The sequence below is a fragment of the Mobula birostris genome, chromosome 22 (genome assembly GCF_030028105.1).
Source record: "Mobula birostris isolate sMobBir1 chromosome 22, sMobBir1.hap1, whole genome shotgun sequence".
NCBI lineage: Eukaryota > Metazoa > Chordata > Chondrichthyes > Myliobatiformes > Myliobatidae > Mobula > Mobula birostris.
The window spans coordinates 35,508,200-36,084,915 of record NC_092391.1 but is presented as its reverse complement, the minus strand read 5'-3'; the positions used below and the strand labels follow the sequence as shown (position 1 = coordinate 36,084,915).

Below are 576,716 nucleotides of genomic sequence, written 5' to 3'. Positions count from 1 at the left end.
TCCTCAGCCACACAGTCATAAGTGTAAATTGAGTTGGGCAAAGGGCTAAGCACGTAGCTCTATGCTGATGGAGATCATGGAGGAGATGCTGTTGCCAATCTGAACTGATTAGAATCTGCCAGTGAGGAAATTGAGGATTCATTTGCACAAAGAGCTACTAGGCCAAGGTCTTGAAGCTTATTGATTAGTTTTGAAGTGATGATAGAATTGAATGCCAAGCTGCAGTCGATAAAAAACATCCTGATAGTATGGATCTTTGCTATCTAGCTGCTCCAAAGTTGAGTGAAGAGCCAATGAAATGGCATCTGCTGTGGTCCTCAAAACACTTTATCACTGTGGAGTTAAGTGCTACTGGATGACAGTCATTGAGGCAATTTACCACATTCTTTGTAGGTACTGATAAAATTAAAGTCCGCTTGAAGCAGGTGGGTACCTCATACTAAAGAAGCGAATGGCTAAAGGTGTTGCTGAACACTCCAGACGTTTGATCAGCACATGTCTCTTGTACTCAGTTACAAATTCCAGTTCTTACTTAGAGTGAGACATTGGTCTTTGTTAAAATACTTTTCCTCTAGTTTTATTTCAATGACCTTTCACCAGAAGGGTAGATTCACCCTCTTGAAGGATGCTGTCACCTGGTCTTCAGAGACTGAAACCATAGGGTCATCGGGGGGCTATGGGAGTTTGTGAAGGTTCCTCATGTTTTCCTCATGTATTGCTTGATTTCATTCTGTAAGAAGTATGTAATAGCATTCAAACCCTGCCACAGCTATCAAGCATCCTTCAACGATTCAGGTATAGTCTGCAATTGTTGCTTTGCCCTGGAGATTACCTACCAAAGATTGTACTTGGGCTTCTAGTATCTTACTTGGCTGCCAGATCTGAATGCCTCTGGCCTGGTCGTCAGCATATTGCAGATCTTATGGTTCATCCAGAGCTTCTGGTTGGCAAAGACTCTGAATGATATTGTTGGGACACTCTCATCTATGACTAATTTTATTAGGTCTACAACAACTGTGGTGCATTCAGTCAGATCCACTGATGAGTCCTTCAAAATGGCCCAGTTCACTAACTTGAGCAATCCTGTAGCCTCTCCACTGTCTCCTGCGATCCATCACTTTGTTGTCCTTATCTCTGGACCCTTGCTCTTTAGCTTCTACCTGTATGCAGGTAGGAGACCAGCCAGGTGATCAGATTTCACAAAATGTGGTCTGAGCATGGAACTAGTTGTCTAATTGTGCGAACTCCACACAGCCAGTCAGGATTATAGTTGTACTGTTGTAACAGTGAGGTAACAGTTCTGCTAGAAGTGTCACTGAGTCTCCCACTTACAGTAAAACACTGATATTCTGGCATCCATTGCTTGGAAATCTTGTTGCTTTGACATCTAGCCCACTCATTGGTAAGAATGCAGAGTTCCAGAGTGCAGTGGAGTTGGTGTCTGGATAGTGGGACAGGTATGGAGCCAGAGCCAGAGCCAGTGCCGGAGTTGGGCTCTGGAACACCGGGGGTCAGGAATATGACTGGTGGCTGGTTTGTGACTGGTACAAGCTTCCAGAATGCTTGTGTATTTCCTGTTCCCTTGACATTCACTGGAAAATTTATTGTACCACTATCCAAAATAAAAACATGCTCACGTATTAAAAGAAGTAACTCCAATAGTTCAGAAAATTTGTTGGCCCATCAAGTTACAAGGGTGCCAGGTTATTGGAGGTTACTGTATTGGGATAGTGGCTAATCTACATTCAAGCCCCCTCCCTCCATCCACAACAACCTTACTTATTAGATATCTATTTACTAGTGTCTTAAAAATGTTCAGACTCTGCTTTCATTGCCCTTTGAGGAAGACAGTTTTAAAAACTTGCAATACACTAAGAATTTTTTTGCCTCATCTTCAGTTTGTAACCCCTTAGTTAAAATGACTATAAGCTCTCGGTTCTAAAGATTTTGCATCAACAGTACAAACAATTTAGCTGAGAAGTTCCTACTGGATTCCGATGTTTTTTTGCTTAGTATTGAAGTAACCATTGGAAAAGATTGCAGGCATTTAAATGCCATTTCCATTCAATGCCAAATGAGTTTATAGCTACAGCAGTTGAACGTCCTTAGGGCTGGTTGTTGAAGGAACCTACAAGATTCAACTCTTCCTGAGAGTGAACCAATCCCCACAGGTTTCTGCAAATTGCATTCTAAATCCTGCAACTTTTTAACAACAAGCTGACATGCTAATTACCATTTTGATGGAAATTTTTGTTGAAGTTTGCTAATATAAATCCTCACTGTTGTACCCCTCCAGGCATTAGAAAGTTGTTCCATTTTAAACGATAGTTATTAATTTGAAAATAGAATTGGTGGATTAAAATACTCTGTTTACCGGATCTTTGCCAACTCACTTAAACTATCTACTGTACATCCCTTTGTAAGCATCCTTTGTTTTCTTCGCAACTTACTTTGTCATTTGCTTCATGCAGAGATCACAAATACAGTTGCAATTCATTCTATCTATATCCTTACTTCAGGCTTCCAGCTTCTACAGTATTTTTTTTTATCTTTATCCCTCATTCCCGGACAGTTGTCAGATTCTATTTTCATGACCAGAGTTTCACTTTTATTTTTTTTTGCAACCCTTTGCATTATCATGATATTGTTTTCAATTATTGTGTGCCTACTGTGTGCCATTCCAAGTTGTCTTCCGCCTGCACTTACAGATTGTTATCCATTTTCCATCCTCTTCATTTTCTCTCCTGGTTTGTGGGTATCCCATGTTATGAATAGGGGCAGATTCTCCTATTTAAAGCAGTGAATGCAACTTGCAAAGTAATACTTATTCTCCAAATCCTCCACAATGATTTACTTTGTATGTTATGAAGGAATTTTATTAAATTTCATTGAGAAAAGGAATTTGACAGAGAATCTGTTGCTGGTGTGGGAATATTAGCTATCAGGTACATTTACAAGTTATCCAAAATTAGTGAACATATGAAATACATTTGAGTGTAAATGTGCATTAGCATACTGAGAACCGAAATATATCAAGATAATTTCACAATTTGGATCTCCTACAAATTTAATCCAATTCAAATGTTGATATCATGGCCAAGAAATTTGACCAACACCTCTACGTCTTCAGGACGTAAAGAAATTTGGTTTACCCCGGTCAACTCTTACCAATTTTTATCAATGCATTATAGAAACTGTCTGGATGCATAACGGCTTGGTTTGGTAACTGCTCTACATGTGACCTCAAAAAACTGCAGTGAATTCAGGACACAGGAATCAGCCTCCCCTCTATGCACTCTGTCTAGCTTACTAAACCACCCAGTATAAACAAATACCCCAACCATCCATGTCAGATATTCTTTCTTCTCCCCTCTCCTACTGGGAAGAAGATACAAAAGCACATACCACCAGGCTGAAGGACAGCTTCTATCGTACTGTTATCGGAGTATTGAACGGACCTATTGGACAATAAAATGTACTCTTAACCTCGTAATCTACTTTGTTATAATCTTGCACTTTATTATATACCTCCACCTCACTTTTTTGGTAGTTTTTACACTTTATTCTGCATTGATATTGTTCTACTTTATTCTAGCTCATTGCACTTTGTATAAACAATATGAAAGACAAACATTTCACTGTATCTTGGCACAACAAACCAATACCAATACCAATAGTGTGGAAAATGGAATACTCAGCAGTTAAGGAAGTATCTGAGGAGAGGGGAGAAAAGTGAATAAAACTTTATATAATTGGAAAAGATTCAGTTAACTTTTTAAAGATAAAATAAAAGGCCAATGGAACAAAAAATATAAAGGTGAATGCTTGAGGAAGAAGGCAAGTGAAATAATATGATAGGGACTATCATCTGCAAAAGGCAGCCGTAATGCATCTTGTAAATTGTAGTGCTTACTTGAAAACAAACCAAAACTACTGAAGGACTAAGCTAAAGTACTCAACACTGTATGATGCACTTCCAAATAACAAATTTCCAAATCAAAAAATGTGTGTTCGATCCTTTATTATAAAACCAGCAAAGACAAATGGCCTTGTAGCGATGAAAAACTAACAGAATTAAATTAGCAATATAATGGTCCATTATCAGTGTAATTGTGATATTGGTGATAATGTTATTAGCATAATAAACATTTCATTTAGCGTGACTAAGCAAAGTTAGTGGTCAACAAAAAATATCATTCCCATCTCCACTAGACTAAAATGAGGAACTAACTAAAACAATTAGTGAACACATAACAATACTCATTTGCTTCTATCACAGTCCCAACCCACGTGACAGATTACCACACTAAACACACCACAAAATACAATACAGACAGAAAACAGATACACAAATTATGGGGAGGTCTAAATAGTAGTTTAATTTCTTGAAATTGTTTCATAGGATTAAAAACATGATTGTTAGGATTTCAGCTGGAATCCACATTTTTTCAGACTGTAAGTTATTTACATATTTTTTGTTGAATTTTAGAGTATTTTTGGAAGCTGTTGTTACTTAAGTAATGTGAAAAGGATTATTTAATAATAACAAAAATAACTGACTGATCAGGTTTGCTTTATCCAATTGGATTCTGTCTGTTATTTTGGCTCTTTATTACCCTGCAGCAGGCAATTCTCCCTAAATAGTTGCCATCAACAACTTGAGTCCCTCCAATGAATATTTTTAAACAGAGTCTCTTTGAAGCTCATATAAAATCACTGAAGCTATTTTTTTCTTTCCAATGACTTCCTTCCTCTTTGTAATTTTTGATATGAATTCTACAGTTTCTTGGACTATGCAGTATGTTTATTGCAACTGCCAAATCACATCATTATCAACATCTGAAAAAAATATATACTCAGAAAGTGTCTCATTGTATCAGCTCATACATGGAATTTTTCCAGAAAAAAAAATTAAAATTGCTCTGCAATAAAGATAAGCACTGAAGCAAAACAGAAAGAAAATATCATCTGATCAGTTTAAAAATAAATGCATTGAACAAAATCTGATGAAACATTTCAAGAAATACTGCCCAATTTTGATGGGATGGAATCGCTTAAAGATGCAAAAGAATGCTCAGTATTATGGACCATTTTGATAGAGTAACCAAGAAAAAAGACTGTTGTTGTTAGCAGAAGGGTCAGTAACCAAAGATCAGATTAAAAGCAATTGGCTGGAAGACAGCAGAAAGGAGATAAGAAGATTTTTTTAAGTGCAGTGATTTATTATGAAATAGAAAGGATTGTCTGAAAGGATGATGCGAAGAGATCTGAGAATATATTTTGAAAGAGAACTGGGTGCATGAGTAAGAGGTGAAACATTTGGCAGGTTTATGCGTAAAGTGTAAGAAAGTGGAACTCTTTCAAAGATGTAACTTGGACAAAGTGGATTAAATAACTGTGTAAAGTCAAAGTTTATAGTCATGTGCGGAAGTACCTATGTGGATGGGTGCCGTGACAAACTTGTTTTCACAATTAACATAATATTCCATTTTAACCACTCAACCACTCAGGATATCTTTAAGGAGTAGTGCCTCAAAAAGGTGGCATCCATCACTAAAGACCCTCAACACCCAGGTTAGGCCTTGTTCTGATTGGTACCATCTAGAAGAAGGCCCCAAAACCTAAAGTCACACATTCAACAATTCAGGAACAGTTTCTTCCCCTCTGCCATCAGATTTCTGAATGGACATTGAACCCATGAACACTACCTCACTACTTTTTTATTTCTTTATATTTAAATATATATTATAATACATATATATTTAATATAATTCACATGTTTTCCATTATTATGTATTGCATTGTACTGCTCCCACAAAGACAACAACTTCCACAACATGGTGATATTAAACCTGATTCTGATTCAGTGAGGGCTAGCCTACCCCAGAGGTTACTTAATTAGGTACACATGTACACCCCCTCATTAATGCAAATATCTAATCAGCCAATCAATGCAGCAACTCAATGCATAAAAACATACAGTTAAAAGGTTCAGTTGTTATTTAGGCTAAATATCAGAATGGGGGAAAATGTGATATAAGTGACTCAGACCATGGAATGATTGTTGGTGCCAGAAAACGTTATTTGGGTATCTCAGAAACTGCTGATTTTTTGGAATTTTCATGCATAACAGTCTCTAGAGTTTACAGAGAATAGTACACAAAGCAAAAAAAAAAACTTCTAGTGAGCTGCACTTCTGTGGGCAAAAATGTCTTGTTAATAAGAGTAGTCAGTGGTGAATGACCAGACTGTTTCAAGCTGACAGGAAAGCGACAGAAACTCAAATAACTAAGCATTACAACAGTGATGTGCAGAAAAGCATCTCCGAATGCACAACACATTAAAGTTGATGGGGAAGTGGATGAGCCACAGCAGCAGAAGGTACCTAATAAAGTGGCCACTGAGTATACAGTAATCTTGTAAACTTAGCCTCATGGTTCGAGGACTGTCATTTACAAGTTTTCCATGAAAAGCCGTGAGCTGCCACCAAAGACTACATTCTCCAAGCTGAGTGGAGGCAGAGTGTGCTTCTTCTTAATAAAGCTTTGTTCTCCCTCCAAACATTTGCAATTGGATAATCAAAGAGGATTCACAGTTTGCTGAGTTTGTCTGTGCTTCTAACAGTACTAGACTATGAAACACCCATTTCTAAATCTGTGTGAGGAACTAAGAATCACCTTGAGTAACTTCATATTTTACCTAATTTATAAGACACCTATTCATTTGAAATTGCTTTCTTCTAACATAAAGCAGAAAATGGTGGAAGCACAGCAGATCTGGCAGAGCAAGAAAAAAAAATTTCAGCTTCAGTACCCTTTCATCTGTGAAAACCGTCAAGATAAGCAAGTTTTAAGATGGAATGAAGAGAAACGTGGAAAGGGAAGGCAGAGATATAAAATGGAGAGAAGAAAATGTATCAAATTAGTATTTAAAAAAGAACATGGAACATACAACAGTACAACACGGTAAGGGCCATTCAGCCCACAATATTGTGCTGATTTATATAAACCTCCCACATAATATAAACCTTCCTTCCTATAACCCTCTATTTTCCTTACAATCATGTGCCTATCAAACAGTCTCTTCAATCTCCTATTGTGTCAATCTCCATCACCACCCCAGGAGTGCATTCCAGGCACTTCCCACTCTGGATAAAATATAACAACATCTCCCCTAAACTTAAACACAAGAGATTCTGCGGATGCTGGAAATCCAGAGTAACACACAAAAAATGATGGAGGAACTCAGCAGGTCAGACAGCATCTATAGAGATGAGAAAAGAGTTGGTGTTTCACTCCTGTTGAAGGGTCTCAGCCCAAAACATCGAATCTTTATTCTTCTCCATAGATGCGGTCTCCTCTAAACATTCTTCCAATCACCTTAACCATATGTCCTTTGGTATTGGCCATTTCTAACCCGGGACAACAGCCCTAGCTGTCTATTCTGTCTATTCCTCTCATAACCTTATACACCTCCATCAAATAGCCTCTTAACCTCCTTCGCTCCAAACAGAAACGCCCTAGCTGATTCAACCTTTCCTCATGAGACATATACTCTAATCTAGGCAGCATGCTGGTAATGGGTGGCTTAGTACACATGGCCTATCCGGCTGCAATGGGCAAGGTTAGCTCCAGTGGTCTCACTTGACTACAATTGCCCCATGCTTTATCTTGCCTGGATGTTGTCTTCAACCCTTGCCTTACTTTCCACACATGCATTCTCAGTCATACCACTTCTGGTAACCAGCTGCACCTTACTATTGTATTTGGAGCACTCATTCATTTTGTGTGCCGTGCTTTGGTCTACACCACAGCTGCAACCTAAAGGCAGTACTGGTTGATTGCTTGGCACCTTTCCAGTGCAGTGAAATTTGAGAGGAGCACATTGTCAAAGAGCAAGGTGAATCCAGTCCACAAATACCCTTGACAATAACATGTTGATGTCAATGCCATGACTCCAGACTAGCTGCTGCACATCCTCTGGTACGTCTTGGTATGACAGCCTCAACTCCATAAAGGGTCCCGATGGCAAGACATGAGGCACTGTTGAAATGAAAGATCCAAACTCGAAATGTTGAATATCCATTTTCCTCCACAGACGATGGCTGAGCCGCTGAGTAACTCCAGTATCTATTGTGTTGTTCTGATGCAAGACTAATCTGAAGGAGAGAAATGTTGTTCACATTCAATGGCCAGAAAGCTCCTGTGATAATGTGTATTGATGGTTAAGCTATACAACTAAAAATTGTTGTGTGCTGAACAGGCGCACAATCCACAGCTGCTCAGTTACGAAGGCAAAGATTGTCTTCTTAAGAGCAGCAACATCTATTCCCCATAAGGAGCCTACCAGCTTGTTAATAATGATGTAATGGTAATTGATCTTCACTGCTATTTTGCTCAGGTGTCTTTAATATGTTAGTATTCATTTAAGGTAAACTTTGCATGCAAAAACTCTTATCTATTTCATTTTAATTTGCTGCAGGATTGCTGACAGGTTGAACTAAAAAAGAGGTTTACGAAACAAAAGACCTTCAGGAGAAGGAAAGAGCATTTACTTTTTTCAGTTTGCCCTCAGCCAGATAAGGAACTGGATCTAGTCAGTCCGATACTCAAATTCGTGCCAGATGCACCTAGATATGGAACTAGGTTCTCAAAGTTCAAAGTACATTTATTGTCAAAGCATGCATACTTTATACAACCTTGAGATTCATCTCCTTGCAGGCAGCCATGAAACAAGGAACCCCAATAGAACCCATTAAAAACGAAAGAAGACCGTCAAACACCCATTGTGCAGAGAGAAAAAAAATCAAATCATGCAAGCAATAAAGCAAGCAAACAGCTTTCAAAACTGAAGTTCACAAGACCAGGATTCAAATCGCAATACTCAAGTCACAATTATATATGCATAGAGAACTGATAGTCGAAGATCTTAAAGAGGCACGTATGCACTTTTGCATAAGCCACATCTATTACAAAATGTTTCAATAACTCATTATGGTGTTTAGCTTGTTCCAAGCACAAACATGATGGAGATGAACTTGCTGATTCTGGATTGCAAACACTCTGCTTTGATACTGTTGCTCACTTTTGCATTTCCATCACTTGTGCTGAGAAAAAAAGTAGGAGCATTTAGGGCAAAATTTAATTAAAGGATAAAAAAAGAATACGAGAGCAAGTTGAAAGAACCCGACAAAGGGACAGAAAGAAGATCACATTGTGAAGATAACTGAAAAGGAGGAATCAGAATCAGAGTCTGCAATTACTTCAGGGAACTACTGTGCAAAATTTTGAAACTGGAAATTAAAAAAAACACTCATTTTGTTATTGTGCTTCATCCAAAATTTTCAACTGTTCTCAAACATATACCTCACAATTGTCATTGTTCTTTAAGATGAAGACGTTGTTTAATTCACAATTTGTACAGTATGGATTTCCAGAAACTATAGTACTTGCACATAAGATATAGTTTCATGTTTGCCATTAACAAATATCTTTATTTTTCTTCTTTCTCAACCTCATACCCTCAGCACTTTCTCAAGCTGACGCCCACCAAGGATTAGGGGAGGGGAGAGAGAAAGATTTTTACCCTGTGCTGACTTTTACTAGAAAATACACATAGATTGTTGCCAGCTAAATCAAAGCTCGAGGTCAAACTACCTGCTATTGAACAGCCTGCTAATATTTCAATAGTTCTATTTAAAATCAGAGAATGTATACACTATACACCTAAAATTCCTGTTCTTCGCAGAAATGCGTCAAAGCAGAAGGGTTCCCCAAAGTATGAGTGACAGTAAAATCATTAGAACCCCAAATGCTCACTTACTCCCACCTCCCATGCACAAGCAGCACCAAAGCATCAACCCCCTCATTTACTTCAGCAAAAACTATCAGAACTCTCCACCCAACATGCAAGCAATGGCAAAGCCTCCAAGAAAGACCATGATCTACAGTACAACAAAACCTATTTCTTCACCCGACAATTTGACAAGCCACAGGCTCTCTCTCTCTCTAATAATGTGGCAGAGAGGTGCCACACAGTGAGAAGGGAGACTAACAAGACAAAAAGAGCACTCACTGATTACAAAGTTAAAGTCTGCCAACATGCTATCAACATGCAAAATGGACATGTGGTATCAGGAATCAGAGGCTGTAATGTCCATTGAGTGATGCATAGGAGAAGGAAAGTAACCCTGCCGCTGTGTTTGCACAGACAGTGAGGTCACCACGCCTGAATTTGTGAAGTTGTCCAGCCAATGGTATTTCTGTGCTGTCAATTCTTGATAAGCACATTAGTATTTTGTGGGCAAATGTGCTTGAGTCAGGATTATGTTTGGATAAGGATTTCTATAAACTGCAGATAAAAAAGCCAATTTGCAGCCCCTTGTACCACAGCCATTTGTTCATTTGTTCAGCAATTCAATTGACAGAAAAGCAGATAACAAGTAACAAAACATACATTTAATACAGGAGTGATTAAGATTTCTAGGAGCATCCTGCTATTTCAATCCAGATTTCGAATGATCAAGACTAAAGTTTCAAAAACTATACTATTTGTAACACCAAAAAATCTGCAGATGCTGGAAAGTGAAAGCAATTACACACAAAAATCTAGAGGAATCCAGCTGGTCAGGCAGCATCTATGGAAAAGAATAAACAGTTGATGTCATGGGCCGAGACCCTTCTTCAGTGCTGAGGAGGAAGGGGACAGATGCCAGAAGAAAAAGTTGGGGGGTTGGAAAGGAAGCTAGCTGGAAGGTGACAGGTTAAGCCAGGTGGGTGAGAAAGGTCAAGGGCTGGGGAAGAAAGAATCTGATAAGTGAGGGGAGTGGACCATAGGAGAAAGGGAAGGAGGAGGGGACCCAAGGGGAAGTAATAAGTAAAAGGTCAGAGTAAGAAATAGAGGAAGAAGGGAGGAGGAAATTTGTTCAATGAAGGAGAAATTGATATTAATGCTATCAGGTTGAAGGGTATCCAGACAGAATATAGGTGTTGTCAGTCCACCCTGAGGGTAGCCTCATCTTGGCACAAGAGGAAGCCATGAATTGACTCATTGGAATGGAAATGGAAATCAGAATTAAAATGTTTGGCCACCGGAAAGTCCCACTGTGGTGAATGGTGCAGAGGCGCTCGATGAAATGGTCTCCCAATTTACAATGGGTAAATATATAATTTCTGTTTGGAAAGCACATCGGGGATGACATTCCCCCTCTCCTTTTTGAAACATGAGATTGCTGGTTTTGTTGTTTACAAAATTAACCACCTATAAATGAAAGTCAGACTGCAGTTCTAAAACTATACCTCTTTGAGGATGAGAAGCAAAGACTACCTGGGGAAAAAATATATAAACTTTCGTCAGAAGAGTGTGAAGGCCATTTATCAGACTGGTCCAGCATTAGTATCTTTGACTGAGATGGTTGACAGCTGGTGCCAGATGCTTGTTGGAGTCTGGATAGATGCAAGGTGGAGTTGCACATTTATGTTAAACAATTGTATTTGGAGTCTGCAGCTTTGATATACAGGACTGCTACTTTGGTGCTTGGCATACTGCAATGGCATTGAAGGGAAAGTTATTTCGCAAATTGGGAGCATTTCAAATTGAAATAGATGAGAAATAGTTTATTGCATTTAAAATGACTGGAATAAATCAGATGCAGTTGTATTTGCATTTGAAATGAATGGAAGGCAATAGTTATTTGGAGCCATCTGCACTAAAATATTGCTCATGTAATTCTCCTTATTGAAATGTATGTAGTTTTCAATATGTATAAAAAGAGATTACACAATCAAAATTGATATCAATACATCTATTATTAAAGAACCAAAAAATACTATAATTTACTAATTTAATGCATTATGTTGAGTACATTTGAGTTTCTCAAGTGTTTCATCTCCCCTAATAATTTTTATAGTGTACAATATAATTTTGATTATAAATATAATATGTTGTTACTCTTTTATTATATGTAAGTACAATATATATAAATATAACACATCATGTATTATGATGGGCTGAAGGGCCTACTTCTAAGTGGTATGACTCTATGAATCCACAGCCCCTTCTTAATATTCCACAACTTTGAAATGCCCATCTTGAAAGGTTTCAACAAGTCTCCATTTTTCCATTACCTTTGCTATTACATTTCTACTCCTTCACGTATCCTTCACCTACCCCGCAACGCCACATACCATGAGTGATTAAACATCCTCCTACAACAGCATATCATCATTCTCCCATACAGAATTTGGTTCTGTTCCTTCCCAATCTCTGGTGTTGGCCTTATTTCCTGCCGTACCTACCACTGAGGAGAACTTAAAACATTTATTAAACCCTGGCAACAAACAATCTGCTGGAACAACTGAGGTGGACAAAGAAGATCTGTGTGGGGGAGAGGAACTGCTGACTTTTCAGGTCGAAGCCTTGCATCTACCAAAGAATGGAAGAGGAAGATGGCCAGTATGCAAAGGGGAAGTGGTGAGAAAAGGAACCAAGGAGATTGGTGGATTGGGGATGGTTAAATGATGTTGGCAAGGCAAGCCAGGTGGGCGAGTGTAGGGGTGGAGTAGGGGGGCAGAAGTAGGTGGATGATAGAAGGAGGCAGTGAGAGAACAAAACAAAAGGTAGATGGATTGCAGAGGGAACTGGAGGGCAGAGATGGGGATAGACGCTGGATGGAGCCAAGCAAGATAGAAACCACAGATCCCTGTCGCACTACTCCCCTTCGCTCTTTTTACTGGCTCTCTCCCTTCTCCACTCTCAGTCCCAATGCAAGATTTCAACCAGAAACATCAGTAATTCCTCCCCTGCCCTACAGATGCTGCTTGACCCACTGAGTTCTTCCAGCAGATTATTTCTTGCCCCAGATTCCAGCAGCTGCAGTTTCTTGTGCTGCCATTTATTAAGCCTCATCTTTACTTATTAATAGCTTTGACCTCAACTCCTGCTTTTATTGAGCAGAGAATATTGAACCAATTTTGATAGTGGATGATCATATAAAATAAACAATATCAAAGTAGCTATCCATTATGGTCTCCAATTCAATCTTCCCTTTGATTTATTTCAATGTGAAGAATATAGACGATGATGATGTATAATGGGCAGCCAATTTAATACAACCTTCTGTGCTATATTATCCAAGTTAAAATTATCTCAGTGTATTTCCATTAGAATTTAAGGTGATAACAATTGCATGTTGTCAGTCGTTCAATAAATTATTGAGATGGGGTCTCCCAGTGGCCAGCCATTTTATTCCACATCTCATTCCCACACCAAAATGTCTTCATTGGCCTCATTTATGGCCAACTCAAAGCTAAATGCACATTAGAGAACCAACAACTTATATTCTTTTTTTTTTGCAATTTATTTTTTATTGAATTTCTTTATCAAACAAACATTTCCATAAGATGTATCTCAGATACTGTACATATATATCATACCTACCTGGACAATCTCCAACCTGGCAGCATAAATATTGAATTCTCAAACTTCTGGTAATAGACAATAGACATAGGTGCAGGAGTAGGCCATTCAGCCCTTCCAGCCAGCTCCGCCATTCACTGTGATCATCGCTGATCATCCACAATCAGTACCCTGTTCCTGCCTTCTCCCCATATCCCTTGACTCCTCTATCATTAAGAGCTCTATTTAACTCTTTCTTGAAAGCATCCAGAGAATTGGCCTCCACTACCTTCTGAGATCCACAGCTCTCTGGGTGAAAAAATTTTTCCTCAACTCCGTTCTAAATGGCCTACCCCTTATTCCCAAATTGTGGCCTCTGGTTCTGGACTCCCCCAGCATCGGACATGTTTCCTGCCTCTAGCGTGTCCAATCCCTCAATAATCTTAAATGTTTCAATCAGATCCCCTCTCATTCTTCTAAATTCCAGCATATACAAGCCCAGTCACCCCAATTTTTCAACATATGACAGTCCCGCCATTCTAGGAATTAACCTCGTGAACCTCTGCTGCACTCCCTCAATAGCAAGAATGTCCTTCCTCAAATTTGGAGGCCAAAACTGTGCAAAATACTCCAAGTGTGGTCTCACCAGGGCCCTGTACAACTGCAGAAGGACCTCTTTGCTCCTATACTCAACTCCCCTTGTTATGAAGGTCAACATGCCATTAGCTTTCTTCTCCCCCCTGTCTCTTTTCCTCTTTTTTCCTCTCTCCTCATGCTCCAACTGGCCCCCAGCCCCCCTCACTCTCATCCTCTCCATCTGGCCATCAATCATACAATCCCCCTGCTTCTTCATCTCTCCACCTCTCTCCCTTTATTCCATGCTTCAACATATTCTCCCATCAGATTCCATCATCTTTAACCCTTTTTCACACATCATTTCCCAGCTCCTGACATTATTCCCACTCTCTCCGTCCTCATCTGTTTATCACCCCACCACCTGGATCAACCTATCACCTGCCAGCTCTTGCTCCATCCTTTCCCTTCACCGTTTCCTATTGGCTATCTCCCCTACGTCTGCCAGTTCAAATGAAGAGTCTTCACTCAAATCATTGACTTTTCATTTCCCTCCGTAAATGCTGCCTGACCCATTGAGTTCCTGCAGTGTTTCTGTTTATTGCATTTAATAATTAACCATGTGCATTCTGATATACGTGAATACATGTCCTTCCAGAGCATAGAAATTCAAATCACTGTGCACACCTGATAAAATTAGCATCATGTTTCAAATAGTGACAAACAGAAGGATGTTTACATACAGTATGATTTGTTCCAATGCTGTTGGCCACTTTCATTTTGTATGTTTGTTTCTTTAGCAACAAAGGCTGTTGGTTACCTTGATCAGTCATGATTTCTGATGCACTGGGCAAGGACAGTTGCATTTTTTTCCCACCAAATTCACAGCAGGTGCATTTATCTGTAATAATAGCTGGCCTGCAAGCAAGAGTGGAAGACTTGGCTGAATTTCTACTTTTTATGTTTTCTTTCTTCTGAAAGAGCAAAGTTTGTGAGATCTGGACACTGATTGTCTACAATTATTAAAGTTGTTATTCAGTATTTAGATGAATATCATGGTTTCATTTCTTATGTTACATTTCTCATAATTTCGTATTATATTGTTGCCAATTAAGGTAAATGCTGCAGACAACAAAATTTCACCAGACAACTTTTCCTGTTAATTGCATTTCTTTAATAATTGAGATTAGTTGAAACAACATGAAGATTCTCCATGTAGTGCCAAAAAAAACTCAATGAACCCTTTAAATAGTTTCCCAACTGTTTCGTTTTGTAACTCCAAACATAAAAAAACTAATTGCAATAGAAAGATGTGAGCACAGGAGAACATCTATTAGTTTTATTTTTACTTTAAGCAAGGCGCACACATATGACGTGTTACCATGATAATGTATGTCATTCATGTACTTTGTACATATAACAATAATAAGGGGTGTCATCCTGCTTGGTTGTTGAGATTTAGACCCTGACTATCCAGATAATTATAAATACCATCTCTAAGAATACTTTCCATCAATTTACCCACCACTGGCGTCACTCATAGGTCGATAATCACTAGGTTTACTCTTAGAACCCTTTTAAAACAATGGAATAACATGAGCAATTTGCCAATCCTCCGGCACCATCCCCGTTTCTAATGACATTTGAAATATTTCTGTCAGAGCCCCTGCTATTTCCACACTAACTTCCCTCAAGGTCCTAGGGAATATCCTGTCAGGACCCGGAGACATATCCACTTTTATATTCCTTAAAAGCGCTAGTACTTCCTCTCCTTTAATCATCATACTTTCCATAACTACCCTTCTTGTTTCCCTTACCTTACACAATTCAATATACTTCTCCTTAGTGAATATCGAAGAAAAGAAATTGTTCAAAATCTCCCCCATCTCTTCTGGCTCCGCACATAGTTATCCACTCTGATTCTCTAAGGGACCAATTTTATCCCTCACTATCCTTTTGCTATTAATGTAACTGTAGAAACTCTTTGGATCTATTTTCACCTTACTTGCCAAAACAGCCTCATATCTTCTTTCAACTTTTCTAATTTCTTTCTTAAGATTCTTTTTACATTCTTTATATTCCTCGAGCACCTCATTTACTCCAAGCTGCCTATATTTATTGTAGATTCCTCTGTTTTTCCAAACCAAGTTTCCAATATCCCTTGAAAACCATGGCTCTCTCAATCTTTTAACCTTTCCTTTCAACCTAACAGGAACTTAAAGATCCTGTACCCTCAAAATTTCACCTTTAAATGACCTTCATTTCTCTATTACATCCTTCCCATAATCAAATTGTCCCAATCCACTCCTTCTAAATCCTTTCGCATCTCCTCAAAGTTAGCCTTTCTCCAATCAAAAATCTCAACCCTGGTCACCGAATTATAGGAAAGATATCAATTAAATTGAGAGAGTACAGAGGAGATTTACTAGAATGTTGTCTGGGTTTCATCTCCTAAGTTACAGAGAAAGGTTGAACAAGTTGGGTCTTTATTCTTTGGAGCATAGGACGTTGAGGGGGTTCTTGATAGAGGTATTTAAAATTATGAGGGGAATAGATAGAGTTGATGTGGTTAGGGTTTTTTCCATTGAGAGTGGGGGAGATTTGAACAAGAGGACATGAGTTGAGAGTTAAAGGGCAAAAGTTTAGGGGTAAAATGAGGGTGAAGTTCTCTACTCGGAGAATGATAGCTGTGTGGAACGAGCTTCCAGTAGAAGTGTTTGAGGCAGGTTCGATGTTGTCATTTAAAGTTAAATTGGATAGCTATATGGACAAGAAAGGAATGGAGGGTTATGGGCTGAGTGCAGATTGGTGGGACTAGGTGAGAGTAAGAGTTCGGCATGGACTAGAAGGGCCGAGATGGCCTGTTTTCATGCTGTAATTGTTATATGGTTATATTTGTGGCTGTGAAACAATCTAGAGTTCTGGGGCCTCCTCTGTGGTGGCTGTAGGCGTTGACTCTGGGACTGCAGGAAGTGGATCTGACAGCTCTGGACACCTTTCTTCTGGACATGTTGGCATGGCAAACTTTATTGAACAATGTGGATCATGATGTCTGAGCAGAGTGTCTGATGTGACCATTTCTTTTACCTTTCAGGAGGCCACCTCACACAGCTTTGTCCATTGCCATTTCATTCTGATCTGCAGTAATGAGCTCAAGGGGTGGAGCACACTAGCCAGGTTTGCTAGTAATCTGCTATAGTAATTGATAAATCCTGGAAAGGATCACAATGGTGGCACATCCTTTGGCGTTGGGGAAACCACCACTTGAAATTTCTCAGCACACCTGTGCAAATTTTATGGTTCTATGCATGAGATACGTGAATGGCATACATTATTATGTCAGCACATCACATGCACGTGCCTCGCTTAAAGTAAAAAGAAAACTAAGATACGTTCTCCTGGGCTTCTGTTTTTTTTTCTTGCAATTAGTTTTTATGTTTGGACATAACAGTGGTGACGAGGAAGTTTTAAAACAACCACAAGATGACTACCTAACTGGTGAAGCACAACGAGATGCTCAAGTTAAAAAAAAAGTAGTGCAGCATATGTCTCTTTGGAAGGGAAAAAGGGAAAAATGGCTGAGATTGTAAAACTGACAAATCTTCTCCTCAGCCGTCTACATACAGACAGAAACCATTCAGTTCATTGAGGCCATGCCATCTTTGAGGACAATCACATCAATTCCTTTCCCCCATTTACTTATAATCCATTCTCTCTTTTAATACTCCCATCGGCCACCTACATCAGGAGTGACTTACAGCTGTCAATCAACCCAACAACCAGCAACTCTTAGGTGTGTGGGAGGAAACTAGAGCATCTGGAGGAAATCCGTGCAGTCAAAAAGAGAGTATGGAAACTCTGTGCAGACAGCACCCAAGTCATGATTGAAGCCGGCTCACCAAAGCTGTGAGACAACAGCACTACCTGTTGCACCGCTGTGCTGTCATTGATGCAAAAATCAATCTTGTTTCTATTTACAAATGCTCCACCTTTAAAGAAAAACATAATTAAGCAGGATGTACCGATTAGAATAAAGGTATAAAGATGCTTCTTGTAAGCTTATTTTAAGTAACTTGACAAATGCAGTTATTTATATCAGAGATTATTGGGGTTAATTTTTTCTATTAACTCTGAACCAAGCTGCAGTGAAATGCAACAGTCATACACATAAACTGAAAAGTAGTGGACTGACGTTACCCACAAGAATGTCAGCCAAGGAATGGAAGGAACTATAGTCTTGTATCAGGTGAATTTGCACTGCACATTTAGAAGCTGCTGCAAGTGCAGGAAGACAGCAGTAATATAGACTGCTGTCAGCAGTTATGAACAGCACATTCTCCATCTTCCCCTCTGGTGGGCTGTTTACACTTTTCTTCCCTATTAACCTCCTTATATGATTTACTGACATGTTTAACAGTTCTATGAGCTGCCTTGATCTCTTTCATTTAACTGAAAGCCCTTTATAAATGCAAATTGCTCTTGTTCTAGGAGACAACAGTGCACTGGCACACATTTCACAATGCTATGCTTCCTTTTTGTTTCAATAGGTACACTTAATGTCCTGATATTTTTTCTTTGCAAACATCCACGAAAACAGACGAGTGCCCTAAAGAATGAATGACAGTCAAAATATTAGAACCACAAAGCCCCCCCAGCTCCCCCTCCCACGCACAAGCAGCAGCAAGGCAATGACCTCCCCCCATGCTCACCAGCAAAAAAGCATCAGCAGCCTCCACCAAGCACTCAAGCATGCAGCAAAGCATCAATAAAGATACAGACTTGCAGTACCCCAAAAATCACTTGTTCACCTGGTAATTCGACATACCACAGGCTCTGTCTAATAAGGGAAAAAGAGATGTCCCCATTTCACAGCGAGATGGGAGATATAGCAAACACCTTTCTGATTTACGATGTTAGAAATCTTTTGTATTGCTTTTTTCCGAGCTCTGTGCCCAGCGAGTCGGCACCAAAAAGGCACAGCTCTCCGGACTCACAATGCCCAGCAGCTAACCCGCTGCTCCCGATGTTCTGTGTTCACCCGCGACACTTCAGTCAGAAGCACCACCTAGAATCAGCATGTCCCCAGAGCCATGGAATCCCAGAACCCTGAAGGTACACTTGTCTTCCAGGCTGCGTCCTTGGGATATCAAAAAATGGCCAGTCATGAGGCCCTGAGAGCAGATCCCATTCCCACAAAGAACTGAAGTCAGAGTCTAACTCCAGGTCAGGGTCTTCAAACGAAACTTGAAAAGGAAAAAAAAAGATATCAAAGCTGGAAATAGAGCTGTTTCCGAAGAAGCAAGCAAAGGATTTGCTGTTTAGCACCGTCTTGACTTCGCTCCACCTCCAGATGTCCACAAGAATGTTTTCTTATCTCTACCTTAGCATCATCCACCAAGTAAATTGGCTTTCAACACCTTAACTTCGCAAAAGTAAGTCTGCTCTACATTGAGTTTCACATCTGATGCAGTAATTGACTTCACCTTATCCTATTTCTTCATTTCAAAGAAAAGCATCTATTTACTACGTGCTCTTTTCTCGCTGCTGCCATCAGGTATAAGGTACAACAGCCTCAGGACTCACACCACCAGGTTCAAGAACAGTTGCTACCCCTTAACTATCAAGTTCTGGAACAGAGGGGTTAACTACAATCAGTTACTCATTGAGATGTTCCCACAGCCAATGATCTCACTTTAAGGACTTATTTTTATTTATTTCTATTTATTTATATTTGCATTTGCACAGCTTCTGCACTCTGGCTGATCTTTCATTGATCCTGTTAGTTACTATTCTATAGAGAATACCCACAGGAAAATTAATCTCACGGAGTATATGCATCAAATATGTACCTTGATAATAAAATTTACATTGAACTTTGAACTTCACATTTAAGCTGGTGAGGTAATTCAACAGAAGTTTATAAATGGTTATTGTCACCTTCAACTTTGTTTTTCATTATTTTCAATGAGATTAGTGGTTCCCAATTTAGATGTGGGATTGAAGGGTAAAGAGAATTACCAAAGATTGTAAAGGTCCATGAAATGTTAACGATTGAGGTAATTTAGTAAGAATGTTCATAAGTGCTATTTCCAAACTTACTATGGGCAGCTGAATCCACAGGATAATCCCAGCTCTTTAAAAAGACAGATTTATGATGTCACCAGATATTGAAAGGGGGCATGCATTCCACCACGAGGGATTTTCATTCAAAAAGGTTGTGAACCATTAACTTGGGCAATAGTTACCATGGCATGTAAGACAATGATTTTCGTTGCACGTTTCTCATATCATAACCAAAAGAAAATCCTTTTGAAGTATAAATAAATCCCTGATTTAAGCAAGTAACCAATCACACTTAAGGGTTGCCTCTTTTTCCAATTTTTCCCAGCTGGATGGATTTAGCTAGATGAGGTAACCACGGCAGGGCATCCCCCACTGTATGTTCTTAACGCAGCAAAGAACGTTGTTAATCTCCTTTTAATCCCTGTGATATAATGACTGAGTCACAGTGCAGCCAATACGTAAAGACTTATTTTATCCTTTTAGTCTTCTTAATAAAGGCTGCTTTTCCCAGGTGTCTCATACAACATGCTTAATTTTCCCCGATTCTGCCCTCCGAATTTCAGTCTTCATGATTTGGCAGGAAGTGACAAATGGAGTAAGCCTTTTGACTTTTTATTTATCCAGTCAGATTAGTTTTATAATTCTGTACCTCCTATTAAGTTCTTTAATTTTTCCAAGTATGCCAGCTATTCTGTCCAGGAACTTGTTCAATGGAAATTGATTTGAGCACCAATTCACATTGGCCATTCTTTTTCTGATTAGATTTACAGAAAATAAGACTTATTTTCCCTGTGTAGATTTTTGTCAATTATTGATCACAGAAAAGAATTCTAAAATACCCTCTCTCCCAAAATTCCACTCTGTTATGGATTCTTTATTTCAGACTTCCCCCAATCATTTTTGACTCAAGGTTAGTCCTAGCTTCTCCATTCTCCCACAGTACCACAAGCTCACTTTCATCTTCATTGGCTTCCTCTGCTTCCTTCTCACTTTTTGTTGATCCAGTTATTGTGGAGAATCAATACCAGATATTACTGGGCGTATAAGTCCTAAATGGGTGGAGTGGTGGAGAAAGCATCACTACCAAAATAGGTGTAAAGCGCTCCTTCCCTCCATTAGCCTGCAAATTACCCTTGGGCAAGGCATAATACCTGGATTAACCCTCCCCCCCACGCCCCCAGATCAGGGTCACGCAAAGCCATGGGAGTGGGTGATGGATGATTGTATGGAGAGCTGGTGCATATCACAAGTCCTGGTTGTGTGACCTCTAACGCCAGGCAGACAATCTCTGAAAAATATTGATAATGGTTGGAGTCACCCATCTTGTAAAGATACTGCCCAGATGAAGGCAATGGCAAGGTACTTCTGTAGAAAAATTTGCCAAGAACGATTCTGGTAATCGATAAGATCATGATCGCCCATGTCATATGACACAGCACATAATGACAACGAAAGGCCTAAAACTTTGTCTATATTGCTTTCCACCAAAACTGTTGAACCTGCAGAGTGGTTCTGGCATTTACTGTTTTTAATATCTGTGGCTTCATATAACTGGATTTGATTCCTTCAATGCAATAATATAGCCCAAGATTTCTGTTTATGTATATCCATAAATCAAACTGAAGCAATGCATTTTGGAGCTCGAATAAGGATTGCCTAGAAATGGTAGGACCTGAGGAAATATTGAGGAAATGGAAGACCTTGGTGTTAAAATATATCAATTCCTAAAGGTAGCAGCATTAGTATATTAGATGGCAAAAAAGGCATAAGAGTTTTTGGCTTCATTAGTCAAAGCACAGAACATGAAGTTCATATTATAATTTTTGAATTGTTGGTTAGGCCATAGCTGGAATACTGTAGACACCTCTGTCACCACTTATTTTGTTACTTTGCTGTGGAGTCATAGATTCATGGAGTCATATATTACTGATAAAGGCCCGTCTCACAATAACTAAAGTTGCCGGTTAAAAGTTGTGAGAGTTTATCAGTTACTGCTTTAAAGGTGGTTTTGGACTTTCTGGTAAATGAGAATAGTATAAATATGTACTTGATGCTTAGCAGAGCATGGGCGAGCTGAAGAGTTATATCAGTATTATAGAACTCTATGAATCTATGACTCTACAACAAAGAATTGATGGATTTTAACACCAAGGTCTCCTATTTCCTCAATACTTCCTCAGATCCTACCATTTCTAGGCAATCCTTGCTAGAGCTCCAAAATGCATCACTTCAATTTGATTTATAGATATAAATAAACAGAAACTTTGGGCTAGATTATTGCACTGAAGGATTCAAATCCAGTTATATAAAGCAACAGATATTAAAAACAGTAAATGCCAGGGTCACACTGTGGAGGGTGCCAAGGAGATTTATCAGAATGTTACCTGTGGCAGAATTTTTTACAACAAGGGGAGATTAGATAGTCTGGGTTTGTTTTCCTTGAAGCAGAAGAGACTGAGAGGAGGCCTGATTGTGCAGAACAAAATTATGAGGAGCTTATACAGGGTGAATAATGATAAACTTTTCCCACTTAATGGAAACATCAAACACCTAAGGGCTCATGTTTACGGCAAGAATGAAGAGGGCTAGAAGAAATCTGAAGAAATATTTTTTTCACGCAGATGGTAGTTGGAATCAGCCTGAGAAGATGGAGGAAAGGGAACTCTCACGACTTTTAACCAGTATCTGGATGAGCATTTCAGTTTCTGACTTAAAGAAGGTTTTGGACTTTCTGGTAAATGAGAATAGTATGAATATGTATTTGATGCTTGGCAGGACTAGGGTGAGCTGAAGGGTCTTTATCGGTATTATATGACTTCATGAATCTATGACTCTACAGCAGAGTAATAAAATGATCAGATGCTTTAAGATGGAGTAGTAAAGAACTCCTGCATTTTGCAGGCGTCATTCTTTATATAAGAAGCAGAATCCTTGGCTGTGAAACTGGGCTCACCTTTCCATTTCCTTTGCTACTAAGAATGTTTTGAACTTACAGGTTATCATGAGTGAATTATTTACTGCTACAGCATTTAGCAAATTGGACAGTATCTCAGCACATGTGGATAATGGTGTCATATAAAGTTGCCAGCAACGTTAGTTCTTACATAATGTTGGCTTTATGCCAGCCTAGACAAACAGAACAGGAGCCTTAGGTCCCACAGCACCAGGTCAGGAAAAGTTATTACCCTCCAAACTTCAAGCTCCTGAACCGGTGTGGATAACTTCATTTACCTCAACGCTAAAATGATTCCACAAATTATGAACTCACATTCCAGGATTCTACAACTCATGATCTCAATTTTTTTTTTGTATTTGCATAGATTGTCTTCTTTTGCACATTTGTTGTCCCCCTTGTTGGTATGGTCTTTCATTGATTCTACTGTATTATGGTTATTGGATTTATTGAGTTGCCCATAAGAAAATGAATCTCAGGCTCGTATATGGTGACATATATATACGTTGATGTTAAATTTACTTCAAACTTTGATTCTTTGTCCATCTTTGTGTGTAGCTTTTCATCAGTTTGATTGTAATTCTTTGTTCTACTGTCACTGCCTGCAAGAAAAATGAATATCATGATGATATATGGAGACATATACATACTATGATAATAAATTTATTTTGAACTTTGAAATTGGGCACCGGTGCAAGTCAATGGTCATCTCCAAGAATGGAGAATCTTACCCTTTTTTGGGATCTTCAACAGAACCACTGACAAATCTCCCATCATCCACAAATTGTGGGCTAATATTGACCAAACACCCAACAACAGATGTTACTGGAGTATATTAGAGATGAATATTTAGTGCAGAGAGGAAAAACACCTGAAATAGTAAAGTTTTTTTCCACATTATCCACAAGGCATATAAGGAGTGTGACACCTTGTGAAAGGCTGGAGTTGGACTCTATGAGATACCCTTTTTGGTATTTCATGTAACTATTTAGACATGCTCATAGTCTTGCTATGCAACCTCCTTAGCCTTCAACTATGGTCCTAACCTGAATTTGCCAGATCTAAGCCAATAGGTGACTTTGGCCTTGAGATGACAGGCACCTGAAGCACCCTTAACCCATATCTTGTTTCAGTCTAGATGTGCCAAACCTCCACACAAAACATCCATTCCTGTGCCAGTTGCTCCAAGGATCAGGTTCAATGAAATAATGACATCAATATGCATCTGGGCTTCACTTGACTGTCAGGGTGGTCATCCCTGACAGCCTTCCTCCAAGCTGGAGTCTCACTCCCAACACATATTGCCCTTGAAGAGATTGCATTACAGACAAGATGATCACTTCCCTCTTGAGGACTGTGCGTTTGTCAAGAAGTTCTGGAAAAGGGATGTGGTTGTCTTGTTGAGGTTCACAGTGAGCAGCTGTGTGACAGAGCACTCTGTGATCTATGGGCTGCTCCCAAGATGCATAATAATGCATATAAATGTACTCCGGAGTGTGTGAAACTTGTCAGTCTTCCTGTGTAGGATGTCCACAAATTAATGCTGCTAACTAGGACACTCCAGGGTGTAGAAGTGTATGCTGAAGGACACACTGGAGATCAGTGCAGACAGCATCAAGGCTTTGTGGAGATGGATAACAGTCTACTCTCTACCACCACTGGGCAAAGAGTGGATGTGACCGGTGCAAGCACCTCTCAATGCTTCAACAGAGCACTGCTAAAGGAAGAAACATAAGTGATGGTTGACACATTTTCCAACTATTAAATTGATGATTCCATGATTATAGAGAAAGCTGGGAACTAATTGTATCTACTGTGTACATTATAAGGCATAGTTCTGAAATAATTAAAAAAAAAACGGAATCCCTGTTGATGCTTTTCACAACCTTCCCAAACCCATGGGTTAGCAATACCACTGGTTCCACGCCATGACTGATGATTCCCCTCTACTACCCCTGCCCATCCCTTAGGATTCAGGTTAGCTGCAGGTTTCAATGACAATTGTGCCCTGACGGCGCTGGCCTCTCCGTATCAGTAAAGTGTACGAGAAACACTTTGGCTCAAGATACTGAGCCCAAATTTCGCGTCCCGTTTGAACGAACTGGAGCCCAGTCACGCAAACGCCGTGCACGTTTAGCAACGCTTCCCCAGCCAGCCCTTGTCTGCCGGGATAATGGACATTCCTGGAATAGATCCAAGACCCGCTCACTCAACCAGTGACCTGGCCAACATCCAGCGCTCGATGTGCAGCGCTGGGGTTAACCATTTTGCTAAATCATCGTCGTGTGCGAGATTTTACTCCCTCCTGGCCCTAAAGTCGCTGGTTTTGAAAAAGACTCTTTGCAAGTTACTTGAGAGGGCAGGTGCGTTGTTGCGTGAATTGAAGTCTTTTTTTATTCCAAATCTGTTCAATGCCTTGAAAAGCAGAAGGCAACAAAATGAGGATTGTTTTCGCTTGCAATCTCGGACAGACTAGTCAGCACCTCCGGGTTTCAATTGTGCTTTATATTATATTACATCTCTTTTAATATCGTTAGCAACTAATTTAGGCTTGTGGTTAATTTCAGTTAAAACGACGTAATTTACACCGGTGCAGCAGGCATTCCTGTGTCAAGGAGGACGTGGGCCAGTTGGTATCGTACAGGCTCAGTGCAATCAAATATTACCTGAAAGAGCAGAATAAAATATAAGCAGTGTGAAATGTTTCCTAACACCGCTGAATAAGCAGTTGAGGACAGGATGTGTGTCCGCAGAAATTTATAGGTAACAGCACCCAGTGTTGACGGTGCTGTGACTGGAATGCTGAAGGAATCAGTCGGGTAAAAATCAAGACGTGCGTTGAGAGAGGCCGGTTTTATAACCAATGCATGTCAATGTGCCCGGCTCCGTTCAAACAGGGTGTTACAGAATTGATACATGGGGGGAAATGTGTTTTTTTTATACATAAAGCGTGTCGTAAATAGAGGTATCGATCACGCTTATGAAATGTAAATGCATGCTCTCCGCGCAGTCCTCGAATGCTTGAAAAAAAAAGGGGGAAGATACGCTTTCAGTCTGTCGATACAGGCGTTCAAAAGTCGAGGTCGTCACCAGGTAGTGATGGAAGTGTGTGCATCACAGCCTGCCCCAGCTAGTAGCTCGGGAAGGGCGATCTATAATTGATGTCAGCCCGACCCTGTACACTCTTTCAGCGGGAGTAGCGTCTGCCGGGGCTCAGTATGCATTTTGGCCTGGCTGGGGGCTGCTCCGTGTAACTAACACACACACACACACACACATATATATTACACGGAGTGTGATATAACATAACATACAGTGTACGTGTAACTTGAGTGAAAAGAGCGCCACTTAACGTATTTACATATGGGAACGAAAACATTAGCTAAGAGTACGAACTCTCTCTCTCTCACACACACACACACACCCCTGACCGGTCCCCCGCCACCTCTGCTCTGCCTCCACCGGCAGGTTGTCCCTGGTCGCTCTCTCCACATCGGACTCATCGCTCTCCTGTTGCTGTTTCGGCCCCTGCGTTTCCCGATACCGTTCCGCTCACTTGCAGGTGGTGGGACGCTGCACTGTGGGAAATTCAGGGGCTGCATCTGTGTTTATTTACACAGAGCGTGGCGCCCAGCAGTTCCTATATCCCGCGCATCAATCTAACTTCCCCGTGAGGGGAACACCCCAGCCCCCGGTTTTCAATCTTCACCTTCGCAGCATCGCGTCTTCTGTCGGCTTCACAAAACTCCCCAGGTCCTGATCTATTACCACCTTGTCGCGTCTCCACTCACTCTAATTGTCTTTCTGATCTGACCCCCTTCCACATCCTCTCACCACTGTTTATCCACTTCACTATCGAAACCGCTTCCTGAATTTAAATCCCTTTCGCCGAAACTTGGACTCCTTTTAAAGGCTCCATATCCGCACCATGCTTAGAAAAATCTTGTATAGCACAGTATTCCCGCACCCCTACGAATCAGTCCCAATGCCAGAGTCGGTCTCATTCATTGCATCAATTTAACCAACGCACCTTCCTTCCCTCCCCGCCCCTTCTCCCAGTACGAAGTCTCTCTCCACCTCTTTTTTTTATTTCTGGCCATCCACTCCCTAAGCTTTGAGCTGATCCCTCCTTGTTCCAGCAGTCCATCAATTGCTCTCTCTCTCTCTCCTTCCTCATTCAGCCCATCTTGAGCACTAAGTCGGTCCCTCCTCTCTTTCCCACTAACAGGAGCGCCGGCTACATTCTCATTCAGTATAGATCTCCTTACAGGATCAGACCTTCAAACCAATAGCCTCTACCATTCATCCACCCCTGGAGTATGTTGTTGCTGCAGCCGCCGCTGGTTCTGCTGATCTTGGTCGCTCAGGTCTCCGCAGCCGGTCGGTAACGAGGAATACATACGTACAGTATATTTATATATATATATTATATATATATATATCTCTAAATATAAAACATCTATCCAAAGTCTTGTCACACCGGCATGAAAAGAAGGGATCAGTCTCTCTCCTCAGCAACCGCGCACAGACTGCAAGGTCGCTCGAACCGCCGGAGCTGGTACTACAGGGTCCTCGGCAACTTTATGCCGAAAAACCTTCAGCCCAGAACTCGCTGCACACCAGCTACGGAGAAGGACCGTCACTAGGTGAGCGAGCGGCGCCGGGGGGTTGGTGAAGGAGGCCACACATTTAACTGGATACCGTGTGCACATTTTGGTGGGGGAGGGTGTATGAAGAGAGGGGGAGAGGGGGAGAGGGAGGGAGGGAGGGAGGGAGAGAGAGAGAGAGAGAGAGAGAGAGAGAGAGAGAGAGAGAGAGAGAGAGAGAGAGAGAGAGAGAGAGAGAGAGAGAGAGAGAGAGAGAGTGTGTGTGTGTGTGTGTGTGTGTGTGTGTGTGTGTGTGTGTGTGTGTGTGTGTGTGTGTGTGTGTGTGGCGGGTGTGGGGGCGGGGGTAAAATGATCACTCCCAGATATCAAGAACTGCAATCTCTTTCAAAGATTATATTAATTACAAGTTGTGTTCTGATGGGTCAATTCGTTAATGGATATTGGAAATCTTCCTCCGATCCGCGGGAATAGAACCAAAGCAGAGGGATGTGCAAGTGTTAAATCTTGCCCTGATCATCCAATATTTATTCTCTGGAAACCCTTCCCTGCGGTGCGTGTGTGTGTGTTGCAGACTGAACGCAGACCTAGTACATGTCGATTTTGCAGAGTTCTCTGCCAAGGTGTGGGCTGACGGGGGGCTGTTTTGAGCAGTGGCGGAATGTGACGGGGCCGCTCCAAGATGACAAGAGACTGGGGGTAACGGTTCGAACTGCTTTGATGTACACGCAAGCACGGTGGGCATATTTCATAGAAGTATTGAGGGAATGTAGATATTTTAATCACAAGCGCTCTTGGCCTTTATTTACGTTATCTGTTAACTACACGATCAATTAAGCACATCATTGTGAATTGAAGAACCTTTGGCTTTTTATATTCATTTTCTGTTACTTTTAGACTCCTGCGTGATTCTCCTTTTTCTATCTCAGATATTTTGCAGCTATACTTTTGATCAGAAAACGAACCTCACATTCAAAGTTTTCTTTAAAGGATTACACTCTGTTGGAAGGTGTTGCCGGAGTAACCTCTTCCACTAGGGGGAGCCCTTACTCTATTTAATCCAAAGTTTGAGCACATTGAGGTTTGCTGCGGTTCACTCGTCATTGTCTCTTTAAATGGGAACTATTAAAAATGCACTTATCGTTTACTCTGTTGGGCACATTTGACGAAAGCGCCAATTTGTCCCTGCAACGGTTATGTAATATGCATTTTCTCAAATCGCACCGATTATGTCAACGAGGCCCTTGTATTTCAGGTTTAAAAGTTATTAATTAATTGAAAGTCCTACTTCCCCCTTCTACCTGCGCCAGTGCAAAAGTGCATCGGTGCAGCGGCACGGACGTGATCGAAAACACCGATCGCAGAGTGTTTTTGTTATTAAGGCGTCCTTTCCTGTTTAATGTGTGGTTCGTTACACCATCTGGTTTACTGGCGAGATATCCAGCGGCCCTATCCGGCGAGGGGACACGCTTCCCTTGCATTTTGCTGGCTTCCAGTTTATAGACTCATAATCCACACCTGCTCTCTTCTTCTGCTTTAAAAACGAAAATGCCATTGATTGACACAAACAGAGAGAAAGTAAGCGTGGGCACCTGATGCAATGCTACTGATAAGATCAAATCAAACACTGCGTCCAGCTTCACCTCCGGTCAGGTTTTGCAAACCTTTCAAGAGTTTGGCTGAAAAAGGTTTACACCGGTCTGTACCTCCTCCCTGAAATGACATGCTATTTTCTGAATGTTACCCTTTCTAGCGTACACTTAAATTCTTGATAATAGTGGAGGAAGCTTTGAGGGGCCGGTATGTGTTTTAGATTTACTGCTCTTCAGAAGGGAGTCCGGTGCTTGAAGCAGTAAAATAAATATTGTTGCACCCTCCCACTGTGTAGCTCTGGCATTCACTTGCCCTATTAATCAATTTGAGTAGTTTAAGGATGCATTAGCCACGTTGGGCAATAAAACTAATATATTGAAGGTGGATTTCCTAATCATTTCTCCATTGACGTGGACAGCATTCTTGATGAGGATTCACCCTTGCTGTCGTACATACTAAACTACTCTGAAGGCCTTGCTGAAGCTCTTGCTGGTTCGCATGGACCGAGCCTTGCAGAAGAGCCATGGAATCAAACACTGCTTCCCGTTTACCAGGTGTACACAGGTGTTGTGAGTAACGTGGCTGCAAGCACCGTGCAGGCTAAGGGTGCACAGAAGCAGACAGCCGTTGAAAATGTATTCGGGGAACAATGATTAATGTGGCAGTTAAGCTTGGAAAGGAGATTTTTCTCTTAGTATTTTCCAATTTAATCTGAACAGACATGCTTAAAGTTTGCAGCAAAGTCTTGTATAATTAAATAGGTGAGTTTCCAATTTATTGTACTTTAAAGAAACTTAATGGTCAGCATGCTCGCAGATTTTATCTTGTAGAAATATCTCTCTGATGTCAATCTCCATTCTGGCATCAAATCTACATGCCTACCTCACACTTATTTGTCATTTCATCACTAGCCTGATAGAAATTCATGGTGACCTTTATCTCCTTTCCGGTTTATTTGAATCCATATTCTTAGACTGGCAATTAGAAGTTTTTTGTTTGGTTCTGATGGCACTTGATGCCCAGGCAATCGAGTGTGGGGATCATTCCTGAGTTCTGACTAGTGTGAATCTGGACATTGTGGAAATTTAAGACATTATTTAAACTGTCTAGTTGAATGCCAGCAGTCACAAGGATACAAGTCGCTCTGAAATTTAAAGCCTGTTTGGAAAAGTATTTCTTTATTTGGTTTTGGAACAGAGAATGATTACGCATTGGTTTATTTTAAATGAAGTTAAGTAATAGGAGTGGGATCTTCTCACAGAGAGTAATGTGAAGAGTTGTGTAATTAGTTGACTGGGAAAAGCTGTTGATGGTCAACTGTCTTCAAGAGTGCATTGGAAATGTGGAGTTAAACATCAGAATTAAACCACTGGAAAGTCTACAGATCCTGTGCCATTCTTTATAAAATTAAACTTTTTTCTGTGGAATTGGGTTAAGGTTTCTCATGTAAGAAATAACATCTTGTATGAATGCATGAAGATGCATTTTGCTGCTGCTAATGCAAGGTATGGTCTAGGTTATGGTGATATGAAATAATAAGGTAATCACTGAGAAAGGCTGTATTAGCAAAATAACCTGAACTGGCCTGGTCGATTATGGGAACAAAAAGCAAGCACTGAAGGCTTCATCATTGCTGTTGAGCGGGTAACATATTGGCAGGACCTTTTACTCCACAAGAGGTGGCTAAAATTTCTTGATTTTTCTGCTTGTTTTCTAAGCACTGCTGATAAAATATTCTTCTGTATTTCCTGAAGGCCACTGACTTAAAATGGCGGAAGCCTTGAATCTCTTGACAAAGTTTCCACCTTTAGTTAGATCATGGCTGGTTCATACTTCAGCTCAACACTGGTTTGGTTTTCAATCCAAAATATCCTTGCTGAACAGGAATGCAAGGGGGGAGAGAGAGAGAGAGAGTTTCAGAGATCTATCATCTTTATGTGAAGAATTCAACCCTGAGCAGCTTAGCTTACATTCTGTTACATTGCCTATCCGATCAAATCCCCAAGACTTTATTGACACCTTAAATATGTCAGCCACTTATCTTGTATTCTTAAAGGAAAATCAACCAAGTGTATATAACCCTGACTAATCATTTAACCCTCCTAATCTCTGTACTATTCTGTAAAGATATGCTATCAAATACATTGGCAAATATAATTCCGTCTGAAATGCAGTCAGTAAAATTGATCGTAGTACTCTGGAACTTAATATAATTTTACTTTTTGTTCATTTTTTAACATGTCATTGGCACAGTCAATATTTATTCCCATCTTTCAATGTCTTTCAAAGGGGGGCAATGACCCAATTTCCTGAACTGCTGCAGTGCTCTTGGTGAAAAGCCACCCATGGCACTGATAGGATGGAGCTCTCGCAATGATGGAAGGGAATAGTGATATATTTCCAGGTCAGGATGGTGTGTGACATGAAGAGGAACCTGTAGGATAAAGCATTCTTTTGCATCTGCCAACTTTATCTTTCTGGTGGAAACAACGTATTTGGGAAGCATTGTTGGAATAGCCTAGATGAAGTGCCTTCTGCTGATAGTATGCATTGTAGCTTTGGTGCTGTGGTGGTTTAAGTGAATGAATGTTTAAAATGGTGAATAGGGTGCCAATAAAGCAGACTTTTTGCTGTCTTAACACTGACAGTAGGAAATAGCTGATTAGATATTAGCACCGGATGGAATAACTACATTTCAATTCATTCCGATTCTTGACTATCTCTTTCATTAGAGCTGGTGGTTAAAGACACATTTAGAGCAGGTATCGGTTGTCAGTAAATTTCTGCCATCTATAATTGACCCAGAAATCATGATGCCTATTCAAGCTGCCACAGAAGGAAGTTTGGTGTAGAATGTCCGCAAACACCTACCTCCAAGCAGTAGCTTTATGATGCTACCAGGGTTTGGTTATTACAGTCTCTATGGCATCTGCCAGCCCTAAAAATCGCCAGGCTCCTTTGACTCTGTCATGTTGAGCATTCCCAGTTTTCATTGTTCAAATATTGATGGCCAAATCATCAAAGGTTGGAAACTCTATAGCTCCCTCTCTAAATGTTACTACATTCTTAACTCCGTTCCTTCTAGATATTAATTAATGCCAAATTCTCTAAACAAAGCTTTTGTTTAGTATCCTCTTAGGTCCTTTTGTGGCTCTCTATCACATTCTTGGTAATTCCTTGGACTTTTTTGCTATAATAAATGTGCCTTATAAATGCAAGTTGTCAGGTCTGTGAAAGTTTGACATTGGAAGTGCCTGGCAGCAGAACAGTGAGTCAGGAAATAAGGTCAGAAATGAACTTGAGACCCAAGAAATTTTCCTTCTGTCATATTAAAATAAATGGATATCTTTTTGCATAAATGCCATGGAGTTGTGCATTATGGAGCCAGGCCCTTCAGCCATGCAGTTCATGTTGCTAACTGAGCTAGTCCCATTTAGCTGTACATGGCCCTCTTAGATTTTCCTTATCTGTTAAATTATCTGAATTTTTTATTAGATATTTTAATTGAACATCAGGCAGCTGATTCCATATCCCACCATCCTCTTTTTAAAAAGTTGTCCCACAGGTCAAAAGTTCAAGGTTCAAAGTTCAAAGTAAATTTATTATCAAAATTCATGTACTATACATCACTATATACTACCCTGAGATTTGTTTTCTTGCAGGTATTCTCAGTAAATCCAAAAACCATGATAGAATCAAAGAAGGACTGCACCCTACAGGGCAGACAAACAACCAATGGGCAAATAACAACAAACTACGCAAATACAAAAGAGAAAATAAATAAGCTACAAATATCAATAAAATGAGATGGTGCCCTTGAATGCGATTCCATAGGTTTTGTGAACAGTTCAATGATGGGGCAAGTGAAGTAGAATGAAGTTATCCCCACTGGTTCAAGAACCTGGTGGTTGAGGGGTAATAACTTCCTGAACCTAGTAGTGTGAGTCCTGAGGCTCCTATGAGAAGAGAGCCTGTCCTGGGTGATGGGGGTTCCTGATGATGGTGTAGATGTACTGAATGGTGGGGAGGGCTTTTCCCGTGGTGAACTGGGCCAGATCCACTACTTTTTGTCAGATTTTCTGTTCAAGAGAATTGGTGTTTCCATACCTGGCTGTGATGCAGCCAGTCGATATGCTTTCCACCACACATCTAAAGAAATTGGTCAAATTATTAGGTGTCATGTCAAATCTTCACAAACCTCTCAGGAAGTAAAGCCACTGCTGTGCTTTCTTTGTAATTGCACTTACGCCTGTATGCTGCTGTCGTTACTGTGTGGTCGGGAATCTTTCGGAGGGTAGGCCTCAAAATCCCCAGCCTTGCCTGCTTTTGGCGACCGAGAAGGAGATTGAATCGTTCGGACAGAGATGGCGCTCGGTACTCTGTGTCGGGAGAGCTGATCAGAGCTCGAAGTTTTCGGATGACTCAGAGTCGGATTGTGGTCAGCATAGCAGGGAGAGTTTTACTTCCTTCTCCCGTCTGCATGAGATGTGGGACATTTGAGAAACTTTGAACTTTATTGGGCTCATGGACTTCTTTATCAAGTTATGGTATTGTTGCACTGTTGTAACTATAGATTATAATTATGTGGTTTTGTCAGTTTTTTCAGTCTTGGTCTGTCCTGTGTTTTGTGATATCACACCAGAGGAAATATTGTATCATTTCTTAATGCATGCATTACTAAATGACAATAAAAGAGGACTACGTGTCTTCATAATCATTCTGGACCCAGGACAGTTCATTTGAAATAATAACATTGAAGAATTTAAAGTTGCTGACTGTAAAGGACTGACTCAAAGACCTCCAATTTCACAAGATCACAAGAAAAAGGAGCAGAAGTAGGCCATTCAACCCATCGAATCTGCTCTGCGGCTCCCGCATGAGCTAAACTATTCACCCATCTAGTTCCAATTTCCGGCTTTTTCCCCATATCGCTTGATACCCTGACTAATTCAGTACCTGTCAATCTCCTCCTTAAACACCCTCAATGATCGGGCCTCCACAGCTGTATGTGGCAACGATTTCCACAAATCCACGACCCTCTGGCTAAAAAAATTTCTCCTCATCTCTGTTTTAACTGGGTACCCTCTAACTCTAAGACTATGGCCTCTTGTCCTGGACTCACTCACCAAAGGAAACAACCTTTCCACATCTACTCTGTCCAACCCTTTCAACATTCGAAACGTTTCTATGAGATCCCCTCTCATTCTTCTATGCTCTAATGAATACAATCCAAGAGCCGACAAATGTTCCTCATATGTTAGCCCCTGCATTCCAGGAATCATCCTCGTAAGTCTTCTCTGAACTCTCTCCAACATCAGTACATCCTTTCTAAGATAGGGGGCCCAAAACTGCACACAGTATTCCAAATGAGGTCTCACTAATGCCCCATAGAGCCTCATTAACACCTCCTTACTCTTATACACTATTCCTCATGAAATGAATACCAACATAGCATTTACTTTTCTTACCGCCGATCCAACTTGGTGGTTAACCTTTAGGGTATCCTGCACAAGGACCCCCAAGTCCCTTTGCACTTCTGATTTTTGAATTTTCTCCCCATCTAAATAATAATCTGTCCAATTATTTCTTCTTCCAAAATGTACAACCGTACATTTGTCAACGTTGTATCTCATCTGCCATTTCTTTGCCCACTCTCCTAAACTAACTAAGTCTCTCTGCAACCTTTCCGTTTCTTCAACATTTCCTGCTCCTCCACCTATCTTGGTGCCATCCGCAAATTTAGCCACAAAACCATTTAATCCATAATCCAAATCATCGATATACATCGTAAAAAGAAGCGGCCCCAACACCGACCCCTGCGGAACACCACTAGTAACCGGCAACCAATCAGAATAGGATCCCTTTATTCCCACCCTTTGCTTTCTGCCTATCAGCCAATGCTCCACCCATTTCAATATCTTTCCTATAATTCCATGGGCTGTCCTGAAGTCAATGGTCAGTTCCTTTGGTCCTGTTGATATTGAGAGATTGTTGTGGCACCTTTCAGCCTGATTTTAAATCACCCTCCTATATACTGACTGATTTTTTTGCCAGCTTTGATTTGGCCTATGACAATGGTGTCATCAGCAAGCTTAAATGTGGCATTGGAAGCTGTGCTTAGCCACACAGTCATAAGTGTAAAGTGAGTGGAGCAAGGGGCTAAGCACCCAGCTACGTGGGGCACCTGGGCTGATGGAGATTGTGGAGGAGATGTTGTTGCCAATCTGAGCTGACTGGGGTTTGCAAGGGAGGAAACTGAGGAATCAATTACACAAGCAGGTATTGAGGCCAAAGTATTGAAGCCTATTAATTAGTATTGAGGAAATGATAATATTGAATGCTAAGCTGTAGTTGATAAAATGCATCCCGATGTAGGCATCTTTGCTGTCCACATGTTTCAGAGTTGAGTGACAAAACAATGAAATTGTACTTGCTGTGGACCTGTTGTGCCAATAAGCAAAGTAGAGTGGATCAAAGTCACTTCTCCGGCAGGAGTTATTATGTTTCATCATCAGCCTCTCAAAACTCTTCATCACAGTGGATGTGTAGTCATTGACGCAGGTACCATGTTGGTCTTAGGCAGGGGTATGATTAAGGCCTGCTTGAAGCAGATGGAATCCTGAGACTTGCCGAAGTGAGAGGTTAAAGATATCGGTGAACACTGCAGCCAGTTCATCAGTCTTCAGTGCTCAGCCAGGCATCTCATTTGGGGTGGATGCTTTCCGCCAGTTCACCCTCCTGAAGGATACTCTCGTACCGCCCTCAGAGACAGAACTCACAGGGTTATCAAGGGCTGTGGTAATTTTGTGAAGTTTCCTCCATGTTTTGACGGTCAAAGTGAGCATAGAAGGCATTGAGTTCATCTGGAGGTGAAGCCTTGTTGTTGCATGTGTTGCTTGATTTCACTTTTTAACAGGTGATAGCACTCAAGCCCTGCTACAGTTGTTGAGAATCCTTCATTGATTTAAGTTTAGTCTAGAATTGCCATTTTACCCGTGAGATGGTTTTCCAGATATCGTGTCTGAACTCCTGTATTTCACTTGGTCGCCAGACCCAAATGCCTCTGATCTGGCCCTTAGTTGACTGAGGATCTCCTGGTTCATCTAGGACTTCTGGCTGGAGAAGACTCTGAATGATTTTGAGAGAACACACTCATCTATGACTGATTTTATAAAGTCCGTGACAACCATAGCGTATTCATTCAGGTCCACTGATGAATCCTTGAACATGACTCAAGGAAGTCACGAATCCCCTCCTCTGCCTCCTGCAACCACCTCTTCATTGTCCATATCTCTGGAGCCCTGCTCTTTAGCCTCTGCCTGTAAGCAGATAGGAGGACAGCCAAATGATCAGATTTCTTGAAATGTAGTCATGGAATGGTAGGTATTCATATAGCAGTGGCCTAGCGTGTTGGGACCTCTGGTTTTGCGGGTTGTATGCTGATGGTATTTGGGTAGCGATTTCTTCAAACTTGCCTTGTTGAAGTCCTCGACCATGACTTGGAACTGCGCTGGGGTGGACTGTTTCTTGTTTAGTGCCTGATTATAGTTGGCCGATGGCGAACTGCGGCCATGATCACAGTGAGTACTCTCTTATCACTTGATTGTTAGGTGTTCAAGGTTGTTGGAAGACGAGTTTCACAAAACTGCCACATTGGAACACCACAGAGAGTTTATCATGAAACACATAACCCAACCTTTTGCCTTTTCCCATTCAGTAGTTGGATCCATCCTGTGTATCAAGAGGCTTTTGGGTCATCTCACCGAATCTGGTGTGCTAGGAGGAAGCCATGTATCAGTGAAACACAGAACACAACGAAGTCTCACTTCCTTTTGATACAGCAATCTTGCCCTCAGGTCCTCATTTTTGTTCTCCTGTGATGGCACTTTTGCTAACAAGCTGCTGGGCAGAGGGTGTCTCATTCCTCTGTGTTTTAGTCTAGCTTGGAGTTCATGCCTTCTCCCTCTCTTCTGGTCATGCTGGCATACATTTGCTTGCCTAAGTGTTCCGTCCCTGCTTGCTTGAGAGTTAAGTCCACTGAGTCCTTCAGAAGATCGTGAAATCTGTAGTTCATTAAGTTGGTTCAAAAGTGTGTTGCGTGAAGGGAAATTACATGCTGCAGATTGCAGTGAGAGTAATTCAAGAGGTACACTTAGAAGTTTTGTAAGCAGCCTGGAGAACATTGCTGTGGTTCATCTCCGCCATCTTGATTTTTAAAAATGCCCCTTAAATTTTACCTTACCAACTTAAATATAACCGTTCTAGTTTTAGACTCTTATGTGTTGTTAAAAAGAATGTGATCATCCACTTTATCTGTGTCACTCATGATTCTATGTACTCTGAAAGATCATTCCTCAGCCAATGCAGTTTCATTTTTATAATTCAAGCCCTTAAGTCTTGGTAAAATCCTTGTGAATCTCTTCTGCTTAATAACATCCTTTCTGTAGACAGGTGACCAGAACTAGACGTAATACTCCCAACTGTTAACTCACCAATACCTTGTGTAGTTGTAACAACACAGCTCCCAACTCCTGTACGTAATGTGTTGATTGAAGAAAAGCATGCTAAATGCCTCCTTCAGCAGTCTGACTTCCTGTGTTGTCACTCTCAGGGAACTATGTACTGGTACTGAAAGGTCTTTTCTGTTCTCCAGCACTCCCAAGGGTCCTGTCATTCACTGTACAGTTCCTGCCCTGCTTCAAAAGCCCAAAACGCAACATTTAGCACATGTTTGAGTTAAGTTCATCTGTCATTCCTTGTCCACGTTTCCATTTGTTATTGATGCTGTTGCAATCATGGATAACCTATTTTGCTGTCCAGTCTACCACCAATATTATTGTAAAAGAACTTTATTGTAAATGTACTTACCATGCCAGCTGTTCTGTGCATTGGTGGCTCATACTAGGCTGTGATGTAGCTGGTCAGAAGAGATTATATGCAAGCAGGCAATGAAGAGTCTGTTCAGCAGGTAGATAGTTTATATGGGATGCCATTGAAACTAGAAACAGGGAAACATGTAAGAAATGGCCATCAGCAGTAATTGGAAGGTGTTAGACGTGATAGCTTGAAGGGAAAAATAAAGCCTTACCGTGCTTTATTTTGATTGCAGTGTTTTCGTGTTTTATTATCCAAACCAGCCTTTCTCAACCTTTTTGCCCTGGAGGAACCCTTGCTGCGTAAAAATTATTATATCTACAGCTCACAGTGCATTAGTGTGATCAGTAAGTTGTAGATAAATAATCCCAAAATAATTTTCATAGCTCTTTTGAGTAAAGAATGAATTTTTAGCCAACCTTTCTCAGAAAAAAAAGGTAGTTAAGCTTAGCTTACCTTTCGTGAATTTAATCTCTTTCTTTCCCTTTCATAATTTTTGTTCAGTATTACAGAATTCTCCCTTCTTCTGCAGTGGACCCAGAGGGGCTGCTTCATTCAATAGTTCCATTTAGTATCAGAGCAATGTATGCAGTATACATCCTGAAATTCTTGTTCTTCCCTCTCCCAAGCAGAAGCAGCAGCAAGGCAATGACGTACCCCACCTCTACCCACTTCTGCAAAAAGCATCAGCACTCTCCTCCCACCAAGAATGCAATAGCAAAGCCCCCTCCATCTATTGCTGCTCAGTTTAGTAATCTGCAGGTGCCTAACCTCCATTCTCTGGGAAGACTTGTTTATTATATTGCCTATTGGCTTCTTCTCATGCTTGGGAAAATTATATACGCTGTCATCTGGATGTTTGGAGAATTCTTTGCAGGAATGATTACAATTCAAAAAGAATGGTTAACATTTCAGATAGAGACTGTGCATCAGTCTGAGAATGTGGAAGGACTCCTCCCCCGACATCTTCCTAGCTGACTGTTAACCCCTTCCTGACACCCAAATTCTACCAAATCAGGCCCAAGGCTCTCTGGATCCAAAGGACCTCTTGTGGTCATCCCATCCTCTTTCATTTCATCTTCTGCTTCCCTGATAACTACAACGCCTTCAGAGCAACCCATCAGCAGCTCTGTTCCCCTATTCGAGACACTGATGACCCAACACCCTACCCCCCTCACCAAGCCCTACTCTCAAAACATACCACTTACCCAAGGGTTTGCCCTCTAACTTGTCACAACTCATCCATTTTTCTCACTTGCATGGGGTAATGAAGATGATACTGACTGCCGTGAGCACCTCCTGTTACTGTTGTTCCACTTTCTTACTGGTATCTCACCAGTGTGAAGTAACAACCCCGAGCTCTAACTCTTTCTCCAGTGCATACCAACAATTTATGATTAGCTTTGTAGATTTTGACTCCCTTCATTCCTTCAGCTTTTTTTTTTGCTCTCAAGCCCACAACAAGATAATCTTGCAGCTCGCTAACCTCTTCGCATCATGAAATATATCACGTTACTGGACAATATTGTGCTAATGAGAACATATTCTACATTTTTTCTCATGATGTTGATTGAAGGTTGAGTTTTGACTACAATCTCCCTCATCCTTCTTCAAAATAATGCAATAGTGTGGGAAACAGTCAGGGCCTTCATTTAATGTCTCATCAGAAAGATAGCACTGGACGGTGTAACACTTCCTTGGTACAATGCTGTAAATTCATCCTGGATTTTGTTCTTAGTTTTTCGGTTCAGGAATTTGACTCCTCAGCCTTCTCAGGTACAAGTAGAAAAGAAGGATGAGGGCTAACACACTCGTACACACACACACACACACACACCCCTGTGTACTTTAGCAAAAGTATGTTGTAAGAAACCGAATCTTGTTATAAAGATGTCTTTCTAGTATCAGAAAAAATGAGACAATGAAACAAAGGAAGTCAAATTGCACTACCTACCAAAACATTGATATACAGTATAAAATCTGTCTTCCATCATCTTGCAAAGAATGTTGTATTTCTAGTTTTTCTATTTCATTCATTATAATTTTTATGCACTCCTGTCAGTTAGGCTGAGTTATTTGAAACATTTCTTCCCAAATTAAAAAAAATCCTAGCAATCATTAGAGAAACTGGTTTATTGCATGTTACTGAGATGTTTTAAACAAGCAAAGTGCTTGAATGCTAGATTCCGTTGTTTTGTTGTAAAATAATTTCTTGCATCAGCGGTTGCTCCTCTGGATGTGAAATGACAAGCCACTTTGATGGGCAGTGCCATCGGAACCAGGCTGTTACGATGGAACACTGCCAGGCTTAAAAATAGCCCTGGGTTCAATGGGCCTGCGGTCACTGCATTGACATAATGAAGTGGTTTAAACTCACAGGGCCAGCAGCTATCTCATGATTTAAGTAAGACAGAGGTTTCCAGCTTATATAGTCTGAGTGCTGTGTCCTTGAACGTATTTTACTTAGCTGATAAGAACGTACAGACCCTTTGTCCTTCTAAAAAGTCATGTGAATTTGGGTCTTTATGTCCAAACTTAAAAAGACCCTTCTTCTCCAAGTTTTACTGCACTGAATTAGAGAATTGGCGATGGCTGCATTGGATGTGAGGGACATGACTAATGGAGTCATAAATTTACAGTCATTCAATGTGAAAACTGGCCCTACAACTCACTAAGTGTGCGCCAACCATTAGTTGTATGTTCTCCCCGTGACCGCTTGGGTTTCCTCCCACAGTCCAAAGACTGGTTGGTAGGTTAATTGGTCATTGTAAATTGTCCTGTGATTAGGCCAGGATTAAATCAGGAGGTTGATGAGCAGTGCGGCTCAAAGGGATGGAAGGGCCTATTCTGCACTCTATCTCAATAAAAAATTAAGCACCAATTTTATTTTAATCTCATTTCTTTCTCCTCTCCACATTCCGATCAACTCTACCTCTGATTCTACCGTTCACCTAGGGCACAGGGGACAATATACTGTGGGCATTTAAGCTATCAAAATGCCCGTCTGGGATCTGTGAGGCAATGTGACCACCTGGAAAGAGTACACAGGCTCACGGTGAAAATGTACAAACTTCGTACAGGCAACATCGGAGGTCAGGATTAAAATCCAGACCGCTGGAGCCGTGAGGCAGCAGCTCTACTCACTGCACCACGATGTCATCTTCATGGTGATCGTCAGCTTTCAATCATCAGGCCAAAGTTAAACTGAACAGCATGCAAGCTGTGATTGTGACTGAGGTGTACCTTTCATCCTCTTATCCACAACTGCCTTTTACGTCATTCACCTAGTTAGCCAATCCTTCCACTTAAAGTAATAGAGCCACGTAGCATAGCAAATGGCACTTTGGCCCTTCTCATCCATTGTGACCAAGGTGCTTATTTAAGCTAGGCCCATTTGTCATATCCCGTTAAATCTTCTCTCTCTATGTACTTGTCCAAATGTCTTTTAAATGTGCATCAGCCACTTCCCCTGACAGTTTGTTCCGTATATGCATCACCCTCTGGATGAAAAGTTTCCCAACAGGTCTCTATTAAATCTTTTCTCCTCTTGCCTTAAGTCTGTGCCCTCTGGTTCTTGTTTCTGCAGCCCTGGGAAAAAAGACTGTGTGCATTCACCTTATCTATCTATGCCTGTCATGATCTTGTATACCTCCTGAGGTACTTCTTACTACCTCATCAGTTCAGGGGGCTTTAGGAATGCAAATACATTCTGAATTTTCCAATGGAACCCAAAGCCAGCAAACAAATCAGTTAAAAATAATCCCTCTGGAAGGCAGTGGCGATTGAGGTGGGTTGTGTTGTTTAGATTATCAATAGTTAGTACAGTTACGGCACTGAATGACAATGAAAGGATTTGATTGACAGAAACTATTTCCAGAACTGAGTTATCCGGACAAGGGAGCATTAACCTCAACCTAAAACAGCTGTTCAGGGAGTATGTCAAAAGTACTGTTAACACAATCAGTGTAATATTCAGAACCTGCTTACGCAAAGTGGTTAAGGCCAAAGTCAAATATGAGTTGCAGAGCTGTGGTTGATAGAATATTGTTAGGCAAATCAATTGAGAGTTCTTGAACTGAAGCAGAAAGAAGGAATTGTGTTGGTTTCGAGTGGGATAACAGAATGGTAGGATGGGCCCAGTGCTTCCCATAATCCATTTGTCCGAAGCTGTGGTCCAACATTTACTTGTTTGTGTGTGACATACACCCTCAAACTCTCAGAATCGGAATCAGAATCAGGTTTAATATCACCGGCATGTGTCATGAAATTTGTTAACTTTACAGCAGCAGTACAATGCAATACATGATAATAGAGAGAAAGAGAAAAATGTGAATTAAATATATACGTCTGTATAATAGTTAACCGTCCTGGGTATGACTCTAAACTGCAACCGGTGATGAGGCTCTGATTGAGAACTTTCAGAGCTTTGGGAAAAGTGGAGTTAATCCTTAGTCATTCATTGCTCCCAGGGCCGCTTTGACCCTGAACGGTAGCACCTGCAAGGGTTCCTGCTCAGGATACGAGCGGAGGCCAATGGCAGATTCGGCAGTTTCAGTAACTGAACTTATGACGGAGAAGGCGGATGAATATTTGGGAAGAGAAATGGCGATTTCTTTAGTTCCCCCAACCGTAGGCAATAGCAAACCACCGTTGCAATTTGCTAAGAAAACCATGGTCAAACTCACAAAATGTATCACACAACAACAGCGTCAAGACTAAAGATTAACATTATGGGAATTAGCGAAGTTCTTTGGATAGGTGCTGGAACATGTCAGTTTAGAAATAGAACACTAGTTTATTCTCGTGGAACATCCCATACTAATAGAGTAGGAACTCTTATGAATGAAAACATGGCAAAAAGTGTTTTAGGACATTGGGCAATATCAGAAAGAATGCTCCTTGTTGGATTCAGAGGACAACCATTTGATTTAGCAATTATACAGGTATATGCACCAACAACAGATGGAACAAATGAAGATATAGATAAATTCTATGAAGAACTTGAACAAGCAAAGAATGGATACAAATCTCAAGATATTGTTATTGTCATGGGAGATCTAAATGCTAAAGTAGGACAAGGTGCTGATGGAAAGACCATAGGGAAAATTTGGACTAGGGGAAAGAAGTGAAAGAGGTGAGAAATGGGTAGAATGGTGCAAGATGAATAATCAGGTCATTATGAATACCTACTTTAAAAACCATCCAAGATGCTTGTGGACCTGGAAAAGTCCAGGTGCTAACACTAGAAATCAAATTGACTTTATTACTATAAACCAAAGATTTAGAAAATCAGTGACTCAATGCAAAACATATCCAGGTGCAGACTGTAATAGTGACCATAACTCAGTAGTATGTCATGTAAAAGTAAAACTTAAAAAACTGAAGCAGCAAAAACCTGAACAATCCCTTGACTACTTGCAATTAATTAAAGAGGAAAACTTAAGACAAAAATTTACAATTGAACTAAGAAATAGATTTCAAAGTTTAGAAATAGAATCTGTTGAAGATGATAGCAATCATGTAGGAATGAAATTTAACTCTTTAAAGGATGCCTTGGTAGAATCAGCAAAGTCAGTGATTCCTAAAAAAGAAAACAGCACAAAGGATAGATGGATGACAGATGAAATTAAAAATCTAATGGAAGAAAGCAAATCCAATGGAATATAAGTCCTTAGATAAAAAAGTTAAAAGCTTATGTCGAAAAGCCAAAGAAGTATGGTTAAACCAGGAATGTGAGCAAATAGAAAGAGCCCTATTACTGATCCAAAAAGGTTACATCAACAAATCAAGAATATCACTGGTAAAAAGCTCCTCTGTTCTTCAGGTGGATGTTTGAAAGCAAAGGACGGTATCATTATCATGAAAAAAGATGAGATTATGAACAGATGGACTGAATATATTCAGAAATTGTTTGAAGATGATAGAGGGGAAAAACCAGAAATTAAGAAAAACATTGAAGGTCCAAGTATTTTAAAATCTGAAGTTCATAATGCAATAAATAAGATGAAGAAAGGAAAGGCAGCAGGTCCTGATGAATTAGTAATAGAACAAATAATTGCCCTTGAAGATTATGGAATTGAAAAACTTACTGATTTAATCAATGACATTTATGAGACTGGAATAATACCAGAAGAGATGAAAAAAATCAGTATTTATCACTCTTCCTAAGTAAGCTGGAGCAATAGAATGTGAATTACATTGGAGCATAAGTTTAATGAGTCATATCACCAAGATACTTCTAAGAATTTTGATGACAAGAGCTAAAGGTAAGATACAAGCCGAAAGAGGCAAAGAACAATGTGGTTTTGTGAAAGACAAAGGTACAAGAAACGTAATATTGATGTTAAGGATACTATCAGAACGAGCTATTCAAGTGCCAAAAGATTTGTTTGTTTTATCGGCTACACAAAAGCATTTGATAAAGTGAAGTGCAATAAGTTATTTGAAATATTACAGAAAACTCTAGATCTAGATTCGGAAGACATCACCTAATCAGAAATCTGTACTGGGAACAAACTGCCGCTGTAAGAATAGATGGAGAAGTGAGTCCGTTTACAAAAATCAAGAGAGGCGTTAGACAAGGGTATGCTTTCTCCCCTGATTTATTTAATGTATACAGTGAAACAATATTACAAAAAATCAGAGACATTTGGGGAATCAAAGTTGGTGAAAACATCAATAATTTCAGATATGCAAATGACACTGTGTTAATTGCAAGTACGGAGGAAGAACTACAAAACTTAATTGATATAATTGTTGAAGAAAGTACAAAAATGTGTCTATCTATCAATTGCAAAAAGACAATGTATGGTGATATACAAAAAGAAGGAGAATCCTGTCTGCAGGCTGAGAATAAATGGGGAAGACATAAAACAAGTAAAGAACTTTTGCTACTTAGGAAGCTGGGTGACATCAGATGGCAGGTGCGACTTGGACATCAAAAGAAGAATAGGGATGGCAAAAGACACCTTTACGAGAATGAAGAGTGTACTGAACAATACCAAACTAGGCATGACAGCCCACCTCAGAGTACTGAAATGTTGCGTTTATCCAGTTATGTTATATGGCTCAGAATGTTGGACAATATCTAGTAACATGAAGAAACGAATTGTAGCAGCAGAGATGCGGTTTTTGAGGAGGATGCAAAGAATATCATGGACGAAACGAATATCTAACGAGGATATCACGAACAGAACAAACACAAAAAGAGAAATAATGTATGAGATCATGAAAAGGCAATGTAACTTCATTGGACATGTGATTAGGAAAGAGGAGTTAGAATGCACGGTAATTATGGGAAAGATTGAAGGGATGAAAGCAAGAGGAAGACAAAGACAAATGATGATGGAGACAGCAGCCAGAGAACTGGAAATGAGTACCAATGAATTGATCCACTTGACCCAAAACGGGAGTGTATGGGCTATGGCAGTCAAAGCTCAAACTGGGCATGGCACCTGATGATGATAATAGTCAATTAAATAATTTGGCAAAAAAAGGAAATATAAAATAGTAATGAAGTAGTATTCACGGGCTCAATGACCATTCAGAAATCAGATGGCAGAGGGGAAGAAGCCGTTCCTGAATCTTTGAACATGTGCCTTCAGGCTTTTGTACCTCCTTCTTGATAGTAGCAATGAGAAGAGGGCAATTGAGCTGACATGCAGAATATTGGTGTATGATGGCATGTCACCGTGAAAGTGACAGCAATTTCTGAAGTCTCAGAGCTCTCTGGGTTACAAAATGACCTAACATTGCACAAATTCTCCATAAACTTTTAAAGCATTTTCAAGCCTGTAATAATAATATTAATAAAACATTCCATGTTATTCATTGATGACTGCATACAGTGTGACTCATCACTGAGAGTGAGGAAAACCCAAAGTTCAATTGATTTAAGCATCGTGCTGAATTGGAAAGTTTGGGTCCAGGCCGAATCATGGTGGCAGGGTCTAGGTCCCAGAGCCATATAGAAGTGACAGAACCCTAGGTTTAGATTATGAGGACACTCAGTCCTCGTTTGTTGTCATTTAGAAATGCATGCATTAAGAAATGATACAATGTTCCTCCAGTATGATATCACAGAAACACAGGACAGACCAAGACTAAAACTGACAAAAACCACATAATTATAACATATAGTTACAGCGTGCAAAGCAATACCGTAATTTGATAAAGAGCAGACCATGGGCACGGTAAAAAAAAATCTCAAAGTCCCGATAGCCCCAACATCTCACGCAGATGGTAGAAGGGAGTAACTCTCCCTGCCGTGAGCCTCCAGCACCGCAAACTTGCTGATGCAGCATCCCGGAAGCACCCGACCACAGCCAACTCTGAGTCCGTCTGAAAACTTCAAGCCTCCAACCAGCCCTCCATCAACGAGCACCGAGTACCATCTCTGCCGAGCGCTTCGACCCCACCCCGGCCGCCGAGCAACAAGCAAAGCCGAGGACTCGGGGCCTGCCCCTTCGGAGATTTCGGATCACACAGTAGCAGCGGCAGCGAAACAGGCATTTCAGAAGTTTCGCCAGGTGTTCGTCCGTGCTCTTACATCTGCCTCCATCAAATCAGAATTGTGCACGGCACCCTACTTGACAGATAACAGATATTCATCACCGGAGTGGCTGCGCGTGCTGCGTCGCGCCACCATCTTCTGCTTCTCCTGTCTGGACGACACTTTAAGCGCCGGGCTGAATTGGAAAGGTTGGGTACAGCCCACAGGCCGAATAGAGGTGGTTTGATCCAGGCACCAAAGTGTATTGAAGTGACAGAGCCCATTGTTTAGATGATTAACAGGCCAGTGTGTCAGGGCTGAAGGCAAGGGACGGGCTAATTCAGCTCGCTGCTGTGCAGTATTTACTTGGCTCTGTGATGAACTGAGGCTATGACCGTGTCTGTGGACGGACTCTCTTTGATGGATTTCAGTTCTGAACGCTCTTTTCTTGCTTTTATTGTTTGCACAATTTGTTTTTTTTCTGCTCATTGTTTGTTTGATGGTCTTTCTTTAATGGGTTCTTTTGGGTTTCTTTGTTTTGTGGCTGCCGGTAAGGAAATGAATCTCAAGGTCGTATAATGTATATGTACCTGGATAATAAATGCACTATAGACTTCTATAGAGATTGCATGTGATTGTTAAGTCGTGTTTACAAAAATGTGCACAGTTGCAGTGAGATACAAGTATAATGAAAAGCTTGCTCGCTGGCATGTAGGTTCTGACAATGCAAATTATACAAGACGATAAGAAGAAAAAACACTGTACAAAGCAAGATAGTAGAGGGTAGGAAAAACAGAATCAGAGACAAGTTCATAGTGATGCAGTAGATGGTCGTAGTGTTCCAATGCTTAGGTATGATCAGTGAAATAAGTTTACAGATCTTTTCCAGGAATGGAACCTTTCATAAGCAGGGATCTGCCAGTGCACATGTGCACAGGTAATCTCGAATATATTTTTTAAATTTATTTGAAGATTGAGACAGCAATGTAAAGCCAGAATTTATTATCCATCTATAATTATCCTCCATAAGCCAAATTCCTAAACCACTGCAGTCCTTCTGGCGAAAGTAGTTCCTTGGAATTGTTGGGGAGGGAGTTCCAGACTCTAGATCCAGCAATGATGTCTTGATGATGTGCACTTGGAAGGGGATCTGCATGTGGTGGTCTTCCCTTGTCTTTCTTGGTGGTAGAGGTCATTGGTTTGGAAGACAGTGGTTAATGCACACAGTAGCTGCAGTGTATTTTGTAGATGTATGCTCTGCAGCCACTTTGGATCAGCGATGGTTAGGGAGAGAGAGAGAGAGACTATTTTGGATAGCTGACTGCTTTGTCCTCAAGCAACTGCCACCAGCATCTCTGACACACTATAGGACGTGATACTTTGCAGCCTTCTCCAGCTTAGTATTCAGAAATCAGTAAACTGGCAGCATTTTTCATTAGAGTGAGGAGAAATTTGTCCCTGGTTGAAATGTTAAATGTGTCACGATTGCTCATTGGCTCCTTTCTGCAAAAACAGAAAAATTTGGCTCTGTTAATGAGAATGTGATTGGGATATTTTTGTGTATTTTTGTGGCCACGCTTACTCTGCAGGTTTCCATTGATTAGTTCAGCGCGACCTTTTCCTGTGAAATGTGATTGGGATGTTTCTGTGTATTTTTGTGACCATGCTTACTGTGCAGGTTTCTTCCTGCCAGCATGTGTTCTTCCCTCCCCTGTTACTCACCAACTGATCTCTCTCACTTGTGAAGCTGGCAGACTCAGGGGAAATAACTCGTACAATCTTGGGAAGAATGTACAAATTTCATACAGTCAGCACCCTGCATCGGAATTGGACCTGGATTCCAGAGCTGTGAAGCAGTAGCACTAACTCGTGCATTACTGTTTCCAGTTGCAGGGAGGAGACCTCAATTGTAATAAGTGAAAATAAAATCAAAATTCCCTCAACTTAATTTGTGATTAACCGTTATATTTTGTAGCTTAAAAACCTTAAACGATTTCAAAGGAAGACACAGTTCTAATTTCAAGTTTACTTTAAACAAGGTGTGCACATATCACATGGTAGTGTGATGATATATATGTGCTTAACAACACACACAAAATGGTGGAAGAACTCAGCAGGCCAGGCACCATCTATAAAAGGAGTACAGTCGATGTTTCGGGCCTAGACCCTTCCTCAGAACTGGAGGAAAAAAAGATGAGTTAGAAGCGGGTTGGTTTGATGATCTTTTTGTTATCAAAATTAAATACGGTAAAAAAAAACTGGAAATATCCAAGTATCAAGAATTCTTAATCAACTAATATACGTTTAAGATTACTCAAATATTATTGGAATATAAAATACACAACAGTAACATTTAAAATTATTCAACTTGGGATTGGATCTAATATTATTTAGCACTCCTGAGAGGAATCTAACTCTGAGAGAAGTTCTGTCAGACCAAAATTCAAACAGTTTTGTGGTTAATTAAAAGGAGCACTGTTTGATCGTGCTGACAATGATATTTTGTTTTTCACTCAAATTCCACTAGTTGGAGCAGAGGAGAGGTTGCAAATGAGTTAAGTTTGCAGAGGAATAAAAAAAAGACTACTGAAATTTGCCCTTGATATAATTGGGTTGCATTTGAATCATGTCCATGTGACTATTGTTTTTGGTGACAGGAAACAACACCATTCTCCAATGGAGATGGTCGGATCTAGAGAATTAAGCTGCTTTGACACATATTCTTAGTGGCATTATGGAGAGGTGGGTTTGATGTTCTTTTTGTTATGGAAATTAAACATACAGAGAAAAAAAAACTGGAAATATCCAAGTAGCAAATCTAAATTTCAGTGTGTGGAGAGGGAAGGAGGTTAACATTTCAGGTCAGTTAATGTTCCATCAATTCCATGAGGGTGGCATTGTTGCATAAGTGGTTAGCACAATGCTATACGGTACGGGTTGACCCCGGTTCAATTCCCACTGCTGTCTGTAAGGAGTTTGTACACTTTCCCCGTGACCGCGTGAGTTTCCTTCCTCAATCCAAAGATGAACTAGTTGGTTGCTTAATTGTTCATTGTAACGTGCTCCGTGATTAGGCTAGGATTAGATCGGAGTGATTGCTAGGCGGCACAGCTTGACGGCCTATTCAGCACTGTATCTCAATAAATAAATTGTATAAGGTTAGAGATAAATATTTTAATAGCAGAGAAGCAGGGAAAAGGAGGAAAGAACTAATAAGAAGGCATGTGATCAGGAAGGGATGTGAGATTAACCCCACAAAGGAGCTGATTGTATCTACTAAAAGGCCTTCTTGGATGTTAGTAATGGAAGAGGAGTGTGTGGTATAACGTCACTGCTAAGCCTCAGAAGCAAGAAGAGGATGTTCAAAAGAGCTCTTGTGTTGCAGGAGGGCTAAAAAAGGAAGGTGGAAAATGGATTAATTAAGGACAAGGGAAGACAGGGGATCCAGTGGCAAAATTGCAGTGAATAACACTGGATCTCTGACGAATTGCCCCTTGCTCTACTTGCTTTACACTTCGACTGTGTGGAGGAGTACAACTCCAATATCATATGCGAGTTTGATGACACCACTGTTGTGGAGTGTATCAAAGGTGGTGTTGAATCAGCATAGAAGAGGGAGATTGAAAATCTGGCTGAGTGGTTTAACAACAGCAATCTCTCACTCAACGTCAAATCAACTTAAGGAAAGAGAAACCAGAGGCTCATGAGCCGGTACTTGTCAGAGAACCAGAGGTGGAGAGGGTCAATAACTTTAAATTCGTGGGTATCACTATCTCAGAGGACCTGTCCTGGGCCTGTCATATAAATATAGAAAGCTTGACTTCACCTTTACTTTCTCAGGAGACTGCGGAGATTTGGCAAGACATCAAGAACCCTTGGCAAACTTCCATGGATGTGTGGTGGAAAGTGTGCTGACTGGCTACATTATGGCCTGGTGTGGGAACACCAACGCCTTTGAGTTGAAAGTCTTAGAAAAGGTAGTGGATTTGGCCAGGTACATCAAGGGTAAAAACCCTCCCAACCACCGAGCACATCTACATGAACTGTTGCCATCGAAAAGCAGCATCCATCATCAAAGATCCTCACCACCCAAGCCATGCTGTTTTCTCGCTGCTGCCATCAAGTAGAAGGTACAAGTGCCTCAGGACTTGCAGCACCAGGTTCAAGAACAGTTATTACCCCTCAACCATCAGTCTCTTGAACAAAAGGTGGACAAATATACTCATTCTACTTTTGGTGTTCCCACAACCAATAATCTTACTTCAAGATAGATAGATAGATAGATATACTTTATTGATCCCGAGGGAAACTGGGTTTCGTTACAGCCGCACCAACCAAGAATAGAGCATAAATATAGCAATACAAAAAAACCCAGCAATCAAACAACAAAATGCAAATTTTGCCAGATAGGAAATAAATCCAGGACCAGTCTATTGGCTCAGGGTGTCTGACCCTCCACTGGAGGAGCTGCAAGTTCGATGGCCACAGCAGGAACGACCTCCTGTGCCGCCCAGTGTTGTATCTCGGTGGAATATGGCCGAAGTCCAACAGTAAAAAGTTCAATATCCGGTCTACAAACACGTTCCTTGATCGTAATATGACCCGGATTGCACCATCTGTTGTTAACCAGAACAGTAAACACCCAACTCCTTTACGCTTATTGCTCTCCGTGCACTTCCGGTCAGCCGGAACGCTCTGGAAGCCGTCCATGGAGAAGTTTTGATCGGGTATGTCCTCTTGCAGCCCCGTTCCAGTGAAACGCGTAACACTGCACTCCCGAAATGTTCTCTGACGCCTGGCTAGCACCGTGAACTCATCCATTTTATTACCCACCGAACTCCTCTTCTCCATAAGTCTCTGTTGTCTCGACCCAGTCCTCTTTCCTCAACTTTGTGATTCCCCCTCTGCGTCCGCTGTGTGTTTTCCTCCAGATTTCAGCAGGGGTGTCCGCTGCTCTGCTCGCTAAACTGGCCGGTATTAGCGCAAGCAGCTGGTCCCTGGAACGAACAATGCGACCATGCTTCTGTCCCACGTGTCGAGATGTAACTATTTCCAGTGCTAAAAACCCAAATAAACCCATACCAGCATGTTAGAGAGGGTGCAGCTTTGACGTTTTACCGTGAAAAAAAAACAAAAAATTACGTAAGTTAAAACGTAATAGGAAAAAAAGTAAGAATACTGATCGAGAACGGCTGTAACAGGCTGCATGCACGACCGGCGCATGCGCAGTAAGACTCCTTGTCTTGTTATTTCCTGCTCTCGTTATTTATTGCTTTGATTGCCTTGGCACAGTTTGTTGTCTTCTGCACGCTGGTTGATCTTAATTGATTCTGTTATGGTCACTATTCTATAGATTTGCTGTGCTCACAAGAAAATGGATCTCAGGGTTTTATATGGTGACATATATGTACTTCAATAATAAAATTTACTGAATTTTGAGAGGCAAAATCTTCACACGGAGTTTGGTGTGTGCATGGAATGAGCTGCCAGAGAAAGTAGTTGGAGCAAGTCTAAGTATATTCAAGAGAGATCTGGATAAGTACATGGATAGGCGGGATATGGGTCATCCACGGATAAGTGGGACGAGCTTGGAGGGCACCATAGTTGGCATGGACAAATTGTGCAGAATGTGGCTTGTTTCCATGTTATTATTTCACTGTCCCTATGGATAAATCTTGTCCCACAGCTCCAGTGAGCAGGGTTCCATTGTGACCTTGCTGCTTTCAATGTGGAGTTTGCCTGTTCTCCCTGGGACTTTGGGTTTCCATCAAATGCTCTGGTTCCATCCAAGATCCCAAAATGGTGCAGATTGTTAAATTAATTAACCACTCTACATTGTCTCTACTGTCTTGAATTTGTATTTAATTTATTTAAGTCTTACTTCCGTCCCACAACGAGAGGGAATAAGAATCTTAGCGTATAACTCTGTCGCAGTGTACAGACGTGAATTTAAAAGTCTAATGGCTTGTAGAAAGAAACTGTCCCGCAGCCTGTTGTCCTGCTTTAATGCTGTGGTACCATTTGCCAGACGGAAGCAGCTGAAATAGTTTATGGTTGGGGTGACCAGTGTCCCTGATGATCTTCCAGGCCGCCTTTATGCATGTGTTGCTGTAAATGTCCTCAGTGGAGGGAAGTTCACATCTACGGATGCGCTGGGCTGTCCATACCACTCACTGCAGTACCCAGCGATCAAGGTCGGTGCAGTTCCTTTATCAGGTGATAAGTCAGTCAGGATGCTCTCAGTAGTGCCCATGTAGAAGATTTTGAGGATTTGGGGTTTCGTGCCAAACTTCTTCAATTGTCTGAGGTAGAAGAAACACTGTTGTGTTTTTTTTGCTACACAGTGTTGAGGAGTGTTAGAATCTACGGACAGAATTGACGGGGAGAAATGGTTTGGGGTAGCAATGGTGCAACGCTGGGCAGTTGATGCTCAGCATGGACTCAGTCTGCTGAAGAACCTGTTTCTGTGCTGTTTCAACTAACCAGGCATCCAACACTTTGCTATTTTCAAATGGCAAAATAATGATCAACCTTTCACAGATCACAACTTAATTGTGTTGCTCGCAAAGTGATGCTGATTTGTCATGTAGGTAAACGCATGCAAATTCTGACACGTGAAGAACTTCAGTTGATGGCCAGATGTTCTGAGGAGTGATAATTAAGGCAAGGGATTTGTAATTGTAATTATTCAGTCGAGAAAATGCTGTGTTCACTGCCTCTCAGCCACGTAATGCAAAGGTGTACAATTCCAACTTGGAGCCACAATTCACTGCAGAGAACTTTGCAAGTCTTGTCAGGGGCACGCGAAGCCACATACCGCTTTGCTGTTTCATTTTTGATAGGTGCAGACGTTTGATTTTCTCCTGATGGTTACTGTTCCGTGGTAGAGGGATGCCATGTTGCAAGTTTGCCCTTAAGCTGGTTGTCTCCCGGCACAAATTCAAATGCATGATTAAGACTGATTATCACCACATTAGTGAAATAGCTGGGTTGCTTAGCAACAGCATGATACGAATTAAAGGTTTCAGAGAGCAGCCTAATTTAGTAATATGTTGGGGTGGCAAGAATGACACGTACCTTGTGATCAACACTGTGATGCAATATTCATGTGGGACAAAATGCATGATTTCTTCATCATCAAGTAACTTTAATTCGCTCAGTACTCTGCAGTGAAGGCTGATAATGGCATTCCAGGAAGGTTGGGGCATCGTGTCGTGAACCATTGTGACTGAAAGGCATTGGTTGTCAGCAACGAGTCAGAGGTTTATGGATTAAAATGTATCACATCTTCAGGGTTTTTGGTAGGATGGCGGCACGTTCGATCACAGTGGCTTCTACGGGATCAACCAGAAGTGCTAGTTGTTTTTTATAAACTTTTTTGTATGGTTGCAAGACCCTGCTGGACATTGACAACTTAAAGTAGTGCAGGCCCACCCCATCTGTGAGCTGTTTGTAGGTAGAGAAAGTAGACAAGTGGACGGTGCGGATCGTGATGCTGCCGACATCAGAGAGGCGCTGGAGAAGGCGGCGCGTGAGGGCGGTGCACAGCGAGTGATCATCTTAGTCACTTGCGATCACAAGACACTGTTGGACTTTGGTAATTAGAATGCTGCAAGTCCGATTCACTGATTTATTGGCGGACGGCAGAGGACCTGCATGGCCTCAGTTGTAGCGAGTGCTAGGCCTCAAGCTGCGATGCCAACTGTTTACAGTTGCCCAGGAGAGAGGCGATGTGCTCCACCAGAGGTGGTGTGGCATGGCGTCCAAGCTGGAGTCGGTGCTGCCCCCTCCCACCACCACCCCCAGAGTTTGCTCAGCAGAAGGCGAGCTGTATTGTGTTCAACTGCAGACTGCTGCAACGCTCATGGACTCAGAGTCGTGGACTATTTTTTTTTGTGTGACTGTATTTTACTGATATGTTCTTGCTATCTTCTATGTGCTGTATGTGTCTTGTGCTGTGTGTGACTGTTGCTACTGTGTTTTGCACCTTGGCCCTGGAGTGACACTTGTTTCATTTGGCTATATTAATGGGATTTCATGTATGGTTGAATGACAATTAAACTTGAATTTGAACTTGTGACAAGGGCTTGATCATGACCTCCAGCACCATCTGTTTGGAGCTGTAGCCATGTGCTGGTTTCTCCCAGTGGTCGCAGTGTTCTAAAGAGAAACCTGTTGGTAGGGCATTAGGCTGCCATAAGTTACCCCTGATGTAGGCGGGAGACTGAGAAATAAGTAGGGAGTAGATCTCTCTAATTTACAAGGTTAGAAGTGGGAGAATGGGTCTGATGGGGGTGCTTTGAAAGTCAGCAAAGGTTCATTGGCCCAGTGATCTCCTTCCATGTTATTGGAAATTCCCCTAGAACTGAAGCTGATTTTTCTTTGCAGTACTGCTTTTATGAAGGTAACATCTTTGAAAGTTTTACCTTAGGTGGACCTGCAGTGCAATTCAGAGAAAATACAGTTTCTTGGCCCACAACTTAAATTCATCTACTGATGTATTTCATTGCTGTTTACTGTGTGTCAATTGACTTCGGAGATTTTTGTTTATGCTGAAGACCCCCATTCAATGGAAAGCAGTTTGATACCTGACGTCATTAAAGGCGCTGTATACGTTCACTTCAACACAGACAAGATGGTGAAGGAACTCAGCAGGTCAAGCAGCATCCAGGGAAATGTTTAAACAATCGATGTTTTGGGCTGAGACCCTTTATCAGAACTGGAAAGAAAGAGGGCAGATGCCAGAATAGCAGCAGAGATCACAGAGGGGAGGCAGTGAGAGAGGGTCTCACCGAAGTTCCATTGAAGAGAATCTCTCTGCTGATATTCTGGCTTTCTCTCCCTTCCTTTCCAGTCCAGAAGAAGGAACCCAGTGCAAAACTACGACAGTTTATTCATTTCTATAGATGCTGCTCGACCTGCTGTTCCTCCAGCATTTTGTGGGTGTTGCTCTGGATTCTGAGAATCTGCTGAATCGCTTGTGTTTTATGATGTACGTTCATTTTCAGCTTTTCTCTTTTGTTATAGATTTCTGCTACTTTTTCCCCCTTCTCCCTCTCATATGGCCATTTGTTGTAACTGGAGAATTATAGCTGTAATTTTGTCCTCACTTGTTAAAGCTAGAACACTGCACCTAACATTTCAGAGGAATAACTCAATTATGTACATGGATGGTATATTGGTTTCTAATGTTTTCCACAGTTTGTTCCTGATTGTAGTATTGATGTCTTGCACAAGGTCATAAGTTTCACTTGTATATCCATTGTCTGTGCCTGTGGCGACAATTTGGAGCTAACTCAGAACACTTCAAGGTTCACACCTGACTATTTCTTCATTTTGTTGGGAGTTTAAATCCTAGAACACCCCACACTGTGGTACTGTGAGAGTAACTTTATCACAATGACTATAACAACTCAAGAAGGCAGCCTTCTCAAGAGCATTTAAGGATGGGAAATTTATGAGACATTTAAAATTTAAGAGAAATTTGGATAGCTGCATAGATAGGAGGGTTATGGAAGGCTATGATCTGGGTACACGTCGATGGGACTAGGAGATTCGTAGTTTGACATGGATTAGTTGGGCTGAAGGGCCTGTTTCTGCTCTGTAGAGTTCTATAATTCTAAGTACATGCTGGTGTTACCAGCAAAGCCTAGGTCTTCAAAATAAATTTAAACTTGGGCTGAAACCCTGTGTTCTCCACCCAGAGTTTATATAAAGAGTATTCTCAAATAGTCACATGGCACAAAAATAGTGCCTTTGGCTTATCGTTTTCATGCTGACCACCAAGTGTGGCCATGCTGACATCTTGTTGTAATCCATCCGTGTGGATGTTTTGGGCAAATAAGTACATCAATACCTCTACTTCCTCAGAAGGTAAGCAAATTAGGCAAGTCCCAGTTTTCATAGATGCACCAAAGAAAGCATCCAATCTAGATTCCTCACAGTTAGTTATGCATTTCCTTCTGGTGCTCTGGTTTCCTCCTCCAGTCTAAAAACGTACCAGTTAGTAGATTAATTGATCATTGTAAGTTATCCTGTGATTAAGATAAATATACTGTGGTACCTTAGCAATTGGTGGGTTGCTGGGCAGCGCGGCTCAGTAGGCCAGAAGGGACTGTTCTATGCTGTATCTGTAAAGTATATTAAAAAGTATAAAAACTGGTCACCCAAACATGCAAGAAATTTCAAAGGGCTGTGGATACGGCTCAGTCTATCACAAAAGCTAGCCTCCCCTTTATGGACTCGGCCTCAGAAAAGCAACCAGTATAGTCAAAGATCCAACCTATCCCCGACATTCTCTCTTCTCCTCCCTTCCATCAGGCAGAAGATACCTACATCCAGGGTCCAGAAAGGCACAGATTCCGTACCACTGCAATGAACCTCCTGAACAGAAATCTTGCTTGTTAAAGATGAACTCTCGATATTATAATCTACTTTATCATTACGCTTGTGGGTTATTTTCTTCCTGCACTGCACTTTCTCTGAAACCGTAACTGTAAAATTTTATTTTGCATTCTCTTATTGCTTTTCTCTTGTACTGCCTGAAAATCTTCTGGTTTGAAATGGCCCGTATGGATGGCATGCAAAACTAAGTGTATCACTGTATCTTGGGACATGTGACAATGATAAACCATTTTCAATTTCATTCCCATCTGCACTTACCCATTTACCAGTACTTGGTCTGCAACCAAAAACTGGTAAATGGAATAAGTACAGATGGGAATGAAGCTGGAAATGGTTTATTATTGCCTTGGCATTGCAAATACTAATCTAGATGTTATGCTCTTAAATGTTGTTCAAAGACTTGCTTTCACTCTACCCCTGCAAGTAATTGTTCGAGATTTCAACACCCTCTGGCTGAAAAAATAACTCCTCCTAGACCTCTGATCCTTCATTTTAAACGAATACCTCTAGTTTTAGACAGCTCCTGTAAACCAAATCGTTTTGGAGCGCCCCCCCCCCCCCACCCCAAGTCTTGTTCATGTAATGGAAAATGGCTTTATTCTACTTAGGCAACACACACAAAATGCTGGAGGCACCCAGCAGGTCAGGCAGCATCTATGGAAATGAATAAACAGTCAACGTTTCAGGCCAAGACCCTCCTTCAGGACTGAAAAGGAAGTGGGAAGATGCCAGAATAAAAAGGTGGGGGGAGGGCAAGGAGGATAGGTGAGTGCAGGTGGGGCGGAAAGATAAAGGGTTGAAGCAGCTGGTTCCTACCTAGTCTCTCCTCTTAACTGAATTATCCTATCGCAGAACCTGTGTGCATGTCCTCTGCACCTGTTCATGTCCATTTGCCCCTTTGTAAAGTGTGGTAGCCAGAGCCGCATGTACCTGTAGTACTCCTGCCTATTCAGTGTTTTATAAAGTTATACTTGTACCATCCTTCTCCTTTTACTCTAAATTCTACCTAACAAAGGGTTGCATTCCTTCCTTCAGAATTTGTCTGTTTTTTACGAGGCCGAGTTGCTAGCTCAACACTCAACCCAGTATGAATGGAAAGCATGCAAAGAGCTGGCTGGATCCAAACCTGGGACCACTTGCCTCAGAGTCTGGTGCGGATGTCACTGCTCCACCAGCACTGGGATCTTTAGGAGTATTCCAAAGTTTCTCTGCTCCTCAATCCAAACACATCTGATTTAGGTGGAGTCTGGTTGGAAAAGCAAGAATAAAACATACTAATTCTCCTTTCAGGGTTTCCAATTCTCCTCTGAAGTTACTTCATGTAGTGAGATAATTCTTGTTGCACATCTGTTCCTTTTAGGTACTGAATTAAAGTCTACAGAATTTGGCTCCATCTGCTTAAATGATTCAGAAGAAATCACATCTCCCTGTAACTTAGCCAAGATTTATTCTTCAACCTGCACATTAAAGATCTGATTCGGTCAATTATTTCACTGTAGTTTGTAATAACTTGCCATTTCCTGCATTAAGCTTCAAAAAACGTAATTAACTTTAAATCGATTTAGGGCATCCAATGGGCATGAGTGGAATTCCAAATGGAATTACACAAAGACTTTTTTTTGACTGCTGAAATAATATTATAAATATGTGGGTGGACATAGAGTCCCTTTGCAGAATCCATATAGGTGCCTTCACAGTTGGTACTTTCACAGAATGCATGCCACCCCTATTCAAATGTAAGGTCACGTGTTTCAGAGCTGTCATTCAGTCAGTGTGAGACATTTCACTAACCCAAAACTGCTCCTCTAGGTAAGACAAATCTCCTTAGGTGATGTATCCTAGGGACAAGAAGAACAGGGGTATCTAGTAATACATAAAATTGGAACCGTTGTATATCTTCACCAGTGTTTTTCAATCAAGGCACATACCTTCAGAAATGGATGGGGGGAAAAAGGATACAAAAAGAATAAAAATGGAAGTCACCATGAAAATTCCCAAAGTAGCTCTCCTGGATTGGACAAATTGAAGATAATTTTTCTACAAAGACAAAACCTTACTAAGAAATCTAAATAGTGACAAGGACTTTTATAGGAATTTCCCTATAATGGGGTATGCACTTCAAAACAAATGAGTCTCCTGAGGATTTCTTTGCAATGGCTCCTACATTTTGTGTGCAAAGTTTTAAGGTCAGGTTTGCCTACTTGTCATTGATGGGTACAGTTGCCAACTTCTGAAGGATTCTTACGCAAGAGCTTCATGGCAGTGTGGGCAGTAAATGCGCTGCTATTACTGTTCAGGGAGTCGATTCCAGTGCCTGCTGCAAGAGGTTTGTATGTTCTCCTTGTGAGCCGTGTGGGTTTTCACCAAGTGCTCCAGTTTCCTCTCTCAGTCCAACAACGTACCGGGTAATAGATTAATTAGTCATTGTAAATGGTCCTGTGATTATGCTAGGGTTAAGTAGGTGGGTTGCTGGTAGCATGGCTCATTGGGCCAGAAGGCCTTTTCCATGCCCTATCTCTGAATGAATGAATGAATAAATAAATAAAGACAGACATACAGATACTGGAGCAACTCAGTGGATCAAGCAGCATCAGTGCAGGGAAATGGGCAGTCAAAGTTTTGGGTCAAGACCTTTCATCAGTCCAGCAGAAGGATCCTGATCCAAACCATTGATTGTCTATTTCCCTCTGTAATTGCTCTCTGATCCACTGAGATCCTCCAGCATCTTGTGTGTTACTCATGTAGAATTCAGATGGCAGTAGGGTAGAAGCTGTTTGTGAATTGCCGAGTGTGTACCTTCAGGCTTCTGTACCTCCTTCCCAATGGTAGCATTGAGAAGAGGGCATGATCTGGGTGGTGGCGATGTTTAATGATGGGCGCTGCCTTCCTAAGGCATCTCTCCTTGAAGATGTCTTAGATACGGCGGAAGCTGACTAACTTTACAAGTTTCTGGTTTTCAGTTTTTTACTTCAACTGGAACATTTAGTTACAAGGCTGACTGGAATGGTATTTGATGCTTCAGCCATATTATCTATTTGCTGCCTGGCCAGACAGAGATTGCAGTTGGAAAATATTTGGTTCGGTGCAAGCTGCTCATTGTAGGGATAAAGCAACAAATTGCTGCTGCTGCTGCTCAGAGTTTTACATTCTAGCCTCAATTGTCATCTGTTTTGGAAAAGCCTGAGGATCTAGTAATTCTTGTGAACTCTGCAATGAGGGATGTACTGCTAAAATACAATCAATCAACCCATGTAAAATAGCCCAGAAGGCTGTAGCCCATTGGTTAGAATGCAGTTTTACAAATGTAACCCGAAAATTAGTTTTGTGGGAGGAGGAAGAGGGTGATAATTGATATTTTTATTGGTGGAACCCCATAGTGTACTACAGGCATTGTTGCTGTGATGCTTGCTATTTGTTATGCACATTAATTTGGATATGAATGCAATAAGGAGGTATGACTAGTTTGCTGATTATGTTTGAAGATAAAGTGGTTGAGAAGCCACATGGGTTAGTTGCCTTTATCACCTGACGCGTAATGTATAAACTCGGGGAGGTTATGGTACAAGTAACTATACTCTCGCACCACCAGATTTAAGAACAGTTACTACCCCTCAGCTGTCAGGCTTTTGAATAAAAAGGGATAACTATACTCATTGCCACATCATTGAAATGTTCCTACAACCAATGATCTCACTTTAAGAACTCTTTATCTGATTCTCTCATATCCTCACTATTTATTGCTATTTATTTGTTTTTGCATTTGTACAGTTTGCTGTCTTCTGCACTCTGGTTGATCTTTCATTGATCCTGTTATGGTTACAATTTTATAGATTTGCTGAGTATGCCCGCAGGAAAATGAATCTCAGGGTTGTATATGGAGACACATATGTACTTTGGTAATAAAATTTGCTTTGAATTTTGAACTTTGAAGTAAATAAAACATTGGTTAAGACATAAATGGAATATTGTGTGCAGTTATAGTTACTACATGTAGGAAATATGTGATTGCACTGAAGAGGGTGCAGAGGAGATCCTCCGGGGTGCTGCCTAGGATGGTATGTTTCAGATGCGAGGAGAAACTGGATCGGCTGGGTTGTTTTTGTGCAAGCATTGGAAGCTGAGGGGGCCTGAGTGGGCATGCGACATTAAGAAGGGCTTAGAGAAGTTGGATAGTGAATAACTTTTCCCTATACCGGAGGTATCTATGTTTGCACTTGAGAAAAGGCATGGAGATACAGGGCTGAAGGTCCAATTTCCCTACGGTATGACTCTATTTTTGACCGTAAAGTGGTCACGAAGAGAAAATCTATAGCCTATCATTGATTGAAGTATTATGTGGATATTCATATATGATCACCTAAGCATGCTTGGTGTAAGAAGAGATATAATTATTCCTTTCAGTGTTACTTTGTGTCCTGTTTACAGATAGACTCATATAAAATTCGTTGCCCTTTGCTTTGATTGAAACAATATCCATTTATAATATCTCTACATTCCAAACTTCACCATTGATTGGGAATATTAAAGAAGGAGCCAGCTAACCAGTTCCCTTAAACAGCTTGGAAAATCTCGACTCATGAATAGTCTAACTCCTTCAAGAAGCATGCAATTGACTATCTCCCATGCTGAAGGCGGACAAGTAACTATCCAAGATGCAGAACAAAGATGCATTCTCATGTCTTCATGTTTTCTCTGTTGCTCCCTGAAAACCGAGAATGGATGGTACAAATTCCCCAACAATGACGGTTCGATAGCCAGGATACCCAAAGACATGACTACAGTTTGATGGACAGTGTTGTTCTTAATTTGTTGGCAGGTCAAATGGCCAGAAATTATGGTCACAGTCTTTGACTTTCCCATTAATATTGCCTAGCTGAATAGCATATGCAGCAGACATTGCAGATAATTAGTCTTAATATACAAAAGGCTGAGCTGAGCAAAATCTCCCATGCTAGATAAAATCTGGTGCACTCACAGTTACCACAAGTGACATTGCCCTGTAAACGGGAGTCCTTTTATTGAAATCGAAAAGAGGAGATAGAACTCAGAGTAAGAGACGTCAGCAAACAGAGCAGTGGCTTTACTAGAGGAAGCATTTAACAAAGTAAAAATTCCAAACTGATAATGAATTGGCTTGTTTCCAGATGGACAGAACAGGGTGGCATGGTGATATAGAGCTGTTTCCCCAGTCCTCCAGTGGTGCAGGTTCAAATGTTCATCAGTTCCATTTAATATCAGTATACAGCCTGAAATTCTTACTCTTCGCAGACATCGACAGTACAGAAGAAAAACATCAGAACCCCAAAGCCCCCTCCCGCACACAAGCAGCAACAAAGCATCAACCCTCCCCACCCCCCACCCACCCCAACAGTTTATTCCCTCCCCCTCCCCCTCTCCCCCCTCTCCCCCCTCCCCGTATCACGCCTGCCACAGTGCGAAGTTAGACCAGCAGCTCGCTGTTTCGATGCCACAATCTGCAGCATCGCTTTGTTTTGACTTTCTCCAACTCGAGAATCGGCTGAAGTCTCTCCCTCACCATCGAGAGAGAGAGAGAGAGAGAACAATCGCTCAAGTGCAAAGGCTTCTAACTGCCACGATACCCCAAAGGCGTATATCCTCCAGGCCACTTCCAGAGATTAAATCTTTTCGTCTGGTATAATCTGTGTGGAATTTGCACATCCTCCTTGTAGATGTGTGAGCTTTTCTGGGTCTGTGGTTTCCTCCTATCTTCTTTACGACATGTGTGTTGGTGAGTTAACTGACTTCAGTAAATTGCTTTCAGTATGTAGGTGAGTAGTAGTATCTGGGGATTCTAATGGGGACGTAGGGAGATTAGGAAATGATGGATGCATGATGGTTAGTGCGAAGTTGGTGGGCCAACTGACCTGTTTTTCTGCTATATTTCTCAATGACTAACAAGTATACTAAATGCCTTAAAGAAAGAGAAATAGGAATATAGTTCAATGAACCTTTGATCAGAAATGTGTTTCTTTTAAAGGTTTGGATAGATGCTGACATGTGTACTTAGAGCATTACCTCACTGCAAATTATTAACCAGAATCTAATGGAAGAAGATGATTTTAAAAGTTTGTCAGTTTTCTGCTGATGCTTTGATCACCTGCCAGGGAGGAAGATCAAAGGATTAGTTTACGATGTGCGAGAGCACAATTGTGTTTAACGTTTTGTTTGTCCATAATTACCTCAAACGCCTGTTGAGATGAATTGGTTCCATTTAGCACAGCTATACAAGGTCAGCTGAGCTGCAGGTTAAACCTTGCTTTGCTGATAATGGTCTGTTTACAGCAGCTCCAGCAGCCCAGAGACCCAGAACAATCCAGTCCCCTTTGGGAGAAGTATAACATATGCTGGGACTGATTTGTACTGACTCTCGAAGCAGGGGGGTTGCACCACCTAATGGCCTTCTTGCAAGCCTCATCAACCATAGCTCAGTTGGAGCATCTCTTGCCTCTGAGATTTGTGTCAAAGTCCCACGTCAGGTACTTTGAGATCAAAAACTAGGCTGCAGTGCTTTACTAGTGAGCTCAAGCCCCTTCCTGAATATAGAGCAACGCATGTTTTTTTTTGAGGAAAATCCAGGGAATTATCACCCAAGTGTCAAGGATGATATTTATCATTCAAACCTTAACACTATCGAGATTATTGGTCATTATCACAGTACTCATAAATTAGCTCTTGAATTGCAACAGCAAATTCACTTTAAAGTCTGGAGATTGCAATTGGACAATATTTAAGTCCTTTCTGTATGAGATCCTAGTTATTGAGAGTGGGAATATTACAACTTTTCCTAATTATTAGCTCAGGATCTGACTCTAATCTTACTAATTGCCCAAGCATTTTTTCTGCAGGACCACGCATCTCAACTATTTTTCTCTGGAAGTGTAAAGATTCAGCAGATGGTCTGGTTTCAAGTGTAGTGTGTTAACAATTACATAAAATAATGAAATAATACAATATAGGAAAAGGCCCTTTAGCCTGCCATGTCTATGCTGACCACTTATCATGCCAATCCCATTTACTCATAGTATGTCTGTAGCTTGCTATGCCTTGGTGATTCAAATGAGTGTCTAGATGTCTTTTAATGTTGTGAGAGGATCTTTCTCCAATCTCCTCCAAATTTCCTACCTATCAGCTTATACAAACGCCTTCATGTCAAAGTCGGCCTTATGAATGGGGAAAAAAGTGTTCTTAGTATTGATCCTTGCTATTCCCCTCAAATTTAAATATGCAAATGTAGATTCTACTCAGTGTTACATTATAACAATAATTTTTCTCTAAACACTCCTAAATTCTCTGTAAGTATGGTACTTGAGGGTATGTCAGTGCAGTAATTCTAAGCTGGAGGGGGAGATCCCTATGCAGTAACTGTAGATGTATGGATTGTACATGTATGTGTGTGGACGAATTTCACACTGGTCTCATCAGTCACCACGGAATTTGTAAGACACTTTCAGCTTTCTACAGATGTACTGTGGAGAGTGTTCTAACTGGCTGCATGACCATCTGGAGTGAGGTAGGGGGCCATGCACAGGATCGTGTTAAGCTGCAGAAAGTTGTAAGCTCAGTCAGCTCCATCATGGGCACTAGCCTCCCCAGTATCCAGGAGATCTTCAAGGAACAATGCCTCAAAAAGGCAGCATCCATTATCAGGGACCCATTCACCCAGGACATGCCCTCTTCTCAGTGCTTTTATCAGGGAGGAGGAAGAAGTGCCTGAAGGCACACACTCAACAATTCAGGAACAGCTTCTTTCCCTCTGCTATTAGATTTCTAATGGACATTGAACCCAAGACCTCACTACTTTTTTTTCTCATTTTGTCCTACTTATTTAATTTAACTTTTTTTTTTGCAGCCTTATGGTGATATGCTGGCAGCCAGTTTGCACTCTTTGTAAAGTCCTTCTCCAAAGACAGAATAACACCAACTTCCATTTCTATAGCACATTCAACCCAGTCAAGCCACCCAAGCTATAAGAGCCCATCTGATTCGGATCTTATCAGATCATAAATGACACCAAGACAAAGGTAATTACCTTATAGTTCAAGTAACCAGTACATTGTAAGGAGCATATTGGAGAACAGGCAAATACAGAGATTTAGGGAAAGAATTTATAAAGTTGGACAACACGCACAAAATGCTGGAGGAACTCAGCAGGCCAGGTAGCATCTATGGAAAAGAGTAAACAGTCGACGTTTCAGGTTGAGACCCTTCATCAAGATTGAATAGTTTCAGGAAAATCTGGACATTATTCCACAGGGAAACTTTGGCATAAAACTTTCACCTGCTGCTGAAATACCTCTGCATATGAAGACATTTGGGATGGGGAGAGAAGAAAATGGTGGTGGGAGATCGGCCATGATACCACTGAAGTATTGGGGTCTGGAGACAACAGAAATGAGGATAAGGAATCTCAGGCAGTTATAGAAATATCCTGGAAGCTAAAAGTAGATTTTCATGGTGATGTAAAGGATATAGAATCAAAATGACAGAAGGAAAAGAAATGAGAGGAAAAAAGGAACAAAGAACTTGCATTTACTTACACATCCACAGGACATTTCAAAGTGCTTGACATCCTATGATTTACTACTTGAAGTACAGTCACTGTCATGTAGACAGGACAGCAAATCCAAAATAAATGTACAAGCTGATAATTTGTTTTCAGTTGCGCTGGTTAGGGATGAACACTCACAGAGGTAAAGGAGAATTCTCAGCAACATTTCCAGTTGATGAATGGGATCCGATAATTCCACCAAAGCAGGAAGACAGGAACTCTATCATCAAATTTAATCGGAACATCAATGTTTCCGGAAAAAAAAACAATTACCCTGTTATTATTCTATCTCAGTGGGAGCTTGCTGTGCATAGACTGACTGCTGCATTTCCTACATTGTGGCAGAGGCTACCTTTCACAATTCTTTCAGTGGTTGCAAACTGCTCTGGGGCATTGTTAAATGCAGTAGATAAATGCAAATATTTCAGTTTGAAAAATGAGACTATAGCAATGCCTTCCACAACATCTACATGTCAACTGAGATTGGCCTTTCAGGATGTAACAAGAATGGAAAGGATTCATGCTGCTAACTTGGTTGAAAAGTGGCTGCATACCATCTACTCTGATTTTTACCAAGCCTTGCAAAATTTTGAAAGGACTGATACCGATTGTGCATTTGTTACCCAGTGATGTTAAATCTTCTTGGAGCAGATACATAAATCATTAGAATTCTTAACTACAGAAAACTGCAGTTGAAAGTGCGACTTAACAAATTTTCAAGAATTCCAAAACTAGATCTATTCCTGATGAAGGATTTAGTGTCAGGTGTTTTAGCAGTAGCACTAGGTTTTAAGTAAAACATAGTACCTGGGGTTTAAACAATGTCAATGTGCTTGAAACTGATCTGGTGTGAATAATGAGCTGTGAAGGGCAAATGAATCAGCATACCATCGTATGCTTGAACCTGTGTGTCAAGTAGGTTAATTTAATTTAACACCATCTGGCTCTTGTATGGGATCAATGCACAGGTGAGTACAAATAGAAAAGTTACAAGCCACCATCTCAGGAGCATAAAAGAAAGATGGCTAATACAGGGCTTTGCTGAAGGTTATAAAATATTAAATAACATAGATGAAGCAACTTCTGAATGTTATTTTAAAGGGAAGATTTGAGAGGGCCTTTGAGGCCAATGCCAAGTTTAAAACTTTGAAAGCTGTAAAATGTTATGCAGCAACTTGGGATTGCCTCTCAAGAGGGAGGATTTCAGGTTTAACATTGCAAGGAAATTTTTTAGATAACATCAGATAGATTCTTCTGCAGTTGCAGAAATCCATGATCAAGGTTCAGGGATAGAAAAAGGTTATTGACAAAGAGGAAATACTAATATCTGCACTGGAATGAGAATTATTACATGAAAAAGGATCTAGTTCTTTCCCGACATATATGATGAATAAACTAATCAGGCTTCCAGCTGGGTACAGATATCAATTATAACTGAAGTTTCGATGACAAACTCTGCCATCTTCAGGGATGATGCTTCATCGAAACATCGGTTAAAATCGATACCTGTACCTGGCTGGAAGCCCAAGAAGAGCTTATTCATAGCATTGTTACATGCTCCAAAAATAGGTTCATTGCATCATCTATAACAATTTAAGACTGTTAACGGTTCTAAATAAGGCAGATGATAATTGGATGTATAGACTAGACGGGGAAATTGTTTCCTTCCATCTGAAATTTCTTGAAATCTACTCGTTAATATGTAGTTGCAAAATTGTGATTGTGGGTTGGGACTTTGGGCAGGAGAAAGAGAGCAAATAGTCGACTGCAATGCGCAAGTAATATTTTGGGCTGGCATTGGCCAAAATAACTTCCAGTGCTCCTACCGGAAGTAACTCACCACCATCTCACAAGGACAATTGGAGATCGCAACATAAAAATATCAGAAATTAACTACTTTAGAGCTCTGTTTGCCTGTTTTGATGGGTTGACGGAAAGCTAAACATCCAATGACATTATTTCGAGGGTGGGGTAGGAAATTCTTTGGTTGCTAGCTGTGATTATGTGCAGCAGTACCACATCAGTCAATGAATACATATAACAAATTGAGTATCGAACTAAAGCCAAATGATTGGTGTTGTCTGCTGCCAGCTGGACAGGGGTGAAACCAGTACACAGTTATAACCATACAACTAACAAATGCATGAGTGTTTTATATGCAATACTGTGTAAATATCTTAGGCACATATGTATTGCTTGGGTGTCTAAGACTTTTGCGCAGTACTGTATTTGTCTACATGGACCAGAGAGCGAGTTTCTAAACCTGGTGTGAGCAGAGCATTTTGGGAATGGCAAGAGTGGAGCACCGCTGGAGGGGTGTAGGACAGCTGGCAGAGAAGGTGTGCCGGGATGGGTGGTTGTGCGGGTGCAAGCCACCCAGTCCTGAATCACCCAACAAGGTAATTGGATTCTAAACAATTAGTTGATTGATCATTACGGAATGTCTCTGGTGTGTCCTGCTCATTTTCCTCTTTCTTACCCTTTTCCCAACCATGATTCCCCTCTTCCTACTCCTTTTCCACTCTCAGTGCACAATAGAGACCCATATCAGAATCAGGTTTATCATCACTCACATATATCATAAAATTATTTTTTTCTTGTGGCAGCAGTACAGTGCAACACATAAAATTACTACAGTACTGTGCAAATATATGTGCCTAAGATTTTTTTGTCCAATACTATTATATATCTATACACATACACACAAATGTATAAACATATATATTTGAAGGAAAAGGAAATGATCAACTAGGAGCTTTTACTAATCTTTCTTTGCATTGTATGTGTACAGGTTTACCTGGCATGAGTTCAGAGGGTGGATTTCTTGTTTTGAGAGCTGGGAAATCTGCTGAAGTGGCACAGATTCCTTGAGGAATTCACTGGGACAATCCCAATTTTCTGTGTTTTTTATCTGGTCAACTGGATTTCTATCTGCTCTGATATAATTTCTGACACTGCAGTAAAGGGATTATCTGCAAATTTTTGTGCATAATGACACTGACTGTAGGATCTACCTACCCCATAACTAGGTGGGAGAGTGTCTCTCTGCATGGGGCACCAGCCAGAAGAATGATGGTCTGACCAGGCAGGAGACTTTGTGTTTTTTCTTTCCTAATGTGTCAACTGGGTACAAGCTTTCCTCGATTTACAAACATTCAGATGACATACTCTTGCAAAATTGCCAGTTTGGTTTACAAAATCTCACTAAATAAAATCTTTTCCAGGAATTGAGAAATGGCTGAAGGTGAAAAGTCATTTGCAAGTACAGAAATTAACAACTTCACATCTAAAAAACTGAAACAGATCTACCATCCTCTAAAGATCATTTGTCTCCTTCATCTGCCTGTTTCTTCCAACGTGGACATGGGGACCTGCCTTTCTTTGGGAGTCCAGACCAGTACAAACTTTCCCACACTATGCAGTGGCTAACTGCACTGACAGCATGATTTTGTCAGCTAATGAGGACTTTGCTGCAGACCAACGTGCCAGTTATCCAATCAAATGTTTGTTAATGTCATTGACTTTAGCCAGGGGAGGGATATCTTTGGAGGCCATTGCTATCCCAGCATGAGACCCAATGCAATTCAAGAGTCCCAGAATGAGCTGTCACTCTTCCCATTGGAATCCTAAGGGAAAAAGTGACCTCTCAGATGGTGTCCCAAGGTCACCAAGTGGAATCAGGGATGGACTACTTGAGTGGGTGGTGGAGGCACTCTCACAACACTTAAGAAATACCTACGTATATAAGCATTAAGTTGTCCATGCATGTGCTGGTAAACAGGATAGCGTAGATGAGTAACCGCTGTTTGACATGGACATGGTGGGCTTAAGGACCTATTTCTGTGCTGTATAACTCTCTAAAATGATTAGTTAAACACTTAGTCTCCAATAAAAGTCTCACAGAAGCAGCAAGTCAGAGGTTTTGAGATGGAATTTCAGAGTTTAAGGATTTTGTAGGCACGGGCACTAGTGATAAAAATCAAAGATGCACAAAATGACGCCATTAGAAATAGCTTGAAAAATTACAGAGATGATGGAGGAGAATTTAAACAAAGAATTGGAATGCTGTGACAAAGAGAAATCAAGATAAAAGACATTGCTATAAGGTAACCTCCCTTTGTTCTTACATCAGTACAAGTTATTATCAGACTGAGGAAGAGAATTAATATCTCATAGTGGACTGGAGCAGATGGATACCAGTCGTCTTGAATCACCAGTTGGATAGTTTGCAAAAGGAGCATTTAACTGGCAATTGCATGTCAAGATCTATGAAGCACAGCACTTACTGGGAGCTTTGCTGTACAACATTCTGATAACCCGGATCCTGTCAGAAGCTTTAGGGATTGACACTAATGGAGTTAGGATGAATTTAGTTGCAGTAAATGAAGGAGACTGTCAGCCTGACTTTTTTGTTTAAATAATTCCAGTTTCAGTTTTTCTGCAATTCCATTTCATTCGCAGCCCAGCTCAGAAAGCACAACCAGAAATAGATTAACCAGTGATGGGCACTGATTTGTACAGATTCAGTTTTTGCAAAAAAACAATTTCTGCTACCTGAAAGCATGTATGTAACACATCATTTACCCACTTTGAACATCTCAGCTGCCATACATTTTGAAGTCTTCATATATGAATTAACATACTCACTGAGTTCCATAGAGCCCTGATGCTTGGGAAGGGGGAAGAGTTGTGGAGTCTAGGTCAGAGTAATTGGTTGATCAGCATTATTTGGTTCTGCAGAAATAGGATTTCTATCCATTCAAAAATTGTGAATTCTGGTTCACAGTTCTTTGGTTTCTGCCTCAAGTTTTTTATTTCCTCACCATTTTTGTTACTTAATCCCCCTACCATAGTCTGAGGTTGAAATATTCGTCATTGGGAGAAACTAGGCTAGTCAGACTACTGAAGCCATGCTGACCATCAACTACTCATTTGTACTTTTCCTTTTTCATAAATTTCTCCCACATTCCCATCAACACTTCTCCAGACTCTACCACTCATTTACACAATAGAGGCAATGTCCAGTAACCAATTAACTCACACACTTTGGATGTGGGCGAGAAACGCTGTACTCAGAAGAAACCTATCCAGGATATGAAAGATCACATTTAATTATGTGCTCCTGAAGACCATTTGAACTTCAGTGCAAAGTCTCTTTGGTAGATGACTCAAGATCAGAATCAGGTTTATTGTCACTGACATAAATTGTGATTTTTTTTTTGGTTTTTTTTTGGCAGCTGTACAGTGCAATACAATCCATTCCTGGGCACTGGTGGTGGAGAACAATGTGGGTGAAATTGGCCAGATGGCAGACATTGAAGAAATATTCCACACACCAGTCATTGTTAACCATGGCAGTGAGCTCAACCCAAATGACACTATAGTAAGTCACTATAATGGTCGGATGAAATGGTGGTACAGATAGTGCCATGGCTTTACCATTTCACTGTCCAGGTTTCTTCTTGACGTCATACACTGCGTAGTTTACACCTACTCCATAAGGTAATGTGTGTCCCTTCCACATCTGTATGACATGAATTAGCCACTGTAGATGCAGGTAAATGGCAAGAAATATTCCAAGGAGAAATGATGGGCAGATAGAGTGAGGATAAGATGCAGGTATGTTCGGGGGAAAAAGAGGGACCTGGCTTTTGGTTTAAGATGTTGCTGAAGTTCAGTGACTACTCTCCTCTAACCAATGAAACAAAGAAAGCAACCAAATACTTCGTTATTCACGCTTCGTCTGGTAAACAATTCCTGCAAACAGCGGCCATTGGCTTCCTTGTCGAAGTTGAGTTGAATCGTCTGTGCGACCTGGCATTTTCACAGGTCTCGGACAGGACGGTTGCAGCATGTCCAGGCCAGAATCGCTAGAGTGGACCTAGAGGCAGTTTGATTCGGTGGAGCCCAGGCAAGGCAAAGTTGAGGAAAGATCTAAGGATTGATTTATTTAAGAGCCGAGCCGAATTGGAGAGGTTGGGTATTGGCCCATTTGAGGCGGAGGAGCCTGAGCCCGAGGGTGTATTGAAGTGGCAGAGCCGGAGTCTGAAAGCGGGCAACAACCCAAGGTTTAGATGATTTAAGCGCTGGCCAGATTGAAATTGTCAGGGTGTCAGGGTCGGAGGTGAGGGACGCTCCGCTGAGGGAACAATCCCTACGAAAAGCACAGGTGGGGGGAGGTAAGTATATGTTTCCTCCACCTAGCTTAAATGGATGTCATTTAGAATTGGTCATTTCTGCCCTGAGATAAAAGTCACTGGCTGTCCACTCTTATGTCTCTCAGAACCTTATACACCTCTATCCATTCACCTCTCATCCTGCGTCACTCCAAAGAGAAAAGCCCTAGCTCACTCAAGCTTTTCCTCTTAAGATATTTTCTCTAATCCAGACACTGTCCCAGTAAATCTCTTCTACACCATCTCTCATGCTTCCACATCCTTCCTATAATGAGGCAACCAGAAAGGACACGATGCTCTAAAGTTTACCAGCATGCTACCTGAATGTGAAGGTATGAGATTTAAGGAGAGAATGGACAAATTTGGTTGTTTTCTTTAGAGCATTAGAGGCTTCATAGAAGTTCATGAAATTGTTAAAGACTTAGACAGTAAAAAGCTTTATTCCAGAGCAGAAATGCCAAGTACTAAAGGATGTACATTTAAGGAGAGAAGGTAATGTTTAAAAGAGGTGTGCAGGACAACCTTTTACGCAGAGTTGTGGGTGCTGAGGGAATAATAGAAAGAGATATGATAGTTATGTTTGGCAGGATGTTAGATAGGCACATGACTGGGGAATAGGCAGATGTCGATCAAATACAAGCAGAAGAGAATTAGTTTAATTCTGCATTGTGTTAGGCACAGCCATTGTGTCCCATACAGTACAGTTCTATGCACTAATTCATTGAAGGAAAATGAAGAATAAGTATTAGAGACTACTTGGACCATTGTCTGATTTTTACAGAATGGGTAGACGAGGAAAGTATACAGACTTGTTCACTTAAGAGTCGAGAGTCATAGAACACTACAGTGCAGAAACAGACCTTTCAGCCCATCTAGTCCATGATAATCTATTAATCTCCTTAATCCCATCAGTCTTTACTCAGACCATACCCCTCTATATGCTACCCATTAATGTATCTATGCAAATTTCTCTTAAATATTGAAATCAAAGCCTCATCCGCTACTCCGGCTGGCAGCTTGCTCCACATTCCACATTCTCAGCACCCTCAGAGTGAAGACCTTTCCCCTCATGTTCTCCTTGAATATTTTGCATTTCACCCTTAACCCATTACATCTAGTTGCAGTCTCACCCAACCTCAATGGAAAAAGCCTGTTCGCGTTGACCCTATCTATATCCCTCATAGTTTTGTATAACTCTATCAAAACTCCCCTCATGCTCCTGCACTCCGGGGAAAAGCAGAGAACTAAGAAATCTGAGGTTAACACTTCCTTAAGCAGTGAGAGGCGTCCGATTAGTGCCCAACCTGATGGGAGTTCTGCAATCTACAACCAGAGAACTCAAAGAACAGAAATTGGCTATGGGTTAAATATGGTGCATCATCTTATCTGTTGTTAAAATTATTTGCAGATGTGCTTTTGAAGTTTTGTTGTGTTGGGTGATGTAAAAATATGTAGCAATTGTTTCAATATGTAGCAACACCTCCACAATGCCTTGTCACAGTTACGTGGATTTCAATTTAAAAATGTTAATTGTCAGTGCTATTTTGATCACAGTTTACTGATAGAAGGTGGGCATTGGGAGTGTTCTAATGGGAAATACAGAATTAACTTGTGCAAAATGGCTTTAGTTAGAAAACAGGAATAGCAAAAGCCTCAACACATAATTGTTCAGTAGAATTTCTCAACTGACTAATTTGTTCTTTGGTATTAAGTGTCATTTCAGTGTTTGATCAAGAATAACCATTCATGTTGTGGGACCTGAAAGGAGATGGTATGTGTGTGCATGTCTGTACCCATGTGTGTATGCAGCTGTCTGTCTTCCTGCATCTATAAGTGTCCACGTGTCTGTGTTCATAGGCATTGGTGGTTAGATAAAGTGATCCAAATTCAATCAAACCACTTCCTCACATTCATCAGCTCTCAGGTAAATAAAGAAAAGCTCATGGATCTAAATAGTTTGGTTCATAACCTTTGCTAGCTCCAAAGTATTTGAAAGTTATTGAAGATCACAATCATATGATCTGTTTTAGTAGCTAAGGGAACAATAATAATTGTCTGGCATGCCTGGGAGAGTCTCTGGCTCTTTAGGAAACTAATGATGAGGTTTCTTTTCTATTGGACTGGAAGTACAAAAGGGATTTTGTTTAATGGTTAATCCATCGAAAGCACTTTCAATAGCAGAGAATTCCCCTAGCATTGCTTTTGGTCCAAATCCTGACTTTAGGCTCACCTTCATTCCTATTACATCAATTAGGTGTTGCATGGCTGCAGGTGTTGTTCCTCAGCTGTTCCATTCATGGTGAAAGTGATTGCAATCTTTGACTTCAACTCGTAACCCCAACGTAATCTCCCAAAATACTCTAGCCAGTGAAATCATTTTGAAGTATAGCTAACATTATGTACTTCACAAGGTCAGTGGAACTATGTGCATCTAGAGCAATAGTGAAGCTGGCTTGAGGATACTTTAAAATAAATTCTGATGAAATGTCATCAAACTGAATCATTAATTCTATTTCCTCATTATGGATGCTGACTGACTTACTGAGATTTTTCAGCATGATCTGTTTTGAAGTTACTAAATGTCATTGGCATCAGATCCTAAATGAGCAGTAGGAATGCCTTGCAAATGGAATCAGAGCACATCAAACATCGGCATCAAGCAAACCACTTGGTCTATATTGGCAGCTGTCAAATCAATCTTATCCTTGCTTTCAAATCTATCCAACACTATAAACTTCCCTATCTCTATACCATCTGGCCCCCAAACTCTCAGAGATATCTGCACACTCTGTTGGTTCAGACTCCTTGAGCATGTTGATTTAACTCTAACACCCTTGAGGACCACATTTTAAGATGTAAAGGATCTACACTCTAACATATGCTGCAATCATCTCTAACTCCCTTCCTCATCTACGTTAGTACAATCTTTTTATATGGAGCTTTGCATCATATTTTGTTTGATAGCCATCTTTCAAGATGCCTTGGGATATTTCACTAGGAGATGCCATGTAATAAATATTCTTGTTTATTGATTAATTAAACCCCTCACCTCCTGTAGAATGCAATGGAATTCAATCAGTTATAACATAAATTGCCTGCCAGGGAATCAACAAATCTAAATTGGAACCAATTTGTGTTTCTAATGGAGGTCCATCCATAGTTCTCCATCATTCCTGTCAGTAGATGCATGATAATTGATTCACCCTCCCTCAACTTCTGACAAATGCATCATTGAATCCCTGCCTTTGGGGTCTGTAGAAGTATTTTTATTCAAGTCGTACATTCTATCCTGTTTAAAGCCAAATTTAGGCAGTTACAATTTGCATTCTTATTCAGATGGTTAAGTCAAGTTATTTGACCTATTGGTTTGATGCAGATGGATAATTCCTGCGTAAGAGGCTGTATTCTGCCTTTTGTGGACAGTTTGCTCTTGTAATTGAATCATATTTGAGAGGAGTTCTTTTTGGGTTCACTGGATTTTGCAGGGAGAAATATATCCTGGATATATTTAGAGCTAGAGCAACAGATGGCAGGCAGGGGATATAATCTGTAATTGAAAGGGTCAGATAGCTTTTTGAATGCTGCTTCCAATATCCTCAGACTTCTGTGATTTATTCTGCGTTTGTCAGCCTCTCCTTGTTATATAATTTTCAGACTATTTACTAGTCTGAAATTATAATTATACTTTACAATAAATCTCATTTTCAAATTCTGGAATCCTTACAAAGAATTTATGACAGCTGCAATAATTTTGTTTTGATGGTGATAGACAAAGGAAACAGAAATGTGGTTTAGTTTTGTCTAAAAGGCATATATTTTGATTTAAACATTACTCTGTGCATTTATGTTGATGGTTTAAGGTGTAATCTGAGACTAAGGCAGCCTAAAGGAAGATGGGTAGCACAAAGTAAAAAATTACTTTGTTGGAACTGCATAGGCTACACATCGGAGACTAACAATATATTGTAAGAGGAAGAAGCTCAGGTTTGCTTGGCAGGCAGTTATATATTATCTGTTGACATTCCATTTAATTATATAGTAAGAAAAGAGCTTTAGTATTCAATAAACAGTAGAATGGAAGGAACAATAATCTTTGAAATATGTGTAGAAAAATCAGTCTCCCCAAATCTTTACTGTAGCAGAAAGGAATTGTACAACTGTGGTAACCAGAGACATGGATCGTATTTGCAGATCTGGAAATGAGAGTTGGGATATTTAACTTTAGGTCATTCATCAATTAGGAATAATAAGATTGAATCAGTAATGTGCATCACACCATTAACATATTTTCAAAAATAAAAATCAATTGGTTTCTTCATGTCTTGGAGAGCCAGAAATCTATCATTCTTAACTGGTGTCGACTGCGTGTGTGATTCTGGGTCCAGCAAACGTGTTAACTTAGCTATGCAATGGAATCCTGGGCCACTCCATGGAGGAGAAAATTAGGAATGGACAATAAATGCCAACATTTTTCAGCAACCTTTGCATTTTTGGATATATTGAAATTAGTGAAATCAAAACTGACAAATGTTTGCAATGAAATAAATAGCAAAGAAACCTTCAAAGTAACTTTCTCAGCATGGGATATGTTAGTATTTTCTTTATATACATTGTATTTAATTTTGATATACTTTTCTTGTGTCCAATTTTGACATTTTCCTGTGAATTAGTGAATATTTCTGTAGTAGTATAAGTGTTATGAGGGAATCACTGGATGAATAAAGTGGTAAGAAATACTTTCTTGAACAAACAAGTCAAGGGCAATGTTGAACATTCAGCAAGGTTTAACATAGCTCAGTTGATATTACCGAATTGTGGAGTTAAGGTGAAGTCACTGGCACCCATTTTTCAGATGTGAGAAGTACTCTTCCTAAAGCAAGTGGTTCAATACCCAATGCAAGTATCTATTGATTTTTCACTGAAGCAGCCAAACTCTAAAAGAAAAGTAATTCGAAAATGTCCATCAATGGGATTTTGAGGTATTACTCCCTACTCCCAATATACTTCTCCTCCTTCCTCTTGTGTGTGCTCAGTATAATGGATGCTCGTTAATTCATTCCTCAAAACATGTCTCAACTCGAAGTCCCCTTTAATAATTTGATGGGAACTTGCCTTTCGTGCCTCATTTTTGCAAATAATCTGGTTGTTTAGGGAGCCTTTTAACAAAACATTTGCTTTCCTTCTACTTGGACTCTCTTCACTTGCATAAACTGTGGTAAAATGTTGACTTGAGCCATTTATTAGTCCATCAGGGAAATGGATCAGCCATGATGAAATGGTGCAGCAGACTCAATGGGCCAAATGGCCTGATTCTGCTCTTGTATTTTATGATCTTGTAACTTAGCCAGTTTGCACTGGATAGGTGGCCATGAGTTGTTCCAGTTTTCCTCCCTGTTCCCATATGGAAATCTTAGAGTTGCTTTAAATTACCACCAGTAAAATGGGGATTTCAAAGGTGTGGTAGGAATTAAAAACAAAACTATAATTTATGCATTGATGTTACACAATAGAATGCAAAATATCACACTGTTACCTCACAGCTCTGTACTTTTGGCTTTCTCTCAATTTATACACTTAGTTTTAAACACTCTATTTTGGGAATAGATCCTGGGAATGAACCTCTGAAACCATCAAAATTAATGAATACTTGCAGTCACTATTTAAACACTATTAGATCTTCAACTTTAACATTTTGTTGCAAATCTTTGGATATGCTGCTGAAAACTGGGGAAGAAAAGCTGTAATTTTTGGTACCTTGGTTTATGATTTGAAATGATTTTCATCACATTATTGTTGGCTTTTCTATTATACTTGTAACAAAAGGCATGATATTAAACAGCATTGGATTTGATTTCATTAAAATAATAGGCAAACATCAGCTGGAAATTGTCAACTCAACAATTGCAATGATCCTAAATGAATTCCTGACCTGGTCTGTTTTTCACTGCCTTGGGTCAGAGTCCTGCCACAACCACAGTGATTGCTTGAGTCACTGTCTGGTATGTTAGGATTTCCATCCCACCCTCTGCTTTTTAAATGGAGTTTCTTGGGCAATCAGCTCACTATATCTAGCGGCTTGCAAATCTTAGGCAGCAGTTTAGAATCACTTGCATGTTTACTGAATACTTGCATACTTTCTGAACTTCTTCGGACTTAATTAAATGGGCTTCCAATCATTGATAGGCCTTTTTAAGATGGGTTATTTATCTTCACACTCTTTATTCATCCTTTTCTAAAATATTCCATTTGCTCTGATGCACTGAGCTCTGAAGTACCAAACTATTTGTGTCCATCAAGGCTGTTTGAGAGCAGTAGGTACAGTGTGTAGATTGTATTGCAATCCTTCTTCTTCAGCACAGTTGTGGTGTTGTGATATATTACTTATGGGAAACTGTCCAAAACATCACTGCAGGAGAGATGGTGAATGAACCATTTACTGCTGCATCTTTCTCTCGTATTCTACCACCTTTTGATTTTGTGTTAATCAAAAATCAGCTCAGTTTACACACAGATTAGCTAATTTATGCTTCTTTCTCTGAGATGTTATCACAGACTTGAAAAGTGTTTCTTACATAAAGAGAATCAGACATATTTGGCAATTACTGCTGAGCCTGAATTGGTTAGAACTTGCATTTGGCTACAGGTGAAGCAGATTTGCCCCTGGGCACCCAACATAATAGCTCCACTTATTGGGCTGAAGGTTGCCACTAGGCTGAATTTGATCAGATTTATCTTCTCTGCAACAATTTGTGGCAATGTCCTCTCATTGTGTTGCTCTTTGATCAAGAAAAACAAGAAGAAATTCTATTAGCAACTTCAGCAATGGGATTTTATCAGTTTAAAGATGTTAAGTTAGTGAAAGATGTTCTCTAAGAACATTTAACTTCAGGAATACCTAGAGTATTTCCACTCTGCTATCAGATTTCTGAACAGTGAACACTGTACTGCTGCCACAAAACAATAAATTTCATGACATAATGTTAGTGATGATAAACCTGATTCTGAAATGACCCAACCATTATAATATCTTCCAATGATTTTACAACTCAAGTATATTTTCAACACCTTGAGCAACCTCATTTGACATCTGTATCTTCTCCCTTCTCACAAAGTGGAAGCAAGTTTGAAGCATTTGTATTCCCCACCTCCTCCACCCTCCCCATTTGTTCTACCTTCAGTGACATTGGACAGCCAGATTTGATAGTTAAGGCCATAGGATATAGGAGCAGAATTGGCCATTTGGCTCATAAATCTGCTCTGCCATTTCAACATAACTGATCCAATTGTCCTATCAGCCCCAATCTCCTGCTTTCTCCCCATATCCTTTCATGCCATGACCAACCAAGAATCTATCAACCTCAGCCTTAAATACACCCACAGAATTGACCTCCACAGCTGCTTGTGGCAATGAATTCCATAGATTCATCACAGTTTGGCTAAACAAATTCCTCCTCATCTCCATTCTAAAAGGACACCCTCCATTCTGGGGCTGTCTCCTCTGGTCTTAGACGCTTTCACCATAGGAAACATCCTCTCAGCATCCACTCTGTCAAGGCCTTTCACTATTTGATAGGTTTCAATAAGGTCACCCCTCATTCTTCTGAATTCCAATGAATATAGGTCTAGAGCAGTCAAACTCTCTTCATATGACAAGCTGCTCAAAGCTGGAATAATTTTTATGAACCTCCTTTGAACCCTCTCCAGTGTCAGCTCATCCTTTCTAAGATAAGGGACACAAAAGTGCTCACAATACTTCAAATGAGGCCTCACCAGTGCTTTCTAAAGTTTGAACATTACATTAAATAGCTGGTGGGTGAAGTGTTATTTCAAAGTACAAGGTGCAAAATAAATTTTATCATCAAAGTACTTAAATGTCACTGTACACAACCCTGAGATTCATTTTCCCGTGGGCACACTTAGCAAAACTATAGAACAGTAATTTTAACAGGATTAATGAAAGATCAACCAGAGCGCAGAAGATAATGAACTGTGTCAATGCAAATACAAATAAATAGCAATAATTAACGAGAATATGAGATGATGGGATAAAGAGTCCTTAAAGTGAGATCATTGGATGTAGGAACATTTCAATCATGGGGCAAGTGAGTGTAGTTATCCCCTTCTGTTCAAGAGTCTGATGGTTGACAAGTAGTAATTGTTCTTGAACTTGGTGGTGCAAGTCCTGAGGCTCTTTTACCTTCTACCTGATGGCAGCAGCAAGAAGAGTGCATGGCATGGAAAGTGGGATCTCCAATGAGGGGCGCTTCTTTCCTACAACAGCAGTGTTTCTTGTGTCTCCATTTATTTTATACAAACCAAGTTAATTAATGAAAACATTGGGTTAGAATTACACCCTCTATTGCCAAATTTGTAATCTATCCAGTTATTCAATTTTATCTCAGAACTAAAACAATTTTCAAAGGCTTCTCAAAAATCATCAAAGCTTCAGGATGATCCTGGAGGAGCCACCCTTTGGAATGCTGGAATTAGAGCAAAGTACCTTCTTGACAAGGACATTGATTCAGAGACAAGGCACAGCCACACAAAGGTGAATTAAAACAGTAATAGGCTATAATCCAATAGTGTGGAAAATCTACAGATTTTGCACCACCAAATTCCTCCCATGCCGGATTATTGGAATTTTATGTTTATCTACTCTCAATGTGGAGTAATCAACGTATCATCTATTCCCTGATTTTTCATTCCTTTTAGTAAGGGTAGGTATTTCATTAGCCTTCATGATATCCTGTTCACAGGGTGTAAGAAGCTGGTTATCCTTTTCTCCTGAAGAAGCTGATATTTCCCAACCTACTCTCATACCGTTTTCTCATTATTCCTGTCTTAATTAGTCTGTATACACATCTATGACATGGAGACCATCACAACCATTTACTTCCCAATTTTTTTAACAGCTGACAACTGTTTTCACAGTTCTGTATCTCTCTGCTTCTGCAACAATGGAAACCCCCCAATTCTGATACTAAGTGCATAGAGTTTACGTACACTGCATGGTGATCTGTGTGTGATGTTGATTGTGGAAGTATCTTCTCTTTCAGCATAGTTCAAGTTGACCATTCACCAGTTCAAAGCAAAATAATCCATCCAAATCAGGTACAAACAGGGCTGCTTAATGTGCCAAGCACCCATTGCTACTTGCTTTTTTTTACCAAGCTAATGTTCTCATTAGACAGGCACATAATATTCAAATCTCAATATTCAATATGCTCAATATTGAATGTGCAATGTTCAATATTCAAATCCTCAATCATGCACTGAAGTCCTGATTCAAGGTTTTGATCTTAAACAATCACAACTCCTTCCCCCACCCACCCGCACTGCCTCTCAGTTGCTAAGTTTTTCCATCAGATTCGTTGTGCTCCACAATTGTATCTTGTCTTCATGCCCTTCGTGAAGTATTCTTCCAAAGCAATCAAAGGTTTGAGCCTTGGCCAATTTTTGCCTCTTATTTTGAAAGTGATTGTTGGCTTTGTATCAAGGTCACCTGAGACTCTTGAAATTATATCAGAGAAGAAATTAAGTTGTACTCAGTAAGGCAGCAGGTAAAGTAGTTTACTCCCGAATTCATTGACATGGTGCTAATTAAAATTTTAAAAAGCCGATATTTCCTTGACCTTCATAGAGTTATTGTCTAATGCAGTTCAGGCATTCCATTCAGTGGTGTTTTTAGCACTGCCTAGTATCTTTATGAAGCCATTCTACAGAAAAATACAGCTACCTGAAGTAACAATAGCCTTTAATCAAATCATTAATTGGGTTATTCCTGCTTCAATTTTAATGTATGTTATTTTCTAATAATATCTCTAAATTATCTATACTGAGTTAAACAGCAAAAGCAGACATAATGAATTCACCTTCCATTGTCTGGTGCTCCATGGCATAGTCTTCTTTGTGGAGGTCTACAGAAAGAGCTTCCAAACTTCAAAGTAAATTTATGATCAAAGTTAAAGTACTGCTGACAGCATGAGCTGTAGAAATCTTGAAAGTGAATCTATAGGTCGTAAAATCAGTTCACATAAGTGGTGAATGAAGTTATCCGCAGCAGTTCAGGAACCTGTTGGTTGTAGGCTAATAACTTCCTGAACTTGGTGGTGTGGGACCTGAAGCTCTCTTCTCTGAAAGTAGTAGCAAGAAGAGGGCATAGCCTGGATTGTGAGGGTCTTTGATAATGGAATTTGCTTTGCTGTGGCAGTGCTCTATGTAAACACTCATTGTTGGGGATGTGCTTTGCCTATGATAGACTGTGCTGTATCCACCACTTTCTACGGTCTTTTCTGTTCTTGAGTATTGGCATTTTCATACATGGTCAAGATGAATCCTGAAGGAAATTCATGTCAATGTTTTTGTGGCATGCTGAATCAGTGCAAATTTCTAAGAAAGTAGAGGCATTGAGGTGCCTTGTTTGTGAAGGCACTTATGAACTGGTCCCAGGACAGATCCTCTGACATGATAATTTAAAGATACTGACTGTCCATTTCCATTCCCCTAATGAGGACTGGATCATGGACCTTTGACTTCTTCCTCCTCCTGTAGTCAATAGCCAGCTCTTTGGTTTTGATGAATTGATTGAGAGGTGGTTGTTGTGGGAACCACTCAACCAGACTTTCAATCTTGCTGCTAAACGCTGATTTTGTCGCCGCCTTTGATGTGGCAATAGTGTTGTCAGCAAGCTTAAATACAGTGTTAGAGCTGTAGTTAGCTACGCAATCATAAGTATAAATGAGAAGAGCTTGGGGCTAATTACACAGCCCTGTGGTGCACCTGTACTGATGGAGCTGTGGAGGAGCTATTTTTACCAATTTGTTCATGTACCCCCTGTGTAAGTTTGGTCATTTATTTACATATTTGCCTTAAATTCAGAAGTTCAGGGATTCAGATCTATTAGGCAAAGCAACATGCAGTCCATGTTGGCATTAAAAGGCACATGGAAAAGGGTAGGTTTTTGTCAGGGTGGCATGAAATGCTTTTAAAATTTGAGTGCAACCATGTTAGCAGGGAAGAGGTTGGAAAAATGGGGAACCAACCAATTTATAGGAAGACCCCCCCCCCCCCAAAATATGTTACAATCTCTCTATGAGGATGCAGCAAGTGTCTACTCTAATAACGATAAAGGTTTTAAGGATTTTGAGGCAAGATGGATATTTTCTTGCTAACACACACAAAATGCTGGAGGAATTCAGCAGGGCAGGTGGCACCTGTGGAATTCTGTATTTCCAGCTTATGCGGAATCTCTTGTGTTTAATATTTACTGCTAATTTAGACAGAAGTACTCGCCCCTAAACTAAATGTTTTATGTTGAATTATTTGTATATCACTACAGTCCAAGTATGAACATCGCTGTCTTTTCCTGTGGAATTGCATTTGTGTGGGAATCACAAAGGAAAGCTGTGAGTTGCTCAATGGATTAGTTATCAATTTGTTCTTATATTTTAATAATGATCTAATTGAAATATGGAAGATTTTTAAATGAGTTAAAAGGATTGCAGTCTGAAAGGAGGAGGCCTTTCAGGACAGTGGGAGCAAATGGATGGTGAATCTTTGACGTTCTCTACCTTTGAGGTCGGGGAGGCTCATTCACAGAGCGTATGCAAAACTGAGATTTTTTGATGTTGATGGGATCAAAGAAAAGTTGGTTTGTACAGCAATGTGGTGCTGAGGTAACAGATCAGTCACGATCTTATTGAATAATTGAGAAGTCAGAAGGGATGTATACTACCAATGCTACTGATAAAAAAAAATTCCTCCTGCTTCTATTTCTTACATCCTTATTTACTCTAGCCGTTTATAAATTCTCCAGTGCATCAGATAGCATATTGCAATTGTAGATATGATTATTCAAGATTTTACCATGTAGCATTCTGTGGCATTCTTTCCTATGGCCTAGTATTATATTAACATTGACTACAGAAAGTGTTTTCATGTACCTCCCATATCTGATTGGTTCAGTGGGTTATAAATTTATTTGACTCAGGGGTTCGGGTATGTTCGACAAAGCACCATGCAGTCTGGATGGGCCTACCTAGAGCTGAGGATGTTCTCTGTGAAAGATGCCATCATAGGGATGCTGACTGAATTTGGTTAGTAGCTTAACAGTTCTTCTAATGGTAATCAGCATGCATTGAAGTGAAGTACAGGAACAGAGTAAATGAGGACATTAGGTGAGAGCAGTCACCTCACAATTGATGGGGATAGAATCAGAGGAAGAGACAGGCAAGAGAATATCTCCAGCTGAAGATTGTGATGGAACTATCCTTCTAATGAGCTACCAAGTTGCACGTGGCTGATTCTTCAGAAACACTTTTTTTTGGGGGGGAGGAAGAATGGAAACCTCATAAAGGCCAATTTCATATCAGTTAACATTTCAAACCATGCTTATGGGTGTCTTATGATTATTTACCCGGAGCAATGTATATTCAAGATCACAGAGCATAATTTGAAAAGATGACAACGTGTTCTCATGGTGTCAAGACTAACAATTGTTCCTTGACCTGAAATCTTACCTTGGTTGCTGATTAAAGAGAATATATGTGACTATTTTAAGCATTACTGATATATGAATCATATTTTGCAGTGCTTCCACAGATTTCCTGGCACTAAGCCTAGGAAAATCAGACCAGGCACTTTCTGGCGTAGACCTTCATGCTGCTGTCAATTCCCTGTGGTGATTTGTGCACAGAAGGGGCACCTTATGTTTTATTTACTTATCAGTTGCAATTTGATCAAAGGCTTCTATTATTTTGTACTGTTTAAGAAGGAATACATGCTGAAGACAGTGAAACCTATGCAGTGTAGTATGAGTTTGATGGGATACATTTTTGTAAAAAATTGTTAATAAGTCAGATGCTTCCACCAAATTTCATTACAATAAAAACATTTATGTCTTGAGGCTGGATTTCAGTTCACATTCATCCCTCTCCTCATCTGCCCGCAATGCTTCTCTGAGCCAATGTTTGTCTGCTCCCTCCTTCTTCCACCTCAAATCCTTCTGCTAACTTGCCTCCCAAATCTCCACCTCAGGCAAGATCTGTCAGCTTTTCTATTCTTTATTCTATCAGCCTGTTGCAACTTTTAGAGAAGATTGTTCTCCCCTTCAATCCACTAGTCCAAGCAGTCCTCAGCAAAGCTCACCAACTTCCCCATCCCATTCCCACTCCCACAATTTCCTCTTCCCCTTCTGAGAAATACCCCTGATCTATTTCACACATTCCCATTCGGTGTACTGCTCCTTCCTCCATTTTCCTCATCTCTATGTGGCAACATTGGGTAAGGGGAAATCTCTTTCAGATTGCTGGCTGCTTTCTCAAGGGACAGTGTGTAAACACCTTGACTGCTAACGGTGGCAGTGTGCATAAAACATGTAGGCTGGATTTTTGTTTTTCTTAAAAGATACAGGCCATAATATTTTGTTAAAGTAATGATATTTTGATATTACAATTTGCTTTTGGTGGACTTGGATTTCAAAGCACAAAGTTCAATATAAATTTATTATCAAAATACATATATGTCAATATATACTACCCTGAGATTAATCTTTTGTGGGCATTCATAGTAGTACAAAGAAGCAATAGAATCAATGAAAAACTACATACAAGTAAATACTGACAAACAACAATTGTGCCAAACTATGCAAATACACCCACCCCCACCACCCAAATAATCAATAAATAAATAATACCAAGTTTGTGAGTTGTAGAATCCTTGAAAGTAAGTCCATAGGTTGTGGAATCAGTTCAATGTTGAGGTATGAATTGATCCACGATGGTTCTGAAGCCTGATGGTCGAAGGATAAAAGGGTAGATCTGTCATTAGTGCCAACTCTAGTGCACATTTTACACAGCAAATTCTATGCACTCCAATTTTAGAGATGTTCCCCTCACCACTCATGTTGTCTGACTAAGCTCTGCTGAGTACTGACAACATTTTCTGTTTCCATTCCAGCCTTCCGGCATCTGCACAATTTTGCATTTACATCACCCAAAATAATGTGTCATTATTCATTATATACTGTTCATGAGATCTTGCTGAGGACAAACTGCTTTCTATATTTGGTCACATTTGTACAGAGAACAGTGATGGGACATTGAAAATAATGTATGTGTTGAAAAGATTTGAGAGAAAATAAATATAGAGTTGTTAAGCTTATGAAAAGTGTTGATCCGGTCATTCGTACATTAAAGTGAAAATCTAGCAAAATTTGCAAATGTGGGAAATCTGAAGTAAAAGCAGGAATGGCTGGAAACACTCAGCAGGTCAGGCAGTGTCAGTGGAAAAAGAAATAGTTCACTTGTCAGTTCTGCATCCCTTTGCCAGAACTAGGAAAGAGAGATAATCAAGTCTGTTCTTTATTAGGAAAGATGGTGGGGACAGGGATGGGCAGAATAAAAAGGGAATGGTAAACAATCTGCTGGAGGAAATCAATAGGTCAAGCAGCATCTGCGGGAGTAAAGGGATTGTCAATATTTCAGATCGAAACCCTGAACCAGGACAAAGGAAGTAACTTTGAGAAGAGTGAGTCCAAATGGGACAGTTACAAGCATAACCTTCTTTGTGTAATGAGTGGTGAATAGCAAGACTACAGGACATTCACAGCAGACCAAACCAAGTGAACAGCATCTCACATACTGAGCTGAGGTGATGACAGGCGTTAATGGCCAGATCTGATACAGGTAAAATAAAGAGTGAATTATCTAATATTGGAGAATTTGGATGAAGTAACACATATAAAATGCTGAAGGAACTTAGCAGGTCAGGCAGTATCTATGGAAATTAATAGATAGTCAATGTTTCGGGCCGAGACCCTTCTTCAGGACCGAGAAGGAAGGGAAACATGCTAGAAAGAAAAGGTGGGGGGGAGGGGAAGGGGGCCAGCTGGAAGGTGATACGTGAAACCAGGTGGGTGGGAAAGGTCATTGGCAGGAGAAGAAGGAATCTGATAGGAGAGGAGAGTAAATCATAGGAGAAAGGAAAAGGCAGGTGAGAAAATGTAAAGGGTGAGACAGGGGAATAGATGAAGGGGGAGGGAGAATTTGTACCGGAAGGAGAAATCGATATTCAGGTTGGAAGCTACCTAGCTGGAATACAAGGTGTTGCTCCTCCACCCTGAGGGTGGCCTCATCTTGGCACAAGAGAAGTCCATGGACCGCAGATGAAGAGTTGTTCCTCAAGCTTATACTGGACTGAGCCCAACAAAAGAATGGTCAGCATGGGAGTGGGATGGTGAATGAACTGAGCAGGCAAACAGAAGCTCAGGGCTATTCCTACAGACAGTGTGACTACCACTATCTGTGCCCTTGTTTCCTGTCAATGAAGTCTGAGCTGTCAGCTTCAGTGACTAGGTCAGGCAACCGAATAATTAGCCCGGGTTCTTGTCCATTTACTTCCCAATGGCCCTACTTCTGCGTTCTATTTACAGGAAGAAGAATAAGAGGACAGTTCTCCAGTAACAACACATATCACAGTGCAATTCTGTTGCCACCATCTCATCTGCTTTACTACTTTGTTCCCAATTATATCACCAATTTTTGGTAGAATATATGGGTGAACATGGATAAGAAAGAAAACAAGGTCAGACAACAATAATGCCATAATACAATTTGATGGCAATATGTAGGCAGCCCTGAAACAAGTCTTTCTGCAGCAGTGGAATATATTTCAAGAAAGAAGGTGCAAGTGACCAGGTGTATTTGTATATCACTGTATTATCGTGGCAACTTGGATGATTTGGATTGAATAATTAATTGCAACGAGGCAGCTCATCAGTCTTAAACCTTGGCTGTGTTGGGAGTAATTATGCATCACCTGCAACCAATTACTTTGCCATTGGAGAGTATGGGATATTTGTCAATGATGAGTTCAATAGAACATTGGGACTTGCTCCATCATCTGAGCTGAGAGGCAAGAGGGCAGCAATTGGTCAGTAGCCTGCCGTCAGGATGTTCTAAATCCTGTGGCACTTCTCATTTATAATGGTGCTAATTTGGTTGAATGCTGACAGAATTTGGGTTGTAGCTTAACAGTACATCCATGGGTGATGAGCATGTGTTTAAACGGAAGCACAGGTACAGAGTAAATGAGGGCATCAATGAGCGCAGTCACTACACAATTGATGGCCCTGGGTATGGGGACAAAATCAGAGGAAGAGACAGGAAGGGAACCCCATGGAATATCTCCAGCTGAAGATTGTCACAACACTATCCTTCTAATGAGCCACCAAGCTGTAAATGGCCACTACTTCATAAGCTTTTGGTGGGGGAGGGGGATGGAAGCCTCATAAAGGGCAATTTGATTTCTGCTAACATTTCAAACCATGCCTAACTTCTCATCTAGGGGAAATATCTGGGGTGTAAGAATCAGCTGCTAGATTGTGATTTGTACTGTATCTCTTACAGAGAACACTGAAGCTGCTGAGTTGTTATTCCTTCAGGCACTTATTTGAACCACAAAGCTTAAGGATTAGCTGCATTAGGTTTTATAGCACTGGAGCTTGGTGGTTTAATGTTGTTTTTATTAAAACAAAAGAACTCCCCACAAAGACCAAGGGCATAAAATATGCCAGTCAAGGGTTAATTTCTCCCAGAAGTCTCAATTTGCCCATCGCAACACACGTTTGCAATTAGAAGACTTAATGACTGCAACAAATGCTTGCCTGCTAAATGCACCATTATTGCAACACTTGGACATAATGCTCAGGGGATGTTTCAACATCCAACGGGGCTGAGTGAGCAACTATTTCCAAGTGGGTATTAGATGGCATGATTTACAAATTGTCAAATGGATGCATTGAACTGTGCCCTAATTTCAAGGAATACATCTTTGAACTACACTTATCAACCCTTTCTGAGATTTCAAATCCTTAAGAAATCTTCTGAACCTTCAAGAAACTTGGCTGTAATTCAAAAAGTACATTTCAAAATAGAACAATAATGCAAAACCATGGTGTAAACAAGATTATGTGGAATCCATCATTTCTATCAGCTTTTTATCTGAAATCTGCAAAATATAGCTATTATTTGGAACATTCACTCATAATGGAATCGTAGAGCACAAAAGCAGACAATTTAGTTCATCCTAACACAAGAGATTATGTAGATGCTGGAAATCCTGAGCAATGCACACACACACAATGCTTGAAGAACTCAGCAGGTCAGGCATCATCTATGGAAATGAATAAACAGTTGACATTTTGGGCCAAGACCCTTAATCAGGACTGGAACTGAAGGGGGAAGATGCCAGAATGAGAAGGTTGGCTGGCGGGTGGGGGGGAGGGGTGCAGGTGGAGATGAAAGAGAATAACCTGGAAGGTGATGGGTGAAGCCAGATGGGTTGGGGAGAGGTGTGAAGCAAGAAGCTGGGAGGTTTTAGGTGGAAAAGGTAAAAAGGCTGGAGAAGAAGGAACCTGATTTGAGAGGAGAGTGGACAATGGGAGAAAGAGTAGGAGGAGTGGCACCATGGGGAGGTGATAGGCAGGCGAGGAAAAGAGGTAAGAGGCCAAAGTATGGAATTTAAGAGGGAAGGGGGAGGGGAAACAATTACCTGATGTTGGAGAAATCATTGTTCATGCCATCAGGTTGGAGACCACCTAGATGGAATATGAGGTGTTGCTCCTCCAGCCTGACTGTGGTCTCATTGTGGCAAAAGAGTGGGTCATGGACTATCAAGTCAGAATGGGAATGGGGTAGGAATTTAAAATGTTGACCACCGGGAAATGCTGTTTGATTTTTTTTGCAGATGGAGCAGAGGTGCTCGACAAAGCAGTCCCCCAGTTTGTACATTGAGTCTCACTAATGTAGAGGAGGTTGCATTGGGAGCAAGATACATAATTTCCAATCTGATATGTCAGTCCGTGACATCTTCTTCCACCACGATGAGGCCACTCTCAGGCTGGAGGAGCTACAGCTCGTATTCTGTTCTAGTAGCCTCCAACCTCATGTGATGAACATCAATTTCTCCAACTTCCAGTAATTTTTCCTCCTCCCCCCTTCCCTGTTAAATTCCCCAATCTAGCCTCTTACCTATTCTCCACACCTGCCGATCACTTCCCTCTGGTGATTCTCGCCCTTCCCTTTCTCCCATGGTCAACTCTACTCTCCTATTGGATTCCTTCCACTCCAGCCCTTTATCTTCTCAAACACCTGGCTTCACCTATCACCTTTTAGCTTGTCCTCATTCCTTTCTCCCTCACCTTCTTACTCTGGCATCTTCTCCCTTCCTTTCCAGTCCTGATGAAAAATCTTGGCCCAAATCATTGACTGTTTATTAATTTCCATGGATACTACATGAACTGCTGAGTTCCCTGGGCATTTTGTTTGTGTTACTTGAGTTCATCCTGTCTATGTTGACCATGAAGTACTCATTTACATTGATCTCATCTATCAGTACTTGGTTTGCTGTTTTGGCGATCCAAATGTTTGTCTAGGTACTAGTTATATGCTTTGAGAGTCTCTGCCTCCATCTCTCTCTGATATTGCATTATATATTCCAGTCCTCTGGTGAGAAATATTCCTCCTTGTATCCTTATAAATATCATACTCCTTTAACTAAAACTTATTTCTTTAATATTGCAGCATAATGTACCAAATTGCTACCAATATCTTTTCATTATAATATAGTCTGGGCTATCAGGTAATTAAAACAAAACTTTGTTCTGATTACTTGTGATAAAAATGATGAGTTAATTACAGTTCTAAGGATTGTAAAATAATAATTTGATAGCAATATTCTTTGAATACTGTAAAAGAAATGTGTGTGTGGGAGGATAATCTGAGGCTCGGGAGGGGAGTTTCTGGCAGGCAGAGAGAAAGGTAGAGCAGGACAGTGAGTGTAGTTCAATGAAAAGTGTGAAGAAATAGGGACTGGGAGAATGAAGGCGAATTGGAATACAGAAGGGATTGACGGATATAAGAGGAGGCAGTATGGAAAGAAATGATAGAATGTAGATGGTCTCTGTGCCATTTGCCTCATCTCTCCTCACTATCATAGAAACATAGAAAACCTACAGCACAATACAGGCCCTTCGGCCCACAATGCTGTGCCGATCATGGACTTACTTTAGAAATTACCTGGGATTTCCCATAGCCCTCTATTTTTCTAAGCTCCATGTACCTATCCAGGAGTCTCTTAAAAGACCCTATCATATTCACCTCCACCACAGTCACCGGCAGCCAATTCTATGCACTCACCACTCTCTGCTTAAAAACACTTATCCCTGACATCCCCTCTGTACCTACTTCCAAAGCACCTTAAAACTATGCCCTCTCATGTTAGCCATTTCAGCCCTGGGAAAAAACCTCTGACTATTCACATATGCCTCTCATTATCTTATACACCTCTACCAGGTTACCTCTCATCCTCTGTCACTACGAGGAGAAAAGGCTAATTTCACTCAACCTATTCTCGTAAGGCATGCTCCCCAATCCGGGCAACATCCTTGTAAATCTCCTCTGCACCCCTTTATAGATCCCACATCTTTCCTGTAGTGAGGCGACCAGAACTGAACACAGAACTCCAAGTGGGGTCTGACCAGGGTCCTATATAGCTGTAACATTACCTCTCGGCTCTTCAACTCAATTCCACAGTTGATGAAGGCCAATACACTGTATGCCTTCTTAACCACAGAGTCAACTTGTGCAGCAGATATTAGTGTCCTATGGACACGGACCCCAAGATCCCTCTGATTCACCACAATGCCAAGAGACTTGTCATTAATACTGTAGTCTGTCCTCTGCCCTCATATTTGACCTACCAGAATGAACCACCTCACTCTTATCTGGGTTGAACTCCATCTGCCACTTCTCAGCCCAGTTTTGCATCCTATCGCTGTCCCGCTATAACCTGTGACAACCCTCTACACTATCCATAACACCCCCAACCTTTATGTCATCTGCAAATTTACTAACCCATCCCTCCACTTCCTCATCCAGGTCATTTATAAAAATCACAAAGAGAAGGGGTCCCAGAACAGATCCCTAAGGCACGCTGGTCACTGACATCCATGCAGAATATGACCTGTCTACAACCACTCTTTGTCTTCTGTGGTCTAGCCAATTCTGGATCCACAAAGCAAAGTCCCCTTGGATCCCATGCCTCCTTACTTTCTCAATAAGCCTTGCATGGGCTACCTTGTCAAATGCCTTGCTGAAATCCATATACACTACATCTACTGACCTGCCTTTGAAAAGCCATGCTGACTATTCCTAATCATAATTATGTCTCTCCAAATGTTCATAAATCCTGCCTCTCAGGATCTTCTCCTTACCAACCATTGAAGTAAGATGTCCTCCCTCTCTTTTCTTTTCTCCCCCTATCTTAGACTCTCAACCTCTCTCTGTTCCCCTTTCTGTCCTCTTTGTCACCTCTCTTTCTTTTTCACATGGTCTTTTTCTCCCTCAAACAACCTTGTGTATTTTTCTTCATGTTTTCACACTTTCCAAATGATGACTATAAGGAAAATGAAAATGTTTCCTTGATTCTAAGACCACAAAACATAAAAGCAGGAGTAATTCATCAGGCATTTCAAACCTGTCCTGCCATTCAATATGATTTGTCCCAGGCCTCAATTCCTCCCGTTTGCCAGTTCCCTGCAACTTTTAGTTCCGTGATTTTCCAAATATCCATCTCTCTCCACCATTTGTGTATCTAATGATTTGGTCTCAACCATCCTCTCAAGGGTCACCACCCACTAACAGAAGAAATCTCCATGACCCTCAGTTAGAGGTAGCTGGCCCATTATTTTGCTGTTATGTCCCCTTATTCATGACCCTCCCACTTGTTGGAAACTCTCAACATCCTCGCTGTGAAGCTCCCTTAGAATCCTACATGTTTGAATAAAGTCATAATCATTCTTCTAAATTTAAAGGAATATCCTTTTGTTAAAATAAATCTCTCAACCCTAGAATTAGTATTTTGTATTTACTTTCTCAAAGTCATTATCCACCTGTACCTACAACCAAGCTTCAAACCCTGGTCTTCTGTACCTCCCACTGCAACTATCTCCTTGACTTCCTTATTGGGAGATAGAGTCACTATGGGTCTGTAATAACTTCTTCTCCTCACTAACTGTCAATACAGGCACACCTTAAGGATGTGTGCTTAATTTACTGCTCTAATCTCTCTAAAATCATAACTGTGTGGCTAAACACAGCTCATGCACCATCTATATAAATTAGCTAATGACACCACTCTTGTTGTAGAATCACAAATGGTGATGAGGAGGTGTTTGGAAGTGAGATAGAGTTGCTGGTTGAGTAGTGTTGCAACAACATCCTCAGACTTAACATCAGGAAGACAATGGAAAAGATGAGGTATGAAGGTAAGCTAGCCAAGAATATAAAGGAGTATAATAAAAGCTTTTTTAGGTATGTGAAGAGATAAAAAATAGTTGGGCCCTTGAAGACAGAAATGGGTGAAATTATTATGGGGAACAAGGAAATGGCAGACGAGCTGAACAGGTACTTTGGATTTGTCTTCACTAGGAAAGTCACAAACAATCTCCCAGATGTAATAGTGGCCAGAGGACCTAGGGTAATGGAGGAACTGAAGGAAATTCGCATTAGGCAGAAAATGGTGTTGGGTAAACTGATGGGACTGAAGGCTGATAAATCCCCAGGGCCTGATGGTCTGCATCCCAGGGTACTTAAGGAGGTGGCTCTAGAAATCGTGGATGCATTTGTAATCATTTTCCAATGTTCTGTAGATTCAGGATCAGTTCCTGTGGATTGGAGGGTAGCTAATGTTATCCCACTTTTTAAGAAAGAAGGGAGAGAGAAAACAGACAATTATAGACCAGTTAGTCTGACATCAGTGATGGGGACGATGCTGGAGTGAATTATAAAAGATGAAATAGCAGCATATTTGGATAGCAGTAGCAGGATAGGTCCAGGTCAGCATGGATTTACGAAAGGGAAATCATGCTTGACTAATCTTCTGGAATTTTTTGAGGATGTAACTATGAAAATGGAGATGGGAAAGCCAGTGGATGTAGTGTACCTGGACTTTCAGAAACCCTTTGATAAGGTCTCACATGGGAAGTTAGTGGGCAAAATTAGAGCACATGGTATTGGGGGTAGGCTACTGACATGGACAGAAAATTGTTTGGCAGACAGGAAACAAAGAGTAGGGATTAACGGATCCTTTTCAGAATGGCAGGCAGTGACTAGTGGGGTACCGCAAGGCTCGGTGCTGGGACCGCAGCTATTTGCATATACATTAATGATTTAGATGAAGGGAGTAAAAGTAACATTAGCACATTTGCAAATGACACAAAGCTGGGTGACAGTGTGAAATGTGAGGAGGATGTTATGAGAATGCAGGGTGACTTAGACAGGTTGGGTGAGTGGACAGATGCATGGCAGATGCAGTTTAATGTAGGTAAATGTGAGGTTATCCACTTCGGTGGCAAGAACAGGAAAGCAGATAACTATTTGAATGGTGTCAAGTTAGGAAAAGGGGAAGTACAACGAGATCTGGGTGTCCCTGTTCATCAGTCACTGAAAGCAAGCATACAGGTACAACATGCAGTGAAGAAAGCTAATGGCATGTTGGCCTTCATAACAAGGGGATTTGAGTATAGGAGCAAAGAGGTCCTTCTGCAGTTGCACAAGGCCCTGGTGAGACCCCACCTGGAGTATTGTGTGCAGTTTTGGTCTCCAAATTTGAGGAAGGACACTCTAGCTGTTGAGGGAGTGCAGCGTAGGTTCACTGGGTTAATTCCAGGGATGGCGGGAATGTCATATGTTGAAAGATTGGAGCGACTGGGCTTGTATACACTGGAATTTAGAAAGATGAGAGGGGATCTGATTGAATCATATAAGATTATTGAGGGATTGGACACGCTAGAGGCAGGAAAAACGTTCCCGATGTTGGAGGAGTCCAGAACCAGAGGCCACAGTTTAAGAATAAGGGGTAGACCATTTAGAACGGAGTTGAGGAAAAACTTTTTCACACAGAGGGTTGTGGATCTGTGGAAAGCTCTGCCTCAGAAGGCAGTGGAGGCTAATTCTCTAGATTGTTTCAAGAAAGAGTTAGGTAGGGCTCTTAAAGATAGCAGAGTCAAGGGATATGGGGAGAAGGCAGGAACAGGGTACTGATTGTGGATGATCAGCCGCGCTGACAAGAGAAATTAGGGATAGTATCAATTCCAAAGTTATCCACTTTGGTGGCAAAAATAGGAAAACAGATTATTATCTGAATGGTGGCCGATTAGGAAAAGGGGAGGTGCAACGAGACCTGGGTGTCATTATACACCAGTCATTGAAAGTGGGCATGCAGGTACAGCAGGTGGTGAAAAAGGCGAATGGTATGCTGGCATTTATAGCAAGAGGATTCGAGTACAGGAGCAGGGAGGTACTACTGCAGTTGTACAAGGCCTTGGTGAGACCACACCTGGAGTATTGTGTACAGTTTTGGTCCCCTAATCTGAGGAAAGACATCCTTGCCATAGAGGGAGTACAAAGAAGGTTCACCAGATTGATTCCTGGGATGGCAGGACTTTCATATGAAGAAAGACTGGATGAACTGGGCTTGTACTCATTGGAATTTAGAAGATTGAGGGGGGATCTGATTGAAACATATAAAATCCTAAAGGGATTGGACAGGCTAGATGCAGGAAGATTGTTCCCGATGTTGGGGAAGTCCAGAACGAAGGGTCACAGGTCGAGGATAAAGGGGAAGCCTTTTAGGACCGAGATTAGGAAAAACTTCTTCACACAGAGAGTGGTGAATCTGTGGAATTCTCTGCCACAGGAAACAGTTGAGGCCAGTTCATTGGCTATATTTAAGAGGGAGTTAGATATGGCCCTTGTAGCTACGGGGATCAAGGGGTATGGAGGGAAGGCTGGTGCAGGGTTCTGAGTTGGATGATCAGCCATGATCATAATAAATGGTGGTGCAGGCTTGAAGGGCCGAATGGCCTACTCCTGCACCTATTTTCTATGTTTCTATCACAGTGAATGGCGGTGCTGGCTCGACGGGCCGAATGGCCTACTCTTACACCTATTGTCTATTGTCTATTGACTGTCGACTTCAGGAAAGGAAAGTTGGGAGAAAACACACCAATCCTTCAGCAGCTTCAGGTTCCTGAGCATCAACATGTTAGAGGATCTATCTGCTCAAACACATCAATGCAATGACGAAGAAGGCACACCCCCAGCTACATTTCATTTAGGAGTTTGAGGAGATTTGGTATGTAAACAAGACTCCAGCAAATTTCTACAGATGGATGGTGGAGAAAATTCTGACTGGTTGCATCACCAACTAGTATGAACTCCCCAATGTACAGGATTGAAAGGGGCTTCAGAGGTCTCTAGATTCAGCCAGCTCCATCCACAGGTGCAGCCATAAGAGACAGGAGCAGAATTACACTATTTGGCCCATTGAGGACATACCATCAAGGACATCTTCAAAAGGTGGTTCCTTAAAAAAGCAGCATCTGCAATAAGGACCTGCACTATCCAGGACATGTCTTTTTCTTATTACTACCATTGGGGAAGAGGTACAGGAGCCTAAATAGCTACACTCAATGAAGACTCAGAAATTCCCCTCCACCAGTCGATTTCTGAATAGTTCATGAATCTTGTTATTCCTCCATTTCACATTATTTATATTTTTATTTTTAAGTCTTTTCATGGCACTGCTACCACAGAACAAATCTCATGTTATATGTCTGTAATAATCAATCTGATTTGGCTGCTTCCAGTGCAGCAACATTCTTCAAACCATGCAGTTTTCCAGTTGTAGTCCTGTACAACTGTAACAAAATCTTATTATATTTCAGCTTGTATCCATCTGCAGAAATAGGTTTACTTAGCCTTCCTAATTATGCGTTGGACGTGTCAGTTAACCTTTTGCGATTCATGCATGAGACCTCTTAAGATCCCTCCTATCTTATCTCACTTGCATTCTCCATTTAGATAATGATCTGCCTATCCACAACCACCCTTTGCTTCATTTTCCTTATCTGCCATGACCTTCCATTTAATTCTCTCCTCCATGTCATGAATGTAAATGGCAAAAATTATTCTAATTTATTTATTGAGATACAGTGCAGAACAGGCTCTTCTGGCCTTTGAGCCATGCCGCCAGCAACCCCAGATTTAACTCTAGCCTAATCATGGGACAATTAACAATTACCAGTTAATCTACCAACTGATACATCTTTGGACTATGGGAGAAAACCAGAGCAACTGGGGGAAACCCATGCAGAAACTGGGAGAATGTACAAACTCCTTACAGGCAGCGGCGAGAATTGAACCCGGGTCACTAATGTACTATCACTGTTACCATGCCGCCTACTGGAAGGCCAAGAACTAACCATTGGGGTACTAGTTACATCCCTATAGCTTTGAAAGGATCCCTCCTTACAACTCTTTGTCTTCTTTGCACAGTTAGTTTTCAGTTCATGCTAATACATTCCCCCCCTCCATACCTGGGGTCTTTATTTATACATCAGCTTTTTATACGTACAACACATTGGCGGGGCCATTTCCAGAAGACTGTGTACAGTTATGGTTGCCACATTTTAAGAAGGATGTGGTTAAGTTAGAGAGTGTGTAGAAAAGATTCACAGGAATACTGCATGGAGAAGAGAGCTTGAGTTAAAGGAAGTGATTGGATAGCCTGTTTACTTTTGAGCAAAGAAGGCTGAAAGTGACTTGACAAAGGTTTTTTAAATTATGAGGGCTATTATTAGGGTAGATGATGACAGTTTTCAGAGGAGTATAAAATTAAAGACCATAGGTTTATGGTGAGAGTGGAAAGATTTAAACAAGATCTGAGCAAGCTGCCAGAGGTAGTGTAGAAGCTGATACAATAACAATGTTTAAAGGGCATTTGGGTGGTATCATGGTTAGAATGTATCTGGAGAGATACTGGCCAAATGCAGGCAAACGGGATTAGCTTGGCTAGTCATGTATCAGCATGAATGAGCTAAGACTAAAGGCTTGTTTCAGTGCGACATAACTTTATGATGGTTGAATATTTAGTTCAGTGAATAAGTTATTTTCCTTCTTCTGAAGCACTTGATGAGTTGCTTCCACTCTCCTTTTTGTGTCTTAGTTGGCTAACGAGACTAATATGGGAACTATAGACGTTTCCACAGATGGGGCAGGAGGAGGCAGATGAAGTAGGTGTCACTGTTTTGGGTGATGCACTTTTGGGTGCTTCTGTGCACTCCTGCTGTTCGTGATGTGTATAAGTGACGTGGATGAAAAAGCAGATGGGTGGGTTAGTAAGTTTGCAGATTATATGGAGTTTGGTGGTGTTGTGGATAGCGTAGAAGACTGGCAAAAAAATACAGTGGGATACAGGTCAGTTCTAGATATGCATACAGAAATGGCAGATGGAGTTTAAGCCAGTCAAACATGAAACGTTGCACCTTGGTAGGTCAAATGTAAAGAGATAGTATGCTGTTAAGGGTAAGACCCTTAACATGCTGATAAGCAGTGGGATCTCGGGATCCATTTCATAGCTCCATGAAAGTGATTGCACAGGTTGCTAGGATGGTAGTGAAGGTATTTGGCATGCTTGCCTTTATTAGTTGAGGCATTGTGTTCAACTGTCCGGACGTTATGTTACAGCTTTTAAAAAAACTCTAGATATCTGAACGATTGCTTACAGTTCTGGTTGCCCCATTATAGGAAGTATGTCAAGGCTTTGGAGAGGGTGCAGAAGAGGTTTATCAGGAGCATGTGCTATAATGAGAGTTTGGACAAACTTGGGTTGTTTCCTCAGGAGCGGCAGAGACTGAGGAGGGATATGATAGATGCCTATATGTCTATGGGAGGCAGAAATAGAGTAGACCTGCCTTTCTCAACCTTTTTGCCCTGGGAGACCTTTGAAATAATGTTCAAATCGCAGGGAACTCCTGCATAAAAGTTATTATATCTACAGCTCACGGTACATTAGTGTGATCAGTAAATTGTAGATATATTAATCCAAAAATAATTGTCAAAGCTCTTTTCAATAGAGAATGAATTTTTAGTTTACCTTTCCTGAAATTAATGTCTTTCTTCTCCTTTCATAAATTTTAAAAACTCATAAGGCAAGCATAATAAGTTTCTCAGTTCTGGGTCGAACTTGAGATAAGCACACACGGATTTCACCTTCAACTGAAATGAGACTATTTCTATCCTTGCTCTTCATGCTTGTTAAACAAGAGAAAGCTTGCTCACACTTGTAAGAAGTTGAAAACTGCAGCAAAATGTTCATTGCTTTCCTATGAATGGCAGGAAACTGTTCTTTCACAGAAATCCAGAACTTGTCCAAGGGCAGGTCAGTGTATCTCATCTTGAGTGCATGATCAGATTGCAGCTCACAAAGTGCTTCCTCTTCTCTTAAAATCAAGTTCTCAGGCTGGCAGAAGGTTCAGAGAAAGGGTCCCTCACCCAGTCATGATTCTCAAAAGACTAGAATGCAGGTAGTACAAATAATTAGGAAAGCTAACCAAACATTAGTTGTTGATAGAGGAATTGGACACACAAGTTGGAGGTTTTGCTTCAATTGCATATGACATCATGAGGACATATTTGGAATTCTGTGTCTGTGGAAGAACAAATATAAATACTTTGACCACGGTTCAGAAATGATTTTCTAAACTGAATGAGCTAGTCTTATGGGGGAAGATTATACAGGCTAGCTTTGGATCAGCTGGAGGTCACAAGAGTGAAAGGTGACCTGACTAATGTATTCCTGATGAATTTTGATTGGCTGGATGCAGAAATTTTTTTTGGAAGGATAATCTAATCTATCCAATTACTTTTAAAGTGTGGAGATGTTCAATAAAGTTACAAGTTCAGTCTCTGAAGGTGTTGACTCTGAAATTCTCAACTTTATAGTGCTGTGTAAGCAGATTCTTTGAATATTTTTCAGGCTCTGGTCAACAGAGGTTAAAAGGTTACCAAGTCATACAGGGATGTAGAATGAAGGTTACAATCATACCAGTCATGATATTATTGAACAGCAGACCGAAAGAAGCTGCAGAAGGTTGTAAATCTAGTCAGTTCCATCTTGGGCACTAGCCTACAAGGTACCCAGGACATCTTAGAGAGCGGTATCTCTGAACGGCAGCGTCCATTATTAAGGACCTCCAGCTCCCAGGGCATGCTTTTTTTCTCACTGTTACCATCAGGTAGGAGGTACAGAAGCCTGAATGCACACACTCAGTGATTCAGGAACAGCTTCCTCCCCTCTGCCATCCGATTCCTAAATGGACATTGAATCTTTGGACACTACCTCACTTTTTTTTAATATACAGTATTTCTGTTTTTGCATGTTTTTAATCTATTCAATATACTTAATTGATTTACTTGTTTATTTTTTATTATTTTTAAAGTTTTATTTATTATTATTATTTTTGATTATGTATTGCATTGAACTGCTGCTGCTGAGTTAACAAATTTCATGTCACATGCCAGTGATAATAAACCTGATTCTGATTCTGACTTGAGAGACCAATGGCCTACATGTCATTCTAATTTTTATGTTTGTGTGTTATTTCTATTTAGTGGAAATAAACCTACTGTTTGTTATTCTTGTGGTTCGGCCTCATTATCCTGCAGCACAAGTTTTACTGATTTATGGTTTTGTTCTCTCAAGTCCCTGCGGTTCTCCAATCCATGCAGATTATCTTTCAAGTAATATGCAATCACTTTATTTAGAGTAGGAGACTGAAGTAGGCAATTAGATTGTACATTGGATGTTCTCCATGGTTATAACTGTTATAGAGGCTAATATGGTGTTAAGGTGACACATTTTTGATGTCAGTGAATTGAGCTCTTTATGTTTAAGGCTGCTGCTTTTAAAAATATTCTTAGAATCATAGGATCTGTGCTTTTTTGTTTGCTTACCTGCCAAAATTCTAATTCTCCAAAAAATTGCTAAATTTAGAATGGATTCCATCAATCCAATGTCCATCTTTGCATTTTGTGAAAATAAAGCATGCAAGTAGCAAAAATGTGAATGTTCCAATTAATCACTGGAAGTGTTCTCTTCCCTGAATTATAAGAATATCAGATGTAATTTCTCCCACACCTCTTAACAAAATAATGAGTTTTACAACATTTTGATTATTCTGTTAAAAGTTCATGGAAATATATTGAGGAAAATTTATTTTGATTTCCACTGACTGCTGTTATATTGATTAACTTGGTCCACTGCATCTTTGCAATTTAGGTTTTTATTTAATTTCATATAATATGCATCTTTACTCTTCGTTGCTTTGAAATTATCATCGTCATGTTTAGGAACTGATTCAGTGAGGTCACTACAATTGTAAAAACTTTGAATATTTGATATCTCTCTGCAAATTACTACCAGGCAACTTATTTTAGGAATGATTTTTTTTCCATTAATTTCGTCTGTGGTGTTCTTCTATAGAGTCTGTGATCTTCCAATAACTATCAGAAAATAGATTGAGGTTGTTAACTCCAGAATGCCTTGATCAGCAGTTCAACTAGTTCCACTTGTATATTGGTGAGACTAGATGTACAAACAGTAGATTGGGAGACCTCTTAACCAAGCGCCTAATCTCCGTCTACCAAAAAAGTAGGATCTCCCAGTGGCCACCTACTTTAATTCCACTTCCCATTCCCATTCTGATATGTCAGTCCATGGCCTCCTCAACTGTTACAATGTGGCTACATTAAGCTTGGAAGAACAACACCTTATATTCTGTCTGGGTAGCCTCCAACCTGATGGTATGAACATCAATTACTCAAACGTCCAGTAATGCCCAACCCCTCTCTCTTTCACCATTCCCCAACACCATTTCCTTCACTCACCTTATCTCCTTGCCTCATAGCCTCCCTCTGGTGCTCCAGCCTGCTTTGCTTTCTTCCATGGCCTTCTGTCCTTCTCTATCAGACTCCCACTTCTCCAGTCCTGTATCTCTTTCACCAATCAACTTCCCAGCTCTTTACTTCATCCCTCCCCCTTCATGTTTTGCCTATCACCTTGTGTTTTTCTGTTCCCTCCCCCACCTTTTAAATCTATTCCTCAGCTTTTTTTCTCCAGTCCTGCTGAAGACTCTCAGCCCGAAACGTCGACTGTACTCTTTTCCATATACAGTATGCTGCCTTGTCTGCTGAGTTCCTCCAACATTTTGTGTATGTTAACAGCAGGAATTCTGCAGATGCTGGAAATTCAAGCAACACACATAAAAGTTGCTGGTGAATGCAGCAGGCCAGGCAGCATCTCTAGGAAGAGCTGCAGTCGACGTTTCAGGCCGAGACTCTTCTTCAGGACTAACTGAAGGAAGAGTGAGTAAGGGATTTGAAAGTTGGAGGGGGAGATCCAAAATGATAGGAGAAGACAGGAGGGGGAGGAATGGAGCCAAGAGCCGGACAGGTGATAGGCAAAAGGGATACGAGAGGATCATGGGACAGGAGGTCCGGGAAGAAAGACGGGGGGGTGGGGGTGGGGAGAGGACAACACCTTATATTCCGTCTGGGTAGCCTCCAACCTGATGGCATGAACATCGACTTCTCTAACTTCCGCTAATGCCCCACCTCCCCCTCGTACCCCATCTGTTACTTATTTTTATACACACATTCTTTCTCTCACTCTCCTTTTTCTCCCTCTGTCCCTCTGAATATACCCCTTGCACATCCTCTGGGTCCCCCCCCCACTTGTCTTTCTTCCCGGACCTCCTGTCCCATGATCCTCTCGTATCCCTTTTGCCAATCACCTGTCCAGCTCTTGGCTCCATCCCTCCCCCTCCTGTCTTCTCCTATCATTTTGGATCTCCCCCTCCCCCTCCAACTTTCAAATCCCTTACTCACTCTTCCTTCAGTTAGTCCTGACGAAGGGTCTCGGCCTGAAACGTCGACTGTACCTCTTCCTAGAGATGCTGCCTGGCCTGCTGCGTTCACCAGCAACTTTGATGTGTGCTGCTTGAATTTCCAGCATCTGCAGATTTTCTCTTCTTTGCGATTGAGTTCCACTTCCCTTCTGTTTCTCAATAGTCCTACATATTTTTCCTTTCAATGTTATGAAATGCACTTTGAAGTTACTATTAAATCTTCTTGCAGTCAGTGGAGTAATAGATCAAATGTGACACTTGACACTAATTCCCCTTGGAGGGCAACTACTCTGCATTTGTGACAACTGATTACTTGAGCCAGCTGAAAGTGAATTGAATTGAATTTCCTAGTCTAAGTCCTTGCCAGTGGTCCAGGAAAGGTATAGTCAGACCATCTGGGCTTAAATCTACCTCTGAATTGAATTTTTCTTTGGTCATGGAGCACATGTCTTATAAGTACAAGAGCTGCTTCATAAACTTTATTTTATCAAGATCATCTCCAAAATTTTTTCTATGTCTTTGTGAAAAAAATAGTTCTCCAAGGTAACATTGAAATGGTGACTGTTTATTTTAGGAATGGAAATTCATGAAATAGCCTTCCTCTAACTCTGACAATAAAACTTAGGATGAAGGATAAGTTGCTACCACTTAAGTTTTCCGAGTTCTTAGTTGATTAGTGAGTCTATGTGGAAACTGCAGACTCCTCCACACATGAGCAAAGTAGTCACTGACAGGCTGGGTTAACGGGTAGTCTATATGATGATATGACAATCTTGACAGTTTAGCAACACTATATGCACAAATTTATTTAGTGCAAACACCCCTTTACACTAAATGAACTTCATTTTGTTTGTCTTGATTATGTTTGTAAAAATGCATATAATTTTTGAATAATTGAATCCCATTTTTGTGAATGCTGCTTATGTGATGCCATGTGCCTGTAATGCTGTTGCAAGTAAGTTTCTTCATTGAAGTTCCTGCAGCCATCTGTACTTGCCTAGCTCTGCTGCTGTGGCCTGCAGCCATTGGGCTGCTGGACTAGCTGCAGTACTGAACTTGCAGTGAGGTTGGGAATTTACTTTCAGAGATTTTGCAGTGCATGTTCTGTAGATTGTTTGCTTTTATGTTTTGTTTGCAGAAATCGTTCTTTCTTTTTCGCATATGGGATGTATTACTATTTTTGTGGTGCGGGTTTTGGTGTGAATTCTATTATGTTTCTTTGTTTTGTGGTTGCCTGCGAGAAGATGAAATTCAAGATTTTATATGGTATACATGTACTTTGAACTTTGGCAAAAGTTCAAAGGAGGCATATCACTGTAAGCTCAACTTTGGCTTTGACGTTACATTATCTACTTCAGAAGTCTTTTGGGTGTCTCTGATAGCTTTGAAGTTCTCAGAATTATTATGAATGTTCCTTCTCCTCTTGCATGAGAGGGTCCTGGGAATTAACAAGGATGTTGGATTTCATTAAGAAGGTTTTAATCATATCATTGAATCATTCTCTTTCTCATGATGGAACTTAAAGAGTACAGAACATATTTCATTAATTTGGTATTGGGTGTGCCACTTTAATGCTAATCAGATTAATCAGTTCAGACAATAAAGGGTATAATCATGGTAGACATTACTTCACACTTGGTGAATTTCAGGTTGTGCATTAGATTCAAGGTTGAAATGCCTTAAGTTCTTGACAACAATTGGGCAGTGTCAAAGGAAGCCATTTGTTTCAACAAGTCATCCAGTGTTTCACTTGTCTCTTGTGATCTATCCAACAAGACTAGAGCTATTAACTTAACTGTTATTAAGACTTTTAAATATATTGTACAATACCACATTTAATGTAAAAATCTATTAGTTAGAATGGTCTTTCTCATGGTATGAATCATTGAATTTCATTTCTTGGGATCAGAAATTTGCTTGAGAAATGGAATGTATTAAATCAGCACGTTATTAATAATTTGCGGTATAGGCTGACTTCATTGTTGGAAGCTCATCCCTTGTATACCGCACAGCGTTTCTCTGCTTATAATAACATGAGATTTCAAGGGCACAGCTTGCAGTAAAGCAGTCATAATGTAGTGACTAGTTTGCAAACCTGGCTTAAACATGTGCAGAATTTAAGATTTAATATTGCTGGATGTGATGTTCTTAGGAGAAGTAGTGGAACTAAAGCTATGAAGCATTGAGCGTAGTTTTATTGAGGGTTAATTATAATGGAGGAATGACAACACTATTTCATTGGAATCAAAGGGCAAGAAATGTTACTTGTGTATAAAATATTCATCCCAACAGAAAGGACATTCTGTGTGCAAACTAAAGATGATTGTAAAAATTGGATTTTTGTATACTGGGATTGAACAGTGTAAAGACTGGGGGGTGGGGGTGGAATCTGAATAAAATAAAATCTGAATAAAATAGGTATATTTTTATCAAACAGAAAGAGATACAGTGTTGGATCAAATTCAAAGGAATGAACAAAACCAGGCAGAGATTGTTGCAGTACTTAGGGACCATGATATACTTTGGTTTTAAATAGCTGAGCATTTGGAAAATCAAAAATCACAATTGGAAGCATTCAAGTAAACATTTCTTGAAACTAAATGAAAATAAAACTGAAATACTTCAGGTTGTTCCCAAAAATTAAGAGATAAACTTCTTGATAAACTTGGGAATTTATCTCCCCTTATAAAACCAGAAGTAACTAGATTCAGGTTTGAATTTTACATCCCACAGAAAGAAATTGACCAGAGCATTTCTAAATTTAAAGAATATTGCAAAAGAATGTCCATTCCTGTCATGTAATCTTGCTGGAAAACTAATTAAACCTTTATATCAAATAGACTAGATTACTGCAATGCACTTTTTACTGGCCTTTCAAAACAATCTATTGACAAACTTCAACTCATTCAGAATGCCACTGCTAGACTTCTAATTAAAACCAGGATGAGGAAGCATATTACTCCCTTCCTAGCTACTCTACATTGACTTCCTGTATCTTTTATAATTGATTTTAAAGTTCTATTGCTTCTTTTTAAAGCTCTCAGTGGTCTGGCAATGGAGTACATCACAGAATCGCTTTGATTTTATAGACCTCTTCAAGCCATCAGGCCTTTCTCTGTCGATCTCTTAAATTCAGTACCAAAAAACTATAAGGGGTGCAGACTCAGTTGACACTTTTAAATGCCAGCTCAAAATCTATTTATTTAATCTGTCTTTTAATTAACATCTTTTTTGTCTTTTACTTTCATGTTTATACCTTAACCCATTGTAAAGCACTTTGAAATACATCATCTCTATGAAAAGAACCCTATAAATAAGTTATTATTATATTTTTAAGTAAAAAGTATATCATTTGAGCAGTGAGGTAGCACATGTAGCAGAAAACAGTGTGTGGTCCTTTCAAGCAAAGACGATTCAGAGACAAGTCTGTTCCTATTTGGAGGAATGATGAGGGATCAAAAATTCAAGTTCTCTGTATGACAGAAGCAGCGATGAAAATGAAACAGTATCTAATAAATATTAAGTACAAAACAATGAGAAAATTAGAGTAAAGAAGGCATTTGGAAAAGAGTATAAGAAAGTTTGAGGATTTGCTCATGTTTGGTCAAAACTTCTTAAGTGCTGTATGAGGTCCTGTCTCTGCTACCTTCTCAGGCAGTGCCTTCCAGATTTCAAGTAGCTGATGGGCAAAATAATTTTCGTTAACATTCACTCTAAATGTCCCTTAATGTGTCTAGTTTTAGATACCTCTTCTATGGAGAGAAGTTCTTTTCACAGTCTGATCTATGCCCTTCCATAGCAACCTCTCATAATTTTGTTAACACTTGGAAAAACATGGGCCAATGAAGGGCAGCCAACACGCCGGTTATTAAAATCAAGTTGTTTTTGACTCACCTAAGTTTCTCTGAGGAAATAATAATGTAATACAGTAAAGAAATTTATTTGGATTTTAAAGAGGCTTTTTATAAAGCTTCCGGCAGCAATCATTCATTAAACAACAATGCAATCACAAAGATATTAAGTAATTTGAATACATAATTGGATGAAGTATTAGAGGAAGAGATTAATGTTGAATGGATGTTTCTGGATAGACGGTTGTATGCAGCTCGATAGCCAGCTCCTCAGAATAAGAATCAGAATCAGGTTTAATATCACAGATATATGTCATGAAGTTTGTTGTTTTGCACCAGCAGTACAGTGCAATACATAAAAAAAACTTTAAAGTTCAAAGTGCATTTATTATCAACCCTGAGATTTATCTTCTTCACAGAGAGCCATTAAACAAATAAAATCATGAAATCCATTCAAAGACAAACATCAAACCACCCCCATGTGCAAAAAACAAACCACCCAAATGGCACCAGGAAAGAATGAGTGAAAATACAGAATACAAAATCAAAAGACTCCGATCGAAGTACAGTCTAATCCACAAAACATAAACCCAGAACTTCGGCACCATTCTCCGACAGGGAGGGGAAGCACATTCAAACATAAGGGCCTCCCCTAGGAGCAGTGAGGAAGAAGCTGGTAGATGGCACCGCACAATCGCTCGCCTTCCACACTTGCCTTGTTGCCATCTTCCTCGCTGCATTAATTGGCAAGATCGGTGAGAAATAGTCGACCATGGGCTTGTCTCTAAACTTCTTGGCCTCAAGGCCGTTACGCCTCATGGACGTCCCTTTGCAGACAGCAAAACGCAAGATCACTCAATTAGCCCGCCAGCACATTATTAAACTGTAGAGCACAGGCACCAACAGTACCATATTTAAAACAAAAAGGAGATGTAAAAGAATTGAAGGAAATATGTATAAAGAAATATAAAGAAATAGGAAATATATAAAAAAATTAAATAGTGTAAAATGAAAGCAAAAGTAGTGAGGCAGTGTTGATGGATTGGTTCATTGTCAGTTCAGAAATCTGGTGGAGGAGGAGGAGAAGCTGTTCCTAAAGCATTGAGTGTGTGTCTTCAGGCTTGTTATATTTTGTGTATTACAGTTAGAAGCAATGCTTTCATTATATAGGTGACCTGATTGGTATATAGTGAATACAGTTGTTAAGGCTGCAGATGACCTTAATTCTGACAATGTGCCGAAAAGTAAAAGCAAACTTTTACACAGATCATAGACATTGACACCACACGCTGCATCTGCAAAGCAAACAGCATTATGAAGGACCCCATATACCCCTCATACAAACGCTTCTCCCTCCTGCCATCTGGAAAAAGGCACCGAAGCATTTGCGCTGTCATGACCAGACTATGTAACAGTTTCTTCCCCCAAGCCATCAGACTCCTCAATACCCAGAGCCTGGCTTGACACCAGCCTACTGCCCTCTACTGTGCCTACTGTCTTGTTTATTATTTATTATTATTTATAGTAGTGCCTGCACTGTTTTGTGCACTTTATGCTGTCCTCAATAGTTTTGTAGTCTAGTGTAGTTTTTGTGTTTTTTCTTACGTAATTCAGTGTAGTGTTTGTATTGTTTCATGTAGCACTATGGTCCTGGAAAATGTTTTTTTTAATATAATTTTTTATTGAGTTTTCAAAGTAAATACATGGGAAAATAATATCTACCCTCCCCCTCCCCTTAACCCTCCCCCTGATATATAATCCTACCTAAAAAGAAAGGAACAAAAAGGGAAAAAAAGGGAACCGCCTGAATATTGGAAGGTTTGCACATGCTCCATGGGATTAAAAATAAATTTAATATATATTTGTTACTTTCCCCAAGGAACCAAGATCTTTATCATCGGAGTTATAGATAAGGGCTCCAAATATTCAAAAATGTCTCATATTTATCTCATAAAGTCTAAAACATTACTTAGCTTCTCAACTCTCATAGTTCCCTGGGGAATCTCTTTGAACTTCACCATGTTGCTACGTGTTTCCCTCCCAATCATCCAGGCAAAAAGATAAAAAAAGAAAGATAAGATACAAAAAAAGAAAAAAAAACAAAATACCCCCCCACTAATGTTGTGAATGAAAGGTACACAACACTACCCCCCTCCATTGTGCAGGTCATGGCTATTGCCACATTGCACACATGAATAACGTAGCGATTGGTCAGTGTTTCTTCCAGCTCCCCCGTAACAAAAAAATTGTATATATATATATATATATAAGAAAAATTAATATCATTATTCCCAACTAATATTCCACAAATTTTAACCTTTCTTCCCCTCCCTCATATAATTAATAATATAGTTATATATTCATCCGCCTAAAAATCCAACTGGCCTAATCCTTGATCCAGTCTTCATCTTCAATCCATCTCGCTCCCCTAAGTTTGTTCTTGTATCTGGTGAATCTTCAAAGAATCTCACACAAACTCCTCTGCTTTCCGGTAATCGTCAAAAAATCTTTTTTCTCCACCAGCCAAAAAAAATCTTCAAGGTTGCAGGATAATGCAATATAAATTGATAATCATGATCCCATAGGGCTTTTTTCACTGGATTAAATTTCTTCCTTCTCTTCAAAAGTTCATAACTTATATCAGGGTAGAAAAAAATTTTCTTCCCTTCTATCATTAGTGGCCCTTTTATCTTCTTGGCAGCTTGGGCAGCCGCCTGTAGAATCCTTTCTTTGTCTTGGAATCTTAAGAATTTTATTAAAATTGATCGTGGATATCGGTCATCTTGTGGTTTTGGTCTTAGAGCTCTATGTACCTGCTCAATTTCAATTGATCGGTCTTCCTCTTTCATTTGCAAGTTTTTCGGGATCCATTTTTGAAAAAAATTCTATTGGATTATCCCCCTCTATACCTTCTTTAAGACCAACAATTTTAATGTTATTACGTCTACTAAAATTTTCCAACACATCCACTTTCTCCAAGAGTCGATTTCTTTCCGTGTTCCAGACAATCGCATCATTTTCTGTTTTTTCCACTCTATCGTTAATATGCTCCATTGTTCTTTCCATCTTCTGAAGTTTCTTATCCATTTTATCCTGTCTTTTCATAGCTTTATCATAGCACATCTTCACGTCTCTAAGCTCTGTTGTTAATTTCTTAGTTCAGCCGTTAATTGCAATAAAGCCTCTCTTATGTCTCCATCGTCTCCTTTACTTCCAGTCTCTTCCAGATCTTCCTCCTCTTCTTCATCTGTATTCTCTGCGGAATCCAATTCTGACTCCGAGTCACTTTCAGTTGCAGTGGCCGTCGGTTCTTGTAGTTTAAGTTGTGTCGATTTGCGCATGCGTACTTCTTTGTGCAAGCGCATTTCCGGCATCTTCATCCGAGCGACCGCTACCGCCGCCATTGCTGCCTGTTCTTTTACGCCAGAGATAAAATGCGTCTCCTCCGAAGGAGATCCAACCTGAATCCAAGGCTCCATCGCTGCAGTAGGCCCGTTTTTGTTCCCATCTCGCGGCGACTTCGCAACAACAGACTAATTCTGTTGCGGTTTACGAGGCATATCGTAGAGTAGTCTTAGGAAGTTTATAAGTAGTTTTCCGAAAGTATTTATTAACTTTACGTTGTTTAGATGGTACTTTGCTGATCTTTTACGGGAGAGCGGGAATTACACATCTCAATCCCACGTCATCACGTGACGCCCCCGGTCCTGGAAAATGTTGTCTCATTTTTACTATGTTCTGTACCAGCACTTATGGTTAAAATGACAAAAAAAATTGACTTGACTTGACTTGACTTGACTTGACTTGAGAAGCACATTGACATAAGCAGACCCATGCCTGTTGCAGGTTGTGAGTCTGCACGTATGAAATGTTATCCTTTTGAAAAATATTAGAGAGAGGCAGTAGAATATGAGTGTAGGATATAAGAGGAGGAGTTGGCCACACAATGTATCAAGTCTGTTTTGCTTTACCATGACTGCTCTGACCATGGCCTCAAACTCTCTTTTGTATTGGTTTTCCATAACTCTCAACTTTCTGTAGTGCAAAGAGTTATATTGGCTTTGAATGTTCTTAATGGCCATCCCCACAGCTTTCTCGGGTGGAAAATTCTAGAAGATTCAGTTCACCCTGATGGAAAGGGTTTTTCTCTATCTCTTACTTCAATGGGACATCCTTAAGTTGAAACTGTTAACTTCTAGTTCCTGCACAAGATGAAGTATTCTCTTAATAAGAGCCCCACAATAATATTTAATGTTTTCATAAAATTACACTTCATTCTCCTGAGCTCCATTCAGACACAATATAGCCTTGTGTGCTGAATATTACTCATCAAAGCAGTGTTCATCCCTGCAATTAATGTAATAGTTCATTCTTCTGCCTTTGACTGGGACATTCCTTTAAATAAGGAAATCCTCAGTCTAACCAATGTTATCCCAAAACTTCACAAAATTTACAGTGTCTATAAAAACTGTTCATCCCCCTGAAAGTTTTCATATTTTATTGTTTTACAACATTGAATCACAGTGGATTTAATTTGGCTTTTTTTGACATTGATCAACCAAAAAAAAAAAAGAGCCTTTTGTGTCAAAGAGAAAACAGATCTCTACAATATGATCTGAATTAATTACAAAATAATTGATTGCTTAAGTATTCAACCCCTTCAAGTCATTATTTAGCAGAAGCACCTTCGGCAGTAATTACCCGTCCGTACCATGATCTTTTCATATCCCTTTTTGCCAATCAACTTTCCAGCTCTTGGCTCCAACCCTTCCCCTTCCTGTCTTCTCCTATCATTTCAGATCTCCCCCTCCCCCTCCCACTTTCAAATCTCTTACTATCTCTTCTTTCAGTTAGTCCTGACGAAGAGTCTCGGCCCAAAACGTCGAATGTACCTCTTCCTATAGATGCTGCCTGGCCTGCTGCGTTCACCAGCAATTTTTATGTGTGTTGCTTGAATTTCCAGCATCTGCAGATTTCCTTGTGTTTGAGTCTGTGTGGATAGGTCTCTATCAGCTTTGCACATCTGGATACTGCAATTTTCCCCCATACTTCTTTACAAAATTGCTCAAGCTCTGTTAGATTGCCTGGGGATCATGAGGGAACAGCCCTTTTCAAGTCCAGCCACAAATTCTCAGCTGGATTGAGGTCTGGACTCTGACTTGGGTACTTCAGGCATTGACTTTGTTGTTTTTAAGGCATTCCTGTGTAGCTTTGGCATTATGTTTCTCCCAGAGTCCAAAGATGTACTGGTTGGTAGGGTAATTGGTCATTCCAAATTGTCTCAGGGTTAGGCTAGGATTATATCAGGGGATTGCTGGGTGGTGTGTCTCAAAGGGCCAGAAGGGCCTATTCTGTGCTTTATCTCAATAAATAAATAAAAAGACCAAATAAAGGTCTTTAAGATTATGAACAGATTTGATAGATCATAAAATGTTACTTTCTTCAGCAAGTATATAGACTACAAGCCATCATTAATATAAAATAATTGCAAAGAAAAATGAGGAATTAGTTCCTACCTCTCTGTTATCTGTACATAAAATATTGAAGCCAGGTTGGTCTAGCTATTCATCACCAGACACCATATACTAGATGTCATGGTCTGAATAAAGAATGAGTGATGAATACAAGCAGTCATAGGTATGAAATAAACACAAGGGAAAATGAGAAATGATTTCTTGATCTGATTATTATAATACAGAGTGCACCCAGTGACAGGATGGAAATTGTATTCCAGAGAAAGTTTCTAAAGCCAGTTGGAAATGCTTTCCAAGAGAATGGATTTGCCACTTTACAGGGAAGAAGCTGGATTGGGAACTAACTTTGACAGTCGTTTCCAAGTGCTGGCACAGCCATGAAAGACCAAACAACTCCCCTTTGTGCTATAAGCTTCTACAATTCATTGTAGCAGAATGTAAAATTACAGATTTGCATTCATGTGGTGCTTCTCCCATTCCTTTCAGTACATGCCAAAAGCTTGACAGCCCACAAAATTTTGCTGAAGTGTAGACACTGTTGTAATGGAGGGAATGTGGCCATCACTTTAAATTATCTAAATCGAAAATGAAAGTAAAATCTATTATCAGTAATTGTAAGGATGAATGTATTGGACTGAAAAGCCCATCAGGCAAGGCTGAGTAAAATATAAGTCTTACTTAAGTTCGTGGCTTTGTTTAGACTAACACCAACTCTGACAGCATCTCAGTGCTGCAAGAGAGGGTCATTTAGACAGTCTTTATGCTGAAGTTCATGGGGAGTGATTCGAATCTGCCTCAAGGCATAGTTGCAACCATATTTGCACATTAGTTCTTTGTTAGTCTTTGTGTGTAGTTTTTCATTGATTCTATTGTATTTCTCTGTTCTTCTGTGAATGCCTTTAAGGAAATGAATCTCAAGCTAGTACATGGTGACATATATGTATTTTGATTACAAAGTTACTTTGAACCTTGACCTTCTGAGCCACAACTAGCAGACGTTAGTCTGTGTGGTATCCAAATTCCCCCATATATAAATAACATGTCTGCTACGTGTCCATGATCGGATGCATATGAAAGGACATGCAAGTGTTGGAATATTGATGTAATTTAAAAGTAGGATGTTTTTCTGTATGAATATTATTGGAATGGCATCAACATGCAGCAGTACATCTGTTAGGGCTGTGTATGCTTGTGCAAGCATTATAGAGCTGTTGCGCAGATCTACTGAGCTGTGGAAGTTTCATGTCAACAAAAGCAGCAGTACTGAGAGATTGCAACTTTTGTTTCTTACCTCTGTAGTGAATTCATTGACCCTATTGTTCCAACATTTGGCATTCTCTGAAGGATTTTTTTTACCCCAGGCATAATTAACAAACTAGTACCGAAGGGTAATTTGTAGAAAATTACAGGGAAATTACATCAAATGAGAAGTGTTAATTCAGTTGTGCTTCTGACAAATGCCAGAATGGGTCAATTGCTGTTACCATGGCAATTTAATAAATAGATGCAAGAAATTAACCTTTGGAACTTTGTTCATTTTTCTCCTTTTGGAAGATCTCTCACATTTCTGATTTAGGATCAAAATAAATTCCTTCATTAAGTCTTTAGTGTTTGAAAAGAAAAATAAACTGAAGAAGCAGACAAAATACAAAACAGTTACAAAGACAATCACCAAAATTCTATTGATTGATTATATAATGATAGATTAATTAACAGTTTTGAAAAAGGGAAAAACCCTGCGGAAATTTCCCCATGATCATCCTGATGTATGCAATGCAGCTGTGGATGGAAGTTGCTGGCACACAGCTGTAGTCATATGTGTCATAATGTCACAATTTAATGGCGTATGTGAGTGATGATGAACCTGATTCTGTTATGGGTCTCTTTTGTGGACGGAGAATGGGAAGGGGTCGGGGAGAGGGGAATCATGATTGGGAAAAGAGGCTGGGAGATGGAAGCGAGTGGGAGAAACATTAGATTAGATTATTAGGTTATGAGGACACGCAGTCCTCTTTTATTGTCATTTAGTAATGCATGCATTAAGAAATGATACAATATTCCTCCGGTGTGATATCACAGAAACATAGGACAGACCAAGACTGGAAAAGCTAACAAAAACCACATAATTATAACATATAGTTACAACAGTGCAACAATACCATAACTTGATGAAGAACAGGCCATGGTCACAGTAAAAATTTCAAAGTCTTTTGAAAGTCCCACATCTCACACAGATGGGAGAAGGAAGAAAACTCTCCCTGCCATGCCCGACCACAGTCCGACTCTGAGTCGTCCGAAAACTTCGAGCCTCCGATCAGCCTTCCGACACCGAGTACCGAGCACCATCTCTGCTGAACGTTTTGACCCCATCCTCAGTCGCCAGCAGTAGGCAAAGCTGGGGATTTTGGGGCCTTCCCTCCAGAGATTCTCGATCGCACAGTCGCAGCGGCAGCGAACCAGGCATTTCAGAAGTTTTCTCTAGATGTTCCTCTGCTTCTCACATCTGTCTCCATCAAATCAGAATTGTGCACGGCATCCTACTTACAAATACGATATCATTTCACCGGAGATCTGCGTGCGCTGCGTCACACCGCCATCTTCTCTTCCCCCCCAGGATTCTCCAATGATCAATAACAAAAACATTCTCCAATGATCAATAAACCAATTGTTCGGAATCAAATTACCCTGCCTGGTGTTTCAGGGCTGGGTGTCTGCACCTGCGCCATCCCTCCACCCTTGGCACACTTCTCTGTCACCTGTCGCACAAGCCTCCTGCAGTGCTGCACCTTTGCTATTCCCAACATCCTTTGCTCCCGACAGATTTGCAAACTCGCTCTGCACTCCATGTTGACAAATACAGTACTGTGCAAAAGCCTTAGGCTCCCTAGCTATATATGTGTTTGTGTTTGTTTGCACAATACTGTGTGTATAAAAGTAGATTTAGTGTGATAGAGAAAGTGCCATTTTTGGAGAGGAATTGTGAGTGTTGTTAAGAGCTGTAAGTCAAGTAAATATTCTTGTATTTACTATTGTCAGGGATCCAGTGCAGCATAAGGCAAGTGAAAACATTGTTCTCCAGAGCTTTGTTTGCTTTTTGGATCAATTGACCGGACTTCTCTTTTGAACTGTGGTGACTTGTTATTACAGACTCTTGATTTGTTTTTGCAGAGGTTTTCTACTAACGGTTGAGGTGTGTTTACATCAATAGAAAAAAGCTTTTTTCCTTGTTAATATTTAATAAAATGTCCTTAGACACATTAAATGGATCAGCATGATGGTGTAATAAACTAATTTTTGCAATATTGTCAGTATTGAGGGCTGCAATTTATTTATATATACAGCATATTCTGTAAAGGGACAGCTATTGTTGTGGTCCATTTTGGACCAATAACATGGGTAATAAAATGAATGACCTCCCTGCAGGACCTGATTGTCTTATACATGAGACTTAAACAACAGGATCTCAAAACTGTTTTCTCTAGACCATTCCTTGCATTACACTAATGATTATTAAGAAAGCAGCATAACAAAGTATAAATTTGTGACTGGATTGCTGGTGCAGGCGAATGGACTTTGGATCTTTGTAATATTGGGAACAGTTCTGGTGAAGGTGGCACCTGTACAAGCTTTCCCTCCCCTCTCTGCTTTCCGCAGGGATCGCTCCCTATGCAACTCCCTTGTCCATTCGTCCCCCCCATCCCTCCCCACTGATCTCCCTCCTGGCACTTATCCGTGTAAGCGGAACAAGTGCTACACATGCCCTTACACTTCCTCCCTTACCACCATTCAGGGCCCCAAACGGTCCTTCCAGGTGAGGCAACACTTCACCTGTGAGTCGGCTGGGGTGATATACTGCGTCTGGTGCTCCCGATGTGGCCTTTTATATATTGGCGAGACCCGACGCAGACTGGGAGACCGCCTTGCTGAACATCTATGCTCTGTCCGCCAGAGAAAGCAGGATCTCCCAGTGGCCACACATTTTAATTCCACAGCCCATTCCCATTCTGACATGTCTATCCACGGCCTCCTCTACTGTAAAGATGATGCCACACTCAGGTTGGAGGAACAACACCTTATATTCCATCTGGGTAGCCTCCAACCTGATGGCATGAACATCGACTTCTCTAACTTCCGCTAATGCCCCACCTCCCCCTCATACCCCATCTGTTACTTATTTTTATACACACATTCTTTCTCTCACTCTCCTTTTTCTCCCTCTGTCCCTCTGAATATACCTCTTGCCCATCCTCTGGGTCCCCCCCCCCCCGTCTTTCTTCCCGGACCTCCTGTCCCATGATCCTCTCTTATCCCTTTTGCCTATCACCGTCCGGCTCTTGGCTCCATCCCTCCCCCTCCTGTCTTCTCCTATCATTTTGGATCTCCCCCTCCCCTTTCAACTTTCAAATCCCTTACTCACTCTTCCTGCAGTTAGTCCTGACGAAGGGTCTCGGCCTGAAACGTCGACTGCACCTCTTCCTAGAGCTGCTGCCTGGCCTGCTGCGTTCACCAGCAACTTTTATGTGTGTTGCTTGAAATCCAGCATCTGCAGAATTTCTGTTGTTTGCCTGTACAAGCTGGATGGATTTTACTTCAACAGAGCTGGTTCATTTCTTTACTGGTAGGGTCATAAGTGCTATTGGGATGTGGTTTAAGCTAATTTAGTATGGAGGGTGAAATGCATTAAGATGGACTAACAATGAAGTTTCAGCAAAGTAACGGTGCAATAGGATGTTTTTTGACAGAATTGGACAAAGAATGCAAGAAGGTCAAGGAAAGATTTCTATAAATGCAATGAGAATTTTAGCTAAATTTGATGAGCTGCAGGTTTAATTAACCATATGGGAATATAATATGGCAATAACAGAAATCTGTAAAAAGAATGGGCAGAAATAGTTGAGGGAATAAATGAAAATATTTTTTTCAAACAGAGAAATTGGAAAACGTTTGGAAGAAAAAGAGGGTGAGTAATCTTGTTGATTAAGAAGCATATTGGAGTGCTGAAGAGAACTTTCCAGAACAATCAAGGATAGATTCTATTTGTAACAATAAACAAAATAGAGGATCCATTAGACTTTTGGGACTATTCTGAAGATTGACAATTAATAGAAAATATATTGCAGAGGAAGTTTGCAGGGGTGTTTGAAAAGACAATTACACGCTGATAATGGGCTAGTTCAACATTCCAAGTATGGGTGAGATTGACCATCGTGTAGGATGTAAAGAAAGGAAGTTGGTTTTGGAGCCTACACTGGAGAGACACATACAATAGTCACAGTCAGAAGGGTGCTGGATATTTTGTGAAAGGATAGAATCTGTAGGATGCTATGAAGATCGAGAAGGAATGAGACTGTTTAGACCTCTCTGCACAAAGTCGTATGAACGTGATGGGATGAATGTTTTTAATACACGAATAGTTCTATGACTTTTGTGCTTCTGCACACATGACCTCAGAGTGCAGGAGTCGAGCAGTTTCTGATGGATACCCTTTCCTATAACAGGATGACTGAGGACAGGAGAGCATTTCACCTATTGTGCCAGTTGAACTTTCCTCCTGAGTTGGTGATCAGTGAGACACTTCCATTTTAGAGGCTTAGAGACATATGAATGTGATAGGAATAGAGAGATGTGGATCACATGCAGGCAAAAACCATCAGCTAAATGTGGCACAGTGCTCAGCTCAGAAACCATTCTGTGGATATATACAGCTCTGTGTTAGCCCTGGACAGAGTTTCATCAGCTAATATATTTATCAGAATTGTGAATAATCAATTGTCTGTGCTCAAGAATTGTTGTGGTTTTAGTTCCCTGTGGAAGAGCGGATTTTAAGTTTTGAGTTTTATAATTCTCATCCTCCTATTTGAAAATGTTATTATTTATTCCTCTCTGGTTTGGTTCTGTCCCTATATGTTTAATATTTCAGCAGTATTCGATTAATATTGTAAATTTATTGTTTAATTAAACATTCTTCATTAAAATAATTCATTATGGGTTATGTAAAAAAAAATACATGAATTGTATTTGTCATGACACTACATGTGCTCCTCACTTAAAGTAAAAACTAAGTTAGACTTGCATTCCAGCTCTGACATTTTCTTGTAAATAGATTTAGGTTCTGAAGTTATGAAAGATAACAGTGGCAATGAGAAAGTTTCAAATGAACCTGAGACAGCTACCTACCTTTGAAGTGCATCAAGATGTTTGAGTAAAAAAAAGTACAGCATGCTTCTTTAGAGCAGCACACTTTGTTCACAAAAGGGAAGACATTGGAATTTTAAAAAGGCAGGAAAATAGAAGAATTCATGCCTTCATAAACAATGAGTACTGAGTGGTAATAATCATAAAGAAAGAGTAGAAATGGCTGGCTACATTGAAAAGATTGATGCGATTGATTCCACAATAGATAAATAGATTTTGTATACTAAGCAAATTGAGTAGTATTTTGAAGCAAGTGCTTCAAAGTTTAACTGTTCCAAGCAAACCAGCTGAAATGAACTTTGCTGAAAGTAATGCAGGAAGACTTCGAACTGAAACCATTGTTGATTGCAGAACACCTTAGGGTTCATAAGCAAAATCAAAATGAAGGGGAGTCCATTTCAGTGTATGTGGGTGAATATAGACATAATAATGCACTGAGAGATTGTTTAGTTTGTTGAATTTTACAAGAAATCATTCAAAAACCCGCACCCAACTGAAGTACAACTTACATTTAAAAGAGCACTTGAAATAGCTGTATCAACGGAAACAGCAGACAGAAGATGCCAAGAACAGCACCTCTCTATTCATGGGAATGATCTGCATTGCTCTGGCAGAGGATTCGTGTAGATTTTAGCAGACCATTCTTTGGTACAAATTTATCAGTAGTATTGGATGCAGCTACAAAGTGGCTGGAAATGTTCCCAATAACGTCCATTACATCCTCACACATTGTTGATGTGTTAAGAAGCCGCTTCTCAGGGACTAGCATTCCAGAACACTTAGTCAGTGACAGTGGACCATAGTTTGTTGTGGAATAGTTTCAGTCATTCCTAAAAATGGAATAAGACATATCTGCACCATATTACCCTACTACAATTGGCTTGGCGGAAAGATTTGTTCAATCTACAGAATGCACTGTGAGAAAGGTCAGAAGAACGCACTACACTGATACTGAATCAGAAACTCAGAGATTTCTTCCTTGCATATTGCAATGCAGGACACACCACTGCCAGCAGCTCACCAGCTGTGCAATTCCTAGGGTTCACGTTTAGATCTCCTCAAACCCAATCTTAGAAGGATATGCAGGACAAAAAGCTGAGACAAATTTGAAGGCTCTTCAAACAAAGAGTTTCAATGTTTCACTCCTGGCCAAGCAGTCCTGGTGAGGTCTACCAAGATAATCAAAAATAGGTACTCGTAAAGATTAAGTACAGAATTGGACTACTCTCCTATACAGTAGAGATTGAGTCTGATATCGTCCGGGGATGTCACCGATCAGTGGAGGGGAACTGAATCAATTGTTGAGGAGAAGGGTGGCCACAGCTATAGGAACCACTTTCTGCAGTTCCGGAGTCAACTCCTTCAGCCAGCATGAAGGAGGTCTCAGAACCTGAGATTGTTTCAAAGCCACAAGTCTCCGACCAATTAGAGTGATCCCTCTTGTCTGGAAAGATGTAATCCCACAAGAGTAAGAAATTTGGACCTGAATAGGGCAATTTTAAAATTTACTATGCTGTGGATGTCTGTGTATGGTAATTGTATTATATATTATACTGTGTATATAGTTGAGATGCATTCTCTATGGAGTTAGAGTTTATAGCTAAGCAGGGAGGAGTATTGTGTGTTTAATTTTTAAGTAATATTTGAGTAATATTGTAAATATATAGTTTGATTAAGCATTCTTGTCCATTTGAATAATTCATTTCAGGTTATATGTACAAATATGTGAATAGACAATAGGTGCAGGAGTAGACCATTCGGCCTTCGAGCCAGCACCACCATTCACTGTGATCGTGGCTGATCATCCACAATCAGTACCCAGTTCCTGCCTTATCCCCATAACCTTTGATTCCGCTATCTTTAAGAGCTCTATCCATCTCTTTCTTGAAAGCATCCAGAGACTTGGCCTCCACAGCCTTCTGGGGCAGAGCATTCCATATATCCACCACTCTCTGGGTGAAAAAGTTTTTCTTCAACTCCATTCTAAATGGCCTACCCCTTATTCTTAAACTGTGGCCTCTGGTTCTGGACTCACCCATCAGCGGGAACATGTTTCCTGCCTCCAGCGTGTCCAATCCCTTAATAAGCATATATGTTTCAATAAGATCCCCTCTCAGCCTTCTAAGTTCCAGAGTATACAAGCCCAGTCGCTCCAATCTTTCGACATATGACAGTCCCGCCACCTGGGGAATTAACCTTGTGAACCTACGCTGCACTCCCTCAATAGCAAGAATATCCTTCCTCAAATTTGGAGACCAAAACTGCACACAGTACTCCAGGTGTCGTCTCACCAGGGCCCTGTACAGCTGCAGAAGGACCTCTTTTGCTCTTATACTCAATTCCCCTTGTTATGAAGGCCAGCATGCCATTAGCTTTCTTCACTGCCTGCTGTACTTGCATGCTTGCTTTCAGTGACTGATGTACAAGAACACCTAGATCTCGTTGTACTTCCCCTTTTCCGAACTTGACTCCATTTAGATAATAATCTGCCTTCCTGTTCTTACTACCAAAGTGGATAACCTCACATTTATCCACATTATACTGCATCTGCCATGCATCTGCCCACTCACCCAGCCTGTCCAAGTCACCCTGCATTCTCATAACATCCTCCTCACATTTCGCACTGCCACCCAGCTTTGTGTCATTGGCAAATTTGCTAATGTTACTTGTACTTCCCTCATCTAAATCATTAATATATATTGTAAACAGCTGCGGTCCCAGCACTGAACCCTGCGGTACCCCACTGGTCACCGCCTGCCATTCCAAAAGAGACCTGTTAATCGCTACTCTTTGTTTTCTGTCAGCCAGCCAGTTTTCAATCCATGTCAGTACCTTGCCCCCATACCATGTGCCCTAATTTTGCCCACTAATCTCCTATGTGGGACTTTATCAAAGGCTTTCTGGAAGTCCAGGTACACTACATCCACTGGCTCTCCCTTGTCCATTTTCATAGTTACTTCCTCAAAAAATTCCAGAAGATTAGTCAAGCATGATTTCCGCTTCGTAAATTCATGCTGACTTGGACCGATCCTGTTACTGCTATCCAGATGTGTCGTAATTTCATCTTTTATAATTGACTCCAGCATCTTTCCCACCACCGACGTCAGGCTAACCGGTCTATAATTCCCTGTTTTCTCTCTTCATCCCTTCTTGAAGAGAGGGACAACATTAGCCGCCATCCAATCCACAGGAACTGATCCTGAATCTATAGAACATTGGAAAATGATTACCAATGCATCTATGATTTCTAAAACCACCTCCTTAAGTACCCTGCGATGCAGACCATCAGGTCCCAGGGACATCAGCCTTCAGACCCAACAGCCTATCCAACACCATTTCCTGCCTAATATAAGTTTCCTTCAATTTATCCAATACCCTAGGTCCTTTGGCCACCATTACATCTGGGAGATTGTTTGTGTCTTCCTTAGTGAAGACAGATCCAAAGTATCTGTTCAACTCGTCTTCCATTTCCTTGTTCCCCATAATAAATTTACCCGCTTCTGTCTTTAAGGGCCCAATTTTGGTCTTGCATATGTCATTTTGCTACCACGTGATACGTGAGCACCTTGCTTAAAGTAAAAGCTGAGATAGACTTGTAACTCCCAGCTTCATTTTTTTTTCTTGCAATTAGAAATACATTTCTGGAGTTACAAAGCATAACACTCTGCATTTCTCCAACTCTAACCTCTATTTCATCTCTCACTGTTTTCACCTTACCATGAGCTTTCTAGAAGCTCAGCAATTTCAGTACTGGAATTCCATCCCAAACCCTTCCTCCTTTCAAGTTAAGTTACAAAATGGTTGGTTGTAAATGATACCAATAGCCAATAACATAGTAGAGGAATTTAGGCTATTTAGGCAGAGGTACAGGAACATGTAAATGCACACTCGACATGTTAGGAACAGTTTCTTCCTCTCCACCTTCAGAATTTTGAACGGTTCATGTACCCATGAACACTACCTTGTATTTTGCTCTCTTTTTGCATTATTTGTTTACTATTTGTATAATAATTTTTTATGCATTACTTTTCTGCTGCTGCAAAGCAACAAATTTCATGACATTTGTCAGGAATAGTAAACCCCATTCTGATTTTGGGTTAATCACTTCTGGGACAACTGGATCTTCCTAATTCTACACTGGATTCTAGCTCTAATTTCAATTGCACCGGTTGCTTCCCCTCCTTATCTCATCTCTGATCCCTAGTGCCTAATGTTGTTTTTGAAATGATCCAAATGGGGAATGCGGAGCAGTTAATATTATCTTTTTGTTTTTTCTCAAGGAGGGTTTTCCCATATTGCCTAATCCACCAAGTGTTTCTAGTATTTTCTTTATATCTTTAAGATGGGTTATCAAATCATTTATATTGGCTTTCTTTGTCTCTTTGTTCATGCACATGTATAATATACTTTGTATCTTTAGAAGAGCATCTAAACTAATGTAATGCATTAGTGTAAATTGAGAAGGAACATATATCAACACAAATCATTTTAAGTGTAGGGCAAGGATGTAAGTATTTATAAGAAAGAATCTAAAGATAATTTTAAGGTACAGTAGTGATTTAATAATTAGAATTTTATGACCTTTTTTGTGAAAGCATTGATTTTTCCACATGATCTCACTGTGCTTGGGATAACTTGCTGCATACTATTGTGTTGAGATCAGCCTGAAGATTGCTTAGTTTTGTGCTACATCAGGATATGGAGAGTCTCCAGCCACTGCAGTGGTCTAGCAGACGGACACGCTGATGGATGATAAAAAAACATGTCTGAACGTATAAAATTTAACTGATGTTGTCCTCATAAATTTATCCTTGTTCCTCCATTATTTGCATTTCTTTCAAATACAGATTCAGAATTTGGTCAACAAAGCTGAACACATTTCCTGATGCTCCAAACAAATCTGGGCTTTTGATCACTGCAAAATCTACTGTACAACTCGGAAAGCAACTGCATTGACACCAAATTAAAATAGATTGTGATAAGTGTCAGGGTTGCCTTCACACAATTCCCACCCACAGCTGGAAGCTTGCACATAGGAAGCATTTCAATTTAGTTTAAGAGCTCTGTCATTCTACAACGAATGGTTTATGACCTCCCAAGGTAGTTTCTGTTTGGAGCTGTGATGCAGTTTACTAATAGGCTAGGCTCTCAAAATAAATTTGGCCTGGTAACTGTTTAGTTCCCTCTGTATGGTTCCTTTGGAAATGAAGATTGAAGATCATGTTTATTTTCCACTTGAAGACGTGGCCAAATGTGTATAGTTGTTTCTTGGTTAAACTGACCAGAAGATTTTAATACTGCTGCAGTCTTTCTCTGTACTTTGCTATTTTTCCTATCTCTGACATTCCTCAGTTCTGATGAGTTATAATCTATAACATTGACAATGGTCCTTTCGTCACCTATGCAGACCAACTTGATGCATCATTCCAGCATTCTTATTTCCCTTAAACAGCCAGCGCGAGAAATGACAATTTGTGGTGTTCATTGAAGGATATTCCTGACAAACGGCTGTATAAACTTTGTTTAGGATACTCCTCCTCCAAGAGGACCACGACTGGTCATTGGGTTTGGAGGCTTGCGTGCCTCAATGACCAGGAGAGCTATGTTGGCTCGAGTCAGGGTTTTATGCTTTGGTTCTTAGTAGGGTCACCTGTGCCAAACAGGTCCAAAGTTAGCTGCCAGACTAAGAGTGGTCCAGGCACAGTGGTGTAAGCAAATGCAACAGAGGTTTTTAGATAGATGCAGGAGAGACGGATATGGATCACGTACAAGAGATTTAGTTTGACAGCATCTTTGTTCAGCACAGAATCTGTGGGCTGAAGGGCCTGTTCTGTGTTCTAACTGTTCTTCAAATAGAGCAATGCTTTCCTTCGTCTGGTGGATAATTCATCCACTTAGCAGCACTGATGATAAACCATCACAAGTAAAAGCAAAATGTATTGCTGATGAGAGTTGATCAATTCAACAGGAAGGGGACGTTAGGCCTTACAAATGAGGACTGGTACTCCAACAGAAAAACAGAACTAGAAAAATATAATGACCCATGGGACATGGTTTTACATGCCATTAGTAACCTGACCTTGTGTGTCATTACAAGGAGTGGGTTATAAATTGCCTCCCTTGCGACCTCTCATAAACTGTGTAGACTGCATAGCATTGCTAATGAAAATTCGGTAGAGTCTTTCTTTCCCTAGATATAAAATTATTTTCTTGTCGACCCTCAACAATACAATAACCGGAGCATTTAAGCTATCATCAAGTCAACTGCCAGTGCTTCTTTAAAGGAGCCACTGGGAAGTGATCCAGAATCCCAGAGATAATCCATCTCTTAGGCTTGCAGTGCTGGAGAATTAAAGATGAAACCGAAGAGTCTTAACAGCACACTGTCAGTGTTTCAAAGAGCTTCACTGATAGGAGGCTCAACAGAATTGTTTGTTTTTGGTACAAATAATTGTGAGAATTAAGGGTTTTCTCCCAACCGCTATCGCAATCTTTTCTTCTCTCGTTTGTTACCTGTCATGCAATCTATTATAAACCTGTAAAAGTATGGATAAGATTTTATAATAGGTGGCGCTCGTGGATCTCAGGACTTGCCAAAATTCTATCTAGTAAAACAGGAGCAGGAAGTAAAGTACCAATTAGCATTTTCTTCCTGTTTACTCTGAATTTTGCACTTGGTCTACTCTGGATAGATGGACATTTTGGCCATATTTGACATACTTCACCCACAATCATCATCCTTGTTCTGAACCTGATGTTCTCGTACTGCCTTCTCAAAGCTCTTTGTGTCTTCAGAATCAGAATCAGATTGAATATCACTGGCAAATGTTATGAAATTTGTTGACTTTGTGGCAGCAGTTAAATGTAATTGAGAAAAAAACTGATTTATAGTAAATATATCTACTGTATGCTAAATAGTTCAATTATATAAGTAGTGCAAAAATAAAAAAAAAATAAAATCAAGTATCGAGGTTATGTTCATGGGTTCAATGTCCATTCAGAAATTGGATGGCAGAGGTGGAGGAGAAAAAGCTGTTCCTAGATCATTGAGTGAGTGCCTGAAGGTGATCCTGTACCTCCTTTCTGATGGTAGCAATGAGAACAGGACATGTCCATTAAGGATCCCCAGCACCCAGGACATGCCCTGTTTTCTGATTCCAGTAACACCATGATTTTGGTCAGCTCTCCTGATTGCGGCTTCATTGGGTGGGTGTTTAAGTTTTGTGTGGTTATAGTGTAATGACATAACATTGAATGATATTACTTTGTGAAGAAGCTATATCTCTGTGACATGTTGCTGAGTACAAAGATAGGCTATCTCCAATTACTGATTTCACTTCTAAAAGTTAATCTTTTTGCTGGACTCAAAAAGCTTAAAACTTCCATTAGAATCAACCTTATCCTAATAGTGCTAAGTAGACCTGGTAGTTATATTGAATTGTTAAGGACTTTTGTAGATGAGTTGGGGATTTAGGACTCGATGGGCAGCAGTCATTCATAGTTTACCTCATTACTCTTTTTAGTAGCTGACTCAGTGCAGATCTTGTTGAACCATAAGTGAACAGTAAATGAGAACACTCCTTTCGATTGGAGCTCGACCATCTCCAAAATTTATAAGGCATTGGTTGTATTTCACTTGGAGTATTGTGAGCTGTTTTTGGGCCCCTAATCTTAGAAAGGATATGCTGGCATTGGTGAGGGTCCAGAGGGGGTTCACATGAATGATTCTATGAATGAAAGGGGTAATAAATGAGGAGCGTTTGATGGCTCTGGGGCTGTACTCGCTATAATTTAGAAGAATGAAAGGGATCTTATTGAAACCTCTGCAGTGTTATTATTTCAGAGAACCTGTTCTGTACCCAGCATGCAAGCTCAATTATGATAAAAGCACAGCAGCGCCTCTATTTCCTTAGGAGATTGCAGAGGTTCGGCATGGCATCTAAAACTTGGACAAACTTTGTGTAGTGGAGAGTACATTGACTGGCTGCATTGCAACCTGGTATGGAAGCACCAATGACCTTGAACAGTAAAAAGTAGTGAATACGGCCCAGTCCATCATATGTAAAGCCCTCCCCACCATTGAGCACATTACATAAAACATTGTTGCAAGAAAGCAGCATTCATTATTATGGACCCCCACCACCCAGGTCATGCCCTTCTCTCTCGGCTGCCATCAAGAAGGTACAAGAGCCTCAGGTCTCACACCATCAGGTTCTGGTACAGTTAATACCCCTCAACCATCAGGCTCTTGAACCTAAAGGAATAACTCCCCTCAACTTCACTTGCCCCATAATTATACTGTTCCCACAACCCATGGACTCTTCACCTCAAGTTCTCGATACTTATTGCTTATTTATTTATTATGATTATTTCTTTCTTTTTGTATTTGGATAGTTTGTTGTCTTTTGCACACTGGTTGAATGCCCAAGCTGGTGCAGTCTTTCCTTGATTCTATTATGGAATTATTGTGTATGCCTTCATGAAAATGAATATCAGGTTTGTATATAGTGACAGATATACTGTATACTTTGAAAATAAATTTACTTTGAACTCTTGAACTTTAAACTTTGAAACCTATCACATACTATAGACCGAGTGTGGAGAGGATGTTTCTGATAAGTTGAGAGTGTAGTACTAGAGGGAACAGCCTCAGAATAGAAGGAAAACGCTTTAGAACAGAGATGAGGAGTAATTTTTAGCCAGAGTTGGTGAGTCTATGGAATTCATTGCCATAGATGGCTGTGGAGGCCAAGTGATTGGGTATATTTAAAGTGGAGTTTGATAGGTTCTTGATTAGTAATGGCATCAAAGGTTGAGGGGAGAAGGCAGGAGAATAGGGATGAGAGGGAAATTAAGTCAGCCATAATGGAATGGTGGAGCAGACTCCATGGGTTGACTGGCCTAAATCTGCTCTTATGTCTTATGGCCTTATTTTTCTTGAATATATTGTCTGTGCAGCCACCCAGAATTAACAGTAAGAAACACTGTGTTCTGGACACATGAACAATTGCAGATGCTGAAATCTGGAGGAAAAATACAAGAAGCTTCTGCAGGAATTCACAGAAGAGGTATTATGAGCATTTCGAGTTGAAGCCCTGCATTAGAAAGGAGAGGAGCTATTTTAATTCCTGGAATTTGAAGGAATAAATGAATCATACATCAGAACACCTAACGGTTATGAGCAGGAATATGCTAGGGTGGATTTGCTTTGTCAGTCCTATTGCTGGAGAAGGAAAGGCCTGACGTGAGTGACAGAATTTTCTTTTAGCTCTGCTTCTTCTAATAACCATTAAGGACAAACAAAACAGCAGATGCTGGAATCTGAAGCAAATACAGATATTCTGGAAGAACTCTAGCCATTCATGGAGGATTTGTGGAAGGAGACGATTCTGTACTTTTGAATGATAGCTAAAGGGTTATTGGGTCTGAAACTTAGGTAAGTGGCATTTATTATTTGACAATAGAATAACCATCTTCCTCTTATCTATCATCATCCCTGAGCTCTGACATGGTTATTCTGTCAGAAATCTTGAAGCAGGTGGTCATGGTAGAACTGCCAGTTCCTTGGGAGACCGGAAAGGAACACTAGCAGGAGAGACAGCAGAGCAACAATGGCTGGAGTTTCTGCAAAAAATGAGGGAAGTGCGAGACAGATACACTCAAAATAAGAAGACATTTTTGAATGGAAGGAGGACACTACCGTGGCTGACAAGTGAAGTCAGAGCCAAAGTAAAAGCAAAAGAGAGGGCATACAAGGAAGCCAGAGCTTGTGAGAATATAGAGGATTGGGAAGCTTTTAGAAACTTGCAGAAGGAAACTAAAAAGGTCATTAGGAAGGAAAAGATGAATTATGAAAGGAAGCTGGTGACTAATATTAAAGAAGATTCTAAGAGCTTTTTTAAGTATATAAAGGGTTAAAGAGAGCCAAGGGTAGACATAGGACCAATAGAAAATGACGCTGGAGATATTGTAATGAGAGACTTAGAGGTGGCAGAGGAACTGAATGCATATTTTGCATCAGTCTTCACAGTGGAAGACATCTGCAGTATACTGGGCATTCAAAAGCATCAGGGATGTGAAGTATGTGCAATGAAAATTACGACTGAGAAGGTGCTCAGGAAGCTTAATAGTTTGAGGGTGGATAAATCTCCTGGACCTGATGGAATGCACCCTCAGTTTCTGAAGGAAGCAGCTGGAGAGATTGTGGAAGCATTAACAATGATCTTTCAAGAATCAATAGATTCTGGCATTGTACCAGATGACTGGAAAATTGCAAATGTTACTCTGCTATTTAAGAAGGGTGGGAGGCAGCAGAAAGGAAACTATAGGCCTGCTAGCCTGACATCAGTGGTTGGGAAGTTGTTGGAATCGATTGTTAGGGATGAGATTACGGGGTACTTGGAGGCACATGACAAGATAGGCCAAAGCCGGCATGGTTTCCTGAAAAGAAAATCCTGCCTGACTAACCTACTGCAATTTTTTGAGGAAATTACAAGCAGGGTAGACAAACGAGAGGCAGTAGACATGGTGTACTTGGATTTTCAGAAGGCCTTTGTCAAGGTGCCGCACATGAGGGCACTTCGCAAGATAAGAGCCCATGGAATCACAGGGGAGTTACTAGCATGGGTGGAGCATTGGCTGATTGGCTGAAAACAGAGAGTGGGGATAAAGGGATCCTATTCTGGCTGGCTGCTGGTTACCAGTGGAGTTCCACAGTGGTCGGTGTTGGGACCATTGCTTTTTATGATGCATGTCAATGATTTGGACTATGGGATTAATGGATTTGTGGCTCAATTTTCCAATGATACAAAGACAGATGGAGGAGCGGATAGTGTTGAGGAAACAGAGAGCCTTCAGAGAGACTTAGATAGCTTAGGGGAATAGGCAAAGAAATGGCAAATGAAATACAATGTTGGAAAGTGTATGGTCATGCATCTTGATGGAAGAAATAAATGGACAGATTATTATTTAGATGGGGAGAGAATTCAAAATACAGAGATACAAAGGGACCTGGGAGTCCTTGTACAGGATAGCCTAAAGGTTAACCTCCAGGTTGAGTCGGTTGTGAAAAAGGTGAATGCAATGTTGGCATTCATTTCTAGAGGTATACAATATAAGAGCAGGGATGTGATGTTGAGGCTCTATAAAGCACTTGTGAGACCACACTTGGAGTATTGTGTGCAGTTTTGGGCTCCTTATTTTAGAAAGGATATACTGACTTTGGAGAAGGTTCAGAGAAGATTCACGAAAATGATTCCAGGAATGAAAGGGTTACCATATGAGGAATGTCTGCAGCTCTTGGGCTGTATTGCCTGGAGTTCAGGAGAATAAGGGAGGATCTCAAAGAAACATTCTGAATGTTAAAAGGCCTGAACAGATTAGATATGGCAAAGTTATTTCCCATGGTAGGGAAGTCTAGGACAAAAAGGCACGACTTCAGGATTGAAGGACGTCCATTTAAAACAGAGATGCTGAAAAATTACTTTAGTCGGCGGATGGTATTTAAGGCAGAGATAGATAGGTTCTTGATTAGCTAGGGCATCAAAGGGTATGGGGAGAAGAGATGACTGAGTGAATTGGATTAGCCCATGATTGAATGGCAGAGCAGACTCAATGGGCCGCATGGCCTACTCTGCCCCTGTATCTTATGGTCTTATTTGAGTGTATGAAAGCCAAACAGCAGGAGCTGGTAAATCAGTGTCAGAGACACTGGAGAAGGGCATGATGTGAGCCTATAGAGGTGGGGTGTAGTGGATTTACTGGCTGCTTGCTCTGCAGAATCTACCCTTGGCATTACGGTTGCTGCAAAGAGACAAGCCATCAGGACTTTCACAGAGGCTACTGAGTAGGCCTCCATATGGCTATAGATCAAGAGGTGTGACCCTTGGGCTAGTGCTGCTGGGACACAAGCCAGGGCCTGATCAATCCTGGCTGGGTTGCCTGGATGAGAGTGGCTGATTTTAAAGACCCAAATCTTCCCGATGACCCCGGCTTACAGCACTTGTGCTGTGTTCCAGCACATCCTTGGATATATGTCAGCATCATTCAATGACTATGTGCAGACAAAACACAGGAATGAAGACTGGCATTTGGGTGTAGCAACATCTTTCACTCTCTGGTTATTTGAAATGACTTGCTGAACCACAGATCAGTAAGGGTTAAAAGTAGAATTTTGTACTGTATTTCTGGATAACTGCACACTGAGTATTGCTGTGAAAATGACCCATTGGAAAAGCTTTACTGAACATCAGTGCCATTGCAGTGATTTACTTAAGCATGAAGCCAAATGAATGTGCTGATCCAAACATAAAATTTTGATTTCACTACATTAAAAAGGTTTAAGCAGGTGCACAAGAAATTTCTTGATGCAATCCTTTAAAATGTAACTTAATTTAAATTAATTTGTGAAACTAAATTGTAAACCCTCCACGAAAGCCTATTATTGTTTTGCAACTGATCTGTTCTGCTTTTTATGTCCTGCTGGAGATGTCTTGAACCATCTTAATCTGAGGGCATTGTTCAGTTCTACTCTCCCTTATGTATTTAGCAGGTAAATCTATCTGTGCTGGATACCAGCAGCCTCTGCTGGTTTTATGCAGTTCTAAGGACAGGGTTAGATATTTAGCTTCAGTGGCGCTTTCAGGTGATTTATTCAAATTTGGGTCAATTGTAGCTGAGTTTATCAATGCAAAACTGACAATATGAGGCATAATGCTGCCCAGTTTATTGCTGACATTGAAGAGAAACACATAAAACTAGCTTACCACCCAGACCAATGGATATCTGATCCCTAAACAACAGGAATTCTGCAGATGCTGGAAATTCAAGCAACACACATCAAAGTTGCTGGTGAACGCAGCAGGCCAGGCAGCATCTGTAGGAAGAGGTGCAGTCGACGTTTCAGGCCGAGACCCTTCGTCAGGACTAACTGAAGGAAGAGTGAGTAAGGGATTTGAAAGTTGGAGGGGGAGGGGGAGATCCAAAATGATAGGAGAAGACAGGAGGGGGAGGGATAGAGCCAAGAGCTGGACAGGTGATAGGCAAAAGGGGATACGAGAGGATCATGGGACAGATCGTCCCCCCCATCCCTCCCCACTGATCTCCCTCCTGGCACTTATCCGTGTAAGCGGAACATGTGCTACACATGCCCTTACACTTCCTCCCTTACCACCATTCAGGGCCCCAAACAGTCCTTCCAGGTGAGGCAACACTTCACCTGTGAGTCGACTGGGGTGATATACTGCGTCCGGTGCTTCCGATGTGGCCTTTTATATATTGGCGAGACCCGACGCAGACTGGGAGACCGCTTTGCTGAACATCTACGCTCTGTCTGCCAGAGAAAGCAGGATCTCCCAGTGGCCACACATTTTAATTCCACATCCCATTCCCATTCTGACATGTCTATCTACGGCCTCCTCTACTGTAAAGATGAAGCCACACTCAGGTTGGAGGAACAACACCTTATATTCTGTCTGGGTAGCCTCCAACCTGATGGCATGAACATCGACTTCTCTAACTTCCGCTAAGGCCCCACCTCCCCCTCGTACCCCATCTGTTACTTATTTTTATGCACACATTCTTTCTCTCACTCTCCTTTTTCTCCCTCTGTCCCTCTGAATATACCTCTTGCCCATCCTCTGGGTCCCCCTCCCCCTTGTCTTTCTTCCCGGACCTCCTGTCCCATGATCCTCTCGTATCCCCTTTTGCCTATCACCTGTCCAGCTCTTGGCTCTATCCCTCCCCCTCCTGTTTTCTCCTATCATTTTGGATCTCCCCCTCCCCCTCCAACTTTCAAATCCCTTACTCACTCTTCCTTCAGTTAGTCCTGACGAAGGGTCTCGGCCTGAAACGTCGACTGCACCTCTTCCTACAGATGCTGCCTGGCCTGCTGCGTTCACCAGCAACTTTGATGTGTGTTGCTTGGATATCTGATCCCTAGTGGGTTTAGTCTGAATGGAGCTCGGAGGCAGAAAGGAACTGGACCACCATGCATCTGTATCCTAAAAAGGGATGAATAAATGGAAGAAAGAAGTTAATGCAAAAAGTTATCTAATGTGTGCTTAAACACACAAAGGGAAACAGCTGTCTGTCAATGCTTGAGCTACCTTGTGTGATATCAGTGATTCACAAGTGTCTTAGAACAAATTGCGAGCTGTTGAGAAGTTTGCAGTTTTCTAGTTAGCTAGCAGAGTGCATGGAAATCTAACAATATCAGGCAATTCTGATGGACCAGAAGACCTTAATAAATAGGAGCAGAATTAGGCTATTAGGCCCATTGAGTCTCCTCTGCTATTCTATTATGTCTGATTTATTATCCCACTTAAGCCCCTTCTCCTGCCTTCTTGATGCCCTGACTAATCCATCAACCTCCGCTTAGATATACCCAATGACTTGGCCCCCATGGTCATCTGTGGTAACGAAGTCCACAGATTCACCACCCTCTGGCTAAAGTTCTTCCTAATCTCTGTTCTATATGGACATCCCTCCATTCTGAGGCTATGTCTTCTGGTCATAGACTCACCTGACATAGGCAACATTCTTTCCACATCCACTCTATCTAGACTTTCCAATATTCAATAGGTTTCAATGAGATCCCTCATTATTCCTCAAAACCAGTGAGTACAGGCCCAGAGTCATCAAATGTCCTCATATGTTAATCTTTTCTTCTTGGATTCATTCTTATGAATCTCCTCTGATCCTTCTCCAATGCCAGCACATCTGCTCATAGTTAAGGGGCCCAAAGCTGTTCACAACACTTCCAAGTTCAGTCTGACCAATGCCTTATAAAGCGTCATCATTACATTCTCGGTCTTATGCTCTAGTCTTCTAGAAATTAATGAAAACATTTCATTAGCCTTCTTTACCATTGGCTCAACCTGCAAATTAATCTTAAAGGAATCCTGCATGAGAACTCCCAAATCCCTTTGCACCTCTGATTTTTGAATTTTCACCCCATTTAAAAAATAGTCTACACCTTTATTCCTCCATCATTGTGCATGAACCACAATTCCCTAAACTATATTCCATCTTTCACTTTGCCTAATTTGCTTTATCTCTGTAAGTTCCCCTACAGTCTCCCTGCTTCCTCAATACTACCTGCCCCTCCATCTATCTTTGTATTGTCTACAAACTTGTCCACAAAGCAGTCACTTCAGTCATCCAAATCACTGACAATGTGAAAAGAGGGAGTCCGAATACCAACCCCTGCAAAACGCCACTAGTCACCGGCAGTCAACCAGAAAAGGTCACCTTTGTTCCTGCTCTTTGCCTCCTGCCAGTCAGCCCATCTTCTATCCATGTTAGTATCTTTCCTGCAATACCATAGGCTTTTACCTTGTTGAGCAGCCTCATGTGTGACATCTTGCCAAAGGCCTTCTGAAAATTCAGGTAAACACCATTCACTGACTTTCCTTTGTCTATTCTGCCTGTTATTTCCTTGATGAATTCCAACAGATTTTTCAGAAAAGATTTTGCTTTAGGAAACTGACTTTGGTCTGTTGTATCATGTGCGTACAAGTACTCTGAAATGTCATACTTAATAATGGACTCCAACGTCTTCCCAACCATTGAAGTCAGTCTAACTGGTCTAAAATTTCCTTTCTTTTGCTTCCCTCCCTTCCTAAAGAATAGAGTGACATATGCAGTTTTCCAGCCCACCAGGACATTCCAGAATTTACTGATTTTTGAAAGATCGTTGCTAATGTCTCCACAATCTCTTCAGCTACCTCTTTCCGAATGCTGGGTTGTAGTCAATCTGGTCCCTGGTAACTTATTTACCTTTGGACCTTTCAGCTTCCCAAGCTCCTTCTCCTTAGTAATAATTGCACTCACTTTTGCCCCCTGACACTCTCAAATTTACATATACTTTCCACCGTGAAGACTGATGCAAAACAGTTGTTAAGTTCTTCCACCATTTCTTTGTCCCCCATTACTACCTCTTTATATTATCGGCTAGCTTACCTTCATATTTCATCTTTTCTCTCCTTATGGCTTTTTAATTGCCTTCTGTTGGTTCTTAAAAGCTTCCCAACCCTCTAACTTACCACTAATTTATGCTGTTGTACAGTAGATGCCCACTCTTGATTTCCTGTTGTCTTTGACAGCCACGGGGGGCATCGTTCTCCATTCTTTAGGATGTATCTGTCCAAATTGCTTGCAGAAACTACAGCCATTGCTGACCTGTCATCATCCTTACTGGTGTCCGCTTCCAATCAACTTTTTCCAGCTCTTCTCTCATGCCTCTGTACTTCCCTTTACTCCATTGTAATACGGATATCTGACTTTAGCTCCTCCTTCTCAAACAGCAGAGTGAATACTATCATATAATGATCACTGCCTCCTAAGGGTTTCATTACCTTAAGCTCCTTAATCAAATCTGGTTTATTACACAGCACCCAATCCAGAAATGCCTTTTCTCAAGTGGGCTCAACCACAATCTGCTCTAAAGAGCCATTTCATGGATATTCTACAAATTCTGTCTCCTGGGATAGATGGATGGTCAGATACTTTATTGATCCCAGAGGAAATTACAGTGTCACAGTAGCATTACAGGTTCACAGATATACAAATACACAAATATTAGAAGAGAGGTAAGAAAGAATAAGAAGTACGTTACCTCAAACAGTCTAACAGGAAGGAGTCATCACTTCCCTGGTTATAGTTTGACTCATTATAGAACCTAATGACAGAGGGTAAGAATGACCTCATATAGCACTTCTTGGAGCAGCGCTATTGTCTTAGTCTATTACTAGAAGTGCTCCTCTGTTCAGCTAAGGTGGTATGCAGAGTATGAGAAACATTGTCCAGAATTGACAGGGTTTTCCGTAGGGTCCTTTGTTCTAGCACAGCCTCCAGTGTGTCCAGTTTGACTCCTATAACAGGGCCAGCATTTCTAATCAGTTTATTGAGCCTGTTGGCATCACTGGTGTTGATGCGATTGCCCCAGCACACCACTGGATAGAAGATGGTACTGGCGACAACAGACTGGTAGAACATGTGAGGGAGAGGCCTGCATACTCCAAAGGACCTTCGTCTCCTCAGGAAGAAGAGGTGCCTCTGGCCCTTCTTGTACACAGCCTCTGTGTTGGTGCTCCACTCAAGTCTGTCATCCAGGTGCACCCCCAGGTACTTGTAGGTCCTCAACACGTCTACATCCTCACCATCAATAGTAACAGGGAGCAATGTAGGTTTAGTCCTCCTAAAGTTCATCACCATCTCCTTTGTCTTACTGATGTTGAGCTGCAGATGATTCAGCTTGCACCTTTTGACATTTGGATCCAGCACCAACTTAATTTTCCCAGTCTACCTGACCATCATAACATTGCTCTTTTTACACTGTGTGTGATTCCAACCACTTTGGGTAAAATAATTCCTCCTCTGAGCCTCACTTAACATCTTATCTCTTTCTGTAAGCTTTTGCTCTAGGCATCATAGATATGGAGAAAAGTTGCCGTTCATGACATTGTATACCACAGTTAGGATCCCCTAGGTATCCTTCCCACCTCCTCATAAAATAAATGGTCCATCCCTGATAAAATCCTGGTGAATCTCCTCTCCCTCACAATGTTACAATTTTGGCAATTCTTCCAATTTTGGTTGGTCTGAGTTCAAAGTTGGGTTATTTCAACTTGTCATGCTCTTTAATTCCCAATGAACCATCCCAGTTTTGTATCGCTTTTGCTTTTTTTGTTTATCTCTTCCCAATTTCTAGTTTTCTGAAGTCTGACTATACATTGTTCAGGCAGCAATTGTTCTAATTCCAAGACAAGCCAAACATCCTTTTGTATCAACACCATATAAGGTAAATTGTGTCCCATTAGGCTCCAAAATCAATTAAAGAGACAGGTTATTCAGGGAGTATGAAAAGATGGCATGAGCTTTGTTGCTGAGTGTTTTTATTGATTGAGAATTGTTGACTCTCTAAGAAAAGTGCATCTGTAAAGTTAGTGTGTAGCTATTTGGTTTCTCATGCATTATCCGTGTTTAATAATTGCAGCTAATGGGGAAGATAGATTACCAAATTAATTCTAAAATAACAACAATCAATTATTTTATTCTGTTTTATGGTTGCAGTTTTTTTTAACTAGAACATTTGGTGGCAAAAATGCAGTTTAGGGCAGTGTTGAAGGGCTGAGGTGTGAGATCAGGGACTTAAAGGCTAATGCTGGTTTTGTACTGGGGAAGAGATGAGGCACAATCATTATGAAAGGTGGGACACGATTGAAGGGTCAGACAGTTTCCAACTACTCTTATTTTCTTGTTGAAGAAGAAGGCAAGAATGAGATCATAAACTCCAGAAAGTCTATAGATGCTAGAAATCCAAAGCAACACACACAAAATGCTGGAGGTACTCAGAAGGTCAGGCAACGTGTTTGGGCCATGACACTTCTTCAGGACTGGAAAGGAAAGGGGAAGACTTCAGGATAAAAAGGTGCAGGAGGGGTAGGAGGCTAGCTTGAAGGTGATAGGTAAAGCCAACTGGGTGGGAAAATCAAGTGCTGGAGAAGAAGGAATCTGATAGGAGAGGAGAGTGCAACATTGGAGAAAAGGAAGGAGGATAGGACCCAGTGGGAAGTGATAGACAGATGAGAAGAGGTAAGAGGCCAGAGTGGGGAACAGAAGAAAGGGGAGGTGGGAGGGAAATTTGTTTTACCGTAAAGAGAAATCAATATTCACACCATCAGCTTGGAGGCTACCCGATTGGAATATAAGGTGTTGCTCCTCCACCCTGAGGTCATTGTAGCCGGGTGAAAATTTGAAAGTGCTTCTCTTCCTCTTTAAAGAATTCTTTGTCCTGTCTGCTAAATGTGCGATCTCTTAATTGCAACTTTACATGGCTGCACTTTCACGTTCCCTGCTCAGAGCATGAACAGACACATGTCATTGATCATCTGAAACCATGAATTATAGTAAATTTGTTCAATTGCCTCTGCTGTTATTATCAAAAATATCCATTTGAATGTCTACTTCAATGCAAGTTAGACAAATCTCTTTATTTCCTTCTTGAGAATTTATGTTCAAATGATAATGTATTATCTCTGGTTATTTTGCAGTGACTAACAGTCACCCTGAAGCTATCAACAGCAACAAAACAACGAGTATTTAAATAATGTCATTAACATTACCAGTACTTCAATACAGTCTTGGAAGTGTTGGGAAAAATAAATGGTGATGCTAACACACAAGAGACACTATGTAAAATAGATATGATGTTATGGCCATTACATAGACTGGAATGGCTCAGGGCAGGAATGGTTACTTCGAGTGCCAGGCTTCAAATGTTTCAGAAAGGGTAGGGAGGGAGGCAAAAGATGTGGGGGCATGGCACTGCTGATCAGAGATAGTGTCACGGCTGCAGAACAGGGGGAAGTCATAGAGAGATTGTCTACTGAGTCTCCGTGGGTGGAAGTTAGAAACAGGAAGGGGGTCAATAACTCCGGGGTGTGTTTTATAGACCACCCAATAGTAACAGGGACATCGAGGAGCAGAGAGGGAGACAGATTCTGGCAACGTGTAATAATAACAGGGTTGCCATGGTGGGAAATTTCAATTTCCCAAATATTGATTGGCATCTCCCTAGAGCAAGGGGTTTAGATGGGGTGGAGTTTGTTAAGTGTGTTTGGGAAGGTATCCTGACACAATATGTAGATAAGCCGACAAGAGGAGAGGCTGTTCTTGATCTGGTTTTGAGAAATCAACCTGGTCAGGTGTCAGGTCTGTCAGTGGGAGAGCATTTTGGAGATAGTGATCATAATTCTCTCTCCTTTACCATAGCATTGAAGAGGTATAGGAACAGACAAGTTAGGAAAGCGGTTAGTTGGATTAAGGGGAGATATGAAGCTATCAGGCAGGAAGTTGGAAGCATAAATTGGGAACAGATGTTCTCAGGGAAATGTACAGCAGAAATGTGGCAAATGTTCAGGGGATATTTGCATGGCGTTCTGCATAGGTACGTTCCAATGAGACAATTAAAGGATGGTAGGGTAGAGGAACCATGGTGTACAAAGGCTGTTGAAAGTCTACTCAAGAAGTAAAGAAAAGCTTACAAAAGGTTCAAAAAACTAGTTAGTAATAGAGATCTAGAAGATATTAAGGCTAGCAGGAAGGAGCTTAAGAATGAAAGTAGGAGAGCCAGAAGGGGCCATGAGAAAGCCTTGGCCAGCAGGATTAAAGAAAACCCCAAGGCATTCTACAAGTATGTGAAGAGCAGGAGGATAAGAGCTGAGAGAATAGGGCCAATCAAATGTGACAGTGGAAAAGTATGTGGGGAACCGGAGGAGATAGCTAAGGTACTTCATCAATACTTTGCTTCAGTATTCACTATGGAAACGGATCTTGGCGATTGTAGGGATGACTTACAGCGTACTGAAAAGCTTAAGCATATAGATATTAAGGAAGAGGATGTGCTTGAACTTTTGGAAAGCATGAAGTTGGATAAGTCTCCGGGACTGGAGGCGATGTAGTCCAGTCTACTGTGGGAGGCGAGAGAGGAGATTGCTGAGTCACTGGCAATGATCTTTGCATCATCAATGAGGATGGGGCAGGTTCCAGAGGATTGGAGGGTTGCAGATGTTGTTCCCTTATTCAAGAAAGGGAGTAGAGATAGCCCAGAAAATTATAGTCCAGTGAATATTACTTCAGTGGTTGGTTAGTTGATGGAGAAGATCCTGAGAGGCAGGATTTATGAACATTTGGAGAGGCATAATATGATTAGGAATAGTCAGCATGGCTTTGTCAAAGGCCTGATTGAATTTTTTGAGGATGTGACTAAACACGTTGATGAAGGTAGAGCAGTAGATATAGTGTATATGGATTTCAGCAAGGTATTTGACAAGGTACCCCATGCAAGGATTATTGAGAAAGTAAGGAGGCATGGGATCCAAGGGCACATTGCTTTGTGGATCCAGAACTGGCTTGCCCACAGAAGGCAAAGAGCGGTTATAGGCAGGTCATATTCTGCATGGAGGTTGGTGACCAGTGGTGTACCTCATGGATCTGTTCTGGGACCTCTTCTCTTTGTGATTTTTATAAATGATCTTGATGAGGAAGTGGAGGGATGTGTTAGTAAATTTGCTGGTGACACAAAGGTTGGGGGTGTTGTGGATAGTGTGGAGGGCTGTCAAAGATTACAACGGGACATCGATAGGATATAAAACTGGGCTGAGAAGTGGCAGATGGAGTTCAACTCAGATAAGTGTGAAGTGGTTCATTTTGGGAGGTCAAATATGATGGCAGAATATAGTGTTAATGGTAAGACTCTTGGCAGTGTGGAGGATCAGAGGGATCTTGGGGTCCGAGTCCATAGGACACTCAAAGCTGCTGCGCAGGTTGACTCTGTGCTTAAGAAGGCATACAGTTCATCAACGTAGAAGATTGAGGGGGGATCTTATTGAAATGTATAAAATCCTAAAGGGATTGGACAGGCTAGATGCAGGAAGATTGTTCCCGATGTTGGGGAAGTCCAGAACGAGGGGTCACAGTTTGAGGATAAAGGGGAAGCCTTTTAGGACCAAGATGAGGAGAAACTTCTTCACACAGAGAGTGGTGAATCTGTGGAACTCTCTGCTACAGGAAACAGTAGAGGCCAGTTCATTGGCTATATTTAAGAGGGAGTTAGATATGGCCCTTGTGACTAAATGGATCAGGGGGTATGGAGAGAAGGCAGGTACAGAGTTCTGAGTTGGATGATCAGCCATGATCGTACTGAATGGCGATGCAGGCTGGATGGGCCGAATGGCCTACTCCTGCATCTATTTTCTATGTTTCTATGTTTCTAACCGTGGGATTGAGAGGTAACGTTACAGCTATGTAGAACCCTGGTCAGACCTCACTTGGGGTACTGTTTCCAGTCTGGGCACCTCACTACAGGAAGGATGTGGAAACTATAGAAAGTGTGCAGAGGAGATTTACAAGGATGTTGCCTGGATTGGGGATCATGACTTACGAGAATAGGTGAGTTAACTTGGCCTTTTCTCCTTGGAGTGATGGAGGATGAGAGGTGACCTGATAGAGGTGTATAAGATAATGAGAGGTATTGATCATATGGATAGTCAGAGGATTTTTCCAGGGCTGAAGTGGCAATCATGAGAGGGCACAGTTTTAAGGTGCTTGTAAGCAGGTACAGAGGAGATGTCAAGGGTAAGATTTTTACGCAGAGAGTAGTGAGTGTGTGGAATGGGCTGCTGGTGTTGGTGGTGGAGGCGGATATGATAGGGTCTTTTAAGAGACCCTTGGATAGGTACAAACGTACATGGAGCTTAGAAGAATAGAGGGCTATGGGTAACTCTAAGTAATTTCTAAAGGAAGTACATGTTCGGCACAGCATTGTGCGGTAGCTTTTCTTTGTTTCTATGTTTTTTCCATGATTCTATAAAGAGTGAATGTTTGGCCATTGAGATGGGTTTAAATGAGTTTGTCAAGAGTATAAATCTATAAGCTTGAAGAGTGAATTTTAGTGGATGAGCTTTTGATAGTCAAGACATAATCAGCAATGCTTGAAGAGTTCCTCCAAGATGACCACAACCCTGTTGTTGGTTTTGGAGGCTTGAGTGCCTCACAGACCCAGAGTGTTATGTTGGTTGGAGTCAGGGCCTTGTGCTTTGACACTTGGCAGGGTCACCTGTGCCAAATGGGTCAAAGGGTAGAGGCCAGGCTAAGAGTGGTTCACCGGTCCTGCAGGTTTGGGGGTTCAGCTCAGGGTGAACTACCCTGACTGGATTAAAAAAAATTGTTATAGAAACAGCAGTAAGGAATCCTTCTATATCTATGTATGATGGTTTCCCTGAGGTTCCCTCCAGGATTTGCATGACTTATAGTAGAGAAAACCAAGAGGAAGCTACTGACACAATGAAGAAAGCTCTGATAAGAAGAGAGGCCAACTCCATCATCAAGAAAGCACTTCTTGGACCCCCGAAAGGCAGAGGAAATGCGGGAGTCCAAAGACTACTTGCCACCATTGCATAGAAGCAGAAATGAGGACCCTGAATCACACCTAGGACACAATGGAGAAGAGGGTTGAGGACAGCCAGAGATGGAGGACCTTCATTGCTGCCCTAAATACCATAGGCGTAATGGGCATATACTAGGAACATTACATCTGAGGATATAAGGAATATGTCTTGGAGGAATGGATAAGACATGAAGGGACTAGAAAAGAGAGACGCTATGGAAGGATTAGAAAACAACAGTGAGCATTTTAAGCAACTAACAATCTGCTGGAGGAACTCAGTGGATTGAGCATGTCTGTGCTGTGGGAGGTAGGGTTGGGGCTTGTAGAAAATGACAGTTCCTTTTCTTCTACAAAAACTGTTGGACTTCCTGAGTTCCTCAAGCAGATTGTTTCTCATTCCAGATTCCAGCATCTGCAGTCTCTTTCGTCTCCAGTGGAATATGATTTGGAGATACTGATTTATGAGGAGCCAACATTGCTCGGCAGGCATATGGTTGAAATGGGTATTGATGCTGGGGAGTTAGAAGATGGGCATGTGAGATTGGAATAATGCCAGTTTCATGGAGGGGAGAACTAGTTTTGCCAGGAGAACATTGTATATTCAAGACTAAAGTTAAAAAAGGCATAGATGAGATTATAGTAGCAAATGAGCAGTTTACTTAATATGCTAAAACTGGTAATGTTTACAGTGGTAGTGATTTTTGACTCATTTGTGGAGATCGATTTGTGACACCTAAGTTGAAAACTGTTTCAAATGCTAGGAAGATCATGAGTGAACTTAGGTTGTAGTCAACATCTTAATCCCTGGTTTTGGTGTTACTAATACTAGGTTAAAACACAATTTAGCTGTCTTTACATATCTTGTTGATGGTGAAGAACATTAAAAAGGGAGAGATGCTTGTTGGCAAGGATAGAAATTTGGGAGTGCTCAAGTGATAACAATGAAGCAGTGGGAGAGAAACCATTGCTGGTAAATCTGTGTCTATGATTGGATAAAAATGGAACTAGAGAGCAGCTATCATCTTCACATTCTGGGAACGTTCAGGGATAATGAGCAATCTTACCAGGTGGCAGCAATGGCCATTATTGTTTCATATATCCAAGACATACTTGACGATGCTGAACCATTTGTTCACAAGATCTTTCCAAACTTGCATCCTCTGCACTTTAGCTGTGGAGGTCAGAAATGGACTGGATGAAATGCCCACCGTGAAAGGCAGTGGATCTAAGGAGGTGAAAAAGATCCTATAATTGACGGTAGCTTAGAGATGAGGGAGACCAGTATCTGTATTGAATTTATTACATGGAAACATAGAAATCTACAGCATATTACAGGCTCTTTGGCCCACAATGTTGTACCAACCATGTAACCTACTCTAGAAACTGCCTGGAATTGCCCTACTGCATAGCCCTCTATTTTTCTAATCTCCATGTACTTATCTAATAGTCTCTTAAAAGACCCTATTGTATCCACCTCTACCACCTTTGTTGACAGTGCATTACATGCACCCACCACTCTCTGTACCTCTGACATTCCCCTTGTACCTACTTACAAGCACCTTAAAACTATGCCCCCTTGTGTCAGCTATTTCATCCCTGGGAAAAAGCCTCCGGCTATCCACACAATCAATACCTCTCATCATCTTATACACCTTAATCAGGTCATCTCTCATTCTCTGTCACTCTAAGGAGAAAATGTCAGGTTCACTCCACCCATTCTCATAAAGCATGCTCTCCAATCCAGGCAACGTACTTGTAAATCTCTTCTGCACTCTCTCTATAGTAACCACATTCTTCTTGTAGTGAGGTTACCCAATGTCTATTGGAATTGAACTTTACTGTCAGTATTGTCCAAAAATGTTATTTTCTATAACTAATATGCAGGTAAGTTTATTTTTATCATCTTGATGTTGTCGATTTCTCTGTTTTATTAATACATTGCTCTAGTAGTTATAAGTCATGTTGTGATGGCATTTGTCTCCCAACTTCTCAAGCCAAGATACAATAAAAAAGAAACTTTTCAACTCTGGAGATGCAATTACTGACTTGGTAGCATGCTGCTGGGGACCACTCAGAGAAAGCTATGCTTGGCCAGACAGTAGCTGAGCAGAAAATATCATACAAAAAAACTCATGTGTTATCTTGGAGACTGGTTTGCATTTCAAGCCTCAAATCTAAGATCCTTTACCTTCCCTAGATTTAAGAAAGAAAAATAAGATTCCATTTTTATTTCTGGTGCTGTTTTTCATGTGTATCATACATTAATCCATAATGTAAAACCGTGGAGGTCAGAATTCTGTGCGTGATAGATGAAAATTTGACTTCCTAAGATTATTGTATGGTTGGCAGTATGCATAAAGGAACTTCATCCAGTACTTTAATTGATGGAACAGCAGATGGTGCACGTTTGGAACATGCTACAAGAGGAGACAGTGGAGGCAGGTGCTATTCCAAAGTTTAAGTATCATTTGGGCTAATATTTGGTTAGAAGGCCAAATGTGGGCAAATGGGATTAGCATGGATAGATAATCACAGTTGGCATAGAGTTGATGGGCTGTAAGGCCTGTTTCTATGTTTCTGTTACACACTTCTTTGATACTAAGATGATAGCATTGAAACTGCAAACAAGTTAACTTGATCCCAAATGTGTCAGCTTAATGCACCTTTAGGTCAGAATGCTTTTCAGTGAGTGCATAATATTGCAGCCCCTCTGGTATAATCAGCAAAGTCAATGAATTGATAAGAATCTCAAATAATAAGGAATTATTTGGATGGTTAAATACAGAAAAATCACACCATTTTGGGTATAATGTAACTATACTTTGAAAATCTTAATCAAAAATCTTAATCACCCATTAAAAGCAGACAATGCTAGAGGCACTTTGCAGGTCAAGCAGCATCAATGATTCGGGCCATGAGGAGCTGACAAAGTCATTGACATGAGATGTTGCTTCGGTTTCTTTCCCCAGGGATGCTGCTTGATCTGCTGGGTGCTTCTGGCATTTTTTTGTTTTGCATCTGCATTTTATTTTTGTGTTTCAGTTAATAATCAATAACCCTTGGGAACTGATTCTAAATATGCACCCAGGTAATGATTAAGCATTTCATAAGTTTTGTATCATAAAATAAGTTTTTCTTTATCCTAACCTAATTTCATGTTTACAACACAATGTTCACTTTACTTGCTGCTAAACTGGACATTAGAATCTTTGATTTGATGTTATGAGAATTTATGTAGTTTACACTACTGCAGCTCACTTACTGGCTTGCTTATTAATGGAATGGAGGGCGCTTGTTCTCACTAGTGTCTGCCTTTGGCAAAGTGGAGGGCCAAGCTTTATAGAAATTGCTACTTCTATCTGGGCTGTTTACTGTTGGGTTGTAATCAAGATTCACAGTTGAATGCAGAACTGAGGCAGTCATACTTAATGGAGGTGACAACACTAAAGCTGACATTGAACTGTGGTCCTCCCCCTGTTTGAGTGAACATAAAAATCCTTCGTCATTATAGAAAGTGAAGGAAAGTCATTCCAACAACATGAAATGTTAGGCTACTGAGAAGTTTTTAATATGGTATCAATGTAATTCTTTTCCTCATTTTCAAAGGCCTTTATAAAATGCAATAAAACAAGTAATATGCACTGACCCTTTGGGGGAGGGTCAGAGTATGTTCAGGATTGGGAGGTTTATTTTTTATTAAAGTGTGTCGTGTGAATATGTGGCTTTAATCCAGTGAACCATGTACTCAAGGATAAGTTCTTCCCATGTATAGATGTAATCTGCTGTTTGTGTTTGCCAGTTTGAAATTTTTTAACAAGGAAAAGGTGTTTTATTATTTGTCAGTGTGTTCAGATAACCCTAAAGTGTGGTAAAGCCATTTGCAGGGTGTAGCAGCACTGCAGGTGCAGTAAATCTGAGCAAATCTCTGGTGTTTGTTCTGGTGAAATTGTAAGAGACTTCCAGTGGAACAAATATTGGCTGATTAATTTCAGTCCTTGAAGTGTTAGTATTTCAAGCAATCCATTTAAAAGAGCAGGTTTTAAGGGTCAAATTTAACTGACCAGGCTTAAAAGGGCAAAGGCCTCACATTTTCAAGGTTAACAAATATTACCTTTAATCTATGAGTAGTTGTACTTAAAGAGTATGACCTGGAGTATAATGACTTGAAGTGAACTTCGCTTTGGAAAATCGACCGGGGAGAGTTTAGAAAAATATACTAACATGAATTCCTCAAATCCCATCCATTTCTCTTTCCCCCCCCCCCCCCCCCTTAACAAGTTCAAAGTCATTTTATTTTGCAGAAAATTAATGTATAAATGGAAGATGTGTTGATGTTTTAATTGAGGAAATGATTCCCCTAAACAAGAGCAAAACATGCAACAGGCTGCTCTTTATTGATTATTAGGTGTTCAATACCATCATCCCCTTTGTGTTAATCTCTGAGCTTCCAAATTTGGGCCTCTGTAACCTCCCTCTGCAACTGGATCCTTGACTCATTCAGTATTGATCACTGATAATTTCTCCTTACTGACATTTAACACAGATATACCTCAAGGATGCATGGCTCTGCTTACTACAACTAAACTTGAACTGCAGAAGGATGCCTAACACCTGTGAGAGGAGTTAAGTGCCATCATCTCCTGCAAAGCAAAACCAAGCAAAATAAATCACAAGGTATCAGTCCAGATGAGATTAATGTCTTCCTTGACTACAACTCAGCATTCAATAATATCTTCCCAGCAAAACTCCTCACTAAGCTCCAAGACCTGGGTTTTAATAACTCCCTGTGCAACTGGATCATCAATTTCTTCACTTGTAGACCGCAGTTGGTATGGTTTGGCACCAACAACACCACCACAAGGCTGTGTACCTCACCTCTTGCTCTACTTGCTTTATACCTATGTGTGTATGAGTCCAATGCCATATTGAAGTTTGCTGTTGACTTCAGTGTTTCAAAAGATTCCTCGATTTCCTCCCTTGCAGCCCCCAATCGGTTCAAATTGGCAATATCTTCTCCACAATCTCCATCAGCACAGATGTACCACAAGACTGTGTGATTACTCACTTTATACTTATGACTGTGAGGATAAGCACAGATCCAATACCATATTTAAGTTTGTTGACCACGCCACTGCTGTTGGCCAAATAAAAAGTGGTAACAAGTCAAGATATAGGAGGGAGGTGGAAAATCTGGCTGAGTGGTGCCACAACAACCTCTCTCTTAATGTCAGCAAGACCAAGGAGCTGATTATTGATTTCAGGAGGAGGAAACTGGAGGTCCATGGGCCAGTCATCATCAGGGGATCAGATGTGGAGAGGGTCAGCAACTTCAGTTTCCTTGGTTATCATTTCAGAGGACCTGTCCTCGGTCCAGCACGTAAATGTCATTAGGAAGAAAGCATGGCAGCGCCTCCATTTCCTTAGGAGTTGGCGAAAATTTGGAGAGTCATCTAAAACTTTGACAAACTTATATAGATGTGTGGTGGAGAGTATATTGACTGGTTGCATCATAGGTTTGTATGGAATGAACAATTCCCGTGTACAGAAAATCCTAAAAGAGTAGTGAAAACGGCTCAGTCCATCACAGATAAAGCCCTCCCAACCATTGAACACATCTACATAAAGCATTGCAAAAAAAACAGCATCTACCATTCATGCCATACTCTCTTCTTGCTGCTGCCATTAGGAAGAAGGTACAGGAGCCTCAGGACCTGCACCACCAGGTTCAGGAGCAGTTATTACCCCTCAGCCATCAGGCTCTTGAACCAGAAGGGATAACTTCAATCAACTTCACTCGCCCCATCACTGAACTATTCCCACAACATAAGGACTTGCTTTCAAGGATTCTTCATCGTCTGTCCTCGGATATTTATGGCCTCTATTATTATTATTTCTGTTTTTCTCTTTCTTTTTGTATTTGCACAATTTCTTCTTTTTTTTGAACATTGGCTGTTTGTCCATTCTGTTGTATGCTGTTTTTCATTGATTCTGTTATGTTTCATGTCATTACTGTGATTGCCCACAAGAAAATGAATTTCAGGTTTGTATATGGTGAGATATAGTCACCTTGATAATAAATTTACTTTTGAATTTTGAACCTTGTTGGTCAAATCAAAGAAGGTGAGAATTGGCATATAGGGAAGAGAGTGAAACATTGGTGCCACAACAACCACCTCTCACTCAGCATCCAGTAAACCAAAGATTATCAACTACAGGAGGAAGAAGTGAGAGGTCCATGAGCCAGTCCTCATCAGGGGATCACAGGTGGAGAGGAATAGTAATTCTAAATTCCCCAGTGTTATCATTTCTGAGGATTTGTCCTAGGTCCAGCAAGTAAGTGCCATTACAATGATGGCACGACAGCATAGATTTGGCATGTCATCTAGAACTTTGACAAACTTCTATAGGTGCACAGTGTTGAGTATACTGACTGGTTGCATCACAGCCTAGCATGGAAACCCCAATGCCCTGGAATGGATAAGTCTACAAAAAGTGTGGAGTGTAGCCCATTCCTGCACTGACAAAGCCCTCCCCATCATTGAGCACATCTACAAGGAGCTCTCCACGGGATAGCAGCATACATCATTAAGGAGCCCTGCTGTCCAGGACATGTTCTCTTCTCATTGCCCTGCTGCCATCAGGAAGGAGGTACAGGAGCCTCGGGTGCCAAACCACCAAATTTTTACCTTTCAACCATCAGGCTCCCGAACCGGCATGGAGGGATAGCTTACTCACCACAACACTGAACTGATTCCACAAACTATGACTCACTTTCAAATGCTTTGCAACTCATGTTCTCAGTATTATGTATTTTTATTTTTTACATAATTTGGTTTTTTTGTACTTTGGTTGTTTGTAAGTCTTTATTGGTGCATAGCTTTCATAAATTCTATTGTATTTTTTTATTTGCCTATGAATGACTGCAAGAAAATAAATCTCAAAAGTAGTATGTGGTGACATAAATACTTTGATAATAAATTTTCTTTTATGGTATTTCTGCCCAATTTGGACAGTGGTTATGTTTAATTCTGATGTGTATCCATTCTAAATATCCTTTAATAATGTTGCCTTCTTGAATGTGAAATGTTCTGCTGAAGTGTCTCTGACCTAAAACATTAAATCTATTTTTTTTTCACAGATGCATCTTAACCGACTGAGTGTTCTCAGCACTTTCTGTTTATTAAATCTGCTGCTTAGGGACCTGTTTCTAATGTTATCTTCTGCTATCCAGTCACTATAGAATTTTCACTTTGTCAGCACAGATCTGTTTGCTTATGGCATCTTGAAACCAAACTAGTCTTTTGAATTGCTCATCACCTAATGGAATGTGACATTTTTGGCCAGAATAAATAATTACTTTATCGTATGAGTTCTAGATACTCTAATGCCAGGATACTTGGGATTTGTTTTCGACAATTGATATCAATAAGCGTGATGAATTTTACATTTAACCTAAGAGTGCTTGTTTCGGCTTATTAAAGTGATATTGTCAGCCTACAAAAAATTTAGTCCAATGCCTTACTTGTCTTTAGTTCTGGATGTTATTTGCTTACTTTTATTGTTTATATGATTTGTTTTTTTTTCAACAGATTGTTTGACAATCTTTTTTTAATGGATGCTATTGGGTTTCTTTGTTTAGTGGCTGCCTGTAAGGATACGAATCTCAACGTTATATATACCATACATACTTGATAATAAATGTACTTTGAACAATTTTTTTAACTTTGAGATGCTGGAAATTTAAAACAAAAGTCAGAAAACTGCTGGAAATATTTGGGCTGTACCTACGAAAATTTACTGCGGCAAATCTTTCCCTTTATCAGAGGTGAATAAAACCTGAGGATACAGGTTTAGAATAAGAGCTTTAGAGGTGGTCTGAGGGGACACCTTTCGTACCCAGAGAGTGGTGCGAAACAGAATGTACTGCTGGAAACAGTGTTGGAAACAGTCACTGTCAGTATTTAAGAAGTGATGAGCCAAACATTTGAATTTCTTTGGCATAAAAGGCTACCAGCCAAGTGATGGAAGATGGGATTAATATGGGTGTCCACTGGTCAGCATGGAAATGATGAGTTGACTGACTTGGTTCCATGCTCTTTGAAAAAAGTATGTTGGTAAATTAAAATCTTCATGTGCCTTAGGACTGTGTCTCCTGGCATTGGCCTGAAGATACCTGTATCCCACTTGATCCTGGCAGTTTCTACTGAAGTACAACATGGCCTCAGTGGCTTGTAGAACTTGAGTGGGCTACAGCAGGACACCATCTCCTGATAGGAAAACAATCTGAATTGCAAAGATTAATCTCCTGTCAAAAATTCAACAGGGCACTGTGACAGAGCTAGGAGAGCTGCTGACTTGTAGCTTCATTATCCTGGGTTCGTTTGTGACTTCCAGTGCAGTCTTTGTGTGGAGACTGCATGTTTTACCTGTGATCACGTGGATTCCCCTGAATGCTCTGCTTTCCTCCTGTATCCCGAAAGATATGCAGTTTGGAAGATTAATTGGACACTGTAAATTGTTTGAAATGTATAGATAAGTGGAATCTAGGAAAATTGCATGGGAATGTGACGAGAATTAAGTTAGGAAGGGACCAGTCTAAAATTGAGTCCTTGATGGTATAGTCCTGTATGGGCTTGTTTTGGTGCTGTATCATTTAGGGTTCTATGACTAAGCATTTAAATGTTTTTAATTTGAGCTGTTTATCTGATCTGTTGGGTAGTTTCACATCTCCCATTGAAGATTTGCAGAAACTTTTTATTTGTTTTTCCACTTTTCAAATCCTATTGTGAAATCTGTCTGCTCCTTGCGCATTGAAACCCACATCTTTAACCAAGTTTTTGTGCATTTTCGTTAATATCTCCTTACTGAAGCTGGTATCACCCTCGATAACTCTCCTTTGCAGTATTTTATTACTTTAGAGAGGAGCTATTTTATGAGGGAACATTGGACCGGGACTGTATTCTACAGAATTTAGAAGGTTGAGAGATCTCATCAAAACTTACTGCTTTAATGCATGATGCACAGATATTTCCCCCGGTTGATGAGGACATGCTTTGAGATTGAGGTACTGGCTGTCTATGATTGGGATGAGGAGAAACTTCTAGACTCACCTGCAGTGTTGAATTTCTGGAATTCTTTACACAAAGGTCTGTGGAACCCCAATTGTTGTGTTCATACAAATCCCAGATGGATAAGTGCCTGGAAAATAGAAGGATAGCCCTGAAAAATAGTATTGAGGCAAAGTAAATTGACCATGATCGTGATGACTGGCAAAGTGGTCTGCTCCTATTATGTTCTTAGTTGTTGTTGGATATTAATAAAAGGGCATTAGCAAGTAATAAGCTGGAAGAGTGGAGATAAACTCAATCTGATCTTTCTCATCTTTGCATTTCTGTTATAAACTGGGAGTTGTATTAAAAATAATTTCTGTTATTTCCCCTCTAGGACCCCACAGAATGGAGCAAGAATGAACAGAAAGTGGCTGAAAGAAAAGCATGAACTGGAGGTTTATTGAATTCATCTACTTACTGTTTATATGGGACCATATAACAGTAAAACCTTCCCACCAGGATCCTACAGCCACCCAGAACCATGTCACCAAGCAGTTTGATTGGCTTATATCGGACAGGGGCCCTTTCCACAATTCGAGGGGTTATTTATCCTTTGTGGAAAGATATCGTCAAGGATATACAACAAGATATAAAATATATAGGTAATGCTTTCTATTATATCAGTTGTTTTACTTGTGCATTTTTAAAATCTTACTTGATGAGTAAAGTTGACATTAAGATCAGTTTTAACAAATATTTGGCAAATGTAGAATCTGGAAAATGGTTCCAATTAAATACTCTGAAAAAGAATGAACATGATGTCTAATAGCTGTTGCTTGTTGACCGCAAAAGGCGACAGTGCATTATTATTTCAAAGAGGATTTATGCCATGATGCAGATCGTGTATTACTTCTGTTAAGATGGTGAGGAGAGCCTGACCAAACAATCTCTAGCTATTTTTATCATAGCAAGCAGCCACCATTTTGATTCCATATATTTCCCTCATGCTCTTGGTTCAGTGGCAAGGTTGCCTCTTGTTTATATTGATATTTTCACCAAAGCTCTTGTCCCAAGTCAGACTAAGCATTTCATTGTTCCTTTCAGTTAGGTAGGACTTCCTCAAAATCAGTATTTCAAATATCAGACAATAGATTCCCAAACCGACCTTTCATCTGACATGAGTGTGTCTAGTGTTGATTACTTGCTGCTGAATTGAACATTGATGCTTTAAGTAGCTAACAATATATGGTTTTTAAGGGAAATACTTGGTAATGTTTGAGGCAGTAGGAAAGCGGGAAAATAGGATGAGAAGAAAACACTGTGCCAGATTTCAGATAGTGCTGCAGCCAACTGTATTACAGTGGTCAGATTTTAATATTTCATACATTTAATCCACAAAGCTGTGTACAACTGATGTTTGACCTTGCCCATTGTCTGTTAAAATTTGTTCTTTTTCTTCCCTGTTGGATTTCATATGCAATGATGGAACTAGATAAGGTATAAATAAGATTGGAATTGCAACTAATTTTTCTATTCATGTTGTAAGAAACTGCAATGCCAGTTTGACCATTAGGTGGAGTGGGAGCCAGGATTGTCTGAATATTGAGTCAGTCGTGTGTTCCATGTGGAAAGTTAGCGTTGACTGTATTTTTTGCTGGCTAAACATAATGTGTCTTGATTTGCTTTACTTTGATAAACAGATGTAGAGTGCATATGCATTAAAGCCAGTCTGGTTTTTCATCACTGAAGATTATTCCCAAAAATATAAAACTGCTAAAAATATTTGGTAATTTCATTCTCTTCCAACAAAATAATTAATAGAAATAAAAATTGCAGGCAATTCAGTTTGATTTTAGCGGTGGGCAAATGTTTCAAATAAGTTCAGCGGGATGGTACAAATCATCATTTAAAAAGATGTAGAGCAATCAAGGGCAGTCAGACTCGGGATGGTTTTTGAGGGGAAGGTTTGGTCTAAGGACTGTATTTCTGAGGGGGGAAAGTGAGGCAGTGCCTTTAGCATGGTTGTCTGAGATGTTAACAAGTTCTTGATAAGGTCACTTATGACAAGTTGGTCAAAGAAATAGAAATAGCTGAGATCCATGGGAGAGTGGAAAATTGAAATAAAAGAGTTGGAGACAGTCAGCAGGTCAGGCAGCATTGTGGAAAGAGAAACAATTAACATTTCAGGTTCAAACACGAGGAATTCTGCAGATGCTGGAAATTCAAGCAACACACATCAAAGTTGCTGGTGAACGCAGCAGGCCAGGCAGCATCTATAGGAAGAGGTACAGTCGACATAGCGCTTCCTATAGATGCTGCCTGGCCTGCTGTGTTCACCAGCAACTTTGATGTGTGTTGCTAACAGTTCAGGTTCATGATTTTTCAACAGAAGCATGTGTATTCTAAACTGTTCTGGCAAATGGCCTTCAACTTGAAATGTGAATTCTGCTTTTTTTTTCTACAGATGCTGCTTGACCTGCTGAGTATTTCTGGCATTTACTTTAATTTTAGATTTCTCGCATCTGTAGCATTTTAATTTCTGAAACCTACCTTGTCTCAGTAAGTAGAAAGCAACGGGAAATAATTAATGGGTGTTTTTTTAAAAGGCGATTACCAACAGGCTCCTGTAAAGTTCTATTTTCTTGCACTGGACTGTGTTAAATGTGTTCCACCGTTGCCAATACCAGCCATTGTTTTTGGTTGAAATGATCAGACTACTCCTGGGTGATCGCTGATCTTGCCACTTCGACCTCTCCCTGGCTGCTGAATTAGGTCCCCACCATGCCACTGGGAAGTTAAACTGTGTAAAACTGGTCAGCTTTCTCATGATCATTCTGGGATTTACATGGATTTTTTTTTGAGCTTGGATTGCTGAGTGGTGGGTGACCAGTAACTGAGTGAGACCACAAGATGGGACTGGGTCTTCAGCCCATCATCATGAAGCATGAAACATGTCCTTTGACACACTTCGGGTCAAAAGACATGCATAGCAATTCACCTTTTGATTCATTTTGCCACTTACACTGATTAACTGACCATCTACATAACTTTGGGATATGAAATAAAACCAGGTTACCCGGAGGAAGCACACTCAGTCAAGGTGAGAACATGCAAATCCACACAGACAGAATCAGAATTAGGTTTAATATCACTGTCATGAAATTTGATGTTTTGTGGCAAGAGTACAATGCAATACATAAAATACTATATACTATAAGTTACAATAAACAATGAATTTAAAAATAAATTAAATAAGTAGTGCAAAAGAAGAACAAAATAGTGAGGTAGTTTTCATCGGATGGTTCATTGTTGGTTCAAAAATCTGATGGCATATGGAAAGAAACTGTTCCTAAAATATTGAATGTGTGTCTTCAGGCTCGTGTACCTCTTCTCTGATGATAGTAATAAGAACAGAGCATGGAAATCAGTATTGCACGTAAGCTGCTCAAACAAGGAGGCAGCATCTTCACCACTATTAGATCGAGCTGTGACAGGTAGTAGAGTGATGGGGCTGTGGATAGGAGGCTAATGCCGGGGTATGTCGGTGGGAGCACGCCGGATTGCAGTTTTAGCCTATTTGAGAAAAATAATTTTGGTAAATTATTTATATCATGTTTTATAGTTTTAATGTTGATTTCACATCATAGACATTTTGAAGGTCCAATTAAAGTAAAATGTGCACCATACTAAGTCCTAAAGGAGGACTGAGGATCAGAGGGTCTGTCCTTGCTGTTCTTTGATCCCTTAAGGTAGCAGTAAGGGGAGATGAGTGAAGAAGGCATACAGAATGCTGGTTTTTCTTGGCTGGGGTATAGAATACACAAATATGGTACAAATTTATGTCTTTACCTACATCACAACTGGAGCATTGTGCACAGTTCCGGTACAGTTCCAGTTGCCACATTATAGGAAGGATGTGATTATGCTGGAAAAGGTGCAGAGGAGATTCACTAGAGTGTTGCTCGGACATTTAAGGGAAAAGACATGATAGGCCGGGTAAGCTTCCCTCAGAGCGGAGGAGGCTGATAGGTCCTGAGAGATGTAAAAAAATTGAGAGGCACAGATTGAGAAAATAGTGAGGAAACTTTTCCCCAGTAGGGAGACAGCACAGGTGTCAGGTGAAGATTAAGAGGTTTGGAGGAGATCTGAGATGGAAAGCTCTGCATGAGAAAATGGTGGAGACAAGGACACTCGTGACATTCAAAAATAATCCAGTTGAGTAAATGAATCTTCAAGACAAAAAAGGCTTTAGACTAAGCTGGTAACATATTTATGATGATTAATGTGGATGGGCGTCTGATGCTCAGTATGATTACGATGGGATGAAAGAGCTGTTTATGTGCTGTGTTATTCTATGATATAAATGTTTACCACAGCTCCATCTGGAATGTTTTGCCACCTTTAGATTTTGAGTAAAATAGTCTGTAAAATGATTTCATCCTTTGAAGGGAAATCAGTACAAAAATATGAGTCAAGTAATGCACCTGATTCAGGCTGCGTCACTCTCTGGTATTGGAGGGTGGTGGCTCTTGCACAGGAGTGAAAGAAGCTATAGAAAGTTGTAAAATTAGCCAGCTCCATCATGGGTACTAACCTCCATAGTTCCCAAGACATCTTCAAGGTGCATTGGCTCAGAAAGGCGACATCCATCATTAAAGACCTCCATCACCCAGGGCATGCCTTCTTCTCTTTGTTACTGTCAGGAAGGAGGTACAGAAGCCTGAAGGCACACACTCAGAGAATTAGGGACAGGTTCTTCCTAATCTGTCATACAATTCCTAAATGGACAATGAACCCTTGAACAGTAGCTCACTTTGTTTTAATATATATTATTTGTTTTGCACTATTTTTGATCTATTCAATATATATAATATATACTTAATGTAATTGATTTGCATTTACTTTTTTCTTTCTATATTATCATGTTATGCATTGTACTGCTGCTGCTAAGTTAACAAATTTCACCATACATGCCTATTATAATAAACCTAATCAGATTCCAAATCTGATTCTGAAATGTTCACATTTTCCTGATAGATTCCATTTCCTATGCAAGACACTCCTGTATGTCTGAGTGAATTTGTCCATTATTGAAATGAAGGCTTAAACAAATGATAAAACAAGTAGGCAGGTATTATTTAATATCTTACTCAGGTGTAATCATTATGTGCATATAGTCATTCTGCATGGAGCAAGTTCTTTGACCCAAATCAAATCAAGTTTAATTATCATTCAACCAGACATGGATACAGCATTCCTCTGGGGCCGAGGTGCAAACGATACACAGCACATTCAAAATAGTGAGCAAAAAGCCCATCACACAAAAAAAAAAACTCATATATAGTCCAAGACCTGAGTGACATGTCCCGCAAATTGATGGTACAGTTCCTGGCAATTCATTCTGTCATTTCACTGATCGAATACTGAAGTGTAGTACCGACTAGAGCGACCAGCCCCCAGCTGAGCACGGACACTACGCTACGCTGCCTTCAGCGTCTCCTCACCTGGACTGCGGAGGCAGGGAAGCCCCCGACTTGAGACCTAATCCCCAATACAACCAAGGCTACGCAGCTCCCCCACTGCCTGTCTATCCACAAAACAGGAGAAACAGGCCTGCAGTAACTTACATTATCAATGTCCAATAGGATCTTGCGACTGCAAGAGAAATGTCCTAAGACATTTACCCATGATTATATTGCACGCTGCCCCTCTGATCCACTGGCTGGCTCCTTCTTCGACACACCGACTCCAACTTGATCAAGACTTTTTCAGACAGCCGATTTCCTTGTTTTTGCCCCATATCCCTCTTAAACTTTTCTGTCCAAAGTTCACCTAAAAACCTAATTTTTATCTTATTATGAAAGTAAAATCCATATACAAGCAACTGTTTCATGATAACAACAGGTATAACTTCTTCCCAGCTTTTCTGTAGTAACTGAAGGGCAAACTTAAATTCTTAGAGTTTCCAGGCCAATCCTAAAGAAGGAAGTCAAAACAATTGGGTCAAATTTACAGTGCAGCAAGAAATTGAAATGTAACCTCATTTAAATCTGTTATGGGAGATGCTATTAGGAAGTTCAGGATGAATGAGTATGATATCTTACTCTTTACTCTCTCTTCTTGTACCTCCTTTTTTTTGTTATCAACCCCACTAGAGATTGTATGTATTTATCCTTATAAAAACACAGGAGTATATTCTGCCTACAGGGTAGATACTGGCTCCTAGGAAAGCAACCTCAGTCCCAGCTCCTCATTTCTCTCTACCCCATTAAAGTGTTAGCAATTTCATGTTCCTGGATGTCAAGATCTCTGAGGATCTATCCTGGGCCCAACATATTGATACAATTACAAAGAAGACATGACAGGGGCTATATTTTATTTGGAGCTTGAGGAGAATTGGTATGTCATCAAAGACCCCTGCAAATTTCTACAGATGCACCAGGGAGAGAGTGCTAACTGGTTGCATCATTGTCTAGTACAGAAGGGCCACTGCACAGGATTGGAAAAATCTGCAAAGTGTTTTAAACTCAGCCACCTTCATCATGGGCACTAGCCTCCCCAGCATTGAGGACACCTTCAAAAGTCGATGCCTCAAAAAGCTAGCATCCATCATTAAGGACCTCCATCACCTGGGACATATCCACTTCTCATTGCTAACATACAGGAGGTAGTACCGGAGCCTGAACCACTCAATACTTCAGGAGCAGCTTCTTCCCCTCTGCTATCAGATTTTTGAATGGACAATGAACCCATGAACGCTACCTCAGTATTTTCTCCCTTCCTCTTTGCACTACTCATTCAATTTTCTTTTTTCATATATACTTATTGAAATTCATAGTTTTCATTATTCTGTATCACAATGTACTGCCACCTTAAAACAGCAAATTTGACGACATATGCCAGTGATGTTCAAACTGATTTTGATTTATTCTTGCATACTTCCTGACTTGATACTTATTGCTATTAATCTCCGCTAAGGGATAATTTTCTGTATCTAATTAATGTGCAGTCATATCTTTAGGATATCGGGAGGAAACCAGGGCATAAAAAGGAAACATAGGCAGTTTTAGAAAAGTGAAATCACAATGCCAGCTTTACAAAAGTTGCTTGAAAGTATAATGCAATTCTATTATTTTGCCAAATTACTCACAAAGACAAAACTTTGTACTCCTTAATTGGTGTGACCTATGAGCAATAAATTAATGAAGTGATAATTACACCCCTGACATTTGTAGTTATAAATTCATACCTGCTCAACAATCATTAGAGTTACTCCATTACATGGTTTAATTTTACTTTTGAAATCAATGTTAAATACACAGACAATGTATAGTCATTATTTATAAGTCCATGATGACCAGACTTTTTTGTGATTAATACATATCTAAATTGTTTTTCGATACAGCATATTCTGAGTGCTCACTGCAGAGTGTAATTGTTTGGTGTTTTCTTGCATACTGATTTAGAAAATCACATTCCACCAATAGCTACAAATGAACTGACTTTGCTTTTGGGACTGCCTGGTGAAGGAAGCCATTGAAATAAGATCAGAGAATAAGAATTTCAACAAAGGTGAAGGCCTTGCTCTAAGTAAGAACTGCAGTATGATTTTAAACAAATGTGGGACAGCGGAAACCTGATTGTTGAGGACTAACCAATCAAGAGGAACGGATGACGGCAGTTGAGTATACAGTATATACCTAGGCATCATCCCTGATGAAGATGGCAGAGTTCTTCCATCAAAATGGTGGTTAAAATCAACACTTGGACCCGCTGGAAGCCTGAGAAGAGTTTATACGTCATATACACTGGGAAAGCACCAGATCCTTTTTGACTTTCTTAGTGTATCTGCATGCTGACCTTCTGAGTTTATAGTTGATCATCCGTATCTCTATGAACGCTTGTGCTGAATAATCTCACACCTTTTAAATTAATATCCTCCTCTTCTGGTCTTAAAGCCAAAGTAAATAACGTGCATTACCCTTATTTTTCTCCATCCACTGGACTATTGTCTACTCACTGAACCCATATGTATCCTTTTGTGTTCTCACAATTTATTTTTACTGTCTGTGTATTTGCAAAATTAGATATGTTGGAGTTTGTCTCATTATATAAATAATTAACTTTAAATGTAAATAGCTGAGAACCCACTGCTGTTCACTGTGGCATCCCACTAGTAACATGCTTGAAAAATTGTAAATGACTAATTCATCTCAACTCTTTTTTTCCGCATCTCTGGTTCTTATTAATAGTCATAGAACTAGACAGCACAGAAAGACACAAACACGAGGAAATCTGCAGATGCTGGAAATTCAAGCAACACACACAAAAAATGCTGGTGAACGCAGCAGGCCAGGCAGCACCTATAGGAAGAGGTACAGTTGACGTTATGGGCCGAGACCTGATGAATGGTCTCGGCCTGTGACATCGACTGTGCCTCTTCCTATAGATGCTGCTTGGCTTGCTGCGTTCACCAGCATTTATTGTGTGTGGAGCACAGAAAGAGGCACCTTGGCCCACTGAGTCTACACCAACCATCAGTCAGCCATTCACATTAATCCTAGTTTATATTAAAATATAGAACTGTACACCACAGTTTATGCCCTTCGGACACCAACGTTGTGCCAACCATTTAACTTATTCCAAAATGGAATGAATCCTTCCCTCCCTAATATATCAGTCTCCATCACCATCATGGGCAGAATGTGTTCCATGCACCCACTACACTTCTGTGTAAAAAAAAAACACACACACAACTATCTCTGACATCCTCCCTAATATGCCCCTTTTATATTAACCATTTTCACCCTGGGAGAAAGTGTCTGGCAATCCACTAGACATGTGCCTCTTATCATCTTGTAACCCTATCAAGTCACCTCTCATCGTTACAGCTCACCCAACTCCTTCACGTAAGACATGCTCTCTAATCCAGGAAACAGCCTGGTAAATCTCCTTTGCACTGTCTCTACAGCTTCCACATTCTTCCAGGCGACCAGAACTGAACACTATACTCAAAGAGTGGTCTAACCAGAGTTTTATAGAGCCGCAACATTACCATAGAAACCATAGAAACACTACAGCACAGAAACAGGCCTTTCCCCTTCTTGGCTATGCCGAACCATTTTTCTGCCTAGTCCCACTGACCTGCACTTAGACTATATCCCTCCATGCACCTCTCATCCATGTACCTGTCCAAGTTTTTCTTAAGTGTTAAAAGTGAGCCCACATTTACCACTTCATCTGGCAGCTCATTCCACACTCCCACCACTCTCTGTGTGAAGAAGCCCCACCAATGTCCCCTTTAAACTTTTCCTCCTTCACCCTTAACCCATGTCCTCTGGTTTTTTCTCCCCTAGCCTCAGTGGAAAAAGCCTGCTTGCATTCACTCTATCTATATCCATCATAATTTTATATACTTCTATCAAATCTCCCCTCATTCTTCTATGTTCCAGGGATTAAAGTCCTAACCTATTCAACCTTTCTCTGTAACTCAGTTTCTCAAGTCCCGGCAACATCCTTGTAAACCTTCTCTGCACTCATTCAACCTTATTAATATCCTTCCTGTAATTAGGTGACCAAAACTGCACACAATACTCCAAATTCGGCCTCACCAATGTCTTGTACAACCTCACCATAACATTCCAACTCCTATACTCAATACTTTAATTTATAAAGGCCAATGTACCAAAAGCTCTCTTTATGGTCCTATTTACCTGTGACACCACTTTTTGGGAATTTTGTACCTGTATTCCCAGATCCCTCTGTTCTACTGCACTCCTCAGTGCCTTACCATTAACCCTGTATGTTCTACCTTGTTTTGTCCTTCCAAAGTGCAATACCTCACACTTGTCTGTATTAAACTCCATCTGCCATTTTTCAGACCATTTTTCCAGCTGGTTCAAATCCCTCTGCAAACTTTGAAAACCTTCCTCACTGTCCACTACTCCTCCAATCTTTGTATCATCAGCAAATTTGCTGATCCAATTTACCACATTATCATCCAGATCATTGATATCGATGACAAATAACAATGGACCCAGCACTGATCCCTGTGGCACACCACTAGTCACAGGCCTCCACTCAGAGAAGCAATCCTCCACTACCACTCTCCAGCTTCTTACCTCACGGCTCTTGAGATCAGTCCCCTCACTAATGAAGGTCACCACACCATATGCCTTCTTAATTACCCTTTCAAATTGCTTGGCAACTTTGAGGGAGCTACGAACCTGGTCTCGAGTCCCAATGTTCCTTCATATTGATAAGAGTCCTGCCATTATTCAAGTTTGCCTTCAAGTTTGACCTTCCAAGGTATTATTTCACACTTTTTTTGAATTGAACTCCATTTACCAATTCTCAGCTGAGCTCTGTATCCTATTCATGAAACACTGTAATCAATAACCACCTTCTGCACTATCCACAACACCACGTACCTTCGTGTCACCTACCCTCGTTCCATTTCCTCATCAGTCATTTATAAAAACCACGAAGAACAGGGGTCCTAGAACATATCCTTGTTGAGCACCAGGATAGTGAGCACCTTGTTGATACCCACGTGGATCTTTAGGTAGAATATACTCCATGTACCATGCCTGATGTGGGCAAGCCAATTTTGAATCCAAGCAACCAAGTTTCCCTGGATCCCATACCTTCTGACTTTCTGAATGAGACCACCATGAGGAATTTTGTTGAATGCATAATTTTTTGTCACTTCCTTAAATGGCATGCACACCTGATGCATGACCTCCCTTCACAGAGCAACACTGACTAACCCTACTCAGGCAATACTTCTCCAAATGCTTGTGAATCCTGTCTCCATGACACCTCTGCAATAGTTTGCCCACCACTGATGTAAGACTAACTGGTCTATAATTCCCAGGATTATCCTTGTTATCTTTCCTGAACAAAGGAACAAAATTTTCCACCCACCAATCATCTAGTACTACTTCTGTGGCCAGTGAGGATGCAAAGATCGTTGCCAAAGGCACAGAATTCTCTTCTCTTGCTTGCCATAGTAACCTGGATATAGGCGTCAAGGGTTTATCTATCATAATGCATTTTTAAATGTTCCACCACCTGCTCTTTGTTAACATTTACATGTTCTTGCATATTAGCCTGCTCTATGCTGTCCTCACCAGATCCCTCCCAATGGTGAATACCAAAGCAAGATATTCACTAAGGACCTCCCCTGTGTCCTGTGATTGCAGGCACTTGTTTCCTCTTCCATCCGTGATGGGTTTACCATCACTCTGGTCATCTTCCTGTTCTTCACATATGTGTAGAATGCCTTGGAGTTATCCTTAATTGTACTCGCCAGTGCCTTCTCATGTCCTTCTCTTTCTCTCCTAAGTCCTTACTTAAGCTCCTTCTTGATTACCTTATAACTTTCAATACCTCTGCCTGATCCTTGCTTCCTAGACCTTAAGTATAATTCTTTCTTCTTCTTGACCAGATTCCACTTTTTTTGTCAACCTACTATTTCACTGCCTCAAACTTATCCAGAACTCTATGTAAGTGCTCCCTAAACAACTATCATATTTCCATTGTACATTTTCCTAAGTGCATCTGTTCCCAATGTATACTCCCAAGTTCCTGCCTAATAGCGTCATAGTTTGCCTCTGACCAATTAATTACTTTTTTTCATACCATGTTCTCTTATTCTTGTCCAGAGCTATGCTGAAGTTCAAGAAATTATGGTCTTTCCACTGAGAGATCTGCCATCTGACCCCATTCCTTTCCTAGCTTTATGTCTAATATGGTTTTCTCTGGTTGGCCTGTCACATATTGTGTCAGCAATAATTTCCGGACATACCTAACATTCTGCCCCATCTAAAACCTTTGCACTAGAGGTGCCAATCATTATTTGGGAAATTGAAGTCACTAATAACATCAATGCCATTACTTTTACACCTGATAGGCAGTCATTTGAGATACTTACACTTTCTGGATGAAGAAGATCCTATTAATAGCCTATCTAAATATCCTTTCCCTCACCCTGAATTAATATCTCCAGTTTTATCTATCTCTGATGTGGGAAAAAGTTTCCTGCAGTCCACCGTCCCTGTACCCCTTCATGTCACTTAATCATGTCCCTTCCTAACCTTCTCCATTCCTGGGAGAATAGACACATCTCAGCAAATCTCTCCTCATAACTGAACTACTGCATCCCAGGCAATGTGAAACTCTGCACTCTTTCTTCTTGTATTATCTTATTGTTCCTATACCTTGGTGACCAGAACTGGACGTAGTGCTCCAGCTGAGATTGACCCAAACTTTAATCAATTTGGAGCACTTTGGTAATCAAAGCAATTTATGAAGGCCAGTATTCTATGTACCTTAACGGCATTATCTGCCTGGTTGTCACTTTTAGGGATCAATGAACTTATGCACCAATGTGCTTCTGCACTTTAATACTCTCTACCCTCCAATGGAAGATGTATACTAGCCTCACTGGTACTCACATGTGCTTCTGAATGGTCTGATGTATTGTGTATTCAGAGATGCTCTGCTGCACACCACTGTTGTAACACGTGCGTTATTTGAGTTACTGTCACCTTCCTATCAGCTTAATGCAGTCTGGCTAGTGTCCTCTGAGCTCTTATTAGCAAGGTATTTTCACCCACAGGCTGCTTGCTCATCAGATGATTTGTTTTTCACATCATTATCTAAAGACAAGTTATATGTGAAAATCCTTGGAGATCAGCAGTTTCTAAGATACTCAAACCATCCTCTCTGGCACCAACAGTCAAAGTCACTTGAATCACATTCCTTCTCCATTCTGATGTTTGGTCTGAACAATAACTGTATCTCTTGACCATGCCTGCATACTTTAATGCATTGAGTTGCTGCCACATATTGGCTGATTAGATATTTGCATTAACGAGCAGGTGTACAGATGGCCACTAAGTGTATATGTTAGACACAATTTCCCTGCACTCATATTTCAGATGTTATTTCCCATGCAAAACTCAATTTAGAGCATTACCTGGAAAATTAGATCATGTTCGTCATCCCCTTAAGTCCAGAAATCTACAGATTCTGAATATCTGAAACCAAAATGGTCATTGTTCAGAAACATTAAATGGGTCTGGACCTTCAACTGTAGAGAAAGAAACAGTTGTTTTCTGTCAAAGAGGCTTTGGCCTGAAACATTAACTCTGCTTCTCCCTCCACAGATGGTGCTTCATCCACTGAGTGTTTCAAGTGTGCTTCTATTTCTGATTTACAATTTTTATAATCACCCACCCACCCCTGGTAATCTTCTTACCTCTTCACTCCCACCAACCATATTCACTCCAAATCTTGTTAAACATGCACAGCCCACCCAAGATCTCTGACTACTGCAGTCGCAAAACTTATCAAAATTATGCAGTCTTTTCAGTCTTTGATACACTTGACAAAAAATGTGGATTTACTTTTCGTGATTCTGTTGAGTAACCATGGCAGATTTCTTCTGTGAAGAACAATCTTGAAATAGATTTTTTTCTCCAGGATCCAATAATGTCATCGTTATCACTCGAATCTAGTTGTCCTTTTGCTTGAGATCATTTCAATGAATTTAAGTAATACAGGAGGCATTCGATAATATTTCAACTCTCATCTTCAACATTTTTGCCCCAGTGCCTGGATGACTGGTCAGACTCCGTGACATATTGTGGATAGGTTATGACCTACTATGGAGCATTATCAGCTTTTAAGGATTGAGAATCCTTCAGCCTTAAAGATCTAAAATGATGTTTAAAATGATTTTCAAAGTAGGAGCTTGCAGCACATAGCATCATTGAATAACAATGATTCATTACCCATATTAAGAATTTTCTAATCAGCAGTTAGATTTTCTGATCCAGCAATAACATTGAAATCATCTGTTTCAATCTGTTCTGCTGTCTGATATGAACTGAATGTTTGTGTTCTCATTATGAGGCCTTTTATTTTTAGCTTGGCTTGGAGTGGGTGAGGAAGGGAAGCTGATCAGGCTCGTCGTGGGCTGACAGCAGCTGTGGTTTCAAAAGACAATCCTGCATTTAGCAGTTCCTCCTCCTGCTCAGAACAAAACCCTTCCATTTTGTGATTAAAAATAGGCTTGAGTCATGCAGTCAGTTTGGTGTGCAGCCAAGGTGTACAACAAAATCTTCAGTCTGATATAAAGTATAGACTGGAAAGTGATTGGAGCTGTTGAAATTGTCCTTGGATTCAGCTTCCATGGTCATGCCTTTGAGCTAGCCTTTTATATTCCAATTCCCAGTCCTGTTCCGACATGTTGGGTCATGGCCTCCTCTTGTGCCAAATGAGGCCACCCTCAGGGTGGAGGGGCAACAATCATATTCCATCTGGCTAGCCTTCAACCTGATAGCATGAATATCAAATACTCCTTCTGGTTTAAAAAAAAACCCTCCTCTTCCTCTATTCCCCACTCAGACCTTTTACCTCTTTTCACCTGTTCTCACTTCCCTCCTGCTTCGTTCTTCCATAGTCCACTGTGCTCTCCTATCAGACTCCTTCCTCTCTAGCCTTTAACCATTCCCAGCCAGTGGCTTCACCTATCACATTCCAGCTAGCCTTCATTCCCCAACTCCCCACCTCACACCTTTTTAGTCCAGCATCCTCCCCCTTACTTTTCAGTACTGAAGAAAGGACTCAGCCCGAAACATTGTTTATTCGTTGCCATGGGTGATGCCTGACCTACTGATATCCCCCAACATGCGTGTGTTGCTTTTGACTAGTGGTCATTTCTGAAAGTTATGCATGTACTGGATGGGAGAAGAGAGCTGGGCTTGTTAGCCATGTTTTCTGCCATCAGCTAGCTTGCCAGTATTCACTAGCTAACTCCCGACAACAGGAATGCTCCACAAAGCATTTTACATGCATACAAGTCACTGCCATCATAAAGGGTATATAAATGCAAATATGAGGAATAAGCAAATGGGCAAGAGGTACAGGAGCTAGAAGATCGACAGTCAATGTTATGGAAACAGCTTCTTCCCCTCCATCATCAGATTTCTGAATGGTACATGAACCCATGTACACCATCTCATTATTCCTCTTTTGCACTATTTATTTATGTGTCACTTTTCTGTCTTGTACTGTACCTGCCGCACAAAATCACAACATATATCAGTAATAATAAACCTGATTCAGATTTTGAAATGTGATTAAAATTGTGAGAAATCAGACCATGGGTTTGTATTTTGCCTCTGACTGCTTAAAAGTATCCCAAAGTATATCCACGAGAGCATAAAACTCTGGAATTTAGGGAAACCCAGATATTTGGGATACAAAATAAAATTCACTCTCAGAGAACTGGTGTGGGTGAGATATTTTCCGTCGCAAGTTCCATGAGAGGGAATATTATTCTGTATTTCAAATTTTTGGGTTTCCCTGAGTTTTCAAATTTCCCTGAGCCAGATTACTGTAATACAGAGGTTTCCTGCATTCTAAAACAGAAACCAGTTTTCTTTTGGACATCTTTATTGTGTGCAATGCAGGTGAAATTATGCACAGGTTGTTGTGCAGAATAATTGTACTAGGCAACTGATTCTTAGACCAGGAGTTATTTTTATTTCTGAACTAAATGTAATGCTTACAGGCACTCAAGTATAGATAGCTGCTGCAGTGATGTCAGTTCCTTTTCAGACATAATCTCAACAAGCACTTACATTCATGTAAATCACCGCCCATAAACACCGAACAGACTAATAATAGCAGAAGGTGGTGAGATCTGTTTGGTGACCCTGCACTTCCGATAGTTGGCAGCTACTGTGTTGCTTGAATCCATACTTGGAAATTATTAAAGCAAAAGAAGTGACACCAGCCTGTGAACTTGGATTGGTTGCTTGCTTGGCATAGGCCTAATTTGAATAAAATGCTTTGCTTCATGTGAATTGAAGATATTGCAACTGAAAGTGCACAATAAATTATGGATTTCTGTATTTGTATTGAATATACTGAGGCATATTCTCAGTGAGATGCATATGAAGAAGTACAAAATCTATTTCCTGACAATGTACACACATATAAAATATACTTCCTGATTTTAAATACAAGAGATTCTGCAGATGCTGAGATCTTGAGCACACACAGAAGATACCGGAGGAACTCAGCAAGTCAGTTAACATCAATGGAGGGATAAAAAAGTCGACCTTTTGAGTCGAATCCCTTCATTAGAACTGGAAAGGGTGGGGCAAAAGTTGAGGGAGATGGAAGAGTACAAGCTGGCGGGTGATAGGTGAGACCAGGTGAAGGGGAAGGTGGGTGAGTGGGGAAGGGTGATGAAATAAGCTGAGAGGGGATTGGTGGAAGACGAGATAAAGGGCTGAAGAAGATGGTGAGGAATCTGAGAGGACAGTGAATCATGGAAGAAAGGGAAAAAGCAGGGGAACCAGAAGGACGTGATGTGCAAGTGAGGAGAAGAGAAGGGGGTGAAAGGGTAATCAGAATTGAGAATGGAAAAAGGGGGAAGGGAGAAGTAATTACCAGAAGTTAGAGTGATTGACATTTATCCCATCAATTTGAAGGCTATCCAGATGGAATATGAGGTGCTGCCACTTCCTGATCAACTATGTTAATTGCGTTTTTCTTATGTAACCTGTTCCGGTAAAAGTATATCCATAAGATCAATTCCATCATTGAAGTAACCAAGATTAGACTGTACAGCCCTTTATGCAATGAATGTAGATTGGCAAACCAGGCTTCATTATGCTTGATGCTTTGGTGAGTGAATGAATGAGTCTACTTGGTGCTTGGTGCTCCCAACGCTATTTGGTTCAACCCAGGTGCATTTGGGGAGGTGGGGGGTGGGGAGGAGGGGTGGAGAAAAGGCATTTGCAAACACCACATTCCCACAAGGTAAGAGATTCCATCCCCATCCATCCCATTGGTCTCAAATATTTGTTCATATCCACATCCATAAGTACAGGCTTTGCCCATCTATTTGTAACCTGGAGAAGACCTGTACTTTTGTACTGATGCAGTGTACATTCATTAATTTATCCCTGGGATATGAGGCTGTTTTTAGGAACCATTAGCTGGGATAGGCCGGCATTCATCAGATATTTTGAAGTATTGGCAGCTGGTCAAGCACTCAAGCTTCGAGAGGAAATGTCATGCTCAATGCTGAAAGGCTGGTTGAAGAGAATTCAATAAAGGAAATAGAATCTGATCAAGAAGAAACTATGTAGGGCCATGAAAAATCAAAATAAAATCTCATTACTTGGAGAATTAAGAATCCAGAACTATTTATCACTTGCAGGCCTCTACCCTAGTACTTGTTCATCCTCACATGTCCATCAAGAGCACTTTGATTCCTTTTGCCAAAAATCTACACTTGGGGTAATTTGTGAACCAATTAGCCAAACTGCATGACTTATAAATGTGAGAAGATAATTGGAGCACCCAGAAGGACCCACACCTCTCAAAGACAGCAGAGACAGCATCCAAAGTCATGAGATAACATGGATCCCTGGAGCACCGCTCTTGGCAATGTAACTCCAGGTGACAGGAGGTACAGGCATGTAAGTATCCCTGGTGATTCTTCATTCCTGCATTTCCCCTTGAGCCCCCCCGCGTCATTCTTCACAGCTCGAATCTCAGCTGTTTCCTCTCAGCATACTGTTGTTCAGATGTAATATTCTCCCTCTCACTGAGCCTTCCTTGGTCACCTGATATTTTCCTCCTATTTCTTTGTCAGTGCCTGTTTACCATCAAAGTGGGGTTCTGATAGCATACCCCAGTATTCTCAGTACACAGGGCAACGTCCTGCTCCAAATAAATAGCCGCCAGTATTCTCTCCACTTACCCACATTATCTGTTTTTTTTTGCAGGAGTTATAGTTGATGAGAATTGAAAGAAAAATGAAATATTTCATGAGACAGGCATCATGGAGATGTCAGATGTTAGGAAGTAAACATGATGTGAGGAAATAAAAGTACTTGTTACTTAAGGAGGTTATTCTTCTGTGTTAACAGCTACTGAGTGAAAGCAATCATGATGTGGGTTTTAGTTGTTCTCGAGACGCTTGCATTCCTCAATTATGCATGAATAATTATATTGTAATAGTGTGATTTTTCATTGTGGATGCCTTCTTGCATCTACTGAAGTGAGCTCTCTGGTAGTTGGTACCTTTCCTAATGCAAGCTGTTGGCAATGGCAAACTCCAGTGTGGAACAAAACCAGCTCATAATCCTAACAGAACTGATCGTAAACCAATGCAAAAATAAAAATGATTTCAATGTTGTAGCTCATTTTAGGCTATGCTTAATATACCTAATTCATGTTCATGAATTAACTGCTGAAGTGGTTGGCAAGTTATTGGGTCAAGGTATTGACATAAGGAATGATGAATTCCTGATGAAATCATTAAGAATTGGAATACCAATTCTGATTGCACATTTCACATGACCTTCTATTCAAGAAGGACAAACAAGATGCTAGAAGAACTCAGCAGGTCAGGCAGCATCTGTGGGAGGAAATGGAATGTTCACATTTTGGGCTGAGGTACAAGGTCTCGCCCTGAAATTTGGACTGCCATTTCCTTCCATCGATGCTGCTTGACATAATGAGTACATCCAGCGTCTTGTTTGTTTCTTCAGATTCTAGCATTGTGTCTCTGCCAACTCAAGCAGCCATTGTTTCTCCATTCCTCATTACTTTATGGTACCATTATCCTTACTGATAATTGAATGTACTCAGAAGGAAGTGCATTCATTTTGTATATACTGTCCTGGTTTTCTGTGGCCTGCTATTGTATGGTGCAACTAGTTTGCGAGATCTTTGCTGATTTTGTTAGGTCTATGCCATGTACTATTTAAACAAATCTTGGAAGTGTGTCATACCATGCTGGGAGCCCTAATAACAAATGCTTCATTGGTGAAAAGGACATTGAATTATGGTCCATCAGCAATGAGTCAGGCTGCAATAAAGACAGGAAATATTGTTGTCTGTCACCTGACTCAGTAGCTTAGCCAGCACCTGTGGAAGGAGCAGCAGAATTAATAATTCAAATCAAAGACCTTCCATCAAAACTGGGAAAGAAAAACAACAAATTAGTTTTAAATTGCAGAGAAGATGGGGAAAAGAATGGATAGGACAAATTACACACATCAAAGTTGCTGGTGAACGCAGCAGGCCAGGCAGCATCTCTAGGAAGAGGTACAGTCGATGTTTCAGGCCGCGACCCTTCGTCAGGACCAACTGAAGGAAGAGTTAGTAAGAGATTTGAAAGGACAAACTAAATCAGGTAAAGGCAGGGTTGGTGTGTGGATAACTTACACAGTTCCTCTGTCAGATATTATTCCTGCACCAACCTTGGCCTCAGACAATCACAGATAGTCCCTTTGGCTTAAGTATCCCTCACCCCATCTTCTCTGCACTTGAAAAGAAAAATTTCTTACTTTCTATGTTCTGACAAAGAAGCTTCATCCTTTACCTTACTTGTTTACCTTTCTTGCCTGCAGTTTTTTTGATTTTTACCACCATGTACAGAACATTTTTACATCCTGTTCAAAGCCTACGAGCTTGGAGTATTGTGAGCAGTTTTGGGATGTGTTGACAATGGACAGCCTCCGAAGGAGGTTCACAAGGTTGATCCTGGGAATAAAAGGGTTAATATATGAGGTGTATTTGATGGCTCTGTGTCTGTACTCACTTGAGCTGAGAAGAATGAGAGGGGAATCTCACTGAAACCTATTGAAGATTAAAAGACCTAGATAACGTGAATGTGGAGAGGATGTTACTTATAGTGGGGGAGTCTAGGACCAGAGGGCACAGTGTCAGAATAAAAGAACATCTATATAGAACAATGATGAGAGTGAATTTCTTTAGCCAGAAGATGATGAATCTATGGAAGTCATTGCTATAGGCGGCTGTGGAGGCCAGGGCTTTGGGCGTATATTTAAAGCAGAGATTAATCGGTTTTTGATTAGTAAGGTCATTAAAGGTTACAGAGAGAAGGCACTGAAATGGGGTGGGGGAGTTAATAAATCAGCCATCACGGGATGGCAGAGTAGACTCGATGGCCCGAATAGCCTAATTCTGCTCCTATGTCTTGTGGCCCAAGCTGGATTGTCCAGACAAACCCAATCTTTCAGCATGCTCCTGACACACTGAATTTCTTCCAACAGCAGGCTTAACAGCATTCATGGAAAGAGAAACCTTTAACATGTCCGGTCTGAGAACCTTCATCAGAACTTTCTGACAAAGGGTCTCCCAACTGAAATGCTAAATCTTTTTCTCTTTCAAAAGATACTGCCTGATGGTTGCCTGTTTCTACTGTCTTCATTTGGGCTGCTTAAACCTGCTGTGTATTTAACAGGAACCCCTCACAACAAAGCAATAGAACATGGGTGATCATCTGGACAATGTTTTTGTCCCTATAAGGTCATGCATCTCAACGCTCACTGAAAATCCTTACTTGCCACTTGCTTCCTTCCTCTTCACTGTTACAAAATATTTATGCACTTCCAGTTAAAGATTCTGAAAACAAGAAAAGTATTATCTACTGAGAGCTTCAATCATGGCATGACAACTTAGTGTTGTATTCAAGAGTAGATTTTGTATAAAATATTTTTAGCATCTGTGGAGGAAGTGATGTGACCAAGTGGAATAACATACGGCAGGCTTGCAATTTTCTTTGTCAATTGAAACAGGATTAGGTATCCACTTGGAAAACTCCCAAGATACTGAATTCATTATAATCCATTTTGGTGAGAATGCATATGACCCTTCAGATATTTTTAAGCCTATTTCACAGCTGAATAAGTGGAGTTTGACTGCTGTCGGGGTGTATAGAAGATAATAAAATTAGTGTTATTACCTGCTGAACCTCTTTTTATTGATGCCATATGTTGATAAGAATGTTGATAAGTGACAGATAGTGATTATACATGGACAAGAGGAAGGATTAGAAGTCTTGTGCAAAATTTAATGTTTAAAACATCAGAATGCATGCTTGGAGTGATTAAAACTCGAACAGCCCTACCTCAACCTTCATTTTAACAAAATCATACCTCTCAGTGAGAGGAAATTGTGGATAGTTTGTGTTTAAGTGGTAATTTTATATTTATCAGATCTGAACTCATCAGCATTTCATTGAATCATTTTGGGAAAATTAGCATGTTTGTAGTTCACTTGTAGTTGTGATCCATGATCTCTTTCCCTTCTTCCATTCCAGAATTGTCCTTTTTTTCTGAATTCTGGCTGGAGCTGTACAGATATTTTGCTTTTACTAAATTGGCTTTGTACTGACATCCTGCTAAATATTCTCTCTATCCGCAAGTTCACCTCCTTCCCAGTAGTCTAATTTAAAGTTCAAAATAAGTTTATTATTAAAGTCCTTATGTCACCAAATACAACCCTGAGTGTTATGTTTGTTCTTTAAAAAAGACAAACTTTGCATGGATTTAAACACTAACACATTTATCAACAATTATGACTTCTAGCTCCACACTTTGGCGCGTTCCTAGTTCACCAACGTCACCTCCTGTTCTGGAATGAGTAGTGACATTGGCGAACTGGATTCCAGGTTTTGTTTAAATAATACATGGCATAGACCTAACAAAATCAGCAAAATAAAAAAATGAATAATAATGATAATAAATAAACAATAATAGCCAGAACATGAGATTAAGAGTCCTTGAAGGTAAATCCTTAAGTTGTGGGAACAGTTCACTGAGGGGACGAGTGAAGTTGAGTGAAGTTATTCCCTCTGGTTTACGAGCCTGATGGTGTGGTTTCGTCTGCTGTGAAAACCCGATGCATACCCATGGTTACATATTAACCATTCCAATGGTCTCCAGGTTATCAAAACATTATTAGTATTAGATAGCGGAATCAAAGGTTATGAGGATAAGGCAGGAACTGGATACTGATTGTGGATGATCAGCCATGATCACAGTGAGTGGCGGTGCTGGCTCGAAGGACCGAATGGCCTACTCCTGCACCTATTATCTATTATCTATTGTCTATTGTCAAACCACCCTTTATTAACACAAGCACATGCAATTCTCTTTTGCCTGGCTGTGCTGCTTGCTTCTTCTCCAGTTCTTGAAACCTATATGGTATCTGCTGTTCCAATCTCTTTTACTTTTTATGAACCCTCAAATTTGTTGCCCCTCCACCGAACTTTTGATTCTGTTTCCTCAACCCTTTGCCACTCACTCACTACCTCTTCTCCATATAACCTCTGTTTAAAGCTAACTACCTTGGTTAGATTGCTGGTGGTCTGTTGAAACATCCCCTTACCTAGTTCACTGTTAAATTTTGTTCAAGCACATTTGAAGCACTGGGCTTTTGCATTAAAGGTGATATGGAAGGCAGATAGTTACTACAATTTATGTCCAATATTTTGAATTAGGGTAGCGGCTGTAATGTTACAGACTAACAAGAAGTTTCAGAAGACTGATGTTGCTCAGCTGACTTCTAACCTGCAGCAAATCAATTTGTATTTTTGAATACCTTGCAAAATAAAAGATTTATTTCCCAAAAGCACAGTTCTGACATCTAAATGGTGTCTAATATGAGGAGTGAAGTGCAAATGTTAGTTGTATTGCAGAGACATTTCTTGCCAGTTTCAATAATCATTAGTCTTCATTAGTTCAGTGTCTTTTATTTGCTCCAGTGCCTTCAAATGCAAAAATTGTGGTTTCTGGTTCCTGTCAAAAGAAGGTAGAGATTTTATAAAGCATTGTGTTGTATCACACTTGTCATACTCTAAAGGGCCTTAGGAAGACCCAGGTTTGCATGCATGGGGTCCCAGATATGAATTCCTTCAAAGGTGAGGTACGCCTGACCACTTGGTGGCTGCACTTACCATTGAGGCTAGTCTCAGGCCAATGATTTGTTGAGGATAGAGTCCAGGTATACTTCACTTTATGTCCACAGTCATCAGAATCAGGTTTATTATCACTGGCCTGTGTTGTGAAATTTTCTATCACAGCAGCAGCAGTTCAATGCAATGCAGACATCCCACCTCTCCCGGAAGTTCCGGGAGTCTCCCACATATTAATACTGGCTCTCTGATGCCTGCAAATTATATACAATATCAGGGAAATAAATTTTTTTGAGAACGAGTGAGACAGTGTGTGACAGAGAAAGCAAGTGAGAGCGCGAGAGAGCAAGAGCAAGCGAGAGAGAAAACAAGCGAGAGTGAGCGACCACGAGAGAAAGCGAGTGAGAGAGAGAGAGAGAGACCACAAGAGAGAGAGAGAAAGAGCGAGCAAGAGCGCGCCATGGGAGAGTGTTCCAAAAAAAAGAAAATATAGATCGTACATCACCCCAGACTACCCTGAAGTGTACCCCTGCCTAATAGGGATAACAAATAATGACAATGTTGCTCGCTGCACTGTTTGCAACAGTGACTTTTCTATTGCCTATGGTGGGTTAAAATCTAAAAGACATGTTGAGGTGAGTTTAACAGGTGTCATTCGTTCATTAGCATAGCTAACGTTATTTAAACTAGCTGGCTGGCTCCTAAGGAGCAGACATCCCACCTCTCCCGGAAGTCTTCCGCAAATTGATGGTGCTACCTCCCTGAAATGAGTTTTTGCAGGGTGGGATGTCTGGTAATGCATAATATCGAAGAAGAAGAAAATGATAAATAAATACATTACAGTATATGTGTATTGAATAGATTAAAAATTGTGCAAAAACAGATAGTATATATTAAAAACTAAGATAGATTTCACAGGTTCAATGTCCATTTAGGAATCTGATGGCAGAGAGGAAGAAGCTGTTCCTGAATTGCTGAGTGTGTATCTTCAGTCCTCTGTACTTCCTATCTGATGGTAACAGTGAGAAAAGTGCATGCCCTTGGTGCTGGAGGCCCTGAATAATGGATGCTGCCTTTCTGAGACACTGCTCCTTGAAGATGTCCTGGGTACTTTGTAGGCTAGTACCCAAGATGGAGCCGACTAAATTTATGACCCTCTGCAGCTAATATGCCTTGGATTGCTAGTCATCATCATTAAAATGTGTGATGTCGTATGATGTAACTGATCATGGGGACCATGATTGTTCTTGGCAATTTTTTCTACAGAAGTTATTTGCCATTGCCTTCTTTTCAGGACTGTTTCTACAAGAAGGGTGATCCCAGCTGTTGTGTTCTTATATTTATACGTACTGTGGGTTAACAATAAAGAATCATATTCCAGAAGAATAGAACATCTTTATTTACAGCAGCAACAAAACCACGTTTCTTACAGCCATGTTCCAGATCAAAACATTTCTCCGCATGCTCAGAACTCTCTCCAATCACGTTCTGACACATCATTACACATGATATCACCACATCTTCCTTTCCTTAAAAAGAAAAATAATTAGCAACATTAATCAGAACAAATGCATAATTTAACATGTCTCTATCAGTCTCTCTGGGGGTTTATGAACACGAGTAGACCTTCTAAGTGGTTCACACAGTTCTTGTGTTTCATTGTTATTTTTATGTTTTGTTTGGTCTGCATCAGTTAACTGAAACTCTGTAGTTGGCTCTTTCTTGAGGTCTTTACGATTTCTTCTTAACACTGCTCCTTCTTCTGTTTGGACAATGTATGATCTGGGTTGTACTTCTTCAAGTGCTGTAGCTTTCTGTGTCCATGTGTTCATTTTGTCTTGTATCCTTACTTCATCTCCTTGTCCTTCAGATGAATGTCTCCTTAGATCAGTCAATTCACGTTCCTCTGCTTCCTTATACTGTGCCCACTGGGAGCGTTCTTGCTGTAGACGGTGATGAAACTGAATCTCAGATTCTCTCATACTCTTCCGTCAAGTCACTGTATTCTGACTCTGTGTCACTATCCAAGACTAAGACTCTTTTCACCAAATTCAGTCTCTCACAGGCAGGTAGACCCAGTATTGACTGTACATTCTTTGGCATTACCACAAATGAAAGCATGTGTACAATATTTTTCTGTGATACTTTTGCCACACACGTTCCTTTAACTGGAATATCTGCAACTGAATACCCAGTCACTTTTATATTTGCCTTATGTAACTTTGGTCTTGGCTTTAATGCATTAAACTCAGATTCTGCAAGAACATTTATTTGTGCTCCAGTATCAAGCTTAAACAGAATATTGTTTTGGTTTACTTGCAATGGAATAGTCCAGTCATTTGTACTTTGTTTGTTTTCACAAAACACATCTATTTAAAATCCTCAAGTTCATTTTCAAGCACTGCATTTACTTGTTTTGTTTTCCTTCTACTTCTGCCACAGTGTGAAAAATGATTACTCTTACCACAGTCATTGCACATTTTTCCATAAGCTGGACACTGTTTTCGCTGATGATGACATCCACAGTGATCACATGACTTTTTTAGCGCAGATAACGTCTTCCTCTCTGTTGGTTTTGGTGTCGTATTATTATTTCTAATATGGTCGCACTTTTCTACAGCATGTACGTTGCAGATTTCAATGAAAAGTTCTTTAGCCTGTGATGTCACTGTTTCTGAAGCTTTGCAAAGCATCAAAGCTTTTCCCAAATCTAAGTCTTGTTCTCTTAACAGCCTTTCTCTCAGACCACTATCCTGAATGCCACAAACAATTCTCTCTTTACTGAGAGAGTCTGTCAGTTCTGCAGACTCGCATGTTTTACTCCGGTGTCTCAACATGGTAACATTTTGATCAATTGTTTCATCAGCTTTCTGCTTACATGTGAAAAATTTATGCCTTTCATACATCAAATTACTCTTCAGTATACAAAATGCTTCAAATTTGTCCATTATCGATTCCAATTTTAAATTATCTCCATCTTCAAAAATAAAGTGATTATATCCCTCAATTACGTCGTCATCTATTACATGGAGTATTTTTCCCATTTTTCTGTCAGCTCCGATCGCCGATAGATATATTTCAAAATGTTGCTTGAATTTCCTCCAGTTTTCAGCTATGTTCGCAGTCAGCTGATGTGTCGGTGGGGGTTGCAGACTTTCCATTTTTAAAATGTTAGCGAACACCGAAACAGTTCGAAATTTTTTTCTTCAATTATTTTCGCATCTCCCGTATTATTCTTCCAGACCGACTTCGGACACGATGTTGTGTTCTTATATTTATACATACCGTGGATTAACAATAAAGAACCATATTCCGGAAGAATTAGAACTTTTATTTACAGCAACAACAAAACCGCGTTTCTTACAGCCATGCTCCAGATCAGTCTAACATTTCTGCGCATGCTCGGAACTCTCTCCAATCACATTCTGACACGTCATTACACATGATATCACCACACCAGCCATTATCAATATATCAGTACTCTTCAGAGATTGTCTACCAGGACTTGTGATATGCTCATATGACCATCCACCATCCACTCCAATGGTTCACGTGACCCTGCTCGGTGCTGGGGGGAAGGAGAGGAAGTGCTTGTGGTGGAATGATAACTCCACAGATTTGAATGATCCGACCCTGTGGAGAAAGCTAGATTGGTTATTAACTTTATTTCTGCCTGTGAGTTAATACCTTCCCAAATCAACTTTATTTTATTTTAGCTTTATTCTGTAATTCTTAAAAATTCCTTAAGTTTTAAAATTTCTCCAACATCATCTGAGGCCTACTCACTGCTCGGAGCACTGTCGCACAGAATGTAGAGGTGATGTTTAGATTGGCTGGGAGATCCATAGTCAGAGGTCACAGTCTTAACTGGAATTAACCATTCAGGATAGAACTGCAAACTACTTCACTGCATGAATACTAATTCCCTTGGAGGCTTGGTCACTGAGTATATTCCAGAGAGTAACAGGTTTCTGTACATCAAGTAATATAGGGTTACTTTAGAAAAATGGCACTGAGGTAAGAGATTAGTCATAGCTCATTGAATGAAGGAATGGCCTACCCATGCTTCTATTTCCTATTTTCTTTTATAAATTTTATATAGCACAAAAGCAAGTTCTTCAATAATTCTGGAGAGGCATTTTAAGACCTTAAGACATGGGAGAAGAATTAAGCCACTTGGCCCACTGAATCTGCTCTGCCATTCGATTGTCTCATTTATTATCCCTCAACCCCATTCTTCTGCCTTCTCCCTGTGACCTTTGACATCCTTACCAATCAAGAACCTATCAGCCTCCACGTTAAATATACCCAATGACTTGCCTCCATTGCAGTCTGTGGCAATGAATTCCACAGATTCACCATCCTCTGGCTAAAGAAATTCCTCCTCATCTCTGTTCTGAAGCTAACTATTGGAAACATCTCTACAGCCAGTCTATCTAGGCCTTTCAATATTCAATATGTTTCAATAAGATTATCCCTCTCATTCATCTAAACTCCAACAAGTACAGACCCAGAATCATCAAATGATCCTCATATGTTAACCCTTTCACCAGCAATAGAAACCGTTTTTTTAAGATATACCCTTCCAATTATTTCACATTACTAAAGCTGCTGGAAGTTACTTAATTTTGTGAAGTTGTTGACTGTTATTTTGCTGATACTTGTTTGCACCCCCGCTGGTGAATACTTGACTGCTGGTGAGCGACTCTCTGAGAGATCACGCATGATGCATGGTGTCTGCTTGGGATCATGATGCTGCAGTATGAATGTAGGCTGTGCAAAGCTGAAAGGGAGATGATGGATAAACATGGCAGAATAATCAAGCACAGGCAACCGTGAAATGTGCCTTCAGTAACATACAGGATCCTTCTGTTAGCAACATTTGTTACTTTTCGGTACATTGAGTACTTGGCCATTTTGTGCTTTTCCCAGTTGGTTTGAGCTCTGTGAGCGGAGGCCAGGATGAAGAAAATTATCATACGAAGGCAAAGGATCAAAGCCTGATCTCGAAGTACAGATCGATTGCCAAAAAGAAAGGACGAATTTCAGTACTGTTTGCAATCTTTGGTACAGTGGAGAAAATAGGTGGAAAAGTTGGACACTGATGCCTCACCTACTGTAAAGGTGATATTCATTTAATTTTAACATCAGTTAATGGAAGATTGCTCGATCAGTATGGATCACTGGCAGCAATGGTTGTGGGTTTTTTTGGTTTCCAGTTGGTTAACTTACAGGTTTTGGCACAGTATTGAATGTGTGCTTCATGTCATAACTTTTCTCATTCAAACTGAATGAGCTGAAACTCAGTCCAATGGTGCACGTTATTGAAGCAGAACGGGGAGCTTCCCAGACCAATGACCATCCGGAAACCATGAAATCGAATGAACTCAAGATGATTACTCCATGGTATTGTGTTGGATTGTGCTGCAGCCAAACCCCATTGCTATTGGCTGCCGGCCAGATGCAGGTAACTGGGCTTTAAGCTAAAACACTGGGTGTGCTGAGTTTCGAATATTTTAAAGACAAGGAGGGTGCACTATCAATATATTTCTTGGTTTCACTCAGTCTCAAAAATGTATGGAACTAGATGTCTTGAAAGGGAAGTAAAATGCTCAGCAGGTCAGGCAATTGCTGTGAGGAGAGAGAAATAGTTAACTTCAATTCAATGGGCCTTCATATGAACTGGATAAAAAGTAATTGACCTTAGAATTAACAATAAAACAAGAAATGAAATAGAACTATATAATTTAAAACTATTAAGTACAACGTTTATTAAAAAACATAAATAATTTAGAGAAAAGGCTGAGATTAATTCTTTTTGAATTTTCCCTCCCAGTTAAGGCTGACAATCCTTACTGAAGTCAGGTAGTTGTGCCTGATGATGACATAAAGAACCAAGAATAAGACTAGGCTGCTTGGCCCCTCAAGCCTGCCCTGACATTTAATATAATAATGTTTGATCTGCCCTACATCTTAACTCCTCTTCTCTACTACTTCCTGATAGATTTCAACTCCTTGTCCTTTCATAAAATGATGCACTTCCTTTAAGAGAAGTTTGGACAAGTACATGGTTGGGAGGGGTACGGAGGGCTATGGTTTTGGGACTTTTTCTGTGCTGTAGTACTCTATGACTCTCTTCCATTTTAATAACCCCAATGATCCAGTCAGCACAACTCTCTAGGGCAGCAAATACAGAGATTTGCTCCCCTCGGTGAGTTCCTGAACACTGAAATCATCTCCTTCAGGCTGTCATGTAGAATTGCGACAGATTTCTGCTGTGAATTTCAAAATGTTGGATTTCAGAACTTTGCTGTGGAAGGGTTAGCATTCTGCCACTGAACTCCATAAGGAGTTCAAGGACATTCCCAGTACTATATAGGGATACAACTTCATTCACTCTACATCAGATCTAATCTGGTAATTTACCTATTCAGGATTCTTAGTGAGACTGTGCCATGCTGTTGGATAGTGCAATAGCTGTGGTAAACCATGTATATATGTTGTAACTCGGTTACCTGTCTGGACACACCCCTCTGCTGACTGCCCCTGTGGCTTCTCCCACAGAGTCCTGTATAAAGGTGTTCGCCTTGCCCCTCCCCCTCAGTCCGGGGGCAGACACTCACTGTAGAGGTCGTATCGTACAGGGAATAAAAGCCTTTCAGTATTTTACCAAACCTCAGTCTTTTGGAGTAATTGAAGGTGCTTCAATAGCAAAGCAGACCTACAGTGAGCCCTGGAACACATACATTTGACTGATGGTACAGCTAACAAAGTCTGGGACTTACCATCCTTTTAAAGCCTTTGCTGATGGTCGACATGATCAGGTCTAATGGCATAAGCGTGATGACTGAAATGTGACCAAAAATCAGCAATTACTTCAAGTTCATGGAACCATCAAGGGTAGTAACAAATACAGCAATAAAGAGGTTACGGCATGAACCGCAGTTGAAATGATAGCACTGGAACACAAGTGTCCTATTTGTGATCTTTATCGCGTTGAGATATTCAGTCGAAATCATTGCATTCTCTCAAAGACCAGAATAAATCTTGTTAACCCTGCATGCTAGGGACTCTAGTTCCAAACTGGCTTATTTTTCTGGATATTGGATACTATTCCAATTAACATACAGTACTACATAGATTTAATTCACTTTTCTGTAGATATTGCTTTCTTTATAAATTTCCCAGGGTTGTTGGAAACCAAATCAGCTGAGTTTCAAGGGAACATATGAATTAGGGCCCCCTGTGCTTAGAAGGAGCAAAGCTCCTAATACCTTGTTGAGTTCGGCGAGAGCACAGGTCATGGATTATTGGAATGGTAAAGGGAATGCAGGAAGAGGCCTTCTGTGTTTTGATAGGTGGCAGGAATCAGCACCTGCTGGCCAGATACCAAACCATTAGGATTTCCTTATAAATGGAGAGAAAATTATTGGAGTTTTACAACGTTTAAAACTGCAATTGCTAGGCAAATGAGCTGCATCTAACAACGAAGTATGAAAGTCCAAAAAGAGATTGGTGGAGGTGTGATGCACTATCAATTACTCCAAAAGAATGGAAGTAGAGTAAATACTGAAAGGTTTTTATTAACAGTAAAATGGGTCCTGGTCCATGCTGTGTCTGTCCTGGACTGAGGGAGGAGCAGTGGCACAATCGCCTTTATTCAGGGGTCTGTGGGAGGAGTCACAGGAGCAGTCAGCAGAGGGGCGTGTCCAGACAGGTAACCCAGTTACAACCTATATACATGGTTTACCACAAGGTGAAATCCAGGGGAGATTTTAGCTGTGTGTTTGGTGCTGTTCTGGCAGGCTAACAGCTACTCTTAACAATCTGAAACAAAACAGATTTGCTTGGTTCTTGCTAGAACTGTGGAGAAACAACATCTCTAAATTAGGAGAATATTTAGCTATGGAATAGTTCAGCTCACGAAAAGGATAAAATTTTGTAAAAAAAAAATGTGCAAATGTTGTAAAGCGGTACAGTGAGACAGATTAGCTTGCTTACATTTGATGGAAGAACAAACTGGGGAAAAGAAAACTAGGTAGCTTACAGTCAAAAACAAGACTACCTGAACTGCAGATTAACCTTCTGCTGAGCACCAACTGCATGGAAGTACAGTACAGTAGATATTAAAAGAATTGGTCATGGATTGGTTTTTGGATTGTATCAAAGCAATCAAAGTGTAATCTGCTCTGTAGCTATAAATTGGAATGAGCTACATACCTTGCATTTGTTTTAATGTATTCAAAGGAGCACCACTTCTTTGCAACAGAACAAGTTTATATTGTAATACATCATAGAAATTATGGCACAGGAGCTCATATTGCTTGTCATGGTTCTTGATTGTCAGAAAGAATTGTTTAATCTAATTTTATTTCTTTTCACCATTTCCATTTTGTACAATTTTGTTTTCAATTTTAAATTTCTTTTCAAATCCATTTAAAAAAAAATCTTTGTCTTGGTCTTATGTGATGCTTCGTTCCATGTCTGGTAACTACAGTACTGATCAAAGCCATTCTGTTGTTTGTTAGCGCTCGGGGTATGAATTATGAATACCTGGGACTGCTGCTAGCTGTTCCATCTCCCAAAAATGCCTTCATTGCAGAGTGATCAGGTGTTAGCCTGAGAGCTCAAAAAACTATGACAGTCTGTTCTAGGTACACAGAATCAACTGCTAGTACTGACTAGCTTTGCACTTAATCATTTGGATGAATTGCTTTTGACTAACTGATGTGCTGATGCAGCAAACAATGTGAATCATCTAAACCGCAGGATTCAACTTAAATCATGAATCCTGCTAGTTACTTATTAGTATGTGAGCAGCACATAAATCCACATCCTTCATCTCTTTGGCCACCAGGGTTGGAGAATTATGTTTTTAGTTGATTTTTGGTGTACAAACAGAATGTAATGTATCATTTTCTTGGCATTAAAATCATTTTGATTCCTAAAAGGTTCAACTTGATTTGTGAACCTGAGTGTTCCAAATACTTAGATTAAAGAAATAGCATCTTTGCCTGAATCTTCGTCTTTACATGACCTTAAGTAATTGATGTTAATTTCTTTGTTATAGCTGCTTTCATTTTATTTATCTGTGATGCAAAAAAAGGAGGTAATGCTACAAGAAAGATGTTCAGACTGTAGTCTTTGTTGTCAATGGCTGTCAACCATCATCATAACGGCTTCAGTGTTCAGATTGGTATACCTGTTAGTGTAAGCAAGGCAATGACAAAAGATAGTTTTTAACTTGTTTTAAATCGTCTTTTACTTGTTTCAAATCTGATTGGTGAATCTGTTCCCCTTTCGTGATAGAGACAGGTTCTTCCAAACGAAGCATCAATTTGGTCAAAAATTTATATCCCTAAATCTGCTTGACTTTTTTTCAACATTTTAGATTCTGTGAAAATTTTAGAATTGAAACTAAACTGGAATCAAATCATTAGATCCACCTACTGAATTCTCTGCAGAATAATATCGTTTGTTAAAAGTTGAGATAACTCAATTTTACCTGAGTAATGATTTTTTTGAAGTAAATTAAGACTTACATGTTGGATTAGTGCTGATTTTCCATATCATGTGGATCTCTGATGATGATCATATTCAATAGAAAACTCTGAAGTTTTTATTTTGCAGCTGTAATGGTACTTGGTTCTGATTAGAGGTCCAGACCTTTGGATGCTGGCTCTGTCTATCAGTTTTCAGTTCTTGACAGTTTAGGAGCTAATTTAGTTCAACAGTCTTTGATCACTGCAGATATTATTTCAAAATTGATTAAAATTTAAGTCTGTGAGATGATCCCTGTTATGATGTGTAAATTGATTAGATGACTAATGATAGCTTCTTAAGGTCTAAGCCATAAGGTCTAAGCCATGAGATCTCAGCCATCATGAAACTCAAGCAACAGTTCTATGTGAATATACTGTATATTCCAGTGGTATGGGAGCCTTGTGGTTGTGATAATTAACCAGTATCCAAAGGTCTGGACAACTAATCCCAAGACATGAGTTCAAACCCCAGCATGACAGCTGAGGAATCTGAATTATTAAATACTTCTGGAATTAAAAATCATGGTATTGCTGCCAGATCATCAAGCAAAACAATTTAGTTTTTTCCGAAGTTCTTTAGGGAAATAAGACTGGCATTCTTTTTCAGCCTGGCTATTATGTGACTCCTGGTATATGCCTGGAAAGAGCTGCCAGGGGTGGTGGTGCGAGCAGATAGGTAATAGTGTTTAAAAGGCTGTTAGATAAATACACAAATATGCAGGCAATGGAGGGATATGGATCTGTGCAGGCAGAAGAGATTTAGTTTAACTTATATCATGTTCAGCATTGGCTTCAAGGACCACAGGGCTGTTCCTGTGCCCTACTGTTCTCTCAAAAAACGTTAACTATTAACTTCCTCAATTTAAGAGCACTTAGGGGCAGATAATAATAAATACCAGGATATTGCCACAAATAATTGAAGTAAAATTCAAGCATCAGTTTACTCTAAGTCTTGCACTCTGTCCCTTGGCAGATGAATGGCTGGAAATAAATGCGAACAACCCGTAACATATAGCATTGTGAAAGTGCTATCAGGGCAGGATTTTCCTCACTGGAGGAAACCTCTCCACTGTGAAACTACTGTCAAGACGAGGTTCTCCTCACTGAAAGAGGAAACCTCTCCATTATGAAAGTGCTATCAGGACAAGATTTTTCTCTCTGAAGGAGGAAACCACACCATTGGGAAAGACAGGGTTCTCCTCACGAAAGGAGGAAACCTTCGACTGTGAAAGTGCTTTCAAGACAGGGTTCTCCTCATAAAAGGAGGAAACTATCCACTGAGAAAGTGCTGTCATGACAGGGTTCTTCACAGTTTTTATTATTATGTATTGCAATGTGCACAACAAATTTCGCGACACATGTGGTGATATTAAACCTGATTCTGTTTCTGATCTGAAAAATATACAGATCAAATTATATCTTTGTCTTTGCATAACCTCAGGTATCAGGTACAACTTTCTGTATTATGGCACAGGAAGAATGTGCAAGCTCTGCACAGGTAGCACTGGTGGTCACAGTCAAACCTGGGTTGCTGGAGCTCCAAGTAGCTGTTGGAAATTACAGTCCAGTTTACTCTTAACTTAGATTGAACACTGTGTTAATAGTTTATTTTTCGCCCTGCTTTGAAATAGTACTATAATTTGATTAGAGGTACATTCCTTTCATATAAAAAGCCATCAGATCTTCCAGCTGGCTCCAACATCCTTACGCACTGTTAGGTTTTCAGCCATTTTGAATTTTCTTGTGACAACTTGATCATGCTAATACCTAATTTCTCCTTAAATCTTACACAGAGATGATGATTGTTGGATGTGGTAGCGCTGGCTTTTCACTGTCTCTTGATCTCTTCTTTGAATACATGTTAGTTTGTAATCTTGTCCTCTATTTTCCTTTCACAACAATTAGCTCTTACTGCAAAATAATCATCAGTGTCCTTTCTACTGCTCTGTCTGTGTTTTATGCCCATTTTTTAAAATGCTTGTTTTTTTTTTGTTGTGCTTGGATTTCAATTGTTCAGCTTTTCTGTAGAGCTGACAAAACAAAATCTTCTTGTCCTTCACAAGCGTTTGTAAGTACAATGTCAGCAAATGATTAAAATAACATAGGTAATTGCCACATCCCCCCCAAAATAAGCCCTACTTCAGCAATCCCTACCTAACTGCAAACTTGCATTTATTGGAGATTGCAGATGGCTTGGATTGTTCCAATACCTTCACGTCAAACAAACCACAGAGATTTGTGAGGAACTGTGGATGAAAGTAATTTGGTATCATTGAACCAAAGTGACCAGAAGGCAGAGGTCTACTATCAGGATGTTACTAAGTCAGCTTATAGGTAGAAATGACAAGTGGGTTACAATTAGGGTTGCCAACTGTCCCGTATTAACCGGGACATCCCGTATATAGGGCTAAATTGGTTTGTCCCATACAGGTCCGCCCTTGTCCCGTATTTCCGCCGCTAAGGTAGAGCATTCCTATGAAACCGTTTGTAAGCAGAAATGGCGTAAAGCGAAGAAGCAATTACCATTAATTTATATGGGAAAAATTTTTGAGTGTTCCCAGACCAAAAAAATAACCTAGCAAATCATACCAAATAGCACATAAAACCTAAAATAACACTAACATATAGTAAAAGCAGGAATGATATGATAAATACACAGCCTATATAAAGTAGAAATAATGTATGTACAGTGTAGTTTCACTTAATGGAATCGGGAACATTAATTTGTAGGAAAAAAATCGGCACGTACACGCATGTGCATACAGGTGCCCGCGCAAGGCTTCATGGTCATGGTAGTCTTTCTGGGGTAAACACAAGTGTCCCGTATTTGACTGCTCCTTTTGTCCCTTATTTGGGAATGAGAAAGTTGGCAACCCTAGTTACAATATTTTCAGTGTGTTTGTTGCCGCATGAACAAAGTCACCAGAGAGTAGTAGTTGGTAGTTATGAAGTAGTTTCTTTGTTCAACAAAATGAGATACAGCAGGCATCATATTGAGACCCTTTTGGAGGAAGCGGCCTGCTTGACCGAACACTACATTTAATTTTATGTTAAAGGTCAACGGACAAGCTATATTCACAAGTATCTACAATGCTTTCCTTTGAATTACGTATAACATTTACGCCTCTTTCTTTGCATCCACACTACAGACACACAAGTGAATTTTAAATGAGCATTGTCTGGTCTTCCCATCAACTGCAGTTCACAACTTCTAGGAACCCATTGTCCAGAGCTGCATTTTAAATTTAATCTGCAGTCCATATTCAGATCTGAATATATTCAGATTGCTGGTTGAAGTTAGTTGCTGAAATTATCTGCTAAATGGCCTATACCCCAAAACACCCTAACAGTGTTAGAAGACAGGCAATAATTTCTATTGAGTGGTGCTTATGAGCTTCTGCTGAGAAGTCTGAATGAATCTTATACAATTTGCCATTTTTCTAAAAATATTACAAAATATGAGAAATGTGATATCTGTAGCGACATTAATATTCTGCTTATACAACTTTAAAAATTGTACCGGATAACCAATTGCTTCTTTTGTACAACCGGACAATTGTTGGTGTAGAACTGGTTAGGGCCAATTGTCTGAGAAAGGCATGCAGAAAAGAATTGCGCTGTTTTTACTGCTTCTGTTTAATAAAGCACTGTAATTTACTGGCTATCATCCAGCATTGTAAAGAGAGATATTGAAACATGATGCCAGAAATGCTGGTTGAGAAAATGTGAAATTTGGATGCTGGACATGAATCCGACTTCCCTTCCAATTAAGATAACACGCTGATGTCTGCTGAGGCATTAAGCAGTTTGATCTAATGAAATACGACAGCATGGAACAAATAAAGAAGCCCAAGTCAATGGATTTCCAGGCAAGTTACTGTGTAATGTAAGGAGACAGTGGAGAAAAAACTTTACTGTCTTGACTGAGCTAGATGTGTAAGAATGAACTAAAATAAGTGAAAGTAAAGGAAATTTTTTCACCACAGTCTCTCAAATGAAACCCTGGAGAAAGCATTCGATTGTTTACGAGTAAAATCAACCAGCCTAGAAATGCAATAGTTGACCATTACTGATTCTCAATCTAAACAGAGAAGATCTTCTGCTTTCTTAATGATGCAGGGATAGTTGATAAGCACAACTTTGCAGGTTCGAGGGGCTTGCTCATTGGTTGTTGATTGTCCGTCAGACCGAGAAAATAGCTGCTGACAATTGGATCACATAAAATGTTCGTCAGTAATCATCTTTAAAAACCTTGATTCTGATCCATGAATTAAGCTGATTACATTTCTCTACTTTGGAATTTCCAAAACAATAATTTTTGAAGTTGTGAGGTTTATCCTTTAACTGAAGATGTATGGTAACTTGTGCGTGGCTAAATTTTGCCGAACTAGATTCCCAAATAAACATACATTCATTAGGCTGTGCCCCTTCTATGTCCCCTTTCTGACTAATTAGAGGCAAAATTTCTGCTAATTAACATTTTTCTCTGATTCACCATACCGTTATAATTGCTACAAAACTGAATAAATATTTTCATAACTGTGTTGCCTAGCCAAGAAACAGATTTGGAGTTAGCCAGATTTCTTACCTAATAGAAATGTTTTCGATTCATCATAATCCAAGAATGTATCTAGTGCAATAATTTCAGTGAGGTTTAAAATTTGTGATTATTTACCACACTGACAAAACTGCAGTCTGGATTGTGCTCATTGCTTACACTATGACAGAGCAGGCACTCAGTACTGAGGGTCATTGCAACATTTTACAGTTGAACAAATAACAAATCAAATTGAGAGAAAATTATACTGAGTAAGTCACTTAGTGAGAAACTAACCCCACCTAATCAATTTGCCTCCCCCAATCATATCCTAAGCAAAGCAACGTTGATCAGTTTCTAACATTCCTTCATCCCATCATCCTTTAAATATCTTTTGAAATGTTTCCTGGTTTATTTGTGGCCTTCTCACAGGATCTTCATATATGATATGGATGTGTAGGATATTTCAGGTCCCCAGTGTGAATCCATGGCAAAGGACTGAAGGTTCCTGATCACAATGTTATCCTTGTAACACTCTTTCTTTTTGAAGAAAGTTCAAGGCATCCAAAATTTAGCTGCAGATTTGTGTTCATTTCTTAGGCAGGTGCTTGATTATAAACGCCTTTTCTTCCCGCATTGAAATCTAATATTAGATAGTCACTTATTTACTTACTGCCCATTATGCCTTACTGATGTTTAGGGCAGCAATGAGGGTCCTCCATCTCTGACAGCATTCAGGGCTCCTTCAATATGTCAGTAGCTTCCTCTCTTTTTATAAATTGACATAGGGGACAGAGTCGGCCCTTCTGGCACGTCAAGCCACACTACAAAACAACCACCCAGCTTATTCCTAGCCTAATCATGGGACAATTTACAGTGACTAATTGACCTATCAACCGCTACGTCTTTGGAATGTGGGAGGAAACTGGAGCATCTGGATTGACAATTGATGGAGATTGTTGTATCCTCTAGCCGCAGGTGAGGACCCAGAGGAATGGAGAATAGCTAGTATTGTATCTTTGTTTAAGATAGGGACAACCTGGAAACTATTTTTGTTTATTTTCAAGATACAGCGCGGTAACAGCCCTTCCAGCCCAACAAGCCAGCGTCACCCAATCACACCCATGTGACCAAATAACCAATTAACTCATGCGTTTTTGAAATCTGGGAGGGAACTCGAGCACCTGGAAGAAACTCACACAGTCGCGGGGACAATTTCCAAACTCCTTACAGACAGTAGCAGGATTGAATCCGGGTCACCGGCAGTGTAATAGCATTATGCTGACTGCTGTGCTACCATAGCAACCCACTAACCAGTGAGCTTTGGACCAGCAGGTGGAAATCATTGGAGAAGATTCTTATGGATAGGATCTACTCGCATCTAGGAAAGTAGAGACTTTTGTTTATTGAGATACAGTGGGGAATAGGCCCTTCTGGCCCTTCGAGCCACACCGCCCTGCAATCCCCCTATTTTAACCCTAGCCTAATCATGAGACAACTTTACAATGACAAATTAACTGACCAACTAGTATGTCTTTGGACTGTGGGAGGAAATCAGAGTATCCGAAGGATACCCATGTGGTCATGGGGAGAATGTACAAACTCCTTACTGTACTGTACTGTAGAGAGTTGTGCTAATTACTATGTGACCACACTGCCCGTGTTAGGGATAGTCAGCAAGGGTTTTTGTGGGTGAAGTCATACCTTACAAAATTGATTAGTTTGAGTAACTAACAAAAGTGACTGATGAATTTAGGGCCACACTTGTATACTTTTGACAAGATCCATCAAAGTACACTGACCTAAAATAAAACTAAGACTCATGGTGTCCAAGGAGACCAAGTAGATTGCATTCAAAATTGGCTTGACTATAGTAAATTGAGTGTAATGGCCAAGGGGTATTACTGTTACTGAAGGGTCTCTGACCATTTGTGTTCTTCCAAAGGGATCAGTTCTAGGGCCTCTGTAGGTGGGCTGATTGATAAGTTTGCAGGTAGCACAAAAAATGGTGGAGTTGTGCAGTATGAAAAGCATAAAGCATATTTGAAATATCGGCAGAGAAATGGCAGATGGAGTTTAATCCCAGCAACTGTAAGATGCTGCACATTGGGAGGTCAACCATAACAAGAAATTGTACATTAAACAGCGAGACCCATTGGCGCATTGATGTACAGAGGGGTCTTGGGATATAAATCAATAGCTCCCTGAGAGTGGTAGATAGGATAGTAAAGAAGGTACATAGCATATTTGCTTTTATTAGCTGAGGCACTGAGTGTAGCAGTCAGGAAGTCATGTTGCAGGAGTTTCAAACTTTGGTTAGACCATATTTGGTACACTGTGTGCAATTCTGATCAATGTGTGGAACGTTTTCTCTGCCATTTTAGAAGTTGAGGGAAGATCTGATAGATGGAAATAAAATTATGAGAAGCAGAGCTTAAATAGTCTTTTACCAAGCATGGAAATGCCATATGTTGGAGGACATTGCTTGAAGACAAGAAAGGCAAATTTAAGGAATGCTTGCGAGACAAGTTCTTAACGCAGGTGATGCTAGGTGCCTGGAATGTGCTGCCAGGGGAAGTGATGGAAGCAGAGACAATAGCAAATTTTGAACAGGTGCATAAAGAGTCAGGGAATTTGAGGGAGAGTCACCACATGCAGGTGTTGACATCGTGATTGGTTTGGACCTTCTGTCCCGAAGGACATAGAGTACATATTTTTCTAATGTTCTATATTTTTTCTCAAATAATTATATTTTGATACATTGGTTTAGGATGGAGCTGTTCCATACAGTCTTTTCCTGCCTGTGGCTTAATTTTTAACTCATTAATATTACAGGATTGCAATAGAAGATATACGAAAAGCTTTGGATGCACTGCCTCACTAAGGGATACAGAAAGCTGACACCAATGCACAAGATTGTGGCTGAGAAATAATCTTGTACCACATGAGTCATATTATACCCTGAAGGTACATAGAAATAGGTTGGGAAGATGGAGTCGTGCATTGTTTGTATGCAAAAATATTTTAATATGCGTGAATTTCATCAAAGTGGAAGAGTTGGATGGCGTTGGCAGTAGGTGGGGTGAGTAAACAGGTAAAGATGAATGGACAAGAGTGGAGAATCATAACTTAAAGGATAGAGGTATGACCTGATCCTAAATGTCTGGGGCTATGGTCAAGGAAGCAGTCAGGCCAGGGATCTGTAGAAAGGCCTGAAGGGTTACCACAGAAGTGTGAAGAAATAAATGTGGAACGGAGGGGTAAGTAAGTAACTGGGGACCATGCTGTGGACTGATTAAAGCAAGATTCCTTTGAGTAGTATTAAAATAAGCTCTAGTGAATCTAGATGATAGGTTCATGCCGTAAATTTATGTAAGAGGTGTCAAAATGTCATTGCATATGTCTGGCAGACTTCAGGCTAAGTACCTCAATGCGTGGAATGTCGGGTGCAGGTTTTGCATGCAGTGTAAATCACGTATTAAATATGACCCAAGATTTTATGACTTGTATTCTTGTAACCTGATCTTAGGTGAAAGTTAATTCATGCCATCAATCCAAAATACAACTTTAGTATCCTATGGAGCAAGTTAAGGTTATAGTTTGAGCATTATTTTGCATTTGTGTAAGACGTTGGTAAGGCTGCACTTGTGTGTATTATGTTCAGTTTTTGGTTGCTCTGCTACTCGGGTGGAAAGGGTGCAGATAAAATATATGAGAAACTTGCCAGGACACAAGGGACTAGGTTATAAGGTGAGGTTGGGCAGGGTAGGACTTCATTCCTTCAAACTTATGTGACTGAGGGGTGATATTAGCAGTGTATAAAATCCTGAGTGGTATAGGGATGGAGATTCAGGAATTAGAGGGCATAAGTTTAAGATTTAAACTTAAGCGGGGACAGATTTAATAGGAACTTGAGGGAAAACTTTATCACACAGCGTGGTGTATACTGTATATGAAATAAGCTGTCAGAAGAAGCAGTTGAGACAGATTTAATAACAACATTCAAAAGAGATTTGGACAAGGATATGGCTGGGAAAGATTTAGAGGATATGCATTAATACAGGAACATTGTGACAAGCTTACATACACATCTTGGATGACATGGGCAAACTGAGCTGTAAAACTCTACACAGAGACCAGCACCCCATCCCCAGTGGTGCCTATTTATGTTTACTGTTGGCAGGTTGTCTCCATCAGAGGCCTCTGGAGGACTCAGCTGTTATTTATAACCACACAATATTAACTAAGCATCATTTAGCTTGAATTGAAAACCTTGCTCTGATACCACGAGAGAAAATGTAAGGAGTCTAAGATTTTGAAGCATTGTTAAGTCATTGCAAGCAAATATATTAAACAGCACACACAACATGCTGAGGAACTCAGTAAGTCAGGTAGCATCTATGGAGGGGAATAAACAGTTGATGTTTCCAGTGAAGACCCTTCATTAAGATTGGATAGGATGGGAGCAGAAGCCAGAATAAGAAGGTCACAGGGTGGGCACAGGGGAAGTTGGCAGGTGATAGGTAAGACCAGCTGAGGGGGAAGGTGGGTGGGCGGAGGAGCGAGGATGAAGCATGAAGCTGCAAGGGAATAGGTGGAAGAGTTAAGGAGCTGAAGAAAATGAATCTAATAGGAGGACAGTAGACCATGGAAGAATAAGGAGAGGAACCAGAGAGAGGTGATGTCTAGGTGTGGATAAGAGAAGGGTGATAGGGTATCCAGAATGGGCAATGGAAAAAGAGAAAAGAGGCGAATGGGGAGAAGCTACCTGAAGTTCGAGAAACGAATGTTTATGCCATCAGGTCGGAGGCTACCCGAACAGAATCTGAGAGGTTGCTCCTCCAAGTTGAGTTTTTCCTCATCATGGCAGTAGAGAGGGGCATGGACAGACATGTCAGAGTGGGAATGGGAAGCTGAAATGAAATGGGTAGCCACCAGGGTATCCTGCCTTTTGTGGTGGACAGAGTTAATATATTAACTATTCTCTCATTCTGCTTTTATTGATGTGATGCAGTAAATAATGTTTGCTTTGGGTAGATTAGACATTTTTCTGCTCTGCCTCCATAGTGTAGCACTCATTCATCCATTGCAGTGCTTTTCATCCTGCAGGTCATTATCAGACATCCAGCTATTAATTAAAATGAAGCTGAGTGACAAGGTCACAAGTAATGAGAAATGCTCTTGGTAGGGTCCCCTCACACTATGTGTCACTGCTACTTATGTGATACACAAGCCTAGCATATTCTGTTATATTCTCAGCACAAATGCTGTACTTCTTAAAAGGAAAATGGGAGGACAGTGCAAAAAACATGGTACTCCGTAGTTGTCGAGTCCTATAAATAAGATGCCTCCTGGGGACACTAATGCTGTGCGGCTCTCTTGTTATCAATCTTATTGCAGGAGTCCAACATGATCAAGGGTGTTGATAGATGCAGATTTTGAAATATTCCCTGATTTCCGTTGCTTGAATGTTTCAACCGAATATGCTTTGGAGCATCTGAGAATGGTGTCATTGACTAACTGGTTAGATCCAGTGTGCGTAAGTCAAGAGTCTGAAGAGTATAAGCAGTGGCCTCCAGAATTAGTTCAAGATCAATTCAAATTTAATTGTCATTCAACTTTACATGAATACCCATGACTGTAGCCAAACAAAACAGCGTTACTCCGGGGCCAAAGTGCAAAACATAGCACCAACAGTCACACGCAGCACAAAGCACACATAACACATGGAAGGTAGCAAGCACATGTAAGACATTGGTAAAATACAGCCACACATAAAAAAATAGTCCAGATCCTGAGTCCATGAGTGCCGCAGAAATCTGCAGTCGACCACAGTATAGCTTGTCCTCTGTTGAGTGGATACTGGAGAGCAGCACGAACTCCAGCCGGGATACCTCGTCACCCTACCCCCGGTGGAGCACGCTGGCTCTGACACTTCTCCCGAGTTTGGCTGCAAACAGACGACACCGCGGCTGTTAATTCAAGCATGCAACAACAAAAGGGCGTTGAATCCAAGGCTAGTACGGAGAAGCGTGGATGAAACTCTGATAGATGGTTTGAGTGTGGTGAATGGGATTGCTGGAGTGGATGTGGAGAAACATGAAGGGATGATCAAAAGAAGAGAGCAGAAGAATAAGATAACTATGAGGGGATGATCAAAAGAAGGGAGCATAAGAATAAGATAACTATTAACAGACCAAGTGAATAATTTTAGGGAAATTCTTCCATGCAGAGAATGCTGGGGATGCAGGAACACAAGAAATTCGCCAGAGGCTGTAAATCCAGAGTAAAACATATGAAATGCCGGAGGAATCCAGCAGATCGGGCAGCATCTATGGAGAGGAATAAACAGTCACTGCCTGGGCCCGAAACATTGCCAGTTTGTTCCTTTCCATTGATGCTGCCTGGCCAGTTGAGCACTTCCAGCATTTTGGCTGCAGAACTGCTTGCCAGAAAGAATAATTGAAGCAGATAGTAATCATGCATGCATACACGGCTTATTGGTGGAAGCACTGTATCTATCTGATCTTGGGGGTTAAGCAGGCTCAGAGCCAAGTTAATGCTTGGATGAGATTCTGCCTTTGAGTACTAGTTCAGTAGATGTTGCCTGGAGATCAGATGATTGCCTCCACATTATTCTGCCCAACAACCATTTATGATAGAAAACATGCTGCACTATCTAAGATATCGTTTTGATCGGTAACAACTTTTGGACTGACCTTGTCAAGAAAGCAGAAAATATATCAACAAGAGAGAACAATAAGTAGAGTTCTAGGCAAATTTGAACATTGAGCTTAAACTAAGTGGGTTGTTCCTGTAGATCCAATTTCATGGATTTTCTTTCTGAATAATGTTGGAAGTTTCACTGTGCTGTTTCCTTCGGTATTCATGCCCTGACCAGAGTTCAGTTGTGAACTCTGGTTTCTTTTGTGATGTTGGCATTTTCTTCCTGTGATTGCTGCTCTGATCTCTTATGTTCCAAAGGCATGTTGTAAGATTAATTAGAAACTGTAAGTTCCACCTAGTGTGGGTGGATAGTGGGAGTGCAAATGAGTGGGGGAATGCATTACTGAGGAATAAGCGGGCAAATGTGATTGATACAATCCTTCCCAGAACTAGCAGAGAGTTGATGGGGCTTTCTTCGTCTTGGGAAAATATGAAAATAAATGAAATAGTAAGTTCCTGTATCAGGTGTGACAACTTCCCTCCTGTCATTTCCCCCTGTCGTTTTTTAATAGGTTCTACGCCTGAAATACAATCATGACTGGCAGAGCGTTTGCCAATGTTTGGAGGATGTTATTTTGTTAATGTCTATGAAAATATCAGAAGCAAATATATAATATTTAGTAGATGGTTGGGGTGGAAGAGGAGTAGGATTTGCATCAAAGTGCAAGATAAAATAAGCCACAAAGAATACCGAAGTTCTTTGAAACACACAATTACATTTAGCTATTCTAAGTTCTCTATTTTGTGAGTGATGTGGGTCTGGGCTTGCCACGGATCACACAAGAATGAGATGGCACTTGAGCGATTGGTAGTAATAATAAAATAATAATTCAGTGACATGCATCTTTCAAACCCTCCATGGATCTGGCAACTTCTATCATTGCAATCTCTGGCTCTTAAGCAAACTGATCCATGTTCCTGACTCCTGATGTGTCTGAGCCCAATGCTGCCTCCACCTGCACACTTACTATTTGTACTTCACTACCTGCCAACACGAGGCATCTTCTGGGAAACCAGATTCACTGAACGCCACAGAAGAGGGCTCTGGAGGAGGGCAGGATATGTAATAGTGATCCCTCTTGTCCATTGCTAACTTTGGGTGTATGTGGATCTGTGGATAAGTTAGAGAGTAGACAGCATGGACTTTTTGTACTGTCACCACTCGAAGATATTGTGATATTGCTTAAGGCTAGAAAGTTAGCATTGACATCTCTCAATCAGAATGCATTGGCTCTATCTTCTCCCTTAAGCTGAAGTCATGAAAGTTATCTTTCAATCATTATTGCAAAGAAAAGACTATCATGTTATTGCAACTTGTGTGATTTTGCTGTGAGAATATTGGGCGCTGTTTCTCATCATGAAACAGCTTAGGAGCAGGCCCTACAGCCCACCAAGTCTGCACAGAAGACAATTTACCCATTTATACTTAACCTACACTAATTCTATTCTTTTATTCTCCTCAAATTTCCCATCAGCTCCCTCCAGATTCTACCTCTCACCTACACCCTGGGGCCATTTATAATGAACCACAATGCACATTTTTGAACATGGGAGGAAACCGGAAGACCCAGAATAATCCCAGAGAGAACAGGCAGATTCCATGTGGATAGGTCATGACTGAACCTGGTGTTTTGGCATTGGTAGGCAGTGCCTCTACTTAAAGTTCCACTGTGCCCAGTAAATTGCATTACATTACATAACATCATAGGCTATAAAATGTTCTGAGGGCAAGATAGAATTATACAAATCATTTACACAAGGAAACACATAGTAATTATTGGCACAAATTAGGTAGCCAACATATCCAGAATATGTCAGTGTTTAATCATTTCTGCAACTTTAATCTGGGAAGGTATGAAAAATAATTTAATCAGCAGCCATCCTTTTTTACAGAGACAGGGATAGATCTGATTTGATAGCAGTGTTTGTAAACTTATGTAAGTTCAAGGTTTACTGCATCTTCATTGGCAAAGCTGATTACTGCAGGCCATAGAAATGGTAACTTGCTCTTTGACAGTTCATTGCTACCATTAATCAGGTTTGTGCTTCATAACTTAGCACTGCTAATGGGAAGGTACGATTGGGGAGATGAGGTGGAGAGGGTGAGCAAGTGAGTCAGCTCTGCAGTGCAGGGCACAGCTTGAGAAACCTTTAGATACAGCTGATCCTCTGTCTGAATACGACTGTTCCTCAACAACTCCTTTCCACACGTTACCCTCTTTACCTGCCATAACACTTTTAGTCTCTTTTTAATTCTGCCACTTCATTTACTGAAACCAGTTCTTAATAAAGTATCTGGGCAGGACTAGCTGGACAGATCTCTAAAAGTAATCCACAGTGCACTGGATCAGAGATACCTGTTAGAGATCATTCCTGGTTTTCATTTCTCTCTATTCTCATCGCTGAATATTGCAGCAATATCATATAATTTCCTGAAAGCTTGTTCAATATTATTTATATTGCACCACGTTCTGTCAAGTTACCTGTTTTTTTTCTAGATTCTATCCTAATGTTTCTAGTGTACTTACCTGGTTTAATTGAACAAACCTAATTTAATGCAACAGACACTAAATGCTGGAGGAACTCAGCAGGTCAGGCAGCATCTACAGAAATTAATAGATAGCAGAAGTTTTGGGCCGAGACCCTTCTTCAGGACTGAGAAGAAAGGGGAACGATACCAGAATAAAAAGGTGGGGAGAGGAGGAGAAGGAAGCTAGCTGGAAGGTGATAGGTGAAGCTAGGTGAGTGGGAAAGGTCAAGGGTTGGAGAAGAAAGAATCTGATATGAGAGTGGACTCATAGGAGAAAGCAAGGGAGGAGGGGACTTGGGGGAAGTATTAGGCAGGTGAGAAGAGGTAAAAGGTCAGAGTGGAGAACGGAGGAGTGGGGGGTGGTGGGAATTTGTTTATCAGAAGGAGAAATTGATATTCATGCCATTAGCTTGGAGGCTGCCCAGAAGGAGTACAAAGTGTTGCTTCTTCACTCTGAGCATGGCACAGAGAGGCCATGGATCTAGTTTAATGACCTCCAGAACTGTAGACAAAGCATGTTGGATATAAATCGAACTTCTTTGATGGAAACCATTGGACATAAAGCCAGCAAACAAAACTGTCATAACCTAATTGTCATGATATATGCTGTCAGTTGTACCTCTTTCAGCCTGATCATGGAATCTCTTCCAAGTGTGACGAATATTTTAGGTTGGCTAGAATATTTTCAGTTATTAAGATACCATTCTGGCGTCTGATTGTACTGGTTAGTGTAAGATTCTATATTTGTGAATAGTTAGGTTCGGTGAAAAATTGAACTGTCTACATTTTGTTAAACCACATATTTTTAGCCGTTATTTGTATTCAAATTTGAAACTCTGCCATAATTTGTAAAAGGGGTGATCAAGTGAAATTTAATTTTTATATACAAAATTTCTGCTTCCCATCAGTCTGAAAAGCAACTGTTCTTCAGTTCCCTTGCTTGCTATTCCGTAGCTAACTTTGCATACATCAAGCCACAGCCTACTTAAGGGATTGTCTTCAGCTGACGTGATGCCTGTTACCTGCTCCCTTAAGTTCCATTTGAATGTGCAGACACACATTAATTACACTACTTTCATCAAATAGCTCAACTAAGTTAGTTAAATATTAACCCTCCCATAGATAACCTTGCCATTTAGAAATCAGTGGTTATTCAACATTATTATAGGTATTCAGGAAGCTGAGTAAATAATTCTAGACTTTCATTGCTACCTCTTACCACTTTAGTGATGAACCCCGCAGGTCCATATAATTGGTCCATTAATTTTATATAGACACAGGACAGGGACAGGTCCTTAGGTCCATAACGTCTACACCAAACACAAAACTAGCCACGCACACAGTACATATAGCACATATAATTATGATAGCAGAAAAATATAAAGTTACAAAACATAATATAAAAATAATCATAATAATATAGCCCAAATCACTGAGAGTCATAGACCATAGATTGATGTTGTTCAGGAGCCACGTTTGGGCAAGAACAGCCCGTGGCAGTTTCTCATATCACACAGTGCAGCTGCAGTCAAATGCAATCCAACATGTCTCCCACCGAGCAAACACTGAAGAGCAGCACCAATAGGAGGGGGCCATAATCCAACCCAGCGTGGAATCCAGCATCAGACAGCCATCTCCAGTGTCTCCTTCCACCGCGGACGCAACGCGCAATCCCAAGGCATGAACGAGGCCAAGCAGCACCCCACCCCCGCTGTCAGTTTTGCCAGTGAATTGTTCTCGCAGTATTCTACATTAACCATGTCCAACAGGGTCTTGCAATCACAACAAAAACATCCGAGACAATCAACCCCTGTCCAGTGGATCGTATTCTGCGCACTGTCTCTGACAGCTTCTTCCCTGGGTGGCTGAAGCAGGCTGCAACACAGTACACAACAAGTTCAGCTCCATTGTTGGTGGGTTAGAGCTGCAGTACCTGATGTCTTTGACAAACAGCAGTGTCTTGCGATTGTGAAAAAAGCCAGAAAGGATGAACAATTTCATGTTTGGTTGGATCAGGAGTGGCCACTGTGTCCGAGTGTGCTGCCATCTTACCAGAACAGAAGTCAACTCCCCTGCGAGTCTGTTCCACTCTCAATGTTTAAGTACAAACTTGCTGTAGCGGCCACTTGAACAAATCAATGATGCTGCTAGAGACCAGACAAGGAGAGTTATCTTGCATAATAGATAGATAGTTTATAGATCCCAAAGGAAATTACAGTGTCACAGTAATATATAAGCGCACAGATACACAATTATACAAATATTGGAAGAGAAGTAAGAAAGGATAAAAAATAAGTTACCACAAAGAGTCTAACAAGAGGGGGGTCATCACTTCCCCCACTATAGGTTGACTCATTATAGAGCTTAATGGCCGAGGGTAAGAACAGCCTTATATAGTGTTCTTTGGAAAAGTCTTCGTCTGTTACTAAGTCTATTATGCCCTCTGATTCAATCCAATAATAATGTTCGAAAAGTTGAAGAAATTTATTCGGCCTTCTTTTAGCAACTAGCAAAACATACAATCTCGAAGCGATGAAACTTCTGAAACTAAAACTAGTGATATTAAACAAACTCAAGTAACGTTAAGTAATTAAGTGATTTAAAATGTGATTAAGTGAAGTTAAGTGGTCAGCAAAAAATATTGCACCCGGTGATCCTCAGTTCTAACACTAGCCAGATTAAAGTTTGAATACGTAACTTATTCCCTTTGTTTTTAACCACACTCCCACCCACGTGACTAACCACCAAAATAGACATAATAAACACTCAATACACAATAAAATGTGGACAGAAAACAGATGCATGGCTCCTACACTTGCCCCATGCAGCTCCTTTAAACATTCCCCTTCTTCCTTTAAATGCATGTCCTTTAGTACTTGATATTCTATCCTGGGGAAGAAAGATTCTGAGTGTCTACTCTATCTGTGTCCTGATCAGCCATCTAATGGCAGATGCAGTTACTTATTTCACTCCATTTAATGTTTTCATGAGTTGAAATGCTCAGCAGAGCCTGTGGAAAGAGAGAGTTAAGGTTGCAGTTTCAAGACTACTTTATGCTGCGGTCTGTTGAACTCTTAAGTTATTTCTTCTCCCCTCAGGCACCGTGTTCAAACGCGCTCTAAACACGAAAGGTAAAACAACCTTTCATGCTTGTTACTGGCTTGGCCAGTGCTCTGTCTAATTTTACAGTTCTGCCAAATCACAGTAGCAAATGCTCCTCCACTCAGTCTCTTTGTAATAATGGCTGCAACTTGTTACATTTTCAACTTAAATTGATGGTTGCATCCAAGAATGTGTCACTCTTTGGTCTATAATAAGAACTGTGCAGTATGATGTAGTTCCTGAGAAGTCAGTACGAATAACTTCAGGGGAGATGACTTTTTTTTTGAGGGTCTGGGCCGATGGTTATTTGTCATCTTTCTGGTTTTATTGTAAAAGTGTTCTGTATTTGTTGGATGTATCAAATTTCAGAATCAGAATATTAAATATTTAAGTCGTGCAAAACTAGAAATAAAAAAAGTAGTGAGTTAGTGTTCATGAGTTTACTATCCATTCAGAAATCGCTGGCAGAAGGGAAGAAGCTGTTCATGATTCATTCTGTGTGTGCCTTTACACTTCTGTACCTCCTTCCCAATGGTAGCAATGAGAACAAAACATGACCTGGGTGATGGGGGTCCTTAACGATGTATTCCACCTTTTTGAGGCATCGCTCCTTCAAGATGTCTTGGATACTATGGAAGCTAGTGCTCATGATGGAGAAGACTAAGTTAACTCTCTTTGCAGGTTACTTTGATCCAATGCAGTTGCCCCACTCCCCATCAGATGGTAACACAGCCAGCTAGAATGCAGCTCACAGTATATCTGTGGAAATTTTCATGTGTTTTTGGAAACATACCAAATCTTCTCAAACTCCTAATGAAATATAGCTGCTGACACGCCTTCTTTGTAGCTGCATCGATACATTGGGTATATTGGGTCCAGTTTAGATCCTCAGAGATATTGACACCCAGAAATTTGATATTGCCCCCTCTTTCCACTTCTGATTCCTCTATGAGCACTAGTTTGTGTTACCTGGTCATACCCTTTCTGAAATCCACAATTAGTTCTTTGGTCTTATTAACTTTGAGTGCAAGGTTGTTGCTACAACACCATTTAACTAGCTGATATATTTCACTCCTGTACACCCTCTCATTACTGTCCAAAATTCTGCCAACAATGGTTGTATCATCAGCAAATTTATAGATGGCATTTGAGCTGTGCCTCGTCACACGGTCATGGATGTAGAGTGGAACTGTGGGCAGAGCACACATTCCTGAGGTGCACCGGTGTTGACTGTCAGTAAGTTGGAGATGTTGTTTCCGATCTGTATAGATTGTGGTCTATCGGTTAGGAAGTGGAGGGTCCAGGTGTAGAGGGAAGTAACAGGGGCCTAGATTTTGGAGTTTTTCGCTGAGTACTGTTGGAATGATTATGTTAAATGCTGAGATGTGGTCAAGAACAGCATCCTGACAGAGGTATTTGTATTGTCCAGATGATTCAAGGCCACGTGAAGAGCCAATGAGATCACATCTGCTGTAGACCTATTGAGACAATAGACAGATTGCAGTGGGTCCAAGTCCTTGCTGAGACGGGAGTTATTACTAGCCATAACAACCTCTCAAAGCACTTCATCATATAGATGTAAGTGTATCTGGATGATAGTCATTAAGGTAGCTTGCCCTTCTCTTCTTGGGTACTGGTATAATTGTTGCAATCTTTTGAAGCAGACTTTGAATCACTGGATGTCATCTTAGGTCACCGTCAATTGCTGTCATCTTAGCAGCAAAATTTTAGCTTTAAACTTCACTGATTCTTAAAGCATTTTTCTCCAAGCAAATGCCCAAGCATGAATTCCTGCTTCCTGCTCAGGACATCATTGAATTTGTGTTGCACTTTGTCAGTAAGCGCAGAATATTCTGGAATGAAGTGCATTCTCACCTTGAACAATGAGTCATACAATTCAGAAATAGTCCCTCTGAGTCATTAAGTCCATGCTGAGCATCTATTGATGCAGTTTGTGGACAGAACTCCTTAGTTCATGTTGTGATGTGTTTCGGGTTTCTGATTGCATCTTTTTTTTGTTGCTATTTTGTGTAATTTTGTTCAGGGCAGGCTGGCACTGTGGCCTTGCAGTCAATGAACAACAGCACGAGGTTGAACTGAACTGAGCTGACCTGAATATTCCTGGACTGTTTCGTTGACTTTGTGGTTTCTTTGACCTATGTTTTTTGCTCTCTTTTTTGGCCATTTGCATGATTTTTTTTTTGAGCATTAGAGATTGTTGTCTTTCTTTGAATGGGCTCCATGATTTTCTTTCTTTCGTGGCTCTCTGTGGGAAGATGAATTTCAGAGTTGTATACTGCATACATGCTTTAATAATAAATGTACTTTGAACCTTGGAATCTTTGAATCACCACCTGGTATGTGCCCTCTTCTCATTTCTATCATTGGGGAGTGGTATAGGAGCTTGAAGACCCAAACTCAACATTTTAGGAACAGCTTGTTACCCCTCTTCTTAATGGTCCATGAACCCATGAACACTAGCTCATTATTCCTCTTAAGCAGTACTTTTGTTTAAGTTGTAACTTATTATAAGTCTTTATGTTTTGCACTATATCTTTGCCACAAAGAAACAAATTTCATGACATATATTGGCGGCAATAAACTGGATTCTGATTCTGGAGCAAGAAGTAGGATGTTGGAGAAACTCAGCAAGTCAGGCGGCATCTATGGAGGGAAATAGACAGTCAAAGCTTCAGGTCGAGACTGTTCATCTGACCTAGTCGATAAGAAAAGTGAACCATCCATTTCCAGTTACAAATGCTGCCTGACCTGCTGATCCTCCTGCACTTCGCTCCAAATTCCAGCATCTGCAGTCTCTTGTGACTGATTTTATACTATCTGGTAATTAATTAAATGAAAGGTCTATTTACAAATATTGTAGTTATTAATAATAGGAGTTTATGATATTTTATATAGACAATCTAATGATTTCTAGGATAATTGAAAATGAAGAAGGAACATTGAGAATGGTATTGAAAACCTTGAGCCCATGTAGCAAGAGTCCACAGATACCCTGCATAAATAGGGGAAGGAAGACTACAGCTCACAGAACTGCTGTTTGCCTACCCAAAGAGACATCTCCTGCCCATCACTGAAAGAGTCTACATCTCCCATGTTGATTTCATCAGCCACTTCAGAACAGCCAAAACCATAGTGAAAGCAAGTCATCCTCGATTCCTGGTGACTGCCTACGAGTTGTAAACAGGCAACACCAAGGGCAGTGATATAGAATATGATTTGCAATGTGATCAAAGTTACAGAAACAACTATACTATGCAGACAGTAATGAAAGAAGATGAGATGTCTGAGGCCAAGGAGAGTTACTGGTACCTGGAGTGTCTATTTCAGAGTCAGTAAATGCAACTTAACAATTTCAGTTAATAAAAATATCAAAAAAAAGTGAGCTTGAAATTACAATTATTTGTTGATTATTTATTTCACTAATTGTATCTTTTTTGTGTGTAAATCAGTTGATTAATTAGACGCATTTATTTCCTATTTATAGAGGGAGAAATGTCTTATTCCCCCTCGGCTTCTGGGACATGCCCTGTTCTCATTATTAGGGAGGAGGTGCAGGAGCCTGAGTATGCACACTCAACTTTTTTCTCATCGTTTTCCAATCTGCCATCAGCTATCTGAACGGCCCATGAACTCATGAACACTATCTCATTATTTATTTATTTCATTTTTATGCTGTAATTCCTTTGGTGTCACCCAACTCTTTGAGTAACCAGGTTCTCTAACCTGCTAAGTTTCATAGTTCATAGTTCATAGCTCAAGTCTAATCGTCTATCAACCATACACATGAATATAGCCAAACCAAACAGCGTTCCTCTGGGGCCAAGGTGAAAAACACAGTACTGACCATCATACACGGCACACAGCTCACAGCGTATATAATTACGATAGCAGAAGAACATGCAGTTACAAAAAATATAAAAATAATGATAAAATAAAAAAATAATAGTAATATAACCCTATTCCCTGAGTGTCATGGCCTGTCAATTGATGGTGCATGGGATGTTGTCCTGGAGCCACAGTTCTGCAAGAACAAGCTCACAGTAGTTCCTCATATTTTGCAGTGCAGCCGCAGAGGAACATAAGACAGCATGTCTCCCAGCAAGTGAGCACTGGAATGCAGTACCGAAAGGAGGGGCCAGCCCCCAAGCCAGTACAGAATCCAGCAGTACACAGCCAGCTCCGGCGTCTACTTCCCTGGCAGCTGCAACAGGCAATCCTGAGATATGGTGTATGCCACAACTGATGTCACATAGCCCCCCTGCCATCAGTCTCGTCAATGAATTGGTGAATGGGACTCGCAGTACTCTACATCAGTGGTCCTCAACCTCCGGGCCACAAAGCATGCAGGGATGCAGCGGTAGCCAGAGTGCACTCAGCACATCTTTAAGGAAAAAGCGGAAATAAACAAGCTAATTAATTAGGTGCCGCCCGGCACGTAAATGTCAGCCCAGATCGGAGGCGATTGCCGATTTCACTTGCTCTTTGTGATGTTCACTCCTCTTTCCAGGGCGCTGGAGCCTTTAGCTGTTCCTTTGTTTGGTCAATTTAAACACCAGCCCAGACAGGCTGAAAAGACAGGGCTGTCAGGATTGAGGTGACACGTTGAGTCTATACAAACTTCTAATAAAGTATAGGTGCTGCCGTGCTTTCTTTGTAATGACAGTTACATGCTGGTCCCGGGACAGATGCTCTTACACTTTTCAGAGACAGAAACATCGATCCTTAATGCAGAAGAATTTAAAGTTATTGACCCTCTCCACCTCAGTTCCTCTAATGAAGGCTGGCTTCTGGGCAGCACCTAATTAATTAGCTTGTTTATTTTGTTTTTTTTCTTAAAGATATGCTGGGTGTGCTCCGGCTACCATGTCCGGTATCGGTCTGCAGCCCGGAGGTTGGGGACCACTGCTCTGCATTACTATTGTCTCATTAGGTCTTGCGATTACAACAAACACTTCTGCCATTTGTTGGATTATGCACCATCTCCATGCACTGCCTTCTTCCCTGGGTGACTGAAGCAGGCTGCAACACTGTGCAACAAATCCAGGTCGGATGCTACTGAGTCATTCACTCATGGGGAAGACATGCAGTACTTGTTGTTCTTTTAATAATCAGCAGTGTCTTGCGATCATGAAAAAGACATAAAGGGTGAACAATAGCACATTTGGTTGGACTCAGAGAGACTGCTGCATCTGAGCACGCTGCCATTTTATGAGTTAGGTGAAGAATTCATGCTTGTTTGGATTATGTGGTCCTAATTCCCTTCACCAATATTTCTATGGGGTTAAATGTCTGAGAATGCTTTAATGCTGAATTGGGAAGATTAGAATAGTGGTTTCATTTTGCAGTTTCCCAGTGCTTGCGCTTCGTACAAGAATTGAATAATTTATTTTCCCATCATGTAATTTGTATCTAAATAGAGACTATTACATTTCCCCACATTAGTAAAAAGATGCACTATAGCTTAATCAAATAGGAATTAAAAACAGAGGAAGAAGAAGTAAACCAGAAACTCTTGCTTAGGTACGGATACAGCTGAAATAGGAAGCAGTTTCTGAGACAATAATCTGAGGCAATATTCATTAGCATGTGAAAAAAAATGAGTTAATTATTAAAAGGCACTGATTTTTGAAAGGTAGGTCATGTCTGACTAATTTTGTTGAGGTATTTGATGAAGTTTTGATGAAGGTAGTGTAGTTGATGTGTGTATGCACTTACAAAGGGAGATTAATAAAATACCATATAATGAACATTCTCTAAAGTGGAACCAAGATTATTATTGAGCCAGTTACTCTATGCATACAAAGTCAGATAAGGAACAAAGTAGATGGCATCAGTGAATGGTTGCCTTTTAGACAGAAGGGAATAGTTGTTAGGAACACTGCTCTTTCTGTTATAAATTTATGTACCTAACTTGAATACAAGAGATGCAATTTCAGAGATTGCCAAGATTACAGAAAATTTGGCAATGGAGTAAGTGGTGAGAAGACAATAACGCACATCAGTTAATGTTTATAAAACTTCAGCAGGGCCAGATATATGACACATGAAATGCAACATAAAGAGTGATTACACATTTTAGTTGGAAGAAAATTGAAAGGCAATATGAATTGAATGGTGTAATTTATGTGGGAGCAGAGAGGTGTGTATATACAAACATTTAAAGGTGATTGGTTAAGCTGAGCTATTTGTTTGAAAAGTTACTGAGATCTTTTGCGTCATTATAGAATTAAAGAGTGCAAAGTCAAGAAGGCAATTCTGAAGATTTATATACCATGCTTAAGGTCCACTTTACACATTGGTGCAGATTTAATGGGAAAAGTTTGCATTTATAGCATGTTTGGAAACAATAGAATTGTTGGAACTTGGCTGGCACACAATTTCAGAAAGTTTCATAATCTCACACAGCAACAGGAACGTTACTTGGGAACTTTAAGGAATTGAATGTGTGTTTAGAAACCCGAGTGGTGGTGTCAAATTTGTTTAATGGGATATGCGCTTACTGTAGTTCATTAAGGGCCTTGAGGGATAGATGACATTCATCTTGATGTGGTCTCACCTGATGCACACAGATGATGCCCAGGAAACTGGAAATGCAGCTCTTATGGGATTACTGATTACAGGGAAAAATGAAGTGTGTCAAAGAAAGAAATTTAGAACATGACTTAAAACAACTAGATCCCAAGACTCCGAAGAGTTAATAAAGCAAAAGTGGATGTTTAGCAATATTTCCACAAGAAAAAAGTGGGACATCCTTAAAAAGATGTTGAACATGCAGAATCATTGCATACTTGTGTTAGATTTGCAGAGTGGGGAAAAAGTCTAAAGTTGATTAATATGCAATTAAAAATGAAATATCAAAATGTACAGTTTCTTGTGTAAGAAAACTGAATAATGCAAGACTGAGGAAGCTATTTCTTCCATTGTATCTGTGTTGTATCTTTGAACAGATTATTCAATTAGTCCCAGTTCATTATTCTTTCCCCAGCCCCCTTCATTTGTAATTTGCCCTTCAAGAATCATTTATCCGACTCTCTTTAACAAATTATTACTGAATTTGCTTCTAGCATCTTTTTCAGGCAGCACATGAATTTCAGGCCCCACCTTCTTGTGTAAGGCAGTTTTTCAGTATGTCCCTTTGGTTCTCATGCAGATTATACTGCCTGCGTTTTCTGCTTTATTAATCTCTCTTCTTCACTCTATCAAAACACATTGACATTTCAAACATTAACAAAGCTCCCATTTAAATGTCCTTTTTGTGTGATTGCAACATAATGGTACTGCTGCCTCATAGCTGCAGTGACCCCATTTCAATCCTGACCTCTGCTGTCTGTGTGGAGTTTGCATGTTCTCTCTTTGATGTCGGCAAGATGAGCTGGTTACTATGTTAATTTACCACTGGAATTTGCCTCTGTTTTATGAATGGGTGATAGAATACATGGTGAAGTGATAGGAATATGAGGAAAATAAAATGGGTTAGGATAGGATTAATAATGGGTCTTTGATGGCTTGCAGAGACAAGCCAAAAGGCCTGTTTCTATGTTGTATTTATGTCTTTAACGACACTGGGAATTTAGTGCCACTTGACATCATTGGAATATTCTTAACAGAGCAGCCTTTGCAGCCTCAATCATGCTCTCATACAAATTGTACATCAACCAAGCAGGGTGATGGTCTTACAGCACAGGAACAGGCCCTTCATCCCACCACGTCTCCCTACTACAGCACTGTCTTTATATCAAAAGATATTTGGATAAGTACATGGATTGGAGAGGTTTAGAGAGGCATGGGCCAAATGCAGACAAACAGGACTAGCGTGGTGGGTGTCATGGTTTGCGTGGACGATTTGGCCCAAAGGGCCCGATCCCATGATTTAATATACATGACACTACCTACCTATACTAGTGCCTTTTACCTGAACTTGGTCCATGCCTATACTTTCAAGTGCTCATGCAGATAGTTCTTAGAGTCAACATACTTGCCCTAATTACCTTCTCTATTCTCTAAATTGCAACCAATAAGTGGAAAAATGTTGTCCCTCAGATTTTCTTCTAGATTTCTTCATGCTCAGCTTTAGACTCAATGAGAAATTCTGTTACCTATCACATCTTTTTTTATGCACTTGTGATAGATATATTTTTAATCCATAAATGGCTGATAACCTTGCATGTGGATCATGCTGTTTGGTAAATTGCAGTCTCTGCGCTTTCTAATGCTCTTGTGTTGAGTCCAGTCAGCACATTGCTGCAACATGCTGACACAAATGCCCTGAGGCATTGTGGCACTGACTGGGGGAAAATGGGCTGAAACATGTTGATCAGATAAACGAGCCTTCCCTACTTGAGCCAGTTTTTGAGAAATGAAGTGAAGCTTGAGATCCTGATATCCCAAATCATAAATCAAGTTTTTCATTATCTGCATTGCTCTGAATTCTTCCCTCATACAATGCCCCTGCAGCTGTCTGAGACATATGGTGACTATTCCTATCACCTACCTGCCATTCAAAAGCAGATTTGCCCCAGTGGGACCCTAGTGCTTGAAGTGGTGGCTTCCAACTACATCTGGTGCTTCATGAGCTCCTACCATGGTCGGCAATTGTTCTGCGCAGTTCATGCTTCTTATGTGGTTTTGTACTGAGGCATGCAACATTATACAAAGCCCAGGATGTGATTATTACATAAGTACCCAGTGCAATGCTGATTCTGCCCACAGAACAACGGTTTTCCAAGATCTTGCATAAAATGTACACTAAATCTAATCACTATATTGAAAAGGCCTTTTGCCACTTTTCAAACCTTTTCCGATTGTGGCCGTGAAATCCAATATTAGGTCATCTAAAGTTTTTAATTTCTGTAAGAGAAAAAAAATCGGGTTATTAAAGTGCCTCTTCATAACCAAATATTCTAATTCCAGAGAGCTTTCTAGTCTAAGTGCACTGCAACTTTTTAATACTTTTACACCTCTCCTTTAGTTGGCTGTCTGACACTGTGGTTAGTACTCTAACTGAGGTCTAGCAAAGGCACCAAAGTAGTTGAATGGTAATCTCTCTCTTGTGTGTACTCAAGGCACAGAAAAGGACCCCATATTTAGTTGTCAACATGTGTCCCCTGATATATTTAATATTTTATATAAAATTTGTTTTCTTTCCCGAATCCTATTTTTAGCAGCTCACAATAAGTATTATTACAGGGAAAATTTTCCATGGTGTTCCTGAATCTGCAGTTAAACATTCACAGTTTTATACTTTGCTCCTGACATAGCATGAAAGTAGAACATTGTGATCTACTCAAAAATTTAATGTGAAATACATAGTTACCAACAGTTACCCAAACACAGAACCCTGTGGAATACAACTTACTAACCAAATCCAATTCATCAGACCTTCCTATAGCTGTACTTGCTGCTTTGAGATTTAAGCCAAATTTCTGTCTGTGCAATCTTCTTCCTAATATAATATGCCATTCTTCTTGCCGCATGTACTATATTTGATTATTGTTCAGCACATCAGTAAATTTCTTTTAAATTGAAAATCAATGGTAGCCTTGAAATTCATGTTTCTAGATTAATAGGGAAAATCCTTTTACGAGGCCAATGCAGTTATCTATCACTCTCCATTCTTTAAACACAGAGGTTCTGTGGAAGCTGAAAATCCAGAGTAACACACACAAAATGCTGAGGGATCTCAGCAGGTCAGGCTGCATCCATGAAGAGCAATTGTCACGGACCCCGTGATGGGGATAAAGAACCAGCAGAAATGGAAAACACTTTGGAGTCTCGTATTGCTATAAATTAATAATATTTATTAGTAACTATGCAATACAGTAATATAAATGTAGAGAAATCAAACAGGTTAGCAATGATTATATATAAAAGTAAGTGTGGAATATATATGTATGAAAAAACCAAGCTTCTTTAAGTCTAGGGGTAAAAAGATACAGTCTTACGATGTTGAGTAAAGTTCAGTTCAGTTCAATTCATGGTATTTAGTTGAATAGTGATGGGGGGAGAGAGAGAGAGAGAGAATGAGTTGAGTCTTCAGGTGAGCTGATGCCGTCGATCTTCTCGTCGTCCTCCGAAATCCTTTAAAAGTCACCGACTGTGACTTTAACCGGGGGGACCGGTCTTCTGTGGCAAGGGTGGACACATAGACAACTCCCCACCAGTCAACTCCCTTCTTCACCGATGGAATAGCAATTTGGATCAATCCACCTGATCGATCCTCCAAAACCCACTTTCTCTGCAGGCACAACAATGCTCCTTCAGTGTCCAGATCATGTGTCCTGAGGTCTGTATCATCTGACCTCCCATTTATTTCACCAGGCTGAGCATCACCTGTCATTCAAAGAGTCCCTCCTTCCTTTGTCTGCAAAGGAGTGCACAAGCAGGCAGCAAGTCCTTGAAGAAATATCAACAATCTGCCTTTGGTCACCAGATCAACTTTCGAGCTGCTCGGTGCTGTCTCCAACTCCAAACTCAGTAAAAATCCAAAGTTACTTCCAATGCCTTAAAGTGACAGTCCAACCGTTGATCTTCGTCTCTCTCTCTCTCTATCTTTTCAAAAGCAACATATTGGTGGTAAATAACTCTGTCTCCCTCCCCTTTCCAAACAAACCATCAATGATAAATGTCTCTCTCCAAACAGTTAACAGGGGCACTCCTGGATCCCCTCACACAATAAAAAGTAGTTCTGATGAAACATTGGCTCGTTGTCAGCCCGAAGCATTGGCTCGTTATTTCCCTCCGTAGTTGCTGCCTGACCTGCTGAGTTCCTCTGGCATTTTGTATGTGTCACCTTCCATTCTATTTTTTCTACTGTGAATTCTGCTTGTCATCTTCCAGGGATTAAGCAGACATGCCTTTGTTACTCTGGAGCTAACTGTATTTTTCGTGCTTCTCGTGTGTTAGGTATTTAATTTGGATCTAGAGGTTATTAGAGTGCCAGTGGTGTATGATTTCAAGATTCTACTCGATTAGCTATTTCACAGGTCTGATTAAGATGACAAGAAAATAAAATAATTATATTTTAAGACACTTCACCACTAAGTAAGTATTGTTAAGGTGAAGTATTTATTGTAATAGATAAAATAAGAGCATGTATTTACAAAACACCTTTCAGAACATTGCAATAGGCTCCAGAGTGAATAGTTTCAAAGCACAGGCAAGGCATCAACTGTAGCCACTTCATGTAAGTTCCCATTCCATAAGACCATAAGATATAGGAGTAGAATTAGGTCATTTGGCCCATCGAGTCCACTCCGCTATTTCATCATGGCTGATCCATTCCCTTCTCAACCCCAGTCTCCTGCCTTCTCCCTATATCCCTTCATGCCTTGACTAATCAAGAATCTATCAACCTTTGCCTTAAATATACCCAAAGACTTGGCTTCCACAGCCACCTATGGTAACGAATTCCACAGATTCACCACTCTCTGGCTAAAGAAAACTCCTCCTCACCTCCATTCTAAATGAATGTGCCTCTATTCTGAGGCATGTCTTTTGGCCTTATACTTCCCTGCCATAGCAAACATCCTCTCCACCTCCATTCTATAAAGGCCTTTCAACATTTGATAGGTTTCAGTGAAATTCCACCTCAACCACCCCGCCCCCCCCCCCCACTGGTTCTTCTGAATTCCTGTGAGTGCAGGCGCAGAGCCATCAAATGTTCGTCATATGATAACCCTTCAATCCCCAAATCATTTTCAGACATCCCACCCTGCAAAAACTCATTTCAGGGAGGTAACATCATCAATTTGCGGGAGACTTCCGGGAGAGGTGGGATGCCTGCAATAGAGTAGCTCCTTAGCAGCCAGCCAGCTAGTTTAAATAACGTTAGCTATGCTAATGAATGAATGACCCCTGTTAAATTCACCTCAACATGCCTTTTACATTTTAACCCACCATGGGCAATATAAAAGTCACTGTTGCAAACAGTGCAGCGAGCAACACTGTCATTATTTTTTACCCCTATTAGGCAGGGGTACACTTCAGGATAGTCTGGGGTGACATACGTTTTATATTTTCTTTTTTTGGAACATTCTCCCATGGCACACTCTCTCTCTCTCTCTCTCTCTCTCTCTCACATGCTTTCTCTCTGGCTCTCGCTTGCTTGCGCTCTCTCTCTCGCTCTCTCTTGCGCGCTCTCGCTTGCTTTCTCTCTTGCTCGCACGTTCTTGCTCTCGCTCTCTCTCGTGGTTGCTCTCGCGCTTTCTCTTTTGCTTTCTCTCTCGCTTGCTTGCTCTCACTCTCTCTCTCTCTCTCTCACACACTCGCTCTCAAAAAAATTGATTTCCATGATATTGTATATAATTTGCGGGCATCAGGGAGCCACTATTCATATGCGGGAGACTCCCGGAAGTTCCGGGAGAGGTGGGATGTCTGCATTTTTGTGAACCTCCTTTCAACTCGCTCCAATATTAGCACATCCATTCTTAGACAAGAGGCCCAAAGCTGCTCACAGTACTCCAGGTGAGGCCTCATCAGTGCCTTATAAAGCTGTAACATTACATTCTTGCTTTTATATTCTAGTCCTCTCAAAATAAGGCCAGGGTATCAAAAGGTATGGGGAGAAAGCAGGGGAGTGGATCAGCCCATGATTGAATGGCGGAGCAAACTTGATGGGCGGAATGGCCTATTTCTGCTCCTGTATCTTATGGTTTAATGGTCTAGTATTGCATTTCCTTCCGCAGCAGTGGATATGCTTATGTTTGCTTTAGCAGCAAATACAGCTATCAATATGTGTGAAGCAGGGGTTCTCAGACAAAGACCTTAAGTTCATAACCACTCAGTGTTGTCGTATTTCCCGTAGTTCCTGCTGGTAGTGAAGTCGACTACTGCTAGTCTGCCACTCTAGTAATGGGGTCTTCCTAGGAAGTTGAAAATTGGTAAGGTACCTCCATGAGTTCTAATCAGATCAGTTGTTTGGCTAAAAAGTACATGAGAAATTATTGAAATTTTAATTATATAACTCACCAAAGTCCCCCCAAAATGGCTGTGGAAGTGGTAGTAGTGATGCAAGGAATTTAAAAAAAAGTAATTAATTCAGCGGTTCAATGGATAATTTGCCCTTGACAGAAGTATGAGCTGTGCATGTCTATAACACACTCAGCCATGAGTTTAATCTTATTTCCCCTATTATATATCCATGCCAACTGGGTGCAAAACAGGATGTTTATTTTACAAAATGTCCCCACAAGTTGATAGTTGTTGTCTGTGTTTCTCATGGATAAAGGATAAAGCTGTAAAAAGGATACCCTTTACTGAAAGCAACAGACTTCAACTTAAACTGCAGTGATTGGACATTGCCATGCATCAAGAGTGGCCTTCAGTAAAACTAAAAGCAGCCTGCATATCAGAGGTCAGCTGTATTTTCACTGACATGTATTGTGAAATTTGTAGTTTTGTGGTGGAAATACAGTGCAAGATTTTAAAAAAATTGTTTTCATACAGTCATAGAGCACTACAGCTCAAAAACATGTCCATGCTGGCCTGTTTTTCTGCCTAGTTCATCCACCTGAACCTGGACCATAGTCCTCCACACCCCTCTCATTCGTGTATCTATCCAAGTTTCTCCTTAACATTGCAATTGAACTTACATCTACCACTCCACTGGCAGCTTGGTCTACACGCTAACCACCCTCTTAGTCCCTCAGCATCCCCTTAAATATTTCACCTTGCACTCTATTAAACCTGTGACCTCACCCAACCTCAGGGGAAAATGCCTGCATGTATTTACCCTATCTCTACCGCTCATAATTTTGTATACCACTATAAAAAGTTAAAAGTAAATTTCTTATGAAAGTACATATATGTCACCATATGCAAGGCTGAGGTTCATTTAGTTTTGGACAATCACAGTAAATACAAGAAACACAATAGAATCAGTGAAAGACCTTACCCAACAGGATGGACAACAACCAATAAGCACAAAAAACAACAAACTGTGCCTTTACATCTCCCCTCAGTCTCCTATGCTCCTGGGAATAAAGACTATAATCTATTCAACCTTCCCCTTAACTGAGGCCCTCAAGCCCCAGCGATGTCCTTGTAAATTTGCTCTGCACTCTTTCAAGCTCATTGATATCTTAATCTGCAAAACTATGCAGTCAAGTGTAACTCCCTATTCGGAAATGAAATGGAGCAGCAAGTGAAAGAGGAAGACAATGTGGTGGTACAGGAAAAGGGGAAGGAGGTGAGTAGAGACTCACACTTTCCCATCCCCAGGGATCAGCATGATGGTCCTGACATAGACATTGTGAAAGAGTTAATCCTCCTCCTTCACCTCAGTGGCTATGGGCCAAGACCCAGCAACAATAGCTTCCCACTGCTGATATAAACTCAGTAGCTATTGAAACTTCTGGTAAGATGGCAGCACATTTAGTCAGAGTGGCTTCTGCGGGGTAAACCGCAAGTGTTATTGTCTTTTCTAAACATATTTATTATGATCGCAAGACTCTGCTGGACATTAACAACTTAAAGTACTTCAGGTCTATTCCATCAACGAGTTGCTCGTTGGAAGAGAATCTGAAGGAGATGGAGTTGTTATGGATCATCCTGCTGACTGTGAAGAATTCGGTGCGCGAAGGCAATGTTTAGTCTGCCACTGAGTGGTCGTCTTAGTCACTTGTGATCTAGTAATCATAAGACCCTGTATGACATTGTTAAGGTGGAATGCTGCAAGTCCGATTCAGTGATTTATTGCCGGATAGCGGGGGTAGCTTTGTGATCCTGGTTGTCGTGAGGACTAGCCCTCAAATTGTGGTGTTGCCTGTTTGCAATCACTCAGGAGAGAGGCGTTGGAGCAGGTGCACTCCACTGAGAGCCGAAGGTGGTGTGGTGCTGTAATCTATCTGGAGTTGGTGCTGTTCTCAAGTGTTCATTTGGCAGAAGACAAGCCGTATTGTGTTCAACTGCAGACAACTGCAACATTCCTGGACTCAGGGTCTTGGACTACCTATTTTTGTGTGTGACTCTATTTTACTGATATTTTATATGTGCTATATGTGCCATGTGTTGTGTATGACTGTTGGTACTGCGTTTTGCACCTTGGCCTCTGAGTAACGGTGTTTTGTTTGGCTGTATTCATGTATAGCTGAATGACAATTAAACTTGAACTATGAAACTTAGCACCAGCCATCAAAATGAACTCAGTTTAGTGAACCTGATAACTCAGAGAACTGGATGACACCAAAGGAAGTACAAGAAAAAATGAAATAAATAAATAGTGAGGTAGTGTTCATGAATTCATGGACCATTCGGAAAGTTGATGGCAGAAGGGAAAAAGCTGTAAACAAACTGAGTGTGCATCTTGAGGCTCCAGCACCTTTTTCCTGATGAGTCTACAATCCTTGGAAGCATCTTTTGAAAAAATGTATTGGAGTCTCTCTACCAGGCAGTGATGCAACCAATCAGAATGCTCTTCACTGTACACCTGTGGAAATTTGCTGGACTCTTTGGTGACGTACCAAGTCTCCACAAACTCTAAATGAAGAAAAGCCATGGGGGGGGGGGTGCATTAAAATGTTGGGCCTAAGACAACATTGACATGAGACATAAGATGTTGACACTCTAGAACTTGAAGCTGCTCACCTTTGCCACTACTGACCTCTCAACTGTGTGTGTTCTCCACACCCTCCCTTCCCGAAGTTCACAATCAGTTCCTTGGTTGCCACTGTTGAATGCAAGATTGTTGTTGCAGCACTACTCAACTAGACGATCTACCTTGCTCCTGTCTGTATTCTCATCACCATCTGAGATAGACAACAGCCTTTCCTCTTTCCAGCTTTCACCTTTGAAGTCACAAAAGCATCTATTCTGAATCAAAATCTCAAAATCTGCTTGAAGAAAATGCAACATCCCCACTGAATCCTGGGAACCGTTAATGCATCACCACTTAAAATGGGAGAGAAGCACCCAGAATTAATAACTTCAGATCATGTGTCAGGAGCACGTGGAAGCTTGATGGAAATTAGAGGTGAAGCGGACTATTTTGCAAATTGCTCACTCATCTGTTCCATCAGGGTCTTCCTTCCCCAACTACAATCAGTCCGCAGTTGCACATTGGTCTAATCAGTCAATTCCGAACCCATAGAACTTGACTGGAAGGAAATTATCCTAGATCTCAAGGGATTGCCTGAGAGATTTACCCATAATATAATGTGCAGGCACCCATAAGAATGATGAAAAATTTTTTGGATGATTGAACTTGGTCCTGGGGCAGATCAGATGATGACAGGCAGTCTTGAGGGTCCAAATTGCTTACTCTAGGTCCTGTTTTCTTATAAAGTGGAATGATGCCAAGCTCAAATGCAGTGCATTAAAGTATTGTACTCTGTGACCTAATAACACTAATTGATCTAATGATCACTAGCAAGTTTGAAGCTAGTGTGCAAATGTCTTTGTGTGGAACGTATGCTCTCTGATTACCTCTTTGATGTCAAGATACATTTTAAAGCAATGTACACATTTAATAATAAAATTTGATTGAAAGATTAGAAGGGAAGTGGGTGGCGGGGGTGGTTAAGTGAAGGCACTCGGGAATATACCATTCCCACATGGCAGAACATGCCTGCAGCTCTGCAATAGCCAGCAAATCCATATCACTGGTCCGTAAAAATGCTCATTCTTAAGAAACCTGGAGAGGACTATACAAGGCCCAGACTAAAATACACATGGTAATGTGCCTGAAACATAGTTTTGCTGCACCATTATGGCCAGAGAGAACACAAGACTCAGGTCAGTGAAGACTTGCTATTTGCTAACTGCAATATTTAAAGCCACACGTCTAAGCAATTACTCTAAGTCTACAAAAATCTGCATTATTGAGGTTCCTTATTTACAAATCCCTTATATTTGACTGTGTAAGAAGGCTTGAGATTTTGAATTTTTACAGGGAGTAGTCCTCAGGGAGTTTACAAATATTAACATTAATTTGATCTTCTTTACATCTGGGTAGCTTTATCCAGTAATGGCTCAACAAAATGGACTGCAATAAAATCTATCTTAGTCCAAAGATTTGCAGAGATCATTTATACAGAGCTGAAATTCAAAATGTTAAAAATAACAAGATTTTTTTTATTAACAGGGGCTGCCATGTTATGTTGTGAACATTTACATGATATAATGTACTGAATATTGCCAGGTCAGGTTAAGCAAATAATTTAATTACAAAGGTTTTTGACCCTTGATTGGACTTGCCTGGCAAGTCACAAGATTTGAATCTCTTATTCCCTTCGCTCACTGTCACTTTTGAATGATGTGACATAAATAACCCACAGACCCTGTAAGGTAGGACATGTTTTGTAACAAGGGGAAAACAGACAGGGTAAGGAATTACAAAAACACATGGACTCTCTCTTACTCCTCCAGACTTCCTTTCGATTTCTCACTGTCTCTTCAATGTCTTGTGTTTCTCTCACGGGCTCTCAGGCACATATGCTCTCCCTGGCTCTCTCACATGCCCATTTTCACTATCACCTCTCATCACTCTCTGGCACAAATGTTCATTCTCCCCTCTCTCCTCCTTTCTCTCACTCTTTCCTACGTATTCTCACTTCACTCTCCCTCTATCACTCCCTGTCTCCCTCTCTCTTCTTCCCCTCCTTTACATTGTAGCCCCTCAGGGTTGAGGATAACTTGCTTCCACTTTAGTACAATGGATTCTGCACTCTACTCTATGTCTTTTCCCCTCCCACCATTTTGGTAATCACTGAGGCCAAGGATAACTTACTTGCATACAGCCCACTGGGATCTGAGATGGCATAGATGGAATCTGCCAGAAATGGATGGTTGGGCCAGATTGTCTGCAAATGCTGTGTACCTCTGCGGTTTACACTTGGCCTCTGCTTGCTCACATCCAGCTGCCAAGAGCCAGTGCCTTCCTGAATGTTTCTGCACCTACTTAAGGTGCCTTGGGCCAGCTTTTCCCAGGAGCTATAGAGCACAATACTATTTTGAAAGAGTCTTTGAGAACTAACGGAAGCCATTTCCATGTCCCCTCGCCATGTGGTTTCTTTGGTAATCCTCAACTATCCATTGAAGTGAACTGTGATTAATCAGAATCTGAATGCGGGAGCTATTGGACCACAAAAAGAAATTGATTTGCTTATTCATTCAACCCAACCATTTGGAGTATATTTAGGAGGGAACATTGGTGGTACTCATACAGTGTTTTAATGTTCCTGGTCTATATCATAATTGGATTACAGAGTGATACAGAAATAAAGCAAGAAAATAGGCACTTGGGCCAACCTTGTCCATGGTGGCCTTCCAGTGCCCATTTAGATGAATCCCATTTACCAATATTTAGTCTGTCGGTTTCTACATCTCCAAAGCAGATTGGAGTGCAAGCATCTGCTCCTGCCGGATAAAAGCTGAGCGTGTGGTCTTCAAACAATCACAGGCAGCCAAAAGCCTTGTTTTTTGCACTGAAGCTGTTGATGAAATCTGGGCACACAAACATGATGCTAAGTTGATTGGATTTGCCATTCACATCACAAATAACCTCAGTTCTACCTTGCCACTGATGGCTGTCAATAAGATGTAAAGAAAAGAGGCCTTCTGGTGAAAGTTTCAGACTAAAGGAATAGAAGTACTGAGAGCTTGGCTGGATGAGACCAATAGATAGTATTAAGCAGAGATCACCTGAGATGCCCTAAGGTTGCCTCCAGGCTTTTCCAGCGAATGGAGATTACAAAATTGTCAATACTGCAATAATTCTCAAAGCTTAATTTGCTAAGATGCCCAGAGGGTTTGTGATGGACAAGGAAATCAATGGATGCCCCTCGAGCATTCTCTCAGGATAAACAAAACAGCACTTTCATTAGCCTGGTCAGAGAAGGACTCAGGAAATAATTTAGTGATCCATGATACACTTTTTGCATTATTTTTAACACAAGGCTGTAAAAATTGAATGCACAAAACTGTTGCCGCTGGGCAATAGGCAATTTTGGGGCTCTGTTTGATAGATTTTTGTTAAGTGAGATTTTCAAGTGAAATGGAAAGAAGAAGAGGAAGAAGAAGAAGAGGAAGCAGAATACCCTTAACTCCTGGTGGAGTCGTCGGGGTGCTGACATGACAAGCTTTTTGCACCGATCATTTTGGTGATTGCTCATCATGTGGCGTTTCCGTAGCATCCTGCAGTTTGTTTTTTTTAACAAGGTCGAGTTGCTAGCTCAGCACAGATGGAGCCGGCTGGATTCGAACTCAAGACCATTCGCTCCGGAGTCCAATGCTGATGCCGCTATGCCACCAGGCGGCCATGGAAACATGGTAACTAAATCTGAGGATACAAAGACTGCAGATGCTGGAATCTGGAGAAATAAGTCATTTTCTGGAGGTACTCGAGGGTCGAGGAGCATCCATGGAAAGGGAAAGGAATTCTCAATATTTGGGATCAAAACCCTGCATCAAGACATAAAAACATCAACAATTGCTTTGCCCGCGCCTCCCCTCACACACACACACAGCTACTGCTCAACCCACCGAGTTCTTCCAGCAGATTGTTTGTATGTATATTTGAGAAACAGATTAGCTGTGATCTCACGGATTGGCAGTATTCCTTCTGCTTTTCCTGTCCTTTTAGTTGTAAATCCAAGCCAGCGTGAATATCGAAATTTCCCTTCCCCAGAAGTCAAGTTTACCCAGAAATTGGCACCTTAAACATTCAATATACACCAAGCCAGTGGCAGCCATTTTGCACGGCCACTTTGTGATTATTTGTTTTAATAATGGGTTATTGGCAATCTGTATGTACAGTCTCGCACAGAGGGTGATGAGTATAGGGAGCGAACTGCCAGAGGAGGTGGAAGAGGCGGGGAGAATTATGACATTTAAAAGCCACTTGGACAGTTGCAGGGATAGAAAAGGTTTGGAGGAATATGGGCCAAAAGCAGGGAAGTGGGGCTGTTAGGTAACCTGGTTGGCATGGTTGAGTTGTGCAGAAGGGCCTGCTTCTGTAGCTGTGATTCTGTCTCATCGGCAACATACTATTTGTGATTGCACCTCCCTCAATACTGTACTCGATTCTCAAATAAATTTAGTGTACTTATATCAGAAGTAGGAATCAAGCAAATGTACACTTTACAGATTCAGCTGGCAAGCGTCCTGCCTCATGGTTGTAGTGTGTAGGTGATTTATTTTTTTTTATTCTTGAGAGGTCTGAGTTTCACTTGAGAATACTGATACTGTTGTAGACCACATTAGTCTCTGTTAGCAAGAGCAACCTGAAACAGGCGATTCTGTAGCAACGGACAAAGAGAGTAGGTTATTGCATCGTCCTAGGGTTGCTTTACGCTAGCACTGCTGCAGAAATGCTACTTTTGAATCCTCTATTTTGTGCCATTTCAACTGTCTTTAATGTGAGTTATGTGGTCCTGGGGGACTTGCACATAAATGAACCCTGGACTGTAATTGCAGATGAACAGCTGTCAGGCTGCAGATCATCCAGCTCGCCACACTGAAAATTCTTCCTAAAAATTAAGTAAATCTTATTTAGAGTCATGCTGATAAAATCAGCAAATTTGGCTTGGATCATTTTTTTTTTGTTTTCTCTTTCAAGGTTTGCCATTTTGACACATCATCCAGGGCCCTCTTTCAGCTTTTCTATGTTGTGTTGAATGTCATGGAAAAATCAAAAGAATTACGAAGAAAGATCGTCATATACAAACCAAGTAGCTGAATCCTGGAGGATTAGAGTGTGTGTGTAGCCTCAGCTGTCTCTTAGCTGATGAGATTCTATCCCAGTGGAGAGTGCCACTTGGGCTTGGAAAAACTGCTGAGGACTGATAGGCCATAATAAAATAGATTTGGAAAAGATTATTTTAAAAGGTGAAGTCTATTGCAGCTTTATAAAACTCTATAGACCATAGCAGCTTTTAATTCTGGTCACTCCATTAGATGAAGGATGTGCAAGCTTTGGCAAAGGTGCACATGAGGTTTACCAGGATGTTGGCTGGATTAGAGAATATGTGCTATTAGGAGAGCTTGGGCAAGCTTTAAATACATGATTCTACAGATGCTGGAAATCCAAGCAACACACACAGAATGCTGGAGGAACTCAACAGGTCAGGCAGATTCTATGAAAATGAACAAATCAATTAAAAAAATCAACATTTTAGACCAAGACTCTTCAAAATGATTGGAAAGGAAGAGGGGAAGAAGCCAGAAGGACCAACTTGGCCAAGTTCGGATTGCTTTCAGTGGAGAAGCTGAGGGGAGACTTGATAGAAGTTTATAGAATTATAAGAGGCATAGATTCAGTAGACAGCCAGTATCTTTACCCCAGAGTCAAAGTCTTTAATATCAGGAGGCATGCTGTTAGAGTGAGGGGAAAATCCAAGGAATTTTGTTTTATAATCAGTGATGGGTGGTGGTGGAGGAGGCAGACAGGAAGAGAGGCATTTAAGATGCAGTTAGGTAGTCATACGAACATGCAGAGAATGGTGGGATATAGACCATGTGTGAGCAGCAGAGATTAATTAGGCCTTGTTAGCTTGATTAATTTGGCACCTTGTGGGCCAAAGAGCCTTTGTATTTATGTTGTATTTATTTGAAATTTAGTGCACTTCTAATTAGCTTAATGGAAATGATTCAGGAATTTTCACAATGTGGTGTAACTGTTGACATCTTCCTAAGTGAAGCACCATTTAGGTAGGTTTGGGGAGAGGAAACATGCTAAAGTTATGTTTCAATTGTATTTTGAAGTTAAAGTGTTCTGTCCAGTGATCCAGAGTCATTATGCTGTCACCATATCCAAAACAAAGGTACAGAGATGGGTCGACGAGGGCAGTGTACTGGTCTTCATGTTGTCACTGTGGGCTGCTCTATTGATTCCTGTTCTCCATGAGGTAACATTTCTGAGCTCAGCTGTTCATGCTGTTGTAGATGCTGAGCAGAACTGACACCTCCTCCGGGAGAGGGAGAAGGATGAATCATTTCAAACATCTCTACTACTTCCTCAGAGTAATTGCTACAGATTTAATTTTCTGCTGTGCACTTCTCTCATGCAACTATTGGCTCCTTCAGATATAGTGAGACCTCCATGGAAACAGGCCCATTCAGTCCACACTAACAAGCAACCACCCAGTTACACTGAACCTATATCTTTTTTTAAATCTCTCCACATTCTCTTCAACTCCTCTCAATTTTTCCCGCTCACATGACATCTAAAACTTAGGCCAGCTTCCACAGATGCATAGTAGAAACGTATTGACAGGCTGAATCACAGCCTGGTATGGAAAAGGAAAATGCTGTATAATGTAGTGGATTCAGCCCGGTACATCATGGGTAAAGCCATCTTAACCATTGAACACATCTACATGAAATCCTGTCGTTAGAAAGCAGCGTCCATCATCAGAGAATCCCACCACCCAGGCCATGCTCTGTTCTCACTGCTGCCATTAGGTAGAAGGTACAAGAGCCTCAGGTCTCACACCACAGGTTCAAGAACAGTTTTACTCCTTAACCATCAGGTTCTTGAACAAAGGAGATAACCGCACTAACTTGCCCATCCATTAAGATGCTTCCACACCCAGTGATCTCACTTTAAGCACACCTTATCTCATTATCTCATGTTCTCATTATTTATTGCTATTTATATATATTTGCATTTGCACAGTTCGTTGTCTTCTGCACTCTGGTTGATCTTTCATTGATCCTGGTATAGTTACTACTCTACGGATTTGCTGAGTATGCCCACAGGAAAATTAATCTCAGGGATGCATATGGTGACATATATGTAGTTTGATATTAAAATTTACTTTGAACTTTGAACAGTCAATTTTGAACTTGTCCATGAGGAAAATTTTACAGCATCCAATTAACCTGTATGATCTTGAGATATGGGAGGAAACTAGAGCATCAGGAGGAAACAGGAAGGAGTTGTGAACTCCATTTAGACAGCACTTGAGGATAGGATTGAACAAGGGTCTCTGGTGCTGTGCTTCAGTGAGTCGAATAGATGTGCCACTTAATATGATTAAATAGTTATAATGTGTCCTTCAGTATGTCACTATCATGGCCGTTTTTTAAGGATACAAATTATGCAATATTAAACTATGAAAGAGTACCTTTGATTCCTAATCCTCCTTTCTGCCTGTGGCAATCGATGTAATTGAAGAACTAGGTCTTAAATGACTTGCTGTTCAAAAACACAAGATACTCTGTGGTCCTGATGAAGGGCCTTGGTCCAAAATGTCAACTGTTTATTTCTCCTTCATATATGCTGCATACTATTTTAAATTATTTTTTTTAATATTGAGATACAGTGCAGAATAGCTCTTCTGTCCCTTTGAGCCATCTACCCAGCAATCCCACAATCTAATCCAAGCCTAATTTACAATGACCAATTAACCTACCAAGTGACACACATAAAAGTTGCTGGTGAACGCAGCAGGCCAAGCAGCATCTATTGGAAGAGGTACAGTCGACGTTTCAGGCCGGGACCCTTCGTCAGGACTAACTACCACCTGGAGGAAACCCATGTGGTCATAGGGAGTATGTACATACTCCTTACAGGCAGCAGCAGGAATTGAACCTGGCTCACCTGTATTGTAGAGCGTTGTGCTAACCACTACTTGCAGAGTTCCTCCAGCATTTATTGAATGCGCTCCTGTTGCCCTGACTAAGGTTTACTACTTTTGCTCTCCCAAGGACTTTTCCTCATGTGGGTAGTTCCGCAACTCACTCAACAATTTGTCTGAATCATAAAAAGGTTCTCTGTCAGTGTTAAAAGCACTGATTTATGTTTGGAATCTGATCTATTTGCTTCCCCAGTATATTGAGGTGGAGCGAATCCCATGGTTACCAAAAGATGAACAATAATTTTGAAGGTTTCCCTGCTAAGATTTTATCCAATTAATTTGGTAAGCAAAGGACAGAAATTTGCATTCAGTGGCTTTGTATTTCAAGTCAACTTTGAAAATATAACTTTTTGTGTTTATTGGTGCAAAGCAGTTTGCAAAAGAAGCTATGCCGTTGACGCAGATGGCAGATCTTCAGGTATGGAATATGTCCCAATTTCTTTTCATCTTAATCTCTTGTAAATGAATTGAACCCAGGTTTTCTCTGATGAATGTTATTTTACAACACAAGGGTTGAAGCTGTCATTTAAGTTTCTTAAAATTACGATGGTCTAGTTAGAATTTCTTGATAATGTTTTGCTTGGCATATAACCTCAGATAACATTATAGTGATTCTCGCTTAATCATACTTGCACAACACTCCATGGCCAGCAGCTAACAGAAAATGGAATTATAATCCTTACATTATTGTTTATGCATGTAATTATCAAAGTGATAATGATAGCTAATTGGATAACTTGCTCTTCTAATTAGGAGAGTTAGGATAATTCATTGTATTTGTTTTTAATGCATTTCAGAATTCACTTTTGTAAAATAATTAGCATAACATGAAGCTTGAATTAAATATCACTGGTGACCCTTGGGTTAAAATATCTCAAAATATGAATGGCTCAAGAGGATGAATACAAGTTTTCACCATTACTTGGCATCTGCTTCAGTGAAATATATTTTTCTGTCAGAGATGCGGTAGGCAATAACTCAAAGGCTGTAGCTGTTTGACACCTCAGGTTGATGTCGCACAGTGGAAACTATTTGGAGTTTTGAAGGCTGCTGAAAATAATTGAAAGCCATAATCCAATTTTGTTGAGTTTATCCTGAGGGTCTCATAACTGTTGACAGAACTTCTCTGGCTTTAAGCAGTGTAATATTGGTCTTTAGGTCAAAGAAGTGATTCTGAGCATGTGATAACACATATGGAGACATACAGCAACTCTCAGGGATTTAATTTACTGCAATGGGCTCCAATTGCTGACACTAAGCTTATAAATAAGGCAAAGTTAACTAGTGTAAGATTAATTTTAAATGAGATCTCATTAGGAGGGCGCTCTCTACATAAAACTAATGGTTTGCAAATGGTTGCGGTGTTAGCACAGTACTGCAGCATAGTGCTTGATATGTTTAAAAGGCTTCACTTTTATTCTTCAAAATATGGAATCGTATTGCACCAAAGAATTCATTTGGCCTTATAAACTCATGCCAAAACCAAATCTTTAATTGAACTCACCCCGTCCCTTGTTCTTACCCCAAAGCCTTGTTTGTTTTATGGTATTCCGATATGTAAGATTGGGGAAAGAAATGTTTAACCAACAAAAATTTTCACGGGGTTCTTTGCCTATGAATCCTGGCTTGCATTCCCTAGTACATTGTAATCAGTGAGCAGAATTCTTTTTAAAGGTGTAATTAAAAATTGAGGTAGCTAAACAGGTGATTAGTTGCCAGTCCAGTCTGAATTTGGAGTTAGAAATTAGGGGTGTCTTTCTCTTTGAGGCTTTTCTGTGCCACAAGGAAAATGCTGCAGAAAGATTAAAAAGATTAGAAAGAATTGGAAACTCATTCCACTGACTGAGAAACTGATATTTCAGCAGTTGTTCCAGGTCTGTTGCCTCTCATTTGCTTTGTAACTGTGCATTTTCTTCAGATCTCTGTGTCATTCACATTTGGTGCATTGACAGATAACTTGCCCTCTGGCATCCCCCATACTGGAAACTAGACACCACATTCCTGCAATTATTATGTCCTCTGTAAGACACCAATCCCGACATTGCATTTGACATGAGAGAGCTTGCTATATACCAAGCAGTTGCGAATGGTGTACTAACCTAGTTCTGAAGCCCCTCCAGTTTATGGACGTCAGGCGTTCATACAGCCCCTACATACAAGCGAGAGTCATAGTGGTCTATAGCACTGAAGCAGGCCTTTGACTCGACTTTTCTGCACCTAATCAAACGTCAGTCCAAGTTAGTTCCATTTGCCTGCATTTGCCCCATATCCCTTTAACTGATGAGATCGCTTTGCTGACTTCTGCAGAGGTAGAGGCATCTTCTGCCTTGTGGGAAGTCAGTTCATGGCCTCAGTTCTGACTTGAGAACTGTTAGGGTTTTAAGCAGTTTACGGGAACAGAACTTCGGTATTTTCCAAAGGCTTAATCTTTATTCTTCGAAGTGTACAATCACGTTACTGATCCAACGAGCTCATGCCTGACCCAAATCTTAGATTAAATTCGTTCTATTCCTTTGTATTCAGCCCAAAACCCTGTTTTTTAAAAAAAAATTCTATCCTGGGGAGGACCCCTTCCATTCTTAGTGTAATTCAGATCCTTCAAGAGTTTTTATAAGCAATTGTGTGTGATTTAGCCAGTCATAGATTCATAATCAGAGAGATACAGCATGAAAATGGTTTTTCTGGTCTATGAAGTCTGCACCAACCATAAAGGCCTCACTAATCCTACCATAATCAATTTTAATCTCCCCGTTTTCCAATCAATTTCATCTACCTTCATCCCTCCAACTGATCCTACCAGTAACCTGCACACCAGGGCCAATTTACAGTGGCCAATTAATCTTTGGGATACAGAGCAGCCGAAGAAATCCATTTGGTCGCCAGACGTATGTGCATATTTCACACAGGCAGTGTTAGTGTCAAGGATTGAACACAGGGCACTGTGCTGTGAAGTGTAAGCTCTCCTTGCTGTGTTACTGCACCAAGGTCCTGGTAATGCGAGGAGGATAAAAAGGGTTAGGGTTCGGTCAGTATGTGGGTACTTGACGGTCAGCATGGACGTATTTCTGTCCTGTTTCTTTCCCTGACTAACTATAACAAATGAGACATGAGATAGAATATCATTTTTAGTTGCTTGAACTAAATTCACAATGTAACAGACCTTGTGCATTGTAATCTATTTCTGGTATACTGGTCTATTGATCTTCGTGAATGTTAACGCAATATGTATTGCCCTAGCAACAGTGTGAGTTCCGAATTTCTAAATACTATAGAATAACTAATTAAAGTTTTTATAGGCAGAGCACCGGGCTAATGGTAGGCTTCTTAGCAGCATGGAGGAATAGAGAGATCTTGGAGTCCATATCCATAGATCACTCAAAGTCGCCACGCAAGTGGTTAAATAGGTGTATGGTGTGTTGACCTTCATTGGTCAGGGGATTGAGTTAAAGAGTCCCAAGGTAATGTTGCAGCCTTGTAAAACTCTGGTTAGACCACAATAGTGTATTGTGTTAGGTTACGGTATCCTCATTGTAGGAAGGATATTGAAGCTCCAGAGAGGCTGCAGAGGAAGCTTACCAAGATGATGCCTGATTAGAGAACATGACTTAATAGGATAGGTAGAGGAAGCTAGGCATTTTCTCCTTGGAGTGAAGGAGGATGAGAACTGACGTAAAAGAGCCACAGATAAGAGTGAACATAGAAACATAGAAAACCTACAAAACCTACAGCACAATACAGGCCCTCCGGCCTACAATGCTGTGCCGAACTTGAACTTACTTCAGAAATGACCTAGGTTTACCCATAGCCCTCTATTTTTCTAAGCTCCGTGTACCTATCCAGAAGTCTCTTATAAGACCCTATCGTATCCCCCTCCACCACAGTCGTTGGCAGCCCATTCCACGCACTCACCACGTTCTGCGTGAAAAAACTTACCCCTGACATTCCCTGTACCTACTTCCCAGCACCTTAAAACTATGCCCTCTTGTGTTAGCCATTTCAGCCCTGGGAAAATGCCTCTGACTATCCACACGACCAATGCCTCTCAATATCTTATACACTTCTATCAGGTCACCTCTCATCCTCCGTCGCTCCAAGGAGAAAAGGCTAAGTTCACTCAACCTATTCTCATAAGGCATGCTCCCCAATCCAGGCAACATCCTTGTAAATCTTCTCTGTACCCTTTCTATGGTTTCCACATCTTTCTTGTAGTGAGGTGACCAGAACTGAGCACTGTTCTCCAAGTGGGGACTGACCAGGATACTATACAGCTGTAACATTACCTCTCGGCTCTTGAACTCAATTCCACGGTTGATGAAGGCCAATACATCATATGCCTTCTTAACCACACAGTCAATCTGCGCAGCAGCTTTGGGTGTCCTATGGACTCGGACCCCAAGATCCCTCTGATCCACCACACTGCCAAGAGTCTTACTATTAATACTATATTCTGCCATCGTATTTGACCTACCAAAATGAACCACTTCACACTTATCTGGGTTGAACTCCGTCTGCCACTTCTCAGCCCAGTTTTGCATCCTATCAATATCCAGCTGTAACCTCTGACAGCCCTCCACACTATCCACAACACCTCCAACCTTTGTGTCATCAGCAAATTTACTAACCCATCCCTCCACTTCCTCATCCAGGTCATTTATAAAAATCACAAAGAGGAGGGATCCCAGAACAAATCCCTGAGGCACACCACTGGTCACCAACCTCCATGCTAAATATAACCCATCTACAACCACTCTTTGCCTTCTGTGAGCAAGCCCATTCTGGATCCACAAAGCAAGGTCCCCTTGGATCCCATGCCTCCTTACTTTCTCAATAAGCCTTGCATGGGGTACCTTATCAACTGCTTTGCTGAAATACATATACACTACATTCTACTGCTCTACCTTCATCAATGTGTTAAGTCACATGCTCAAAAAATTCAATCAAGCTCGTAAGGCACGTCCTGCCTTTGACAAAGCCATGCTGACTATTCGTAATCATATTATGCCTCTCCAAATGGTCATAAATCCTGCCTCTCAGGATCTCTCCATCAACTTTCCAACCACTGAAGTAAGACTCACTAGTCTCTAATTTCCTGGGCTCTCTCTACTCCCTTTCTTGAATAAAGGAACAACATTGGCAACGCTTCAATTCTCCGGAACCTCTCCTGTCTCCATTGATGATGCAAAGATCATTGCCAGAGGCTCAGCAATCTCCTCCCTCGCCTCCCACAATAGCCTGGGGTATATCTCGTCTGGTCCTGGTGACTTATCCAACTTGATGCTTTCCAAAAGTTCCAGCACATTCTCTTTCTTAATGTCTATATGCTCTAATTTTTCAGTCCGTTGTTAGTCATCCCTACAATGGCCAAGCTCCTTTTCCGTAGTGGATACTGAAGCAAAGTATACATTAAGTACCTCCTCTACATCCTCCGGTTCCATACACATTTTTCCACTGTCACACTTGATTGGTCCTATTCTCTCACGTCCTGTTGTTCACATCGTATCCTCTTGTCTTTCACATACTTGTAGAATGCTTTGGGGTTTTCCTTAATCCTGCTCACCAAGGCCTTCTCATGTCCCCTTCTGGCTCTCCTAATTTCATTCTTAGGCTCCTTCCTGCAAGCCTTATAATTTTCTAGATCTCTATCATTACCTAGTTTCTTGTACCTTTCGTAAGCTTTTCTTTTCTTCTTGAGTAGATTTTCAAAAGCCTTTGTCCACCATGGTTCCTGTACCCTACTATCCTTTCCCTGTCTCATTGGGACATACCTATATGCAGAATACCACACAATTATCCCCTGAACATCTGCCACATTTCTGACGTATGTTTCCCTGAGAACATCTGTTCCCAATTTATGCTTCCAGGTTCCTGCCTGATAGCTTCATATTTCCCCTTACTCCAATTAAACACTTTTCTAACTTGTCTGTTCCTATTCCTCTCCAACTCCTATGGTAAAGGAGAGAGAATTGTGATCACTATCTCCAAAATGCTCTCCCACTGACAGACCTAACACTTGACCAGGTTCATTTCCCAATACCAGATCAAGTATAGCCTCTCCTCTTGTAGGCTTATCTACATACTGTGTCAGGAAACCTTCCTGAATGCACCCAACAAACCCCACCCCATCTAAACCCCTCGCTCTAGGGAGATGCCAATCAATATTGAGGAAATTAAAATCTCCCACCACAATAACCCTGTTATTATTGCACCTTTCCAGAATCTGTCTCCTGATCTGCTCCTTGATGTCCCTGTTACTATTGAGTGGTCTGTAAAACACACCCAGTAGAGTTATTGATCCACAGAGACTCAGTAGACAGTCCCTCCATGACTTAATCCTTTTCTGCAGCCATGACACTATCTCTGATCAACGGTGCCACGCCCCCACCTCTTTTTCCTCCCTCCCTGTCCTTTCTGAAGCATCTAAAGCCTGGCATTCTAAGTAGCCATTCCTGCCCCTGAGCCGTCCAAGTCTCTGTAATGGCCATAACATCATAGCTCCAAGTACCGATCCACACTCTTGTTCATCCGCTTTGTTCGTGATACACCTTGCATTAAAATAGACACATCTCAAACTATCAGTCTGAGCGTATCCATTCTCTATCACATGCCTATCTTTCCTCTGACACTGTCTACAAGCTTTCTCGATTTGTGAGTCAACTGCTCCTTCCTCCGTCTCTTCAGTTTGGTTCCTAACCCCCAACGATTCTAGTTTAAATCCTCCCCACTAACTTTTGCAAACCTCCCTGCCAGGATATTGGTCCCCCTCGGATTCAAGTGCAATCTGTCTTTTTTGTACAGGTCACTCCTGCCCCAAAAGAGGCCCTAGTGATCCAGAAATCTGAATCCCTGCCCCCTGCTCCAATCCTTCAGCCACGCATTTATCCTCCACCTCACTCTATTCCTAAACTCACTGTCGCATGGCACAGGCAGTAATCCCGAGGTTACTACCTTTGAGGTCCTGCTTCTCAATTTCCTGCCTAACTGCCTGTCATCTGTTTTCAGGTCCTCCTCCCTTTTCCTACCCATGTCACTGGTACCAATGGCCAGAGACTTTTTACCCAGGGTGGAAGTGACTAACCTGTGGAAGCATATTGAAGGAAAAGTCTTCTGGTTGAAGGTGGCGCTGGTGATACCCAATGAGTACTTATTGGCCGCAAAAAGCAAAACAAAGAAAACTGCTAAATACCTTATAAATAACACTTTTTAAAATAAAGAGCAACGTTAACAATGAAGAGGCGAGCTGTGGCTGTGGCGCAGGTGAGAAATAGTGGAGGAAAGCAGTGGTGAGTGGTGACGGAGGTACAGAGAGGGCATGGTCGAGGCATGCAAAGGCAGAGGTGGGGTTGAAAGAAGTCAAGGCAGAGTCGCCGAATCCCTGAGACCAAGCAAATTCCAAAGTCTGATTGATTTAAGAGCTAGGTCAAATTGGAAAGGTTGGTTATGGGCCGAATCGTGGTGGGGGTGAGGGTTCATGCTTCAGAGCAGTCCGAGAGTGAGTAACGACCCAGTGTTTGGATGATTCAAGTGCCTGGCCGGATTGAAAAGGTCAGAGTTTCAGGACCAAAGGTGAGGTGAGGGCCTGTTCTGCCCAGTTCTGGTCGCTGCTTTGCGACATTTACTCAGCTTTGTGCTGAAGTGAGGCTGTAGCCTGCTCCAGTTGCTGTATGCCTGGCTTTGTGTCCTTCACAAAACTTCAGTTCTCAGACTTAAACACGAGGAATTCTGCAGATGCTGGAAATTCAAGCAACACAGATCAAAGTTGCTGGTGAACGCAGCAGGCCAGGCAGCATCTCTAGGAAGAGATACAGTTGACGTTTCAGGCCGAGACCCTTCGTCAGGACTAACTGAAGGAAGAGTTAGTAAGAGATTTAAAAGTGGGAGGGGAAGGGGGAGATCCAAAATGATAGGAGAAGACAGGAGGGGGAGGGATGGAGCCAAGAGCTGGACAGGTGATTGGCAAAAGGAATATAAGAGAATCATGGGACAGGAGGCCCAGGGAGAAGGAAAAGGGGAAGGGGGGGAAACCCAGAGGATGGGCAAGCGGTATAGTCAGAGGGACAGAGGGAGGAAAAGGAGAGAGAGAGAAAGAATGTGTGTATATAAATAAACAACGGATAGGGTCCGAGGGGGAGGTGGGGCATTAGTGGAAGTTAGAGAAGTCAATGTTCATGCTATCAGGTTGGAGGCTACCCAGACGGAATATAAGGTGTTGTTCCTCCAACCTGAGTGTGGCTTCATCTTTACAGTAGAGGAGGTCTCAGTTCTCAGACTATTTGCTTACTTTCATTGTTTGCACAATTTTTTTTCTCTCTCTGTGCATTTGGTGTTTGACAGTCTTTTTTTAATGGGTTCTTTTGGGGTTTCTTCGTTTTATGGCAGCCTTTAAGGAGACAAATCTCAAGGTTGTATAATATATATGTATTTCGAACTTTGGAAGTACGGGAGATGTCAGAACTAAGATTTTTTTTACACAGTGAATAGTGGGTGCGTGAAATGTGTTACCGGGCTGATGGCAGAAGCAGATACACCAGGGACATTTGAGAGAATACCATGTAATACAACTACTATATAGACATCCACAGCATAGTAAATTTTAAGTTGTTCCATTCAGGCCTAAAAATTTAATCACTGTGGTGGACTCCTGTGGGATAATGTCTTTGCTGACCGGGGCAAGAGTCCCTCTACTTGGCAGGAGAGACTCGTTGCTGTGAAACAATCTTAGATTCTTGGGCCACCTCCTTCCATGGTGGTTGTGGAGTTGACTGGGACTGCAGGAAATAGTTCTGTCAGCCCTGCACACCTTTGTTCTCTAACAATTGACTCTGCTATCCTCAGTGTCATCTCCAGATGTGTGGGAGAGTGATCGAGTTCTGTCCTCAATTCTTCCACGTATCTGGAACAGAAATGATCCAGAATTGCTGTGCCAGATATTTGGTGTTTTGAAATATCTCTCTTAATTGACTCACCATTTACTGTGTTTCCTATTTCTTCAGTTAGAGGCTGGACAAACTTGCGTTGATTTCTCAGGAGCAGTGGAGACTGAGGGGAGACCAAACAGAAGTCTATAAATTTTTTTGAGGCCAAGATAAGGTAGACAGTTGTAAATTTATCCGCAGGGCAGAAATACCAAGTACAGGAGGATATATATTTAACATGAGAGTGGGAAATTTTAAAGATGATGTAGAGGTTTATTTTTACACAGAGACACTGGTGCATGGAGTGTGGCGAAGCAGAAACAATAGTGGCATTTAAGAGGTTTATTAAATAAACACATAAATATGCAGGGAATGGAGGGATATGGATCCTGTGCAGCCAGAAGTAATTCAGTTTAATTCTGCATCTTATTTGTTACAGATATCTTGGGCCAAGTGGTCTGTTCCTGTACTGTTCTGTTCCGAATAAATGCCTTGGATTGCTTATACCGTTAAAAAAACCCATGTAAATGAAAATTGTCAATATACACTTAGGATTTGTAGTTTAGAAGAGCAATAGCTTTGATATTGTACAACTTTGCTTTGCTGTTGTGTACATTATTTACTTACTACCAATTACACCGCTGGCATTTAGGACAGCAATGAAGGTCTCCATCGCTAGCAGTATTCCTTCATCATGTCAGTAGCTTCTTCTTGGTTTTCACTACTGCCAGTCATGCATGGAGAAGATTACCATTGTAGTCAGATGTAGAAGGATTCTGTTGTACCAGTTAGCGTTGTTAGCCGTGAGCTGAACCCCTGAACCTGGAGGACCAGTGGTGATTTTTCACATGACTACTCAAATCCAGCCCTCATGTTTTTCTATTATTCTGTTAAAACTCCATTTATTATGAAGCCCTGCACTTGGACACATAGCAGATATCAGTGTAGTGCTGTCAGCTTGCAGCCTGACAAATGGGCATTTTGCCCATTACATATGTTTGTATAATTTGATGGAACTGTAATTAAACTCAGCTTTATTCTCACTCTGCTGATAAGCACAAAAGTAAATAAAACTGCACATTCAGGAAATCTGAAATAAAACAGAGGATGCTGCAACACTCAGCGGACCAGGCAGCATTTGTGGAACAAGAAACGGTTATCATTGCAAACTTGGGACTCCCCACTGTCTCCAGTATTTTCTGTGTTGTTGATAAGTGTCAGGGTTATGTTTAAAATCCCACAGAATTCATATGGAAGTCCTCCAGATTTCAGTCTCTTTGAAAGATTCCATTTGGTAAAGTTGATTCCATCAGATTTCAGGCAAGTAGTCTGTGATTATTGCTCTCTTGCTTTCCAGTGAGACAAACAATGTGACAGCTGTAATCCCCTATGGCATTCCCTTTGGTAGGGTCAGTTAAAACCATTAACTGGGAATTCAGTTGTCAGGCTATGAGTGCTTTGCATACTTTTCATGGTTGGGGTTACAGTTCAACCTGAAAGTCAATTCTGTAGCCGTATTCAATTTGACTGGTCAATTAAACTGGAAAGCTGTATGGGCCGACATATTCAGGGAAGGGCATGTGATGAAACAGGTTTTATTTGCAAATGTTTTGTCTCTAAAAATGAGAGCAGAGAAGGGGGGACAGATACCATAAATTATCTTAAGTCTAAGGTTTGTTTGAAAAGTTATGTTACAACATAAAGCAGTTCACTTAATTTTATTTTCCAATTAATTGCAACAGTCATATGTGCTCAATACTGTATGAACACAGTGCAAGTCTCCAGTCCAGCACTCTTGAGGCAGCCTATGGCAAATGTTTAAAACAGAAATTATCCTTTGACCATATTCTCCTGAGCAAGAGAACTATTCATTTTTTAATTACGTGACATCCCATAGGTTTGTGAGGATTCAGTTCCTGAGGACCTTCAGTAACCCAAAGTTTCTGTTAGTCAGAAATTCTGTCAACTGAGATCACTGTCGGCTAAGATGACAAAAGTTGCAGTTGTACAGGTACAGATTAGCACTGATCTCTGCTAATTGTAATTAGAATTTAGGATAAGTTAATTGCAAATCCAAAATATGTTGGACCGTGGGAGTTAATGGATAAGAAAGTTCCAACTTGCAGTTAACTTTCCCTAAATGTTATGCATGTGCACATTGCAACATACAGAGAAATGTACCAATACCGTCCGAGGATTGTCCTGTGGGCGCAGCCAGCAAGTGTCACCATGCTTCCAGCGTCAACATAGCATGCCCACAACTCACTGTATGTCTTTGGAATGTGGGAAGAAACCAGAGCACTTGGAGGAAACCCCCTGGTGAGGTTAAGTCACAGTTTAACCCCAACCCCTCTCCCCCCAATTGCACTGGTCAAGCCATTTTGAAACTTGACTGTGACTTTTTCCTCAGTTGATTTTGAAAGAAATTTGATGAAATTCTTCAGGAGAGTTTTGTCTAATACTCTATGCAATTGAAAGGTAATCTCCCCAGTCAGTTCTCAGAACTTGTGGTGCACTTTAATTCAAAGTACATTGAAAATAAATGTTTTCCTTAATAATATTCATAGCTCTTTAATTTTAGTTGTCACTGAGGTATGAATTGAGTACCTTTTCGTGGATCACTGCTTAACTTATGATAGGGCAGGACTGTCATTTCAATAAGTGGAAATATCAAGGTGATGCTGTCAGACAAAGCTAAAAGGATTTTTCATCATGCTGAGGGAGTCCTCTTAGTGAATATCTGGTATTAACTGAGGATTATTGCAAGGATAGTGTGTCATCTTGTGCAGATGTGATGCTTACCTCAAAGAAAGTCAAAACAAAACTGTTTCTCATGTCTTGGTGGCTATCCAACATTGATACTAGCAAATCTCTGACAAGCTTCTGCTTGTCCTTCTATTTACTGCATACTAGAAGGTTGACAAAGTTTTTCAAAAATAAATAGAGGAGGATTTAATAGCACATCAAAGATCCAAACAAGACAGAAGATGAGCTGCTTTATTTCTAATCTGGGCTGAATGAACATCATTAGAACACCAATAGTCAAAGTTGAAAATACTAAAAAATAAAAATTATGTAAATCTGAGATAAAATCAGATGATTGTAACATTCAACAGGTGATAGCATCACACACAAAATGCTGGAGGAGCTCAGCAGGCCAGGCAACATCTTTGGAGAAAAAGTACAGTTGACGTTCTGGGCCAAGGCCCTTGGGCAGGATACTTGAGGTCTTTGACTGGTGGGAAGAGATGAGGTAAAAGTGTAGGTAGGTCCTACAGTTGCATGGAAAAGTGCTGTGGGATGGAAGAACAAATCAGGAAGTCATGAAAATATCTTTGGAATGCTGGCATAGCTGGGTAAGAGGAGAGTGAAGAGTCCAGTGATGGAATCCTAATGAAAATGTCAGACATCGAAATCAAAGTTAAAGTAAATTTATTATCGAAGTACCTATGTATATGTTGCCATATGCTACCTTAAGGTTAATTTTCTTGCAGACGTTTACAGGAAAATAAAGAAATATAGCAGAACTTATAAAAAAATACCAAAGACTGACAAACAACCAATGTGGAACAAGATTATCAAGGAAAATCCATTTAATATGGAGGCTGTCAAGCATGGAGGCAGAGGACATTGGGAAGTCTTTCCGTGTTCCAGTTGGGAGAAGGAGGGATGAGACTAGGTGTAAAAACATGGGAAGGAACAAAGGAAATGTTGTTCAGATCCCAGTCAACTTTATTAGAAATGAAGCCATGGTTAAAGAGAAAGACACCCAAAGATGCTGGTACAAAAAATCTCATCGTCACACTGCGGCAGAGAAGCAGAAGTGGATGGAATCATTGCAGAGCGCTGGTCGAGAGCAGGTGTGCGATATGCAGCTTGGAATTTGTTTTAATTGGTATCCTATCTCTGGAGATAGAGGAAATAAGAAATCGATAGGAAGAGAATACTAAAATTGATCTACCCTGCTGTTGAGTTTTATGGAGGACAGAATTAGTCAAGGGTTTACATCCTGAATAGTTTAACTTTGTTCCTGAATGGAAAATGTGTGAAAATGGAAATCAAGAACAGATGGCATCTTGTTCAGCCATGATGGCATCTGAACCAAAATGTCTTATGGTCTAGGTTAATGAGACCACAACTACTTGAGTGAGTTACTGATGTCCAGTGGAGCATGTGAATCACTGGCAACTATGCTTTGAATATGTACCTATTAATTTCTAGAATTTCCTGCCTAAAGCTTGCTATCCTTCAACCTGCCCCCTTAAAACTTTACATTTTCTTCAATATTTTGCATATCTGTTCTATATAAGAAATAGGAGCAGGAGTAGGCCATCTGGCCTGTCGAGCCTGCTCCGACAATCATTAAAATCATAGCTGATCTGGCCATGGACATCTCCACCTACCTGCCTTCTCCCCTATGTGCCTCATCTTGTGATGTTGCCCTAAGTTTACGTATGGGATCTTTCGGAGTTTTCCTTTGTTAAAGGCTTAACATAAACGCGGTCAAGTTGACTTTATTTTGATATGCACATGTACAGGTTGTAAGAGTGGGCTCCCTCACCTCCTGCCCTCTGACTCTCAAATACAGGAGCCCCTCAGGGCTGCGTACTGAGTCCCCTCCTTTACTTCCTGTATACCCATGACCGTCTTGCCACCCACAGCTCCAATCTGCTAATTAAATTCGCCAACAACACTACATTGATTGGCCTTATCTTAAACAATAACGAGGTGGCCTACAGGGAAAAATTCATCTCTCTGACACAGTGGTGTCAAGAAAACAACCTCTCCTTCAATGTCGCAAAAACAAAGGAGCTGGTTGTGGATTTTAGGAGCTGGAGATGGACTAACCCATCAATGGATCTGGGGTTGAGAGGGTAAATGGCTTCAAGTTCCTCGGCATCCACATCACCAGGGACCTCACGTGGGTCTGTACACACCAGCTGTGTGGTGAAAAAGGCACAACAGTGCCTCTTTCACTGCAGACGGTTGAGCAAGTTTTGCATGGGCCCCCAAATCCTAAGAACTTTCTACAAGGGCACAATTGAGAGCATCCTGACTGGCTGCATCACTGCCTAGTGTGGGAACTGTACCTGCCTTCTTCACAGGACTCTGCAGAGAGTGGTGCAGATAGCCCAGTGCATCTGTAGTTGTGAACTTCCCATGATTCAGGACATTTGCAAGGACAGGTGTGTAAAAAGGGCCTGTAGAATCATTGGGGACCCAAGCCATCCCAACCACTATCTACTCCAGCTGCTACCATCCAGGAAACAGTACCACAGCATTAAAGCCAAGATCATCAGGCTCCGGGACAGCTTCTTCCACCAGGCCATCAGACTGATGAACTCACGCTGACCCGAGTGTTCTCTGTATTACATTGACTGTTCTATTTATTATAAATTACTATGATTGCACTTTGAACATAACATAAAGATTTTTATTCCTCAGCTATGTGAAGGACGTAAGAAATAAAGTTAATTCAAATTCAAATATATGCACAGATGTAATAAAAAACTTACTTTCAACAGCATCACAGGCAGATGGCTTCACATAAGCAATATTCACAAGAAAAACATGAATTAAACAATTTTTACAAGAAAGAATACAATCAGAACTAAGGAAGAAAACAAAGCAAATTTTGGTAGAGTGACTAAAGTGGCTACAGTGTTGCTAAACTGCAGCACTTACGGTTGTAGTTGTTGTTTGAAGAATGAAACGGTTGAGGTAACAGTTCTTGAACTTGGTGGTGTGGGACTTAAGGTTTCTGTACCTCCTGCCGAGTTGTAGTTGCAAGAAGCTGGTGTTGCCTGAATGGTTGGAATCAATGGTGATGGATATTACCTTCTTGAGGTAAATTACCTACACAAAAATTTACCAGTATTTCTATGTAGGTAAATGAAAATGTAGATGAATAAGAACTTAAAAATCAACTGCAGATGCTGGAGATCCAAAATAAATGCAGTAGACATTTGATAGATCAGGTGACATCTGTGGAAAGAGCTAACACTTAGTGTCAGGTATTCAACCTGAAATGTTAACTCTATTTCTTTTTTCCATAGACACTGCCAATAATTTATAGAATTTTCTATCTTTGTATAAGTATAACAGGTTTCTGTAGCAGAAGGGAGAGAAAATGAAGAAAATTGTAGTTGAAAAGGAATGGAAATAATTTGTCATAAAAATAACGACTGAAGCTATTTCAGATATTGACCTTGTGTTCTTCCACCAAGACATTCAGTGAATTTCAATCAGTTCTAATAAGTTTATGTATTCATTAAACAATTAATTTTCAGTTGCCGCTGAACCCAATTTAATAATCCAAAGTACTGCTGACCAGAACAGATGTTGCAAACAGCTGCAATAGAATATTTTCCACAGACAATATTGTACGACTGTGTAATATGACCACAGCACTTAATGCTTTGGCAAGAGTTGCTCTGCTTAGTGTTTCCTCCGGATAGATTTTTCTTTGAAAGACTGCTACATAGAAACATCAGTCATGCTGCTTTTAAAAAATGCTGTAGTTGTTACTTTTTAATAGAGCTTTTACTTTATCAGTTGTCTTCAGTGTCCCCTTTCTACAGGTGTGAGCTGATTCCTTTGGTGGCAAGCAGCCATTGTTTGTTGTGTCGTGTTAAAGACATTTTGTAAAGACACGTTATTCATCCATGAGATTCAACAGTCTGTGAGGTGGGACAGCATCAGATCCTTATTTGACATCTACCGGATTTACTGGCGAGCACTCGTCATGTTGGGGGGCGAGGGGGTGCACATGGACTGATCGCTTCTCAGACCACCGGATTCTCTAAAGGCAGCTTGTTTCTGTCACTGCCTCAGACAAATAGTACTAACCAAGTGTAAGACCTACTACAGACAATCCCAAAAGGCGGAACCAAATGCATGGACCGCACTGACCCATTGGCACTTATGTGAACGCACCTGTCATAACATGTAAATAAAGCGCGCGCTGCTCTAATTTATTTTAACCTCATCCCACACCGTACACTTGACCTACGTCCCCGTAGAGCGCGCGACCTACTGCGCGCTCTCTACGGTCCTCGACTAGACAGCGGCATGCACCAGCTACCTGCCTGTCATCTAAGAAGTGAATCTGTCATCTAAAAGCGAATCGTCATCTAAGCGAATTGTTACCAGCAGTAAGTCACGGACCCTAAACCAAGAACATCATGGCCTGGGCGAAAAAGCACAAATTCGACCAGGAAAGTCGTCAGTTCAAATCTGACTGGACTGATCAGTTTTATTTTATTTTACCAGACCATGCCAATGCTAAACCGACATGCTTAATATGCATGCAGTCCGTAGCTGTCTGCAAATCAGAAAATCTAAAGCGGCACTTCAACAGTATGCATGCTGCCAGTTTTAATGCCAGCTACCCTGCAAAATCAGATCAATGCAAACAAAAATTGCAAATATGATAACATCATGCAAGCACTCCATTTCTACTATCTGTAAGTCAACATCTGCACAAGAGAGCACAACAGCTGAATCATTGCACGTGTCATGGAATCTTGCCAAAGCTAAGAAGCCATTCACTGATGCTGAGTTGATTAAAATGTATGCAATTGATATGGTTGGCGAAGTTTTAAGTCATGATGAGAAAACCAAGAAAACTGTTGTGGAGCTATTAAAGATGGTGCCATTGTCGGCTAACACGGCAACAAGAAGTGTAGAAGTTTTAGTGGAGGTGTGTTTTTCCAATCTACTCACCAATTTGGAGAAAGCAGAAGCCATATCACTAGCTATAGACTCGTCCTGTGAGCGAACCGATATGGAAGAGCTATCTGTGTTCGCAAGATTTTTTGATGGGAAGACCTTTCGGGAAGAGCTACTTTGTTTGCTTCCTCTGCCTGGGCGCACAACTGGGGAAATAATTTTTAACGAATTGACGCAGTTCTTTGAAAAGGATGGCTTGGATGCGAGCAAAATTGTGTCGGTTGTCACCGATGGAGCTCCGTCGACGGTGGGACAACACAAGGGCTTGCTAAGCAGGTTTGCTGCTGTTAACCCAGCACTCTTGGTATTTCATTGCATTATTCACAAATTAGTGTGGTGTACTAAACTGTGTGGGGAAATGAAAGAGGCGATGGATACTGTGACGAGACTGGTAAAGTTTGTTCGCGAGAGTTCTAGTCTGCCACATCGCCTTTTCAGAACATTGCTGGAGGAAATATCAGTGGAACATAAAGATCTTTTGCTGCATAATGATGTTCGCTGGCTGAGCAAAGGCTGTGTGTTGGAGAGGGTGTGCGACCTGCACGATGAGCTTGTGTCATTTTTATCTAGCCTGCAGAGCCAAAAAGCCCAGGGACTTAAGAGGTTTTTAAGTGACAACAAGGTGATGGCACATGTTCTTTTTTTGTGCGACATCATGTCTCATCTAAATCAGCTTAATCTGCAATTACAAGACAACAACCACACTGTTGTGGACAGGTATGAGGCGACTGAAGCTTTCTGGTCAAAGCTGAACCTTTTGGAGAGAGACATTCATGGGAGAAAGTTGCACTTTCCATGTCTGCGGGAGCATTGCGAGAAGAACGAAATGCAGGAGGATCCAGTGATGAAGGATTTCGTGACGAGCCTGGCAGAAAACTTCCGGGAACGATTTGAAAGCTCCCCTAAATTCTCAGGTGGCATCCTCCTTTTCCTGAGACAGCCGTTCTCCATTTCGGCTGATGGCCAGTGGACTGCAGAGGCCAAAAGGCTGGTGGGCTGGTGCCTTCCATAGATGAGGCAGCTCTTCAGATGGAGGTCTTGGAAATAGGAACATCTGATTTGCTCAAAGCACAACACAAGGACGTTGGGGTGAGTGACTTTTGGATTAACATGGTTCCCCAAGCTCAATTCAAAAACACGAGAGCTATCGCAATGCTCCTACTCACACTGTTCCTCTCCACATACATATGTGAGTCATCGTTTTCTTCAATGAGCTCTATCAAGAACCAGGACAAAAACAGACTCTCCAGTGCACATCTTGGCCAGTGCCTCAGGATTGCCACGACAGAATACAGGCCCGACATCGGAAGGATTGCCTCATCCCATCGCTGTCACTGATTCGTGAGCGAATCAATTTATTTTTCTCCAATTGTAAATCTTAATGTGGTATAATAATATTATAACAACAATAATACTGATAATTTCCGTTATAGCTACATTTCATACTTCAAATGCTACATAGCTTAATTAAAAAGAACAAATTGATTAAATGAGAGGACAGAAACAGTGGAAAAGGCAGTACTACTAAAACTCTTTGTGTGGAAGAGAAGTGGTGAAGACTACCATATTTACAGTGTGTGTGTGTGTGTGTGTGTGTGTGTGTGTATTTTAAGTCTCAGATGAGTTGTCAATGTGACAATCTGCCCATAAAACAACTTACTGGCACAATGAAAACAAGACCCTGGACGTTTTGGCCCTTGGCTTGGCATGCTTGACATAATTTGGCCCTTGTGAAAAACTAATTGGGGAACCCTGACCTACTATTTGCCACTTCCGATAGGAACAATCAAGGGAGTGCTCTTACTCTGACATTGTATTTACGTAAACTGTAAATAGGTCAAATAATTGTTCAACCACCCTCTTCAAACTGAAACTTTGCAGCACAATATTAGAAAAACGACTTGTTTCATTTGTTATGTCATGACAACCTGCTGAATTCCACAGTTTCCGTGACTGATCCAGCTTATACTGCAAAAAGGCTGGAATCAAATTAAAGCTATCTGCAAAACACAGAGTGCCCTGTCAATAAAGCATTGGTGGAACATCAATCAAGGACTTTGTTCTCACTTTATATCTTCTACCACTCCCTGATGTAAATGCTTCATGTTTTGTTTGTGATTGTTTTACCTCAGCCCTACCACAGCCAATTGATTTTTTGGGGGACTTCGACAAAGCACCATAACAGTGATTAACTTCATTGTCAGTCAAATCGCATATGCCAGCCCTGTAATTCTCCTGACTATATTTCAACTACAGCATCTCTCATGGTAAAAGGAACTTTATCTGTAAAGGATCAAACAGAACAAAATACTGTGAGGCAACATTTAAATATAATATTTGTTGTATGTCTTGTCCAAGAATTTGCATTGGTTGAAGCTTATCAGAGTGTTACAGGAGCTCCCTCAGGGAATTACAGATCATTTTTCATGGGAGAGAACTGGACAAGACAGCTGCTAGTGATTATTATTTTCAGGAGCGTAACTTAACTAGAGTTCATTTTCTAGTCTGGACTATTTAGCTGAACAGAACCAAGTCAGCAGTTTGAAGCATGGCTATGACAGGCTTATGCTGAGGGATTGTAAGATATCCATCACTGTCCTAAGGAAGAAGAGTAGGGGAGGGGTGGGTGGATGTCACCTGTGGATAGGATCAGGCTGGGTTCCTGACACTTCCTTCAACGTGAACAGGCTGCCAGCACTTGCCTTCCGTACTCGCACATTACAAAGGGGCATTTGGTCAGCATCCAGATAGTTGCTGGAATTAGAATGGAAAAGGGAGTTTGTGGAGATGAGACTCATTTCAGCTCCAGAACTCACAAGTCCCAGCACACGCTTTTCCCTTACTGCTCACTTTCCCCAGCTGGACAAGAATCAAAACAAGCACCACCTGGCACCTCTTACAGGAGTGTGGCTGACAGCCAGAAGTCAGTGGAGAGGTGGACTGAACAGATGTGGTAGCACTCTATGGATAGTGTGCCAGCTCATTGTGCTTCACATAAAATATCTCTTTGCAAGCACTGTTGAGTAAATCATTTGCAACAAACGCACTTTTTTGGCTGCAACCACTTCAACTGTAGCTTCATCCTTGTACGTTTCTAAACATTGATTTTCAATCGCTAATAGGAAAGCTGACAGTATAAAAAGATCAGTGTTTTCAAGTACACTAATTTCTGATTAGTTCAATCAAGCACATTGTACCAGAGTGATTCTTGCCTTCTATAAGGTTGCTTTTCCAATGTCTCTGTGTACAAGAGCAATGTTCTGAATCAGTTCACGTAGGATGGCACTGTGGACATTTGCCTCCCAGTAATAGGCTGGGTGGATCTGATGATCACACAGTGCATTGAGGTAAACCATGGTAAATTAATAACAATGCAGAATAAAGTCTCAAATCTACAGAGGAAGTGCAGTGAGGTAAACAATAAGGTGCAAGATCATCACAAGATAGATTGTGAGGTCATATATATGAGAGGTCTGCTCAAGAGCCTGATAACAGTAGGGTAGAAGCTATCACTGATCTGGTGGTATCTTCTTTCAGGCTTTGTATCTTCTGCCTAATGGGAGAGGGGAGAAGAGAGAACTTCTGGGGTGGGTGGGGTCTTGGATATACTGGCTGCTTTACTGAGGCAGCAAGAAGTATAGGCAGAGTCCTTGAGGGAAGGCAGGTTTTAGAGATGTGCAGTGCTGGGTCCTCAATTCTCTGCATTCTTGTGGTCATGTGCATATCTGTTGCCGTACCAAAGTGTTATGCATCCAGTTAGAATGCTTTCTATGGTGAATCAGTGAAACTTGTCAGAGTTGACGGGGTCTTACCAAAGTGCTTTAGACTCCTGAGGACGTAGAAGCAATGTGCCTGTGATGATGCTGCAAGTATGTTTTTCAATGCACCTGTGCTCATAGAGTTATGGTGCCTAAGACTTTTGCACAGTATTGCAGTAATGTTATGTATTGCATTATGCTGCCGTAATAAAAAGAAGCAAATTTCATGATATATGTGACTGATGATAATCCTGATTCTGATATTGGTCTCTACTTTGGACTGAAAGTGGAAAGGGGACAGGGACAGGGGAATCATGGTTGGGAAAAGGGGAAGGGAGAGGGGAGGGAGCGGGAAGCACCAGAGAGACATTCTGTAATGATCAATAAGCCAATTGTTTGGAATCAGATGACCTTGCCCGGTGTCTTAGGGCTGGACATGTCTGCACCCACGCCAGCCTTCATCCCCAACACTCCTTCCCTGCCACCTGTCTCTCAGCACTCCCATGGAGCCCCACCTTCACCATTACCAACAACCTTTCACTCCCACCAAATTTACAAACTCGCTCTCCATTTTACAGTGACAAGTACAGTACTGTGCAAAAGCCTTAAGCATCCTAGCTATACATATGTATTTATATCTCCCCCCACCCCGCAAAAACACCATAAATCAGGGCAAGAATGAACCATGTGCTTTGTCCATTATTTAATAAGCTTGTAACTGATCTGACTGTTGGCCTGACCACCACCTTCCTGCCTGATTCCTATCGTCCTTGGTCCCTACCACGCAGTGGCATTAACTTGGCCTAGACGTGGCCTCAGAGTGTGGGAAGTGGTGGTGAGAGAATCTAAAGACTCACATTACCCTGGGACAAATAGTAGGTAGTGAACTAGATAAGACATTGTGATAGATTTTCCAAGGCTTCTCCACCCGGGAAAGTATTCTGATAGGATAGAACGGAATAGAATAAAACTTCATTGTCATTGCTCAAGACAACGAAGCTGCGGTGCTACTCTAGGCTGTGCAAAATCGATTTTTACAATGCATGTGGTACAGTTTAATAAAAATAATCTCATATTTACATGCAACAAGTGACTTCGATAGTCCATAACTCTCAAAGGCCATTGGCAAGCTGGGGTGTAGTATTACTCAGCTGCACAACAGCCCTTAGGAGGAAACTGTTTTTCTGTCTTACTGTCTTGGCTAAGATATTTCTGTATTTCCTACCAGATGGCAGAAGATTGAACAGACAGGGTCCAGGAAGGGATGGGTTTTTAATGATTTTACAAGCACGCCATAGGCATCGAGAGTCATAGATTGGCTCCAGGTCTGGTAGTTGAGTCCCAAAGATGTGCTGAGCCGTCCTAATCACCTGATGGAGTGCTTTGTGATCTGTCTTGCTGCAGCTAGCCTACCGCACTGACATTCTGTATGTCAGTATGCTTTCTATTGCACATCGATAAAAGTGAACATCCACTTTATCTAGCAGTCTCTCTCCTGATATCCCAGTCCAAGGATCATCAAGGAACATGTAGAAAGGAGCTGAATAACTTGAAAACCACTTTACACCAGTGATGTAAACAATATTATAATGTGGGAAAAACCTCAGGCAATGTGCATGTGGCAGCATCTGCAAACAGCAGCAGCATTTAATTTAGGTGTTGAATTTAAAGATGAACTTTTGCCGTTGTGTCAGAACATGTTTAGTAAAGATAAGGGTGTTTCTGGAATATATTTAACTCAAAACTATGTTAGCAAAACCATGATGGAACCAAATGATCTTAGCAGTGATGCAGCAAGTACAGCCATTACTCGAAGCTTGCCAAATAGACTTGTGCTTTCTACTGAGGAGGTTATTGAGCAGAGCAAAGGACAATTTATGTTCAAAGTTCAAAGTAAATTTTATTATCAATATACATATGTGTCACCATATAAAACCCTGAAATTCATTTTCCTGCGGGCATACTCAGCAAGTCTGTAGAAGAGTAACTATAACAGGAACAACTTGAGTGCTGAAGAGAACAGACTGTGCAAATATGAATATAAATAAATAGCGATATATATCGAGAACATGAGATAACAAAATAAAGAGATAACAAAATAAAGAGTCCTTAAAGTGAGATCATTGGTTGTGGGAACATCTCAATGGATGGGCAAGTGAGTGTAGTTATCTCCTTTGTTTAAGAGTCTGATGGTTGTAGGGTAGGAACTGTTCTTGAATCTGGTGGTGTATCCAAAAATTAGAAGGAACATCCAAGCCTGTAAGCTCAGAATAGACATTGAGAAGGTACATGTGCCTTGAAAATTATAGAAAAAAAGATTTGAAATGGATGATGATGGAAATGAGGGTAATTAGTATTGACTTTGTGAAATTTTAATTTCAAATGAATTTTGTTCTTACAAAAATGTGCCATGACAACAAGAACATCTACACTGTTGGTCTTATTATTTAAGGGATCTTTGATGATTAATATCTTGCTGAATCATTGTTCACTGCTGTTTTAGCTGCTGGGAAGTGCAGGCAATTTTGTGCTCTGTGTAGAATCAAAATGCATTAGCTCCAGTCACTTGCAGAGTGTTTTTGATCGGATGAAACATTTGCCAGAAAAAATACTTGTACCTGCTGTGCTGTCTCTGGTGAGCAACTGAATTGAATTTGTGATTTCCTCAGAGAGTGCAAAACACCAGTCACGATAAATTGTCCCTGATGCCATTGTGATACCCATACTGTGTATCCCAGAGAGGACTTGGTGATTATTCTTGCATTGTCCTTCATCTGAACTACCTGGTGGCTATTTCTGAGGGGTTAGGGGCTTTAATGCTTTTTTTTACAGAGCTGCTAATTTGCTTCTCTGGCAGAAACTGTGTCATTACCAAACTTTAAAGGAAGATATGGACAGTACACTGGTAGATTACATTTTCTTCAAAGTGAAATGCAAGTTAATAACTTATTATGAGAAATTTTTCGTTCAAGATATTAACCCACCTGGCAAATTCATTCTATTTACTTGGAAGATAATGGCTAAAGAAATGGTTGAAAGATTCTGGAAGAGGAATAAACCTCAAGATTGAGCAGCTCATCTGCCTTAGAATGAGTGTATTTTGGTATTGCATCCATCCAGTGATATTCTTTGGCCACGTGCACTCTAAATCAATGGATTGCATGAGGCTGATTTGTGTCAGAGATGCAACTGACTACCAATGTAGGCTTGTTTGGTTATGAAGGTATGACTGGAACAGCTTTGTTATGACAGATTAACACTAGATTTCTACCAAAAACAGCAGAGCTACCGTATCTGCGTGGTAGCATCCACTATTCATCCAAAAAATTAATACTTTAACCAGTAACAAGATTTTACTCTCTTTGAAAGCCTGTCCAATATATTGGCCAGCTATTTATAGTATAATCACTCAAATGTTAGAGAGGTTTTGTAAGAATTCCACATTAATGCTGCTCATGTGATCATTTTTGTTGGTATCGCTGGAAGGACGTCAGATGTTCTTGGAGTCAGTGCAGTGTGGATTTTAAGCTGGTATAATCTCCATTCCGTATAATCCTTTACAATGTAATTAGCTGTGCCAATTTGTTAGTAATCCTAATAATAAGGTTCAAGATCTTGGCCTCAATACTTCCTTGTGGAATTGGATCCTCAATTTTCACGCTTGCAGACCCCAGTCAGTTCCAATTGGCAACATGATCTCCCCGACAATCACCAACAGTACAGGTGCACCACGAGGCTGTGTGCTTAGTTCCCTGCTCTACTTGCGTTTATAGTTACGACTGTGAGGCTAGGCATAGCTCCAATACCATACTTAAGTTTGCTGATAACACCACTATCACTGGCCAAATCGAAGGTGGTTACAAATCAACATTTAGGAGAGAGATTGAAATCTGGCTGAGTGGTGCCATAACAACAGCCTCTTTCTCAATGTCAGCAGAACCAAGGATCTGATTAATGACTTCAGGAGCAGGAAACTAGAGGTCCATGATACTGTCCTGCTCAGGGGGATCAGAGGTGGACAGAATCAGCAACTTTAAATTCTTTGGTGTTATCATTTCAGAGGACTTGTCCTGGGTTCAACATGTAAGTGCCATTACAAAAAAAGCACGGCAGAGCCTCTACTTCCTTAGATATTTGCAAAAATTTGGCATAACATCTAAAATTTTGACGAACTTGTGTAGAGTATATTGTGGGGAGTATATTGACTGGTTACATCACAGCCTGGTATGGAAACACCAATGCCTTTGAATGGAAAATTCTACAAAAAATAATGGAGATGGCCTAGTCTATCAGAGGTAAAGTCCTTCTCGAACTACATGGAGCGCTTTCACAAGAAAGCAGCATCCATCATCAAGGACCCCCACCACTCATATCGTACTCTTTACTTGCTACTGCCATCAGGAATAAGGTACAGGATCCTCAGGACCTACTCCGCTAGGTTCAGGAACAGTTATTAACCCTCAACCATTAGGCTCTTGAATCAGTGGGGATAACGTCACTCAACTTCACTTGCCCCATCACTGAACTGTTCTCACAACGTACGGACTCACTTTCAATGACTCTTCACATCATATTCTTGATATTTATTGCATATTTATTTATTATTATTATTTTCTCTTTGTCTTTACACTGACTGTTGTACTTTGCCCATTGGTTGTTTGTCCGCCCTGTTGGGTGCAGTCTTTCATTGATTTTTTTACGGTTCTTGCATTTACTGAGTATGCCTGCAAGAAAAAGAATCTCAGGGTTGTTTATGTGACATAAATGTACTTTAATAATAAATTAACTTTGAATTTTTATCTTTGATTTTTAACATTTAGCCCATGGAGGCTGTAGCAGCTTTTAGCAAAGTCAATCCATTTGTCCCATTCTCTTTAGAGGCCTAAAGCTTGGTGTTTTCACTTGCCCTTTCCCCTGTGATTCTTTTGTCAATGTTCAAAGTAAATTTGTTATCAAAGTTCATATATGACACCATATAGAGCCCTGAGTTTCATTTTCTTGTGGACAAACTCAATAATTCCACAGAATAATAACCATAACCAAATCAATGAAAGACCGCACCAACTTGGGCATTCAACCAGTGTACAAAAGCTAATAAAACTTCAAATTAAAAAAAAGAAATAATAAGACTTTGCTTACCTAACAAGCACCTTAGCTGGCCAATTAACTTATAAGTGCATCTGTGAGGTGTTGGTGGAGGGACTGGAAGACTCAGGGAAGAGCATACAAACTGCACACAGTGGAGGTCAGAATTGAACCATTGTCTGGAGCTGAGCTGGCAGTGCCAATTGCTGTACCACCATACCAGCCTAAGGAGAGAGACATATCTGTGCCATCAGTAACACTGCACTCATCGTGTTGCTCAACTTTCAGCTCATCTAATGCTGAAATCCTCATTTTTGTTGCCTCAAAATCAGGAAATTCTGATGACCTTCAAGCTATCTTTTAGCCTCCATAATCTAAAGATCATGGCAAACACTAACAATAGTCTTCAGGCCCTTTCACTCATTGATAAACCCAACGTTGATTTTAGTATTCTCATCTGTTGTTGCCTCTCTAATGTTCTGCAGCCTAATAATCCTATGGAAACAATTTTCCTCGCCTCATTTTCAACCTAAATGGTCTCATCTTTCACTCCAAACTGTGGAATTCCCTCCCAGAGCTTTGGATCCAATGCTCTCTCTTCTCCTTAATGAGGTGCCATAACTACTTTTACATTGATCAAGCTATCAGGTCCAAACAGCAGTGCCAAACTTTGCCCATGCTCCATTACAGCATTTGGGTTTTTTTAAAAACTCATAAAAAGTGTTATATTAATTCAACTTGTTGTAAATAGTGAATTCTAATTTCAATAGCAGAGAACCATCCTGCTGATTGAAAGTGGGTTGGAAAACTAAATGATTAACATCTCATAAATGTGTTTATCTGTTTCCCATTTTAGAGAGAGAGAGGGTGCCCATTACACCACTGGCATTTAGGGCAGCAATGAAGATCCCCCATCTCTGTCTTCCCTTGGCCATCAAAACCAATTTAGTTCTTGGCAGTGTTCAGGGCTTTCTTCATTGTGCCAGTAGCTTCTTCTCTCTTGGTTTTCACTACTGTCAATCATGAAAGTCACAGTTGGAGACTCTGGAATACCATCGCACACAGATATGGAAGGATTCTTCATTGCTGTTTCCATAACAATTCTGTTTTTACGAGTCAAGGTTGTTATCCCCAAGAGGAACCCCCTGAACCTGGAGGACCGGTGGACTACTCTTACTCTGGCCTCTATCCCTTGACCTATCTGGCATGGGTGATCCTACCAAGAGTCAAAGCACAAGGCACTGATTCTAGCCAACATAGCTTTCCAGGTCATTGAGGCACATAAGCTGCCAAACCCTGCAACAAATTTGTGGTCCTCTTAGAGGTTACGGTATGTTGTAGTGCAGTGATCTACATCCTATACTCACCACCTTCAATATGCTTATGTGATTCATTGGTTGCAGACTGAAATTGCACTGCCTTTGAGTGTTTATTGTGCATAGCTCATAAACTAGCATTTGTCCCTCTAGATAAGAAAAAAGTGAGTAATTAAAAATTGCCCCTTGGTTCATCAGATAGATTTACCATGAAATTAGTTGTGACATTGCATCTTATAAGAATAAATACTGATGTGAGATTTGATGGCAATAGCTGAGCATCAACATGTTTGACTGCTGAAACTAGAAAGATTTAGTAAAGTCATTTTTTTCACATTAATAAGTGTGTGAATTCCAAAAACCATCCAGTCTTTTAAGCCATTGGAGCATTGGTTTTTGGAAATACATTAAGTGAGACTGCAGAGCAGTCAAGATTAAACTGTCAGCATCTTCTGTTTTTCCTTGTACTTTTCTTTAAAGCTTGATAACTCTCAAGTGATATTTGCAGGAGCGTGTTTTGATTAGTTAGTAATAACAATCCATAACTGTTAATCTCCAGGAGCAGATTTTATCTTAGTATAGGCTTTCATCTCCATCAAGCTACCCCAATGGATTAGTGGCACACATCCAAATGGACTAAGCCCCGTTTAATGTTCAGTTTGTTGACAATAACTTGCAGAAACATTTTTTGTAAAAAAGAAACTAAATTTTAATCCCTTTGTTTTCAGTCAGTTAAATGCTCTGGAGCAAGTTCATAATGATACCAGGCAGGAACAGAAAATACTGGAACAGGGCACTCATGTGGAAAGAGAATTAACATTTCAGGTCAGAGGCCCTTGGCCAGAATTGGGAAAGATAGAAAAATGCTTTGCTTTTAAATTATAGAGAGGATAGGGAATGGATGGATAGGACAAAGAATATCTCATGATGTGAGGCCAGGGTTATTGTAAAAATAAATCATCTGGTCAGTGAGGTAATGGGAATTACTACAGAGAATGTGAACAAAGGAAAATAAAAGCTATGAAGTCATTCTGAGTTCCTGAGTTGCCATTCAATTGATTTCTGAAAGATGGGAGAGAGTTTGAATCATTGAGAAAAACTTGGCTGTCAAGTGCCTATCCTGTCTCAGGGGATTTTCGTAATCCCTGTGTTCCCAGATAAATATATCATAGTCTGCCCAAATGCCCACCGGGGAATGATGGAATGTAGAGAATAATAATGGGGCAGAAAGGAAGAAACATCAAAAATTGCTCTCACTATGAGCAATAATGGAATGGCTGTGGAGAATGCCTAACCCTAGTTTTGTGCTCTCATGCTCTGCTGCTGAGGGAAGGAAAATGTACATATCGATTATGTCAACGTAGCTCATGATTATCATCTTAAGTCACATTTTGAAAGGATTGTATCAGTGCATCCTAGGGAAACAAATTTTCATTTCATCCCCTGACTCAAAGAAACAGTTTTTTATCAACTCTTTGGATGTTTCAGAATGAACTTGATTTAAGTAAACCCGTGCTACTTCCAAAACATCTAGAACTGGGTGTTCATTGATTGTTGGGGAAGAGTGGAAGGTAAATGGTGAAGCTTAGTGCCACACAGTTAATGAAAAATACAGTTCCACAGACCTAAGTTGGACTGTTGCCTCCGTTTCTGTCAGTGTTGTAGTTACCACCATCTGTTCACTGCAAGGGTTACGTTCCATGCTATTGCCACAGACGTGAGACACATGCTGAAACAAAAATCTGGCTTTTTCAGTAATGGCCTCTGATAATGTCAAATTGGCAAGCTTACATGTTGTGTAAAATGTTTACAGAAACTTAGATTGACATCACTAAACTAAACTGTATAGTTTGATTGAACAATAAAATATGATCATTATATCCTTGCAATGCTAAATTCCTTGTATTTCATTTGTTTGTGTCCATCAATGCCACGGACTGGAAAAGAATAAGAAATAAGCTTCCCCTAAGTAATTTGAGTCATAAAGGGAATAGGCCCTTTGGCTCACTAGACCACGACAACCATTAAATCAGAATCAGAGTCAAAATCAGGTTGAATATCACCGGCATATGTCGTGAAATTTGTTAACTTTGCAGCAGCAGTACAATGCAATATTCCACACTCTCACCATCTTCTAAGTGAAGAACTTCTCCCTCATGTTCCCCTTAAACTTTTCACCTTTCACCCTTAACCCATAACCTCTAGTTGTAGTCTCACCCAACCACATTGGTAAAAAGCCTGCTTGCATTTACGCTATCTATACCCCTCATAACTTTGTGTACCTCCGTCAAACCTCTCCTCAGTGTTCTACGTTCTGTTGATTTTTTTCCCTATAACTCATGTCCTCAAGTCCCCGGCAACATCCTTGTAAATTTTTTCTGCACTTTTTCAATCTTAGTTACATCTTTCCTGTAGGTAAGTGACCAAAACTGCACATAATACTCTAAATTAGACCTCACTAATGTCTTATATCATTTCAACATAATCTCCCAACTCTTGTACTCAGTACATTGATATATGAAGGTCAATATGCCAAAACCTTTCTTTATATCCCTATCTATCTGTGACTCCACTTTCAAGGAATAATGGATCTGTATTCCCAGATCCCTCTGTTCAACCACACTCCTCAGTGCCCCACTTCTCACCACATAAGACCTACCCTGGTTGGTCTGCCCAAAGTGCAGTTTTTTACACATGTCTGCATTAAATTCCATCTGCCATTTTTCAGCCCATTTTTCAACCTGGTCCAGATCCCACTGCAAGCTTTGATAATCTTCCTCACTATCCACTACACCCCAATCTTGGTGTCATCCGCTGATCTGCTGATCCAGTTTATCACATTATGAACCAGATTGTTGACATAGATGACAAGCAACAATGGACCTAGCACCAATCCCTGTGGCACAGGCCTCCAGTCGGCGAGGCAACCATCTACACCCACTCTCTGGCTTCTTCCGTGAAGCCAATGTCTAGTCCAATTTACTACCTCATCTTGAATGCTAAGTGACTCGACCTTCTAGACCTGCCTCCCATGTGGGACCTTGTCAAAGGCCTTGTTAAAATCCATGCAGACAACATCCACTGCCTTGCCTTCGTCAACTTTCCTGGTAACTTCCTCGACAAACTTGTAAGATTGGTTAGACACGACTTACGCACAATGCCATATTAACAATCCCTAATCAGACCTTGTCTATCAAAATATTTATATAGACTCGAGCTTGGAGAGGATTGTTTGAGTTTGGATATTATAAGTTCCAAGTCTGCCCTGCTTTTTATCATGATTTGCTGCAATTGAGAAAAGTGCAGTAAATTCACAGGTCCTGTTTAACATCCCGGAAGACCTCCTGGAAAACCTCTAAATCTAAATGAGGATTCCGTCTTTTAGACTGATTGAAAAATGTTGCAGATGTCAGGATACGGGCTTAAATTACAAAATAACAGTTTGGTTACTTAACCTCTTTATTAAATAGCAGCCTTTCAATGGAATGCAAAACAAAACTCTAAAATTTACAGATAAGTGGAAAGGCACAACAGGATTAGAGAATTGAAAGCGAAGTTAGGACAATGATGCAAATGAACTGGGAGGGGAGTTGTGGGGTTAATGGATGGAGAGCAACCATGTAATCTGTTCCCAGGCTAATCATGAAGGAGAACAATCCAAAGCAATGATATAATGGTCAGTGCTGCACTTTTGGTTGTGTGTGGAATACCTTGGTGTTAAAAATAAACTCAACCAGCCTACAAACTTGGCTAAAGATTCTGGAATCTAGAATATAAAAAAAATAGAACACTGGAAGAACTTGTTGGGTCAAGCAGCATCTGTGCAGGTAAAAACAGCACATATATCTTTTGCCTCCACAAACGCTGCTTGACCCACTGAATTATCCCAACATTTTGTTTTTAGTGTATCTGGCTGCTGCTTTCCACTAAGTTTTGTGTTAGGCTTTAAGTGAACTTCACTCTTTATGAACAAAAAGTTCCCTTTGTTCCCCAATGGAAAACATTTCCCACGATGTTATTCCAGGAGATGGAAAGTTCTGCTTTATTGGTCAATGTCTAACCCTCATGTAAAACAGGTTATGAGATCATTGCACTGTTAGCTGTGAGATCTAGTTGCATGGGATCACTGATTTTATTTATTTATTTTATTTTACGATACAACATAGTTACAGGCCCATCCAGCACAACGAGCCCATGCTACCCAGTTACGCTCATGTGACCAATTAATCTAACAACCTGTACATCTTTGGAATGTGGATGGAAACTGCAGCTCCCAGAGGAAACCCACATGGTCACGGGGAGAATGTACAAACTCCTTGTAGACAGCGGTGGGAATTGAACCCAGGTTGCTGTCACTATAATGGCATTACACTTACTGCTACACTACCGTGCTGTCATACAGCATAGAAAATGTTTTCCCCCAACTCCCTCTGAATTCCTTGCTTTTCACCTTAAACAAATAGACTCTAGTTTAGATGCTGCTGCCATGGGGAAATCTTCTTACTATCTACACTGGTTACCTACTATCTACTCTGATTGTAAGAGATCATAAATATGCATGTTACGGAATTCTGTTTGATACTTTGAGATAGCCTGTGGATATAAAACTCACAGCATTTATAGTTCATTGTTTTGTGGATTTTATTGTATCCTTGCTTTTGGATTTCTGTCCTTTGTAGTACTGTACAAGTAGAGATGTGGAGATGGATATAATTGGTCTTCATCTAAATAATAATTACAAGAGATACCATAAACATCACTTTCTCCAACCTCTGATAATTTCTCCCCCTTACCTCTTTGCCTCAGCTGCCTATCACCTTCTCCTTCCTTCTGCCCCCCCATAGCCCACTCTGCTCTTCTTCAGATTCCTTGTTCAGCCCTTTAGCTTTTCCATCTATCTCCTCCCACCTACTTCATACCCCCCCCCCACACACTTATCTTCCCCCTCTCCTGGCTCCACCTATCACCTTCCATCTTATATTCCTTCCGCTCCCCCACCTTCTTATTCTGGATTCTCTCTCCCCCTCCCGATGAAAGATTTCGACCCGAAACATCGACTCTTTATTGCTTTCCATAGATGCCGCCTGACCTGTTGAGTTCCTCTAGCATTTTGTGTGTGTCTTCATTGAAGTACAGTCTGTGTTGGCGATGGATATGATTTGACTCACTCAAAACTGCACTGGGAAAATATTTGGTGTGTGAATGTCTCAATACCCAGAGCATGGACTGACACCAGCCTACTGCCCTCTACTGTGCCTATTGTCTTATTTATTATCTACTGTATTGCCTGCACTGTTTTGTGCACTTCATGCAGTCCTGGGTAGGTCTGTAGTCTAGTGTAGTTTTTGTGTTGTTTTACGTAGTTCAGTGTGGTTTTTGTATTGTTTCATGTAGCACCATGGTCCTGAAAAACGTTGTCTCATTTTTACTGTGTACTGTACCAGCAGTTATGATCGAAATGACAATAATAATAAGTGACTTGACTTGACTTGACTTGAAGTGTTAGTCCTTTTTCAGTTAGAAGGCAAGAGACCTCTAAGAGTGGAGGCGTATATACATCTTCATTGTCAGTGGATGACCAGATTTAGTTGAGGAGCAGCTTCAATTGGAAAATTAATGAATTGTATTGAGCTGTTTATAGGATAAATTTTACAGGGTTTGTGGAATGAACAGCCTTGATGGAGCAAGTGACCTGTTCTTGTTTGAACTTGGTGGAAGTATATCACCTGTGGAATGCAGATTGGAAAGGTTGCTTGCAGAGATTCTGTGTACGATGACGCTGACAAAGCATCACTGGCATTTGAATTCTTAATAAATCCTTCATGGCGAAAGAAAAAGGACTCATTGGCACTTTCAAATCTGTGACATTATTTAATTACATTCAGCTAGTGCCTGCAACTTGAAATTTCAGAGGCAGCATCGACATAATTCTCCTATTTCTCATATTTACAGGCAAAACTATTTAGTCCATTGATTCCATGCAGGTTCTCCGGTTATCCACTCCCCCACTTATCTCCCTAGAAGCCAATGCTCTTACATCCTTCTCATTCTGCCCTGATACTCCACCACCCACAATATAGCGAGTTCTCTGTAGCTGATTAACCTACCAACCAGCACAAATCTGGGATGTTGGAAGAAACAGAGGAAGACTGACATGATTGCAAGCAGAAGGGGAATACTCCACTAAGTCAGCAGTGGTGGCCAGAACTGAACATGTCTCACTAGAGCTGGGTGGCAGCTGCATGATATGCAGTCCTGTTCTGTCTCCCAATAGCACACAGCAGGGAGCCTGTCAGGAGAGTTCCGATGTTCAGATTTTGCAACTGAGGCCAACAGGCAAACAGTTGTGTGGCAAGCTAGGGAGAGATAGTGCCTTCAAGCAGCTTGGCCCCACTGACAATCTTCAGAAGAACGAAAGTCAGAAATGACAAAAGATATCTTTTAAAGATGCAACACGAATTCCTGCAGAGATTAGACCATCCGATGCTTCTGAAAAAAGATCAAACCTTTCAGAAGCAAAATGATGGCAAGTGTGGCATGGGCTAGAAGCCTATTATGGGATTTATCACAGCACAGGTTTGGGGTCCTTAGAATCTGAGAAAAACCTTGAAGCAAACTTGTCCCTGGATCTTAACTTTAATGTCGCCTCAAGTAAAGAGAAAAGGTAACTACTTATACCTGTATGCCTGCATATTTTGATTCCTGACATAAAGGAGAGTTTTTGACATGTTGGTCACTGGGAACTGAAAAAAGTGTATGAAAATTGAAACAACACGCACAAAACGCTGGTGGAATGCAGCAGGCCAGGCAGCATTTATAGGGAGAGGTACAGTCAACGTCTCGGGCCGAGACCCTTCGTCAGGACTAACTGAAAGAAGAGATAAACAGAGAGAAAATGGAAATGTTCTTTTCCAACCCTTGACCTTTCCCATCTACCTGGCTTCACCTATCACCTTCCAGTTAGCCTCCTTCACTGTTGCCAGCTTTTTATTTTGGCAACTTCCCCCTTTCTTTTCAGTCCTGAAGACCGATCTCAGTCCGAAATGTTAACTGTTTCTTTATTTCCATAGATGCTAACTGATCTGTTGAGTTCCTCCAGCATTTTGTGTGCATTGCAGAAGAAAATGTATAATTGCCAGATAGCACAGTGGTATACCCAGGAGAGGTGCTGCCTCTCAGCTCCGGCAACCAGGGCTTAATCCTAACCTCCTGTGTTGTCTATGTGGTTTGCATGCTCTTCCCTTACGATGTGGACTTGGTGAAGGGGAGAACATGCAAATGAGAGCATCTTGGTACTCTAGTATCCTCCAACAAGTACCCTCCAACAACACAAAGTCGAAGACATTGATGGGACAATTGCCCACTGTAAATCACCCATAATGTATAGATGAGGGATAGAATCTGGGGGTGTGGGGGAGATGAATGGAAATGTGGGCAAGAATAAAATGATTTAGGATAAGATTTGTGTAAAAGTGAGTATTTGACTATACCATTTGCACAGTGAAACAGAGGGCTGTTTCCATGCTGTCTATCGCTCTATGACTTCAGTTTTGTGTGATAGGTATAACAATGAGCTGTTGAGCTCACCAAATACAATGGTTTATTGTGAGATTGGAATTGGGAAGATTGTTTATTGATGTGCATATCTGCAGTTAACTATAGACACACAAAACCGAGTTGATTGCAATCGACAGTAGAAAAGTGCCTGAAACTGAACAACGATCATTTGCAATCCCCACAGTGTGATTCTACCAGAGCCAACGTCATCATTCCTCCCTAAACCCCATACTGTTCTAAAAAATTCAAATTGACATCTCTGCATTCCCTGGGTTGTTATTGCTTTCTTTGGAATGTTGCTGGAACAAGTGTTGATGTGATCTTTGAGTGGTGGCTCAGGGGAGTGTTAAAAGCTGATATGATGGGCTGAGTCAACAGTGACAGGCATACTGTTATGAACTTGAGGCTGCTAAAAGAATAAAGACATCGTGTAATTACAGCTGTAATTCAATTCCCCCACAGTGTCAGAAAGAGCAGCTCTTGCCAGCTTGTTGCTCAGTTTGTGTAGCACCTCCCTTTGGTCAATTAAAAGTCCTCCAAGCAGAAGCATGCATTGTGCAGTGAGGGATATTACTTGGCAGTGTCTGTCAATCACTTTTAAGTGTAAACTGCCTTCAAGCTCCCACAGTCCAAAGACATACTTGTTGGTAGGTTAATTGGTCATTGTAAGTTGTCCCTTGATTAGGCTAGGGTTAAATTGGTGGGCTGCTGGGCAGCATGGCTTGAAGAGCAGGAAGGGCCTATTCTGCACTCTATCTCAATGAATAAATTTTTAAAAAAGCTAAGACGTTGAAGTAACCTTCATTCAATTCTGATAAAAATTGTATTTTTTTAAGGAATTACCCGTGCTGATGGTGGAGATAGCAGTTTTGTTTTAAGCTGACTGTGGAATTCATCAATCAGGATGGAACTGTAACAATTTGTGATTTGAAATGCAGCGATAGATCATAGTGTGGCTGGGCTTTGTACAGGATGGCCCTATCTTGACCCCAGTGGATGTGACTACCACAAGTACAAAGCCTGATGGCCAAGCAATTCATAAAGAATGTCTTTACTTATTTATGTGATAGATTTATTCAAAATAATCTAAAATCCTTTAATTAAATGTAATTGGAATTGTAGCACAGATTTTCATTATCAATAAATCAAAGTTAGTGGATGTCTGCAGTAATGTAAATTGGACTGCAGTTTTGCTGTGATTTTCTCATGAATTTGTAACTTGAATGGTGTGACTATAGAGGGTAGGACCAATCCTTAACCTGAAGGTGAAACACTACTGCTACATTATGTGAAGGTAAGACCACTCCATGGGGGGTGGGATGGAGATATGTCTCTACCACAGGAGGTTGTAAGGTGCTCCTTCCCTCTGTTTCCCTGCAAGTCACCCTTGGGCAAGGTGTAGCACCTACTTAGCCCCCCAACCCCTGATCAGGGTCATGTCAAGCCACGGGAGCAGGTGGTGGATGGTCGTATGAACAGCTGGTACATATCACAAATCCTAATTATGCAACCACTGACACGAGGCAGACAGTCTCTGAGGAGTGTCGACAGTGGCTGGGGTCACCCGTCTCGTAAAGACACTCCCCAGAAGAGGACAATAGCAGACCACATCATATGACATGGCACATAATGATGACGATCAAGGCCACTCCTCGAGGAGTCAGCTGGGCAAGGTTCAATTTCTCCAGCTTCTCTGGCATGGCCCTGAGGTCATTCTCTGTTGAGAAAAATTCATCATCTTCTATTTCTTTAGATCCTTGTCTCAGGTAGTCACCTCCAATGGCACGGCAATCTGTTGCCTTGCCTCTTAACCCCTGCTACTTGGAGTTAAAACTAATTTACAGTGGTCCGACATTTCAAGCTATGGATGCAATTAAGGTCTGGCCTTCTCATGTGACTACACCATGAAGGGCAACAATGAAGTAAAGCTCGAGACAATGAAGTAAAGCTCGATGCATTTCAGGTTGACATACTCACCAAAAGTCCTGTATTTCCAGTTAAATACCTAAAATACATTAAGCAATATGTGTTAATTTTGCTACTCCAGCCTCAATTCCCTGCTTTGTGTTAGTTCAGTGGAGTGATTTTTTTAGTAATGCTCAAGGTCAGTATCACCAACTTCTACATGCAATATGGAACATTCCTAATTCAATATAATTCCAAGAGAAACTGTGGATAACCACAACACAAACAGTATATCCTCATTAGAGAATGGATTAGTTTGAATGCTAATCCAATTGATGGGTCACATTATTTTAGTCATGTTCCTTGTTACCATTCATGCCATCCAAAAGTAACAGAAGTAAACAACTCATAAATAAATAGCTCCCAGTTCGTGCTGACTCTTCTCCCAGTCCAAGTTGTTATTAACACTTTGTCACCTTCTTGTTAATTCTGGCAAACCACAGATTAATTTATGTTCACATTTGTCTTTCTCTCCCCACTCTTGTTCATAATTCTACTTTAAATCAAATTCATAATGGACATGCCTGTGGTACATAAAAATATATTGTCATTTTTACATCAAAGCCCAACAGGATCATTTTTTGAACTTCAACAATGTTAAGTGAGGACGAGCTTCAATATTGTGTATACATGGATCACCTTTATTCAATCAAGAGCTGAATGATTGGCAGAAAGTAGTATAATTGAACAGTTTCCAATTCTGTTCAAAAGAAGACGTCTGATGTCAAGGAAGGTCTGCGAACTATCCCAAATGACTTTTCTTCGCCACTGTAACTGATCCTGTGAAATGAATGTTCTTACATGAGTAACCCTTTGATACCTGTGGTACTCGATCTATCGCTGGAACACCTGTTCTGCTTGCAGTGTGTCAAATGGGCTGAGTCAGATCTGGTCAGTGACCCCCTTTCATTGTGACGTGGGGTAAACATATGATGACGCACAAAAGACATTTCAGCACCAGTTGCTGCTCTCTCTGATTCAAATCTGCTCCAAGATCGGGATTTCATTCTTATACGTAAAATAGAAAATATTACTGCGAATGATTACATTCCATATGTCAACATTCTTATGTCCTGTGACTATAAACCTATAAACACAATGTATTCTTTACAATCATTGTCTTAAAATTATTTTAGGATGAACAGAAAGATATTGGAAGATAATATATAGGTGTTTGTGTGTGTGTGTGTGTGTGTGTGTGTGTGTGTGTGTGTGTACACACAGTATGTGTCCATGATTTTCTATGTGTTTGCATTTTTTTTGTCTGGTTCTATGTGATTGATGTACAGTTCAGTTTGCAGTTTCTCATGATCTCTGAATATGTAAGATGGCTGCTCTCCGATTTTCTGAGTAAGCTCAAATGGGTCTACAGCCTTTAGAGGAATTATAGAACAGTCAATCCTTTGAACAACCTTTCAAATCCAGTTCTCTGGAAGCTTTGTGGGAATTTGTATTTCTTGGCTTATAACAGATCATGCCAGAGGCAAAAACAAATGACAAAAATTTCCATTTAAGTTCCATTTTTAATTGCTCATTGAAAGCAATTCCCACCCTGATTAAGTTGTGTATAGCCTTAGGAATGCAGTCGGCAGTTTTATCTTGCACATGCTCTGAGCACATAAACCAAATTCTGCTCTCTATTAAGGAATTGTGTGTGTTAACTTCATTGCGGCTGAAAGGCACTCAATGATGCAAGCAAAGGCACAGGCCCCTCTGAACTGCTACTTATAGCCCTGCAATTGTTATTCCAAAACAAAGAGGTATTATACATAATATGTATACTCACAACAGTGAAAGCTGCATTTGGTTACTCAAAGGCAGCACGTTCAAATTCCTGCACTTGTCTCAAAAATGGGTTAAAGACTCCATAATAAAACAAAGCTGAAATTTATACATGGCTCATGGGTTACAGCTTCCAGGATTAAAGAAAAGCAAAATATCTAATTGATGTCCTTAACGTGATGAAGGTAGCATCACAGGAAAAAAATGATCTTCTCTGTTGAGGAAGACCAAAACAAGGGGATATTAATTTCAACAGGCCATTGAAGAGCGATGAGAGGTACAACTGCTTCCCATAAAGGGGAGTTGAAATCTCAGACATTGTCAGAATATCTCTTGAGGCTAGGTTAATTAAATAAGTTGAATGCAAGGCTGATTTATGTTAAGAAAGAATATAATATGAAACATTATTTAATATGAGTACAGGGCCTTTGGCCCACAGGGTTGTACTGAGCCTTTAACCTACTCAAATATCAATCTAAACCTTCCCTCCTTATAGCTCACCATTTTTCTTTCATCCACATGCATATCTGAGAGCTTCTTAAACTCCTCTATTACTACCCCTAGCAGCATTTTCTACATATTTACCACTTTTTATCTAAATAAAAACTATCATTGACATCCTACCATATATGTTTCTGGCTATCCACTCTATCTATGCCTCTTTTCATCTTATACACCTTTATCAAGTCACATTTCATTCTCCTATGCTCCAAAGAGAAAGCCTTAGCATTCTGATGTTGTGTTTCATTCAGCTAGACCTTCTAATATACACTAACAAATTACAACAGATTTAGAATGGATCAAATTATATGAATATTTATTACTTGCATGGGAAGGTCTACCTCCTTACATTAAGTTGGTAGGTAGCTTCAATCTACAGCTCAGGCAAACCATTTTTATATCTTTACAGAGACCAGCAATTCATCAGCTTCATGCCTTTGAGGTCATTCTATTTCATAATGGCATTCCTTCCTTATCTAAGTCTATGCACCTGTTCTTTCATCAGTCCATTTGTCTTTTGAGGCTTCTCCTCCACAGAACAGCTGCGTCCTGTTTTTTTCTGTTATCAAAACATTCCCTGTCATAAATACAAACACCTTCCTTGTAAACATCCATCCAAACCAGCAAAACACTCTGGGATCACACAGGCTTCATTTTCTCACAATACATTTTACACAATCTTTAAATTCATAAGTCTTCAGGATTACAGATATATTTCCACACTGGTAAGTCTCCTCTGTATGCTCTCTAAAGTTACCACATCTCTCTTGTAATAAGATGACCAGAACTGAACACAATATTCTAAGTGTGGTGTTGCCAAAGATCTATTGAGCTACAACATTACCTCACAGCACTTGAATTCAATCCCCCAATGAATGAAGGCACCCTTCTTAACCACCCTTTCAACTTCTGCTGCAACTTTGAGGAATCTATAGACATGGACTCAAAATTTACTAGTCCTGATGTGTCTCAGCTAACTGGAATCTACTGTATTTGTTTTTGGTGAGTTTGTGTATTTGCACAGTAGCATTTCCAGTCTATCATCATTTAAATGATACTATAACATTTCAGCAGGAAAATTTGAAAGGTAATTCACAATTTTATATATATATATATCGTGTTACACCATGTTGTAATGCATCTACCATGTACTTGCTCATTCACTTGACTTGCTAAATCTTCTTGAACCTTTTTCACATCCTGCTCATGACTCAATCTAGCTTCATGTTTTCAAAATATTTAGAAAGGTTACATTAAGTTCCCTCATCCATTTCAGTGATGTACATAGGGAATAGGGTAGCAGGGTGGAGTTATGTCTCCACCAAAGGAGGTGTAAGGCGCTCCTTTCCCCCACTAGTCTGCAGGTTACCCTTGGAAAAGGTATACCACCTGCTTAGCCCCCGATCAGGGTCATGTGAAGCCTGGGAGCAAGTGGTGGATGATTGTATGAGGAGCTGGTGGATATGACGAGTCCTGGTTGTGTGCCCACTGATACCAGGCAGATAATCTCTAAAAGAGTATTGGTAGCGGCTGGCATCACCCGTCTTGTAAAGGCACTACCTGGAAGAAGGCAAAGGCAAACCACTTCTGTAGAACAATTTTGCAAGAACAATCATGGTCATGGATTAGACCATGATTGTAAATGTGATATAACATGGCACATAATGATGATGATGACATAAGGAATAATTGGGGTACATTCACTTGTCTCCATGATACCCAACTAGTCACTGCCTGATACACAAAAAAGTTGGATTTATTTCCTAAATCTCAGTTTCCTCTTTAGCAACCAACTTTCAATGAATGCATGTATCTTACTACCAATTCCATACGTTTTAATTTTGCATATTAATCTCTTCTGTGGGAATTTATCAAAGACCACCTGAAAATCCAAATACACTAATTGTCTTCGTTAATGCATTATTTTTACTTACATCGGTATGGTTAGAGAGTACTTATGTTCCTCACTGTCATATTCTATCTTCCCTCTGTTAATCAACTCCTGCTCTTTTGTTACTGATTCTAAATTAATGTTAGTCCACGAAACAATTTTGTGGCATCTCTTTGGATCAAAAGATGCCCCTTACATCTTTTGTAAGGCATGGATACTTTGCTTTTTCTTTTGTGTTCTTGCTCGGAAAGGAATGCATAACTGCTTATAGTAACTGTATCGTCAGACAGTGTCAATCCATTGTAATTTTTTAAAATAAAACTCCCAATCTATTATAGCCAATGCACACCTCTGCTTTTGGAAACTTGCTTTCAGATTAAACTATTGCAATTCCCATCTTATTCAAGAATATGTTATGGACCTTTTCCGTAATGGACTCCTTACATGAAGACTAGCAACTAAGCCCTCTCAGTGCCATCTCTTGGATATCCTGTTTGCTAGTTGGCTCTGCAACATACTGGTCTGAAAAACATTCTCATGCATTCTCCAGGAATTCAGTTTCTTCAGTAGTATTGCTGATTTGCTTTATAAGAAACATAAAAAATAGGAGCAGGAGTAGGCTATCTGGCCCATCGAGCCTGCTCCGCCATTTAATAAGATCATGGCTGATCTGGCCGTGGACTCATCTCCACCTACCTGCCTTTTCTCCATAATCCTTAATTCCCCTACTATGCAAAAATCTATCCAACCTTGTCTTAAATATATTTACTGAGGCAGCCTCCGCTGCTTCATTGGGCAGAAAATTCCACAGATTCACCACTCCCTGGAAAAAGCCTCATCTCCATCCTAAATCTGTTCCCCGAATTCTTGAAGCTATGTCCCCTAGTTCTAGTCTCACATACCAGTGGAAACAACTTTCTTGCCTCTATCATATCTATCCCTCTCATAATTTAATATGTTTCTATAGGATCTCCTCTCATTCTTCTGAATTTCATTGAGTATCGTCCCAGACAACTCAATCTCTCCTTATATCCTAACCCCCTCATTTCTGGAATCAACCTGGTGAACATCCTCTGCACCACCTCCAGGAGTCCAGAACCGCACACAGTACTCCAGGTGCGGCCCCGTCAGTACCCTGTACAATTGCAGCTTAACCTCCCTGCTCTTAAGTTCAATCCCTCTAGCAGTGAAGGCCAACCTTCCATTTGCTGTCTTGATAGCCTGCTGCACCTGTAAACCTACCTTTTGTGATTCATGCACAAGTACTCCCAAGTTGCTCTGCACAGCAGCATGCTGCAATTTTCTACCATTTAAATAATGGTAGGACCTAAGTCCAAAATCACCTCTTATTACTGTCATACCCAATGTTACTGTGTTCTAATATCGTATTTGATGTTGTTTCCTGAATTGCAACAGCTTTCCATGTAAACTTCATTAGGGTTAAAATAGATACCAAATCAACATCGAAATATTCTACAAGTATCACTTGTAAGGAATGGTAGTGGGTTGAAATCTAATGATGCTGGGTGTGTTGCTGAGCAGAAAATTAGTGTCTTTGGCTTAGATCAAGTGTAGTTTCTGTACAATCCATAAGATACCACAGAAGCATCCCTCAGAGTTTATTCAGTAGCAACCGCAGACCAATAATTTCCACTGACTACAAAGCAATGTCAGCAGGAGCAAGAGTACACTGAATAACATGTTGATGTGGAAATATTTACTGTGCCTCTATTGTTGTTTTGTCAAAATCCTGGACCACTGTCCAGTAACTTCATCGTACTGATTACATCTGTTAAAAAGATAGCTCATTGCAACCACGCCAATCTGTTAAGAATAGATACTGGCTTTCCCAGTGACACCCACATCCCATGCCTAAATGTCTAACCCAAGAACACTACCTCACTACTTTTTAAAATTTTTATTTTTGCACTACGTACTTAAACTATTTTATGTATGTGCATAAACATATATACTGTGGTTTACAGTAATTTTTCACTATGATTACGTATTTCATTGTACTGCTGACGCAAAGATAACAAATTTCACAACATATGCCAGTGATATTAAACCTGATTCTGATTCTGATTCTAAGTGGAAAAAAAACCTGACAGGTCTGGAGCTTTGAGCCCTCACATAATAGACAAGCAGGTACCTGAAACTGTTGAAAAGTACCAGCTCACCATAAAGGATGTCAATATATTGACAGTAATCTTTCCAAAGTTTAGAAAATGGTTCATCTGTGCTCTGGAGCTTCCATCATCTCCAAACCTCCAAACGTTGAGCTACTGATCCTCTGATCTTACATCTATCCTCCAAGTAACACCTTTCAGTAGCTGTCCTTCCAAACACAAAATCTCCTTTAGTCTCTTGAAGGGTAGTATCAGCCTCAAGGACTTGCCCGTCTGTGGCAGCCGACATCTGCCAGCCATACTGATAATCTGAATAGCTGTAGCCATTGGTATAAATGAGACTAAACCAACTGACTGTTGAATGTAACTGAACTGTCCCATCAATTTTCTTGCTTCATTGTTTATGAGATTAAACAATAAATTGCTAGTGTCCCTTGACACTGCACAGTTAGATTTTTATTTAATAAGATTAATTGACTTATTTTACAAATCTTTCCACACAAATATTCTGTTTTGAAGGGTAAGCATTTGCATTTTGAGTGTTAAAGTAACAGAGAGAAGTCTATTAATCCATTAAAACCCACTATTGGTAGTTGCGCCTAGACTAGCACTTATGTTCATCCATATTCTTTGATCTCAGGTATTGAAGAGATAAATCAAGTTATTTCTCTTATATTTCAGTGGCACAGTGGTACAGCTAATATAAGCTGCTGTTTCGCAACAAAGATCCAGTTTCAATCCCAACCTCAGGTCTTCTCCCTGTGTTCCATGTACTTTCTCCGGATGCTCAGGTTTCCTCTCATATCCCAAATATATGGTATGTTAAGCGTCCAATGTAAATTGCCCCTGATGTTTAGATGAGTTCTAGAATCTGAGGGGAAGTGGGATTGTGGTGGAGCTGATAAGAAATGTGGAATACACAAAAATTGAGATTGATGTAGGCATATTGCATATGGGCAGTTGATGAAAAGTTCAATGAATCAAGTGGCCTATTTATCTGTTCCATCTTCCATAGCCTCTATGACTACTTCTCTTTCCCAAAAACTAACAACTTCATTAAAACTAAGACTTCTTATCTGATCTTTTTTTCAGTCTGTCGCACCAGACAGTCAGCCATTCTTATCTGGCGCGTTGTGTCAGGATTGGTCTCCTTTTGGATTAACCGGGTCTCGATATGAACGTTCCTGACTCGACCCTTTTTTTTAATGAGACCAAGTGGCTAGCTGAACGCTCAACCCGGCATGGATAGAACGCGTGCTGGCGGGGGGTGGCCCGACTTAGATTCGAGCTCGGGAACCTTCGCTTTGGAGGCTAGCGCTGATGCCATTAAGTATCTCATTAAGTATCTTCTTAGTGTAATAAATTCATTTGGCATTAGTAAGTGAAATGAGAGAGTTGCATGTCCTTGCATTTTGAACTCTGCCTTTTTTAACCCGTTGCCTAAACGAGTAGAAATCTTGAAGTTACTCATAATAGAAGCCATTTGATTGCACCCAGCATGCTTTCAACTGGTCAAAGGAAACAGGTCAGTGAACAATGCTGAAGTGAAAAGGAGTTGGAGAAGAGTTGGTGCTACTCTTAGTGTGCGAACAATGTTCTGTTTAGCGTTTACAATTCTATTTGTGTGGTGCATTTGATTCTGAAGGGTGAAGCAAATTTACATTACAACAGAGCTTTTATAACTTGCCCCATTTCATATTCATCTGTTGGCATCTGTGGACAGAAATATTTGCTAAGAGTATTTTTTTTGCTGAATATGACGATGCCCCTTGCTCCATAGTGGGTACTGGCTAAATCAATAATACATCTTGTGGGAAGGATGCCAGCTTTGCAAAGGCCAACTGCAGCCTTTACATAGTTGTACATCTTCCATTTTGAAAGGTATTAACCCTCTTATATTAAGTCTTAACATCTTAAGTTTGTTCAATCCTCGAATATTTATTCTCAACAATTTAGGCTTTTTTGCTTCACTTCTTCTTCTTCATGTGCCTTGTGCATTACACAATTGGGCAATCATGGCTCTCCACATCAAACAATCCCTCGCAGCGTCAATGATATCTCACACACTTAGATCTGTTAGTTCTTTCACAGTGTCCATATATTTTCCTCTTTGCCTTCCTCTTCCGCATTTCCCAGGCATACGGCCTTGTAATGTAAGGCATTATATTTCTCCCTTTCTGATGACATTGCCTAGGAATTTAAGTTTCCTCTCATTTAATGTTCTCATTAAAGATCTTTTTGTATGGGCACGTTGGAGTACTGTCTCATCAGTTACTCTATCTCTATATGATATTTTCAGCATTCTTCTAAGAAACCAAATTTCTGTAGCTTCTAAGTTTCTTTGGAGTTCTGGTGTTATAGTTCATGTTACAGAAGCATACAGCAAGATTGACCAGATGTAGCCGAAGCCTTGTTGTCATAGAATGTGTCTGTTGGTAAAAATGGGTTTCATTTTTTGGAAGTTGGTTTTGGCAATGGCAATTCTTCTTTTTATTTCTACTTTACTTCTAGCATCTCGAGATATAAAGCTACCAATGTAATTAAAGCTGGCCTTTTGTTCAATCTCTTGGTTACCGATGTAGAATTGGCAGTTGGGAGTATCCTGCTGTTTTGATATTACCATACATTTGTTTTTTTTTTTTGCAGTTGATGGTTAGACCAAAATCTGCACTTGTTTGTACTACTTTGTCTATGAGGATTTGTAGATCTTCTGCAGCACTTGCTATTAGGGTGGTATCATCTGCATATCTTATATTGTTGATGTTAACACCTACAATTTTTATCCCATCTAGGTCTTCTGTTTCTCTGAGAATCATTTCACTATAGATATTAAATAATTCTGGTGAGGCAACGCATCCCTGTCTAACTCCTCTTTGAATTTTAGTCCAACTGCTTATATTATCATCAATTTTTACCGCCGCTGTTTGACTCCAGTATAAATTTTGAAGCATTTGTTGGTCCCTTCCGTCAATGTTTAGTTTAGCAAGAACTTGAAATAATTTTTCATGTTGCACTTTGTCGAATGCTTTAGTGAAATCAATAAAACATAAAAAGACATCATTTTGATATTCAATTGCCCTTTCTGAAATCACTGGTAGTATGAAAATTGCTTTCCTCGTTCCTCTGTCTTCAATAAACCATATTGCAGTTTAGAAGTTTCTGGTCTTGTCTTGTTTTTAATTCGACTCAGAACAATTCTGAACAAAGTCGTTATTATGAGGCTCATAAGACTGATTGTTCTATAATTTTCGCAGTCAATAGTTCCAGGAATTTTTGGCAGAGTTATAAATACTGATTTCAAGAGATCGTCAGGCATTTTACCAGACTCATATATGCCATTAAACAGTTCAAAAAGAATATCTATGCCCAGATCTTTTAGGGCTTTATTACTTTATACTTTATTGTCACCAATTGATACGAGAACGTACAATCATCATGGCGATATTTGATTCTGCGCTTTCCGCTCCCTGGATTTCAAATCAATAGTAAATATTAAAAATTTAAATTATAAATCATAAATATAAAATAGAAAAATGGAAAGTAAGGTAGTGCAAAATAAAATCGAGAGGCAGGTCTGGATATTTGGAGGGTACGGTCTAGATCCGGGTCAGGATCCGTTCAGCAGTCTTAACACAGTTGGAAAGAAGCTGTTCCCAAATCTGGCCGTACGAGTCTTCAAGCTCCTGAGCCTTCTCCCGGAGGGAAGAGGAACAAAAAGTGTGTTGACTGGGTGGGATGTGTCCCTGATTATCTTGGCAGCACTGCTCCGACAGCATGCAATGTAAAGTGACTCCAAGGACGGAAGATTGGTTTGTGTGATGTGCTGCGCCATGTTCACGATCTTCTGCAGCTTCTTCTGGTCTTGGACAGGACAACTTCCATACCAGGTTGTGATGCACCCTAGAAGAATTAGTGAGGGTTTAGGGGACAGGCCAAATTTCTTTAGTTTTTTCAGGAAGTAAAAGCGCTGGTGGGCCTCCTTGGCAGTGGACTCTGCTTGGTTGGACCAAGTCAGGTCATTTGTGATATTGACCCCGAGGAATTTAAAGCTTTTGATCTGTTCCACTTGCGCACCACCAATGTAAATTGGGTCTTGCGGTCCGCTACTCCTTCTGAAGTCAACAACCAATTCCTTCGTCTTGCTGACGTTGAGGGATAGGTTATTGTCTTCGCACCATGCCACCAGGTTCTTAATTTCCTCTCTGTACTCAAACTCATCATTACCCGAGATATGGCCTACAATTGTTGTGTCATCAGCAAACTTATATATTGAGTTCGATGGAAACTTGGCTGCGCAATCATTGGTGTACAGTGAGTACAGCAGGGGGCTGAGTACACAGCCTTGTGGGCCACTGGTGCTCAAAGTAATTGTAGAGGAGAGCTTGTCCCCTATTTTTACAGCCTGGGTCCTGTCCGTGAGGAAGTTGGAGATCCAGCTGCAGATCTGAGTGCTAAGGCCCATGCTCTGGAGCTTAGGAATCAGTTTATTTGGAATGATGGTATTAAAGGCAGAGCTGTAGTCGATGAAAAGGAGCCTTACATATGCCTCTTTATTCTCCAGGTGTTCTAAGGAGGAATGTAGGGACAGAGAGATGGCATCTGCTGTTGACCTGTTGCTCTGGTAGGAGAATTGCAAAGCGTCGAGGTTGACCGGTAGGCTGTGGTTGATGTGTGCCATAACCAATCTCTCGAAGCACTTCATAGCAATTGATGTCAGAGCCACAGGTCGATAGTCATTCAGGCATGCCACCTTGCACTTCTTCGGCACTGGGATTATCGTTGCCTTCTTAAAACACGAGGGGATCTTAGACTGAAGCAAGGAGCAGCTGAAGATGTCAGCAAACACTCCAGCTAGCTCGCTTGCACAGGCCTGGAGAACCCGTCTTGGGACGCTATTTGGGCCCGTTGCCATCCTTGGATTTACCTTGAAGAAAGCCCTTTTAACGTCCTCCTTAGTGATGATGAATCTCGATGCCACCAGGTCCGGTTCATCCGGAGGGAGCGGGATGCTCCTCTTCTGTTCGAATCTTGTGTAGAATACGTTAAGTTCGTCAGGAAGAGAAGCGCCACAGTTATTGATATCCCCAGCCCTTTCTTTGTGCCCAGTGATCTCATTTAGACCCTGCCATAGTCTACTGGCATCCCTCTGGTTAGCCTGGGCTTCCAACTTGGCTCGATATTGCCTCTTGGTGCCCTTAATGGCTTTCTGGAGTTCACACCTGGATTACATGTAGCGACTAGTATCCCCGGACCTGAAAGCCACAGCTCTAGCCTTTAAAAGGGACTTGACCTCATAATTCATCCAAGGTTTCCGGTTAGGGTATACCTGGATCGTCTTGCGAGACGCACAGTCCTCCGTGCATTTCCAAATATGGCTTGTATCATTTCCACTGAAATTTCGTCAGATCCAGTAACTTTACCATGTTCAATGCTTTTCATCGCTTTAGTTATTTCTTCTTTGGTAATAGGTGGGCCAGAATTAGGGTGTCTAATATCTGGGGATTCCCCTTTATTATCTTCAAAAAGCTGCTCTATATACTGAATCCACCTCTCACATACTTCATCTGGATCTGTTAGTATGGATCCGTCTGCTGTTCTTATGCATCCTGTAGAGGAGGTTTTCTTAATTGTAGTATAGGTTTCCCCCGCCATCCGAAGGTAGAGCGTTTCTATGAAACGGTTCGTAAGCCGGAATGTCGTAAAGCGAAGAAGCAATTACCATTTATTTACATGGGAAAATTTTGTTAGCGTTTGCACACCCAAAAATAACCTACCAAATCATGCCAAATAACACATAAAACCTAAAATAACAGTAACATATAGTAAAAGCAGGAATGATATGATAAATACACAGCCTATATAAAGTAGAAATACTTCTCCACAATCATTACTGAACTGTGCTTCGTAGTGAAAGTCTCAAGCAAGCGCCGTCGGCAGAAAATCTCACGCAAGCGCCGTCAGCAAAAAACACGGCGCAAGCGCTCTCCAGTAACCTTTAAGCTATGAAACTGCCAAATCATACCAAATAACACGTAAAAATACACAACCTATATAAAGTAGAAATAATGTATGTACAGTATAGTATCACTTACTGGAATTCGGACAGCGCCGAGCACACTGATGATGGTGTGTTAGGCTGAGTCGGAGTTTGGTTGGTGCAGTGGCCCCATCTTCCTGGCCGCCGAGCGACACATTGTCGCAAAACATGCAGGGTTCCAGTGGTAGCCGGGAGGCACACAGCACATCTTTACGAAAAAAGACGAAACAGACATGCTAATTAATTAGGTGCCGCCCGGCATGTAATTGTCGGCCCAGATCAGTGCCGATTCCGATTGCGTCGTCTCTGATCTGGGCCGACAATTACGTGTCGGCGGCACCTAATTAATTAGCATGTTTATTTTGACTTTTTTCTTAAAGATGTGCTGTGTGCCTCCCGGCTACCGTTGCATTCTCCGTGAATCGGTATCTGTCTGTGGCCTGGGGGTCGGGGTGCTGGGACACTGGAGTGTCATCTCGTCATCGTCTGTTTCTGTTAGAGCAGGCAGCTCATCTTCTTCTATCTCTGCCCGCCTCCATGTCGAAGGTCGAGGTTCGTCGTCTGCTGTGGCTGATGTGGAAAGCTTGCTTGACTGCTGAGCCTCGCGCATTTTTCTATTACACAGTTTTTTGTAAGGACTCAAACCATCCTGCAAATATCCCCTAAACCGATGTACCCTTTCAAAATTAAAGTTGTACTTTATCATTACTCATTCGGTTTTGATTGTTACCCTTTTTTCTTCCAATTGCATCAGCTCTTCATCTGTCAGTTCTTGGTCATGGGATGCCAAAACCTCTTCAACATCATTTTCGTCAGCTTCCACAAGCCAAACTCACTTTGTCCTTACTTCATTCACCACGATCAAAATGCTTAATTATGTCTAGTTTTACGCTAAGTGTAACACCCTTATGAGCTTTTTGAGGCTTTTCTGATACCTTAGAACTCATCTTGCAAATGGCTGCTCACAGGCACGTGTTAAAGCAATACCGTTCCGAATCTGAGGAAGAGTGGCTGCTCGGGGTGCGCGATGCCTTTTATCACGCGTTGCTTTTTTTTCGTAACAGTGAAAACACCTTCTGAAAGCGAAAACAGGGTACTAATTAGGTCTTTCATAACAGTGAGGTTTCGTAAAGCGATCGTTCAAAAAGCGGGGGACACCTGTAATTTCCTTAATTTTCTTGTGCATTTCTTTGCTGCTGTTAATATGGCCTTCTATTTCATTGTATTTTTGAGTCAGTCAGTCTTCCTTTGTAATATTGCACAGTTGTCTGATCTGTCTGTCTAGCTCTCCGTATTGCACTTTATTATTCTTTCTTCCATCAGATCTAGAATTTCTTTGGTTATCCACTCCTTGTTGGTGTGTTGGATTTCTTGCACTGGGATTATCTCCTCTGCTGATTGCTGTATAGCATATTTAAATCTGTCCCAAATAGGTGTTGTTTCATGTTCGTTGAGGTGTTCTTCTACAGCAGTTTTGCATTGCTGCTTAAGTGTGCTATCATTTTTAGGTTCTCCGAACATATACTTATTTCTCTTTTTTCCACGTTTCAGTTTCTATAATTTTGTTTTGATTGTAGCTATTACTGGATGGTGATCTGAACCACAGTCTGCTCCTGGGTAGGCTTTAGAATTTGTGATATTATTTCTAAAGCATTCATTGATGGAGATGAAATCTATTTGATTCCTTGCTCTATCTCCAGGGCTAATCCAAGTACAGAATCTACGTGGATGGTTTTTATACCAAGTATTGGTGGTCACTTGGTTGTTTCTGACCCACCAATCAGTAAACCTTTCTCCATTTTCATTTTTCTCCCCTAATCCAAAAGGTCCTATGATGTTATCAATCCTTTCCTGTCCAGTTTTGCAGTTAAAATCTCCCATGACTAGTTTTATATCCTGAGATTTACATTGTTCATAAGCACTTCGAGATGTTCATAAAACTTGTTGATATCCACTTCATCAGCATCATTTGTTGTTGCATCGGCTTGGATTACGCTAATGTTAAAAGGGTTACCCCTTAATTTAACTAAAAGCAGCTGGTCAAATATCGCCCAAAATCCCATAAGAATTTTGATACTTGTTTGTTTAAAATAATTCCAACTCCATAAATATGCTGTTGACCTCCAGAATACATTATCAGAGAACTATTCTTAGTGAATTTGCTACTGTCAGTCCATCTAATTTCTGACAGGCATAAGTTATCAACTTCCAACCTTTTCATTTCATTTAATGTGTTGTTCAACTTTCCTTTCTGCTTCACTTCACAAGTACAAAATTATGCAGAATTCCTTATGATTCCTGCTATTAGTGTCAATTCTCATCCTTTTAGTTGGTAATACTACCCAAAGAGCGGCTGCCTTATGTCCCTAGGATTCAACAGTAAATTCATCAATTTCAGATCATCTTTCAAATTTGTCTCTGGAATGGCCAGTTTAGATCATTTGCTTATAATAACACAGAGCAAGAGTATATTTGGCCCAAAGGGTTAATGCTCCCTTCCGGGGGAGCAGCCCATCAGTCCCAGTTCACCTTCCCATAATTTCCTGTACAGTATCACTACATCTTATTCTCCCTCACACAAGCCTACCAATCCCTTTGTGATTTTGTTTTGTCATTAACTTCCTGTAAGGAGTAATTTGCAGCAGTTAGTTAACCTGTTGGCATGTCTTTGTCATGGGGGGGGGGGGCGCTCAAGACACAAGAAAGAGCAGAAGGAAGCCGCACAGCTCTTCAAACCTGCTCCACAATTCAATCTGATTGTGACTGATCTTGCCTAGACCTCAATTCCTCTTCTCTACCAATTCCACATAGCTTTTAAGTTTCTTGATCTTTTCAAACATTTATCCACCAGTTCTCTAAATACCAGCAGAGCTCTTGCTCTCTGCAAGAAGAAATTCCTGTGTACCTCTGTTTTAAGTGAGCAATCCCTCAGCATGTACTGTATCTCTCCCCTTATTTGAGATTCTCCCACATATGGAAACATCTCATCATCAAGCCTGTCATGCCCTGCTGGGATGTGAGATCAACCCTTGGTATTCCAAACTCTAAAGAATGCAGATCCAAATCCTCTATCCTCTCTTGATAGGACAATCCTCTCATTAAAGGAATTCAATGAGTGAATCTCTTTTTGACTCCCTCCAAAGTTACTATATCCTTGCTTAAATAAGAGAAACTAAATGGTGCCCAGTACACCAGGAGTGGCTCAGCAGTACCCCGTACAATTGCAACCAATGTTCCCTATTTTCCAATATTCCCTAACCAATTTCCCCCGGGATCAATAAAGTATGACTATGACTATGTCTAAGCTCCAAACCCCTTGCATTAAAAAACAAATAACATCTTAACTACTTGCTGAACCTGCCTGCTAACATTTTGTGATTCATGCACCAGCAGCTGGATCCTCTGTGCTTCACTCATTTAGAAACTGTGTCCATTTACCTAATAGTCCTGATGAAGGGTCACAGTCCAAATCGTCAATTCTTTTCCTATTCATAGATGCCGCCTGACCTGTTGAGTTCCTCCACTATTTTGTGTGTATACTCTGGATTTCCAACATCTGCAGGATCTCTTGTGTGCCTTTGTTCCTCTTACTGAAGTGTATAATCTCACACTTTCCTGTTTACAAGTTTTTGCACACTGCACACCCTGTACACATCCTGTTGCAATATCCCCCCTGTAATATGTTCTTTCACCTATGTTTGTGTCTGTAGCAGACTTGAATACTTTATATTTTAACCCTTATCCAGGTCAGTAATATGTTGACCAGATAACTGGGGGTCAAGAACTGATCACTGGAACGTTCCACTAGTTATATCATTGCAGCCTGAAAAAGACCCATTTATGCCTGCTATCATCTGTGTGACAGCCAAATTTCAATCCATGTTAACACACTTCCACCAATACTATGAGCTCCAATTTTGTATATCAGCCTTCTGCTTGGCACCTTGTCAAAAGTCTTTTGGAAATCCAAGTACATCCAGCGGTTCCTTTCTATTGACTCTCATTATATTATCCCAGAAGAATATAAGCAAAATTGTCAAACATGATTTATCTTTCACAAAACCATATTGACTTTGTTTTAATTATATTGAGTTTTTCTAAATAATTAGTTGTTTCATTTTGGCTAATTGACTCGAGCGTCTTGCAAACAATAGGTGTTAAACAAACTGGCCTATAGTTTCCCAATAGTTTCTTCTCCATCTTTTTATTAAGAGAGCCATTTTTCTTTTGTTTTCTTATGTGCAGGACACCCTCATGAAGATAACTGAGTTGTGAATGTTTTCAACAAATAGGTTCAGGAGCCAGTTACTTTAAAAATTCTTGGCTACAGGCCATGGAGTCATGTTGACTTATCTGCCTTTAACCCTCACATCAAAGTTGCTGGTGAACGCAGCAGGCCAGGCAGCATCTCTAAGAAGAGATACAGTCGACGTTTCGGGCCGAGACCCTTCGTCGGGACTAACTGAAGGAAGAGTTAGTAAGAGATTTGAAAGTGGGAGGGGGAGGGGAAGATCCAAAATGATAGAAGACAGGAGGGGGAGGGATGGAGCCAAGAGCTGGACGGGTGATTGGCAAAAGGGATACGAGAGGATCATGGGACAGGAGGCCCAGGGAGAAGGGAAAGGGGGAGGGGGAAAAACCCAGAGGATGGGCAAGGGGTATAGTCAGAGGGACAGAGGGAGAAAAAGGAGAGAGAGAGAAAGAATGTGTGTATATAAATAACGGATGGGGTACGAGGGGGAGCTGGGGCATTAGCGGAAGTTAGAGAAGTCAACGTTCATGCCATCAGGTTGGAGGCTACCCAGACGGAATATAAGGTGTTGTTCCTCCAACCTGAGTGTGGCTTCATCCTTACAGTAGAGGTAGCCTCCTAGAGATGCTGCCTGGCCTGCTGTGTTCACCAGCAACTTTGATGTGTGTTGCTTGAATTTCCAGCATCTGCAGAATTCCTTGTGTTTGTGCCTTTAGCCCTGTTAATTTTTCCAATTGCTTGTCAAGTATTTAAAAATACTTGCCATTGCTTATCTGGTCTGACCTTCAGTCTATTTACTCAGTCCATTCAGATACTGATTTCAGACGTAGGGTGTTTGCCCTCAGGCAGCACCTGGAATTTTGTCATGTTGTGATCACTACTTCTTTGGCGATCTTAACAACAAATCTCTTATTAATCCTTTCTCATTACAGAAGGTCAGAAGTAAAATATCATGTTCCCTGGTAGAATTGACTGTAAATAGTAATTATGGGTGCATCCACAAATTTGTCCTCCATGATTCCTTTGCTAGTTTTGTTGCGGTTGGCATCCATTTGTCTCAAAGGACAATGGGTGATGATGATCATCATCACAAGCTTGGATGGAGATCCTGAGTTGTGCAGTTGTTAATATCCCCCTCTCAGCCTCACCAATGTGGTCCAAAGGAAAGCTTATAAAGCAATACGTTTGGCACCAGCTGGGCTGCAGGAGCTGCCAGGAGGATGTTCAAGGAGTCCAGCCACCTTAAGGGCTCTGCTCCTGATTTGCTGTTTAAGTTTACTCTGGTAGCCTTCAACTCTCCCGAGGCGACTCACAAGGCAGTCGGGCTCTCTGGTTCATGAGCATCAGGGCGTGTCCACATACTGGTAGGCCTGCGTGCTATATGTGCAGGAGCCAGGCCTCCTCCCTGTCCTCTGTAGTTCAGCCTGAGTCCGAAAGGAGTTCAGTTTGTGTGTGTCACCAATGAGGGGGCACTACATGAGGCTTGTTGTTGGAGAGGCTATGTACTGGCAGGGTGAGACACACACTCAGCTCTCCTTTTTCACAAGACGGCTAGCCAGCAGTGGAAGCTGAAACTGAGAGTGACAAGAACTTCCCACTACACTAACACAATAGACGCATCACAGCAACCATTTTGACACACTTGTGTTTGCGATTTTGACACCCTTTGCTAGTTTAATTTGCAAATTAATATGCAATTAGAACGATGCATAATAATTGTAGTTGCCTTCATACATGCTTTTGATATTTACCATCTATCCTTTATCCTGTCGAGAAGCACCACCTTGGGGGTATAAATAAATAAACAAACAAACAAACAAACAAAATTAAATAAAATATATTACTCACACCTGTGTGTTCCCTGCTGTTCTTTATTACCACTCAAACTGGTTCCACATCACGATTCACTGCATCCATATCATGACTCAGTATAAAGCTGATACAGTCCTAAATTAGCAATGCTATCCCACTACCTGTCCCTTTTTAAAATCATTTTTCCCTTAAGTTCCAAGTCTTCATCACTCTGCAATCATGTCTTTATAATAGCTATTGTCATATTCATATGTCACTGTTGTTGCAAATACAGCATGCATTCAGATAGAACATCAAGTTTTTACTTTTTATAGATGTTATTTGCTCCAGATTCAACTTCGCTGGTTGTATTTTCTGCTGTTTCCAGTCATACTTCAATCTTTATTCCACCACTCACTTTTCTGTGTTATTGCTTTTTTGTTTCGTTTTTATTTATTAAACTTCCCCAATATTGGAGCTCTCCCTCCCATCTGGACACTGGAGCACTTAGGGAAAGATATATCAGAATCAGGCTTAATATCACCGGAATACGTCGTGAAATTTGTAAACTTTGCAGCAGCAGTACAATGCAATGTATAATAATAAAGACAGTGAATTACAGTATATATATAATAGTTAAATTAAATAAGTAGTGCAAAAATAGAAATAAAAAAGTCGTGAGGTAGTGTTCATGGGTTCAATGTCCTTTCAGAAATTGGGTGGCAGAGGGGAAGAAGCCATTCCTGAATCATTGAGTGTGCCTTCAGGCTTCTGTAGCTCCTTCCTGATGGTAGCAATGAGAACAAGTCATGACCTTGGGTGATGGGGGTCCTTAACGATGGGTGCCATCTTTTTGAGGCATCGCTCCTTGAAGGTACTATGGAGGCTAGTGTCCATGATGGAGCTGACTAAGTTTACAATTATCTGCAGCTTACTTTGAACCTGTGCAGTAGCCCTCTGACCCTCCCACCCCAATACAGTGTTGAATGTCATTGATTTGCAATGTTCACCCTGTTTATTTCTGTTCATAGATACTATCGAGCTGTATGGTATTTCCATCAACCTCATTCCTTAGTAGCTCATATTTCCCTCCTGTGTCTTTGTTCGTTTAATTCATTGCACACCTTCCTTAGGCAGATAAGGCATGATTAACAAGCACACACACACACACACACACACACACAATGCTAGAGGAACCTGGCAGGTCAGGCAGCATCTATGGAAATGAATAAGCAGTCAAGGTTACCGGCTGAGTCTCTTCTTCAGGACTGTAATGGAAGGGAGAAGATGCCAGAATAAAAAGGTGGGGAGCGGGGAGATGTGAAAGAGGCTCGCTGGAAGGTGATAGGTGAAACCAGGGGGGTAGGAAAGCTAAAGGGCTGGAGAAGAAGGAATCTGATAGGAGAAGAGAATGGACCATAGGTGAAAGGGAAGGAGGAAGGGAACCGGGGGAAGTGATAGGCAGGCAAGAAGAGGTAAAAGGCCAGAGTTGCAAATTCAAGAATAGGGGAGGGGAGGGAAAAATTTTATCAGAATGAAAAATCGATATTCATGCCATCAGGTTGGAGGCTACTCAAGTGGAATAAAAAGCCTTCCCTGCCCTTCCTTAGCTAATATCTCCCCCAATTATGTTTGTCAGTCTCTAGGCGAACACAGATATTTCCTTAATTCTCTCCACAACCAGTTCTTTCTGTGCAAATTTCAAATAATGCTCCAGTTCAAGCAGTTCTGCATTTTAATAAGTAGTCCTCAAACGTAACTGTTTTCCTCTCCTCAGGTTCTGCCTGACACAGAGGATTTTTGGCATTTCCTGTTTTTATTTCAGATATTCAGCACTTGCATTTCATTTTGTTGTCTTTTGATATCTAGATCTAATATTTGGGTGTCTGGAGAACTGTTCTCCATACTCAGAACATGTTTTATAAATTTACCTGCATCAGCTTCCAGTAAATCTGCAAATGTGATATATACAAAGAATAGATTAACACCAAACAGTTTGGTAAATTGCAGCAGTGTGCAGGAGGACCAATGTTAAAATATATTGAAATATTAATTTATTTCATCAATGAATGGAGAACGGGAAGATGCCGGAACTATAAAAGACGTGTCCCCTTATTGCCAGTGTGCTCAATGCCTATGAGAAAATAGTGCTTCATTAATAACCTAAGCATAAGCAAATGGTACTAATGCCCACACTTCTGGGATGTCTTGAAGAAATTCAATCATTGTAAATAGCCTGAATTGCTAACACAGTGTCTTTTCCAAATCAAAACATATCTAGAATAACCACCTCAGCTTGGCTCAGACTTGAATGCCACATTCAATGAGCATTGAGCGTTATACTTTCTAAAATATCATGGGAGCCACGGTAGCGTAGCAGTTAGTACATCACAATTACTGCTGTGGGCGTTGGAGTTCGTAGTTCAATTGCAGCACCGTCTATAAGGAGCCTCTGTATGTCCTCTCCATGGAATGCTCAGATTTTCCCTGGGTGCTCCAATTCCTTCTACAGTATAAAGAAGTACCAAGTAGTTTAACTGGTCATTGTAAATTGTTCAGTGATTAGGTTAGGATTGATTGGGGTTGTCTGGGGGTTGTTGGGGCGGTGTGACTCGAAGGGGTGCAAGGGCCCACTCTGTGCTGTATCGCTAAGTAAAATGAATAAATAAATGTCTCACTCCAGAGCCCTGTATGTTCTGCAGAACTATCCAAAGATGAGCTTTGAAATGGCAAATTATCTTGCGGAAAAGCCTGGAGCTAATAGAAGGCAACAGCTTGCTTTAAGCACGGCATCACTGAGTGACAAGTGGTGTATGGTTGTCCTGCCACTTTTGGTAATTAAATAAGCAGTCTTCATTATTGGCTTTGGAGACTGTTCACAATACTCAAGGTGAGGCCTCACCAGTGCCTTATATAGCCTCGACGTCACATCCCTGCTATTGTATTCTAGACCTTTTAAAATGAATGCTAACATTGCATTTACCTTCCTCACCACTGACTCAACCTGCAAGTTAACCTTGAGGGTGTTCTGCACAAGGGCTCCCAAGTCCCTTTGCATCTCAGATTTATGGATTTTTCCCCATTTAGAAAGTAGTCTGCACATTTATTTCTACTACCAAAGTTCATGACCATGCATTTTCCAACATCATATTTCAAAAGTAAACTCAATATTCCAAAGTTGGCCTCACCAACGTCTTGTGCAACTGCAACAGTATAATCCAATTTGCCAGCCTACCAGAGTCTTGTCTACCCGTGACACCACTTTCAGGTAACCATTAACTTGTCCTCGTAGATCCCCCTGTTCTAAAGCACTCCCCAAAGCCAATCTATTCACTGTGAAAGTACTGCTCTCATTTGCTGTCCCAAAATACTTCACTATTCCAACTCTTGCTTTCCATCAGCTAACCACTTTTTAGTGCATTCTAACACACTCCCCCCATACTGTAGGTTTTTAACTTTTGCACCATCCTTTTATGCGGCATCTTGCCAAACGCCATTAGAATTCTAAATACACCATGTCTACAGCTATCAACTCTCCCCGTTATAACCTCAAAAAATTTGAGCAACTTTGTCAACTGTGATTTACCTTTCAAAATCATCTTGACAAGGTTTAATTATATTTCGCTTTCCTGAATGATTAGCTATTTTCTTTAATATCATTCCAATAAAAGTCTTTGACCTGTAGGTTCCTTCCTCCAGCTTTCTACTTTTTTTTGAATGAGGGAGTCACATTGAGCATTTTCTAATCTTTTGGTACTCTCCCAGAATTAAGCTAACTATATAAAAGATCAACCAATGAGTCCAAAGTCTCTGCAGCCACTTCCTTTAAAGTTCTTGTGTACTAGCCTTTAGTTCCAGTTACTTCTCTGCCTCTTGCCACTGAATTCTCCAACACACTATCCCTTGGGATTTTTGTATGTTATACCATGTTATTCAAGATTCAAGATTGTTTAATGTAATTTCCAGAAAACATGTGTAAAGGAGAAGAAAATAATTGTTACTCTGAATCATATGCATCAAATAAAAAACACTTAGATATAGAATACAATATTAAAAAATCACAATGGATACAAATACATAAGATGTATATCCATAGATCAGTTACATGTACATAAAGTGCCACTAGCTACAGGAGTGTCTGTACATAAGGTGACTGACAGGAAATGATAAATTAGTGGTGAGGGTATGTGGCAGGGTTGGTTAGTGGGTGGAGGTGTTGATCAGCTTTACTGCTTGGAGAAAATAACTGATTTTGAGTCTGGTGGCCCTGATTTGAGTGTTACGTAGCTTCCTTCCTGATGGGATTGGGACAAACACTCCGTGAGTAGGGTGGGTGGTGGGTGGGATTCTTCATGAGGTACTGGCCCTTCTCTGGCTCCTTTCTGTACATATTGTATGTACATAATGATGGGTCAGCTGGTACCAGTGATATGTTGGGCATTTTTGACTACCTGTTGTAGAGCCTGCCTGTTTGCCACAGTGTACCTCCTGTACCATGTAGTGATGCAGTATGTTAGGATGCTATCTACTGCACATATGCAGAGCATAATCAAGCTGTCTTCAGTTTCTTCAGTAAGTAGAGGCATTGGTGAGCTTTGCTGGTTATGTAGAATGTGTTCTGGGACCAAGCGAGCTTGTTGAGTGTCCACTGTGGTAGGAATGTAGTTTTTGATTTGCGCCATTACCAGTCATTCAGAGCACTTCCTGACAATTGGTTTCCAGTGCCACCAGGCAGCAGTTGTTTAGTTGTGAAGGTGTAGAATTGTTTGGTACAGGGATGATGATGGCTGATTTGAAACAAGTGGGGACAGTAGCCTGGTTGTGAAGTGTTGAAGAGTGAATGGTTCGAGTTCTCCTTAACTCTGGTCAACAGTATGGTTATTGAAAATTATCCCATCTGATATCAAAGGTTCAAAGGTTCGTTTTATATTCAAAATATGCATGTGCAATACAACTCTGATATTTATCTTCTCCATGTAGCCATGAAATACAGAAAGACCAGGGTGATGATGAAAGAAAAGACATTTAATCTCCACTTCCCCCCCCCCAGCACGAAAAGGAAAAGAAACAAGACTTGCAGACCCCAAAATTACCTCACCCCCTCAACTGCAGAAAAAAACAGCAACAATAACACAAACACGAGGAATTCTGCAAATGCTGGAAAATCAAGCAACACACATCAAAGTGGCTGGTGAACGCAGCAGGCCAGGCAGCATAATTGGTGAACTGCCTGGCCTGCTGCGTTCACCAGCAACTTTGATGTGTGTAGCAACAATAACAATTACTTATCCCCTTACTTGCAGGAAAAATAAACAATGGCAATAACAATCCCCGACTCCCTCACCCGCAGAAAGAAAACAGCAACAATAACAATCTCCGACCCCCTCACTCACAATATTAGCAAAAAAAAAGGAATATTAGCAATGTCTTCCATAGTGAAGACCAGTGAAATAGAGTAGTCATTGTAACTGCCAATCCTTTGCTTGCTGTTATTCAATCAGCAGCCCCTTCTTTAGAGGCTCTGCCTTTTTACCTTCACTGTCTTCTTCCAATTATTTATCCATAAACTTTTGCTGTTGTTATGATAATACAATAAATATTTTAATAAAAATTAATTTTCACCCTTGTTATGAGCTTTTCCGTTTTCTGATTCTGGATTGTGAAATCTTTCCAGACTTCTGGCCTGTTAATACTTGCCATTTTTCACCTTCTGTGTTTAAAATTAGCATCATCCTTTACTTTCTTCATAAACCACAGGTTTGTGTATCTCTTTCATGGGATCTCTCTTTTGATTGGAATAAATACTTGCGCAGTAATATAAGCCAGTCGTTTGAATATCTACAGTCGTTTATGTACTGGTCTGTATTTTAGCTTGTTTACCTCGTCTACCTTAGGCAACTCCTCTTTCATCCCATTTTAATTACCCTTATTTAAATTGAAGATGCTTACTATCAACGTAATAGTATTCGTCCTCAGAATACATTTGAAATTCTATCACATCGTGGTCATTACCCGTTGAGGATCTTTAACTGCAGGATCGTTTATTAATCTTTCCTCATTCCAAAAGACCAAATCTCAAATAGCCTATGTAAGATCTGTAAAGTTCTGCTTCAAAAATTCTCCTGGACAGTTTGGCTTGTCCAATAAATATATAGATTAAAATCTCCCATGATAATTTCAGTGTTCCTTAAACATGCATTTTGCCATTTCCCTACTTATGTGTTGACCAATTGAGAGGGCACATCTTGGAGCTTCATTGACTGCTATCCATAATTTTATCCCAAATTTTTTCCACATCATTATCTACTGCCTTTATATCATGACTCTGCATTACTCTGGTACCACGAGATTAACACCGACACACCTCCCCACTTCTCTTTTGGCCTGTTCATTTGGAACAACATGTAAGCTGGAATGATGAGCACCCATTCTGCTCACCCAGCAACTACTTTTCTGTAATAACTATTACTTACATAATTATTCATATGTTGCTCTCTTTGCCAGCAACTCATCTACCTTGTAGCAAATTCTACAGGCTTTCAAATAAAGAACATTGAACTTAAATTTTTGAGTTATTTCTCTATTTTGCATATTTTCCTTTCCATCTTCCAGCCTGGCCTGTCACACACTGGCTGTTGGTTTCCCCCTTAACTATCCTATAGTACTGTTCTTTCATTTCACTCTGTTTGATTAAATATTCTGTTTTTTGGAAGCCTCCTATGTCATACTTAGTTGAAACTCTGTCTACGACCCTTTACGAAATGCTCCAGGGCACTGGTTCAGCTTTCTGTTTTCAGGCAGGGCACTCAGTCACAGAAATAGTTATAAAACATAGAGACAGGCCCTGCAGCTCATCGATTCCATGGAGACAGGCCCGACAGCTCATCAAATCCATGGAGACAGGCCCTACAGCTCATCAAGTCCTTGATGACTATCAAGCATACATTTACATTGATGTTTACATTATTCTTCCTATATTATCATTAACTTCCCCCTAGATTCTACCATTCACCTACGCATAAGACGCAAGTTACAAAGACCAGTTAACCTATCAACCTGCATACACAACATTGGTGTGAGAGGAGACCATAGCATCCAGATGAAATCCTTATAGTCACAGGAAGAACATGCAAACTCCACACAGACAGCACAGACAGAATTCAGCACTGAACGAAGATCACTGGAGTTGTAAGGCAGCTGTACGCCACCAAAAGGTAAATGACCTGTTAGTGGAGCAATGCAGAACTTGGATCAAATTTTGTTCAAACTGCTGGTTTTGATATCCTAAGAAATTGTGGAACTGCCACAGGATATGGAAAGATTATTGAGCAACACACAAAATGCTGGTGGAATTCAGCAAGCCAGGTAGCATCTATGAGAGAGTAAACAGTTGTGATGAAGACTATCGGCCGTAAACACCAATAGGTAGTCATGATGAAGAGTCTCATTGTAATAGATTGGATTAATCAGACCCACCAATTCAGAAGTTGTTAAGATGTGGTAATAAGTGTACAAGCACAACAAAGGTAACTTAAGCCTAATTTATTATCACAAAATAGAAAACACATATAAATCATCCAACATACTACATGCAATGCCTATAAAAAGTACTTAACCCCCTTGGAAGGTTTCATGTTTTATTGTTTTACAACATTGAATCACAGTGGATTTAATTTTTCTTTTTGACACTGATCAACAGGAAGAAAAACTCTTTCATGTCAAAGTGAAAACAGATCTCCACAGAGTGATTTAAATTAATTAAAAACATAAAACACAAAGTAATTGGTTGCGTAAGTTTTCATTCCCTTCAAGTCAGTATTTAATAGATAAACCTTTGGCAACAATTACAATGATTTGGAAATTTTTTTGAATTGGTTTCCTGACTTCTGTTGTTCAATAACCTTTTCACAGAGTTGCTTGGAGTGTCATTTTGTCTTCATAGTGTAGTTTTTGCCAGGATACTGTCCCACTGGCAGTTGGACCTTTTTGTATTTTGCTACATCAATTGAAACATCTTGTCGGCACACAGGTAATCTCTGTTGAACTAATTATTTGACTTCTAAAACCAATAGACTGCACCAATGATGATTTGCTGTGTCATATTAAAGAGGGGTGAATACCTAGGCAATCATTTTTTTCTGTTTTATATTTGCAATTAATTTAGATCACTTTGTAGAGATCTGTTTTTACTTTGACACAAAGGAATCTTTTTCTGTTGATTACTGTCAAAAAAGCCAAATTAAGTTCACTCTGATTCAATGTTGTAAAACAATAAAACATGAAAACCTCCAAAGGTGCTGAAGACAGTTTATAGGCACTGTAGCAAGTCATGAAGATCTCAGGGCTCATGATTCTTAGTTGCCACTTGATTGTTGTTGTTATTGGGGGCACTCTGAATTAGACTCACTCATGAAACCATCCCTTGGTTACAGGCACTGATTATGATCCTCGAGCGATGTCTAACAAAATATGGAAAGGCAGCCCAATATGTAGTGGTGCTAGAAAGTTTTTGATCTCTATAGACTTCTCTCCATTTTTGCATAGATATGACCAAAAATGTGATCAGATCTTCACGTAAGCCCTAAAACTAGAAAATGTACTTATTTAGTTATTTAATTGTGGAGAAATAATGATCCAATATTGCATGTTTTTGTTGGGAAAACTATGTGAACCTTTGGGGTAATGTCTTCTACAAATTCTATTTGGAGTCAGGTCTTTCAGTCAATGAGATGAGATTGGAGATGTGGGTTGTAGAGGTGCCCTACCTAGAAAAAAGACACACAAAGTCAGGTGACTGACAGAGCCTGCTCTTCTCAACAAAAGTTCTGTGAATGTGCACCATGGCTTGATCAAAACAACTTTGAGAGAACCTTAGAAGAAAAATTGTAGAGATGCATGAAGCAGGAAAAGGCTACAAAATCATTTCTAATGATTTGAGTGTTCATCAGTCCACCGTAGGAGAAAATGTCTATAAGTGGAGGAAACTCATTCCTGTTGCTAATTTCCCTAGGAGTGGGAGTCCTGCAAAGATCTCACCAAGAGCATGATGTGAAATGTTGAAGGATGAGAAAAAGAACCCAAGGGTAATAGCAAAAGAACTGCAGAAATCTCTAAACTTGCTAAAGTCTCTGTTCATGTGTCCACTATAAGAAAAGCACTGAGCAAAAATGATATTCATAGAAGGACACCACAGAGGAAATCTGCTTTCCAAAACAAAACATTGCCATGCGTCTCAAGTTTGCAAAAGACCATCAGGATGTTCGACAACACTTCTGGGACAATATTCTGTGGACAGATTAGACAAAAGTTGAACTTACTGGCAAAAATGCACATTGCTATGTTTGGAGGAAAAACACCACTTCACACCAACACCAAAACCTCATCACAACTGTGAAGCATGGTGGAAGGATCCTCATGGTTTGGGGCTGCTTTGCTGCCTCAGGGCCTGAACAGCTTGTAATGGTTAAGGGAACAATGAATTCTGAATTGTATGAAGACACTTTAGAGGAGAATGTCAGGGTAGCAGTCCGTCACCTGAAGCTTAGTATAAGTTGGATAATGCAAAAAGACAATGATCTGAGTAATGCAACAACAGAATGATTTAGAAAGAAGAAAATTGGTGTTTTGGAATGACTGAGTTAAAGTCCTGACCATAATACTATGGAAATGTTGTGGAAAGGCCTGAAGCAAGCTGTTCATGCAAGGAAGCTCACCAACATCCCAGAGTTGAAGCAGTTATATATGGAGGAATGACCTAAAATTCTTCCAAGCCAATGTACAGGACTGATCAACAGTTACCAGAAATGTTTGGTTGAAATTATTGCTGTACAAGGGGGTTACATCAGTTACTGAAAGGGGGTTACATCAGTTACTTTACAAAGACATGTAAAGTTGGATTATTTTTCTCAATACTTAAGTGAACAAGTATAATGTTTTTGTGTTATTTATTAAATTGTGTTCTCTTCATCTAGTGTTAGGACTTACATGAAGATCTGATCATATTTATGCAGAAATGGAGAACATTCTACAGGGTTCACATATTTTCTAGCACCATTGTATTAAGAAGGTTCACAAGGCAGAGATACCCAGAAACAGACAAATTCTTTGATCTTATGTCTCAACACAACCTTTCCTTTTTCAAACACATTCTGTGTCCATTAACACATTGTTCAGCATACCCACATAAATCAATTAGACATTTTAATGGTCACACTTCTTCTTCATCCATTTGTCCACTAATGTTTTGGACACAACATCCCTTTGGACTTATAAAAGCATTAAGGTTTACACACATAAATAATAAACTCGAATGCAGACACTAAGGCAGAATCCATTAACCTAGCTCTCAAAGTGACCAACAGACAGTTCGTCATTAACAGACATCCTTGTGTTAAGTCTACCTGAGACTAAAAAAGAAACCAGCTGCTATAAACAAACGTTCTACAGAAATTAACAGGCCCATAGTGTTTAGCTTATGCAGATATTTCCTGCTGACAGACATAAAGACCCCACATATGTAGATAGATAGATAGATAGATAGATATACTTTATTAATCCCGAGGGAAATTTGGTTTCGTAACAGCTGCACCAACCAAGAATAGAGCGTAAATATAGCAATACAAAAAACCCCAACAATCAAACAACAAAATGCAAACTATGCCAGATGGAAAATAAGTTCAGGACCAGTCTATTGGCTCATGCTGAGTTCGGGAAAAAAAATTGTCCTTTGACCTTACAGCCATTCATTCAATATTTTACAAAATCTAATATGACACACTCATCCCAAAACGTCAGCTATTTATTCCCCTGCATAGGTGCTGCCTGACTTGCTGAGATCCTCCATTATTTCTGTGTGTTGCTCAAGATTTCCAGTATCTGCAGAATCTCTTGTGTTTATGTATGGAGTCTGCAGTATTGATCATAACCTGCCTTCATCCCGAGCTGTTGAAGAAGCAGACCATATTGGTTCATGTTGAAGGTATCATACAGTCTTTCCGTCCATCTTGGTCATGTTAATTAGTCATATTGTGATAATGACTAAATAATCTGTGTAACTGGTAATCACTAGCAACATGTTGGTTGGGGTATTAGTCTTAAATCTCATATTCTGCTGGCTAACTTATAATTCAATAATATGAACACCGATTTTTCCAATTTCACATACCCAGGCTCCCACTGCTCTCTCTCACACACTTGCCTGCCCATGTAATTTTCTTCCATCTGCCCGTTGTCCCTTCCGCATGTAGCTGCCTCTTCCCCACCTTTTTTGTACTGCTATGTACTTGCAATCTGCCTGTTTCCTCACAGCCCTGATGCAGGATTCTGATGTAAGATGTTGACTCACACTATTTGCCTCCAAGGATGTTGCCTGACCTGTTGAGATTTTCCAGCATTATGTTTGTTATTCTAGATTCCAGTGTTTTCAGTCTCTTTTGTGTTTTTTCTACTTCTCTTAAATACGTTGCCACGAATTTTTCCATCTGCAGATGAGATCGTTGAAAATATCTTGATTTAACATAATCAACTATTGATCTCCCACAGCTTGTCCTTAAATTACCATTGTCTATGCATATCCATTCACTTCATATGTACATATACGAGCCTAGAGAAGTATGTGCAGACAGATAGAGATGTGAGACCAAATGAATACATGAAATTTGCCAGACAACGGAAATACAGTCGGCTCTCTCTAGGCGCGGATCGAGATCGAATAAGAAACCTGGAAGTTCTCTCTCCAGCACCCATTGTTTGCCTCGCGTCTTGTTCGGTCGCTAATTGTGATGTGTGCACCCTTTGTTTCTGTGAAAAAATGGCTCCTAAAAAGCAATTAAGTGGTCAAAGCAATTCCTCAAAGGCTAAGAGGGAGTGTAAAGTACTGTAATCTAGAGATGATTAAAAGTCTAATCTAGAGATGAAGAAAGGAGAGGAGAAGATGGTGGTGCGACACAGCTCACAGCGGCTACTCCGGTGATGAATATCTGTTTGTCAAGTAGGGTGCCATGCATAATCCTGATTTGATGGAGGCAGATGGGAGAGCGTGGAGGAACATCTGGTGAAATTTCTGAAATGCCTGTTTCGCTGCTGCTGCTACTGTGTGATCTGAAATCTCCAGAGGGGAAGGCCCCGAGTCCTCGGCTTTGCTTGTTGCTTGGCAGCCAGGGCGAGGTCGAAGCACTCGGCAGAGATGGTGCTCGGTGCTCGGTGATGGAGGGCTGGTCAGAGGCTCCAAGTTTTCGGACGGACTCAGAGTCGGCTGTGGTCGGGTGCTTCCAGGATGCTGCATCGGCAAGTTTGCGGCGCTGGAAGTTCATGGCAGTGAAAGTTTCTCCCTTCTACTGTCTGCATGAGATGTTGGGGCTATTGGGACATTGAGACTTTTTTTTACCGTGCCCATGGTCCGCTCTTAATCAAATTACGGTGTTGCTTTGCACTGTTGTAACTATATGTAATAATTATGTGGTTTTTGTCAGTTTTAGTCTTGGTCTGTCCTGTGTTTCTGTGATATCATACCTGAGGAACATTGTATCATTTTTTTGTGCATGCATTTCTAAATGACAATAAATGAGGACTGAGTGTCCTCATAATCTAATGTAAAAAGTATTACTTGTTGTTTGAGCGTTGTTCGCCTCGGGTCTCGTTCGTTCGCTACTTGTGTTGTGAGCGAGAGGAAGGAGTTTAAGGCTAGTACGGGATGACTGGCTAGCTATGTAAAGCGCCACAACCTGAAGAATTTAAAGATCACGGGAGAATCGACATCGGCTGATGCCCAGGCAGCATCAGCGTTCCCAGAAGAGCTATGGTGGTTGCAGCTGTACTGAATATGTACAGACTTTTTTTTCTTCTCATTATTCCCTAAACAATACAGTATGGCAGCTACTTACATTGCATTTATATTGTATTAGCTATTATAAGCAATCTAAAGATGACTTAAAGTATACAGGAGGATGTGCGTAGGTTATATGCAAACACTACGCCATTTTATATACGGGACTTGAGCATCTGCTGAATTTGGTATCCGCGGGGGGTCCTGGAACCAAACCCCCGCGGTTACAGAGGGCTGACTATAAAGTTGTCAGTTGAGGATCAATGAAAAAAGTTTTATACATGGCATTAAAACAAAATTCAACACACCAAAATGTCATCAACCTTAGCACAGAATTGCCAACAAACAAGAGATAATAAACATTTGATCAGATATCTGGTCAAACAGGGTGACGCACAATCATCCTGGATTAGTCCAAATCTGGATAAGGAAGGAAAATGAACACACTCATGTAATTGAAGACAGGCAAACACTAGAAGTTAAAATAGATATGCTAAAAGCAGTTATAAAATAAAGTCACAGCTGGAAAAATACCAGCAGTGATAATGTTCACAACTGTTGGTATAAAATATTTTCTTGCCTTCATCCGTCACTATTAATAATTAGCAACAATGTTTTAAAAAGTACTGAAAAATGACCTGTCAAAATATCGTCCTATTACTTGGTGTCAAACTATATATAAAATTGTAACATCACTCATCTTGCAACTAATCACCACTCACTTCAATAACCACAGTACCCTTACAGAGAGCTGATAGGATGCTGAAAGGGTATGAAAGGATGTAACGAACATCTGATAATAGATTCTGTAATTCTAAATCAAGTTTGGCAGAAAAGCAGAAATCTTTCATGTTGTTATATTGACTACCAAAAAGCATTTGATTCTGTCCCACACTCATTGTTAATAGAAGTTCTTAATATATACGGTGTCAACTACACCCAATATTTGCAGAAGTCCTGCAACATCTGTTGAAGCATTGGCATACTATAATCACCCTATCTATTAAAAACTAAATTAGAACAACCGGCGTTACAAGATAAACCGACGTATTTCCCAGGGCGACAGTCTAGGCCAGGGGTCCCCAACCTTTATTGCACTGCGGACCGGTTTAATATTGACAATATTCTTGCGGACCGGCCGACCCGGGGTGGGGGGGTGGCTAGGTTTGCCAACGGACAAGAGTAGCAGTCAAATACATTGTTTAACCCGAGACTACAATGACCATGAAGCCTTGTGCGAGCACCAGTGCGCATGCATGATTTGCGCATGTGTGTATGTGCCGATTTTTTTCTACAAATCGTTTTTGGCGATTCTGTGGGGGGGGGGTGTTAATCACGACCGGAATATAGGTGATAAGTGACCAATACACACGATTTCATTTCTAAAAGGGTTTCTCTAACGAATTTAATATTAAACACACAGCGCATATTTTCCTCCATTACTATAGCAATAAGTCAATTATCAGGGGAGGACAGTGGAGCTTGAAATAAGTGTTGAATGAACTATCAGTAGAAGTGGTAGAGGCAGGTTCGATATTACCATTTAAAGAAAAATCGGATAAGTATATGGACAAGAAAGGAATGGAAGGTTATGGGCTGAGTGCAGGTTGGTGGGACTAGGTGAGAATAGCGTTCGGCACGGACTAGAAGGGCAGAGATGGCCTGTTTCCGTGCTGTAATTGTTATATGATTATATAAGTATGTCAATAGCATCATAACATTTTAAGTAACGTTTGGATATTAAACACACAGCATATATATTCCCTGTATGAACATATAAAATCATTGCAACACACCAATATCACTGAATCAGTGGGAGCCCTGGGCTTGTTTCCCTGCAACAACACGGTCCTATCGAGGGGTGATGGGAGACAGCGATACTCGAAGGAGGTTCCTTATGTCCAGTCTATTACGCAATTTGGTTTTTGTTGCATTCATTGCAGAGATATGTTGGAAATGGAAGCAACGTTTTCAGTGCTTTCGTGGCTATCTCAGGATATTTAGCCTTGACTTTGATCCAAAGTGCCAGCAGAGATGTTATGTCAAACATACTTTTCAGCCCGCCGTCATTTGCAAGCTCGAGGAGTTGATCTTCTTCCCGCGCTGACATGGATGACGCGCAGGTAATGACCTCGCATGCGTAATGGCTCAACAGTGGGCGTGACAGGGAATGAAGAAAGGTGCAGCTGACTCCTAGCACCAAATCATATCGTTTCCGCGCGGCCCAGTAGCACATGCTTTGCGGCCCGGTGGTTGGGGACCGCTGACCTAGGCCCACTTGTGGTTTTGTCTAGCTTTAAACCCATGCACAAATTTACCAAATTGGACGAAAATAGGGTATCAAATCAGAAACAACCAACCAAATTCCACCACGACACACCTACTATACATGGAAGATTTGAAATTATACCTTCCTTCATCTGTAAAGCAAAAGCAATTAATTCAAATAGTAGAAATACTTATTAAAGATATATAATGATCTTTGGACTAGATGAGTGCAGAATATTAAACATAAAGGTGCAATAGAGCTTGTAGAATATAAAACAGGATACATAAGCAAGATACAAAGAAAAAATCAATGGATGAATATGAAACATGTAAGTATCTGGGGTATCAACGAGCAAAGAAAATAGAACATAGTGTGATAAAGGGAAAACATTCAATAGAATTTATTTAAAGGCTTAAGAAAATCTGCCAAACAGAATTCAATAGTAAAAATTTAACAAATGCAATAAACACTTCTGCAATACCCCTATTACCATATTCTTTTGACATAATATCTTGATCTGGAACTGATCTGGAAAATTTACAAAGAAAAATAAGAACTGAAATAATAAATTTTAGAAATCACTAGGACAGAAGGAGGAAGAGGAATAACAGACATAAAAGTTTATATAACAGTCAGATAAAACTTATTAGGTGATATTTCATCAGCAAAAACAGGATTCAGCACTCCATGCGAGCATATGCAATTCTGATAAGTACACACCACTAAATTTAAATGAGAATACAACCCAGAAAAATGAAGAAATGAAGAAAAAGTTCACTAATGGAGGAGCATGATTCTTCATGGAAGACATCTCCACAATCTGACCAGACTAGATGTCGGCAATGAAGCATTGAACACCTGGCTCAGAGTTGGAGACAGAGGGTTCCTTTTGGCAGGATCAGGTGGTTAACACAAACGCTATCAAAAACACTTCATAAAAGATCCAGCAAATTCAAGCTGATAAATGCAGAAAATGCCAAGAGAAATCAGAAACAATCCAACTCATTACAGGATCCTGCATCAGTTTTACTCAATCTGATTGCTTTCAGAGGCATAATCAAGTGACAAACATCATTCACCAAAATCATGCTTTAAAATACAAACTCATAAAATACACTATACCTCACTATAAATACAAGCTTGATCCAGTTTTAGAGTCAGAGAACATGGCCTGGATGGTGGGGGCACTCTCCAGCACAAGCACTTGCATCCACCAATCCAGATACAAACATTGTGGATGAACACAGCTTGCATTTGAGGAAAAATGCTGCCAGTGACTGAAACTGTGAAGCTAGAAAAGAAGCTACAACAATTTACCTGGGGAGGTTCACTTTGCCAAACTGACTTATTGGATCAAAGATGTTCTGGGTCATAAGCCCTCAGCCAACTTTATGAAAAATTAAATAATATAGAAGTGTATTATCTAAACCTATTCCTGTCTGGCAGGTTAGCCTTAATTTATCCTCTTTCATTTAAATAGTTTTATCTTCTGGATGAAGAAAGCAATAAGAATGTGAATGAAAGCTATAGTATTCTTTTGCAATATTCTGACAGTCGGTGTATAGTTTATTCCATAAACTCCAAATGAACAAAACATTACAATAAAGCTGACTGAGAAACAAAGATAACATATCAGTAATTAATAGTAATAAAATGTAAATGCCCATAAAAATGAGCTGGTCGAAACAATTACAGCAGGTCAAATGAGACCAATATAATTCCATATTGATTTCGGCAAGTATGTCCAAAGCAATGTATAAAAGGAAGGATTACTGCATTCTGAAGATTAGCTTTACTCAGTATGAAGAGCTTTAATCACATTGATACTGGGCTGCAGGGGAAATATTGGGATGATCAGACATGAAAGTGTTTCCAGTTGCATCAAAGCAGAATGAATCCAATCAAATGAATGTGATGTCTTATAATGTTTCCATGCCTGGTTTTAAACTTATACTCCATCTAAAATGCATAATGGGACACACCAATGTCCTTTCACTGTTGGGCAGGGGCTTAAAATATGGAACATGTCAGTGAAATGAGATTGGATCTCCATACGAGCTGCAACACATCAAGTAAAATGAAATTATATTCTGGTTCTTTGCCGCCACTAATGTTTGGTATAAAGCAAACCTAACAGTTTAACACACTGAATTGGTAATCTCACTCTGCCCCTCTGAAAGTATTGTTAAGGGCAATTACTGATGATGGTGAAATCATTAAGTATGAAAGTGTTGTCATTCCCAGAATTAGCTGTTGGAGCTTTGAATTTTTTTCTTTGTTTGCCTATTCTACATTTGTCGAATGAAATTTAGTCTCTGCTGCTTATTTGTTCAATGTACTGGTTCCTTTCTGATTGGGAATTGCAGAATCTTATGTACTTTAAAAGGACTTAAAGCATATTTCATATGCTGGTTATGATCATTAAACATGATAAGTACCTTTTACTCATCCATAATACCTCAACAAATCCTGATCACTTTCTCTCTGTCTTTCCAATGCGCACTTACTCTCTCGTATACAGTACACATCTGTAACTGTCTCATCTAACATGAATACACACACACTTCCATTTATGCATCCACGTGAAATTTGTCTACTGTTGATTATAAGAAAGAAATAAAATTATCAGATTATTTGGAGAGTTTCAGGGGTGGAAGAGCAGCTTTTAGTATTACCAATTTTCACAGTTATCTTGACTGTACCTCTTCCCACCTGTCTCCTGTGAAAATGCTATTCCCTTTTCTCAGTTCCTTTGTCTCCACTGCATCTGTTCCCAGAATATGGCTTTCCTTTCCAGGAAATCCTTCTTCAAGGAACTGAGTTTCCCTTCCATCATCAATGATGCTGCCCTCACCCACATCTCCATTTCCCAGACATCTACTCTCATCCCATCTTCCTGGTGCCCTGGCATCAACAGAGTTCCACTTGTCCTTGGTTACCACTACATGAGCTTCCACATCCAATAACTCATTCTCCACTACTTCTGCCATCTCTAAAGGGATCCTAGTACCCAACATATCTTTACATCCCCACCTCCCACCTCCCTCTGCTTTCCACAGGGATTGCTCCCTTTGTGATTCCTTTGTCCATTTGTCCTTCCCCACTAATATATCTCCTAGCAATTATCCCTGCAAGTGGCCTGAGTGCTACACCTGCACATTCACCTCCTCCCTCAGCTCCATTCAGAGCCCCAAACAGTCCTCCCAAATGAGGCAACACTTCACCTGCAGATCTACTTGGGTCGTCTATTGTGTCCGGTGCTCCCGATGTGGTCTCCTCTTCATTGGCGAGAACCGTATTAAATTGGGGGCAAGTCTGCTCTATCCACCAAAAGTGGACCTTCCTGGTGGGCAAACATTTTAATCTCAATTTTCATTCTCATTCTGATACTTCAGTCCATGGTCTCCTCTCGTACTATGATAAGGCCACCCTCAGGGTGGAGAATCAACACCTTATATTCTGTCTGGGTAACCTCCAACCTGATGACATGAATATCATTTTTTTTTTCTTCTTGTAAAAAAAATTACTCCCCCTCTCTTCTTCTTCTCTTCCCCACTCTGGCCTTTTACCTCTTCTCACCTGCCTATCACATCTCCATGGGTACCCTCCTCCTTCCTTTCTCCTATGGTCCATTCTCTGCTCCTGTCTGAATCCTTCCTGTCCAGCCCTTAATCTTCCCCACCCATCTGGCTTCACCTATCACCTTCTAGCTATCCTCCTTACCCTCCCCCCAGCTTTTTATTCTGTCGTCTTCCCGCCTCCTTTCCAGTCCTGAAGAAGGGTGTTGGCTTGAAATGTTTACAGTTTATTCATTTCCGTAGATGCTGCCCGGCCTGCTTATTGCATTCCTCCAGCATTTTGTGTGTGTTGCTTTAGATTGCCAGCATCTGCAGAATTTTGGTGTTTCGTATAAGCAATCAGAATCAGGTTTATTATCACCAGCACGTGTCGTGAAATTTGTTAACTTAGCAGCAGCAGTTCAATTCAATGCATGATAGTATAAAAAGAAAAAAAGCAATCAATTTTAGTAAGTTAATGTGTAGTATATTGAATAGATTAAAAATAGTGCAAAAACAGAAATAATATATATTAAAAAGTGAGGTACTAGTACTGTTAACCCACAAACCTTGTGTCTCAAGTTCAATTTTGATTTCATTACTGAAATGTGGAGAATGCACATTCTCCTGGTGACAGTATGGATTCTTCTGGTGATTCACTTTCCTCCGACAACCCAAGAACATGCATGTTGGTAGTTTATCAGGCCACAGTAGATGTCTCATGGTGTAAGTGGACTGATAGGATATGGCGTGAGTCGACAAGAATTTAAGGGAAACAGTCTTGGGGAAAATTGAACAGGGAATGAGATTGCTCCATGAGTATCTAGAGAATTGATGCGCCAAACGTCACAGGGAATATAGAATATGGATACATCAGTTGGCAATGATCTTCTAATTATTACTTTCATTACGTGCCATGTCATATGACATAATCAATCTTGGTTTGAAGTCTTTGAGTAATAGAGGGAATAAGAGAGTGAGGAACAAAAGTACTCTCTAACCATATTGATCTAAGTAAAAGGCAATGAATTAATGAAGGCAATTGGTGAGGCTGGATTTTCAGGTGGTCTTTGATAAATTCCCACAGTCGAGCTACTAGGACTTGATGTTTCAATCCCTATGGTAAGATGGCACTCTCGATGTTGGCAGTGGGCTTGGACTGGTGACAAGGAGGGAGGGTAGGTACATCATCGGGGTCATCAGGTGGGCATCCTCCTTCTTTGACGTTTCGTTGATAAGCCCACGACTTCTCCAGAGGGCTCAACAGTGCTAGCAGGCATCCCAGATACACCCCCCTCAGTTCCATACCCTCCTGTCTTCATCTTGCAGCCCAGTTGTTGCCTTTCCTTTTAATCCAAATCCAATTGCTGCTTTCTTCTGTTGCATTTGACAAGGTCTTGATTGCTTGTTGGAAGGAGTGACCCCTCACCCCCATCTTCTTCAATAGAGTGGTCGTAGATGTAGCAACGAATCCCCTGCATCCCACTTCTACAGGGAAAATTAAAGCGTGTGGAATTGGGAGTAAGATACATGCATTAATTGAAAGTTGGTTGCTAAGAGGAAAACTGAGATTAGGAAATAAATTGGATATTTTTGTGTATCAGGCAGTGACTAGTGAGGTATCATGGAGACAAATGAATGCTATTCCCTAAGTCATCAACATCATTATGTACCGTGCTGTATCATATGTGCGATCATGGTCTCATGCATGACCATGATTGTCCTTGGCAAATTTTTCTACAAAAGTGGTTTGCCATTGCCTTCTTCCAGGCAGTGCCTTTACAAGGCAGATGTCCCCAGCCATTATCAATACTCTTCAGAGATTGTCTGCCTGGTGTCAGTGGTCGCATAATTAGGAATGGTGATATGCACCAGCTGATCATACGGCCATCCACCACCTGTTTCAATGGCTTCACATGACCTTGATCAGGAGCTGGGGCTGGGGGGTGGAGGTGTTGGATAAGCAGGTGCTACACCTTGCCCAAGAAAGACCTGCAGGCTACCGGAGAGGAGTGCCTTACACCTCCTTTGGTAGAAACTTACGTCCATCTACCACCCAATTATTGCATTACTTGTTAGCTAATTTGTGACATCAGATGGAATTAAACTACATGTAAGCTGTGATCTAACTAGACAGTGTAAAAGGATCAGCCAGCTAAGCAGCCTTCTGTTCCGATGTACCTAATAGCAGCATAAATATGAAAGCAAGCATTGTTTTCTCACAAAACCCTCCTTTCTCTTGAAATGGCAGAAGTTGATGAATCTTCAAATATTCAAGCATTTTGAAATCAGATACTCTGACTATTGTTTCTATCTCATTTTGACAGTGGGCAAATGCCTGTTTTTAATCTTCCATCACCAGACTTGTTCTCTCTTTAACGGGAGATAGAGATGTTGTCAGTTTTGAGTATAGCGGCCCTTCAAGTGTAGGTGATGAAGGTCGATACTGATACCAGTGGCATCAGATCTTATCTATTTCCCAATCTCCTCTGAACCTCCTCTATTCAGTGTAAAGCAGCACTGGATATAATGACTAACCTGTGATAATATCAGGCTAATCCCTTGTCTGAGTTCCCAATTTAACCTGGAGGATATTGGTTAGAAAATCATCATGAATTTAAACAACACCTCCCTGGTTGCTATGGCAACTTGGTCTCTGGCTGATTACCTGCTGAGCTAACATTAATTTTTAACTTTTTTTCTCTTTTGTTTTCACCTTTACATCAGTAAAAATTCCTTTTAGCTTTTAGGTGTGTTGTAGATTAATTCATCCCAGAGACAGCAGAAGGAGATGTTGTCAGATGCAGTTGTCATAGTAATGGGGTTAGAGTTTGTTGTGAACCGTTGATCAAAATGCTGTAGCATTATAGAATCTCAGAGCTCTGGGATAAAAAAACCTTTCATCTTTCATACTTATACCAGTTCAATCACTTGGTTGCATCTGGGTTCATGTAAATGTCAGACATGATAAGCATGGTAGATACGGACATTGAACCCTTAACACTGCCTCACTACTTATTTTGTACCGATTATTTAATTTAACTATTTAATAAACAGTACTATGCAAAAATCTTAGGTATATATATATTTGTAGAAGTCGGCATCTTGGACCTCCAGAAGTGGTTCACAGCAGGGGTAATTGATAAGTTTGTGGCCTAAAGTAGAAGGAGATGAGGAGAAACTTCAAACTTTCTGCATTTTCACTCAAAGAGTAGAACTGCACGTGCATGTAATAAGAGCAGTATAACTAATCTCCTTCTACCTTAGGCCACAAACTTATCAATCACCCCTGCTGTGGACCACCTGGAGGTCCAAGACGCTCTCATTACGTGCACGTGCAGTTCAATTCTTTGAGTGATGATGCAGAAAGCTTGAAGTTAATAACTCACCTCCTTCTACCTTAGGCCATGAATTTATCAATCACCCTGATGGGGTCTGTAGGCTCCACGACTGCTGGACTAAGTGTGTACATGTAGGAGGGGACTTTGTTGGAAAATAAATTTGCTGGGTTTTCTAAAATTGACTCCTTCTATCTTAGGCCACAAACTTATCAATCACCCCTCGTATGTATAGCTAGGGTGCCTAAGACTTTTGTTCAGTACTGTATTGATTTTATGTATTGCACTGTACTGCTACAGCTAAAAAAAAAACAAATTTTGTGACATATCTGAATGATGATAAACCTCATTCTATAACGGGTCTCTACTGTGGACTGAGAGTGGGAAAGGGGCAAGGGGAAAGGAATCATAGTTGGGAAAAGGGGAAGGGAGAGGAGAAGAAGCAGAAAGCACCAAAGGGACATTCTGGAATGTTCAATAAACCAATTATTTGGAAGCAAGTGACCTTGGCTGGTGTCACAGGACTGGGTGTGTCTGCACCTACACCGGCCCCTGCCCCAGCACTCCTATGCTGCCACCTGTCACACGTCCCTCCTGCAGTGCTTCACCTAACCAAGCCTGCACTACTCCCTCTTACTATTGCTGGCGAGACGTGGATGTGGTGAGGACCTACAAATACCTGTGGGTGCTCCTGGACGACAGACTTGAGTGAAGCACCAGCACAGAGGCTGTGTACAAGAAAAGACAGAGTCACCTCTACTTCCTGAGGAGACTGAAGTCCTTTGGAGCATGCAGGTCTCTCCTCCACATGTTCTACCAGTCCACAATCTTCTATGCGGTGATGTGCTGGAGAAATGGCGTCATTACCGGTGATGTCAACAGGCTCAATAAACTGGACATACTGGAGGTTGTGTTAGAACAAATGACCCTCTGGAAAATCCTGGCAAATCTGGTCAATGTTTCTCACCCCCTGCACGCCACCTTGGCTGAACGGAGGAGCACTTTCAGTAATAGACAAACACAACTGCACTGCTTCAAAGAGGGCTATATGAGGACATTCTTACCCTCAGCCATCAGGCTCTATAATGAGTCAACCTACAGCCAGGGAAGTAATCTTGTAATCTTTGGCTTGTAAATCTTATACATCTTATTTTTAAGGTAACTTATTTTTATTCTTTTGTACTTTTCTTCTAGGACTTGTATTATCTGTGCACTTGTAATGCCATTGTGACTCTATAATTTCCTTTGGGATCAATATTTATCTATCTATTCCCAACATCCATTACTCCTGCCAGATGCACAAACTCGCTCTCTACTCCTCTTACTGTAACTCATAGTTTTTATTATTATGTATTGCAATCCACTGCTTCTGCAAAGACAACAAATTTCTCGACATATGCCTGTGATATTAAACCTGAATCTGATTCTGATTCCTTTGCTGAAAGACACTAAGGTAGGTTTTTGCTCACCATTACTGATAACTAGCATTAATTACAGTTTTATGAAGAGCTTTTGAAGTCGTCAGTTCCCATGGTGGAATTCAAACCCGGGTTTCCCCAAAAGCAAATCCTGTCTTATGAATATTAGTCCACCAGTGACCACCATGCTCATCACCTGTCCTACACACTATTTGCGAATGATATATCAAAGAAAATTATCGACCAACCTGTGCATAAATCTACTCCTATATCTCTACCCATAAACATTTTGCTCTTTGATTAAAGATTTTTGCAATGTTTTTCAAATCAATTTCTTAGTGGATGTAGAGCTCTTGAATACACAGCTTATTTCTAACTTCTGATCTCGTATACCAAGTCATCTTTTGTTGTCTTCTAAGTGTGACTGTTAGGAATGGTGCATTAAAATGGTAGAATGTCTGGGTGTAACTGTACCTCCACATTGGGTTTAGTGCATCTGTCCATGAAACCAGTGCTAGAAATGAAAATGGTGCATTCCTTGTGGAGTGTCAGCCCATCTTCACACCGAGCACACTCTCCATCACTATTTATGTGGCTCTGCAACTATACTGAACAGGAGAGATCTCAAGTAGATCTGGCCAACTGATAATCCATGAGATTTTGTTGAACGTCAGCAGCAGCAGCAGTATGATTTTACCATGCTGTGATGTGTAACCTCATAGCTTACAAAGTTTCCAATGAATTGTCCTTGGCATTCAATAACACCACCATCAACAAGAACCACTCCCTCCTCCCATCTATATTCCAAAGGTAACCATTGACTAGAAACTCAACTGAGCTAACACTTGTCCACAGGAGCAGGCCAGAGGCCTGGTGTCTTGTGACGAGTGACTCACAGGTCATCCCAAATTCTTTCCAACAACCACAAAGCAAGGGTCAGGTACATTATGGAATACATTTAGCATACTTGGATGAGTGCAAGCAAGTGGAAAGTGTTCCACTCTTAGGAAGCTTGACACCAGACAGAACAAAATCCTCAATTTGATTGGCATCCTGCAGCTACCCTGAACGTCCATAGTATTGTTTGACTGTACAGTGTGGTTGCTCACTTTAGCTATTCTGATATCACCTCCCGAACTGCAACCTCTACTATCAAGTGTGAGGACAGCAGGTACATGGAAACACCACAACAAGTGGTGTCACATTATATCGACAGTCCTTCATCATTACAGATTTTAAATCGTGGAACTCCTCCCACAGCAGCACTATGAGATCACCTTTGCCATAATGCATGCAGCAGTTCAAGAAGCTCCCTGAGAGGCAAATTAGGGTTAGGTAATAAGTGCCAGACTTGCTATCAAGCCCAGATTTTTAAAATTAATTGAAGAAAAAGCTTGTATTTTATGGTTGTAATTGTCAAAATATCCAGTGGTGTACCTAAAGGTGTAGGTTCAGAGTCTGGAATGCCTGAATCCTCAACAGGTTGCACTGCTTGACATCTTCTGGAAATCTGTAAATAGATTTTACTATTCTACAAACCACTTTTTTGCAGTTGACCCTGTAAAACTACACAATGGGTAACTGAGTTTTGAACAGCTTGTACAACAGGATAAATGCCGTCCACCTTTCTGACCTTGGAAAAGGCAATCTACTGAAATTCTGTCACGCAGAAGATTTCATTGCTCAAATAAATCAAAATTATTTACTAACTTGGTTTCTTAGAAGTTAAGTTTTGACAAGCTTGTATTTATAAAAGGGAATCACTATTTTTACCTATGTGCAAAATACATATTTTACATTATTTGTGTTTAAAGTATTTAAATGTAACCAGGTGTTTCCCCCACTAAGGTTGGGTGGGAACACAGCTAAGGATCATGGGCTAAGTGTGAAAGATGAAAAGTTTAAGGGGAACATGAGGGGAAACTTCTTCATTTAGAGAGTCACGAGTGTGTGGAACGAGCTGCCGGTGCAGGTTGTGCATGCGAGCTCGATTTCAAAGTTCGAGACGTTTGGATAGGTATATAGATGGGAGGGGTATGGAGGGCTATGGTCCTGTTGCAAGTCAATGGGTGTAGGCAGTTTAAATGGTTCAGCACAGATTAAATGGGCCAAATGACTTGTTTCTGTGATATACTTTTCTGATTCTATGAGGTTTTTTGTTTTACTTCCTCACTTGGTATCTCAGAATGTTCAGCCTATTAATGCAATAATTGTTACTGAACTTTGAAAATCTGTAACACTAGAGTAAAATAATCATTAGCAAATTTTGGCAAGTCCACACTACAGCTATCACTGGCTCTTCAAAGGTCAGTTGAGAGTGTCATGTTTTCATTGTTCAGCCTAAAGAGAAGGATAGTATTTGCTGGGGTTATTTTGACCTTTCTGATGTTGTTATTGCAGAGAGTTTGCACGATGGAAAGTGAGAAATACTGCAGTCGAGAGGAGGGACCTAATCCGGAATCCTATCCCACTGATGCCTGAATTCCAAAGAAGCATTCGCTTGCTTGGAAGAAGGCCTTCAACCCAGCAAGTGATTGACACCATTATCCGAAAGTACGGAACACATGTCCTGTCATCTGCAGTCCTTGGAGGTGAGCTGATACAGTTACTTACATTGCCTTTTGAGTGTTCTTTCATGAAGGAGCATGGTGGCCTAGAAATTAAATCAAGTGGAGATGTTTACTTCAGCCACATGTAATTGTAAGTGTACTTAGTACTGTGCAAAACACGATGACGTTCATTTTCAGGTTGCTTTGCAACACTTTAAAGTTCAGCTGGCCACTTTATGCTTCTGTCCCACTTGTACATTTGTCATTATTCACACCCTGGATTTGCGTCAAATTACTTAATTCCTGATGATACAGGAGGAACTAGGCTCACACATTTCAGTGCTGTTGGGAAAAACAGCCTTTGTAACAGATTGGGATTGTGAGCCCACAAAGGAATTCTCATACTGAGCTCATCCCTTGAGGTGCCTTCACAGCACGACTGAGCTAACCCTTCTCTATGGTCCAGTGAGATACCCAACACTTCATCATTCACGAATCTCCCCAAGCTATTTGATCTCTCAAATATCTCATTGGTTTAAGCCTCTATCCAGTGGGTCCTTTGAGGCGTTCTGAGTTTGTATGTCCTCCCTGTGACTCTGTGGGTTTTCTCTGGGTGCTCTGGTTTCCTCTCAAAGACGTACTAGTTGGTAGGTTAATTTGTCATTGTAAGTTATCCCATATTGAGGATTATATCAGGGGGATTGCTGGGCAGAGTTGCTCGAAGGGCCGGAAGGATTTATTCCATGCTGCATCTCAATTATCCACAGAAACACCAAACCTATGTTACCTGACTGTTTGATCTTCTGACTGTACATAGCCCAGGCTCCTAGCGGCTTTGAGACAAATAATACAACTCCTGAAGCCCTAAAAAAACTCTTCTGGTTGTTTACCTGATTGCTAATCTAATGCCAGGCATTGATTGTGCCTTTGGCCAGCGGCCCTTGAAGATTTTATGTTGAAGGGCAGCATTATTGTCCAGGCTAAAAAGTGAAAACTATAAACTGGAGCTTGTGAACTGGGACAATGAATTGTTTCTCCCTAGTCACCTAGCTGTAGTTTCGATAGATTTTGACTTTCCTTTATCATTGCAGGGTCAAAATTCCTGGTAATCCTTGCATAACCCACTCCATGAGAATACATTTGCTTCACAGAGTGCAGTGGCTGAGCAAGGCAACCTAATGAATCATTTACAAGGAAGCTGGAGATGGGCAATAAATCCTGGGCTTGCTACTGACACTCATAACCCAAAAATTAATTTAAAATATTTTTTCTGGCTGGAGCTAACATTGAATTCTATTAATGTAATGGATTTTCTTTCTGAATATATTACTTGAATTTTAAAACTGTAATGATTTTTATTTGGGTAATTGCTTCCACAGGGGTTAATGGGTCTTGTTGGTTTATTAGATTTACTCTGTCCTTGTGATTTGGTTTCTTAAGCAAGCTTTACAGTTTAGTAATCACATCCAGCATTCATATGCAGGGTAGAATGAACGAACTTCTCCAAGTTCAAAATTTTGGAATATTTAATTTGTGAGAGAAATTTGCAGCCAGGAAAGGAGTGGATGAAAATCAATCAAATGCAGACCTGCAGCTGAAGAGGGACAGAAAAGGAACGGTAGCAAGAGTTTGTGGAAGGGACGACTGTGGCAAAAAGCTGTCAGAGGTACACCTCGGAAATAATTAATATGAATTAGGTGCCATGTCTGTAATGCTATGGACAAGGGGACACAGTGAATCAATAAACTGTCAATTCACTCTACATATGCTGAGGTGCTGCTAAATTCATTAATAAGTGCATTTAAAATTGTTCTCTGATTGCTATTAAAAACAAAGGCAATTAGAGAACAATCTCAAATGCACATGTTAAAATGTCTCTGTCAGATTTTCAAGAGAGTTTGCAATTTCTCTTGAAAATCTGACAGAGACATTTTATTGGTGAAATTAGATCAGTGACAGCAGTGGAGCAGAGATAGTTGACCAAAATGGATCTGCTCATGGGAACAGATTACCTTTCAGTCTGTAGAGGAAGAAATTTTGAAAAACAGAAATCATAATCCCAAATTATAGTTTATAAGGCTTTGAGAAAAACTTCAATGAAGCCAGAAGATTTTTGTTGAATTGAGCACAATCAATAGTTAAGTAGACTGGTGACATAGAAGTCTTCATCTCCAATCCTTAAATGTCCTCAGTAGCATGAAGAGCTCTCGATTTGTTATTTCTTAACAATTCAAACTGGCATATCCCTGATATCCCCGATTGCATTTTGTAAAGATCCAAAATGCTGTATCGTGAGACTGTAACCAAAAGGAATTATCTATTGGTTATGCTGACTGCCTAACATTTGTTTTCACTGACTTTGGTAAAAACTGCGGATTTGGAGCTAGGTACTCATGGTGCCCTAAACACTGATGCCAGTGCCGCGCTGGTGTCCAAGGGCAAATTTATTCCCCAGTATGCCAAAGTGTAATTCACTGTGTGACACATTTCAAGGTGAGGTACACTTTTCCATACTTTAAATTATATTTGTCCATAGTATTTTGAAGGGGACGACCAATGTTTTTGTATGAATGTGGCACTAAGATCTACTTTTGAGAAACCATAAATAATAACGAACAATCAGGCTTTTGTTTTTGTTGTTGACTTAAATCCCAATGTCTGGAATTTCTCTTTCCAGAAAGACATGGACTAAAGCAAGTTCTGACTTATTATATTGCACCAAACTGCTTTCATGACACCATATGGTGGTTCTATCCTGTGGGTCAGGACACATTCAGAATGTTTCCATTAAGTAATTGCAAAACCCATTCAACTCACGATAGTGTGGCGGTTAGTGTAACACTATTACAGTTCCAGCAATCACTAATCAGAGTTCAATTCCCGCCACCAGCTGTAAGGAGTTTATATGTTCTTCCCATGGCTACGTTGATTTCCTCTGGGTGCTCTGGTTTCCTCCCACATTGCAAAGATGAACAAATAGGGTTAGTAAGTTGTGAGTTTGGTGAGAGTTGCAGGCTGCCCAGCACAATCCCCGCTGATTTGATTTGATGCAACCGACGTACTTCACTGTATATTTCGATATACATGTGACAAATTAAATTAATCTTTTTAATCATTAACAACTAATGGGATTTTGCTCTACTTCAAACCTCTGAATTAACTTTATCAGCCATCCAAGATGAAACAGGATTAGCCAGTTGAGTGTAGTCATGAAAAAAAACCAAATATACTGCCCAAAACTGTTCACTATTCTGCAATAATCATAAATCTCAAGCAAATAAAATAACAATGAATAATATGGGCTAATAAGGGATGAATTTTCAGGACTGGAACTGCTTTCAATTTCTCTGTTGAGGGGTTCAGAATTTAGTGCTGCTGCTGCACTACTCTAGGGACTCTGGTTCAACCCTGACTTTGGGGTCTGTATGTGTAGAGTTTAGAAGACCTCTCCGTGTTCATGTGGCATCCCTATGGCTGCTCCCATTTGAAAGATATGCTGATTGTTTTATTGGCCATGGTAACTTACAGCTTCATGTAGGCCAATGACCAAAGTGTCAAAGGAGAAAAGTTGATGAGCATGCGAGGGACAAACAGTCGCAGGTGAACAGGATCTGGGGATTGGTACTAATAGGTTTACTCTGGAACCAGCAGGGATGTAATAGGCTGAGTTCAAGTCAAGTCAAGTTTATTATCATTTAATTATATTCACGTATACCATCAGATGAAACGTTTCTGTGAACCAGAATGTAAAACACTGTAGTATACATAGCACACATAACACATAATAATTTATGAAAGCATGTAAGAAATCTACAGATGGATTACACATAAATAAACAAACCAAAGTGCATAAATTAAATATTGTAAGGTAGGGAACAGATTAACCAGTAACACTTTGAATGCGAAGTGGCAAGGAGTAAAGCGTAACGGCCTGAGGGAAGAAACTGTTCCCCATCCTGACCGTTCTTGTTTTTATGCATCAGAGTCTCCTGCCTGATGGTAAAAATTCAAGGAGGATGCTGGATGGATGGCTGGGATCCTTAATAATACCGAGGGCCCTGCGTATGCAGCACTCCAGGTAAAAGTTCCCGACAAATGGTAGTGAGACCACAATGGTCCTGTCAGCTGTTCTGACAGGCTTTTGCAGGGATTTCTTGTCTGATGTTCAGCTGCTGTGATACCAAATGAAGATGCAACTTGTCAGGACACTCCCAATGGTGCTCCTGTAAAATGCATTTGAGGGGCACGTTGCTTTCCTCAATCTTCTTAGGAAGTGGAGGAACTGCTGTGCCTTCTTGCTCAGGGAGGTGATATTAAGGGACCAGGTGAGGTCATCCGTGATTTGCACTGCCAGGAACTTGATGCACTTAACTCTGCCTATGGAGGAGCAATGTATTCACAGAAGAGAGGTGGTTTGTCTTCACCTTCCTGAAGTCCACAATGATTTCCTTTGTCTTCTCCACGTACAGACTTAGGTTGTTCTCACACCAGTCCACCAACCGGCTCCACTTCCCCTCTGTACTCTGACTCATCATTGTTGTTGATGAGGCCAACCACTGTTGTGTCATCCATAAACTTGATAACACAGTATGAACTGAATCCTGCGACACAGTCATGCATCAGCAGTATGAACAGCAGTAGTCTCCTCTGTTATTATAAGATAAGATTGTCATGCTAACCATGTTTTTATCTGATACTTTGGAGTCACAAAATCTTAGAAAATTCTATATTTCTTGGTTTTACTGCTCTCCCTCTTAGAGACACCAGATATTTGGGATTTAAATAAAAATGAAAATACATGACGATCAGATGATTTGCTAGAAATTTAAACCTTTCAAATCCATCATAAACAATGCATTCAGGCAATGCAATGACCATGTGCACTACAGTGAACTTTGATTTTTTTTTGGTACATTTATATTTCTTGGTAAAATTGTGCTTAATTTATGTTTATCTTGTGAATGTTGCTTATTTGTGCATATGACAATAAACTTGACTGACTTTTGTCCCTTGCAGCAGGTTGGTTCTTTAAATAATATAATCAAGTTGTACAACTTATATTTAGACTACTTCCCAGGCTTAACAGGTTTCCAGAGATCTTCCTCTCTGCTTGTCATAGAGACATCGTCTTAATTCATTAAAAATCCTTCACTGGGATCACTGCTCAAACTCTCACCAAATTGCAGCCATCTTCTTTTACTTGAATAGAGCCACCCTCTCTTACAGCACAGAATAGGTCCTTCTGGCCCTTTGAGGCTTGCCGCACAGCAATCTCCCAATTTAACCCTAGTCTAATCACAGGACAATTCACAATGACCAAATAACCTACCAACCAGTATGTCTTTGGAATGATGGAGGAAACCTGAGCACCCAGATGAAGTCCACGGGATCAAGGGGAGGAAATACAAATTCCTTACAGGCAGTGGTGCGAATTGAACCCCAGTTCACCTGTACTGTAAAGTGTTATGCTAGCCTCTATTCTACACCGTATCTCAATAAATGAACTTAAGTAAAATTGATCCATGATATCTGTGCTTACCATGATGCCAATCGAAACTAACCCTACGTGCCTGTACATGGTCCATATCCATAAGACCGTAAGCAGAATTTGGCCATTTGGCCCATCAAGTCTGCTCTGCTATTTTGTCATGGCTGATCCATTTCCCTCTCAGCCCCAGTCTCCTACCTTCTCCCCGTATCCCCTCATACCCTGACTAATCAAGATTCTATCAACCTCTGCCTTAAATATACCAAATGACACGGCCTCCACAGCCGCCTCTGGTGACAAATTCCACAGATTCTCCACCTTCTGGTTATAGAAATTCCTCTTCATCTCCATTCTAAATGCAGCATAGGTTCACAAGGTTAATTCCTGGGATGGCGGGACTGTCATATGTCGAAAGATTGGAGCGACTGGGCTTGTATACTCTGGAATTTAGAAGGCTGAGAGGGGATCTTGTTGAAACATATAAGATTATTAAGGGATTGGACACGCTGGAGGCAGGAAGCATGTTACCGCTGATGGGTGAGTCCAGAACCAGAGGCCACAGTTTAAGAATAAGGGGTAGGCCATTTAGAACGGAGTTGAGGAAAAACTTTTTCACCCAGAGAGTGGTGGATATATGGAATGCTCTGCCCCAGAAGGCTGTGGAGGCCAAGTCTCTGGATGCTTTCAAGAAAGAGATGGATCGAGCTCTTAAAGATAGCGGAATCAAAGGTTATGGGGATAAGGCAGGAACTGGATACTGATTGTGGATGATCAGCCATGATCACAATGAATGGTGGTGCTGGCTCGAAGGGCCGAATGGCCTACTCCTGCACCTATTGTCTATTGTCTGTTGTCTGTTGTCTATAAATGGATGTCTCTCTACCCTGAGGCTGTGTCCTTGGGTCCTAGAATCCCCCACCATATGAAACATCCTCTTCACTCCCACTCAATCGTGGCCTTTCAATATTCGATAGGTTTCAATGAGAGCCCCCCCACCAACATTTTTTTTTCTAATTCCAGTCAGTACAGGCCCAAAGCCATCAATCACTCCTCATATAATAAGCTTTTCAATCCCATAATCATTTTCATGAACCTCCTTTGAACTCTCTCCAATGTCAGTACATCTTTTCTTTGATACTCTGGTATATTCTAGTCATCTTCAAATGAATGCTAACATTGCATTTGCCTTCCTCACCATAGACACAACTTCATTTCCAGCAGTCCGATATCTGCTCTCACTTCTCTTTCACACTTTATATATCTGAAAAAAAATTTAGTGTCCTATTTAATATTATTAGCTTGCTTACCTTCTCAATCCATCTCTTCCCTCTTTATGACATTTTTAGTTGCCTTCTGTTGGTTATTAAAGGCGTCCCAATCTCTAACTTCACACTAATTTTTTCTCTATTAAATGACCTCACTTTGATTTTTATATTGGCTTTGACTTACCCTGTCAGCCACAGTTGCGTTATCATATCTTTAAAATCCTTCTTCTTCTTTGGGATGTATCTATCCTGAGCCTTCCAGAATGCTCCCAGAAACTCCAACCGTTGTGGTTCGGCTGTCATCCCTGCTTGTGCACCCCTCCAATCAACTTTGGTCAGCTCTGCTCTCATGCCTCCGTAATTCCCTTTACTCCATTGTAACACTGATAAACCTGACTTTAGCTTCTTCTCAAACTGCAGGATGAATTCTATCACATGATCACTGGTCCTGAAGGTTTCCTTTCCCTTAAGCTCTCTGATCAGTTCCAGTTGATTACACCACACCTAATCCAGAATAGCCGATCCCCTAGTGGGCTCAACCATGCCATCTTGTAGGCATTCTACAAATTGACCCTCTTAGGATCCAGCACCAACCTGATTTTCCCAATCTACCTGCTTATTGAAATCACCATGACTCTCGGAACATTACCCTTTAGACGTGCATTTTCTATATCCCATTGTGATTTTGTAGCTCACATCTTTGATACTGTTCAGAGGACTGTATATAACTCCCATCAGGATCTTTTTAGCCTTACAGCTTCTTAGTTCTACCCACAAGGATTCTCCACCTTACAATCTTACGTCACATCTTTCTAATGATTTGATTTCACTTTTTGCTAACAGAGCCATCCCATTCCCTCTGTTTACCTGCCTGTCCTTTCAGTACAATGTGTGTCTTTGGATTGTTAACCCACAGCTATAATCGTCCTTCAGATTGGATTCAGTGATGCTCACAACATCATACATGCCAATCTAACTCTGCTACATGTTCATCTGCTTTATTCCGTATACCACGTATATTCAAAATATAACACCTTCAGTCCTGTATTCATGAACTTTTTGATTTTGTTCCACTTTTACATTGCAAATCATCCTGTTATCTGCAATTGTGTCTTGTTATCAGCCTGTCCTGGCCAGCAGTCCCACTACACCCTGCCTCTATGTAAACCAGCCGCCCCATCCTCAGCCGTCCTGTTCCTATCCTCCTGCCAAATTAGTTCAAACCCTCCCAAACAGCTCTAGCAAACTTGCAAGCAAGGATATTGGTCCCCCTTAGGTTCAAGTGTAATTTGTTCCTTTTGTACAGGTCGTACCTTCCCCAGAAGAGATCCTAATTATTCAGAAATATGAACCCCTGCCCCCTGCACCATTTCCTCAGCCACGCATTTATCTGTGAAATGCTGCTATTCTTATTTTCACTGGTTACTGGCACAGGCATCAATTGAGAGATTACTACCCTGGAGCTCCTGTTTTTCAGCTTTCTACCTAGCTTCCTAAAATATTTCTTCAGGACCTCCTTGGTTTCCCTACCTTTTCATTGATTCCAATATGTACCAAGACTTCTGGTTGTTTCCTCCCCCTATTGAGAATGTCATGGATCCAATCCGAGACATCCCTGACCCTGGCACTTACGAAGCAACATACTATCTAGATGTCTCTATGGCATCCACAGAATTTTGTCTCTGTTCCTCTGACTATGGAATCTCATGTCACTGCTGCAGTGCTCTTTGTCTCTCTTCTCTTCTGAGACACAATGCCATGGACTGAGTCACTACGGCTCCCAGTGGTAGGTCGTCCCTCTCAACAGTATCCAAAATGTTATACTTACTATTGTGGGGAATGGCCACAGGGTTACTATGTACTGGCTATCCATTTCCCTTTCTTCTCCTGACGGTCTTCCATTTACCTGCCTCCTTCAAACTAATAGTGACTACCTCCCTGTAGCTGCTATGTGTTAGTCTCCCATATGAGCTAAAGGTTATTGGGCTGCAATTCCAGTTCTCCTAACATGTTCTCTGAGGAATTGCAGCTCAGTGTGGTTAACTGCGAGGCAGGAGGTCTCCCAGAATTCTCACTTAACACTGGCCCACTCGCACAATGGCTACTCCACTTGCCCCTGCCTTATTCTTATTCATCCTTGTTAATGAATCCTGTTCACTGATTGGGTGCATTTCAAACTCTGAAAGCTGCCACGAAGCACTAGTTTTTTCAATATTCTTCTCCCACACCCGTTCACTGATTAGGCGCAATTAAGACTCCAAAAACTGCCGCGAAGTGCTGCTTTTCTCATCGTCAATCACAGAACTGTGTGAAGTCGTCTCTTCTTCCCGCGCTCCCATTCACTGATTGGGTGCAATTCAGATTCCGAAAAAACAGTCACAAAGAGCTGCTTTTTTAATCTTCAATCACGGAGCTGTGTGAAGTCGCTTCTTCTCGCGATGATGTTCTCTGATTGGGTGCAATTCAAACTCCCTCCATACGCTGCCTGTTCATGTGCCTGTCTAAATGCCCCTTAAATGTTGCTGTTGTTTCTACCTCCCTCGCTCAGATTCCAGGCACCTACCGCTTTCAGTATCAAAGAAATGTAAATCCCCTTTAAACTCCTCCCCCCACCCACCACCTGTGAGAGGGATGCTCTCTAGTATTGAAAATTCCAAACAGCAAGAAAGATTCAACTATTTACTCTGTCTATGCCTCTCATTCCTTTTTGTACTACTATTAGGTTGTCTCTTAACCTCTGACACTCAAGAGAAAACAATCCAAATTTGTCCGAACTCTCTTTATAGATCATACTAATCCAAGCAGTATCTAAGTGAGCCTTTTCTTCAACTTTTCCAAATCTTCTGTGTTTCCTATAGTGGGGTGACTAGAATTGCACACAGTTGTCCAAAAGTTCCCAAACCAAAGCTTCATGCAGCTACAACATGAATTATATACACAGTAACCCAACTGATGAAGGCAAGTATGGCTTAAGCCCTTGTTATCACCCTATCTATGTGTGCTACCACTTACAGTGAGCTGTGAACTTGCACCCAAGATTCATACATCATTGCTGTGATGGGTCCTGCCATTTACTGTGTACTTAACCTCCCAGATACCTCACAGTTGTTTGTATTAAACTCAATCTGCTATTTCTCTGATCACACATATCCAACTGAATTCTTTGACAACCTTTCTCTCTGTCTACAACTTTGTAAGAGCCTATAAACTTACTAATCAACACACTACATCTTTATCCAAATATAGGTCCCAGGACTGACTCTTGTGGAACATTATTAGCCGCAGACCTCCAATCAGAGTAACTCCCCTTCTCCACTACCCACTGTATTCTATGGCCAAACCAATACTGATTGCAAGCTACCCACCCCCTCTACATTCCAATTTTCTGACTCAGTCATGAGGGACCTTGTCAAATGTTTTATTGATGTCCATGAGTACAACGGTCACTGCCCCACATCCTTGTCAACCCCTTGGAAAACGCAATCAGATTTGTAAGACGTGCATCACACAAAACCATGATGACTATCCCTAATAAGTCGATGCTTTTCCAGATGTTAGTAGAGCCTATCGCTAAGAATCTTCTCTAATAATTCCCTAACCAGTGATATAAGACTCTCTGGCCTACAAACGCCTGGTTTGTCTCTATTACCTTTTTTAAACGAAGGAAAAACATTAGCTATCTGCTAGTCCTCTGTGATCTTGCTTGTGACTAAAGAGGATGCAAGGATCTCTGTAAAAATCTTTCCTGTCTCTTTCAGTACCCATGAATATATGCCATCAAGGTCTGAGGTTTACCTATTTTCATACTCTTCAGGATTCCAATACCTCCTTATGTTTCAGGTCAACATACCTTATCACCCTCTTGACAGATATGCAAAGTACAGTGGATTCCAGTTAATTGGGCTTTTGGTTAATTGGGACTGCCATTTATTTGGGACAAGTCTTAAAGAAGACAAACAAATCAAGAAACTAGCTGGGCCTCACTTCATTTATTTGGGACATTATGCCGCTTATTTGGCGCAGGAGACTGTTACTCATGCACTTGTGTGGCCGTTAGACACTATACCATGCCTAGAGCCAACAGTGGCATCAGTTGCATGGGTTAGTGTTATGTTATCCATTTGAGCCGATGGACACCAATTCAAAAAGCCATAAATATTTTTTTTTAAATTTTGATTCAAACATTTTTGAGACCCTTACCACAAAACGATTTGACAAAAGCCAAAAAGGATACCCTAACAAATCAAATTAAAAGCCATCTGCCTAACACCACTCTTCGTTAGCTGGCCGAGATAACTAGAGTGCCATAATCTCCAACTGCATGCTTGATACATCAGCCTGATAAACTGTGAAAAGAATGAGCATTATGCGAGAGACCACAGGGAACATCCCAAAAACGAAAGCAACACACATCAAAGGTGCTGGTGAACGCAGCAGGCCAGGCAGCATCTCTAGGAAGAGGTACAGTCAACAGTTCGGGTCGAGACTCTTCGTCAGGACATGAGTCCGGCCCGAAACGTCGACTGTACCTCTTCCTAGAGATGCTGCCTGGCCTGCTGTGTTCACCAGCAACTTTGATGTGTGTTGCTTGAATTTCCAGCGTCTGCAGAATTCCTAGTGTTTACGAAAAAAAAACGAAAGCATGAAGGTTAGCATTCAGACGTTGAAGAGGCCCTCAACTGGTTTTTCATTGTAACTGGATCAGGTGTGCATGTCGGTGGACCAATGTTAAAAGACAAGTCAGAGAAGCCAGTTCAGAAGCTGGGTCATGAAGATTTTACGGCAACAGATGGTTGGTAGTAACGTAGACACCACATTAAGTTCAAGAAAACACATGGCAAGAAAGGTATTACTGATGCTGTAAGTGAGAAACATAGAAATCTACAAAACTTTCCTAAGTTTCTTCAAAATGTTGTGCAGATGATATCTATAGTGCTGATGAAATGGGCCTTTTTTTAATTATGCAGTGACTGACGCTCCCTTTGTTACAAATAAGTAACACTATCAGGTTCAAAGAAGGCAATGGATCACATAACTGTGTTGTGTTGATCAAGTATATCAGGATAAAAAGAAATTGTTAGTTATTAGGAAAAGTGTTAAACCTTATGCTTTAAGGGGATAAATTTGTCAATCGAGTAATATGCCAGCATACACTTGATGAATTCCTCTGCCAATAACCATTAGGACTAATAACACAGCTTTATAGTACTGTAATAATATTGGCAGTGTTCTAGTTTGTTCTGTATTTTATTTAATTACGTAATTTCTTACTCAGTTAAAGGGCCGTTGGTCTTTTTTATACCTTTTTAACTATATCCATGGACTTCGTCGGATAATTGGAGCAGCCATTTATTTCGGCCACAACTGATGTGTCCTAATTAACCAGACTCCACAGTACTCAGTTGGTATAAAACCTTAAGACCAGAAGTATCTTGCCCACTTTCTCTGGGTGCAGGTATAAATTGCCTACTTTGCCTTTCAGTGTTCTGACCCTCTTCCTATTTACCCTCTTGTACTTAAAGCATGTATAAAATGCTTTAGTATTTTCTTTAACCCGACTCACCAAAAACCTTTCATGGCCCTTCTTAGTCCTTCTTGATTTCCTTTTTAAATTCCTACCTGCTTCCTTCAAGGCCTTGTCCAATTTCTCACCTTTCTAAACCTTACATATGCTTACCGTTTTTGACTAAATTTGCAGTATCTCCTGTCATTTAATGTTTCTAAACTTTGTCCATCTCGTCTTTTTTTCCCTGACATGGTCATGTTGGTGCTGGATTCTGACCAACTGGCTTTCAAGAAACTCCCACGTCAGGTATGGACCTGCTCATTATCTGCTGCTCCAGATATATTCTCTCCAACCCCTGCCTAATACTGACTTAATCCCTTATTCGCACATTATTCCTGTCCACTCCCCCGAGACTTTTCTACCCACCTATTGATTAGAGGCTATATATAGCAGTCACTTAACCCATCGATTTGAACACCTTTGGAATGAGCTCAGAGGAAATCCGTGCAGTTTTAGGAAGAATACACAAACTCGATGCAAAAAACACTGGAGGTCAGGTTGTTATTCTACTAGCTACACCATTGTGACATCCAGTTGGTTCTGTAAATAAAATTATCCGCATCTCACCCTTGGCTCTTTTGGCCTTGACCTTAAGTTAATACTGAACTGTTGATCAGGGTTCAAATCCAGCAACAGCATGAGCAGTCTTACTCATGTGCGCCTGTAAATTCTAAATATAACAACTTTCATTTGCATGAATAAGCAGTCATCCCACATTCTACAAATTAGTAGCCTGCTTCATGTGACACGACACTCTGCGACTGTAGCAGCTAAACATAGAAACATGGAATTGTGCATCAACGTTGACAACATTTGTGTCGCTTGTATTTCAATCAAGTCATTAATAATTGGTTCATATAGGAAAGTAAAATGTGGCAAGTTGCCTCAAAAATGGCTTTCTTTAATATGCACAGTTTCCAATAACTTGTAATTAAACCATTAGCGTGGGTGACGCTGGCAAACTTACAGTAGGAGAAGGGATATTTAACGATACTTAGTAGGAAGGCAGGCTAACACCAATCATGGCATTTCCGTTACTTGACACAATAGGTAATAAGAGAACAAACTTGAACTCCTCTGAAAACATTAATTGTTTGGTATTTAACTCTGACAACAAAATAAGCAGCAGCTCCTTTGTCTTTTCTCCCTCTCAGTCTTACTCATGTGTTACCTGTCAGTGTTCGTACACTGGAGGTCTGCTCACATTCAAGTTGCAAATCACACACGCAGCAGAGATTAACAAATGTTTTGTATTGTGTCTTATGAGTATGATTGCTAAATAAATACATATTCAGTAAATAGAATGCTTGGTCATGTTGTTGCAAATGTTGCAACTTACTGTTTGAATTCCTCAGCAATGCCTTTGAATGGAAAATCCAATTGAAGGTAGTAGGGTCAGCCCAGTACATCACAGGTAAAGCCCTCCCAGCCATTGAGCACATCTACATGAAATGTTGTCATAGGAAAGCAGCATCCATCATCGGAGATCCTCACCACCGACGTCATGCTCTCTTCTTATTACAGCCATCAGATAGAGAGTGTAAGAGCCTGAGGACTCGCACCACCATGTTCAAGAACAGTTTCTACCCCTCAGCCATCATCAGGCTCTTGAATAAAAGGGGATAACTTCCCTTACTTGCCCCATCATTGAAATCTTCCCTCAATCAATGATCCCACTTTAAGGTCTCTTTATCTCATTATCTCATGTTCTCGTTATTTATGGCCATTTATTTATATTTGCATTTGCACAGTTTGTTGCCTTCTGCGCCCTGGTTGATCTTTCATTGATCCTGTTATAGTTACTATTCTATAGACTTGCTGAGTATGCCCACAAGAAAAGATGGTGACATATATCTACTTTGATAATAAGTTCATTTTGAACTTTGAAATAAGGCATCTAATGCACACATGCAGCAACATTTAGATTACATTTAGGTGTAGGTTATCAGTGGTAAGGGACGTTTATCACTCTTTTCAAAATCAAAATCAGAATCAGGTTTATTATCACTAACATATGTCTTGAAATCTTTTGTTTTGCGGCAGCAGGACATAGTGATGCACAAAAAATGTGATAAATTACAATAAGAAATACATTACTGCAAAAAGAGAACAAAATTAGTGAGATAGTGTTTATGGTTTCATTGTCAATTCAGAAAACTAATGGTGGAAGGACAGAGGTTGTTCCTAAAATATTGAGTGTGATTTTTCAAGCTCCTTGATGGCAGCGATAAGAAGAGGGAATGTCCTGGGTGATGGTTGTCCTTAATATAGAAGTTGAATTCATCACCTATTGAAAATGTCTTCGATAGTGGGTGGCCTCGTGCCCATGATACAGCTGGCTGAGTTTACAACCCTCTGCAGCTTTTTTCAATCCTGTGCATTGGCACCTCCATACCTACATCTGTCACCCATTGCACCTACCTGCACTAGTCCCATTTACCTGCTTTGGGTCTATAGCCCCTTGGTGATTCAAGTACTTGGGAGTATCTGCCTCCACTACCTTTTCAGACAGTGTGTTCCACCTCCTGTTTGAAAGGAGCCCCTGTAAGCCTACCTTTCCCTCAAACCTATACCCTCTTGTCTTATATATTTTCTCCATTGGAGAAAGATTCTGTCTATCTACCCATCTATCTTGCTCATAATTTTCATATACCTCCATCAGGACATCCCTCAGCCTTCTTCCACTCCAGGGAAAACAAAAGCCAGTTTCTTGTTCTAACAGATTGCTCCATTCCAGACAACATCCATCTTCCCTCTACAGCATAGTCACACCTTGGAAATAATTTGGGAAATGTGTAGCTCAGGTGGTTGATGGTTGGCAAGATTGGAGAACAACTCAACCCAACCATCAGACAGTCATGTCTTTATTAGAGACTGGTGACAGGAGCTGCATACAATTCGTACTTGCAGATACTTAAAAAACATTTTCCCACCTGCCTTGCTCAGTGGAAGTAGGACTCACCAACCATGAATGCATCAGGGCACCTGAAAAGAGAGACAAAATCCCATTTTATTGGCTTCATCTGTGCTGAGTTTGAAAACTAACCACTTCCGCACTGAAATTCTCCTCAGTAGTTTATAAAGGGTGGCACTGGTGCTGCAAACCCCTCAGATATTTTGGTCTTTTAGAACCCATCCAATGTGTGTTTTGATCATTCATCTAACTCATCAAAGGTCAGAAATGGAACTGAGGACCTCATGTGCTTTGGTTTAGATTATGAGAACACTCAGTCCTCTTTATTTGTCATTTAGAAATGCATACATGCATTAAGAAATTATACAATGTTTCTCCGGAGTGATTATCACAGAAAACAGGACAAACCAAAGACTAACACTGACAGAACCACATAATTATAACATATAGTTACAGCAGTGCAAAGCAATACCATAATTTGATGAAGAACAAACCATGGGCACGGTAAATAAAGTATCAAAAGTCCCCGAGTCGATCGACTCCCGAGTCCCCGATAGCAGGCGGCAAAAAGGAGAAACTCCCTGCCATAAACCTCCAGACACCGTTAACTTGCCGATGCCTTGGAAGCAGCCGACCACAGCTGACACTGAGTCCATCTGTCCGAAAACTTGAAGCTTCCGACCAGCCTCTCCGATACAGCCTCCCGAGCGCCATCCTCTGCCGAGCGCCTTCGACCTCGCCCTGGTGGCTCCATGTTTATACTCAGCGAGTCATTCAGGGAAGTGGCAAATAGATTCTAAGCTCCTGCTGAATTGCAATTTTGGATTATGAACTGAATCAATAGGGAAGGAAGCATCATTAAAGTTCAAAGTAAATTATCAAAGTACATATATGTCACCATCTACAATCCTGAGATTCATTTTCCTGTGGGCATACTCAGCAAATCTGTAGAATAGTAACTATAACAGGATCAATGAGAGATCAACCAGAGGGCAGAAGACAACAAACTATGCAAATGCAATTATAAATAAATAGTAATGAATAATGAGAACATGAGATAATGAGATAAAGAGTCCTTAAAGTGAGATCATTGATTGTGGGAAAATTTCAGTTATGGGGGAAGTGAGTGTAATTATCCCCTTTTATTTAAGAACCTGATTGTTTAGGGGTAGAAACTGTTCTTGAACTTGGTGGTATGAGTCCTGAGGCTCTTGCACCTTCCACCTGATAGCAATAGTAAAGAGAACATGGCCTGGATGGGGATCTCAGACAATGGATACTGCTTTCCTAGGACAGTGTTTCATGTGGATGAAATTATGCCTGTCATATAGAGATGATATTGACACCAATGAGCTTGCACTCATTTTATTTAGTGCCATTTCTTCTTACTGCATACAGATTTGCAAACCTTGAGACAGGCAGAGTGATGCTTGCCATTATCGTTTATATCCATTAAAAATTCATGATCAGTTTCCCTCTGTTTATCCAAAGTCATTCCTATATACTGAGTAATAGGTAAGAGTGAAATCTTTGCATCAGATAATTCAAATAACTCATGGACCATTACCATTTGAATTGTGATATAAAATCATTTCTGTTCCATAGTTCTACCCATCCACTGTATTTTTATTCTTATTTATAAAGCATTTTGAATAATAAAACTATGTGACAAGTCAACCGTAAATTCACTGATCTTGACAAAAAATTCTGTGATTGGCAAGTCGGATTGAGTTCATTTTTGCTCTGGTCGAAAATTTCCCTAAAGCTGTTCAATAAAGAAAAAAAATTATAATAGTGATCGATACAGAGGGAAAAGTCAGATTTAGTCTCTATGAACATCTGTAGTTGGCCAATTATGGTAAAACTCCCTTAAGATTTACCATGATTGATCTGGCCCGCATTTTCAATCCGTTTAATTATGTGCGCTTTAATGCCAGTGCTGCCAAATTGGATAGCGGTAATGTGGCTAATCCCATTTTCCATTCACTCATGGAGGATTCCGTTCTCAGCAGGTGGTAAAAATCACCCATTTCAAAAAAACCTGCAAAATTAAAAGGAGCCATAGATTACATATAGGCTTGTCAGTTTGTTACGATATATAGACTGTGACCAAAGAAAAGATGACTGGAGCCGCTTAGCACTTAAACGCAAGGGTGGTTATTCAGCACATCAAATAAACAAACCTTTGAAAATTAGCAAAAAGAAAACTGGCTATATTTACAAAAAGGTACCTACCAGGAACACACAATAATAGCTCCATACTTTGTCCAGTGTGAACTGTCGGCAGTTCGATATATATCCCTCCCTCTCCCCATCCCTCTCCACCTCTCTCTCCTTCTCTCCGCCCCCGACTCCCCCCTCCACTGAGAGCAATCCATCCCACTTTTCAAGGCATCAGGACATCCCATCTTAATTACCCTTAAATTTAAATTAGGACCACGTGAATTAGAATGTGATGCACCCCACAATGTAGTTACAATCATATTACAAAATAAACAGAAATATCTACCTTAAATACAGTATATGAACAACATGTACACATTTGCACATCCCCATTACTACAGAAGGCACCACAAAGCCAAACATTTTGGATTGTGTGTGTGTGTGTGTGTGTTAAAAACTTTGAATAGTTGGCCAGTTCTGATGTAAGGTCATCTTTGCTCTCTCCACAGATCCTTCCAGATCTGCAAGGTATTTTCAGCACTTCCTGCTTCTATTTTTATTTCAAATTTATAGTCTTGTAGTCTTTTCATTGCCTCAAGGAATCTCAGGTGAAGCAGAGAAATAGTAAAGTGTATAATTGCAAGGGATTTTGCTCTTTCAGTATACAGTTTTCCTGTATTTCTTCCATGCCTGACACCTAAAACACCAAATACTACAGATACTGGAACTCTAGAAACATTGGAAATGATGACAGCATTCAGCATGTTAGAAAGAGGAAGAGAAAACTTAACCCCTCCATTTTCTGTCAGGACAAAGCACAATAACATCAAAATCCTTTGGTTCTTCTGGCATAAGGGTCATAAGGGTCCTGTTCTAAAGGGCATAACAGCCCTTATGTTCTTTTAAACTTCTCCACTGTTGTAAATTAATGGCTATCTGACCTTGGCCTTGGCTGTTCTTTTATGCCTCTTTACTATATTTCTTGGCTCCCACATGGACCAAAATTCTGTAAAACTCAGTCTAGAATGGATTTAGTAATCTTGCCTCTACATATCTCTGGGATAAATAATTTGAAAGATTCACAACTCTCTCAATGAACAAACCCCTCTTCATCTCTATCTTAAATAGGTGTACATTGCTATGGAGTCATGAAGTCATATACAAGCCCTTTTGCCCACAAAGTTTCACTAAACATGGACTACCAATTTATACTAATAATACATTAATCCAATTATATTCTCCCCACATTGCTATCAACTCCTCAAAGGATTCTACAACTCATTTACATACCAGGATTAATTTACAGTAGCAAATTAACATTAACCAACATGTCTTTGGGATGTGATGGGGATCTGGAAGACCTGGAGAGTACCGGTATGGTCACAGGTAAAACATTGAAACTCCACACAGATAGCAGATCAGATCAGAGAAAACCTGTGCCTGGTGTACACTGTTTCATGCTTCTTCAGACTCTTACATGGAGCAATAAGATCACGTTGATGCTATAGCCAAGAAAACGCCGCAGTACATGTACTTCCTCAGAAGGTTAAGGAAGTTCAGCAAGTCTCTGATGATCCTCATAATTTTTTACAGATGCAACATAGAAAGCATCATATCTGGGTGCTTCACAGCTTGACATGGCAAATGCTGTGGTCAAGGAGGCAAGAAATTGCAGAGAGTTGTGAACAGTTCTCCGTGCATCATGAAAACCGGCCTCCCCTTCAATGACTCTCTACACTTCCCTCTGCATTGAGAAAGCAACCAACGTAATAAGAGACCCTTCACACCTTGGTGATTTTCTCTTCTCCCCCCTCCCGTCAGGCAGAAAATACATAAGCTTGAAAGCACACGCCATCAGGTTCTAAAACAGCTTCTATAACACTCTTAGCAGACTCTTGAATGGACACACACAAAATGCCAGAGGAACTAAGCAGGCCAGGCAGGTTCTATGGAAATGCGTAAATGTCGACATTTCAGGTCAAGACCGTTCAAGTTTTTCCATCATTTTGCGGTGTGTTACTTTCATTTCCAGCACCTGTAGATTTTCTTTTGTTCTTGCACCTCTTGCACAATAAAGATAAACTCTTGATCACCTGCTGTGTAGGTGCTTACACCTGCCCCTGCACCATCTCCTTCACTCCTATTCAGGACCCAAAACGTCCTTCCAGGTGAGACAACACTTCTCTGTGAGTCTTTTGGGGTCACCTACTGTATCCAGTGCTCCTGGTGTGGCCTCCTGAATATGGGTGAGACCCAATGCAGGTTGAGAGACCACCGCTGAGCACCTACACTCCGTCCGCTAGAAAAAGTGGAATCTCCCAGTGGCGACCTATTTCAATTCCACTTCCCATTCCCATTCCAACATGGCAGTCCACGGCCTCTTCTGTTGCGATGAGGCCACATTCAGGTTGGAGGAGCAACACCCTATGTTCCATTTGGGTAGCCTCCAACCTGATGGCATGAACATCGATTTCTCAAACTCCCAGTAATGTCACCCTCCCCCCCCTTCACCATTCCCATCCCCTTTTCCATCTCTTGCCCTATCTCCTTACCTGGCCATCACCTCCCTCTGGTGCTCCTCCCCCTTTTCTTTCTTCCATGGCCTTCTGTCCTCTCTTACTAGATTCCCTCCTCTACAGCCCTGTGTCTCTTTCACCAATCAACTTCTCAGCTCTTTACTTCACCCTTCCCAGTTTCACCTATCACCTTGTCTTTCTGCCTTCCTTCCTCCCACCTTCTAAATCTGACTCCTTGTCTTTCTTTTTCTCCAGTCCTGATGAAGGGTCTGAGCCCGAAACGTTGACTATACTCTTTTCCATAAAAGCTGCCTGGCCATCTTAGTTCCTCCAGCATTTTGTGTGTGTTGCTTGGATGTCCAGCATCTGCACATTTTCTTTTGATTGTGATAAACTCTTGATCTCTCAGTCTATCTGGTCATTCCCCTTGCACCGTATTTATCTGCCTGCACTACACTGCCTGTGTAGTGTAACAATAGATTCTGATTTCTGATAATGTTTTTCCTTTTGTACTGTCATGATGTATTTATATTTGGAATGGTCTTTCAGAATAGAAGATAAAACAAAGCTTTTTTCATATCTCGTATATGTTACTGAACAAACCAATTGCCAATTACTTCCTATTCTTCTAAATTTCAATTAGTATTAGTCCTACTCTCACCCTTTCTACATATATCAGTCCTTAATCCCATAACGAACCTACGGAACCTTTGCTGAACTCTCCATTGTGAGCATCTTTTTCTGTACCAAAACTATATCCCAAAAGCAAAAATAAAATTTTTAATGCTCGAAATGTGAAATGACTACAAAATGTCGGAAATACTTGACAAATTAGGCTGCACTGGACAGAAACCAATGGGGTTTATTTTTCAGGTCAGTAATCTTTGAATCATAATTAGGAAAAGTTGGAAGTGGAACATTTTCTCACAGAAGATTGTGAACATCTGGAAGTTTGTACTGCAGTAGGTTGTGAAGTCTGTATTCATGGTGGTATTTGAAGATAAAACAGATAAATGTTAAAGAATTTAGTCTGATGGGCAACTGGCAAAGAAAAGGTGATATGGCCTGTTGCAGATCACCCAGTGTCTTGGATGGAGGGAGAATTTTGAGATTCCTGCTCCTCTTATATTGAAGCTGCTGCAGAGGAGCGAAATGGGGGGAACAGTTGGAATGTCTATGATCAGATGGAGTGCTTGAATGACTGAATGACACAAATGGTGACAGTGCTGCTGAGAGAGTTGTGGGATTCTTGTTAATTACAGCAGATTGTGGGGAGATTAAAACAACACACATAAAAGTTGCTGGTGAACGCAGCAGGCCAGGCAGCATCTCTAGGAAGAGGTACAGTTGACGTTTCAGGCCGAGACCCTTCGTCAGGACTAACTGTAAGAAGAGATAGTAAGAGAGACCCCCTGCCCCTCCCACTTTCAAATCTCTTACTATCTCTTCTTTAAGTTAGTCCTGACGAAGGGTCTCATCCCGAAACGTCGACTGCACCTCTTCCTAGAGATGCTGCCTGGCCTGCTGCGTTCACCAGCAACTTTTATGTGTGTTGCTTGAAATTCCAGCATCTGCAGGTTTCCTCGTGTCTGTGGGGAGATTAAATGGGATTAGTGTAATAAAGTGCTTGATGCTGCTGGTGAAACATGGCAACAGGTTTTATTTACAGGAGCCTTAGGACCCACATCACCAAGTTCAGGAACAGTTAGTATTCCTCAACCATTAGGCTCTTTAACCAGAAGGGATAACTTCAGTCAACTTCACTCGCCCTATCACTGAACCGTTCCCACAACCTATGGACTTACTTTCAAGGATTAATCTCATATTCGGTGACATTTATTGCTTATTCATTATTTTTACTATTTCTTTGTTTCTTTCTTTTTGTACTTGCACACCGTTTGTCCGTCCTGTTGGGTGCGGTCTGTAATTGATTCTATTGTGTTTCTTGTATATGGCTGTGAATGCCTGCAAGGAAAAGGGCAGCATAGTAGCGTAATGATTAGCATAACACCTTACAGCATCAGCGATGTGGGTTCAATTCCTGTCACTGCCTGTAAGGAGTTTGTACGTTCTCCCCATGGACCACGTGGGTTTCCTCCAGGCCTCCGGTTGCCTCCACAGTCCAAAGATGTACTGTTTGGTGGGTTAGTTGTTCGTTATAAATTATCCTGTGATTAGGCTAGGATTAAATTTGGGGAATACTCAAAGAACCGGAAGGGCCTACTCCACATTGTACTCAATCAATCAATAAAATAATCTCAGGGATGCATATGCTGACATGTATATATACTTTAATAATGAATTTATTTTGAACTTTGAACATGAACTCTGATGGTCAGCAGTAAGTCAAGGAGCCTATTTGTTTATTATATGACTTATTGGAGGGAGATTTATGATAAACAAGAAAGGACAAAAAATGAATTTTGCAACGATGAGTGATAAAACACCATGGCTGCTAGTAAACTGAAATGAAAAAAAAGAGTGCTAAAAGTAGCCAGCGGTTCAGGCAGCATTTGTGGAGAGAGAAGTACTGAGTTAACATTACAGATTTATGATCTCCCTTCAGAAGCAGCTTGTTCTCAGACAAACTGGAAAGACCAGTTACCTGAAATTGTTGAATTCAATGCTGGATGAGGTACTGTTGCTTGAGGTTGTTGGGCTTCATTGGAACAGCAAAACAAGACAAATACTGAGAAGTCAGAAAGGAAGTGGTATGGAGAATTAACCTGAAGATAACTGGTCATCTCAGGATCTTCACTGTGGACGATACAAAACAGTAACCCAAACTGCTTTTAGTTTCTCTAGTGTTACCCTCATCATGAGCACCAATGCAGCACAGTAGATTGAAAGATGTGCAACTGAATCACTGCTTCAGCTGGAAGGAATTTACGGGCCCCAGACGGTGGGGAGGGTACAAAATGAAGTGGCAAGTGTTGCTCCTCCTGTTGCTGCATTGGGAAGATGCCATGAAAAAAGGAGTGTTTGTTGGTGGAGACGGTGAGTGGGTCCGGAGCATCACAGTGCATGCAATTCTTTCTGTGGTCCTTTCTGCTCTCATTTGCTTCTTTTCCTGAATACCTTCAATTACATCTTTAGCTTTGTGATTATTTTGTGAGTGTAATGGATTGGATTTCTATAATCTATCAAAACAAGAAGAAAGATGATCTTTTAATGATTCTCAGGGAAATTTGCCAGAAATCTTGTGCATACCCCACCCAATAGAAGTTTACAGTTAAATTACCCAAGCACTTGCACTTGGCAGGTGTACCTACCCAAGCACATTAATGTTGTCTGTTGGAAGTCCAGATGATACAAGAACAGTGATTCAAAAAAGCAAAAGGATATAAGACTGTCACATTTACTCTCCAATGATCTGAAATCTAGATTATTCACTATCACTTTCAGAACAGTGACTTAGGAGCAACATCACATCCAAAAACAATATTTTTGTTAAAGTACCATTAAGTACCATTGATTCAAAATGGAGCTTGCTCACCTGACCAATATAAAAGATCAATGATCTCCATCATCTGAAAGCTCATAAGACTGACAATAAATGTTCTTCTAACAGTAGGCGAATGGAATTAGATGTTTTACTAATCTGCAAGTTTTCAAGTGGAGATTCATGCTTCTTTTCCTTTCAACAGGGTATGGTAAATTGATACCATTTCCTGTCAATATGAAGGCCATGATTTGCAGCCTTTCATTTGCACACTGGAAAAGCACTGATATTTGCTTTAAATGTTTTAATTCCAATGAAATAGGTGATATCTACTTCTTCAAGCTTTCATAAATCTTAGAATTTAATCTAATTGTCAAATGCACGGCAATTTTTTTAAAGAATTGGAAGGCACTTAACTGTAAAGAGGACAGAATGTTTGAAATTGGGTATGCCAACAAGCTGCCAATCATCACAGGAAACAGCATGTACAAGTTCCAAAAGCATTAAAATGAGGCCTGACCATCAAAATAGTTCAAGCCTCCTGCTGCTTGTCTAATTAATTCACGGTCGCCTGGTTGATTTATCCCAAAAACCAGAATCCACACAATAAAAGGTGAGCCTATGCCAATATAACATTGTGCTGACCCATGCTCACAATATGCAGAAACATTTGCAACTCTCATCTGAATTCTGTCAACTGTAACTCAGCACTTTTGGTCACAATCCAGATTTCTTAAGGTGAATTGAGCTACTTGAACTAGCATTCTGGATCGTTAGCTCAGGAAAGCACTATCTGATTTAGAATGCATTCCCTTCCTCCCCACTTTCCCATAAAGTTCAAAGTTCAAAGTAAATTTATTATTAACTTTATTGTGAGCAAACGTATTATCAACTATATTAAATGTATTATCAACTCAGCTATGGAAAGTGGGCCCAGGTAGAACAAAGGATAACTTGTGAACAGCAGAACATAGTTTCTGCAATTCAGTGTAAACAATGCCATATTATACACAAAAGGGAGTCCGTCCACAAGGCACCTCAGTAATATTGCAAGGGGAGACCAGAACAGGCCTGTTAACAGACTCAGAAGCATGGGATCCAGTCTTTGGAGATCATGGGCCTGGAAACTAACATGAACTGCTCAAACCTTCAAAGAAAAAGAGCAGAGAGAAAATGGATTAGATCATGCCAAACCTACTTCCTCAGATGGTCTAAATGTAGCCTAATAACTAGGCCTGTAAAATATACCTACTCCCTAAAAGGTCCAAACTAAGCCTAATAACTAGGCCTAAAAATACTGATTGGAGCTATAAAATTAGAGCATTGAGAATAAGACAACATATTCCCTATCAATTTAATCCAGAATAAGACTCCCACACACCCAGATACAAAAGAGATCACCAAAAACTACGCAAAGCAGGGAAGGTATAACTTCTTTGAACTTGCGTATAGCCCTGTACTTCCTCTATGATAGATCTCCCATGCCCCCCAAAGGCTGTCCAACTCAAGTGGCACCCCAACCCTTCACAGGGGTAGATGTACAGTAATATGATGCTCCAGAACAACCGCTCCCCAAGCAGGCCAGACAATAACCTTCTTGGTCAAATCCCCTTCTCTTTCCCTCTAGCCTCCCCCTCCCCCACAAGGCCCCCTTCTCTCTCCCCACCATGTCCCACTTTCTCCCTGCCATACATCCCCTTGTTCCCCGTCAGTCCCCATTGAACCTCCATCCCCCAACCCTACACCTATCCCTAACCCTAACTGTCACACCCCACAGTCCCTCCCCTCCCTGTCCCTTCCAGCCCCTGATTTCCATCTCCCGACCCTACCACTAACCCTAACCTTAAGCAAGTGTATTTTTTTTTACTGAGGCTAAGCAAGGTTGGACAAATCTCCAAATGCATAATCTATTCATTAAACTTGTGTACTGGCCAATATCTAACGAGAATGTCATGAACAGAGCAAACACAAAAAGAGAAATAATGTATGAGATCATGAAAAGGCAACATAACTTCGTTGGACATGTGATCAGGAAAGAGGAGTTAGAATGCACGGTAATTATGGGAAAGATTAAAGGGAAGAAAGCAAGAGGTAGACAAAGACAAATGATGATGAAGACAGCAGCCAGAGAACTGGAAATGAATACCAATGAATACCTGAAGCAGGAGTGTGTGGGCCATGACAGTCAAAGCAAAAACTGGGCACAGCACCTGATGATGATGATGATTGACCATAGAAATGGAATGACTCATGCAAGGAAAGTGAAGAGGTACATACTACAATGGTGACATTTACACTGAACAGTTCAGACACCTAGATAAGTCACAGCATAGCCTCTTAGCAGAGATTGATGGAAGTTGTAGTAAGAGTCAACACATTTCTGTGAATAAGTAGGACCAGTGCTACATTTTGAGCAGAAGGTCTTTTCAACCATGGGTGCATGGAGACTGGCAAGGGAAAATCAGAAAACCACAAACCTGAGTCTTGGCTTCCTGCGCATGCTCAGTATATATATTAAAACTCTTTTAACAGGATTAATCTGGTGAAGAAAGTCGCTTTGAATATCCAATCTGTGGAATTGTTTCATTGCACTACCATTTGGACCACTGGTAGACAGCAACCCTGCAATAGCTTTACTTTCTTGCTCAGAATATATTTCATGAAGTGTGTCAGTAACCAAAGAACAAAGTTTTAGGTTAATATCCAATTAAAATCCAAATTGGGGATTTAAAAAAAAATACTCAGCAAGTTTTCATGATTTGGAATACACAAACTGAAAGAGAAGTGAAAGCAGAATCAACAGCGATTTTCAAAAAGGATTATCCAAATATTTTGAAAGAATAAAGTCACTACTGATTGCATAGTGCAAAGGGTAGGGGAGTATGATTATTTGGACAGCTCCTTCCAAAAGCTGACATCAGGTGTTAGGATGTATGAGTTTTTAAGTCAGGAAAGACACTGAACACACAATCAGAACATGCACTGTGACACATCTTTTAAAGAAGAAAGGGAGGACAGAAGGCAGGAAATTATTATCCTGATCTCAGTGAGTGGTAAGATTTTAGAGTGGGTGCAATTTCAGTATATAATAGAATAAGATGAAGTTAGTATGGTTTTGTTAAGGGAAGATCTTGGCTGTCAAATCTGCTAGAATTTCTTGAGGAGGTAACAAGCAGGCTTGACAGTAGATGTTATTTACTTGGATTTCCAGGAGAGCTTTGACAAGTTCCTTGTGGAACAGCACTGGTCACCAACCTCCTGGCAGATTATGCTCCATCATCTACTACCACCTTTCTGTGAGCAAGCCAATTCGGAATCCACTCAGCCAAATTTCCCTGGATCACATTCCTCCTGACTTAATGGATGAGCCTTCCATTGTCAAGATGCCTTACTAAAATCCATATATATCACATCCACTGCTCTACCTTCTCAATATGTTTTGAAACTTCCTGAAAAAATTCATTCAAGCTCATGAGCCATGAGTCGCCCCTCACAAAGCCATGCTGACTCTGCCTAATTGGACTGTGCTTCTCCAAATCCTTGTAAATCCTGTCCCTCAGCGTCTTCTCCAATAGTTTGCCTACCATTGATGTAAGACGCACTGGTGTATAACTCCCAGGATTATCCTTATTTCTTTCTTGAACAAAGGAATAATATTTGCCATCCCCAGATCCTCTGGCACTACTTCTGTGGCTGGTGAGGGAGCAACAATCTTTCCCCTTGCTTATCATGGTAACCTGAGCTATATCGTCTGGCCCCAAGGACATATTTATCCTAATATGTCTCAGGAGTTCCAGCACATCACCTTTCTTAATGTTGACATGTTCTTCCAGCATATCAGCCTGTTCCACACAGACCTCACATTCTTCAAGGTTGTTCTCACTGGGCAATACTGAAGCAAAGTATTCATTATGTACCTCCCCTATCTCCTGTGACTTCAGGCATATGGTTCTTCTTTTATCCCTGATCGGTACTAACCTCACTCTAGTTTTCCTCTTGTTCTTCATATACATGTAGAATGCTTTGCAGTTTTCCTTACTGTTTGTCACCAAGATCTTCTCATGGCCCCTTCTGGTTCTCCTAAGCCCATTCTTAATTCATTTCTGTCCACCTTGTAACTTTCAAGAGCCCTACCTGATTCTTGTTTCCTAAAGCTTAAACGTGCTTCTTTTTTCCTCTTGACTAGATATTCCATATCTTTTGTCAACCATTGTTCCTTCATCCTAGCACTTTTTTCTTGCCTCAGTCTGACAATCCTATCCCAAACCCCATGCAAGTGTTCCCTAAAATTTCCATTGTACATTTCCCTGAGTACATCCGATCCCAACTTATGCTCCCAGGTTCCTGCCTAATAGCATCATAATTTGCCCTCCCCCAATCAAATGCTTTCCCATATTGTTTGTTCCTGTCCCTCTCCATGGCTATGGTAAAGGTCAGGGAGTTGTCGTCACCATCTCCGAAATTCTCTTCTAACTTACTGTAGGTTGGCAGAGAGTGGGCCAGGAAGTGACTGATGGAGTACGGTACAGGGAAGTGTGTGATTATGTACTTTCATAGAAAGAATAAAGATGTAGACTGTCTTATAAATGTTGAGAAATTCAGTAATCGGAGATGCAACGGGACTTGGGTGTCCGAAATGATTCCCTCATGGCTAACATGTATGGGGTGCCCCTTTATATTATGGGCTTATGAATTATGCAAGCTTGTTTGTGCTTCTGGATTTCAGCTGAGCCAGAGAGAAACCTAATGTTGTTTCTGCAGAGTAAGAAGGCATTTGTGTTATTGCTCTACTTCAAGCTTACTCAGAGAATGTCTTGTTCACTTGTGGCATGTTACAAGTTGCCTTGTTTCTTAACTAATTGAGAAAAGAGCCTGATGATTGTAAGGTTACCTGGCTCATCTATCATTGCAGACAAAGATCTCAGCATGTCTGGTATCTACAATGGTTAAAGAGTACTTTGAAGATTACTCCTACTGACTGACATAAATTCCACAGGTGTATGCATTGTTGAAGGGAGGGCTTACCATTGTCACAATCAACTCCGCAAGCAGTACTGTCAGAAGAATTATTTTTAAAACTGAATAAAAATATTTGTTTTGTAATTGAATGTATTTGCTAAAACAATGGTGCCATCACATGGAATCAAAGAGTACTAATGTGTAGAAGAAGAGCTGTCCATGTTTATTGATATGTATGACGATATTATTCTTTTTCTTTTGCTGGTAACCTTTGCTAAAGTTTTAATTATTCTCTCTTTGCAGGAGAGGAAGCACTTACTATGTATATGGACAAAAGCATGTTAGACAGAAAGTCAGTAAATGCCAGTCAGAGTGTAGAGGCCCTTCATCAGCTAGCCTCTTCATATTTCATTGATCGTGATGGGACCATGCGAAGACTTCATGAAATCCAGATCTCTACTGGAGCAATCAAGGTACTTCACTCACAATCTTTTCCAATACAAAAAAATGGTGTTGAGTAATGGCCGTGACAGTGGTCATTCTCCTTGGTTAAAAGGTGATTTATCCTATATTGTCATTCAGTAGAGTAAGAATAATACACATTGCCTTCTTTGACATTCTGTCAGATTACGACTTCAAATGACAGAGTGAAAATAAAAAGGTGAATGGAAGAAAAATCTATTGATACTAGGGTGCATGTTGAATTACTAACCTACGATCATATTCATTGTTTCCATTCTCTTTACGTGGCATCAAACTGTTTCCTTAAAGCACCAGTTTCTACATGATTTCAAATGGAGTAGTTTATAATAACTCTATGTGCTTGCAAACATTAGTGTGCAATTCAGACATCTGTCTTTGTAAATAAAGGTGGCTATAAAGCAGGTTGTATCGAATTTTTGCAGGTTGTGTCAAATTGGTCAAAATAATGCAATCTTTATCATTCCAATATTGTAACAGTAAAGCAAGCACAGTTGTTCATGTGATAAGGGATGTGTGTGTGTGTGAAAGGGAGAGAGAGAGAGAGAGAGAGAAAGATAGTGTGTAAGCAGGCCGACCTTACAAAACTGTTAGCATGGTAAGCTGTCCCGGTATATTTCAGTCAGGGACTTGAAGTACAGATTCATGACATAAAAGAGATTTGCATCTGATACGTGTTATGCTCATTCCACGAGTCGCACATAAACCGTAATTTTGATGAGAGATACCAATTGACTGAAATGTACCAGTCAATTTCTGAGACGGGAGCTATGGGTGCCAAAGATGGAGTGATGAAATTCAACGTAATCAGTGGTGTCAGGTCTTATGAACAGGGAAACTGGAGAACTCTGCAGCAGAGGACACTTTGAGCTCTTTTTCAGAACAAAATGTTCCTCAAAAGACAACTGCTGGCTGGGACCTCAGTATACACCATTTCCATCAAAATTTTCTAAGATGGATTTCTTCCCACTGATCTGTAAATGTGGTATAAGTATGTTTTTGGATCTCAGGCTTTTATGGCCTGACATCATGATGCAGACGTAGCACGTTGAGCAGGAAGTTATATTGACAGTACAGTTTATAAATTAATTCTGAATCTCCCATGCAAACATGACTGTGATATTTCCTCATTATCTCCATTATCAACAATAACTGTGTCATGCCAATACCTTCTGTCACTTTTGATGTTCCACTAAGTGCCACAGATGCTAAACTTTCCTTTCAAAGTATTGACCGAGTGATCACAAAATACTCACAAAGTGATTATCCATTCATTAGTTACACAAAATTATAAACACAAGATATCCTGCAGATGCCAGAAATCCAAAGTAGCACACACAAAATGCTGGAGGAACTCAGCAGGTCAGACGGCATCTATGGAAATGAATAAACAGTCGATGTTTCGGGCTAAGATACTTCTTCAGGACCGAAAAGGTAGGGGGAAGATGCCAGAATAAAAAGATGGGGGTAGAGGAAGGAGACTAGCTAGAAGGTGATAGTTGAAGCCAGGTGGATAGGAAAGGTAAAGGGCTGGAGGAGAAGGAATCTGGCAGGAGAGGAGAATGGACATTGGAAAATTAGAAGGAGGAGGGGACCCACGAGAGATGATAGGCAGGTAAGAAGAGGTAAGATGCCAGAGAGGGGAATAGAAGAAGAGAGGAGCAGGAAGGAAAAATTTTTTACTGGAAGGAGAAATCAATCTTCATGCCATCATGTTAGAGGCTACCCAGATGGAATATAAGGTGTTGCTCCTCCACCCTGAGGAAGGCCTCATCTTGGCACAAGAGTAAACCATGGACTGACATGTCAGAAAGGGAATGGGAAGTGGAATTAAACTGTTTGGCCACTGGGAAGTTCCACTTTTGGTGGATAGAGCGGATGTGCTGGATGAAGCGGTCCACAATTTACTACGGGTCTCACCTGCTCAATGATCTGCACTGGAAGGATAAGTGAACCAATGTTTTTGACCTCGGGCCATAAACGTTCTGGACTCAGTCACAGGAAAGATCCCTGAATCTTTTTTCTCTGTATTACAAACACAAGAAAATCTTCAGGTGCTGTAGGCTCCTCCACCATAGGAAACAGCCTCTCCACACTCACTCTATCAGGGCCTTTCATCATTTGATAGATTTCAATCAGATCACCCCTCATTCTTCCAAAGCATTTCATAACTTAGCCCTGTTGGAACACGGACCATAACCAGCTGTTCTATCATGAGTACAAATGTAGCTACTCTGCGATGACTTTTCCTGGATTTCTTGAGTAAATCAAGCTGATCTCCTAACTACATTTCCAGCCTCCATTATTAAAAACTATGTACCACTTTATCATAGATATTAGCAAAGAAAGTGAACTGGGACACTAACCATGGGATTGCTAGACCTATTCATCACTAACTGCTGCTGACACAACATTAACTGCCTCGATTTTTCCTTTACTTGCTTCAACCTCTGCCTTCTGAAACGGCAAGCTCTCCATTCACAATCTTTGTAGCATTAGCCAATCTGCTGACAACAAGTAATGTGGGTAGGGTTTGGTGTACTGAGCTATCTCTTGAAGAAGCCGTAAGTCAGCTCTCAGCCTGATCAGGAATAGTCAGTGTGGTTTTGTGCATGAAAATGCTTTGAATATTTCTAATGCAGTAACTAAAGGTATAGATGAAGCCATGGCAACGGAAGCTGTCTATGTAGACTTCAGTAAGGCCTTTGATAAGGCCCCACGTGACAGGCTGATCTAGGAACTTGGGCTGCATGGAATTGAGGAGATGCTGATGAAATAGTTTCAGAATTGTCTCAGTAATCGGAAGCAAAGGGTGATGATTGAAGGATGATTCTCTGACCAAAGGCTGTGACCAGTGGGGTGCCAGGGTCAGTTTTGGGACCTCTGTCATTCAATATATATGTAAATGATTTGAATATGAATGCACTTAGCGCAAATTAGTGAGTCTCGGTGAAAGTGAAGCAGGTTAAAATGAATTGCAAAGAGATCTTGGTCGGATAGCAAAATGGGCTGAGAAATAGCTAATGGATTTCAATTAAGGTGAGTGCAAGATGATTGCGTTTTGGACAGTCAAACTAGGGTAGGATTGATACGGTAAATGGCAAGGCACTGACAAGTGTTGTGGAATAGAGGCACCTGGAAGTACAAGTGTAAAGGTCACTAGAAGTGGCCGTGCAAGTAGTGAGGGTGATGAAGAGAGTCATTGTGTTGCAATTATATAAGTTGTTGCTGTATACAGTTTTGGTCATCCAGTTAGGAAAGACCTTATCAAGCTGGAGAGGGTGCCGAGAGATTTACAAGGATGCAATTAAGTTGGTTTTGAATAAAGTTGACAGCCGTAGTGTTTTGCCCAGGAATAGGGAGTCCAAAACTAGTTCATACAGATACAAGGCTAGATACAGATACTGAAAAGAGATAGGAAAAGTAACTTCTTTACAGAGGGCAGTGAGTACTAGGAATGAGCCGCCAGAGGAAGTGGTCAAGGTGTATAGAAATGTAACATTTAAGAGGCATTTGGTTAGCTATATGGGCGGGGGGGGGGAGGTGCGTAGAATGAGTCTGGATAGTTATGGGCTGAACACGGGCAAGTGGGACAAGTGGGAGGACACATGGTCAGTATGGACCAGCTGAGCCAGAGGGACTTTCCCATGTTGCATTTCTCTAGGACTCTATATGTCTGAAAGCAGTTAAACCATTTAAAATTTTAAAACTTAACATGGGTTCCACATTCATTTCGGATGGAAAGCCTACTATCTCTGAATATTAAATTTTCCCTGGTTTTAATTGCACTGTTTTGAAATAACAAAACAATCTAATAGGACATAATGTTCCTATGCACGTATGTCTGTAATATACCTAAGTATACAGTAGATTATCAATATTCCTGCTAATTGGACGGTGAGGGGGTAATCCAGGCTTTAACTTTTGTGATTGTGTTTGTGGGTTGTGGATGGCTTCAGCAAGTTTGCTTATTGTAACACGCAAAAAATGCTGGAAGAACACAGAAGGTCAGGCAGCATCAAGGAAGATGAATAAACAGTTGATGTTCCAGGCCAAGACCCTTCATCAGGCCTGAAAGGGAAGGTATTGGTTCATGGCCTCCTCTTCTGCCACAATAAGGCCAATTTTAGGGTGAAGCAGTCACCGACAATAAAATAAATTAACTAAAATAAATATGACTACAGCACACACATTCTTACAATTCAAGTATTCTTTTTATTTTCATCCAAAATGTTGTGAAGTCAGGACAGAACACTGCTGTTTTTGCATAGAACTAGCTTATCAGTTGCAGACCCGGGACTTCTCAGAAAGGCAGCGTCCATTATTAGGGATCCCCAGCACCCAGGGCATGCCCTTTTCTCATTGTTACCATCAGGTGGGAGGTGCAGAAGCCTGAAGGCACACACTCAGCGATTCAGGAACAGCTTCTTCTCCTCTGCCATCCGATTCCTCTATGAACAGTTAACCTCGTGAACACTACCTCACTTTTTTAATATATGTTATTTCTGTTTTTTGCATGATTTTTAATCTATTCAGTCTACATATACTGTAATTGATTTACTTATTTATTTATTTATTTTTTCCCTTCTTCTATATTATGTATTGGATTCAGCTGCTGCTGCTAAGTTAACAAATTTCACGACACATGCCAGTGATAATAAACCTGATTCTGATTCACAAGATGAATGGCCATGCACAATAGAGGTGTTAAAGTCAATCAAAACTTCAAGCAGATAGTCGATGATATTTTGGAGTTAGTAAAGACAATAGAGCCATTGTTGTTGGGTATGTTTCATATTCTTCTTGTCCTCTTATCTATTTCTCTCTGGCATCCCCTATGTTTTAGGAAAACCTAAATGGATGTTATGTTTTGAAAAAACCTTTCTGGAAAAGTTGCACTACTGAGGCCTCACTTGTAAACATTGCTGCAGTCTATCTCGTCTGTAGGAGCATTACTAAAGGGAATTCTGAGGGACAAGATCTCCCACCATTTGGATATTCAAGGCCTAATCAGAAATAATCAGCGTGGTTTTGTGTATGGAAATCTTTTGGCTATTTCTAAAGAGGTAACTAAAGGAGTAGATGAAGAAATGGCAATGGAAGCTGTCTATATGGAGAGCTCACTTATGATCTCACTTCAAAGGTCTTGCTTGGTTGCAACTGCCAAAGTCTCTCCTTGCCTCACAGCAGCTTCCACACTCCCTCCTCTTTGTCCCGTAGAGGACAACGTAAATCTTACTGAATTTCAATAGTGCAGAATGTCTGAAACTCCATGACAGTTTCATTAAAGACAGTTGGCTGTTGATATCAGAGACATACGTGCAACAGTCCTGCTTAATATTAGCACAAGTACAACCTCTCTTTGACAACAGAATGTCTAGTGCTAGTCATATTTGGGAGCCACAGTGCTGATTGCCAGCATTTCGGTAGTAACATTACTGATGGCCTTGCTTGTGTCTTGTAGTGCTGAAGTTGTGCTAGTAGCCAGTTTCTCTAGCAGTGCTGAGGCCATGTTGATGCTTTCATAGCCAATCTGGCAAGTTCCCAGAACAGGAGCACTAAAATCCAGAAACATTCCACAGCCCTTCGATGGCAGCCATACACAGTAGGGTATAGATAGTGTGGGAAGCTAGTACATCTAAGGTACTACATAGGCCAGATAGCAACAAACCCACCATGGCTTTGGTTCAGACTAAAGATCCCATTTTATAAGGGGTACACTTGGCAGCCAGTGATAGGCTTGTCAGCCACATATCCAGTAAGTACCATTAACAGGATTCGGAGGGTCACCAGTAGTTTTGACGTTGCACGTACTGTTACTTAAGTCTAGACTCATCCCTTGATAGTTACTATAACATGCTTCACCCACACCCAACAACCTGACCGGTTAGTATGTGACACATGTTATTTGTAACTAAGGTCAAGAAAAGTATTAGGAGTATCATGGGATACTTCTGCGATTAGGTGTAAAATAGATATACAGATTAGCCAAAACTTACATTGCATAGTGATTAATTAATGTGGCAAATAGCAAAGATCAAGAGTTCAGTCCGTCAGTCCTTATCATCAACAGTCTTCTGACTACCTGTTACCAGGTCAGTGACACTGCTGGCTTGACATCCGAGGTGTGTAGCCACATTGGCTCTGCTTGGACATTTAAAGTGGTATATGTGGTCAGCAACACTTCGAATGGACCTTCTCAGCAGGTTCCAGGTGGTTTTTCATCAGTAGGGCCTCACCAGTACCCTGTCTCCTGACCAGAAGTGTGGCACTCTGCAGCCAGCATGAATTTCTTGTCTTTAAGTACCCGTTGATGGAAACCTTTAGAGTTTGTGTTAGTGATATAGGATACTAAAACATGCTTCTATTCATAATATTGGTGTCCGTCTGTTTAATTAAAAGGGAGGGGTGACTGACAAGTGCATGGGAAGTCCCAAAGGTATCTCATGGAGATAGGGCTGTTATACAGTTTGGAGCACAACACATTGTCATGAGGGCCAGTGGAAGTGCCTTTGGCCACTTTAGCTCAATCTCATAACACAATTTAGCTACCTTGTTTTTCAATGCCCCATTCTGTCTTTCATCTCTCTGCCCTGTATGATTGACAGTGTAAAGGCAGGTGAAATGATGTTTACACTATAAGGATTTTGATAGCTCCTATATAACTTTACCCTTAGAGTGAGGACCATTATCACTCAGGGATCCCAAATCTGGGAATAAATTCTCATAATAAAAATTAGCAACAGTTACAGCATCATTTCACTGAATTGGATAAACTTCTACCCATGGATGTAACAAACAAAATAGCGAGTGCATAATCACAATCTGTACATTTAGGTAACTGCATAAAAGTCCACTTGGAGATGTACAAGTGAGTTGCAGGGGAAGGGTCCATCAGTCAGTGTACTTCAGGATTATGTCCCTGTCAAAGCAAACAGATACTGCTACATTTCTCGCTTTGGTCACAAGTTTCTCATTTTTGATTATACCCATCATCGCTTATAGTCTTGCACATAGTGTGCTTTAGTCCATAAAATCCTTTCAGCTACTGATGGATCACGCTGTAATTGTATGAGTTCATCAAAAGAGTTTGGAAAGTATAGGCAGCCTGATCACACTGGAGTACTATGTGGCCATAAATAACTGCTCTTGCTGCTTTAGCAAAGGTGTCAGCTCATTTGTTCCCTCCAGTTATTACATCCTTCCCGTTAATATGAGCCACATTGTTTATAATGGCAATTGCAGTAAGTAATTTAAAAGCAGGAGAAGATTCATAGTTAGTTACCATGTTTTATCGGAGTTCCGAAGAATTGAGAAACCCATGTAGTTTCCATAATTGTCTATTGTCGTGTGCTACTGCTAAGGCATAACAAGATTCAATGCACTGGCTGCAAGGATGCAGCTTTTGTTAAGGCAAAGAGGTTCAGCTACTTGAGCAGAACAGGAGGGAAGGTAGCTCTGCCTCTTCAGCTGTTATTTGACCTGCACACTCCACATATCCACTTAAGTTTTCCAGTCAGTTTTCAGTGTCAGTTCTAGAGGAAAAGCCATCAAAAAAAAATGACAGTTGGCATTTTACAAGGGCCAGAATTAAAATTATACCAGTTCTTAAGCACAGTTTAGAAATGGATTATTTAAAGTAAGCTCCGTAGTCTGTAGTGCTGGTATCGGTAGAGGCCAGGATGTCCACAAACATAAGTATACCCCTCGCAGACCATGTTTACCCCTATTGTGTCCATTGTCCCATTTACACATTTGTTGGATCAAAGATCTGTAAAACTCATACATTTAGATTAACTATGCTGTTCAAAACAAACATTACCAGTCACAAGTGGGTCACATGAACTGTATGTGTATAAAGCAGATAATGTTAAACCTGAAGTTTACAATGAAATTTTAAGCAGAAGTCAATCTGGTAATGATTAGTCAAGATTTGGTCACTATATCACTTTGGTTAAAAATAAATCAAAGCTATAATTAAAATAATATTCAAATTGTATAAGGCAACTATTGCAAAACTTTTAAAGCAATGTACAATATTGCCCAGAGGCTATAATGGAGCAACCGGGAAGTCTCACACAAGTATTGTCCCAATTTCTCTTAACAGCCTTATTCCTTTGATGTTGTAATTACTTTTGGCAATATAGTAAAACAGTCACAATTTCACTTAACTCTCATCTCACACAGGTAACAGTATGTATGTTTTTCTTTAACCTAAGATGTAACTTATGTACAATGATATTTATTAAAACGGGCATCCCTGCTTGTAGACTAAATCCAGATACTTGTAACAATATTTACACATGGGTTCTGCATAATTATTAATGTCATTATCTTTTTGACACTTTTTTATGTTAATCTACAATGCAAGGGAAACATTTCCTTACAGCTCCTAGTAGATCATCACAAGTTACATTCTGTTCCTGCCCTCCACCCCCTGTCTCCAGTAGTGCTATGAGGAAACGCTGCCTGTGGCAGGGCAGCTGCTGATGCCGGCCTCACCGAGTTTTCAAGACCCATCACTTGGCATGAGCAAACAACAGGAATTCTGCAGGTGCTGGAAATTCAATCAACACACATCAAAGTTGCTGGTGAACGCAGCAGGCCAGGCAGCATCTTTAGGAAGAGGTACAGTCAACGTTTCAGGCTGAGACCCTTGGCATGAGCCTTGTTGAAACCATGTCTGGTGAAGGCAGGGGTACAATATCTAGTTTGTCATCAGACTCTGGTGCTAATTGTTTCTTTTGAAACACCGAGGTTGACATTATTATCCTTCACCTGTTCTTTCTGTTCCTTTTCCTTCTTTAACCTTTGCTCACCTCCTCTGCTTGTTTACAAGATTGATCTAACCATTTTTGCATTTTGCATCGACATTTAACACACTCAGTCCCACCCGAGAGTCTTCTTAAGTTTTCTTGCTCTAACACACGTATGCAGGCACTCACTTAGTCCATTCCACCATACAATATATTTTTAAACATAATTAATGCTTTCAGGTCCATGATATACAAACATGCATGCTGCCAGAGTCCTTTGGAGGTCAGTACAGAGGGCTTTCACACTACTATTCACGCTCAGACAATCAGGATGCAGGCAGACGCATATGCTAGCACACAGACACATACATTTTGAAATTCTTTATTTTTAACAACACATCTACCAAATTTTTCTGTGCTTCTTGTGGGACCCAACCTGAACGACAGCAACACCACGTGCGGGACTCCACTCAGACCTTGGCAACAGCTTGTGCCGGAGACCATGTGGGCCACGGCAGCCTCGTGTGGGACTGAAACCTGAAACACGGCAGCCTTGTCTTTTTTTAAGATGCTATAGCTTTCCTAGTTGTTGGTACTAAGATATTGGCATACCTTGACTAATCCACAGAGGAAGAAATTTGTGTTCGAGCAGCTGACTCAGTCCTTTGTTCAAGTATGAGGAGTCTAGTCTACCACGATCGTCTACCATGGCGATCGTCGAACGTTAGCCATCTCAGTGGAACCTCAAGTAACTATCATCGCCGATAATAAAATGTCAACAAAAACACTCAAAAACTTTTATATGTACCGTGGAGAGCATTCTGACAGGCTGCATCACTGTCTGGTATGGGGGGAGTGGTGAGGGCTACTGCACAGGACCAAAAGAAGCTGCAGAGGGTTGTAAGTTTATTCGGCTCCATCTTGGGTACTAGCCTACAAAGTACCCAGGATATATTCAAGGAGGAGTGCCTCAGAAAGGCAACATCCATTGTTAAGAACCCTCAGCACCCAGGGCATGCCTTTTTCTCACTGTTACCATCAGGTAGGAGATACAGAAGCCTGAAGACACACACTCAGCGATTCAGGAACAGCTTCTTCCCCTCTGCCATCCGATTCCTAAATGGACGTTGAACCCATGAACACTACCTCACTTTTTTAATATATTATTTCTGTTTTGCATCATTTTTAATCTATTCAATATACATATACTGTAATTGATTTACTTTTTAATTTATACTTTTTTTCTTCTATATTATGTATTGCATTGAATTGCTGCTGCTAAGTTAACAAATTTCGCGACACATGCCGGTGATAATAAACCTTCTTCTGATTCTGATTCTGAATTAAGATGCTGTGTACATACATCTATTGATGCTTCTGGACACATCTTCAGTAATGTTCCTGGAATCATCGGGTGTTTTGCGTCTTTCAACATCATACAACCTCCTCTAGGTGACCCAGCCGGGGCTGATCAGACCCCAGCTTGTGTCCAGATGGCTAGCTACTTATGACTCCATGGCTCTCCTCTTTTGAGCCACAGCCATCTTGAGGCCCTCTCTGCCGCATCGGTGGTACTGCGGATGGCTCTCCTCTTCCTCTCTCCTTCGATGCCCAAAATGCTGAAGGCTCTAACTAAAGAACGGGCTACGGATCCCCTACAACCAACCTCCACTGGGAGACACCTCGCTCTCCATCCAGCCTGCTGACTTGGAGAGCTTCCTTTCAAAGGCCTCTCCTAAGCTATCTTCAGCTCCAGCAGCACCACTTGCTTGGTAGACTCAGACACTAGGACAATGTCTGGTCGCAGGGTGGTGGCTGCAATATGGTTGGGGAACTTCAGCTGCCCTTCGAGGTCCACCAACAGCTGCCAGTCCCTTGCAGAGGTCAGAATGCCTGCAGATGTTCTTTTGGCAGGTATTGGCTGCTCCCCAGCTCTGACAAAGGCAATGGTCTGCTTGGAGGGTTGGTCACCCACTCAACTCCTGCGCTGACGGCTTCAGCGATGGTCTTCAGGACCTGATGATGCCTCCGCCTGTACCGTCCCTCACCAAGTGCCGTTGCACAGCCGCTGAGGACGTGCTCCAGGGTACCTCGCTTGGAGCACGGTGGGCACGCAGATGACTCTGCCTTGCCCCATGTGTGCAGGTTTGATGGGCTTGGAAGCGCATCGTACACTGCCTGGATGAGAAATTGGATGCGGTGTGGTTCGGCTTTCCAAAGATCAGCCCAGGTCACTTTCCTCTCAACCGCATTCTCCCATCTTGTCCAAGCTCCCTGTTGCTTCATTCCCACCGCCTTGCAGGCTCTCATCTCCTCCACTACTGCTCTCACCTCCTCCTGAACTAGACGACGCTTTTCCTTCCCTCTGGTGTCCATTTGGGGAGTTGGAAAGGATCCTAGCCCAGCTCGGCCTCATGTGACCACTCCCACCAGCCTCCTGTGACGCAGCCTTGCCTCTGCCTCCTGAACAGTTTCCTCTGCCCTCCACTTCCTGCCAGTACTTACTTGGATCCCTGCTCTAGCCACCTTCGGGTCACTTGAGTCCCTATACTGTAGCACTTCTCTGGCTCTTGATACCTTGAATTCTTCCTCCAAGGATTTGAACGGCAGTTGCAGTTTGTTGTGGTGTCCATAGAGTGCGATGCTGCTCAGGCTCTTTGGCAGCCCCAGCCATCTCCTAAGGTAGTTGCTCACCCTCCTCTCTAAAGTTTCGACTGTCGTGATCGGAACTGCATAGATGAGGAGGGGCCACAGGATTGTGGGGAGAATGTCATGCTGATACACCTAGGCTTCAAACTTCCTCGGTAGGCTAGACGTCCACAGATTTCAAGCAGCCATCCACCTCGGTGCAGGTTGCCTGAATGGATGTTGTGTCCCTTAAAGAGCTGTCAAAAACTTTGCCGAAGCTCTTGACTGGCTTTTCTGTGATGGTTGGGATGGCTGTCCCTGCGATGCTGAACCGGAAATTGTTCTCCACCTTCCCTTTCCTCAACACCATCGATCTTGATTTGGCAGGTTTGAAATGCATCTGGGCCCACGCCACCAGCTTTTCGAGACCTTGCAGAATCCTCCGGCAGTCTGGGACTGATTCTGTGGTGACTGTGAGGTCATCCGTCAATGCCCTGATAGGTGGTTGCCGTTGAGCGGAATTCATTCTGGGCCCTCTGCACTCTGGTTCAGCAGACTTAGTAAGCACGTTCATGGCTAGGGAGAACAGTGTCACTGAGATAGTGCACCCTGTGATGATGCCGATCTCCACCTTGTGCCAGGTTGATGTAATTGCTCCTGAAGAGACCCCCATCCTGAAGTTGCTGTAATAATCAGTGATAAGGTCTCTGATTCTGCTGGGAACGTGATATTTGGTCAGTGTGAGCTACACCAGCTTGTGCGGAATGGAGCCATATGCATTTGCCAGGTCAAGCCACAACACTGACAGGTTGCCCTTGTTCTCTCTGGCCTCCCTGATGAGCTGTGTCACCACACTGATTTGCTCCAGACAGCCCCGGCATCCCCGAAATGCCACCCTTCTGGACTGATGTATCACTATAGGTGTTCTTTGCTAGGTAGGTACACAGCCGGTTAGAAACGACACTGAAGAAGATCTTCGCCTGGACACACAGCAGGGAGATGATGCGAAACTGATCTATCTGGGTGGCATTTTCCTCCTTCGGGATCCACACCCCTTCAGCCACTCTCCACTGTTCTGGGATCTTCCCCCTTCTCCAGAAGGTTCTTAAAATCTTCCACAGATGCAGCAGGAGTTTGGGGCAGTTCTTGTACACTTTGTACGAGGTGTTGCTTGGTCCTGGAGCCGAGCTTGCCCTTGCTTTGTGGACGACCTCTCTGACTTCCTTTAGTTGCAGCTCTGACATGTCGAACTGCACATCCGGTTCAGGTGGGTCTATTAGGATGTCACACTCTCCCAACTCCTGCTCTTTTTCAGGATCATTATATATCTTCTTCAAATGTTGGTCTATGTCTTCCTGTGAACAGGCCAGTTTCCCACTGCGCTTCTCCCCCAGCAACTCCTTGGTGAACTTGAAGGGTTTGTCAATAAAGGCAGCACTTTTTCGGGCCCTTTCACGACGCCGCCTCCGATGCCTCTCTGCCCGGTGGAGGACCCTGATCTTCTTTCGTAGTATGCACATCAGCTAAGCCAAGCCAATGCGCTCCTCTTCTCCTGCCTCCTTGTATTGGGACTTCAGCGCTTTCATCCCCTGCCTGATGTTGTGGATCCTCAATGCTCTTTCGTTCTTCGAGTAAGATGTTTTGGAGCCTTTCTTCTCCTCTTCTCCGAACCGTTCAGCTGCGATACTGACAATAATTGTTGTCATGGCTTGCAGCTTCCTATCAACCCCTCCCTTCGCCGTTGCCTCCAGAATTTGGTTAACATCTTCATCAAACTGCTTCCACAGTGAAGTCATGTTAGCTGCAGGCCATTTGATCTGCCTCCTGTTAGACTTCATGTTAGAGGGATTAGTTTGCAACACTTGGAGGTTCTGGGCACTACGGGGTGACTCCGGGCCTGGCCCCTCCTTCATCTCACCAGGTTGGACACCTGCGCGTTGTGCTGCTCCTGCTCCTGCCAAACGCTTCATCCTCACTTGGTGGATCTTCAAGCCACGACCGTTCTTGCAGATTTTGCCACATGCACACTGCTTCCTCATTGTCGTTTGTTCATTGCCTGGGTCTGATGGCATTGTGTCCATCCGACTGGGGTGCTCATCCTCCCCCACTCCCGGGCACCCCTGGGGGTATCTTTTCCTTAGATTCTTTGTAGCTTTTGTGGGGGTCCTCCTCTCACTAAGATATTCAAAATAACTGTGCCCAGAACACACACACTCTTGTGACTCAAGCATTCCTTTTATTTTTTTTATGCAGAATTGGCTTAACAGTTACAGATATTGACCATTTCTTAAATTGTATATGTTTGAGGTCCTTACTTGCAAGATTAATATCCGTTCACAATAGATGTGTTAAAAGTCAATCGAATCTTCAAGCTGACAACCAATGATATTTTAAAGTTTGTCAAGCAATTGTCCCTTGGTTGTTGGATGTGTTTCACATCTTTCCATTATTCCTATCTTGTTTGTCCCTGACACCTCCTGTCGTGTACAGGGACGCAATGCTTTAGAAAGATATTTCTAGAAAAGTCTCACTATGGAGACCTCACTCATCTGGCTTGAGTACACACTTCCGCAGTTATCCCAGCCTATCTTGTCTGGAGTAAGCAGAGGTGTCTCTAGTGGTGTCATTTCAAAGGTATCACTCGACTACAACTGTCTCAGGCTACTCTTGCCTAGATGTTGCCTTTAACCCTTGCCTTACTGCAATTTCCACAGGAACAACAACTGATATTCCATCTAGGTAACCTCCAACCTAATGGCGTGAACCTCGATTTCTCCTTCTGATAATGTTTTTCTCTTTTTGTTCTTTTCCCCTCCCCCTTCCTTCTTCTATTCCCAATTCTGGCCTCTTTTCTTTTCTCCTATCACCTATCACCTATCACCTCCCTCTGGTATACCTCCTTCTTCCTTTTCTCCCATGGCCCACTTAATTCTCCTGTCAGATTCCTTCTTCTCCAAGTCTTTACTTTTCTTACCCACCTGGCTTCACTTATCATCTTCCAACTGTCCTCCTTCCCCTCCCCCTACCTTTTTATTCTGGCATCTTTCCCCTTCCCTTCCAATCTCAATGAGTGGTCTGGGCCCAAAACATTGACTGTTTGTTCATTTTCATAGATGCTGCCTAACCTACTGAGTACTTTGTGTGTGTTGCTCTAGATTTCCAGCGTCTGCAGAATCTCTTGAGTCAACATTTATTGTTCATTCCCTAATTGTCTCCTGAGCTGAGTAGCTATATCAGAACATGGTTAACTAATCTGCATTAGTTGTGCAGCAGCAACTCGAACAAACCAATGCTGCTGCTGACGACTGCACCAGTATGACACGCCTTCCAATCAATCCCATAATAACATTCCACAAACTTGAAGAAATGTATCTGATCCCTTATTAGCAACTAGCGAAACATACAATTCTGAAGTGATGTGGTTTATGAAACTAACACTAGTGATATTAAACGCAAACAACAGGAATTCTGCAGATGCTGGAAATTCAAGCAACACACATCAAAGTTGCTGGTGAACGCAGCAGGCCAGGCAGCATCTCTAGGAAGAGGTACAGTCGACGTTTCAGGCCGAGACCCTTCGTCAGGACTAACTGAAGGAAGAGTGAGTAAGGGATTTGAAAGTTGGAGGGGGAGGGGGAGATCCAAAATAATAGGAGAAGACAGGAGGGGGAGGGATAGAGCCAAGAGCTGGATAGGTGATAGGCAAAAGGGGATACGAGAGGATCATGGGACAGGAGGTCCGGGACGAAAGACAAGGGGGGGGGGAACCCAGAGGATGGGCAAGAGGTATATTCAGAGGGACAGAGGGAGAAAAAGGAGAGTGAGAGAAAGAATGTGTGCATAAAAATAAGTAACAGATGGGGTACGAGGGGAAGGTGGGCCGAGCGGAAGTTAGAGAAGTCGATGTTCATGCCATCAGGTTGGAGGCTACCCAGACGGAATATAAGATGTTGTTCCTCCAACCTGAGTGTGGCTTCATCTTTACAGTAGAGGAGGCCGTGGATAGACATGTCAGAATGGGAATGGGATGTGGAATTAAAATGTGTGGCCACTGGGAGATCCGGCTTTCTCTGGCAGACAGCGTAGACGTTCAGCAAAGCAGTCTCCCAGTCTGCATCGGGTCTCGCCAATGTATAAAAGGCCACATCGGGAGCACCGGACGCAGTATATCACCCCAGTCGACTCACAGGTGAAGTATTGCCTCACCTGGAAGGACTGTTTGGGGCCCTGAATGGTGGTAAGGGAGGAAGTGTAAGGGCATGTGTAAAACGCCATCCCCTTCTCGCAATTCCTCCGTCTCCGCCGCATCTGCTCTCAGGATGAGGCTTTTCATTCTAGGACGAGGGAGATGTCTTCCTTTTTTAAAGAAAGGGGCTTCCCTTCCTCCACTATCAACTCTGCTCTTAAACGCATCTCCCCATTTCACGTACATTTGCTCTCACTCCATCCTCCTGCCACCCCACAAGGAATAGGGTTCCCCTGGTCCTCACCTACCACCCCACCAGCCTCCGGGTCCAACATATTATTCTCCGTAACTTCCGCCACCTCCAACGGGATCCCACCACTAAGCACATCTTTCCCTCCCCCCCCCCTGCATTCCACAGGGATCGCTCCCTACACAACTCCCTTGTCCATTCGTCCCCCCCATCCCTCCCCACTGATCTCCCTCCTGGCACTTATCCATGTAAGCGGAACAAGTGCTACACATGCCCTTACACTTCCTCCCTTACCACCATTCAGGGCCCCAAGCAGTCCTTCCAGGTGAGGCAACACTTCACCTGTGAGTAGACTGGGGTGATATACTGCGTCCGGTGCTCCCGGTGTGGCCTTTTATATATTGGCGAGACCCGACGCAGACTGGGAGACCGCTTTGCTGAACATCTACGCTCTGTCCGCCAGAGAAACCAGGATCTCCCAGTGGCCACACATTTTAATTCCACATCCCATTCCCAATCTGACATGTCTATCCACGGCCTCCTCTACTGTAAAGATGAAGCCACACTCAGGTTGGAGGAACAACACCTTATATTCCGTCTGGGTAGCCTCCAACCTGATGGCATGAACATCGACTTCTCTAACTTCCGCTAGGCCCTACCTTCCCCTCGTACCCCATCTGTTACTTATTTTTATGCACACATTCTTTCTCTCACTCTCCTTTTTCTCCCTCTGTCCCTCTGAATATACCTCTTGCCCATCCTCTGGGTCCCCCCCCCCGTCTTTCTTCCCAGACTTCCTGTCCCATGATCCTCTCGTATCCCCTTTTGCCAATCACCTGTCCAGCTCTTGGCTCTATCCCTGCCCCTCCTGTCTTCTCCTATCATTTTGGATCTCCCTCTCCCCCTCCAACTTTCAAATCCCTTACTCACTCTTCCTTCAGTTAGTCCTGACGAAGGGTCTCGGCCTGAAACGTCGACTGCACCTCTTCCTAGAGATGCTGCTTGGCCTGCTGCGTTCACCAGCAACTTTGATGTGTGTTGCTAGCGATATTAAATGTACTTAAGTAAACTTAATCGAATTGAGCATAATTAAGAAAAGTTAAGCCATTTCAACAAAAGATATGACACCCAGTGGTCCAAGTTCTAAACTGCCCAGAACAAAGAACGAATATATCGGTAAACTCTTCGCTTTTACCATTCCCCCACCCATGTGACTAGCTACCAAAATTAACATAATAAACACACAACACAGAATATAATGCAGATGGAAAGCAGATGCATAGCTCCTACAAGTTGGTCTGGAGTCATTGAGTCCTTGAAGGGCTTCAGTGAATGCACTAGATATTTACATGTTTGCAATGATTGTCACCATATTTATTATTCAAATCCAGTCTTATTCCATTATATAAATTCCCCTGCTGGCTGATAAGGATTTGACTTTTTGTTTCAGTGTCTTTTACTCAGGCCTCCAGACTACTGATGCAATACATTACAGTTCCCAAACTCCGGATGGGCAATGGTAAGATCAAAAGAACCACAGTGTGACAGTGGATCCCATATGACCATGGGGCACTTATTAACTAGCATGGAGTTGTAAGCTTGCAGTTTCAACGGGTAGATTAACTCAGCTTCCTTTTGGCCTGCTGGTTTCATATGGAGGAACACAGTGGGACAGTTAGTAGCGCTGCTACCCGTTGACTTGACTTTGATCTTGATCACTGCTCCTGTTGTCCTTGTGACTGAGGATTTCCTCAGTTTTCTCTCAGATTCCAAAGATGTGCAATTAGTTGGTTAATTGGACCCCGTAAATTGCCCTGAGCATGCAGGTGGGCGGAGTGTGTTTTGGAAAAGTCTGATGGACCTTGAAGGGTGCCTTTTGAATATTGCCGTTGTGCTCACCTCTTGAATGAGGAACCTTGGACTGGTTCTTAGTGCCATATAAAATAAGTCATTTTAATAGTAAAGGATCAGAGTTGGAAGGGGTTAGCAACTTCAAATTTTTCAGTATTATTTCAGAGTACCTGTCCTGGACCCAGCACACAAGTGCAATTACAAAAGAGCACAGCAATGCCTCGACTTCCTTAGGAATCTGCAAAGATTCAGCATGACATCTAAAACTCTGACAAACTTTTATAGGTGTACTATTAATTATTTATGGTGCAACTGTAACAAAAACCAATTTTCCCGGGATCAATAAAATATGACTATGACTATGTAAGAGGGAATATATTGCCTGGCTGCATCACAGCCTGGAACCACAAGTGCCCTTGAATAGAAAGTCCTACAATAGGTAGTAGATACAGCCCAGTCCATCATGTGTAAAGCCCTTCCAGCTATTGAGTACATCTACATTGTCACAAAAAAGCAGCATCCATCATCAAGGACCCTCAGCACCCAGGACATGCTGTCTTCTCACTACTGCCCATCAGGAAGAAGGTACAAGAGCCTCAGGACTTACAACACCAGGTTCAGGGACAGTTACTACCCCTCCACCATCAGGATCTTCAACTAAATGGGCTAACTTCACTCAACTTCACTTGCCCTATAATTGAAATATTCCCACAACCAAATGACTCATTTTAAAGGACTCTTCATCACATGTTCTTGATTTTGTTTTTGCTTGTTTGTTTGTTTGTTTGTTTATTTATTTATTTTTGTATTTGTACAGTTTGTTGTCTTTTGCACACTGGTTGAAAGCCCAAGTTGATGTGGACTTTCATTGATTCTGTTATGGTTACTATTGTATGGATGTTTGAGCATGCCAGTTAGAAAATGAATCTCAGGATTGTATATGGTGACATATATGTACTTTGGTAATAAATATACTTCAAAATTTGAACATTGGCATGATAGAAAACAAACTCCAAAAATATGAATAAATTTGTAAAAGATTTACAAGTATGAAAGGAAATGTTTAAAATCACCTAAATAGTTTGGAGCCTGCATTGCAGCAACACGAGAGATTCAAGCAGTGACCTCTATTTAAGTCAGTGCACAGAAGGACCTTAAGTGTCAGGTAAATAATACTTTAGAAGGTACAAGAAGAAAGTTATTAAATTTTATCATGTTTTCTTTTCTAAAGCCTTTTGGGCATAAATAGCAATTCTCTTTGAGGTCACTAATCCATTTCTTCATACAGCTTAGTACAGAGTGACATGAGTTATATAAGTGCAATATAACTTTGCTACAGCCAAGCCTTTTTGTTACCTTCTCTTGTTCCCTGCAGCATATAATAAAATTGTTTTATGTGTAAAGTAGCCTAAATGAATTGCAAAATTATTCAGATAACCTCACATAGTGGTATGGAAAGAAACATTAATAAATTGAATTGGAAAATGGCAAGAGAATTGAAATTAATTATTATTGTTGGAGAAAAGAGAATTACACATAGAACAAACTGAAATGTTATAGCTCCAACTCCCTGAAGTCAAAACTCCCTTCAAGATTTCATTAATCAAAATTGGCACTGATAAGACAACAGTATCTATAGTGTTTGGAATGTCCTCAGGTGATTACATCTCAAAATCTATTTTTTTCAGTAAAAACTCCAGGTATCCTTTTGTGATAGACTTAAGAAAATCATGTTTTACCATCTAGTGATGTTGTAGGTGGGTAAAAGCTGATCTGATATATTTCTTGCAACAGATTCCAATTGGGCCTTGTCCATTTCAGTGGACTGCAGTGTTAATATTTGGAAGTAAGTCAGGAGAACATACAGTACTATACAGAAGTCCTAGCTACAGACACACACACACACACACACACACACACACACACACACACGCATTTATATATATATATATAGAGAGAGAGAGAGAGGGGGGGGGAGAGAGAAAGAGAGACTTTTGCACAGTACTGTACTTGTCAATGTGGATTGGAGAGTAAATCTGGTGGTAGCATAAAATGTTGGGAATAGCAAGAGAGCTGTGGGAGGGGTGGGGGACAGGTGGCAGAGAGAGGGTACCAGAGGCGGAGGAGCGGAGGTGGTACACACCCAGCCCTGAGACACCAGGGAAAGAAATTTGATTCCAAACAATTGGTTTTATTTATCATTACAGAATGTCTCTCTGGTGGTTCCCGCTTCCTTCACCATTTCCCAAACAAGATTCCCCTCTTCTTGCCCCAATTCCACTCTCAATCTACAATAGAGGCGCATATCAGAATTATCATTCATATATGTAATGAAATGTATACATGCCTAAGACTTTTGCACAGTTATTGTACGATTAATCTTCTCTCTCCATCCTCTCTAAGCTAGTGAGTTATCTTGTCTCACCTTGCTATTGCTTCCATTTGGCTCCATTTGTGATTCATGTAGCAATAGAATGGACAATAATGGAAGTGATAATTGATACTAAAAATATCATTTTTTTTTTCTATGATGGCTGTCTTCAACTGAGATGGAGTCACAATCAGGATTTATGTGTGCCATGGAGAAAACAAGCTTTAGGAAGTGATGACAGTTTCACAAGTATTAAAAGCATGGCATATTACCAGACTGAATATTGAATTACCAGATTGGACAGAAGTGGAGGTTTGGGGACAAAAGGTTAGCCTCTATTACCCAAATATTCCACAGAACATAGATTTAAGTAGCTCTGCTGAACGAACATAATAGTTTTTGAGCATTTTTCCGTTTGACCTTTCATCAATCATAAAATATACCACAATTTCCTTTGGAAAGTAAAATTAAAGTGGAGTAGAGTCCACAATAATGATCTGTTGATGTAATAAGATGTATTGCTAAGTAACTTGGTTGCTTGAATTGCTAATGCTGAAATAAATCTTCTCAAAAGCCACAATTTACCTCAACTCAATTTTCAGACAAGCCAGACATTACAGAATTCCACAGCACACAGCATATACCTGGGTGTTCATGTGACTGAGACAGTCTTTTGGAGGCTAATTATTATTCAAGTTCAAGTTTATTGTCATTCAATCTTATACATATACAGTAGAAGTCAGACGTTTACATACACCTTTGCCAAATATATTTAAACTCAGTTTTTCACAATTCCTGACATTCAATCATAGAAAACATTCTCTGTCTTAGGTCAGTTAGGATCACTACTTTATTTTAAGAATGTGAAATGTCAGAATAATAGTAGAGAGAATGATTTATTTCAGCTTTTACTTCTTGCATCACTTTCCCAGTGGGTCAGAAGTTTACATACACTTTGTTAGTATTTGGTAGCATTGCCTTTAAATTGTTTAACTTGGGTCAAACGTTTTGGGTAGCCTTCCACAAGCTTCTCACGGTAAGTTGCTGCAATTTTGTTCCATTCCTCCAGACAAAACTGGTGTAACTGAGCCAGGTTTGTAGGCCTCCTTGCTCGCACATGCTTTTCTCGTTCTGCCCACAAATTTTCTATCGGATTGAGGTCAGGGCTTTGTGATGGCCATTCCAATACCTTGACTTTGTTGTCCTTAAGCAATTTTGCCACAACTTTGGAGGTATGCTTGGGGTCATTGTCCATTTGGTAGACCCATTTGTGACTGAGCTTTAGCTTCCTGGCTGGTGTCTTGAGATGTTGCTTCAATATATCCACATAATTTTCCTTCCTCATAATGCCATCTATTTTGTGAAGTGCACCAGTCCCTCCTGCAGCAAAGCACCCCGACAACATGATGCTGCCACCCCTATGCTTCATAGTTGGGATGGTGTTCTTCGGCTTGCAAGCCTCACCCTTTTTCCTTCAAACATAATGATAGTCATTATAGCCAAACAGTTCAATTTTTGTTTCATCAGACAAGAGGACATTTCTCCAAAACGTAAGATCTTTGTTCCCATGTGCATTTTCAAACTGTAGTCTGGCCTTTTTATGGTGGTTCTGGAGCAGTGGCTTCTTCCTTGCTGAGCAGCATTTCAGGTTATGTTGATATAGGACACGTTTTACTGTGGATATAGATACTTGTCTACCTGTTTCTTCCAGCATCTTCACAAGGTCCTTTGCTGTTGGTTCTGGGTCTGATTTGCACATTTCACGCAAAGTACTTTCATCTCTAGGAGACAGAATATGTCTCCTTCCTGAGCAGTATGACAGCTGTGTGGTCCCATGGTGTTTATACATGTGTATTGTTGTTTGTACAGATGAACGTGGTACCTTCAGGTGTTTAGAAATTGCTCCCAAGGATGAACCAGACTTGACATCATTTTCTGACCTCAATCTGATAGAAAATTTGTGGGCAGAACTGCAAAACCGTGTGCGAGCAAGGAGGCCTACAAACCTGACTCAGTTACACCAGTTCTGTCTGGAGGAATGGAATAAAATTGCAGCAACTTATTGTGAGAAGCTTGTGGAAGGCTACCCAAAATGTTTGACCCAAGTTAAACAATTTAAAGGCAATGCTACCAAATACTAACAAAGTGTATGTAAACTTCTGACCCACTGGGTGTCACAATGGCGGGGCATTGGGAGCAAGGGTGGACCCAAATGCAAGACACATCTTGTGAGGTTAATTAAATTTAGTTTATTGTTTGATATCAGGAGAGCTAGGCAGGAGCAGGAGTAGTGAACTGGACAAGGACTGAGGACTATGACTAGGCTGGGACCAAGGGTCTGGGTTAGGACTCGGAATCGGCTCCCAGAACTAGAGGAGACATGAAGACGCTAGGGTGTGGACTCCAAGCCAGAGACTGGGCAAGGACCCAGTACCTGGGTCTTGCCTCGGGCTCGGACCCCAGAACCAGGCAAGGACATGACATGGGCTAGGGAGAGGAGGAACATAGGAACACAGAGCCTCGGTCTTGGGGAGCAGGTACATGGAACCATGGACACATACACAGAACACAGAGCCGTGACCCCTCCTTGGGTACAGGACATAGGGCCGGGACTCGCACACAGAACAGAGAGCCAGGACCCCTCCTTGGGTACAGGACACAGGGCCGGGACTCATGACCCTCCGCAGGGCAACGACAAGACGGCCTGACTTACCCCACGGAGGCGAGGACAAGACAGAACATGACCCCCCCGCGGGGCAACAGCAAGGCGGCCTGACCTACCCCACGGAGGCGAGGACAAGACAGGACAAGACATGAACCCCCGCGGGGCAACGGCAAGACGGCTTGACTTACCCCACAGAGTCGAGGACAAGACAAGACAAGACCAACACGAATGGACACCAGACAGTACCTACCTAGCTCCGGTGATGGAACTAGACCGAAGTGCAGGCGGGGGCTGCAGATGAGGGCTAGAGGCGAGAGGGGCAGAGAAGGGTTTCAGACAAGGGGGTAGGACAGGAATCACAGACCGCCAGGGCTAGGACATGACTCAGAACTGGGAAGCCGCCAGGACCAGGAATTGACATGGTACTTGAACGCCGCCAGGGCCAGGACTTGACATGGTACTTGAACACCGCCCAGAGCCAGAACTTGACTTGGAACCTCCGGGTCGTGGCGAGCTCACATTAGGGTTAACCCTAACCCTAACCCTAATGCGAAGATAGCAGTTCTTGATTCCCTCCAGCAGGTTAACTCACGGACCCACCTTGATGAGGAAACTTTGCAGGCTCGCTTCGGCAAGGTAACTGGACAGGGTTGCTCCGGTGAGGAAAGGCGAATTACCGGCACTCACTTCGGGCGGAGACAAGGCTTGCTCCAGCCAGATGACATTGGCACGCTGTGACTTTGCAGACTTTGCAGACGGTCCCACGCTGAACGGCTGAAAACCGGAGACTATAAACTACCAGTTCAGCCGAGTGTTAATCGCCTCTAATCACCAAAGTCGAGGGACACGGGAAAACAGCGAATCAACGGTCCAGATCGTAACATAAACAAGCTAAATTTAAAGGCACCCCGATCTGGACCATGACACTGGGAAAGTGATGAAAGAGATAAAAGCTGAAATAAATCATTCTCTCTACTATTATTCTGACATTTCACATTCTTAAAATAAAGTAGTGATCCTAACTGACCTAAGACAGGGAATGTTTTCTAGGACTGAATATCAGGAATTGTGAAAAACTGAGTTTAAGTGTATTTGGCTAAGGTATATGTAAACGTCTAACTTCAACTGTATGTAGCTAAATGAAACAATGTTCTTCTGGGACCAAGGTACAAAACACAGTGCATATATCACATACAAAACATAAAATAAAATTAATACGATAATATTAAACAAATAAAATTAGTCTGTAGGTTTGCAAGTTGACATTAAGTGCATATACAACATATAGTTAAATATTCAACTGTATAACTCTACCAGCATAATTCTAATGAGTATTGGGTGGTAGTAGAGTGTTCAGTAGTCTCACAGCCAAGTGGAAGTGGTTGTTACCTATCCTAACAATCCTTGTTCTTGTACTGCAATGCCTTATGCCTGATGGTAGATCAAAGAGACTGTGGGATGTATGGGAGTGGTCCAGTAAAAATCTTTGAAATTTATCCAAGCAGTATCTACTTGTGAGATACGTAATTGACACTTAATACTTATGTTGTAGCCTGAAGAAAGAGAAGTTATCAGTTTGTAGTGGTTTAGGACCCAGGTCACTGACATGAAGGGTGATTTTTGACCCATTTTACATCATCTTCATCTCATAAATTGTCAATTGTTGTTTTAACCTGAATTCATTGTGCAATTAATTGTTCTTCTGCCACTTCAGAGGTAAGTTTAACAGTAATTGATACATCTCCTTTTTGCCCTGACACAGCAAAAATGGTTAATCCAGGTAGCAATTGCCTATGCATATTATATTGCTTGGCATCTGCTGGGAAGGATAATGGTTTTAGTCGCACAAGGGGTATAATGACAGCATATTTTGGTTTACAAATAATTGCATTTGTTAAAAAGCTCAGCCGAGCTCTGATCTTCATGTGTTTATTCAGCTTTCTGGATCTGAAACACACTTTTTTATACCCTGACAGCAAGGGTATATAATGATAACTTATTGGCTGAATATACACTTTGTGGTTACATCATAATACCACAGCAAAGCATTTATTGGTTCAGTTGGGAATTGCACAGTGGGTTTCACTGTGGTTTCGGCACTTTGCCAAATTTGCAATCTGTCTTTATTTCGGGTTTGAAAACTATTTGTTTCAAGGTAGATATGCTTACCTTGATTTTCAAGCCACACTTCATGCATATACAGTGGATCCCGTTAATTGGGACCAGTGCATTTTGGCCCAATTAGCCAAAGTTTCATGGAAATACTTAAATACCATTTAACTGAATAGGAAATTGTGAATTTAAATGAAATACAAAACAAATTAGAACACTACCAATACTGTGGCGGTACCATAGTTCCTAGTAGTTATCAACGGAGGAATTCATCCAGTGTATGCTGCCATGTTATTTTGCTTGACTGTAAATAAACAAAATCCGTGTAGACACCTAGTGCAGATAATGGACTGCCTTCATGCAATGATTTCAATGATTGCATCCTCCAAATCTTCACTTTCATTGTAACATTCGAGATTAATATTGATGCCTTCAAATTCTTCATAGTTGCTAACTTGTTGAAGTTCATCTTCATTTTCACTCCAAATTGTTTCTGGCATCTCCAAGCCTGAATGCTTGAAATTGTAGTGAGCAAAACAGTTCTGAATTGTCTTACTGCTTATTTCTTGCCAACTATCAGTGACAAAAATCACTGATTTTTGAACACAAATGCATACAACTGAGGCTATTTCAGAACTGTTCTCTCTAAGTACAGTGCAGTGCTTAACAGCTACACAAATGCATGCAACTAACGCTGGTTAAAAACTGTTCAGCAACAGTCTCCAGTCCCAATTAAGCGGCATAGTGTTCCAAATAAATGTAGGAAATCTAGGCTATTTTCTTGACTCGTTTTTGTTCTTTAAGAGTTGTCCCAAATAAGTGGCTGTCTCAATTAAATGATGGCTCAATTAACCAGAATCCAATGTATTGATTTGCTCCAGTATGTCATCCATCCAAAAATCAAATACAATTTCAAATCAACAGGTATTAGATTGCAAGAACAGCAAAGTGGTTTGAGAAGGAAAGTGAAGGCCTGATGAAAATTACTGCTTCACCTTGTGTCTCAGAATGCCCCAAAGCACTTCATAAATGGGGACTCGTGTGAAACACAATCACTGTAAGTGAAGTTTGAGGAGCAACACACACAAAATGCTGGAGGAACTCAGCAGGCCAGGCAGCATCTATGGAAAAGAGTAAACAGTCAATGTTTTGGGCCAAGACCTTTCATCAGGAATCATGAAACACAAAATCACTGAACACCAGGAGACCGCATTACAAAGAGCGAGTTGCTTGAGAAAAACACAAGAACATCTAAATGATCAAGCAGTCTCATTAAACAACGATTAGCCAATTCAGGTGTTCCAAAAGTCTTGGAATCCAGTGCTCTCTGGCTCCCTGCACAGGCCTGAAGAGCTCATTACAGTTTAATGCTTGCTGAAAAGATTGCCACTTATTTTCCAGGTATTTATTTTTGCACATGAATCTAGATTAGTGCAGTTATTTTTTATTTGTATTCATAACACTATATTTGATTAGTAAGCTCATCACAGTAGATGTACAATTGTGGAATACATGATTTTCACACTACAAATTGGACCAGAGAATTCAAAATGCAACCTTCTTGATCCAGTTGTCCGGCTTCAGTTCCTGTGCAGTGTCCTCTGAATAATGCAGTGTGACCATTAAAAAGTTCAAAGTAAAATTTATTATCAGAGTACATACATGTCACCACAACAACCCTAAGATTCCTTTTCCTGCAGGCATACTCAACAAATCTTTAGAACAATAATGGTAGACAGGGTCAATGAACAACAAACTGTGCAAATGCAAATATAAATGAATAGCAATAAATAATGAGAGCATGAAATAACAAGATAAAGAGTCCTTAAAGTGAGATCATGTGTGGCACGTGGCCAAGTGGTTAGGGCGTTGACTAGCGATCTGAAGATCGTGTGTTCGAGCCTTGGCAGAGGCAGCATGTGTGTCCTTGAGCAAGGCACTTAACCACACAATGCTCCAGTCTACCCAGCTGAGAATGGGTACCGGCAAAAATGCTGGGTGTTAACCTCGTGATAGACTGGCGGAAGGGAGGGAGTCTCGTACTGTCAGTCGCTTCACGCCACGGAAACCGGCATAAGCACCGGCCTGATGGGCCACAAGGCTTGTGACAGACATTAATCTTAATCTTTTAAAGTGAGATCATCAGATGTGGGAACACCAGGAATAGAATGAGTGTAGTTATCCTATTTTGTTCAAGAGCCTGTTGGTTGAGGGGTAATAACTGTTCTTGAACCTGGTGGTGTGAGTCCTGAGGCACTTGTACCTTCTACTTGATGGCGGCAGCAAGAAAACAGCATGGCTCTTTTAGTGGATTGATTGCATGAGTCCCCATTCAAGTGAAACCTCGCTGGTTCCAGTTTTGAAGAGAGAAAGAACAAGTACAGGAGAAATGTTAGTCCATTGTTGGTGCAGAGCAAGTTTACTATGTAAATTTGTAAAGTGGTTTATTAATGCCACATGTACCAAAGTCCAGTGTAAAAATTGTCTTGCATACTGTTCATACAGATCAATTCATTACATCAATCAATTGAGGTAGGACAAGGTAAAACAATAACAGAGTGCAGAGAAATGAAGGGGAGTAGAAAATAAAGTGCAAGGACATAAAAAGGTAGATTGGGAGGTCAAGAGCCTATCTTATCAGACTTGGGAACAATTCTGTAGTCTTATCACGGTGGGATAGAAGCTGTCCTTGAGCCTGGCTGTGCATGCTTTCAGGCTTTTGTATCTTCTGCCTGATGGGTGGATGGAGAATGGAGATTGGTTGAAGTGAGTGGGATTTTCAATTATGCTGGCTGCTTTACAGGTGTGTTCATGGTCCAGATGCTGCAGAGATGTGAAGGTATCATGTCCAACGAGTTGATGGTAAATGGAACAAACAGATGTGCATGAAAAAAAAAGCATTTCAAATTGGATGCATGTGTTGGAAATAATATATTGCTCCCAACATAAAATCCTTCATAGAGACATGTAGAATTAATTACTATTTGGTAGATCCTCATTTGCAAACAGCATGAAATGAAGATAAAGTTTTTTTGAAACTATGGCATTTCACAGAAATATTGCTTGTGGATTTTAAATGGAAAAGTAAAACCGTATGAAATGTGCATAAAATAGGCAGGAATGTTTGGTGGGCTTGAATTTGATTTGCCCTTTCTGTGTCCAGTACATTTTTATGAAATTGCACAAGCACAAATAGGAAAGACTGTCCTGCATTAGCATCCCGTTCAATGAGATTTGTGGTCACTGGACAAGTAGATTATTAAGCACAAAATACCAACACTGTAGGAGCTGATGATTGACTTCAGGTGGAGGAAACCAGAGGTCCATGAACCAGAACTCATTGGAGGATCAGAGGTGGAAGGGATTTTTATCCTTGGTTTTATCGTTTCATTACACCCTGGATCCAGTGCATAAGTGCCATTACAAAGAAAGCACAGCAAAGCATCTACTTTCTTAGAAGTTGGTGAAGATTCAGCATGTCCTCTAAAATCTTGGCAATCTTCTATAGATTTGTGGTGGAGTATATATTGACAGGTTGTTTCACAGCCTGGTATGGAAGCGCTAATGCTCTTGAATGGAAAAATCCACAAAAAATAGTGGATACGGCTCAGTCCATCATGAGTAAAGCCCTCCCCACCATTGAGCACATTTACATAGAGTGCTGTCATTGGAAAGCAGCATCCATCATCAAGGACCCCACTACCCATGCTCTCTTCTCACTGTTGCCATCAGGAAGAAGATTCAGGAGCTTCAGTACCCACACCTCCAGGTTCAAGAAAAGCTATTAGCTCTCAACCATCAGGCTCCTGAACCAGGGGGGATAATTTCACTCAATTTCACTAACAGTACTATTCCTACAATCTATGGACTGACTTTCAAGGACTCTTCATCTCATGGTCTCAAATATTTTTTGCTTATTTATTTGCTTTTATTATTGTTTCCTTTTTTCATTGTTTTTGTATTTGATCAATTTTTTGTTTTTGCATATTGGTTGTGTGTCCATCCTGTTGGGTGTGGTATTTCATTGATTTTGTTGTGCTTGTGTTTACTGAAAATGTCCACAAGAAAATGAAAAAATGCTAGGCACATATATATCTGGGGTTCCTAAGACGTTTGCACAGTGCTGTTGTAATTTCATGTATTGCACTGTATTGTTATAAAAAAACAACTTTCATGACATATGTGAGTGATGATAAACCTGATTCTGATTTAGGTCTCTATTGTGGACTGACAGTGCAAAGGGGACAGGATGTGGGGAATCACAGTTGGGAAAAGGGGAAGGGATAGGTGAGGGAGTGGAAGCACCAGAGAGACATTTTGTATTCATCAATAAATCCGTTGCTTGGAATCAAATGACCTTCCTGGTGTCTCAGTGTTGGATATGTCTGCACCCATGTCAACAACTGCACCCCCCGTCCACCGACCCTGGCACTCCTCCTCTGCCACCTGCCCCACAACCCTCCTGTGTCATTCCAACATCCTTTGGTCCCGCCAGATTTACAAACTCGCTGTCCACTCCATGTTGATACTGTATATATTTTGATAGTAAATGTGCTTTGAACTTTGGGCGTGGTAAGAACGTTTAAGTGTATATATCAACAGCCACTAGAACCAAAGGATCATGCCAACTGATACTCTTGCAATAAAATCATTAACATGTCAACACATTGCAGCTCTATAAAGTTTTGAAGTGAACCACATGTAATATATAAAATCAGCATGATTATGTAGGCAGCAAAACAGCCATTTTTGTACAAACATTGAAAGATTACTACTGACAAGTTGGGTGATTTTTGTTAATGTTGGTCAACATACCAAAAATGATTTCAATTTTTCTTCAGGTGATTCCTTGGCAAATAGTTCCTCAGTGTAGAAGTCCAATCTTTCGGCAAAATCACGCCATGTATTGAAAGCATTTTCAGTGCCAAAAAATATTGGCAACAAGAAGATAGATTGATTGGCTCAATAAACAGAGATGATGGGCATGAATTTGTGCTCTGGGCTGTGGAGGAGATGGGAAAGGGTAGTTGTGTGTGGGAGTTGGATTTAGGCATGAGTTAATGTTTTGTGTGTTTTCTTGCGGAGGAAGGATCCCTGACTGAAACCACCAGCGGCTATACTTTCTTTTAGAAAGGAGAAACGCAAGATAAAGAGAGGATTCATGGAGTTGGATTTGCAGTCAAGTCCATCTTCCTGAAACAACTCTCCAACCTGCCCGTGGGAATCAACAAAAGGCTTATGTGGCTACGTCTGCCCCTCAGCCACAAACATCACGCAACAGTCATCAGCGCTTATGCTCCCACTATGCCAGAAAATACGAGACCATTGAACAGTTCTACGCTGACCTTAGCTCTGTTCTGTGCTCAGTCCCTGCCAATGATAAACTAATCCTGCTCGGTGACTTCAATGCCCGAGCAGGCTGCGATCACAGTCACTGGGAAGGGCTTCTAGGCAAACATGGTATTGGCAATATGAACAGTAACGGCCTCTTGCTCCTTAGCAAATGTGCAGAATACGATCCCCTCATCACAAACACAGCGTTCAGGCTGGCGAACAAGTACGAGACAATATGGATAAACCCAAGATCCAAACATTGGCACATGATCGACTACGTTATAGTACGTCGCCGAGACATCCAGGATGTCATTGTTACCAGAGCCGTATGAGGAGTGGAGTGCTGGACTGACCACAGGCTTGTCTGCACCACATTGAAACTATGTATTACTCCTCACCATCCTTACTGCCGTAAGTTCATCAGAACAGCTTTTAGCACCACCAGACTCCAAGAGCTGCTGTATCTTTGCAAGTTCCAGACCACCCTTGATGAGAAGCTGTCTGCCAATGGACCACTAACTGGCGGGCCAACCCAGAAGTGGAATCAGTTTAGAGAGATGGTGACAGAGACAGCAAAATCAGTCCTCAGCCCCAAGGACCGGAACCACCAAGACTGGTTCGATGAGAATGACAGTGCCATCAAAGATCTCCTGGCCAGGAAGAACAAAGCATTCATGGAGTGGCAAAATGACCCAAGCTCCATTCCAAAAAAAGAGCGGTTCAAGTCCCTTCAGGCCCATGCCCAACGAGAAATTCGCAAGATGCACGACCTGTGGTGGGATAGGAAAGCTGAAGAGGTGCAACGCTTCAGCGACATCAACAACTTGAAGCTGCTCTTAAACTCCATCAAGATGATCTTCAGCCCCTCAAGATCTGTCTCATCTCCACTGTTGTCCGCTGATGGAACCACACTGCTGAAGGAAGGACAGGGAGAGCATCCAACACAGATGGAAAGAGCATTTCAGCCAGCTCCTGAACCGCCCTTCATCGGTCAACCAGTCTGCTCTGGACCAAATCCCCGAACAGCCTATTCATGAGGAACTAGATGATCCTCCCTCGATAGATGAAGTCAAGAAGGCTGTCACGCAGATGAGCAGTGGCAAGGCGCCCTGCAAGGATGGGATACCTGCTGAACTGTACAAGGCACTCAGCAAGGAATCACTTGAGGCTTTCCACAGCACCCTGACTAGCATTTGGGAAGAAGAAGAGATGCTCCCTGACCTCAGAGATACAACGATAATCGCCCTCTACAAAAATAAAGGTTCAAAGGCCGACTGCGGGAACTACAGAGGCATCTCACTACTTCCCATTACCAGAAAAATCCTCGCCCGCATCACCCTCAACAGACTGATTCCAACAGTGTTAGAAGAGAACCTTCCCGAGTTGCAATGCAGCTTTCATCCAGAACACAGCACTGTCGACATGATCTTCGCGCAGTGAGACAGATACAGGAGATGTGCCTGGAACAGAACATGACATTATACTCTGTCTTCATTGATCTGACGAAGGCGTTTGACACGGTCAACAGAAACGTGCTGTGGATCATCCTTAGGAAGCTTGGCTGCCTGCAGAAATTCACTACACTCATCCGCCTGCTCCGCGATGGCAGGACAGGAGAAGTGCTCTCAGATGGTTCCCTAACTGAGACTTTCAACATCTCAAATGGCGTGAAGCAAGGTGTGTTCTAGCACCAGTGCTCTTCAACCTCTTATTCACCCAAATGCTGAAGCATGCTGTTAAGGACCATGACCTGCGTAATTACATAAGATATCGCCTAGAGGGATCGATGTTTGACCTGAGATGCCTTGCTGCAAAGACCAAAACGTTGAGGAGGCTCATCACTGAAGCCCTGTTTGCAGATGACTGCACGCCCTCATGGCCCACCAGGAGAACCTCCTGCAGATGATTGTCAATAAGTTCTCTTCTGCCTCAAAGCTGTTCGGCCTGACAATCAGCCTCGGTAAGACAGAATTTCTCCTACAACTTGCACCAGACAGTCACGCTCCTCAGCCATGCATCACCATCGATGGCACTGTCCTGCAGAATGTGGAGAGCTTCAAGTATCTAGGAAGCACCATCTCCAGTGATGGATCCCTTGACAAAGAGATCCTAGCAACAATCCAGAAAGCCAGCCAGGCACTCGGGAAACTCTGTGTCAAAGTTCTGGAGCACAAGGACATTCAGCTTTCAACCAAGCTCAAGGTGTACAAGGCTGTGGTCCTCACCTTTCTCCTGTATGGCCGTGAAACCTGGACCCTGTACTGCAGGCACATCAAACAGCTGGAGTAGTTTCACCTGCGCTCTCTGCGGTCGATCATGAGGATTCAATGGCAGGACCGAATCACCAACCAGGAAGTCCTTGACAGAGCCAACAGCACAAGCATTGAGGCAAGAATCCTCCAGGCTCAGCTACGCTGGACTGGCCATGTAATCCGCATGGGTGAAACAAGAATCCCCAGGCAGCTGCTCTACGGTGAGCTTGAGTATGGCAGTCACAATCAGGGCCACCCCAAAAAAAGATTCAAAGACAATCTGAAATCATACATCAAATGGGCAGACATCCAGCCTCGACAACTTGAGGAGTCTGCAGCCAACAGGGCTGCATGGCATGCCCTGACCAGAAAAATTGCATCTGTCTTCAAGGATGACTGAAATCAGCGCCTTGCAGCAGCACGAGACTGACGCTACAAAGTTGTTCTAACAACTGCCATTCCATGTCCAACCTGCAACCACATCTGTGTTTAGGCCTTCGGCCTCCGAAGGCACATGCGTATCCACAGATGACTGAACAATGTTTAGTCTTCCTCGGACCCTGAGAGACAACCACCACATCAAATGCACATAACAAAGCATTTTGAAGTATCCTAAAATAAATATAATAATGTGGCGACCCACTTTCCAGCACATTTGAACCGGCTTACGAAACGGCGCGCACCGGCAGAGAGGCTGGCCCCAAAAAGGGTGTCAGGCTATCTTCACCGACGGGGGAAATCCTGTGTGCAGAAAGGGTCTGCGAATATGCTTTCCCCACAGCACGGGAAGGCTTTAAAGGAGGCCACGAAGTTTGAATAAATCTCTTTTATCGCAACTCTAACTCACTGACTACGTGTCGTTATTCTAGTGCTGTGTGTAGCACACCACTACAATTGGTGACTCCGACAGCCCAAACGATATTTGGACCAGAGATGACCAACGCCGCATCTGTTCACGCAGTTTCATTAAAACTGCCAAGCTTCTGAACTCTGTGACCCCGCCTATGGTTCGAACAAGCAGAAGCACAATCCCACATTCGGCAGATAACCTCAGAGTCCACTCATTACTACTACATGCTGAGCTCCCTCGACCAGGAGACAGCTGCACAAGTTGAGGAGTTTATACAGTCGCCCCTGGAGGACGGCAAATACACAGCATTCAAAGCCCTGCTCATAAGGACTTTTAGACTCTCACGGTGCGAACGAGCTGCCCGCTTACTGTACCTGGATGGTCTGGGAGACAGGCCGCCATCGGCATTAATGAACGAAGTGCTGACCCTGGCTGAAGGACACAAACCCTGCCTCATGTTTGAGCAGGCATTCCTAGAGCAACTGCCCGAGGACCTATGCCTGCTGCTGTCCGACACAGATTTCAGCCACCCCCGGGAGGTGGCGGCCTGGGCAGATGCACTGTGGAATGCCAAGCCAAGAAGGAGAGAGGGGTATCCGTCGCACAGATCACCAAGCCGCGTGCCCAACTCCAGACCAGACCAGGCCTGGCAGCAGAGCCTACAAAACCCAGCAGTGGGAGTGAGGAGCCCAACGAACAATGGTGTTTCTACCACCAGCGGTGGGGCACAGAGGCCCGCCACTGCAGACCGCCCTGCAAATTCCTGGGAAACACCAGGGCCAGCCGCCGCTGATGGCTACGGTGGCTGGCCATCAGGACAGCCTCCTGTACGTCTGGGACAAGCAGTCGGGACGCCGCTTTTTGGTTGACACCGGAGCGGAGATCAGCGTCTTACCTCCAACGAGTTACAACACCCGCAACAGAGAACCGGGACCCACCCTGAGGGCCGCAAATGGCAGCACAATACAGACCTACGGCACCCGCACGGTGCAGCTACAGTTCAGCTCCAGCCGGTTCACATGGGACTTCACACTGGCCGCCGTGGCCCAACCACTCCTGGGGGCGGATTTTCTGCGAGCCTACAGCCTGCTGGTCGACCTGCAAGGGAAGCGACTAGTCCACACCAAGACTTTTCAAACATTCTCCCTGGGTGAAGCCAAGTTGCCAGCCCCACACCTGGACTCCATCATGCTGTCCGACGATGAATTCACCAGGGTCCTGGCGGATTTCCCATCAGTTCTGACACCGCAGTTCACGGCAGCCATGCCCAGACACGGAGTACAGCACCACATCCCGACCCAGGGACCACCCTCCACACCCGTGCTCGAAGGCTTCCCCCGGACAAGCTCCGACTGGCAAAGGAGGAGTTGAAGAAGATGGAGGAATTGGGGATCATACGACAGTCCAACAGCTCATGGGCCTCCCCGCTGCACATGGTGCCCAAGGCAACGGGGCTCTGGAGACCATGCAGCGACTACCGCAGGATGAACGAGGCTACAATGACAGACTGCTACCCTGTGCCGCACATTCAAGACTTTGCAGCAAACCTACATGGTGCAAGGATCTTTTCCAAGGTAGACCTTGACCAGGGATACCATCAAATCCCGGTACATCCGGACGACATCCCCAAAACAGCACTCATCACCCCGTTCCGTCTTTTCGAATTCCTCCGAATGCCGTTCGGCCTAAAGAATGCCACACAGACTTTCCAGCGGCTAATGGACGCAGTGGGATGCAACCTGGACTTTGCATTCATCTATTTGGACGACATCCTCATAGCCAGCAGTAGTCGTCAGGAGCATCTGTCCCACCTCCGTCAACTCTACGCCCGACTGAGCGAATTCGGCCTTACAATCAACCTGGCCAAATGCCAGTTCGGACTCGACACCATCGATTCCTGGGCCACAGGATTACTAAAGACGGGGCAACCCCGCTGCCGGCCAAGGTAGATGCGGTCCGCCACTTCCCCCAACCCAACACAACCAAAGGCCTGCAGGAATTCGTGGCTATGGTGAATTTCTACCACCATTTCCTCCCCTCAGCAGCCCGAATCATGCATCCCCTGTTCACCCTGATGTCGGGTAAGGGCAAGGACAATACCTGGGACGAAGAGGCCACGGCCACTTTCGTTAAAACCAAAGAAGCCTTGGCAAATGCTGCGATGCTAGTGCACCCCAGAACGGACATTCCTAGTGCCCTCATGGTGGACGCATCCAACACAGCAGTCGCTGGAGTGCTGGAACAACTCATCGAGGGTCGCTGGCAACCCCTGGCGTTCTTTAGTAAACACCTAAGACCACCCGAACTCAAATACAGTGCTTTCGACCAGGAGCTATTGGCACTATACCTGGCAATCCGGCATTTCAGATACTTCTTAGAAGGTAGGCCCTTCACCGTGTTCACGGACCACAAGCCGCTTACCTTTGCGTTCACTAAGGTGTCCGACCCCTGGTCGTCCCACCAGCAGCGACATCTGTCCAACATCTCCGAATACACGACAGACATCCAGCATGTCTCTGGAAAGGACAACGTTGTGGCGGACGCACTATCCAGACTGACCATACGGGCCCTGTCCCAGGGGGTGGACTATGCAGTGCTGGCGGAGGCACAGCAGGCAGACGAGGAGGTCCCTAGTTACAGAACTGCGGTCTCCGGTTTGCAGTTTCAAGACCTCCCGTAGGCCCAGGTGAGAGGACCCTACTGTGTGATGTAGCTACCGGCCAACCCCACCCCGTCGTCCCAGCAGCCTGGCGGCGGCGAGTTTTCAAATCCATTCACAACTTAGCGCACCTCTCCATCAGGACAACCGTCCGGCTGGTCTCCAACAGGTTCGTGTGGCATGGGCTTCGTAAACAGGTCAGTGAATGGGCCAAAACGTGCATGCAGTGCCAAATGGCCAAGGTGCAGCGGCACACCCGCAGCAGTTCGAACCCACCCGCCGGAGGTTCGACCACATTCATGTGGATATCGTGGGGCCCCTGCCAGTGTCGCGAGGAGCGCGGTACCTCCTAACTATGATAGACCGGTTCACCAGATGGCCAGAGGCAGTCCCGCTCACCGACACCGCCTCCGAATCCTGTGCCCGAGCACTGAGCGCAACCTGGGTAGCACGTTTTGGGGTACCGGCCCACATTACCTCCGACAGGGGCGCCCTGTTCACCTCCAGTCTGTGGTCGGCTATGGCCAGCCTTTTAGGATCGCAGCTACACCACACAACTGCCTACCACCCACAGTCGAACGGACTAGTGGAGCGCTTCCACTGTCACCTGAAATCGGCTCTCATGGCCCACCTGGAGGGGCCTAACTGGGTGGACAAAATTCCCTGGGTCCTGTTCGGAATCCGCACGGCGCCCAAGGAGGATCTACACACCTCGTCGGCTGAGTTGGTGTACGGCGCGCCCCTGGTCATCCCAGGAGAGTTCATACCGGCCCCATGGGGGCAAGAGGAAGAACCCGCAGCAGTCCTGGACAGACTACGGGAGAGGCTCGGTAACCTGGCCCCCATCCCCACTTCACAGCACGGACAGAGCCCAACCTGCGTACCCAAAGACCTGCAGACTGTAAGTTTCTTTTTGTACGACGGGGTGGACACCGGGCACCGCTACAGCGGCCCTATGAGGGGCCGTTTAAGGTGATCAGGAACAACGGGTCCACGCTCGTGCTGCATATTGGGGGGAGAGAGGAGGTTTTCACGGTGGTCCGACTCAAACCGACCCATGTGGACTTGGCGCAGCCGGTCCAGGCTCAGGCACCGCGGCGCAGGGGCAGACCTCCCAAACAGAGGCCGATCCGGACTGTGGACATTGGGGGATGTATTGCTGGTTCTGGGGGGGGGGGGGTTATGTGGTGACCTACTTTCCAGCACACTTGAACCGGCTCACGAAACGGCGTGCGCCAAAAAGGGCACCAGGCTATCTTCACCGGCAGGGGGAAAATCCTGCGCGTCGGTAGGGTCTGCGAATATTCTTTTCCCACAGCAGTCCTGCCCGGGGAGGGCGGGAACAGGGCCGTGAAGTTTGATTAAATCTCTTTTATCGCAACTCTAACTCACCGACTACGTGTCATTATTCTAGCGCTGTGTGTAGCACACCGCTACAATAAATGCTTTGTAAATAAAAATTTTAATTTAAATTCGACTTGAACTAATCCCATTTTGTGGAACATTGCTTTAAGAGAAAATAAGTAATTAAGTCCTAGGAACAACCACTGGTTTTAGAGGCCTTCAGTTGGTTTCTAAATAGTTATTCACTTGAGTATACTTGTTCACCTTGCCAAGAAATAAAATTATTTTCTTTCAGGATTCCAGCTTGACTAAGATGTTAAAAGTTATGCTTGTGTAAGATTATGCAGGAATTTTCCACCTCCATTACTGTCAAGAGGGTGTATTAGGATAAGGTAACCCGGGTATTCTATTCGCATGGATCTCAATGGAATTTTCATCTGCTGGGGGCCAATGTACATGCTGTTGAGTTACAACCTTTCATACGAATCACAGAAAGAATTGATTTTGTTAATTCCAGATGACCAGCTCCATCAATGACTTGTAAATGAATTTTTAATCAACTGTCTTGTTTGTTGAAATAAAAGCAAAAAATATTGGAAATACTCAACAGGTCTGGCAGAACTTTTAGAAAGAGAGGCATATTTAAAGTCTAAGGTTGAAACCCCTGCATCGGATTATATGAAGGGTCTTTGATCTGAATTTTAATTCATTCTCTCTTTCTTTCTTTCTTTCTCTCTCTCTCTCTCTCTCTCTCTCCCTCTCCCTCTCCCTCTCTCTCTTCCTCTCCCTCCCTCTCCCTCCCTCTCCCTCCCTCTCCCTCCCTCTCCCTCCCTCTCCCTCCCTCTCCCTCCCTCTCCCTCTCTCTCCCTCCCTCTTCCTCTCTCTCCCTCTCTCTCTCTCTCTCTCTCTCTCATTCTCCCTCCATAGATGCTGCCTGATCAGATGATCAGTGTCAGCAATTTTTGTGCTTATATCATATTTCCAGATTCTGTAATTTATTTTCATTTTCAGTATTTTATTTATTAGGCCTTTTTTAATAGTAATTCTGTCTATGGATAGGCATGAAGCTATGTCAGTTTACTCTATTAGTACCTTCATAGTGAATTCTCTTCTGGGCCTTTCACTATTTGAAACCTGCATTTTTCATTCAATTTGCCTAAGATTTGAGGAGATGATCACTTCAAAGCATAGTTCTGGACAGAAATTATGCTCCTCCAAGCTTCCAACTAGTGAATAGGAATCCATCGATTATTCACCCGCCAGTAGATATTGTGAGATCATTTCCTTGGCTTGAGAATTCTATTTAAGCCCAACTGGAAGAAACCCCAAATCAACACAACTGCCAGATCAAGATCGTGTCTTGCAAAATGTGTGGTGGAGCTGGTCATTACAATGTCAGCACTCCAAAACTGTGCAGGAGTGATATTTTTTTTAAATACATGGTATTTATGGTGACAGGATTAAGATGAAAAATTAGAAAAGTAACTTCTCACTTCAAAAACTGCAGAGCTTTAACAATGCTCAAATTCAAAGTTTGACTTTTTGGGTTAGTTTGATAGTTGGATTGGGCTGCCATCTATGGGTGAGATTGTTTAAATGTCTTCTGGTTCACTATGGTAGTGCTACCAATAATGCCACACTTTGGCTATCAGTCTTCTTCTGTGAAGCAGAAGATGAAGGTTTAGGGAATTTAGCTGTAGTTGATTTGTGGCGCGCAAGTCATTTGCCAAACGCAAACAGAAGTATATTGTGCATACAGCAAATAATTGATACACAGTCTGTCATTTACATGATGTAACTTGTTTGTACTGGTGTAAATCAAAATGCTTGGCATCACTGCAGTGAATATTTGCAGATAAAACTGTATGCTTTTGCAGGGAATGTGGACTGATTCCTGGTTTGGCATATTTGACATATTTGGAAAGATTAAGCAAGCTTTGTCTATTTTTTATTTTAGAAGAATGAGAAGTGATTTCATTAAAATTCTTATGAGCCTTCACGTGGTTGGTAGTGAGGGCTGTATGAGGGTCAGTTGTTGAGTATACACAAGGCAGAGACTTTTCAATTGCTTAGTGTGGATTGGAGGCTGTAGAAATGTGGTGAAAGATCATCATGGTTTTCATTAATGTGCATTTTTCATGAAGTGCAGAATGGCCTACTAATGCTTCTCAGTCTTATATGCTAGAAATAATTCTTAACAAGAAAGTAAATCTGGAAGTTAAAGAGTCCATTTTTCTCTGAATCCCTTTTGGCCAATCTACGTATTATTGATCTTCTCTGATCATCCAGAGATCTCCATGATCTTGGTGCTTGTATATGGGAAAGATACTGAGCAAATCAATGCTTTCTCTGCGGAACCTACCTCCATCATTATGATGTTCAGGCCTTATTAGTCCACTGTGGTTTCCAAGTCACTGGTTGTGGTTTGGTACGGGGTCAGCCTTTGAAGCAGTGAATCTTGATAAGGGGAGGAAAGCCTGTGTTCCTTTTCCCATGACTCATGACATTGCTTGTGATTACTGTACAAACCCATTCTGAAGTCCCGGGAAACACACTTCCCTAAATATCATGTATGTGAGAAAAATGATTCTGGACAAAACTGCCTCTGTTTCATCATGTAGTGACATCTGATCATTTAATCTAAATGAACTAGAATAACTAAATCTCTCCTAAGTTTATGCACGGCATGAAAGAATGAGGTTGCATTTCTCACACTAGGCAGCCTGATGTACAGTTGAGGGTCGATGAACAAGTGTGAAGGATGGACCACCTCGGCCTTTAGCATGCTGATGCTGTATTGTTAGGCTCAATGGTGAGTCTGTTGTTAGCCAGAAATGTCTGATGTGGCAGTGACTGACACTCAGCTTTTCTTCACTTTCCACATTTGAGCGTGTGTGCTCCAAAATCCAAAGGACGATAAGACGAAGGAGCAGAAGTCGGCCATTCGGCCCATTGAGTCTGCTCCGCCATTTTATCATGAGCTGATCCATTCTCCCATTTAGTCCCACTCCCCCGCCTTCTCACCATAACCTTTGATGCCCTGGCTACTCAGATACCTATCAATCTCTGCCTTAAATACACCCAATGACTCGGCCTCCACTGCTGCCCATTGCAACAAATTCCATAGATTCACCACCCTCTGACTAAAAAAATCTCTTCGCATTTCTGTTCTGAATGGGCGCCCTTCAATCCTTAAGTCATGCCCTCTTGTACTAGACTCCCCCATCATGGGAAACAACTTTGCCACATCCACTCTGTCCATGCCTTTCAACATTTGAAACATTTCTATGAGGTCTCCCCTCATTCATCTAAACTCTAAGGAATACAGTCCAAGAGTGGCCAAACGTTCCTCTCATGTTAACCCTCTCATTCCCGGAATCATTCTGGTGAATCTTCTCTGTACCCTCTCTAACGTCAGCACATCCTTTCTTAAATAAGGAGACCAAAACTGCCCACATTACTCCAAGTGAGGTCTCACCAGCACCTTATAGAGCCTCAACATCACATCCCTGCTCTTATACTCTATTCCTCAAGAAATGAATGCCAACATTGCATTTGCCTTCTTCACCACTGACTCCAAGACGTGTTCAGCTGCAAGCAGGAGATAGCCATCACTGTGGGAAGAATGAAATGGGATTAATATAAGATTCATGTTAAAGTACAACTTGATGGTCAGCATAGATTCAGTGGGGTGAAAATCCTGTTTCTTTCCTGTATAGCTCTTTGATCTAATGGGTGTGGCAGAGTGGTAGGGCATTGTACAATGGTGTAGATAGCAGTACTGTTGTCTCAGCACCAGCTGTTTGAGTCCAATCCTGACTTCAGTGTTGTCGGGGTGGAATTTGCATGTTTTCCCTGTAACTGTAGCTGCCCATTGGTTTCCACACACTCCCTAAACACATGTGTGTACAAGGTTAATTGACACTTCTTAATTGCCTGTGGATTAGAAGAGTGGTTGAATGTGGGGAGGTGAGGCTGGAAATTAATGGGATTGTGGGGAGAATAAGTTGATTTGAGGTAGAAATAGTGTCAACTTTGTGCACAGTCATTATGGGCCAGTATGTCAAAGAGCCTGTTTCTATGCTCTACCTCTCTGTGACAATCCAGTGATTACACAAAAGTGAAACGTGTAATACATAAAATGTCTTTTACAGCAGCATCCATGATATAATAAAGGGGTCTAGATTGTCCTGCTATCTTATACACTGATTAGTCTTGTGGGGGGTTGTTGCCTTATCCAATAAACCATCAATATTTCAAATTAATGTATCTATTTATTCCCAAAAAATACAGACTGTGCCATCCTTGATGGTAAAAATAAGTTAAGGGTCAGGTATTTAAATTCATACTGACCTTTTGCAGCAGGGAAAAAGATGTTTTTTTTGTGCAATTTGGATAGATTTAAGGAAATGCTACAACCTTTTATTTCCTCAGAAGTAAAATATTGCTTTCATTGTTTCTGTACTATAATCATTTCACCATAACCGACTTTTCAGAATCCTAAGCACCTTTACAATGCAGAAACAGTCAGTGTTGTAACAAGGTTGTTCTGATGAGTTATGGTCTGTGCAGTGTGTTGCTTAAGAACAGCAGTAAACATTCCCAGAGGGAGTAAAAATGCCAATCCAATAAGCTGATTGATGGCCACACGTAGTGAGGCATCTCATAATTCATGAATTGTTTTTCGGCCATGGATATACAAGGTGGGAGGTCTTTTCACAACTCAGCTGGTTGGAGGCAGTAGAAAACACTCAACCAATCTCATTCCAACACATGGATAAAATAATGAGGATTGGTTAGAATTGCCTCAAGCAATAGGAGCAGTATAAACTATTAGGGAAATGGTATGAACATTGTGAACATTGAATTTCCCATTTTCAGGTGCTTCTTACACATATCTCTCTCTCCCCCCCCCCCCTCTCTCCCCTCCCCCTCCCCCTCCCTCTCCCTCTCCCTTTCTCTCTCTCTCCCTCTCTCCCTCTTCCTCTTCCCCCTCCCTCTCTCCCTCTTCCTCTCCCCTCCCCCTCTCTTTTTCTATCTCTATCTAGCTATCTATCTAACAATCAAAATCAGGTTTAATGTCACTGGTATATATCGTGAAATTTCTTGTTTTTGTTGTAGCAGTACAATACATACGTAATAGTTAAATGTAATGCAAAAATTTAAATAAAAAAAATACTGAGGTTGTGTTCATGGGTTCAATGTCCATTCAGAAATGGGATGGCAGAGAGGAAGAAGCTGTTCCTGAATCAAGTGTGTGTCTTCAAGATCCAGTACCTCTTCCTGATGGTAGCAATGAGAACATGGCATCAACTGGGTGATCAGGGTCCTTAATAATGGACACAGTCTTTTTGAGGCGTCGCTCCCTGAAGTTCTCCTGGATACTACTGAGGCCTGTGCCCATGATGCTGTCTGAATTTTCAACTCTCTGCAGCTTATTTCAATCCTGTGCAGCACACCACCCCCTCACCCTTCCACACCAGATGGTGATGCAGCCAGCAGAATGCTCCGTACAGTACATCTGTAGAAAGTTGCGAGAGTTTTTGGTGACATACCAAATCTCAAACTCCTAATGAAATATAGCTACTCCTCAAGCCTTGATATGATGGATCTGTCTGTCTGCCTTTCTTTCTCCCTCTCCCTCTCCACAGGCTCTCCCTTCTCCCTTCACCTTCATCGCCTTCAGTCTCCTGTGTTCCCTCCCTGATGGGAGTAGAGAAGAGGACCTTCTCATTACTAGGTGATGGACTTTAAAGGCTGATTTATACTTCTGCATAGGCTCTACGCCGTAGCTTTCGCAAGTGGCCTACGCCGTTGTCAGCATTTATACTTATGCGTTTGCTTGTCTGCATCGCTCTGCAGTTCACCGCCAAAATGCTAGTTGGCAGTGGGGTTTCTGTGTCACTGTGTTGAGTTTCTTCGTGTTGAGTTTCTTTGTGTGCTTCAAACAATGGCGACTGAAACTGAGCGCATCATGTTGGAGTTGGAGCTAATGTTGAACAAAAGTTATTTTTATTGAAATTACTGCAATGCAAAAAAGAGAGAAGACGTGGGAGGAGATGGTGTGTATGACCATTGAACGGATTGAGGCAGAAGGAGGGTGAATTTTCTGTCCTTGTCTGGCCACTAAGAGACATGGACGAGGAAATGCATTTCAAATATTTTTGAATATGTTGGCAGGTAGATTTGACGATTTGGTTCATCGCCTCCAAGCGATGCTACCAAGCGGACCAATCACAGTTGTTGCAGTCTGCGTTGCCACGACTCGTAGTAACATTTTTGGAGAGGTGTGCGTCAGGCTATGGCGTAGGGTACGCGGTGACGCCGTACCTACGGCGTAGATTCGACGCAGAAGTATAAGCTGGCCTTAATGATGGATGCACCTGCCTGAGGCGCCACCTTCTGAAAATGGAACTGATTGTGGGAGAACAACTAGCTGAATCTACAACCCTCTGCAGCCTCTTTCAGTCCTGTGTAATGGAACCTCCTTACCAGGCAGTGATGCAATCAGTGAGAATGCTCTCTCTGGTGCAGTTGTAGAAAATTACTGCAATCTACCAAGTTCAAAGCAAAGTTTTTATCAAAGTGTGTGTGCATATATACACAGTGGCATGCAAAAGTTTGGGCACCCCGGTCAAAATTTCTGTTACTGTGAAAAGCTAAGTGAGTAAAAAATGAACTGATTTCCAAAAGGCATAAAGTTAAAGATGACACATTTCTTTAATATTTTAAGCAAGAAAACTTTTTTATTTCTATCTTTTACAGTTTCAAAATAACAAAAAAGGAAAAGGGCCTGAAGCAAAAGTTTGGACACTCTGCATGGCAGTACTTAGTAATACCCCCTTTGGCAAGTATCACAGCTTGTCAATGCTTTCTGTAGCCAGCTAAGAGTCTTTCAGTTCTTGTTTGGGGGATTTTCGCCCATTCTTCCTTGCAAAAGGCTTCTGGTTCTGTGAGATTCTTGGGCCGTCTTGCATGCACTGCCTTTTTGAGGTCTATCCACAGATTCTCAATTATATTTGGGTCAGGGGACTGTGAGGGCCATGGCAAAACCTTCAGCTTGCACCTCTTGAGGTTGTCCGTTGTGGATTTTGCGGTGTGTTTTGGCTCATTATCCTGTTTCACAGGCCATCCTCTTTTCATCTTCGGCTTTTTTACAGACGGTGTGATGTTTACTTCCAGTATTTGCTGGTACTTAATTGAATTAATTCTTCCCTCTACCAGTAAATGCTCCCTGTGCCACTGGCTGCAGCACAAGCCCAAAGCATGATCGATCCACCCCCCGTGCTTAACAGTTGGAGAGGTGTTCTTTTAATTAAATTCTGCACTCTTTTTTTCTTCAAACAAACCTTTGCTCATTGTGGCCAAAAAGTTCTATTTTAACTTCATCAGTCTACAGGACTTGTTTCCAAGATGCATCAGGCTTGTTTAGATGTTCCTTTGAACCTTTTGAATAGAACTTTTTGGCCGCAAAGAGCATATACAACCCTGAGATTCATTTTCTTGTGGGCATACTCAATAAATCTAGAGAATGATAGCGATACCAGAACCAATGAAAGACCGCCCAACTTGGGTGTTCAACTAGAGTACAGAAGACAGCAAACTGTGCAAATTCAAAATGAAATAAAGAATAATAATAAATAAATAAGCAATAAATATTGAGAATATGAGATGAAGAGTTCCTTGAAAATAAATCCATTGATTGTGGGAACATTTCTGTGATAGGGCAAGTGGAGTTATCACCACTGGTTCAAGAGCCTGATGATAACAGTGAGAAGAGAACATGGCCTGGATGGTGGGGGTCCTTGATGATGAATGCTGCTTTCCTGTGACAGTGCTTTGTGTAGATGTGCTTAATGATGGTGAGAGCTTTACCCGGGATGCACTAGGTCATATCCACTGCTTTTTGTATGCTTTTCTGTACAAGGGCATTGTTGTTTCCTTTCCAGGGCATGAGGCAACCAAGCAATATGCTCTCAACCACACATTTATAGAAGTTCTTCGAACTTCTAGATGGTATGCCAAATCTTTGCAAACTTCTGAGAAATTAGAGGCACTGCTATGCTTTCCTCATTATGATAACTTATGTGCTAGACCCAGGAAAGATCCTCTGAAATGAAAACACCAAGGAATTTAAAGTTGCTGACCCTCTTCGCCTCTGATTCCCCTGAAGAGGACTGGCTCATGGACCTCCAGTTTCCTCCCCCGGAAGTCAATAGTCATCTCCTTGGTCTTGCTGACATTGAGTGATAGGTTGTTGCTGGGGCACCGCAGCCAGATTTTCAGTCACCTTCCTATATGCCGATTTGTCACCACCACTGATTTAGCCAAAGCAGCGGTGTCGTTGGCAAGCTTAAATATGACATTGGAGCTGTGCTTAGCCTCACAGTAATAAGTATAAAATCAGTAGAGCATACTCACTTCATACATACCAAATACCTGTGCCATCAAATGCATACACATACGCATATATCAGCAAATCCTGACATATTTAGTATGTTACCTCGTTTGGTTTGCTATGCTGACATACCAGATCTTCTCATACTCCTAATGAGGTTTAACTTACTTTCTTTCTTTTTCAATCTTTTTATTAGGTTTCAAAATTAAACATAACAATAATAGTAATGATACATAGAGATCGGGATTACAATAATAACAGTTAACATGTACAAGCACAAATTCCAAGTAGCAAATATAGTTTAGCCTCCCAATCTCATAGTAATTGACCATGAAAAAGATATTAATAAAGAGAGAAAAAGAAAACCCCTAAACTAAAAAGAAGCTAAACTAAAAACAAACAAACAAAGCCTGGGCTGTCATATTACCTCGGCTAAAATTATTTGTCGTTAACTCCGCTCCTTTATACATGAAAAAAATTACTGCAAAGGATTCAGAAAGGGTTAACTTACATCATATGAAAATATTGAATAAATGGCCTCCAAGTTTCTTCAAATTTAACCAAAGGATCCATAGTACCACTCCTAATTTTTTCCAAGTGTAGGCATGCTATCGTTTAACTTTCGCTGTGCCTTGATAATAAAATAATTAAAATAACTGAGCCCAGAGCACACACACTCTTATAATACAACCATTTCTTTTATTTAACTTGTGCACAAGGAGAACGACATGGGTCCCTGTCACACAAACTGTTCTAAAGCTAGGACAGAAAACTGCTATTTTTATACAGAACTGGCTTATCAGTTATGGATATCAACCATCTGGTAAATTGTGTATCTTTTAATTCCTTCCTCGCAGGATAAATGGCCATTTACAATAGTGTTAAAGTCAATCAAAGCTTCAAGCAGACAGCGGATGATATTTTGCAGTTAGTAAAGACAAAGGAGCCTTATTTACTGGGTGTGTTTCACATCCTTCCCTTATTCTCAGTATTGTGTAAAAGACACAATGTTTTAGGAAGACCTTTCTGTTGAAGTCTCACTCCAGAGACCTCGCTCATTTGGCTTGAGCACATGGAGTCTCTGTCTATCTTGTTTGTAGTAAGCAGAGGTATTTCCAGCAGTTTCACTTCAAAGGATCTCATTTGACTACATTTGCCCCAGGCTGTCCTTGCCTTATCACAAATTCCACACTCTTTCCTCTTTGTCCTGTACAGGACAACGTAAATCCTACTGAATTTCACAATAATGCAGAATCTCTGAAACTCCATGACAGTTTCATCAAGGACCAATGCCTTTTGATATCAAGGACATATGTGCAACACTCCTAGCATAAGTACTGCCTCTCTTAGACAACAGAGTGTCTATTGCTAGTTGATTTTGTGGGCCACAGTGCAGAATGCCAGCATTTTGCCAGTAATGTCATTGATGGCCTGGCTTGAGTCTTGCAGCACTCAGGCTGTGTTAGTAGCCAATTTCTCCAGCAGCACTGAAACCATGTTCATGCTTTCATGAGCCAGTTTCTCAGGTTCCCAGAACAGAGACAATACAATTCCAGAAACACTCAGTTTCCATAATCCTTTGATGGCAACCCCTCACAGTAGGCTATAGAGAGAGAGTGTGTAGCTGGTACATTTATGGTACTACATAGGCCAGATAACAACAACCCCTCCACAGCTTTGATTCAGACAAAAGATACTATTTTAGAAGCGGTACCTCTAGCTGTCTGTCAGCGGCATACCCAGTAAGAACTACTAACGAGATTCAGAAGGCCACAAGTATTTTCAACATTGCACATACTGTTACCAAAGTCTAATCCCATCTTTTTAATGGCTAAGGTAACGTACTTCACCCATGAAACAGCTTGAAAGCCGGGTGTAAGTAGGTTGATACCAGCCCTCAAATCAGTTACATTAGGAATAGTCATTCCTATGGGCAGTACAGTCCTGTGCTCCCTTACAATTCTAGTTTAGCTATCAAAGTAAGACACGGAATCAAACTGACTACAATTCAGGGTATAATCATATTGAGAAGCCACCTTCCAAACATATAGATGCTCTTTAGCGATCACACAACAACCTGATTGGTTAGTATGCAACACATATTCATAATTAAGTCAATAAAAGTGTTAGGAGTATTAGTGTCATGAAATACTTAGGCATTTAGGTGTAATATTGATGTACAGATTAGGAAAAATTGGGATAATGCATAGTGATTACTTCAGGAGGTAAGTGGCAAAGATCAAGAGTTCAGTCCATCTATCCTTATCAACAACGTCCTTCTGGCCTCCTGTTCCCTGGTCAGGTGGCACCACTGGCTTATCATGTGAGGTGTGTATTCATGTCAGCTTCCTTTAAACAGTTAAAGCAGTATATGGACTCAGCAACACTTGGAATGGACCTTCCCTGTGGGGCTTTAGGCAATTATTGTATCAGTAGGCTCTCACTAGTGCCCAATCTCCCAGCTGGTAGGTCTGACACGCTGCAGCCAACATGATCTTCTGGGCTTCAAGTACCTGTTAATGGAAACCTTTAAGAGCTTGTGTTAGTGATATACAATACTGCAGCATGCTTGCTCTCATAATATGAATATCCATCTGATTAATTAGAAAGAACGAGTGACTGTCAAGTACGTTGGACCTTCCAAAACTATATCATGTGGACATAGGTCTGCTACACAGTTTGGAGTGCAGTGTATTGTCATGAGTGCCTCTGACCAGTTTAGCTCAGTCTCGTTGCGTAATTTAGATAACCTGCATTTCAATTTGGCTTTCAGTTTCTCCGTAAGATCGAGCATGATAAGAGCAGGTGAAATGATATTTAACACCACAAAACTTTTGTCAACTACTGTATAAGCTTTACAATAAAGTGAGGACTGTTCTCACTTATGATTTTCTCAGGGATCCCAAACTGAGGAATAATAAAAATTAACAACAGTTACAGCATAATTTCTGAGTTGGATAAGCTTCTTTCCATGGAGATAACAAACACAAATACAAGTGCATAATCACAACCTATACATTTAGGTAACTGCATGAAATCGCTTTGGAGATGCACAAACAACATCCTGGGGGAGGGCCCAGCAGCGGCAAATACCAACAGTGTTTATCAGGGTTATGGCTCTGGCAAATCATACAATTGTTGCTACTTTTCTTGTAATGGTTGAGGTTCTCTCATTTTCAACTATACCCATCATCTTTTATGGTCTTACACACAGCATGCTTCAGTCCATAAAGTCTTGTTCAGTTACTAAATGCATTACCCTGGAATTTTACTAGTTCATCAAATGAATTTGGAAAGTACTCACAGCCTGAGCACACTGTAGCATTACATGGCCATAAGTATCTGCTGTTGCTCCCTTAGCAAAGGCGTTGGCCTGTTCGTCCTCTCTACTTATTTCATCCTTCCCGTTAGTATGAGCCACATTGTTTATAATGGCAATTTCAGTAAGTAATTCAAAAGCAGGAAAATGTTCAGAGTTAGTTCACTGCATTTTATCGGAGTTCCAGAGAGGTGAGAAACCCATGTCGATTCCATAATTGTCTATTGACATGTGTTACTCCTAAGGCATAACGAGATTCAGTGCACTGGCTGCAAGGCTGCAGCTTTTGTTAAGGCAAAGAGGTTCAGCTGCTTGAGCAGAACAGGAGGGAAGGTAGTTCTGCCGCTTCAGCTGTTATATGATGTGCACACTCCACATAGCAACTAAAATTTTCCACTATTTTTTCTCCCAGTATGAAATCAGGAGGAAAAGCTATCGAAGAAAAGTTACATGGGGGCTTAAATCAGGTGGAATATCATGATGGCAGAAGTAAAATCATACAAGTTCTTAAGTAGAGTTTAAGAACAGATTATTAAGCTGCATAGTCACTGGTACTGGTTGCTGGTGGCAGTGGAGATGGAAACTGTTACCAAATTTGCTTTAGGCTAAGGGCATCTTATAGCCCAGTGGCCAGATTGTCCACAAACATAAATAAATCCCTCCTGACGAAGGGTCTCGGCCTGAAACGTCAACTGCACCTCTTCCTACAGATGCTGCTTGGCCTGCTGCGTTCACCAGCAACTTTGATGTGTGTTGCTTGAATTTCCAGCATCTGCAGAATTCCTGTTGTTTCCCTCATGGACATTCCCATGTTTACCCCTGCTCTGTCCATTGTCCCATTTCCATGTTTGTTGGATCAAAGAATTTTATACCCATACATCCAGAATAATATTATCTAAACCATAGAAACCATAGAAAAACTACAGCACAGAAACAGGTCTTTTGGCCCTTCTTGGCTGTGCCGAACCATTTTCTACCTAGTCCCACTGACCTGCACACGGACCATATCCCTCCATACACCTCCCATCCATGTATCTGTTCAATTTATTCTTAAACATTAAAAAAGAACCCGCATTTACCACCTCGTCTGGCAGCTCATTCCATACTCCCACCACTCCCTGTGTAAAGAAGCCCCCCCTAATGTTCCCTTTAAAATTTTTCCCCCTCACCCTTAACCCATGTCCTCTGGTTTTTTTCTCCCCTTGCCTCAGTGGAAAAGGCCCGCTTGCATTCACTCTATCTATACCCATCATAATTTTATATACCTCTATCAAATCTCCCCTCATTCTTCTACGCTCCAGGGAATAAAGTCCTAACCTATTCAAACTTTCTCTGTAACTGAGTTTCTCAGGTCCCAGCAACATCCTTGTAAACCTTCTCTGCACTCTTTCAACCTTATTTATATCCTTCCTGTAATTTGGTGACCAAATCTGAACACAATACTCCAGATTCGGCCTCACCAATGCCTTATACAACCTCATCATAACATTCCAGCTCTTATACTCAGTACTTTGATTAATAAAGGCCAATGTACCAAATGTTCTCTTTACGATCCTATCTACCTGTGACGCCACTTTTAGGGAATTTTGTATCTGTATTCCCAGATCCCTCTGTTCTACTGCACTCCTCAGTGCCTTACCATTAACCCTGTATGTTCTACCTTGGTTTGTCCTTCCAACGTGCAATACCTCACACTTGTCTGTATTAAACTCCATCTGCCATTTTTCAGACCATTTTTCCAGCTGGTCCAAGTCCCTCTGCAGGCTCTGAAAACCTTCCTCACTGTCTACTACACCTCCAATCTTTGTATCATCAGCAAATTTGCTGATCCAATTTACCACATTATCATCCAGATCATTGATACAGATGACAAATAACAATGGACCCAGCACTGATCCCTGTGGCACACCACTAGTCACAGGCCTCCACTCCGAGAAGCAATTCTCTACTACCACTCTATGGCTTCTTCCATTGAGCCAATGTCTAATCCAATTTGCCACCTCTCCATGTATACCTAGTGACTGAATTTTACTAACTAACCTCCCATACTCTTCAAAACAAAAATTACCAGTCACAAATGGGTCACCTGAACCATATGTGTATAAAGCAAGTATTGTTAAACCTGAGATTTACAGTGAAATTTTTAGCAGATGTTAATTTAGTAATGATTCCCCAAAATTTGGTCACTTAATTTTGCTAGATATAAAACAAAGCTCTGAGATAAAATAGCATTCAAATTGTATAGGGCAGCTATTCCAATATTTTTAAAACAATGTACAAAATTCCCCAGAGGCTATAGTGGAGCAGGTGGGAAGTCTCACACAAGTATTGTCCTCATTCCCCTTAACAGCTTTAAACCTTTGATGTTGTAATTGCTATTGGCAATATAGTAAGACATCACAATTTCACTTAACTCTCATCTCAGATAAGTAATAGTATATGTTTTCGCTTTAACCTAGTTTGCAAATTATTTACCCCAACATTTATTAAGACACGTGTCCCTGCTGGTAGAGTTAATCTGGATACTTCTGAAAACATTTATGCATGTGTTCTACATATTTATTAACGTCAATGTCTCCTGCCCGATATTTTTTTTGCCGGTCTACAATGCGAGGGAAACATTTCCATAGGGCTCCCACTAGACTGGTTCAAAGTACATATAAATCAACATTTTCTTCATCCCCTCTGCTTCCAATAGTGCTATTTGGAGCCGCTGCCTGTGGCAGGGCAGGCACTGGCTGACACCAGTCTCACGAGTACTCAAGAAGAATCACTTGATGTGTGTCTTCTTGAAACTGTGCCTGGGGAAGGCAGGGTTACAGCACCTAGTTCACCCTCAGACTCTGGTGCTAATTGTTTATTTTCAAACACTGAGTGAGATACAGGTTTCCCCCACTATCCAAAGGTACAGCGTTCCTATGAAACGGTTTGTAAGCCGGAATGTCATAAAGTGAATAAGCAATTACCATTTATTAATATGGGAAAATTTTTTGAGTGTTCCCAGACCCAAAAAATAATCTACAAAATCATGCCAAATAAGCCATAAAACCTAAAATAACAGTTATATATAGTAAAAGCAGGAATGATATGATAAACACACAGCCTATATAAAGTAGAAATACTTTTCTGCAGCACTGTCTAGCACAGCGAAAATCTTCGCGGAAGCGCTCTCGGCAGAAACACTCTCTCCAGTAACCTTTAAGCTATGAAGCTGCCAAATCATACCAAATAACACATAAAAATACACAGCCTATATAAAGTAGAAATAATGTATGTACAGTGTAGTTTCACTTACCAGAATTGGGAAGACTCCGATAAATTGCAGTTTTGTCACAGTTAAACACTTGCTTATACGAATAACCACGCGACGCAATCGGCAATCGCCTCTGATCTGGGCCGACATTTACGTGCCAGGCCGCACCTAATTAATTAGCTTGTTTATTTCGGCTTTTTTCTTAAAGATGTGCTGGGTGCGTTCCGACTACTGCTGCACCACTGCATTCTTCGCGGCAATGTATCAGTCCGCAGCCCAGAGGTTGGGGACCGCTGCTTAAACTATGAAGCTGCCCTCACCTCAGAAACCGATCAAACCACCCTTTACTACCTTTAAATTCCACTTTCACAACACCTTCATCACCAACGTCCAGTGCTTTCTGTTTCAGCTTATTACAAAGACTGACTGATTTCTCTTTAAGTATAAGAAAACTTAACGGAACACCACGCTTTGTACACCTATCAATTCACTCAAGCAATAGACTTGCCGCTTTATCCATTATTGGATGCCGACGAAGAGAGACCACTTTGCTACCAGCAGAACCAACAGTAACATCGGCAGCTGTCAAAATTCTTTCTCTGCGTATAAATAGTGCGAATGGTGGATGCAGGCAAGTTCAACGCACGGACAATGTCTTTACTTCGTTCACCACCATCAAAATGCTTAATTATGTCTACTTTTACGCTAAGTGTAACACCCTTACGAGCTCTTTTAGGCTTTTCCGATACCTTAGAACACATCTTGCTAACAGATGCACAAAATAAATCGAGATAAAGCACGTGTTTAAGCAATGCTGGCTAGAATGCGGTTCTGGGGGAGCAGCTTGGCTGTTCAGGCGCGCGCTGCCTTTTCTTGTAACAGTGAAAACACCTTTTGTTAGCAAAAACAGGTAACTAATGTAGGTCTTTCGTAACAGCAAGGTGTCATAAAGCAAACGTTCGGAAAACGGGGGCCACCTGTATTACTATCCTTTGCCTGTACTTTCTCTGTCTTTTTCTTCTTTAACTTTTGCTCACCTCCTCTGCCTTTTTACAGGATTCATCTAACCGTTTTTGCATTTCACATCTACATTTAACAATCTCAGTCCACCTTACAGTCTTATCACATTTTCCATTCTCCAACAATGTCTGCAGGCACTCCCTTTGTTCAATCCACCATACAATATATTTCTAAACATACTTAATGCTTTCAGGACCATAATGTACAACCATTCATGCTGCTGGAGTCCTTTCGAGATCTGGGACAGGAGACTTTCACGCTACCATTCACACACACTCAATCAGAGTGCACACATGGACACAAATATTTTGGAATTCCTTTTTTAACAGCACATTTACCGAACTTTTGTGCACTTTGTGCAAGACACGGCAACCTTGTGTGGGACTCCAGTCCAGACAACAGCAGTCTCGTGCAGGACTAAAGACAGGAAAGCGGCAAACTCGTCAATTTTTTTTTAATGCGATAACTTTCCTATGTCAGCGACTATGGCGGCCTACCTTGACTACTCCACACAGGAGGAAATTTGAGTTGCAGCTGCAGGCTCAGTCCCTTGCTCAACTGAGCAGCCTAGGATTTAGGACTGATTGGCTGCCAGGGTTGAATTCCCTTCTTCCGTATAATGAATGGTTAGCCCAACTCACTGGAACCTCCGAGTAACTCTTGTCGCCGATAGTAAAATAACTAAACTAACTGTGGCCCGAACACACACACTTAAAACTGAAACATTCCTTTTATTTTACTTATGCACAAGGAGAACAGCCTGGCCCCTGTCACCCACACTGTTCAGAAGTCTGAACAGAAAACTGCTATTTTTATACAGAACTGGTTTAACAGTTATGGACATTAGTCATTGTAATTTATGTATGTTTGAATTCCTTAGTCATGAGATCAATTGCTATTCACAGTCGAGGTGTTAAAAAAAATTAAAACTTCAAGTAGACATCCACTGATATTTTGAAGTTAGTAATGACAATAGAGCCTTAGTTGTTGGGTATAATTCATATCCTTCTATAATCCTTGTAGCATTACTCTCTGGTATCCCCTACTGTGTAAAGGGATGCTATCTTTTATAAAGAGCTTTCTGGAAAAGTCTCACTCATTTTGCTTGAGTACACACTGCCACAGTCATCCCAACCTATCTCAACTACAGCAAGCAGGGGTGACACCAGCAGTCTCACTTCAAAGGTTTCTCTTGACTACAACTGCCCTAGGCTATCCATGCCTTACCATAGCTTTCACAGTTGCATGATTGTCTTGGACTCTGAATCGATCCTCTGAGATGTTGATCCCCAGGAACTTGTAGTTGCTCACCCTTTCTACCACTGACACTTCAATGAGGATTGGTGTGTGTTTTTTTTTCATCTTTCCCTTCCTGAAGTGTACAGTCAGTTTCTTGTTCTTGCTAATCTTGAGTCCAAGGTTGTTCATCGGGGAGAAGACTTTTTGTGAAGAGGTCCAGAGGTTCAGTGCTCTATGATGATGGAAGCTGGTCTCAAAGAAGACTAGTGTGAATATCCAAAACATGGCATCACAGCAGTGAAGTATTTTTATGATCTGGTGAATTAAAGACACACAGCATAAGACTGTACTTCCTCACACTACCAATAACATTCATTCAAATTGTTTTGGTCTATGTGAATTGCCTGTGATTGTGGCTGGTAGTACTTTTGGTCAGTCTTCACCTGCTTGTTCTGAATTCGTGCCTGCACATAAAATGATACTACTGAAAGTATAAAATCAATCCTATCTGCTTAGTGTCTGCATCTGTCATTATTCGACCACATGGGTTTTACATCATGACATGATGAGCAACATTTTGCAGTCCTTATCAAAGAGATGGAAATTATAGAGAAGCTCAGATCATCTAGGTTCTTGCTTGTCCTTTGAGCAGGAAGAAACCAGTGACAGTTTTTTGGGTTAATAAGCTCAGTGATGCCTCTACTTTCTGAGAGGCTGAAAAAAAGCTGGACGGTGCACATCCATACTCATGTTGTTCTATAGAAGTGCAGTAGAGAGCATCCTAACAAACTACATCACTGCCTTGTATATAAACTACACTGTGGCAGACAGGAATGGGTAGTCAAAACTGCCCAATTCATCACATGCACCAGCTTGCCTGTCATTAAGTGCCTGAAAGTTGCCTGAAAAGGGCCAGTAACATCATGAAGGATCTCACTCTCCCTGCTCATGGACGGTTTGTCCCACTCCCCTCTGGGAGGAGGCTATGTAGCCTCTAAGCCAGGACTAGCAGACTTTAAAACAGTTACATTCCCCAAGCAGTAAGGCTGATCAACACCTCCACCCACAAACACACACCACCACACCTCCAACCAGCACTACTGTATCATTTCCTGTCAGTCACCCTATGTATGGACACTCCTGTGCCTAGGATCACTTTATTGTATACAATCAATCTATGTATATAAGCTATCATATATTTATATTTATTGTGTTTTATTATTGTGTTCTTTATCTTTTTTTTGTGCTGCATCAGATCTAGAGTATCAATTTCTTTTTCCTTTACACTTGTGTAAACACTGAGGCTGTCTACAAGAAGGGTCAGAGCCGTCTCTATTTCCTGAGGAGACTGAGGTCCTTTAACATCTGCCGGTCGATGCTGAGAATGTTCTACGAGTCTGTGGTGGCCATGCTGCCATGTTTGCTGTTGTGTGCTGGGGCAGCAGGCTGAGGGCAGCAGACACCAACAGAGTCAACAAACTCATTCGTAAGGCCAGTGATGTTGTGGGGATGGAACTGGACTCTCTCACAGTGGTGTCTGAAAAGAGGATGCTGTCTAAGTTGCATGCCATCTTGGTCAATGTCTCCCATCCACCACATAATGTACTGGGTGGGCACAGGAGTACATTCAGCCAGAGACTCATTCCTCCGAGATGCAGCACAGAGCGTCATAGGAAGTAATTCCTAACTGTGGCCATCAAACTTTACAACTCCTCCCTTGGAGGGTCAGACACCCTGAGCCGATAGGCTGGTCCTGGACTTATTTCATAATTTACTGGCATAATTTATATATTACTATTTAACTATTTATGGTTCTATTACTATTTATTATTTATGATGCAACTGTAACGAAAACCAATTTCCCCCGCGATCAACAAAGTATGACTATGACTATGACTAAAGGAAATGACGTTAAACAATCTTGAATCTTGTATCTTTTTAAACCCGGTTCTCTTCATTTGCCTCCAAATGAGCTTGAAAAATTTCTTAATCTCCACTCCCACAAAGAAAAATCTGCTCAAATGCTCAAACATATTTCAGCAATTTATTCCAAATTTTCTCCCCTCACGATCTTTGTTAAATAAGGAAGACTAAAAGCAACCCATACTACTTTACTCGTCATCATATTGAAGAATATACACCCACGTGTTGTCCTGATAAAACCCATGTCAGAAATATTTACGCAGTAAGTTAAGAGGAAACATGCCTGATTCTTCAGCATCAGCGTTTACTGCAACGTGATGAGAAGGAGATTACCAATCAGAAAATCAGAATAAATCAAGTCGGATATTATACCTATGATACCGAGGATATCCACAGCAATGACTACACGTAACGTCCTGGCCCACATCTTCTTCCCATAATCTTAGAACTACTTATTTCATTGCTTTTTGCAAAACTTTAAGAAAATTCTTTATACCTTTCTCTGGCAGAACAGGAGTAAGCACAATCAAAATAATTAATTATCCACAAAATACATTGGGACATCTATGAAAGCTGTATGGTAATGCAAAATCTTTATGGGCATATGAACACCAAGTGTTCTCAGGAAGGGGAGAAACTTGAACTTTGTAGGAGGAAAAGGCTTTTAAATAAAACATTTTTTTTCCTCCCAGAGATCTTTGTAGATTTGCATCCCCTAGTGAGTATCCAGCATTAGGTTTTATTATTTCATCAGTTCACTACCTTTTCCCATCTTCTGATTCACTGCAGCTCTTTCATCTCTCAGCAGGGATGGAAGACCAGAGGGATGTTGATCTGGAATTTTCACTGGAGCTGTGCACAGCTCAGTAATGTTCCCATGACTATCTACAGATGAATGGTTGCTAGCTGGGAGAGGAATTCTGAAAAGGCATCTCTGTTGGGAAGAAAAGAAACTGCAATAATCTTTCAAGATTTTAAAATCATATTTATGAATATTTTGAATTACAGGGAAGTAGCAGAATACTTAATATTAAATCTGATCTGTCTACTCATTGCTCTAATCTGACAGTATCTAATATTTCTTGTTATAGCACAATCCACTATGTCAGAATATTTGATTTTGTAAAGGCTCAATAATACTGAGGAAATGTGAAAAGCTAACTTGTCTATTATTGTTGTTACCTTTAATTAAAGCTTTGATCTTTAAGAATGTTAAAACAAGGTCAAAAGAGCTTAAAAGCTGTGTTAAAAATCAGCATAGAATGGAAAGACTCATCCCTGGCTTTATATGCAAAGCCTGTCTTGTGCTAGGTCTAATTCTGACCTCTGGTGTGGCATGTAAACTGAGGAAAAGATACAGAGATATTGTAAAAATCTCCATAATTAGGTTTAAGCTCACCCAATGACTCCTTGGAATCCATGATTTATGTCAGTTTGAGGGGAAGAAAGAGTATTCTGGAAAGTTTTGGGAGTCTTGAGGCCATTCATCAGCAGTACACGGAAGCTCAATCTGAATGTTGGAAGAAATGTACCACCCTCCAAACTACACTTCTAATTTTATTCCATCAAGCATTTTATTTCCCTCCTGGGAAATGAGAGCCTGTTGGTCCCATCTTGACTTCATCAGCCACAGAACCCACATCCTAAATCCTGAGCGATTGCCTAAGAGGAAACAAGTGATGTGGTAAGATAAGTGCATTGAACCATACATTACCTGCAATTTTCTTACACATTTACTTCATGATGGGAATTCTTGTTCGGGCTTGAGTTCTTTCTGCTAGTTTGATTATTTGGTCCCAAGGGTAGAAAACCTTGCTGCACTTCAGATTCCCAAATGGTCGTCACGTATAGGGCAAGACTGAGTTTGTACAACTTGACGTTCTCATGGAACATCGCAATAATGCAATCTCACTGCTCCCCTATAACTTATGTGGAACTGAATTTTAGAAATGGAGTCCAATTCATATATGCTAACAAATCATGCATTTGGCATTTTTTTCCAGAGGGTGAATTTCCACTACATAGTTCGTAATGTCATTATGCTGTAGCACACAGCTTTTTTTGCAGTGAATCAGCAAATTCAGATTTCACAAATCACGAACAAAATCACAGCCTAATAGTTATTTATACGCGTGCGCGCGCGCACACACACACACACACACTGGATTCTACTTAATTGGGATACATCGGCACCTGAACATTTTGGCTCAATTAAGCGGCTACTGCATTTGCTGAAGTTTCTTGGAAATAGTTAAAAGTTATTAAAAAAGACATACTAGTGTTTACTGAGTACCAAATTATATACTCTTAACATTTAAGAAACCTTCAAATTCTTTGTAATTCCTAACTTGCTGGCCTTCAACAATTACATCCACCAAATCTTCATTTTCATTACATTATTCAAGATACCTTCAAATTCTTTATAATTCCTAACTTGTTGAAGTAGTGAAATAATTTTATCTTCACTCTTGGCTGTTTCTAGCATCTCTAAGCCTGAATGCTTGAAACCATGGTGAGCAAAACAGTTTCAAATGGTCTTACTGCTTATTTCTTGCCAATTATCAGTGACAAAAGTCACTGTTTTTTGAACACGAGCACACGCAAATGAGGCTGTTTAGAAACTGATTGCTCTAAGCATGGTGTAGTGTCTAACAGCCGTGCAAGTGCACATAACTGATGCAGTTAGAAGTTGTCTGGCAACAATTTCCTGCTCCAATTGAGCAGCATAGTGTCCCAAATAAAGAAAGAGAATCCCATCTATTTTCTCAATTTAGTTTTTCTTTCTTCTTTAAGAGTTGTTCCAAATAACGGCTGCTCTGATTAACTCATGGCCCATATATATATATGTGTGTGTGTGTGTGTGTGTGTGTGTAAGAAATGTCAGAAGTTGGGGTTGATGTGAAAGATTTGCTGATCTTATGATCTTATTCAATAATGGAATGTTGGAGTGTATAGGAAGGAACAAAGGTCCAAGATATGACCTTCCATATGAAATTAATGGAATGGTCACTGAGATGGCAATTTTCCTGTTTTGAAAAGCTACATATTGAGGTCATGGTCCTCAGAATGAAGAGGGCACTGTTTAAAAATGTGATGAAGCAATGTTAATTTACATAAAATGCTTTGAATCTGTAGAAAATCCAGCAGAGGGCTTTGAATGCTCAATGTTTATGTTCAAGAGTGAGTTTGATGTAATTTTGGGTGTGAAGTTAATTAAGAGATGTGGGAATAGTGTGCGAAAGTGTAGCTGATGTAGGAGATTTGCCTTATGTTACCGAACCAATTTCAGTAGCCTACCCATGCTCCTTATCTTATATTGATGTTTAACTATTCAAGGGTGCTGCAGAAACACCTCTGAGATTCAAGTTAATTTAGTCAGAGTGATGGAATTGAGTTTTATTATCTCCTAGTTGTTAGGTTTCAAGAAAGGAAGCTTTAACTCAGTTCTCATTGTGTCTGAACATCATAACATAGAGCCTCTTAGGGTCCAAAAGAGATTAGCTCACATCAAGTGAGCTAATTTCAGAAACAGCATTAGCTCACTACAGGAAGGGTAAGACAAAGGAACACACACCAATCCTCATAGAGGGATCAGAAGTGGAAAGAGTGAGCAGTTTCAAGTTCCTAGGTGTCAAGATCTCTGAGGACCTAACCTGGTCCCAACATATCGATGCAACTATAAAGAAGGCAAGACAGCGACTATACTTCATTAGGAGTTTGAAGAGATTTGATATGTCAACGAAAACATTCAAAAACTTCTTTGGATGTACCATGAAGAGCATTCTGACAGGCTGCATCACTGTCTGGTATGGGGTGTGGGGGGCTACTGCACAGTTCCTAAAGAAGCTGGAGAGGTCATAAATTTAGTCAGCTCCATCTTGGGTCCTAGCCTACAAAGTACCTAGGACATCTTCAAGGAATGGTGTCTCAGAAAGACAGCATCCATTATTAAGAATCCCCAGCACCCAGGGCATGCCCTTTTCTCATTGTTACCATCAGGTAGGAGGTATAGAAGCCTGAAGACACACACTCGGCGATTCAGGAACAGCTTCTTCCCCTCTGCATCCTATTTCTAAATGGACATTGAACCTATGAACACTACCTCACTTTTTTAATATATATTTTTGTTTTTGTATGATTTTTAATCTATTCAATATACATATACTGTAATTGATTTATTTATTTATTTTCTTCTATATTAGTATATATTGAACTGATGCTGCTAAGTTAACAAATCTCATGACATGCTGGTAATCAGAAAGCTGATTCTGATTCTGAATAAAAGTACTCTTAATTTGTATCTGGTATGGAAAACATGTACCAACTCACTAGTCAAAATGTAGCTTCTTATCTAATTGAACTTAAGCTATTTATTGGTCCTCATACACTTTCCAACCTGTTAACACTTGATTTTTGGAGTAAGGCAGCACCTTGGTGTAGATTTATTAACTTGCCAGTCAGATATAGTGGGGCAGTGGTTAGGCTGCCAATTACAAATGCCATTCAGGAGTGAAAGTTATGGATTTTTGATGGTTCACGTATTTGATTTGCAAGATTAGCTTTATACTTGGGTGTTGTGTTGAAAATCCTAGCTAATCAATCGAGTACAAAAACTGTAATGTTAACTGGTACAGAATTGCTTGTATTTCACCTGTACCCAAGTGGATCCTGGTGAATCTCAGCAATTCTTCTTCTTCTTCTTAAGCCCAACGCCCCTACTGGGGCAGAGGCCGCCAACAGTAGCTCACCAGAACCCTCAGTACTGGGCCATCCTTTCACATTGTTTCCTAGTGTAGCCCGTCTTCTTGGTGTATACTCCGTCTCCCAGGGATGAGGTCCTTGGAGCTTCTGTTGACGTTATTGTAGCTCTGGGTTTTTAGAGGACGGGGTTGCTAGCCCCAGGTCCAACCTTCCTCTTTTTGTAGCCGGGCTTTGGGACCGTCCATGGCAGAGTAATTTCAACAATTGTTAACCTACAATATCACAGACAATACTTTTACACAGTTATACTTATGCAGTGAAATCTGAAAGGGTAATGGAAGTGAGAGAACAGGGTTAAGGTTCACTGTTCTTCAATATTTTTATTGAATTTTACATATATTTCACATATACAATTAAACAATAATAATAATTAAACTAAATAGTGAAACGTCCTCATGTTTTTCACAATCATCGAAGGAAAAGAAATATAACATTTCACATACTTCACATATTTAACAACAAAAATAAAAACACATCAGAAAAAAAACTGTAGAAGCACTCAACAACACATAGCAGTTTCAAGATGACTGTGCACCTTGACGTCCAAGGAACTCCAGTGAAGGTTTCCACACATTTTCAACTTCTCCTGCCCTTCCTCCGGTTATGTAAGTCAGTCTCTCCAGTACAATACAGGATGCCGTCTCCTTCACCCTTACAAGTATCAAAGGAATATCCATTTTTCTCCAAGATAAAGCTATCATCCTCCTGGCCTGCAGGAGTCCAAAAACAATTAAAGTTGACTGTTTTGAACTAACAGTAAAGTTCTTTGGATATATACCTAGTACGCATATTTTTCCTTGGTGAGGCACCTTTACTCCAACAATCTCAGATATAGTCTGGACAACTGTTTTCCAGTATTTTTTTTAATTTTGGACAGTCCCATACACAGTGAAACAGAGTACCCTTTTCTTCTAAACATTTAACACAAGTGTCCGGGATGTCAGGGACCAATGGTTCAGTTTGACTGGGGTAATATAAGTTTGCATTAACCATTTATATTGTAATAGCTTCATTCTCATGTTAGTTGATTGCTTTTGGGCTTTTAAGCATGCCATTTCCCACTCAGTTTCTTGTGTGTCCTCTTGAACATCCAGTCTCCGTGCCTCTAGCCTGTCAATGGTGGACTCCTTATCATATGACATCAAAGCTATTGACATCTGGTACAAAGCACATCAGCATATTAAAGATATTTCTCCCATTTCTCGCTTCTCCCCAATATGGGGCAATACATACTTCAGGGCAGGAAGAGCAGATGGTAGTTTCAGAATCTGGACAGACAAAGGTCTGCAGAAAATAGAGGACCTTTATATGAATGGTAATCTTATTACATTTGATCAATTGTGCCAGGTATACCATATTCCTAAAAAACACTTCTTTAAATATTTGCAGCTGAAACATTTCATACTATCAAAATATAAGCATTTAATATCTGAACCACCACTATCACATCTTGAAAATCTCACACTTCTAAACCTAAAGGGGAGGAGTCAGATTTCTTTATTCTATACAGCTTTGATGTCATCTGATAAGGAGTCCACCATTGACAGGTTAAGATTCACTGTTGGTGCTTGCAGAACACTTCTTTTCCAGCAAACCAGTTGCCTGATGGGAAATACAGTAGTCTGTACAGTTGTGTAATGAAGGAAGCTGCTGTTAGTAATCATGCTGCTCATGTTATTCTCACTTTCAATTACAAGTTAGCACCTTTATGCTGGCATCTCTGATACTCTGTAGTTTCCACGATAATATTAATGAAGGTAGAATATAAAATACACTCATCGTCAAACATGCTTTCCCAGAACAAAGTGGCTGTCTGTTTTCAGTGAGCCAATTTCTAAACAGTTCTAGATATATGTGGAATAGATCTGTTTGTGTGCCTTGAGCTGCAAAGGGAAATCATTGCCATTTATCTTTTCTATTTTGAGCAGAAGTGGAACTTGCACATAATGAGATTCTATCCATTTAACTGCTTTTCTGTACAAAACTATCAAAGCCTACTCTGAAACTGGAGTAAAATTCTCAGAGTCTTTATCAGTCATGCAAGGATTCTTTAATTACTGTTCCTTGATCTGCTCCATGATTGCAGTCATCCCCACTTCGTTTTGGTAATCTTAGATCACAGAGAGCTGCTAAAATTAGCTGGACCAGTTGCAGGAAAGTGCTGGCTAAGTTAACCAAGCTCTTGTTAAAAGGAGTTTGTAAAGCACTGGATAAGCACAATGTTTAATCACAGCTTTTAGCTTGACAGGTCAAGTACACTTGTTTTAAAAAAAGCTGTACGTACATTTTATGTCAGGGTTCCTAACCTGGGGTCCACAAACGCCCCAGTTAATGATAAGCCTCATTGGCATAAAAAGGATTCAGAACCCTTGCTTTATGTACATATAATCAGCCCACATATTTAAACTAATCTTATGTATATACGGCCACATTCAATAGTTACTTGTACATTGTGTTTTATAAGCTTGTTTTTACATTTATATTTATTTTGTTTTTTATGCTTTTTGTATTTTATATGCTGTATCGGATCCGGAGTAACGAGCATTTCGTTCTCCTTTACATTCATGCAGTGAAGAATGATAATGAACAATCTAGAATACAAAAAGAAAAGATATAAAATACAATGATTATACATAGAAGAAAATAGACAAGATATTTGCTCTTCAATAAAGGGATAAAGCATGTATCCAGTCCAACACGTAAAACATTTCCAATATCGCTCCTTAGAAATTTATCCTTAGTCAAGGGAAAGTCATTGGAGTGAACTCCGTAGAGAGTGTGTCACTGATGTGACTCCATAGTGCTGCTGAATTGGAATTATTCCTCAGCATTTTTATTTGTCTCCTCTTTATATTAAACTACCTAATATTAATGAAAAATGAGGTTGCATTTGTGCCGGCTTTCAATGGCTTTTAGTGTTTCTCCAAGACCAACAGATTCCATGATATTGCTGTGACCCAGCAAAATAAGATAACATTGTGGCTCATATATGTTATGTTTTGCAACTTCAAAACATTAAGCAAATTCAAAGGAAGATATGAGAGTCTGATGAGTGAGTTTAACTACAGGTGTAACTTCATCTTTAAGTAAAATGTGCGTGTATCACATAGTATGCACATAACATATTTTACATATAACCCATAATTATTTAAACAGCAGGATGCTTAATCAATATATATATACACACACAAGATTGCTCAAATATTACCAAAATATTAAATACACAACTCTATGTGTGAGATTTATTGGTATTTTCTTATTGTAACCTGTACAAGGAGCCACTTTTGTTAGGATGATGTCCAGGCAGATCATGTAATATATGTATAACACAAAGGAATTTATTGTAGCAGCTAATGAAGCAAATTGCAATGCAGAAAAATAAATCAAGTGCAAGAGCCATAATGAGGTTGATTTGGAAATCAAGAATTCATCTTTAACATATGAGAGGTCTATTCAAGGGTCCTAAGCAATGTTATAGACACTGTGCTCAAATCTGATGGCATGTGCCTTCAAGCTTTTCTATCTTCTGCAGACAGGAGGGGGCTTAATTGAGATGACTGGGTTTGGGGGTGGGGTTAGGGAGGAGTTCTTGATCATCACCTGCTTTGCCAAGGCAATAGGAAGTACAGAATTCTCATTGCAGGAGAGACTGGTTTGCATGAAGAATGGGGCTACAATCACAACTCTCTAATTTTTTTTTGTAGCACAGCTGCCACACCAAACTGTGATGCAACTAGATAGGATGCTTTCTGTGGTGCGCTAGTAAAAATTGGTTAGAGTTATTGGGACGTAACAAATTTCTTAGCCTTCTGAGGAAGTAGATGCATTAGTATGCTTTTGTCGCCTTATGACTGAAACCAGAACAAATTGTTGTTGTTGTTTACACCTAGGAACCTCAAACTCTCAACCATCTCCACCTCAACACTACTCAAACAAACTAGAGAGTGTTCCTGCACACCATTTCCTGAAGTCAAAGACCAGCTCCTTCATTTTGTTGACATTAAGGGAGAAGTTGTTGCCTTGATCCCATGCTCTTTACCTCCTTTTTGTATTTCATCACATTATTACTTGAGATCGATCCAACTATGGTGGTGTCATTTGCAAATTTGCAAATTGAGTTTGAGAGATATTTGGCCCTATGGGCCAGTCTGTGTTAATATTCAAGACAGAGTGTGAAACAAAAACTATATTATGGTACTGAAAATGCAGCTAGGAGGGAACTGGTGGTGAGGATAATGGTGAAGGAAGTGTTGAGGGCAGACATGACCATTGAGCAGTGGTGGAAATGATGGAGCTCTTGGAGCTGGAATGTGTGTGAAAGGTCATCAGCAGTCCACTCAACCAGAAACAAGAATCATTATTTGGTAAGTATGTGGTATTTTAAACCTAGTCTTAAATGGAGTGCTTGAGATGGAGCTGATTTTATAGTGTCAAATATTGTCTGTGTTTCAGGTGACCGAGACACGGACCGGACCACTGGGATGTAGCAGCTACGAGAACCTTGACTCAGTGAGCTCAGTACTACTGCAGAGTCCTGAGAGCAGGCTGCACTTGCAAGGTTAGTGCTTGGGTTGGATGGAAAGAGCAGTGGTGGAGGGTGGGTGGGAGCATCAGTGGGCAAGGGAATGGACATCACATCTCACTGCCTGCACAATGTACTTATCAAAGAAAGCCGGTTCCCAGTTGCCACAGAAGTGAGTGCACCGGTGTTGGAAATACTAACCTGAAGATCCCTTAAATAATGTGTAAAAGAATGAGAGTATCGCTGATACTCCTAGGTCATGAAATTTGTTGTTTTGCAGCAATAGTACAGTGCAATACATAAAAAGCTATAAATTACAGTAGGGAATATATTCAAATTAAATAAGTAAAACAAAAAGAGAGCGAGTTCATGAGGTGGTTCATTGTCCATTCTGATGGTGTAGAGGAAGAAGCTGTTCCTATAGCATTGACTGTGTGTCATCAGGCTCCCACATCTCCTCCCCAGTGGTAGAAATGAGAAGAGGGCACGTGCAGGGTGATGGAGGGAGTGCTTAATAATGGATGTTATCTTTTTGAGGCATCGTCTTTTGAAGATGTCCTCGATGCTAGGGAGGCTGGTAGCCATGATGGAGGATGGAGCTGGTTGAGTTTGCTACCTTCTGCAGCCTTTTTCTGATCCTGTGCAGTGGCTCCTCCATGCCAGACGGTGAAGCAATTGTTAGAATGCTGTCCATGGTAGGGCTGTCAACATTTGCTCGAGCAACTTACATCAACATTTTCAAACAAGAGAAAGTCTACAGATGCTGGAAATCCAAGCAGCACACACAAATTCTGGAGGAACTCAGCAGGCCAGGCAGCATCTATGGAGAAGAGTGCAGCCAACATTTCGGGCCAAGTCCTGATGACGGGTCTCGGCCCGAAACATTGACTGTACTCTTTTCCATAGATGTTGCCTGAATGCAAAATGTATAAAACCTTGAGGTGAATGGGCTACAGCAACAGAAGATCACAAACGTACTGTACACACAGTGGTTACTTTATAGGAGGTACCGAATAAGTGGCCACGGAGTGTAAGTTTAATACATTTCAGCTGAAATTAGTGTTAACATAGAGAAAAGTTATATAAATCTATTCTGTTTATGGCTCTGGAGATTACCTTAACTCCACTGCTTTGATACAAGTGTTGAGTGAACACCAAGCCACCATCTGGCAACACAGGAACCTCTCTCTGTTCCATTGCTCTTTTCCGAGAGAAAAAAAATTAACACCTCTCAATATAAGGATTTTTAGGATTCATGTTCCATCATCCTATCATGCAATATGAAGGATGAAATATGGCCTATTTCCATATTTTAATTTGATCTCATTGCCTGGATTTATCTTTTATGTGTTTTACAATGATAGACAATGTAAGCGGTATACTGAACACATTCAGTATAGGTTAACTTGCAGGTTGAGTCGGTGGTGAGGAAGGCAAATGCCATGTTAGCATTCATTTTGAAAGGTCTAGAATACAAGAGCAAGGGTGTGCTGCTGAGGCTTTATAAGGCCTCACCTTAAGTGTTGTGAATAGTTTTGGGCCCCTCATCTTAGAGAAGGTGTGCTGGCATTGGAGAAGGTCCAGAGAAGGATTACAAGGATGATTCCAGGAATGAAAGGGTTATCATACAAGGAATGTTTGATAGCTTTGGGTCCATTTTTGCTGGAATTCAGAAGGATGGGGAGGATCTCATTGAAACCTTTCAAATGTTGAAAGGCCTAGACAGAGTAGATGTAGAAAGGAGAGCCTAGGACAATAGGGCACAGCCTCAGGATAGAGAGACGGCCTTTCAAAACAGAGATGTGGAGAAATTTCTCTCACCAAAGGGTGGTGAATTTGTGGAATTTGTTGCCACATGCAGCTGTGGAGGCCAGGTTGTTGGATGTATTTAGGGTAGAGATTGATAGGTTCTTGATTGGACATGGGATCAAAGGTTATGGGGAGAAGGTTATGAACTGGGGTAGAGGAGAATTGAATGGCAGAGCAGACTTGATGGGCCAGATGGCCTGATTCTGCTCCAATGTCTTATAGTCTTATGGTCTTATTCTAAGACGCCCCTTTCTAATGTGTTAATTTTGAATTAAAATGGTCTCTGCTGGGACTGAACTACCTGAGGTGGCTTTATGATTCATGATCACTGCCATTAATTTGCACTTCTTGTTTTTCAATGTATTACGTAAATTTACTTGCCCTACTATGTTCAGTAGTGAGCCCAGTGTGGAAGAAATCAATATGAATTGGAAATGTACCTGCAGTAGGCAGCAGGCCCAGGCATTAGAGCAGTCTGTTAGATATCTCCAAATGGGACCTAAGTTATAAAACTCATGAACTGCAATCACAGAAGTGTTTGGTGACTGAAAGGGTAGTGGTTACATTTACTGTACTCATATACAGAGGGCTGATCCATTGCTCTCAAAACAAGAGATTGAACATTTAAATTTAAGTAATACATCTAAAATAAGGAGTGTATATCAATGGCAGTGATCATGAATCATAAAATCATCTTGTTTATTAGGGAAGGAAATTCGCCATCTTTACCCATTTTAGATTATGCAGGCTATCCCTGGGTAATGAATGGGTTCCGTTTATACACATGTGCATAAATTGATTTTGAAAGTCAACAAAACATGCATAAAATTCACACGATATGTTAACCGTCATCATCATCATCATCATCAGGTGCTATGCCCAGTTTGAGCTTTGACTGCCATGGCCCACACACTCCTGTTTCGGGTCAAGTGGATCAATTCATTGGTATTCACTTCCAGTTCTTTGGCTGCTGTCTCCATCATCATTTGTCTTTGCCTTCTTCTTGTTTTCTTCCCTTCAATCTTTCCCATAATTACCATGCATTCTAACTCCTCTTTCCTAATCACATGTCCAATGAAGTCACGTTGCCTTTTCATGATCTCATACATTATTTCTCTTTTTGTGTTTGCTCTGTTCATGACATCCTCGTTAGATATTCGTTTCGTCCATGATATTCTTTGCATCCTCCTCAAAAACCACATCTCTGCTGCTTCAATTCGTTTCCTTAAGTTATTCTCCAACTTTCTGAGCCATATAACATAACTGGATAAATGTAACATTTCAGTACTCTGAGGCAGGTTGTCATTCCCAGTTTAGTGTTGGTCAGTATATTCTTCATTCTCGTAAAGGTGTCTTTTGCCATCCCTATTCTTCTTTTGATGTCTATGTCAACCCTGCCATCTGATGTCACCCAGCTTCCTAAGTAGCAAAAGTTCTGTACTTGTTTTATGTCTTTCCCATTTATTCTTAGCCTGCAGATAGGATTCTCCTTCTTTTTGGAATTTCTGTCCTTTTGCAATTGATAGATAGACCCATTTTTGCACTGTTAACCATACTTCCACAGTATTGTGATGAATGGCATCAAAGCACACATAACTGGTAAGAAAGAACAATTGTTTGAAGTGGAGAGACACAGAAAAAGCTCACTGTACTGGGCAGATCAGATTTTTGAATTTAATAATCTTCTGGGAACTACTTGATATTTAGATGTCCAGTGTCCAGAACCCTGGGACAGCCTGTAATTTACTCCAGACTGGTTAACTCTTGATTGACCTCTGAAATGGCCAGGCATAGCACTAGTACAGGAGTCATGTTTGAATGAGCGATAAACGTAGGCATTGTCATCTAAATCCATATTCAGTGAGCAAATCAGCTAGGAAAAACATCTATTTTATTTAGAGAGCATTTGATCAGCCCATTATCCTCTTGCAATTTAGTAAATAAGTTCACAGCAGACCAGAACAACAAGGTTTCTTTTTTCCCCGGGTTATTAAAGTTACTAAAGAAAAGAAAGAAAAATAAAACAACAAAAGAGGGCTCGTTATAGTTAAACAGTCAAATATGCGTTTAAGTTGGAGCTCATATTGAGCTTATCTGTAACTCACACACTGGACCCTCAGGCTGCGTGAAAGCACACACCCCCTTCCGAATGTTGCTCGAAATCCATCTCGAACAAACGGATCTCCCACAGAAGTATTGGTCCTTCCTCCTTGAAGTCATTCATCTGCACAAAGCACCTTGTGCAACAGGGATGGCATCCTCAGCCATCTTCCCTCTGGTCTTCTCCCAGCTCCTGCCAAAAAAGATCTCGATCCACACGAGTGTCCCTCACAAAACTTCTCCACCCAGCATTCTCTAGAACCTTCTCCTAATTCCACAATTCTCATTGGCTGACACCTGATTCCTCAGTTGAACAACAAAGCCTCTTATCTTAGCTCAAACCCAAACAAGCTGAAAGCAGAATAAACTGCTCTTACAGAACTGCTAAAATGAAATACCTACAGCATAACATTAAAAGTCTTAAACAGGGCATTACATGTAAATATTCTATTTTCAAATCATTATATACAATAATTTTAAGTGATAGATATTCTGCTTGTATCAATTTCTGTCATGTTCTGAAAAGCTCATTGTTTTAAATGTCTTCCATATTTTGAATGCGTGTTATTACTGACAGATCAACGTGGGAATGTTTCTTACTCTTAGCTTAGTGCTTTACACAACCCTCTAGTGAGAAGAACAATATTTTATCTTTCTCTGCCTTTCGGTGGTTTCCAAAGAAAACAAAAGCTAATTGGATTTTTTTTTTTGATGAACCATAAACACCTGCAAGCATTTTTACAAATAGTGCATTTTTACTGAGGGCTCAGTAGTGTCACCATTAAGAAGACAAGACAACAGCCTAAAAGGTGATTCTGAGCCAACCTGTCTGAAGTCTGCATTCTCATTTTTTTCCCCAGAAAACTTTCACCAACTTGCTCATCGAGTATCTGTCTTTAATGAATGATTATGACACATTGAACGTGGAACAGTACAGCTTAGGAACAGGCCCCTCGGCCCAGGATGTCTATTCCATCCATAATGCCAGATTGAACCAAATCTATTCCCTGAACATGATTCAGGCTCTAATCTCCCTGTATGTACATGGGGCCGTCTAAATGTCTTCTGAAGTGCCTCCATCATGTCTGCTTTCATCCTGACAGTGCAATCCAGGCACCTACCACTCTGTGTGTAAAGAAAAACAGCCCACACATCAAGTTCAATCATTCCTCATCTCACCTTAAAGCTATGTGGTCTAGTATTTGACATTTCTACCCTGATATCCTTTTTCAACATTTCATATGCATTTAACAGGTCTCCCCTCAGCCTCCAACACTCCAGGGAAAACAGTACAGGTTTGTCCTCTCACTATAGCTAATGCTCTCTAATCCAGGCAGCATCCTGGTGAACCTCTTCTGCAAGCTTCATTTCTGATCCTTAATTTTTAAACAGTAACTCATAAATTTAGATTCTTCCATAACAGGAATCAGTCTCCCCATTAACGTTTGTCAAGGCACCAATGCAATTACAAACAAAGGCATGGCAGAGGCTATATTTCATTAGGATTTTGAGATTTGGTATGCCACTAAAGACACTCGCAACTTTCAGCAACTGTATCATGGACAGCATTTTAACTGGCTGCATCACCATCTGGTATTGCTGTAGAGAGTTGTAAACTTAGCCAGCTCCATCATGGGCATCAGCCTCCATAGTATCCAGGACATCTTCAAGAAGTGATGCCTCAAGGACCCCCATCACCCAGAACATGCCTTGTTCTCATTGCTACCATCAGGAAGGAGGTACAGGAACCTGAAGGCACACAGCCAATGATTCAGGAACAGCTTCTTCCACTCTGCCATCTGATTTCTGAATGGACATTGAACCCATGAACACTACCTCAATGCTATTTGTTATTTTTGTTTTTGTTGTTTTTGCACTATTTCTTTAATTTAATTATATCCTTATTGTATTTCACATTGTTTTCTTTATTGTTATTTTTATATATTGCATATATTGCTGCAGCAAAGACGACAAATTGCACAACAAATGCCAGAGTTTTAGATTGTGCAATATGGTCACAGAAACACACCAGGGAAACAGGTGCACAATCTACTAGTTCTGTCCTGCCCAACAAGAACCCATTTAGATTAATGCTGCACTCATCTCGTTTAATTCCTACTACAACCCCCCCCCCCACACCCCAAACTCAGCCACTGGCACCAACATTGGGAACAATTTACAGTGGCCAATCAACCTATCGATCCACTTGTCCCTGGGGTGTGGGGGGGACTGCAGCACCTGAAAAAGTAACGCAGAAATATCATACAAACTCCACATAGACATCATCAAAGACCAGGATTGAACCCCAGGAGCTGTGAGGCAGCAACTATGCTGCCTGTGCCACTGTGCTGACCAAGTGTTTTATTTACATCGCAGAAATGCAAGAAATTTATCATGTTCTTCCGACTGTAGATTCTTCTTGGCTAATCTCAACAAGTTATACTGCTTCTCAGTTTATGTTTAGCAGAGTGTAGTCAAATATCAACTATTACACCACCTCAGTGAATTGGATAGTTGGAATTACTGTGGTTTAACTGCATGCTCTCTTCAAACAACAGATATACCTCCACACCCCTGCCTACACAAATAATATAAATACAATGACAATGCTAGTGATTAGTTCAATGCCTTAATTAAAAACAATTTCCCATGTACCACACCATCAGTTTCAGGAAAAGTTATTAACCTACAACAATAATGCTCCTGAACCAACATGCATAACTTCACTCACCTCAACTCTGAACTGATTCCAAAACCCAGAGACTCACTGTCAAGTACTCTACAACTCATGGTCTCTGTGCCATTTGTAGAGGTTTTGCTGGCTGCTTGCCATGCAGAACCTACTCTGTCCTTCCTCCGCATTACGGGGCTGCAAAGAAAAGAGCCATCGGGACTGTCACAGAGGCTGCTGAGTGAGCTTCCAGATGGCTATGGATCAAGAGATGTGACCCGTGGACCACTGCTGCTGGGACACAAGCCAGGGTCTGACCAATCCTGGTTGAGTTGCCTGGATGAGAGTATCTAATGTTGAAAGACCTGAAACACCTGATGACCCCCGATTACATGATGATGATGTGCCCCACTGCATCCTAAGAATTTTCATTTGCATAATTTGTCTTCTTTTGCACATTGGTTACTTGTCAATCTTTAAGTATATATAGTTTTTTCACAAATTATATTGTATTTCTTTAGGTAGTATATGCCATTATATGGTACTTATACTAAATTTACTTTCACTTTGAAAAGATGGTATTTGAAACTAATACTTGATTAAGGATTTAACTACCCAATTACAGATTTTTGACTACAAGGAGAAATTCAATAGCAAATTGACATTTCTGTGAGCTATTTTCTCTCAGGTACGCGGTAATAACAACTATAAGATATATAATAAACACTGCAAGATATAGGGTTTAGTTCCATGAGCACAGGGGACTCGTGTTTTAGTTTCTCTGCAATTTTAGAAAGGTAATTGAAAGGCAGCAGACTATATCATCACTTAAAATCCTGTTTGCCGTATAATTACCGTCCTGAAGGAATTTTAAATCACAAAATAGCTAAAAAGAAAGCAGCCAGGTTTGTTTCATAATTAGAGTCATGTATAGGTATGGGGGGAGGATAATATTTCCAAAAATAGATGATAGTTATTATTCTTTGAACTCTTTCAAATTTACTTCTATCTGGTAATTGTGGCGTGCCTGCAGAATTGATGAAAGGTTGTTTTAAAGGCCAACATCTAATTTGTTAACGTTGGAGCAATGGCAAAACAAGATTTAATAACGCTGTTTTTTTCATTCAATTAGCTAAGAGGCTCTCTGCTTGTGATGGATATTTCAATTAAAATGATGAAGTGAGGTTCAGATGTTTTCCGCACTGACTGTATCAAAATGACCGAAAGAAGTCAGAGTATTACTATTGAGCAAGGAGAGATAGGTGACTGCTTTGTGGAACATATGTATCATACTTCAATCAACCCACTTTTACAAAGATATACCATGTATTTATGTAAGAAAAACTGATTTAGATGTTTGTCTTTGATATCGAATGTCTCTTTGTACTTGCTTCTCAGTACCTTAGTAATTGTAGACAGGTGTACCCCATTCCAGTCACTTGTCTGTGTTGCTCTGTTATCAGGCTCAACACTTTTAAGTCCTTACATTTCTGCTCCCAAAACATCTCATTGCCTTCCTTCCTTCATTCAGAATCCTCTTACGTCTCCTCTTCTCAAACATTTCTTGAGTGAACTGGGTAATTCATTTGCCACTACAGCCTACCATGTCCATGCTGATCATTCAGCATCTGCTCATTTACCAGCTCGATCTTGGGGAACACAAATGCCCTTGAACAGAGAATCCTAAAAAAAGCAATGGATTATGGCCCATTCCATCACTGGTAAAGCTCTCCCCACCATTGACAGCATCTATACGGAGCACTGTAGAGGGAAGGTGGTAGCCATCATTAAGGACCCCCTCCCCCACCCAGGCAGTGCTATCTTCTCACTGCTGCCTTCAGGAAGAAGGTGCAGGAGCCTCAGGACTCACACCATCACGTTCAGGAAAAATTATTACTTCTCAACAATTAGGCTTTTGAAACAGTGGAGTTAACTCCACTCAACTTTACTCGCCCCATCACTTCACTGTTCCTACAACCTATAGTTTCACTTTCAAGAACTCTTCATCTCATGTTCTTGATATTTATTGCTTATTTATTGATTACTATTATTTATTTTTATTTCTTTTGTATTTGCACAGTTTGTTGTCTTTAGCACATTGGTTGTTTGTTAATCCTGTTGGGTGAGGTCTTTCAGTGATTCTGATTCTAGGATTTACTGAGTATGCCTGCAAGAAAAGGAATCTCAGGGTTGTATATGGTGGCATATACGTATTTTGATAATAAATGAACTTTGAACTTTGATCTGTATCTTTTGTGCTTTGGCAATTCAAATGTATTTCCTGATACTTCCGAAATGTTGTGAAAGCTTCTGTTTTCCCCAATCTCTCTGGCAGTCTGTTACAGTTTGCAACCATCCTCTGGGTGAAAATGTTCTTGCTTACATCCCATTTCTTCCTCTTTACCCTAAGCCTATAAACTGTAGCTTTATGTCCCTCAATTGTTATCTTGATCCCCACAACAAAAATAATGTTCATTGGCCAAGAGGTACACTCGGTAACCTGTTCACTTGCCTTTGTCAGTTTGATTTTATTCACATAATCCTTGATTTGTTTTTGTCTCTGCTGGCGATTACTCATCGGTGAGGTCTGACAGTGTCAACTTCTCCACTAAGATTGGTATATTCCTCGTTCTATTTTCTTGTCCAATCTTCTAACTTCCTTTAAAATAACATTGGGAACATTGTCTTCAGCTGTCCATAAAAACTGCAGAAGTTGGAAACCTGGGAGAACTCCCCCAAAAATTGCTAGAAATACTCAGCACTAGTGGAAACAAACAGTTAATTTTTCAGATCTATGACACTACATCAGAACTGAGAAAGAAAAAAACACACATTAATTTAAGAAGGTAGTGGAATGGATAGAAGAAAGGAAATTTCATTGATAGGATGAGACTGGATGACACAATATGACAAATAAGGGTCAGTTAAGATCAGATTATCAGATTTGACTTCAGCTATTTATATCCTATGATTTGAAGTTCTATCTCCAAATCCCTTTTAGTCTCAGTTTGTTTAAACCTAGTACTATCATCAAGCTTTCGGTCAAAGTTATTAAAATTTCCTCTATTTGTGTCAGATTTTATAAGATTTTATTAGGATAATTTTGTGTGGTTAAGCTGTCATAAACATATGGTGGCTGTTTGTCGTGTCTGATGATGACAGGAAACCTGTATGGCGGAGTTTTTAAAGTGGAAAAGCCATTGCTCGCTGGGGCAGTTCCACTCTTTTGACCTCAGATGTCCGAGCGCAGTGGTATGAACAAGCATGTCAAAGTGGGGTCTTCCTCAGTTGCTGTGGATAACCATGATGCCTTCTATGCCTTGTCTTGCCCTTCACTCTCCAGGGAGCATTGCTGTACCGCCATTCCTGGCTGATGGATCTCACTATATAGATCTCATCCATCCAGTCCACCAAAAATGACTTTGCATCCTGGGGCAGGTATGTCCCTACCTCACCTGGGTATAAGGCTGCCAGCTGCCCTCGCCTGGTTTAGTCCACCTAATGAAGCGGTGTACTGGAGTGTGGCCACTGTCACATGCAAAAAAACTTAGGTGAGAGCTGAGTGTACAGTGGGGACCAAAGGTGAGTGAGCTGCTCTGGAATGGACATGACAAGCTCCTTCACCAGAAGTGCTACCACTCCCAGGACACCCGTACACCCACCATAAAAATGTAAGCTATTGATTACTAAGTGAGCTCTTCACTCTTGGTATATGGCAAATATTCCACTTTTATGACAATTATGTACTTCTACCAAAGATTGATTGCAAGTAATAAATAGTTCCTTTCTCTGAGCCAAGCACACAAACAGAAATTGTGTTTCTTCTGAGAACATGACATAAAAATGTGAAGAGTGATTAGGCTGATTAGGTATGTTTTCACTTTGGTTGGAACAATGAAAAGGGATTTCACTGAAACATAAAAAATATGAACAGGATTCAGTGTTCGAAGTAAAATTATATATATCACCATGTGCAACCCTAAGGTTTTCTTGCAGGCATTCACAGTAAATACAAAGTCAAAGATAATAATAATAATAAAAAATAAGCAATAAATATTAAGAACATGAGATAAAGAGTCTATTAAAGTGGATCCATAGGTTATGGGAACAGTTCAGTGTTGGAGCATGAAGTTATCCCCTCCAATTCAAGACAGCTGATGGCTGAGGGGTAATAACTGTTCCTGAACCTGGTGATGTGGGTCCTTAGGCTCCTGTACTTCTTTCCTGATGGTAACAGAGAGAAGAGAGCATGGGCTAGAGGGTGGGGATCTTGTTGGATGCTTCTTTCCTGCAACAGGTCTCCATGTAGATGTACTTAATGGCGGGGAGGGCTTTAGTGATGAATGAGGCTGTATCCACTACTTTTTGTAGGTTTTTCCATTTAAGAGCATAGGTGTTTCCATGCCAGGTCATGATGTAACCAGTCAATATACTCTCCATCGCACATCTATAGAATTCATAGAAGTTGTCAAATACATATTTGACAGATTAGCTGCAAGAAGAATGTTTTCCATGACTGTTAGGTTCTAGATCCAGGCGTTATATTCTTAAGCAACACACATCAAAGTTGCTGGTGAACGCAGCAGGCCAGGCAGCATCTCTAGGAAGAGGTACAGTCGACGTTTCAGGCCGAGACCCTTCGTCAGGACTAACTGAAGCGTCCTTCAGTTAGTCCTGACGAAGGGTCTCAGCCTAAAATGTCGACTGTACCTCTTCCTAGAGATGCTGCCTGGCCTGCTGTGTTCACCAGCAACTTTGACGTGTGTTGCTTGAATTTCCAGCATCTGCAGAATTCCTGTTGTTTGGGTTATAGTCTTAAGATAAGACTGAGCTGAGGAGAAATTTCTTCAATCAGAGTTGTGAATCCAGGAAGTTGTCCACCACAGAAAGCTGTGGAGGCAAAGTTTTTAAAGGAAGTGTGAAACTGGGTAATTTATCAATACCAAAGGATGTCAAGAAAAAGAGGGAATATAGTATTGAGGATTAGCCATGATTGTAGTGAATGCCAGAAGAGGCTAGAAAGAAGAATGGCCTACTCTTATTTATATTTTATTTTAATGTTATATTTTTATAAAATATATATAATTTTATGTGCTATTATATATTATGTTACATTATTGTATTTTATATTATATTTTTTATGTGTCAACTTATTTGGCACAGGTGAAGGATCAATTCTGCTGTTGTGTATGATACGGCTGTTCATTGGTGAAAGGTGTTGGGACAGCATCATGATCACTTGTGTGAGTCTTGAATGATTCTCTCCAACCTTCCTTATAACCTTTCCCTCCCTTCTACAACACCAGTTCCTTAAAGTAACTGGCTTCTTCCCCTACAGCTTATTTTGATCTGGTTGGGATGTTGACTCCACTCCAGAGGAGAATTGGAAATATTACTGAAGAGGAAAGGCAGGAAAACAAGGTTGACATCTCATCTGCCCAGTTCTGGAGTTCACATATTTAGAATGACAAGGGTGCAGTTGCAAACTCTATATAGAACTGATTCATTTGTGCAATTTACTGAAGATCACAGATCTAATTGAAATGACCTTTTTAACAGAGAAATGAAGAGAGAGATTTTGCCGGTGAGTTCCAAAAACAAATGATCAGGAATGTACCCCCTAAAGGGTAACAGAATCAAATGTTAAGTGGTACGGCAAGGCCCTTTAAGTCATAGCCATACTTTATTGATCCCGGGGGAAATTGGTCATGTTAAGAGAATCAACTTAGGCAAGCTGGTCATATTCAGCCCCTTGCATGTAACATTCCTCTCCAGAACAATCTCTTCAAGTAGGGCAGTTCAAGAGTGCTTAATAAGGTAGTATTTGCTCAGTAAGCAAGAAACTGCCCCAACATTAAACCAGCAAAAGGTAACAGCAGCATCCTTTAAGACTGAGTTGGATTTGAATCCTTTTCATCAACAGTTATTATGCTGAGAGCTTTACCTCCCTGCAGTGTGACAACCTACAGTAATAACAGCACTCGTATCCAATTATAGCTGGAGAGTTTCTCTCACTGAGTATTGTCAGCTGAGTCCGTGGAAATCGGACCTCCACATTATCAGTCCCTTGGTACTTTCTCAGCATTTTTAGAAGATATAGTCTTTCTTCAGATTATTTGATCACCAAAAAGTAGAGAAATGCTGAGAAATTGGCATAACTATCGATGATGTGGTTGGAAACTAAAATACTTTGCAGCATTTTATGCTTTTTAACGGGTGTTACGTTTCTGGCAATAAATCAATTCTAATAAAGTATGCCAGGGGTAAAATTAAATTAGATATTTCTAACATCTAGCCATAGGTGACAGACACACAAAAAATATATATTTTTTCCTGCAACACACACAAAATGCTGGAGGAACTCAGCAGGGCAGGCAGTATCTATGAAAAAAAGTACAGTCGACGTTTCAGGCCGAGACCCTTTGGCAGGACTCAGTCGACTGTATTTTTTCTATAAGTGCTGCCTGGCCTGCTGAGTTCTGTGTGTGCATTCTGTGTGTGCTGTTTGGATTTCCAGCATCTGCGGATTTTCTCTTGTTAACGTTTTTCTCTGTTCTGGTATTGAATGGAGGGCTAATTTACACAGTTAATAATTAACAACTTATTCAACTGATACCTTGTTGGAACTTCATCTAATTTTATTTACCTGAACTTATCAGTCCATTTTTTAAAATTTGGGAATCTTATTAATCAGCTGCAGTTTATTTATGTAAATTTTGACAAGAGACAGAATTTATAACAAATCCATTGCTGACATAAACCAAAAAAGCAGGCAGTTTACCTCACAAAGGCCAAAATGAATTACTAGGAATGTGATCTAGTCATACCAGCTCAGCTGTGTGACCTCCAACCTTCTTCCCCTATCTACTCCACTTCACAATAAAGTTTACCGGTTGTGATTTTGAACAAATAAAGAATGCAACATTTTCATGTTAAAAAATGTTTTGTTTTAATTTCACATTATTTTGATTCTTGTGCCCTATAAAGAACTTGACAGGGAATTGTCCGTAATAGTGCAGTATTGATTGCTTATTAAGTGAAACAAGTGAACAATTGAACGGTTATCCTCCATTACATCCCCACTAATCCCACAATTGAAACAAAATTATAACCATGCCCATTACACACTATATTTGTCATACAATAAGGATGTAAGTAGATGCAATTATACTGATTGATTGATCAATCCTGCAAATACATCATCCTTTATTCAAAGGTATCTTCATAATATTCATAAAAAGAATGCCCTTATATTAATACTGATGTCAAACAGTTGTACCACCACAGCTGTCTTCGGAGAATGGATATGGCAAGATAACAAATGAAGCTCGAAATAAGGAAATATTATGACTGCATTACCCAATAAAGCACAAGATAGTTGAGGAGCCACACACGCAAATGCTGGCGGAAGACAGCAGGCCAGGCAGCATCTGTGGAAAATAGTAAACAGCATTTTGTGTGTGTTGCTTTGGATTTCCAGCACCTACAGATTTCTCACATTTGTGACAAATTGGTTGCAATATTTCTCTATTTGTGTCTTGTTCATTAATTAGGAATGTACAGGGATCATTTGACAAGATTTCCCGTAAAGGGATATCAATGTCTGTGCACAGAAGGTAAATGGCAGCAAACTATATCCGGAGTTCTTAGAGGTGGAACACACGCCAGCGTTAGCACCTTAGTTAACACAGAATGAAGACCCTTGTGGGCTAGGCCTGATGCTGAGACATCTTGTTGTTTGATCAGTCACAGAAAAATCATTGCATCGATTTTACATTATGTTCTAATTATGACAATTGTTATTTCTTTATCAACGAACAAACTCACCCTCTTCAGTGGCTGTTTGGGAAAATTGGTCAACCCTGACATATACTTGCTTTTTTGAAATTTCTTGTATTTTATACTAACTAAATCGACCTCATCAACATTCTGCTTTACTTGCTCAATGAAATGAAGCAAGTTGAACAGGCCTTTAATTGATCTTTATCAGTTTTGTATACTAACCCATGTTTCTAACAAGTGACTGTTTTATCTGGGGTTAATGTTTCAGCAGCTAAGCCCCAATTACTGATACTAACTTGATAGTTTTACAATACCTAGATTTATGACTCTTTTTCCCAAAAAGACTAATCAATTGCAATCCTCCAGTCCTCTTGGCCAATGTTTACAGAGGAATAAGGTGTGCACCATTAGTTTTCCCCTTGTTCACTTGAGCAACCAGGGATGCAACTCATCTTAAGCTAGCTGAAGAGCTGAACAACTTTTTTGCTCACTTTGATAAGGACAATAAGGAACCAGTGATGAGGACCTTATCATCGGTTGGAGGAATTGCGCAGGTACTGAATAAACTTGAGGTGAGGCATGTACTCCATAATGTCAACGCATGCCGAGCAGCAGGACCAGATGGCGTACTTAGACAGGTCCTCGGGGACGGCGCTGACCAGTTGCTGGAAGCTCTGACAGGCACTCACTAACTCTTTTTCTACCAGGCTCTGGTTCTGGCATGCTTCAAAGCAGTAACCATGATATCTGTCCCCAAGACATCAGCAGCAGCATGTCTTAATGACTACAGACAAGTGGTTGCCAAGTGCTTGGAAACATTTGTCATGTTCCACATCAAGTACATAATCTCAGCAATCTTGACCAGCACCAGTTTGCCTACATGGCAAATAGATCAACTGAAGATGCATACCTATCATCCTTCATACTTTTTTAGAACACCTGGAGCACAAAGACACCTACATCAGAATGCTCTTCATTGGTTACAGTTTGTTCTTTAACACCATACTACTGAACAAGCTGACTGTCCAGCTGGAAAATCTAGGTCTTGGCACATCAATCGGTAATTGGCTTTCTCACTAATCACACACAGACAATGAAACGAGGCAAGTGCACATCAACCCCCTCCACCCCCCCAATCTTGAACACTGGTGCCCACAGGGGTGTGCGTTGAGCCCAATTATCTACTCTTTCTTCACCTATGACTGCACTGCTACTCTTGTTATGAACTCAATTGTCAAATTTGCAGACAACACAGTTGTGATTGTCCTAATCACAAACACTAACAAATAGAGAGAAGTTACTGAAACTGTCCAATTGGTTCAGGAGCCACAACCTATTACTCAACATCAAGAAGACAGAAGAAATGATAATTCAGTTTTGGAAGGCAAGGGGTTCCGTACAAGCCCCACTGTTCATAAATGGTGAGGTAATGGAAAGGGTCTCCAGTTTCATGTTTTTGATGATGGACATCAACAAGGAGCTCTCTAGATCCATCAACACAACCTCCATAGCAGGGAAGGCACAACAATGGTTATATTACCTGAGGTGCTTAAGAAGAGTTAATCTGCTCCTAAAATTGCTGGCCAACTTTTATTGATGTGAAATAGAGAGCATACTGACATACGGAATGACATTGTGGTACTCTACCTGCAGCAAGTCAGATGACAAAGCACTCTGCCAGGTGATTGGGACCGCTCTGGACATCACTGGAACTCAACTGCTGCACCTGGAGACAACCTACAACGCTTAATGCTCACAATATCATTAAAGACCCATCCCATCCCGGACAATGTCTGTTCCACATCTTAAGCAAGACAATAAGACTGAAAAACAGCCTCTTCACAAGGACTGTTGTGCAGCTGAATAATGCTACACCCCGGCTTGCCATTGGCCTTTGAATATTATGGCGTGTCGAAGTCTCATATTGCATGTAAATATGGGAATTTTAAAAAATTAAATCTGAAATCAAATGGGATGATGTCACTTCCCTTCCAGGAATGCTAGCCAAAAAAAAATTCTCCTCTGTTTACCGGCAGGATTTCTGCCTGTCCCTTTTGATCTTTTCTCTCTCTGTTGGTTCTCTTTTCCGCTTAGTCTTTGATAATGTTTTGGCCATGGCTCCGTTACACAGTCACATCTCCCTCCTTAACAAATGTCTGCAATTCGGACAGTCTTCCAACATTTTCCAGTTTTAATGCAACCCATCTTTATCACTCTATTTTTCTATTCAGAGCACTGTTAACCATTTAAGTAATTCCTATAATCTGGATGTATCCTATCCGATACTATCTTCTATCTCATCCTATACTGCAATATACTCAGTATTCTCATTGTTCGTGAAGATGGATGTAAATTTGGTGCCTCAACTTTGCCTCTGATTCTACAGAAGAAAATTAATTTTGGTTACTGATTAGTGCTAGCCTTTCGTTGCGTCTCAAATTACCTAAGTATTTGATTATATTGTGTTGTTCTTTACCACAGCTGCATGACTGAAAGTTAATTTAAGCTAAACCAAATTGCATTTGCAACCATTCCTGGGTCAAATCTCACAAAATTAATTCAGCCTTTGCACTTCCAATATAATTCCTGCACCAAGTTTCCATGGAATAATGTTATTCCTTGTCTGGTATTCCTTTGAATATTGCATTAGGATTGGTAACACATTGTTCTTTGGGATCTCCTGTTACACACCTGTTCCGGGAGAACATGTTCATTCATAATCCAGTGTCACCAACATCAGAGATTGGCAGGGACGGTAATTAAGTTCCCAAAATTGCCAGCTCCCCTGCCTCACCCTAGTTCAGGTTCAAATGACCTTAAATGTATGATGAAGATGGCTGCTGTAACTATCTTTTCAAGTGCCTTGGAGTTTCCAGTCACACGTGTTTAGCAAATATTTCATTGCCCACTTTTTACGTGTTAAGCAATTTCACTACATTTGTTTTCATTTGCTTGCAAGCTCCTGACTTGTTTTGCACTTTGTTGATATATTATCATGACAATAATGTATTAATATTTTGGATCAGAGAGCGTGGAATTAACTTTTATTGATTTGGACATTTTGCTCTCCTATTGGAGCTCAACTGAAACTACAAATGGCAGTCCAAAATCTCTTGGTAGGCAATAGAGCATTCTTATGGGTCAGTTAATTTTTATTGTTACATACATTCAGTGGCCAATTTACTAGGTACAGCTGTACACCTCCTCTTTAATGCAAATATCTAATCAGCCAATCATGTAGCAGGAACTCAATGCATAGAAGCATGCAGACATGGTCAAGAGGCTCAGTTGTTCTGCAGACTAAATATCAGAATGGGAAAGAAGTGTGATCTAAGTGACTTTGATTGTCAAACGATTGTTGGCACAGGACAAGGTGGTTTGAGTATCTCAGAAGCTGCTGATCTCCCAAGATTTTCACACACAGCAGCCTCTAGAGTTTACAGACAATGGTGTAAAAAACAAAAAAAACATCCAGTGAGCAGTGGTTCTTGTTAATTATAGAGGTCAGAGGAGAATGACCAGACTAGTTTAAGCTGACGTGAAGATGATGGTAACTCAAATAAACATATGCTACAAAGGTGGTGTGCAAAAGAACATCTCTGAATGCACAACATGTTGAACCTTGAAGTGAATAGCATACAGCAGCAGAAGACATTGAACATACGCCCAGTGACCAGATGCAGGAGGTACTAAAGAAGGTTCCACTGAGGGTAAGTACTGGTGTAATCAACATTAGGCCAAGCACACTATTCAATCTCCTCCATTCTAGGAAGAATAAGAATAGTTGAAAACATCACTGCAAAGCCTCAGGTAGGTAAAACAATTGGAATAAAACTGTTTCACGTTACAGAAATTGGGAGAGCTTTGGATGTATGCCTTCTAAAAATACTGCAATTCTGACACCATTCAAGACAGGACTGCCTCACATTTGGTCCTTGGTCGTTTGGCATAGAGTTGTTGCTTTAAAGTTAATCCATTGTACTTATTGGTATTTATTATTCATCTCAGGTCACCACTGGTATCCAGTTGCTGAAAACTTAGCAGCAGTAAAGGAGTTAAGTCCACCAGATATAGGAGCAGAATTAGGTTATTCATCCCACTGAATCTGCACCACCGTTCAATCATGGCTGATTTTTTTCAAAACCCTTACACCCCTTACCAATCAAAAACCTATTAATCTCTGCCTTAAATAGACCCAGTGACCTGCCTTCTACTGTTCTCCATGGCAATGAAGTCCAGAGATTCACCATCCACCGACAAACAAAATTCCTCATCTTCTTGGTTTTATATCAATGGTTTCATATGCCGTTGGATCTATGACACTATTAATAATGGAAATGTCCCTTCCATGTCTACTCCCTCTAGACCTTACAGCATCTGGTAGATTTCAATGAGAACCTCCCTCATCCAAGGGTCAAGAGTGATATTTTAATTTTCTCTAGTTTTAGCTTTATCTAGTGTTTTTTTTATGCTGACTGTGAATCTCAAAGAAAATAAGTCATCAGTATCGCGCTTCTGCTGAGGCAAGATATATCTTATCCCCACCTCCCTGCTATGTTATTTCTTTGAAGAATTGATCATTGATGTTGTATGCAGAAAGGAGAAGTAGTCTCCAAAGGAAAATGCATATACTGGTACCAGCTTGAGAGTGATCACCTGTGAGCACTACTGTTGATCACAAGCACAAGGGAAAAGATGCAACCATTTGTAATGTTGCTCCAGACAACTGTTTTCCCTCAGGTTTATCTTTCTGACTCTCACTGAAGTTGATTCTCCAGTGAGCACTTTACCTTTGATGGGCCAAGAGCTCCCTTGGGAAGAGGCAAGATGGCCTCTTCCCAGAGAGGATTACTGCTTGGTGATCTACAACAGGAACCAGTTTGTGCTTCACCAACTGCTTGCCCTTTCCTATCCAAGAATGCTGACGATTACACATCGGCACCTCTTAACTCTTTGACCTCATGCTCGCCCAGGCTCACTACCACAGCCACGTGTCCTTACTGGGGTTCGTCTCCTTGATCTTTCAGTCCAGGTGAAGTGTCTCAACCCAAAACGTTGACTGTATTTCTGTTCACTAATGCTGCCTGGTCTGCTAAGTTTTGGATGTTAAGGCCAAACAAGCACATCGTTACCCTTTCGGAGATAGGCCAGCTGGCTTAAAAAAAATACCAAGTTGCATTCACAGTGGCCTTTGTGGCCTGAAGCTCTCCAAAATAGTAATATTAGGGCATTATTTTGGTGCAGATATATATGAATGAATAATAGAGCAATTGGCCAAAAGATTGATTATATATCTTTTAGTTACAAACACAAGGGATTCTGCAGATGCTGGGAATCTAGACCAACACACACAGAATGGCAGGGGAATACAGCAGGCCAGGTAGCATCTATGGACAGGAACAAGTAATCAATGTTCAAGCTAAGATCTTTGTTCAGGATCCGGGCCGAAAAGCCAATTGTGTGTTCCTCTCCATAGATGCTGCCTAACCTGCTAAATTACTCCATCTTTTTTTTTGTGTGTGCTGTTTTAACTATAAAGTTATCCAAATCAATTAACAAGGTCAGAATTGGGTAAAAGATGACTAAAACAAAGTGTTGACACAAGAAGATTCTTAATTTGAATGGGACAATCACCTCCTAAATGACATCAGTAACAGCATGACATCCCTGAGCTAGACATGTCAAACTCTTGTCTATGTTAATTTTTTTCTGATAGTGTTTCCAATGTGAGCACTCTTCTTTGTGAGTATTAATTGGATCTAATTCTGGCGATAGATATTAACTCCAAAGATCATCCTACCTTGTGCTTTTTGGATCTGTTGGAGCTGTCAGTCAGTTCCAGCTTTTTACTTTATTGTATAATGAGACATTTAGAAAGCTCAACCCTTCAGCCATGTGTTCTCATACTTCTGCAGCACAGGTTTCCCCCGCCATCCGAAGATAGAGCGTTCCTATGAAATGGTTCGTAAGCCGAAATATCGTAAAGCGAAGAAGCAATTGCCATTTATTTACATGGGAAAATTTTGTGAGCGTTCGCAGGCCCAAAAATAACCTACCAAATCATGCCAAATAACACATAAAGCCTAAAAGAACAGTAACATATAGTAAAAGCAGGAATATTATGATAAATACACAGCCTATATAAAGTAGAAATACTTTTCCACAATCATTGCCAGCACTGTTCGCCGATGCGAAAATCTCATGCAAGCACTCTCGGCAGAAAATCTCACGCAAGCGCTGTTGGCAGAAACACTCTCTCCAGTAAACTTTAACCTATGAAGTTGCCAAATCATACCAAATAACACATAAAAATACACAGCCTATATAAAGTAGAAATAATGTATGTACAGTGTAGTATCACTTACCGGAATCGGGAAGACATCGAGCACACTGATGATGGTGTGTTAGACTGAGTTGTCGCAGGTTGGGGTGGTGCAGTGGCCCCCACCCTCCAGGCCGCCAACTGATACATTGCCGCAAAGCATGCAGGGGTCCAGCGGTAGCCGGGAGGCACACAGCACATCTTTAAGAAAAAAGCCGAAATAAACATGCTAATTAATTAGGTGCCACCCAACACGTAATTGTCGGCCCAATTCAGTGCTGATTGCCGATTGCATCGCCTCTGATCTAGGCCGACATTTAAGTGTGGGACAACACCTAATTATTTAGCATGTTTATTTTGGCTTTTTTCTTAAAGATGTGCAGTGTGTCTCCCGGCTACCGCTGCATTCTCCGTGAATTGGTATCTGTCCGTGGCCCAGATGTTGGGGTGATGGGACACTGGGGTGTCATCTCGTCGTCTGTTTCCATTAGAGCAGGCGGCTCATCTTCTCCTATGACTGCTCACCTCGATGTCAAAGGCTGAGGTCCGTCGTCTGCTGTGGCTGATGTGGAAGGCTTGCTTGACTGCTGAGCCTCACGCATTTTACTATCATACAGTTCTTTGTAAGGACTCAAACCATCTTGCTAATATCCCCTAAACCTACGTACCCTTTCAAAACTAAAGTGTACTTTATCATTGCAGCGAAAATCTCATGCAGTTGCTTCACATTCATTTCATTACTGCATTCGGTTTCGATTGTTATCCTTTCCTCTTCCAATTGCATCAGCTCTTCATCTATCAGTTCTTGGTCATGGGATGCCAAAACCTATTCAACATCATCTTTGTCAGCTTCCACAAGCCAAGCTCACGTTGTCCTTACCTCGATCACCACGATCAAAACGCTTAATTATGTCTAGTTTTACGCTAAGTGTAACACCCTTACGAGCTCTTTCAGGCTTTTCCAATACCTCAGAACTCATCTTGCAAATGGCTGCTCACAGGCACATGTTAAAGCAATGCTGTTCTGAATCCGGGGGCACGCGCTGCCTTTCATGGCACGCTGATTTTTTTTGTAACAGTGAAAACACCTTCTGTTAGAGAAATCAGGGTAATAATGTAGGTCTTTCGTAACAGTGAGGTTTTGTAAAGCGAACGTTCGAAAAGCGGGGGACACCTGTATCTTCCTGAAAGGTTTTAGCTGCTATATCTAACTTGTTCTCCAGCTAAGTCCAGGTAATCAGTGGTTTCAACTGACCCATTCCATTTCATCATCACCCTCTGTGCAGGCACAGTTCCCTTGCACAAGCCAAAAGAGCTTACCTGAGCTAACCTTGAAGTAAATTTATTATATTGATACAATTATTTCAGACTTAAAACACAGGAAAGGACCATGTGACAGAGCCCACCAATTAGAAGATAGACAACAAACGAAAGAGTCAAATAATCCATTTGCTACGTTGGCGATGGAAGATCATAACACTTGCAGGCTGCCCCAGCACATCCTCATACTGTATTGGTGGTTGACGCAAACAATGCATTTTCACTGTACGTTTTGCAGTTTGATATACATATTGCAAATAAAGTTAATCATTAATCTGTTTGTAAAATAAATGGCATATCAGAGAAAGCACAAAAATAGAATTTCAATTATGTTCTGATTTTGGAGAGTGTTGATTTGCAATAAAGCTTGAAATTCTTTTCAAGCTAGCAGAATTATCTAATTGCTGCTGCTGAGGAGCTTTCTCTCAAACCTTTCTTTGTGAGCTAGAGCATCTCATGGCTACGGAAAGAAGAACAAAGATATAATTCCAAACAATAACTTGAAATTAAACTTGCATTTCAATGGGAAATACAGTAGATACTGAAAAGGTGAAGTAGCTGCAAAATCCTGGAAAACAGTTGGGAACTAGGCAGCTGGGAGGATAGAAACAGGAAAATGTGCAGACAGTGGAATCTGGAGGAGAAAAAGAAGAACAAGCTAATGGATGAATTCAGTGGGCGAGGCAACATCTGCAGAGGAAAACAAATGGTTAACATATGAGTTACAGACCACACATTACAGCTGTGAATGCAGAGTCAATGCACTGCTTCCTAAAAATACTCTCATAGCAAATATACAACTGATTCTATAACAATTTCTAAACCAGTGATTGACTTCTGGTAGACCTACATAAAACACTGCTCACTGGTTCAGCCATAGCTGGAGTACTGTATCTATTTCTGGTTGCCATACTTTAAGAAGGAGGTGATTGCATTGGAAAGGGTGTAAAGGAGATTTGGCATGGTGTTGCCTGGAATGGAGCATTTTAGTTATGGGAGAGACTGGATATGCTGGATTTGTTTTCCTGGAAGTGGAATCGGCTCCAGGTTAACTGATAAAAGCATTCATAATTATAAGAAGCCAAAATGGTGTAGATAAAATATGTTTTCCCATAACAAATGTATTTAAAACTCAAGGGCATAGGGTAACAAGTAGTAAATTTTCAGGGGTACAAGGAAGTATTTTCACCATAAGGGTTGTTGGATTCAAGCAAACCCTGCTTGAGTTCGAGTAGAGCCAGGTACATTCACAATATTTGAATATTTACCCAGATGAGCGCGTCAATTGCTAAAGCAGAGAAAACTATAGACCAAGTGCTGGTAAGGGGATTAACACTGGTAAGTACTTTATGCTTGGCGAAGACATGATGAGCAAAAATGTCCTGCTTCTGTACTCCATGACTCCGTGTACTTGTGGATTTAAATCATAGTTCTCACATTCATCAATGCTTTATTAACGCATTGCACATTTGGCCTCATCTAATCAGAGATACTCTCTTTGTCATTTCAACCTTCCCCGCCCTCTCTGCTCCTTAGAATGATTGTCTTCTCTCTCTTTTCCCAGTTCCATCAGAGTGTTTTCAACCTGAAACATTAATTCTACTTTTCTTTCCACAGAAGCTGCTTAATTGCTAAGTGTTTTCAGCACTTTCTGTCTTTAGTTCTCACTTTACCAGAGTTTAGAGTTCTATCTGAACTCTTAACTCCACTGCTATGTCATTATTTTTATACAGAATAAGTTGAGATATATCCTGCAAGGATCAGCTGTGAACATAAAAGTAATTGGCCAAGTTGCAAATGCAGAATTACAGAATAAAAAATAGAAACTATTGTAAAAGCTCAGACTATTAGGAACATCTTTGGAAAGAGAAATGAAGCTAATCTTTCATCAGTATTGACAAATTGCCAAGGATGCGTGTAGCCCAGGTTCAGCAGTATCTACTCCTTCTTCTGCCAGTTATTTCAACAAAGACTGCTTGGCACTATTGCAGCTCCTTGGATGAACTACCAGAAAGTTATAGCCTGCCTTTTTAGGAGTCCATGGCAGCATAAATCTTGCAACAAATTTTTATCATGCATTGAGCCAGCGTGTACACCTCCCACACCTGCAACTTTTTAATTGGGCACCTCACTTGAACTGACTTTAAGTGAGAGATAATTGTGATGCATTAAATTTGCCAGGCTGTTAGTCATCCTAACAACAGTGCACATTGACGGTAACCTGTCTATTACAATGCATGAATTAAAACTGGATGAGTATCCCTGAATACTGTGAGATTCAAACGTGTATAAATAAGCACTCCATTACTAAATTACAGCAAGCTTGATATAATCTTTATTTCCTCAATTTTTTTTAATTTTCTGAGCTATATTGCCCTAATGAACCCTGGTTTTATACTAGCCGAGGTACTGTTTTCAGCTTGACAAGGACTATGTTTTGTATTCCAGTGACAGTAACAGCATTAAATAAAAAATCAATAACACCTTTTCCTTTGTTTTCTGCTTTTGTAGGTCTCCAGGTTGTTCTTCCTGAATACCTAAGGGAAAAGTTTGTGCAGTCAGCCTTAAGTTACATCATGTGCAATGCGGAGGGGGAATACATCTGTAAGAACAGCCAGTGTGCTTGTCAATGTGCAGCAGAATTCCCACAGTGTAACTGTCCCATCACCGACATTCAGATCATGGAAAATACATTGGCTGGGCTTACTGAAGCTTGGAATACTGCCTATAAGGATTTTGAAATGTCAGGTAAACCAGACAAGTACCTGATGTTAAAATTACCTTATTAACATGACGGGTCACTTGGTTAATGGATAGCATTCACTCAATTAAAGATTCTTGTCACTTTAACAATTTTTTCTGTATTTACTGTTTACCTTTTGTTTCCCATGCAAAATGTTAACCAAACTGACATCCATGAATCTGCTCCAAGAATTGTGCCTTTCCAAAACAAAAAATCCTTGGCAAGTGACAGAGCCTCTCTGATGACCATCGTGATTGATTTTTCCCCCCTCTGTTTCCTGTTTCAATGAGGTATCGGCTCCAGAATTTAATTCACCCATTGGATAAAGTTTGATGCTCCGGTCAGACTTGCTATAGTTTCCATCCTGAGCCTGAGCTTACTGGGTATGGGAGAGCAGTTAAAATCCCACGCTTGGCCCGTTAACATTCCAGTTAAGAAGCGAGATGATTTTGGCAAAATATCCTGCCTTTTCTAGTTATCATTCAGCGACCTCAGTAAGAAAGAGTGTACATGCTGTACATGCAGGAATTAATACATTACCCTCTGTCCTATCCCCTTCCCATGGTATTCACAAAATGATTACATTGACTCAGCACCTTCCTTTATGCACTGATTTATAGTCCTTCATGAGCCATCACAAAAACGTAGCCGAGGTGAGAAAAGACATGGAACAGAGTAATAGCCTTCATTTCATTTCCATCCTACATAAGGCTGTTGTAAATCATGTCATCAGCAATGATAATTTACTGGCTTACCTCACCAATGAAACTATACCATTAACTGACTCTAAAGAAATACCATTACTGATTATGCAGAAGTGACTGAGGTGTAGTATCCCATCAAATTGTAAATCGTGAACCTTTCACATCCTGATAATGTTATTTGAGCTCCTGCTGACAACTTAACTGAAACCAGGGAGTTGTGAAGAGCTTGTCTGATTCATAATCCTCCAGGTCCCTTTGCATGAGTCAGTTTTTGAAAAACCTGAAAATCCAGAAATTATGAGGAAATAAATTTCAGTATTTTGTTGTATCCACCGAATATCTGCATTCTCTCATTATAATGGAGCATATATTGTCTTGTTCTGTAATTCTCCTCCCCATTCCCAAACCAATATGTCGGTCCTCAGCTTCCTCTACTGCCTGTCTGAGGCCAACTGCAAATTAGAGGAACGATATCTCATATTCTGCCCAAGTAACCTAAAACCAGGTGGCATGAACACTGAATTCTCAAGCTTCCAGTCACCTACTCCCACGCGTTCCTGTCCTCTCTCCTCCCGATCTACCCATTTCCTCCTCCAACCTGCCAGACCCCCATCACCTAGTTGCTTTCTCTTCTTTCAGCCACTCCAGCTGTCTGTCACCCACGCACTCCTCCCACTGGTTCCCCTCCCTACAGTTCTCATCTGCCTTCCCCGTCTCCCTCACTTGATTCCATACTCCAGCTTCCTCTATCAGATTCTATCCTTGTCAGCCCTGTACTGCCTCCACCTGTTAACCTCCAGCCCCTGATACTATTTCCATTCTCTGCTTCTCCATCTGCCTATCGACCCTGCTCCGCTGGATTCACCTATCGCTTTTACTTATTAAGATCCAGTGCAGAATAGGTCCTTCAAGCACTTTGTGCCTTGCCACCCAGCAGTCCCCTCATTTAATCCTAGCCTAGTCACAGGGCAATTTACAATGACCAATTAACCTACCAATTGGAATGCCTTTGGACTGTGGGAGGAAACCGGAGTATTTGGCGGAAATCCGCGCGGACTTGAGGAAGACATACAAACTCCTTACAGATAGTGGCAGAAATTGAATCACCTGTACTGTAAAGCACTGTGCTAACCACTACACCACCGTGCTGCCCTAAGCTTGCACTCACTCTAAAGCATGGGATTCGTGTAGGATGGGAGCGATTGGGTGCTTGATGGTCAGTGTTGGTTCGTTGGACAAAAAGGATTATTCCATTGTTGTTTGAAGCTATGACTGCCCTATCTAATACATACCTGTCACCAATCCTTGCAGTTGAGTTCAAGAACTTCTTGAAGCGTTTACCCACCACCCATTTCCTGATGATGGGGACCGTTCACCAGTACTGGGGCAATGACTGGGATCTCCAAGCACGCTACAAGATGCTTCTGAGCCGTGTGGAGATGTTGAAGCTGAAGATCCAACGCACAGCCCGCAAGCTTTTTAGTCTCAGTATTCGTTGCCGGCACAATCCCAACCACCAGATGCCTCGAGAAAGGTAAGGGAGACAATCATCTGCTGGGGGCTACGACAGGTTCAGTCATGAGAGAGTCATCGCTGTTTCCACTACATGGTGGTTCAAGATTTAGAATTCACCATAATTAAAAGCCTACTCACCAGCAGGCTTGAAATTATGTCTCCTAACTTCTTCTCAGTTTCTCCCACATTATCTGCACTGTCTATCCAGTGGAAGTTCAGAATAACTTCCATTTGTAGAACAATATGTGCTTTGCATTATGGATCTTCTGCTCATATTACAACCTGAATAAGGACAATCAATGACATGGACTAACGTTGTAAAATACAGTATGTTAAAATTCATTCCTTCAGAAATACAATGTCTTGTAAAGATTTGCAACGAATAGCCATGGGGATTAGCAAACCACTGACAAATGGGGTCTCATTATTTGGTTTTGGAAATCTATATAGTTCAGGCTGATAAATCAAATTTTCAACGAAATAGCCTTTTTTTGAGGTGATTGTTTTTCATCTCACTCCAGGGAGTGAATAGAGAGGAGAAAATCAAGTAAATAAAATTCTAAGTAGAAGGAAGTAGATGAAGTGTGGGAGGCAAGGGGCAAAAAAGAAATACTTTTACTGTCAGTAAGTATTGTAACCTCTTTGGCAATTGAATGTAAATAATTGGTATAAGGATTTGAAAAATGAAGAGCAAAAATGCCAGTTATTTGCAGTAAATTGATGGGTACCTTTTATTTTACCTACTCTTCCATTCACAATGAGAAATATATTACATTTAGTGATTCCTAAGAGGAAATAGCTAGGCTTTCTGTAGTGTATTGAATACTTTTTATCATCTAAAGCACCTGCAATAGATCACCTCTCAATCTGAATATAAAATACGACAGGATTTTCTCTCTCAATCTGTACTTAACAACCCCCTCTTGAGAGGTTGTGGATGCATATGCAAACATGTCAAAAAAGTAGAAGATCACAAGTGAGACTGATGGCCCACTAGAATAAATAAACACATATAACTCAACGCATGTTACTGCAGGTGCATGAAATCTGTAATTTATATAAAGACGAATGCTGGAAGTACACGTGCGTCAGCTCTGCGGAGAGAGAAGCAAAGCTGATGGTAGGAAGAGTTAGAAACATGTTATTTATGTTATAGAGTGAAAGGAGTGGTGGACAGAGAGAATAGAAGTGGTGGTCTGTAATAGGTTAGTAATCGATAATTGATTTATTATTGTCATTTGTACCTGTCAACCACCAGGCTGTCGAACCAAAGGGGATAACTTCATTCAACTTAAATTGCCCCATCATTGAAATGTGCCCACAACCTATGGACTCATTTTCAAGGACTCTTTATCTCATCTTCTCAATAGTTATTTATTGTTTGTTTGTTTATTTATTATTTCTTTGTTTTTGTCTTTGAACATTTTGTTTTCTTTTGCACACTGTTTGAACACCTTAGTTGGTACCATTATGGTTATTATTCTATTATGGATCTATTGAGTATTCCCACAAGAAAATGAGTCTCAGGGTGACATATATGTACTTTAATAATAAATTTATTTTGCACTTTGAGTGATAGTGAAAAGCTTTTGTTTTCATGTCATCCAGATAGATCATTCTATATGTCAAAATAGTACAAAAACAGAATGAAGCATAAAGTGTTACAGAGAAAGTGTAGTGCTGATTTATTTATTTACTTATTGCGATACCGTGTGAAGTAAGCCCTCTGAGCCCTTTCAGCCATCTCCTGATTTAATCTGAGCCTAATCACAGGACAATTTACAATGGCCAATTAACCTACCAACCGGTATGTCACTGGACTGTGCAAGGAAACCGGAGCACTTGGAGGAAACCCCTACGGTCATGAGAATAACGTACAAAGTTCTTACAGGCAGTGGTAGGAATTGAACCCGGTTCACCTGTACTGTACAGTGTTGTGCTGACCAATACGCTGACGTGCCATCCCAAATAATGTGACAAATGAAAGATAGACAAATGAAGTGCAAGGATTGAGAGAAGATAGACTGGAGGATCAAGAATCCATCTTTATCATTTAAGAGAATAATTGGAAAAAATGAGAAACTTACAAGTACAATGCTTTCTGAGAGAGAGAGTAGTGAAGGAATGCTTGATGGAGGGGGAGATGTAACCACGAGAAGGCTAAAGAAATTTGAAGTTCTAGAATGGATGAGAAGAAAACAAGAACGTTCCTCGAGTTCTGGCTTCTTCCCACTTCCTTTCTAGTCCTGATGAAGAGTCTCAGCCCGAAACATCTACTGTTGATTCCTCTCCATAGATGCTATCTGACCTACTGAGTTCACCCAGCAATCCGTGTTTGTGTTTCTAGGGTTCAGTTGTTTCCTGTTTTATTTGTCTCCAACTGTCTATGCTTCATACAGACATACCTTCGTCATACATTATCACCCAGCACCAGCTTCCACCCTGCCAGAAACTTTATGTTTTGTACTCTTTCCTTCTAACCAACCCTTCCGCCTTTCTATGTAACTTAGAACTTGTTCCTGCCTTGTTCTGATGAATGGTGAATGACCTGGTATCCCAGTACTTTTTTTTATATCTCAATACTCACTATTAGGAGAAATAGTCACATTTACGGTAACTTAATCATCAGGTTTGTGTGCAGTTTTGGTCCCCTAATCGGAGGAAAGACATTCTTGCCATAGAGGGAGTACAAAGAAGGTTCACCAGATTGATTCCTGGGATGGCAGAACTTTCATATGATGAAAGACTGGATCGACTAGGCTTATACTCGTTGGAATTTAGAAGATTGAGGGGGGATCTTATTGAAACGTATAAAATTCTGAAGGGATTGGACAGGCTAGATGCAGGAAGATTGTTCCTGATGTTGGGGAAGTCCAGAACGAGGGGTTACAGTTTAAGGATAAAGGGGAAGCCTTTTAGGACCTAGATGAGGAAAAACTTCTTCACACAGAGAGTGGTGAATCTGTGGAATTCTCTGCCACAGGAAACAGTTGAGGCCAGTTTATTGGCTATATTTAAGAGGGGGTTAGATATGGCCCTTGTGGCTAAAGGGATTAGGGGTACGGAGAGAAGGCAGGTATAGGGTTCTGAGTTGGATGATCAGCCATGATCATACTGAATAGCGGTGCAGGCTTGAAGGGCCGAATGGCCTACTCCTGCACCTATTTTCTATATTTCTATGTTTCTATGTTTCCAAAGCTAAGAACCTTCAAGAAGGAGCAGAGAAATTTGGCTAATTGGTGTGTTTGGTGGGGATGGTAAGCAAAGTCACGAACACCATTCATGGTAATCATTAAGCATTTTAAAAGCGCATATTTCCATCTACATATATCATCAATGTGTTTGATGTGCCCCTTGACAGCAGTGGAAATAAATTCCTGTTCATGCCCTGTGACTACAGGTGTAAGAAGTGAAAAGGAAATGGATTGAATGGAAATAATTTAAATAGGACAACTTTATTAAGAAAGGAAGAGTATTCAATCAAATTCACATTAATAGCCTTACACAGCTAATGCATGCTGCATTCATATGATTGATTGATCCTGTTAAAGCATGAGTAAGAAAAGTGAAGAAAATCACTAACTAACCTTTTATCTTCTATTAGCATAATCTCAGCCCACTGGAGAGGAAAAAGTGCCTCAGTGATTCAGGAGTGTCAATCTAATTTACAGTTGGCAATATAAAAGTTCTGCAAAGAACCATAATACTATAAACTAAAGTCATATTCTATTTATCCGTCCACACCCTGATAGGCTAAGATTGGCCAGGACCATGTAATATTTTGCCTGGTGGAAGCACTGCATGTTTCCCCAGATCTTGCAATTTATTGTATATTTGCCAAAATGTGCCTTCTTATCCACCCAGTCTCAAAGACAGTATCACAAATGATTAAGTCTCAAATCTGCAGTCAGCTGTCAAGGGGATTAAAAGATAGTGTCACTGCATGGGGTAAAAATATAGTCCATGATTTTATTGATGGGTGAAGCAGGCATGAAGGGCTGGAAGACCTGCTTTTGTTTTTATTTCTTATGTAATTATGTTTAACAGATTGATCGACTGTGTTTTAATGTTGGACTTAAGTTACGGAGAGAACACATCAACCCACTGCACAAGATTGGACTCAGTACAAGGATAGTTTCCCTATTTACTTCAATGTAGTCAACTGGCAAAAGTTGGGAGGCAGGAATGGGGGAAACGGATTATTAAGATTATGCATCATTGTTTGTATTTGTTTACATGTTAAGCTATGTTTAAAGAATTGTTAATGCTCAACTTTTGAATAAGTGTCATCATATTAGCAGCATTTTAAAGTATTTGAATGTTTCTTTGAATGTTCAGAAACATTCCATTGCTATGAAGTTTTGACAAGTGGCTAGGCAGATTTTGGAGTGGATGTCCTGTGAGTAGTTTAGCTGTCAGCACTTTTTTTCATCTATTATTATGATGATGATGCTAGTTCTTACGCCCATCCCCATTAACTTTATGTCACGAGAGGTCCTGTTACCACACTCGTCATTGTTGTCATTAATGCAGCCAACCTTTTGCAGAGAAGATCAGGAGATTTTTTTTCAAGTCACCGCAGGCTGCAAAGTCTAGCCCAGTAACTTGAATATAAGACAGACTGTAATTTTATTCTATTCATGTAGGAACTCCACTAAATCATTCCATCCCTGGATCTATATCATAAGTTCTTTAACCTTCTTTGTTCTTTTTCACTTATTGTCCTCAGCAAATGCAAGTCCAGCAATCCCAGTTTAAGATTTTCATTCCTCCTGGTCTCAGTAACAATCTGGTGAGGAGGTGATGGTATGGGATTAGTTCCAGGATTTCAGTAAGTCTGCAAAAGATAGTCCTTTCTCTGAACATTTTAAGCTGATGCCCACTTGTTCCAGACTCCCCTGTCACAGGAAATAGTTCATTTCTTCCCATGCCATTAAGTACTTTAGTTATCTTAAACTCACTGTTTGATCTCTTTTACTCAAGGGAATAGTGATCCAGTCATGGAAGTATTTAGCCCTTTCAGCTTCTCTGTTATTTTGGTGAGTCCACATCTGAAGCATGGTACCAGAACTTAACCACAAACATAGTCTGACGGTTCTCACACAAGGATGGCACTAATACCTCTGTTGCAACCAATGAGGCGAACCCAAGTGCAGGACACCGGCACGGAGATTTAGTTAGGATGCAGACGCCGGTGTGAGCGTTGAACGGCAAACAGGAGGGACAGCAGGAAGGCAGGAGACAGGTGGGATTTTATATTGACACGGAGAGACTGGATTTCACAGGTAAACCTCGGTACTGAAGCAAAACATAGAACACACAATCCTAAGCGGTCGGGAAGCGTTAATTACCACACTGACAAAGCCAATGATCTGGCAACTAGTGGGTGCAAAGCTGGGGTTCTTATGCTGCAGGTCTTGATGAAAACCAGGTGTGTTGTCATCAAAGGGAATTAGGAGAAAATGGGGAATTAACGGTCGAGACCGTGACAACTTCCCCTTATAATTTTCCACCACCATTGAGAAAATGGCTTTGCAAGTGAAAAAATAATGGCCTAGTGATCAGGACTGAATGTAGATTAATATAGGGTGCATATCACCATTCTATGCATGAATTGTTATTCACAAGACAAGACAAGACAAAGGAGCAGAAGTAGGCCATTCGGCCCATCGAGTCTGCTCCGCAACACCCCCATGAGCTAAATTATTCAGGGAAGCATGGTAGCGTAGTGATTAGTACAAATTTTTACAAGTACCTGCAACCCAGGTTCAATTCCCGCTGCTGCCTGGAAGAAGTTTGTACGGTTTCCTCATGATGATGTAGGTTTCCTCCCACATTCCAAAGATGTTGGTAGCTTAATTGGCCATTGTAAATTGACCTGTGATTAGGCTAAGATTAAACTGGGAGATTGCTGGGTGGTGTGGTTCGAAGGGCCGGAAAGGCCTCCTCCACGCTCTGTATCAATAAATAAATAAATAAATAAATATGTGCTCACATCAACTGATTTAATCCATCTCTGGATGAAAGACCATTTGATTCACTTGAGAACTCAAAATTTCGTGTTACTGTGCACTCTCTTCTGTGTGTGTGTGTGTGTGTATGTGTGTGTGTGTATTCAAACATGCCAAAAATTCTTAAATCGACAATTGTAACTCACTGGAGTTGTTGATGAAAATAACAGATAATCCCTTACCAGCCTAAATAGGGTAGTCTTGGTGAATAACTCAGCGACTTTATTAGGTCTGGTTAGGGATCCACACCTGAAGCATTTGTTGGACTCTTTTTTTTATTAATAGCTTTAAGTTAGGAGGCTAAAGATTTTTACTCCTCATGTATATGAAGGATGTAAGTAATAAAGTCAATTCAATTCAATTCATTTTAATTTGATGTCAGTTTTATGCTATATAACATGTTAAGTTGTATGTATAAATATTAATTGTTGTTCAAAAAGAAATGAGTATGGTATGTAGACAAGTTTGAGTATGGTATTTATTGTCCACATCTGAAGCTAAACTCCTGTAATTGGTGATCTCATAGAGTGGTACAAGACAGAAACAGTTCATTTGGCCCACCAGGTCCAAGCTGACCATCAAGCACTCAATAATATCAATTCTGTTTTGTTCTTACTTCATCCCCATTAACTCCTACTATATTGCACCACTTACGTACATACTAAGGACAATTTCTAGTTGGCAGTTAACTTGCCAACCAGAATATTCTTGGGATCTGAGAGGAGATCAGAGTATCCAGAGAGAGCCCTTCTGATTATATAAAGAACAGTAAAACTCCAGACAGCAGCACCAGGTCACAGATAAACCCAAGTTCGTGGAGCTGTAAGATCTGTGCCACTGTGACAACCATAAATGATCTTATTTAGATTCTAAAATGATAACAGGAATAAAGGTAGGGATTTAGAGGGAATCTGAGGATAAGAAGTTTAGAGAAAATCTGAGGAAGGACTTTTTCACGCAGAGGGAGGGTTGTGCCATTTACTGGTTTGAGCAGCATCTTGCTGGCGGTCAATGAAACAAAGAAAGCAACTAAATACTTTGTTATTCACCCTTTTTCTGGTAAAAGATCACTGCAAACAGTGGCCCGTGGCTTTCCTGTCGGAGTTGAGCTGAAGCTTCTATATGACCTGGCACATCTGCGATGTTACTGGACTCTCGCTGGGGCAGGACGGTTGCAGTATGTCCGAGCTGCAGATGCTGGAGTGGACATAGAGTCAGTTCAGTGCAGCAGAGCTGAGACAAGGCATGGAAGCAATTGAGGCTGGATCAATTGAAGACCCAAGCCAAATTAGAAAGGTCATGTAATTTGATGCAGCAGAGCCAGGCGAAGCTAGGAAAGTTCCGTGCCGAATTGGAAAGATTGGGTACAGTCCTTATCAATGCAGCGGAGCCTGAGCCCGAGGGCAAGGAATGACCCCAGGTTTGGAGGATTTAAGCCCCGGGCTAGATTGAAGTGGTCGGAGGCAAGGGACAGACTGGTTTGGCTTGCTGCTCTACGGGGTTTGCTGGACTCCGTGCTGGACTGAGGCCTTCTGAATCGGCTGCAGTGATGCCTGGCGCTGTGAACTTAAGTTCTGAATGTTGTTCGCATGATTTCTGTTTTTTTCTCTCCGCACGCTGGGTGTTTGACGGCCTTCTTTTGTTTTTAATGGGTTCTTTGTTTCATGGCTGCCTGTAAGGAGACGATTCTCATTATATAAAGTATACGTACTTTGATAATAAAATATACTCTGAATTTTGAGTATGCAATGGAGGCAGTTAACCTCGCAGCAGAACTGTTTGGCTGAGCACTTGAATCACAAAGTCATGGAAGTCTATGGACCATATGGGGTACTTAAAGGTTAGCATGGACCTGATGGGCTGAATGGTGTGTTTCTATGCTGCATGATTCTAGAACTCTTGAGATATATTGGTTGGTTCATTACTCTCACATGTACCAAGGTACAGTGAATAGCTTTAGCTTTATGTGCCATCCTGACAGATCATGCCATACTTAATTACATCGAGGTTGTAAAGAGAAAACAGAAAGCAGAATATAGTGTTGCAGAATAAGAGAAGATTTGTTGCAAGTATACCATGTAGTGTGTAGTTTTCTTGTGATGCTATACCGTTGAATATGCCATTGAGAAGGAGATTCTGGCTCGGTAAGTGCAATTGCCTTTCAGTTGGTATCCAGGATCGATCCTGACACCCCTGTTTGTTCTGTCTGCAGGTCAGTTCATCAGTGGCTGAATCGAGTCCAGTCGTTTTTATACTGCAGCGAGAACGGGTACTGGGGCATCTTCCTGGAGAGCCAGAAGACCTGCGTGTGCCACACTGTTGCCAATCTGTGCCAGCGGGCCATCCCCTGCAACATCGGTAGCAACAGCAGCTGCGCCATGTGCAGCCTGGCCAACATCTCCCTCTGCGGTTCCTGCAACCGGGGATACAAGTTGTACCGGGGCCGCTGCGAGCCTCAGAATGTGGACTCGGAGCGTAGCGAGCAGTTCGTCAGCTTTGAGACGGAGCTGGACTTCCACGACCTGGAGCTGAATTACCTCCTGGCCAAGAAGGACTCGAGACTATCCATCCAGACCATGTTCATTAGCAACGAGATCCGCCTGGACACCTTCTTCGACCCCCGATGGCGAAAGCGGATGTCGCTGACCCTTAAGAGCAACAAAAACCGGGTGGACTTCATCCACATGGTGGTGGGCCTGTCCATGAAGATCTGCCAGATGAGAAACAGCAGCCTGGACCCGATCTTTTTTGTTTACATTAACCCCTTCAGCGGCAGTCACTCGGAGGGCTGGAACACGCCGATTGGCGAGTATGGTTATCCCAGCTGGGAGAAAACGAGACTGCACGACTCTCCGTGCTATAACTGGACCCTGCTCCTGGGTAACCGGTGGAAGACAGTCTTCGAGACTGTCCACATCTATCTGCGCAGCCGGGCCAAGCTGCCGGCCGCCCTGCGCAACGAGACGGCCCAGGGTCCCGTGGACCTCTCGGACCCCAACAAGCGTCAGATCTATATCAAGATCTCAGACGTGCAGGTGTACGGCTACAGCCTGCGCTTCAACACCGACCTGCTGCGCAGCGCGGTCCAGCAAGTCAATCAATCATACGCGCAGGGCAGCCAGTTCCACTCCTCGTCCTCGGTCATGTTGCTGCTGCTGGACATCCGAGAGCGCATCAACCGGCTGGCACCGCCCGTGGCCCCAGGCAAGGCGCAGCTGGACCTCTTCTCCTGCATGCTCAAGCACCGCCTCAAGCTTAACAGCAGCGAGGTCATGCGGGTAAACCACGCCCTGGACATTTACAACTCCGAGGTCCTGAAGCAGGCTGACCTACTGACAACGAAACTCTGTTGACTTTTTCCGACAGGATTTGTACAGCGGCAAAAAAAAAGAGAGAGAGAAAAACACAAACACACGTACCACAAAGTGATTTCTTGGGGAAAGGCAAGGAGTCGATGGGGAGTGTTGGGAAGGGGCATTGGGTGATTCAGCAAACCAATTCGTCCAAGCATGGTTCTTCTCCCTTCAGACAAGGACACCTTTGTCATTCCCACTTTACGCGAAGGAAAGCCTTCCAGGATGTGAGGCAGTCAGGATTATTTGTTGTTAACTACTGCCATTCCAAAATATTATTCGCATTCTTATAGTTTCCACAGGTGCACATGCTAGCTGGTAACTAGCATGAATTTGTACAGAAAATGCACACGCCCACACACACAAACACACACTCTCAGACTCATACAAGCACACACACATTCACACTCATACAAGCACACACACACACACACACACACACACTCAGACTCATACAAGCACACACACATTCACACTCATACAAGCATACACACACACACACACACACTCATACAAGCATACACACACACACACACACACACATACCCCCCATTACAAATACGCACACATACACACAAAGAAAATAAAAATAGTTCTACTGGAGTAAGTGGGATGTAAAACAATTCAAAAATAATTAAGGAATAAGGGAATGTGCCATATATGAGCAAGTGTGGAGCTTTTTTATGGGGAAAGTCAGGAGCTTATTGAGGTGGGGGAAGGCACTGTTACGAACAATTACATTCTGTCTGTCGGTGACATTCTTTGGCACAGTAGGACTGGATTCAGGGAGCACCTTAAAACACCAATTTCCCCAAAAGTCACATCAATCTCACTTCAAGCTGTTTGTCAAGTGCCCCTGCAAAAGGTGGTCTCTTGAATTCAATAATCATATTCAGAGTTGTAGAACTTGTAGCCACAGAGCAGTGCAGTGTATGTTATCCTAAACGTCCAGCATTTAGAACAAAAGTTAAGCAGCATCTTTGGTGATATTGACTCAGCATTGGTTAACGATAGTTGGCACAGCAGAAAAAAATTTCTTAATTGGAAAAGCTCAAAAGGGGAAGGAGGTCAGCTCGTAAATTGAGAAATAAAGATTCATAATTTGACAGTGTTTACCCCTCACTGTTTGATTAATGATGTGCAGGTGTTTAAGGGCCATCCACTGACTTAATAATTCAACACAAGCATTTTTTACTCCCATCGTCAGTAGGAAATATTCAGAAAGACCTGATGATTTTTTTTTTCTCTCAATAAAATAGGAAAGTGCTGAAAATACAGAATTATCCAGATGACAGCTGAAACAAAGCAAAAATATTTGCCGGTCGTTTGGAAAATACTTCATCCTGTCAGAAGACAATTTCATTTTCTTTTTCAGATGCTGAGTGGCCTGTGCATTCCTGTCATTTTCATTTTTAAAAATGATTTTAAATAACTGTTTTAATTCTTGCATTATATTTTCTTTCTCAGTCCTGAAGAAGGGTGTTGGCCAAAACATCCACTGTCTATTCATTTCCATAGATGGTGCCTGACCTGCTGAGTTCTTCTGGCATCTGTGTGTGTTGCATTATATTTTCTTTTGCACTGTCTGTCCTTAAGTGAGTAGAGCTCATTGTGGCCTCTGACTGGTCAAAATCTGATGTACATTTCCTGGCAAGGATTCAGTTCCTACAGTTTTAAAACCCGCTTATAATTTCAGAAAAGGTCCCCGACCCTGAGACATTCTGACTAATTAATTTGTCACGCATGTTCAACTTACGAAGGACCACGCAGTTTGGAATAATAAATCTGCGGGTGGGTTCAGGAAGGGAAAGTCCCATTGTTAAATGTGGGAATTACAGCTAGTTTCCAGCATTTCACCTGATCCTGCAGCCCAGTACTGATATGTATACGTTAAAAAGACCTCCAAAAGTATTATGAAGTTTGTAGAATGATGAACATTTTTAAAAGATTTTATTATCCTGACTTCAAGGTTCTCTTTTGCATCCATGTACCTTACATCATAATTCAGCCCAGTTTCCACACAATAGTCATCTTCATGTTGACAGCATGAGTCTCAGCTTAAAAATCTAGGAGTATTTCAACAACTGTGTGTATGTGTGTGTGTGTGTGTGTGTGTGTGTGTGTGTGTGTGTTCTGGACCAAGTTTCAGTTTTCATTAATTGCCTCTCATTTTAATAATTCTATCCATCCTTTGAAACTCTAATGCAAAGCTTCTTTTGTGAAGTGTTTCAGTCTACTCAGTAATGATGTGACTTTCCTTGACAGATGCAAGAAAAGTAAAAACCTACTGCTTGTGAATCTCATACATCCCTATTCTTTACACTTAATTGTGTTCTTGTTGAGTGGCATTGTTCTCTTGTTTTTTTCTCTCCCCTATACATAACTGTAATTCTTCCAAGTTTCTCCACATAAGGTCAATATTCCCTCTGGCAGGTTCAAACAATGATTGGGATGTTAGGAAAGAGGAAAGGCCTCCCATTCCTGATCACTGTCTATTGTTGGGAATGTCTGCTGTTTTAGAAGACAAGTCTGGAATATTCTTCTTCCTTTGTTATCTTACAATAATCTCAACAATCTCAAGTCATGTTTCAGCTCAGCTGGATGGCTGTGATATAATATCTTCTTCACTATGACGGTATATACGTATAACATTAATTATCGTTTTTCCATATCCCACTCCACTGTTGTGTCTGTCTTCTGCAGATTTGGTGGTACATTGAACTCCTGTCTTTTTTGCAGTGTAGGGCAGAAAAAGGAAAGAAATTTGCATAGACCTAGGAACTGGAGCATAGGAGAATGAGAGAAGATTTGATAGAGATATGCAAAATTACAAGATTCATTGTTTGATGAGGCTTAATAGTTTGGTTTCAACATTTCAGAGAAATTTGGATATGTATGTGGATGGGAGGGATATGCAGAGCTATAGTGGGACAAGACAGAATAACATTTTGACATAGACTAGATGGGCTGAAGGGCTTGCTTCTGTGCTGTATTGCTCCGTAACTCTATAACTCTGGGATTGCTATGGACTTAATGATTTGAATGCCCACCTTCTACATCATGAGGTAAAAAAGGCATGGGAGGCAATGAGCATAAGATTTATGGATACTATTGCTGCGGTGATATTTAATCAGATCACTTGATCTGCATCTTAAGGAGCAGGTACTTGGCAGTTTATACTTGTGTAGAAGAAGCAGAATTGTTGGCTACTGCATAAGAGTTTTTCCATTCATTCAACTACCTCTTGGGAACACGAAGGGAATATTTTCACAGGAATATCCCATTGGACTTCAGGTTCTGAAAATGAAGGCCCTTCAAAGACATAGTCATTTCTATGAAATGTAAAACAGAGGTAAAATGTTAAGACAGGGGTTTTATATCCACCCGTATTGGCCTACAGATGTGTATGGCATGACAGTGAGATTGGACAAAGCCAAGTTTGTGATAGGACCACAACAGTAAGCAATTTAGGTTCCCTACATTCCTGCTTTGTGGAAAGCTTCACAGAGACAACATTGAGAAGATCCAATGGGAAAATTGATGACCAACCTCTGGATATTTTTACAAACTTTTGTAAATGTAATATAGATTCTCATCCAAGTGCTCATTTCCTTTTGCTCAGAGAACATCATCTCCAGCTTCTGAAACATGAAACAAGAATGCAAATACTAGAATTCTGAAATAAAAGCAGAGGATGCTTAAAATATTCATCATGTCAGGCAGCACATTTGGGGAGAGAAATGAAGTTAACTTTTCATCATAACTGAGCAAAGTTAGCAGTCAACTATGTTTTAAGTTACAGGCAGAAAGTGGAGAGAATAAACTGATTCTCTATGACATGGGTTGCTGGAATGAAAGGAAAGAGAAGTGAGGATAAATCTGTTGGCAGCATCATGTTGAAGGTCGTGGAAAATGCAGGGTTATGGTGGTGTGGTGGAGGGGACAGAAATGTTGGTAATCGAACATATGCAACTGAGTCCTCTGTTTCTCAATCACTGCCATTTCCTTTATTTTCTCCACTCCCCTAATTGTTCTTAAAACATGCTTAATTTCTTTTCTCTGTACCGGTGAAAAGTTAGCGGCCAGAAATGTTGACTCGCTTTCTCTCCACAGATGCTGCATGACCTACTGAGTACCCTCCACATTCCGTTTTAATCTCCAGCAAACCCTTTCTGTTTCTTGGACCTCCAGCATCTTGAATGTTCCATTCTGGCATCTTCCCCCTTCCTTCTCAGCCCTGAAGGAGGGTCTTGGCATGAAACGGCGACTATCTATTCAGTTCCATAGATGCTGCCTGACCTGCTGAGTTCCTCCAGCATTTTGTGTGTATTGCTTTGAATGTTCCATGCCCAAAGCATAACAATCAAATGTCTCTGATGTTTTCAGCTCTAACTTTACAATTAACACATCAATCTGATCAACAGCATTGATGCAGTTTTCCTTTGACTTATTAACTGCGGGAGATGAAGTTGTTTAAGGATAACCAGTCTAATTTGATGCATATTGATGACATCATACAATTGTGAGATGGGGTTAACTGCTGGAACTTGGAAAATTTAAACCAATTAGACTTTTTTGTACTCGTCCAGCAATGGCCTCTCTTTGTTTTATCACACTGTTAGCACCCTATAAAATGGATGGCAAGTACTCACAGCTGTGGCTGAAAATTGCTGAAATTAGAGCCTTGAATATCTATAAAATATTGTGATACCTATTGCAGTAGACTTTTACACTGTCAAAAGAGAATGATTAAAAATGTTTGCAATTAACAGCACAGCTGTTGGTGAGTACTTTGTCATTGCCCTGTTACTTCATTCCTGACTATAAAATATTGGCAATGCACTCACGCAATTTGGAACCAGTGTGGATGATTCCGACGGATGAAGCAAATTGTTAGCTGTGGACATTTGTCTACCAGTGTAATGTCATTTTTGAGTCCAGGAACACCATGGCATCATCCAATTTGTTATTCCACAGTGATATGAGGGTATTTTGTAATATAACATTTTGTTAAGTTACTGTACTCATTGAGAGAAAAAGTTACTTATTTAAACACAACGGAAATGTCCACTGATGATTGATAACAATTTTCATTTACATGTGGTATTTTTCTACTTAGGCACTTGGAATTATGAATGACATACGTTCACTCCAGCTTTGTGGGTTTCAAAGTGGCTGATTTTTCCACAGATAGAGAGATGGTGGTTTGCAGGGCAGAATACTAGAGAGATTTTGAGGTGTTTGCTCCTTGCACCCTTATACAATGCCTATGCATACTCCTGATACATTAATTAGATATACTCAATACCATCCCAGGTCTCTTTCATTTTGGGCCAGAGATTCCCAGGTTCAGTAGACATATTTCATTTATTCAAGGGTGCTTTGAGCACATCCTTGAATTTTTTCCTCTGTACACCTGGTCATGTCCTGCCATGAATAAAGTATCTGAATTTAGAATCGGATGACAGGCATTTGAAGACATGATCTGCCTAATGTTGTCAACTGTAGCATTAGTGACCTGAGTGGAGAAGTCAGTGTAATTGCTTGGGGTCAAAGAAACAAGGATCCAGGAATGGTTATCCCAGACATGTTACTTATTTAGTCAATGCACAGGGAAATCTCTTATCCAGGCAGTGTGCAAATGAACAAGGGTTAATTAGAATAGCTTCAGTGGAAGGGAAATTGATATTTCACACTGCAAAATATTTTGACTGACCAGAGGAAAATTCATACACTTGCTTACCACTCCCTTCACATGGAAGTTCGTTTGTGATATGAAGTGACGATTGAGTTTCCCCAAAGTCCTCATTTATATAGGTCACCCAATGACAACCAGTTAGGGCCAAGTACTATTGATCCAGTATCTGAACTTGGACTGAAGGCAGCTTGGATATCCAGTGAGCTCTCTCAGGAGCCACTCTGCTTCCTTCATTAATGGAGTCACATACCAAACTGGCCTTTGCCTATAATGTAATGTTATGTGAGGTATTTGGGCATTGAGCGAACCAAGAGATAAAGGGTTTTTGCAGACTCCCAGTTAGAGTCTTGCACAATTTTATTGAATGGCCAAGCAGGCAAATGTGGCTAAATGGCTCACTCAGTCCTTCAGATTCTATCACCTTCATTCCAGATTTTAATTGCAAAGTAGCTGCACATTGCTGAGCTGTTCAGCAGTGATGAGCTGTTTTCTACTTTGGAATGCTGTTTTCTCACGAGACCCCTTCAAAACATGCTCATTTCTTCTGTGGATTAACAGAAATATTCAAAAAATATGAAAAATCCTTTAAAAAACTGTAAGCTGAGGTGAATAATGAAACTACAAGCTTCTTAATGCTTGCAATGAGCAGCATTGATTCAGATGACAGGACATTTTCCTTCCTTCTGCTTTCCAAAAGATGTGTGTTTCAGATACTTTCCAGAATCTAAGCCGATGCTCCAAAATATTACTACAAGAGCACTGCCCTGCCAGAGGAACTTTCCTTTTTAAACTAAGACTTGGGAGCCTTTTCAGGTGCAGAAAAAGCACCTGCACAATGAATTGGGAGAAGAGTGGAGATGTCCAAAGCAAAATCCATCCTTCACTAAAAAAACCGCATAATAAAACACTTTATTTGTTTGTTCTCTTATTAAGATAGCCTGGAGAAAGTTTACTAGTAACTGCCCTACTCACATTATAAATTGAGCTGTGTTACACTTTGGGATACTTCATAAATGTGAAAGGTGCTTAATAAATCTAAGACTCTCTCTGTCCCTTCTTTCTTTTGCTGTTTTGGAATGTTTTGCAGAAGACAGCTCTTGATGCTGCAGACTTTGGAGTAGATAAGATGCAGACAATTTCTGTTTCAGTTGATAATAATTCATGTTTATGCGATCACTTTCAGTTATATTAAAAGCAGGCACTATCTCTGTTCAATTATTGATGGCATGTCTCATACCATTATGTATGTGAGAAATTGAAGTACTCCGCTGGAAGCTAATTATCACTTAAGAACCATACGTAGCAAAATGAGTAACTAGAAGCTGCAGTTAATTGCTGCCTTATTTAAAATGTTGTACACGTTTATAAAGAAAACTGTCGATTATTGAGATTCAGAAGTGTCAAGGGAGATCTTTAAATGCTATGCACAATACAACTTGAGAAATTGGACAATTGGGGGTGAAGTTATGTGGATACTTACTTTAAAAGGCCAATTTAAAAAGAAGCTTTACCTGAAGGGATCATCAATTCACATATATGTTCGTATCTCTCATACTCTGATGTTTTGTCCACTCTTCAATTTGTAATCAGTGACTGTCAATTTCCAAATAAACCTCACTTATATGGCCTGGCTAAGTTTAAGGATCAGCATTGCAATTAAACACCCAGACAACGATGTGTGGCACCCTGTCCTCTGGATGTGTGGTTCTTATTAGAAGTGCAAAGTCTGGAAAAAAAATAACAACATATAGTAGCTACATGTAGATGATTGTCAGTTTTGACTATGGTATCATCTCCCTTCAATGACTAACCAGAGGCAATTAGAAGCAGGTGTTATGTATGAGTTTTTGTAGCTGGTTCAAGAACATAATTTCATACATGTGGTCAATTGCACTTTGGTAATAATATCCCTGCAAAATATCTTCCCACTGGGGTTCCTTTTACCGTTGTCCTGGAATGGGAAGTAGTACCACTGAGTAAGGCAATACATTACTCAGCTGCATAAACTCAAGAGCATATGCAGATACTGGAAAGACTCGAGTAACACACACAAAATGCTGGAGGAACTCAGCAAGTTAGGCAGCAACCTGCCATCTTGAACTCCTTCACCTGCCCCCTACCTTCATATTCTGCTTCTGCCCGCTTCCTTCCCAGTCCTGATGTGGAGTCTGGCCTGAAGTGGTGACTGTTTATAGGAATAAAACAGCATTATCCACAATGCGTCATTTCATTCAAAAATCTCCTACCAGCTCATATAGCAGCAAATTATAAACATGCGTAAGTCTGCAGATGCTGGAAATCTAAAGTAACACACACAAAATGCTGGAGGAACTCAGCAGGCCGGGCAACATTTATGGAAATGAAATAACAGTCGATATTTTGGGCCGAGACCCTTCTTCAGGACTCATTGAGCAAAATTGCTTCCTGCATGCAGTACCCCAGTTCTTGAGAAAGGAGTGAGATTATCCTTCTGATACCAAAACAAAACAGAAAATGTTTGAAATAGCAGGTCACGCCATGTCTGTGGAAAGAGAAAGAAGAGTTGATGTTTCAGATGGAAGACCATTCAGCGTTCTTCACTAATTTTGATTATCCATGTGAAGCCCTCTTACATGTACAAATTTGTCTAGTTCCTTGTTATTGGTAATCAACAAGCATGCAGATTGTCAAGAAATAGCTCCAACGAAGATGGTGAAAATTGTTGAACTATTTATGAGTTATGCTTTCATTTTGCTGTTTCAATTTAACTGCGGGAAAATTAAACTGACTATTCTAACTAATTAGTGCTTGCTGGCACGTCCCTTATAAGAGCTCTTCTCATGCCACAATGAAAGCATAACTTTCTTTAGCTTTGATCTAGTTTCCTACATTAAATCCATGCCTGAACTTAAAAAATGGGATAACATGAGGCTGTGAAGGTACTTTATAAATGAAAATCCCTTTTTTTTCCCCCTTATTCTTTAGTATATCAACATAGTTTATGTCAAAAACTCTGTTTGTCTCACATTTCACCATTCTCAGGATAGAGTTGTTTCTACTAAATTCTTTATTGAATTCACTGATGATTGTCCCTAAGTTATGGGCCCTTTGTAAACCTTACTATAAACCCTTTCCTTTCACTCCAACAGACACCATGAGAGGCCCATAATTGCTCTGTATTGTGCACTCACCAGAATGCATGTTCACTGATTGAGAACCTTGAACAGAGAGGAAGCTGATTTTAAAAGGGTGAAATCCCTGCCTAATGAAAGGATATTTTTGCTATTTTAGAGATACAAAGACGTATATGAAATGAGATTGTAAAGCAGATATATTATGAACATTTTCTGTGTTTTGTCAAGCATCCAAAAGAAGGAACTCACTTTTGCAATTCATTCAGGCTCCAACCTGAGTGCACTCTGAAGAGATGCCACCTAAGCAATGGGGGGCGGGGGCACAGTGGTGCAGTTAGTAGAGCCACTGTCTCGCAGCTCCTGACTTCCAGAGTTGTTTGTATAGAGATTGTATGTTCTTCCTGTGATCAGATTGGGTTTCCTCAGAGTGTTCTGGGTTCCTCCAAAGAAAGATTGTCAGGTTAGTAGATTAATTGACCACTGTAAAATTCCTTCTAGTGTTGCCGGATGGTAGAATTGATGGGATGTAGAGAATGGATGACAGGGGAAAACGGTGGGGGAATGGGATCGCTGTGAGCTGGTATTGACTAGATCGACTGAATGGCCTCCTGTGTCATTTGGAAGCATGGACAACTATTACAGAGGGCATTGCAATTGAGCACAAGTACTCAGTTTATTGTGATTGGTAAAGCTTGCAACCTTGAAATGCAAGCTTAACTTCTGCTGTCCCCAGGGATTACAAGAATGGAGTGTTGGCAGAGATGGGCATTCCCAAATTGATAGCGTTCATGGTCTGTTGTACTGGCTCACTGTTAAGCAGTGCACCAGAGAGCTCTGATGACCTGATCACTTTACTCTGAAGATTATCGTCTCATGGTTGACTTGCCCCAAAGTGCTGTTGATGCAGAATCCAGTCCATTCTAAATCAGTGGAGATTTGGAATAAGAGAGAGGCAGGCAGAACATAATATAAAAATTAAACTGCTTATTACAATTCCTTGGGTCATACTAAAAATATATTAAAATCTCGCTTTAGTCAATCACCGCAACTTGGTACTAACAGATATGTTTACTGAATTCTCTTTTGTATTGTCATTATTCCCTTCACCTTTAACTGGACAACAAAATGATTCAGAAAGAAGCAAAGATGAGTCCTGAATAAGTCAGTGATTTGTTTTGGATGAAGAGCTTTTGAATGTCTTGACCTTGGTATATGAAATCGCTGGATATCATTTAACCTGTTTGAATACAAAAAAAAGCTGCCTGTGGATGTTGTCTGTTGGTCAACTTGCCTTTTTAATTCTTATGCTGTTGAGGTGTGATGTGTTTGTATCTTTTAATGTAGCAGACTTGAGACTTTCCACAGTGCTGTTAATATGTGAAAAAAAAATGAAAATGGCAACAATTAAGATGTGTATGCTTCAATAAACTGTTTTTTAATAGCTGGCAGTGTGTTACAGTGTACGTACTAAATATATAGAAATTGAGTTCTCATCATGTTGCCACAGTACCAGACCCAGTAAGCACTAAATAAAAGAGAAAGACTATTTATTATTCCTGTCGCTGATGCGTTGTGTTTATGCCAGGGCTGGGATATCTTTTAATTGATGTGGGATTACTTTCCAAGACAACACATAATTTTACACTGTTGGTGTAGTCCACCAAATAGTGATTCAGTTCACATTATAGAGTGCCAATTTTTTCCGTTGAATCTTTTCGATTGTTTTGATAATTTAGGCTGTCTTTTAGCTGAATGATTTGATGACCATTACATCTTCATGCATTTGTTGCCATAATGTTGCAACAGGGGAAAAAAAAGAATTAATCTTGAAGCCTGGTATTGGTGAAACCATGTGGCTTCTTAAAATTATACAAGTTCCATCTTTTGATTCACCGAACAATGTTTGTGCTCAATTGACTGATGCTGATTACAACTACACTGATTTTGAATTTCCATTTTACCCCCTTTTCCCTGAGTGCTCAACTGTCAACATTTTTCCTTTTGCTGACTCAAGTCCTCAACACAGCAGATCACAAATAATTATTTAGGTCCTGTCAGATATGTGTCACCCAAGGCTAGTTAATGCGGTCTACAGCAAATGATCATATTAATAGAAATGAGTTTTGATAGCTGGTTCTTTGCTTTGGGGCAGGAGATAATCAGAGTTGGCCATGTTATTCCGATTATATCCGTCCTATATAGTATCGCTGCTGTGCCCTTATACCCAGAAGGCTGCCAGATTTTGCTCTGCATGAATTGGATGTGCAGGTCATATTTGTAGCCTGTGCTGGTAAAATCCTTTCTGAGGATCCTTCTGACTTGCAGAGAAAGGAGTCACCAAGGTTAGATGGTCTAAAGAAGAAAACAAGCTAAGATTGATTAAATACTAAATGATGCACAATAAGTCATTCTTGAATGGATTTAACTGCTTGCTTGGCAATCTGTCTTCTGGAAGGTATCTTCAGCTCAAACCCACGGGCTATGAGTTGCTCAGAGAAAACGATGTATTGTTAAACAATTGTGCTTGTAGTACTCCCGTCTGTAAAACTTTTGAAAATAGATTTCATTTCCCAAGCTTATATACAGTACAATACATGTATGTGTAGAATGGAAGATTGTCACTCAGCTCTGGTTCCTGGTTCCAGCTCGGTACCCAATGAGACCTGCCACAACTGTGTTGCATGTCTGACTTGGAAGTTATGAAAACTTGCAAGGTTCTGGAAATATATCATTGCAATTACCTCTGTTAGAAAATATAGCAGGGCTGATGCACTGGTATTATTGCTTTTTCTTGTCATTTGTAGTTCCAATAATAAATAAACAGGAAGCTGTACAATCAACACTGAACCTTTTATGTTTGCTCATCCTGTGCAGCACTCTGATTCAATTGCATATACACAATGGAACTCAAATATTACGTAGAGAAAGAAACCCAGGAAAATCCAAGATTTTATATATTTTATCACTATTATTGTGCATTAATGGCAGTTGCACACAGAAAATTAAAGTTTTTTTTCCATATTCACATCTTTTTATTAGCAGTCAAATTTCACTCTACTAAATAATAATGGCTTTTCTTTCCTCATACAACAATATCTATATAGTTTGACAATTATTTCTCCATACAAAATCAAGTAGGCAGATGGTAATTGTACATTGGACACAAACCATTCAGGAGGGTCAATTAAAATTAAATTAAAACTGGTGTTCCTTTGCAAAAGCTCAATCTAATAAAGGAGACCTACTTCAATGCATTTTAAATATCCAATTATGCAGTGGAAATTTCAGTTCAAACATTTAAATTCTTCCATTTAGTTGGTGAAGAAAATTATATAGAAATGAAACAGTGAGGCTGTGTGTGTTGCAAGCTGATCTATAATTATAAATGTTATATTTTGTAACTCTAATCCATAAAAGTAATCAAAAGAAAAACACGGAGCCAAGAAAAAAAAGTCGTCTGCACTTTTATTTTTAGTGAGGTGCACACATATGACATAGTTGAATAATAGCATTTGCCATTCACATACTTTTATATATATCCTTTAAAGAATATTAACAACAACGAACATTTATTCAAAAAATATATTTGCAATATTACTCAAATATTAAATAAACAACACTCTTCCTTTTTAGTTATAAGCTCCAACTCAATATAAACTGCATCTCAGCTCCAATATGTAACATACTGCTCTCTAGACATATAGATAATTATGATATATATATAATAATTAGAGAGAAATATGTTAAATATATACACAATATACTACATATACAACTACAATATAGACAGTCACAGCATAATAGATATTAAATTGTCATATTCAGGCCTAAAGATTTAATCACTATGGAGGATTTCTTACTCTTGTGGGATAATGTAATTCTGTTTGGGAGAGACTTGTGACAGTGAAACAATCTCAGGTTCTGGGGCCCGCTTGGTGTGGTTGAAGCAGTTGACTCTGGGACTGTTGGAAGTTGTTCTGACAGCTCTGGGTGTGGCGGCTTCCTGAACAGTGCATGGCAAGCTGCTCGATTTGCTGATTTATTCCAGGCCACCAGACAAAGCATCACAACAACACTTCCATTTCAACCATGCCTAGATGACCAGCATGCAGTTCCTCCAACCCTTTAGCTCTCAGGTTGGATGGTAGCAACAACTCTCAATCCCCACATAAGGCAACCCCTGTCAAGACCAAGTTCATCCAAGGGCAAATTGGTAAAAATGGGGGAACTGGAGATTCTGCCGCACATTCCAGCCATTTTGGGCGGCCATGTAGACCTGAGACAGTGTGAGGCAATTTCTGGTTTCCCTATGGATCATCTCTGCCATAATAGGGAGACTTTCAATTTGCATTAGGGAGAATTCATCAAAAGGGTGTCCTGTTTTGTCCTGTTATCACGTCTTTCCTTTCCAAGTGTAAACGGGATGATGCAACAGCATTTCTGTGATTAGTCATCCTTTTGGATTCGATCTTGTAGTTGTGCCCTCCAAGGAGCAGAGCCACCTCTGCATTTATGCTGCCACTGTTTGCGGAACACCCTCCTGTGGATTGAAAACGGACACTAGTGGTTGATAATCAGTAATGAAGGCAAATTTCCTCCCGTACAAGTACTGGTTGTAACAGTTTACACCCCAAACCAGACTCAAGCCCTCTCTGTCAATCTGTGTGTATCTCTTCTCTGCGGCAGTAAAGGAACATGAGGCAAAGCTGTAGGGCGCTCACTTCCATCACTCATCACATGTGACATGACTGCATTAATACAATAAGGTGAAGCATCACAGGTGTGCTCCACTGGACGGTGTGGATCATAGTGTGTGAATGCTGTGTCTGACATCACCATTTCCGTTACATTTTGTAAAGCCATCTCACACTGCTTTCCAATTGCTATTTCTTCTTGATCTGTAGTAACGAGTTCAAGGAGTTGAGTACAGTAGACAGGTTTGGCAGGAACCTGTTATGGTAATTGACAAATCCTAAAATGGATTATGACCACATAATCTTCAATATTTTAACACTGCCTTGAGATTTTGGAGATATTCCTTGTCATCCTTACCAGTGACAATGATGTCATCCAGGTAAAACTAAGCACTTGGACAGCTTTGAAGCACATGGTCCATAGCTTTCTGCCAGAGTGCAGATGCAGATGTTTCTCCAGAAATAAGCCTATTAGAGTGATAAAACTTTTTGTGAGTGTTTGTGGTGAAAAATACTATGGACTCTTTTTCCAGCTCCCTTTGTAGGTAGGCATTAGTAAGTCTACTTTGCTGAAATGTTTCCCTAAAGAAAGGTTTGCACAGAGATCTTCCATTCTGTGCAGAGGGTATTGATTGACTTTCAGTACTCTGGGTTGATGGTGACCTTAAAATCACCACAGACCCTGACAGACCCTTTTTCTGGACTACTGGGATCACTGGTATTGCCCATGGGATCCATTCAACCTTGGAAAGAATTCCTTCAACCCCATTGCAACCTAGCACAGTAGCTAATTTATCATGGATGGTATAAGGAACCGGATAGGCTTTGTAAAACTTGGGTGTGGCATTTTCATTTAATATTACTTTACCCTTGGTATGTTTGAGTTTTCCAATGCCATCCTTGAATACTACTGTGGCATCATCCAGTACCTTTCTTAATTTGCTTTCAGTTCACTCTAATGTAGGGGATGTGACATGCAAATGGTGGATGGATCTCCAATCAATCTGTAGTTGCCTCAGCCACTCATGACCCCACAATTCAGCTCCTCCTGTTTTTATCACAAACAAGCCTAATGTAGCTTGCTGATTGTTGTATTTCACTGTTACAAATGTCATTCCCACAGGAGTTGTCTTTTCCCCAGTGTAAGTTCTCTGTTGGATATCTGCAGGTTTCAGTTCAGTATCATTGAAATGATGTTCAAACTCATTTTGTGGAATAACTGAAACAGTGGAGCCTGTGTCTAATTCCATTTTAATTAATTTGCCATTAACTTCTTGTGGAAGCCATGTTGCTTGTCTATTGTTAATTTTCACATCATAAATCTCAAGGCTACCCTGTCCTATGTAAAAAGAACATAGAACATAGAAAGATACAGCACAGGAAAAGGCCATTCAGCCCAGAATTTTGTACCAAATCAGCTGAAAAGCAAATCAAAAACACTCAAACACTAACCTGTCCTACCTACACCATGTCCCTGCCCCTCCATCTTACTTACATCCATCTGCCTATCTGAATATCTCATAAAATCAACTAATGTATTTGTCTCGACCAGCATACCAGGTAGTGCATTCCAGGCATCCACAACTCCCTGAGTACAAAACTTACCCCTCACATCCATCTTGAACCTATCCCCATTCACCTTCAATGCTTGCCCTCTGGTATTAAACATTTAAACCCTGGAAAACAGATTATCTCTCTCCACTCTATCTATGCCTCTTATAATCTTGTAAACCTTTGTCATATCTCTCCTCAGCCTCTGGTGCTCCAGAAAAAACAACACAAGGCTTATCTAGCCTCTCATTATAGCACATGCCCTGTAAACCAGGCAGCATCCTGTTAAACCTCTTCTGCACCCTCTCCTAACCCTCAACATCTTATAGTGGGGCAACCAAAACTGTATACAAATCTCCAGATGTGGCCTAACCCATTTTATAAAGTTGCAACATAACCTCTTGACTTTTGAACTCAGTGCCTCGACTAATAAAAGCAAGCATTCCATAACCCTTCTTAACCACCCTTATCAACTTGTGTAGCCACTTTTGAACTTGGATCACAAGATCTCTCAGCAACATTGTTAAGGACCTTGACCTTAACCATGTACTACCTCCTTGCATTTACCCTACTAAGGTACCACACCTCACATTTATTTGGTGTGAGGGGATCCAGGAGTGCCCCTATTAACTGTTTGAAGAGAGAGGGAGAGAGTCATTCATCATCGATGGTTTGTTTTGAAAAGAGAGAGAGAGACAAAGATTAACGGTTGGACTGTCACGTTAGGGCACGGGAGGTAACTTTGGAGATAACACCGAGCAGCTCGAAGGTTGCTATGGTGACCGACAGCACATTATTGATGTTACTTTCAAGAACTTGTTGTTTGCTTGCATTTCCTTGCAAACAAAGGAAGGAAGGACTCTTTGAATGACAGGTGATGCTCAGGCACAGGGAAATAAATAGGAAGGCAGATGATACAGACCTCAGACACATGATCTGGACACTGAATGAGCATTGTTGTGCCCACAGAGAAAGTGGGTTTTGGAGGATCAATCAGGCGGATCAATCCAATTGCTCTACCAGTGAAGGAGAAGGGGTTGACTGGTGGGGAGTTGTCTATGTGTCCACCCCTGCTGGGGTGATAGCTCCACCACAGGAAAACCGGTCCCCCTTGTTAAAGTCACGGTCGGTGACTTGTGAAGGATTTCGGAGGACGACAAGAAGATCGACGACATCAGCTCAACTGAAGACTCAACTCACTCTCTCTCTCTCTCTCTCTCTCTCTCTCTCTCCATCGCTATTCAACTAAATACCACAAACTGAACTGAACTGAACTTTACTCAACATCATAAGACTGTATCTTTTTACCCCTAGACTTAAAGAAGCTTGGTTTTCCAAATATATATATTTCCACACTTACTGATATAGTTACTTATATATATAATCATTGCTAACCTGTTTGACTTATTTACATTTATTTTACTGTATTGCGTAGTTACTAATAAATATGATTAGTTTATAGCAATACTAGACTCCAAAGTGTTTTCCATCTCTGCTGGTTCTTTATTCCCGTCACGGGGTACGTGACACTGAGTTAAACTCCATTTGCCATTCCTCTGCCCATACCTGCAACTGATCTACTTCACACTATAGTCTTTGCCTGTCTTCTACACTATCCACAACCCCACCAATACTCCAAGTTTTGGTATCAGCGGAAAACTTACTAACCAATCCATTTACATTTTCATCCAGATCATTTACAGTATATACATCACAAACAGCAGAGGTCCCAGTTCAGATTCCTGTGGAACACCACTAATTACAGACCTCTAGCCTGAATAAGTCCCTTCAGCCACTACCCTCTAACTTCTATGCACAAGCCAGTTCTAAATCCATACAGCCCATTCGCAGCAGACATCATGCATCTTAATCTTCTGAATTAGCCTCACATTAGAAAATTCTTAAAATGTCTTTATTAAAATCCATGTAAACAACGTCCATTGCCTACCCTCATCAATCTCTCTCGTCACCTTGTCAAAAAGATCAATCAAGTTGGAGGGCATGCCCTACCCCACAAAAAGCCATGCAGGCTCTCTCTAATTCGGCATGGATTTCCAAAATACTCATATATCTTTAAGAATTTTCTCCAGCAATTTTCCTACAAATGTTGTAAGACTTACTGGTCTATAGTTTCCAGGATTGTCCCTTATTTCCTTCTTAAATAGAGCACAACATTGGCCACTTCCCAATCCTCTGGGACCTCACCTGTGGCTAGAGAGGACATGAAGATAACAAGGACCCAGGAATCTTCTTCTTTTTTGTTTTATGGCAGTTGGCACCCAGTTTTCAGTGCATTACCACCACCTGCTAGACTTCTTGTGTTCCAACCAAATATGTCCTGGAGTTCTCTACTTTAGACAATCTAGTTCAGCCTGCAGTCCTCTATTAGCATCACTCTGTAGTTGCAATTCCTCGTGAATGCTTAATGCGCTCATTAGAAAACTGCTATTCTTCCTTAATTTTGTCACGTTTTCGCATAGTTGCAATACCTCAATTACATTGATTTCATCTACATCACTTGTAAGACTAAAATTATCTTGTTAAAGAATAGTAATTATTGCACGTTATACTTTTTAAATAGCTGTTTTTCCAAGTCTATCTGCTTTTTCAGGTTTTCCTTTTCTTGAATCGTAGCCTGCAGTTGTTTACTGAGACCTCGGAGGTCTTCTTCATTTGCTTCCATGTTTTCATTTTATAATCTGAATGTAGATGATTCACTTTGCAACAAATTCCTTTTCCTTTTGTATCCTTGTAATAATTTCCTCCATTTTCCAATCTCTTTCCAACTCACTGTTGTTCTTGTCGGGTACTTCTATTTGTCGTTAGAGTTCTGCACATTTACTCTGGGCTTCAACCATAAAATCTGAAGATTTTCCTTAAGTTCTGAAACATTCGGCGGGAGGAGAAGATGGCAGCGCGCCGTGCGCGCGCAGCCCAACAGTGAAAAATGATATCGTATCTGCTAAATAAGGGCCGTGGACAATTCTGATTTGATGGAGAATGGACAGAAGAACATCTGGAGGAATTTCTGAAACGCCCGCTCGCTGCTGTCGTTACTGTGTGGTCATGAATCTTTCGGAGGGTAGGCCTCAAAATCCCCAGCCTTGCCTGTTTTTGGCGACTGAGAAGGAAGTCAAATTGTTCGGGCAGAGGTGGCGCTCAGTACTTGGTGTTGAAGAGCTGATCAGAGCTCGAAGTTTTCGGATGACTCAGAGTCGGACCATGGTCGGCATGGCAGGGAGAGTTTTTCTTCCTTCTCCCGTCTGTGTGAGATGTGGGACATTTGAGAAACTTTGAACTTTACTGTGCTCACCGACTTCTTCATCAGGTTATGGTATTGTTACACTGTTTGTAACTTTATATTATAATTATAATTATGTGGTTTTGTCAGTTTTTTCAGTCTTGGTTTGTCCTGTGTTTTGTGATATCATACCGGAGGAAATAATGTATCATTTCTTAATGCATGCATTACTATATGACAACAGAAGAGGACTACGTGCCTTCATAATCATTTCTTAAGTTCTTGACCATTTGCGATAAATATACTGCCATTAAGATTCCATCTCCCCTGCTTGTGAACTGTTGGATCCTCCATTCAGCGTTTCTTTGACTTCTTCCCACTTAATCCCTTTAATACTAAGATACTTTTCTGCAGACTTGACGATAATTTTAATTTTCTCAGTTCTTTTTCTTGTTTGCGCTGAACAATTAATTGCATCCACCATAAAAAGCACAAAATCCTTTCTACTCATTAATAGTGTATCCTTGTTTTTCATGTTACAGCTCTCACAATTCACCAGTTTATCATTCCCTGTATTTGTTTGCTTGACATCCTTTTTTTCATCAAATTCTTTCACTGCCTCTGCATAACTGATTCCTTGAGTTACTTTTATATATTGTATCTCAGCCGCCTTCTTGCTATAAATGCACCCTCGAGAAGCTGTGCTGTGTAACTCGCCACAATTGCAGCATTTCAGCCTAGCTCCCACTTTCAATTTCCCATATTCATGTTTTCCAGAGCATCTCCCACATCTTTGTTTTCCTCTGCAGACCGCCGCAATGTGCCCGAATTTCTGACATTTTTAGCATCTTAAAGGCGGTGGTATTTATATTCTAACCGCATAACACATATACCCTAAGTAAACGTCAGTCGGCAATCTCTCTTCATCAAAGTTAATCATTACCGATAAACTATCACATTTTTTCCCGTTTCTTGTAACTTTCAAACGTTTGGCCTCAATAATTTTTTCTCCTTTTATGTTCTGTTTAATTTCATCCATAGTAACTTTTGTTGGTATCCCCGAAATAACTCCTCTAGTCCACTTGCTATTGTCGGGTATTTAGCATTGTACTTCTTTGCCGTTTATTCCACATAATCTTATCACTTTACCTTGCTGATCGCTATCCCGACAAATCACTAATAATGATCCATTTCATAAAATCTTTGCTCCTTTAATCTCGCCTATAATTTTGTTGAGTATCTTCGTCAAACGAATCGAGTTCCAATCACCAAAAGATGCCCCGTCTTCACTTAGTTTTATAATTGCTTAATCTCATCTTCTTTCCATTGTTTTGCTGTCCTGTTTTGATCATCAGCTGACTCCTCAGAGTGAGTTTGATATCCTGTACCTCTGCTTTCTTTTCTTCCTCTTTCCCGCCGATCTCCATCTCTAGTTCACTTCCACTCTCGCCAGAAACTTCCTTCAACAGCTTGGCTCTTTCCTTGATGTTCTCTCTCTCCGCCATTTTCCAGTCACAACTCGACTCTCTCTTCGAACAACTCAGTTTACTTTCCACCAAAAACCATCAACCCACTCCAGCCAGCCAGCCAGTCTAGCAATCTTGTCTCTTACCTCCTTTAATAACCTATGGTAGATCCCAATAAACTCGAGGGACATCCACCTAAATATTCATTCAGAGGCCCAACACTTCCTGCTCCTCAACACTAACATATTTATACACTCAACACTGATCTTCTGGTCCTCCATGTCCTTTTCCTTGGTAAATACTGAAACAAAGTACTCATAAAGTACTTCACTCACATTCTCTGCATCTAAGCAAATGATCCCCCCTTTATTCTTGAGTGGATCCACCCTCTCCCTAGTTATCCTCTTGCTCTTGATGTATGTATAGAATGCCTTGGGATTCACCTTGATCCTACTTGCCTAGGACTTTTCATGGCCCCTCCTAATTGCCATAATTCCCTTCTTTAGTTCTTTGCTGGCTTCTTTATGCTCCTCATGTGCTTCATTTGATCCTTACTTCTGAAGCTTTACATACTTTTCATTTTTGTTGACTATATTCAACACTTCTCTGGGCATCCAAGGTTTTCTTGTCTTTCCATCTCAACATTGTTAGATTTTTCATTAACAGCATGCAGATGAGTGTTCTCTTTGAAACTGCAGCTCAATCTTTTATCTTTTGCTATTCCCTCTGCAGCCTATTCCTTTTTGTCTGCCCAGCATGCTCTTTTTATATGTCCTACTTTGTTATATTTCCTCCAGGATTTTGTGTCTGTTGCTTGGATTTCCAGCATCTGCAGATATTTCTCTTGTTTGTTATATTTTCACTTTTAAACCTGCATTGGTGTAGGTGAGGCGCTGCTGCAATAGTAACACAATTTGTTCAGCCAGACGGGTTTCTGTTTAGACTTTTGCAATTTTATTTACGCTAACTTTCATTCCTGACTGCAAATTAATTGTGTCTCTGCAGTTTCCATTGATATAGCAAATTCAACTGCTCCTTTAAATGTGTGTTTCAGTTAGGAGTCTGTTTGAAAGTTTTCTTGCAAGATTCCACAAACTAAGCAAACTCTGAGTGCATCATTAAGCCAATTACTAAACTGGCAATGCTCAAACAATTTCTTCAATCCAGCCACATCAGATGAAATTGGTTCCCCTGCCTTTTGATTCCTCTTAAGAAAACAAAAGCATTCTACAGTCAGCAAAGGTCTTAGTTCTAAATGGTCCTCATTACTTTCACGATATCAGCACAGCACATTTCACCTAGTTTGGTTGGAGCATTTAAACATTGAAGCAAACTGTATGCTTTCCCACCTATTACACTCAGTAAAACTGGCATTCATTTCTCATCGGCTATTCCATTTGCTTCAAACTACTGCTCATTTTGCTCAGTATACCTCAGCTAGTGATCTGTTGTGTAATCAAATGCGTCTTTCTGATGTAGCCAACCATTTCTGCTCATTTTTTGTATTTATGATTGTTATCACCCGGTTCTCACTGCTTATTAACCCAAGACTTCCATCCGTTTTCTGCCCTTTCTGTAACTTTATCCCTTTTTTAAATCTTTCCCTTGTGAGGAAACAAATACGTCACGCTTTTTAAAAATATGAATGTTTTGCTGCACATCTTTTTAACTCAAACATCTCACTGCGCTTCAACAGGTAGGTAGTCATCTTGGGTTCATTTTAAAACTTCCTAGATGCCACTATTATGTTTTGTAACTCGAAATCATTAAAATAATGAAAAGAAAAACCTGGAACCAGGAATACTGTAAATGTATCTACTTAGATTTTTTTTTACTTTCAGTGAGGCGCGCACATATGACGTGGTAGCGTAATGACATATACCTTCCATGTCATCCGTAAACACCAAAGAATGCTTATTGAAACGATATTCTTACAATATTACTCAAATATTAAATGCACAGCAATGGGTAGAATGTTACTAAAGAAATTCAGTTTCTAACATGTGTTAGAGTGAGTTTTTGGGTAGATGATTCATTTACACTTAAATGACTCTGGCCACCAGTCTTCTGTTTGACAAAGTACTGTGGATTGAGTTCACAACAATGCATTTCCTAAAAGTTGTGAATATAGGGATACTGGCCAGACACTGTAGATGGAAGCGTGAAGCTTACAGGTAGTTTCGAAGATAGTATTATCTATACTTTATAATATTAATTGTCTTCTATGTTAGCATGTAAAATACCAAATAAATGTATTGTGGATTTGACTTGCTCTCCAAAAGGCTGTGAGTACCAACCGAGATATGTTGGCGTCGGAAGGAAAGGATGAAGTCAGAAGGTGTAATATTTTGTATGTAGCTTCAGAAGTACGCATTGTCTTTTCATTGTTTATAACTTTTTAAATAGCGATTGCCCTTTGTGTTTAGCATATAAATATCGGGCCCACATTGGGCTAGCAGACCTTTCTACCGAAAGCGTCTCCGTCCATATGATGCCTGCTGTACCTTGTTGTGTCGAATAAAGAAGCTGCTTTGTATCTACCAGTAACTCTGTCTCTCCAGTGATTTCATCCATGCCACAACATTTGGTGTCAGGAATGGGATATTTCGTGACCCGTTGTGTGACCAGTGTTCCTAGCAGTCTAAGTTGGTGAGTATTTTTCTGAAATAACACTCACACTTGGATCTGTTCAGTCGGAGGTACACCAGAGGAAATGGTTGAAATTCACCAGATGCACCCTAAAGATATACATGTGTCGATGAAAGCAAAGTGCCCAAGAAATATGTGGGACAGTATGGCCCAAGGGGTGCGGGATGGTACATGGGCAACTACTGGGAGGCTAGTAATGAAGAAAGTTATTGCTCTTTTAAAGGGGAAGTGAGGCAATGGCTGGGGGGGGGAGCGTGAGGAGAGTAGCTGAGGAACGAAAAGAGCAGGGATTCAAAAAGCTGACGAGAAAGCCATGGGTTATGCAGAACGTAAATATCGAGCATATGAGGAGTATTCCAGGTTGGATAACCCAGGGAGGGACTACCCAGTCTTCCTAAAAATGCTAAAGGAAGGCTTGAGCTCAGCCCACCAGGAAGTTTTAGATTTCTGTATAACGGTGGGGTCCAACTACTCTGTGATAGTTTCGTGGCCAGTGAGATAGACCAAAGAAAAGCAAGAGAAATCGTAAAGTGGGAATAGTGGATGCAGCTGCTGTGATGTCCTGGAGAGTTTGTTCTGCTTGCTGGCAGCCAAGGCACCTAGCAAAGGACTGCCGGACCAGGTAAAAGACAGGTGGGGGTCAGAAGAGGAAGAGGCCTTTACAGGAATCAAGAAAGCCCTGGTTTCTGCACCCACGCTAGGGTTACCAGATGCAGCTTGCCCCTTTCACCTATACTGTAGTAACGAGGGAGGGTTCTACAACGCGGTAGTAGTGCAGGACCATGAGGACTCTAGAAGGCCAGTGGCCTATTACTCTACGAAACAGGACTCCGTTGCAGCAGGACTCCCCTGCTGCGTTGCAGCTTTGGACTGCGCTGCGTGGGCGAACCAGTTGTGATGATGGGGCAACTGATCCTACACACACCCCATAGCATTGTAGAGCTCCTGAACACGGGGAGGCTGAGGGCAGTCACCGATAGCCAAAGAGCAGCTTTGGGAGGCAGTTCTCATTCCAAAGAACAAATCAGTAACTATAGTTAGAGACACTGGGGAGAATCCCGCGAGAGCCATCCTAACCGAGGGAGAAGCACATGACTGCCAAAAAGAAATTGTCAAGGAAGAAGATATCGGTGTGAAGGAAACACCTCTGGAAGGAACAGCAGATGAAATCTTTATAGATGAGTCTAGGAGGTACATAGATGGGAAACCACGAACTGGGTGGGCCGTGGTAAAGGAAACAGGTGAAGAGTTAGCTCCAGGAGCACTGCCAGGGGGCCGCTCAGCTCAGGTAGCAGAACTGGTAGCTCTGATAGAAGCTCTACGCTGCAGTGAGGATAGATGGATAAATATATATACCGACAACCGGTACGCATTCGGAGTTGTGCATGATTACCTAATGGCTTGGGCATGACGAGGATTCATAACTTCAACAGGATTCAGCATGGTGTCACGTGACTGACAACAATGAATTATCAATGGAGTCAGGTGTTATAAAAAACAAACAAACATTTATTAAACTCTGCTCAACAATAGAGAAAAGTATTCCAATGACTAACTTAACTGGAAGTTAACTGCTATACGCCAACTCTGGAACAGTTCTTAAAAGGGTAAATTCAAAAACAGTTCTTAAAATGGTAAATTTGAAAGTCCAAGTGACTTACACAGCCAATAAGGAGAGACTTCTCTGGAAACGGATTTCTTCGAAGACATGACATTACTGCTCATTCTCGAAAGGATTCACGATGAAGGAAATAAAACGGCTTAAAGGAACTGACCTTTTTCTGTCGAGTGAACACGGCACAAACTTCCCTGCTCTTGCAGGAGTTATCTCAGATACAGGTCATCCTTTCTGAGCGAATACTCGATAAGGTCGATCCTTTATTCCACTGCCGAACAACTCCAACTTTACTCAATCCTACAGGCTCTCATACTTTCATAAGGTCTTCACTCTCCAATACTACTGTAAAGGTAAATCAAAGATACACCAACAAAACTGGCAACAATTGGCAAAACTGCCAGCACAGCGATTTTACCTTACAATAGAAAGTAGAACTCCACTTTAAAACGAAACTGCGTCATGAGACAAATGTGCAGCATAACGGAGTAATTGACAAACTAAACTGAAAAACTAACTGCGTCACAACAGGGTTTCCCTTTATACACCTGTTGAGAACATGTCATCATGTGACCTCACACTGGCAGGAAAATTACATCACCCCACCATCACAAGACCATTACATCATGCTCACAAGATACTCAATTACATCATGGTCATAAGACAGTCACAGGATACCCACGAGGTATGTAACAATGGTCACCTAATACAACAGCTACTGGAAGCAGTGAGCCTGCCAGAAGAGATGGCAGTGATTAAGATAAAAATGCACCAGAAAGGTGACAGTATGAAACAGAAGGGAAATGAGCGGACAGATGTTGCTGCGAATAAAGCAGCAGAGGAACAAGAGGTAATTGAAATTGCAAGTGTGCAGGAGGAAACGACAGAAGCCAGCTTAGTAAAATAATATGAAGAGGTAGAGGCAGAAGAGAAGGAAAAATGGAGGAGAAAAGGAGCAAAGGAGAGAACAGATGGGTGCTGAACACACGGGGAGGAAAGAGTCGTGGTGGCCCCACCCTGTATTAGACAGATACTATTAAAGTTATATCATGGGGTGATGCATGAGGGAAGGCAGAGCATGAACACAACCCTCCGGCAGGACTGGTGGAGGTCAGGGATGGGTGGGGATGTTGAGAAATTCTGCCGCCGTTGTATCATTTGTGCCCAGCATAACCCTGGTAAGGGCAGAAAGCTACAGCTGGCAGATCAGCCTGGGCCGACTGGACCCTGGGAAAACATCTAAACAGAGGGCCCCTGCCAAAAAGCAGGGGGAGAAGCTACTGTCTAGTAATTATGGATCACTTCACCCGGTGGGTAGAGGCTTTCCCAACAAGGGACTGCACGGCCCGCACCGCTGCATGGATCCTAGTTCAGGAAATCCTCCCAAGGTGGGGAACCCCAGTTCAGGTGGATTCAGATCAGGGCGGACATTTCACGGGGAAAGTGATGAAGGAAATGTGATGACTGCTGGGGATTTGACAGCGGTTCCACGTACCCTACCACCCCCAGAGTTCAGCGATGGTAGAAAGGATGAACTGAACAATCAAGAATGCGTTAGCCAAAGCTACAGCTGAGACAGGAAAGACATGGGCTGATGTATTACCAGGAATCCTGATGAGATTGCGCACAACGTCGAACCACACGTTGGGTCTCAGCCCCTACGAATTATTGATGGGGCGAGCAATGCGGCTCCTTTATGGGGTAATTACGGGTTTGGGGGAGCCTGGGGCTTACAGGGATAGAATGACACAGTATATGAAAGACCTTTGTAACCAACTTAAAGTGTTGAAAGACCGAGCAAAACAACAGCAGCGAATCGCTGATCAGAGAGAGCCAGAGGGAAAGGGGATAGTCCTTCCACAGCCCGGCGACCAAGTTATGGTGAGGGTGCTGCCAGAAAGGCCAGGGTTTGCCCCCAGGTGGATAGGACCACAGATGGTACTCTTAGTCAATGATACGTGTGTCTGTGTACAGACTTGGCGAGGCAGCCAGTGGAAACACCAGACTCAGGTTAAAGAATACAACTCACCCTCTTGTCGCTCCCATAGATAGAGTGGGGAACCAAGTGCACCCAGTAACCATGTAATTACAGAGAACCTCAGAGAGGAACACCAGCCGGCCATGCCAGACCTGACCACAGCTGATGAAAACATACCCGGAGGAAACGCAAAGGCAGAAAACGCCGAGAGCGTGGCAGAAGACACTGAGAGCGTGTTGGAAAACCACGAATAGCCTGCTGAAGTGTGATGATGATGGTGCTCTGTAAAGAAGGCTGGTTGCTCAAGGTAGATGATTAATTTTATAGCATAGTGTAGAAATTTATTGGGAAATAAATGGGGAGGGATTTTTGAGTTAAAGCAGAGACAGCAAGTTCCACCAATTCGATTGCATTTCAGACTGCAGACGGCATCTGAAAGCAGTCACCCCCAGTCTGAGGAGCTGGGCTCTTTTCAGCAGTTGGGCCAATGATGAACCGGGCAGTTCGGAAGGGGGTGCCACTGGGGAGGGGTCCTTACAGACATTTACGTGGAGGCCACCCCAACCCCTTCCTGTATATCGATGAGAAGGCCTGTGGGTGCTCCTGGAAGGAGAGTTTCAGTGACCAGAGGATAAAGTACTGAAGACAAAGGAATGTGATTAAGCTGCAGTCAGCCTGCAGAGAAAGAGCAGACAGGCACACAAAAGGAGGCGCATTCCTAAATGCCTGGGCCAGCCTCTTTGCTTAACATTTGGTAGGTCACGATTAGGGAATACTAGTATAGATATCGAGGTACATAAAACTGGGGAGGAATTTCGAGACAAGGAATTTTTGCTGCCCTATTTGAGCAGATCCTCCTAAATTTAATTTTTTGTCCAGGAGGTCCAAGAGGAGGAACCGTTACAGTGAGTTTTTGGGTAGATGATTCATTTACACTTAAATGACTCTGGCCACCAGTCTTCTGTTTGACAAAGTACTATGGATTGAGTTCACAACAATGCATTTGCTAAAAGTTGTGAATGTCGGGATACTAGCCAGATGCTGCGGATGGAAGTGTGAAGTTTACAGGTAGTTTCGAAGGTAGTATTATTTATACTTCATAATATTAATTGTCCTCTATGTTAGCACATAAAATACTAAATAAATGTGTTGTAGACTTGACTTGCACTCCTAAAGCCTCTGAGTACCAATGCAGACATGTTGGCGTGGGAAGGAAAGGATGAAGTCAGAAGGTGTGATGTTTTGTATGTAGCTTCAAAATGAAGCATTGTCTTTGCATTGTCTCTAACTTTTTAAATAGCGATTGCCCTTTGTGTTTAGCATATAAATATCAAGCCCACTTTGGGCTAGCAGACCTTTCTACTGAAAGCGTCTCCGTCCATATGATGCCTGCTGTACCTTGTTGTGTCGAATAAAGAAGCTGCTTTGTACCTACCAGTAACTCTATCTCTCCTGTGATTTTATCCACGCTACAACAACAGGAGATCATGCTTTTGATCTCCTAAACTCATCTTTCAAATAGAAACCTAACCTTCATCTCCTTGACAATTATGTGTATCTTTGAATGAACTGCCTTTTTCTCCAGCTTTGGTACAAAGAGTCAATTCAGGAAATTTTAAATTGATGAATATTCATAGAAACATAGAAAACCTACAACACAATACAGGCCCTTTGGCCCACTAAGCTATCTGGAACTTGTCCTTACTTTAGAAATTACCTAGGATTATGCATAGCCGTCTATTTTTCCAAGCTCCATGTACCTATCCAGGAGCCTCTTAAAAGAGCCTATCATATCCGACTCCACCACTGTCGCTGGCAGCCTATTCCACACACTCACCATCTCTGCGTAAAAAACTTACCCCTAACATCTCCTTGGTACCTACTTCCAAGCATCTTAAAACTGTTCCCTCTCGTGCTAGCATTTCAGCCCTGGGAAAAAGCCTCTCACGATCAATGCCTATCATCATATTGTACACTTCTAACAAGTCACCTCTCATCCTCCGTTGCTTCAAGGAGAAAAGGCCAAGTTCACTCGACCTACAGTATTCTCATAAGGCATGTTCCCCAATCCAGGCAACATCCTTGTAAATCTCCTCTGCACCCTTTCTGTGGTATCCACATCCTCCCTGCAGTGAGGCAACCAGAACTGTGCACAGTACTCCAAGTGGGGTCTGACCAGGGTCTGAAATAGCTGCAACATTACCTCTCAGCTCTTAAACTCAGTCCTACGATTGATGAAGGCCAATGCACCATATGCCTTCTTAACCACAGAGTTATCCTGTGCAGCAACTTTGAGTGTCCTATGGACTTGGACCCCAAGATACCTCTGATCCTCCACACTGCCAAGAGTCTTACCATTAATACTATATTCTGCCATCATATTTGACCTACCAAAAGGAACCATCTCACACTTACCTGGGCTGGACTCCATCTGCCACTTCTCAGCCCTGTTTTGCATCCTATCAATGTCCTGCTGTAACCTCTGATACCCCTCCACACTATCCACAACACCCCCAAACCTTTGTGTCATCAGCAAATTTACTAACCCATCCCTCCACTTCCTCATCCAGGTCCATATTTATTTATATTTCCATATGCACAGTTTGTTGTCTTCTGCACTCTGGTTGAACACTCCATTTGGGCAGTCTTTCATTGATTCTGTTATAGTTACTATTCTACAGATTTGTGGAGCATGCCCACAAGAAAATGAATCTCAGCGTTGTATATGGCGACATACTATACTTTGATAATGAATTTTACTTTAAACTTTGAAATGTATGTGTCATATTCTTTAGCCCTGCTTCTCAGAACATTTCTCTTCCTCTTCCTGATTCACTGGTTGACCCCTGTTCTACCCTTCTTCCTCCTCCACACACTGCAACTCACCAAGGTGGCCAATAGGAGAGACAACACATATTTCAGAATTTATCTTCTTATCAAAATGACAAACTCTATGGGGTTAGTCATAGATTCATACAGCATAGAAGCAGAGTCTTCAGCTCACAGAGCCCTCACCAGTCATCAGCCATCTATTCACATCAATTCTCCTAAATAATTACACACCAGGGGCAATTTATAATGGCCAACAAATCCACTAACCCACACAACTTTAGGATGTGGGAGGAAGTTAGAGCACTTGAGAAACCAGGGAGAACTTCCAAACTCATAGAGGCGACACCAGAGGTCAGGATCAAACGTGGATTTCTAGTGCTGTGAGGCAGGAGCTGTTCTAACTGCATCACTTCTCAAGTGCTAAGTTCTGTCAGACATACAAATCTCTTGCTCAATCATTAACAAACCCATAATTCACTGTGGAGTATCTTAACTGCAACAGTTGGAGCATTCTTCCAACAGCTAATTTCCTAGTCTCTGTAAGGAATTGATACGAGGAGTCTGTTGATTCATATCTGACATAAATTTGCATCTCCAACTTCTTGAAAGTCATTTAAAAGTACACATTAACCAAAGAGGCCAGATATTTCCTATTCTCCAAAGTTTTAATGATGGACATGTTTTCTCCCAGTCCACACACAAAAAAAAAATTCTCCTCAGAAGCATTGGTGTTATCTGAAGAACTTGAAACATTATCCATATCTGTCTTTTTCTGAAAGAGGTAAAAGTTAGATAGGACATAATAATGATTCAGAATGTTTTGAGGCTGTCACACTTGTAGTAGCTAATTAAAGACTTTAAAATTCAAGTTAATGCCTATGACACACCTGCCAGACCCATACTAATCCCTTATGCTCAGGCTCTAAATGGTCCCTTAATCTGAACATATGGTTGCTCTCTTATGTCCAAGACATTGTGCCTGGAGCTTGGTTGGTATCTGATGTCCATGCCCTGTCCTGGTCCTGGTCTATGATGCTGTTGCAACTAAGTTTTTTTTTATTGCATATGATGCTAAACTTAAAGTTGACTTTGATATCAGTGGGATCTTGAAGCCAACATTACATGTGCCCCAAATGTGATATTGTGTGTGCAGTTAAGATGTTGGTTCAGTATTTGGTGAGCAGGTAACACTATGAGAAGAATCAAATCTTCGGTTACACCCTCCACTCTGTTCGTTCCAGTTACTGCCCAACACAAGAGTTTGGAATAAAGAGTAACTATGTATATCATCAGCTACACCAATCCTGGAAATACCCTAGTATTAGAGGCTCTGTTAGTTTATGAAAACTCAACATCCGGCATCAAAAGCAAAATCAGATTGGATGTCCATTACATCATGGGACTGTTTTCAAACCTGTTCCCTACATGTTTCATTGTGTACCTTATATAACAATGGTAGTCCACACAAGTTTCCATTAAGATTGGAAGCAAACTATCATTATTAACTCAAAAAAAAATGTTTTTTTTATTAAAGCCTATAGACTATTCAATATGTCCGGTAAAATGGTGGAGCGTTCATATTCAGCAGCTTCTCAGGGGCTAACCAAAGGCATTACTGGACTCCAAGAACTTTGGGTAGTGCAGGTCCACTCCATCAGTGAGCTGATTGTTGGTGGAGGCCCTGGACTTTGTGCAGACCATGTTGCTGCCTGCTACAGAAAGATATCAGAGGCATCGGAATTGGTGCATGAAGACGGCATGCAGTGTAACAGTGGATGATTGCCTTGGGCGTTTCTCTTGCGATTGCAAAACCCTGTTGGATAATGGTAATGTAAGGTGCCACAGGCCTGTTTTCCTTGTTTGGTGGCGTGATAGATGATGGGGGAGCTACAAGGTCTCGGTTGTAGTGAGGTTTAGGTCTCAAGCCATAGGCTTGCCTGCTGCTGTAGTCCAGGAGATGAGGTGCTGGAGACAGTGCAGCATGGCGCCCATGCTTGGTTGGAGGCTGGCCTCTCCCATCATTGCTGCAATCCAGTGTTCAATTGGTAGAATGACAGGTGGGATTGTGTGCATATATTTGCTCACAGCCAAGAACCGCACCATCAACTTGCGGGACATGTCACTTGGGGACTTGGGCCATATATGTTTTTTTTGCATTACTCTGTTTTTATTTTCCTTGCTATTTTGAATGTGCTGTGTATGTTTTGCACTTGGCCCCAGAGGGACACTGTTTCATTTGGCTGTATTCATGTATGGTTGCATAATAATTAAACTTGAATTTGATTTGAGGTGAATGTGAATTGATAACTAATCTTGCTTTTATAATAAGCTTCTTCTTACCTTTGTTGATTGGTTGCGTGTGAGTAATAGTGAGGCAAATCCACATCAAAGGACAATTCCAAAATATTTTCTGATTTACATTATAGAAGGTAGCCTGAAGGCAAATTACTGTGTCCGTGTTTCTATAAACACATTCCTCACCCCTATCGTACTTCTCATCTTAACATAGCCCTCTAGTTAATGAATCAATCAATAAAATGTAGTTTCTACCGAAAAAAATTGCCCTAATTTCTTTCCAAGCAATTTCTAAACATGGTTATCCCAATTTTAATTCACATAGGCAACAACTGAACAAAGGTAGATTGCATATTAATGTCTGAGCAGATATAATTGACACCATTAGTGGAGCATTCAAGCATGAATAATGGAGGAGATGAGAAGTTTTAATGAGTTCACTCATTATTCAGGAAGTAAAGGAATAATAGAGGATTGTTCTGTGTGGCATGGTAGAGTAATGGGTTATCCTAACACTATTACAGCACCAGCAATCAATGTTCAATTCTGCTGCTGTCTTTAAGGAGTTTGCACGTTCTCCCTGAGAACATGTGGGTTTCCTCCAGGTACTCTGGCTTCTGTCCACATTCCAAAGACAAACAGATTAAAGTTAGTAAGTTGTGGGCATGCCATGTTGGCACTGGAAGCATGGCAAAGCTGCCCTCAACACATTCGTTGGACTGTGTTGGTATTGACGCAAATTACACATTTCACTGTATGTTTTGATGTTTCAATGTGCAGCTAATCAGTACATTGATGCACAGACCAGCTACGTACAAGAAGGAAGAGTAAGAATTGTAGGAGATTTAAAGTAAAATGAAGTGCTATGTAAAACTATAAATCCATAAGACAGGAGCTGAATTAGGTCATTCGGCCAACCAGTAAGTAAGATCAATTACAAATTGATCAACTATGCTGCATTCATTGTGCACTGAGTTTCATGGATACCCTGGGTTTGAGCTTTGAAATATATTGAGCTACTTTACAGACATCAGATTTTGTTCCATTGACCAAGAAAGGTGTAAAGATGTATGAGTAATTTCTTGCCATTCTTGCCATTTTGTGTGTTCTGTATAGTCTAACAGAAGAAATTAAGATGTGAATGTGAGTAGGGAAGAGAAAAAGTGAAAGAAATATATTTTTTAAAAAGTCCATTTTCAGTTTTCATCTGATTTATAGCAGTGTTTATTCCTCAAAATTACTTTATTCATTATATTTCATTTTGGAACATTCTAAGGTTTTTAAAGACATTATACATATCTTTATGTATGACTGCTTATGTATGAGTTGTCAGTTTCAGCATCAAATCAGATTTATTATCACACTCTTACAGTACAGGAACGCTATTTACTTACTCTTCTGTTTGCAGAATTAATTTTTTTCTCTCTGTGCATTGGATGTTTAATGGTCTTTTTTACAGGTCCTTTTGTGGTTCGTGTTTTGTGGCTGCTTGCAAGGAGACGAATCACAAAGTTGTGTAATGCATGCATACTTTGATAGCAAATGTACTTTGAGCTTTGATATGAAATTTGCTGTTTTTCAGCAGCAATCCACTGCTAAGACATAAAATTACTCTAATTGCAAATCAGAGTGCAAATAAACAATATCACATGCTTGACTATCACATGGCTACTGAAAATTGAAAATAAGTGTTTTTAACAGAACAAGAAAATAATAGCTGAATAAAAAGATGTCAATGTCATGTGCATTATTAAGCAGCAGTGGTAATCAGTTCCTGCTGCTTCCAAAAGATTAATTAGTAAATTGAGAAGTCCAGGAGTACAAATGTAGCTTATAGTTTAGAGGGAAAAAATACAGAAAACATGGTAGCAATTCCCAAAAGTAGGTTAGCTTTGATCTGCTGTCTATATTCTCTATTTGACAGGGCAGTAGCTTGCTTCCAGATAGAATATCACAGTCCAATGGCACAGCTACCATTTGGAAATCAACAGGTGTCACAATGCTATGAACTGAGAGATGGTGCCCTCAGTGTCTTTGATTTTCTGTATTGTTTCACGATGATTTCTCATTTCTGGCTGCACTGCTAAGCATGTGTAGTCACATTAGTGACACACTGGATCCTTGCTATAATAGGGAAGGTGAAAACAGTGAGAAAACTTCTACACGGCTTTTTCATCATGAACAGTTTTGTATAGTGTTGACTGATAGTAAGTTTGCAGATAATACCACTGTTGTTGGTTGCATCTCAAATAAAATTGAGTCAGTGTACAGAAAGGAGCTAGAGAGCCTAGTAATACATGTCATGCAACAATCTTTTCCTCAGCCCAAACAAACAACAGAGCTGGCCATTGTCTTCAGAAAGTGGGGTAGTGCACATGCTCTTGTCTACTTCAACAGTGTTGAGGTTGGGAAAGGCCGAGAGCTTCCAGTTTCTAGGTGTGTACATCACTAATAGCCTGTTCTGGTCATGACCAAGAACACTCACCAATGCCTCTACTTCCCCAGGAAGCTAAAAAATTTCAGCTTGACCGCATTGACTCTTACCAATGTTTATTGATGCACTGTAGAAAACATCCTAACTGGATGCATACAGCTTGGTTTGGCAATTACTCTGCACGTGACCACAGGAAACTGCAGAGTTGTAGACACGGCTTAACATATTTCAGGAAAAAGCCTCCACTTTAAGGACTCTGTTTATATGTCAAACTGCCCCAGTAGAGCAACCAGCAAAATCAAAGACTCCACCCACCCCACACATTCTCTTTCTCTCCTTTCCCAGAAGATATAAAAGCCTGAAATCATGTACCACCAGTCTCAAAGACAGCTTCTATCCCACTGTAATCAGACTCTTGAATAGACCTAATATATGATAAGATGGACTCTTGGTCTCACAATCTACCTCATTATAAACTTGTACTTTATAATCTACCTGCACTGCACTTATTTTGGGAGATTTTACACTTTATTCTGCATTGTTATGGTTTTACCTTATTCTAACTCAATGCACTATGTAATTATTTGATCTGTATAAAGAGTATGCCAGTCAAACTTTTCATGGTTTATGTGAGAATTTTAGAAAAACAAACCAATTAACCAAAAAGTTAATTGTAGCAGTTACTCAAACAAACTAAAGCTGCATAGAGACTAAACACAGGGGGAGGGGTGCTGGTTGGTACGGTGTGACACGCTATCCATCCATTAACAAAGTTCCAAAGTTGAAGAATACATTCGATCTGTTATTAAGAAATCAGCAAAGCAAACTAAATGATAAAACTAATGAAATTAAATCCAGCAATATTATGAAATTATGTCATACTGAAGCCAAGTGTTCTTAAATGTATTCAAGAATATTCAAGTGTACTTAAGTGATTTTTAGGGGGTTAACAAAAAAGATATCACCCACTAGCTCACTCCCTTAGCTCCACACAAATCAGACTGGCCTTAGGACAAAGCACGAATACATAACTAAACTCTTCACTTCGACCATGCCTCAACCCATGTGACAAACTACCCATAATAAACATAATAAACGTGCCAAACAAAGTACAATACAGATAAAAAATAGATACATGGCTCCTACATTAAGGGTTATTGAAAACTTCAAATAAATATATTTGACATTTTCAAGATTATAAGAAGTTTTCACAAATCTTTTAAGAATAATCTGTTGAGAATAATGATATCATGCAGTCTCTTTATTTCATCAGCACTTTATGATATGTGCAACTAACACTTAAAAATCTCTAGTTAAGTGTTAAACAGTTGAATTAAAACTTGTTTGTAACAGCAATTTGTCAAATGACTGAAGGGATTGTCATATGACAGGATGTTGTTTCACCATGTGACCAAATGAAAAGATGTCCCTCACGACAGAGCGAACTTCTTTGGATTAGAGTTAAGAGTAGTGCCAATGGCCAATATTGAGAAGGTACTGTATATCTGCACTTGTTACTACTAGGGCAGTGGAACAGAGGAAGTGATATGAGAGCATTATTTTGCTTTCTCTTTAGAGCTGTTTGTTTCCCTGACTGATTGAGCAGACTTTATCCCAATCTATAGCATAATGTCTATTACGTAGCATAGCAGTTTGATGAACTACAGTATTGTTGGGTTGTCATGGAAAATGTTAATAAAGACAAAATATGACTTTTTGCTTTGATCTCAACGTTTACAACTTTGCCATTGGGGCAACCGTGTATATGCCACTCCAATATACTGACTCAGTTGCTCATGGACAGTGATAACTAACAGTGGACAAAACACATTTGGCTGCTACATCTGCACAATTCACCTACACAAGTCGGACTCATGGAGAACAAGGATGTTGAAGCATAACCTGTAGGGCCTAGTATTAGAAACATGCTAGATCTGCCTGTCAATTTTTGACAAACTATATCTGACACTGTTACTATGCCTCAGTCAGCTTACCACACACCAGATAAGGGGTCCACAATTCCAACCAAAATCTCTACACTCATGCAGTCACCAGCCAATCATTATTTCACTATGCAGGTAGATTGGGAAAATCAGATCGGTGCTGGATTACAGGAGGGAGAATTTCTAGAGTGTCTATGAGATAGCTTTTTGGAGCATCTCGAGGTGGAGCCCATTAGCAGATCAGCTATTCTGGATTGAGTGTTGTGCACACAATTAGAAGTGATTAGAGAGCTTAAGGTAAAAGAACCCTTGGGGTGGTGGGTAGGGGGGAGCAAGTGATCATAATATGATGGAATTCACCCTGAAATTTGAGAATGAGAAGCTAAAGTCAGATGTATCAGTATTACAGTGGAGTAAAGGGAATCACAGAGGCATGAGAGAGGAGATAGCCAGAACTGATTGGAAAAGAACACTGGCAGGGATGATGGCAGAGCAGCAATGATTAGAACTTCTGGAAGCAATTTGGAAGGAACAGGATTTATACGTCCCAAAGAGGAAGAAGTATTCTAAAGGAAAGATGACACAACTGTAACAAACAAGAGAAATCAAAGCCAACATAAAACCCAAAGAGAGGGCATATAATAGAGCAAAAATTAGTGGGAAGTTAGAGGGTTGAGAAGCTTTTAAAAACCAACAGAAAGCAACAAAAAAAGTTATTGAGAAGGTAAGGATGGAATACGAAAGTAAGCTTCCCAGTGATATTAAAGAGGATACTAAAAATTTCTCCAGATACATAAAGTGTAAAAAGAGAGGCGAGAGTGGATATTAGAGGTTTTGGGATACTTGGAGATTAATGATAAAATACGTCAAAGTCAGCATAGTTCTGTAAAGGGAAATCTTGCCTCACAAATCTGTTAGAGTTCTTTGAGGAATAAGCGGGGTGGACAAAGGAGAGGCAGTGGATGTCATCTACTTGGATTTTCAGAAGACATTTGATAAGGTGCCACACATGCTGCTGCATAACAAGATGTAGGCTTATGGCGTTACTGGAAAAATATTGGCATGGATAGAGGAATAACTGTCAGACAAGAGGCAGTAAGTGGGAATAAAAGGGCACTTTTCTGGTTGGCTGACAGTGACTAGTGGTGTTCCTCAGGAGTCAGTACTGGGACTGCTACTTCTCATTTTTTGTCAGTGATTTGGATAATGGAATTGATGGCTATGTGGCAAAGGTGGCGGTTGATACAGAGATAGGTGATGGGTAGGTAGCGCTGAGGAAGCAATGTGATTGCAGCAGGACTTAGACAAATCGAAAAAATGTGCAAAAAGGTAGCAGATGGAATACAGTGTTGAGAAATGTATGACAATGCATTTCAATAAATTGAATTGAATTGAATTGAATAAAAAGAATAATAGTGCAGACTATTACTTAAATGGGTAAAAGTTTCAAACACTAGAGGTGTAGAGGGACTTAGGAGTCCTCGTGCTGGAGTCCCAGAAGGTTAATTCGCAGGTTGAGTCTGTGGTAAAGAAGACAAATGAAATGTTGGCATTTATTTCAAGGGGGATAGAATATAGAAGCAAGGAGATAATGCTGAGCCTTTATAAAACACCTTTATCAGGCTGCACTTGGAGTATTGTCAATAGTTTTGAACCCTATATCTCAGAAAGGATGGGTTGTCATTATAGAGAGTCCAGAGGAGGTTCACAAGGATAATTCCTTGAATGAAAGGGTTAACATACGAGGGGTGATTGATAAGTTTGTGGCCTAAGGTAGAAGGATTCAATTTTAGAAAACCTAGCACATTTATTTTTCCTACCTTTACACACTTAGTCCAGCAGCCGTGGAGCATACGAATCCCTTCTTTGTAGAAGTCGACGTCGTGGACATCCAGAAGTGGTCCACAGTAGAGGTGATTGATAGGTTCGTGGCCTAAAGTAGAAAGAGATGAGGAGAAACTTCAAACTTTCTACATTTTCACTCAAAGAGTTGAACTGCATGTGCATGTAACAAGTGCTGTATAACTCAGAGTCAGAATAGTCATAGTCATAGTCATAGTCATAGTCGTACTTTACTGATCCTGTGGGAAACTGGTTTTCATTACAGTTGCACCATAAATAATAAATAGTAATAGAACCATAAATAGTTAAATAGTAATATGTAAATTATGCCAGTAAGTTATGAAATGTCCAGAACCAGCCTACTGGCTCAGGGTGCCTGACCCTCCAAGGGAGGAGTTGTAAAGTTTGATGGCCACAGGCAGGAATGACTTCCTATGATGCTCTGTGTTGCATCTCGGTGGAATGAGTCTCTGGCTGAATGTACTCCTGTGCCCACCCAGTACATTATGTAGTGGATGGGAGACATTGTCCAAGATGGCATGCAACTTGGACAGCATCCTCTTTTCAGACACCACCATCAGAGAATCCAGTTCCATCCCCACAAAATCACTAGCCTTACGAATGAGTTTGTTGATTCTGTTGGTGTCTGCTACCCTCAGCCTGCTACCCCAGCACACAACAGCAAACACGATAGCACTGGCCACCACAGACTCGTAGAACATTCTCAGCATCGTCCGGCAGATGTTAAAGGACCTCAGTCTTCTCAGGGAATAGAGACGGCTTTGACCCTTCTTGTAGACAGCCTCTGTGTTCTTTGACCAGCCAGTTTATTGTCAATTCATATCCCCAGATATTTGTAATCCTCCCCATGTCCACACTGACCCCCGGATGGAAACAGGGGTCACTGGTACCTTAGCTCTCCTCAGGTCTACCACCAGCTTCATATAGTCATAGTCATAGTCATGGTCATAGTCATACTTTATTGATCCCGGGAGAAATTGGTTTTCATTACAGTTGCACCATAAATAATAAATATTAATAGAAATAGTAATAGTAATATTACTAATATTAAATAGTAAATAGTAATGTTCATAGAAATAATAAATAGTAATATAATAGTAATAGAAAATAGTAATAAATAGTTAAATAGTAATATGTAAATTATGCCAGTAAATTATGAAGTAAGCCCAGGACCAGCTTATCGGCTCAGGGTGTCTGACCCTCCAAGGGAGGAGTTGTAAAGTTTGATGGCCACAGGCAGGAATGACCTCCTGTGACGCTCTGTGCTGCATCTCGGAGGAATGAGTCTCTGGCTGAATGTACTCCTGTCCCCACCTAGTACATTATGTAGTGGATGGGAGACGTTGACCAAGATGGCATGCAACTTAGACAGCATCCTCTTTTCAGACACCACCGTGAGAGAGTCCAGTTCCATCCCCACAATATCACTGGCCTTACGAATGAGTTTGTTGATTCTGTTGGTGTCTGCTACCCTCAGCCTGCTGCCCCAGCACACAACAGCAAACATGATAGCACTGGCCACCACAGACTCGTAGAACATCTTCAACATCGTCCGATAGATGTTAAAGGACCTCAGTCTCCTCAGGAAATAGAGACAGCTCTGACCCTTCTTGTAGACAGTCTCAGTGTTCTTAGACCAGTCCAGTTTATTGTCAATTCGTATCCCCAGGTATTTGTAATCCTCCACCATGTCCACACTGACCCCCTGGATGGAAACAGGGGTCACCGGTACCTTAGTTCCCCTCAGGTCTACCACCAGCTCCTTAGTCTTTTTCACATTAAGCTGCAGATAATTCTGCTCACACCATGTGACAAAGTTTCCTACCGTAGCCCTGTACTCAGCCTCATCTCCCTTGCTGATGCATCCAACTATGGCAGAGTCATCCGAAAACTTCTGAAGATGACAAGACTCTGTGTAGTAATTGAATCAGGTTTATTATCACCGGCATGTGACGTGAAATTTGTTAACTTAGCAGCAGCAGTTCAATGCAATACATGATCTAGCAAAGAGAGAAAAAAGTAGTAATAATAAATAAAATAAAACATAATAATAATAAATAGATGAGTAAATCAGTTACATATATTGAATAGATTATTAAAAACTGTGCAAAAACAGAAATACCGTATATTAAAAAAAAGTGAGGTAGTGTCCAAAGCTACAAAGTCCATTTAGGAATCAGATGGCAGAGGGGAGGAAGCTGTTCCTGAATCGCTGAGTATGTGTCTTCAGGCTTCTGTATCTCCTACCTGATGGTAACAGTGAGAAAAAGTAGCTGGAGGTCTTTAATAATGGACACTGCCTTTCTGAGACACCACTCCCTAAAGATGTCCTGGGTACTTTCTAGGCTAGTGCCCAAGATGGAGGTGACTAGATTTACAACCTTCTGCAGGTTCTTTCGGTCCTGCGCAGTAGCCCCTCCATATCAAATAGTGATGCAGCCTGTCAGAATGCTGTCACGGTACAAGTATGGAAGTTTTTGAGTGTATTTGTTGACATGCCCCAAATTGCTTCAAACTCCCAATAGAGTATAGCCACTGTCTTGCCTTCTTTATGACTACATCAATATGTTGGGACCAGGTTAGATCCTCAGAGATCTTGACACCCAGGAACTTGAAGCTGCTTCCTCTCTCCACTTCAGATCCCTCTATGAGGATTGGTATGTGTTCCTTTGTCTCACCCTTCCTGAAATCCACAATCAGCTCTTTCGTCTTACTGACGTTGAGTGCCAGATTGTTGCTGCAGCACCATTCCACTAGTTGGCATATCTCACTCCTGTACGCCCTCATGTCACCACCTGACATTCTACCAACAATGGTTGTATCATCAGCAAATTTATCGATGGTATTTGAGCTATGCCTAGCCACACAGTCATGTGTATACAGAGAGTAGAGCAGTGGGCTAAGCACACTCCTGCTGTGTGCCAGTGTTGATCGTCAGCGAAGAGGATATGTCGTATGTGGAATGCTCTGCCATAGACTGTGGTGGCCAAGTCCATGGGTATATTTTAGGTGGAAGTTGATAGTTTCCTGATCAGTCAGGGCATCAAATGATATGATGAGAAGGCAGATGTATGGGGTTGAGTGGGATCGAGATCAGCAATGATGGAATGTGGAGCAGACTCAATGGGCTGAATGAGCTAATTCTACTCCTATGTCTTATGGTCTTATGGACCGCTGGAAATAAACGTTGGAGAAGTAGTAATGAAGGACAAGGAAATCGCGGATGAACTGAATAAGTATTTCGCATCAGTTTTCACTGTGGGAGTCACTAACAATATGGTGGAACTTCCAGGTATCAGGGGACATGAAATGTGTGAAGTTATCATTATTAGAGAGAAGGTTCTTGGGAAACCTAAAAATGTAGATAAGTCCACCTGGACCAGATGGTGTACTCACCAGGATTCTGAAAGAGTGGCTGAAGAGTTTGTGAAGGCATTAGTAATGGTCTTTCAAGAATCACTAAATTCTGGAATGGTTCCAGGAGACTGGATAATTGCCAATGTCACTCCATTTTTTAAGAAGGGAGAGAGGCAGAGGAAAGGAAACTACAGGCCAGTTAGTCTGATCTCAATGGTTGGGAAGATGTTGGGGTTCATAATTAAGGATGAGGTCTCAGTATACTTGGAGGCACATGAAGGAGCCTTTTCTGACTGGTTGCCAGTGATGAGTGGTGTTCCACAGTAGTCTGTGTTGGGACTAATTCGTTTTACATTATATATCAATGATTTGGCTGATGGAATTGATGACTTTGTTGCAACGTTTTCAGATGATATGAAGATTGGTGGAGGGGCAGGCAGTTTTGAGGAAATAGAGAGGCTACAGATGGATTTAAACAGATTAGGAGAATGGGCAAAGAAATGGCAGATGGAATATAATGTCATGAAGTATATGGTCATGCAATTTGGTAGAAAGGGTTGACTATTTTCTAAATGGAGAGAAAATACAAAAAGATGAGGTGCACAGGGACTTGGGAGTCCTTGTACAGGATTCTCTAAAGGTTAATTTGCAGATTGAGTCTGTGGTGTAGTAGGCATATGTGATGATGTCATCCATTTTAAGAGGACTAGAATATACAAGCAAGGATGTAATGTAGAGACTTTATAAAGCACTGGTGAGGTCTCACTTGGAGTACTGTGAGCAGTTTTGGGATTCTTATCTTAGAAAGGATGTACTGCAACTGGAAAGGATTCAAAGGAGGTTTACGAAAATGATTCCATGATTGAATGGTTTGTCATATGAAGACCGTTTGATGGCTCTGGGCCTGTATTCACTAGAATTCAGCTGAGTAAGTGGTGGCCACATTGCAACCCATCAAATGGTAAAAAGCCTTGATAGAGTGCATACGGAGAAGATGTTTCCTATGGTCGGAGAGTCTAAGAGCAGAGGACACAAAACAAAGGGGTGTCCTTTTAGAATGGAGATAAGGAGGAATTTCTTTAGCCAGAGAGTATTGTCTGTGGAATTCTTTGCCACAAGTAGCTGTGGAGGCCAAGTCTTTATGTATATTTAAGGCAGAGTTTGATAGATTCTTGATTGGTCAGGGCATGAAGGGATAAAGGGATACAGAGAGAAGGCAGGAGACTGGGACTGAGAGGAAAACTGGATCAGCCATGATGAAATCGTGGAGCAGACTCGATGGGCCAAGTGGCCTAATTCTGTTCCTATATCTAATGGTCCTATGGTCTTATTGCTTGAACATCTTGCAAACTTGATAGCTAATTAGCAGATTCAAGCAGCCCATCCCCACTGTCCTCCCCCCCAAAAAAAAACCTACATTTGAGGCCTTTACCTCACCCAGTTGTTTACAATATATATTAATGACTTGGATGAGGGAATTAAATGCAGCATCTCCAAGTTTGCGGATGACACGAAGCTGGGTGGCAGTGTTAGCTGTGAGGAGGATGCTAAGAGGATGCAGGGTGACTTGGATAGGTTGGGTGAGTGGGCAAATTCATGGCAGATGCAATTTAATGTGGATAAATGTGAAGTTATCCACTTTGGTGGCAAAAATAGGAAAACAGATTATTATCTGAATGGTGGCCGATTAGGAAAAGGGGAGGTGCAACGAGACCTGGGTGTCATTATACACCAGTCATTGAAAGTGGGCATGCAGGTACAGCAGGCGGTGAAAAAGGCGAATGGTATGCTGGCATTAATAGCGAGAGGATTCGAGTACATGAGCAGGGAGGTACTACTGCAGTTGTACAAGGCCTTGGTGAGACCACACCTGGAGTATTGTGTGCAGTTTTGGTCCCCTAATCTGAGGAAAGACATCCTTGCCATAGAGGGAGTACAAAGAAGGTTCACCAGATTGATTCCTGGGATGGCAGGACTTTCATATGAAGAAAGACTGGATGAGCTGGGCTTGTACTCGTTGGAATTTAGAAGATTGAGGGGGGATCTGATTGAAACGTATAAGATCCTAAAGGGATTGGACAGGCTAGATGCAGGAAGATTGTTCCCGATGTTGGGGAAGTCCAGAACAAGGGGCCACAGTTTGAGGATAGAGGGGAAACCTTTTAGGACCGAGATTAGGAAAAACTTCTTCACACAGAGAGTGGTGAATCTGTGGAATTCTCTGCCACAGGAAACAGTTGAGGCCGGTTCATTGGCTATATTTAAGAGGGAGTTAGATATGGCCCTTGTGGCTACGGGGGTCAGGGGGTATGGAGGGAAGGCTGGGGCGGGGTTCTGAGTTGGATGATCAGCCATGATCATAATAAATGGTGGTGCAGGCTTGAAGGGCCGAATGGCCTACTCCTGCACCTATTTTCTATGTTTCTATGTTTCTATGAATATCCCCAGCTGCACATCCATCATTACGGCTTAGAATTGTTACTAATGTGTTTCCCTCCACTTGCTGTGACAGCAGAGCTCTAGAGTTGTATTAAATGTACAAAGTCTCTTGTATTGTGTACTCTTTAGGCCTCCCATTCAACAAAATTCTGTTGTGGGGTTATCATTTTCCTAAACGTAGATCCAATGTCTTCCACTTTTAAAGTGTTGTATTTCCTTATGGTATTCGGCTTGTTGTGTCCATACTGGCTCACAACAAAATCCCAATCCTTTACTAACTTTTCTTTGTAACCTATTTTCCTAATATTCCTTCTGGGTTCTACCAATTACACACCAATAAGGAGCAATTTACATTGTCTACCTAGAAAAACATTTACATGTCTTTGGGAGCAGGAAAATTGCATAGTTACAATGGTAGAGTGTGGACTCCATGTAGATAGCACAGAAGGCTACCATCGAACCTGCGTCATTGGCATTATGAGGAAACAGTTCTACTAGATGAAATATTGCGCTATTTCTGATATTGAAGAATGTGTAGGCTGAGTTTGTTTTTGGTAATATTGATTAAAACAGGGGTTCCCAACCCGGGGTCCATGGACTCATCGCTTAATGACATTGGTCCATGGCATAAAATGTTTGGGAAACCCAGAATTAAAGGGTAGAACAAAAATCATTATGGAATCTTCTTTGTTTGTGCTTGGGTATCAGTTTAACACCTCTAACAAGACAGCACCAACTCACTGAAGGACTATGACTTGAGTTCGGTTTTCTTCAGTGGACTTGGAAATCATATTCTTTTGATTTGGGAAATTGTGATCACTGCTGCAAGGTTTCTGAAGACAGTATTAATTCAACACTAGCCCTGGAGTTGTGTAGCAATAATGCCAAGTAAATTCTAATTTGCATGCTGGTTTATATCAGGCTACCATGATAAGAAATTGATTTTTCAAAACAGAAAAGATTGTATTTATACAATAAATGTCACCATTGATTAATAGTGCCTTGTAATTTTTATTCAGAGTTCTGAAGCACTTTTCCTTTTTCATATATAGCACCCTGTAATCATTCTTTAATTATGTATTTAGCAGTGCTACATCAGTTTAGAAATGGTGGCCATCAATCAAAGTTTGTTTTTTTGCATTGCTTTTGCATATCTCTAACTTTTTTATACTAATAATTCATAATAGGCCTCTAAAGTCACGTTTTCAAAAGTATGTACTAATCTTTTCTAAGAATTAGTGTCAAATGGAATAAAAATCTTGAGGCTTTACACCTGATAAAGATGTAAACCATTGGAAGGGGTGTGTCCTTCATGTTAACCTTGTGATGGCTTCTGTGATAATTCTACTGACTAAATGCCAAGCAGTGTTGAGAGAGAATTTATTTGATTCCTCAGTTTGTCGATAGCTTTGCTCCACATTAAGATTTACTTCCGGGGAGTGTGGGAGGTGGGGGAGGGTAGTAAGCTGATTATAAAGGGCTGTGATATTCTTTGCATTTAATAATTAAGCAGTTTTCATATCAAGTTTCTAATATTAACAATGTTTTTTGCATATATAGTTCACATGTATTAACAATGTGGTTGATTGTGGGTTGCTCTGAAATGGGCGAGCAAGCCTATTTGTTTAATTGTCATTCAACCACACATGGAGACCCATGAATACAGCCAAGCAAGACAATGCTGCTCCAGGGCCAAGGTGCAAAACACAGTACCAACAGTCACACACAGCACAAAGCACATGTAGCACATAGAAGATAGTGAGCACATGTAAGATCAGTAAAGTACAGCCACGCAAAGAGAAGTCCAGACCCTGAGCCCCATGGATGCCACAGAAATCTGCAGTCAACCACAGTAGAGCTTGTCTTCTGCCGGGTGAACACTAATCATGTGTAACATGCTCTAGGGTTTCACTGCTGTGTTACATGCTGTAAGGTTTCACTGATAATGTAATGCTTTCTCTGTAGCAGCAATGTTCGGGTTATGACTAGAGATAACGGGGTTTTGGAATGCTCTTGTTCTTTCTTGTAAGCTGGAAGAGAGTTTTTCACGTTTTTTTTTGCCGGGGAGAGATGAGGAGAGAAGACGCGGATGGAGAGAGTTGGTAGACTGCCGGACGGGGTGGACTTGGAGTGAGGGTCCGAAGGGCAGCGACAATCAGAGGAGCCCGATGGTGGATGATCGCTTATCAGTGAGCTCCAACATTGCGCAATAGACTGTTTAATAAGATTGGGCCCTTTTTTTCTTTTTTTCATTTCTTTACTAGCCATATAATCCAAGTAAGAATTATAAAGCTTAATCATTTAATCGCATATTGTATACTGTTTGATATTTCGGAGTACTGATTTGTAACAGGGAACTGCATCCACCCAGATGAAACTTCTTAAGTTTGTCCGGGCCGGGGGCTATCACCCCCTATATTAAGCCACTAGCCGAAGCGAGAGTTACACATGGTTTTGCCCGCCAAACTTATAAAAGGATAAAAAAAATCTTTCTTGCATGGAGGGTGTGCAACACAGTTGGAGGTGTAATCTTTCACTTAACTATGGCTGACGTTTTGCATATGCAGTATGTACAAATTTCCAGAAGATGATGAATAATCACTCACTGTTGAATTCCATTTATAACTCCCCAGGAAATTAACCAGACCGTGCCCCCATGCAACAAAGCTGAGGCAATATTCCAGCATAGGCTATTAAGTGGTAAGTTACATTTGTGCCATACAAATGGCGATAATCATCTCCAACCACAGCAACACACATCAAAGTTGCTGGTGAATGCAGCAGGCCAGGCAGCATCTCTAGGAAGAGGTACAGTTGACGTTTCAGGCCAAGACCCTTCGTCTGACAAAGGGTCTCGGCCTGAAATGTCGACTGTACCTCTTCCTAGAGATGCTGCCTGGCCCACTGCATTCACTAGCAACTTTGATGTGTGTTGCTTGAATTTCCAGCATCTGCAGAATTCCTTGTGGTTGCATCTCCAACCACATTTACTTTGATGTTCAATGGGATTACCAATCCTGAATCCCCATCTCAGATGTTTGGCATTAGCTGGAAAATTAATTAGACCAGCTATATATATATTTTAGCTACCAGAACAAGTTAGAGGCTGGAAATCTTGTAGTAATAACTCACTTATTAAATCCCCGAAACTGTTTAACCACCTACATTACAGGTCTGATGCGAAACTCTTCTCTTACACTAATGAATGCAGATCCATTGACATTCCAGAATTGTGAATGACATCCAGCTACCTCCTAGAGCATTTACTCCCTCTCCGACTGATGAATGTGAGTGGCTGAATGTGTATTGTCTGCAAAACAAATTTGAATTGCTCATGCAAAAGCAGTACAAACATTTACCATAAAGAGCAAAGGTACAAGATGCCAGGCAACACCAACACTCGCAGGTTCCCCTCCAACTCGCACACCAGCTGATTTGGAAATGTATTGCTGTTGCTTGATTCTCATTGGGTTGCAATCTTAGAACCCTTTAGTCAACAAAATTGAGAATATCTCGATCAGAATATCTGCATTCAGAAAGCCAGGTCATCACTAGCTTGTCAACAGCAAATAGAGAACAGCAATAATTGTACCATAAATAAAAAAATATGCTGGACTTCTTGCTTAGATCCAGCATATCTACTACTAATTATTATATTTTATTTTCTTCCAATTTATAATTTGAGAAAACAATCTTTAAGGTGCAATTTACTAGTTCTGGATTTGACAAAAAAATATTTCTTTGATATTAGGACATTCAGAAGGGATAGGACAAAATGCCAAATGGTGGATTATATGAGACAAGAGTTCATGCGTAAAAGACAAAATGTTAACATTGAAGATTGGTTTAAGCAGGCCTTTTCCAGACTGTGATTCCAAAAGCACACCTGTCCCCGGACCTGAAACATTGAGAAAAAAGCAATGGAAATTATATTGACCAGGGGCATCACAGCCCGATATGGAAGCACCGATGACCTTGAATAGAAAATCCTACAAAAAATAGTGGATGCAGCGCTGTCCATCATGGATAAAGCCCTCCCTACCATTGTGCACATTTACACAAAACGTTCTCGCGGGAGAGCAGCATCCATCATCAGGGATACCCACCACGCAGAGCATGTTGTCTTCTCGCTGCTGCCATCAGGAAGAAGGTACAAGAGCCTCAGGACTCACACCACCAAGTTCAGGAATAGTTTTTATTCCTCAACTATCAGGCTCTTGCAGCAAAGGGGACAACATCACTCAACTTCACTTTATCATTGAAATGTTTCCACAACCTATGGACTCATTTTCAAGAACCCTTCACCTCATGTTCTTGGTAGTTATCTCTACTTATTTATTATTTTTTTTTGTATTTACACAGCTTGTTGTCTTATACATCAAAGTTGATACAGACTTTCATTGATTCTATTATGGTTATAGTTCTATTATGGAATTATTGTGTATACCCACAAGAACATAAATCTCAGGGTTGTATATAGTGACATGTATATACATTGATAATAAATTTACTTAGAACTTATGTTTTCCAAAGTTAGTTCTACTTATTCCAAGTATAACTGAGATGCCAAAGTATAATTGTCTCTTTGTGTGACAATAGAGACCAAACTATACATATTTTTGAATTTATCTAGAAGGTATTTAGATATTGTAAGTTACCCTCTCCTGTATACTAATAACAAAACAAAATGCACAGGTGTTGATGGGTTTGTGTGAAAGTTGCTGATAAAGGAAAATAAGGAAAGAGAACTAAGACTAATGTGATAGGTCCTAAGGGAGATTGCTGAACCTGATGAGTCAAATGGCCTACTTCAATGTTGTTATTATACAAGAAATGTTAACAAGCTGATTTATCTTTTAATCATATTTAACTAATTGTCTTACATTGAACAAATTCTCAGTATGTTATAACATGAAATGTATTGTTTCTATTAAGTATAAATCTCTGAGCTTGTCAATCAGTTTCTTAAAATATAATTTGAAATATTTTACTTGAAATATTTTTTTCTCTTTCCATACGATGATCTTAGCTGTTTCACTATTCAAGTCATTAACAACATTGTTCTTATTGTGACTGGTCTGCACTGCCTCAAATAGTGGAAGTAGTTTCATTTACCTCTTTTAAAAAAGGAATTGAATAAAGAGGTATAGAAAAAAACAATTTACATGCTGCTGTTTGAGCAGGAAGGTGAATTAATTGGTTAGATCTACATAAGACCTAAAATATACAATGATCTGTGCAGTCACATCTCCTGATACATGCCATAGCTTATTATGTGCACAGAATACGCAAGGATTCTGGTCCTTGAATATGTCAACAGCATTGCTATCCTTACAGTTGCACAGAGGCCAGAAGATCAAGCAAGCTTAAATTGCTGTGAATGCAGCTGATTCTAAAGGCCCCAAGACCATTTAGGATTGACTTAGCTACTTGAATTTGTCTGCCTTCTTTAACTCAACTTCTTCAATGCAATTCATGAAGGCTACATGATATTGAAAATCACCATGAAGTGCGAGTCCAACTTCTTTGCAAGTTGCCACCTAATATAAATCTAACTGGTCATGACTCACATTCACATTGATGACATTAAGGTATGAGAAAAATGCAACAGTATTTGCTTAGAATTTCAGCCATACTTAAGTACTCGAGATCAGATACCCTTCATCACTTGTGTTGCTTGGTGCCACTGAAGAATTTTTTTATATATATCTAGGATTATCTTCCAGTCAAAAAGAAATAGTTTTCTTATTAAATGGCAGAAAATTTGTGTATATACCACTGTCAATTTCCACTTGGGATCACTGGAGAGGAGTAGAATTCCAGACTACTGATTCTGGCCGTAATCAAAGGGAACTAGGTCATTGTATTGCTATGACTGAGGGCTTAGCTGATTGGAGGATGATAATGGGAATGAATACACCAGGTCTTCTAATTGTGAAGGCTGGGACACTGATTTCTTGCAGATGAAATATAGGTACCACTAAGAGAACTAGAAATGGATCAATTGTGTGTGTAACATTCAGCTTGTCAAAATAAATTAAACACTCCACACCAACCTCTCAAGTACAGGGATGCAATACCAATCTTTTGATACTTCTCCAGAACAAAAGTGCAGGTTTGGCTAAACTTCATGCAATGCAGACCCATGGATAGCAAGTTGGTGAACTGTGGCGATATAATGAACTACAGTATATCTGACTGTCATGAGTCCTGAGGGCCTCTGTATTGAGCCATAGAGCGTTAGGCTTCTAGGTTGCTAGAGCACATGTTTTTATTAATTTCTGTCAAACCAGAGTCGTTAAGACCTTGTGTTTGCTGTTTAATTTTGTTGTTTATTCTGACTGGCACGTGTTTTCCATGTTCTGTGATTATTTATAGCGGACTCCTGATCAGCGTTCATCATGGGGTCCTTGTGCTGAGAATGATTTTTCTCACAGTCGCACAATTATGTCACCGATATTCTGTTGGTATTCCTATGTATAAACTCTTGTTTCTGTCTCCACATGGGAGTCTATCACTCCTTTGCACCTGGGTTCAGTCATTGCCAGTGTTTTACCGTGACATTGACTTCTTTATGCTTTGTGCAACTCATCTCCTCAATGCTTCAGTCAATTAGGTAAGAGCTGCTGATCAGTTATCAATGGAGAGGGAATGCAAAATTAAGCTTAGTTTTGTTTCTGAAACTCAGGCAGAATTTGTCAATGCTTTGATTGTGTCAAGGTACCTTGTAATGTAACTGACAGCAGTAACTCGATAAGTGACAAGCATCGGTTGAGATTTATTTTCATCCTTTACCAGAATGTTAAAAACAAATTGTGACGAAGAACAAATGTGGTAAACTGTTGCTTTGTATGAAACTTTACTGAGATAGTGGGGTTTTCATGTACACATTGCATACGGAGCATAATGTAGCAGAGTAGTCTTCTTGTTGAAGATCTCACAAAGATTTTTGCCAAACAAGGACAAACGTTTATGAAAGGTAAATTACAACAGTTTGATCTCAGCTACTGATGCAGGCAGTAAAAGACCAGTCAATTAATTCACAGTAAATTAAGCAATGGTTTTGCTGCCAAAAATTGTCTGGGTTTGTTGTATCAATGTTATAAAATTTTCAATGATAAGGAGCGTGTTCAATGTTTTATGAAAAGGAACAATAAAATAAAATGAATGTACTGTCAAAATTTAAGGTTATTTGCCCACAACTTTACCTTGTGTTTTAATGGTAGGGTTCTAAGTTTACAGGAATTAAATTTTATGTGGCTCATTTATGGTGTGTGACAAATATTGTTGGCAGCATAAACTTCACTTTTGTGGATATCACAAATAATATGCTTTAAAATCATGCTCTATGTTCTATCAACATTTATTCTTTAGCTAAATTCACTAAATTTGGCTATTCATTTGTATGAAGCTGACGACTTTGATGGAGGTAAAGCCAAATGTCAGACCTTTATGAAACTAGTATAACAAAATTTACATTATTTTCTGGCATCAATTGACATACAGTACAGTTTGAACAAGGGTACTTGCATTTAAATGTTTCCATTCATATTTTTAAGATGTTCAAATGAGCCACATATTCGGTGTTTTATTTTCCAGTGCAGTCAATATAAAAACAGTGAGAATCTACATGCAACAAGTGGGTGGATGACCTTTTAAGAAACTTCACTGGGAGATTAATTGTGGGATGAATGTTGGCCGGCATATAGCAGAAACCTCATATTTGGTAGCATATGGTGCCATGAGATTTGTGTATGCCTGAGAGGATAAAAGCGATGGGTTGCATCTTAATATTAATAATAATCTTGTAAGGCATGGTAAAGCAATGGTTAGGACAACAATTTACAGCAGCCTGTTTTAAGATTGGGGATTGATTCCCACCACTAACTATAAGGAGTTTGTACCTTCTCCCCGTGACCACGTAAGTTTCCTCCAGGTGCTCCACTTTCCTCCCACATTTCAAGGACATACAGGTTAGGGTTAGTGAGCTGTGGGCATGTTATGTTGGTGCTGGAAGTGTGGAGACACAAGCAAGCTGCACATTACAAACTTCATTGATTTGATTTGATGCAAATGACACATTTCACTGTACATCTCGTAAACAATGCTAATAAATATTTTATCTATTCTTAACTATGTCATTCCAGAGGGACAGCCCTCCAACATGTCAGTATTTACTTTATGGCAATGGACTGTTTGATGACCTTTGTGCATCCATTCATCTCCTGGAGTGAACCTAAATTCTCAATCTGCTGATTCAGGATTATCCTGTCACTGAGGCACTGGAACACTTGGGCTGAAAATTTTTACTTAATTATGCTTTCCTTTTCAGTTTAATTTACCCTCCCAGTAATGACATAACTGCCACAAAATATCAGAAATTGTAAGTGCAAAATACATTAACCTTAGATTAATGTTATCTTTTCCAAATGTCTTTTTTCCAAAAATTACACCGGACCAAAGGTTATCCCATAAAATCAGGTGCTCCTGCAGGAGTGAGATCATTATTAAATTATTTGCCACCCCCCTGACAAGATTTTATAATCTAAAGAATAATGAGACATGTTATTGTCCTCAGTGACTTCTTGGGCAGTTCTTTGAGATCAAGGATAACCTGCTTAAACTCGGGTTTTGCGTGCACAGGGGTGGCTGAGGAAATGGATGTGAGGAAAGCAATCTCTGCAATGGGTCAGGCAAGAGGTGGCTGATTAGGCAGAATGGGTGGGTAGTTTGTGAGATGGTGTGCAACTTCTGCTGATACTGCGGTGCTGTTGCATGCTCTCAGCCTATAGTTTGATGTTGTCTAACATTTGGAATGATCCTTCGACTCTTGACTTTTAATGTGCCTGGAATCAGTACAGACATTGCAATTCTTCAAGGAATAGACATCTTTCTTTCTATCTGGTGATCTCCACCCATGATAGATCTCATGGATGGCACAGTTAATTGAGCTGTTATCTTTGCTCAGCAACCCCTCAGCTTAATTAGACATCTGTTGTTGACAGTGTGGAATCTGGATGTTCTTCCTGTAACTGCATAATTCGCATAATTCCCTTTGGTTTCCTCACACCTCTGAAAGACTTGGGTTTTGTGGGCTTATATGTCATTGTATTATATGAGTGAGTGTTGATCCTGGAGGAGCTAGTGGAAATATCTCACGATTAAGTGAGAGGGAAAATTAATATGGGGAATGTGTGAGCCAGCACATCCAGAATAAACCAAAATGGCATTTTTTATGACGTAGTTTTTCACAATGTACCTAAGACCTTGATGCTGGGTACAGAGCTGCAGAGTGCTACAGCAAAGAATCAGACCCTTTAGTCCATGCCAAAATATTATTCTGTCTAGTCCCATTGACCTGTACATGGGCCATGGCCCTCCATACCCCTCCCATCTATGTACTTACCCAAACTTCTCTTAAGTGTTACAATTGAACCTGCATCCAATCAATTCTGCTGGCAGCCCAATCCACACATGCTAAATCCTGAGTGAAGAGGTCATTTCCCTCAGGCTGCCCTAAAATATTTCACCTTTCATATTTATCCCCTGACCTCTACTTTTAATCTCACCCAATCTCAATGGAAAATACCTGCTTGCTTTCACTTTATCTATACCCTTCATAGTTCTATATACCTCTATCAAATCTCTCTTTCTTCTCCGCTTCAGGGGAAAAAATAGTTCTAATCTATTCAATCTTGCCCTATAACTCAGGTCCTCAAGTCCCAGCAACTTCTTTGTGTATCTACTCCGTACTCTTTCAGTTTATTTACAATCCTGTGCAAAAATCTTAAGCACACATATGTGTATATGTATATATATATATATAGCTCTAGTGTGCCTCTAAGACTTTTGCACAGTACTGTAGTAATTTTATGTATTGCACTGTACTACTGCCACAAAAAAAGACTAATTTCCTCACATATCTGAGTGATGATAAACCTCATTCTGCTATAGGTCCCTATTGTATACTGAGAATGGGAAGGGAGAAAAGAGAGGAGAATCATGGTTGGGAAAAAGGCAAGGGAGAGGGGAGTGAGTGGGGAAGAACGAGAGAGATTTTCTGTGATGATCAATAAAACAATTGTTTGGAATCAAATGTCCTTGCCTGATGTGGTGTCTCAGTGTTTGCACCTGTTCAATCCCCTACCCTTGGCACTCTTTCTCTGCCACCTGCTCCACACACCTCCCATGGCACTTCCCCTTCACAATTCCCAACATCCTTTGCTCCTGCAGACTTATAACCTGACTCTCTGCTCCACGTTGACAAATACAGTACTGTGCAAAAGTCTTAGGTACCTTAGTTATATACGTATATGTGCCTAAGACTTTTGCATAGTACACTATATTTTTCATGCATGTAGGTATTCCAAATTAAGCCTCACCAATGCTTTCACAACTTTAACATATCATCCCAACTACTATAATAAATAGTTTGATTTATAAAGGTCAATGTGTCAAAAGCTCTCTTTACAACCCTATCTACCTATGATGGCACTGTGAAGAAATTATGGATCTGTATTCCCAGATCCCTCTGTCTGTTGCACTCCCCAGGGCCCTGACATTCACATATTATTTTTATACTGATTTGTCCCCCCATATTGAAGCTCCTCATACTTCTCTGCATTAAATTCCATCTACCATTTTTCAGCTGGTCTAGATCTGGCTGCAAGCTTTGATAGTCTTCCTCACTATCCACCTTACCCCCAATCTTGGTGTCATCTGAAAATTTGATAATCCAGATTACGTTATCATCCAGGTCATTGATATAGATGACAAACAACAATGGAACCAGTACCAAACCAAACTCTGTGGCACACCAGTAGTCACAGGTCTCCAGTCAGAGAGAGAACCACCTACTTCCACACTCTGGCGTCTCCTGCATAGCCAATGTCAAATCCAATTTACTACCTCATGTTGAATGCAAAGTGACTGACAATTCTTCACCAACTGACATGTCAATGTCCTTGCTAAAATCCACTGCCTTGCCTTCATCAGCTTTCCTGGATTTATGTGAATATAGCAGATACTAATTCAAATAAGAAGCAGTCTTTAGTCCTAAATGTGGATTGTAAATTGAAGTTAAAAGCACACTTTTGCACTGTCTGTGGAGCGCAGGGTGGCCCACAGGCTAAGAGATATGGTTGGAAAATAGTGACCATGAGACTTCCACTTATGCATCAGACAAACATTAAGAGGATGGTGTTGTGTTAATTCACTTGCATCAAACCATGCAACATAGCTAAGTTATTTATGAGGCAGTGATGAGAGTAACAGGGGAGTGATAATGATAAAGTTTCAGAGAGATGATGAATCTGCCCTGGATTGTGTAGACCAAATAAAGAGTATTTAGGGGTTGGATAATCCAGGGATTATCCTGAAAATGCTGAAGAAAGGCCTGAGTTCAGCCCACCTGGAAGCTTTAAATTTGAGGATAGTAGCGGAATTGATTTATCCAGTGGTAGTATCATGGCCTGCAGAGACAGACTGCAGGAGTGGGCAGAGAGGTCATAAAGTGGCTGTATTAAATATAATTGCGGTGATGTCACAGAGAACTTGTTTTGTGTGCCAGCAACTGGGACACCTACCAAGGGACTACCAGAGTAAACATAAAAGGGAAAAAGAGGAAATTTGTTGCAGCTGTGGCCTCTCAGGCCATAGTTAGAGGCTGTGTCCAAAAAAGGTGGGAATGTGAGAGTCACCTGCCGTAGAAAGCTGAAACCACAGCAGTGCCCTCTCTGTCTGGTCAGACTGCCCATTAGATCATAGAGCTGTTGAGGACAGCACTCAGGTCAGCCAAACAGCAGGTAGAACCTCCAATGAGAATAGTGGTCTCCCATGGATATACAAGAGGTTTATTAGCGGCTGGTAATGTGATGTGTTAGAGGACACAGGTCTCAGTGTCAATAACTGATCTACCCTTCCCCATGACTAGAAAGATGATTTTCATCACCATTGCAGGGGGTGAAACAATGAGTGCGGAGAGAAGTGAGCCTCAAGTACTTGAGATTAAGGGAGTGCAGCTTCCTGTGTTGTGCCCAAACTGTGAGGGTACTGTCCTGGGTATAGTCACACTGAGTAAGGCAGGTTCTATCATAGACTCAGGAAAGGGGTTTACAACATGGTCAAGCCAGGGATACCAACCACGTGTGACCCATAGAGTAGACAACATCATCCAGAGAGAGACAACAGCCCCAAGCAGGAACAGGAGTTGGGACAATGTACATGAATCATGTCAAGAAGTCCCGAGTGCAGTAGCTAAACACTGTCAAGAAGTGTTAAAGGCCGTGAAGCTGCCTGCAGAGGTAGCAACAATTAAAGTAAGGACACACCAGAAAGGGGAGAGAAAGGAGCAGAAAGGGAATGAGTGTGCAAAGCATGTGGCAAAACGGGCATTAGGGTTAGGGACAGAAATTGAAGAGAAAGAAACCAATGAAGTGAATTTAGGAGGATTACATAGAGGCAAGGTTGACACATTGAGGGACAGAGCAACACACAGCAACATATTACTGATCGAAGAGAGTCTGAGGGAGAGAGGTAGTTCTCCTACAGTTGGATGACCAAGTCATAGTGAGGGAGCTACCTGAAAGGACAGGGTGTACTCTCAGGTGGATAGGACCATGGGTAGTGCTCCAGGTACCTATACGTGTATACAGACCTGGCAATTCAGCCAGTGGAAACACTGGACTCAGGTTAAACCATATGACTCACCTTCTGGTCACCTTCATGAACAGAACAGGGAACAAGTCTACCTAGTAACAACGTGACTACAGAGAAGTTAAGTGTTGAACATAAGCCTGCTGTTTTACATCTGACCACTCCTGATGGAAGAAAATCTGCAGATGAAAAGGAACAGGAACATGAATGTTGTAGAGACAGAAAGTGTGACAGCAAACCATGAATAAAGTGTTTTAGTACTGTATAATGGTAATGATATTTTGTAATGAAGGCTACTTCTGGACGGTAGATGATTAGTTAAGTATATAGATAGAAAGATATTGAGGGAAGTAGATGGAAGGGGACCTAAGTTATGGCAGAGACATCAAGTTCCACAACTTCGACAGCAAGCAGATCCAGAAAGTGAAATTGCACACAGCGATCAAAGGCAGCCACCCCAGCCTGGAATAGGAGTGGACAAAAATGAGTTGAGTGCTTTCAGCAGTGGGACCAGAAATTGAAGGGACAGTGTGGGAGGAGGTACCACTGGGTGATGTCCTTGTAGTCATTCTAATAAAGACCACCCCAAACTCTCCTGTAGATCAATCAAAGGGACTGAGATTAATCTAACAGTCCACTGTCATGAATTGATGGCTTGAAAGTGATATAGTTATCTTACCGGTGCCACTGCCCACAGAGTAACTACTGATTGCTGCTGAGTTTTAGCTGTAGGTGAACAAAGGATTGAATATAAGGATATGATTAAAATGCAATGAGCCAGCAGGGAAGGAGACATCAAGTACATGAATGACAAAGCTGCATTTTAAACACTGTTGAAATTGAGAAGTCAAAAGTCTCCAAGAAGAGGGTGTGATCACATTTCTGGAACATTTTATTGCCATCATTGCTTAGTCCTATATACCTTATACTTTATTGTCGCCAAACAATTGGTACTAGAACATACAATCGTCACAGCAATATTTGATTCTGCGCTTCACACTCCCTGGATTACAAATATTAAATATTTAAAATAGTTAAAATTAGTAAATATTAAAAATTTAAATTATAAATCATAAATAGAAAATAGAAAAATAGGAAGTAAGGTAGTGCAAAAAAAACCGAGAGGCAGGTCTGGGTATTTGGAGGGTATGGCCCAGATCCGGGTCAGGATCCGTTCAGCAGTCTTATCACAGTTGGAAAGAAGCTGCTCCCAAATCTGGCCGTACGAGTCTTCAAGCTCCTGAACCTTCTCCTGGAGGGAAGAGGGACGAAAAGTGTGTTGGCTGGGTGGGTCGTGTCCTTGATTATCCTGGCAGCACTGCTCCGACAGCGTGCGGTGCAAAGTGAGTCCACGGACGGAAGGTTGGCTTGTGTGATGTGCTGCGCCGTGTTCATGATCTTCTGTAGCTTCTTTCGGTCTTGGACAGGACAACTCCCATACCAGGTTGTGATGCACCCTAGAAGAATGCTTTCTACGGTGCATCTATAAAAATTAGTGAGGGTTTTAGGGGACAGGCCAAATTTCTTTAGTTTTCTCAGGAAGTAAAGATGCTGGTGGGCCTTCTTGGCAGATAGGCAGTTAAGGAAGATTTAGATAAGACCACAAGACCATAAAATATAGGAGCAGAATTAGGCCATTTGGCCCATTGCGTCTGCTCCGCCATTTCATCATGGCTGATCCAATTTTCCTCTCAGCCCCAATCTCCTGCCTTCTCCCCATATCCCTTCATGCCCTGACCAGTCAAGAATTTTTTAACCTCTGCCTTAAGTGTATATAAAGACTTGGCCTCCACAGCTGCCTGTGGCAAAGGTAGACATAGGGACATAATAGGTTATTAATTGGGGAAGGGATTTGAAGTGAAGGACATTTTTGCCGCCCTACTTAATTAGATCCTAGTCAAGGTTTGGCTTTACTGTGACAGATTTTTGTCCAGGGGCCAAGAGGAGGGTATATTAGGGAGTACTCTGGAGTAATGTGAATATAGCAGATACTAATTCAAACAAGAGACATACCTCATTCTTTTATGTGGATTATAAGTTGCAGCAGTAAATTGAAATTAAAAGCACACCTTTGCACTGTATGTGGAGCACAGGCTGGCTTACAAAATGGTGACCATGACACATTCACATGCGCATCATCCAAACTTTAAGGTAATGGGGTTGTGTTAATTGGATTGCATCAGACCAGGTAACATGGCTAAGTTATTTGCACCATTGTGACCTGAGTTCAAGCTGACAAATCAGACTGATGTTGTAATTTACCATCAAACATAGCCACAAGAATCGTTGCAGTCAACAGCTGATCTATTCTGGCAGCTTGCACAGGCACTAATCTTGGATGTCTGGGTCTATGGCTTCAGAAGTTTCTAGGATAGCTGTGTTGATCGGTTTGTCCCAACAGGAGAGTTTGAACATTCAGAGGTGTTTGTCACTGTACATATATAATTCAACGGAAGTATTGTCATCGCAAATATTGAAGTAAATGATATTGTAACTATGGAAATTGTATTGAATCAACTGCTGTTACCTTTTATCTTAAGGATATGAAAATGTGGCATACTTTTAGGTTTGTGAGACTCTACACAAACCTCCAGAAAGAATGATTGTTTGTTGTGATTAATAAAGACTTGTATATAACCAGCTTCTGTGTCTCTCCGGTGATTTCGATCATAGTCACAACACCACCTATCCAAATACATATACTGGATATCCTGTTTCTTAAAATGCTTTCCAATAATTACACACTATTGGCTTCAGGTTCACCAGCCTTTAATTTCCAATTTATTCTTGAACCTTCCTTGAACAATGGCACATTAGATAATGCGCAGTTCTCTGGCACCTCACCTGTGGCTAAGGAAGCTTTAATTACCTCTGCCAGGATGCCTGCAATTTCTGCACCTGTCTCCCATAAAGTCTCACTTGTCAGGCACTGGAGAGTTACAGTATTCGCCCTAATTTACCTTAAGACAAGAACCTCCTCTTCTGTAATCTGGATACAGTCCATTACCTCAGTAGTTTTTGCGCAGTTTTCAGACTCTGTGTCCATCTCGTGAGAAAATAGATGCAAAAAATCAGTTTGAGATCTTCCCATCTCTTTCAGCTCCATACAAAGTGATCTTTAAGTGGACCAATTTTGTCACTTGCTATCCTTTTATTCTTAACTTATCTATACTGTAGAAGCTTTTGGGATTCTCCTTCACTTTGTCTGCCAGAGCAACCCCATGCCTTCGTTTAGCCCTCCTGATCACCTTCTTATGTGCTTTCTGAATTTCTTATACTTCTCAACTGCCTCATCTGTTGCCTAAACCTGCTATGCACCTCCTTCTTCTTCTTAATCAGGGCCTTAATATCCCTTAAAAATAAAGGTTCCCCAAACCTGTTAGTCTTGCTTTTCTTTCTGACTGGAGCATAGAAACTCTGTAGTCTTAATATTTCAGTTTTGAAGGCTCCAATTTAATTGCGAACAAAACTGGCCTTTTTCTGTCTTAGAATATTGACTCAAGGACCTGTCCTATGCTTCTCCACAGCTATCTTCTAAAAATTAGCTTTATTTATCACATGCACATCAAAACATATAGTAAAATTATGGATTTGGCAGCGCAGTAGATATGGTCATTGCACTTGTGAATTTGCACGTGTCAGCTAATTATTTAATCTGATGGTATTTAACTCCATACTTGCCATCGTAGTTCTTGTTGAGACTTGGACAGAGCACAGCAATGCTTCGCTGCCTGTTTGCTTTCGGCCTTCACTGAGAAATTGGACTTTTGAGTCAACCTACTCTGAAGACTAGAGGTATTCACTTAATGTTTAGGTTTTCTTTTCAGCCATAGTGTAGACTTCGTTTCCCATTTGAAAGTTTTAGTTAATGGCCCTATTTGGCCTAGTATTTATTGTTCATTTTCCCTTTAACACTGTTCACGATAAGGTTTGTGAACTATCGACCTGCTTCAGTGTCTCTCACTCCGCACTTGGGCCATATCCGAACCTGATAACAGCAAGTCTCGACTACACACAAAGATGGACCCAGACAGGTAGACAGGCATGCCGGTCCCCACTCTTGGAGTACCTTCAGAGACCAATCGATCTGTGGGTTATGTCAGGAAAACCAGGGGAGACCAAGTACCTGTGGCAGTTCAGGTGAATTAACCAGATAGAAAGATATTTCTTCATGATTGTTGCCTTCGAGCATCAGTTGGAAGGGTTGGGTGGAAAGGTGGATCTGGCTAGTTCGACCGTCCAGCGCCTTGACATTGAACTTTTCTCTTAACTCCTGAGTTGGAATTCCCTACCTTTGAACAAAAGAGATGTCCATAAGATTCCCGGCTGCACCAGAGTCAACAAACGCCTTTCTTTCCAGTCACTTGACTCTGGCCGAGAGGAATTATGATGTTGGGAACCAGGAGCTTCTGGCTATCAAGGAGGACCTGGAGGAATGGCAACACTAGCTGGAGGGGGCAGAGTAATTCATACTTGGTCTGGACAGATCACAAGAACCTCTCTTATATTCAGGATGCTCAGAGACTCAACTCTTGTCAAGCCCGGTGGGCTCTCTTCTTCACACGGTTCAATTCCACCCTCATTTATCATCCCGGCAGCAAGAATACAAAGGCCGATGCTCCCTTCCGACAATTTGAAAGATTTGAGGACACTGCTGATCCAGAATCCATTCTTCCTCACTCGTGTTTTGCTGCTCCGGTGATCTGGGGAGTAGAGGCAGAGCTGAGGGCCGCCCAACAATCAGATCCAGGCCTGGGTGGGGGACCTTCCAACTGGCTGTTTGTCCCTGCTGCGGTGCATTCCAATGTGTTGGAGTAGGGTCACTCCTCCCATCTGACTGGACATCCGGGAATTCAATGGACTCAGGAGTTTATGAAGAGACAATTTTGGTGGCCATCTATGTCCCAGGATGTCCATGACTTTGTACCTGCCTGTCCCACCTACGCTTGGAACAAAACATCACGCCAACTGGGTCTGTTATGTCCACTGCCTGTACCCCACTGCTCCTGGTTCCACCTCTCAGTAGATTCCTTGGTTGGTCTGCCCCTGTCTAATGGAAACACCACCATTTTGGTCGTTGTAGATCAATTTTCCAAGGCTGCCCACTTCAGTGCCCTCCTCAAACTCCCATCAGCTCGTGATACTGCCAAACTCATGGTTCAACATGTGTTCAGGCTCTTTGGCTTTCTTCAAGACACAGTGCCTGATTGTGGATCACAGTTCACTTCCTGCTTTTGGAAGGCTTTCTGCTCTCTTGCGGGAGCCACGGCCAGCCTCTTGTCTGGCTTCCACCCCCGATCTAATGGCCAGACTGAGAGAGTGAACTAGGAGTTGGAGACAACCTTGCACTGCCTTGTCTCTTCCAACCCCATGTCCTGGAGCTCCTAGTTGGCTTGGGCAGAGATCGCCTACAATAACCTCCAGTCGTCCTTCTCCGGTATGTCTTCCTTCGAATCCCCCCACTCTTCCCTGATCAGGAGATCGACGTAGGAGTTCCTGCTGCTGAACAGCTGATCCAGCGCTACAAGTGCATCTGGAGATGATCCAGGGCTTCTCTGCTATGCGCCCAGAAACAGCATTCCTGGCAGGCTGATTGGCTCTGTCGACAGGTAAGGCCATTCAAGCCAGGAGAGGAGGTCTGGTTGGCATCAAGGGATCTTCCCCTGAAAGTCAAGAACCGGAAATTGGCACCGCGCTACATGGGACCGTTGGTATTGGAAAAGGCTGTCAACAGGGTGTCTTATAGATTGCGTCTACCAGCATCACTGAAGATCCACCCAGTATTCCATGTTTCTCAGCTCAAGCCGGTTACTACCTCTCCCCTGGCCCCAGTCACCCCACCTCCCCCTCCTCCCCGCCTGGTAGATGGTTCCCTTGTCTATACTGTGTAGCGCCTCCTGACATCTCACTGTGTACGGGGTAAGGTCCAGTACCTTGCGGACTGCAAAGTGTATGGCTCAGAAGAATGTACTTTGATCCCAGTGAAGGACATCTTGGACAAGTTGTTGATCCGGGACTTCCAGCGGACACAGATCTGTTGTGCCTCAGGGGCTGTGCCTTGAGAGCAGGGCCCTGTCACAACCATGGATTTGGCAGCGCAGTAGATATGGCAATTGCACTTATGAATTTGCACGTATCAGCTAATTATTATTTAATCGTGATAGTATTTCACTTCATAGTGCCATTGAGACTTAGACAAAGCACAGCAATGCTTCACTGCGTGTTTGCTTTCGGCCTTCCCTGAGAAATTGGACTTTCAAGTCAACTGACTCTGAAGAGTAGTGGTATTCTTTTAATGTTTAGATTTTCTTTTCAGTCACAGTGTAGGTTTCATTTCCCATTTGAGAGTTTTAGTTATTTGGCCTTGCATTTATTGTTTATTTTCCGTTTAACACTGTTGGCAGTAAAGTCTGTGAACTATCGACCTGCTTCAGTGTCTCTCACTCCGCACTTGGGCCATGTCCGATCCTGGTAACAGCATCATTTGCATCAAATCGCATTTGTGAGGATTGTGCTGGGCAGACCACTAGTGGTGCCACGCTTCCAGCATCATCATAGCATGTCAAAAATCACTAATCCTAACCGTGGGTCTTGTATTTTGGAACATAGAAGGAAACCAGAGCACCCGGAAGAGACCCACACGGTCATGGGGAGAATGTACAAACTCCTTACAGACAGTGGCGGGAATGAAGACCTGATCTTACAACTGGCACTGTACAGTTATGCACTAACTGCTATGCCTCTGAACCACTCTCTTTAAATTAATGGAATGATGATGAGTGTTACACACTCTATAATTCTGTCACTTACCCTGTCTCATTCTGTAATAAGGGATCCAGTATTGCGCTCTCCCTAGTTGGGACCTCTATATACTAATTAAGGAAACTTTCCTGAACATACGTAACAAATGCTAGTCCTTTTAAAGTATAGGAATTCTAGTCAATATTTGGAAGTTTTAAATCATCTACCATCACAACCTTTTTTTTGCAATGATCCACTATCTTTCTCCAAATTTGCTACCCTACAACTTACTGACCATTGAGTGGTCTGTAATAAAGTCCCATCATTGATCATTGTGGTCATCTATTTCTTTTTCCTCAGTTTTATCCACATTAAACTGAATAATTAAACTGTTGTAACTATATGTTATAATTATGTGGTTTTTGTCGGTTTTTCAAGTCTTGGTTTGTCTTGTTTTCTGTGACATCATTCTGGAGGAACATTGTATCATTTCTTAATGCATGCATTACTAAATGACAATAAAGGAGGATTGCGTGTCCTCATAATCTAATCTAATCTAATTTCTTTCAACGTATAAACTGAATACCACTGGATTCCTGGTTTGATGTTTGATATTCTGTGTGTTGTTCGCTCGCTTTTTGCCATTTGCACAATTTGTTCTTGTTTCGTGCATTGGATGTGTGATGTTTTCTTGAATGGGTTCCATGGGTTCTTTGTTTCATGGCCACCTGTGAGAAGATGAATGTGAGTTCAGTAAGTTAGGTGCTGAGTTAAAGGACAAGATTCCCAGGGTGATGATCTCAGAAGTCCTACTGTTGTCACATGCTAGTTAAGGCTAGAGGCAGGAAGATAATACAGTTCAATATGTGGCTATGGAGATGGTGCAGGTGGAAGGGCTTCAGATTTCTGCATCACTGTGCTCTCTTCCAGGAAGGGAGGACGTGTGTAGACAGAAATGTTTACACTAGAACTGGAAGGGAAATAATATCCTTGAGGGACGGTTTGTGAGTGCTTCTCCAGGGGGTTTAAACTTGAGTTGAAGGAGGATGGGAACCAGAGCATCAGAGCAGATAATGTAGTGGTTGTGGAGAAAGTAGATGTTAAGCCTATACAAAGACTGGAATTGAAATGTTGAGCATGGTGGGACTAATGTTCTGAGTTATGTTTATTTCAATGAAGGGAACATTCTGAATAGGCAGAAGACTTATACCATGGATCAGCACTAAGAATTGTGATATTATAACTATTTGTGAGATTTGGTTGCAGGAGGAACAGGAACGGCAGCTCATTTTTCTGGGATTCCATTGTTTCAGACATGATTGATTGGGAAGGATTAAAGGGAGAAGGGTGGCGTTACTCATCAGGAAAAATGTTACACCAGTGCTCAGACTGGAAACCACTGCTCTCTAAAAAAATATTGCTGCACGTCTCAAATTAGCAAAAGTCCACCTGGATGTTCTACGACGGTTCTAGGGCAATGTTCTGTGGACAGATGAGACAAAATTTGCACTTTTTGGCAGAAATGCACATTGTTGTGTTTGGAGGGAAAAGAGTACTACACACCAACAGCAAAAGTTCATCCCAACTGTGAAGCATGGTGGAAGGAGCATCATGGTTTGTTGCTGCTTTGCTGCCTCGGGGCCTGGACAGCTTGCAATCATTGAGGGAATAATGAATTCAAAACTGTATCAAAACATTTTACAGGAGAATGTCAGGGTGGCAGTCTGTCACCTGAAGCTTAATAGACATTAGGTAGTGCAACAAGATAATGATCTGAAAGACAAGAGTAAATCAACATCAGAATTGTTTAAAAAGAAGAAAATTCATGTTTTGCAATGGCCAAGTCAAATCCTGACCCTAATCCTATAGAAATGTGGAAGGACCTAAAGCAAACAGTTCATGCAAGAAAGCTCACCAATATCCCAGAACTGACGCAGTTTTGTAACAAGGAATAGCCTACAATTCCTCCAAGCCAATGTGCAGGACTGATCAACAGTTACCAGAAATGTTTGGTTGAAGTTACAGCTGTACAAGGGTGTCACACCAGTTACTGAAAGCAAAGGTTCACGTACTTTTTCCAACAAATGCATGTAATATTGGATCTTTTTTCTCAATAAATAAATGAACAAGTATAATGTTTATTGTGTTATTTATTTAATTGGGTGCTCTTTATCTTGTTTTAGGAATTATGTGACGATCTAATCACATTTTAAGTTATATCTATGCAGAAACAGATGAAGTTCTACATGGTTCACAAACTTCCTTGCACCACTGTACTTGTTATTGAGGGGAACATCTTCAGGGGTACCTTGAACTGATTGTCTATCCCCATTCTGTCTCTGATGTTTACCCAGTTACTCATGTTCTGTACCTTAGGTTTAATTGCCTCTCTGTATCTCTGATCAATCAACACCTCCATCTCCCTGTCTTTCCACAGTCAATAAATAATTGGATACACTTCTTGCAGGTGTGGTCATCAGTGATGCTGGGGGTCTCCCTACATCCCACAAGAGGAGCACTCTAATGTATTGACTGTCATTCCCAATGCTCTAACTGTACAACAAATGGAGAAGATAGAATTTTTATTGCTCCATTGAATCACACAACTTGCAGTGTGTTGACACATAGCCACATGGTATCTCGACTGGGAGCAATCACTTGCAGTGTTTGGTATTCATGTTCCCGTGCAGAATCTACAATGCACACTTTCATTAACCACACTTCTAGCATGTCTCGGTCTCATTCTCTCATGTACTCTAAGATACTGGAGTAAGGCCCATAATCTAAACTGATGATCGTACTACATTTATAAACGTAATTACATTCAAGTCATGGATTGAAACAACATAAAATGATTTCTTTTATCCATTGTGTGTGCTGATCTTCGGGCTCCCAGTTTTACACTTATCCTACCCTAACCCATTTACTGTTCCCTATTTTCCTAAAAACTAACTACTGGATTCTACCAATTTCATTTTTTGGGATATGGGAGAAAAGAGGAGCATCTGGAAGAAACCCAAGAGGTCACATCCTAAAAATGCCACAGATAGAATCCATATGGACGACAGTACATTCTAGAATTGAACCCAGGTGACTGGAAATGTAAGACAGTAGCTTTAGCAGCTGATTATAGAAAACAATATTTTTTGTAGTAGGTTCTTCAACAGATTCTGACATCTGAAACGTTAGTCACCACATGCAGAACTCTTGGTCATGTGTTGGATTTCCTACGAGAAGGATAGCGTCAGATCTACACAGCACAGAAATGGGCCCTTAGCACACCTCATCCGCATTTATCTTTTTGTTCATTTACACTAATCCCCTTTGTTTGTATCACTCTACTCCTTTCCTTTTCAAGCACCTGTTTAAATGCCTCTTGAGCACAGCAGTTGGCTTGGATTCCATTACCTTCTTTGGCAGTGGGATCTAGAAACTAATCTCATTGACTAATCTAATCTACTGTATCTGGATACAGTGGAACTATTGTAGATTGGGAGTCCGCTTCACCGAGCACATACGCTTTGTCTGCCAAAAAAAAAAACGGGATCTCACAGTGGCCACCCATTTTAATTCCACTTCTCATTCCCATTCTGACATGTCAGTCCATGGCCTCCTCTACTGTCGCGATGAGGCCACACTCAGGTTAGAGGAGCAACACCTTAAATTCCGTCTGGATAGCCTCCAACCTGATGGCATGAACGTCAGCTTCTTGAACTTCTGGTTCACCATTTCCATTCCCATTTCCCTCTCTCACCTTATCTCCTTACTTGCCTCTCACCTCCCTCGGGTTCTCCTCTCCCTTCCTTTTATTCCATGGTCTTCTACCCTCTCCTATCAGATTCTCCCTTCTCTAGCCCTTTATCTCTTTCACCTATCAGCTTCCCACCTTTTCACTTCACCCTTCCCCGTCTCCTGGTTCATCTACTACCTTGTACTTCTTCCTCCCCTCCCCTGACCTTCTTGTTCTAAATTTTCATCTTCTTTTCCAGTCCTGATGAAGAATCTCGTCCTGAAACATTGATTGTTTGCTGTATCCTGTAGATGCTGCCTAGCCTGCTGAGTTCCTCCTGCATTTTGTGTTTTAGTAATCACATTTGTTTTTAATCTTATCTCTCAGATCACTTTGTGACTCCTTCCTCACAATTTAAATCAATACTCTCGTGCATCTGATGTACCTTTCATGGGGAGAAAAAGATTTTGCCTATGGTATCCACACCCTTCATACTTCGATTTATTTCTGTCACCTATCCCTCTGTTTTGTTCTTGCAAGAAAAAAAATCAGTGTATCCAATCTCTTCCCCTAAGTAAAGTCCCACATTTCAAACAACATTCTGGTAGCTCTCCTCTGTAGTCTGTCTATTGCAATCACATCCTGCCTGGTGATCAGAATTGCACAAAATGCTCCAAGTGCAGCCTAATCAGTGTTTTATCAAGTTGCAACATAACATCCCAATTTTTACAATATTGTACAAAACTCAGGCACATACTGTATATATAGCTAGAGAGTCTAACACTGTAGCACAGTACCGTAGTTATCAACGTGGAGCAGAGAACAAGTTTGTAAATATAGCGGGAGCAAAAGATATTGGGAATGGCAAGGGTGGAGCATTGCAGGAGGGGTGCGGGACAGGAGCAGGAGTGATGGAGGCAGGAGGTGGTGCAAGTACAGACATGCCCAACTCTGAGACAACAGGCAAGGTCATTTGATTCCAAAAAATTGGTTTATTGATCATTACAGAATATCTCGCTGGTGCCTCCCTCTCCATCCCTCTCCCATCTCCTTTTTCCAACCGTGATTCCCCTCTCCCTGCCACCTTCCCACTGTCAGTCCACAATAGAGACCCTTATCAGAATCAGATTTATCATCTCTCACATTTAAAAAAAATGTGTTTTTTTTTGTGGCAGCAGCGAAGTGCAACACATAAAATTACTGCAGTAGTGTACAAAAATCTTAAGACACCGGAGATATACTGTATATATGTGCCCATGACTTTTGTACATTTCTTCGAACCTTCTTGTCTCATACTCACTAATCCATGCCAGCATTACTGTAAACTTGTACTTTATTGATAGATGACATTAGGCAGACATTAGCAGGCCGTTTCCCTGTGAGTATTCAAGATTACCTAAATTCCATTCCCAGATGAAAGTGGTACACCTATATGATTGCACAAGGTAATTTTTCCACTCTTATTACGGCAGCACTGAGGCCAGTTATAGGGTATGAACAGTAAATGGTTCAAAGGTTCAATTATTAACAAAGCATCTATCCTTACACTGTACAACTATGAAAGTTGTATTCTCCAGATAACCACAAAACAAAGAAAGAACATGAAAGTCCTTCAGAAAGAAACATCAAACCTCCCCCCTTGCACAAAACGAATGGCATTCTGATCATCAACCACTTCCCAAAGAAAGAGTAGTTCAATGGGGAACTTCACAAGAGTGCAAAACAGAAAGGTATCCAATAGAATGTATAGGAAATAAACAAGGGTTCAGACCATGTCTGAATGGTTACAGCAGAGAAACAGAAGAGGAGGGAGGCATGCAGAAGGTTCAGTAGAATTCCAAGATTCTAGAAAACTTAAGGTCATAGCTGCAGCATGGAAATAGCCTTTGACACATTGATATTGTGCTGACCATTCAGGTACCCATTTGAAAATTACTCCTAACCTTACTCATTTGATCCTCCCATGTTCTTGTCATCTCCCCCCACCCCAACTAGATTCTATGACTCACCTACAGTAGGGACAATTTGTAGCAGCCGGTTTGGATATGGAGGAGCACCTGGAGAAAACCAATAAGGTCACAGGAAATATGTTCAAACTCCAAACAGACACTGTCAGTGCAATGCACACACACACACACACACACACACACACACACACACACACACACACAATAATGGAGGAACTCAGCAGGTCACCTTGTTGTGGTTTGGGGGCTTGCGTGCCCCAATGACCCAGAGAGTTATGTTGGCGGGAGCTTTGGCACTTGGGAGGGTCACTCACACCAAACAGGGCCCAGTGTAGAGGACAGACTGAGAGTGGTTTATAGGTGCTCCAGGGTTGGGGGTTCATCTCAGGGCTAACAACCCTGACAAAATTATTACGGAAACAGCAAATGAAGAATACTTCTACATCTGAGTGCCATGGTATTCCTGAGTCTCTACCCCAGACTTGCATGACTGACTCCAGTGAAAACTAAGCTACTGACATGATGAAGGAAGCCTCGAACACTGCCAGAGAAGAAGGATCTTCATTGCTGTCCTAAATACCAGCAGCAAAATAGACAGGTCCTGTCAGCAAGTCAGGCAGCATTATGGAAATGAATAAACAGTGGACGTTTTGGGTTGAGATCCTTCATCAGGACCGGAAAGGAAAAGGGGAGATGCCTGAATAGAAGGAGGAGGATGGGGGATAAAGTAAGAAGCTGGGAGGTAGGAAGTGATAGGTGGAAAAGGTAAAGGGCTGAAAAGAAGGAATCTGACTGGAGAGGAGAGTGGACCACTTGTCTTCACCTACCAATCTATGAGCCTCCACATTCAACACATCATTCTCCACAAATTCTGCCATCCGCAATGGGACCCTACAGCAAACACTTCTTTATCTCCTAACCTCTACTCTCTACTTTCCACAGAGATACCCCATTCTGTGATTGTCTTGTCCAATCATCCCTCCCCACTATTCTGCCTCCTGACACTTATCCCTGTAGGTGGCACCGGTATTACATATGCCCATTCATCTTCTCCCTCACTTCTATTCAGGGTCCCAGACACTTCACCTGCAAATCTGTTGGGGTTGTCTACTATATCCAGTGCTCCCGACGCAGCCTCCACTGCATTGGTGAGATGTGACATAGATTGGACCTTCGCTCTATCTGCAAAAAACAGGATTTCCTGGCAGCCAATCATTTCAATTATAATTCCCATTCCCATTCCAATATGTCGGTCCATGGCCTCTTCTTCTGCCATGTTGAGGTCAATCTAATCTAATCTAATTTAATCTCAGGTTGGAGGAGTTTATATTCCATTTGGGTAGCCTCCAACCTGATGGCATGAATATTGATTTTTCCAACATCTGGTAATTTCCTCCTCCTCCTTCCCTCTTTGGTCCCTCTCTTACCTTTTCTCCTCACCTGCCTATTACTCCCCCCCCCCCCCCCCCGGTACCCCTCCTCCTTCCCTTTCTCCCAAGGTCCACTCTTGCTCCTATCAGTTTCCTTCTTCTCCGGTCTGTTACCTTTTCCACTTGTCACCTCCTGGCTTCTTACATCATTCCCCCTCCCCCTCCCCTTGATTTCATTTATCACATTCTAGCATGTACTCCTTCCCCTACCCCCACCTTCTTCTGGCATCTTCCTGTTGTGACTGTGATCGATGTCACCAGACAGACCCTGAATCTGGTGATCTAGAAGGCTTTGTTCATCACAAGAGGCATTCTGATGGAGGCATTCATGGTAGAGGCTTCACAAACCTAAAAGTACGTCACGATTTCATACTCCTCAGATCCAAGGTAACAGCAGGTGATTCAATACAATTTCAATAGTTACAATGACATAATTGCCTTCAATATTTTGGGTTGATAATGCTTCCTTTGAGTTGTTTATCGACGGTGGGATACACCTCTGAATGTTCAAATAGCTTTTCTGAGGTAAACTAATTTGAAGTTTCCTGAATTTATTTACATGGTGTAAACTACTTAAACCCATAGTTTCTTGGATTGCTGAAGGCAATTAAAACCATTGTTTTAATGCTTGGCTGATACACATGCAAACACCTCATGGTCACTATTTTGTAAACCATATTTGTTAGTCTGTGAGTCAGTTTAACAATTTACTGCTTGCAGTTTACAATAAGAACTGGAGACTGGTTCTTGCTTGGATTAATATCTGCTATATTCACATAACTCCAATATATTTCCTAACTCTCCCCACTTCCTTCCCAGTCCTGATGAAAGGTCTTGACCCTTACTCATTTCCATAGATGCTGCCTGACCTGCTGAGTTCCTCCAGCATTTCGTGTGCGTGTGTTTCTCTGCATTTTCAGCATCTGCCGAATCTCTCGTGTTTAGTCATAGTCATAGTCATAGTCATAGTCATACTTTATTGACCCTGAGCAAAATTGATTTTCGTTACAGTTGCCCCAACCAAGAATAGAGTATAAATATAGCAATATAAAACCATAAATAATTAAATAGTAATATGTAAATTGTGCCAGGAAATAAGTCCAGGATCAGCCTATTGGCTCAAGGTGTCTGACCCTCCAAGGGAGGAGTTGTAAAGTTTGATGGCAACAGGCAGGAATGACTTCCTATGACGCTCAGTGTTACATCTTGGTGGAATGAGTCTCTGGCTTAATGTACTCCTGTGCCCAACCAGTACATTATGTAGTGGATGGGAGACATTGTCCAAGATGGCATGCAACTTGGAAAGCATCCTCTTTTCAGACACCACCATCAGAGAGTCCAGTTCCATCCCCACAACACCACTGGCCTTACGAATGAGTTTGTTGATTCTGTTGGTGTCTGCTACCCTCAGCCTGCTGCCCCAGCACACAACAGCAAACATGATAGCACTGGCCACCACAGATTTGTAGAACATCCTCAGCAGCGTCCGACAGATGTTAAAGGACCTCAGTCTCCTCAGGAAATAGAGACAGCTCTGACCCTTCTTGTAGACAGCCCCAGTGTTCTTTGACCAGTCCAGTTTATTGTCAATTCGTATCCCCAGGTATTTGTAATCCTCCACCTTGCCCACACTGACCCCCTGGATGGAAACAGGGGTCACCGGCGCCTTAGCCCTCCTCAGGTCCACCACCAGCATGCCACTGTAGTCAATTCTGTGGCCATTGCAAATGCAATGTTCTGCTACCACCAACTGCTCTGGGTAACCTCAACAGATACACCTCCTGTGCTCCTTGATACGGGTTTCCACTGCGTGTCTAATATACGCTGTTCCACATTCACAGGGAATCCTGTAAACACCAGCTGTCCTGAGTCCCAGGTCCTCTTTGATCTGCATTAGCTGTGATCTGAGCTTCCGTACAGTATTGTGGATGGTATTAATCCAGTATTTCATCAGGATCCTGGCTCCTTAGCTCCTTAGAGGCACTGCCAGAGGTCAGGATTGAACTCATGTTGCTGGAGCTGGGATGGATGTAGAAGCTCAAGCAGCTGTGCCACTGAATCACCCAGTGGAAGGAAGCCAGACAGATCTCATGTGCAGTTTAGATTGTGAGATGACATTGGAGAGTGAAGACTCATTGCAAGCTGGTCTCTGTAATTTAATTTATTGATTTAAAATTAAAGAGTCTCTTCACTGCACTGGTTGTATTTCAATGCTTGCTGACAGGAAATGAGAGGAAAGGTGAAGGTCTGAAGTTGCGGAATGCAATATAAAAGTTGAAAATCAGTAAAATTATTCTTTTAACACAGCCCTGTATCTTACTGGATTTGCAGCAGATATGGAGAGACTGTCAGTGTTCGGTGGGTGCATATTTCATTTTAATGAAATAACCACATTCTTTTATTCCCTGAACTTACCTTCCATTTGAAACCTGTTGTAGATGCAGCAGGGATCTCACAAGAGTCAAAGCTGAGTGCTAAATTTATGAAACAATCTGATAACAACATCTGTGAATTGACTAGTAAATCCTCTTGGGACTGTGTCACATGCATTTATGGTGAGTGGAAAACTGAGATTGCATTAAAAGCAAATCAGTCAACTGCACAAGTATTAACTACTGCTATAATTAAAAAAAAGAACTGCACACAAATTCTGTTTTATTTGTGCCTTGGGGAATTCTGAAGCTACAGGCTGGGTCTTCAGTTGTTGGACCCAGCACCCCAGCTTGTTAACAGGTGGCCAATGAAAAAAGAGTACAGGATAAAAAAAACAGCAATGTTTGTTGTTTGTATTTCAAAATAATATCTCTTTATAAATTCAAGAGTCATGTGAATAAAAGTTAGAATGTATTTGTTGTAATTATCCATTAAAACTGCTCGTATGAGTTCCTGCCCTTAGAATCTGATGAAGTAAATTTATAGAACATATCTGTCCGCTGCTCCACAAGATTTAATCCACTATGCACTGAACTGAGGCTGAGGCTGTGGCCTCTGAGCTTTGTGTCTGAGGACTCACTTTTATCCTAAATGCTATTTGACTAGTTTTATTGCTTGCACATTTAGTTCTTTTTCTTTCTGCAGATTGGGTGCTTGTCAATCTTTTTTTTATGGGTTCTTTTGAATTTCTTAAATTTTTGGCTGCCTGTAAGGAGACGAATCTCAAGGTGCACAACAGGAATTCTGCAGATGCTGGAAATTCAAGCAACACACATCAAAGTTGCTGGTGAGCGCAGCAGGCCAGGCAGCATCTCTAGGAAGAGGTACAGTCGACGTTTCAGGCCGAGACCCTTCGTCAGGACTCAAGGTGGTATGATTATACATACTTAGATAATAAAACGTACTTCGAAGTTTGAAACTCCTTAAAAATAATGAATAACCGCTTCTTGGGCTTCCTGTCGGGTACAGGTATTGATTTTTAAGATTTAAAAAATGTCTTGACGAAGGGTCTCGGCCTGAAACGTCGACTGCACCTCTTCCTACAGATGCAGCTTGACCTGCTGCGTTCACCAGCAACTTTGATGTGTGTTGCTTGATTTCTAAGTGATGTTTCAATGACAACATTTGCTAACTTCTGTCCCTCCTGATTGGTTAGTACTCATCCAATTAGGTTTCCGCTTTCCCACCTTATTTACAATCAAATTCCAGTTCTTACTTAGAGTAAGACCCTCGTCTTTGTTAACATTCTTTTCCTCTAGTTTTATTTCAATGGCAGAGCAGTAACGACCGATCTGCCATCTGGAACTACCTGTCCTGAATGCGGAAGAACTTTCAAAGCCAAGGTTGGACTCATAAGCCACTTGAGAGCCCATAAGTAGATCAACAGGATGAAAACCATCATCCTCGACCTCGAGGGATAGACACGACGACGATTTCAATGGCCTCCTTCACCAGGTGGTCCCAAAAGCTATTGGCGTAATTTTGTGTCACTGTAGTCAATTCTATGGCCATTGCAAATGCAGTGTTCTGCTACCACCAATTTCTCTGGGTAATCTCAACAGATACACCTCCAGTGCTCCTTGATACGGGTTTCTACTGCGTGTCTAATATACGCTGTTCCACATTCACAGGGAATCCTGTAAACACCAGCCGTCCTGAGTCCCAGGTCCTCTTTGATCTGCATTAGCTGTGATTTGAGCTTTCTTACAGGATTGTGGATGGTATTAATCCAGTATTTCATCAGGATCCTGGCAATCCTTCCAGAAATATAGGGAAGATAGGCGGTAGTGACGGGTTCCTCCTCATTGTTAGGTTTCCTGGTTTTTCTGTTGGCCCTTTTCAGTGCCCAATTGATTTCCCTTAACTTGTAGCCATTCTGTAGGAATGTCGTCCCTACAAAAATAAATCTATGTGGCTGAGTTGCTGTCATTAGAATAATCATAAAATACCTTTAAACACACAATAATGATATATATATTTGAGTGCATTTTCTCAAATAGTGATTGCAATTGAAAGTTCTACCTTCCAATAAGAAGTGTTAGAATTATATCGATTAGATGGATATGACCAGTGCAATTTGATATAAAGTTTCCACCTGAGATTGAATGGAACTACATCCCTCCACATCAACACACTTGTAGGTGCACTTGTTGAAGCATCTGTTGTTAATTTCATGAATTAAGTTCAGATAATACCAGGAGAACGGAAGTGTTCATGAATGGATACAGCTGGTGAATCATTCATTGGTCCAGGTGGCCAGTCAATCGAGGGCTCTGACCGGGCCAACTGTCTGCCCCTCTTCCAGGAATGCATTCGTGCCCGGCTAACGTTGGAGAGGAAGCATGTGATCACCATGAGAACAGTGCCCCCCCACCAAGGAATTAACTGTTTAAAAAACAGTAATAACCATATTTTAATTTGAATTTGTTCACTGTTTGCACTTTGTGTATTTTTGTGTGAATAAACTGTTATAAGTTTGTATAAAAAATATACCTTGCTTGCTATTCCCGATTGTTTGACTTAAGATATGAGTGGTGGATGGGGCTGATTTTTAATACAAAAGTTTTCCTGGGTCATTTAGAGTGAACCAGCACTCAACTTTTCACTTCACAAGTTGTTTTTAACTTCTGCACTGTTTTTCTATTGCTGTCGCTGAACGTAGGCAGCTAGTGCTGATTTATAAAAACAGGCAAAACGTTCAGTGTACTGTATGTTCTCTCACCACAGTACTGAGCTGATTACTGAACACAGCCTGTGGACTCACTTTCAAGGACTCTACAGCTCATGTTCTCAGTATTATTTATTAAGAGATTAATTAATTGAATGAATTTACACAGTTTTTCATACTGGTTGCTTGACTTTCTTTGCTTATGTATGGTTTTCATTGATTCTGTTATATTTCTTTCTCCTATTGTGAATGTCTGCAAGACAATTAATTGCAGGCTAGTATTTGGAGATATATGCCGTACTCTGCAAAAGCCTTTGGCACATATATATGGCTAGGGTGTTTATGACTTTTGCACAGTACTGTAGTAACCTCATGTATTGCACTGTATTGTTGACACAAAAAAATACTTCACAACATGAGTGATGGTAAACCTGATTCTGATAGGGTCTCTGTCGTGGACTGAGACTGGGAAAGGGGCAGTGGGGAGGTGAATCATGGTCGGGAAACGGGGAAGGGAGAGGGGGAGAGTGGGAAGTGCCACAGAAACATTCTGTAATGGTCGATAAACCAATTGTTTGGAATCAAATGAGCTTGACGTGTCTCAGGGCTGGGTGTGTCTGCACCTGTACCACCCTCCTCCAACCCCTGGTACTCCTTCTCTGCCGCCTGTCCCGCACTCTTCCTGCAGCACTCCACTCTCACCATTCCCAACGTTGTTTGCTCCCGCCAGAGTTACAAACTTGCTCACTGCTCCAAATACAGTGCTGTACAAAAGCCTTGGGCCACTAGGTATATATAAATATGTGACTAAGACTTTTGCTCAGTACTGTACATACTACGACTATAAATTTACTTAGAATTGTTTTAATTTGAACGTTGACATTAAAATATGTGAATTAATTATAATAAATAGAGAAATAGTCCCGGTGAGGAAGTCAATAGTTATTTGTTCCAGGACAATGATATCATAGTGGATGCAGCAGGTACAACTGCTGCCTCATAACTCAGCAGCTGAGGTATGATCCTCACCTTCAGCGTCCCGTCTGCATGGCGTCTGCATGCTACCAATGTGCCGTATCAGTTTCTAAAGAAAGCTCTGGTTCCCTTACACGCATTTTATGTGTGAGACTGGCAGGTTAATTAACAACTGTAAATAGTCTGTAGCTGAATGGTAGACTCAACTGGTGGGGCGGGGGAGTGAAGAATAAAATGAGTTGGGAGGGGGAAGACAAAAGTGAAAATGAGATCAAGTGATCTGCTGGGTCTGTTTTAGATTCAGATTCATTCATCACAATTAAATATAAACATATATTAAAAAGTGTTGTTTATTGCCATGGTGTGCTCTGAGGACTGGACCCAAGGGTGGAGGAACAGCAGGAACTCCAGGAAGAGACAGAAACAAAAGGTTAAACATCAGAATCAGAGTCTCAAAAGAGCAACTGAGCAACACTGCAAGGTAATTCATCCTCTCCAACACAACGATCCCACAATGCACTAACTGGGAGACCTCTTGAAATAATCATAGAATCTGGAAAACATGTGCCAGCTGCAATTAACTTGACAAGATCAAACTGAAAACACAAGGACTTAGCAACCCTAGACAAGATATTGATAAGTAAATACAGGTGCTCAAGAACTAGGGTTGCCAACTTTCTCACTCCCAAATAAGGGACAAAAGTAGCAGTCAAATATGGGACACTTGTGTTTACGCCGAGAAAGACTACCATGACCACGAAGTCTTGCGCGGGTACCTGTGTGCGCATGCATGACATGTGCATGCGTGTACGTGCCGATTTTTTTCTACAAATCAGTTTTGGCTTAATCTTCCCTATTCTGTTAAGTGAAACTACACTGTACATACATTATTTCTACTTTATATAGGCTGTGTATTTATCATATCATTCCTGCTTTTTCTATATGTTAGTGTTATTTTAGGATTTATGTGTTATTTGGTATGATTTGGTAGATTATTTTTTGGGTCTGAGAACCCTGAAAATTTTTTCCCACATAAATTAATGGTAATTGCTTCTTCGCTTTACGCCATTTCGGCTTACGAACGGTTTCGTATGAACGCTCTACCTTAACGGGGGAAATATGGGACAAGGGCGGTTCTGCATGGGACAAACCAATTTAGCCCAATTTATGGGATGTCCTGCAAATACGGGACAGTTGGCAACCCTATTGGGAACCCTCGAAGCTCAGTGCTTGATGGCAAGCCACAGGGCTCATGACAGCTTGCATTAATAAATAATACAACTTAGGATGTGCTGGAGGTAGCCCACAAATGTTGCCACACATTCTGACACCAACATAGCATGTCCCTTACCTCCCTTCCACCCAAATACAGATGCAGCGTCCTCTAGCCCCAGGACAGGCTCTGTCTGGGCCTCCAGCCTCCAGTGGACTTGGACTTGCCAGACATTGGCTTTCAACCTCCCCTGTGGATTCACGGGGACCTAGAGACTTAGACTTCTGCCTTTGGGCTTTACTCTATTTGCAACCTAATAAGGAAAGATTCGACAGCCTAAACTATTGCATTTATGGGCATTGCAGCAACCTGCCCTTCATTGTCTTCTACGTGAGCTGAGACAATTATTATGGCAATACAAGCAAAGTAACTAAATAAACTCTGGCATAAAATGTATGGAAGCAAATCAATTGCAGTCACCAAGACTAATATAGGTGATTTTGATGTTTCAAATTCTCCCAGAAATGGAACCAGTTTACAAATTGCTCTATGAGCACTGAATCATGTCAATTGTTACTAAATCACTCCAGTTTAAAGGAAATGAGTCAACCAGGCTAGTCTTTCTGCATTTTGGGTATTAGTTTAATATTTATGAGATGCCTGTATGTGCGATATAGGTGATAGGTTGGGCCACTGAAAGACTCGGGAAGATAAAGTGTTGAATGTAGAACAGTACAGCACAGGAAAAGACCCTTTGGCCCACAATGCTGTGCCGAACCAACTTAATTAGTAATCAAATGTTAACTAAATTAATCTCTTCCGCCTATGCTATGTCCATATCAGAATTAGAATCAGGTTTAATATCACAGGCATATGTTATGAAATTTCAAATCTCTTTTGAATCTCTTACTAGCTCTTCTTTCAGTTCTTTCAGTTAGTCCTGACGAAGGGTCTCGGCCCGAAACGTCGACTGTACCTCTTCCTAGAGATGCTGCCTGGCCTGCTGCGTTCACCAGCAACTTTTATGTGTGTTGTCATGAAATTTGTTGTTTTTGCAGCAGAAGTACATTGCAATACAGAATAAAACCTGTGAAATACAGTAAGTATATATACATAAAATAGCGAAATTAAATTAAGTTTCATTTTCCTCACATTCATGTGCCTATCCAAATGCCTCTTAAAAGTCCCTAATGTTTCTGCCTCTACCACCACCCCGGGCAGTGCATTCCAGACACCCACCTCTCCCTCTGTAAAAAGAAAACTTGTCCCTAACATCTTCTTTGAAATTATCCCCTGTCACCTTAATTGCATGTCCTTTGATATTAGACATTTCAACCTTGGGAAAAAATAGATGGATAGAAATAACTGAAACTTCACCTTTTCTGGTGGGAGCTTGATTGAAACATAGTATCGGTCTAATGGCCAGTGAATTTGGCCATGTTCTTGCAATTATACACAATTTTTAAAGGCTTGATAGTGGAGTAGATATAGAAATCATTTCATCCAATTATGATAAATTATGAGGAGTTCAGATATCTTGTAAAGGATATTTAAGAAATAAAGATTTACTTTGAATCTATCTATTTTCTAGATTGGATATAAAGACATCTGCAGTGTATTATGATTGGAAACATCTAGCTTCTTTATTATGAGTTAGATGAGGAAATTCTACAAAGTCCATTGAATCTTGGTACCAAAATTTCTGAGTTCAGAGCACGTTGAACTCCCTCCATTTCTCGATTCATCAGATTTTAATTACCAAGATGATGGTGCATCGGTAACTGGAGACATATCATTTTGATACAGGAGAAATGGGTAATGTCCACTTGAAGCAAGGCATCAGGCATAAGCAATCATAGATGGAATGCCCTGGTTAAGATATTTACTGCTAATGCTGTAAGGTATTTCATTTAGTAGCTTTCTGTGGCAGCAATGTGACCTGCTGTTAGCATGTTTGAGTTTCAGGTAATGTTTGGATATTAAACACACAGCACATATTTTCCCCGTATGAACATATAAGATCATTGCAACTCACCAATATCGCTGAATCAGTGGGTACCCTGGGCTTGTTTCCCTGCAACAAGATGGTCCTATCGAGGGGAGATGGGAGACAGCGATACTCGAAGGGGGTTTCTTATGTCTAGTCTATTCCGCAGTTTAGTTTTCGTTGCATTCATTGCAGAGATATGTTGGAAATGGAAGCAACGTTTTCAGTGCTTTTGTGGCTATCTCAGGATATTCAGCCTTGACTTTGAGATCCAGAATGCCGGCAGAGATGTTATGTCAAACATACTTTTCAGCCCGCCGTCATTTGCAAGCTCCAGGAGTTGATCTCCTTCCCGCGCTGACATGGATGACACGCGGGTCATGACCTCGCGTGTGTTCATGTTCAACAGGGCGTGACAGGGAATGAGGAAAGGTGCAGCTGACTCATATCGCCAAATCATATCGTTTCCTTGCGGCCAGGTAGCTCCTGCTTTGCGGCCCGGCACCGGTCCACATCCCGGTGGTTGGGGACCGCTGATATAAAAGATTACATTGAGGGCAGCACAGTCTAGCACTATAGACGGAATAGTATGTTGGATTAGTGTAAAATTTTTAGTTTTTTCTCACAGTTTAACTTTTACTATGCTTGCTCATGTTCTTCTATAATCAAAGTTTGAAGTATATTTATTATCAAAGTATGCATACATTATACAACCTTCAGATTTGTCTCCTCACAGGCACTCACAGAATAAGAAACACAAAAGAATCCATTTTAAAAAAAACATCCAATGTGCAGAGAGAGGAAAAAAACATTGTGCAAACAATAAAAGTAAGAAAATAGCATTTAGAATGAAAGTGAGTTCTCAGATACCAAGTGCAGACCAGCCGGAGCAGGCTAACAGCCTCAGACTCAGTTCAGCACATAGTGGAGTAGATCACCTAAATACGTGTAATTATTCAGTGAATTTTTCAGTAATTGTAATGTAGCTGATTCTGGATTTTTCTAAAAGTTTCTCTGCAGCAGGTATCACGCAATTTGAATCTGGCTATTTCATAGGTTAATCTTATCACTGGAATATATTGCTGTTTGTCTAGTCTCAGCTAGTTTTTAGTATAAGACAACTACAACTTCTTTATTCACTATTGTAAGGTAGTTTCCAGATTGGGTATTACTCCACTTAATGGTGATAGGAATATTTGTTCCGTTAATCAATATTTGCAGCATTTGTTTATCCATCCTTCACAACATTATATATAAAAAAGATTGCTTTGGATGTCTGGCTTTTGTCCTCAAGCCTTTAGAATACCAATGCTTGAATATTCAACGTTGGCTCTGTCAGTTAAATGCATACATTATAAATGTATAACCATTGAAGATGCATTTAATCACTTATAATCATCTCCAGAACTAAAAGGGTAGAAAACTTCGATGTATTTGAATTTTTGGAGACTCTTCCACCTGGTCTCCTTTGTGCTTGCTTGTACTTACTGAAGAACAGAGCAAGAACATAGAATAGTAGCACAGTACAGGCCCTTCGGCCCACAATGTTGTGCCAACCCTTAAACCCTGCCTCCCATATAACCACCCACCTTAAATTCCTCCATATTCCTCTCTAGTAGTCTCTTAAATTCCACTCGTGTATCTGCCTCCACCACTGACTCAGGCAGTGCATTCCACGCACCAACCACTCTCTGAGTAAAAAACCTTCCTCTAATATCCCCCTTGAACTTCCCACCCCTTACCTTAAAGCCATGTCCTCTTGTATTGAGCAGTGGTGCCCTGGGGAAGAGGTGCTGGCTGTCCACTCTATCTATTCCTATTAATATCTTGTATACCTCTATCATGTCTCCTCTCATCCTCCTTCTCTCCAAAGAGTAAAGCCCTAGCTCCCTTAATCTCTGATCATAATGCATACTCTTTAAACCAGGCAGCATCCTGGTAAATCTCCTCTGTACCCTTTCCAATGCTTCCACATCCTTCCTATAGTGAGGCGATCAGAACTGGACACAATACTCCAAATGCGGCCTAACCAGAATTTTATAGAGCTGCATCATTACCTCGCGACTTTTAAACTCGATCCCTCGACTTATGAAGGCTAACACACCATAAGATTTCTTAATTACCCTATCTACCTGTGAGGCAACATTCAGGGATCTGTGGACATATACCCCTAGATCCCTCTGCTCCTCCACACTACCAAGTATCCTACCATTTACTTTGTACACTGCCTTGGAGTTTATACTTCCAAAGTGTACCACCTCACACTTCTCCGGGTTGAACTCCATCTGCCACTTCTCAACCCACTTCTGCATCCCCACAACACTACCAACCTTTCTGTAATCTGCAAACTTGCCAATCCACCCTTCTACCCCCACATCCAGGTCATTAATAAAAATCACGAAAAGTAGAGGTCCCAGAACCGATGCTTGTGGGACACCACTAGTCACAACCCTCCAATCCGAATGTACCTCCTCCACCATGACCCTTCGCTTTCTGCAGGCAAGCCAATTCTAAATCCACCTGGCCAAACTTCCCTGGATCCCATGCCTTCGACTTTCTGAATAAGTCTACCGTGTGGAACCTCGTCAAGTGCCTTACTAAGATCCATGTAGATCACATCCACTGCACTACCCTCATCTATATGCCTGGTCATCTTCTCAAAGAACTCTATCAGGCTTGTTAGACACGATCTGCCCTTTACAAAGCCATGCTGACTATCCCTGATTAGACCAAGTTTCTCTAAATGCCCATAGGTCCTATTTCTAAGAATCTTTTCCAACAGTTTTCCCACCACAGACGCAAAGCTTACTGGTCAATAATTACCCGGACTATCCCTCCTCCCTTTTTTGAACAAGGGGACAACATACGCCTCCCTCCAATCCTCCGGTATCATTCCCGTGGACAACGAGGACATAAAGATCCTAGCCAGAGGCTCAGCAATCTCTTCCCTCACCTCATGGGACAGCCTGGGGAATATTCCGTCAGGCCCCGGGGACTTATCCGTCCTAATGTAGTTTAACAACTCCAACACCTCCTCTCCCTTAATATCAACATGCTCCAGAACATCAACCTCACTCATATTGTCCTCACCATCATCAAGTTCCCTCTCATTGGTGAATACTGAAGAGAAGTATTCATTGAGGGCCTCGCTCACTTCCACAGCCTCCAGGCACACCTTCCCACTTTTATCTCTAATCGGTCCTATCTTCACTCCTGTCATCCTTTTGTTCACATAATTGAAGAGCCTTGGGGTTTTCCTTTACCCGACTCGCCAAGGCCTTCTCATGCCCCCTTCTTGCTCTCCTCATCCCCTTTCTTGCTACCCTAAATTCCTCAATAGACCCATCTGATCCTTGCTTCCTAAATCTCCTGTATGCTGCCTTCTTCCACCTGACTAGATTTTCCACTTCACTTGTCACCCATGGTTCCTTCACCCTACCATTCTTTATCTTCCTCACTGGGACAAATTTATCCCTAATGTTCTCCAAGAGATCCCTAATCATCGTGCACATGTCCATAGTACATTTCCCTGCAAAAGCATCATCCCAATTCACACTCGCAAGTTCTAGCCTTTTAGCCTCATAATTTGCCCTTCCTCAATTAAAAATTTTCCTGTCCTCTCTGATACTATCCTTTTCCATGATATTGTTAAAGGCCATGGAGCAGTGGTCACTGTCCCCCAGATGCTCACCCACTGAGAGATCTCTGACCTGACCCAGTTCATTACCTAGTACTAGATCTAGTATGGCATTCCCCCTAGTCGGCCTGTCAACATACTGTGACAGGAATCCATCCTGGACACACTTAACAAACTCTGCCCCGTCTGAACCATTGGAACTAATCAGGTGCCAATCAATATTAGGGAAGTTAAAGTCACCCATGATAACAACCCTGTTATTTTTGCACCTTTCCAAAATCTGCCTCCCAATCTGCTCCTTAGTATCTCTGTTGCTAGCAGGGGGCCTATAGAATACTCCCAATAGTGTAACTGCTCCCTTCCTGTTCCTGACTTCTACCCATACTGACTCAAAAGAGGATCCTGCTACATTACCCACCCTTTCTGTAACTGTAATAATATCACTGACCAGTAATGGCACCCCTCCTCCCCTTTTTCCCCCCTCCCTATCCCTTTTAAATCCAGGAATATTGAGAATCCATTCCTGCCCTGGTGCCAGCCAAGTCTCTGTAATGGCCACTACACCATAATTCCACGTATGTATCCAAGCACTCAGTTCATCACCTTTGTTCCTGATGCTTCTTGCATTGAAGTACACGCACATTAGCCCTTCTACCTTACTACCTTTACACCCTTTATTCTGCTTTTCTTTCCTCAAAGCCTCTCTATATGTTAAATCTGGCTTTACTCCATGCACTTCTTCCACTGCTATATCACTCTGAGTCCCATCCCCCTTGCAAATTAGTTTAAACCCTCCCGAATCATGCTAGCAAACCTACCTGCAAGGGTATTGCTCCATCCCCGAGTTCAGGTGCAACCCATCCATTCTGTACAGGTCCCACCTTCCCCAGAAGAGATCCCAATGATCCAAAAATCTAAAACCCTGCCCCTGCACCAACTCCTCAGCCACACATTCAACTGCCAACTCCTCCAATTCTTACCATCACTGTCATGTAGCACTGGCAGCAATCCTGAGAACGCCACCTTTGAGGTCCTGTTCTTCAGCCTTCTGCCTAGTTCCCGAAACTCACACTTCAGGACCTCATCCCTCTTCCTGCCTATGTCGTTGGTGCCAACATGTATCACGACTTCTGGTTGCTTTCCCTCTCGTACCAGGATGTCGTGCACCCGGTCAGAGACATCCCGGACCCTGGCACCCGGGAGGCAACAAACCATGCGGGTGTCCTTGTCACATCCACAAAATCTCCTGTCTGCTCCCCTGACTATAGAGTCCCCAATGACGACAGCTCTCTTCTTCATCCCACCCTTCTGTACCATAGGGTCAGACTCAGTGCCGGAGGCCCTGCCACCGTGGCTCACACCTGGTCGGTTGTCCCTGCCAACTGTATCCAGGACGGTAAAACTTATTATTCAGGGGAATGGCTACAGGGGTGCTCTGCACTACCTGTCTACTCACCTTCACCATCCCCCCTCTGACTGTTACCCAACGATCTGCCTCCGGCAGCCTAGGTGTGACTACATCCCTGTAGCTCTCATCTATGACTGCCTCATTCTCCCTTATGAGTTGAAGGTCATCCAGTTGTTGTTCCAGATTCCTTACACGGTCTTCCATATCGCCCAGCCGCATGCACTTCTGGCAGATGTGACTCTGCGGGAGAGGGGCGTTCCCCCAAGACTGCCACATCTCACATGAGAGGCACATCATCATCTCAGGAGGCATTGTAAAGCCTAACTGGGAGCCAGCTTGTCCTCTGCCTCTTCTCATTGAAGCCTCTCGAGCCAAAGCCTCAAAGCTCCACTCACTCACTGGCCGCTTTCCACAGTCCTTTTTTAGAAATGGTGACTTTGTGATCCAAAGGTTTTTCGGAGGTCACGAATAAGGCTTAAAACTTGTTGATTGTGGTTATTGCGTGTTATTAGAACAAAGAATGAGCAAAGGAAAAGACAAATAGCAACAAAAACATTCGCTAGTATTCTTTTGCAAGCTTTAAGGGCAGTTTGCTCAGTATTGCGAACTGAAATGTTGATTATGGATTATGGGCTGCAATTGACAACTGGAAACTTTGTGAAGTTGTCAAAAGACTGCCAGTCTGATTACTGTTCTGTCTGTACGACTATGACACACCACTGGTCCCTTGTGTCCATTTTCATTCCCACTTTAGGACATGGTGCGTAAGGCACTGGACACGCTCTGTGGAATATTGGTGTTACTGCTTCACCTAGTTCATTGCTGGCCTTTGTACCTTTGAGTTTACCAATACCTCTCTTAAACACCTTCTCATTAGCATTACGTGGCTGTGACTGTCTCCGGTTAGTGTTACCGTTTGGACTGCAGTTTCCTGTTGATGATACATTGACAGCTTTGATTGTGTGCCAATCTGGTTGGATTTTTCACAACCATTCACATCCGAAAAATGCTGGATCTCCATTTTTCAACACAGGAAGTTTTAAATGTTGTGTTTTGCCTACATATTCACTCCCTTTTTGCTTTTGGGAGACAACTTTCCACCTGTGTATTTCTTTAGTATCACCTAGGTCTTTTCGAAAGGCAGCTTAGAAAACAAGTGGGTTGTCATCAACCTCTGGAATTATAAACAAAGCTGATCCTGTAACCAGCTCCATTTTCAGTTTTACACCAGACACATGTGTTGTGATCCATATGATTCTGTGATCTGCTTCAGTAATGCTAGGCATGACAAATTATCTTTGTCAGTCTCTGTGTTATCTGATTTAGTTTCACGTTCAGTCACTTTATGTTCCATCTTCAGCACACATAGTTGAGGCCATTTGTTTCTCTGGAGTTTGTGAGCATATCCACTATAATCTATTGCCTTCTGTTATCACAAGGCTAGGTTAAAAAAATGCTAGTTCTCTTTCAACTTTGTTATTCACTGTCTTGCTTTTTCCTCAAGCAGCAGTAGACAAAATTGTCACTAAAATTGACGTTCTGGCGTTGCTTTTTACTGAAGTAAATTACAAAGATAAAGCTATAAATAAAACATCCTTATTGATGGAAAAACTCTAGACTTCAAAAAGGGATAAACTATAGAAGCTCTGTGGAACTGTTCAACCTAGAACTACTTACGAAATAAAACAGCAACTGGTGAATGGTTGATATTCCTTTTAAATAGCATAGGTTATCCTTTCTGCTGCTAAACATATGATTCTTCATGAATGTTGGTCATTTGGTGTTAACTGATTCACTGAGGTCTACTTTGTCAGCAATGGCATTACCTCACTGTTGTGCAAACTACACTGCGTAGATGTCATGTGCTCAATTGCTCTCCTTGTATTTCTTTCATTTGCCTCGTCGCATCTGGCATGAATTCAAACAACCTTGCAATGTTTCAACTATGTCATTTGTTTTTCTTTTGCAAAGACTGAAAATGCTTATGTTTATATACATTAAATGTTTCAATCCAGTAGCAGGATATTCTACTCAACTGGTCCATAACTACAATTTAAACTCGATGTGAACATTCTCACATCCCCACTCATCTAATTCCATCAGTATACTCTCTTTTATTCTTTTCCCTATTTTATTAAAATAATTGATGCTAATTTGCCCCCCCCCATGGAAACAATACTACTCAGAACTTTTTAAAGATCTTAACCATTCTTAGACTAGTAAGCCCTTAATGTGTAGAAGTTTTTCTTGAAATTGGGGGGATTTACTACATTGATAACACTTTTTGCACCATTCAGGGATTTTTTTTTGTTTCATATTCTAAACCTTTTTCGTGGATCTTCCACATCGTTTGCAATATTGCAATGGTGAATGTCTATTAGATCGCTTTCTGACAGGAGCTTCTTTTGAGTGCTTTACGCATGCTATATACAAGCCTGTCACTTAATGCTTCAGAAAGTCCACCTCTAAAATCACAGTATTTGGAAAGTTTGTGCAGTTCTGCAATGTATTTGGAAATGCTCTCATCCTTTGACTGGTTTGTTTTGTGAAATCTAATCATTCAGCTATTATTAGCAGTATTGGGCTCAAGTGATTTTGCAAAATTGCAACAATTTCTTCAAATGTCTTGCTTGCTGGTTTTTCAGGAGTTATTAAGTTGCACGAGAGTCGACATTCTAGCACCCATTAAGCTAAGGAAGTGAGGAGACTTTCTTTACCTCATCCACATAATCAGTATTACAATACAGTTCAACCCGCTCGATAGGCGATTGTCAGTCCTCATTAGCAATATCAAATTTGTCAACTTTCCTGACTAAGGCCATTATCATGTTATTTTTACTTTAGCTTTGCCAGTTGTGTGTCACTCACTATGTACTGTGCAATGTTCCTCACTCACCCTTTTCTAGCATCCGTGACTACAGGTTCAGTTCACTCACTCCTCTCACTACCTCTCTCCCTTCCTCTAAATTCTGTCATCTCATAACTGTTGGTGCATTCAATGATATCCACTGACATACAGGTTCGTACTCATCTCCGATTTGTTTTGTCTGTATAACAGATAAATAAAGACACCCTCTCGAGAAGTGCGTATATTCACTTTGCAAAAAGAGCAGCAAATCAATGAAAATGCATAAGTTATCAGTCAATAATTCATGCTAAAGGGAGTCATTGCAGTAAAAGAAATATATCCATACATTACAATTACAATATTTTATCACTTTCACTTCCATAAAATGATGGAACAGCACAGTAAAGGTGGCCAGGGTGAAGGATGAACCATCACAGTCAGACCCCTATTTGAGAATTTTTAGCCTTCCACAGTCAACAAACCCAAGGAACCCTTCTGGAACAAAGTGTGAGAGGGAGCATACAAGAGACGGTAGGCTTCAGATAAATACTGGAGATAAAATGATGATGAAACACACTCTAGACCATTGTCAAGCATTATAGATTATGAAAACCCTGTCCAGGAACAATTGCAAATAATGAATACCCCTTATCCAATATTCCAAAATCTGAAACCCCTGAAATCCAAATTTTCTTTGAGCGCTGACATGACGTCACAAGTGGAAAATTCCGGAATACACTGGAAAGATTTGCAGACCTGTGCATCACAGACAGTTCTGAGAAGTGACCTCACATATATAATGAATAGAAGTTAGTGAAAAATAGGAAAACACAACATAAAGTGACGAATGAAGATCACAATCATGCATCGTCAGCATTAAGTAGCATTAATCATGATCAGTATATCATTAAGTAGCATTAATATGCTACTTAATGATATACTGATCATGATTAAGCAAATATTCATCACAACGAACTGACAATTGAAGGTAATTGTGAATATTCAGCAGGCTGGTTGCAGAAATTTAAGAAAAGGCACAACTTTAAATTTTTAAAGCGAGTCTGCTGATCATGAAAATCTAGCTCCAGAACAAATCTACGAGGCTGATTGTTTTTATACCTTACATTAAATTTTTTTAAATGTCATTGATAAAGATAGATCGAATACCAGAACAAGACTACAATGCTGATTGTTTTTATACCTTACATAAAACCTAAAAAGAGTGAAATACAAATACTGTACTGTAACCTTTTAATCAAAGCGTGACATCGTAAGGACTGGAAGCCTCCTGTTGTTTGTTATTGTCGAACAGCTAATTCAGGTATGCTCTTGATGCTGTTGTGCTTTTGTTACCCTACACACATTTTTTTTCGTTATATTAATGGTAAGTCATAATTTTTACTGTTAATTACATATGTGAGATGATCAAGTATAAGACAAAATGTATTTACCGATAGCACATAAATTCAGGGTCAGAAATGATGATGATCCTAGGCTATCTCACTCTAAATTCCAAAACCCAAAATACAGATCACTTCTGGCCCCAAGCATTTCGGATAAGGAGTACACAACCTGTATTTTATTGTAGAGCATTAGTGGAATTTGTGTTTATCACACTTTGATTCCATGTGGGACCTGTGATTTTTGAAGATTTATTCTTCATTTAGACTTGCAGAAGTTGCAGGATTACTGATTCACAAGATGCACGTTCTTCTATACGTGAGGTGTCTTTTTGTATTAGCTTCAATGACCAGCAATCTTCGAGTATCTTTGAGAATGAATGTGATGATAACAAAACATAGGCTAATAATCCCATTTTAGATCTTCTTCCTTAGATGGCTTTGGATGGTGCTGCTTACACACTGTGACTAACCCTTCAGAGTCCTTGAAGTTATATTATTATTAGCATGAGCTGAACTGAAGGTGTTTACATGGATAACAAGTGAAGAGCTTTATCAAGATGGAGACACAAGAGATTTCAGATTCTGGAGCAAAAGAAAACAAATTGCTAGAGAACTCAGCAGGTTGTGAGCTTCTGTGGAGGGAAATGGATGGTTGACATTTCAGGACTGAGAATGTCGAGGGAAGATAGGCAGTATAAGTCGATGAGAGCAAGGAGGAAGAGAGTGTCACAGTTTGTAACTTCAAAAATATTAAACTAATTCAAAAGAAACCTCAGGAGTCTGAAATGCAGATCTGACGTTGTGTTTACTTTAAGTGAGGTGTGGACTTACCACATCGTAAAACAATGATGTAGGCAATTCATGTACTTACACTTCTATCCTGCAATGTGTTACTTAAAAGAACAAGAATGCTTAATCAAACAAAATATTTACAACATTACTCAAATATTACTAAAATATTAAATACAAAATAAAGAGTGGTGTCCTGCTTGGAGCGATGAGAGGGGAAAATGAGACAAGGAGTGAACTGCTTTATCAATGAGTTATTCTGGACTCAACCCAAGATCAAATTGTGTGAAAATAGAAGAAAAAAGCAAGATAATGATTAAGAAATTAAATCTGGAGATCAAATAGTGCAGCAGTATAGTTCTGATATAAATTGCTCTATAGTCAGAAGGTGTTTGCCAGTTAGAGAGCAGTAGAAATTCTGCTGCAGTGCATCAGAATTCAAAATGTGTCTGAATGATCTGAGTCAAGTAACACAGTGGTCACTGTGTCCCCAGTCTGTGATGTCTTGCTTTCTTGACTTGCTGTCTGACAAAATTCAAAGTTGAAAGTTAGCTGAAATTCTCCCTATCATTTATCCCAAGGTAAGAATCCAAGTTGAGCTGAATGGATCACTAGTTTCAATACCATGAAAGGTACAAGTATCTTTTCTACACCTTCAATAATAAACCACTTTCCAATCTTATCTATATATCCTTGGACTCTTCTCATATATTTCATGTCCTCAAATATTCTGTCACTAAAGTGATTTAAAATAATGAACTATTGTTAAAAGTTCAAGTTTTGCAGAGCAACAATGTACATGGTATTTTATCAAGTTGACATGTTTTGTTAAGAGTGCACTCTTTGACAACTTGATTATAACTTTATGGTTTGACTAACCAGAGTAATTAAGTACAAATCCTTAATGTAGTATACAGCAAATTCTCAAAGCAACATTTAAAGGAAACATGTTCTTTTTCTAATTTTCATAAATTTATGGAGCAAAATTGAGTGTTGATATTGAATTATAGAATCATTGTAATCTTGTATATTTGGGTATCATAACTAATTCTTCATACTACTGGAAAATTTGCTAAGTTTTACATTGATTAAAAAAATCACTTCTCTTTGACCAGGAAATGGATATATTCAGATTGTGAGGAGCCTAGTTTATAGTTTACGTTTTACTCCTCCCACTGGGTCCCCTCTTCCCAATATTCATATTTGCCCACCCTATATTACCTCCCTAATTTAGTTCCATTTTCACACACTCTCTCTCTATATATATTTTTTTACTGCAATTCATAGTTTTTCTCTATTATTATGTATGTAATGTATTGTTGCCACAAAGTCATCAAATTTCATGGCATAAGCTGATGATATCAAACCTGATTCTAAATCTTCTTCTGATTCCATCATCTGCAGACCTTTGTCACTTTTACCTATGGCACCCAAGCCTCTAAGGCTGTTTTCACTCTTCTCTTTTCCATCTGTATATTGCCCCTCATTAAATGGGTCTAACTATTATTTGTCAGCTCTTCCTCCACCCCTTCCCTTCACTGCTTCGTCTATGCTAGCTTCCTTTCCTTTGTCTCTCAGCATAGATAAAAGGTTGCAACCTGAAATGTAGATTGTCCACTTCTTCCATCACACACTGCCCACGAGAGAACTGTAGTGGGGACAAGGTGGTCGACTACCTCTTTGTGGACTGTGGGTTTGTGAAGAGGGTGCAGAGAAGGATGCAAGGCCGACGTTACAATTCATCTGGATCAGCTCTGTGATAGCAGGTTCTCTGAACGACATGCTGTTCACAGGGCCACTCAGAGAGATGGACATAAAGTGCTTCTGGAAGATCACCAATAATAGAGAAAGATGCTCTTTGGTTTGCCCAAACCTTATTGTTCTGTCAGAAGATCGCGAGGTCTGTAAAAATCTCACACTAACTCTCATGATGCCAGGACACATCCTACACAATCAAGAAAGCTTACCACTACATCTACTTTCTGGGGAGGCTAAGGAGAACTGGATTATACTCATCACTACTCATGACCTTCTACAGATGCGTAGTATAGTGCATTCTAACATGCTGCATCACTGCATGGTATGGACACGGCACTGCGGCAGTGCCAAACTGCCCAACGCATCAACAGCATCAACCTACCCACCATTTAGGACATAAATACAAAAAGGTGCCGTAAAAAAACCAGCAGCATCATGAAGGATCCCACCCACTCTGCCCATGGACTATTCGTCCCATTCCCATTAGGGAGGAGGCTAAATAGCATCCACTTCAGTGCCACCAAACTCAAAAACAGTTACTTGCCCCAAGCCATCAGGCTGATCATACCTCCACCCACTAAACTATCCCACCACACCCCCCCAACCACACTTTCCCACTACTAATACTTATCATTTCCTGTCAGTCACCTTATGTGCAGACACTCCTGTACTTAGCATTACTTTATGTCTTTTTAACCATTTCTTACAAGATCACCATAAAAAGTGTCCTGACCAGCTGCATTACCATCTGTAACTGGAACTGCAAGGCATCTGACTGCAAGTCCCTACAAAAGATGGTGAGGAGAACTGAGAGGATCATTGGGATCTCTCTTCCACCCTTTAGAGATAATTATCATGAGTGCTGTGTATGCGGGGCACTTAGCATTGTCAATGACCTCTCCCATCTCTCCAGCAATTTTTTTGACCCCCTCCCCGTCCCCACCATCAAACAGAAGGTTCCAAAGCATTAGGACAAGAACTGTTAGGATAGGAAACAGCTTCTTCCCCCAGGCCATAAGACAACTGAACTTCCTACCACCAACCAAGTCTCAACATGTAGAAAGCAGCTGTAACATATACTGTTTACTTTTTAACTTGTATCATATATGCCCCTTGTTAATTTATTTGTGGTAATATTTCGTTATGTGTTTTGTGTGTCAGTGATATGTACTGTGTTGTGTAGCTTGGTCTGGAGGAATGTTGTTTCGTTTAGCGGTATGCTTGTGTATGGTTGAATGACAATAAACTGAACCTGATAATCAATCTATGTATATAAGCTATCTTATGTATTTGCCTTTATTGTGTTATCTTATTATTATATTATTTATCTTAGTTTGTGTTCTTTATATGCTGCATTGGATCTGGAGTAATCACTACTTTGTTCTTCTTCACATTGTGTACTGGAAAGACACTAAACAATCTTGAATCATGAATGCTGCCCCCTGGCACATTCCAGGTTACAGGAATATGTGGTGAGGGACGCACTGAACCTTGGTGCAGCAAGGGCTCGGGGGGTGGGGGAGGACCACATTATATGGTTCTTCCTCTACCAGACAGGAAGGGCTGGATAGGGTGAGGAAGCCTCTCGACTTTTTGTAGTAGTGTACCAACCCAGGGGTCTTATTAGTGGTAACAGTGCTTTTGGTTTTAAGAAGTGTCATTGAATACTATTCAATACCTTGACTATGAGTGTAAGAATGAGCATTGCATGCTTTATTCTTGTAAATTTTTCTTAATTATAAATAAAGTTTTGGTTTTAAAAAAATCCCTTCACAGTCCCTGGCTGACCCCTTGAGTTCCTCCAGCAGTTTCTAAAACTGTCACATCTCATTGTTCTTTATTGCCATTGAATCTACAGTGATTCTAGAAAGTTTGTGAACCCAGTAGAATTTCCGTCATTTCTGCATAAGTATGACCTAAAATGTGATCGGATCTTTATATGAAGTCCTAAAACTAGATAATAAGAACCTAATTAAATAAATAACACAAAGACGTTATACTTGTTCATTTATTTATTGAAAAAATTGATCCAGCATTACATGTGTTTGTTTGAAAAAGTATGCGAACCTCTGGGGCAATGACATCTACAAAAGCTTTTTGGAGTCAGGTGTTCCAATCAATTGAGATGAAATTGGAGGTGTGGATTGTTGCGGTGCCCTGCCTAGAAAAAAGTCACACGAAGTCAGGTTACTGACAGGGCTTGCTATTCTCAAGGAAGATCTGTTTATGTACACCATACCTCAATGAAAACAATTTGCAGAGGACTTTAGAAGAAGAATTGTAGAGATGCATGAAGCTGGAAAAGGCTACAAAAGCATTTCTAAAGCCCTGAGTGCTCATCAGTCCACAGTAAGAGAAATTGTCTACAAATGGAGGAAACTCAGTACTGTTGCTACTCTCCCTAGGAGTGGGCATTTTGCAAAGATTACATCAAGAACACAACGTGAAATGCTGAAAGAGGTGAAAAAGAATGCATGGGTAACAGCAAAATACCCGTAAAAATTTCTAGAACTTGCTAGATCATGTTCCATTATAAGAAAAACACTGAACAAGAGAAGTGTTCATGGAAGGACACTATACAGGAAACCACTAATCTCCAAAAAAAATATTGCTGCACATCTCAAATTTGTAAAACACCACCTGGATATTCTGCAAAGCTTCTGTATACCAATGAGACAAAAAATTGAACTTTTTGGCAGAAATGCATATTGCTACATTTGGAGGAAAAAAGACACCGCGACACTGCACACCAACACCAAAACCTCATCAGAATTGTGAAGCATGGTGGAAGGAGCATCATGGTTTAGAAACATAGGAACATAGAAAAACTACAGCCCTTCAGCCCACAATGTTGTGCTGAGAATGTACTTACTTTAGAAATTACCTAGGGTTACACATAGCCCTCTATTTTTCTAAGCTCCACGTACCTATCCAGGAGTCTCTATCATATCTGAATCCACCACCATCGTCGGCGTCCCATTCCACCCACTCACCACTCTCTGCGTAAAAAAGCTTACCCCTAACATCTCCTGTGTACCTCCTTCTAAGCACCTTAAAACTGTGTCCTCTTGTGCTAGCCATTTCAGCCCTGGGAAAAAGCCTTTGACTATCCACACGATCAATGACTCTCGTAAGGCATGCTCCCTAATCCAGGCAATGTCCTTGTAAATCTCCTCTACACCCTTTCTATAGTTTCCACATCCTTCCTGTAGTGAGGTGACCAGAACTGAGCACAGTACTCCATGTGGGGTCTGACCAGGGTCCTATATAGCTGCAACATTACTTCTCGGCTCTTAAACTCAATCCCATGGTTGATGAAGACCAATGTGCCGTATACCTTCTTAAGCACAGAGTCAACCTGCACAGCAACTTTGAGTGTCCTATGGACTCGTACCCCATCCACACCGCCAAGAGTCTTACCATTAATACTATATCCTGCCATCGTAATTGACCTACCAAAATGAACCACCTCACACTTATCTGGTTTGAACTCCATCTGCCACTTCTCAGCCCAGTTCTGCGTTCTATCAATTTTTCACTGTAACCTCTGACAGCCCGCCACACTATCCACAACACCCCCAACCTTTGTGTCATCAGCAAATTTACTAACCCAACCCTCCACTTCCTCATCCAGGTCATTTATAAAAATCACAAAGAGAAGGGGTCCCAGAACAAATCCCTGAGGCACACCACTGGTCACTGACTTCCATGCAGAATATGACCCATCTATAACCACTCTTTGCCTTCTGTCAGCAAGCTAATTCTGGATCCACAAAGCAATGTCCCCTTGTATCCCATGCCTCCTTACTTTCTCAATAAGTCTTGCATGATGTACCTTATCAAATGCCTTGCTAAAATCCATATACACTACATCTACTGTTCTACCTTCATCAATGTGTTTCATCACATCCTCAAAAAATTCAATCATGCTTTTAAGACATGATCTGCCTTTGACAAAGCCATGCTGACTATTCTTAAATTATATTATGCCCCTCCAAATGTTCATAAATCCTGCCTCTCAGGATCTTTTCCATCAACTTATCACCACTGAAGTAAGATGGTTTGGGGCTGCTTTGCTGTCTCAGGGCCTTAACATCTTACAATCATTGAGGGAATAATGAATTCAAAATTTTATCAAGACATTTTACAAGAGAATGTTAGGGTAGCAATCCGTCACCTTTTGTAAGGAGGAATGGCCTAAAATTCCTCCAAGCTGATGAGCAGGACTGGTCAACAGTCACTCAAAACGTTTGGTTGAAGTTATTACTGTGCAAGGGGTACACATCAGTGACTGAAAGCAAAGGTTCACATACCTTTTCCAACAAATACATGTAATATTGGATAATTTTTCTCAATAAATAAATGAACAAGTATAATATTTATTGTGTTATTTATTTAATTGGGTTCTCTTTATCGAGTTTTAGGATTTATAGGAAGATCTGATCACACTTTAGGTCATATTTATGCAGAAATAGAGAAAATACTGAAGGGTAGACAAACTTTCTAGTACTACTGTTTATCCTACCTATGTAAGAGCAGAGTACAAATATGTTATTGTTTAAGAACCTACCCCCTATTAAAGAACAAGACAGTTTTAACACATTGGTCCACGAGCTTCAACAGCCCTGATACTGATCTAGAGATCAATGATAATGCAATGGTAGTGTCTGTTGTCCAGTTCCACTGCAGATGTTACCTGCTGTGTTTTGGCTCAGTGTGAATAAATCCTGTTTGACTTGGCAATAAATCAGCAAAGCTCTGGATATGAGAGGATGTTCACACAAAACAAAGTCAAATTGAACAAAGGTCAGTTCACTAAAGTAAATCCTCATTTGTCTTTGGCCTACAATGGAGTTTTACCATGGGATCGTACATTATTTAGTTATTTCCCATGCTACCTTCATCCCTTCAACTTGATGAACTCGCATTCGGAAATGTTAAATTGTGAGTTGGTTGCTTGCAATTTAAGCAGCTCCACTTTTTCAAAGTTCAAAGTAAATTTATTGTCAAAGTACATATATGTCATCATATACAACCTTGAGATTCATTTTCTTATGGGCATACTCAACAAATCTATAGAATAGTAACTATAACAGGATCAATGAAAGATCAACCAGAGTGCAGAAGACAACAAACTGTGCAAATGCAAATATAAATAAGTGAAAATAAATAATGAGAACATGAGATAATTAGATAAAGAGTCCCTAAAGTGAGATCATTAGTTGTGGGAACATTTCAGTGATAGGGCAGATGAAGTTGAGTGTAGTTATCCCCTTTTCTTCAGAGGTTGCAGAGGTAATACCATTCTTGAACCTGGTGGTGTGAGTCCTGAGGCTCTTGAACCTTCTACATGTTTGCAGCAGCAGAATATGACCTGGCCGGTGGGCTTCTCTGATGATTTTCCTTCTTTCTTATGACAGTGTGTCATGTAGATGTGCTCAATGGTTGAGAGGACTTTGCCCATGCTGTACTGGGCTGAATCCATTACTTTTTCAAGGATTTTCCATTCAATGGCAGTGGTGTTTCCATACCAGGCTGTAATGCAGTCAGTCACACATCTATGGAAGTTTCTCAAAGATTTAGATGTCACACCAAATCTCCACAAACTCCTAAGGAAGCAGAACTGAAATGAATTGAATTGAATTGACTTTATTTCTTACATCTTGCAGATACATGAGGAACAGAAATGTTACGTTACGTCTCCATCTGAAGGTGCAATGCGCAAATTATAGTAATTTATCATAAATAGTATGTACAGTAAGGTATACAGCAGAACAGTCAATATAGCTTGGAAATACAATTGTGTCAGCGTGGATTAATCAGTCTGATGGCCTGGTGGAAGCAGCTGTCCCAGAGCCTGTTGATCCTGGCTTTAATGCCGCAGTCCATTTCTCGGATGGTAACAGCTGGAACAGTTTGTGGTTGGGGTGACTCAGGTCCCCAGTGATCCTTCTGGCCCTTTTTATTTTACATCTGTCACTGTAAATGTCCTGAATTGTGCAAAGCTCACATCCAGAGATGCGCTGGGCTGTCCGCATCACTCTCCGCAGAGTCCTGCGATTAAGGGAAGTGCAGCTCTCATACCAAGCAGTGATACAGTCAGTCAGGTTGCTCTCAATTCTGCCCCTGTAGAAAGTCCTTAGGATATGGGGACTCATGTTGAACTTCTTCAACCGACTGAGGTGAAAGAGATGCTGTTGTACTTTTTTTCACCACAATACCCGTATGTACAGACCAACTGAAATCTTCAGTGATGTGCGTGCCGAGGAACTTAAATCTGTTCACCCTCTCAACCCCTGATTGATTGATGTCAATAGGGGTTACCTGTCTCCATTCCTCCTGTAGTCCACAACCAGCTCCTCTGCGTTTGCGACATTGAGGGAGAGGTTGTGTTTTCCTCTGTAGGCTGCCTTGTTATTATTTGAAATAAGGCCAATCAATGTAGTATCATCTGAAAATTTAATTAGCAGATTGGAAGCTGCGGGTGGCAACAGAGTCATGGGTGTACAGACAGTAAAGGAGGGGGCTTAGGACACAGCCCTGAGGGGCACCTATGTTGAGGGTCAGAGGGGCAGAGGTGAGGTAGCCCACTCTAACCACTTGCTGGTTATTTGACAGGAAGTCCAGGATCCAGCTACACAAGGCAGGTTTAAGGTCTCTGAAGCTCTTGTCAAGCCTGGAGGGAATTATGTTGAATACTGAACTGTAGTCCAAGAACAACATTCTTACATAAGCATCCCTTCTCTCCAGGTGTGTAAAGAGGGTATATTGAGCTGTGACTATTGCGTCATCTTGGCACTTGGGCAAAGGATCATAGATCTTTGTCCATGTAAAGTTAAAACAACATGTCCAGTGCCACAGGGGATTACCTACATTTGAGCATTTTTATGTACCATAGAACTGTTGGGAGCAAAAATAGTTCTAGTTGCTTATAACAGAGCAAACGCCAAACTTTTATTTACTTTGCCCTTCCTTTCCAATCTTCTTCTACCTGCTATCCATGATGGAAGATGGGAAGGACTGATGATTTAAAACTGTAGGAAGAATGTGATTGCACAGAAGAAGCCACAGAACACATTCACAAGGAAGTTATGTGCATTGGGGCATTTTAGTTTTAAGGAAAGATTGAATAGGCTGTATTTGTTTTTGGGCCGATTGTATTTGCATTCCTTGGAGTGGAGGAGACTGAGGTGTGACCTGATAGAGATACGAATTAGGAGTGGGATAGGTGGGGTAGAATATGAAGTTTTTTTTCCCGCAGTCTTGACATATAAAGCATTGGTGTAACGTGAAATGGCTTAGAAGGAATCTGAGGTGACTTTTATTTTAACACAGAGGGTGGTTGGAATCTGAAGTGTGCTGCCTGAGAAGGTGGAGGAAGTAGATATTCACACAAACATTAAGAAATATCTTGACATGAAGGCATAGAAGGCTATGAACTAAAAGATGGTAAGTAGATCCTGTATAGCTAAGTACAAATGTTAGCATGGATGTGTTGGGCTGAAGTTTTTCACACAGAGAGTGGTGGGTGCGTGGAATGCACTGCCAGCGACGCTAGTGGAGGCGGATACAAGAGGCTCTTAGATAGGTACATGGATCTTAGAAAAATAGAGGGCTATGCAGTAGGCAAATTCTCGGCACTTTCTAGAGTAGATTACACAGTTGACACAACATTGTGGGCTGAAGGGCCTGTAATGTGCTCTAGATTTCTATGTTCTATGTTCTATGACTCCACTCTCTTCAATATGCTACCTTTGAAAGCTAATTAAAATTGGAATCTTGCTGTGGGAAGAGCAGATCATTAACACATCATTACACAGAACAATATGTCGATGCAGGTAGACATGTTTAAGTCTTTATAATGTATTACAAGGTGTTTATCTCTGATTAGTTTTGCAAATTTGACCATAGTGACTGATTAAATCTTGCTCTCTGGACCCATTTCCAATCTACATGACCCTGAGCTTAGTTGAGCCTGGGTCAAAGAGACAGACTGTGGTCAGAATTCTGGATGCTTTAATAAATAACAAACCAATCCCTGAGTATGAAACTTACGCTGTGTTATACTCAGCTACTGTGTATCTTCATGTTCTTCTACTGCTGAAGCAATCTACTTTTGAAGTTCAACATATTGTGTATTCTTCTCTGATCTCTCTCATAAACAAGGCATTTTCATTCACAGAGCTGCCATTCACTGAATATTTTACTTTTGTTTTTTGAAATATTCTGGTTCCGTTGGCTGCTTAAGTCTGGGGAAGACAATCTCCAGCCCCGCCAAATGTGGGAGATTGAAGCTCAAGACAACCAAAACCCTCTGTTTGTGTGAATAATGGACAGTACACAGCATACAATTAAACAAATTAGCTTTTTAATTCTTAATTTGACTAAAGAGTTAGTGCAGAAAGAGCAAAAAAAGGGGCCCATTTTAATGAAACAGTCTAATGTGCACAAGTTGGAGCTCACGGTTTCCCCTTTGCCGATCCTCCTTCGATCTCCCTGGCCTTTGTCGAATCATGGCCCCGCTCTGGGTCGAGTTCTATGACCTCTTCAATCAGGCGTCTTATCCCTTCATCTCTCGCTGAACTAAAGACCCAGCTCACACCGGTATCAGGCACACTACACGGAAAACACACTCCTTTCATTAGACGGCTCACATTCCAAAGCACCCATTACCTCTAACCATAACCCAAAAACTGCTTCCACAGAAAGTCCATTACGTTAGCAGTGAAACCTTTCAGGTTTCAGGTTAGCAGTGAAATGAAGCAGTGAAATTGAGGCTGAGATAAAAGATCACCTCATAGATGACAAACATGAAGGGCTAAATAGCTTACTCCTACACTCCTTAGAGCTCTGCTGTAAATCCTAGAACAGCATGGCAGAAGGTTGATTCCATTTGAGGAAAGATCTGATGCCTCACAGAGGAAGACTGGTGTTTTGTGTGGGGTATTACTGACCATGCAAGGTGACCAGATCTACATTTTGCTCTGAACTTCAAAAGAACAGGCCATTTCCAACGTACTCTTATGCCATGAAAGGAACATTGGACATAGGAGCAGTAGGCCATTAATTCTTTCGAGTCTGTTCCATCACTCATGGCTGATCTAAACATGGCTATAACTCCACCTTTTAATTTGTTCCCTACATCCCTTGATTTCCCAATAGCCCAAAAATCTATCACAATCTTGAATATATTCAATGACTCTGCCTCTACAGTTTTCTGTGGCACAGAATTCCAAAGACTTACGACCCCCTGAGAGAAGAAATATTTCCTCAGTTTATTGATCAACAGGAGGACTTTCTTCCAGCAATAAATCCAACATATTTAACTAATGTGGTATTTTCACTGATAAACTATATGAATAGGCCCACTTTAAAGAATTTATATCACATGATTACAGCCTGAAAGACCAGGAGCAAGGTTAGGATGTGCAGTTAGAGAGAGCACTAAGATGTTCTTAACTATTAATCATCAAGATAGATAGTTTAATATTTGGTTCTACTGGGCAAATGACATTTCATGGCTTGCAACAAGGTCATAAATCCAGATTATTAATATGGATTAATGGGAATTTTTATAAATTTAAAAAATGAAGAATATTATTTTAGTCTCTCAGATTACTTCTTTCTAACATATGTAATGAGTACTTTTGAATACCAGATGTACTGTGAAATGTTGCAACATGATAGGATTACTGATTGCAACCTGCAGCCAGTTAGACTACTTCTGCGAGACAACAGGGCTGCTTTAAGTTTTGACTGAATCACAGGAAGAAACGTGAGCCCACGTGCTAAGCTGTGACTGAGAATAGGTTTCTTAATTGAAGTTGTCAACCTGTGATTCCCTCCTTCAATCAATCAGCAGATTTTCAATTACAAACCTCTGGAGTCCCACTTGTGCATCAGTTTTTTATCCTCAATCTTCAAATATTCCAGCCATTTCACACACGTGTACTTTATCATTATTTCTTTGTCGTGCCCATTAGAAGCAATTGTTCCCAAGACTCTTTAAATGAGCAAGGCAATCAAAATTTACATATAATTAAAACAGCAGTCACTGCAGAAAGTGACTCACTCATTTTATGGTCATTTTATGACAAGGTTCACGCATTTCGATTGCATTATTTTCATTCATTTGGATGCCAGAGGTGTGATGTAAAGCTTTGAAGTTTCCAACAGATTAACGTGACCTTGGCTTATGTAAGTGGCGTGTTTCTGGGGGGCAAAGGCTGACCAGCTATTGTTAACCAGCAATCAATGTATACTATATCATATGTTCCTTTTTCTCGTGCAGAAAGCAGCCAACTGTAAGAATCACCCATTTCTTAAGTAAAAAAGTGTGGTGCTTTAAAAATACTAAGAGTACTTAACAAATTTTTACAATACATATCTAAGTTTTTAACTCCACAGCACATGAATCTGTACCTTTAGGAGTGTAGGAGATGGAGAAAACTGACAGTAAAGGAAGACAAGCAACACACAAAATACTGAAGGAGCTCAGCAGGCCAGGCAGCATCTGTGGAAAGGAAAACAGTCAACATTTCAGGCTGAAACCCTTCAGCAGGACTCAAAGGAAGACACTACTCATTTCTATACACATGCAACATTTCTGAGGCAAGGAACAATTTCACTGTCATCTAAATGCGCTTGTTTACTTGCTGAATGTTATATGTACGTGATCACTCTGAATGGGACTGGCTGACGGTTAGACTGGGCATTGAACCAGCCTTGTGATGTGCCTGTGTTGGCCATGAAAGAATTAAAATATGGAAGAATGCATTGAACTCGAATGAGTCAAGGACTGTGAAAGTAGGCAAACCAATTGTCTTTGTTCTTGCCATGTGCTTGAAGGAATGGAGGCTTTCAATTTGTGAAGCTGCTCTGTATCCTCCATTTTGTGAACTGCTTGAGGAACTGGTTTTTGCTCTGGGATAATTTAATCAAAGCAATTAAATGTGGACACAAGAAGTTTCTGCTAAACCTGAGATCATTCTCAGATAAGCTGTGTATTGCATACAATGGCAGGTTTGCAGAAGTAACCTCATTAATTGCCAGTGTCTCGGATACCCGGTTTGACTGGTTTGAACCAGAGCAGAAAAGAATAAATGAAGACACCTAAGGAACAAAATTGTGTCGCCATTGGACCACATCTGATGGGATCTGGTACAGGTCAGTTCACGCACCTCTGCTGTCACCCCATCCTCCAGCCATGCACTAGGGATAGGGTTCTCCTTGTCCTCACCTACCACCCCACCAGCCTCTGGGTCCAACATATAATTCTCCATAACTTCTGCCACTTCCAATAGGGTCCTACCACCAAGCATATTTTTCCCTCCCCCCTCTTTCTGCTTTCTGCAGGAATCACTCCCTACACGACTCCCTTGTCCATTCGTCCCCCCCATCCTTTCCCACCGATCTCCCTCCCGGCACTTACCCTTGTAAGTGAAACAAGTGCTACACATGCCCTTACACTTCCTCTCTCACTACCATTCAGGGCCCCAGACTGTCCTTCCAGGCGAGGCGACACTTCACCTGTGAGTCGGCTGGTGTGATATACTGCATCCGGTGTGGCCTTCTGTATATTGGCGAGACCCGACGCAGACTGGGAGACCGTTTCGCTGAACACCTACACTCTGTCCGCCAGAGAAAGCAGGATCTCTCAGTGGCCACACATTTTAATTCCACATCCTATTCCCATTCTGATATGGCTATCCACAGCCTCCTCTACTGTCAAGATGAAGCCACACTCAGGTTGGAGGAGCAACACCTTATATTCCATCTGGGTAGCCTCCAACCTGATGGCATGAACATTGACTTCTCCAACTTCCGTTAATGCCCCTCCTCCTCATCTTACCCCATCCCTTATCTATCTATCTATCTATCTATTTATTTATCTATCTATCTATCTATCTATCTATCTATCTATCTATTTATTTATTTATTATTTTTTCCTTTTTCTCTCTCTCTCTCTATTTTCTTTCTCTGTCCCTCTCAGAACAACTCCTTGCCAGCTCTCCATCTTCCTCTGGTGCTCCCCTCCCCCTTTCTTTCTCCCTAGGCCTCCCATCCCATGACCTTCTCCAGCCTTGTATCCCTTTTGCCAATCAACTCTCCGGCGCTTGGCTTCATCCCTCCCCCTCCTGTCTTCTCCTATCATTTTGGATCTCCCCCTCCCCCTCCCGCTTTCAAATCTCTCACTATCCCTTCTTTCAGTTAGTCCTGACGAAGGGTCTCAGCCCGAAACGTCGACTGTACCTCTTCCTAGAGATGCTGCCTGGCCTGCTGCGTTCCACCAGCATTTTGTGTGTGTTACGGTTAGATGACTTCAAGCCAACAAGATCGAAGTGCAACACTTGAACTGCTGTTAAAGACAGTAAGAATTGAAGTGAATTTTCGCAGTAGTGTTTCAAATGCAAAGTGGCAAAAACTCTGGAGACTAACTATCACAAGGAAGAACCACATGCGTCTGGGAGAAGAAAGGATTGATTGTCTGGCTAATGGGAGATTCTATTTTGGTGTTATAAATCATAGAAGTGGGGTCTGAGTGAATATTCAGAGGGAACAGTAGAATTCATATTTTAAGTTGTTGGCCTGGGGTCAACACAATTATGTTGTTGTTTTTTTGCAGAGACAATAAGTGGGAGCTTTGATTAGTTAAGAGATGTGCAGTGAACTGCCTAACCTAGACCTGTTGATGGAAAATTAACACCTGCCCTTCAGGTTATTGACAAAGATCTCACATAAGAAGTTTGCATTACCACTTCCATGAAAGGATATCCTTGCTGCTGAATCTCAGGCTAAAGCTAGAACAATCTTTTGCCAACAGTGCATATTTAGGGACAATACAAAGGAGGAATCCATTTCTGTGGCAAAGGTGTCTGAAGCTGGCTGAATAAAGCTAATGAAGTAGCAGCTGAAATGAAAACTAATCTTTTTCTTTTGAGATTAGATTTTGGCACTTAGAAATGTGGAAAGCAATACCTAAGATTCTGCAATTCTTTAAGTTTAAGCATTCAGAGCAGCACATTAAAAAAATAAAATGAATGTTGCATGTCACCTTTACCTAATGCCTTATCTGAACCATAGTAATGCATTACGCAGCAGGTTGTACCAGATGTGGAGGACACTCTCAAGGACTCTCCCAGAGGGTTCTGCAATCTTCAATCTATAACGAAGAGGACAGAAGAAAAGGCATTATTTATTCCTGATTTGTGTGTACTGCATTAAATCTTTTATGGCATTTCCCCAAGACAGCAGGAACAGTTTCAAACTATGTCAAAAATCAGTTTGACTGCTGCAAGTAGCTTTACATCTTTTTGAGGCAAATTTAAATTTGTACCTTACAATGCATGAAGTCTCTGTAATATAGGAACATGAAATTCAATTATTAACCAATTATTAAAATAAAATTACAGATGGTTGTTGGCTACTATCTTCAAGTCAAGTTTATTGTCATTTAATTATATACATGTATATAACATGTATAATGTATATAAAAATAAGACAACGTTTCTTTAAAACCAGTGTGTAAATTACAGTAGTGCACATTACACATATAACATACGATAACATATGAAAGTAAGGATAAAATCTACAGGTGAATCACGCATAAATAACAAAGTGCATTAATATTAAATATTGTAAGGTATGAAACAGATTAACCAGTAACACTTGGAACACAATGCGGCAAGGAGTTCAGAAGCCTGATGGCCTGGGGGAAGAAATTGTTTCTGATGCTGATCATTCTTGTTTTTATGCATTGTCGTCTCTTGCCTGATGGTAGAAAGTCAAAGAGGATGCAGGGTGGATGGGTGGGATCCTTAATAGTACTAAGGGCCCTGTGTACGCAACACTCCCAATAAATGTCCCTGATGGACAGTAGGGAGACCCAATGATTCTCTCAGCTGTTCTCATAGTTGTTTGTAGGGACTTCTGGTTCAACTGCTCCTGTACCAGATTGTCAGGATGCTCTCAGTGGTGCTCCTATAAAGCACAGTTAAGACGGGGGGTGGGGGAGCCTTGCTTGCCTCCATCTTCTTAGGAAGTGGAGGTGCTACTGTACCATCTTGTTCAGGGAGGTGATATTAAGGGACCAGGTGAGGTCATCTGTGACGTGAACCCCCAGGAACTTTCTGCACTTCACCCTGTCTTTGGAGGAGCCATGTATTTGCAGAGGGGGATAGTTCGTCTGCCCCTTCCTGAAGTTCACAATGATTTCCTTTGTCTTCTCCACATTTAGGCTTAGGTTGTTCTTCTCACAGTAATCCACCGGCCGCTCCACTTCTTCTCTATATTCCATATTGTCATCATTCTTGATAAGGCCAACCACCGTGCTGTCATCCACAAACTTGATGACACGGTTTGAGCTGGATGTTAGTTTATAGATTCATAACACTTTTCATTTACCTTTATTTGCAAAGTTTAACCATGGTTTCAAAGCCTTGTGGGTTTTATGCTCCCCAACACCATAGCTTACTTCGTACTTACTGTGCACTATGCCACTGGCACTTAGGGCAGCAATGGATGTTCTCCATCTCTGTCTGTTCTTGCCCATCTTCTCTATTATGTCCCAGGTATGGTCCAGGATCCACATTTCTGTCTCTAAGGTACAAGCCAAGTTGTCTTTGATCTCGTATATTTCTTCCACCCTTCAGGGGTCCAATGAAGTGATGTCTTGAAGATGGAATTGGCTTCTCTTCTCATCATGTGCCCAATGCATTTCCAATGCTTGAGTATGATGATTGTGGCCATGTCCTCTTGATGACATCGAAGAAGTAGGGCGTTGTTGGACATCTTTCCTGGCCAGAAAATGTGGAAGATCTTCCAGAGGCTTGTGGTGTGGATTGACAATAGCTTGGCAAGGTCGCTCTCCATCATGCACCAGCATTCTGTCACATACGAGAGTGTGGGCAGAACACAGCCCTGGTACAACTTCATCTTTGTGTGGACGCTGGACTTGGTTGATCCCCATATGTTGCTCATTGATTTGAAGATATTTCTAGCTTTGCTGAGTCTGCACTGGATGTCACACTTGGTTCCACCACCTGCTGAATAAAAATGCCCAGGTAGGAGAATGTGCCAATGTTGGGTAAGTTGATGCCATATACCTTGATGGGAGGTCCCTTTCTTGGGCTGACTCTATGTTCAACCTATAACTAACAGGAGAATAACAACTGATCCAGGTCAAACCATGTATCTCAGTTACCTCCTGTTTATATTCAACATCATCTTTAGTTAGTACAGAGTCATTTTACAGCTACTTAAAGCCAATTTAGAATATTAATTATTTTAGACACCACTAAATGGGACAGGAAACAATGTGACATGGGAGATTGGAGATGGAAGGGCAAGAAGCTTGATAGAATTTTCCCACAAAATCCAATGTTCCTACATGTGTTTTAACTCCGCGGTGTGGGAAATGCCTTTCAGCCATTTTCTCAACTCCAAAGTCAGCAAAATTGACAACTTTGGCAGATTGTCAGCTGAGTAAGATGGAGTAGGAAAAGGAAACTGAGCAAGTATGGAGTCCTGTGTCAATGATAGCAACACCAGTGGAGAGGACACTTAGCAGAAGGCCAATGATCATAGGTTGTGACAGTTGTACTCTCTGATCCCGGGACAGGTACCTGGAGGTGTCTTTTGGTTGCAGATACCTGATGATAGTATGGAGATCCAACAGTGAAAGAGGTACATTTTTGATGATAGGAAATGCATGATGGACATTTTGCAATGCAGGAAGATGGCTGTGGTTGTTGATGGTGGGATCTGCAGTGGCTGGACATATTGTTTGAGAGCATTGGGGTTGTCTGAAGGTAGTATCAGAGAATAATTGAATGCTATGCTTCCAATGACTGTGGCATTGATATTTCTTGATGGCAGAGGCAGGGGGGTGTGATAACAGGAGGTTGTGTTCAATTACCTGCAAAGAAGATAACTTCAGGAATATCTCCTCCCCCTCTAGCCCACAGTCCACTAAAAGGGCAATGCAACACTCACATAATGCTGGAGGAACTCAGTAGGTCAGGCAACATTTATGGATATGAATAACCAGTTGATGTTTTGGGCTGAGACCCTTCTTTAGGACTGGAAAGGAATAGGGAAGGTGCCAGAATAAAAAAAATGGAAGAGGGAAGGAGGATAGCTAGAAGGTCATAGGTGAAGCCAAGTGGTTGAGAAAGGAAAAGGGCTACAGATGAAGAAATCTGATAAGTGAGGAGAACGTACCATGGAAAAAAGGGAAGAAGGAGGGCATCAGGGCAGGTGAGAAGGGGTAAGAGGCCAGAGTGGGGAATAGAAGGAGGGGAAAGGGGGAGGAAAAAAATTACCAGAAGGAAAAATCGATATTCAAGTCAGCAGGTTGAAAGCTACACAGACAGAATATCTTGTGTTGCTTCTCCACCCTGAAAGTGGCCTCATTGTGGCATACGAAGAGGTGATGGATCGACATGTCAGAACATGGTTGAGATTAGGAATTAAAATGGTTGGAATTGAATGTAAGTACTTGGAATCTCTGTGGGTCCAAACCGGGAGGCCTGAAAACAGAGCTGGAAGTATGATAAAAACTTTGTTCTTGAGTAGAGTTCGTGACTAATCTTCAGTAGCCCTTTTGGGTATTTTTTATTGACTCCTGTGTGAAGAAGTTTCTTCTCGTCGTTATTCCAAATGATGTTCTTCTTATGCTGAGCCTTCTAGCACTCTAGACAGGAAAATTCTCACCCTTGCCTCTATCTAGTTGTTGTGACTGTGAATGAAGTCACTGGAGAAACAATGAAGCTGGTGAAATGGAGGTCTTTATTGAGCACAACAAGCAAGTATTATACTGGAGACAATCTTCAAAGAGGCTTCCTGATCCAATATTACATGATGTTCTTATATGCTGAAGATTAAACTTAACAGCAGGACAACAGTGTAGTTACAATATATTCACAATGCTTCCTTTGAATTGCATATAATTTTCAAACAACCAGGTCTTCACCCCAGACACCTAAAATGAATGTTAATCATTGCTTACTCTAAACTGCTTTGATGCATATGACACCTCAGGCCAATAGAGTGTTTTGTGGTTTGCAATCGACCCCAATCTGCAGCTTCAAGTACGCCATTGTTCAGAGCTGCATTTAAAATTCAATCTACAATCCATATTCGGATCTGAAGACTGTTTGCTGATGAAATTAATTCTTGCAATATTCATTCTACAACTCCTGGATATTTCCTAACACAGTTAAGTAGCAAAAGAAATTTCTATATTTGAATAAGATCACCTCTCATTCTACCAATCATATGTATGACACAGCCAGGAGTCGATCTGGTACTTAAGGGGACAATGACTTTCAAGAACAATTTTGGACTACAAGTCTTATCTTCCCCCTGAAGAAAGGTCAACACTGGATATGATGTGGCTCCACTATCATCACATCAATTTGCTGTGCATAGATCTTCCAATTGTTCTGTAACTAATTGAAAGCTGAGAGCTAATTAATATATCATCCCCCTTCCTCCATTTACTGCACAGCATGTGGTAAAATCTGCAGAAGTACTTAACAATTTATTTGCCATGGATCCATATCATTTAGATGTGGTGATATTAAAACTGTCAGACAATTAAGTATTCTCACAAGTACATATCATTTTTTATTCTATGAGTAGTATATTTGGAGATTGCTGTCATCAATCTATTTTAAAATCTAATCTATAGAACCTTGACACACAGTTAGATTTAAAAAAGCTTCTGGCTCAATTCATGAAGGACATTTCCCCTGGTTAATGCGAAAGGTCAAATTTATTGTCATATGTACAAGCATATTTATGCACAGGTGCAATGAAGCACTTAGCATCAGATAAGAAGCATTCACAAGAGAAGCACAAATTAACCATAAATTCTGCACAATTTTAGCTCAAATTTAGAACAAAAAAAATGAATTCATTGTAGTGCAAAAGTGATTAAGATGGTCACAGTGTGGCAGTACGGGGGTAGTGATTTATGTCATACAGGTTGGTTCAAGAAGTGAATGGTTGAAGGGAATAAGCAGCACTTGAACCTCACAGTGTGGGTCTTCAGGCTTCTGTACCTCGTGCTCAGTGGTAGCTGTGAAAAGATGGCATGGACCAGATATTCATTTTGAAGAGTGGCACATGCAGACAGTATTGAGAGTATGAGCCAATCTCTACTTTGTGGTCTTCAAAGGAGTAGGCAGCGACAATCAATAAAATTGCAAATGCTGGAAATCTGAAATAAAAACAGAAATTGCCAGAAAAGCTCAGTAGGTCAGTAGTTCTGCAGGGAGAGAAACAATTCATACTTTAGACTGAAGAAAATGATTATTTCTGACAGAGTGAAGCCATATGAGTTAATGGTGAATGCAGCAGGCCAGGCAAGGAAGAGGTACAGTCGACGTTTCGGGCCGAGATCCTTCGTCAGGACTAACTGAAAGAAGAGCTAGTAAGAGATTTGAAAGTGGGAGGGGGAGGGGGAGATCTGGAATGATAGGAGAAGACAGGAGGGAGAGGGATGGAGCCAAGAGCTGGACGGTTAATTGGCAAAAGGGATATGAGAGGATCATGGGACAGGAGGCCTAGGGAGAAAGAAAAGGGGAGGGGGAGAAGTCCAGAGGATGGGCAAGGGGTATAGTGAGAGGGACAGAGGGAGAAAAAGGAGAGAGAGAAAAAGAATGTGTGCAAATAAATAAATAAATAAACAAACAAACAAACAAATAAATAAATAAATGAATAACAGATGGGGTACGAGCGGGAGGTGGGGCATTAGCGGAAGTTTGAGAAGTCAATGTTCATGTCATCAGGTTGGAGGCCACCCAGACGGAATATAAGGTGTTGTTCCTCCAACCTGAGTATGGCTTCATCTTTACAGTAGAGGAGGCCGTGGATAGACATATCAGAACAGGAATGGGATGTGGAATTAAAATGTATGGCCACTGGGAGATGAAGATTAGTCCCTTTAGTGTCCTTGCCCAAACCAGTGATTACTGAATGCTGGAATGAAGTACAACAGCTGCAGAGAAAGTGCTGTGCCGGTGGACAATCAGGTACAAGATCATAATAAGGTAGATTGTAAGGTCAAATGTCCATCTTATCATACTAGGAAAACATTCAATAGTCTTAATACAGTGGGGTAGAAGCTGTCCTTGAGCCTGGTGGTACATGCTTTCAGACTTGGATATCTTCTGCCCAATGGGAAAGGGATGAAGAGAAATATCTCGGGTGGGTAGGATCTTTGATTATGCTGTCTGCTTTATTAAGGTAACAAAAAATACAGACAGAGTCATGGAGGGGAGACTGGTTTCTGTTTGTACCACCTCGATGCATTGAATAATGGTTAGATCTATGAACTGTCTGCAAGCCAAGCTTTTCACTGTGTCTCAATACATGTGACAATAATAAACCAACCCCCATTCCAATGTCGAACTTTTTTTTCTGGCTGCAGAAAGGCTTAATTGTTTGTCCCAGGAGTGTTATGTCCACAGAACATAATACCTGATAACCACTCACATGATCATCTCACAGTTCTCCAAACCAAGAATCATATAGTCAACAGAAATAGATGCAGTAGTAAGCCATTGGCCTTTCAATTCTGCTCTGCCAATCATTACGATCATTGGCTGGCTGATGCCTATTTTCCACAACTGTTCCCTCCCCACACCCCCCACCCCCATGCCATGGATTTCCTTCATAACCAGAAGTCTATTCAGATGTGGGGATCTAGCCACAAAACTGACCTTTAAACTGGAGGTGTGCATTAGAATATTTCCTGCATCGGGGATGGGCCATGCTCCCATTTAAAGCCCAATCTTGTGACTGAGATCCAAACAACTGGATAGACTTCTGGTACTTTTGCTCATTACAAATTGATATTTGCAGTTGCATCAGCCTTGTTGAGTTGAGGTTCAGATTTGCCCAGATTGTTAATGGGACGAATTGAGAATGAGCAAGCTTGAGTGGCCTTTGTCCACTGAATACATTTGTAGATGGTTTAACTTCATGAATGTCATAAATTAAAAGAAGATTGAAGTGTTATTTTTTGGAGAACTATCTAATTTACTGAAGGAAGCAGGGGGTTGGGCAGAATTGCTTTCCTTACTGATGTCTCCTATAATTTAACGTGTGCTATTAATTGTTAACAATTTGTCTTCAATAAGGAAGGTATACAGACCGTTGAAACTTGATGTGTGTTTGGCAATAAAGCTATTTTATTTAAGGGTATTGTGATTTATATCATTATTAGAAGCTTTGAATTCAGATCTTATAATGTTGCTGCTTATATAGAAGCTTAACACAGCACTGTTTGAGCTAATACTGTCTATCTGGATCCAATGGTAGAGCCATTGAATTATACAGTATTGAAGTGGGTCCTTGAGTCCACCCTGGCCACGCTGACCTTTTTCCCCTCTACACTAATCCACTTGGCAATAGTTGGACATTGTGCCATTCTATGCATTACCATCTTAAGTGCTTGTCCAACATTTCTTAAATAATATAATTACATCAATCAATCCTCCAAGCGGGTCACAACCCAACCTTGTTGCGGTTTGGAGGCTTGTGAGACCTGGAGACCTGGAGTCAGGGTCTGATGTGTTGTAGTACGATACTGGTAAAACAATATTATTACTGAAGTAGCAGTAAAGTATCCTTCTACATCTCAGTGTGATAGTATTCCTGAGTCTCCACCTGGGACTTGCATGACTGACAGTAGTGAAAACTGAGAAAAGTATAAGCATGATGAAGATATCCCTGAATGCCACCAGGGATGGAGGACCTTCATTGCTACCCTAAACATCAGCGGCATAATGGGCAGTAAAAAAATTCTATCAATATACATATTCTTTGCTGTGATCTGAATGGTGAAAAGTTAAGACACCCTTTCAGAATGGGCATAAGTTCAATTCCATACTAAGTGAGCACTACAGCATCAGAGGTTCTATTTTTCAGAATTGACAGAACCATGATGTTTTTGCTTCTGTTGAAAATTGGGAAATATCCCCGAACATCCTTGTTGGCCGTTCATCCCACATTGTGTAAAAAAAGAGTTACTTATCTCAGCACTGTGGGCGAGAGAGCACTTACTGTTTCTCAGTGTTATGAGAGCACAAATCAATTGCCACATTTTGTGCTCTCTTCTTACTGCTGCCATTAGAAAAGAGGTTTAAGAGCCTCAGGTCCCATACCACTAGGTTCAAGAACAGTTATTATCCCTCAACCATCAGGCTTTTGAATCAGAGAGGATAACTTCATTCATCCCAAAACTGAACTAATTCCACGACCTAGGAACACACTTTCAAGGACTCCACAATTTGTGTTCTCAATATTATTTTGTAGTAGCGTGGATGAAATCAACGGAGAGACAGAGTCACTGGTAGATACAAAACAGCTTCTTTATTCGACACAACAAGGTACAACAGGCATCATATGGACGGAGACGCTTTCGGTAGAAAGGTCTGCTAGCCCAAGGTGGGTTCGATATTTATATGCTAAACACAAAGGCAATCGCTACTTTAAAAGTTATAGACAATGCATAGACAATGCTTCCTTTTGAAGCTACATACAAAACATCACACCTCCTAACTTCATCCTTTCCTTCTGACGCCAACATGTCGGGGTTGGTATCCACAGCCTTTAGGAATGTAATTAAATCCACAATACATTTATTTGGCATTTTACGTGCTAACATAGAAGACAATTAATATTTATAGAGTATAGATAATACTGTCTTCGAAACTACAGCATCTGGTCAAACTATGGCGCCAGAAGCATCTGGTATTCACACCTTTTTAGGAAGTGCATTGTTGTGGACTCAATCCACAGTACTTTGTCAAATAGAAATCTGGTGGCCAAAGTCATCTAAGTGTAAACAAATCATCTTCCCAAAAAAAACTCACTCTAACAATTTATCAATTGCTAAATTTATCAATTTAACAATTTATTTATTGTATATTTTTTCTTTTTTCTGTAAATGCACAATTTGTTGTTTTCTAACACTCTGGTTGTTTCGCAGTCTTTGTTGTGTGCAGTTTTTCATTCATTCTATTCTGTTTCTTTGTACTTTCTGCGAATACCCACAAACATGAATCTCAAGGTAGTAGTTGGTGATATATGCGTACTTTGATAATAAACTTACTTTGAACTTTGAACATTTACGCAAAACACCACTGCCAACACTGAAATGTAACTCACTGAATTCAAAGCAGTTGGGAAGATTCTAAGATAAAAGAAGTTGCACTATGTACTTTGTGTTTTCCTTCCTTAGCTAAATACTTGATTGATAGTTGGTTTATTATGATCACTTGAACTGAGATGCAGTGAAAAGCTTTCTTTTGTGTGCCTTTCAAAAAGTTAAATGTCTTATGTGATTACATTGAGGTAGTATAAAGAAAATAATGCAGAATATAGAGTTGCAGTTGCAAATAAAGTTGAGTGCAGGTGTTAGGGAGTATTCTGGAGTTATGTGAATATAGTAGATATTAATTCATTCAAGAAACAAATTCAGATCAGATTGTAAGTTTTGAAACCTTGCAACTAGTCTTCAGTTCTTATTGCAAACAGTAAATTAAGGTTAAAAGCAGAGGCTGCTCCACAGACTAAGAGATTGCCCATACAATGGCCAAACAATGAGGTTGTGGTAAATGGCTGACATCGATCCAGACAACACGGCTAAGTTATTTGCACCACTGTGACTTGAATGCAAACTGGCAGACCAGAAGATGTTATCACTAACATATCAAACATGGTTACAGGTATGGGAAATCAATAGTTTGTGAGTGCTGATCATAAGACCATAAGACCATAAGACAAAGGAGCAGAAGTCGGCCATCTGGCCCATCGAGTCTGCTCCGCCATTTTATCATGAGCTGATCCATTCTCCCATTTAGTCCCATTCCCCTGCCTTCTCACCGTAACCTTTGATGCCCTGGCTACTCAGATACCTATCAGTCTCTGCCTTAAATATACCCAATGACTTGGCCTCCACTGCTGCCCGTGGCAACAATTTTCATAGATTCACCACTCTCTGGCTAAAAAAATTTCTTCGCATCTCTGTTCTGAATGGGCGCCCTTCAATCCTTAAGTCATGCCCTCTCGTACTAGACTCCCCCATCATGGGAAACAGCTTTGCCACATCCACTCTGTCCATGCCTTTCAACATTCGAAATGTTTCTATGAGGTCCCCCCTCATTCTCCTAAACTCCAAGGAATACAGTCCAAGAGCGGACAAATGTTCTTCATATGTTAACCCTCTCATTCCAGAATCATTCCAGTGAATCTTCTCTGTACCCTCTCCAACGTCAGCACATCCTTTCTTAAATAAGGAGACCAAAACTGCCCACAGTACTCCAAGTGAGGTCTCACCAGTGCCTTATAGAGCCTCAACATCACATCCCTGCTCCTATCTCTATTCCTCTAGAAATGAATGCCAACATTGCATTCGCCTTCTTCACCACTGACTCAACCCTCATATTTTGGGGTTGGGTGTGTTGATGTTTATCTTTGAATAGGTACCATGGTTCCTTTGTTTTGTGGCTATCTGTGGGCAAGACGAATCTCAGGGTTTTATGCTGCATACAAACTTTGTTAATAAATGTACTTGAATCATTGAATCTTTGTGTACTCAGAGACAGCCCTAACAACATTAGTTTGGTGTGTCTGGCTATCTGTCATCAAAAAGTTTTAGGATACTTATGTCAAGATGGTGCTACTGAATGCATGCGGCAGCCCACTGGTACTTAAAAAAATTAAGAAATCTGGCTAAACACATCGCTAAAACCAGCTTTTTAAGGTAAATTGTGTTAAATTTTCGCCGCAAACATTGAGGGGGCGAGCGATGGCGAGGCAAATTTGTGGGCTGAGTTGGGCTGTTGTGTTGCAGAATCAATACAGATGGAAAGAGCCACTTGGAGAGGAAAGGTCAGGGCTAGGGTAGAGGAGCTCCAATGCTCGTAAAACTAGCCTGCGTGTGAGGCAGCATGGCTCTGGGCATCGAGCGGAGAAATCAGAGCTGAGGAGATTCAATGCCTGTACAATTGACCCTGATGCAAGGTTGGATTGCTCTGGGCATTGAGCTAATTTGAAGAGCTTGAGAGTGGCTTTGGGATGGACAGTGAAATCTGGGCCTGGAGCAAGTCACTGGCCGGTGTGTTCGAGGCCCTGAGCCCTTTGTAGTAGCTGGTCCTACAACGGGGTGTGTTCCATTGGCCCTGATCAGAAGCGAGAGCCGATTTTGCTCACACTCTGCAATGTTCACTCCTCTCTCCAGGGGACCAGGCCGTTTTACTGTTCTGTTTTCTGATCAATTTAAATGCTGACCCAGATAGACTGAACAGACTGTGTTGGGATCAGAGGCAAGAGCCGATTTCACACGCTCTCTGCGATGGTCACTCCTCTCTCCATGGAGTGGAGGCCATGAAAACTGCCCTGGCTGCTGTACTCCATGCCTGCTAATATGATGAGGTTTTGGCCTACTCTGAGGTTTATATCTGAGGGTTCATTTTGGTTCGGAATGTTGTTGGTCACTTCAATTGTTCGTATGATTTGTGGCTTTTTCTCTCCTGCACATTGAGTGTTGGACTTTAACTTTTTTTTTATTTAATTGGGTTCGTTTAAATTTCTTGCTTTGTGTAATTTATACATTCTTTGATAATAAATGTACTTTGAATTAGTTTCTCCCAAAGGCATTCAGATTTTCAGAGGCTTCTTATTGATTAAAATGTACTTCCACGATGTTTCTCAAAGGAACCATTTGTCAACCTAACGTATTGAAGTAAACGATGTCATGGTAACTATTGGAATTGTATTGAATCATCTACTGTTAACTTTGATCTTAAGAATATAAAAATGTGATGTACCTTGAGACACTGAAGCTGGTGATATAGAAATCTTTATTCAGCACAATGTACAAAGGCCTCAAAGTGGTACAGTGGGAGATTATCCTTATTACGATAACATTGGGATCGCAACACACAGAAAAGTTGCTGGTGAACGCAGCAGGCCAGGCAGCATCTCTTGGAAGAGGTACGGTCGCCGTTTTGGGCCGAGACCCTTCGTCAGGACTAACTGAAAGAAGAGCTAGTAAGAGAGTTGAAAGTGGGAGGGGGAGGGGGAGGGGGAGATCCGAAATGATAGGAGAAGACAGGAGGGGGAGGGATGGAGCCAAGAGCTGGACAGGTGATTGGCAAAGGGGATATGAGAGGACCATGGGATAGAAGGCCTAGGGAGAAAGAAAAGCGGGACGGGGGAAAAAGCCCAGAGGATGGGCAAGGGGTATAGTGAGGGGGACAGAGGGAGAAAAAGGAGAGAGAAAAAACAAATGTGTGTATATAAATAAATAACAGATGGGGTACGAGGGGGAGTGGGGCATTAGCGGAAGTTTGAGAAATCAGTGTTCATGCCGTCAGGTTGGAGGCTACTCAGACGGAATATAAGGTGTTGTTCCTCCAACCTGAATGTGGCTTCATCTTGACAGTAGAGGAGGCCATGGATGGACATATCAGAATGGGAACAGGACGTGGAATTAAAATGTGTGGCCACTGTGAGATCCTGCTTTCTCTGGTGGACAGAGCGTAGGTGTTCAGCGAAATGATCTCCCAGTCTGCGTTGGGTCTCGCCAATATATAGAAGGCCACATCGGGAGCACCGGACACAGTATATCACCCCAGCTGACTCACGGGTGGTGTTGCCTCACCTGGAAGGACTGTCTGGGGCCCTGAATAGTAATAGGGAGGAAGTGTAAGGGCATGTGCAACACTTGTTCCACTTACAAGGATAAGTGCCAGGAGGGAGATCGGTGGGGATCGTACCCCATCCATTATTTATTTATATACACGCATTCTTTTTCTCTCTCTTCTTTTTCTCCCTCTGTCCCCCTCACTATACCCCTTGCCCATCCTCTGGGCTCCCCCGTCCCGCTTTTCTTTCTCCCTAGGCCTCCTGTCCCATGATCCTCTCATATCCCCTTTGCCAATCACCTGTCCAGCTCTTGGCTCCATCCCTCCCCCTCCTGTCTTCTCCTATCATTTCAGATCTCCCCCTCCCCCTCCCACATTCAAATCTCTTACTAGCTCTTCTTTCAGTTAGTCCTGACGAAGGGACTCGGCCCGAAACGTCGACTGTACCTCTTCCTAGAGATGCTGCCTGGCCTGCTGCGTTCACCAGCAACTTTTATGTGTGTTGCTTGAAATTCTAGCATCTGCAGATTTCCTCGTGTTTACACCGGGATCACAGCTGTCTTTGAGCCTGGTGTTACTTACTCTTAAGCTTTTACATCTTCTTCTTGATAGGAAAGGGGGGAAGCAAGAATAACCAAAGTGAGAGAGATCCTTGATTATATTAGCTGATCTCTGAGATGGTAGTACTGTCTGTGCCGGTGGTGTCAATAAAGGGAAGGCCAGTATACTTGATTGACTGGGCTATATTCACAACTCTCCGCAATTTAAACTGTGAATTCATTTCTGAGTAAGTGTGATGACTGTTCTCTCCCATAACGTGTCCCCTCTGCCCAAACAGCAACACAATCATACTTCTCGTGCCATCAGTCGTGGTGGTGAATTTTAGTTAAACTTGATGCAAGTGATAACAGCCACCTTAATGTCTTTTTGTCATACCTCCTCTTTACTCATCCAGCTCAGCCGGTGGATGGTGGCTGGTTATTTCACCATGGGAGACATAACAGCATGTCAACATTGAATACCCCTTGGTGACATAAGACTGGATTAAAACCTACTATATTTGAATATTAGAGCCCAATTTCTCATTGATTGCCCTCACTGTAGTACAATACTTGTTTTTAAAATGTTTAAATTAAAATCATTAGTGTGTGGAGAGAGAGAGAGGAAAAAAACAAGACATGCAAACTATAAAAGTAAGCAAATAGCATTCAGAACGGAAGTCCACAGACATTATGAATGATATTACCAAAGGACAACATTGTACTGAGCTCAATAACATGGGTAAATCGTCAGGCAGTAATGCATCACAGGGAACATTGTACTTTTACCTTGTAGCACTGCCATCCACAGCATAGGACAGCATTTTACCTTTCTCATATTGCCTGTGGTTAAAAATGTTAACCTTTAAAAATATATTTGGTTCAATGTGCACTTTGGAAAATGTTGTCTGAAAAATTCCAAACCAGTACAAATCCAATGTCAAACGAATTACCGTATAGCAGGTATTTCAAATGTACATTGAACTGGATTTACATGAAAGTAACAACTTGTCCTTTTGAAAGCTATAAAGGTAATTCAATCCCCAAAAGATTGGGAAAATATTCTACTCAATTCTGCTTTGACCTTGGTAACTTGTATTTTAATTGGTTGTCAATTCGATTAGTCTCATTTAGTGCGGGTTGTCATTAGAGGTGATTGCTGCGTTGGCTTTAATAGAAGAATGTTTTAAAAACCTGTTATCAATGATAAGTAACGGTTTATCTAGAAATATACAACATTCATTTGAATAACAAAAGCAATGTTGATATAATTAACCTTCATTTCTTCACTCACTCATCAAGCATCTTGCATTGAATCCCCAACAATGGGTACATTAAAATTCCTACTTAGTACAATGATGTTAATTTGACAATCTACATGTAATTGGAGATAATGCCAGTGCTCAGACATGAAGACCTGCTGCTGTAAGGAGCAAATAGGAGAGTTGTTTCCTGAGTAAGCATGTTATCAGCCTTCCAAACTTTTAACTATCAGAGAAGCCTTTACATTCTAAATTATATCATACAGCACAGAACCAAGCCCTTTGACCAATTGATTGCAGAGCAACCATCATGCTCATTACTACTCATCCCATGCTAGTCTTCTTTTTCATTTCCTCCATATGCCCAGCAGTTGCCCTAGATTCTGCTACTCACCAAAACTCATGTACACTACTTCTATACTCATAGCGGTCTATTTTTCTAAGCTCCAAGTACCTATATAAAAGACTTTAAAAAGACCCTATTATATCTGCTTCTACCACCTTCACTGGCAGTGCATTCCATGCACCCACCACTCTCTGTGTGAAAACTTAACTCTGACAACCCACTTGCACCTACTTCCAAGCACCATAAAACTATGCCTCCTTGTTAGCCTGTAACGTGGTGACCAGAACTGAACAAAGTATTCCAAGTAGGGTCTAACTAAGGTCTTATATAGCTGTAACATTACCTCATGGCTCTTGAACTCCATTGCACGGTTGATGAAGGCCAACACACCATGTGCACGCTGGGAAATATTGATGGTCACAGGATGGAAATTTATATGCTGGTGTCCAAGGTCAGAACTGAATGTTGTTGGATCTATGATCACTAGACCATAAGACCATAAGAAATAGGAGCAGAATTAGGCCATTTGGCCTATTGTGACTGTTTCGTCATTTCATCATGGGTGATCCAATTTTCCTCTCAGCCTCAATCTTCTGCCTTCTTCATGTATCCTTTCATGCCATGTCCAATCAAGTGTATATCAACTCTGCCTTAAATGTACATAAAGACTGGGCCGCCACAGTTGCCTGTGGCAAACAATTCCACAAATACATAACTCTCTGGCTAAAGAAATTCCTCCCCATTTTGTTTTAAAAGGATGCTTCTCTATTCTGAGGCTGTGTCCTTGGTCTAAGACTACCTTGCGGTAGGAAACACCCTTTCCACATCCACTCTATCAAAGCCTTTTACCATATGGTACATTTCAATGAGATCACACCACTCATTCTTCTGAACTTTTGTGAATACTGGCATGGAGCCAACAAAAGATCTTCATATGAGAAGTCATTCAATCCTGGAATCATTTTTGTGAATCTTTTTTGACCCCTCTCCAGTTTTAGATCATCCTTTCTAAGATAAGGTGCCCAAAACTGCTTACAATACACCGAGACCTCACCAGTGCTTTATAAAGTCTCAAAATTACATCTTTGCTTTTATATGCTAATCCTCTTGAAATGAATGCTAACATTGCATTTGTCTTCCTTACCACAGACTCAACCTGCAAATTAATTTTTAGGGAATCCTGCACAAGAACTCCCTGGTCCCTTTCACCTCAGTTTTTTGTAATCTATCTCCATTTAGAAAATAGTCAATCCTTTCATTTCTTCTACCAAAGTTCATGACCATACACTTCCCAACATTGTAGTCCAGCTGCCATTTCTTTGTTAACTCTCTTAATCTGTCTGTCCTTCTGTAGCCTCTCTACTTCCTCAAAACAACCTGCTCCTCCTCATATCTTATCAACTGCATACTTTGCAAGAAAGCCCTCAATTCCATCATCCAAATCATTGACATATAGCATAAGAAGAATCAGTCCCAACACAGACTCCTGTAGAACACCACTAGTCACTGGCAGCTGCTAGAAAAGGCTCCTTTTATTCCCACTCTTTGCCCGCTGCCAATCAACCACTGCTTTACCCATGCTAGAATCTTTCCTGTAATACCAGGGACTCATAGCTTGTTAAGCAGCCTCGTGTGGAAACCTGTCAAAGACCTTCTGAAAATCTATGTAGACAACATCAACCGATTCACATTTATCTATCCTGCATGTTATTTCTTCAAAAAATTCTAACAGATTTTGTCAGGTAAGATTTTCCTTGAGGAAACCATACTGACTATGGCCTATTTTATCCTGCACCTCCAAGAATCTTGAGACCTCATTCTTTATAATCGACTCCAACATCTTCCCAACCACTGAGGTTAGACTAACTGACCTATAGTTTCCTATCTTCTGCCTCTCTCCCTTCTTGCAGAGTAGAGTGACATTTGCAATTTTCCAGTCTTCTAGAACCATTCCAGAATCTAGTGATTCTTGAAAGATCATTACTAATGTCTCCACAATCACTTTGGCCACCTCTTTCTGAACTCTGGGGTGTACACCATCTGGTCTAGCTGACGTGTTTACCTTCAGACCCTTCAGTTTCAGAAGAACATTCTCTCTGCTTATGATAACTTTACCCACTTCAGGACCCCTGATACCTGGAACTTCCGCCACACTGCTAGTACCTTCCATAATAAAGACTGATGCAAAATACTTATTCAGTATTTCTGCCATTTAATTGTCCCTCATTTCTAACTCTTCAGCATCATTTTCCAGCAGTCTGATATCCACTCTTGCCTTTCTTTTACACTTTATGTATCTGAAGATACTTTTGGTATGCTCTTCTATATTATTGGCTAGCTTACTTTTGTATTCATCTTTGCCTTTTAGTTGCCTTCTGTTTATTTTTAAAAGCTTCCCAATCCTTTAACCTCCCACAAATTTTTGCTCTATTATATGCCATTTCTTTGGCTTTTATGTTGGCTTTGACTTCTCTTGTTTAGAATACATCCTCCTTTTTAGGATGAATATTTCCTGTGTCTTCCGAATTGCTTCCAGAAATTCCAACCATTACTACTCTACTATCATCCCTGCCAGTGTTCTTTTCCAATCAAATCTGGCCAGCTCTGCCCTCATGCCTTTGCAATTCCCTTTAGTCCACTGTAATACCAATATAACCTATGTTAGCTTCTCCTTCTCAAATTTCAGAGTGAATTTCATCATATTATGATGACTTGCCCCTAAGGGTTCTTTCACCTCAAGGTCTCTAGTCATTTCTGGTACATTGCACAACACCCAGTCCAGAATAACTGATCCCCTAGTGGGCTCTACCACAAGCTGCTCCCAAAAGCCATCCTGTAGGCACTCTAGAAATTCCCCCTCCTGGAATCCAGCACTAATCTGTTTTTCCCAATCTATCTGCGTATTGAAATGTCCCATGATATTGTAACATTGCCCTTTTGGCATGCATTTTCTAACTCCTGTTGTAACAGTAGTAAGGCCACATCCTTACTACTGTTTTGGGGTCTGTATACAACTCCCATCAGGATGTTTTTGCCTTTGCAGTTCCTTGGCTCTATCCACACCTTCCGACCCTATGTCACCTCTATCTAATGATCTGATTTCAGTTTTTTACTAACAGAGCACAGTTGACCCTTTGCATTCCTGCCTGTCCTTTCAATAAATCCTTAGATATTAAGCTCCCACCTATAATCTTTCAGCCATGATTCAGTGATGCCTACAAAATCATGCCTGTCAATCTGCAACTGTGCTCCGTTCATCTACCTTACTCTGTATACTGCGTGCATTTAAAATACAACACCTTCAGTCTTGTATTCACCGTTTTTGATTTTGTCTGTCTTTTACATTACAATTCATTCTGTTGACTGCAATTTTGCCCTGTCAACAGCCTTTCCTCACTACACATTGTCTCTGTTTGTAAACCAGCTACCTCATTTTCAGCACTGCCATCTGCCTTTCCTACAGTACTTCTTGTATTGAAATACAGGCAGCTCAGGACACTAGTATTACCATGGTCAACCTATTCATTCCTAACTTCGTCTGAAGTTTTACCAACATCTTCCTCCACAACCTCTCCACTAACTGTTCAGGCACTCTGGTTCCCATTCCCCTGCAACTCTAGTTTAAACCCCAGCGTGTAGCATTAACAAACCTTCCTGCTATGATATCAGTCTCCCTGAAGTTCAGATGCAAACTGTCCTTTTTGTACAGGTCCCACCTTCCCTGGAAGAGAGCCCAATGATCCAAAAATCTCATGCCCTCCCCACTACACAGACTCCTTAGCCATGTATTAAACTGTATATTCTTTCTAGTTCTGGCCTCACTAGCAAGTGGCACAGGTTACAATCCTTAGATCACAACCCTGGATGTCCTGCACTTTCACGTAGTACCTAAAATTCCTGACCTCCCTATGGAGACCCTCATCATGCATTCTACCATGTCATTGGAACCTACATGGGACCATGACTTCTGGCTGTTCACCATCCCACCTAAGAATGCTGAGGATTCGATCAGAGATATCCCGGACCCTGCCACCATTCCATCTGGGAATCTTGTCCTTATCTACAGAGGCTCGTGTCCATTCCCCTAACTAATGAATCCCCTACCATCACAGCGTGCCTCTTCTTCCCCCTTCCCTTCTGAGGCACAGAGGCAGAGTCAGTGCCAGAGACCCGATCACTGTGACTTTCCTCTGTTAGGTCAACACCACCCCACCCCCAACTATATCCAAAGTGATATACCTATTGTTGAGGGGGATGGCCACAGGGGTACTCTGCACTGGCAATGTTACCTCTTTCCCCTTCCTGTGCAGTTACTCCTCTATACTAGCTGGTGATGCAACCAGTTAGAATGCTCTGCACGGTACATCTGCTAAAATTTGCGCGAGATTTTGCTGACATAATCATCTCAAACTCCTAATGAAATATAGCTGCTGCTGTGTCTATTTTGTAATTGCATTGATGTGTTGGGCCCAGGATAGATCCTTAGAGATGTTGACACCCAGGAACTTGAAATTGTTCACCGTTTCCGCTGCTGATCCCTCAATGAGGACTGGTATGTATTCCGTTGATTTCCCCTTCCTTAAGTCAGCAGTCAATTCCTTGGTCTTACTGATGTTGATTGCAAGGTTGTTTCTGTAACACCACTCAAACAACTAATTATCCCACTCCTGTACATCTCCTTGTCACCATCTAAAATTCTGCCAGTAGTACTTGTGTCATTGGTAAAATTTACAGAATGTATTTGTGCTGTAGCTAGCCACACATGTCGTGAGTATAGAGCAAATAGAGCAGTGGGCGAAGCACACATCCTTGAGGTGCCCCAGTGTTGATCGTTAGCGAAGAGAAGCTGTTATTTCTGAGAGAAATGATGTTGATGAGAATAATCTTGCTGCCAAGAATTTCATAGACTTTTGTATTAAGCCTGTGAAATTTGCACATCACTTTATTAGGATTTTTTTCAAACAACAATTTCACAACGGAATGAGATTCAGCATGTATTATTCTTTAGCAGAGGTTCGGTCGATCTGGCAATATCCAATTAAGTTATAGATTTGCCCCTTCAGCCGCAGGCTGTACACATGCATGAGTAAGTATGAGGCAATATAGATGTGGGAGGTGGTGGGGGGGGGGAGCAATTTGAGGCGAATAATTAACTGCTTTAGCACAACATCACATTGATTTACTTACAGATGTCACCTCTTGAATCTGACAGCTTTTAAACTCATTTCAGCCTACTTATATTGAACAAACAAAAAAATCAGTTTCCTCATACTTAGGCTGACTGTGACAGGCTCTGATGCCAATCCAATCATTTCCAATGCGACAATAGAACTGCCAGTGGCGTCAGCACCAATTATGTTGGGAGAAACACTTGAAAAACGTTCACATTTGTGGATGGATTCTGCATCTTCATCACCAAAGATGAGGCAATATTTTTCAATGAGTTGTTGATTTCTAAGAATCCTAGTCCTCATGGAAGAGCAGAGAATTGCAACAATTCCTCACTGGGTGATGGAAATATCCTCAAGTGTTCTGTACTTTATTGGATTTCACGCAATTCACTGCTTCTCCGGTAACTCCAATGGCAAGGAGCAACTGCAAGGGACAGAGCTATTTATTTATTATTTTAGATGCTTCAATGTGTTTACTGTGCTCCATATTTTCATTCAATAGGGAACAAATATCAAAAAAAATGCAGATGCTGGAAATCTAAAATAAAAACTGAGAAATTTTGAAATACTGAGATCATCAAAAACCATCAATGGTCAGAAAGATCTCTCCCCTTTTTGGATCCTGGTCATCAGAGAATCCAGAGCCGAAGCTTGGCGTTCAAGGTCCTCATTTATCGTCAATGGTGAGTCCTGGGGTTGACTGAAGCCTAAAGGTCGATAGCAAATCTGGCAGCTGAGGCCCAACGGCCTGAGCCCTGAGTCTACTAATCCACTGTGGAATTTGAACCCCAAGGTGAGTCCACTGGAGGTTGGGGTTGGAGGACCATGTATGGGACGGAGGAACAATATTGTTTTGGTGTTGTTTTGTAGATTGTTGTGTTCTGTGTTCTGCCCAGCATTGCTGGCATGCCATGTAGCACTTGCAGAATTCTTCCAGCACATCCTTAATTTGTGTTGGTTGATAATGCAAACAATGCGTTTCACTGTATATTTTGATATACATTTGATAATAAAATGAAATCAGAAATAAAATGAATCTGAATCTGTATCTGAAAAATTGTTTGATGTTTGAGGTCAAAGACGCTGGAGATCTGATGATGAGTCATCAGTCAGAAATATTAACTATAGTTTTTCTTCTAGAGATATTTCCTGACTTGCTGAGTATTTGTATGTTTTTAATTTTATCATACTTAATTTCTAATTTATAAAATTTTCAAAGTTGTTTCTGGTATTTTTTCCTGCATTAGTTTGTGAATGTGATTTGCTCTGTAATATCCTCAAATCCCAGTTCCCTGGTGGTCCTATTACATTATAGAAGGCTATATTGCTGAGCAGGATTCTCATTTAGTAAGCAATGAGCTTCCTGTTGAGAGAATCCATATGCACAAGTCAAAGATGTTTGACTTGTGCATATCTACAATATTATTCAGGGGTTTTTGTCTGGTGTGATTACAAATGGGTATATTGCTGTTTATTCCCTTTCATTATTCCCAAGAAAAAAAATAGGGACCTTTCAAGTTGAACAAATGTCACCCATCTGCCATCAGTCAATTTTCAAAAGGTTACTAATCAAACTCCAGGCATTCTTGTTTAATATGCAGTGACATAATGCTACCTTCAGTTCTTGAGCCTTCGAAAGAGCTTATGGCATAATTTACACACTGTGAAAATACGGAGACTTAGGTCAGCAATCTTTCTGTTTAACTGATATTTGGGAAAAATAGACAGGGAACATTAATGTCACAAAATCAGCAGTAATAAAAGTCTCATACTTGTTTTGGTTCAGATTATTTTGTCATCGGTGTGTTTTCTACTTTTCGTCACCGTTTTTCCAAATTGCTTCATGAATATGGTCAGCACCTTGATCTGTGCCAATAGTTTACCTGTGAGACGATGACAAGTGCAAGATCTAATTACCCCAAACAGAAAAAAGTGCACTTTTTTATTTACATCTTTTTTTGCACTATTTAATTTAATTTCTATATATATATATATCTTATTGTAATTTATAATGATTTTATAAGGTATTGCAATATACTGCTGCTGCAAAACAGCAAATTTCATGAAGCATGCCAGTGATACTAAACGCAAACACGTACCCCATCTGTTATTGCCCATCCTCTGGGCTTCACCCCTCCTCCTTTCTTTCTCCCCAGGCCTCCAGTCCCATGATCCTCTCATATCCCTTTCGCCAATCAACTGTCCAGCTCTTGGCTCCATCCCTCCATCTCCTGTCTTCTCCTATCATTTCGGATCTCCCCCTCCCCCTCCCACTTTCAAATCTCTTACTAGCTCTTCTTTCAGTTAGTCCTGATGAAGGATCTCGGTCCAAAACGTCGACTGTACCTCTTCCTATAGATGCTGCCTGGCCTGCTGCGTTCACCAGCAACTTTGATGTGTGTTCCAGTAATATTAAACCTGATTCTGATTCTGTTTGGTTCTCCGCTCTAATGTTCTACACTCCTGACTGTGTGGCTAGGCACAACTCAAATGCCATCTGTAAGTTTACCAATGATAACATTTGTTGGCAGAATCATAGAAGGTGACAAAAAAGCTTAAAGGAGCGCGTTAGATCAGCTGATTGAGTGGAGTTGCAACAAAAACCTAATATCAGCAAGATTAAGGAACTGATTGTGGACTTCAGGAAGGGAGAGTTAGTTCAATACACACCAGTGCTCACCAAGGATTCATCAGTGCAAAGTGTGAGAAACTTCAAGTTCCTGGGCATCAACATCTCAGAGGCTGTATCCTGGGTCCAATCATCATCATCATCATCATCAGGTGCCGTGCCCAGTTTGAGCTTTGACAGCCATGGCCCACACACTCCTGTTTCGGGTCAAGTGGATCAATTCATTGGTATTCATTTCCAGTCTCTGGCTGCTGTCTCCATCATCATTTGTCTTTGTCTTACTCTTGCTTTCATCCCTTCAATCTTTTCCATAATTACCATGCATTCTAACTCCTCTTTCCTAATCGCATGTCTAATGAAGTTACGTTGCCTTTTCGTGAACTCATACATTATTTCTCTTTTTGTGTTTGTTCTGTTCATGACATCCTAATTCGATATTCGTTTCGTCCATGATATTCTTTGCATCCTCCTCAAGAACCACATTTCTGCTGCTACAATTCATTTCGTCATGTTACTAGATATTGTTCAACATTCTGAGCCATATAACATAACTGGATAAACATAACATTTCAGTACTCTGAGGCGGGTTGTCATGCCTAGTTTTCTCTTGTCAGTATATTCTTCATTCTCCGAAAGGAATCTTTTGCCATCCGGATTCTTCTTTTGATGTCCAAGTCGCACCTGCCATCTGATGTCACCCAGCTTCCTAAGTAGCAAAAGTTCTGTACTTGTTTTATGTCTTCCCCATTTATTCCCAGCCTGCAGAAAGGATTCTCCTTCTTTTTGGATATCACCATACATTCTGTCTTTTTGCAATTGATAGATAGACCCATTTTTGCACTTTCTTCAACAATTATATCAATTAAGTTTTGTAGTTCTTCCTCCGTACTTGCAATTAACACAGTGTCACCTGTATATCTAAAATCAGTGATGTTTTCATCGCTAACTTTGATTCCCAAGATGTCTCTGATTTTATGTAATATTGTTTCACTGTACACATTAAATAAATCAGGAGAAAAAACACATTCTTGTCTAACACCTCTCTTGATTTTCGTAAACGGACTCACTTCTCCATCTATTCTTACGGCGGCAGTTTGTTCCCAGTACAGATTTCTGACTAGGCGGAGGTCTTTCAAATCTAATTCTAGAGTTTTCTGTAATATTTCAAATAACTTATTGTGCTTCACTTTATCAAATGCTTTTGTGTAGTTGATAAAACAAATAAACAAATCTTTTTGCACTTGAATAGCACGTTCTGATAGTATCTTTAACATCAATATTGTGTTCCTTGTACCTTTCTCCTTCACAAAACCACATTGCTCTTTGCTTACACCAGCTTGTATCTTACTTCTAGCTCTTGTCATCAAAACTCTTAGAAGTATCTTGGTGATATGATTCATTAAACTTATGGTCCTATGTAATTCACATTCTATTGCTCCAGGTTTCATAGGAAGAGTGATAAATACTGATTTTTTTCATCTCTTCTGGTATTATTGCAGTCTCATAAATGTCATTTATTAAATCAGTAGGTTTTCAATTCCATAATCTTCAAGGGCGATAATTTGTTCTATTACTAATTCATCAGGACCTGCTGCTTTTCCTTTCTTCATCTTTGCGTCCAATACATTGATGTAATCATGAGGAAGGCAAACCAGTGGCTCTATTTCATTAGGAGTTTATGGACAGTTAGCATATCAACAAAGACTCTTGTAAATTTCTGCAGATGTATGGTGAAAGGCATTCTGACTAGGTGCATTACAGTCTCTTATTGAAGCTTCAATGCACAGGATTGTAAGAGGTTGTGAAGGGTTAATGATTCAGACAGTTCCATTAGGCCTACAACCATCCTCACCATCGAGAATATCTTGAGGAGGTGAATCCTCTAAGTTAGCATCCATTATTAAGGGCCCTCACAACCCAGGACATGCCCCCTTCTCATTACTACCACCAGGGATGAGCTACAGGAGACTAAAGACTCATAGTCAATGATTTATTTATTGAGACAGCACAGAATAAGCCCTTCCAGCCCTTTGAGCCTCAGCAACATCCAACAGCCTGAATTTAATCCTAACTTAATTGTGGGACAATTTACAAGGATCAATTAACATACTCAGTATGTCTTTGGGCTGTGTGAGAAAACCAGACCTAAAGAAAACCATGCATTCCACAGGGAGGATGTAGAGAGACTGTTTACAGATGATACTGAGATGCATCTCTGAAGCCCCAAGCAGTAATAGCATGGCACTAACTGCTATGGTACTGCAACATTCATTTGGGAACAGATCTTTCCCTGCTGCCTTCAAGGATTCTGTATGGTCCATGAACATAACCTCATTATTCTTTTTTGCACTATTTATTTCTGTGATTTGTACATTTTTATGCCGCTGTACTGTACTGCTGCTGCAAAACAACAAGTTCCATGTCTTGTGTTGATGATAAAAATATCTAAGTCCGATCTCTTTCTTTCTAAATATCTATAGAAGAAATTGCAATCTGCTTTTGTAGTCCACTGTAGAGGCCCTAGCAGAAATATTTAAATCATCCTTGGCAATAGGTGAGGTACCAGAGGATTGGTGGATAGCCAATGTTGTTAAGTTATTTAAGAAAGGCTTGAAAAATAAAACAGGAAATAATAGGCCAGTGAGCCTGACATCAGGAGTGGGAAAGTTATTAGAAGGTATTCTAAGGGACTGGATATATGAGTATTTGGATAGATAGGGACTGATTAGGGAGAGTCTGCATGGCTTTGTGTGTGGTAGGTGGTTTCTAACCAATTTTATAGAGTTTTTCAAGGAAGTTGCTGGGAAAGTTGATGAAGGCAAGTCAATGGACGTTGACTTCATCGTCTCTAGCAAGGCATTTGACAAGGTCCCACATGGGAGATTGGTCAAGAAGGTTCAGTCGTTGGCATTGAAGATGAGGTAGTAAAATGGATTAGACACTGGCTTTGTGGGAGAAGCCAGAGAGTGGTAGTAGATGGTTGCCTCTCTGACTGGAGGCCTGACGTGTGGTGTGCTGCAGGATTCAGTGCTGGATCCATTGTTGTTTGTGATCTACATTAATGATCTGCATCGTAATGTGGTAAACTGGATTAGAAAATTTGCAGATGACACCAAGATTCAGGGTGTAATGGACAGCAAGGAAGCTATCAGAGCTTGCAGCAGGATCTGGACCAGCTGGAAAAATGGGCTGAAAAATGGCAGATGGAATTTAATGTAGACAAGTGAGAGGTATTACTCTTTGGTAGGACCAACCAGAGTAGGCATTGCACAGTGAATGGGAGGGCACTGAGGAGTGCAGCAGAGCAACGGGATCTGAGAATACAGGTCCATAATTCATTGAAAGTGGTGACACAGTTAGGTAGGGTTGTAAAGATGGGATGATATGTTGGAGTTTTATAAAACATTGGTGAGGCCTAACTTAGAGTATTGTTTGCAGTTTTGGTCACCTACCAACAGGAAAAACGTAAATAGGGTTTAAAGAATACAGAGAAAAATTACAAAGATGTTACTGGGTCTGGAGTAACTGAGTTATACGGAAAGATTGAATAGGTCGGGACTTTATTCCTTGGAATGTAAAAGTTGAGGGGAGATTTGATAGAGGTATACAAAATTATAAGGGGTATAGACAGAATAAATGCAAGCAGGCTTTTACCACTGAGATTAGCTGAGACTACAACTAGAGGTCATAGGTTCAGGGTGAAAGGTGAAAAGTTTAAGGGGAACATGAGGGGAAACTTCTTCACTCCGAGGATTGTGAGTGTGTGGAATGAACTGTCAGCGCAGGTGGCGCATGCAAGCTCAATTACAATATTTAAGAGCAGCTTGGATAGGTACATGGATGGCAGGGGTATGGAGGGCTATGGTCCAGATGCAGGTTGATGGGAATAGGCAGCACAGTTCAGTATGTATTAAATGGGCTGAATGACTTGTTTCTGTGCTGTACTTTTTTATAGCTCTATGACACCATACTGACTAAAATTACATTTTTTTTAAATTTAGAGGTACATCATTGCCTTTATCTCATCAAAGTCCTGATGAACTGTATTGTCAAACCTTGCAGTCCTGCTGAAGACTCTTGGCTCAAAACCTTGACTGTACTCTTTTCCATAGATGCTGCCTGGCCTGCTGAGCCCCAACAGCATTTTGTGTGTGTTGCAAAGTCTTGTATAGCCAAGTTGGCCAAACCATAGACTTCGGATGCTGTTTGTTTGCAAAACTCGAAGAATTGTATTCCTGGGTTCAACTAGCTGTGAGTCAAATGATTTCTGATAATCGTTTCTGGAATGATTTTGGATAACCATTTCCGATTTCTGGGCCCTTTGCTATGATAAACCCTATCCTCACAATTTACCTTGATATAATCTTACATTTTATCATTTATCTGCACTGCAGTCTCTTGATAGTCTTTGCACTATATTCTCAATGCTAATGTTTTTTTTTACCTTATTCTAGCCCAATGCACTGTGTAATAATCTGATCTGTATAAACAGTATGTGAGACAAGTTTTATATTGTATCCTGGTACATGTGACAATAATAAACCAACACCAATACAAATACCCGTTCAACCTATTCAGGCAACGCACATAAAAATTGTTATGAATGCAGCAGGCTAGGCAGCATCTATAGGAAGAGGTACAGTCGATGTTTTGGGCCGAGACCCTTCGTCAGGACTAACTGAAAGAAGAGATAGTAAGAGATTTGAAAGTGGGAGGGGGAGGGGGAGATCCGAAATGATAGGAGAAGACAGGAGGGGGAAGGAATGGAGCTAAGAACTGGAAAGTTGATTGACAAAAGGGATATGAGAGAATCATGGGACAGGAGGCCTAGGGAGAAAGAAAGGGGGAGGGAGGAAGCCCTGAGGATGGGCAAGGAGTATAGTGAGAGGGACAGAGGGAGAAAAAGGAGAGAGAGAAAAAAAATAAAAATAAATAAATAACGGATGGGGTACAAAGGGGAGGTGCAGCATTAACGGAAGTTAGAGAAGTCAATGTTCATGCCATCAGGTTGGAGGCTACCAAGATGGAATATGAGGTGTTGTTCCTCCAACCTGAATGTGGCTTCATCTTGACAGTAGAGGAGGCCGTGGATAGACATATCAGAATGGGAATGGGACGGGGAATTAAAATGTGTGGCCACTGGGAGATCCTGCTTTCTCTGGTGGACACAGCATAGGTATTCAGCGAAACTGTCTCCCAGCCTGCGTTGGGTCTCGCCAATATATAGAAGGCCACATTGGGAGCACCGGACGCAGTATATCACCCCAGCTGACTCACAGGTGAAGTGTCTCCTCACCTGGAAGGACTGTCTGGGGCCCTGAATGGTGGTGAGGGAGGAAGTGTAAGGGCATGTGTAGCACTTGTTCCGCTTACAAGGATAAGTGCCGGGAGGTAGATCGGTGGGAAGGGATGGGGGGGTATGGACGAATGGACAAAGGAGTCGCTTAGGGAGCGATCCCTGCGGAAAGCAGAGAGAGGGTGGGGAGGGAAATTCAGAGAGCCTTTCTGCTGGGCAAATATTTAGTCTGTTGCTTTTTGAATGGCTACATTGATTCATTATCCTCATGTTTTCTCACAGAACATCAGCATGACACCCCCTGATTTCCAGATCAATAATAAGTACGTTACCACATTTAGAAATTGCAATGATTGGCCATGTAATTCTCAACAATTTCATGAATCGTGATTTTGTGCTGTATGGCTGAATTAAAGCAAGGTTATTATTTTCGTCTTCAGTATTTTTTTGATTGAAATGATTGAAGTAGTAGACCAAGAACTGTAAATAAGAAGTGCAAGAAGTCCTCTGGGAACAAACAGTGTGACTTTGACAAGATTGCTGAAAGAAGACTGCAGTGATTACTTAAACTCTTATGGTGAGAAGTATGTAATGAGATTGTCTCATCAAGCAAAGAAAAATGACTGCAAGGAAGTCATGGTTTTTGCAATGCAAAAGAAGGGTATTCAGTGCTGCAGGTATATACTGGCTCCCAGAACAAACACATCAATGCCATCTCCCCACCTATTTCCTTGCAAACTAGTCTCCCTCATATGTCCATCAGCTGCCGCCACCCACTTACCTGTGAGCAATTTTCAGTTGTCAGTCAACTTATTGACCAGCCATTGTGGGAGGAAACTGAAACGCAGAAGAAACACATGTCGTCTCAGAAATGGCAAAATCCACACAGTGCATCAGAGGTTAAACTTGAATGAAAGTGCCTGGAGGTGGGAAGCAAGCCAAGTTTATTATCAGGTGCACAAGTACATGTATGCACAGGTGCGATGTAATGCTTGGAGCACATCACAGGCACGGAGCGTTAGAAATACAACATTCATAATAAAAAAACATAAATTATAAGTTATACAAGAACAAACACAATTTGAAAGAAACAAAGCCCACTGCAGTGCAAAGTGGTCATGGTGTTTTTACACTGAAGTAGTGTTTCGGCTTGAGCCGGTTGGGTCAAGAACTGAATGGTTGAAGGGAATTAGCTGTTCTTGAAACTGGTGATGTGGGACTTCGGGCTTCTGTACTTCTTTCTAATAGTAGCTGTTAGAAGATTGCATTGCCAGATGGACACGAGAGGATGTACAGCAGAGAGATATATCAGCTAGATGAGTGGATTGCAGCAACAACCTTCCACTCAGCATCGGTAAGACCAAAGATCTGATTGTGTACTTCAGAGAGGGTAAGATGAGGGAACACACACCAGACCTCATAGAGAAAGCAGTGAGCAACTTTGTTCCTGGGTGTCATCATCTCTGAGGATCTACCATCGACCCAATATATTGATGGAGCTACAAAGAAAGCATGACAGCGGCTATATTTCGTTAAGAGTTTGAGCAGATTTGGTATGTCACCAAAGACTCTCGCAAATTTCTACAGATGTACCATGGAGAACATTCTAACTGGTTGTATCTCCGCCCGATATGAGGTGTGGGTGGCTACTGCACAGGATCGAAATAAGCTGTAGAGAGTTGGAAACTTAGTTAGCTCCATAATGGGTATTAACTTCTATTGTATTCAGGACATTTTCAAGGAGCATAAGAAATAGGAGCAGGAGTAGGCCATCTGGCCCGTCGAGCCTGCTCCACCATTCAATAAGATCATGTCTGGTCTGGCCATGAAATGATCTCCACCTATCTGCCTTTTCCCCATAAACCTTAATTCCACTATTATGCACAAATAAGAAACCTAGCAATGCCTCAAAATAGCAGCATCCATCATTAGAGACCCCCATCACCCAGGACATGCCTTGTTCTCATTGCTATCACCAGAAATGAGATACAGAAGCCTGAAGGCATACTCTCTATGAGTCAAGAAAAGCTTCTTCCTCTCTGCCTTCTGATTTCTGAATGGACGTTGAACCCATGAACACTACCTCACTACTTTTTATTATTTATTTTTGAACTACTTATTTAATTTAACTAATATACGTATATTACTGTAATTCACATTTTTCTGTTTATTATGTATTGTGTTGTACTGCTGCCGCAAAGACAACAAATTTCATAACTTATGCTGGCGATATTAAATCTGATTCTGATTCTGACTCTGATTCTATAGGGTAACTTTAATGATAGATGCTGGCTTCCTTAGGCAGCACCTCATGTAGATATTTTTGTTGGTAAGGAGAGAAGCGGCTGTGATGTGTTAGGCTGAGTTCACAGCTCTCTGCAGCCTCTAGCATTCCTGTGCATTCAAATTACCATACCAGACAATGATGCAACTACTCAGGATGCTTTCAGTAGCACATCTGCAGAAGTTTGTTAGTGTGTTTGGTGACATAATGGAACTTCTTAACTTTCAAAGAAGATAGAGACATTGGAGTGCTTTTCTTGTGATTACATCTCTGTGCTGTGCCTCAGAGCTGGAACTGTTCCTGTTACAACCACACCAGCTTCCAGGACTCAGATGGGCCAATTCTCCGGAGTATGGATAACTTGTGCGCTCCCTTTAAAGATTCAGGCCCGCTCCGCTAATCGGTGGCCATGTTTTCACACCAATGTTTGGATATTTAAAGTGCACTGCACTCAGGTCCAGTGCTCATCGTCAGCTCAATTTTGGTTCAGTCTGTGATTGTGTTTAGGATTTCTGTCTCATTTGGATTCTCATCTAGTCTTGTCAGTTTCTCATCTAGCATCTTGCGTCGTCTGAGTCTCAAAATCATGCTTTGCTTCTCATCTCAGATACTCCATCACTTGGGTCCTTACCATCCTTGCTGATGCCTCCTGTCACACTTCCACTGAGGCTACATTTCAAGCAAGACCAATATGGGCAATAAGCAAAACGTAGTACGTGGGGAGAAGTGAATAGATGCTTCATAAAAAGTTTTATGAGTGCATTCACAGAGGACAGTCAACTGGAGAGTTGAGAAGCTTGTACTACAGCAATTCAGATTCAAAGGTTTAATAATGGTCAAAGTGCTGGTCAGAACTTGGAGAATGTGTAAAATATCAACATGCAGAAGAATGTGGTGTTCTAATATGGTTTTGAACAAGATGTTAAAGGTGTGGTGAGCATGTAATTGGCAGAGTAAAAATAAAATTAAAGTTAAAGTTTATTTTATCTGAAAACACAAGCCATTGGTGACAAAGTATATGCCTTAGTGTCAAGTGGTTTGATTTAGTAGTTATTACAGATATGTGAGTGCAATATAACTAAAATTGAAAACCAATATTCCAAAGAAATTGCATTTCAGGAAGAAAGGCAGAATGGAAGTGTGGTTGTGCTGGAAAGCTGCTGGTCTTGGATGGTCAGCTGAAGGTATTGTTCTGATAAAAATGATTGGCACTGGGATGGTGGTCAGGAATGGCTTCAGATCAGAAGTTCATGAAATAATCATCTTAGGTGAAGACAAATAATAGCAAGAGCAGAAAACACTGATAGCAATATTCTTTAAGCTCCCAGACTGTTGGACAGAATTTCAACTAAGAGATAAAGGGGTTTTGTAACAAATGTAACATCTGAGGAAAATTTAAACTTCAGATCAAATTGGTTAAGGTAGACTTGAAAGCAACTGTAGGAATACATTTGAGATATTTTCCGGAAGCAATATACTGTGGGTCCAATCAGGAAAGTAGAATAATCATTTAATTATATAATCAATATTGAAATTGAGAGACAAAATCTTAAATATTAATAACTAATGGTGTGCATCTAAACAAATCTTGATGGATTTGCATTCCACTTAAAATAACGAAATGTGATTCATCCATGGCTAACAAAAGAAGATTATATTCAATAGAAGAAAAATATTTACAATGATGTAAGTAATATTACCAAGCATAAAAGGTGGTGAATTTTACAAACCAGCAAAAGGTATTTCAACTGACAAAAAATAAAAATAGAATGTGAGTGAACCTGCTGAGGAAAAATAAATTATTAGAACATCTACAAATACATACAATGGGAGAAAGTAGGGAAAATAAACATTGATCCTTTGGAAGATGTGATAGAGAAAATGTTAATGAATAACAACATTGCTGTGGTAGTAAACACATTCTGTATTAATCTCACAGCAGAAGGTAACAAATCATAGATAGTTGGAAACAAAAGAGCAAAGAGTGAGAAACTCAAAACAATTACAACATTGAATCCTAAGCCAAATTAACTAACCAATGCGGAAATCATTCGAGGGCTCAAGAAGAAATAGCTTCATTGTTATAAGTAAGCGTTCTGGTTCATATCATCCAAACTTCCCTTGACCTGTCCCAGTAGACTGGAAAACAACACTACTGTTCAAAGAAGAAGAGAATAAACCTTTAGGTTAACATGTGGAAAACGCTGGAGTTATTTGTTAAGAAAGTGATGAAAGCCATTGGCTTGATCCCATTTCATATATTCTTGGAGTGATGGGGAGAGATGAGTGACAATGACATACTTGAGCACAAGAATAAATTTCATAGTTAGACCTAAAGTTGATTGCAAGGAATAGATATGAGAAGGACATTGGCATAGGGCAAGTTATTAGTAGTGGAGTTTTACACAGAGGTGACAATGGATAGCTTCATGAGAAGTGCAAAAGTGCCAAGTCTTTTGACAGAACAATAAAGACAAATGGCAATATCATCCCTCATATCATCATCCATAGGATATTTGATCATGACCAAATGTCAGATGAAAATGGAAGAAAAAGATGGTTTCTTTCTAAAACCACAAGGCTACTAAACAGCTTCCTCCCACAGGCAGTCAGACTGCTAAATAGCTGCTCCACCTGACTCTGCTTTGGACACTTTTAACTTGCACTGGACACTTATAACTGATCTTAACTGACATGTGGCTGTTGTTTTTTTCTATTTATTGTTACGTTTATTATTTAGTATTGCGTTTGTTATGTTATGATTGCACTGCCCCTGAGAGATGTTGTCTCATTCTGCCCTGCAGAGCTGATGTATGGTTAGAATGACAATAAGGTTTTTTGAGTCTTTCAATCTTTGAATCTTCTTTTCAGCTACTGGGTCTTCAATCCACTTGTGGCTGTCTTGCCAAGAAATTTGAGTGCAATTTTAAACTATTGAAGACCTTCATATAAATCTGTGTTGATCTTGTACTGCTATACATCACCACACATTGATATGGTGGTCTGCAATAACTTGCAGCATCTGAGAGAGCTATTTCCAGGACAAGGGAAAGTTGACAGATTTTTTTAAATGACAGTGTCCACTTGATGATTATTTGTCTTCTAGTCCTGAATATGGCACAGCAATATTCAGACGGATGGTCTAGAAATATTGTAAACACTGGAAATTAGTAACAAATTCTGGGTATAGTATGGTGAAATGAATGGATTAAATCTAATGCAGAGAAACGTGAAGGAAGTTTGGAAATAAATGGGAAAAAGCTTACAGAGGCTGTTCTTAATGTTGTTTGTCCTCAAATTTTTGAACACAAAGAAATAGGAGCAGAAGTAGACTATTCAGACCCTCAAGCCTGACCTGTCATCAATATGATCAGATTGATCTATACTGGCCTCAACTTCTCTTGTCTACCAATTCCTCAAAACCCTTAATTCCTCCATGGGCAGAGAAGTCAAAAATTTAAAGGATATAGTCATAGTCATAGTCATACTTTATTGATCCCAAAGGAAATTTGGTTTCCTTACAGTTGCACCAACCAAGAAGAGAGTATAAATATAGCAATATAAACCATAAATAATTAAATAATGATATGTAAATTATGCCAGGAAATAAGTCCAGGACCATCCAATTGGCTCAGGGTGTCTGACCCTCCAAGGGAGGAGTTGTAAAGTTTGATGGCCACAGGCAGGAATGACTTCCTATGACGCTCTGTGTTGCATCTCGGTGGAATGAGTCTCTGGCTGAATGTACTCCTGTGCCCAACCAGTACATTATGTAGTGGATGGGAGACATTGTCTGAGATGGCATGTAACTTGGACAGCATCCTCTTTTTATGTGCAGGCTTAGTTCATTTGCAAAAGAATGGATGGAGCCCAGGACATGCTGTCAGGGGAGATGGTGGAAGCCGACTAAATTCTAGTGTTTAAGAGTCAGTCACATGAAAATGCAGGGAATAAAGGTATCTGGATAATGTGCAAGAAGATGGATTTAGTTGAATCTGGCATCATGAGCCTGAGGGTTTAATTTTTTTTCTACTGTATTGTTCCATGCTCTATGTTTGTAATATGGTAGGTTAACTTACTTGCCGATCAAAAGTTGTTCCGAAAGTTGCTTCCCGTATGCTGGTTAATGATGAGCCTGATCAAAGTATGTAGCCACCTTCCCATTGGTTAGCTCCTGTGCTCTGTGGCCCCGGTTTCTGGTCCCAGGCTATGTGCTGCGATACCTGTGAGTGGCTTCCTGTTTTCAGGTGTATACAGGTAAATGCACATGTGCTAAGTTGTACTCTTTTCTACCCCGAGCTCACTCCAGGCTGTGAGCCACGGGCAGGCCTGGAGAAATCATTTGGCAGGTGTGTTGCAGTTAATATGGAGAGGACACTCATGTTTCAGGCACACACCTAGTTAAGTAATTGTTTACTGCTCGTTTAATCTTGTGTAACTTGGATAGATTTAATAAGTGTATCGAATGCTTAGTGTTGTAGCTTTTATAGTTTGGATGACTTGGATCAGTGCTTGTTTGACTTATATTGAGTAAAGTATTTCTTTGCTAGCTTGTAAATAAACAGTTGCCATACTTACCCACAATCAGTGTCTGCTGTTTCCCTTAGCATGCTGGGAATCTGCTTCCATACAACGATGTTCCATAAGATAGAGAACAGATATAGGTTATTCAGCTTCTCAAGTCCACTCTGCCATTGCCAGATTTTCTACCTCGGCACCATATTATTTAGTTATTTTCATGTCTCCTGATTCCCTTAATATCCAGAAAGCCAGTAGTCTTAGTTTGGAATGACCCCAATGAGAGAGCATTCACAGCTGTCTGACCTTTCATTTCTCCATGTTCGGCTGAAGGATGTTGGGCACATACCAATCGTCATGTTGTTCAGACAGGCCAATGGTAATAGAAGCTTCCACAAAAGTGGCTGAAGGGTGTCACCAGCACAAACAAAGGAGCTTGATTTGTTTTTGGCATTAACCAAAAAAATTGTAAAAGCAACTTAAGCCAAGAGAAGAATGAAAGACTGGGGTTGGCTGGTGACATCACTCTGCCTTGAAAAGATGGTCAACTGACATGGTAGACAAATAACACACATCAAAGTTGCTGGTGAACGCAGCAGGCCAGGCAGCATCTCTAGGAAGAGGTACAGTTGACGATTCAGGCCAAGACCCTTCGTCAGGACTAACTGAAAGAAGAGTTAGTAAGAGATTTGAACGTAGGAGGGGAAGGGGGAGATCCAAAATGATAGGAGAAGACAGGAGGGGGAGGGATGGAGCCAAGAGCTGGACAGGTGATTGGCAAAGGGGATATGACAGGATCATGGGACAGGAGGTCCGGGGAGAAAGACAGGAAGGGGGGAACCAGAGGATGGGCAAGGGGTATAGTCAGAGGGACAGAGGGAGAAAAAGGAGAGTGAGAGAAAGAATGTGTGTATAAAAATAAATAATGGATGGGGTACGAGAGGGAGGTGGGGCATTAGCGGAAGTTAGAGAAGTCGATGTTCATGCCATTCGTTTGGAGGCTACCCAGATGGAATATAAGGTGTTGTTCCTCCAACTGAGTGTGGCTTCATCTTTACAGTAGAGGAGGCCGTGGATAGACATGTCAGAATGGGAATGGGTTGTGGAATTAAAATGTGTGGCCACTGGGATATCCTGCTTTCTCTGGCGGACAGAGCGTAGGTGTTCAGCAAAGCGGTCTCCCAGTCTGCGTCGGGTCTCGCCAATATATAGAAGGCCACATCGAGAGCATCGGACGCAGTATATCACCCCAGCCGACTCACAGGTGAAGTGTTGCCTCACCTGGAAGGACTGTCTGGTGCCCTGAATGGTGGTAAGGGAGGAAGTGTAAGGGCATGTGTAGTCTATCCACGGCCTCCTCTACTGTACATTTTAATTCTGTTGGTGTCTGCTACTCTCAGCCTGCTGCCCCAGCACACAACAGCAAACATGATAGCACTGGCCACCACAGACATAACATATAGTTGCAACAGTGCAAAGCAATACCATAATTTGGTAAGGAACAGACCATGGGCATGGTAAGAAGTCTCAAACCCTCTCGAAAGTCCCATCGTCTTACGCAGACGGTGAACCTCCAGTGCCGCAAACTTGCCGATGCAGCATCCTGGAAGCATCCGACCACAGTCCGAATCCGAGTCCGTCCGAAAACTCCGAGCCTCCGACCAGCTCTTCGACACCGGGCACCGAGCACCACCTCTGCCGAGCGCTTCGACCCTGGCCTCGGCCGCCAGCAACAGGCAAAGCGGAGGATTTGGGGCCTTCCCCTCCAGAGATTCTCGATCACACAGTAGCAGCGGCAGCGAAGCGGCTATTTCAGAAGTTTCTCCAGGTGTTCCTCCGTGCTTCTCATGGCTGTCTCCATCAAATCAGGATTGTGCATGGCATCCTAGTTAACACACACGATATCATTCGGAACAGCCGCGTGCACCGTGTCGCGCCACCATCTTCTCCTCCCTCCTCCTTATAGAGGGCATGAATCACCTTTTAGAGAGAGGCAGAGAGAACGGAGTTTGTTTGACATTGCTTTTGAGCTATTGTTTCAAAATGTTTCTAGAGAAAGATAGGGATGGACTTAGGAACAAGGTCTTACATTGGTGGAAAGCCACTTCTATTAAAATAAGATGGGCTCTGGCAAACATAGATTGGGAGCACTTCCCTTCAGTTGAGTCTACATCTTCACAGTGGGAAATGTTTGAAGGAGAAATAGTGAGAATTCGGGGTCAACATGTTTGTGGTTTCAAGATGCTGTATGGAATTGAAATGTTTTGCCATAATTCAAAGGATCAATATTTTAGTCAATTTCCACGAAGTAACTCTTTTTGTGATTAACATTTGGGATGTGAACATTTTATTCTGCATCAGGTTCACACACTAGTTATAAAGGCTTATTAAATAAAACAATAAACTGACACAACCATTGCAAAGCTAAAATAACACATGAGATTAACAATACATGGAAGTAATTGGCACCCTCGCTCATTTACTGAGCATAAAACAAAAGTTTTATCATTGTTCCCATGTTTTCTGCTTTGTTCTTGAAGCTCCCTTGTGGTTTTTGGTTTGACTTAGTATTTCTTGACAGTGAACAAGCTAATCTTCTGGTTGTTGAAGGACCTGTTAACCCTGCCATTCCCTTTTGATAGATTTACTCAGGGCAACTTAAAACAGTTCTTGATCAGCAAAGCCCTCCATGTCATCAGATGAAAAAGCTTGAACCATGTCCCACATACATTAAGTTGCCAAAACATTAGTAACCAGATAAAACATCCCTCCAGTGACTGCCAGAAATCAAAACTGAGAAACAAATTGATCGTTTTTGGCAAACTTTGAGGATCAAACATTAATTACAGTTGATCAATTTTCTTTAAAATAAATTGATACAAATTAAAATATTATGAATACTTTCCAATATATTTAAATCAGCTCAATATATTAAAATAACTGAAAAAAATATCTGAAATATGCTTTCCTCTCTTGCAACTATTCTTTGCTATTAAAATCAGTGAAGTCTCTGAAGCTGTGTCAGGTCAGTTTAATTCAATGAGAAGTGCAAGAAAGTTGGCACCTCAGTGGTTAACATGAATTCCTGAAGCGGACGTTAATCCGTAAAAACACACAAAAATCTGGAGGAGCTCAGTGGAGCAGGCAATGCAAATGGAGGGAAATGGACAGACAATATCTTGGGTTGAGACTCTTCATCTCAAGTGAAAGACAGAAGTGAGGGGAAGTGGTGAAGCAAGAGCTGTCAGGTGATAGATGGATCCAGGTGAGGTAGGTAGATGGAAGAGTGGAGAGTGGAAACAGAGGCTGGGAGATGATCCATGGAAGTGACCAAAGAATGAAGATGATGCAAATGGATAGGAGAGGAAGATGGAGCATGGAATCAAGGAATAAAGGAGGGGAGGGCAGAAGGCGACAGTGAGAGGAGGAGTGTGTAGGTGATAGGCAGATAGAATTGGTGGAGGAGGGGCAAGAAACAGGCTGATGGAAACTGGGGTGAGTATAGGAAGAACTGGATGGATCAGAAAGCGAGAGAAACGGGAAAGGAGGAACAGTAGCACCATAATCTGCAAGTGACCAGGGAGCACATCTAGGTAGTTTTATGAATTATGCATTCTCATGTATTTTCCAAGCATCCTGACCATCAGACAATTTTCAGCACTAACCCACCGCTATTTAGAGTCATAGAGAGCATTACAGCACAGAAACAGGCCATTCATCCCATCCAGTCTGTGCTGAACTGTTACTCTGCCTTGTCCCATCAACCTATACCTGGCACATAGCCCTCCATACCCACCTCCCATCCATGTACCAATTCAAACTTCTCTTAAATGTAGCAATCAAATCTACGTCCACCACTTCCTCTGGCAGCTCCTTCCACATTCACTCCACCCTTTGAACGAAAATGTTCCTC

The 576,716-nt window shown here is 41.0% G+C and overlaps 1 protein-coding gene across 1 annotated transcript; it reads left to right on the top strand.

Moving 5' to 3' along the window:
• The first annotated feature begins 150,465 nt into the window (after positions 1-150,465).
• Positions 150,466-434,288, top strand: brinp1 (bone morphogenetic protein/retinoic acid inducible neural-specific 1). The gene is made up of 7 exons (XM_072240025.1): positions 150,466-150,683; positions 303,324-303,514; positions 332,089-332,258; positions 397,889-397,994; positions 422,474-422,710; positions 424,721-424,943; positions 433,148-434,288. The coding sequence occupies exons 1-7, from the start codon at positions 150,466-150,468 to the stop codon at positions 434,286-434,288; spliced, it is 2,286 nt and encodes a 761-aa protein (XP_072096126.1).
• The last annotated feature ends 142,428 nt before the right edge of the window (positions 434,289-576,716 follow it).

Coding starts and splice junctions, on each gene's coding strand:
- brinp1 (XM_072240025.1), top strand. CDS start 150,466: ATGAACTGGAGGTTTATTGAATTCATCTACTTACTGTTTATATGGGAC. Junction 332,259..397,888: donor TCTCTACTGGAGCAATCAAG/GTACTTCACTCA, acceptor TCTGTGTTTCAG/GTGACCGAGACACGGACCGG. Junction 422,711..424,720: donor TAAGGATTTTGAAATGTCAG/GTAAACCAGACA, acceptor CAATCCTTGCAG/TTGAGTTCAAGAACTTCTTG.